This window comes from Eutrema salsugineum, unplaced genomic scaffold (genome assembly GCF_000478725.1).
Source record: "Eutrema salsugineum unplaced genomic scaffold, Eutsalg1_0 scaffold_13, whole genome shotgun sequence".
NCBI classification, from domain to species: Eukaryota; Viridiplantae; Streptophyta; class Magnoliopsida; order Brassicales; family Brassicaceae; genus Eutrema; species Eutrema salsugineum.
In genome coordinates this window covers 8838963-9279733 of record NW_006256885.1, presented here as the reverse complement: position 1 = coordinate 9279733, position 440771 = coordinate 8838963, and the positions used below count along the sequence as shown (strand labels likewise).

At 37.7% G+C, this 440771-nt stretch overlaps 127 protein-coding genes, 2 long non-coding RNA genes, 4 other non-coding genes and 1 pseudogene across 176 annotated transcripts in view; 75 read left to right on the top strand and 59 right to left on the bottom strand.

Annotated features, from left to right (window-relative positions):
• LOC18024524 (phosphoglucan phosphatase LSF1, chloroplastic) overlaps window positions 1-2690 on the top strand; it is a 3354-nt gene extending 664 nt beyond the window's left edge. The window contains exons 3-10 of the mRNA XM_006408453.2: window positions 322-806; window positions 899-967; window positions 1061-1182; window positions 1287-1502; window positions 1615-1720; window positions 1842-1954; window positions 2096-2243; window positions 2373-2690. Coding sequence (XP_006408516.2) covers window positions 322-806; window positions 899-967; window positions 1061-1182; window positions 1287-1502; window positions 1615-1720; window positions 1842-1954; window positions 2096-2243; window positions 2373-2492 — 1379 coding nt within the window. The 3' untranslated portion in view covers window positions 2493-2690. The remainder of the gene's footprint in view (window positions 1-321; window positions 807-898; window positions 968-1060; window positions 1183-1286; window positions 1503-1614; window positions 1721-1841; window positions 1955-2095; window positions 2244-2372) is intronic.
• A 739-nt stretch (window positions 2691-3429) lies between these two features.
• Window positions 3430-7292, top strand: LOC18024523 (beta carbonic anhydrase 1, chloroplastic). The gene is made up of 10 exons (XM_006408451.2): window positions 3430-3749; window positions 5051-5112; window positions 5276-5425; window positions 5512-5560; window positions 5652-5768; window positions 5901-5954; window positions 6286-6371; window positions 6460-6565; window positions 6658-6816; window positions 7093-7292. Exons 1-10 carry the CDS (start codon window positions 3543-3545, stop codon window positions 7129-7131), a joined length of 1029 nt encoding a protein of 342 aa, XP_006408514.1. The 5' UTR covers window positions 3430-3542; the 3' UTR covers window positions 7132-7292.
• Window positions 7293-9563: 2271 nt separating this feature from the next.
• On the top strand, window positions 9564-12057 carry LOC18024522 (serine/threonine-protein kinase STY13). The gene is made up of 6 exons (XM_006408448.2): window positions 9564-10199; window positions 10499-10620; window positions 10761-10957; window positions 11077-11251; window positions 11353-11487; window positions 11611-12057. Exons 1-6 carry the CDS (start codon window positions 9791-9793, stop codon window positions 11815-11817), a joined length of 1245 nt encoding a protein of 414 aa, XP_006408511.1. The 5' UTR covers window positions 9564-9790; the 3' UTR covers window positions 11818-12057.
• Window positions 12058-12176: 119 nt separating this feature from the next.
• LOC18024320 (peptidyl-prolyl cis-trans isomerase CYP38, chloroplastic) lies at window positions 12177-14671 on the bottom strand. Its single transcript, XM_006408447.2, has 7 exons — window positions 14331-14671; window positions 13769-14062; window positions 13461-13660; window positions 13085-13320; window positions 12867-13009; window positions 12691-12762; window positions 12177-12579 (listed from the first exon to the last, which is right to left on the bottom strand). Exons 1-7 carry the CDS (start codon window positions 14454-14456, stop codon window positions 12352-12354), a joined length of 1299 nt encoding a protein of 432 aa, XP_006408510.1. The 5' UTR covers window positions 14457-14671; the 3' UTR covers window positions 12177-12351.
• Window positions 14672-19730: 5059 nt separating this feature from the next.
• Window positions 19731-21563, top strand: LOC18024319 (homeobox-leucine zipper protein HAT5). Its single transcript, XM_006408445.2, has 4 exons — window positions 19731-20268; window positions 20381-20514; window positions 20607-20846; window positions 21196-21563. The coding sequence occupies exons 1-4, from the start codon at window positions 20184-20186 to the stop codon at window positions 21559-21561; spliced, it is 825 nt and encodes a 274-aa protein (XP_006408508.2). The 5' UTR covers window positions 19731-20183; the 3' UTR covers window positions 21562-21563.
• A 359-nt stretch (window positions 21564-21922) lies between these two features.
• On the bottom strand, window positions 21923-22635 carry LOC112088965 (annotated as a pseudogene).
• A 139-nt stretch (window positions 22636-22774) lies between these two features.
• Window positions 22775-32230, bottom strand: LOC18024318 (methyl-CpG-binding domain-containing protein 9). The gene is made up of 10 exons (XM_006408444.2): window positions 31716-32230; window positions 30608-31298; window positions 29423-30526; window positions 28638-29318; window positions 27878-28180; window positions 27332-27667; window positions 26821-26919; window positions 26038-26472; window positions 23603-25651; window positions 22775-23520 (listed from the first exon to the last, which is right to left on the bottom strand). The coding sequence occupies exons 1-10, from the start codon at window positions 32228-32230 to the stop codon at window positions 23212-23214; spliced, it is 6522 nt and encodes a 2173-aa protein (XP_006408507.1). The 3' UTR covers window positions 22775-23211.
• A 1572-nt stretch (window positions 32231-33802) lies between these two features.
• LOC18024317 lies at window positions 33803-36248 on the top strand. Of its 2 annotated transcripts, XM_006408443.2 has the most exons (7): window positions 33803-33954; window positions 34374-34393; window positions 34524-34813; window positions 34951-35057; window positions 35166-35298; window positions 35380-35574; window positions 35683-36248. In XM_006408443.2, exons 3-7 carry the CDS (start codon window positions 34541-34543, stop codon window positions 35968-35970), a joined length of 996 nt encoding a protein of 331 aa, XP_006408506.1. In that variant the 5' UTR covers window positions 33803-33954; window positions 34374-34393; window positions 34524-34540; the 3' UTR covers window positions 35971-36248. The 2 variants fall into 2 exon arrangements, with proteins under 2 accessions (XP_006408506.1, XP_006408505.1); XM_006408442.2 differs by lacking the exon at window positions 34374-34393 and having other exon boundaries at window positions 33805-33954.
• LOC18024316 (photosynthetic NDH subunit of lumenal location 3, chloroplastic) lies at window positions 36097-37301 on the bottom strand. Its single transcript, XM_006408441.2, has 3 exons — window positions 36971-37301; window positions 36489-36775; window positions 36097-36380 (listed from the first exon to the last, which is right to left on the bottom strand). The coding sequence occupies exons 1-3, from the start codon at window positions 37245-37247 to the stop codon at window positions 36282-36284; spliced, it is 663 nt and encodes a 220-aa protein (XP_006408504.1). The 5' UTR covers window positions 37248-37301; the 3' UTR covers window positions 36097-36281.
• Window positions 37302-37435: 134 nt separating this feature from the next.
• Window positions 37436-38937, top strand: LOC18024315 (mediator of RNA polymerase II transcription subunit 11). Its single transcript, XM_006408440.2, has 3 exons — window positions 37436-37658; window positions 37763-37879; window positions 38564-38937. Exons 1-3 carry the CDS (start codon window positions 37605-37607, stop codon window positions 38738-38740), a joined length of 348 nt encoding a protein of 115 aa, XP_006408503.2. The 5' UTR covers window positions 37436-37604; the 3' UTR covers window positions 38741-38937.
• Window positions 38938-38993: 56 nt separating this feature from the next.
• LOC18024314 lies at window positions 38994-40268 on the top strand. Its single transcript, XM_006408439.2, has one exon. The coding sequence runs from the start codon at window positions 39530-39532 to the stop codon at window positions 40070-40072; it is 543 nt and encodes a 180-aa protein (XP_006408502.1). The 5' UTR covers window positions 38994-39529; the 3' UTR covers window positions 40073-40268.
• A 1935-nt stretch (window positions 40269-42203) lies between these two features.
• Window positions 42204-46080, top strand: LOC18024313 (alpha-dioxygenase 1). The gene is made up of 10 exons (XM_006408438.2): window positions 42204-42426; window positions 42685-42948; window positions 43216-43365; window positions 43604-43737; window positions 43973-44189; window positions 44298-44443; window positions 44557-44784; window positions 44921-45123; window positions 45279-45522; window positions 45694-46080. Exons 1-10 carry the CDS (start codon window positions 42319-42321, stop codon window positions 45917-45919), a joined length of 1920 nt encoding a protein of 639 aa, XP_006408501.1. The 5' UTR covers window positions 42204-42318; the 3' UTR covers window positions 45920-46080.
• A 185-nt stretch (window positions 46081-46265) lies between these two features.
• LOC18024312 lies at window positions 46266-48598 on the top strand. Of its 2 annotated transcripts, none has more exons than XM_006408437.2 (8): window positions 46266-46749; window positions 46848-47006; window positions 47163-47228; window positions 47346-47441; window positions 47531-47767; window positions 47863-47970; window positions 48165-48216; window positions 48343-48598. In XM_006408437.2, exons 1-8 carry the CDS (start codon window positions 46651-46653, stop codon window positions 48372-48374), a joined length of 849 nt encoding a protein of 282 aa, XP_006408500.1. In that variant the 5' UTR covers window positions 46266-46650; the 3' UTR covers window positions 48375-48598. The 2 variants fall into 2 exon arrangements, with proteins under 2 accessions (XP_006408500.1, XP_024015229.1); XM_024159461.1 differs by having other exon boundaries at window positions 47160-47228.
• A 415-nt stretch (window positions 48599-49013) lies between these two features.
• LOC18024311 (U-box domain-containing protein 4) lies at window positions 49014-50414 on the bottom strand. The gene has a single exon (XM_006408436.2). The coding sequence runs from the start codon at window positions 50273-50275 to the stop codon at window positions 49220-49222; it is 1056 nt and encodes a 351-aa protein (XP_006408499.1). The 5' UTR covers window positions 50276-50414; the 3' UTR covers window positions 49014-49219.
• A 118-nt stretch (window positions 50415-50532) lies between these two features.
• LOC18024310 (V-type proton ATPase subunit G1) lies at window positions 50533-52208 on the top strand. Its single transcript, XM_006408435.2, has 4 exons — window positions 50533-50658; window positions 51233-51337; window positions 51590-51690; window positions 51794-52208. The coding sequence occupies exons 2-4, from the start codon at window positions 51250-51252 to the stop codon at window positions 51935-51937; spliced, it is 333 nt and encodes a 110-aa protein (XP_006408498.2). The 5' UTR covers window positions 50533-50658; window positions 51233-51249; the 3' UTR covers window positions 51938-52208.
• Window positions 52209-52314: 106 nt separating this feature from the next.
• LOC18024308 (GPI ethanolamine phosphate transferase 1) lies at window positions 52315-57367 on the top strand. The gene is given in 16 exon segments (XM_006408433.2): window positions 52315-52647; window positions 52740-52931; window positions 53063-53218; window positions 53324-53617; window positions 53953-54096; window positions 54099-54535; window positions 54700-54933; window positions 55015-55202; window positions 55473-55614; window positions 55699-55807; window positions 55896-55998; window positions 56096-56285; window positions 56398-56496; window positions 56627-56685; window positions 56785-56890; window positions 57090-57367. Coding segments are annotated over 16 exon segments (2874 nt in total). The 5' UTR covers window positions 52315-52394; the 3' UTR covers window positions 57258-57367.
• Window positions 57368-57671: 304 nt separating this feature from the next.
• LOC18024307 (CRM-domain containing factor CFM2, chloroplastic) lies at window positions 57672-62365 on the bottom strand. Its single transcript, XM_006408432.2, has 13 exons — window positions 61653-62365; window positions 60871-61390; window positions 60652-60782; window positions 60200-60514; window positions 59960-60116; window positions 59518-59810; window positions 59314-59373; window positions 59172-59228; window positions 58995-59081; window positions 58686-58823; window positions 58388-58592; window positions 58059-58189; window positions 57672-57976 (listed from the first exon to the last, which is right to left on the bottom strand). Exons 1-13 carry the CDS (start codon window positions 62337-62339, stop codon window positions 57761-57763), a joined length of 2997 nt encoding a protein of 998 aa, XP_006408495.1. The 5' UTR covers window positions 62340-62365; the 3' UTR covers window positions 57672-57760.
• Window positions 62366-62569: 204 nt separating this feature from the next.
• LOC18024306 lies at window positions 62570-64200 on the top strand. The gene is made up of 2 exons (XM_006408431.2): window positions 62570-63646; window positions 63720-64200. The coding sequence occupies exon 1, from the start codon at window positions 62688-62690 to the stop codon at window positions 63642-63644; it is 957 nt and encodes a 318-aa protein (XP_006408494.1). The 5' UTR covers window positions 62570-62687; the 3' UTR covers window positions 63645-63646; window positions 63720-64200.
• On the bottom strand, window positions 63801-66709 carry LOC18024305 (protein NRT1/ PTR FAMILY 5.9). Of its 2 annotated transcripts, none has more exons than XM_006408430.2 (4): window positions 66544-66709; window positions 66208-66425; window positions 64973-65517; window positions 63801-64861 (listed from the first exon to the last, which is right to left on the bottom strand). In XM_006408430.2, the coding sequence occupies exons 1-4, from the start codon at window positions 66596-66598 to the stop codon at window positions 63970-63972; spliced, it is 1710 nt and encodes a 569-aa protein (XP_006408493.1). In that variant the 5' UTR covers window positions 66599-66709; the 3' UTR covers window positions 63801-63969. The 2 variants fall into 2 exon arrangements, with proteins under 2 accessions (XP_006408493.1, XP_006408492.1); XM_006408429.2 differs by having other exon boundaries at window positions 66208-66454; window positions 66544-66613.
• Window positions 66710-71974: 5265 nt separating this feature from the next.
• On the top strand, window positions 71975-73828 carry LOC18024304 (protein transport protein SEC13 homolog A). Its single transcript, XM_006408428.2, has 2 exons — window positions 71975-72109; window positions 72727-73828. The coding sequence occupies exon 2, from the start codon at window positions 72746-72748 to the stop codon at window positions 73652-73654; it is 909 nt and encodes a 302-aa protein (XP_006408491.1). The 5' UTR covers window positions 71975-72109; window positions 72727-72745; the 3' UTR covers window positions 73655-73828.
• Window positions 73829-74196: 368 nt separating this feature from the next.
• Window positions 74197-76685, top strand: LOC18024303 (E2F transcription factor-like E2FF). Its single transcript, XM_006408427.2, has 11 exons — window positions 74197-74340; window positions 74448-74515; window positions 74619-74671; window positions 74759-74836; window positions 74912-74965; window positions 75160-75229; window positions 75449-75516; window positions 75622-75694; window positions 75789-75850; window positions 75972-76347; window positions 76493-76685. The coding sequence occupies exons 1-11, from the start codon at window positions 74252-74254 to the stop codon at window positions 76561-76563; spliced, it is 1062 nt and encodes a 353-aa protein (XP_006408490.1). The 5' UTR covers window positions 74197-74251; the 3' UTR covers window positions 76564-76685.
• A 597-nt stretch (window positions 76686-77282) lies between these two features.
• LOC18024302 (paired amphipathic helix protein Sin3-like 1) lies at window positions 77283-84967 on the bottom strand. 2 transcript variants are annotated; one of them, XM_024159108.1, is made up of 24 exons: window positions 84636-84967; window positions 84400-84478; window positions 83728-83937; window positions 83448-83631; window positions 83261-83359; window positions 83013-83180; window positions 82649-82925; window positions 82329-82465; window positions 82162-82237; window positions 82052-82087; window positions 81759-81952; window positions 81524-81678; window positions 81308-81435; window positions 80940-81194; window positions 80111-80806; window positions 79942-80030; window positions 79202-79756; window positions 79011-79111; window positions 78798-78936; window positions 78540-78692; window positions 78283-78449; window positions 77902-78013; window positions 77590-77782; window positions 77283-77507 (listed from the first exon to the last, which is right to left on the bottom strand). In XM_024159108.1, exons 2-23 carry the CDS (start codon window positions 84474-84476, stop codon window positions 77654-77656), a joined length of 4137 nt encoding a protein of 1378 aa, XP_024014876.1. In that variant the 5' UTR covers window positions 84477-84478; window positions 84636-84967; the 3' UTR covers window positions 77283-77507; window positions 77590-77653. The 2 variants fall into 2 exon arrangements, with proteins under 2 accessions (XP_024014876.1, XP_006408489.1); XM_006408426.2 differs by having other exon boundaries at window positions 79942-80024.
• A 1807-nt stretch (window positions 84968-86774) lies between these two features.
• LOC112089032 lies at window positions 86775-86853 on the top strand. The gene has a single exon (XR_002900844.1). It is a non-coding gene; the product is annotated as a small nucleolar RNA Z199 (small nucleolar RNA).
• A 122-nt stretch (window positions 86854-86975) lies between these two features.
• LOC112089030 lies at window positions 86976-87052 on the top strand. The gene has a single exon (XR_002900842.1). It is a non-coding gene; the product is annotated as a small nucleolar RNA SNORD18 (small nucleolar RNA).
• Window positions 87053-87087: 35 nt separating this feature from the next.
• On the top strand, window positions 87088-87183 carry LOC112089034. Its single transcript, XR_002900846.1, has one exon. It is a non-coding gene; the product is annotated as a small nucleolar RNA R64/Z200 family (small nucleolar RNA).
• A 581-nt stretch (window positions 87184-87764) lies between these two features.
• Window positions 87765-89188, top strand: LOC18024078. The gene is given in 6 exon segments (XM_024159535.1): window positions 87765-87998; window positions 88224-88280; window positions 88282-88392; window positions 88394-88504; window positions 88760-89053; window positions 89168-89188. Coding segments are annotated over 6 exon segments (828 nt in total).
• An 891-nt stretch (window positions 89189-90079) lies between these two features.
• On the top strand, window positions 90080-98601 carry LOC18024077 (inositol hexakisphosphate and diphosphoinositol-pentakisphosphate kinase VIP1). Of its 4 annotated transcripts, none has more exons than XM_006408423.2 (31): window positions 90080-90248; window positions 90462-90617; window positions 90792-90851; window positions 91190-91236; window positions 91413-91496; window positions 91597-91660; window positions 91783-91936; window positions 92292-92362; window positions 92472-92576; window positions 92707-92799; window positions 92979-93053; window positions 93183-93268; window positions 93352-93558; window positions 93640-93739; window positions 93823-93893; window positions 94322-94403; window positions 94622-94780; window positions 94912-94954; window positions 95061-95143; window positions 95303-95365; window positions 95447-95521; window positions 95801-95929; window positions 96186-96421; window positions 96533-96577; window positions 96677-96743; window positions 96944-97015; window positions 97148-97395; window positions 97504-97561; window positions 97690-97857; window positions 97948-98022; window positions 98124-98601. In XM_006408423.2, the coding sequence occupies exons 2-31, from the start codon at window positions 90549-90551 to the stop codon at window positions 98388-98390; spliced, it is 3156 nt and encodes a 1051-aa protein (XP_006408486.1). In that variant the 5' UTR covers window positions 90080-90248; window positions 90462-90548; the 3' UTR covers window positions 98391-98601. The 4 variants fall into 4 exon arrangements, with proteins under 4 accessions (XP_006408486.1, XP_006408485.1, XP_024015665.1 ...); XM_006408422.2 differs by having other exon boundaries at window positions 90462-90635; XM_024159897.1 differs by having other exon boundaries at window positions 97690-98022.
• An 853-nt stretch (window positions 98602-99454) lies between these two features.
• LOC18024076 (receptor-like serine/threonine-protein kinase At3g01300) lies at window positions 99455-102699 on the top strand. 2 transcript variants are annotated; one of them, XM_006408419.2, is made up of 6 exons: window positions 99458-99981; window positions 100576-100913; window positions 101001-101136; window positions 101498-101634; window positions 101716-101839; window positions 101941-102699. In XM_006408419.2, the coding sequence occupies exons 1-6, from the start codon at window positions 99765-99767 to the stop codon at window positions 102450-102452; spliced, it is 1464 nt and encodes a 487-aa protein (XP_006408482.1). In that variant the 5' UTR covers window positions 99458-99764; the 3' UTR covers window positions 102453-102699. The 2 variants fall into 2 exon arrangements, with proteins under 2 accessions (XP_024015666.1, XP_006408482.1); XM_024159898.1 differs by having other exon boundaries at window positions 99455-99981; window positions 101498-101839.
• Window positions 102700-103850: 1151 nt separating this feature from the next.
• LOC18024075 (hypersensitive-induced response protein 3) lies at window positions 103851-105303 on the top strand. The gene is made up of 4 exons (XM_006408418.2): window positions 103851-104135; window positions 104216-104336; window positions 104431-104619; window positions 104731-105303. The coding sequence occupies exons 1-4, from the start codon at window positions 103947-103949 to the stop codon at window positions 105087-105089; spliced, it is 858 nt and encodes a 285-aa protein (XP_006408481.1). The 5' UTR covers window positions 103851-103946; the 3' UTR covers window positions 105090-105303.
• Window positions 105304-105616: 313 nt separating this feature from the next.
• Window positions 105617-107868, bottom strand: LOC18024074 (mitochondrial outer membrane protein porin 1). Its single transcript, XM_024159900.1, has 6 exons — window positions 107715-107868; window positions 107179-107246; window positions 106820-106930; window positions 106615-106701; window positions 106309-106517; window positions 105617-106218 (listed from the first exon to the last, which is right to left on the bottom strand). The coding sequence occupies exons 1-6, from the start codon at window positions 107761-107763 to the stop codon at window positions 105912-105914; spliced, it is 831 nt and encodes a 276-aa protein (XP_024015668.1). The 5' UTR covers window positions 107764-107868; the 3' UTR covers window positions 105617-105911.
• Window positions 107869-108701: 833 nt separating this feature from the next.
• Window positions 108702-110969, top strand: LOC112089022 (probable pectate lyase 7). Its single transcript, XM_024159899.1, has 4 exons — window positions 108702-109073; window positions 109336-110077; window positions 110184-110429; window positions 110567-110969. The coding sequence occupies exons 1-4, from the start codon at window positions 108880-108882 to the stop codon at window positions 110789-110791; spliced, it is 1407 nt and encodes a 468-aa protein (XP_024015667.1). The 5' UTR covers window positions 108702-108879; the 3' UTR covers window positions 110792-110969.
• An 800-nt stretch (window positions 110970-111769) lies between these two features.
• LOC18024073 lies at window positions 111770-112274 on the bottom strand. Its single transcript, XM_006408416.2, has one exon. The coding sequence runs from the start codon at window positions 112269-112271 to the stop codon at window positions 111777-111779; it is 495 nt and encodes a 164-aa protein (XP_006408479.1). The 5' UTR covers window positions 112272-112274; the 3' UTR covers window positions 111770-111776.
• Window positions 112275-112635: 361 nt separating this feature from the next.
• Window positions 112636-113271, top strand: LOC18024072. The gene has a single exon (XM_006408415.2). The coding sequence runs from the start codon at window positions 112717-112719 to the stop codon at window positions 113101-113103; it is 387 nt and encodes a 128-aa protein (XP_006408478.1). The 5' UTR covers window positions 112636-112716; the 3' UTR covers window positions 113104-113271.
• Window positions 113272-114389: 1118 nt separating this feature from the next.
• Window positions 114390-115058, top strand: LOC18024071. Its single transcript, XM_006408414.2, has one exon. The coding sequence runs from the start codon at window positions 114474-114476 to the stop codon at window positions 114861-114863; it is 390 nt and encodes a 129-aa protein (XP_006408477.1). The 5' UTR covers window positions 114390-114473; the 3' UTR covers window positions 114864-115058.
• A 1616-nt stretch (window positions 115059-116674) lies between these two features.
• On the bottom strand, window positions 116675-118094 carry LOC18024070 (homeobox-leucine zipper protein ATHB-20). The gene is made up of 3 exons (XM_006408413.2): window positions 117883-118094; window positions 117366-117751; window positions 116675-117159 (listed from the first exon to the last, which is right to left on the bottom strand). Exons 1-3 carry the CDS (start codon window positions 117977-117979, stop codon window positions 116842-116844), a joined length of 801 nt encoding a protein of 266 aa, XP_006408476.1. The 5' UTR covers window positions 117980-118094; the 3' UTR covers window positions 116675-116841.
• A 146-nt stretch (window positions 118095-118240) lies between these two features.
• On the bottom strand, window positions 118241-119982 carry LOC18024069 (binding partner of ACD11 1). Of its 4 annotated transcripts, none has more exons than XM_006408410.2 (5): window positions 119840-119982; window positions 119372-119508; window positions 119226-119301; window positions 119045-119146; window positions 118241-118935 (listed from the first exon to the last, which is right to left on the bottom strand). In XM_006408410.2, exons 2-5 carry the CDS (start codon window positions 119485-119487, stop codon window positions 118477-118479), a joined length of 753 nt encoding a protein of 250 aa, XP_006408473.1. In that variant the 5' UTR covers window positions 119488-119508; window positions 119840-119982; the 3' UTR covers window positions 118241-118476. The 4 variants fall into 4 exon arrangements, with proteins under 4 accessions (XP_006408473.1, XP_024014841.1, XP_024014842.1 ...); XM_024159073.1 differs by having other exon boundaries at window positions 119874-119925; XM_024159074.1 differs by lacking the exon at window positions 119840-119982 and adding an exon at window positions 119799-119817.
• A 310-nt stretch (window positions 119983-120292) lies between these two features.
• On the top strand, window positions 120293-122139 carry LOC18024068 (pyruvate, phosphate dikinase regulatory protein 2). Its single transcript, XM_006408409.2, has 3 exons — window positions 120293-120770; window positions 121104-121746; window positions 121879-122139. Exons 1-3 carry the CDS (start codon window positions 120378-120380, stop codon window positions 121986-121988), a joined length of 1146 nt encoding a protein of 381 aa, XP_006408472.1. The 5' UTR covers window positions 120293-120377; the 3' UTR covers window positions 121989-122139.
• A 2128-nt stretch (window positions 122140-124267) lies between these two features.
• On the top strand, window positions 124268-125743 carry LOC18024067 (peroxidase 27). The gene is made up of 4 exons (XM_006408408.2): window positions 124268-124537; window positions 124625-124810; window positions 124911-125070; window positions 125224-125743. The coding sequence occupies exons 1-4, from the start codon at window positions 124325-124327 to the stop codon at window positions 125628-125630; spliced, it is 966 nt and encodes a 321-aa protein (XP_006408471.1). The 5' UTR covers window positions 124268-124324; the 3' UTR covers window positions 125631-125743.
• A 412-nt stretch (window positions 125744-126155) lies between these two features.
• Window positions 126156-130047, top strand: LOC18024066 (starch synthase 2, chloroplastic/amyloplastic). The gene is made up of 8 exons (XM_006408407.2): window positions 126156-126748; window positions 127157-127832; window positions 127940-128004; window positions 128124-128201; window positions 128319-128429; window positions 128532-128576; window positions 128668-128841; window positions 128934-130047. Exons 1-8 carry the CDS (start codon window positions 126437-126439, stop codon window positions 129888-129890), a joined length of 2418 nt encoding a protein of 805 aa, XP_006408470.1. The 5' UTR covers window positions 126156-126436; the 3' UTR covers window positions 129891-130047.
• A 55-nt stretch (window positions 130048-130102) lies between these two features.
• Window positions 130103-132830, bottom strand: LOC18024065. Its single transcript, XM_006408406.2, has 4 exons — window positions 131957-132830; window positions 131423-131770; window positions 130469-130671; window positions 130103-130381 (listed from the first exon to the last, which is right to left on the bottom strand). Exons 1-4 carry the CDS (start codon window positions 132828-132830, stop codon window positions 130103-130105), a joined length of 1704 nt encoding a protein of 567 aa, XP_006408469.2.
• A 559-nt stretch (window positions 132831-133389) lies between these two features.
• Window positions 133390-135473, bottom strand: LOC18024064 (uncharacterized protein At5g19025). The gene is made up of 2 exons (XM_024159649.1): window positions 135159-135473; window positions 133390-134997 (listed from the first exon to the last, which is right to left on the bottom strand). The coding sequence occupies exon 2, from the start codon at window positions 134776-134778 to the stop codon at window positions 134092-134094; it is 687 nt and encodes a 228-aa protein (XP_024015417.1). The 5' UTR covers window positions 134779-134997; window positions 135159-135473; the 3' UTR covers window positions 133390-134091.
• Window positions 135474-135658: 185 nt separating this feature from the next.
• On the top strand, window positions 135659-138545 carry LOC18024063 (pre-rRNA-processing protein ESF1). The gene is made up of 7 exons (XM_006408404.2): window positions 135659-136279; window positions 136361-136435; window positions 136574-136809; window positions 136896-137058; window positions 137136-137264; window positions 137363-138066; window positions 138178-138545. Exons 1-7 carry the CDS (start codon window positions 135758-135760, stop codon window positions 138437-138439), a joined length of 2091 nt encoding a protein of 696 aa, XP_006408467.1. The 5' UTR covers window positions 135659-135757; the 3' UTR covers window positions 138440-138545.
• Window positions 138546-138702: 157 nt separating this feature from the next.
• Window positions 138703-141929, bottom strand: LOC18024062 (polypyrimidine tract-binding protein homolog 1). 2 transcript variants are annotated; one of them, XM_024159856.1, is made up of 10 exons: window positions 141595-141929; window positions 141061-141270; window positions 140448-140510; window positions 140287-140360; window positions 140089-140184; window positions 139933-139990; window positions 139735-139839; window positions 139578-139659; window positions 139299-139411; window positions 138703-139116 (listed from the first exon to the last, which is right to left on the bottom strand). In XM_024159856.1, the coding sequence occupies exons 1-10, from the start codon at window positions 141775-141777 to the stop codon at window positions 138895-138897; spliced, it is 1206 nt and encodes a 401-aa protein (XP_024015624.1). In that variant the 5' UTR covers window positions 141778-141929; the 3' UTR covers window positions 138703-138894. The 2 variants fall into 2 exon arrangements, with proteins under 2 accessions (XP_024015624.1, XP_024015625.1); XM_024159857.1 differs by having other exon boundaries at window positions 138749-139116; window positions 139346-139411.
• A 3227-nt stretch (window positions 141930-145156) lies between these two features.
• Window positions 145157-146812, top strand: LOC18023577 (transcription factor MYB106). 2 transcript variants are annotated; one of them, XM_006408402.2, is made up of 4 exons: window positions 145157-145518; window positions 145608-145737; window positions 145842-146182; window positions 146262-146812. In XM_006408402.2, exons 1-4 carry the CDS (start codon window positions 145386-145388, stop codon window positions 146705-146707), a joined length of 1050 nt encoding a protein of 349 aa, XP_006408465.1. In that variant the 5' UTR covers window positions 145157-145385; the 3' UTR covers window positions 146708-146812. The 2 variants fall into 2 exon arrangements, with proteins under 2 accessions (XP_006408465.1, XP_024015430.1); XM_024159662.1 differs by having other exon boundaries at window positions 146250-146812.
• A 1306-nt stretch (window positions 146813-148118) lies between these two features.
• On the top strand, window positions 148119-149459 carry LOC18023576. The gene is made up of 3 exons (XM_006408401.2): window positions 148119-148340; window positions 148431-148496; window positions 149144-149459. Exons 1-3 carry the CDS (start codon window positions 148293-148295, stop codon window positions 149189-149191), a joined length of 162 nt encoding a protein of 53 aa, XP_006408464.1. The 5' UTR covers window positions 148119-148292; the 3' UTR covers window positions 149192-149459.
• Window positions 149460-152095: 2636 nt separating this feature from the next.
• Window positions 152096-155044, top strand: LOC18023575 (cystathionine gamma-synthase 1, chloroplastic). Its single transcript, XM_006408400.2, has 11 exons — window positions 152096-152718; window positions 152842-152945; window positions 153083-153156; window positions 153278-153446; window positions 153543-153602; window positions 153691-153894; window positions 153989-154075; window positions 154157-154264; window positions 154350-154445; window positions 154536-154654; window positions 154738-155044. The coding sequence occupies exons 1-11, from the start codon at window positions 152157-152159 to the stop codon at window positions 154859-154861; spliced, it is 1707 nt and encodes a 568-aa protein (XP_006408463.1). The 5' UTR covers window positions 152096-152156; the 3' UTR covers window positions 154862-155044.
• Window positions 155045-155749: 705 nt separating this feature from the next.
• Window positions 155750-159849, top strand: LOC18023574 (CSC1-like protein HYP1). The gene is made up of 11 exons (XM_006408399.2): window positions 155750-155854; window positions 156222-156570; window positions 156656-156805; window positions 156894-156957; window positions 157043-157252; window positions 157335-157523; window positions 157605-157903; window positions 158000-158276; window positions 158359-158634; window positions 159038-159271; window positions 159464-159849. Exons 2-11 carry the CDS (start codon window positions 156290-156292, stop codon window positions 159623-159625), a joined length of 2142 nt encoding a protein of 713 aa, XP_006408462.1. The 5' UTR covers window positions 155750-155854; window positions 156222-156289; the 3' UTR covers window positions 159626-159849.
• A 238-nt stretch (window positions 159850-160087) lies between these two features.
• Window positions 160088-163545, top strand: LOC18023573 (SNF1-related protein kinase catalytic subunit alpha KIN10). Its single transcript, XM_006408398.2, has 11 exons — window positions 160088-160307; window positions 160910-161096; window positions 161200-161384; window positions 161475-161657; window positions 161751-161882; window positions 162007-162192; window positions 162284-162373; window positions 162494-162577; window positions 162651-162788; window positions 162890-163114; window positions 163204-163545. Exons 2-11 carry the CDS (start codon window positions 160913-160915, stop codon window positions 163315-163317), a joined length of 1521 nt encoding a protein of 506 aa, XP_006408461.1. The 5' UTR covers window positions 160088-160307; window positions 160910-160912; the 3' UTR covers window positions 163318-163545.
• Window positions 163546-163921: 376 nt separating this feature from the next.
• On the bottom strand, window positions 163922-166857 carry LOC18023572 (probable serine/threonine-protein kinase At1g54610). Its single transcript, XM_006408397.2, has 8 exons — window positions 166367-166857; window positions 165942-166226; window positions 165523-165840; window positions 165197-165427; window positions 164995-165095; window positions 164806-164914; window positions 164324-164689; window positions 163922-164226 (listed from the first exon to the last, which is right to left on the bottom strand). Exons 1-8 carry the CDS (start codon window positions 166730-166732, stop codon window positions 164101-164103), a joined length of 1902 nt encoding a protein of 633 aa, XP_006408460.1. The 5' UTR covers window positions 166733-166857; the 3' UTR covers window positions 163922-164100.
• A 307-nt stretch (window positions 166858-167164) lies between these two features.
• Window positions 167165-169608, bottom strand: LOC18023571 (probable WRKY transcription factor 58). 2 transcript variants are annotated; one of them, XM_024159716.1, is made up of 4 exons: window positions 169147-169608; window positions 168102-168673; window positions 167774-167920; window positions 167165-167644 (listed from the first exon to the last, which is right to left on the bottom strand). In XM_024159716.1, the coding sequence occupies exons 1-4, from the start codon at window positions 169531-169533 to the stop codon at window positions 167353-167355; spliced, it is 1398 nt and encodes a 465-aa protein (XP_024015484.1). In that variant the 5' UTR covers window positions 169534-169608; the 3' UTR covers window positions 167165-167352. The 2 variants fall into 2 exon arrangements, with proteins under 2 accessions (XP_024015484.1, XP_006408459.1); XM_006408396.2 differs by having other exon boundaries at window positions 168102-168676; window positions 169147-169581.
• A 2398-nt stretch (window positions 169609-172006) lies between these two features.
• On the bottom strand, window positions 172007-173287 carry LOC18023570 (lamin-like protein). The gene is made up of 2 exons (XM_006408395.2): window positions 172951-173287; window positions 172007-172502 (listed from the first exon to the last, which is right to left on the bottom strand). Exons 1-2 carry the CDS (start codon window positions 173123-173125, stop codon window positions 172141-172143), a joined length of 537 nt encoding a protein of 178 aa, XP_006408458.1. The 5' UTR covers window positions 173126-173287; the 3' UTR covers window positions 172007-172140.
• A 594-nt stretch (window positions 173288-173881) lies between these two features.
• Window positions 173882-176022, top strand: LOC18023569. Of its 2 annotated transcripts, none has more exons than XM_024159721.1 (6): window positions 173882-174220; window positions 174348-174497; window positions 174693-174951; window positions 175019-175237; window positions 175335-175477; window positions 175598-176022. In XM_024159721.1, the coding sequence occupies exons 1-6, from the start codon at window positions 173927-173929 to the stop codon at window positions 175649-175651; spliced, it is 1119 nt and encodes a 372-aa protein (XP_024015489.1). In that variant the 5' UTR covers window positions 173882-173926; the 3' UTR covers window positions 175652-176022. The 2 variants fall into 2 exon arrangements, with proteins under 2 accessions (XP_024015489.1, XP_006408457.1); XM_006408394.2 differs by having other exon boundaries at window positions 175573-176022.
• A 437-nt stretch (window positions 176023-176459) lies between these two features.
• Window positions 176460-178487, bottom strand: LOC18023568 (membrane-anchored ubiquitin-fold protein 1). 2 transcript variants are annotated; one of them, XM_006408392.2, is made up of 4 exons: window positions 178190-178487; window positions 177542-177798; window positions 176921-177085; window positions 176460-176769 (listed from the first exon to the last, which is right to left on the bottom strand). In XM_006408392.2, exons 2-4 carry the CDS (start codon window positions 177672-177674, stop codon window positions 176714-176716), a joined length of 354 nt encoding a protein of 117 aa, XP_006408455.1. In that variant the 5' UTR covers window positions 177675-177798; window positions 178190-178487; the 3' UTR covers window positions 176460-176713. The 2 variants fall into 2 exon arrangements, with proteins under 2 accessions (XP_006408455.1, XP_006408456.1); XM_006408393.2 differs by having other exon boundaries at window positions 177542-177674; window positions 178190-178465.
• Window positions 178488-179135: 648 nt separating this feature from the next.
• Window positions 179136-182824, bottom strand: LOC18023567 (probable galacturonosyltransferase 13). Of its 4 annotated transcripts, none has more exons than XM_024159333.1 (6): window positions 182225-182824; window positions 181597-181643; window positions 181293-181451; window positions 180616-181206; window positions 179964-180266; window positions 179136-179867 (listed from the first exon to the last, which is right to left on the bottom strand). In XM_024159333.1, the coding sequence occupies exons 1-6, from the start codon at window positions 182433-182435 to the stop codon at window positions 179586-179588; spliced, it is 1593 nt and encodes a 530-aa protein (XP_024015101.1). In that variant the 5' UTR covers window positions 182436-182824; the 3' UTR covers window positions 179136-179585. The 4 variants fall into 4 exon arrangements, with proteins under 4 accessions (XP_024015101.1, XP_024015102.1, XP_006408454.1 ...); XM_024159334.1 differs by having other exon boundaries at window positions 181293-181448; XM_006408391.2 differs by having other exon boundaries at window positions 181597-181652; window positions 182225-182823.
• Window positions 182825-184305: 1481 nt separating this feature from the next.
• Window positions 184306-185294, bottom strand: LOC18023566. The gene is given in 2 exon segments (XM_006408390.2): window positions 184306-184356; window positions 184359-185294. Coding segments are annotated over 2 exon segments (987 nt in total).
• Window positions 185295-187170: 1876 nt separating this feature from the next.
• Window positions 187171-187928, bottom strand: LOC18023565 (iron-sulfur cluster assembly protein 2). The gene is given in 4 exon segments (XM_006408389.2): window positions 187171-187217; window positions 187220-187320; window positions 187549-187603; window positions 187715-187928. Coding segments are annotated over 4 exon segments (417 nt in total).
• Window positions 187929-188930: 1002 nt separating this feature from the next.
• Window positions 188931-191347, top strand: LOC18023564 (protein WVD2-like 4). The gene is made up of 8 exons (XM_006408388.2): window positions 188931-189802; window positions 189878-189923; window positions 190084-190176; window positions 190259-190378; window positions 190616-190714; window positions 190859-190918; window positions 191000-191094; window positions 191197-191347. Exons 1-8 carry the CDS (start codon window positions 188931-188933, stop codon window positions 191303-191305), a joined length of 1494 nt encoding a protein of 497 aa, XP_006408451.1. The 3' UTR covers window positions 191306-191347.
• A 263-nt stretch (window positions 191348-191610) lies between these two features.
• LOC18023563 (40S ribosomal protein S19-1) lies at window positions 191611-193070 on the bottom strand. Its single transcript, XM_006408387.2, has 4 exons — window positions 192854-193070; window positions 192224-192314; window positions 191955-192138; window positions 191611-191863 (listed from the first exon to the last, which is right to left on the bottom strand). The coding sequence occupies exons 1-4, from the start codon at window positions 192935-192937 to the stop codon at window positions 191791-191793; spliced, it is 432 nt and encodes a 143-aa protein (XP_006408450.1). The 5' UTR covers window positions 192938-193070; the 3' UTR covers window positions 191611-191790.
• A 225-nt stretch (window positions 193071-193295) lies between these two features.
• On the top strand, window positions 193296-196506 carry LOC18023562 (probable mitochondrial-processing peptidase subunit beta, mitochondrial). Its single transcript, XM_006408386.2, has 9 exons — window positions 193296-194028; window positions 194478-194642; window positions 194724-194861; window positions 194952-195103; window positions 195200-195308; window positions 195430-195528; window positions 195694-195759; window positions 195848-195955; window positions 196102-196506. The coding sequence occupies exons 1-9, from the start codon at window positions 193360-193362 to the stop codon at window positions 196186-196188; spliced, it is 1593 nt and encodes a 530-aa protein (XP_006408449.1). The 5' UTR covers window positions 193296-193359; the 3' UTR covers window positions 196189-196506.
• Window positions 196507-196645: 139 nt separating this feature from the next.
• Window positions 196646-198323, bottom strand: LOC18023561 (UDP-glycosyltransferase 83A1). Its single transcript, XM_006408385.2, is given in 4 exon segments — window positions 196646-197099; window positions 197222-197651; window positions 197781-198285; window positions 198288-198323. Coding segments are annotated over 4 exon segments (1425 nt in total).
• Window positions 198324-198638: 315 nt separating this feature from the next.
• Window positions 198639-201632, bottom strand: LOC18023560 (serine carboxypeptidase-like 25). The gene is made up of 8 exons (XM_006408384.2): window positions 201304-201632; window positions 200317-200520; window positions 200067-200242; window positions 199660-199962; window positions 199361-199491; window positions 199183-199278; window positions 198977-199082; window positions 198639-198888 (listed from the first exon to the last, which is right to left on the bottom strand). The coding sequence occupies exons 1-8, from the start codon at window positions 201560-201562 to the stop codon at window positions 198745-198747; spliced, it is 1419 nt and encodes a 472-aa protein (XP_006408447.1). The 5' UTR covers window positions 201563-201632; the 3' UTR covers window positions 198639-198744.
• Window positions 201633-206580: 4948 nt separating this feature from the next.
• On the top strand, window positions 206581-207793 carry LOC18023559 (pinin). Its single transcript, XM_006408383.1, has 2 exons — window positions 206581-207386; window positions 207502-207793. Exons 1-2 carry the CDS (start codon window positions 206581-206583, stop codon window positions 207791-207793), a joined length of 1098 nt encoding a protein of 365 aa, XP_006408446.1.
• A 1443-nt stretch (window positions 207794-209236) lies between these two features.
• Window positions 209237-213193, top strand: LOC18023558 (LRR receptor-like serine/threonine-protein kinase RPK2). Of its 2 annotated transcripts, XM_006408382.2 has the most exons (2): window positions 209237-209435; window positions 209529-213193. In XM_006408382.2, the coding sequence occupies exon 2, from the start codon at window positions 209533-209535 to the stop codon at window positions 212956-212958; it is 3426 nt and encodes a 1141-aa protein (XP_006408445.1). In that variant the 5' UTR covers window positions 209237-209435; window positions 209529-209532; the 3' UTR covers window positions 212959-213193. The 2 variants fall into 2 exon arrangements, with proteins under 2 accessions (XP_006408445.1, XP_024015000.1); XM_024159232.1 differs by having other exon boundaries at window positions 209237-213193.
• A 1149-nt stretch (window positions 213194-214342) lies between these two features.
• Window positions 214343-215695, bottom strand: LOC18023557 (ninja-family protein AFP4). The gene has a single exon (XM_006408381.2). It carries the CDS (start codon window positions 215429-215431, stop codon window positions 214484-214486), a length of 948 nt encoding a protein of 315 aa, XP_006408444.1. The 5' UTR covers window positions 215432-215695; the 3' UTR covers window positions 214343-214483.
• A 5495-nt stretch (window positions 215696-221190) lies between these two features.
• LOC18023556 (transcription factor TCP13) lies at window positions 221191-223758 on the top strand. 3 transcript variants are annotated; one of them, XM_024159787.1, is made up of 3 exons: window positions 221191-221372; window positions 221636-222510; window positions 223556-223758. In XM_024159787.1, exons 1-3 carry the CDS (start codon window positions 221354-221356, stop codon window positions 223655-223657), a joined length of 996 nt encoding a protein of 331 aa, XP_024015555.1. In that variant the 5' UTR covers window positions 221191-221353; the 3' UTR covers window positions 223658-223758. The 3 variants fall into 3 exon arrangements, with proteins under 3 accessions (XP_024015555.1, XP_006408443.1, XP_024015556.1); XM_024159788.1 differs by having other exon boundaries at window positions 221194-221372; window positions 223542-223661; XM_006408380.2 differs by lacking the exon at window positions 223556-223758 and having other exon boundaries at window positions 221193-221372; window positions 221636-222816.
• A 1538-nt stretch (window positions 223759-225296) lies between these two features.
• LOC18023555 lies at window positions 225297-227248 on the top strand. Its single transcript, XM_006408378.2, has 2 exons — window positions 225297-225606; window positions 225854-227248. The coding sequence occupies exon 2, from the start codon at window positions 225980-225982 to the stop codon at window positions 227123-227125; it is 1146 nt and encodes a 381-aa protein (XP_006408441.1). The 5' UTR covers window positions 225297-225606; window positions 225854-225979; the 3' UTR covers window positions 227126-227248.
• A 77-nt stretch (window positions 227249-227325) lies between these two features.
• Window positions 227326-230974, bottom strand: LOC18023554 (protein LONGIFOLIA 2). The gene is made up of 5 exons (XM_006408377.2): window positions 230501-230974; window positions 230307-230359; window positions 228596-230212; window positions 228345-228495; window positions 227326-228190 (listed from the first exon to the last, which is right to left on the bottom strand). Exons 1-5 carry the CDS (start codon window positions 230649-230651, stop codon window positions 227475-227477), a joined length of 2688 nt encoding a protein of 895 aa, XP_006408440.1. The 5' UTR covers window positions 230652-230974; the 3' UTR covers window positions 227326-227474.
• A 5533-nt stretch (window positions 230975-236507) lies between these two features.
• Window positions 236508-237536, top strand: LOC18023733 (protein SPIRAL1-like 3). Its single transcript, XM_006408375.2, has 3 exons — window positions 236508-236694; window positions 236833-237127; window positions 237240-237536. Exons 2-3 carry the CDS (start codon window positions 236858-236860, stop codon window positions 237336-237338), a joined length of 369 nt encoding a protein of 122 aa, XP_006408438.1. The 5' UTR covers window positions 236508-236694; window positions 236833-236857; the 3' UTR covers window positions 237339-237536.
• A 59-nt stretch (window positions 237537-237595) lies between these two features.
• LOC18023732 (60S ribosomal protein L39-2) lies at window positions 237596-238208 on the bottom strand. The gene is made up of 3 exons (XM_006408374.2): window positions 238132-238208; window positions 237945-238048; window positions 237596-237846 (listed from the first exon to the last, which is right to left on the bottom strand). Exons 1-3 carry the CDS (start codon window positions 238132-238134, stop codon window positions 237798-237800), a joined length of 156 nt encoding a protein of 51 aa, XP_006408437.1. The 5' UTR covers window positions 238135-238208; the 3' UTR covers window positions 237596-237797.
• Window positions 238209-238384: 176 nt separating this feature from the next.
• On the top strand, window positions 238385-240935 carry LOC18023731 (eukaryotic translation initiation factor 3 subunit M). Its single transcript, XM_006408373.2, has 10 exons — window positions 238385-238589; window positions 238841-238970; window positions 239073-239211; window positions 239303-239515; window positions 239622-239760; window positions 239867-240017; window positions 240096-240205; window positions 240271-240368; window positions 240460-240529; window positions 240605-240935. Exons 1-10 carry the CDS (start codon window positions 238497-238499, stop codon window positions 240713-240715), a joined length of 1254 nt encoding a protein of 417 aa, XP_006408436.1. The 5' UTR covers window positions 238385-238496; the 3' UTR covers window positions 240716-240935.
• Window positions 240936-241036: 101 nt separating this feature from the next.
• LOC18023730 (COBRA-like protein 1) lies at window positions 241037-243336 on the bottom strand. Of its 2 annotated transcripts, none has more exons than XM_006408372.2 (6): window positions 243202-243336; window positions 242748-242827; window positions 242214-242670; window positions 241950-242106; window positions 241584-241864; window positions 241037-241494 (listed from the first exon to the last, which is right to left on the bottom strand). In XM_006408372.2, exons 1-6 carry the CDS (start codon window positions 243287-243289, stop codon window positions 241202-241204), a joined length of 1356 nt encoding a protein of 451 aa, XP_006408435.1. In that variant the 5' UTR covers window positions 243290-243336; the 3' UTR covers window positions 241037-241201. The 2 variants fall into 2 exon arrangements, with proteins under 2 accessions (XP_006408435.1, XP_024015221.1); XM_024159453.1 differs by having other exon boundaries at window positions 243099-243250.
• Window positions 243337-243821: 485 nt separating this feature from the next.
• On the bottom strand, window positions 243822-245508 carry LOC18023729 (small acidic protein). The gene is made up of 7 exons (XM_024159629.1): window positions 245233-245508; window positions 245024-245145; window positions 244864-244916; window positions 244706-244769; window positions 244563-244605; window positions 244412-244459; window positions 243822-244296 (listed from the first exon to the last, which is right to left on the bottom strand). The coding sequence occupies exons 1-7, from the start codon at window positions 245311-245313 to the stop codon at window positions 244012-244014; spliced, it is 696 nt and encodes a 231-aa protein (XP_024015397.1). The 5' UTR covers window positions 245314-245508; the 3' UTR covers window positions 243822-244011.
• Window positions 245509-247485: 1977 nt separating this feature from the next.
• Window positions 247486-249647, top strand: LOC18023728 (UDP-arabinopyranose mutase 1). Its single transcript, XM_006408370.2, has 4 exons — window positions 247486-247901; window positions 248530-248780; window positions 248864-249032; window positions 249124-249647. The coding sequence occupies exons 1-4, from the start codon at window positions 247560-247562 to the stop codon at window positions 249433-249435; spliced, it is 1074 nt and encodes a 357-aa protein (XP_006408433.1). The 5' UTR covers window positions 247486-247559; the 3' UTR covers window positions 249436-249647.
• A 2026-nt stretch (window positions 249648-251673) lies between these two features.
• On the top strand, window positions 251674-252535 carry LOC18023727. The gene is made up of 3 exons (XM_024159104.1): window positions 251674-251761; window positions 252115-252188; window positions 252383-252535. The coding sequence occupies exons 1-3, from the start codon at window positions 251674-251676 to the stop codon at window positions 252533-252535; spliced, it is 315 nt and encodes a 104-aa protein (XP_024014872.1).
• A 665-nt stretch (window positions 252536-253200) lies between these two features.
• On the bottom strand, window positions 253201-256213 carry LOC18023726 (O-fucosyltransferase 21). Its single transcript, XM_006408368.2, has 8 exons — window positions 255528-256213; window positions 255315-255382; window positions 255095-255183; window positions 254827-254992; window positions 254441-254730; window positions 254148-254352; window positions 253880-254037; window positions 253201-253789 (listed from the first exon to the last, which is right to left on the bottom strand). The coding sequence occupies exons 1-8, from the start codon at window positions 255829-255831 to the stop codon at window positions 253528-253530; spliced, it is 1542 nt and encodes a 513-aa protein (XP_006408431.1). The 5' UTR covers window positions 255832-256213; the 3' UTR covers window positions 253201-253527.
• Window positions 256135-256584, top strand: LOC18023725. Its single transcript, XM_006408367.2, has one exon. The coding sequence runs from the start codon at window positions 256315-256317 to the stop codon at window positions 256582-256584; it is 270 nt and encodes an 89-aa protein (XP_006408430.1). The 5' UTR covers window positions 256135-256314.
• Window positions 256585-260410: 3826 nt separating this feature from the next.
• Window positions 260411-278148, bottom strand: LOC18023724 (auxin transport protein BIG). 2 transcript variants are annotated; one of them, XM_024159420.1, is made up of 14 exons: window positions 277702-278148; window positions 277355-277461; window positions 276700-276865; window positions 270571-276614; window positions 269802-270398; window positions 269516-269693; window positions 269187-269421; window positions 264588-269111; window positions 264290-264512; window positions 263591-263989; window positions 263315-263458; window positions 262086-263111; window positions 261503-262006; window positions 260411-261420 (listed from the first exon to the last, which is right to left on the bottom strand). In XM_024159420.1, exons 1-14 carry the CDS (start codon window positions 278000-278002, stop codon window positions 260608-260610), a joined length of 15261 nt encoding a protein of 5086 aa, XP_024015188.1. In that variant the 5' UTR covers window positions 278003-278148; the 3' UTR covers window positions 260411-260607. The 2 variants fall into 2 exon arrangements, with proteins under 2 accessions (XP_024015188.1, XP_006408429.1); XM_006408366.2 differs by having other exon boundaries at window positions 270571-276611.
• Window positions 278149-279662: 1514 nt separating this feature from the next.
• LOC18023723 (E3 ubiquitin-protein ligase At3g02290) lies at window positions 279663-282175 on the top strand. The gene is made up of 5 exons (XM_006408365.2): window positions 279663-280011; window positions 280587-280811; window positions 280950-281373; window positions 281446-281555; window positions 281901-282175. Exons 2-5 carry the CDS (start codon window positions 280692-280694, stop codon window positions 281925-281927), a joined length of 681 nt encoding a protein of 226 aa, XP_006408428.1. The 5' UTR covers window positions 279663-280011; window positions 280587-280691; the 3' UTR covers window positions 281928-282175.
• A 223-nt stretch (window positions 282176-282398) lies between these two features.
• Window positions 282399-285412, top strand: LOC18023722 (probable E3 ubiquitin-protein ligase HERC4). Its single transcript, XM_006408364.2, has 9 exons — window positions 282399-282541; window positions 282829-283126; window positions 283211-283404; window positions 283483-283530; window positions 283614-283686; window positions 283788-283959; window positions 284227-284658; window positions 284796-284987; window positions 285109-285412. Exons 2-9 carry the CDS (start codon window positions 282871-282873, stop codon window positions 285155-285157), a joined length of 1416 nt encoding a protein of 471 aa, XP_006408427.1. The 5' UTR covers window positions 282399-282541; window positions 282829-282870; the 3' UTR covers window positions 285158-285412.
• An 80-nt stretch (window positions 285413-285492) lies between these two features.
• On the bottom strand, window positions 285493-288409 carry LOC18023721 (developmental protein SEPALLATA 2). Of its 2 annotated transcripts, none has more exons than XM_024159563.1 (7): window positions 287782-288409; window positions 287090-287171; window positions 286865-286926; window positions 286640-286739; window positions 286431-286508; window positions 286110-286255; window positions 285493-285845 (listed from the first exon to the last, which is right to left on the bottom strand). In XM_024159563.1, exons 1-7 carry the CDS (start codon window positions 287964-287966, stop codon window positions 285752-285754), a joined length of 747 nt encoding a protein of 248 aa, XP_024015331.1. In that variant the 5' UTR covers window positions 287967-288409; the 3' UTR covers window positions 285493-285751. The 2 variants fall into 2 exon arrangements, with proteins under 2 accessions (XP_024015331.1, XP_006408426.1); XM_006408363.2 differs by having other exon boundaries at window positions 286431-286514; window positions 287782-288408.
• A 1859-nt stretch (window positions 288410-290268) lies between these two features.
• On the top strand, window positions 290269-291719 carry LOC18023720 (E3 ubiquitin-protein ligase Praja-2). Its single transcript, XM_006408362.2, has one exon. It carries the CDS (start codon window positions 290306-290308, stop codon window positions 291545-291547), a length of 1242 nt encoding a protein of 413 aa, XP_006408425.1. The 5' UTR covers window positions 290269-290305; the 3' UTR covers window positions 291548-291719.
• Window positions 291720-292540: 821 nt separating this feature from the next.
• Window positions 292541-295122, top strand: LOC18023719 (probable galacturonosyltransferase 9). Of its 2 annotated transcripts, XM_006408361.2 has the most exons (4): window positions 292541-292563; window positions 292740-293033; window positions 293228-294466; window positions 294593-295122. In XM_006408361.2, exons 2-4 carry the CDS (start codon window positions 292863-292865, stop codon window positions 294866-294868), a joined length of 1686 nt encoding a protein of 561 aa, XP_006408424.1. In that variant the 5' UTR covers window positions 292541-292563; window positions 292740-292862; the 3' UTR covers window positions 294869-295122. The 2 variants fall into 2 exon arrangements, with proteins under 2 accessions (XP_006408424.1, XP_024015222.1); XM_024159454.1 differs by lacking the exon at window positions 292541-292563 and having other exon boundaries at window positions 292700-293033.
• A 138-nt stretch (window positions 295123-295260) lies between these two features.
• On the top strand, window positions 295261-297691 carry LOC18023718 (6-phosphogluconate dehydrogenase, decarboxylating 3). 3 transcript variants are annotated; one of them, XM_024159101.1, is made up of 3 exons: window positions 295322-295480; window positions 295588-295774; window positions 296050-297691. In XM_024159101.1, exon 3 carries the CDS (start codon window positions 296060-296062, stop codon window positions 297524-297526), a length of 1467 nt encoding a protein of 488 aa, XP_024014869.1. In that variant the 5' UTR covers window positions 295322-295480; window positions 295588-295774; window positions 296050-296059; the 3' UTR covers window positions 297527-297691. The 3 variants fall into 3 exon arrangements, with proteins under 3 accessions (XP_006408423.1, XP_024014869.1, XP_024014870.1); XM_006408360.2 differs by lacking the exon at window positions 295588-295774 and having other exon boundaries at window positions 295261-295480; XM_024159102.1 differs by lacking the exons at window positions 295322-295480; window positions 295588-295774 and adding an exon at window positions 295791-295811.
• Window positions 297692-298557: 866 nt separating this feature from the next.
• On the top strand, window positions 298558-300061 carry LOC18023717 (FHA domain-containing protein At4g14490). The gene has a single exon (XM_024159609.1). The coding sequence runs from the start codon at window positions 298558-298560 to the stop codon at window positions 299935-299937; it is 1380 nt and encodes a 459-aa protein (XP_024015377.1). The 3' UTR covers window positions 299938-300061.
• A 150-nt stretch (window positions 300062-300211) lies between these two features.
• Window positions 300212-303101, bottom strand: LOC18023716 (probable isoprenylcysteine alpha-carbonyl methylesterase ICMEL2). 2 transcript variants are annotated; one of them, XM_006408357.2, is made up of 11 exons: window positions 302714-303101; window positions 302335-302411; window positions 302149-302218; window positions 301986-302066; window positions 301654-301728; window positions 301486-301587; window positions 301261-301398; window positions 301083-301148; window positions 300809-300952; window positions 300626-300716; window positions 300212-300529 (listed from the first exon to the last, which is right to left on the bottom strand). In XM_006408357.2, exons 1-11 carry the CDS (start codon window positions 303007-303009, stop codon window positions 300368-300370), a joined length of 1302 nt encoding a protein of 433 aa, XP_006408420.1. In that variant the 5' UTR covers window positions 303010-303101; the 3' UTR covers window positions 300212-300367. The 2 variants fall into 2 exon arrangements, with proteins under 2 accessions (XP_006408420.1, XP_024015194.1); XM_024159426.1 differs by lacking the exon at window positions 301654-301728.
• A 612-nt stretch (window positions 303102-303713) lies between these two features.
• LOC18023715 lies at window positions 303714-306904 on the bottom strand. Its single transcript, XM_006408356.2, has 9 exons — window positions 306589-306904; window positions 306098-306215; window positions 305892-305995; window positions 305429-305554; window positions 305222-305342; window positions 305037-305121; window positions 304810-304923; window positions 304602-304641; window positions 303714-304078 (listed from the first exon to the last, which is right to left on the bottom strand). Exons 1-9 carry the CDS (start codon window positions 306763-306765, stop codon window positions 303926-303928), a joined length of 1038 nt encoding a protein of 345 aa, XP_006408419.1. The 5' UTR covers window positions 306766-306904; the 3' UTR covers window positions 303714-303925.
• A 734-nt stretch (window positions 306905-307638) lies between these two features.
• LOC18023714 (protein DMP5) lies at window positions 307639-308307 on the top strand. Its single transcript, XM_006408355.2, has one exon. The coding sequence runs from the start codon at window positions 307639-307641 to the stop codon at window positions 308305-308307; it is 669 nt and encodes a 222-aa protein (XP_006408418.1).
• A 54-nt stretch (window positions 308308-308361) lies between these two features.
• On the bottom strand, window positions 308362-310326 carry LOC112088917 (protein trichome birefringence-like 20). The gene is made up of 3 exons (XM_024159394.1): window positions 309664-310326; window positions 309013-309491; window positions 308362-308644 (listed from the first exon to the last, which is right to left on the bottom strand). The coding sequence occupies exons 1-3, from the start codon at window positions 310324-310326 to the stop codon at window positions 308362-308364; spliced, it is 1425 nt and encodes a 474-aa protein (XP_024015162.1).
• Window positions 310327-310418: 92 nt separating this feature from the next.
• LOC18023713 (probable inactive ATP-dependent zinc metalloprotease FTSHI 3, chloroplastic) lies at window positions 310419-312993 on the bottom strand. The gene is made up of 4 exons (XM_006408354.2): window positions 311758-312993; window positions 311333-311656; window positions 310935-311235; window positions 310419-310827 (listed from the first exon to the last, which is right to left on the bottom strand). Exons 1-4 carry the CDS (start codon window positions 312784-312786, stop codon window positions 310628-310630), a joined length of 1854 nt encoding a protein of 617 aa, XP_006408417.1. The 5' UTR covers window positions 312787-312993; the 3' UTR covers window positions 310419-310627.
• A 545-nt stretch (window positions 312994-313538) lies between these two features.
• On the top strand, window positions 313539-316347 carry LOC18023712 (ecotropic viral integration site 5 protein homolog). Its single transcript, XM_006408353.2, has 9 exons — window positions 313539-313753; window positions 314029-314259; window positions 314348-314543; window positions 314623-314793; window positions 314873-314989; window positions 315166-315363; window positions 315449-315508; window positions 315600-315698; window positions 315967-316347. The coding sequence occupies exons 2-9, from the start codon at window positions 314108-314110 to the stop codon at window positions 316033-316035; spliced, it is 1062 nt and encodes a 353-aa protein (XP_006408416.1). The 5' UTR covers window positions 313539-313753; window positions 314029-314107; the 3' UTR covers window positions 316036-316347.
• A 652-nt stretch (window positions 316348-316999) lies between these two features.
• On the top strand, window positions 317000-319505 carry LOC18023711 (S-adenosylmethionine decarboxylase proenzyme 1). Its single transcript, XM_006408352.2, has 4 exons — window positions 317000-317179; window positions 317295-317382; window positions 317806-317961; window positions 318059-319505. The coding sequence occupies exon 4, from the start codon at window positions 318213-318215 to the stop codon at window positions 319311-319313; it is 1101 nt and encodes a 366-aa protein (XP_006408415.1). The 5' UTR covers window positions 317000-317179; window positions 317295-317382; window positions 317806-317961; window positions 318059-318212; the 3' UTR covers window positions 319314-319505.
• Window positions 319506-319621: 116 nt separating this feature from the next.
• Window positions 319622-321151, bottom strand: LOC18023821. The gene has a single exon (XM_006408351.2). The coding sequence runs from the start codon at window positions 321013-321015 to the stop codon at window positions 319810-319812; it is 1206 nt and encodes a 401-aa protein (XP_006408414.1). The 5' UTR covers window positions 321016-321151; the 3' UTR covers window positions 319622-319809.
• Window positions 321152-322726: 1575 nt separating this feature from the next.
• Window positions 322727-323376, top strand: LOC112088993. The gene is made up of 2 exons (XR_002900811.1): window positions 322727-322848; window positions 323094-323376. It is a non-coding gene; the product is annotated as an uncharacterized LOC112088993 (long non-coding RNA).
• A 699-nt stretch (window positions 323377-324075) lies between these two features.
• On the bottom strand, window positions 324076-325388 carry LOC112088992. The gene has a single exon (XM_024159772.1). The coding sequence runs from the start codon at window positions 324824-324826 to the stop codon at window positions 324689-324691; it is 138 nt and encodes a 45-aa protein (XP_024015540.1). The 5' UTR covers window positions 324827-325388; the 3' UTR covers window positions 324076-324688.
• Window positions 325389-328839: 3451 nt separating this feature from the next.
• Window positions 328840-329599, top strand: LOC112088994. Its single transcript, XR_002900812.1, has 3 exons — window positions 328840-328991; window positions 329270-329348; window positions 329452-329599. It is a non-coding gene; the product is annotated as an uncharacterized LOC112088994 (long non-coding RNA).
• A 300-nt stretch (window positions 329600-329899) lies between these two features.
• On the bottom strand, window positions 329900-332731 carry LOC18023820 (ultraviolet-B receptor UVR8). Its single transcript, XM_006408350.2, has 11 exons — window positions 332619-332731; window positions 332361-332505; window positions 331807-331917; window positions 331652-331712; window positions 331442-331557; window positions 331262-331347; window positions 330952-331153; window positions 330772-330825; window positions 330526-330639; window positions 330355-330411; window positions 329900-330269 (listed from the first exon to the last, which is right to left on the bottom strand). The coding sequence occupies exons 1-11, from the start codon at window positions 332645-332647 to the stop codon at window positions 330063-330065; spliced, it is 1182 nt and encodes a 393-aa protein (XP_006408413.1). The 5' UTR covers window positions 332648-332731; the 3' UTR covers window positions 329900-330062.
• A 538-nt stretch (window positions 332732-333269) lies between these two features.
• LOC18023819 (14-3-3-like protein GF14 nu) lies at window positions 333270-335153 on the bottom strand. The gene is made up of 5 exons (XM_006408348.2): window positions 335060-335153; window positions 334207-334707; window positions 333977-334099; window positions 333758-333874; window positions 333270-333617 (listed from the first exon to the last, which is right to left on the bottom strand). The coding sequence occupies exons 2-5, from the start codon at window positions 334681-334683 to the stop codon at window positions 333549-333551; spliced, it is 786 nt and encodes a 261-aa protein (XP_006408411.1). The 5' UTR covers window positions 334684-334707; window positions 335060-335153; the 3' UTR covers window positions 333270-333548.
• A 546-nt stretch (window positions 335154-335699) lies between these two features.
• LOC18023818 (T-complex protein 1 subunit zeta 1) lies at window positions 335700-339420 on the bottom strand. The gene is made up of 15 exons (XM_006408347.2): window positions 339147-339420; window positions 338956-339019; window positions 338565-338700; window positions 338173-338324; window positions 338036-338083; window positions 337813-337905; window positions 337557-337663; window positions 337324-337438; window positions 337162-337248; window positions 336830-337034; window positions 336631-336725; window positions 336457-336525; window positions 336263-336370; window positions 336050-336168; window positions 335700-335955 (listed from the first exon to the last, which is right to left on the bottom strand). The coding sequence occupies exons 1-15, from the start codon at window positions 339278-339280 to the stop codon at window positions 335880-335882; spliced, it is 1608 nt and encodes a 535-aa protein (XP_006408410.1). The 5' UTR covers window positions 339281-339420; the 3' UTR covers window positions 335700-335879.
• A 416-nt stretch (window positions 339421-339836) lies between these two features.
• LOC18023817 (ubiquitin receptor RAD23c) lies at window positions 339837-342789 on the bottom strand. Its single transcript, XM_006408346.2, has 12 exons — window positions 342542-342789; window positions 342093-342254; window positions 341939-341992; window positions 341781-341848; window positions 341513-341656; window positions 341235-341412; window positions 340941-341087; window positions 340777-340842; window positions 340638-340685; window positions 340423-340535; window positions 340207-340294; window positions 339837-340099 (listed from the first exon to the last, which is right to left on the bottom strand). Exons 1-12 carry the CDS (start codon window positions 342605-342607, stop codon window positions 339983-339985), a joined length of 1251 nt encoding a protein of 416 aa, XP_006408409.1. The 5' UTR covers window positions 342608-342789; the 3' UTR covers window positions 339837-339982.
• Window positions 342790-343086: 297 nt separating this feature from the next.
• LOC18023816 (LOB domain-containing protein 41) lies at window positions 343087-344393 on the bottom strand. The gene is made up of 2 exons (XM_006408344.2): window positions 344048-344393; window positions 343087-343928 (listed from the first exon to the last, which is right to left on the bottom strand). The coding sequence occupies exons 1-2, from the start codon at window positions 344235-344237 to the stop codon at window positions 343312-343314; spliced, it is 807 nt and encodes a 268-aa protein (XP_006408407.1). The 5' UTR covers window positions 344238-344393; the 3' UTR covers window positions 343087-343311.
• A 1444-nt stretch (window positions 344394-345837) lies between these two features.
• LOC18023815 lies at window positions 345838-347902 on the bottom strand. Of its 2 annotated transcripts, none has more exons than XM_006408343.2 (4): window positions 347712-347902; window positions 347005-347195; window positions 346825-346900; window positions 345838-346460 (listed from the first exon to the last, which is right to left on the bottom strand). In XM_006408343.2, exons 2-4 carry the CDS (start codon window positions 347157-347159, stop codon window positions 346176-346178), a joined length of 516 nt encoding a protein of 171 aa, XP_006408406.1. In that variant the 5' UTR covers window positions 347160-347195; window positions 347712-347902; the 3' UTR covers window positions 345838-346175. The 2 variants fall into 2 exon arrangements, with proteins under 2 accessions (XP_006408406.1, XP_024015807.1); XM_024160039.1 differs by lacking the exon at window positions 347712-347902 and adding an exon at window positions 347313-347653.
• Window positions 347903-348257: 355 nt separating this feature from the next.
• LOC18023814 (40S ribosomal protein S7) lies at window positions 348258-349863 on the top strand. Its single transcript, XM_006408342.2, has 5 exons — window positions 348258-348353; window positions 348857-348942; window positions 349046-349119; window positions 349204-349510; window positions 349599-349863. The coding sequence occupies exons 2-5, from the start codon at window positions 348868-348870 to the stop codon at window positions 349716-349718; spliced, it is 576 nt and encodes a 191-aa protein (XP_006408405.1). The 5' UTR covers window positions 348258-348353; window positions 348857-348867; the 3' UTR covers window positions 349719-349863.
• Window positions 349864-349871: 8 nt separating this feature from the next.
• Window positions 349872-352231, bottom strand: LOC18023813 (mannose-6-phosphate isomerase 1). Its single transcript, XM_006408341.2, has 5 exons — window positions 351781-352231; window positions 351441-351608; window positions 350771-350980; window positions 350397-350663; window positions 349872-350305 (listed from the first exon to the last, which is right to left on the bottom strand). The coding sequence occupies exons 1-5, from the start codon at window positions 352117-352119 to the stop codon at window positions 349991-349993; spliced, it is 1299 nt and encodes a 432-aa protein (XP_006408404.1). The 5' UTR covers window positions 352120-352231; the 3' UTR covers window positions 349872-349990.
• Window positions 352232-353477: 1246 nt separating this feature from the next.
• Window positions 353478-355662, top strand: LOC18023812 (delta(7)-sterol-C5(6)-desaturase 1). Its single transcript, XM_006408340.2, has 3 exons — window positions 353478-353849; window positions 354497-354802; window positions 355142-355662. Exons 1-3 carry the CDS (start codon window positions 353624-353626, stop codon window positions 355456-355458), a joined length of 849 nt encoding a protein of 282 aa, XP_006408403.1. The 5' UTR covers window positions 353478-353623; the 3' UTR covers window positions 355459-355662.
• An 818-nt stretch (window positions 355663-356480) lies between these two features.
• On the top strand, window positions 356481-358004 carry LOC18023811 (putative Delta(7)-sterol-C5(6)-desaturase 2). Of its 2 annotated transcripts, XM_024159950.1 has the most exons (4): window positions 356481-356793; window positions 357041-357346; window positions 357527-357597; window positions 357701-357835. In XM_024159950.1, the coding sequence occupies exons 1-4, from the start codon at window positions 356568-356570 to the stop codon at window positions 357794-357796; spliced, it is 699 nt and encodes a 232-aa protein (XP_024015718.1). In that variant the 5' UTR covers window positions 356481-356567; the 3' UTR covers window positions 357797-357835. The 2 variants fall into 2 exon arrangements, with proteins under 2 accessions (XP_024015718.1, XP_006408402.1); XM_006408339.2 differs by having other exon boundaries at window positions 357527-358004.
• A 459-nt stretch (window positions 358005-358463) lies between these two features.
• On the top strand, window positions 358464-361790 carry LOC18023810 (putative lipid phosphate phosphatase 3, chloroplastic). 8 transcript variants are annotated; one of them, XM_006408338.2, is made up of 9 exons: window positions 358784-359029; window positions 359618-359710; window positions 360019-360240; window positions 360335-360422; window positions 360522-360631; window positions 360710-360800; window positions 360933-361121; window positions 361210-361269; window positions 361349-361790. In XM_006408338.2, exons 1-9 carry the CDS (start codon window positions 358988-358990, stop codon window positions 361540-361542), a joined length of 1089 nt encoding a protein of 362 aa, XP_006408401.1. In that variant the 5' UTR covers window positions 358784-358987; the 3' UTR covers window positions 361543-361790. The 8 variants fall into 8 exon arrangements, with proteins under 8 accessions (XP_024015717.1, XP_006408400.1, XP_024015716.1 ...); XM_024159946.1 differs by having other exon boundaries at window positions 359603-359710; XM_024159944.1 differs by having other exon boundaries at window positions 358784-359144.
• A 338-nt stretch (window positions 361791-362128) lies between these two features.
• LOC18023809 (stearoyl-[acyl-carrier-protein] 9-desaturase 5, chloroplastic) lies at window positions 362129-365157 on the top strand. Its single transcript, XM_006408336.2, has 4 exons — window positions 362129-362430; window positions 363290-363794; window positions 364075-364515; window positions 364676-365157. Exons 1-4 carry the CDS (start codon window positions 362309-362311, stop codon window positions 364796-364798), a joined length of 1191 nt encoding a protein of 396 aa, XP_006408399.1. The 5' UTR covers window positions 362129-362308; the 3' UTR covers window positions 364799-365157.
• Window positions 365158-365359: 202 nt separating this feature from the next.
• Window positions 365360-366181, bottom strand: LOC18023808. The gene has a single exon (XM_006408335.2). The coding sequence runs from the start codon at window positions 366098-366100 to the stop codon at window positions 365534-365536; it is 567 nt and encodes a 188-aa protein (XP_006408398.1). The 5' UTR covers window positions 366101-366181; the 3' UTR covers window positions 365360-365533.
• Window positions 366182-366879: 698 nt separating this feature from the next.
• On the top strand, window positions 366880-368478 carry LOC18023807 (putative UPF0481 protein At3g02645). Its single transcript, XM_006408334.1, has one exon. The coding sequence runs from the start codon at window positions 366880-366882 to the stop codon at window positions 368476-368478; it is 1599 nt and encodes a 532-aa protein (XP_006408397.1).
• A 457-nt stretch (window positions 368479-368935) lies between these two features.
• On the top strand, window positions 368936-371022 carry LOC18023806 (pentatricopeptide repeat-containing protein At3g02650, mitochondrial). Its single transcript, XM_006408333.2, has one exon. The coding sequence runs from the start codon at window positions 368989-368991 to the stop codon at window positions 370768-370770; it is 1782 nt and encodes a 593-aa protein (XP_006408396.1). The 5' UTR covers window positions 368936-368988; the 3' UTR covers window positions 370771-371022.
• Window positions 371023-371233: 211 nt separating this feature from the next.
• Window positions 371234-373458, bottom strand: LOC18023805 (tyrosine--tRNA ligase, chloroplastic/mitochondrial). 4 transcript variants are annotated; one of them, XM_006408332.2, is made up of 2 exons: window positions 373406-373458; window positions 371234-372865 (listed from the first exon to the last, which is right to left on the bottom strand). In XM_006408332.2, exon 2 carries the CDS (start codon window positions 372807-372809, stop codon window positions 371310-371312), a length of 1500 nt encoding a protein of 499 aa, XP_006408395.1. In that variant the 5' UTR covers window positions 372810-372865; window positions 373406-373458; the 3' UTR covers window positions 371234-371309. The 4 variants fall into 4 exon arrangements, with proteins under 4 accessions (XP_006408395.1, XP_006408394.1, XP_024015550.1 ...); XM_006408331.2 differs by having other exon boundaries at window positions 371234-372872; window positions 373406-373450; XM_024159782.1 differs by having other exon boundaries at window positions 373409-373417.
• A 161-nt stretch (window positions 373459-373619) lies between these two features.
• On the top strand, window positions 373620-376963 carry LOC18023804 (nijmegen breakage syndrome 1 protein). Its single transcript, XM_006408330.2, has 14 exons — window positions 373620-373707; window positions 374062-374115; window positions 374219-374483; window positions 374592-374683; window positions 374767-374897; window positions 374971-375017; window positions 375087-375195; window positions 375306-375392; window positions 375469-375640; window positions 375725-376149; window positions 376231-376292; window positions 376379-376475; window positions 376564-376626; window positions 376729-376963. Exons 1-13 carry the CDS (start codon window positions 373671-373673, stop codon window positions 376615-376617), a joined length of 1632 nt encoding a protein of 543 aa, XP_006408393.1. The 5' UTR covers window positions 373620-373670; the 3' UTR covers window positions 376618-376626; window positions 376729-376963.
• Window positions 376964-376973: 10 nt separating this feature from the next.
• On the top strand, window positions 376974-378977 carry LOC18023803 (WAT1-related protein At3g02690, chloroplastic). Its single transcript, XM_006408329.2, has 7 exons — window positions 376974-377651; window positions 377740-377787; window positions 377856-377978; window positions 378077-378226; window positions 378320-378491; window positions 378567-378627; window positions 378740-378977. The coding sequence occupies exons 1-7, from the start codon at window positions 377040-377042 to the stop codon at window positions 378843-378845; spliced, it is 1272 nt and encodes a 423-aa protein (XP_006408392.1). The 5' UTR covers window positions 376974-377039; the 3' UTR covers window positions 378846-378977.
• Window positions 378974-380764, bottom strand: LOC18023802. Its single transcript, XM_006408328.2, has 2 exons — window positions 380509-380764; window positions 378974-379811 (listed from the first exon to the last, which is right to left on the bottom strand). The coding sequence occupies exons 1-2, from the start codon at window positions 380600-380602 to the stop codon at window positions 379147-379149; spliced, it is 759 nt and encodes a 252-aa protein (XP_006408391.1). The 5' UTR covers window positions 380603-380764; the 3' UTR covers window positions 378974-379146.
• Window positions 380765-381216: 452 nt separating this feature from the next.
• Window positions 381217-383962, top strand: LOC18023801 (beta-catenin-like protein 1). Its single transcript, XM_006408327.2, has 8 exons — window positions 381217-382332; window positions 382514-382598; window positions 382698-382794; window positions 382914-382977; window positions 383068-383124; window positions 383319-383356; window positions 383444-383525; window positions 383771-383962. Exons 1-8 carry the CDS (start codon window positions 381232-381234, stop codon window positions 383858-383860), a joined length of 1614 nt encoding a protein of 537 aa, XP_006408390.1. The 5' UTR covers window positions 381217-381231; the 3' UTR covers window positions 383861-383962.
• Window positions 383963-384105: 143 nt separating this feature from the next.
• TRNAS-AGA lies at window positions 384106-384187 on the top strand. The gene has a single exon. It is a non-coding gene; the product is annotated as a tRNA-Ser (tRNA).
• Window positions 384188-384515: 328 nt separating this feature from the next.
• Window positions 384516-386312, top strand: LOC18023800 (protein DJ-1 homolog D). Its single transcript, XM_024159576.1, has 4 exons — window positions 384516-384601; window positions 384929-385174; window positions 385325-385687; window positions 385804-386312. Exons 3-4 carry the CDS (start codon window positions 385331-385333, stop codon window positions 385990-385992), a joined length of 546 nt encoding a protein of 181 aa, XP_024015344.1. The 5' UTR covers window positions 384516-384601; window positions 384929-385174; window positions 385325-385330; the 3' UTR covers window positions 385993-386312.
• A 258-nt stretch (window positions 386313-386570) lies between these two features.
• Window positions 386571-387719, bottom strand: LOC18023799 (thioredoxin F1, chloroplastic). The gene is made up of 3 exons (XM_006408325.2): window positions 387254-387719; window positions 387022-387121; window positions 386571-386826 (listed from the first exon to the last, which is right to left on the bottom strand). The coding sequence occupies exons 1-3, from the start codon at window positions 387553-387555 to the stop codon at window positions 386683-386685; spliced, it is 546 nt and encodes a 181-aa protein (XP_006408388.1). The 5' UTR covers window positions 387556-387719; the 3' UTR covers window positions 386571-386682.
• Window positions 387720-388634: 915 nt separating this feature from the next.
• Window positions 388635-391740, top strand: LOC18023494 (aspartic proteinase-like protein 2). The gene is made up of 10 exons (XM_006408324.2): window positions 388635-389042; window positions 389348-389474; window positions 389558-389799; window positions 389879-390103; window positions 390193-390355; window positions 390464-390537; window positions 390740-390827; window positions 390918-390993; window positions 391070-391141; window positions 391226-391740. The coding sequence occupies exons 1-10, from the start codon at window positions 388789-388791 to the stop codon at window positions 391375-391377; spliced, it is 1473 nt and encodes a 490-aa protein (XP_006408387.1). The 5' UTR covers window positions 388635-388788; the 3' UTR covers window positions 391378-391740.
• LOC18023493 (probable protein phosphatase 2C 33) lies at window positions 391680-395040 on the bottom strand. The gene is made up of 6 exons (XM_024159853.1): window positions 394746-395040; window positions 393717-394642; window positions 392980-393390; window positions 392774-392891; window positions 392463-392686; window positions 391680-392361 (listed from the first exon to the last, which is right to left on the bottom strand). The coding sequence occupies exons 2-6, from the start codon at window positions 393969-393971 to the stop codon at window positions 391900-391902; spliced, it is 1470 nt and encodes a 489-aa protein (XP_024015621.1). The 5' UTR covers window positions 393972-394642; window positions 394746-395040; the 3' UTR covers window positions 391680-391899.
• A 1654-nt stretch (window positions 395041-396694) lies between these two features.
• On the bottom strand, window positions 396695-400027 carry LOC18023492 (histidine--tRNA ligase, cytoplasmic). Its single transcript, XM_006408322.2, has 6 exons — window positions 398629-400027; window positions 398376-398555; window positions 398032-398289; window positions 397513-397926; window positions 397284-397415; window positions 396695-397194 (listed from the first exon to the last, which is right to left on the bottom strand). Exons 1-6 carry the CDS (start codon window positions 399967-399969, stop codon window positions 396889-396891), a joined length of 2631 nt encoding a protein of 876 aa, XP_006408385.1. The 5' UTR covers window positions 399970-400027; the 3' UTR covers window positions 396695-396888.
• A 160-nt stretch (window positions 400028-400187) lies between these two features.
• LOC18023491 (putative 4-hydroxy-4-methyl-2-oxoglutarate aldolase 2) lies at window positions 400188-401404 on the bottom strand. The gene is made up of 3 exons (XM_006408321.2): window positions 401286-401404; window positions 400956-401154; window positions 400188-400618 (listed from the first exon to the last, which is right to left on the bottom strand). The coding sequence occupies exons 2-3, from the start codon at window positions 401137-401139 to the stop codon at window positions 400302-400304; spliced, it is 501 nt and encodes a 166-aa protein (XP_006408384.1). The 5' UTR covers window positions 401140-401154; window positions 401286-401404; the 3' UTR covers window positions 400188-400301.
• A 207-nt stretch (window positions 401405-401611) lies between these two features.
• LOC18023490 (isopentenyl-diphosphate Delta-isomerase II, chloroplastic) lies at window positions 401612-404225 on the bottom strand. Its single transcript, XM_024159065.1, has 6 exons — window positions 403913-404225; window positions 403353-403408; window positions 402708-402799; window positions 402346-402448; window positions 402105-402242; window positions 401612-401993 (listed from the first exon to the last, which is right to left on the bottom strand). Exons 1-6 carry the CDS (start codon window positions 404146-404148, stop codon window positions 401743-401745), a joined length of 876 nt encoding a protein of 291 aa, XP_024014833.1. The 5' UTR covers window positions 404149-404225; the 3' UTR covers window positions 401612-401742.
• A 276-nt stretch (window positions 404226-404501) lies between these two features.
• On the top strand, window positions 404502-405110 carry LOC112088824. The gene has a single exon (XM_024159066.1). It carries the CDS (start codon window positions 404609-404611, stop codon window positions 404924-404926), a length of 318 nt encoding a protein of 105 aa, XP_024014834.1. The 5' UTR covers window positions 404502-404608; the 3' UTR covers window positions 404927-405110.
• A 1010-nt stretch (window positions 405111-406120) lies between these two features.
• LOC18023489 (tyrosine-protein phosphatase DSP3) lies at window positions 406121-407681 on the bottom strand. Its single transcript, XM_006408319.2, has 5 exons — window positions 407401-407681; window positions 407178-407271; window positions 407004-407061; window positions 406862-406905; window positions 406121-406694 (listed from the first exon to the last, which is right to left on the bottom strand). Exons 1-5 carry the CDS (start codon window positions 407550-407552, stop codon window positions 406431-406433), a joined length of 612 nt encoding a protein of 203 aa, XP_006408382.1. The 5' UTR covers window positions 407553-407681; the 3' UTR covers window positions 406121-406430.
• A 953-nt stretch (window positions 407682-408634) lies between these two features.
• Window positions 408635-411231, bottom strand: LOC18023488 (receptor-like kinase LIP2). The gene is made up of 5 exons (XM_006408318.2): window positions 411013-411231; window positions 410726-410889; window positions 410425-410614; window positions 409939-410336; window positions 408635-409840 (listed from the first exon to the last, which is right to left on the bottom strand). The coding sequence occupies exons 1-5, from the start codon at window positions 411098-411100 to the stop codon at window positions 408758-408760; spliced, it is 1923 nt and encodes a 640-aa protein (XP_006408381.1). The 5' UTR covers window positions 411101-411231; the 3' UTR covers window positions 408635-408757.
• Window positions 411232-411886: 655 nt separating this feature from the next.
• LOC18023487 (TIMELESS-interacting protein) lies at window positions 411887-413566 on the top strand. The gene is made up of 4 exons (XM_006408317.2): window positions 411887-412217; window positions 412336-412458; window positions 412831-412933; window positions 413143-413566. Exons 1-4 carry the CDS (start codon window positions 411903-411905, stop codon window positions 413487-413489), a joined length of 888 nt encoding a protein of 295 aa, XP_006408380.1. The 5' UTR covers window positions 411887-411902; the 3' UTR covers window positions 413490-413566.
• Window positions 413567-413898: 332 nt separating this feature from the next.
• On the top strand, window positions 413899-416269 carry LOC18023486 (zinc finger CCCH domain-containing protein 33). 2 transcript variants are annotated; one of them, XM_006408316.2, is made up of 7 exons: window positions 413899-414188; window positions 414316-414473; window positions 414588-414650; window positions 414831-414950; window positions 415039-415281; window positions 415387-415713; window positions 415812-416269. In XM_006408316.2, the coding sequence occupies exons 1-7, from the start codon at window positions 414134-414136 to the stop codon at window positions 416013-416015; spliced, it is 1170 nt and encodes a 389-aa protein (XP_006408379.1). In that variant the 5' UTR covers window positions 413899-414133; the 3' UTR covers window positions 416016-416269. The 2 variants fall into 2 exon arrangements, with proteins under 2 accessions (XP_006408379.1, XP_006408377.1); XM_006408314.2 differs by having other exon boundaries at window positions 414305-414473.
• A 2959-nt stretch (window positions 416270-419228) lies between these two features.
• On the top strand, window positions 419229-420594 carry LOC18023485 (U-box domain-containing protein 21). The gene has a single exon (XM_006408313.2). The coding sequence runs from the start codon at window positions 419369-419371 to the stop codon at window positions 420503-420505; it is 1137 nt and encodes a 378-aa protein (XP_006408376.1). The 5' UTR covers window positions 419229-419368; the 3' UTR covers window positions 420506-420594.
• LOC18023484 (potassium channel SKOR) lies at window positions 420567-424728 on the bottom strand. Its single transcript, XM_006408312.2, has 11 exons — window positions 424435-424728; window positions 423626-423850; window positions 423223-423286; window positions 422805-423144; window positions 422404-422699; window positions 422232-422312; window positions 422051-422149; window positions 421553-421963; window positions 421114-421484; window positions 420910-421031; window positions 420567-420832 (listed from the first exon to the last, which is right to left on the bottom strand). Exons 1-11 carry the CDS (start codon window positions 424671-424673, stop codon window positions 420594-420596), a joined length of 2487 nt encoding a protein of 828 aa, XP_006408375.1. The 5' UTR covers window positions 424674-424728; the 3' UTR covers window positions 420567-420593.
• A 1496-nt stretch (window positions 424729-426224) lies between these two features.
• LOC18023483 (zinc finger protein 830) lies at window positions 426225-428357 on the bottom strand. The gene is made up of 7 exons (XM_006408311.2): window positions 428092-428357; window positions 427809-427908; window positions 427496-427649; window positions 427021-427297; window positions 426766-426841; window positions 426615-426661; window positions 426225-426523 (listed from the first exon to the last, which is right to left on the bottom strand). The coding sequence occupies exons 1-7, from the start codon at window positions 428178-428180 to the stop codon at window positions 426337-426339; spliced, it is 930 nt and encodes a 309-aa protein (XP_006408374.1). The 5' UTR covers window positions 428181-428357; the 3' UTR covers window positions 426225-426336.
• Window positions 428358-428794: 437 nt separating this feature from the next.
• Window positions 428795-431252, bottom strand: LOC18023482 (inositol-phosphate phosphatase). The gene is made up of 13 exons (XM_006408309.2): window positions 431098-431252; window positions 430914-430985; window positions 430762-430817; window positions 430615-430665; window positions 430344-430424; window positions 430151-430254; window positions 429969-430053; window positions 429776-429830; window positions 429631-429674; window positions 429492-429560; window positions 429295-429395; window positions 429121-429177; window positions 428795-429025 (listed from the first exon to the last, which is right to left on the bottom strand). Exons 2-13 carry the CDS (start codon window positions 430924-430926, stop codon window positions 428926-428928), a joined length of 816 nt encoding a protein of 271 aa, XP_006408372.1. The 5' UTR covers window positions 430927-430985; window positions 431098-431252; the 3' UTR covers window positions 428795-428925.
• Window positions 431253-432109: 857 nt separating this feature from the next.
• Window positions 432110-434290, top strand: LOC18023481 (IAA-amino acid hydrolase ILR1). The gene is given in 5 exon segments (XM_024159664.1): window positions 432110-432504; window positions 432608-432733; window positions 433114-433428; window positions 433519-433647; window positions 433744-434290. Coding segments are annotated over 4 exon segments (927 nt in total). The 5' UTR covers window positions 432110-432504; window positions 432608-432649; the 3' UTR covers window positions 434143-434290.
• An 868-nt stretch (window positions 434291-435158) lies between these two features.
• Window positions 435159-437789, top strand: LOC18023480 (probable inactive receptor kinase At3g02880). Of its 2 annotated transcripts, none has more exons than XM_006408306.2 (3): window positions 435159-436639; window positions 436861-437178; window positions 437255-437423. In XM_006408306.2, exons 1-3 carry the CDS (start codon window positions 435364-435366, stop codon window positions 437287-437289), a joined length of 1629 nt encoding a protein of 542 aa, XP_006408369.1. In that variant the 5' UTR covers window positions 435159-435363; the 3' UTR covers window positions 437290-437423. The 2 variants fall into 2 exon arrangements, with proteins under 2 accessions (XP_006408369.1, XP_006408370.1); XM_006408307.2 differs by having other exon boundaries at window positions 435172-436639; window positions 437263-437789.
• The last annotated feature ends 2982 nt before the right edge of the window (window positions 437790-440771 follow it).

Genomic DNA, 440771 nt, shown 5'->3' with positions numbered 1-440771 from the left:
CCGAGTAAGAATTTAAGGATCAAGTTTGTTTTGTGCTGTTTACTTAACGTGGATGCTCACTACTTAATAGGGTACTTATTGCTAGCACTCTGTTACATGACTAGATATTTTGCCATGTCTTGGTTGATTTACTAATGTCTAATGATATGCTAACTCTGTGACATTTTAATCTGTTTTTTTATCCATATTTTTATATGCCTATAACCTCAAGCAGTCATAGCTGGAGTTTTCTATATATCATTGTTTTAAAAATGTAGTATTTCCTGCAGTGCTGTGAGTTGCAAGCTGACTTTATTGTTATGTTTATGAATTTTTCTTTTTTATTTCTTCCAGTTTTTGGTTTATTCAGGAAGATGCTGATAGAGAAAACAGGATCGTTTAGCCTTGTTCTTGAAAGACCTTTCTCCCCGTTTCCAATTCAGTATCTGCTTCACTTGAGCGACCTTGATATGCTCTATAACAGAGGACGTGTGCCCTTTGTTACTTGGAATAAAAATCTTTTATCATCGAATCTGAGATCACCTGAAGGCACTGGAAACTCTGGCTATGCTGCATTTTCATCGAAATTCTTTACACCCCACGGATGGAAACTTTTGACCAGACACAGCAATTCCTTGCAATCAGGGACACCGAAGAACATTCTTTCTCCACCTATCAGTCCACTGGTTTGTGTCTCTTCAGAACAAGAGCCTGGAGATGGGGAATGGGGTTATGGGAATTTCCCTTTAGAGGAATACATCAAAGCCCTTGATCGATCAAAAGGAGAGCTGCATTATAACCATGCTCTTGGAATGCGCTACAGTAAGGTCTGCTTTCTGTTCCTGAATAGCCTAGTTTCTATTCTTTCTCTTTCTTTTCAATCTCTCAGCGCCATTATTCTCTTCTTGGACATTTTCAGATTACAGAGCAGATATATGTCGGCTCATGTATACAAACAGAAGATGATGTAGAAAACTTGTCGGACACAGTGAGTGCTGCATAGCGCCTATAGTTGAGAAATTTGATTTCTGTGGTATGCATTGAAACTTTGGTTTTGATTGATCAAGCTTTTCTGCTTTAGGGAATTACTGCTATACTGAATTTCCAAGGTGGAACTGAAGCTCAAAACTGGGGAATTGATTCACAAAAGATAAAGGATGCATGCCAGAAATCTGAAATCTTAATGATCAACTATCCTATAAGGTACGCAAATTCATATCTCCTTGAGGAACCTCGTGTGTTTTCTTTTCTTAGCGCTCTAATCAGGTGTGAAAAAAAATAGTAAAGTCTGGATATTTTGGTTCCAGGGATGCAGATTCCTTTGATCTGAGGAAGAAACTACCACTTTGTGTTGGACTCTTACTACGGTTACTTAAAAAGAACCATCGTGTGTTTGTAACTTGTACCACTGGTTTTGACCGGTCGTCAGCTTCTGTGATTGCTTATCTGCACTGGATGACTGACACCTCTCTTCATGCTGCTTATAGTTTCGTTACAGGATTGCACGCTTGCAAACCTGACAGGTTTATATATTCATCTCATCTCTTTTTCTGATCATTAAACATGTAGACCAAACATGAAATATGTATATAGTAACTTATTTCTGTTTTGATGGAAAAAACATTGAACCTGCAGACCTGCGATTGCTTGGGCGACATGGGATCTAATTGCAATAGTGGACGATGGCAAACATGATGAACCTCCAACACACGCTGTAACCTTTGTGTGGAATGGACACGAGGTGACTAATCCTTCACATGCTTTTGTTGTTTTTTGGTGCAGTTATTCCGTGATCTCTAGGGTTGAACAACTTGACTGGCCTCTGTGAATTTAAGTTGCACCTTTGGTTTGCTCTATCGCAGGGAGAGGATGTCTTGTTGGTTGGGGATTTCACTGGAAATTGGAAAGAACCGATAAAAGCAACACACAAGGGCGGTCCACGTTTTGAAACAGAAGTTAGGCTTTCACAGGGAAAGTAAGTCTTGCTTCTTTTGACTTCGCGTGTTGGTTGAATTTGGGGTTTTGAGGGATCGCGGAGGTGTTCTAGTTTGGATACTAATGAAAATAAAATTAGTGTTATATTAAAACATGGTGATCGTTGTTGACATTGTGGCAGATACTACTACAAATACATAATCAACGGTGATTGGAGGCATTCAACAACTTCTCCAACGGAAAGGGATGATCGAGGAAATACTAACAATATAATAGTGGTTGGAGATGTTGCTAGCGTCAGGCCTACTGTGCAGCAACAACCAAGAAAGGTTACTATTACTATGCACTAGTTTTCCTTTTTTGATACAAAGAGCAAAAAACTTGGTTAAGTGTTCCCACAGTATGTCTTCCTGAATAATTTATTATCTGAGGCAACTCTTACCATGTTTGTTTTGCAGGATGCAAATATCATAAAGGTGATTGAGAGAATGCTGACAGAGAGTGAAAGGTTTAGGTTGGCTAAAGCAGCTCGGTGTATCGCATTCTCAGTCTGTCCAATAAGACTTTGCCCAAAGTAGGATTTTTTTGTTTTCTTTTTCTTTTGGGCATTAAGTTATACTATTCAATCTACTCCCCTCTCTGCAAAATTCACTGTTCATGTCCATTTTAAACTCTAAATGAGTAAATAAAAGCCACGTTCGACACACTTTATGACAAGAGAATGTTAACATTATGTTGTGTTTTTGCATGAAAAAATGTCGACATAGTTTCGCCATTACCCCCTCACTTCACATATAAGTCCCAAAACCAAACACTAATGAATGCAATTCTCGTCTCTTTCTTTCTTCTTCAATTTCTCTCTCTCCTAACACTGGGGAAGGAAGTAGAAACTCTACTTTCTCCCTAATTTTGCTTGTATGAGTTATGGTCATGGAAGATCTGAGTGAACGGTTGAGAGAAACAAAGCTTCTTTTTTATGACTTCGTCTCTCTTTTTTTTTCATTCTCCATTTTAATGAGTTTCTTATTGTTCATGCTACTAATAAGAGTTTTTCACCGAGTCTGTTCTCCTATAGAATAGAATTGGTCGTCCATGATTGACGTAAATCCTTTCCTTACATTGTGTGCATCTTCTGGAGTAAATTAATGTGCATACAAGAGCAGTCTCTCTGGCCTTTGAAGCGCTTACTGAAGCATGACTCATACGCAATACAAACAATGGCCTAAGATCTAAAGTGGGTGGTGTTTATTTAAGATGAGAGTCTGAGAGGCTGATTCTTGTTTTGGTGATAAGGGACCTTATCCTTTTAACTTTTTGAAAACCTTTTATTTTCTAAATATAAAATAAAATAACCAATTTTGAAAGAACAAGGGCACGTAGAACTTGAGCTAATATTCCTCATCCACAAAAAGAGAAGAAGCTTTCTTATTCACCTCACCCATCGCTTTCATTATCCTCGTTCCCACAACCTCACCATGACCATGAGACAGTACCGTTCTTCTTTTAAAAACCCTCAAAATCTTTCACCATTCCCATAATATTTTCACTTTAAGTAGCTTCCATAAGTCTATATATTACTATAAAAATACATACCACTCTCTCACTAATAAACTTCTCTTCACCAGCAAATGTCGACCGCTCCTCTCTCCGGCTTCTTCCTCACCTCTCTTTCTCCTTCTCAATCTTCTCTCCAAAAGCTCTCTCTTCGTTCTTCTCCCACCGTCGCTTGCCTCCCTTCTTCTTCTTCCTCCTCCTCCTCCTCCCGTTCCGTTCCAACCCTTATCCGTAACGAGCCCGTTTTTGCTGCTCCTGCTCCTATCATTACCCCTTACTGGGTATACATTTTACATCCATCTCTCTCTCTCTCTGATCTTTTTAACCTACGTTAATTACTTATTACTTATTACATATCTTTACATTGTTGTTTAATTACGTTTTGTAGGGGTTATTTATACATATATAGATATGATTAGTGACCCGACAAAAATTATGGGATATTTCTCCAGTTCAGACTTTTTTTAATAATGTCACACGATTTTACGATATTGTTATAAATCAGATTCTGCATTTACCATATTAATTATAAGAACAAAAAAAATGTTACTATATTTCACAACTTTCTAACTATATTTTCACCATCTCATTTGATTATTTTCTTACATTTTATTTCAAACAGCTAAAAGATTTATCATTTTATTTCAATATTTCTGGTTTTGTTTTGTTGTCGTTCGAACCACCAATATAGTTAAAAAGAAAGACTTGTATTCACTATTCAGTACAGATTAATCTAGGACACGTTACACGTCTATCTTTCAAAATTCTTTTTTTTTCGTACGAAAAAATTACCATACGAAACTTCCACAAATTCTGGAAACTCTCACGTGTGTAAACAACACATTTCCTTTTATTATCCTTACTACTATTATCCGTGTTTCATTTTTTGGTTTTTAGCGTCGTACCGAAAGAAAACCCCAAATTAAGACTTTCGAGGAGCTCAGTGAATCACAAGTGATGTGTTCATTTTTAGCGATTCAAACTTCATATATAGAGTAGTAACTTATTTGGGGTTTAGAGTAACTTATTATTACTCATTTGTTTCGACATTTTATCACACATTCTAAACCAAATACTGATAATTTAATGATGTCTCATGTGTAGAAAACAATAATGACCTCGAGTGGCATCTCTACTCAAAATCCGACATTTTTAAATTGGAAGTTGGGGCGTACGTAGGATCCACGTGATTAAGAGAAAAGAATTTACTAGTAGCTAAGCTAATTAACAAAACGATTTATGAAACTGGAGACGTGTGAGTGTGTGTGTGTACGTACGTACCATATGAGAGCGTGTGGAGAATATGGGTGATGAAGTCGCCATCTATATTTATTTTAACAACCTACCAATTTGGCTCCTAACCACATTACCGATCTTCCACAGTTCCACCCCAAAAATAAATTACATATATTCAATACCATAAAATTGTTCTCTATCGTATAATGTAGTACTTGAATAGGTTGATTATAGTTTCACTTTTAACACACACACACGACAAAGCTCCTCTCTTTACTAATTAATTACTTCTCTGACAATTTCTAAAACATTCTCTTATAATTTTATCTGGTCAACAAACTTGCAGAGCGAAGAGATGGGAAGCGAAGCATACCAAGAGGCCATTGAAGCTCTCAAGAAGCTTCTCATGTAAGTAAAATATATATCTATTTTCCTTAATTATTCGCGTATATATAATATCTGATGATTTTTTAAACAAGGCCAAAATAGGGATCTTTCATTATATAATTATTTAAGTATTCATGTAATAAACTTGTTTAATTAATCGTAATATATGTGTGTATACGGGCAGCGAGAAGGAAGAGCTAAAGACGGTTGCGGCGGCTAAGGTGGAGCAGATCACGGCGGAGCTTCAGACAGGTACTTCTTCCGACAAGAAAGCTTTCGACCCCGTTGAAAACATTAAGCAAGGCTTCATCACTTTCAAGAAGGAGAAATACGAGTAAGTATTCCTATTTTATATTCTTTATAATTATATATGACCAAATTAAATTAGTCTAGATTTCATATGAATACTGTATTCTGCAGAACCAACCCTGCTTTGTACGGTGAGCTCGCCAAGGGTCAAAGTCCTAAGGTAAATAAGAAGAATATAACAAATTAACAATTTGTTTAAAGATGAAAAGAAAATAGTGAGTAATCTATATATGTGTGAATGGGTGGTGCAGTACATGGTGTTCGCTTGTTCGGACTCACGTGTGTGTCCATCGCACGTCCTCAACTTCCAGCCAGGAGAGGCCTTTGTGGTCCGTAACATTGCCAACATGGTTCCTCCTTTTGACAAGGTTTCTAACACTTTACTATTCTCTCTCTTCTACGGTTCTACGTACCTAGCTAGGACTCTAGACCGAAGTGTTTGACTTTTGTCTCAATGAGTCGTAACGTTGACCCTTTTGTTTTTTTCCAAAAAATTGCAGGTCAAATACGGTGGAGTTGGAGCAGCCATTGAATACGCTGTCTTGCACCTTAAGGTGAACCATTTATCTTTTACCTCTTATATCTGTTCAATTATTTGGACGGGGACATACAAGATTTATGTGTGATATACTCACATACAACAACTAAGATAAAATATATATATATATATATATATATATATTCGTACTATTAAGTATTAACACCTTAACAAAACAAAGACGGTACTGAATTTAGTAAAATATATTCAACTATTCTAACTAAAAGATCCTGAGAAAAATAGAGATAGATTTGAAAATGTATAATTGTAAATTAACGAAAAGTGTTAATTTCATAATTAATATTATTAAATACTTACTTGATTTCTATTGCAATTTATTAATGTAGGTGGAGAACATTGTGGTGATAGGACACAGTGCATGTGGTGGGATCAAGGGACTTATGTCTTTCCCCTTAGATGGAAACAACTCCACGTATAATTTCTTTATATCCAATTTCTCTAAATTTAACATCAATTATTTTATTAAATGATGTTCTTACAATAAACGTTGTGAATTGCAGTGATTTCATAGAGGATTGGGTGAAAATCTGTTTACCAGCCAAGTCAAAGGTTATATCAGAACTTGGAGATTCAGCCTTTGAAGACCAATGTGGTCGATGTGAAAGGGTACACAATTTACATGTTCATTCATATCTGAAATAAATATCTATACAAATTATATATATAAGACTATAATACAATGTTTTTAATTAATGCAGGAGGCAGTGAATGTTTCACTAGCAAACCTATTAACATATCCATTTGTGAGAGAAGGACTTGTGAAGGGAACACTTGCTTTGAAGGGAGGCTACTATGACTTTATTAAGGGTGCTTTTGAGCTTTGGGGACTTGAATTTGGCCTCTCCGAAACTAGCTCTGTATGAACCAATCCATCATCATCATCATCATGAACATCCATCATCATCTTTAATATATCTCTATTCCATATGTAATTTGTAATGTACCGTTGATTGTGATGAGTTATCTCTCTTCTTACTCTCTACCAAGTTTCTTCATATAAATAATAAAAAGGGGACCCAGATGATATACATATATATTTCGCGGTTTTAATGAAAATTTGAGTTTACATATTATATGGGTATGTCAAATCGGTTGTATTACGGTTTAATTTTATTTTCTATGTTGCTTGGTAGGTTAAAGATGTGGCTACCATACTACATTGGAAGCTGTAGGAACTTCTTTGAAGCCTTTTTCCGATTTCACCTTTTCCTTTCAGTCACACCAACTTGTGTTTCCATGTAGTCCATCATCAGAAAACCTTTCGCATTATAATTAAATATGAATCTTGCATGCAAATGGTCTTTTAGTTTTATTTAAATAAGAAAATTGAAAATTTGGGGACAAGAATTCAAATAAAAACTAAAATATCAACTAAGTGATTTCATTGTATTTGAAAGTAAATAAATAGAGTATATTGCAGATTTTAAACTATATCTAAGAAATCTGAAGAAAGTGGGTCACAAATAAGGTCATCTTCAAAGCGTCTCTTGATAGACAGACTCCTTGACAATTTTATTGCCAACTAATCCTGAGTCTATCCTCATTTGTTCCCTTACCTTTTTGAGCTCCCTTGCGAAGCTTTTGTCCTGCTGCTTGTTTAATTAATCCACCTTCTGTTTCATTCTATTTTTTTTTCTCCATTTTTGTTCATTCCCTACTGCACATGCAGTTAATATGTAATTTCTTATAATCTAGTAAATTTTGACGTTAGTGAAAATATAATAAGTTCAAGCTTTATTCAAATATATGTGAACTGGAGGAAGGTAAGTGGCATGAAAATTAGTGATTTGGCCAAAATCAAATACAAGTGAGTTGATTAAGATGAGACAACCTGGTTTGACTACCTTGGGATCTGACAGTAAGTGATCATTTAAAAATCATATTCATTAGAATTTTGAAGAAAGTAAAGAATAGAACCTCCCTGTCTCGTCATTACACATAACAATAAATTAAAATACATACGTTTCTTACTTCCATCACGCTCATATCGACAAAAAGTATACATATTAAAACCACATATATATATATATATATTATATTCAATGGTATATACCTTATACAAATATTAGTAATATGGCATTTCTTTTTTTATTCATGTATGGTTGAGTCTGAAGAATGAAGATAAATAGATATGCTTGCTACAATTTCTAACCTCTCCATGTGACCTCTGAGTCTCTGGCTATCTTCTTTTGTCTTTGGGTTAGAAAACCCTTGCTCTTTTCTTTTTTTTTTTTCAACGAAGAAGATTTTTTTGTTTGTTTTTTCTGTTTGAAATTAAACATATTATGTAACTGTTAGCCTGTGATACAAAAGATGTACACCCTTTTTATTTTCCTATAAATATAAAAATATACTTTAAAAATACAATTTTTAAGTAACTTATATTATGTGCGCACTGCTGCCGGCACAGTACATATACTTTTTTTCCAGTTTTGGATCACATGAATTGAAGGCGGTCAAAGATTTCACGTGCTGACGTGCATGTCGATTCAAATCATCAGCGAGTTCTTTTTTTTTCCTTTTTTTTCTTTTTAACAACTTTCAGACTTAACGCAATACGGTTATGCCAATATTGAAAATTGAGTAAATATAATAAATAAGGTGGATTAAATATATTTCAATGCTTTATGTTCGGTCGTTTTCTTATCCTACCCGTTTCCTTATTTGTGACTGTCTAAGCTTCTTCTTTGTTTTTTTTTTCTTTTTTGGTTTCTGACGAACAAAGACGATTAATTACCAAAAATTATCTATTGAAAAAACAAAATTACCCCAAATTATTTTCGATTTCATTTGTGTGATAAAATGATACTTCTATTCCATATTATAACTCGTATATGTACGAGGACATAAGATGATACGATGACATTGACATATGAAAGAAACAGTAATTATAAAGTAATGTTGAAAATGGCACATTAGAACAAACAAAAAAATGAAAAAGCAATAGCTTAGCGGAAAGGTAGAAAAATGACCATGAATCCCATGATTTCATGAACTATCTAATTATCTATCGTCACTCACTTATATAAGGTTATATTTAATACATTATATATTTCCAAAACGATAATTTTTAGGTTTCTTTTTATCTTTTTTTTTTTCTTTTAACTTTGGTTTGTGACGTTAATTTGTCTATTGTGAAACGTAATAATCTCGAAGTAACTGATAGTTAATATAATAATATAATTTCTATTATCTTCAAAGTTTAAAAGATTCAAGAACTACAGCAAAATAAAAGCAATAAAGGTTCTTAACTTATTCACAATGGATCTTAAATCACTGTAGAAAATAAAAAAAAATGGTGCTACTTTCAGAAAACAAAAACATAAAATAATACTATACGAAATTTCTCAACAAAAATGATAGTAATTTTTTTTTTGCCGTAAATGATAGTAGTTTTTTAATATTTAAAAAACGGTAAGAATGAAAATAATGTATTAGTTCTGAGTAGAAAAATGTAATAGTGTATTATCCATAAAAGAGAGTTGTGAGAAGTGGAGCCGACACATGTCGAGCCTTAGCCTGTTAGGGACACCCCATGTGGTCACGTGTAAACGACTGTTTGTCTGAAAACAAAATTAAGTTTGAAGTATTCCGAGAAGTTTCATCACAGAGGAAGAAGGAAAGCAAAAAGAGAGAGAGAGTGAGCCTCTTCTTTAGTTGTTTGTTGCAATAAACACAAACACAACTTCCCCATTTCTGCTTTTTTTTTGTTCAACTCGATCCTAAACACTCCAATCACAGTTCACAACCCATCCGGAAAATACAATAAAATAATCTCAAGGAAACAGAAAAAAAGGAGAAAGAAAAAAATATTTGGTTTTGGCGGAGAAAATGAAGGAGAAGGCGGAGAGTGGTGGGGGAGGAGGAGTAGGATACGTGAGAGCGGATCAGATAGATTTAAAGAGTTTGGACGAGCAGTTGCAAAGACACTTAAGCAGAGCATGGACGATGGAGAAGAGGAAGAGTTTGAGTGATGGCGAAGATAACGTTACTAATAAACACAACCAAAACAACTTCGGACATCGACAGCTTGTGTTTCAGAGACCGCTTCTCGGTGGTGGTGGTGGATATAATAACAACAACAACAACAAGGACATAACTAGGTCGACGACGACCGAGGTGGGGAAGTCGAGGAGAGAGTGGGAAATTGATCCTTCTAAGCTTATCATCAAAAGTGTGATTGCTCGTGGTACTTTTGGTACTGTCCATCGTGGAATCTATGATGGTCAAGATGTCGCCGGTACAATCTCTCTCTCTGTCTCTCATGATTAAATATTTTGTGTCTTAATTCTAAGAAATATATATTACTATTCTTAGATACCCGGTTGGCCAAATAAGTAAGATTTCTTTAGATAACTTAACCAAGTGATCAAGAAAAAAAAACATGCATTACTGCAATCGAAAAACTCTGTTTCTATATCTACTTTTTTCAAACAATTTGGATTTTTTTTTATATAAAAAAAACAAGGAATTTATATATGTGTGAATTAAATAATTAATGTAATTTGAATTAAAAAAAAAAAAAAAAAAAAAAAACAGTGAAGTTACTAGATTGGGGAGAAGAGGGACACAGGTCAGACGCAGAGATAGCTTCGCTAAGAGCTGCTTTCACTCAAGAAGTTGCTGTTTGGCATAAGCTTGACCATCCCAATGTCACCAAGGTACCCACTCATTCTTATGCCCAGTACCCAATGGTGTTAATATGGTGAACACATGAACCAATATATTCAAACTATAGCCAAAATCGAAACGTAATAATATATTGATCGAGTTGCTCTACGTGTGAATGGAAATGAAAAAGTTCATAGGAGCGGCGATGGGGACATCGGAGATGAGCATACAGACGGAAAACGGGCAAATGGGAATGCCGAGTAACGTTTGCTGCGTCGTCGTTGAGTATTGTCCCGGCGGTGCTCTCAAGTCTTTCCTTATCAAAACTCGCCGCCGCAAACTCGCCTTCAAAGTCGTTATCCAACTCTCCCTTGACCTAGCTCGCGGGTATATATACATATATATATATATATATGTCTTTTTTTTGCTATTTTATAATATGGATAAATTAAACTAAATCCCTATGATTTATATATATATATATATATATATATGTAATGTATTAGGTTGAGTTACTTGCACTCGCAGAAGATAGTGCATAGAGACGTGAAAACGGAGAACATGCTTTTGGACAAGTCTCGCACCTTAAAGATTGCAGATTTTGGTGTGGCTCGTCTCGAGGCCTCCAACCCTAACGACATGACCGGTGAGACCGGAACCTTGGGCTACATGGCTCCCGAGGTATATATATACATTAATTGTGATATAATTAATAGTATGTACTTTTATTAGTAAAGATGATGGAAAAATGTTTTTTTTTTTCTTTAAAAAAAAAAAAACAGGTGTTAAATGGGAGTGCGTACAACAGAAAGTGTGATGTGTATAGCTTCGGGATATGTCTGTGGGAGATATACTGTTGCGACATGCCTTATCCCGACCTCAGTTTCTCCGAAGTTACCTCCGCCGTCGTCCGCCAGGTCTTAATTGTCATTAATTTTTCCTATAGCTTTATATATATATATATATATATATATTCTTTCATTTATCCATCGTCTAATCAATAATAATATATATACAATAAAATAATGTGAAATAAATAGAATTTGAGACCGGAGATACCGAGATGTTGTCCGAGTGCGCTGGGAAACGTGATGAAGAGGTGCTGGGATGCGAACCCTGATAAGAGGCCTGAGATGGATGAAGTTGTTTCCATGTTGGAGTCCATCGATACTTCTAAAGGCGGTGGTATGATTCCTCCCGACCAACAACATGGCTGTTTCTGTTTCCGCCGTCACCGAGGCCCCTGATGTTCTTACTTACGTATATATATATATATATATATATATATAACCAAATCGACAACATTTCTATTATTATTTAGCTCTTATTTAATTTGCATAGTAGAAAGATTATTTTATAATAGTACTTAATTAGCTAGTTAATTAAGTTTGTGGGGATGATCAAATGTGGGATTTATAACTTTCAATCAGTTGGTGTATGATTTACAGGATGAATGTCGTATCTATTTGAAACGATCATTTCATACGTTTATAAATAGTACTCACAAACCCTAATTAATTGTTTGCTTTTTTTTTTTTTTTTCTTTTTCTTGTGGGGTCATTAAATATGTATGTCTTACTTTCTAAAGGGGATATTAAACGATGTCAACGCGTATCGAACAAAATGTATATAGATTTTACAGAGTCCACAATAATAACTTACAATTTTTGCATAATACATTCATACCGACACATGCACCTCTTAAAAATTTGTCTCACAAAACAGAGTATTGTAATGTATGTTGAAGCCGACAAAAGGGAAAAAAGAAGATAAAGGTGGAGTTATCCGGCGATTTTGTAACTCGGGTTAGCGAGGTTGTCTAAACCGGAGACGACTTGAATGGATTCAATAACATCGCCCACTTTAAGATCAGCCAGATAATCTTCGTTTTGGGTAACGTACCCGAAGACAGCGTAACGACCGTCCAAAATGTTGGAATTGCTTGGCGTGAGCTCACTCTCTTTCAGCAGCCAAAACACCTGGCTTGATCCTGAGTCATTCTCAAACTCCTGATTGCATTTACAAGTTCATGTTTATATGAGTGACAAATGACCATAAAATAAATATATGTATGTATATATTCAAACTTCAAAAGGAAGGAAGGAAGAAGAAGAACTCACTTCTCTTGCCATTGCCATTGTCCCAAATGCGTTGAAAGGAAGCATAACCTGAGCCTTGTAAAGACCCAGTTCCTGTAGTTTTCACCAAAAGGACGTTATTACATATCACAAAACCATAACAAAAAATATCAGACGAAACTGACAAAGGAGAGCTACTGAGAGGTAGGTCCGTTTACTTCAAGAGTTGAGCCGTAGAAAGGCGTCTTCTTTCCAGTGACCATAATCTCAAGAGGAACCGTCCGCATTTTCTCTGTGCTTGGATCTATAAATCCTTCCGCAGGACCCTCTGGATCTCCCGTTTGTACCACAAATCCATCAGCTGAAACCAAAAGCACACATTTTTAATCCATATTCTTAAACATCAAGATTGGGGTTTTTATCTAAACAGTCTTACATCTCTGGATCTCCATGCCATCATAGAAATGCCGCTCAACCAAGTCCACAAAGTTACCGGCAGTGACAGGGGCGTTATAACCATCAAGAACAATGCGGAACACACATTCCTCGAGGTTGGGGTTGTCCTTGATCTTGACCTTCATGTCCACAGTGGCTCTTCCCTTGAGAAGAGGCATGTTCCGGTACTCTTCAGGCACTTCATAAGGGAAGCCATCAACCATATCCTCTTCTATTCTGCAGATAAACCGAATGCCCCACACGAAGATCTCAGCTGCAGTCATCAATCACAAAAAGCGGTCTAAATGAGCAATCTCACTTCTACACACATATTTTCCTCATTCATACCCCTTTTTTCTTTTTACGTTTGAACTCACCCGCCAACATATTCCAGAATTTCTTTCTGCTTTGGAGCAACCGCGTCTCTTTTCCGATCCTCCACAATCTGTAGCATATCTTGCATTCCAGCTTCCAACTTTTCAATCATTTCATTACCATGATCCTTCTTCGGTTCAGCAAAACCTGCCACGATCATACTTTTCCCTTGCTGCAACGATCTATTTGCCTGCCTCACATTCTACAATAGGTAAACAAAAGCCCCTTTTAATTCCTCAATAAATAAAAAAAAAACAGAGCGCAATTCCACTGATCACTAATCTTGATGTTACCAACAACAAGTCTTTACCCGTTCAACAGAATCGAGAGCCTTAACGCCAGCAATCTTGAGGCTATCAGTGATATCCTCAAGAGGCTTCTGTACTTCCCTGATGGCCTTATTGTCAATAGGCAATGCATATCTTAGCAAAGCTCCTGGGTCTTTAATGGGAGGACCAGAGATCAACACTGACACATCTGAAATCGCTGGATTTGCTGCTGCATACGCATTGGGAGGCAAACTTATCGACGGTACTGCAGCCATTAAACCGACCGATAAAGCTAATGAAATCGCACATTCTTTCAATGACGAAAATGTCCCTCTCTGCATCCAAAATCAAGAGGAATTCATGTAAGTTTTAAGACCAAAAAAAATCTCACATTGTGATGATGAGGGGTTGATTTCGATCTCCTTATCCATTAAATTAATGCTTTTAAAGTTTGACTCTTTCGTTTTAAAAACCGAACTTATTCCAACTGTCATATCTAACTTTTTCAAATGAGCATTGGAGAGCGCATTAGAGTGTAGGGGTTACTTCCTTTTATACGACGGACGAGGAAGAAACAGAGAAGGGGAATCAGAAACACCGAACCTGCTTAGTTTCGTGACAACGAACTTCGAGGGGCTTTTTGGAGCAATAAGAATCGATTCTCCTTCGGGGAAATCTCGAGGAATTGACGAAATTAAATGTGGGGAGAGAGGCAAACGATGCCGCCATTGGAGATCAACAGTTAGATTGGCAAGGGTTTGAAGAGACGTGATTTTCAATGACAGCCCAGATGAATTGACATTGGAATGGGAAGTTTTTTGTTCTGTCCGAAAAGAACATGCGAAAGAAGATATGCCTGTGTCTGCGTCAGATTTTTTGAATTAGAGAAGGAGATGAAGAAGAGGATAAGGGGTTTACGACTCTACTTGCTCTCTATCTCTCTCTCTCTCTGGATAAGATTACAATTTTCTTCCACGTTATTTTTATTTTATCTTTTTATTTTATTATATTAAGATAGGCCGTTTATTGGGCTTTCTTCGTCTGCTCTAATTAACTATATTGGCCTATACATTTGCATATTCATAGTAAGCACAACCTTTATGTGATTTTGGTTTGCATTTTTCTGAACATATACATTTTAAGTTTGTAACCTACATCTATAACTCGAAAGAAGATGATAACTACATGAAACATATTCCTTTTTTTTTTCTTTCGTAAAGAAAAATATAAATCTTTATTCTTTATTTTGGAATGTTGGAACTTGGAAACTGATGCAGCGTAGACTCTATTTCCTTTTGTATTTTGGCTTTGGTTTTTCTTTTCATTCTTCTTTTCCTTTTCTTTACTTATGTCGGTTTTACTTTAATTATTAGAATCCTAAACCTAACTGATTAAAGATTTTATTAGCACTATAAATAGGTTGATCTCTTGGCTTGTAAGGATACAACTCATATTACTCTTATTCAAAGAAGATTTGCTTTCTTAAACCCTTGTTATCGGCTAGAACAACAGGTTCTCAACAATCTCAACTCGCGTGATTCGTTTGGGTATTCGAAGACTAAACAATCGACCCTATCGCTTTGCTTTCATATGTTACATCAGCTGTAACATACTTATAACTTACTAGTGGTCCAAATATATATAGTTTCTCAATATTTTCAATAATTACACCAGAATGACTTTCGCAGATAACAATATATACTGTATATGATTAATATAAGTAAGTAAGTAAGACATGTTTCAAGACTTAATAGTTTATATCTAATTTCTCTAGATATAAGTAATATATACTACAATTTATACTTTTGGTATATCTTTTAGCCAAAAAGGGTATTCTCATAGATGAGAACCCTATTATATATAAGTAGTGTAGAGACATTTTCTGAAATATATTTTGTATGTCTTGGTCTTATTTGTTTACAATCCTTTAAAAATAAGCTAAGATCCTTTATGAAAGGTTTAAGAACCATTTTTGAACATTTTTTAAGCATTATTAGAAGAAAAAATGATAATATAAACTATGGTATATTACAAAACTAACAAATTATACTAACTATGAATCAATGGAGATAAATCAAGAACAGAGAATCTAGGTCAAAAGGAACAGAGGAAGACGAAGAAGTAAAAGGTTTTTTTTTATTTGATTTCTTATATAACCTTACACCGTTACACGAGTCTTTACATCATAAATCAGCTCGATTATAGCATCATTATAGATAAGTAATACATGGTCACTTGGTCAGTGGGTTGTATTACTGACTATAAAAAAGTAATAAATGGTCTGGTAAAAAAAGTTACGTATCGAACGTACATACACGTATAATGTACTCTTTACTATATTACAGATGTATAATGTATATGTATATTTTTTATATTCTCTTTCTCTCTCTCTCGATATATGTGTGTGTGTTTAAAAAATATATGTTTTAAAATATATATATGTTTAAAATTATAGAGATAGATATGTGTATACGTGTGTGGCTTGAGATGAAATTTTTTTAATATCACTATTTGCATACAGTGAGAATTGAAAACCCATACCATTATGAATGGACCTTCTCAAACGAAAAGATTGAATATTCTTATTTTATAAATTTAATATTATATCCTTTCTCTTTCTGAGAATGACATCTTGGCCCTGAACAAAAAAAGAAGCAGAAGCTAATATGAATATCATGACAGATAGTAACGATTCTGATAAAAGTTTTTAATTTAAAGCTTTAACTTTATTTGTTATTAAAGGTTTTTAAAATAGAATAAGGAGAAGAAAAAAAGATAGTGGAGAAAACTATTAAACTATGAATGGTGCTCACACCTTTATAGACTGATCATCTTTTTACAGAACCACACACATGGCGACACTAATCCACTACCTATACTTATACCCTAAAGTCATTGTTACTCTCAGGTGTTCTGCTTCTCTTTCTTTTTTTTTCCTTTCTAAAGTCCATTTTTTCTAAATCCAAATTATTTACACGTCATTTTACAGTGAAACGAAAAGATAAATCGTTCCCATTTTATCATCGGAAGTTTGCGAAGGAACAATGAAAAAAATAGATCATTCATAAATCACAGAGGAACCACCACTACAAAAATAGATATACAGACTAAATTAAAACAGCAAATTATCTACAATTACAGTCCAACCCAATCATAATAAAACTATTTATTTTCTTACGCATCTTGTAACGTTTTTTCTTCAAGAGCGATAATCCATGGCAATATGTCGAAACTCGAAACTGATGTTTTTTCTTCTGAAGTATTCTTGTTTTATATTTCCACAAATTTCCATGAACTATTTATGCCCCAATCACCTTTTTCAGCAAAGCAACAAATAGAGATAAAGAAAAAAAGTCCCCTATTTTTGGAAAAAATAAAAGGAAAAATTCAGAAGACACTATCCAATAAAAAAGATGCCACCATTTTCATGGCCTCTTAACTTAGTTGTGAAGAAACAAAATAACAAAAGGAAAATCGATTCTTATTTGTGTTGCTATTTTGTAAGATGAATAAGATGTAACAAATAATACAATAATGTTTCTCATTAGCGCACAAGCTAATTAAGATCAAAAAGCTTATTAGCGATTTTTATATCAAGTATACATTCCATTATATGATAATTGTACCTTTCAAGGATTCTTTTTATAACAAAACATTCGAGATCATATAATATAAGGAGTCAACTTACTAGTTACAACAGGTACATTGCTTCGCATTATCTATTGATCATATACCCTTTATATACAATATATATAATCTATATGCTTTTACACATACACAGGATGATATTGATACCAACAAATTAAACACTGAAAAATGAATTAATATGTAGACAATCTCACACACATATATATATATATATGTCTGCACTATTTTCTAAGTAAACATACAACACAACCCACAACATACTAAACTACTATACCAGAACGATTAGCGTGAAAGAAAAGACGTTATAAATGGCATACAGTAAATTCCTTCTTCTTGTTTTGATTTTCTTGTGATAGTATTATCTTTTGGGGAGAGATGAAAACCCCCACTCCTTCGTTGGATGGCAAATTCCTTTATCTTTCAAATTTCTTTAATAATATATATACATACATATATATATATATATATTTTTAGCTGAGGATTTTTTCTTTAGCCAAAAAAAACCTCTTTTATTCTTGTTTCGGTGCTGAAAGATATTCCTTTATTGGAAAGGTCCGTAGATATCCAACTGGCTAACACATGGAACGAGACTATATCGTAATTAAGCATGTTTTCCACATCTATATATCTAATTCTACAAACAGAATTCTTATAAATATAAATATACCGCAAAGGCTTTAACTATAACAAGAGAAAGTAAATCACAGTTTTAAAGTTTATCATGGAACTCAATCACTCATGTTAAATTAACAGAACTATAAACTCGAAATGCTTTGTTCTTCATCAACTATATTCATACATATCAAGAAAAAAGCATACCCATATATATGTATGCAAGCATATATTAAAAAAGTCATATAAGCACGCATAAATATGCATATATATATATATAGATAAAGAGTATTTGCATTTGAGTAGCCGAAGAGTCAAGAAGAAATGAAAACGAACGAGGAATATTAAATTCATGTGTATATGTCAAACTAAAATTTCAGACGATAAAAAAGAAAAACCATTATTCATTGAAAACAAGATCCGGGAATAGTCAAAAATAAATAACTGAGGGAGGGAGAATCTTTTTTAATGTAAGAAATTATCGAAAACAAAAGACAAGGCAAAGCTACGTAGGGACTTGTGTAAGTAAGTTAATAGCTAATGTATATACTCCATTTTTAGCTTAAATTAATGCGTCCATAATAAGCAGTTCTATGCACCTGGCCCGTTTCTTTTCCTCACCATAAGGTGACATGAAATCGATATGTTAACCAAAATACTGGTATGTTTTTTTTTAAGGCATTTTGAACCGTAACTTGACCAGTATACCCAAATACCATGCAATTGCATAACCTTAAATGTGATATAAATATGCAAAAGTAATATCTTCATCAATATATGTAATTTTTATTGTGTGCAAGACTGCAAGGTGCATTAAGATAAGAAACAAATAAAAGATAGGAATGACGTGAATTTGATTTTACTAAATTTTATAATGATGTGATGATACTGTGACAAGGCTGTGGAAAAAAAAAGATTAGTCACAGAGAAATGAGGACCGTTAGATGTATTCGGATCAAGCGCAGATCCGACAGTCACCCGACCATCGAGCATGCACCCTATTTAACACACTCTGGCCGAACCACCACAGCTGAATAAAACTCTTAATTTTTAATAAAATAATAAAAAGGCATATTCAGATCCAACGGTTGAGATCTGTTATCGAGTCCACTCGCTTATGAAAGTGGACCCCATCGAGCCCAGAAAAGTCCACTTCAGCTTGTAAAATCAAATAACTTCCGAACTACCCGAATTGCCCCTTTTTGGTCCGCAGTGATTTTGAATTATGCATTCAATAGAAGAGCAGAGAGAGAGAGAGAGATAAAATGTTTCTAAAATTTCTTTTTGCTATTGAATTTACTAGGATATAGTTGAATTTTGTTCTACACCAACAGTATAAAAATACGGTTGAGATCTGTGAAAACAAAAAAACAGTATAAAAATACTTGAGTCCATAGTCATATCTCAAAACATGTCATTTTCTCTAATTAAAACTAGTATTGTTATTTTTGATATCGCTGATAGAAGTTTGTAGTCTTCTATAGCTCTTCTCATTCGTATTGGTTATTTTTTGTCACTATCCAAATATAAAAAAATCGATTAGATTGCACAAAGTGTTAGATGTAGGAAACAAAACATAAAGGTCTAGTAGCTAGAGAAGAAATTCACCACGAAACCTACCGTTTGGATGTTAAACAAAAAGAAACTACCGTTGAGTTTAAAAGGAGGGTATTAGAGTCATTTGATAAGGACGGCTTCCTAGTATAAAAGACGGTGAGTCTTGAAGCTAATGAGTTTAGCTGATACGTTGACAGAGCAAAGGCAAGGCCAAACTTAAGGACTTTTTCTCTAACTAAGTAACAAGTAATCGGGAAAGCAATCCAAGATTATGATCTGAATCTCTCTGGTTTTTACCAAAAACTAAACTTTTTGGTCGAAAAATCGGAAAGGGTTTCCTTGGAATATTGTTCAGTGATCCCTCTGGTTCCGGAGGGGTATTGCAGTTCATGATGGGATTTTGCATCTGCCCGTTGGAGTCTCCGGCGAGATTACTATGGAGTACAAGCTTCTTCCGTCATAAGATTATGATCTTTTAATCCTCTTTTTGTTTTTTTTAACTTCCTCTCGTTCTTCTTACTTTCAACCCGATCCTCTCTCTCTCTCTCTCTCTCGCTCTGTTTCATCTTTCTTTTCTTTGCTTTCGAAATCTGTGATTTGAAGAAGTTTGTTTTTTGTTTTTCCCTGGGATAATCATCGATGGAATCCAATTCGTTTTTCTTCGATCCATCTCCCTCCCATGGCAACATGTTCTTCCTTGGGAATCTCAATCCCGTCGTCCAAGGTAGTTTTTTTCTCACTCAATTTGACTTTGGTTTTTAGGTGAATTTTACGATTCATTTGATTGATATGATCCTTTTTTTTTTTTTTTTTTTTTTCTCATTCGGATATGGAAGGAGCAAAATCGGTGTTGAACATGGATGAAACATCAAAGCGAAGGCCTTTCTTTAGCTCGCCGGAGGATCTCTATGAGGAGGAGTATTACGACGACCAGATGCCCGAGAAAAAGCGTCGCCTCACTACCGAACAGGTTTTGTGTTCCCTGATCTGTGTCTGTAAACACACACTATTTTAATTGAAGAAAAAATAAATAAAGATTGTATATGATGATGATGTGTTCAGGTGCATCTGCTGGAGAAAAGCTTCGAGAAGGAGAACAAGCTAGAGCCAGAGCGCAAGACTCAGCTTGCCAAGAAGCTTGGTCTACAGCCAAGGCAAGTGGCCGTCTGGTTTCAAAACCGCCGAGCTCGTTGGAAAACCAAACAGCTCGAGAGAGACTTCGATCTTCTCAAGTCCACTTACGACCAACTCCTCTCTAACTACGACTCCATCGTCAAGGAGAACGATCTGCTCAGATCCCAGGTATTATTCTTTTCATCATTATATTCAAACTCTTATTACATTTGACCCCGAGTCATATTAAGCTCAGATTAATACGAATGATTAGTGATCTACATCATCTTTGCCTTATTGGTCCAATTAAAGGATAAAGCAAGCATCAAGTGAAATAAAGAATATGCTTCTCCTTTTTTACTTTTTCAAGACAATCAGAAAGAGAATTTCTCTACATACATACATCTATGTTAACTTAGAAAAAAAAGAAACAAAACTGGGAATCAAATCGATCAGAGAATTTAATTTTGATATCCTTTTATGGGAGGTTGCTTGTGTTGACCGTTGTGATTAAAAAAAGTTAGAATCTTTCCTGCAGATGGCTTCCCTCGCCGAGAAGCTCCAAGCCAAAGAAGAGGCAGCCATTGAGCCACCGGGTCAAGTACCCGAACCAAACCAACTCGATCCGCTAAACATTAACCGGTTCGAACCAGCAATCAAAACAGAGGACCGGTTAAGTTCAGGGAGTGTTGGGAGTGCTGTACTAGACGAGGACGCACCTCAGCTACTAGACAGCTGTGACTCTTACTTCCCAATCATCGTACCCATCCACTCGGAAGATGATAACAACTACAACAATCCCGGTACTGCTAATGACCGGAGCTGTTTCGCCGACGTCTTTGTGCCCACCACTTCGCCGTCGCATGACCACGGCGAATCACTCGGATTCTGGGGCTGGCCTTGAAAACAAAAAAAAACTAGAGCAAGTCCATACATTTATGTATCTGTGTGTGTTTATCTGAGTACAGTTCATGTCGTTTCCATGTTCACGTAACCCCCGCATAATTGTGGAATAATCCCGCGGTATTTGATCAGTTATATATATATATATTTTATGAAAATCACGAGTCAATCTATTTTCTAATTTTTTTTTAAGTTAGGAAATAAAAATATTTATTTATATCGCTCCATAAATTCACCGGCGTTTGAACCTACCAATAATACTAAAGTAAATGTACTAGATAACCCAAGTGTGTTCATAATTTGTAAGATAGAAAAAAACACTGTTTCGATACTGTATAATTTTTAATATGGCAATGTTACCCCTACATCCTATTATCTTTAGTCATCCTTTCATCACTGTTAATTTCATCGAATTTCATCTCAATTTCTTCGCGTTTCAGCGGATTTTTTTCTCCATCTGAACCAACGAATTTTGGTAATTTTCGATAAAGTTTCACACGTGAACCACACCTTTGGGGGAAAACCTAACGGAAGGTAAATCATCGACGGCCTCAAACAGCTGCTGGACCATCCCGATCGATCCATAGATCGAATCCGCCGAGTTTTTGAAATCGGTCCACGAGGACCTTGACTTGCTCGTTGGCACATATGGAGAATAGATTTGGTGGCTTCTGAACGGGCTCCCATAGCCGCTCAAGCTCGGCCACCGCCGCCTTGAGCTCGGCTCATTTCCGCATCTCGTAAATCTAGCGTTCATGGGATATATGGGATAGACGCGCCTTGAAGAGCTGTTTCTGATTTTTCGCCTGCTGCATCTTCTTCCACTACCACTTTGATACATCGCCGGGAAACGTCTTCGGACCGCCGCCCACACAGATAACCGTCGAAAATTGATGAAGAAGGTTTGTTTGTTTCCTCTTATAATTTTATTGTTAGAATGCTAACATTACATCTAGAGTGTTATATGTATTTGTAGCGCACTAACTTCAAAAATAACATCTATAACAATCTAGATAATTCATTATTGTTATCAATCTAACATATTTTTTACTAACATCGTAGCTCTAACTAACATCGTAGTTCTAGCTAAGTATCAATGTATTAAAAAACATAACATATTAGCGAATACAAATATTATGTTAGAAGTGATCAATAAATTGTTAGCGGATAAAAATAGTATATTCGAAATGATAATATACGAAGAAGAAGAAAGATTGAAGCCCCTCATAATTATCCATTTATATAAAGAAGAGAGAGAGAGAGAAAGCTTTATAAAGAATCGAAGTTTTGGTTCTAAAATCAGTTAATGTCTAAGAAGCGACTTTAATACTAATTAATTCCACATTAGTTAGTCTTCTACATATATTTATGTGTACACATACTCTCTCGGCGGCTCATCCACCTGTTAAAACGCCGTCAACCGCCGTTCCATTCCAAGAAAGATGTAAATCGGACTTGTCATGATGAACCCACCAAACCAGATCTCAACATCCGGGACCTGGTCCCAGATTGAAACATTGCTTATATCTACACATACACATACATTGGCTCCACTTTGATTTTAAAAATCCACCATTTCCGGTTCATGTTTTCCCGGGCTGGGTTGCTGAGCTCTTTTTTTTGTTCTTTTCCCGGTGGTTCAAGTGAATTTTTATGATCCCTCAGGTTCTTTCCTCTTCTTACCAGATCTTCTGTTTGATCTGCTGCTTCTTTCTTGTGGATCTGAAACAGGTTGTGACCTCTGGTCTGGTAAGCTGATCGTCTTTGTTTCATCCTTAGGATCTGATTGATTTATGGGTTTTTCGTACAAAATAGCTGCATCGAGGGAGAAGAGACGGACCGATAACGCAGAGAGAGTCGAGATTTTAGCAGCCGCTGAAAGAGAAGACCAGTACCACCATTCGTTTTTCAAGTACTCTGTCTTTATCATGTCTTCCACCACAATTGCTGCCTGAACCAACTGGGATAAATATCGAAGGCACAGACATTAGAAATTCGAGCTTATGCTTCATCAGATAGAAAGGAGAAAAGAATAATTGTACCTCGAAAATGCTTTGTGCTGATTTAACAAATGCACGCCAAGCTCGCCTACGGTCTGGATGTGATTTCGATGGTCTCAAAGCTTCTTCAGGTAGTGCCACATCCATATCAAGCATATTGGTTTTAAGGAACCTGAAAACCGACAACGCTTTGCCGGTAATACGTTTCAACGAAGACTGTGGAACTACACAGCAGCCTTCTAAACCACGACCTGAAGATTTCTTATTCTTTTGATCTGATAAACCAAAACTCAGTCCGCTCGGTTTATTCAGTGGGCCGCCAAGATCATTTGTGACAATTCTATTGAATGACATATTAGATTCAGAATTTAAGCCTTCATCATTGGCTTCAGAACCAGTAAAAATCACCTGATCCACTGAATCACCACCATCTAGCTTATTGCAAGTGGCAGATATGAGCATTGAGTCGTTAAGAAATGTTGACGACGGAAGAAATGTTGGAGTTCCATTTGAACCGATCAGACCGATTTCTTTAACCAAATCTCTGTTAGAATCCCTTGTCACAAACTTGGAACAGATCTCCTCGAAATGGTATGGGGAAATAGATTCTTCTTCCTGATATCTTATCAACCCAGAATCAAGTTCAGACACATTGGACATCTCAGCTACATCTTTCCCGGCGTTATATACATTAAGATAATCAGATTTCAGACCATCTTTTGCTTTAGAAGAATCAGAGATTTCCTTGCCTTCTTCACTTGCTAATGAATAAGGAATACACTTACTCTCGGTGTGCTCCTCAAATTCATCATCACTTGCAAATGTTTTGTGGCAAATGAGGCAGTGAATCATAGATGGCAAAATGGGTTCCAAGCATTCGCATCTACACAGTTTCTCTCGCTCTGCAACCTTTGTCTTCTTTCCCCGTTTTTTTAAGGTTTCGGTCTCTAGTTTGATGCATGGCCCATATCTCTTCTCCATTGACATGGCAGCCTTGGTCACAAGACTCCCAGCAGATATTGGGCAGGAGGAATTCTGAGCTTGTTTCATTCCCCTTTGAAGATCCCCAAATCGTAACCTTTTCCAGCACAAAATAGACTCTCTCAGCTCTCTTTCTTTCGGGTCATCATCATGAAGCCATTGGACAAGCTCGCTGATTTCCGCTTCAGTTTCATAATACGTCCAGGGTGAAACCAATAGTCTTCCATGGTCAACGGCATGAAGAAATGGGGAGAGGACTTTTGAACCTGTCAAATTAACTTGTACAGATTTCTGCAAAGATATGCTCCCATCAACCAATATACGAGGATGTTCTTCTGGGAAGCAGCAACCCCAATATAAACGACCACTAGCATCACTTCCCAGAAAGTCTCTTCGTATAGATTGCCTTAGAAGCTGTGATTCTATGCTTCTGATTGATTGCTGCAGATTCTGTATTTCATTACTAGTGGCATTCAACTCTTGTTGACTAGCCTGCAATTCTTGGGAAGCCATAGAAGATGCATCATGAGCTGTCTGCGATTCCACTGCATTGGATTTTAGAGTGTGTATTTCATGGTTCCCTCCAACTGATTTGTGCAACGTGTCCGAGCTATCTTTTTCACAAGACAAATTATCCGTTCCATGAGGAGAAGCATCTGCTATTGGCAACTCGGGCCTCCCAGGGGATGTAACATTTTCTGGGGTGGAAATCTTTCTCTCACCGGAAATGACATGTAACTCTTCGGTTTGAGCATCAGTCATAAGCGGAGTTGTCCTCTGATTCTTGTTAAGAAATGCAGCAGAGGAAGTGTCATCATCATGAGTAACCCTGTCTCCAACACCCTCCTGTTGTTGTTGATTACATCTAATTTGCTCTGCAAAGCTACTTGAATTTTGTGGTTCGCCCAGTTCCTTCAGAATACTAGGTTCAACCTTTGCGAGTTTAGCCGTCAGAAATTCTTGCCGCATTTTCGTGTTTTTCCATTCTGAGGAAAGTGAGCGCAACTTCTGCTGCATTTCAATTATTGCTTCGGCACACTGCTCGAGGTGTTGATGAACAAGGGATGAGCTAAGCAGTTCATCGCATAGAAGCTTAAGCAGCAGGATTCTCTGCATCAGAACATAAAAAACGTAACCATATTACCAACAGCAGCAGCACCGTATGCTTATTTTAATTTTAAGACAGAGAGCTGTGGCATTTGTCACGATTCCAAATTTTGGCTACAAAAATAGTTTTTTTCGCATTACTCATTATTCATTTGACTCAATTTAACCGGAATTCTATAGTATGGAAAAATATATATCTAACGACTTCTTCCTTCGGAAAGGTACCTAAGTCAATCCACAGCATGCGTCAAATATAATCATGGTCGCAACACAAACTAAAGATCACAACACGAAAATATAATCGTGGTCGTCATCTACAAAATAGGATTGAAAAGTTGGTACATTTCGAATGAATGAGAAAAAATTCGGAGAAAAGGTTCAAGACTGACCTCCTCAGTACTGAACTCCCAGTAGTCTTTTTCTTCCATCACATCTGCCAGGTGTGCAGTCGTTTCCATAGAAGCTCGGGTAAGTTCCCCCTGATACTTTCTACCTTTCCGCCGTCTGACTAGTTTGTAAGATTCCAAAGCGTCTTGAGCTATGCGCTTGGCAATGACACATGATGGACAATACCAATTTCCATCAGGTATTCTAATAAGAGGTGGATTCAAACAGTATGTGTGATACTCAGCATCGCATGTATCACACAAGAGAACACTGTCATCATCTTTGTCAACGCCACATACTTTACATACCCCCTCATCCCACGGAGCCTTAGGAAGCTTATTTATTGAAACTACTATGTCCTTAATTTCCTTCTTCACCTCTGTACTTAGGCATTCCAATTTTCTGTAGTCCATAAGTTTCTGAACAAGTGGTAGAACCTAAACCAGCAAACAAATAAACGATTGAAACTTGAGAAAATAATTTCACCCAATACTCCAACTACTTTCATAGTAAAAAGGAGAACATACATAAAACTTCTGAATACTGAAAGGCAAACAAAACTACAATTATACATGCACACAAAAGGAAAAACCCTTCTAAAGCATCTAATGATCTCAAAGGCTTCACATAAAATAAGTGTTAACAAATTTATTTGATATTTGACAGAAATGCCAAAATTTAAAAAAGTGTCTCGACCATTTGACATCAAGATGCTACTAAAGTAATGAACATATCTTGTTGTGCAGAGCATAGCAGAAAAAACCAAAGGAGAAGAAACGACAAACCTCAGCTTCGTATAATGACTTAAATTTTTCAGACAATGTTCCGAGCAGTTCTACACAATCGGGCTGATCAGCATACATAGCACGTATACAACTCCACAGCTGCAAATTAGAAAGTTAAAATTAGCGCGTCATCCGTGAAAAAATATCAAGTTGCATTCATCAAAAACAGTCCAGGAGTATACCATCACAATGAAATTTTAAAAATAAGTCAAGCATACACTGTCAGGCTCAATTGCTTCGACTTCTAATCATAGCTAAAACGTTATCCAACAACTGAGGCAGCTAAAATTCTGAAATTCGAACCAGATTTTGCTGAGATATAAAGAGAAGGCAAAAACATTGCAAATCTAAACCTGGCAATTGCAATAGTTTTACATTCATTCATCGAAACGATTAGTGTGAAACTATAGCACTTTTACTATAAGCACTTAGAAACTAATATTCATATCGTACAATAAGCATTAAGGCATCCATGGTACAGAAAAATCAGTTATAAGAGGGAGAATCCCACCTCAAGAACATCCTCAAGAAAAGCTTCAGTTGATCCATCATACGCACCAGCAGCCAACCTCAAATCAATCGTTCTGAAGTCTAAGGGACGCGAAACCATTGCAGGTGATCCCAGGAGTCCGTCATCATCATTGTCACTGGAGTTCAGCAACTTTCGGCCCAGCAAAGTGCAAAATACTTTATCCTCATCTGCAGCTGCAACATCACGCAACACAGCACGACATTTCTTCATAATGACATCAGATACACCAATAGACGTCTTCTTTTTGGTTCCTTTAACAGACCTCTGCACCAAATCTCCACCTCGAACATCCGCTAGCAATGAGAGGACAGCTTTCTGTATTTAGTAAGAGCAAAAAAACTTGTCTTAGGATAAAGATGAGCCTAAAATAATAGCATGCAGTATCAGACTGAGAATACATCATCACCGCAAGAACAAGAGCCAGAAAAACTGAAGTGAATTTGAGAAAACAAGAAATACTTAGTTTATGCAATTCAGTATTGCAAGTACTTCAGGAGGGAAGAGAATTGGTATGAAAGATTGAACCTTTGTCGGTCCTGAAGCATTGCCTTTATATACTTCTTTACTGATGGAATGCTCCAATATCTTCTTTGCCCACTCTGGTGGATTTCTCTCTAAAGCATCATAGACACACTTTCTGATTCTAGTTCCAACATTTGTTGGAAGCTTTCTCACAGGTTCCAGAACCTGTGTCCACTCCGGAATATCACCATTGCAAGTGTTTATCTCAGTGGCATCAAGGCCATCGGAATCATCATCTTCCACAGAAAGAACACCATTTTCTCTGGTCAAAGACCCAAATATTTTTTTAGTAGCCTCTGCAAGTAACTGAAGATAAAGAGTTAATATTTACACGTGAATCCAACAACCATTCTCTTTCTGTGAGAGTGGTTTAGGAACTTAAGTATAGTAACACTTTAATCTATACAAATCAAAGATTTCTTGCCCCAAAGATATCACTCATTTGAGAAACAAAGTAAATCGATTTTTCCACTGTATAGTAAAAGAGTAAATATTTAAGAGTAACAAAATATAAATGTAAATGTAGAAGAATAGAGAAGCTCGACATCTCTAGAGTGACCTACGAACGGAACATAGCTTCAAAATGAGAAATATCAACCTGATTAATTTGGTGGAAGGAAAATGATAGAAAATTGGAAGGACAAGAAAGACAGCACATAAGTAACGCTTCCAAAAGTGAAACTAAACTTGTGACCCATCATCTAGTAAGACAAGAAAGATATGGAACCCAAAACAAAAAAGAAGAAAAATAACAAAAACATACCATTGAATCGGCTTCCATCCCAGCCACACCTGTAAGTGAACCGCAAAGCAAACCACCATCACCTTGTAAACAACGAAATACCTTACCACTTTCACGGGCAGCAATCTCTGTTGATTCAAGGTTCCCATCCATTGATAAAAGAGACAAGATGTACCTACGGGCCAATTCAGGCCAAGTGAACTCGTTAACAGGAAGCATATGCAGCTTATTTCTTTTAGCAGAAAGTGTACTGTCATCCTTTTTCCGTCCTCGTCTGGATCTCGATTCTCCAGAATCAAAGTTTGGATCAACAAATGCAGCTACCTTGGATTGCAGCTCACATATTAGCACTTGCAGAAGCGAAATGTGAGTCGTTGTTAAAAGTGCACCCAAGCACGGCCCACGAGAGGAATATGAGTTGTTAAGCTCAGTAGACTCCCCTGATTTTGTCCCTTTTAGTACAGAAGCAGAGGTATTTTCCGAAGAAAAAGGTTGGCGAGGTTCATCGAACAAAGAAAATTTTTTAGTAGTTGTACAATCCTTATCGCTAATGTTCATCTCACTTCTGTTAACTTCTTTCCCAGATTTATCAAGAAACCAAACATCGAACACTGGATTGATAAGCTCCTGTTCAAGCTTCTCAGGTGAGAAAGCCTCTTCCAAACCCAATATTTCACGGAAACGCCAGAACACTTCAGATATCTAATTAGGCACGCAAAAAAAAATGACTATCACATGTGTAGTAGGACTTATTGAATAGAGGGATACGTTGTAGATTACCATATAAGGAAAACACAAGTCCGTACCTGAAGGAAGTCACCAACAAGCCCAGGAGGAAGCCTCAAACACATAGGCCTCCCGGGAGGAGGGTGTGGATTGCTGACACCATGACCACCAATTAGTTTATGCCTCTTGGCTTTCCGAGAAATCTCACCGAATACTTCTTCCTTGACATTTTCCCCACCTTTTGGTTTGACAACTAGCGCTCCTTCTGCTACAGTTACAGAAGAAGAACTTCTAATCTTCAGAGGTCTATAATTGGAACATGATTCGGCACCAGGCATACGTTCAATAATTTCCTGTACAAAATCTACATCTAGTCCAAATCTGCTTTGATCCAGCCACCTTGACAAAGCATCAACTAGAGGTTCAATCTTGCTTTTATCTTTTTCACCACATGTAGCAATGTGAGGAGCCAAAGAACAGCAAAATCTTGACAAAGATAAAATTACATTGTCTTCCTCATTTATCATATCCCGGTTAATTTCCCTTGTTTCTCTGTCAACATGCTTGCAAAGTAAGATCATGGAGCCCTTCTGCTTCAGGACATTGGAACATCCATCAACAAGCTTTTGAGACACCTTTTTCCATGCAACAGACAATGACTCTTCTTCCACAACAATATCGCCAACTTCAACCCCATGCTTCTGATTATAGGATAAAGTATTATCAAAGTCTACTTGAGAAGAACCAACTTCAGAGCGCAGACAATTGAGTGTATTGGAGATATTTTTCTCTCGTAAACAAGACAATATATCATCTCCAAGAGGTGGGGAGGGATCTGAAAGAAGAATCTCAACAGTGTCATCATCATTCTCTAGAGTACTGTCTCTACGATCACCTCGTTTGTCAAGGTTCTGTTCCACCATTTCATCGATTTTTGGGCAGGAGAAGACAGTTGATCCAATTGGAATAAATGATTTCGAGCATGGTGACCTTGTAACCTTGAAAACAGGCCCAGAACTGCCATCCAATACTTCACACGTAAATAGCGACCCCGTGATCTTATCATGCCAGCAGGACTTATAACCTATTGGATATATCATGTTGACATTGTGGTAACACTGTCTTATGTCAATTCGTCCAAAGGACAGAACAAAGAAATCTTCAAACTGCATTGGAAGTCCGTTCTGAAAATAAAATACACAAAATGAGGAATAAAAAGTTTTTTTAAAAAAATTAACCAGGAGAGATTTAAAGATTACACTCACATTAGCTTCCTCACAACCGCATTCATTTTTTCCAGAGCTAAGGGATTCACCAGCCTGAAAAAGAGTATCAGATTTGATGGCAAAAGGGGACATCATCGGACCATTGAATGGAAAACCCCTGAGCTGAGCACTCACTGAACTACCCTTTTGCTCAGTGAAACCATTGTTTGGCCATCTTGATGTCTTTCTTCTCTTGGGCATATGCTGCAATCTTTCTTGAAGAAGAGAACTCTCATTCCTGATTTCAGCATCCATACAGTTGTACTTACCATTCATTGCCAAGCCCAGATAACAAGCAACATCTTGTATGGAACTAAATGTCTTTCCATTCGGAGCACAATACACAGCACATAGATGATAGCCATTCAAAGGTTGTTTAAATTCGACTCGCCAACCATCTTCTAATACTCCATGCCTTTCCGATATGAAATGCCTGAGATTTTGCAGCAACAGCTCACTTGGATCTAAGGATGGAAATCTAACGGGCGAATTACTGTTGCTCAGGCTGAACGGGAAGCCAAAACCTAGGGTATGTGAATCCAATCCATCCACACTCATTTTAGTATTACGAGCCATTATCCCTGACGCTTCGGGACTAGCATGTCCTCTACCAGGATTCAAAAAGCTTGAATGCGTCATTGCATAGTCAAAAGAGTTTCCCATGCAAGAACTGCTGGCCAGCATATGCTTTCTGGAGAAGAAGAAACAAGGAAGCACATGACCCATCAGTGCTTAAAAATTCTGCTATGTATTTTCTACGACATAACCATTCTCAAGAATATAGAAAGCCAGGCAAAGTCCTATCAAACGAAGTCTAAACAACTAAATGAAAGGGGAAAACAAAAAACGAATGCTCCCACAAGGTAGAGTCTTAAAATTTATCAAAAGATATCATATGCATAGAAAGCCTCGTCATGCATAGATAATTCTCGTAATAGTCAAAATCAAAGTCTACTTAAAGAACTCTCATGAACGAAAGCTAGTATACCCATAATCCGTCTGGCTTTCCATAAAGAAAGCTTACCCAAGTCTTGCTTCTCGAACTCAACCAAAATTCAATATCCTATAAACCCTAACGCATCGTCGAAACAGAACCACGGGTACGTACCTCGAATCTGACGTCTCCTCGCCTCCGTATCCCTCCACATCACTCGGCGGCGAGGCGTTCATATCCAGGATGAGCTTAGACTTAACCCCCAACGGCCACAGTTTGCTCCTCTCCCCACCGGTAGCACAGTCGCTGCACATCCAATCGGCGGAAGGAGCCGGCTCCACTCCGTCGTTAACACAGCATAGATGAAACCCTCGCTCACAAGCGTCGCAGACTACTACGAGTTCAATCGACTCTGGCCTTCCACACGCGCCGCACGCGGCATCCCGATCCGGCCCAGGAACCTCCGCAGGCGCTCCAGGCGCTGGGTCCGGATTATCGTGAATTGACCTAACTACTTCAACAGGTTCATACTCTCCGTCGTCATCCTGAGCACCAGTGCAACCACCGCCGAGAGTAGCGCCGGTAGGGATTTCGTTGAGATCGATGCCGAGAAAGGAGCGATTATCTTCCTTGAGACCGACGCTCCTTGTCTCTCCGAGTTGCTCGTTCGTAGAATCAGTGAGTTCCATTATTCGATTAGGTTATTGGAATCGAGCATTGCTTACATTGAAGACGAAGAAGAAGAAGAAGAAAAATATAGCGAGAAAGTGAGAAGAGGTTTTCTTATTAATTTTCTCTCCACTTTTCCCGAAGTTCTGTTTGGAGAGAGAAAGAAAAAAAAAACGTGAATTATCCTCGCTTTTTATTTTGTGTGCGTTTTTAAAATTCTTTTTGTTTTCTTATTACCAATTCTTTTCTTGAAGATGCTACTCAAATATTGTATAGTTCGGTGATTGTAACCTAAACTTTTAAGCACAAAATGAGAAAAAAACATATGGTAAAAAATATCAAATGATGTGAAGCAAATTTTTTGTTATTCTAGTCTAATTACGTCATTACATGAAAGCAAAGCATGAATAGTCATTACTGAAAGTGATTTATTACTTTACATTGTTGCTATTGTTGGGAATATATATCACATGAGGAGAACTATACATATTGTATGAATGTATGTTACTGTGTCAGAAGAAAGGTAATAAAGTAAAACCATTGGCATCACGAGGAAAGTAACTCGAGGAAGGTCTAATCAACACGTTAATTGATTACTAATTAGTCTTTATTTTTGTTTTAGTTTTCATACTAAAGCAGTCTTCTTCTTCTTCTATTACTCTTTTCTACAAACTTAACGCAGTCTTGAAGTTCATATTATTCTTCATCGTTAAAGAAATTATATACAACGGATATTTACATGAGCTAAGCACTTAAATGACTAAATGTAAAACATAATCAAGATTGTGTCGGTTTGATGTTGATGAGTAACTAGAAATTGACTAATCAGCCTAATTAACCGATTCGATTGTGATAGAAGTTAAATCGCACACAAAATCAAAGCAGGAAATGAAAGACGGTCAACTACATCTACCGGTCCAAATTAAACACAAGTCAACCTGGGAACGTGGGTTCGCTTATCAATGTTATTTTCTTGTAAACTATAACAACAATAATGTATGTTTAGTAACAACAACAGAAAGAAACTATATATCAATGTACATGCATAGAAACTACAGTATTCGGCGAGAACACTATAATATTGTGATTTTATTATTTTTGATGAAGCCATTACTGTACCTTGTTATTCTTTTCCAATTTGTTGTTGATCAATAAAAAAAATAGTACATAACTGGAAATCGTAGCTGACAGCTTGTAACATTTCCTTATCTTATTATTTCCATTTTTTCCCTCATCATGTGCATGTTTGTATAAGAGGGTTTTTTTTTGTGGGCAAAAGTTTGTATAAGAAGAGGGTTGATACTTGATATGTGCGATTTGTTTCCCCTTTCGTTTTGTGACTAACCAAAAAAACTTTATACAGGCATCCATTATTTTTAGAAATGAGTAAATCTATTTGTTCACCGATATACAAATGCTAAATAAAAGGCCGTCGAAAAAATAAAATGATTAGAGAAATGAGAAAATTTGAAAATTCCATATTTTGAGTAATTACATGAACCAACACTAGTGTGTATCAGAGAAACGCCAAAAAGAAATATAATGCCGTCCGAGCCGTAAAACGACGTCGTGCTTAAACCTCTAATACGAGTACGACTTGCGAACGGTTGTCCGGTTATTCTCTGTGTGGCGCATATAGTGGAATTATGTAGAGAGAGTGTGCTCTAAGGTAGGATAGGCGAGTCAACTAATCTTCACTCTTAATCTTCTGGTCATTTACTCACCAACACCGCTTGATTCGCCGGTACTATTTCTATCTCCAGCTTTTCGTTTTTCTTCTTTCGGGATTTCGATCAGAATTTAACGGCGACTGATTCACCGGTGTTGGATTTGGAATTGCAATGACTATTTGTTTGGGGGATTATGGAATGCTTTCTAGAGTGAGTTATTGAGTGAGATCGAGGTTTTCGTATCTTTTTTTTTTTTTTTTTTTTTAAAGAAAAAAAATTGAATTCGTAATTGCTTGAAATTTGATTTTGAATTGTAGATCTCTGCTCTTGTATGTTCTTGCTGTTGAATTTGGCATAGTATTATGATGTTTATTTTAGAAGTAAAAAATTTAAACCAATTTAAATATGGAAAATGTTTTTCTATTTGTTGGTATTTCGTGAAGTGATAGCATTATTGATCCACTGTAATTGTGGTGAGGTTTGGCTACTGCAGAGGAATATCTGAGAGCAGGAGTAGGAGCTCGAAAATTCATCCCTCATCTGTTCTTATCAGATTATGCGTTTCTTTATAGTTACACCTGTAACTGATATAGCACAAGTGCTGTTCTTGCTTCTAATGGTGAATTCTCTATTTGCTTCTCAGGCAGATAACTCTATCGTATGGCCGCTAAGGCTTTACAAGGTTTGAAGAATCTTCCAGTATCTGAGAGGAAAATTGACTGTAAACCAGGCTTAACAAAGCCTTTTCTGTCCAAGATGAATGGAATTGCCGAAGATAGGCCACCACAAAACCCTCTCTCCTTGGATCAAAACCATCCAAACGGCGCTGATGACATGGAGAAACCCGAGGCAGAGAGAGGAGTTATCATAGAAATTGAGTATATCGAATCCCAAGACTTGAACCATGTAACCGATGTTGACGCAGTTCTCAAGGTGTTAAACTATGCCTTTACTGTAAATTCTCATTTGCAATTCTGCGATGCAATTTTATTCTTCTGTTTGGAGTTTTGGAACTACTCTGGAAATTAACTTGTTTTCATGACGATTAACCTTGTTTTAATATTTTTTAGTCACTTCTGACTGGGCTAGACTCTAAGGATTGGGTTTCGGTCTGTGATGCTCTTAATAGTGTTCGTCGTCTTTCAATATTCCACAAGGAAGAAACGCTACACATGGTGTAAGTCCTTTTCTCTGTTACTCTGAGATGTTATTATCACTCCTAGTAGATTGGCTTACACTTTTGGACAGAATGAATTTTCTAGTCTCACGAAGTCAGTTTTCACAGGGAGAAAGTGATCCCGCTCGTCGTGAAGTCATTGAAGAACCCAAGAAGTGCTGTAAGTAAAACCGCATGTATGACATCCGCAGACATCTTCAGCTCATATAATGACCAGATAATCGATCAATTGGATCCCCTGGTAATCCTCTCTTGAATCCATTCTATTACCTGCGTGTTTCTTATAGTAATAGCAATTTTCAAATTCCGTTTTTTTTTCCAGCTTACTCAACTCCTCCTTAAATCTTCCCAAGACAAGCGGTTTGTTTGTGAGGCAGCCGAAAAAGCATTGGTGGCGATGACCACACATGTTTCTCCTACCTTGCTGTTGCCAAAGCTTCAACCTTGTCTGAAGAATAGGAATCCCAGGATCCGTGCAAAAGCATCCATGTGCTTCTCCCGAAGTGTTCCCCGGCTGGTAATAAACAATTCACTTAACCCATTTTCTTCTTCTGTATATGATAAATCATTTGAATCCATTCTCTGTCATCAACATCGCCCTTCTTTGGCTATATATTATCATCAGGGCATTGAAGGCATTAGAGAATACGGAATTGAGAAACTGGTCCAAGCAGCCGCATCTCAGCTTAGTGACCAACTCCCAGAGTCCCGAGAGGCTGCACGGACCGTCTTACTGGAACTTCAGTCAGTCTACACAAAATCTGAACCAGTCGAATCCGAGGAGGAGCATCCAGAGGCAGCCACTTGGGAAAATTTCTGCCAGTCGAATCTCTCACCTCTTAGTGCACAGGCCGTGCTCCGTGTCACCAATGTTGCTAGTGCTGCTCGAGAAGGTCCTGTTACGGGATCATGACGCAAGTAGCCAGTCAAAAAGATTTTCGACGCTCTATGGGTTTCTTTCTGTCTTTCTTTTGTGCGTGTGTATATGTCGAGATGGTGAGATAATCTGAGCCGTTAGATTTATGCAAAAAATTAGTCGGTTTAGTTGATTTTTACATCAAAATCCAATTCTTCGTTTTAAACTTGAATCATAATTAGGTCTATATTACAATGTCTTTTTTACTAGATCTGTATTTGTTTTGTTGGCTTATACAATATTACATACATTTAATGACAATAGAGCTGACAACCATGATATGATCTCCAATAAAAACCAAAGCGGGTTCACGCCATTCTGGTCATAACCTCTTGAAGAAGAAACTTGGTATCTTTATAACACGATTCTGTCTCAGCTAAGTTCTTTGTCTTAGCTGCATCTTCAAGCTGTATCAAACACACACACAAAAAAAAAAAGGATTAAAGGGTATGTTCAAACAAGAGATAATACTCTGTTCCGTTTGAATACGGGTGAAAAACGAAACAAAGTGTTACCTTTTCAAAGTTATCGAACAACCTGTTGGCTAAATCAGTGAGAGGTTGCTTGTCTTCAGAGGCAGCAACAGAGATGAGGTTGTCGAAATCGTAGAACAAAAAGGTGGATTTAAGCCTCAAGTACTTCTTAACGTAGTTTAAAGTATCTGGTTCGATCAAATCCTCCATTGCTAACAGATCAAAAGCATTCTTTTTAACTCTATACATTCTTCCTTTTGTCCCGATATCTGCTACATACACTCCTTTCTTCAAGAACGACCTCGTCCCCGTCTGCTCGTTTGTTATATCTGTACACCCAAACGGAGCAGGAAACTGAATGAGTAGTTTCCGGTATTGTACTCTACCAAACCGAATTCTCATCTCGATTCCTAACTTTTGGAAACTACTTGCAGACTAATTAAAAACCAATCACGAACCCACACAAACGTATAGCATTTCTCTGCAGTTAAGGAATCAAGAGTTTGATATAGAATGTTGCTTACTGTTGTAGATAGGAGGAATTGGAAGAGGACCATCGATCCAAAACCCATTGTCTTGTGCCAAAGAAGTATTATTTATGCCGAAAGTTCCAGTTAGTCCTATAGAGACAGCAAATCCCAATGTCATCCGTCTTGTGAGCTGTACCGAATCCGGTTCTTGAAATTCTCCGGTTTTCCTGCAAACAAACCCGCTGGATTTTCCGGTTTTCCGACTCTGAGGTAGTCTCGGTATCGACGGTAAAATGTTGGTGAGACTGTTTAGGTCTATGAAGTGAGCCATTGTAGTTACAGAGGAGAGAGCTTCTTCTGTTCTTGGAGTTGTTTTCGGTTTTTATCCGTTAATAAAAGAGAGCGGCTATCACAAAGATTTTATCTGAACGAAGGGGTGTTCCCGTAATTGAACGTTTTAAGTACATGCCGTTCTAGGATCTATGAAGTAGACTTCGTGCCGTTTTACGTGCTAGAATTATCTGCTCTTCTTTCTTCCTCCATCTTTCACCGATTTGTGGTGCCGAGTCTTCTCCGTCGTCTTCTCCATCGTCTTCTCCGTCGCTTGGTCTTTCTCCCGCCGTCTAATTCGGTTCAATATATTCCACTATCATATCCTTCCTGCTCGTCGTTTCTTAAGGAAATCGAGATGGATCCACAGACGCAGAACACTTCGTTGCAGCGACTCCAGAATGTCGAGAGGGTGATATTTTAGGAAGAATCAATCCTATCAATTAAATCTCCGATTATTTAAGCTATTGGGGTGTAAATCTGTATCCGTTTTTTCTTCTTCTTCTTTTCGCGCAGAGAGTTGTTAGGGTTTTGGATATAGCGGGAGGAGTGATGGACGAGCTGGCGAGCCCTTCTGGGCCTAAGAAAGAGTTCGTCAACAGTCATTGCCGAGAGTTCATGCAATCGATGAAGGTTGCTTACTCGATCTCTTCTTCCTTACTACATTTGGGATTTCTGATATATTCTGGATTCTAATAATTTAGATGAGCAAAGAGCAATTGGCCTCATTTGACACGTCTAGACTAGTGTTCTTGCTGACTCGATCTCTCTTTCACTACATTTGTCTTCCTTTTCTGGGGATTTGGCATTGTTTGTTTGTTTTAAATGTTGAACAGTTGGGCTTATTTGATCCAACCCTATTTTAGGGTTCACTGCATTTCCTGATTTAAAGTAAAGGGCTTTGTTTAGAGTTTTGATTCCTGGTTTCATCTCTGACTGGGAAGATTTGGGTTCATATCTTACAATCTCTACAGTTGTCTTCCTTTTCTGTTTCTTAATGATTTGACATTTATCCTTCAGCCTTGGGCTCAAGGTTTATGAGTCATGGATGCTGATATTTTCTGATTTCATCTGAATTTCAAGTGTTTATGAATTTGAACAGTTGACACTAGTCTAGATTAGGGATCATTACATGTCGTGAACAAGTAAAAAAGGCTTTGTTTGGGGGGTTTGGTCTAGTTAGTCATAGAGTGTCAAGATTTTCAGCTGCATTGAGTTGTCTAATTCATGAAATTGCTCATCTTGGACTGTGAAAAGATATGTTACCAAGTTATTTCTAATCCATACGAAAACATGAAGTTCTTGTGAAACTTGTAGGATATTCAAGTGACGCTCAGGGAAGAGATCAAAAGCGCGTGCGAGTACCGTCCCTTTGAGAAATGCGATTACAACGCAAGAATAGCGAACGAGATCTGCTTGCAGAAGCTTGAATATGTTCTCACACAGCTTGATGATCTTAAACAAACCGCTGACCGGTATCCTTCTTCCAGTTGATACTATTGATATTTTTTAAAAAGGCTTTACTTGAGAGGAATCAGGTAAAACCATTGTGATATACTTTTTAGAATAATAATAGAGGTCAAGTAATTTTTTGTGTTGATTCGCTTTCTGCTTACTACACTCATTTTGCTAAAAAGTTTAGGCGAATTTGGTTTGAACATTCACCTGCAATGAAATTGTTCCAACTTCCTGTAGGTATATGAATATAACCATTTCTAGTTCAAGTTTAACAAACAGTCAACTAATCGAACCCATAGACAAACCGGATGAACCGGTCCATCATCGATTCAGGCATTAAGCCACGGGTTATCACCAACTGATGAGTCCTAATTGCCTGTTTATCTGATTGCATATTGACGCTTAAGTGTTTAATCACATAATGAACATTGGTCTTTAAATTCGTTTAATGATTGGTCTCTGAAATGGACTTACTGGTGTGGCGTTATTAAGTGATCCGAACGAGAATAACTTCCCGCAATTAGTATCCGGTATGGGGTGCTTCAAACCGAATAGCGTAATTTGTTTCAAATTCCTGGTTAAATGATAAAACCAAAAGCGGTTAAAAAAGGGTTTATCAGATTCAGATCCGAGGTTGGCGGTTACGCCGTTTTGCTGCACTGTTTTTAATTCCAGCTCAAGAGACGCGTTTTGATTGCAGAGAGACAAGAACGAAATCTCTTGTTTTGGTAGAGGGAGAAATTTAGGGTTTAGAGTTGGAGATGAGAAGAGGAACGAAAATCTAAGGAATCAGAGGGCAAATAGATCCTTTGGTTTCGGAAATCGATGAGGCACCACCAATCGTCGCCGATCTCTGAAATGGACGACAACGACGATATGCACGAGGCGTTGTTGGCGAAGCGAGGGTGTTGTTTCCTCATGCCCTGCCTCGCCTCATCTCAGCCGTCCTCTCGCGGCGGATCTGTGTGGTGGCAACGGATCAGCACCGCCGATAAACGCGAGCCTGACGAACGGTGGTGGATTTGCGGGTGGCGGAAGATGAGGGAGTGGTCGGAGCTCGTCGCCGGCCCTAGATGGAAGACTTTTATCCGCCGAGTCGGACGCAACCACTGCTGCGGCGGAGGAAGGGCTGGAAACAGCGGCGGTGGCTGCGGTGCAATCCCTAACCGATCAGACCACCGTAAATTCCGGTACGATCCGTTGAGCTACTCGTTGAATTTCGACGACGGAAAGCAAACCGGACATTTTGACGACGAGTTTCCATACAGAGATTATTCGATGAGGTTCGCTGCACCTTCCTTGCCTGTCTCAACTAAATGCTCCATCGATTTCGATAGCGACAGAGACGCGCCGCCGCTTCATATGTGACTAATATATAAAAGGTCGGTTCTTTTCGTCGACGCTGCGTCTGCTGGCTCTCGTCAGAGCATGACCAAACTGAGAGGGCAAGCAGTCTAGACACGTGAGAGGGCATGACCAAACTCAGAGTTATTGTTTTTTTTGTTGACAAAAAAAAAAAAAGACTTATTGTTCTTTGAAAGTCAGGCACATTTTTGTTTGTTTTTTTCCCATAAAATATTAATTTTCTGTCATTCTTTTTTGCTCATGTGCCAATTTAATTAAAAACAACCTGTTTTCTCGTGAATAATTGCCATCTAACTCATGCAGAAAAATATAAAAGATAAACAAATAATTTTTTATTAAATAAATAAACATTTATTTTTGTTTAAATGATTATAAACAAAATAATAAGGATTTTTTACATATAATATTGAAAATATCAAAATGTATACAGACCCCTTTCAAATTGAACACACAAAGAAGGGCAATCAGTGGCCCATCTTGCTTAAGGATGACGAACAAGTTCCTTATTTTCAAAAAGAGTCAAAAAATTTTGAAGCCTAGCTAAAGTGCATATATATTCCTTGTTTACAAAGATAAAGAAAGATTGGGGGAAGTTCCACAGGATTAAGGAGCTGATTTTCTTTTTAGACTTTTGGTTGATTGTTTACGAAACTAGATAGTTTTGGGTTCGCTACCTAAAAACGAAAAAAACGTTCCACGAAGAGTATACTCAATAAATAAATGTCTGCCATTTAGTAACATAGACCATTATTACACAGTTGCGTACACGAGAACGGAAAAAAATGTATATTTGTTCAAATTATATTGATTCAATCTTTTCACCATTTGTAATAGTCTATATATATATAAATTTCTCACGTGTCGATTTTTATTATCCTCGTCAAAAAAAGATCAAACTCATGGGCGGATGTAAGTTGGTTGGGGGTGGCTGAATGTGCCACTTGCTAAATCTATAATGGTGTGTGATCTATTTATATATATATAACATAGACCATTATTACACAGTTGCGTACACGAAAACGAAAAAAATGTATATTTGTTCAAATAATATTTTGATTCAATCTATTCACCATTTGTAATAGTCTATATATATATATATATTTCTCACGTGTCGATTTTTATTATCCTCGTCAAAAAAAGATCAAAGACATGGGCGGATGTAAGTTGGTTGGGGGAGGCTGAATGTGCCACTTGCTAAATTTATAATGGTGTGTGATCTATCTACCCTTTCATGTTGTGTAGAGGTTTTAGTTGATTCCTCTCAAGTAAGCCTTTTTATAATATCAATAGTATCAACCAGAACCGGTCAGCGGTTTGTTTCAGATCATCAAGCTGTGTGAGAACATATTCAAGCTTCTGCAAGCAGATCTCATTCGCTACCCTTAAATTTATAATGCATGTGCCACATTTTAAATTCAACATCTAGTTCTGGCATCAGTGAATCTTTATGCGAAATTAATTTAAAATGTCTTTTAATTAAGTTATGGATGGATTTGGTTTAATTAACTTAATTACCCTTTCATGCGATTTTTGTTTGGTTTAAAACTCTTCGTGTTTGAACAACAACAAAAAAAAGACTCGTCGTGTCAATTTGAATTGTTTTGTTTAGATGTAGTATTCCAGAAGACCACAAACTAAGTTCGAAATTCAGAATTCTTAACTTTGGAGGAAAAAGTGAAAGCTATTGAAATATCATTTTCTTCAGCATGTGAACTGAATTTATACATTTTTTGAGTAACAAACACGGGTATTAACGGAAATGGTATTATTATATCTTTCGACCCAAGAATCTTTGTCGATACACTTAAAACCAAATATGGTGGGATAAAAACCAATTGTGTCATCGCATATTTTTATTTTTTAATTAATAGGTATAGAAAATATAAATGAACTATAAGGAAAAATATAGTTTAACAGACGCAATGACATGTATCAGTCAACCATAATGATAATAAGTAAAAATTCCAAAATGACAACTATAATTAAGAACAAAATAATGATAACACCAAAGACTTTTTTTTTTTTAAAAAAAAAGACTCAATTTGATAATGGTTAGTATATGTATTTGAAATAGTCTTATCTTTTCTCAAGGTTTTTGCTTATAAATAGACAAAAGGACACGCAGAGTTTTCTCACAAACCCTTACAATTATATTCAAACAGTTCTCTTGTTACGTTTTACATAATAATATCTATTATCAATAGTAACACTATTTCCTCTTATTAAAACTCCATAAGTGTTCTAAGAGGATGAAAGTAGTTAGTTCTCTAATCTCCTCTCTTTTGATTAAATTCATCCACAGAGACTTCCATGAGATTTACTCAAGGATGTCCTTGTTCGATCGTTTTCTACTTCTTGTAAGTAATTAAATTTTAATATCTATCTATATATATGGATGGACGTTCGTAGTAACATATCAATAAAAAAACTCTAATCCAATTCGATCCAAAGAAATATATTCCTTTCAATTTTGATTTAATTATACGTAACATATTTTCTCAATTTCGTGTTATCGGTAAAGTAACAATATATAGTGCATGGAGTTTGGATGGCCATAGTGTACTATTCTACATATATTCGGAAAATAGTTATGATCCGATGTTTTTATGTGGTAGATTGTGCATGCAGTGGATAAGATGGTTCCATGGCATAAGCTGCCGGTTTTCTTGGGTCTGGCCTACCTTGGACTACGAAGACATTTGCACCAAGAATACAATCTCATTAATGTCGGTAAAACTCCGGTTGGGACCCGGTTTAATCCTATTGATTATCCGTACCGGACTGCTGACGGGAAATTCACTGATCCGTTTAACGAAGGCGTCGGCAGCCAAAATAGCTTCATCGGAAGAAATTGTCCTCCCGTCGATCAGAAAATAAAGGTAAATCTAACTATATATGCCATCTGTGTATAAAAGTGTCAGTACGGTTTTAAATTTGGAGAATGAAAATAGTTTGATTTTTTTTTTCCAAAGATTTGACGTATATGCTATTGGTTGGAATAGTAATAGAAAAGGGGCATTTTCTTGAAATTTCTATATTGAGAGGCACGCGCGTTTTCCATTTAGCAGGTTGTTAAATATTTTTCAGAAGAGAAGAAATAAAGTTTTTCTTGTGTGCGATTTTTTTTTTTTTTTTTTTTTTTGAAGTTATTGAAGCCAGACCCGATGGTGGTGGCGACAAAACTATTAACAAGAAGAAAGATGATCGACACAGGGAAGCAATTCAATATGATTGCAGCTTCTTGGATTCAATTCATGATCCATGATTGGGTTGACCATCTTGAAGACACTGATCAGGTTCGTTAAGTCAAGTTTCGATATTGTACTTACGTTTACAGCTTTAACATGTTGAATAACCAAACCATTATATATATACCAGTGAGTGAGAATTGACTAGTTTTCAACATTGTTCAAACTTCTTTTCCAAAAGATTATGGCCGCCTTAAAGCCCATGACCTTCTTGATTAACAAAAAAAAAATAAAGAAAAGGAAGCAAATAATTTAGTTCATATGGTTAATTCCGTTTATTTATTAGATCGAGCTCTCGGCTCCAAAAGAAGCAGCGAAAGGGTGTCCCTTAAGCTCCTTTAGGTTCTTCAAGACAAAGGAAGTCCCTACCGGTTTCTTCGAGATCAAGACCGGTTCGCTAAATACTCGTACACCTTGGTGGTAAGTAATTTTTTTAATTCTAAGTTTGTAACCTATACCTAGATTGTTTCGCGTATGACCGTACAATAATTATTTTTCGGGCTGGTTTAAACCGTATATTCAGTTTTTGAAATCTTAATCGATTTTTATTTTTTTTACTTATAGAGAGTTTTGGTTTGACCTATATAGTATATATACTGCAGTCAGTAAATAAATAATTGAGAACGAAATAACATACGAGTGAGAATGTAATCAGGGATTCGAGCGTGATATACGGAAGCAACTCGAAAACATTGGAGAGGGTGAGAACTTACAAAGATGGGAAGCTAAAGATATCGGAGGAGACAGGTCTCCTCCTCCACGACGACGACGGTTTAGCAATTTCCGGCGACATACGTAACAGTTGGGTCGGCGTCTCCGCTTTGCAAGCTCTCTTCATCAAAGAGCACAACGCAGTATGCGACCTCCTCAAGGTTAAATATCTGTTTCTCTTTTCTTTTTCCTTTTTTTTTTTTTTTTTCTTAAAAAACAATTATAGTTAAGTTAATATTGCAAGTATAAAATTGTATACTGTATAATAGAAGGAGTATGAAGATTTGGAAGACGAAGATTTGTACCGTCATGCTAGACTAGTGACGTCAGCAGTGATTGCCAAGATTCACACTATAGATTGGACCGTTGAGCTTCTCAAAACCGACACTTTACTTGCTGGGATGCGAGCCAACTGGTGAATAATTATATTCTACATGACTTGGTTATATCTATAAATTATAATCATCACGTCACACATTTTCCATCTAACACTTTTAGTATATATATATTGTGTTCTTTTTTAAATAGGTACGGATTATTAGGAAAGAAATTTAAAGATACTTTCGGACATGTAGGCAGTTCCATCTTTGGAGGTGTCGTGGGTATGAAAAAACCGCAAAACCATGGAGTCCCATATTCTCTAACCGAAGAATTCACTAGCGTCTATCGAATGCACTCTCTCTTACCCGATCAACTCCACATGCGTGACATTGATGTTACACCAGGACCTAATAAATCACTTCCCTTGACTCAAGAGTACTACATTATATAACTTTCTTACTTTATATAGCGCTCTCTAATTTAATTTCACTCTTTCAAAAATTTTCCAATTCAAAGATCTCGAATACTAAGATGTTCTCTCTTTTCACTTATATATTTTGGAATTAATTAGGGTTTCTATGGAAAAATTGATTGGTCGTGAGGGAGAAGAAACCATGTCTCAGATTGGATTCACTAAGCTAATGGTGTCAATGGGTCACCAAGCATGTGGGGCCCTTGAACTAATGAATTATCCAGCGTGGTTTAGGGATCTTGTCCCCCAAGACCCCAACGGCCACGATCGTCCCGACCACATCGACTTAGCTGCTTTAGAGAGTAAGCCAATCCCATCTCACCCGTTCATTCTTTTGTTTATATTGATTGGATGAGTGCTAAGAGCATCTGTATTGGGGGTTCATGATTCCGATTTATACACATACACACTAGCTAACATGAATTCATTTAATAGCTAACATGAATTCATTTAATAGTCTATAGGGACAGGGAGAGGAATGTTGCACGGTACAACGATTTTAGGAGAGCTATGTTTATGATTCCGATAAAGACTTGGGAAGATCTAACGGACGATAAGGAAGCAATTGAATTGCTAGATGACGTCTACGGTGGTGATGTGGACGAGCTTGATCTTCTGGTGGGACTCATGGCAGAGAAGAAAATCAAAGGGTTCGCTATTAGCGAGACCGCATTTAACATTTTCCTTCTCATGGCCACAAGGTATTTTAGCATTTATTTTCTCTTTTGTTTTTTTGTTTTTATAATATAAACCTACTATAGATTTTCACTTGTCGGTGTTAAAATTGCATAGTTGACTTTGAAATTCAAGAATTTCCGTTGAGACGATCAGATTTATACTAATAAATTATGAGCAAATTTAAATATTTTCAGGAGATTAGAAGCGGATCGATTTTTCACGAGCGATTTCAACGAAATGACATATACGAAAAAAGGTCTTGAATGGGTGAATACTACAGAGAATCTCAAGGATGTTTTTGATCGCCATTATCCTGAAATGACCGATTCTTGGATGAATTCTGAAAGTGCTTTTTCAGTATGGGATTCGCCACCCGTTGCCGAAAATCCTATCCCTCTCTATCTCCGTTTTCCATCTTAATTAGATCATTGTTAATACACTTTTAAATTACTTTTTTTTTTTGGGTATTGTTGGTTGTGAGCAGTCACTGTAATTAAGTCTGTAAAGCTATAATTAAACATTAATAATATGTAATATAAATAAATGCATGGTATACATGATGTATAGCATTTGTTCGATTACTCGTTCGCAATCCTGTTGTTTTTTGTCGTTCGCAATATTTTTAGAATACTGCCCGGGAAAATCGAAAATATTGAGTAGCTTAATATAAAACGGCAAAGCAGTTTGTTCCCGTGAGACCGAACGACACGTGGTTTTCCTAATATTATTATTAGTGGGCTTACTCTCGCCGAAGCCCATCCATTCGTCTTCCTTCTTCTGTTTTGCTCATACCATCGCACTCTCAAGGCCAAGCATGCGTACGATGTCTCAAATTTGAAATTCGAAAAGCAAATCTTCCAATATTTTGATGACATCTCTCGCTCGATTCTCGCTGGCCGTTTGAATCCTGGGTTTCTGTTCAATTTCTTTCTAGGGATTCGTTTCTTTTCCCCTTCTTTGTTCGTTTGAGTAGAAAGGGTTTAGGGTTCTTTTAAGGTTTTATGTGAAGATTTGCATCGTCGTCTCTCTCTCTCCCCTATATTAGCCTTACTCGTTATCTCTGTCTATTTTTCGCTAGCTCGAGTGTAGTTGGTTACCGAAGAGTTGATATATTAGCATATCATAGTGTTAATCGGTTCACTGATTCCGCGATGGAGGATGAAAAAGACGCGTTTTACATTGTTCGTAAAGGAGACATCATTGGTGTGTATCGAAGCTTGAGCGAATGCCAAGAACAAGCTGGATCATCTGTAATTTCTCATTTATTCTTTCACATTATTCACTGTGAATTGACTCAAGTCGTTGATTCGTTTTCCCGATTTTGGTTTTTGATTTTTTTTTCTTCCAGGTTTCAGGTCCTGCAATGAGTGTGTACAAAGGATATGGTTGGCCAAAAGGAGCAGAAGACTTGATATCGTCGTTTGGAATTAAGAACGCTCTCTTTTCTATCAACGCAAGTTATGTCAAAGATGATGTTTTTGGGAAACTCATTCCTTGTCCTGTTCAGGTTAGATGCAGAATCTTTGATCTTTGTTTTTGAGAGATTGATAAACAAAGGACCATTTATACTCGTAGTTTCCTTTTGTATTCGAAAATTATTTCGAGTTGAGATAATATTGTTCCATAATTCTCTCCTCTGACTTTTGATTTTACATTTCAGCAGCCAACATCTTTTCTCCAAGGAGCGACTAACTACAAACCTTCACAACCTAAGAGGTTGCAAGAAATGGTAGAAACAGATAATCTTATCAGTCTTATACACATGGTTCATTACTGTTGCGGATGAAATTGAATGATATCTTGAAGAAAATGACGAAAAGTCTTGTGTCTCTGACCGATCTTTCAGGGAAGTGATGAATCGGGGTCATTTTCCGCGAGTCCTCCGCAAAAGCAACTTAAGATAGAAAAGGGCATGGTTCCTCGGGTTATTCCTGCCAATCACGTAATTTCAGCTACAACCTAAAAAAATTATTTCAGTCATATGCTTGTTTTTTTTTGGTTGCATCTTTTATATCAATCCTTGCCCCCCAGGATTCAATTACTATCGAGTTTGACGGTGCTTCCAAAGGAAACCCAGGAAAAGCTGGTGCGGGAGCTGTTCTTCGTGCTTCAGATAAAAGTGTGCTCTTCTATTTACGTGAGGGTGTGGGCACTGCCTCGAACAACGTTGCAGAGTATCGAGCTCTGATTCTTGGTCTCAAGTGTGCTCTTGAGAAAGGGTTTAGAAATGTGCGCGTCCAAGGAGATTCAATGCTTGTCTGTATGCAGGTGAAGTGAAGATAGACTTGACTTCACCGTATCTTCTTTTTTTGTTTTGTTTTGTTCCAGTCATCTGTGTTAGTATCTACAATGTTTGGCAACAGGTTCAAGATGCATGGAAAACCAAACACCCGAAAATGGCTGAGCTTTGCAAACAGGCCAAGGAGCTTAAGAGGCAGTTTAAATCATTCCATATTCAACACGTTGACAGGGTAAGCCACCAAACCCTTTTGTTTAATCCACTCAATGGTTGGTTTGCGTAACAATCTCATGATGTCCGATCATGTTGTTGGTTCTTCTTTCCAGAGTTTTACTGGGAATTTGAACCGAATTTCTTTGGGTTTGGAAAGTTTTGGATCATTCGATGTGAAGATGAAAATTAATCGTTTAGCTGTCTGGTTTGTAGGAGTTCAATTCTGATGCTGATACTCAAGCTAACTATGCGATCCATCTCGCAGGTGAGTTAGTTTGTGATCTCAAAAAGAATATGGATTATAGTTTCTTTTATTTGGTTTTTAAGTGGATCTTAAGCAAACAAGGTTTTGTGTATTTTTTTTTCTTTTCTTTACTCGATGCGTATCCAGAGGGTCAAACGAAAGAGATTGCAGGCGGCTAGAAGAGGAGATTACTATAGACGTAGAAAATAGTAATATTCCTCCTGTTTTCTTGTTTCTCGGATCGTGTCTTTTATAGGAGTAAGTGTTTGCTATAAACGTGAACATTTTCATTTCTGTCTCTTGCTCTGTCCCCAGCCTGTTGGATTCCTAAGAACATGTCTAATGTTTCTCTTCTCTTCCTCTTAAATTCTGTTCAATGATTTTCCAAATGATAATGTTTTTATCTTCTTCGGAATATTAATGTTCCCTTGTTATGTCCTCTCATTTATTCAAAGCCGACACACTACACTAAGGGTAAAGTAGTCATTATGTGAAATTGTTGAAACCAAACCAAAATTCAAGCAAGATACACATGGATTTCTTGCGAGCTAGAAGACAAGGAAAAACGAAGTTGAAGCAAACGAATTTGGTCATAAATGAAACTATCTATGATCTTAATTCGACCCAGAAGTTTTAAATCCTAAATTTGTTCAGGAAAATTATCTCGCCATACGATATTGGTTGAGTTACCCTATGTTAAATAATTTTCCAATTAAGAAAGAATGCTTTTATTATCTATTAGAAAAACCTAACTAGTTAGCGATTATAGACATGGGAGGGTAAATTAGTAACGAAATGAAACTGTTACAGCCAATCCAAACCGAAATTTATCAACTGAATAACAGAAAAAGCCAAATCCAAGAAGACATATATCACAGAGGGAAAACAAACTACTTTTCTACATTTACTACACAAACTATTTACAGTTTTTTTTTTTTTTGGTTTCTTTCTTCCTTTTCTAGTCGTTTGTATATCTTTGGCAATGACAGTAAAAAAAGAGAGAAAAAGAAAAATTCTAAAGCTCTCACAATTCCGACGATCTTCCACCGTTGCTAACGGATCTTGGTTGTCTTAGAAGCTCAATCAAAGCCTCCGCCTTTTGCTTAGCTCGACTGGTTCCTGCCTGGGAAAGCGCCACAAGCGGAGGAATCGCTCCTTCTCGAGCGACCATGGTTCGATACACAACGCTCTCTTCGCAGAGATGCAACAGTATCGACACAGCCATCTCTCTCTGTCTCTGCGTTCCTGCCTCGACGATCTCCACCAGCACCGGAACCCCTCCTTCCTCCACTAGCGCCGGCTTAGATTCCGGCACCGACATTAGCAGACTCATCACGAACGCCGATTTATCCACCATGTTGGATCCGAAATCCGCCATCAGCTCCACCAGCGGCTTCATGATTCCCGATTCCACGGCTCTGATTTTGTTCTCTTTAGCTGAGCACAGCGAGTAGAGAGCCGTCGACGCGTCCTTCTTCGCTCTGAACCCTCCGGTTTCCAGAAGGTTGACAAGGTGAGGGATCGCTCCCGATCTCCCGATCGCGACTTTGTTGTCGTCGAGCTGCGATAACCGGAGCAGAGCGCAGGCGGCGTTCTCTTTAGCCGTAGGCGTTCCCATTTTCAAAGCCCTGACGAGCGGCTTGATCGCACCGGAAGAAGCAATCAGCTCCTTGTTCTCATCGCAGAGGGAGAGATTGAGGACGGCGGTGACTCCGTACTCCTGGAGCTGAAGATCGGAGGAGGAGATGAGAGAAATCAGGGGCTTAATCGCCCCGGCTTTGGCGATTTTGATCCGATTCTCAGGTTTGTTCTTGGATAGGAGCCTGATCTCCATGGCAGCTTGCTTCTGCTCGTCGATGGAAAAGGAGGAGTCGAGATGCGCGACGAGATGGCCGATGAGATCGTCGGAATTGTCAGAGGTACAGGAGAGGAGGAGGCGTCGGCTCTCGGAGGAAGCGGTGGGGAACTCGCCGGATCTGTCGCTGTTGCAATCGCTGAAAGCAGAGGAGTCATCGTTGACACTCAAATCGCTGAAATTGCGACCCATGTAGCTGAATCCGCCGCGATTATCCATCGACATCAAATCCCTGTGATTCGTATTTCAAAAAAGCATCAAAGAAAACGTGGATGCTTAGGGTTTGTCTCACCACCACACCAGAGTGTCAGGAATATTTGTTGTGAGCCACCAAAGAGGAATGTATGAGAGAGCTTCCTCAGACTCAACTAAAACTCTCAAAGAGAGAGAGAGACCAATGATCTTATTACTAAATTAATTAATAAAATGTTTAGTATACGTGGGCCTCAATCTAAATATAAACCATAAATGGGCTTTAATGTGGGCCTACGACTCTTGTTATTAGTCAAATACAAGTAAGAGACGTGTTATCAGATCATCTCTCCGATTGTACCTCTCTTCTCTCTTCTCTCTGGTCTCCTATCTCTCCTCGTCGGAACAAGCCAAAGGTATGCGCGTTTTCTCTCTTCCTTCTCCTCTTTCAATGAGTTCGATCGGATTTTCAATCGGAAGTCAAAATGTATCGCCTTCTTCTATCTACTTCCGGATATTCCGAGACTAGTAGTATAACTCTATAAGGGATTCAAATCGTTGCTAGTAATGCGTTAAGAGTTGGTTTTTCTTTAGAAAGAGTATTTAAAATTCGACATCGATTTTTTTTCTGACTTCATCGATCTTCGATCCTCATTACTCGTATGCGCCCTCAGATCTGTTTTGTTCTGTTTTTAAATCGATTCTCCACTTGTTTTGATGCCGAGTCATGGATTGCTAGATTTAGCAGATCTGCTTTGAATTACGGGTAAATCATGTCTCTCCGAACCTGTTGTGCTAAGGACTATTTTTAGTACTTAGTAATACTCATAATCGCTATGATCACCCCAATTAGTGATCATGTGTAGCTTTTCTGGTTACTCATCTAGCAGCTTCTGTAAAATGTTTCGACTTTACGAAAGTTTGAATTTGTGAAGTTTGGGTTTTCAATCGAAAAAATTGTTTTTCTAAAAGATTATTTTCTTATGTTAGGTTTTGTGGGATAAAGCATGGAATCCAGCAGAGGTCAAGGTGGGATCCAGCAGTTGCTTGCTGCTGAACAAGAAGCTCAACACATTGTCAACGCTGCAAGGAGCGGTAACTATTATTAAGTTTTAATACTGCGTCATATGCTTACAATCTGAAATCATACATAAACACAGAATGTCTGATCCGGCTAAGTTTTCATCAACTTGTCAATTTCATCATTTCCCCCCTACAGAGATCTTTGGTTGCCTACATTCTTATTGTAAAAATAAACGGTATTGAATTTACAGCAGATGGAGGATAATGCATAGAGATCCATTACATGTTTTGAGATTCATTTCTTAATTGTTCTTGGTGTTGCAGCAAAGATGGCAAGACTGAAGCAAGCCAAGGAAGAGGCTGAGAAAGAGATTGCCGAATACAAAGCTAAAACAGAGCAAGACTTCCAGAGGAAACTTGAGGAGGTAGAAAAACCATCCCTTTCAAAAAAAAAAAAGAAGATACTTTTCTCAGACAATCTAAAAAAAGCAGTGTCCTTTTTACTAATAATCATACCTGTGAAAACAGACTAGTGGAGACTCGGGTGCCAATGTGAAGAGGCTGGAGCAAGAGACTGATGCAAAGATCGAACAGTTGAAGAACGAAGCATCGAGGATTTCCAAAGATGTTGTGGAAATGCTTCTCAAGCATGTGACCACAGTGAAGAACTGATGAGATTTATAATCGAGTAAAAAAAAATCCGCCGGGTTTATAAGATGGTGAAAAAGGTCGCAAGTCGTTTTTTTTGAGTTTTTGCTCTGTTTCTCTCTCGTGTGGTTTCTGGATTTCAGAGACTCAATCTCATATTATAAATTGTTGTTATGTATTCTCTACTTTTTCTCTGTAATTTCTCTCTCTGTATTGTATTCATATCTTCTATTGGGGTTGTAATAAAATTGAGAGCAAAGAAACTCATTGGTTTTCTAATAATTTTTGTTATTCATTTCTCATCAAATGTTTAATCCCTCGAAACCATAGTAATGTAAATCTGAATTCCTAATCTTTGGGCTTTAGTTACAACTTACAACTCACAAATGAGATTGAACAGTGAAAAAGTTGAAGAAGTTTGAGATTTAAGCAAATCCAGGAAAAAAGGTTTAGACTGTGAGTGTGTGAACTCGGAAGATCTATGAGGAGCGACGGGATCTTGGGAGTAGGAGGAGGTTCGGATCAGAATCGAGCAACGGCCGACGCCGTCGCGAGTAGACGAAGATGGCTAAAGAGGCGAGAAACGTGGCTCGTGGTTCTCGGCGTAGCTCTCCACGCCGTTTACATGTTAAGTATATTCGACATTTACTTCAAGACGCCGATAGTCCACGGGATGGATCCTGTGCCTCCGAGATTCTCTGAGCCGCCGGCGAAGCGACTTGTTCTTCTCATCTGTACGTATTCTCCTCATCACTGCCGCTGCTTTTAGTAGAATTTTTTAGAGTTTATTTGATTATATGGATACATTTCTGGTGGACATTATCAGCGGATGGACTACGAGCTGACAAGTTCTTCGAGCCGGACGTGGACGGCAAATACAGAGCACCCTTCTTGAGGAATGTAATCAAGAATCAGGGGCGTTGGGGAGTGTCTCATGCTCGTCCTCCCACAGAATCTAGACCTGGGCATGTTGCTATTATTGCTGGATTCTATGAAGATCCTAGTGCTGTCACAAAAGGTTCTCTTCTTCTTCTTTCCCAGTCTGTAATTTATGATTCTTGTTACTCTCTAGATTTTTCAGCTCTGGTCTCTGTAGAGTTTTTTTTTTTTTTTTTTTTTTTGTAAAAATAATTACTGTGTTTTTTGCAGGATGGAAAGCTAATCCTGTTGAATTTGATTCTGTTTTTAACCGGAGCAGGCATACATTTGCTTATGGGAGTCCGGATATTATCCCTATATTCTGCAGTGCATTACCTCATAGCACTTGGAATTCTTATCCGCACGAGTATGAAGACTTTGCAACAGGTTCGTTTTCTAGTTTGAAAATGTAGCCTCGTAGGCGATATCAACTATGTATCAAGTATTTGGAAATCCGTTTGACTGTGCCTTATTGCTCGTCTCTTGGTGTAGATGCCTCCTTTTTGGACGAGTGGTCTTTTGATCAATTTGAGAGCCTTCTGAATAGGTCTCACGCAGATCCAAAGTTGAAAGAGCTGCTCCACCAGGACAAACTTGTTGTATTCCTTCACCTTCTTGGTTGCGATTCCAATGGTCATGCACATCGGCCATACTCATCGATCTATCTCAACAATGTCAAAGTTGTTGATAAGATAGCTGAAAGGGTCTACCATCTCTTGGAGGATTACTACAGAGACAATCGCACTTCTTACATCTTTACTGCTGATCATGGGATGAGCGACAAAGGTCTGCTTTTGCATTGCGTGTGTCTTTCCTTTTATGTTGAATCTTTTCATTACTTAACACTCCTCTAGGGTTTAATGGGTGTTTAGGCTACTACGATTTGGGAGCCGGTTTTAGTAGAGTATACTGCTATGGAGTAAGATCTTTGTTTATCAGTTGTTTTCTCAAGTTGCCATGGAATGATCCCTAATTTTCTCGTAGCTGTCTGATTAGGTTTTCACTGCACCTTCCATTTAATTTTCTTTGTTTCATTTTGAGCTAATGATGGTGATGATGCTATGTTGACCCCCAAAAAGAAAAATAATAATGACGCTAAATGCACCTGTTTTTACGTATAGGAAGTCATGGAGATGGGCATCCTACAAATACTGATACTCCATTAGTTGCTTGGGGAGCTGGGATTAAATATCCGAACCGCTCTCTGCTTTCGAGCTTTTGACATGTTTATGCTATGGTACAATATTTTTATACTGGTAGAAAAATATTGTTAGTTATATTCATAGTTCAATCAACTTCTTTTACTGTGTTTGGATTTCGTTTCTTAGCATTATTTATGCCTTTTTTGTCTTGGGTATGGTCTCCTTGACAAAATCAGATATAAAAAGGTCAAATTCCTTGTTTTTCAAGCCATTCAAGCCGTTGGTCGACCATTCCTCATCGCTGAGTCAGATTGATGAGTTAATTTCTTCCAAACGTTATGAAGCTGCAATGAAATTGGCTGTGGACCTCAGAAACTTGTCATTAGAAGGCCTTCATTATTTCCAAACGTATGACTGGCTAATGCTGATGACTGTTATTACCCTTGGATACTCTGGATGGATGATCGTACTTGCCCTGCATGTCCTGCAATGTTATAGTTCACTCTCAGGAGATTTGTCCAGAAAAGGACAGTTATCTGTGCAGAAAAAAGACTCTGGAAAAGTAATGCATATATAAGTCAATCTTCACTTTGACAATCGTTACTCTTCTTTTTAGTTGTTCTCCTGTTTACTTGGTTAAGCATGATTTCTTTGTTATAGATAAGCTTCTGTACCTTTTATGTGAAATTTTCGCCTATCTCATGTAATTTAGTTATTCTGACACAGGTCTATTTATCAGGGTGTCTACTTATGGCAATTCTCTCTGTGCTAAATCTGGTGGAGCACTCTCCCCCTCTTTACCATGCATATATTGGAATGACGGTATTTCTATGGACACAGATTTTTAGCGAACATCGGTTATTAAGAGGGTTGTGGAGATATCTGAGGGAGAGGAAGGCTGGCTACTTCATCAAACTTCTATTCGCTGCAGCTGTATCAGTTGTCGTTGTGGAATTATTGGTATGTGTAATTGAATGGTCATCTTTTTCTGAGTCGGAGACTTAAATTCCCCTGATCGTTTCTTCTTTCAACCTCTTGCAGGTTCATAGCTTCACTGAGAGAAAGCTTTACACTTGGTTTTTCTTGATAGCAGGTTTTGTGGCTTCAATTTTGCTGCACGTTTCAATTCCATGGAGATCTGGGATACCATTTTTTGTCTGTATTTCTTGTTGGTTCCTGTCTGTCTTCACTCTGATGCCAGCTGAAATTCCTGATAATAATAACCTAGTGTAAGTCCCTTCTCTCCCCCTTGTGTGAGGTTTCCTCCGATTATTTTCCTGTGTTTTGTGGTTAACATGATACAGAAACACAATTTATTACTTAGAAGATCTGGTAAATTTCAACTCATCTAAAAGAAGGCTTCACTACCATTCACTGGAATTTAAAAAAAAAAAAAAAATATGTTGAACACTGCATTATAAGCATATTTGTTCTCAAGCGTCAATTTCTACTTTGTAAAATCGTCACTGTTTAATGTTGGCATTATCTGTTGGTTGCAGAGTTATAAGTGGAGCTATCATCATAGTAGTAAGCCTCGCTGCGAAGTGGCTAGACACACATGCAGAAGGGAACAAATTTTGGCAGAGTATCACTTTTCATGAAAGCAGGAAGCCGATGTGCTCCATGCTATATTGCATACAGGTATAAACCATTTCTACTTTTAAAACTTAAGATTTTGGTTTTTAAGTATAATAGATCACCTATTCATGGTGTAAATGGAAATAGATTCTTTTGGTTGGAGTTTCGTCGGTGATGGTGTTTCTGTCGACAAAGCACCGAACACAGAATCAAGAACTACATTCGTCACACCAGTTCATAAACTGGTTAGTTGCCGGTATATCCTCAGACCTCTGTTCTGTTTGCATAATGTGTTTCTTTGTGTCTAAGTTACCGTTTTTCCTGACCGTCTTCTGTCTTTGCAGGTTCTTCAATGGTTCTTCCGTTGTTTTCAGGAAATGGCATCCTTTCACGATTAAGTTCAATATTTCTTGGTTTTGCGCCTCCATTCCTTCTTCTGTCTATTGGGTATGCCTCTTTACAAGACGTGGCTATGAATGAGAGTTCACTGGTGTTGGTATATGGATTATTGTTGTGTTCTCATGTTTTCAGGATTTGTTTGCAGGTATGAAGCTGTCTTTTACAGTGCTCTTGCCGTCGTACTTATGGCATGGATATTGTTTGAGAACGCTTGTCGTTATTCTAGCAAAGCGAAAGATTCATCTATATTAGAACAAAACACAGAGGAACATGTCACAATCGGAAGCGACGAGAGATACTTGCAGCTATCTGATGTGCGGATTCCTTTGATTTTTGTAAGTCATTTTCTCTCTTTCCTCGGTCCTCTGACGATGCGAGGTTAAGAGCTCTGTTGCATTTGAACAAAATAGCAGGTATATTAATTTGGTTTTGGCTTGTGTTCTGTAGATGGTTTTATTCAATGTCACTTTCTTCGGAACTGGGAATTTTGCGAGTATAGCGAGTTTTGAGATATCATCTGTATATCGGTTCATCACAGTCTTCAGCGTGAGTATATGAAACATCTACACATTTTTTTTTTACAAAAAAAAAAAAAAAACAAAAGAAGAATCTCATCATCTCCTTTTTTTTGTTTTTACATTGTGTGAGTCTTATGTGAACCTTTGCATCTCTACAGCCCTTTCTGATGGCAGCTCTTCTTATATTCAAGCTCTTCATACCGTTCATGCTTGTCATGTGAGTATAAATGCTTATCCAAACTCAGTAATCATCACTATAAAAACTATACTCTCTGTTTTCTTTTTAACATTCTTTCTCTTTTCCTTTAACTACTAGATGTGCGTTCAGTGCAATAACGAAATTAGTGAGAGTGCCAAGACTTGGATGTTACTTCCTTGTGATCTTGTTTTCAGACATAATGACGATACATTTCTTCTTCCTGGTAAGTAACACACGACCCAAAAGATTCATAGCATCAAATAGCATCAAAGCATTTGCTTTTTTAGCATCGAGCTGCATTATTTGGTGCATAATATTCTTGCTGAAGCAGGAATAGAGATTTATAAAGAGTTGTAATAATGTCAAAAGCTTCACTTGACATATATTTTTTTATAATTTTGATTGAAAATAAATAATTTCAGGTGAGAAACACAGGAAGCTGGATGGAAATAGGGAATAGTATAAGCCATTTTGGGATTGTAAGTGCTCAAGTGGTCTTTGTGCTTTTACTCTTTGCGCTCACAAACCTCTACACCAGAACCATCCGAGTTAAGCCGCTCTCAACCTCCCCTTCTCTCAAAACCCTCTGATTGCTAGAGAGAATGAGAAATCAGGTGGGGAAACTTTTATGACATCATAATGTAGCACATCAAATCTTAGCTAAGTCCAGGAAATTATATAATATCATTTGCTCTACGAATTTCAAAGTTTTGTTTTCATTTATTTTTTCCTTCTTTCTTTCAATATTTCTTTTTTCAAGTTTTGATAGATTAAAATACACATTCAAACATTTTGTCGTCTGAGAAAAGAAAAACGAAAATAATACAAGGTGAAAAGTGTGCGCTTTTATTGATTGGACACTTGTACTAATAGCCAGTAGTGGAAAAATCTTTGTTGTTGTTTGCTTGGGCCATGAACGTTTTTAGTTTATAGAATTAAGCTTCTTGGACCTCCATGAGGGTCTTTTTCGAAAACTTAAAAAATGTTAAATCTACAATTACGGCTTCATCTGAAATTATTTAGCTGATGAACTTAGTCAATATAATGTTAAAATTAAAAGAGAAACTATATAGATAATATATAAAAAAAAACGTTATAGCAATCCACATTCAAGCTTTATGGCTTGAATCAGTGCAGGAGACACAGGAGGAGGATCTTTAACAAACCTTTTTGAATGTGATGTTAGATTGATGGAGTTTTTAACATTGTTGTTTGGGTAGAAGCTTTTCATTTCTTCTTCTGCTCCCCAACCTCTGTAAAGTATCACTTTACTTGGCTCCTGCGACACCAGAAGTGCTCCTGTTTCTTCCTGCAGATTTAATTTCTTTTTAAAAACGGTTCAAGTACTACTGGTTACGGCTTCTAAGTTCTAGAGTGTTATATAAATCGACCTTGAGCTTTGCGATCACTTCTTGGACAGATGTTCCCTTGGCTCTCCCTTTGACGTTTACGATTGCAAGAGGGTTTCTCTCAAAATGGATCTTCAGTGTTTTCGCTAAACCGGTTACAACATTACTTCTTCCTACAAAATCGAAAATTTGAAAACTGTTAGTGCCATTCTCAATAACTGTAACTATAACGTTCCACGTGAGTCTACACTATAAAATTGATTATACCATTGAATTTATGTATAAGAGATGACTGAGAAAGTATTGGATTTAAGATATGAAATCAAGTGCTTCTCTTAGCAGTAACGAGTATAGAAGATAGTATAACTCACCTACTGCAAAGGGTGGGCGCTTCTTCATCTTAAGGGCTTGTTTTCTCAGAATGAGCCTTTCTCTATTGGACAGATCTGCGACCAATCCATCCTTTTCGCTTTTGCTTTCTGTCAGAGCTGAGATTCGTGAGCCACTTCCAGTTGAGAATCCCAGTTCTTGTCCAGTTGGTACCTTCCGCTCAGCATTCAGGAAGCTGTTGCGCGGCTAAATTCCCAAAAAAAAACAAAGAAAAAGGTAACTAATTTAATATCGCACTTATAGAGCCAAAGAGGAAAGAGAAGAATTCCTAGACATTACCATGGATCTATCATGAAACGAAGAAGCCTCGGCAGAACCGGTTTCTCCAAGTACTGCAGTTGAATCGAGAGAGTTACCATGTCTTTGTGAAGAGCCAGATCCAGATTCATCTTCTCGATCCTCATGACTGCTGTCATCCTTAGAAAATATTCACCACCGCCGTCTCAGAATTCAGGCTCATATTTCAGTAATCCGAAGATTCTATTAAAGTTCAAATTTACTTGATGCTAGCTTTTTGGTAGATGCCAAGCTACATGGCATATTAATATTCATGCATTAGATTGCAAGAGTAGGAGCTAAGCATCTTACCTCACAGCTCTCTTCACCAGAGGAAAGAACTCTTGGGTCAGAGGAATTTCCGAGTTCAATTTGCTGATTTGCTGTTTCTTCTTGGAACTACAACAACATGGAGAACTGAGAAAATCACAAAAACATAGGTATAGCATCAAAAACTGACATGAGTTTACTAAAACTGTAAATAATTACCATTCTGTTACTTGATTCCCCATCTGACCACGTTGCGTTGGTCGCACTGTCCTTGACCTGCCCCTCAACCAGTATTTCATATGTTACGACCATATTCGAGGATTGTTCAAGCAAATCAAGCTGAGCAACACATATGACTTACCAATTGACGGTTCAATTCTTCAATGTTGTCGGAAAGTTTCAGCACATGCAGCTTTAGTGACTGCAGTAGTTCGAGCAGAAAAAATAATTAAAAATGCATGTGACGAATTCACAAAATCAGTTTGAAGTTACCAGATAAGATCTTTTTATAGAGCTTCATATACAATTTTGTCAGGTCAAGGATTCGTTTACGATTTTTTCTTACCTTTCGACGTTGTGCCTCCACAGATCGCTTCAATGCCTCTCTCTTACTGAGAAGTGTTTGAGGTCGTAGGCATGGAGGACGCTCATAATTCTTGCCACGATACACAATAATTGCATAGCCCTTACTCACCATCTCCACAGCAACTAGTATGCCACCACTTTCTGCTTCCAAGATTTCTGCTACTTCGCGAGCAGATTCAATGCTCTTTTCATTACAAATAATCTTCACAAGTTCCCTATATTTCCAGTGAAGATGCATGTTCTCTATTGTTCCATCAAAGACGCCTCGTCTACCTTGAGAGCACAACAAGATATGTCAGAACGGGACAGATTAACACATACCATGTCAACGAGATGAGTCCATGACAGTTACTCATTTAACACACATATTTACATGAAAGAGGGAATAGACTAGTGGAAAAAGAGGAATACCAGTTACTTACCGAGTAAAAGGAAAGGCTTCATTTTCAAGCCAATTTTCCGTAGCATATATTTTTCGTCATCAGTGATACCCTCCTTGTCGATGTCAGACTGCTGAGGACTCTCTCTATTCTCCAGCTCCGCCAGAATTTTTTCTGCATTTGCTTTCTTTTCTAACGCCTAAGGAGAAAACTAATCATTGACAACTAAAAAGATCCTGCAAACCCAATGGATTCAAGTATAACACGTCTGTTAGGGCATACCATGGACAACTTGATGCTAGTTCTCTCAAGACTAGCCTCAGGAGATTTCCGCTGTCTTGGTTTCATTTGATGGGTTTGTACATGATCCTTCTTATACTCAGCTGCTGGTTCAATGTCGTCTGTAGGAGCCTGAGGTTGTATTTCCTTTTCGTTTTTAGTCAGCTTATTACCGTGCACGCTTGATTTCTCCATGATCATTGTTTGCCTTCTCCTCTCTTCTATTGCAGAAGAAACTGCAGATGGTAGGAAATCCTTTCCTCTGTACAAGACAATGAAATCTTTATCCCGAGATATCAGGGTCCCTCCAGTCAACCACTGCAACAGACATATATATCCGTCTCATCAGTAGATATCTTCAGCTATATGGGGCTCCAAAGGGCATAATTTCCTATTGTTGGCAAACAAAGCCACAAACAGTTTGATACTTTGATCATTTAAAGTAAACCAGCAACCTTTAGCTCTTCGGCCATCAGCTCGCTATTTGTGTTCTGCACTCCTCTCTTCACAGCTATCTTGACAACCTCACATTTCTCCCAAAGCTTGACAATTGCAACAGCTAGTCCTTGCAAATTCCTATTTCTACCTGGAAAGGCGAGTGGAAAGGTAAGCCAGAATAAGTCAACAATCTTCAGTGTCTAAAAGAAGATATAATCAGGTGAAAACAAGCTTACCTAAAGCGAAATGACAAGGGAGTGGTCTACCAAGTCTCCTTAAAGTGGTCATTTCATCATCGGTTAGTTTTGGACTCAGGCCATATGGGAGAAGACGAAATGGTCTTCTGTACTCAGGTACTATGGCTGGCAGAAGATCAGCATCTACTGGAAGGGGATCATATGCCCACCAGTCAGTGAATCTTGGACCCAATCCTTCCAGCAAGCGGTCTGCTTCTTCTACTAGCTGTACTTCCCCGGGTAGCTGAAACCGAACCTTATCCGGAGAACCAACGCCTTGCATTAACAAGGGTTTAATCATTTTATTAGAAATACTCGTGGGTGAAGATTGTGCAGTACTCTGTTTATCTCTACTATCAACCACTCCCTGAATCATAGATGATGCCCCTGAAGCAGTTTCCACAGAAGAATCATGTGCCAAATCCTGATCAGATACGAAATAAGGGTACTGATAATTTACCCCTCTATACAACAAAATTTTGCTTCCAGATCTCCAAATGACTAGGCCTCCAGTTTTGGTCTGCGAAATCAACCACGAGAAATATGAACCACCATCAGTCTACATAAGTCTTACCATCCTAATGAATTTTTAGTATGAATGTGCTGTTCTTTGGCATAATTTAGTAGATTTCGATTGAACTTTGAGTCAAGAGCCAGATCTTACACACTGGAGGCCTAAGCTTCCGCAAAATCAATCTAAACATTTTAGTGTAATATGTCAAATTCCTGATATCGAAACACAGAGAAATCGAACAAAGAAAGGCGGTAAAACGTTTACGAACCTCCAAGACGTCATGGGTTCGTTTCATGTTCATCCTGGAAATATCCTCGCAGAAAATCTTCACAACCTCGGTTGTCCTCCATCTCTCGTGAATCCCATTCACGATTCCTTCGGTAATCCCGGCCTTGCCAATCTTAAGCTTCTTCGTCAACCTAATCCCAGCCGACCTCAAGCGCCTCAGCTCCGCCGGCGGCAATGTCAATTCCGCCAACGACGGGACCTTCTCCTCATTCTTCCTCTCTACCTTCTTTTCCTTCTTCCACACTCTCTTCAACTCATGGTACCTGGAGATGGCAGTACCCGACCCGGGCTTCGGAACCGGGTAACTGGGCGTGCTCCAGCTTGTGTCAATCGTGTGCCCGACCCGGTGAATCGGAAGCTGGTTAGGCAACGGAACGAATATCTCTCCGGGGGAATTGTTACCAGATTCTTCTCCCGTGGTTTTCGTGTCATGTTTCTCTTCCGCGAACCCAAGGCTACGGAGCTTATCAGCGATTCTCTGGATGGCGGATTGGGGAAGAGTCTTTCGGTCCGAGGCAGAGCTACGGACGACGGAGTTCGCTCGACGAACATGGCATCGCGAAATCAGGGTTTTAGGAACCAGGAAGGGCGGGAAAACTCGATCGGGTAAGGTTCTGGGAGGTACTATCAATGGTTGCTGCTGATAATACAGAGGAGGAAGCAACATTTCTCCACCCACAGTCGAAGCTAGCTAACCAGCCAGCACACTCGCGGGGATTGAGCTACTATATGCAGCATATGAGCTTCGCAGCATATCCATTGGCACGTGATTGTCACGTGTGTACATGTTTAATAATATATGGACTTACATGAAGACCCAATGGGCCTTTAATGATTTATTGGGCCACCAGCCTATCTCGATTTTGGTTATTCTGGTCAGGTCATTCCGGTGTACCAGGAGGTAGTCGACGTTTCTGTTAAGCTTCAATGGCGAAAAATTCCAAATTTCCTCGAAACAAGTAAAGCCTGGTTCGCGTGGATCGAAGAAGATTGTCAATTTCTGAGAACCGAAGTCATGGGTATCCTAAGTTACGCCGTCGCCGGCGGCGCGTTTGCCGTCATCGGCGCGTGGGAGTCACTCGACTCATCGAACCTGGATCCGAATCCATCTTCTGGTACTGATCCTTCTTCCCCTATGGCTCAGATCACACCGTCTCCACCCAAATCTGTTGGGTCGTCTTCCATCCCCGTAGCTTTGCTTTCGTCTCTCTTTATTGCCAACTCGATATTTTCCTTCTTCAGCTCAATCGGATCCCGAGATCGGGTCGGGTCGATGCTCCAGTTACAGATCCTTGCGGTCGCAGTTTTATTCCTGGTGTACGCCATTCTGACCTATCTGGTCAACTCTAAAAACGCAGTGTTTGTTGCTCTTCCGTCTTCGATTACGAGTTTGGTGCTTCTCTTTGGCTTCATCGAGGAGTTCTTGATGTTCTACCTGCAAAAGAAGGATATATCTGGAATCGAGAATCGCTACTACGACCTCATGCTCGTACCCATTGCGATCTGCGTCTTCTCCACGATTTTTGAGCTGAAACCCGACGCAAATACTCGTCGATTCGCGAAATTAGGTCGCGGGATCGGTCTGATTCTGCAAGGGACATGGTTTCTGCAAATGGGTCTATCGTTTTTCACCGAGTTTATCACTAATAATTGCACACTTCACGAGAAGAGCAGAGGCAATTTCACGATCAAGTGCAAAGGACACAGCGATTATCACCGAGCAAAAGCAATAGCAACTCTTCAGTTTAACTGTCATTTGGCTCTTATGGTGGCTTTAGCTACTGGTTTGTTCTCCGTTGTTGCAAACAAGAAAGGTTATCTTCGTGAAGATCACTCAAAATATCGGCCTCTCGGTGCTGAGATGGAGAACTTGAGTACTTTCACTCTCGATTCTGATGAAGAAGACGAGATTCGAGAAGCTAGCAGCGTAGCGAAAGAAGCTGGTCTTAATGGAATCAGCCCACACACTTAAAGGTATAAGTCAAAGTTTTGGACTTTTTCTTTTTGGTTTCGATTCTGTCGATTAATTTTGTTTTTTTGTTTATAGAAATGTTGTTGGTCGATGGGAGGATTGATGCTGATATGTAACCAAATACACGAAACAATAAATGTTGAATTTTTGCATATGTAACAGAAGAAATTTTTCTTATGAATAAATCTCGTAGAGAAAATTTGTCTTCCTCCTTACGGTTTGCTAGTTAGTTCTTAAGCTACTACAAGTTAGATCATTCCTGGAATCTTGTGGCCAACGGTTAGTTTAAGTCGACTGCGACAAAGAAATCGAAAGTGTTCTTCTCTCATTTAGGGGCTTTCTCTTCTTCTTCACCGCCTTGATCACTACTACTCTTGAAATACTTGCATAGAACTATGTATACCACAAAGCTTAGTGTACTTGTAAGAGCAAGGAGCCAGTAGTATTTGTCAAGCCGAGCTTCCGACATATCATCTGCAAACCAGTTCTGGCGTTCACCTGTTGAGCTCGAGTAAGCCTCCACGATTGAGATCAGTGCGGCGCTCACAAAGCTTCCAACACCAAAGACACTAGTGTAGAGAGCGAATCCCATTGTTCTCATTCTAACCGGAACCTCGCTGTAGAAGAACTCTTGCATCCCAACGACTGTGAAAATATCCGAGATTCCCAAGAGGATATATTGAGGTAGCAGCCAGAAGATGCTCAGTGGGACGGTTTCTGGATCATAATCAGGTAAAGCCTTCACCTTTTGGCTTATGTCTAGTCTTTTCCTTTCGACTATTGCCGCAATAACAATGGCAATGATCGATAGGAACATTCCAACTCCCATCCTCTCCATCACGGAGATACCTTTACCGTTGTTCTTGATTCTTTTGGTGATAGGGATCAAGATCTTGTCGTACAACGGCATAAGAAGGATTATCGACAACGTAATCGTGCTTTGCAGGGTGGCGGGAGGGATTTTGAAGCTGGACCCGATGTTTCGCTTCATAGTCATGCCTTGTTTGGTGAAAAAGGTCGCTGGTTGCTGGAAGATAACCGCAAACATGAGAAGCATCGTCCATATGGGCAAAAGGTGAAGCACTAACTTGACGTTATCAAGTCCAGAGAAAACCGTTTTTGAACTTTCATCAACCAATTTCTTGGCGGTTGTTGAAGTAGTCTCAATGTCTTCGGCCTCAGTGTCATCACATTTACAGAGAGGCCTCTCTTGTAGCCTACATAAACAAGAAACAGAGAGCAAGAACGGGTCATCATCGTAACTTCGTAAGTCACTAAAAGAACTTTTGAAATGACTTCGTGAAATACCGCAGTTTTTTAGGACTTACTCTAGCTCCATAGCATCCAGATCTTCCTCATCTGCAAGTGTATACTTGCTTCTCTGCTTTTTCACTGCTCTCCCTTTGATGAATTTGAGGATCTTCTCGAAAGGTGTAGCGGTTGTTTTCGTCTTCAAACGGGCAACAGGACCATAAACATAGATTCCGCAACCAGACAAGAACAACAAGATCAACAGGAACATCGCGATTCCGGGTATGGCGAAACCGAGGACCCAACCAAAAGTGTCTTGGATATAAGCCATCACTGTGACACCCATAAGGCTTCCGGTGCAGACACCAAAGTACCACCATTGGAAAAATTGAGTCTTTCTGGTAGCTTTAACGTCCTTTTGATCACCCGAGGGAAGCTCGGACTCGGAATCCTTATCGAGCTCGTGGTCAAGCTGGTCCGCACCAAAGGCTTGAAGAGAAGGGTTTAAGACGCCTAACCCGATTGAGACGAGACATAGTGAAGAGTAGAGAAAATAAGTAGAGATCGTCTTCGTAGCTGAACGTGACCCAGCAAATGCCGTCCATGTCAATCCCACTAGTCCCTTTATAATAATAATAGAGATAATAATTAGATATGTAACAAAAAGAAAAATTCTAATTTTCCACTAAGCTAGCTTTTTGCCAATATGATCCGATAAGACCCATTATGAGCACTATCAACATTATAATGGAATTTCCATTATGAACCCAATTGTGAAAGGGAGACACTACATATATTACCGGTATATTTACACCATTAGTGGTTAAAGAAAACTCCAAGCGGACGATGACCCAATATCTAATTTTTTCCTATTTCAGATAGTCTAAACCCTTTTTCCCAAACACTACTTGGTACATCTAGTCACTTCTTTAAATCGGACACCTAAGTTCTTTTTAACTCAGACCGTTTAAACCATTCTTTTCTAGTCCTACTTAAAGCCCGTCATCATTTGGTCACTTCATGGCTGATGAAGCATATATACATATAGACATATATGAGACACTATCAACATATAATCAAGTTGATTAACAACACAGTTTCAAAATTGGATAAAACCCCCAAAAAATCGGAAGATGACCCAATACCTAAATCTTATTGCCTATACCGCATTTTTTACGGTGGAAGAGAGTTTTAACATTTATACACTCTTTAACAACAACAAAACATAAATCATTTATACACTGCATCAGTGTTCAACATATCCTTACACAAATATGTACATAGATATTGTTTTAGTGTAAGAGATTCTTACCACAAAGTACACAGAAGAAGAAACGAGGATAGTGAAGAATCTGTCCCAATACGCATCAGCCAAAGGAGCAGAGAAGAGAGGCAACATAGAAGTGAAACCAGCCCAAGTGTTGACTGTTTTGGCTGCTCTTGAATTACTCATCTTCACAACATCTGTTAAATATGTCACTAAGTTTGATGCCACTCCTTTGAATGCATATCTCTCCATTCCCGCAATCACTATACACAAAGCATTTTTTTTTTGTCATCTACACAAAAGCATTATATATATAAAAAAAATCAATATTTAGTTTCAGTAAAGTTTGAATTTTTGAAACAAACAAGAAATGTTATTTACCTATGAGAAGAGCACATGACTTGCCAAGTCCTCTTGTCTTCTGTTCTAAATCCATTAGAGTCTGTCTTTATGTGTGTTACTGTCTGTGGAGAGAGAGACAGAGAGAGAGAGAGAGAGAGAGAGAGAGAGAGAGAGATTTGGTTATTTGTATGTAGGAGAGTAGAGATTAAGGTGATTGTTGATGATTTCTGCGATTTATTTCGTATTTATAAGGTTATAAAATTTTGGGTATGTGAAACCTTATATTAATGGTCAGGGATTAACTACCATATTTGGAGTTTTTATATCTTTGTCTTCACACATACATGTATGCATTATATAGATACAGTTTATAGATGGGTGGACGTGTTTGTTTACTATGTGTGTATGCATACAATATAAAATACTACTTGAATTCCACTATCTTTTTTTCTTTCTTTGCAATACTTTTTCTGTTTCTTCAAATTATATATTCTCGAATTTTCATACGAATCAAATCTATCATTTTTGTGTTACTTGATTTTATCAACTATACTTAAATAAATGAATTTGACATTCTACTTGAAACAATATGGATTTTTTTTATAAAAAAAATCCAATTAACGACGAAACGTCAGAAATACAGAACGTTTTTCTTTTCTATAACTGTTTATTGCGTACACAAAACTGAAATCCAACACTCCAGCAGATATTTGTTTTTTTTAGCATAAGCAATATATGTATAACATTAGCAAAAATTGTTATGTTTTTATATATAATTAAACACTAATAAGTTTATCATGTGCTTCATGTCTCTTAGCCCTTTAGTTTTTTTTCTTTTCTTCTAGTATGTCAACGCCATTGTAATTAGTTAAAAAGATAGTGGATGACGTAAATACTAAAAAGATATTAAATTTGTATAATAATATGCGAAGTAGTGCAACGCCATGCAGTATGTAATTCACTATAAAATTGGACCATCTATCGGTTAGCTTTGCTATCTACTAGATTGAATTCATCCTGATACTGATATGAAAATGAAGTAACAGTTAAAGTTATCTTCCTTTCATTTTATATTTGGCGTACTGAATTTTTCTTCTATATACATGTCATTTTATGTATTAATTTGTTTTCTTTCCTTTCCCTTTTTCCAATTTTCGAGGTTTTCTTTTCTATTTGGTGTTATCTTAGATCCATTTTTTATCAAATATTTCTTTCAATGAAAGCTCAAACAAACTTAAGTTCATTCAATTCATGGTATATAAATTACTATATCAAAACGACAAAAAAAAAATTACTATATCAAAAATAATTATAAAAAATCAGGGTATATCACGAAGAAGATACATACAATACAAGTAATTAGTGTGTCCACTCGTCGTGTAGGTATATATCATGTGGCAATTTTCATGAATAGCAAACCACGTGTTCACTATATGTAACAAGTGTCGTATACTACAACGGATGCATCTAAACACTTGTGGCTTCTTAATTATGGATTATTATAATTAAATCAAAGAGATATGTTATGTAGTCGTAAAAGTAATTTAGTATTGAATTATTTAAACTATTTCTTAATCCTAATTAAGAGCGTTCGTGAAAAAAAAACAAAACAAAAATTAAAAGTGTTCTATACTTTGGGACCATTTTTTGAACAACTTGTTTGCTTCATTGACCTACTTTGGGGGATTTATGTCTTTGTATTTGGAAATTAAATTTAATATAAGAAACATTTGCAGAGATATGCCTATTTTCAGAGGTGTGTTATACATTTTGGCTGGGTTTTAGGATATGGATTGGATGAGACCAAATGGTTTGGAGAAAAAAAAGCATTACCGGGAGTTGCTTCAACGCTTGATGATACAGAGGCAAATGCTCTTCAGTGAGCCATGTTTCGCAATTGATGCATACTTTGGTTTACCCTTAAACCGATGGTCCTCAATATCCAAGGAGTAGACAAACAATTTCTCATTCATACCTAGATTGTTTGTAAATGCCGTTTGCAATCTATTTGGCTAATTTGGAAGGCTTGTTTTTGTTGGATATCTGTGTTCTCTAGTCATGAAGAAAGAAAAGAAAAACGAAAAAAAAACGATATTTTTATTTAAAAAATAAAACTAGCTCTAAAAAATATTAGGTGAAGCAGAAAGTACGGAGAAAATGTGAACGTAAATAATTACAAACGGAGCAATTTGAAAAATTGATAGAAATATAATTAAGTTTCTTAGTTTCCAACGTATGGATACTATTATCTATAAATAGAATTGTTGTGTTAAGTACTAGTAACTGTCAAAAGAGAACCGTTCCTTGTTTTTGTTTTTAATCCAACAACATACGTACCTAGTATCTAAATTTGAATGGTAACTCAACAACAGTGTAAACCATTACGCAACAATGCATTGGTTCATTCATGAGAAGACCAAAACTCTATATGGTACACATGGTTGTAGAGCCATAAATCCCGGAATGTTTGGAGACTTTACAGTACTACGTACCTAAGATGAAATTTCAATTAAATATATACAACGATATTTTTTTTGGTAAATGTTAAAGTTCGATTATAGATTTATATTAAATAACAATCGCAATAATGGTTGAGAAAAAGCTAAAGTTATTTTCTTACGAAAAAGGATGATAAAATCAACTTTGGAGAAAAGGTGGTCTAGTGAGTGCCACAATGTCGACTTGCACCAAATTGTTAAAAGAACGACAGCTTCCGTGCATCAAAAACTTCTCCCCTCTCTGATATGTATCTTGCCACGTCGCTCACGTCTGTCTCCACGTGGATTTATCTACGTCATCTCCTTATATTTCCGATGGATGTATAATTTATCCATATGCTGGCCTGCAAATACTTTATTATTTTTATTTTTTTGACAAATAATACATCGTTAACGTTATCGAATTAACTATCTAATTGATACGTTACTGTTTTTTACGTGGTCCAATACTGTTGAGCACAAAGGTGAAAGATGATTCATTGTCCATAATTTTCTTTTTTTTTTATATTATAATAATTTTATAAATTATATATACACATAGAATTGTTAAATCCATCAACTATTCAATATGCCATTAACTACGATAATTTTGTACGATAATTTTGTGATGATAACATTTTTAGCTTGTTTTATTCTAACTAAAAAACTTGGTTTAATTCTCTGTTTTCATTTTATTTCAATTCATTATTTAAATTTTACACTCCTAATTACATTGTATACTAACATCATCCCCAATATATAAACGTCACCCTCGTATACTAAAATATATTCATATATTTTGAATGGCATGTCAATTACAATGTAGCATAGCGGTAAAGAAGGTTTTCTACAATTTATATCAAAATTACATAGGAACATAAGAGCATCTGCAAAACTAAACAGAAAATAAAGAACAAAAATCAGGTCGTATACACTTGTCTCTCTCTCAATAATTTAATTATTTTCTAGAAATTTGAAAAATTAATTTTAGTATTAAATTCTGTAAAATATTGATTTTATATTGTTGAGAAGCTCCTTTAAAATTCTAAACAGATGGCAGTGCTCTAAAAGGCTCCTTGTTGAGAACCTGAGAGCAACACGTGCTTACCTTTGCTGAGCACGTGACTTGCGAAAGCTAATGAAATATAAATATACATTCGTGTGTACAGTAAATATGAATATATGAAAGATTTTTAGAAGAAATAAATGATTGCAACAAACTTAGACTGTTGATGAGAAAATGTATCTCACTATTTTGTAGACATAATGATTGATATAACAACCAGAAAAATATCAATATGGAAGTTATGATGTCGAATGTTGACAAATATATTGAATTTATGAGTTTTTTCTGTTTAACGAAATATTTTAGACACTGTCCCCATTTATATTTTTCTAAGTTCGTATTAACTAAATAATTTAGAAATAACCAACCATGATATAGTTTTGCGTATAGGCTTTAGACTTGTAAAATTATGCATACGATTTGTTTCCTATTTTCTTATCTTATGTTCATTTGACTTTAATCAAAAAATTATTTGGACTATGTTGATCTCGATAAAATATAACATTAGGTCCGCCACTAACCATATTGCTTACAAACAACAGATTAAACAAAAAAAAACGAAATTGCACTAGGTAGTAGTGTACCCCACCCACCCTGTGGTGGTTTAGTGAGATGGAAATCATTTTGGACTTCAAAGGAGAAGGGGAACAGATAACACTGTGTCTACATGAGAAAATATCATTTCATGTACTGAAGCTTTACTTCCTAAGCGAAGTTGCTAAGTGACGAACTGACGATAGAATAAAACAAATATTCTCAAAGCATCAACAACTAGTTGCAAATTTTTTACAAAAAAAAAAACCCCAGAATTTTCTGATTATAAAATAATAACATTATCTTTGCGTGCCTATATATATAATCCTTACCTGCATGGTGCGTAAACTCCCACTTAACGAACACAAGTCTCTTTCACATGATCTAAGGTGACTACAGGATGCATGGGACACTTATATTTTCTTGTAATAATATGTGATATTATAAAGTTGTATCGGTTTAGTGCTTCCAAATTAATTATCATTGGCATAATTAAGGTATGGTAATGCTTGAGTTATTCCACTAACATTTAAGATTAGAGTATTCTTATGATGCCTTTCCACGCAACATTATAGTCTCCAATATAGTAGTATTTATATATGACCAAAACATTACCCTGCTAAAGATTTATACTTTTTGTTTTCTTTTTCTATGATATCATTTAGACTTCAATATATAAGTATTATATGGTAATGTTTGGTATTCGTCTGACATTTTAACATCTTGTGCTACCTTTCAAACCAGTTTCCAGATAAAATTCTTAAGAATAATACCAAAAGACAACAGTGTAAAAACACTAAACTTTCTTAGTTTTTAACCATATAATTTGGACTTACATATACAATTTTTTTTTTGACATTACATATACATTAATGTCGACATACGCATAAACTAGATTCTTCTATAAATATATCTAATAAACTTAAATGGGGTACATCAATTTCAATCGATAATGACATAGGAAAGCTTCGGGGTTTGTAACAAATTTTATGAATAGATTTGTTAGAAGATGACCATAATATTGTTTATGAAAAATATAAAATTTTAAAACATTATTGCATAAGTGGTTGATATCAGACATAGGATCGAATCGAAAAAAAAAAAAAAAAACAGACAGAGAATCGAAAACGCTGTCGTTTATTCGAGATAACCGCGAAGAAATCGTTATAGAACGAAAAACGACGTCGTTCCTTGAAATGGGAAAATCGCGACGACTACAATTTTTGGAAATAAAATAAAATAAAATTACTCCATTAATCTTCATAAATACTATTTACTTTTTAAAAAAAATTTTAACCTCCAAACGTAGGTGTATTTAATTATTTATGACTGTATTTGGTGAACTTCCGTAAATTCGAGTAATTCGTGGTGGTACTATTGTCATTTCGAAGGGGTAGAATCGGTAGTAAAGAAAGACATTGTTCTCTTCTTCGATTGTTTACTTTTGCGTTTTTCTCGCCCGCTCGCTTGCTCGTCTCCTCCTATAGGCAGATCTGAGTTTGGACAAAGAAGAAAACTCCGTTACCAGGTTCATATTTCCTCCTTTTAATTCCCTTATCAATCTAAGTTTTCCCCGATGTTTCTGGAAACTCAGTTCAGTTTGATCTTCCCAAGATTTATCTTAGATCGAGCTTGGTTATGTGTGGAATTTTACGATTTCGACTTCCCTTTTTAATCTTGTTGGAATTTACTTTGACTAGTGTGCTATATCTTTATCTTCCGGAACTTGAGTATGATTTAGCCATTGCGATGTTGAATGGGACTCTATGGTGATTGTGTGTTGGTTAAACGCGTCATTCACTAAGTAGATTGATTCATGCTTTCTCCTCTGTCTATGACTATAAAACAAGCTTTTTTCTCTTTTCTTGTTCACGCAGATCATCCGTGTGCTTTATTACATGTCTCGGCTGTGATAATTAGTTGATTGCTATGCTTAGTAATCATTTTTTGTTTGTTTGTATTGTATCATCTGAAAATCTGATCGGAATGAAAAGGATTCTTAGCTTTGCTTGGATTAATATACGATATGAATTGCATAGTTGTGTTTCTATATTATCCTTATTGAAGCTTAAAGGCCATTCTATTGTTATCATTTTGTTGTGTGCGTTACGGAAACATGCCTGATGAATCCACATATAACAACAGGTAAAGCATTCAGGAAAACATGCCTCCCCAGAAGATCGAAACGGGTCACAGCGACATTGTCCACGATGTGGTCATGGATTACTATGGAAAGCGAGTAGCAACTGCTTCATCAGACTGTACTATCAAGATAACCGGAGTAAGCAACAGTGGCGGATCTCAGCAGCTAGCCACCTTAACCGGTCACCGAGGTCCGGTCTGGCAAGTCGCTTGGGCGCACCCAAAGTTTGGTTCTCTCCTCGCTTCGTGTTCCTATGATGGCCAAATCATAATATGGAAAGAAGGTAACCAAAACGAATGGACACTGGCTCATGTCTTCACAGACCACAAAGTATCAGTAAACTCTATCGCTTGGGCTCCCCATGAGCTCGGTCTCTCCTTAGCCTGTGGAGCATCCGACGGAAACATATCGGTTTTCTCAGCTAGAGCCGATGGCGGTTGGGACACGACAAAGATAGACCAAGCACACCCGGTTGGAGTCACTTCTGTCTCTTGGGCACCAGCCACAGAACCAGGCGCTCTCGTTAGCTCGGGCATGCAAGAACCGGTTTACAAATTAGCATCGGGCGGGTGTGATAGTAAGGTAAAAGTGTGGAGATTCGCCAACGGGTCGTGGAAAATGGATTGTTTCCCGGCCCTTGACAAGCACACGGATTGGGTCAGGGACGTGGCTTGGGCGCCCAACTTAGGCCTCCCAAAGTCAACGATAGCCAGTGGTTCAGAAGATGGGAAAGTGATCATATGGACAATCGGGAAAGAAGGTGAGCAATGGGAAGGTAAGGTTTTGAAAGATTTCAAGACACCGGTTTGGCGGGTCTCGTGGTCGTTGACCGGTAACTTGCTGGCTGTTTCCGATGGGAACAATAACGTTACGGTCTGGAAAGAGGCTGTGGATGGAGAGTGGGAACAAGTCACTGTCCTTGACCCATAGATTTTACTGTCTTTTATTTTGTGTTAATATCGTCAAATGTGGTTTCTTTTTACATTTTTCATTTTCTAGGGACTTGTTACTTGTTTTCTCTCTATACGTTTTTCAGAAAAAATATGTATTTTAAATTTTGTAATCAGACATTAAGAAGTTTCATTTCAATTAAATTTCCATCTACTTCTGAGTCACCACTCACCAGTTCGGATGTGCTGGTTCAACTCTGTCTCTATAAACAGAATTTGCTCGTACATGAATTTCTGTAATTTATTTTATAGCCTTGTAATTTACTATTTTATTTATTTTGTACGTATGTATGTTTTTAAGTTTATATAAATAATGACAGATGTTAACAAAAAAATAATAAAAAAAATCCCCGGCTCGGCATCTATTGACAATATTAGCCTTTAGCAACTCCGTTGATAGTAATAGGATAAAGGGTATTTTAGTAATTGAGGATGATAAACAAGCAGAAGCGATGAACCGCTTATATTTCATAAATTCGAAATCTTCCCCCGCTTCGCTTCCTTTGGGCAAAGTAAGTCATCTCTGAGAGATCCCCAAAATCTCATAATATTTGTGTTTTTTTTCTCTGGGGAAAAAATGTCTTCGAGTGTTGCTGAAGATGTGGATTCTCTCGGTCTGCAATCTTATAGCCGCAAGGAGAAATCTCTAGGGGTTCTAGTCTCCAAGTATACATCTCTCTCTCTCACGAATTTATGGTTTCTCGAGATTCCCACCTCATTTTTTTTTTTTTTTTTCTTTTGGATTTAAATTTATGTCTTGGGTACGGATCCAGTTTCTTGAGACTATATAACCGAGACGATGATGATTTGATTGGGCTCGATGATGCCGCTGGTAAACTAGGTGATTCTTCCTCCCTAATTTTTGTTTTTTAGTCAGAAGATGGAGTGATCTATTCAAAGAAGAAAAATTTGTTTATTGATTACGCTCATCATCGGTTTCTCAGGCGTTGAACGTCGGCGTATATATGATGTGGTGAATATATTGGAGAGCATTGGGGTAAAATTCTTTTTCTTTTTTTTTTTTCTTTTCTGAGTTTGCTCATTTCACATTCCACAAAACTTCGATTGTTGTGGTGATTCTCAGGTTGTGGCAAGAAAAGGGAAGAATAAATACTCGTGGAAAGGTTTTGGAGAGGTTCCTCGGTCTCTAGATGAGCTCAAGGTACTTGGAAAAAGTCTCATAAACAGTATCTGATTTCGGAGAACTAGTCTTTTCTTTTGTTTATCTTGTTTACAGGATGAAGGAATGAGAGAGAGGTCTGGTATCTCAAGTGTCAGCAACTCAGACAAGGTATAATAAGATCATAATATTCTATATATACCTTTTTTTTTTTTTAAGTAGATCCCATTATTGGTTAGGAACTTAATTCTCAAAGTGTATGTGATCGTTGGATTGATTACCTGTGACTCTGTGGTCGTTCTCAACAATTTCGTGCTCATCTTGGCTCTTTAGTTCTTCTGATCTAACGCAATTCTTCGTAATAGGTCTCAAATGATGATGAAAGAGAAGAATCTTTCAGTTTAACACCTGACGAGTCATCACTCTCTAAAATGGGTAATCTTCTCTTTCTAGCTAGTGCTTTGTTATGTTGGAATATTATCAATCTGCATCTTCTTTCTAGCAGATAAAACCACATTTCTTGTAATTGCTAATCACTTTTGGGATTTCAATCTACAAGCAAATGATTCTGTATTGCGCAAGTGGCACTTTATAAAATTTCCCATTATAAAATTCGTGTTTAGGAGCTAACTCACATTGCTATTTTCTTTTCAGACCACAAGAAGGAGAAATCTCTCTGGCTTCTCTCGCAGAACTTTGTGAAGATGTTTCTTTGCTCTCGGGTAAGTGAATATCTTGACTTACTGTCTCTCTTTGGCTTCTTACAACAACTTTTCGAAGCCCTCATGTAAACAGCTCACGCCCTGTGTCTGCTGCCTTCTCTTCAGGATGATCTCATCACACTGGATAGTGCTGCAAAAGTCTTGCTGAGCGACTCTCAAGATCCAATGCATATGAGAAGTAAATCTCTGTTTCCTGTTTTAGATCTCCATTTTCTGATCTTACCAACCATATAGTAACATTAACCAACTCAATTTCTGTATATGATCAACAGCTAAAGTTAGACGACTTTACGACATTGCAAATGTGTTTTCCTCGATGGATTTAATCGAGAAGGTAAGAGATTTGCTCACCAATACATTAAACCTGAACTTACAAATTTTCAATGTTTCTAGATTTATGGATGGAATCAAATATGCAGTATTTACAGACAAAAGTATTCGGTTTTTCCCCACAGACTCATATACCAGGGACTAGGAAACCAGCATATAAGTGGTTGGGGTCCAAAAGCATAATTGAAAAAGGATCAAGCTTCTTTAAATCCAGTGAACCGAAGAAGCGGGTATTTGGAAGAGATCTCACAAACTTAAATTTGACAACAAAGAGAAACAAAACAGATTGTTCATCAAACCACAAGCAAATTGGATATAAGAAATATGATGAGGAAGACACTGAGCAAGAAACGAAACCAGCTGCAAAGAGCTATGTGTTTGGCCCATTCTCACCAACATGTGCATCTAAGAGCAAGAGCAATGTCGGAACCAACAATAACTTAAGGTTACAAGATCTCGAGGCCCTTGCTTCTACCTACAGACCACAGTATTGTAATCAAGGTAACAACCACACTCAAATCTTAACTGAAGCGTGTTATATAAGATCCTGCATTCTTAATTCTGTTTAGCTTCTGTGAGATTAAACAGACTTAACTGGGCATTTTTTGCAAACTTAACTGAGTTTTGGTTCTGGTTGTTTAAACAGAATTAAATGATCTTTTTGGTCATTACAAGGAGGCATGGAAAGCATGGTATGCAGAGCTTGATCGGAAATAAACATTTCGGAGCCTTTTTTTGCCGAGTGACTTTGGTCTAAGTGGACTCGTTCGTTCCATCCGGATTCGAATTCGTTTTCCCTCCTGAACTTAATATAAATGTTTATTCCTTTTGATTTTGGTATCATACGTTTTCTTCACTTCTTAAAGAGAAATTGTCTTTCGTAAAACCAAATCTCTCTTTCAATGGTTGGCCTTGTGTCACAAGTAAACCATTGAAAGAGTCGTTAAAAATGTAAAATGCAATATTGGTTTTTTTAGTTTATCTCCAATTTATCACTAAACTGCTGGCTCCAGACATAATGTTGTATTTAATTCCAAAGGCTACGTACCAAAACTGAAAGTGTTCCCCATAATCGGTATTTCAAATACCATATTTTTTTTACCCTCTAGTCATTATGGAAGACTTGTGATATAGGGTCTGTTCTTCTCTTTGTCGCTGCGGCTGCGACAGAATAAAACGACGGTGGCCGTAACAAATAAGAAAACAAAACGACGATAATGAAGGTGCTGTCAGAGAAAGGAGATGCCACTGTAGTGACCGCTTTATCTAAAAAGGTGACGCTGGGAATTCCAGCGGCCACCGAGAGACGTCGCGAGCACACCTGCGATCAACTTCAACAGCACCTGCGGTCATTCAGCGGCAAATTGTTGTCTTCATTGTAACTATTTTCCGTTGTCGCAGTGGCAGCCGCAGCGGCAAAGAAAAGAACAGGCCCATAGAATGATTTTTTATTATATGAGAAAAGAAGGGCGAGACCACATCTCCAAGCGTTTCCCCATATTTACAACAACAATCTCTTCAAGAGTACACACTACACACACTAACAGTAACAGACTTAACACCAAACACCAATACAAGATACACACATAGTAACAGTATTGTTCTTCTTCTTATGGCTTTCTTCCCCACTTTGTGCATCTATCTAAATCTCATCTTATAATCTGGAAAAAAAAAATGAAAACCAACGTTGGGAATAGTTACAGTCTTACAGAACTTAACTTGTGTGACTTTTCTCGGTCTTACCTTTTTTCTTGTGTGTTTGTGGAGTTAAAGAAAGAAGAAAACCCAAGAGGAAGCTTCGTTGTTGTCATCTTGAAGCTGAGAGAAACCTGTGGAACCTTTCTACTCTATCTTTGTTAGATTGCAGTAAGTGTTTGGTCTTCTTTTTCTTCTTCTTCCTGTGGAAGAAATCCTCTGTATCCAAGACGTACGAGACCTACAAGAGATGCATATATTGAGTAGAGTAGAAGAATATTTTGCATATAGAAAGCTACAATGGTTAAAATCGGTAGAAGTGAACTGGGTCGAGATTTCTGAGACTGAAGATTGTTTTACCTTGTAAGAAGAGCAAGACATCTTGCATTCCAAGCCATTTACTGCTTCAACACCTTCCATGGCTTTACAGAGTGCTGCAAGATCATACAAGCCGGTATATGGACGCAGGTTCCTATCAAAAATGGCCAAAAGGAATTTGGTTTAATAACTCAAATATCATCCCAGATTGTATCCTGGACCAATTCCAGTAGATGATAAAGAAAGAACAAACCTATATATAAATAATAACGTGAGTGTCAAAGAGAGAGAATCTACCAAATGATCTTAGCAAAAGAAAAAAATTAGCGCAATTTTTAAATGGACGTAGAGGTTTATGCAAAAGCCTAAAGAAGCAGATAAAAGAATGAAAATTTTGAACATTAAAATATTTGTGTAAGATACCTTTGTAACACAATGTCATGTCCCTCCTCTTTTTTTCCTGATGAGGTGGAAAGAAAGTCAGTTTGCAAATAACTTGCAAACGTGGGATCCATAGAAACTGCATGCGCTTCCGGCTTTTCAATTATGTTATCCATAAGCTGGATAGATGAGCGAGATGACGAAGATGACTGCATGTGAAAAAAAAAAAAAAGGAATTAAGTTCCAGTTGATCATGTATCAAGACCAGGAGAGACGACGGAAGCCACAAGGGTTCATACACATTCAAATCGGTAAATATTTTCCTCGTGAAGGAGGACCCTGGCATTTTCATAATACACCGAGTCTATAATCCTTCCGGGTTTCCGAGATTTCTCATACTCATACAACTGAAGCAGCTTGTTGTCCATGTCATCCGCTACAATAGCTTGAAGCTGCAGATGATAAATAAAATCAGAACATCACAAGGAATGTAACGTAGTGAGTCGACAAAGTAAAAAAAAAAAGCATTAGTCTTAAACCAATAGTTCCAGTAAAACCTGTTTAACCAATTTGTATATCAGTTTGTCCAACGTAAATAACACATATGACTGATTTCCTATAATAGCTCTGCACTCATCCTCAAACTTTGTATTTTCAATTGATCCATCAAGCACACCATACAAAACCCTCATAAACCTGTCCAACATACAGATCAGATTAGAGAAATAAATGTATTATATAGGCTGGTATGTTTGTACAAAGGAAGGTACCTGGCATAAGGGTCTAGGGAATCGGTATCCTCTGAGGTTTTTGATTTCAGTTCACCGCCTGAGCAATTCCTTTTGGCAGAGAAAATTCTCTCGTACAAAATCTGGAATGCACTTCATTATTTTTGCTAGAGACGAGAAATTTCGGTCAAAAAACTTGGTGCAAGAGATCATATATGAAACGATGCACTCACTTGGTGAAGCCTAAAAAGAACATAAAAGTCGTCATTCCCATAGAAAACTCTGAAATCTTTTGTCCTCTCGTCGCGTAAAACCGCTGCTACATGCTTTGAAAGAGGTCTGACAGACACGAGATCACGCTCTGACTGCGGAAGCAACTCACTGTCTCCTTCTATGAGATGTGAATCAATTCCCTCTGCTTCTCCGTCACTCTCAGCTTTACCATCCATCTCATCATGCTCACCATCTTCCTCCTCTCTGTTTTCATCAAGTGAACATTCGTCACCACCAGATTCGGTTCCAGATGCATCCTCACCACCCTCTAAAGCATTTTCACTACCATCATCCTCATTCTCTACTTCAGCATCTGCTGAATTCTCTGGTTTGGATGTAGACTTCACCACAAGATCTTTATAAGCACCAAAGTTGTCTTCGAAATCCCCATTAGGTGACAGTTCACCTTCCTCCTTCTCAATTGTGGATGGACCTTCGGGTTCATAAGAATTCCTATTATCTTTAGAAGAATCTGACTTTATTCCATTTGCCAAAACTAAACCAACATCACCTCCCTTGTAAAATGAAAAGGACCGTTAAACATGGTCAGAAGGGTCAAGAAAAAGCACAATATATTAAAATAAAACACATTTCTACTTTATTCCCATAGGTAGTACATCCCTAAGCCATGGAAACGTCTGGGCGATAGTGGGATAGGTGAGTATACAAATATGTTACAACGAGCAATTGAAAGTAGTACCTGGGTCGAAAGAGAAGTTTCAATGCTATCTACGCCATGGTGAATATTACTGAGAGTGTTGTTTGGTTTGGCTTGAATCTCATCTGAACCTTGATCGTAAAAGTAACAAATATCAACACAAATAGATAAGCAGCAGAAATAATAACAGAAGTTTACATTTGGAAAATACCTTCCAAATCTTCCTTTCCTACGACACCATGATTGTTTTCTCCCTCACTTGCGATTGATAAACTCGAGGTCGCTGCTCTTTCGCTAATATCCACTGGGATAGGCATTTCAGATCTTTTATCGGCTCCATTTCCCGTCTCATGTCCTTTCTGGTGAATCACAGCAGAACAGGTAATACCATCTCGGTTGGCTATATCAGCATCTTTAAGACTTTCTTTCCCTATCGAATCCTTATTTAGCAAACCAATCCTAGCATGTTTGGAAGCCCCAGAGGACGCATTCTCATCTCCGTTGGCAGCAGATTTTAGTTTCCTAGAAGCCAACTTTGATGTGTCTATTCCACAATTCACAGTAGCCTCCCCATTAGTAGATGTCCTGTGATTCACATCAAGAGTCCTGGTTTTAATAACAACCTCTTCAACAAGATCTATGCCTTTGGCCCTGGGAGGAACGCCCAGCACTGCCTCAAGAAAACTTTCCCAAAGCCTCAGAACTTTACTGAGCTGTTCCTTTGTAGAACATAACTCCTCGCATGAAAACTGGACTAGTTTGTACAGGTCTTCATGAATGGCTCTGTTACAATACTCATAGTCGAGATTAGGGTTTATGGGTTGTCTGTAACCAGCAGAAATAGACAGCAGAATATCATCCTCATTCTGAAACTTCTCTTTCAGCTCCTTAATTTCAGCCACCAATGCTAATTCACCAAACAAATTAAGAAACGGAAAGCAATGAGAACGGAAAAAGCGAAAGCAAAAATGAAGCACTGCCAGAAGAATGAAAACAATAGGTTTGCTTAAAACTTGACAATGTCCAAAGAGTCTACTTACGTTTTGCACACAAGTTCTTTGAATCTTGTTGCTTGAAGTAGAAGCTGCGGTGATCAAGTGATTTGTAATGGTTTTTTGCATATACCTTTGCCCAGACCTTATCAAAATCTTCTCGGCATTTCTTCCATTCATCTTGTTTCTGCTTCAAACGAGTTAAGATTACAGGAAGTGCAGTGGCTGGATTCTTATGTAAAACGTCTATCACGTCAAGACCATGGTCGCCATAAAGTCGCTCAATACATCTTAAATTCAGGGCTGCAAAAATGTCAATAAGAAAATGGCAAAGGTAAACATATGGGGGGCTCCAAAATAGGGGAAGAGAGAAAAGATATAACCACGAACTACAGGTCCCAAAAAAGCATACAGACCCGTGAAGTGGTCTTTGATCCTGAAGGATCCAGAAAAAGTTATTTTCTTCTCTATGATGATGTTCAACAAATTTTCTGCACTTCTGGCCGCAGAGCACACAGATTCCAGGAGCATGTCCAATTCAAATCTGTTATAAGCAGTAAATTAACTTATGATACCAACTACATCAAACTACAGAATGTATATTGTCAAAGATATATATATGTGTAATATACCTATCATCTTCACATCTGAACAAGCTTTCTTCATATTGATTTCTGCGCATGTGCTTAAAAGAATAATCTTCACTCCCTGAAGTGACAGAAACCCAGTGATCATTTAAAACCTCAGCTCCTAGCTTCGATTTCTGACTCGCTGTTGGTATCGGATACTGCAAATAAGATTATAAGATTAAGTAATCATATAATGAACATGCTCAAAAGACAACTTGGAAATAAAATATCCAACTACGTTTGGAGGCAGGAGCCGGTAGCTGGGAGTGCAACATTCGCAATCAGATAGATCGAGCTCTTGAATAGATTTTCCCATGTACTCCTCCTTGTATTTCTCTGTTTCCTTAACAGCCTCAAGGTCAGATTTATGTTCTGTTTCTTTTTCGTCCACCTTCGTAGACCGGGATAATTGTTCTTCGCTGCTAAATGATTCTGCAGTATGTGTTCCAGCAATGTCAGTAATAATATTACAAAGTAGGAAGGCAATCAACAATATTATTCATAACAGAGGAGTTTATAATGGCAGCATACTTTTGCTCATAACACCAGCAAGGTGCTGAAATCCATCTGCAATAAAGGATGACAGTCAGAAGAAAGAAGATGCTTATAACTATTAGTATCACAGTAGGTATTTGGATTACCAATACTCTCACAGCGCTCAAAGAACTGATTGAACTCATCCATGAGGTCAGAGAATTTCCCTAGAAGATCAGAAACCTGAAAGAAAATGAATGGAAATTCATACAAGTTCCCGAAAGTTACCACCTGATCAACCCCCTAATCACAAAACCGAAGCAATTCGCGGTACCAAATTCTGAAGATCCTTTCTTTGGATTATTCCATTGCTGAAAATATTAAGGCACTTCAAGAATGTCTGATAATCATCTTGGCTGCATAATCTCTCCTTGACTTTCTCACAAAAAACAAATGCTTGGTTGTACATGCCTAGCACAAAGAATGCACACATCTTAGAAAACATAAACAGATTATTATTCCCATAAAAAGCACGAGGCTGCCAAAATTGGAAAATACATTCTCTTTTAAAGAGAAAGATTTCAGGTGTCCACTGCCCAGGACCCTGGAACATATAAAAGGGACCAAGCAAATGTTTCACCGGAGTTGGCTTACTTTTCAAACTGTCTTTCTCAGAATGCGAAGCAGAACCAGAATATGCTTCAAGACCTTCTGCTCTTCTGGGTGACTTTCTTTTCTCTGGAAAACGGTGTAGGTTATCTTGCTCTGCTTCTCTATCGTCCAAATCACGGCCTCTCCTTACCCTGTTCTCCTTATCAGCACGCTTCCGCTTCTCTCTTTGCATCTTTACCATCGTCTTATTATCATTAAGGTCATAGCGATCAACACTATAATCACCGCGGGAAGCAACAGCCCTTTCTCGTCGTCGTTCCTGGTGACAAAAAGATATATGAGGCACAAGATTGAGATACCGGACAAACAAAATAGAACAGATAAATATATGGAACCACTAGCATACCTTCTTCACATGCATTTGGCGAATTAGAGGAAGGCCTGATCCTCGGTCATTGTACCGTTGGGCCTGACTCCGGCTATACTGCGCTGCTGAATGAGACGGCAAAGACGCTGGCAAAAACCGAGTAAACTCCTCAAGCAAATCCGAGTGACCCTCAAAAAGAATAGATACCTAAAGCACATATATTCCAGCGTTAGAAAATGTTCAACAGAAATTTGAAGTGGAATCACAGAAGAGATGAAGTCAATTACCTCATAATAAACCTCACTAATTTCCTTGTTCTCCTTTCGGTACATATTCAAGATATCCAAGAAAGATTTATAGACATGTTCATCGTGCTTGAACCGCATCTGCAGTGGCAATGAAGAAACTCGTACATTGAAACACTAAGTGTTAGGACACTTCACAAAAACAATAAGAGCAAACTTCTGACAGCACCTTAATTTTATTCACAAAATTGATGGCTTCTTCAAATTCAACAGTCTTTTTTGGCAGAGCTTCGTCTTCCTCAATAAGCGTGATTTCATATCCCTTTGGCAAAAAGGTATTAAATCCATATATTAAATTGTTGTGTCCCTTAAACAATTCTTTAACTCGTGCAATCACACCGCCCGTGTCGGTCCTGCAAATACAAGAGGGAGAATTAATTCGACGCCGCCTGTTAATTCACTAACTCAGAACTCAAAATATCAACCTGAAAGGAAGTCAAAGACCTTACCTTTGAGCCTTAAAATCTTTCATAACCGCAAGGAACCTATCATATTTCTCTCGTTGATCTTGAAACATCTCCTTTACTTCCTTAAGGTACGACAACGCATCATTGGTTGTTAATTTCTGAGAGCTCATTTCCCCACCAACTGTTCTCCCTCCCTCTCCTACTCTACCTTCTCCGGCGTCACCAATGCCGGGTCGCGGAGATTGTCCATATCTACACCAATCAATCTCTTACAAATTACTCAAATCATAAGTTGTTCCTAGCAACAACAAAAAAAATTCACTCTCCATGCAAAATTCAACAGAACCAAGTCAACCCATCGCACCAGATGAAAAACCAAGAATAGTTTTCCAAGTAAAAGGAGATCCCACACTATAATTTCATTATGATTAAAAAAAGATGATGCCTTGTATAACGAGTTTAATAAACAGGACGATCACTAGCGGGATCTCGAATTCACAAAAGTAAAATCACAAAAGATTAGTTAATAAACAACACAGGTTAACCGAATCAACAGGACGATAGGGAACCATGAAAGGCTTACATTACATATACCTAAAAGAACAAAAGGCTTAGAAGGAAATCGAAGTCAAAAATTGAAAACTTCTGTCAAGGCTGCAGAAGAAATTCGCATAGCTAGAGGGTTGATTTTGAAGTGACCTTAAAGAAACTCACATTTCGCCTCGAGAGGGGCCCAAAGGACGTTGAAACTGCGACCCAGAGGCGTACAGATCATCTCTTATCCGCTTCATTGCTGCAAAACATCAATTTTTCATGAACCATCATAGAATTATCGATCTGAAGCTGGTAAAAGGGATGAGGGAGTTCAAATTCTCAACAAAAAAGAAACAAAAAAAAAATCATTAGAGAAACGAGCAAAACAAATTCCCGGCGAAGCTTCTGAGACCTACTTTTTGGCACTCTTGATAGGAGATGAAATTATGTACTCAGATATCTGAAACGAGAACACAATCAGGAAGAAGTACTTTGATCATCGACAATCATACATACTACATATGCAGATGAAATTCCGGCGAAACTCCAAATTATTCGGTTTACAGGCAAGACTGAAGATGAATTGCGATGATAAGAGACGAGAGCTAGAACGCACACTCGCCAACGAATGAAGGAGACAGCGAATTTCAAAGGAGTTGCTGCAAGGACGCGGAGAATTTTCGAATATGGAGAAGAAAAAAGCGGAGAAGGATTTGCATTTTGGGTTCGACGTTTTCACTTTCTTCTGTGTGTTTGCTGCTACTGGTAAATTAGTAAATACACTAGTTTTATTATGTTTACATTTGGGCCGAAAAGACAAATTTATTTTGGGCCCTGATGGCCCCTCTACATACTATTTGATTTGATTTGTAACAATTTTATTGTTATTGTGTATGTTTTTATGTATCCTCCTTATATTTTTAGTAAAGTTGTTCGAATAAATTCAAATCATTGATCTACTATGCCTTCCTAAATCATCGAATTTTTGAATTATCTTCAGAATTTAGAATGTATTCAAATAAATCTGAATCATTGATCCAATATGCTTTCTTAGATCTCGGTAGAAATCAGTATGGATTAAATTTGAAATGCTTTGTATTTATTTGGCATAATAACACCAAATATTTATATTTAATATATAAGAATGCTGAAATTTTGATTGATTAGCGCTAGAAGTAAAAAAAACAAAAATCAAAAATCTGCAATATGAAAAACATGTTAAAAATGGTTTTCACAAGAAATAAAATATTTGTGATGATTTTATGTAACAAAACTTATATATATATACAAAAATGTGTCAAACAGACAATAAAAAGATAATTATGCATGAGCTGAAGAACCAATACATTTTCGAAAAAATGACGATAAACTACATCCGGGTTTATCTCGTGCAGAAGATGAAATATCTTGTCTTCGACGTACTTCAGAAAAATATGGAGGTGGTGAAGAAGAAAACGAAGAACTTGATTTCTGAATTTGAATGTTATCTTCAGGATCATTACTATTTCTTCTGGATTGTTGATTTGTTTGTTCTTTATTTTGGAAAATTGCTTCATTTGTTGGATCTAAAATGAATTGATCACTCCATATACGACCTGAAGAACCTTGACGTCGAAATGAAACCGCTGATCTTTGTAGTGTTGTCATTATAGAGAAAACTTGTTATGAAAAATTTGTTGATATCAAACTTATTTTAAACTAAAATGTTGTTGTAGGTATCGAGCTAATGAAAAGTGTTTAACTTTTTGGAAGTTTTAAGTGTTCTCTGTATTTTTTTTAAGACGAGATAGACAAAATTAGCTGATTTTAAATTTAGATTTTATCTGGTTTTGGATTTATTACAAACATACTATATTAAGCCGTTTTTGTATATAGAACGCCTTGTTTATATTTTGTGAGATTTTTAGGCTGTAGTAATTGAGATATTCAGATCTAAAGTTTAAACTGATCCGAAAAGAGATAATATTGTCTTTAAATAGATGTAGAGTTTTTTTATGAATTTTTTTGTTAAATATTTTTAGTTTACTAAACTTGACTGCGAGATGCATTTTGACAAAAAAAAAAAAAAAAAACCAAAAATTTGATTGAGATCAAAACCCTAAAATGAAAATTTGTACACCTATTTACATTTCCCGATATATATTAAAACATAATTGATATGAAGGAACAGTAGCTCTGTGATCTATAATGAATTGAATTTAGTATGTTCGGTTGGGGACGTTGGGTTGATTTCTTTTAATCGCTTAATATATGAAATTGGACACAAGCTGAGGTGTTATTTGGGGTTTTAATGGGCAATGGAGGTATTTATAGTAGGCCTTCTAAAAAGCCCATATAAAACCACTCTAGGGTTTCCTCGTTAAACTTGAGAATCGCCGTTGGAGACCTCCATATATATATACGAAGAACCATCTAAAGCTTTTAGCCGTCATCTACCTCGACACAACTCAATTCAGTCTTCTCTATTCTGTTTTTTTTTTTAAATTTTAAAAAAAACATGTAGTGTTTAGGATTTCGATTCTTGATCCCTCTCTGAGTTTTTCTGACGAAAATTAGATCAGATGATGAGATAATACTGCAACAATATGATGGAGAAAATCTTCATGATTCTTAGTATTTAAGTCTCTGATGATCGAAATCGTTTATCCCCCTTTTGCTCTGTCCTGTTCTTCGATCCGGTTTCAGAGTAGCTACTTAATTTAGTAGTGTTCTTGTTTTGTGATCTTTGTGTTGTTTTGATTAAGGATAAGAAACAAGAGATATGATGAGCAACAAATTGGTCCGTGTTTCTGATTAACCGTGACCGAGAATTTCTTAACCAAACTCTGATCTCAACATATTCAGTTTTCTTCTGGTAATTTTTGTTGTTTTCTGCAATGATGATTTTATGAAAAATTCACATGTCAGACTTCGGAGATTCTTGTATAGAATCAGTGAGAAGAAATTCATATCTCTGAGCAGAATGCGATTGTGTTTCAGAAGCTGAATAATTAGTCGACTATGGATAAATCACAATTAAAAAATCATATCTGAGGTATGAATAAAATAAAACGACTTAACGTAAAGTGAGAAACATATTAGGAAGCGGCGTGCATTGTTTCAAAAAAAGCCATATCCAATCGTTAACAATGATAGAACCAGTGAATAACAAGATACATGGACACAAATTAAGCCAAAAACAAAACGATTCTTATGGTGATTCGTTAAGAATAGTATTGATTATTGAATACCTTGGGTAGGTTCGCTGAAGAAACAAAAAACAATACCTAATTGAGAAAATGACGAGGATTAGGGATTATCTAACCCAAGTAACGAAAGGCAAATCTCTTGTTTGAAGAACGCAACAAGAATTACGAGATTATGCAAAACTTTGCAGTCAAAACTTAGTTATCTCAATTTTCAAACATCAAAATCGCGTCACTGAAAACCGTCGTCAAAGAAAGAACAAAAATAGCTTTTAGATCCCATTTTGTCTCCAAACTAAATTTGTTTATCTTTCCCTTTTTACAAGAATTTTTTCTTGTCATGTAATGTAAGTCGCGGGGATGGAGATATTTAAAAAAGCAGCGATTGTACGGCTCCGTAGCCACAACGAGAAAAACGTAATCGCCGATGAAGATCAAGAATCCGTTCATCAGGACCGTCGCGGCACAACTAAAAACACCAGATGGACGGTTGAGATCATTCCCGGATCCAATGTCATCCGTCTTCAAAGCTGTTACGGCAAATACCTTACCGCCACTAATATTCATTTCCTCCTTGGAGCCACCGGTAAAAAGGTAAAATTAAAAGGTTTCTTGTTACCCAAGATATCACCTCTATCAAATTAGGCTTTTAGGGTTTCTTGAAAAACATTTAGGTTACCCATGATATCACCCAATAGGAGCCATTGTTCTATACGAGTACCCAGAAAAAAAAACAATCAGATCCTTCAAAACATTATTAGGTTAGTTTCTTGCTAAACAATCTACATATGTGTGCTTCATAATAACTTGTGAAACAAGGTACTTCAAACCTTACCGGAAAAGTTGGATTCATCGGCCGAGTGGGAGCCAATATTAATCGGACAATGGTATACATGTAAGGTTCAAGAGTCGGTACGGAGAATATCTGAGAGCAAACAAAGGTTTACCACCTTGGAGAAACTCTATCACACACGATATTCCTAGCCGTACGTACGGTCACCCAAGATTGGATCTTGTGGAGTGTTGATGTTCTCCAAATTCGAGTTATCGAAGATGATTCTGATTCTTCCCATACTTCTTCCACATTTTCACGGATCCAGGTACTATATAGAGAGATACCAATATAACTATTCTTCTGGAAATACTGTTATTTGGACAAACATCTACGTACGAACCTTTTTAATTTCTCAAAAGTTATCATGAAATGCATGATCTTTTTAGTTAATATTTTTTTTTTTTTGGGTAGATTCAATATTTGTTTGTTAGAGTGATGAATGATAATCACGATGTACATATCTCATTTTATTTTAGAAGTATTTTACATTTTATTTTGTTGATGTTAAATACGAAATCAGTCAGGTGATTCATTTACTGTAACTTTACCACTAAAATCCGAAGGAAGACTGATATATTATGAGATCGGAGATGATTGTGGGAACATAAATAACGATAGAGGGAAAAAATCATTGATATTCCATGGAAGCGAGTTGACAGAATTAAAGAAGAAACTAGAGGAAGAAACAGGGATCGAAGATGTTATGGTTTGCTCTAGAAATCCTTTGACTGAGAAGCTTTGTCCTCTTCAATTGCATCTTCCTCCAAATAACGCTACAATGCACATCTTCAATTCATCGTTCCTTCTTCACTCGGTACACAACTTCTCCTTTGAGTACTACTCTCTAACAAGTTTTATCTTTAGTTTTTCTTTCCAACTTTAAATATTTTCTTAAAATCTAATTATGTTCTTGATTTTTCGTTTACAGGTATTGAGAAACGATAGTTAAACGTCAAACAACTTCATGGAGAAGAATTAAAAATTTTAAGTTTCTTTCTTAGTTTAATTAGTTCATAACATATCAAATTCCAATGTGAATGTTCGAAACGTGTATACACATAAAGTCATAGTTTAGAATGAAGCTATACACAAATACGGTTTACTTCGGTTTACTATTTATCAGTTCAAATTTAATATTTCTTTGGCTACATGTTTAATACATGTTTGGGAATTTTTTTATAAAAAATTAAGAAGTGTTTGTAAATAGATTCCCAAAAATATTTTTGGTTGTAATAGTAGTGAAATTCACACTGCAAAATAAAAACATAACCTAACTTAAATAACATTGAGAGTAAAATATGTTACATATCAAAATCACACCTAAGACCAAATTAACGAATTACGGAATTAGTTGTTAGTAATATATATATATATATTTAATACACAAATGTAGTTAAGAAACGTGATATGACACCTATAGTGTTTTGGTTGGAACCTTTTAACTTTTTGGAATAAGAAAAGTTAGAAAGCAACCAAAAAGCTAAATGACATTTTTTCACTGACTGCATATTCTGGATTCCTAGATCTTATCCTTCCATCGTTTCTCTTCCTTTTGTTGCATTTTTCATTTTACTAAATATAATATCGTAACCTAATAAGGACATAAAAATCCCACTATTTGTGAAATTGTGAATGTGATATAGTTTGTAATCACATTTAATAGAGTTATATATTATGATCATCAATCAGAATCATTTTCCTCAGCCACAATAATTATCTAACGTCAAGCTGTGGGTCCATCGACGGTCCACGGGATGCTGACTAGAAATTAAAATAAAGCAGCTCTCTCTTCTTTATTTTATATTTTATTTTATTAATTTTAACGCAACAGCCAGTGACGACTGAATTGGGATGGCCAGTTCTTCTCTCTCTCTCCTCGTGCTTCACCGCTCCGTTAGATATTTTAATATATTTTATTTCCCAAATCTTTTCCGATATTTTTTTTTTCCCTTCTTCAGAAAGCATTATCGCTATTGCTCTGCCTTGTGATCATCATTGTTTTACTACTGGTAAGTCTCTCTTCGTCGTCGTCTTCTTCTTCTTTTCTGCGAGAGATCTTCAACTCTTTTCGTATGGCGGAATTGTCTCAGTTTTATCCATTTTCCTTCTTTAGTTTTTTTTCCTTCCAAAGAGCTGATCACATATTCGTTTGAAACTGACGAGATTTAGTCGCTGTTGGTGAGATTTTGTTTGATTTGTGATTCTGTTTTTTTTTTTTATAGAGAGAGGATACGTCGTCGTATAAAAGCGAGGAACATAGAAATAGGAAAAGGAAAAAGGTAACATAGAAAGGTGGAGAGAGAGAGAGAATGGAGGTGGAAGGAGGAGCAAGTGGTGGTGGGAAGATAAAGATTGGAGTCTGCGTCATGGAAAAGAAGGTGAAATGCGGCTCCGAGGTTCTGTTTCCTTTTTTATTTATGCTGCTTGTTTTTCGCGTTTTCTTCTACTGACCAACAGATTCGGATGCTTTATCTTTTTGATGACGACTGCTAAATGTTTTTTTTCACTAAGTGTTCTTCTCGCTTACAGATTGTTCGTTTTGGTTTTTGTAGGTGTTCTCAGCTCCCATGGGTCAAATTCTGGACAGACTGGAGTCTTTCGGTGAATTTGAGGTAGCTTCCTCACGGGTTCTTTTTTTGATTGAAGATCAAATGTTGCTTTATTTGATATTTTCTGCTTTGTATTCCTATAAGTTTCTTCTTTAATCTGTAGAGAGATTTCTTTTGATTAGATGACTTGTAATTTATGATTCTTGGGTATATGTTAATGCACGATGCTTTTTGGTAACTTTTGTGTTTTTTTTTTTTTTCATTCCCAAGTTTTTGGCATTTTAGTTTGCCAAAAGAAAAGTTGTTGACGCTTGTCTTTATAGATTCTCTGGTGTATTCTTATTAGTTTCCCCCTTTTATTTCTCATCTCATGGACACCTTTGTTGCAACTTTATTCGCAGATCTTACATTTTGGGGATAAAGTTATACTTGAAGATCCAATAGAAAGGTATGGTGTACCAAATAGAGTTTAGTTGTTTTGGCTTTTTTCCTATCCTGTATCTTCTTTATATTCTTGTTTTGTATGTTTCATTATTAGTGTATTAGGATAAAGTGTAGTTAATATATATCAAGTACAAGGTATATACTGGAATCAAAGCTTGACCAGAGGATTTTCTGTCTCAGTTGGCCCATTTGTGATTGCTTGATTGCTTTTCATTCCTCTGGATATCCTCTTGAGAAGGCTCAGGCATATGCTGCTTTAAGAAAGTGAGTTCTTACCTTTTATTTAGTACCTCAAATTAATGTTTGGTGAAACTTATAGGAGTCCGGCTTCTGAGGTTGACATTTCGAACTTCTGTTAATTCAGGCCATTTTTAGTCAATGAACTAGATCCGCAGTATCTTCTTCATGATCGCCGCAAGGTGTATGAGGTATGCATTATTTGACTGCAATAAAGCTGGTTCTGTGCACTAAGTTTTCAGGCTAATGGACAAAGAAGAGTTACATACTTTTTCCTTGTACTGAGAAATATAACTTTTGTGTGCATCTACAGCATCTTGAGATGTACGGCATCCCCGTTCCTAGGTATGCTTGTGTCAATAGAAAGGTACCAAATCAAGACCTTGATTACTTTGTCGAGGAAGAAGATTTTGTTGAGGTTAATGGTGAGCGCTTCTGGAAGCCATTTGTGGAAAAACCTGTCAATGGTGAGCTTCTCTTTTGCCTATATATTGCTCTCTTTTTCATGCATTGGTCTGGCAGCTTAATATCTATTTATCCATAAAGACAAGTCTCAGCTTGAAACACAATCATCGATGTGTTCTTTATTTCTCTGATACTTGGTAAACAAATTCACATTTTGTTGAAGTTTTAATTTAATATTTTATCTCCTTGTAACTAATAGAGTAACCTGAAAATTGGTAGAGTGCGATGAGTTATTATTTATATGAACATGGGTGGTTCTTCCAGACTATTTTCTCCTTTGATGTTTTTAGTTGTTATATGATGCAGATTTGTTTTTGATTATCTGCTAAAAAATAAAATTACCTGTGCGTTTTGTAGGAGATGACCATAGTATAATGATATACTACCCTAGCTCAGCAGGTGGAGGCATGAAGGAACTGTTTCGCAAGGTACTGCATCTTTCGGCAGCTCTGGATTGAAATGTTCATTCTAATAATTTGTGGCATATATTCCTTAATTAACTCTTCTTCTGCCTACTGTATTCGTTTGTCACTTCAGATTGGGAACCGATCAAGTGAATTTCATCCTGACGTCAGAAGAGTAAGGAGAGAGGGTTCTTATATATATGAGGAGTTTATGGCCACTGGAGGAACTGATGTCAAGGTTTTCTATTATACATGTTTTTCGATTAGCTCATTCCCATCTTTTGGACCACTTGTTTGTCTGCAGAACATTTTACGCCAATTTTTGGCGTTCATGAGTTCTCGACTGACAAACTGCATGCTAAATACAGGTCTACACAGTGGGTCCTGAATACGCACATGCTGAAGCAAGGAAGTCGCCTGTTGTTGATGGTGTTGTTATGAGGAATATAGATGGGAAGGAAGTATGTAATTTGACATACCTTCACTTTTTTATGAAGAAAGAGCTATATAGTTTGAACGGAATATCAAAGTCTGCTGATTAAAATGAAAGCATGGATTGCTAATGTTTCATGAAGGTGTAAAAGGTTTATGTTTTAGATGTTGATCATTTTTTTTTTTTTTTGGATATTTCATTGAACAGGTGAGATATCCAGTGTTGCTTACACCTGCCGAAAAGCAAATGGCTAGAGAAGTTTGCATTGCATTTAGGCAAGCGGTATGTTGTGAATCCAATCCTCTGGCTCTCGTTATGTCTTGCGCAGGGTTGTATTTTTTCCTTATAATGGTACTTTCTGATTTCGTGCAATGACGTGTTAGTTTCTTCAAAATTTTTTTCAAATTTCAGGTCTGTGGGTTTGATCTTCTACGATCTGAGGGATGTTCGTATGTTTGTGATGTAAACGGATGGAGTTTTGTGAAGAACTCTTACAAGTAAGCTAGCATTCTGGATCATATTTAACTCTCAAAAAGTGCTTTTCAACTTTCAAGTATTCACAAACCTCTCGTACTATAAGGTATTACGACGATGCTGCTTGTGTGCTAAGAAAAATGTGTTTGGATGCAAAAGCTCCTCATCTTTCATCAACTCTTCCTCCCACTTTGCCATGGAAGGTCAATGAACCTGTACAACCTAATGAAGGACTTACCCGCCAAGGCAGTGGCATCATCGGCACTTTTGGACAGTCAGAAGAGCTACGTTGTGTCATTGCTGTTATTCGACAGTATGTTTTAGCATACGATCTCCTATCCCTCTATACTTCTCTCTGTTTAGCAAGGATCTGAAACTTTGTTTTACATGTCAGTGGCGACAGAACTCCTAAACAGAAGGTGAAACTAAAAGTTACAGAGGAAAAATTGTTAAACCTGATGTTGAAGTACAATGGTGGAAAGCCAAGAGCTGAGGTGAGGGTCGAGCTTTTCTATCACCAACTTCTTCCTGCCTTGATTAATTTCCTTATATTGTGTCAATTTCTCCCCTTTTGCAGACCAAACTCAAAAGTGCCGTCCAGTTGCAAGACCTATTAGATGCCACAAGAATGTTAGTTCCCCGTACAAGGTAGAACCCTGAACTCAATAATTTGTGTTCTGTCACCAAAAGCATGTCGGGACCAGATTTCCAAGCGTTTTCTCTGCCAAGTGTTGTTCAGCTGCACAATTTCTCATTAATGCACAGAGCCAATGGATCCAAGCATTTCAAATGGAATAAAAGCAACATTACTTTACTGAAATATCTTATATTATTATTGGAATATTCCGGATGTTTCTTTGATGCATTTTCCAGTGAGCTACTTTCGCTGTTAATATTGACAATCTTGTGCTATATTTCGGCTCACCATACCCTCTTTGTTCGAAGGGGATTTGGTTTTATCCCATGGGTGTTTTTTTATTTATTTTTTAATCGAAACAGAGTAACATGCTCCATCTACTGCTGACAGAAGAATTTTAGTAACGGCCTTATATGGTCTTCCTTTTTTTTATCTTTAGACCAGGTCGTGAAAGTGATAGCGATGCAGAAGACCTTGAACATGCTGAGAAGCTTCGGCAAGTTAAAGCAGTTCTTGAAGAGGTTGTGTGTCTTGATATATTTTTTGTTTTTAACTTTCCATTTTCTTTGTGCTCATTATTTGAAATATCCAGTTTCATATTGTGGTGAATATAGTTCTTCGAAATAATAGCATTTGGGGATTTAAATTCATGGCTAGACCGAAGTTACGTACGGTCATATGTTCTTCGTTGGCTTAACAGTTATCTGAATTTAACTGAAGCCGCTATGTTGATATGCAGGGTGGACATTTCTCTGGTATATACAGGAAGGTTCAACTGAAGCCGCTGAAGTGGGTTAAAATACCAAAAAACGACGGTGAAGGTGAAGAAGAAAGACCCGTAGAGGCCCTTATGGTACTGAAATATGGGGGTGTTCTAACACACGCTGGTAGAAAGCAGGTATACTTACCATTCAGTAATTCAAAAGGAATTGTTTAAATAGGAATATATTTTGGTAGTAGCTTATCTAACACCAGTGCAGGCCCTTGGTGTAATCTTGTCTGAATTTATGATGTTTGCTTCATCTGCAGGCAGAAGAACTTGGTAGGTACTTTCGAAACAATATGTATCCAGGTAATGGCACCTAATCTTTATTATCTGTCACATACAACTTTCTGAAGCAGTTTATTTTACTTTTCTGAGTATTTTCACGATGAAATGGCATATGATATGTTTGCAGGTGAAGGGACCGGCTTGCTTCGTCTCCATAGTACATACCGTCATGACCTTAAAATTTACAGCTCTGACGAGGGGCGTGTTCAGGTACAGCGTCACACTGTTAGTAGTGAAGATGATGAGCATTAGCATTCAGCTTTTGAACATATACTTCAAGCTTCACTATGCTTCACAGTTTGCACCAAAATATGATATAGAAGAGTTCCTCTGATCGAAAAAATATTAACTGATCTGCACTGTTGACAGATGTCTGCAGCTGCTTTTGCTAAAGGCCTGCTTGACCTAGAAGGACAGCTGACGCCAATCCTGGTTTTCCCTTTTACCTTACTGAGATCCCGTGGTGCTTTGCGATGTCGTATGATTACTAATTTCTTATCTTCCCTTCTCTAGGTTTCTTTGGTTAGCAAGGACTCTTCCATGTTGGATGGTCTTGACAATGCCAGCATTGAAATGGAAGCGGCTAAGGTTTTTCCCTCTCTTTGATGAGTCATCTTTATTGTGCATCAATCACGTTTTGGCAACTCGTCTGAACTATCGGGTAGTTTGTCTACTAGATCAAAACTGACTGTTTCTGCAAGACCTTACTATTTGTTTTCTCAAAGGGGCCTAATAAAATCCTCTCAAATACTGTATCTCAAATGATTTTTGTAGATATGGTTGGTTTCTTCATAAAATAAGGGTTAATTTCAGCTTGTTCTCTTGGAATATGTTGACAGTTTTTGATTTACACTACATGCACTGCAGGCTAGATTAAACGAGATTGTAACTTCTGGCACACAGATGATACATGAGCATGGCTCCTCTGAAGAATTCCCTTGGATGACTGATGGAGCTGGACTTCCTCCCAATGCTCATGAACTCCTCCGTGAATTGGTACTCACACTTTTCCATATACTAATTAAACTAATGTGAAACAGATCATTCAACCATTTTTTACTTTTGTATGCACAACAACGTAATATTGCATAGTACACTGAGCACATACGTTACCTCTGTGGCATTGCTCTCATTTTGTGGGTGTTTATATCTTCCATTATTCGTATCCCTCATCAAAAGCGGTTTATTGGAGTCCACAAATTTATTTCTAATAAACATCCCTTATCTGTTGAATTTCTTTCTAAATAATTAGGTGAAATTGACTAAGAATGTGACTGAACAAGTAAGACTACTGGCAATGGATGAGGACGAGAACCTCACTGAGGCATATGATATAATTCCTCCATATGATCAAGCAAAGGCCCTTGGCAAGACAAACATTGACAGTGATCGGATTGCTTCTGGATTACCATGTGGTAGTGAAGGTTTCCTTCTGATGTTTGCTCGGTGGATAAAACTCGCAAGGGATCTCTACAATGAAAGAAAAGAGTAAGTTTATCATTAAATTTTATTTTAGCAACGCTTCTTAAATTTTCATCTTTCTATCCGGTAGAGGTTTGTGAGTGAGTAGTAACACTAATGGTTGAGAATAAATTGCAGCCGATTTGACATCACGCAGATTCCGGATGTTTATGATTCATGCAAGTAAGTTATATGTTAGGTGTCTTTGGTGTATCTCTAGGTTTACACCTAGCTTTACTTAATCGTCACTGAATATGGTGTAATGTCTCTTATCATCACCAGGTACGACCTATTGCATAATTCCCATCTCGATCTAAAAGGATTAGATGAACTCTTCAAAGTTGCACAGGTACAAACTATATTTCCCTTTCCCTTTTTCTGTATCTATTATAATCATTGTCGCATTATCTTCCAAGGCACTGTACTATACACATGCACTTATGTGTTATTGACGGTGTTGAAACTATGACAATTCTTGGTAGATCTCTATTTTGCATGTATCATTGACTGTGGTCGCTTGTGACTGAGTTATGTGTTATGTGGCTGCAGTTGCTTGCAGATGGAGTAATCCCAAATGAGTATGGAATAAATCCGCAACAAAAGCTTAAAATCGGTTCAAAGGTGGCATTTTCTAACTACGAGTAGTTATTTTCCTCTCTTGAAAATTTTGATTCCTGATTAATTGTCTCCAGAGGATCTCACATCTTGTCAAATCTATTCGTGTGTTTTTCTTTTCCTCCCGTTAAACAAAAGATTGCTCGGCGTTTAATGGGGAAAATCTTGATAGACTTGAGGAATACTCGAGAAGAAGCAATGAGCGTTGCAGAACTGAAAGAAAGCCAGGAACAGGAACAAGTCACATTGTCATTATCGGCCTCGCAAAAGGAAGATAGAAATAGTCAACCAAAGCTTTTTATCAATAGCGATGATTTGAGACGACCTGGCACAAGTGAGAAAGATGAAGATGACGATAAAGAAACCAAATACCGATTAGATCCAAAGTAATAGTCTCTCTCTGGTTTATAAAAAAATCTTCTTTTTTTCTTTTTCGGTTTCTGCATATTACCTAAGAGTGTTGTCTTACGAATTGATTTTCATTTCCCTTTTAGGTATGCAAATGTGAAGACACCGGAACGTCATGTGAGGACTCGACTTTACTTCACATCTGTAAGTAATCCTCCATTGCTTTCTATGGATGGTTTTCAAGTGTGTATGTGATTTACACTCTTGTAGTGAAACTGATCTGTATCTTTTTTTCTTTCTTTTCTTTGCGTGGCATTGAATTGATGCAACAGGAATCGCATATTCATTCGCTGATGAACGTACTTCGATACTGTAACCTCGACGAATCACTTCAAGGAGAAGAAAGTCTCATCTGCCAAAACGCATTGGAACGTCTTTGCAAAACAAAGGAACTCGATTACATGAGCTACATTGTCCTAAGGCTCTTTGAAAACACCGAGGTTTACATCACAATATATTCCCTTTCACTCTCACATCATATGCTCCAACATCTATATGGTTTCAATGAAAATAAATTAAAATGGGTTCAGGTATCACTTGAAGACCCCAAGAGATTCCGCATTGAACTTACATTTAGCCGTGGAGCTGATTTGTCTCCATTGGAGGTAAAAGAGCAGACACGCCCTTTATTGGTTTTGTTTAACTAAAGGAACAGTTTTAGATGTTACGTTAATATACAATTTGTTAAAAAAATTGGCGAGGACAGAATAATGACGACGAGGCAGAGTCATTGCTAAGGGAACACACGCTCCCGATAATGGGACCAGAGAGGCTTCAAGAGGTTGGTTCTTGTTTAACACTCGAGACTATGGAGAAAATGGTTCGTCCTTTTGCTATGCCGCCGGAAGATTTCCCTCCGGCCTCCATTCCGGTTGGTTTCTCCGGCTACTTCTCCAAAAGCGCCGCAGTCCTCGAGCGTCTCGTTAACCTCTTCCATAACTACAAAAACTCTTCTTCTAATGGAAAGAGCTAAAGGGAGAAACCATTTTTTTTGGGGGGGAGGGGTACTTTTATTTTTACTTCTACTGACATTTCACTCATGGTTTTGTTTTGTTTTTGTGCAGTTCAAATCATTGATCTTTTTTCTATATGTTTCAACTTTCTTTTTCTCCCTAAATTGCTGTAAAATGATTTTAAATGTAGCTATTTTTTTTCTTCAGCATGATTGAATAATTTTTTATTTTTCTTCTTCTTTTTCTTCTATACAGTAGTCAAATTGTGAAAGGGAACGGGTTTGAATTATGATATTATTACATGGAACATAAATAAATCACCTGTGACGCACTCTAATCTTCTCTATCACTTTCTCCTTTGTTGAGTATGGGTTTTGAACTTTGATTAGGTAAAAAGTAAAAACTGTATTTTTCATCACTCACGTTAAAGTACTTGCGAATTTGTTGGAACTCAGAAATTTAAATTTGTAAAAAATTGCAAATTTAATTGGCATAGTACTAAAATACTAATTTTTGGCCAATCACCGAATTAAAAAAAAACAGTCATATGATTTTGTCATTTCACAGTAAAACTAATTTGCAGGCAATGTTGATCCTTTCCCATTTCCTTTTTTAATGGTTTAGCTTCACTTATATCGAAAAAGAAAAAAGTGAAATGAAAAGCAATATGATTAGGAGCTTCTTTTCCAAAGAAAGCACAGAACAAATAAACCATAGATATCAAATCTCTATAGATTTTTTTTTTTTTTTGGCAAAATCTCAGGAGATTAGACTATTAATTACAAATTTGAATAATTAAGTAATTAGAAACTTAAATGAAACGACTTATTCTTCAAATGGAAAATAACAAAGTAATAATTATAAATAAAAAAAAACAAAAACTCCAACAAAAATAAGTGAAGCCATTTTGTAGTTTGTTTACCAAATGAAGGCGATAGTTTTGATTATAAAAAGTGAGTATATAATAAGAATATATGTATGTCAATTTAAAAAATAAGATACTCATATTTTGAGGCTACGAAATATGCGTTTTGTAACTGTTGAGAGTTAGCAAACAAACACATGCTCAATCTCTCTCTCTTGCCCGCTTTGCCCGTTCTTTCTCTCTCCTCTCTGCACTTCTCTCTCCATCTCTCCACAGACATCAATTCCCCTTTTTGACTAAAATTCCGCGACTTGGGGTTTTTAATCCATTTTCAAGTGAATCTTACTCATCTCTAAACCAAATTCGCTTCCTTTTTTCTTTGGCTCTCCAGAAAATTTCCTCAACTGGGATTTTTTTCTCTCTCTATAATTCGCTTGGATTCTGTAGGGTTTTTCTTTTGTTGTCTCTCCTGGTCTGATCAAGTTCCGTCGAGTTTTGTTTTTGTTCTCGTTTTACTGGGTTTGTGGGGATGAGTTTAGATTCCGTCAAAGTTATGGAGAATTGGCAATCGAAGAAATCTAATGAGAGCGAGATGAATAAGAAGAGGAAGAAGAAGAAGAACAATGTCACAAACAGTGAAGGTGAAGAAGAAGCAATTGGTTGCTGGGTCAAATTTAGGGTTATGGTTTGCTGCGTACCTTCAACATCAGATGTTGATAGCTCTCTCAGTGTCTCTACAAGCTCTGGTATGGCTTCTTCTTCTTCTTCTTCTTTCAAACTTCTCTCTGGTCCATTTTGTTCTGCAATTCGAGCTCCAGATAGGATTTCAGTGCCGTTGAGTTAAAATAAAACCTTTCCTTTGGAATGCAATCTTCGTAGTTTTTGTGGAGATTTTGTTTCCCAAATTGTCACAAGACTTATCTTTCCATATAAGGGGTTTTCCCCATTTGACAAATTGAGCAAAACCTCAATGTCATTGTGGTTAGTTTACCTAACTTCAGATAACTTGATGCTAATCCAAATTAAATATCTATATCTTGATTTTCCCTTTTAAAATTTGCTAAACGGTTTCTTCTCCTTTTGCTTTGAAGCTCTGATAATGCCTATGTCTCCTTGAGGTTTTCTTGCTTCAAAGTGAAATTGTGCAATGTTCTTATGGTTTATGTGGTTGCCGTAGGTGATCTTTCGTGTCCTTAGTTAGATCCATTATAGTGTGGAAGAAAAGTCTTATTTTTTTTGCCTTACCAGTTAGTAGAGTCAGGAGAATCGTAAAACGGCAATTGTAGGGAGGACCTTTTTAATGGTTTTGTAAGAACATTTTTTTTTTTGGGCTTTAACAGTGGGAAGTAAGTCGGCAATTGTTAAATCAAACGATCAACCGGTTGGCCCGGTTTCTTCTACAACAACAACTAGCAATGCAGAAAGCTCTTTGTCGACTCCAATGATAAGTGAAGAACTTAAGATCTATTCTCACCTAAAGAAGTTTACTTTCATTGATCTCAAGTTGGCAACTAGAAACTTCAGACCGGAAAGTCTTCTCGGTGAAGGTGGGTTTGGTTGTGTCTTTAAAGGATGGGTCGAGGAGAACGGAACTGCTCCTGTTAAGCCTGGCACTGGGCTTACTGTGGCCGTCAAAACCTTGAATCCTGATGGACTTCAGGGTCATAAAGAGTGGCTTGTAAGATCCTTTGTTTTGTTTGCTTTTCCATATATCTATTGAAACTTATCCCACAACTAAAAGGCTTCTATTATTGTGCGCTTGCAGGCTGAGATTAATTATCTCGGTAATCTTCTCCATCCCAATCTTGTTAAACTGGTGGGTTATTGTATCGAAGATGATCAAAGGCTGCTGGTATATGAGTTTATGCCTCGAGGAAGTTTGGAGAATCACCTTTTCAGAAGTAAGTAAACATGTACCACCTTCATGCTGTATATACGCAGTAAAGTTTAATTCTTTCGTTATGTGTTTGCCACTCAGACAGCGAGTGTTTAATAACTAAAAATGCAACTACTGCACATTCTTAAAACTGGAGGATTTCTACTCTATATTGATGAAGTTGGAACCTTTCTATTTCCAAATCTTAGATGGTTGATATTGCTGGACTATATTGACCCACTATAAGTACTCCCTTAGATCCATAGTTCTAAGATTTTTTGGTGTATGAAGTGTGTTTAAAAGGGCATAATCCTTTTGTATGATTTGTCTTCTCAGTTAGAATTGATGTTAAATATACTCCTTTGTGAATTTAACTTGTGTTGAAGGGTCGTTACCTCTTCCATGGTCAATTCGGATGAGGATTGCATTAGGTGCTGCAAAGGGTCTCAGTTTCCTTCACGAAGAAGCTCTAAAGCCGGTCATTTATCGAGATTTCAAAACCTCCAACATTTTACTTGATGCAGTATGTTTCCTTTACTTTACCTTGGCATATACGTATACGTCTTCCTTGCTTCTAAACTCTTTGCCAATATCCCAATTTCAGGACTACAATGCCAAACTATCAGATTTCGGGCTTGCCAAAGATGCTCCTGATGAAGGCAAAACCCATGTGTCTACTCGAGTCATGGGCACTTATGGTTACGCTGCTCCTGAGTATGTAATGACTGGTAAGTCTTGTATTTTCATTGGAGTTTTTCTTCGGTTGATATTTGGTTCATTGAAAGATTGTATATAACTAACTAGTGTTCTGTTTTTCGCTGATTATAAGGTCACTTGACATCAAAGAGCGATGTATACAGTTTCGGTGTGGTTCTACTCGAAATGCTGACTGGTAGAAGATCGATGGACAAAAACCGACCTAACGGAGAGCACAACCTCGTGGAGTGGGCGAGGCCACATCTACTTGACAAGAGAAGATTCTACAGGCTACTTGATCCGAGGCTGGAGGGTCATTTCTCCATCAAAGGAGCTCAAAAAGTGACCCAGCTTGCAGCTCAATGCCTTAGCCGCGATTCCAAAATTAGACCCAAAATGAGTGAAGTGGTTGAAGTCCTTAAACCACTCCCACATCTCAAAGACATGGCTAGCTCTTCTTACTACTTCCAGACTATGCAAGCTGAGCGGCTGAAAGCTGGGTCTGGGTCTGGGTCGGGTCGTGGTTTCGGGTCAAGAAACGGGCAACCCGTGTTTCGGACTCTGTCTAGTCCTCATGGCCAAACTGGTTCTTCACCTTATCGTCATCAGATTCCGTCTCCTAAGCCCAAGGGTGCAACTACTTAAAAAAGATTTCCTTCATCCCCGAAGCTATCAGAGGCTCTTTCTTGTGACGCAAGGAAGCGTCTTTTTAACCGATGTTAAACCGATATTCTTAACCGATTTTAAGATGGCAAAATTATGATGATGTAAGATTGATCTGAAAGAAGATTCGAAGTTCTGGATTTACCTTTGTGACCTCATGTTTTTCGTCTATTGTACTCTTAATGATTATCTGTCAGAGGGTAATATTGTCATTCCCTATTAATCGTCATCGCAGTTCACAATCGCTTGACCAAGTACGCAACCTTTTTGTTTTTGAACATTCCAAGTACGCAACCTAATCTTCAATATAAAGAAATGATTAATGAAATTTAGTAGCTTTTAATTTTTTAATATTTTTCTCTTTTGAGTTTTGGACTTATCCGCTTGTAAGCTTTAGATATATTTTCGAATAACACATAAATATGTCACAATGACACCATTTCTTACGTGAAATTATAATTATTCAATTACTCAACTGCAAGAGCATACTTAACTGCAAGTTAATCCATTGATAAACATGCGAGCCGCAAAGACCAATGACTTTTATTCAAAAACTTGTATTCTGAAAGTCGCTTACGTTTGCTGTAATTTGTTTTATTGTTTTTTGGTGTAACTTTAACATTTGTTTATAAATTTATAAGAAAATTATAGTTTCATTTACTAAATGATTTTTTTTTTTAAAAAAAAAAAATACTATACATTCAACTATTCAAGAATAATGGACCGTTCCAAACTTCCAATTTTCCAAAAAAACATTAATTCGCACCACCTTTTTTCCAACATCAGAAACCAATATTAAAACCATGTTGTTTTATATTAATTTGGAAACCTTACACATTACAGCTGCAGAGTAATAATAAATAATGAAAGTCCAGTCCACGGTTTTCCCTACGATTTTTGAATTTGCATAATTTAAAATATACGAACATACAAACTGTAGAATAATTATTGTTTATTGTCGTCTGACAAGGCTATCCAACTATGTTCCATCCTCTCACTACCAAGAAACTGTCCTATAAAATCAAATATAGTTCACTTTTTTATAATTAAAATCTGTATCAACAAGAACTATTTTTCACGGATAACTTGTACATTACATAAGCATATTTGGTTGTTAAACCGTTTACTGAAGTTGTCATAATCAAAAAAAGAATATGAAAAGCAAATGTACTTGTTCATAAATGACAAATATTTTATCAATTTGATAATCTACTTATCTCCAACGACCAGGATATACTTGATTTGACTTTTCAAAAGGAAATGTCACTATCAAATGATAAATACGAAATTTCGGAGGAATAATCAGATGACATCTTGACATGATCTTCCCATTTAGGCTCTCTTATCTATATATATACATAATGCGACTTTCCTCTCTTCCACAAACTTTAGAGAGCAATAGAGAGAAAAGACAAGACATATATAAGTAATATATATAACTCATTCTTATTCTTAGCCTAAGAATTCCTATTTTTAATGGGGAATCTTTTCTGCTGCGTGCTGGTGAAGCAATCAGATGTGGCGATCAAGGAGAGATTTGGAAAATTTGAAAAAGTTCTTAATCCAGGTCTTCAATTTGTGCCGTGGATCGTCGGTGATTACGTCGCCGGTCATCTCACCCTCCGTCTCCAGCAACTCGATGTCCAATGTGAAACCAAATCCAAGGTAACATTAAACACAGACACATTATTACACATATGATCAGGCTTTCTTCTAATGGATTCATCTTTGATTCTGTATCTCAGGACAATGTGTTTGTGACAGTGGTTGCATCCATACAATACAGAGTCTTAGTTGATAAGGCAAGTGATGCTTTTTACAGACTTAGCAATCCAACGACCCAAATCAAAGCCTATGTCTTTGATGGTAATTAACTACAGTATCCTCTTCTTCATCTTCTTTTTTGATTTTCCAAGTCATTCAAAGATTCTGATATTGGGTTAAATGTGTTTATTCTTAGTGATCAGAGCATGTGTTCCAAAGCTGAACTTGGACGATGTATTTGAGCAGAAGAATGAAATCGCCAAATCAGTGGAAGAAGAGCTAGACAAAGCCATGACTGCTTATGGTTATGAAATCCTTCAAACCCTTATCATCGACATCGAGCCTGATCAACAGGTTAAACGTGCCATGAACGAAATCAACGCCGGTAAGTCATATATGAATCAAAAGTTGGATCTTTGATTGAGTATCTCTGTATGAATGGTCTCTGATGATGGTGGTTTTTAATTACATTGACAAATATCGGAATCGGTTACAGCGGCGAGGATGAGAGTGGCGGCGAACGAAAAAGCAGAGGCGGAGAAAATAATTCAGATAAAGAGAGCAGAAGGTGAAGCTGAGTCAAAGTACCTGTCGGGACTCGGAATCGCTCGTCAGAGGCAAGCGATCGTGGACGGACTCAGAGACAGTGTTCTCGGGTTCGCCGGAAACGTGCCGGGAACGTCGGCGAAGGATGTCTTGGACATGGTGATGATGACTCAGTACTTCGACACGATGAGAGATATCGGAGCTCACTCCAAATCATCGTCGGTGTTTATCCCTCACGGTCCCGGCGCCGTCGCTGACGTGGCAACGCAGATTCGAAATGGATTGTTGCAGGCCCACCAGACCTCTTAAGGGCTCAGTCAACAGTCAACAACTCTCTGTCTATATCCCTATTTTCTTTATTAAATGATAATTTTCCAAAAATCTCTATAATGCTGTGTTGATTGTGGTTGTTTATATTTTCTTTTTCCAGATTTAACAATGGTGTTTTGGCGTTTTTTTGTTTGTCTGTCTTTTGTGTGCCTTTGTACTGATTTATATTGAAAATTCAGTTTGTATGTGAAAATTGAAAATATAAGTAAACTATCTCTTTTTTTTTGGCCAACAAGACTCTAATTGTACGTACATTTTCACTAATTTTGGGAATACTACAAATACTATGTTTAAATCACAATACCGCCCTGTTTGAACCATTCAAATTTGATTTATTGTGGCGTGGCCCAAGCTATAAGTACGTTGGCCCTAAAAAAATCCATCTTTTTATTCAACGCTTAGTTATATAATACAAGCATTGATTTTATAGTTTTGTGGCGTGGCCCAAACTATAAAGTAAGTCAAAATACTAAATTCGGATGTTGCGTAAACAAAAAATTCCGATATAAAATCAACGCTTGTGTTAAGCCCAGACCCATAGGACCACAAAAAATCCCGAAAACAAATCCAACGAACACGGTGACATAGCAAAGAAGAAGAAATAGAAAGGATCTTTTAAGGGTTCATCATCACCAAGATGATCTTTTTTCAACCTTTTTATTCTCTACAAATCCGACAAGAAAATGGGAAAGATCAGTAGTAGCCATTAAAAGCACCAACCCAAGCAGAGAAAAAAAAACAGAACCGCATAGAAAAAACTAGTTAAGAAGCTATAGCAGCTTGGATTCTTCAATCTCTGTTTCAAGGCTTGAGAGCGAGAGCCAATCCAACCTTAGCACTCTTGTCGATAGCCTTAGTATCAACTTCACCTGAGATTGTGAAGAACGACTTGGGTCTCCACTCGTGTTGAATGAGTGCACTGGCTATTCCCGCACTGTTCACACGTGCCTTCACTGAAGTCAAAGGGTCAAGCGAATGCTGTGTTCCAACAGTTATGGTGTTGTCCTTGCTTGAGAACTTGTGGCTCACTTCTGCTCCAACCGCCGTGTTGAACAGCGGGTTAACAATGTGGTAGTACGACAAGTTCATCGCATCGCCTTTCTCGTTCCTAGCAAACAACAACAATCTCAGCTACACTTTTTCTTTTTGATGACAAAAAAAACTTCGTATCCCAAATTTCTAACACGGATTCACTTACAAGGTAAGGGAGGCAATCAAATCATCCTTGGTGAAGGATAGGCCAGCATTGATCTTGGTGAAATTTCCGGATTTGGTGTCGAATGAAACATCAGTACCAAGAGCCACCACATTGCTGCCAATCACACCAGAGAAGTTGACAGTTGGGTTTTGAGTCAATCCCATGCTCGTGCTGATACCGGCGTAATCATGCAAATACTGCAGCTCAATCTGTATGGAAGAGAAAACACCACAGAATATAAATCCAGACGACAAAACTAGAAACCTATAACAGATAAAGACCCTTGAACAGTAGTTAATACTATACCTTGCCGGAATTTTGGTCAGGGACCTTGAAGCTGAAGATTGACTTCAGCCCAGGTGCAGCCTCATCAACCGTAGCAGTGATCAAAACCTGCAACCAATACACACACATAGTTGTTAAGAACGTAGCTCTGACAATTAAGTAGCTAAAAATTTTTTTTTATATAAAACACGTTCAGGTACAGTATACTGGGTAGGAATTTGCGTACCGTAGAGTCTGTGCAAACTTTAAAATCAGTAGTAATGTTCTTTTGCTTCGACTGAAAAGCTACATCTCCCAACAGTAAGTCACCTTTCTTAGTTCCAGTTGAAGTGATGGCCTAAGATTGTAACGGGTAACGCAAGAAAGAAGTAGCTTATGAGTAACGGTGGTCAAGATAGATACATGTAAAATTGCTGAAGCTAGATCACAAAGCTTAAACAGCTCAAATCTCAAAAGTAAGTAAACTTAAAGCTAATCAATAAAACAAAAGTAGAAACACAGTCGAGAAAGACCTCATTCCATTAACCAGAGCTGATAGTTAACAATGAAGTTTATAAGCAGAAAAAACTCAGGACTGAAACTTACAACACCGGCTGGAGAGTAAGTAGTGATGCTGAGTTTCTGGTCGCTATTGTGGTCCTTGTACAGAAGATCTGCAAATCCATAGTAACAACATTCAGAACTTAAACAATCTACCAAAACATTCTCAAAGGAGAATCAACTGGTGAGAAACCCCTAAACATTATTGACTGCATATCAAATTGATTTTTCCAGATCCAAATCGGGGACAAATTCGAAAACAAAAGTGGATGGGATCACACAAATAGATTGAAAGCCATATAAACTGAGGAAAAAAAATACAGAGATGATGCTGAAACCCAGGGGATTATTCATATCCATCACAAATATCGCTAGAAACGATCGATTTGTATCTCCTTCCAATCGGAATCGGAAAACTGGGTTTAGATACCCAGAAAGAAAAAAAAAATCCAAAGCAAATGCAATAATCTAAGAATAAACCCAGATCAATAAAACCTAAATGGACCCTAAATTCAGATCGTATTGACATAAAGAGATTCAACGCAATGAAGGAGAAAGAGAGAGAGTGAGAGAGATTTTACCTCTGGCTTTTTTGCCGATGTCGGTGTAGAGACCAGGACCTTTCACCATTTTTGCTTCTGTGGTAAACGAAAGAAAAGATAGTTCGACAGAGTCTGAGAATCGCAAGTAGAGACGAAATGAAAGTTGTGGCGTATATAAGAGATTGATGAAGAAAGCCCTAATTTTTATTTCTTTTTCCGATTTATATCAGAGAGGGTTTGTCTACCTTATCAAGTAAAGCTTTATCAGCCGTTGGATCCAGACTCGCTGCGTCAGGTCACAGCCGTCGATATCTTTCTCTTCTGTAATCATTACGTGGCACTCCGGCGGCGTATTTTAGTGACCTTTTCTTCTTTTTTTTTCCTCTCTAAAAAACAATTAAAAAATTGTGTTCTGTCTTGAACGGAACAGGTATTCAATCGGTTTACAGTTTAATTATTTCGGTTTGTTGACTATTCGATTGAGTTTTTAAATGTATTAATTAGTCTGAAAACCATGTGATTCTTTCAGATATGAATAAAATTAATTCGCGATTATAAGTTGTCTGAATCGGTTTGTTTATTAGTCAAATTCAAAATTTCACTGTAGTTAGTTCGCGATTACACTCCTGTAAGAACTGAAAATTGTTAAGCTTTTTAGTTCACTGTAGTCAGTGTGGCTGATATTAGACTGTCTGACATTTTCACTACTTTTACAAGTTAGTGATAGATAATTTAGCAGTAATTGTCTTTTTCACATCATTTTTTAAAAGTAATTGTTTTGCTGCTAAAATTGGTTGAAATGATTGAGAAAACGGTAAGGTTTTCTCTCTTTATAGAAGTATCCAAATATAGAAAAGAGAAAAAAAAAAGAGAGAAACAAAGAAAACCTGTCCACAAGTAAATTACGATGGCTTTCCATACATAACGGGAAAACTTTCTAAATATAGAAGTGAAAATTCTTCGTCAAGTTTTTTATTATTATTTAAACACCAACCTTCACGTTTGCCAAACTTCGCAATACGATTCATCTACCAAAAAAAGGCTTTAGGCCAAACAGAAAAACGACCTAAAGCCATGTTTAAAGCTTAGCAGTTCTCCATATATATATTTATATTTAAATATATAAAAAGATTACCCCTTTAAAAAAAAAAAAGTATAATATAAATTGTTTTCTTTGGGGGAAAAAAAGGGGTAATCAAAGAAAATGGAGACGGCTAGGCTTTTCAAATTAGTGTGTTTGATTTGTATTGCCAGTTTGATTCCGACCATACGAGCCAATGTTGCGGAGACCGATGAGTATTGGGTTAAAAAGGCCAATGAAGCTCGTAAACGCACCCTTATGGCTTATCATTCCGATCCTTATGCGATCGTCGACCACTTCCACGAGCGTCATTACGAGTAACTCCGTTAATCTATTCGATTTTTTTTTTCCCATATATGTGTGTTCTGTTTAAATCCGATTGAAATTAACTTTATTTGATCTTATGCAAATTAACAAACTTATACCCTGAGTCGGACTCGGGCTTGCTAGCTAAGATATGATATAAGAAGAACCTGACATGGTTTTGCTATACTAATTCTTCTCTTTTTTTTTTTTTTAAAAAAAAGGGATTAATTTTAAATATATTGGGTTTATGATGGTTTTGGTGTATATCTTCAGCAACTCTACTGACGTTGAGGGGACGGAAGGAGACGAGCCAGAAGAGGACCTCATCGAGATGATGTCTAATCCGAGCAACAGCACAAGGCGGAGTCTAAGCGGTAAACGTAGAGGAAGAGGAAAATGGAGTAAGCTGAAGGGACCTTGCACCGCAAGCAACCCGATCGATAAATGCTGGCGTTGCCAGCGCGATTGGGCCAAGCGTCGCAAGAAGCTCGTCCACTGTGTCCGTGGGTTCGGACACAAGACCACAGGAGGCAAACGCGGAAGAATCTACGTTGTCACAAGCAACAGAGACGATGATGTGGTGAACCCTAGACCCGGAACACTGCGTCACGCAGTGATTCAGAAAGAACCGCTCTGGATCATTTTCAAGCACGACATGAGCATTAGGTTGAACCAAGAGCTGATGATTAACAGTCACAAGACGATCGATGCTCGCGGTGCTAACGTGCACATCGCGTACGGTGCCGGGATCACGATGCAGTACGTGCATAATATCATCATCCATGGGCTTCACGTCCATCACATATTCTCCAGCAGTGGCGGTATGATAAGAGACTCGATTGACCACTTTGGGCAAAGAGGAAAGGCTGATGGAGACGGGATCTCTATCTTTGGAGCAACTAACATCTGGCTTGACCACATTTCCATGTCTAAATGCCAGGATGGTCTCATCGACGCTATCATGGGCTCCACCGGGATCACCATCTCTAACTCTCATTTCACCCACCACAACGATGTGGGTATTCAATTTCCTTATATCTATATATAGAGTATATATAGATTGAGCTTTATTCATTCGATCTAGCTCAAAGTAAACTAATGAAGTCTTTTGTATGTTTTAGGTGATGTTGCTTGGGGCGCAAGACCACAACCAAGATGACAAGAAGATGCAAGTCACAGTGGCTTACAACCATTTTGGAAAAGGGCTTGTGCAGAGGATGCCGAGGATCCGGTGGGGTTTCGTCCATGTTGTCAACAATGACTACACTCACTGGGAGCTTTACGCTATCGGCGGTAGCCAAGGTCCTACCATTCTCAGCCACGGAAACCGTTTCATCGCTCCACCTCACAAGCCTCATTACAGAGAGGTTACACAACATTTTTAATTGATACGAGTTTAATTAGCTAACGGTTTGGTGCATTTTCATTTTTTTTTTCATTAAATGGAAGTTTGAGGTATATATAATTTGTGGGGAACCTAATAGAAAGATGGACGTGTATATAGGTGACAAAGAGGGATTATGCTTCAGAAGGCGAGTGGAAAAACTGGAACTGGAGATCCGAAAAAGATTTCTTCCTGAACGGAGCATATTTCAGACAATCTGGAAATCCAAAGTTCAAGTGTTCACACACAAGACAACAGATGATCAAACCCAAACATGGTGTGGCCGTTTCAAAGCTTACCAAATACGCCGGAGCATTGGATTGCCGGGTCGGAAAACCATGCTAATTATATAACTCACTATTACATTTTCTCTTGTATCTAGGCCAGGCCAGGGACTTAACGAAAATATTAAAAATTATGGGGTGAAAATTGGAACTAAGTCTAATTTATGAGGTTTTTTTTGTGTGTAAAGAATGAAAATGCCAACGGCTGGATACTTTGTATTTCTCTATTATGTTTTGTATTCCATTTGTTGTGTATGTGTTTGATTGTGATCGTCTTAAGTTCACTAGCTATTTTCTTTTGGCGACATATATAAATATCAATGAAAAAACAGACAAGGTGATTAATTTTAAAAATAAAGACTTAAGATCAGCTTGACGATTTATCGATTCGAATTTTCATTTTTTCTAAAAATGAATTTTTGGCGCCACCGTCATTTTTTAATTGAAAAAGAAAAAAAAAATCTATCAAAACCAACACTTGCTAACACATATATTTAAATTCAACATTGCTGAGTTAATCCGTTTTCATCAGACTTTTAGGTTTATGATCAAAAACATTACAGAAAGATTAAGTTATATGTTCCAAATTTTGTTAGAGTTGATCATTTATTTCTATGGTATAATTTTGATCGATCGTTCACAAACATATACTATTCTTTCTTTCTTAAAGTTCCAAAAAGAAACATAAATTATTCTTTATTTTTATATATCTTATTTGATAATAAATTTTGATATGAGTTATAAAATTGACGACATACATATTAGATTATGATATTGATTCTAATTTTGCTTCAACAGTTTAGACATTGACATATGACAATAAACTTATTATATAAAGCTGAATTAGAACATAACACATATAATAAAATTAAATCACAATACATCTTATTTATAGGATCTCCAACCAATTACAACTTGGAATTACGAAAAACTATGTAATTACTAATTACAAAAAAAAAAATGGTTACACAACAAACCACTGATATATATGTATGTGTGTGACATGATTTTCTCTTTTAAATAACAAAATTTCACCCATTTGTCTTCTAAGTTTTCTTCAACAACTTCACAATACGTTTTATCGTAGACATAAACTCTTTCTCTTTCTCCGGAACCACCGAATGATAGGCATTCTCCTTCCATGCTCGGTAAAAAAATGATTCTTTCTCAACAAAAATGTTAGCTTTGTTGGAGTTGCACGTTCCATTCTTAAGAGAATCTGAAATTTCATTAAGTAGAGATTCAGATTTCACCAAAGAACTCAACTCATCTTTCATATCACCATTTGATTGCTTCTTCAAAGTTTTCAATTCTCCGAGCATATTCTTCGCCTTCCCAATCTCTTTTAGTAGATTGTCTTTTGATTCTCCTTTCATGAGCTCTCTTTCTTCTTCTGCTTTCAATGTTGTCAAAGTTTCGGGTTTTACATCGCGGAGTTTAACTAGCTTCACGTCTCTTGCCACAGCCTCATCGATGTTGCACCCCAATGCAATGACTAGGATCACAATAAGACCAGAAAGTATGGAAGATTTGTTTGCCATTTTATTGCTTCAAATCATAGCAAATCTTCTTGGGTCATATATATGATAGGATTGAAACTTCTTTTGGTGGTAGCCTTTACACGGAAAAAATATTGTCTAAAAGTAGAAGGTTAAATTTGATTTTTTAATGTTCTATTAGTAAGTGCTATAATTATAACAAAATGAATTAGATAAGCCTAGTAAATGATTTTGCGAATTTTATGGATAACCAAAGAAAGATGAATAATCGAGTCAATGAATTCACTGACCATCAATTTAAGGCTATATGTAGATACTTTTTTTTTTTTGTCAAGATATGTACATACTATTATTAGTCATTAATGGTCGTATTAAATGCCCTAGAAAAGAAAAGTCAAGCACTCACATCTCTTCTCACCTCTTTTCCTTTAACAAACTATTTGAATCTAAATTCAAATTGATTGTTCAGGGAAAATTGAGCTCTATCATGGCAAAGATCTCCTTATTGCTGTTCGTAGTGGCCCTTTTTGCCTCTCTCCATGCTTATGAAGCTCATCGCATTGGAAAATTCGATGAAGCACTTGAAAAAGACTTGCGTAAAGCCGAGGCCATGATCGAGGAAGACTTAAAGGCCAAGAAAATGAGCATTCAAGGTTTGACAACTGAGGTGAAAACGTTAAGCAAATCTGAGAAAATGCTGAATCAACTCGGAGATGATTACAGAAAGGATGTGAATCTAGCGCCTTACGAAAAGAAACTCAAAAAATTCAGCAGGATAGTGAACCTCAAGAAAGCACCTGAGAAAAAGAAGAAATCTGTATCCATAATCCAATCGATCTTGAAAGATTTTGGATTAAACAGAGGGAGGGAATGACAACAAAAATAATAGTTATAGCGGATGTGTTTAAAAGAGGTTTGAACTCGGCCATTGAGTTTAGCTTTACAAGTGAGGAGAGCAAATAATTTCCCCATAGTATATTAGTTGCATCATAATGTAATTTAATGAAATATTACTGCTTATGGTATATCCTACGATATTTTTTATAACAGTTTTCAATCATGTGGTCTTCGGCAAAAAAATTAAAATTAAATCTACTAATATAGAGGCTAATCATTTTAACTTGTGTCGACTTAAGAAAAAAATATTTTATGATATCTTCTATTAGTATATTTGATCATTTTATGTCTTTAACTAACAAGTTAGAATAATAGGGATAAAATAGAATTTTGTTTAAATATTTTCATCAATACTTTTGTGAAACACAATTTTAGCACTGTAACAAAAATTAATATGAAATATTGAGAGAATAGGTGTTTTAATATGGAGGAAAAACCATAAAACGATATGATGCTTATATTTGAATATGCAACATAATGAGTTATATTTTAGATCAGAATAATGACATTAGGACCTGAAAATAAAAACGTGTTGAGTAACATCTTAGTTCAGGATAATGACATTTAGGACCTGGAAACAAAATATTCTCAAGAAAATTATGTCACCTATTAGATGCTTATTGGCAAATTCGTGAGGCAATTGCATATGACCCTTAATTATCTTGCGATTTATTTCATGGGTCCTCATATCTACCTACAGAATTGGTTAAGTTTTGCTTTGAATTGCTTTGTTTCCCAAATGCAACCATAAGCAGCGATTCTCTTCAATTTTCTTAGCTTTCAACACTGGATAGAAAAAAAACTCCCGTTGAGGAAAAAAGGAAGGTAGACAAAACTCCCTACATTGAAGTGATCGAGTATTATCTTTACAATTCATAATGATAAAATTTTCGTTAATATCTTATCATTAATTAAGAGAAGATTAATTTAATTTATATTTCAGTTTTTTTTTATTTGTTGAAACCAAGTATTTATGTATGTTAGTGAATTCTGTTGGTTCACCGCTAAACCGTTACATATCTAAATATAGAAAGCAAGAATCTTATTTCTTGAATTTTCATAAGTGAAGGTTGGAAATTTGAAATTCATGGATAAAGATGACAACCAAAAATTTTGCGAATTGTATGGATAACCAAAGAAAAATTATTAATGAAGTCAATACCATTCGTTGACCATTAAAACAAGGTTACACTTATATATACTATTTTTACGCAAAGATAAAGCTATAAATGCTTTAAGAAATGAACACGCGGACTCACTCCTCTCATCTAATATTTTCCTTTTAACAAACTATTATATATAGTTTGATCTATTTCAAATTAAGTTGAGGGAAAATAATCATTGAACATGGCAAAAATCTCTTTTGTGCTTCTCATTGTCGCCCTTATTGCCTTTCTACATGTCTCTGAGGCTAATCGTTCGATAAAATTGGACGAACAAGTACTTGAAAACGACCTGCACGAAGCCAGGGACTTGATCGAAGAGGACTTGAAAGAAAAGGAAACGAACATTAAGAACTTGGAAACCGAGGTGAGTATGTTAACCAAATCGGAGATGATGTTGATTCAGCTCGGAGAAGCTTACAAAAGTGGTAAGAGTTTAGAGCCATTCGGGAAAAGGCTCAAGAAATTCAACAGGAGGATCAAGCAGGCGCCAGAGGAACTGAGATACGTATCCGTAATCCGATCCATTTTGAAGGATTTGGGATTAAACGGAGGGAGAGATCAGGATGATTGAAACAATCAAGAATTAGGGTTTGATATATGGATGTTTTGATGCGTTTAAAAGAGGTTTCAAATTGGCCCATGGAGTTTGATTTACGAATGAGAGGAGCAAATAATTTACACATAGTATATATAATTATTTAATTGCATCAATTGAATAAATTATCAATTGTAATTCAATTAAATGAAATGTACTACTTATAAATCTTTGTGCTAATATTTTGTTAATTAGTTATTAATACAATGTAACAGTTATGAATAATATTAGATCATTATGTTTTTTCATATCCATTGAATATTTGAGAAACCGATTATTCCACATGCCAAAACTGTATATGCATGCATACATATATTCTCACATTTATAGTATTCTAAGTGTAAAAAATTTACAACCGATTCGGTACTCAGGTTTTCTATTAGTTTTGAAAAAAAAAAGAATCTATTATATATGGGATGACAATGGTCTCTTATGTAAATTACGTAAAATTTAAAAATAGACAATAATAACTCCTACGCTCTGTTGCCCCCCCCCCCCCCTCCCCCCAAACAAAAAAAATCCTTAGCTTTCTAAAACTTATTAGTTAATAAAATTTGTTAAAAAAACAATGAAGATTCGTCTCAAAGAGAAAGAACCCAAAAGAAGAGTGATCTCTTTTGTTTTCTTCTTTTTGGTATGTTCTTCTTTTTTTTTTTTTTTTTTAAATTTGGTATGTTCTTCTTTATTGTGTTTTGGAACGTGTGCTTCCACTTTCCTATCTTCAGTTTTATTTTTAGATTTTTTTTTGTATACATAATGTAATTAGTGGAAGAAAAGAAATGTCGAATAGGTGTAGGGATATTAAAAATGTAAGAATTTACAAGTTACAGCAACAACAATCAGATAGATTTTGAGAGCAACAAATTATATACAGTCTATGCAGGGAGTCTATGTTAAAGACGATGTAATTTTACGTGTTAAGTTAGTATTTTTGGTCCATATATACATAAAACATGCAAGTATATGTGACACATGGCATAGTGTTTTGTTAATTATGTTTCTCCATTAGTCCATAAAGATTTAGATACATCTGTGTGTAATAATTCAGTATTTTTAAATTATAATAATGATAAATTTTACTGTCAGCATATATTGTAAATTTGTAATTCTGTATAAGTTCGTTGTTTTAGTTGCAACTTGGAAAGAAATAAACAAACAAAATATATATTAAAAAATCCTTGCATATAATATAAGTCATGGATCATGTTACGTCAATGACAGAGCTGGAATCCCACTCGAAGTCACATGCATATATGAATCTTTCTCGCTCTAAGTTACTAATCTTTAATGAATTTGTACCAACCCATCACATAATATAGTAGTGGACAAATATATAGAAATTTTTGAGGAGATAACGACTTTTAATCTCACTTAGTTTTTTTTTTTTTTAAGTTTATTATTGGAGAAATACTAAAAGAATCTAGTCCTCAAAAAAAAAAAAAATGTACCCTTTACATAGGCAGAGCTTTTACAAAAACTTAAAGGGAGAAACCCATGTTATAAGTACCCACAAAAAAACACATGTTACCAGAAATTGCTGAGTGTGTTCGTAACTTCGTATTTACTATTTGATGATATGCTTCTTACTTAGTCTAATTTTTTTGTCACTTGCGACGTCGACAACAATTAATGTAGGTTGCTCTAATTATGATTAGCTTCGAGTTGTAAACCCCATCCATATATAAAATTTACTCATAAAATAAAATTTTACTTTATTTGTTCAGTTAAAGCAACAAAAAAATTTCGAAACTATGCCTTTTGACCAAAAAAGAAAAAAAAAATCGCACTATACACCAATACTCTACGGACCCAAAGAAAGCAAGATAAAAGAGTAACAATAATTCCAAAGAGCCAAATTCAAAACAGAGATGAACTGTTTCTTATTTTTTTCTGATGATGTTGATTACGATAATGCCATGATGGTTGTGATCATTTCGAGCTATAGGATCATGAATCAATTGAATTGGTGGTGGTGGTTGTGGTTTGGGTCAGACCATGCCCAGTAGCCAGCCGACGTCGTTTCATCGATGCCATTAAAAATGTTACAAAAGCTCTCTTCTTGAACCATTTGATCATGTTGATGTGCAGATGATCGAATAGATGAAGGGAAAAGGTCTTTGATAGTGTTCACATGTGTCGTAGTGGCCTCACTAGGCATCTCCAAGTTTATGTCTGAGCTATTCTCTGTGCTTCCGTTGTTGCTCCATGAAGCTTCTGCGTCTCTCTTTATTATGCTTGTTTCATTACAATCTTTCTTCTTTAGAGCCATTACCTTTGACCATCACACACAAGTCAAAATATACGAAAATAATTAGAAAAACGTTTCTTTTGGCTTATTTGATATGTTAGATTCATATTTTCAATCTTTGGTTACTAGTCTTCTAATACCAAAATTAAACTCAAACCTCAATAGAAATGAAAGTTGGATAAAGCACCATTTAAAATAGACATATATACTTTATATATTAGAAACTATACCTCAGCAAGGAGAATTTTGTTGTGGGAAAGAAGAGAATCATTGTCAGACTTAAGAGACTCAAACTGTTTCTTGAGTGAATCATAGTCTCTCTCGAGCTGTCTAGTCTTCCACCTAGCTCTCCTGTTTTGGAACCAAATCGCAATCTGCCTCGGTTGCATCCCCAATGCTTTAGCTAGTTGTATCTTCCTCTCTGGCTCCAGCTTGTTCCCAATCTCGAAGCTCTTCTCTAACGCTTTGACTTGCTCTAATTGCAGCCTCTTCTTCTTCTCTCCTAGCATCATATGTGACCCATCGTCTGATAGATTCTCTTCATCAACGGATTGATGATGATCCCCTTGCTCGTTCGTTAAAGACAGAGATCTGTTCATCATGTAGTTTACTCCTCCTGTATATATATATTCACCAACAAGATAACAAAATTTCAGTAACTATTACGCCTCATAATCTATTTTTATTCAGCGAGCTAGAGAGAGAGAGAGAGAGAGAGAGAGAGAGATCTAGAGAGAGAGAGAGTACCATGGAAGAGATGAGGAGGAGGACAAGAAGGGAGTTGATCATGACTATTGTCTTCATGGAGCTGTTGGAACATAAAACCATGTTGAGGAAACGCCATCTCCAATCTCAATACTGCAGCTGCGTCTGAAGTTGGATCAAACACATACCATGTATATACAAATAATTAACTCCACCAATGATCAATCACTGACACACACATATATATATATATATATATATGCTTGTATTGGATTATAATGTTATTATAATCTAATGATCAAAATACAGTAACAAATGAATTTGGAGTTTCTTGTGGATCTCATCAACCTCTCATATAATAGAAAGAGAGAAAAGGTGGAAAGGATCAAGGCTAGGGAGGTTTCTAGGACCCATCATTCTTTCATAAATTAAGTTTTAGGCTTATTTATATTATTCATAGATATTACATTCCATGTATAACCTCTATAATCTAACAAAAGAAAATACATAATACATATAGAAAATATCCTGTCAGTGATCTTTTTCCAGTTATGCATGGCTTAAAACCACATTCACACATATATATATAGACATGTAACTGTGTATCCAAACGAAGCCCAAAGACGATTTTAAAAATTAATGGCTTCCTCCACCACCCATATGGGCCGCAGCTTTAGCAGCCCGGCCCAAAGCATCTGAGAACCATAAAGCTCCATTAGCAAAGTATCGACTGTTGACCACACTGGTCGCTGCAGCAGCAGCCACTTTCCCTGTAATGGTTGCGGCGGCCACAGCAGCCGTTCCGGTGACAAGAACCGCTGACTTTGTGAAATCCGTGAAATGATACTTGTCGTCAGCTGATCTCACGGCTTCCATGCTCGACTGAATGTTCTGTGTGAGGCCAATGTAGTGGCTCATCTCTGCCAATTTGGTCGCTACCAAGCTTGAGAATCTCTGTGACTCATCCAAAACTTTGGCTCTACCGATCGCGTCTTTGCTTAGAACGTAGCCTTTCGCGATCATTGTCTTGACGACTTGTTGAGCTATGGTTACTGCTTCTCCAGGCGATGAAGCAAATGCGTTCGTCTGAGTCACCTATTATTCATAAAAATGACAAAAATACAAAGAAACATTTTGAGAAACGTAAGGATCATATTATAACAAACCCAATAAATCTGAATTAGTTCTGTTGTTATATACGGACCGTTACACTATACGAATCTTCTTCTTGTGTGAGATTGTTGGATTCGTGTAAATAGACACCGTACATAGATATCCAAACGGTTTGATCAACGATCGTTGATCCCTGAAAACGTTGAGATCGATTGCCGATAATTAAGATCATGTTTCAATTGACAATTTCCCGGGAAAAGACAAGGACTTACGGTAAGCAACAAGGCCATATCCAAAGCATAGGCATCTCTGAAGGTCACATAGGCCGTTAAAGCATCACCTTCGGACCTGGAAAACCATGGAGAAACAAACATCATACAAGAATCCAAGAAATTAGGATGTCCCGTAAAGAGCATACCCAGTGATCTCGACGAGCTCGACGATTCCACAGTGAGAGAAGAAGCTATGAACATCTTTCTCAGTGGCTTGAGGAGACAAGTTCGTGACTTCAGCAACGTAACCACAGGGATACATTTCTTACACAAACCCAGATGCCTAAATCAGATAACAAATCACAACTCAGAATATTCTTGAATCAAAACTGCTGACTAATTTACCAAGATTATTAATTAGGTCATTATTCAAAAACAAAAAAAAAGTGGCCACTTTTCGATATGACCGAAGCAGAAACAGAGTAAGAAATCCTAAATTATAAACTGAAAAAAGTTGTTCATAGACGTAAGTAACGGTAGCAAAAACACAGAAACAGGCTCAGACTGAGATAATCGATCAAAGTAGAAATAATTAGAAACCAAACAATTGGAAACTTCGAGAAATCAACGCACGGATAATTTGATAGTAGTGGTGGGTGTCCTTTATAGCTTACCCGTTTTTTGATTATGGTATGGATTGATAGATACCTCAGGAAAGTCACAAGAGATAGAGACGGAGATGAAAGAACACAGAATTAGTGTGAACAGATAGATAGAGAGAGAGAGAGAGAGAGGAGAGAGAAAATGTTCACAATTTTTTTTGTTTTGTCGGCTCGATTTTGATGTTGTGGTTGAGGATGTTCTCACGCGCCATTTAACGTCACCAATTTCTGAAAAGCTTCCGGAAAATTAGCGCGTAAACACCACGCTCTAATGATACGCATGTTATATTATTTGTACGTGTTAGTTTATCCAGGTGTTTTTTGGCGCCTTGGATATACATATATGTGGGCTTTTAAAAAGCCCAAGTAATTAGTGAGGACATTTCCGTCAATATCTCATGTTCAAAACGCTGAACAATTATAAGTGTTGGAACGCTGAAAAACCAATTTAGCGTTAAACGCGTTTGCACCGCCGTGATTGGATGGATAAAAACCGAAATTGTTGACAAGATAAAAACCGTAACCACCGCTCGTATATTCGAGGTCGACGATGAATTTACACGGCGTCTCAGGTCATCCCGAGCCTAATTCCGAACCTCCGATCACAGCTTCGAGTCCTCCGACTCCGACTCCGAAGCTGAAGATTAGTGCCAAATTGAATAGATGGTCCAGGGCCCGTGCTTTGCGATCCGGTGTTAAGATAGACCGTCCGATTAACCGTAGTGATAACACACCTTGCCGTCAAGTAACGACGGAGGAGGCTGAGAGGAAGACGTCGACGATTGACGGTGATGACGTGGAGATAACGGCGGGAAAGTCGATATATTTGGTTTCCGACGGGACTGGGTGGACGGCAGAGCACTCCGTTAACGCCGCTTTGGGGCAATTCGAAGATCGCTTGGTCAATCGTGGTTGTTCTGTTAATACACACCTCTTCTCTTGGGTATTTATCAAACAAAAACAAAAATATATCATATTTTTCTCGGCAATTCATTTCATTTTCATCATCAGTTACGATCTGGGCAAGTCAAAATCTTTATAGGATTAAGTAACCAATTCGTCTACTTTCACTTCTCTAATGGGGAAAAAATATGCTGTTTATGAAATTTAGAGCTAATTCTCTTTATATGTTATCAGTAAGAGATTTTGATCATAGGAACAGAACAAAACTTGGATCTTTGAATATTTAAACTGCAAGGTTTCGAAAGTTGTGATGACTTTGGTTTCTTGAGTTTAAAAATGAATTTTGATTTGGCTTTGGGGTATTGTTGGTCAGGTTGAGGACGAGGAGAAGCTAATGGAGATAATCAAGCAGGCGGCTAAAGAAAAGGCAATGTGTTTCTACACTTTAGCAAACCCTTCAATGGCGAAATCCGCAAAGCAAGCTTGCGATCTAAGTGGCGTGCTCTCGGTTGATATACTAGGACCAATCATCGAAGGGATCGCGTCTCACTTAGGCGTATCTCCGTCAGGTCTCACACGTGGAGCAGCTCCCGGTAGGGTCAAGACTCTCAATGATGCATATTTCAAAAGAATCGAAGCCATTGAGTTTACCATCAAGCAAGACGACGGGACTTTACCCGAGAACTTAGGCAAGGCTGATATTATTCTGGTCGGGGTCTCCAGGACAGGGAAGACGCCATTGTCGACTTATATTGCTCAAAAAGGGTACAAAGTCGCAAATGTGCCGTTTGTGATGGGTGTGGAACCGCCCAAGACGCTTTTTGAGGTTGAACCGAGAAAAGTTTTTGCTTTGAAGATTGAGCTTGTTGTTCTGCAAGCGATTAGGAGAACAAGGGCTAAAACGTTAGGCGTGGATTCGGTAGCAGAGAACTATTACTCGGGCTTCGATCTTGTTCGCAAAGAACTAGATTTCGCATCAAGGATCTATGCCAAAAACCCTGGATGGTCTGTAATAGGTAAACACCACATTCTCCCTTTTTCACTACTCAAAATTTCTCTTCTTTCAATGTTGGCAACAAAAAGGAAAGGTTTTTATACAAAGTATTGCCCTCTTTTCATGTTATTAATTGCGGTTGTGGCGGTTGCAGATGTGACGAATAAAGCGATTGAAGAAACCGCAGCTGTGATTCTGCGGCTTTATAACCATGACGGTAGAGAGAGTAGTACTAGTGTACCGTGTATATCAAAACGCTACTAAGCTCAGCTCCTTTCCTTGGTCGGATGAAACAGTTTAGTATTACTATTTCCTAAAGACAGAGAGAAAGAGAGTTTTGTCTCAAATGAATAAAGTCTTGCCAAATACTTGTCTGTTTATTGAGGAAAAAAAATATACTTGTCTGTTATTTTTATTTATTTATATATTTTACTTGTCTTCTTTTTATTTTATTTTTGGACATCACATATACTTGTCTCTAATTATAGGTAACAAATCAAACTAAGGCGGGGAATTTTGTTTTACTCAAATGTTTTTTTTTTTAAAAGAAATATGAAAAATAATTCTTCAAATTTTTATACTCTTGTGGTATAAATTCCTGCAAACTATTAAATGAATGTTAGAGGGTGAGGTGACGGAATAACACCCAGAAAAACAAAAACAAAAAAGGGGATTTTTAGGTTTATAGTGGAGGTAATAACCAACAAATTAAAGATCAGCATCATCATTTATGATTTTATTTTCTAACTTCTAGACATTTTAAATTTCATGCTAGCTGACTTAGTATTTTTTTCTTATTAGGATACTTAATATATATGTATACAGTAGCAGCTATCGTCAGCAAAATTAGTTGAAAGCTTGCAACTTGGATGTGTTATAGCAAATTGTTAACAAACGTTTTTGATTCCTTCGTAAACAGGAATTTTTCTAGAGGTCTGTTATTTTTTTTTTCCCGCCGAGCTCTGTTTAATCTAGTATGTCAACTGAATTTGGTATTCTAATGCCGTTCGATTATGAATTTTGATGTATGATGATAACTAGTTATCTGTTCATCGACATGAGTAATTAATAGGATGTTAAGACACACGGAGGCGGCGCTACCACCTAAAAAAAGGTTAAAAAGTTGCGGTCAGATGATTGTTGTTGTAATTGGAAGAACATGCAAGTCACATTTACGGGAAACCTATAATGCATATGGATATGCATGTGAGATCAAATAATTGTCTGCGATAACGTCCAGGAATTAAACATTTCATTGGAAAAGATTTTATATACTTTATTGTCTGCGATAACGCCCAGGACTTAAAAAATTTCCATTGACAAAGATTATATGTATATACTTCATAAGATAGAAAATTAATAGTATTTGATTAAATACTTCCAAGTGTTAGTAAACTACCGTCCCCGGCCCCTGCCCCGCTAAGGCAATAAATTAAGTAATATATATGAAATTAATATGATTACATTCTGGGTCTCCTCGTAGTTAACGTATCATTTGTTACCTAAGGGTCAGTTAATCTTTACAAGCAGAAGTTGTTCTCTAACACTAAGTATCAACATCTTGATTACTATTTTTTTTTTATTACTATATTTCCATTCCCATTCTGGAACCGTTTGATTTTTTAGACATTGTTATAACTATATTCGTTTTCTTTGGGTGTTATTGGAGAATTGATTTATAAAGATTTTTAGAGTTTAAGATTATATAGTTATTGGTTTGTGGATTTTTATATTCTTAATAGATTCATCTGTTATTCATTTAGAAATTATAAAAATCAGTTGTTATTGATATGATGATTTTTATAATCTAATCAAAATCCATTGTTATTCAAAAAGTCTGTATTTTAATGATTCTATGATTCTGTTATAATCTAGTGTTATTGGCATAATGATTCTTTGTAATTTAACTCATAAATTATGATTCTCAAAATACTACCTATATCCCTTGGATTCTCAAAATCTGTCATATTAAAATTTTTTTAATAGATTGTTTGAATCCATAAAATTCTCTCTAAATTTTACAAATCCAACAAAACTCTTAAAAATTTGACAAATCTCATGATTTTTAAAATCAACTAAAATCTTCATAAATCCAACTCCCAATAACCCCCCAATAACCCCCTTAGACATTGTCTGAGTGACGATTGACAATATACACACGAAATTTACAAAAACAATAAATCCAATTGTGCGTGTGTTTTTTGCTTAAGTTTATTTTTTAAAATTAGGCAGCCATTTATTTTCTGGTGGCAGTTCACATCATCAATAAGAAAACACAAGCATACATATACAGTATACCTGTATATGGTACGACTTTTAACAAATTGCCTTCTTTTTATATCTACTAGCAATGATTGATCATAAGAACAACAAAAATACAAGCATTCCACCGCAGACCGATGGTAGTCAACTACATTTTGATGTTAGTTAATATCAATGTTCTAACCACAAACTCTTATGATATTCCAATATTCGTTTTAGAAAAAAATATAGTTACTCTTACCTAAATTAGTATAAATAACTCTAATCTCATCAACCATTTCATCATCAATCGAGCAAAAACCAAAAGCTAAGAAGTAGAAGCTAAAAATAAAATAAAAATGGCTGCATGTAAGCGATTGGTTGTCTCTTGCTTGTTCTTAGTGTTGTTGCTAGCTGAAGCCAATGCACAAGGCTTGAAAGTAGGTTTCTACGGCAAAACATGCCCTGAAGCCGAGGGTATTGTTAGAAAGATAGTGTTCGCTGCGATGAAGAAAGCGCCTACGCTTGGTGCTCCTTTGCTTAGAATGTTCTTCCACGACTGCTTCGTTCGGGTATGTTTCTCAAATGGCTCATGACTTTTAAATATATACACTTCTTTATTATGTCTCGTCTTATATTGAGTGAATCGTACTCAACAGGGATGTGACGGATCAGTTTTGTTAGAGCTATCGAACAAACAAGATGAGAAGAATGCAGTTCCTAACCTAAGTCTTCGAGGGTTTGGAATCATAGACGATTCCAAGGCGGCTCTTGAAAAAGTGTGTCCGGGCATTGTTTCTTGCTCTGATATCTTAGCCCTTGTCGCTAGGGACGCAATGGTTGCAGTAAGTAATATATCTTCGCATTAATCCGAGAATTTTATATATACATGTAGGGAGCTCCTTGAATTCACTTTGAATATATATGCCGGTTGATTTTAATTAGCTTGAGGGACCATCATGGGAAGTGGAAACGGGAAGAAGAGACGGTAGGGTTTCTAATATCAATGAGGTCATCTTGCCATCACCTTTTGACAACATCGCCAAGCTTATCACCGATTTTCGCTCAAAGGGACTAGACGAGAAAGATCTAGTCGTTCTTTCAGGTACGTATTTACAAATGAACGATATTGGTCTGAAATAATATTTGAATTCAAGAAATGGATTAATTAGCTAGAAACCCGTTTTGGTAGTAAATATAAAATGTTGATAGATGGAAAAATATACATAATTTTTTGTTTGTATCTTCTAAATAAAAGGTGGACACACTATTGGAATGGGACATTGTCCCCTAATGTCAAACCGGCTTTACAACTTCACCGGAAGAGGAGACAGCGACCCGAGTTTGGACTCGGAGTACGCCGCTAACCTCAGGAAGAAATGCAAGCCGACGGATACCACGACGGCTCTAGAGATGGATCCGGGAAGTTTCAAGACATTCGACGAGAGCTACTTCACGCTAGTGGCTAAGAGAAGAGGGCTTTTCCAATCGGATGCTGCTCTATTGGACAACTCAAAGACAAGGGCTTATGTCTTCCAGCAGGCAAGAACTCATGGGTCAACCTTCTTCCATGACTTTGGTGTCTCGATGGTGAAAATGGGTCGGATCGAAGTTCTTACGGGTCGGGCCGGGGAGATCCGTAAGATGTGTCGTGTTCCTAATTAAGAGTTTAAAGCATGAAAACATCGATCTCTCGCCGAGTTTGCTTCTTATGGTTTGCTTTTTTTTTTTGGACAACTGTTGTTATGGTTTGCTTCTTCTTCTTTTTAAAACGTTAATTAAATGTGATTGATTTCTTGGGAATAAGCTGTATGTAATTTCTCAAACAAATAAACCATGCAACTTTGTTTAATGTGTAAGAAATAATTTGATAATAGTAGTAAGTGATAAAAAGAAATCAAAACTAATAAACATATATATCAATCAGATATCAAAATTAATAAACATATGGCTGAATGAAATGTATTTAGATGAATTTAAAATTCTTTTTAATGGTATTTATTTTAGAAAATAAAATTAAAGTAGTAGTTTGATAGGGTGAAGCTTGTAGAGAAGAGAGTCTTGATATCTGTAATATTGTGGACGATTCCCATTGCTTCTGGGAAATCTCGAGGAATCAAATTATGTGGCGATAGATGGATCATCTGCCTAATCCAATGTTTTTCGAAGAGCTAATAAAAATAAATAAATAATATAAATCCCATGTTATTCTCATGAATCACGCGAGCAGCGATGGTATTCTAAGAGTTTATGGTGATTTCTCTTTGTGGCCCCATTTTGTTTGATTAGCCGTAAATTTACTCACAAAGCTCTCGTCTTTCTCGCTACTCTCTGTCAAATCCGTCGTCTTTGGATCATCTGAGTTCGGTTTTCTCAGTTAGGTCTCTGTCTAATTTCGCAAGTGAAACCTGTCGGAGTCTGTGTGATCTGTTCATACAAGAGAAACTTTTTTTTTAGTTTTAAACGAGTAAATGGCATCAGTTGCCGAGAGCTCTCTCCCTCTTCTGTGTCAAATCAAGAGTCAGCGTCGCGTCACTTCGTCTACTACGCTGAGGAATTCGAGTGTTGTCCGAGTTTCTTCTCCTGATTTCGCTTCTGGGTCACTCTCATTTCGTGGCCGGAGCTTCGTTCTGGGACATCGATGGAAGTTTGTGAGGTGCGTGGAGGCTACGGGCCCAGATTCTTCTGAAGCTGCGAGTGGAGATGAGCAGGAGGATGCGCTTCAAGCTACCATCGAGAAAAGCAAGAAGGTTCTTGATATGCAAAGGAACCTTCTTCACCAGGTAGATCGATCCTTGACTTTGTTGGTTTCGTTGAAACTTCATTTCCAAAGTCCTTACATTCTATCATACTCCCCAACTTTAGTTGAGTCCTGGGTTTGGTAAAGTTAGCTTTTTAGGTTTTTTGTTTTTTGTTTTTTTAATCCTTCAAAATCAACCTTTTGTATATTATTCATTGTGAGAATTAGGTCAATGAATTGCTTTCTAGAGATCTTGAGAGTAGGAAAAGACCATCTTTTTACACTATAAGCTGTAAGTGAGAACGTGATAAAAATATGGTGTCTGAGTGAACTCGATTTTGGGTGTTTCTACACTTTTGGAGCCTGTCCGTTTGGTAGTTTAGATGTATTGAATTGTTCTTTGACATTTGTGTTAAGATTCTTTCGCTTTATCTATCTTGTTACTCTTCAGATTGCTGAAAGGAGGAAGCTGGTATCATCTATAAAAGAGAGCACACCTAACTTGGATGATCATATAGCTTGTTCAAAAGAAGACTTTGGTTCTTCTGTGAATGCAAATACTGATGCAACTAGGAAAGAGAAGATGGATGGAGACGGAAGCGGTAGTTTTAGCCCAAGCAGTTATGGCAAGTCATCTTTAAACAAAGAACCAGAAGCTAAGACTTTATCTCCTGGTACTGGATCACCAAAAAAGAGCAAACAAAGCTCCGCGCCTGTGAAATCTTCCTCCACTCCCTCTCCTGAGAAACCATCCGTTGTAGCCACTAATGGAAAACCTTGGTCTAGCGTAGTAGCCTCCAGTATAGATCCTCCTTATAAACCATCTTCTACTATGACCTCCTCGGAGAAAACTTCTGATCCTGTAACTTCTCCTGGAAATCCGACTAAATCTCACGCTGGTGCATTTTGGTCAGACCCACTACCGTCTTACCTGACTAAAACACCTGAAACATCAAGTATACAGACAGAGAAGTACATGGAAACAAAAAAGGAAAAAACACATGAAGAAGCCAGTAGTGATACTAATGAACCTGTGAGAAACGAAGAGAAGCCGCCTCCACTGGCTGGAGCAAATGTCATGAATGTGATATTGGTAGCAGCAGAGTGTGCTCCATTTTCCAAAACAGGTAATTTTTCCATTTGTAATCTTTGATCGATTGTAAGGTTTTGTTTTGCTTGTCCATAGGTAGGTTTCTCTTGGAGTACACTAGCTAAATGCTGATAAATTTTATAGGTGGCCTCGGAGATGTAGCTGGCGCTTTGCCAAAGGCTTTGGCTCGGCGTGGACATAGGGTTATGGTAATATTTATAAAAGAGTGCCTTTTTCGTGTCATATTAGCCCTCTGGGTGGTTATGGTCTTATGGACATCGCAACTCAAACTTGTCAGTAAAATCATTCTCTTTATTTTTCTTGTTAGGTTGTGGTTCCTCGGTATGCAGAGTATGCCGAAGCCAAAGATGTAGGTATACGGAAGAGATATAAGGTGGCCGGGCAGGTATAACAGCTGTTAATGTATCAACTTTAGAATTGTCTTTCCTTTTCATATAAAAATTCCTTAACAAAAATAGTTTGAGGTGGAGAAAAATTTCATATGGAGTACACTTTATTGCAGGATATGGAAGTAATGTACTTCCATGCATATATTGATGGTGTGGATTTTGTTTTCATTGAGAGCCCTGTGTTTCGGCATCTGAGTAATAATATTTACGGTGGAAACCGACTTGTAAGATTACATTTTATTCTCCCTGTTGTTCTTTACCCAAAACAAAAAAAAATCAATTTCAGCCTACAGTACATATACTAAGTTTGGTTTTTGTAAATCTAGGATATCTTGAAGCGGATGGTTTTATTTTGCAAAGCTGCTGTTGAGGTAAAAATCTGCTCCAGTATCATGACTGTATTGGATATTTTGCTTTCTTCTTATACCAGTTTCGGTTTCTGGGGATTTTTTGTTTTGGCAGGTTCCTTGGTATGTTCCTTGTGGAGGTGTGTGTTATGGAGATGGAAATTTGGCTTTTATAGCAAATGATTGGCACACTGCGTTGCTGCCTGTCTACCTGAAAGCCTATTACCGAGATCACGGAATAATGAAATACACACGATCTGTTCTTGTAATCCATAACATTGCTCACCAGGTTAGTAATTCTCCATTCCATCAAAAACAAAAAATGATCTACTTCATTCTAATATCCAGAGATCTATGCGTAACCTACTGGTGCCAAATTAGGGTCGGGGACCTGTAGATGATTTCTCGTACGTGGATTTGCCGAGCCATTACTTGGATAGCTTCAAGTTATATGACCCTGTGGGAGGTGAGCACTTCAACATTTTTGCGGCTGGTCTAAAGGCTGCGGATAGAGTTCTCACTGTTAGCCATGGATATTCCTGGGAGGTTAAGACCTTAGAGGGAGGTTGGGGTCTGCATAACATCATTAATGAAAACGACTGGAAGTTTAGAGGAATCGTCAACGGTATAGATACAAAGGAATGGAACCCAAAATTTGATCTTCACTTGCACTCTGATGAGTATACAAACTATTCCTTGGAGACTCTTCACATTGGTAAACCCCAGTGTAAAGCTGCATTACAGAAAGAGCTCGGTTTACCTGTTCGACCTGATGTTCCGCTGATCGGTTTTATCGGGAGATTGGATCATCAGAAAGGTGTTGACTTGATAGCTGAGGCGGTTCCATGGATGATGAGTCAGGATGTTCAGCTGGTTATGTTAGGCACAGGGCGTCCGGATCTTGAAGAAGTCCTCAGACAAATGGAGCACCAATACCGGGATAAAGCACGGGGATGGGTTGGTTTCTCGGTTAGAACAGCTCACAGAATAACAGCTGGTGCTGACATTTTGCTGATGCCTTCGAGATTCGAGCCGTGCGGTCTAAACCAGCTTTACGCAATGAACTATGGAACCATTCCAGTGGTCCACGCCGTGGGAGGGTTGAGAGATACGGTTCAACAGTTTGACCCGTATAGTGAAACTGGTCTTGGATGGACATTTGATAGCGCGAAAGCAGGTAAGTTGATTCATGCCTTAGGAAACTGTTTGTTGACATATAGAGAGTATAAGGAGAGTTGGGAAGGGCTTCAGAGAAGAGGAATGACACAAGATTTGAGTTGGGATAATGCTGCAGAGAAGTACGAAGAAGTTCTTGTTGCTGCTAAGTATCAGTGGTGAGTTAGTAAAAAAGTTCTTTCTTTTTTTGGTTACTGTCTATAAAGAAAGTTGTTAAGAAGCATAGTTGTGTAGATTGGTGATGAAAACTACATTGGAGCTTGGCAAATTTATCATGCTTTTGTAAGCTCCTTGTGGTAAAGTATCAAGCTTTTTAATCTCTTGCGCTCCCTCTGTAGTACAAATAGTTGCACTCGCAAACTACCAGTACCTTATTAAGAAGAGGGAAATAAAACAGGCGAGGAAATTCTAGAGATTTTGCCACCACTGAAATCAATGTTGTTGAGCTTGTGTTGACACCACTTGAGGTGAGAAGATGAGACCAAAGACATGTGTAACACTCTAGACACAAGCTTTAAGTCTATCATTAGAGATCTCACTAACATAAAGTTTTCCTCTTTCTCAATCTCATTATCTCCAACGTTAAAAGATTTCTTCTTCTTGAACCAAATCTTCTTCTGGTTCCCTTGTACCTCCTTCAACAACCGTTCCTTCTTCGAAATTTCAAAAATGTTAACATTTATTTTAGCAAAATTCTAAAAGGAAATTAGGAAAGTAAAGAGACTTTATAAATTTTTTACCTTTTGGAGTGAATTTTTAAGGTCAAGAAAAAGTTTAATGTCTCTTGGATCTTCCAATTCCATAAGAGGAGAATTCACGAATGAGGTTTTAAGTCTTTCCCATATCAAAGGTCTCCTGATGTCTGCTGTCACGAAGTCATAGAAGACTTCAATGCATCTCTCTATTGCTTTCACCACTTGTTTCTCCTTTCTTTCTTTTCCTCCTTCATGAATGAATATATATCCCCATTAAACACATATATACTAATAATTGAAGAAAAAAATCTAATTTTGCATAAACTAAAAATGATATATGGAGAAAAAAAATCTAGAGTGTCATGTGAAATTATACGACGGTTAATTCAAAATGGATTACACATTTTAATCCTCTAATTTCTATGAAGTTTGTAAGAACTTTTTTTCTTTTCTCGGTCAACCTATAGAGTTGACAATTCTTCAAGTTCTTGATTGAATAAAATACGTTATAGATAAGGGTGTTCTTGTGAGTTGACACATAACCTGTTAGAACATAAAATTTTGACTATTTTAGATATTTACATATATTTTAAAAATTAACTGATAGATTCGTCGTATCTACAATGAAAGCTGCTTGGAATTTTAAAATGTTTTCTTAAGGAGTAAAGTCATTCTTCTTTAACTGAAATTTTAGACAATATTAGAGTCAAGGAATCTGTTGAAGCTCATCTTTTGACCACAACTTTATAATTTTCATAACAAACGAAAACGAGATAATAATCAATTATCATTACTTAAATAAAATTAGACAATGGTTCCTATGATTCCAACAAACGTAATTAAAAACTATATTGCATGACCTCTCAATTCATACACGATGTAACCCACCAAGAATGGTAATACTAACATATATAAAAGTTTATACAAAATTCTTAGTATTATTAATAGCTAGGGATATGATGTGAATGTTTATATATGATAAGTAAATGAATCAGTTACCTGAAATTCTTGGGACTTGAAAGAAGCTCATGAGCTCAAACCTTCTTTGAACAAAGCTCAAGACCCTTTTTACTTCACACCTTTCGTCTTCCAAGAATCTCTCTAATAAAACCTGAAACTTCTGGAATTCTTTAGATATATCATCGTTATAGAACCCGCCTCCCGAATCAGCGGATTTCAAACTATCTTTGACTGTTATGTACTGATGCTGAAGAGCTTCCCATGATAAACATGATTGAGCAACATATACTAGCTCGAGATCCTTCTCTATGCTTTGTTTTAGCCTCTTCTCTGCCGTTATTCCCCATAAGCTCAAACCACTTGCCGTTTCTTGGTTCATGATCACACCTAGGGATGTAAAAATGGATTTTAATTAACATCAATGACATTATGATATAATAAATTGTAGTAAAAAATATTTAGTATAAACAAAAAAAACAGATGATTCAATAGGTTCTGAGATTAAGTGTGGGTTTCCGTGCAAGAATCCCTAACTAAAAAGAAAAAAGAAAAAAATAAAATAAAAAGACTTACTTAGCCCATAGGTTCTATCGCGGCTTAGGATGTCATACCATTTCATTCTTTCGCAGTATTTCTTGTATACTTCATCATCTTCATCTTGATGAGTTTGATTCTCTATATCAATCGAATCTTGGACCGCTGAATCCAAGCTTGCAACAAACAAAGGAGAGGGATGATCTCCATCGCTATAGAGTGAGTTCATATCATCACTAGCTACTAGAGAAGGTAGATCAGTCTCCACGTTTGAGTTTACAGTATCTTCTTCTTCTTCTTCAACATCTTTGGCTAATGAATATATATTTTCTTGATTGATTGGCATAGTCTGATGTTTCAGCTCAAGGTTCTTCTCCATGTTCACAACATCAACATTGACAATATCTTCGTCCTCCTCGTTTACCTTACCATCAAGAAGCTGAGCATCAGCATTTTCTTGATCAAATTGACAGCAAAAATCTTCTTCGTCTTCAAGAATCTCGCCTTTTTGCATAGCTAGAAGAACTTTTAATTGACTATCCACTTGATGTTTAAATGAAAAGCTAAAGGTAGGAACCGGATTATGAATACTCCTTGAAAGTTCCAAGTTAACAAGGGTATTATTGATCTCTTGCCGAGGTTCAATATTACATGTAACCTCTCTTCTAACCACAATGACTCGGATAAAACTGCTAAATAGCTTAGAGAACGTGACCAATAACGATAAAAAGGCGTTGTAAAACGTTTGAAAAGGTGTGACAAGCCATAAAAAGAAGAGATAGAGCCATATAAATAGTTGACAAAGAAAGAGAAGAAGAGGGTGCATGAATAATTTCATGTAGGACCATTTCAAGAAACCATCTTGGATCACTATGGATTCTATCATTAGCCAACATGCTGAGAGTAAAGCCATCAAATTTCAGAGGGAGGGAGAGAGAGAGAGGAGGAGGACCCAAGAGAGTGCCTTTATAAACAAGAAAAAGAAGATGATGATGATGATGACGACGAAGCTGCTGAGAAAGAGCCTTGTTGGGATTTTTTCCCTCAGACTAATCATTAATAAATAAAGTTGTTCAAGGGTCGTCTTAATCTTGAGTGTTTCTTCCTTATTGATGCAGTTTTTGGGTTAACACATGTTGGAAATATTCGAACTATAACTAAATTAAAACCAATTTGTAACAAAAGAACGTTGGTTTATCGTTAACTATACCTACAAGTTAAGCCAAGTTGACCCTCCATAGTATCACGATTTTGTAACTCTGTTATCAATCATAATCTATATTTTGTCTTAAGAAAATCACAACTTTTAATTTTGATTCATTAATATATAAATAAAAGTTTAACTTAAGTGTAATATCATGGTCCCGCTCTTAACTTATTCTGTAAAATTCTGTTAAATATCATAGTCCAGCCATTCTGTGGTATTATTAAATTATCGGAACTCATACGTGTACTTTGCTCTGTTTCATCCATCAATTGATCCGTAACAGAGATAAGCACAACATGTTGTAATAAAATAGTAAAAATAATAAAGGGCCTTGAATTGTCGACCTTGGTTAGTTTTACTGTCAGATTCCACAAAGTCTATCCATTTCAAATCTAAATTGACCAGTATATAGGGATACCAAAAGTCACGTAAGTGTAAATCTGCAGATTCTTCAACGAATCAAGAAACAAAAGACGGCCAAATCCAGGAATTCAACAGTTTAAAGAACGAGAGGTCTCTTGAGTTCGAATCTCATCACTTCTCCAGCTCCATAACAAAGCCACATAAGAAGAACATAGGGAAACTAATAGACACACAAACGCACATTTGATGTTCTTCAATGTAAGTGACAGTTCTTTAGCTAACCTGCACAAAAGTTTCAACCTTCATGATTGAAAACCTAAACAGATCAATATCAAAAACACCATCAATGCATATTCTGTTCCCATAGTGCTCGGGCGCACAACTAGAAGATTATAACCAAAATGTTCTTCACTATAACCAGTTTCCCTCAATATTCTTACAATGCTTATTCCCATTGTACCTTATTTAAACACATAGATTAACATATACTGTAAGTTTTTGTAAAAAAAGTGTGTGTGAGGAATAAAGCTAACCAAAGAAAAGTATAACGATCCCGTCTCATTTCCAAAGATGGAACCTTTTGTTTTTCTTTCTTTGAACTTTTTCATTTCTTGATCTTCCTCTGCTGTTTCTTTGGCCCCGAAACCACTAATCTCCTTACAGAACAACCACATCTCGCTCTGAAAACCAGCACGGCTCGCCCATTAGGGGGTGCCATCTTCTTCAGCTCGGCTTCCAATTCACGGTGATGGACACGAGGCAACTCAAACATTCCCCTCTTGTTCCTGTTGTTGTTGCTGTTGTTGTGTGAGCTCTTGACGCATTCCTCTGTCTCTAGCTGAATATCAAACTCAACAGCTTTCCTAAGGCCTTTACAATTCGGTTTACCACATCTCTGCATTGTACACAAGAGTATAACGAGCCAAGTGGAGATGGCAGCGCAGAAGATGCTCAGAGCTAATGATCCATACACAATTGGGTTCTGCAAAATCTCTTCTTTGACTAGAACCGAGAGATCTGAGAAGATGTCAAACGATTTGAGGGTGATGAGTTTGACGTAGGGGAAGAACAAGAACCCGCAAGCCGTGATCACCGCGATTAAGATCACGACATCAATAGCAGCCGACTGAGATCCGTCGCAGACAGGGAATTTGGAACAGCTAGGAGATGTTGTGTAAGATTTTCGGCTGTTTCTCGATTTAGGCTGCAAATATGGTGAGTTCGACATGATCAATGTAGGAGCTTGGTCGACGGAATTGCAGACCGAGATTGAGCTGTGCAAATATACCATCGAGGAAATTCAGAGCCAGAACAGAAGACGAAACCGATTCGAATCAAGATTTCGATTTTGATATCTCCCCCTCTATACCAACAAATCGAACTATTTCTGGGATTGGATCCACGAGTTTTTTAATCTGAATCGATCTATGAAACTCGATCGAATCGAATTCCAGATCCAAGACCAAACCCAGAAATTGAAAAAAAACCTGAAATCAGATCGAGCAACGTCCTGAAACGTAAGAGAAATTTTCGAAATCAGCCGATGGTTTGGATAGAAAAGCTCGGTTTCAATCTGATCGAAACTCCCCCGAAATCAGATCAATCGATCAAAATGAAAAGAAAAAAGAAAAAAACACTTCTTTCTCCGCAACTGAAGAGAAAAAAACTCAACTTGGTAGCTCGTAGAAACTGATTGGATTTCGTATCCACCCGTAAACCGATTGAAATGAGAAGCTGAAACGAATTGAAGAATAAAAAAAAGAGAAGAAAAAGCGAGATTGAAGGCTACGACAACCACCAAACAAAGGATAGGGAAGGTTCCTGAAGCAAGAATTCAACAACGTGTAGGAAGAAGCTCCCTCACTGAGTCGTCGTCGTCGTCATGATATCAAAAAATCTTCTCTTGATTTCTGTTTTGGGTCCAAATCCAATGGAATGGAATGGAATCGTATATTCGTATGTGATGTGAGGGAGGGGGAAAGAGAGAGCAAGTGACACGCGTTTTAGAGATAAGCCTTCCTTCGTGCGTAGGTGTTGCCTTTTTTTTCTTGTGTAAAAAAATATTATCAATTCACCTAATTAAAGCTAGTGTATTAAAATTGCGTTATGTTAAGTCGGGTAAAGTGGTCACGAGAGTATTTATTACAGAGCAGAGTTGAGCTCTCATATAAAAACCCTAAAATTTCCGATTCTTGTTCTCCCTCGTCGTCCTATTCACAGCCTCAAAACCCTAAAAACCAATATCCGTTGCTCTTTGATTCAATCAAACAATGGGTTCGAAGAGAAAAAACCAAAGCAAGGGAGCATCCATTGGAGGTGGAGGCGCCGAGCAAGGACAACAAATGATTTCGGATCCAAGGTTTTCGTCGGCGCACACTGACCCCAGATTCCGTAGGCTTCCGATGCGTGATTCCAAAGTCCCCATTGATCCTCGTCGATTCCCGGGGGTGCTCACCGATAAGGCTTCTGCTCCGGTCGATAAGCGTGGCAAGCGGAGAAGAGGAGCTAGTGCCAAGGATTCTCTTAGAGAGTATTATCGAATTGAAGAAGACGACGACGAGAAGAAGAAGAAGAAAAAGCGAAAGATGGAGGAGAGCGAAGAAGAGGAATCTGGGGACGAGGGCGAGGCTGCACAAGAGGATGAGATCAAGAGTGAGAGTCTGAATGTGGTGGATTCTTCGGATGAAGAATCTGATGAGGAATCAGAGTCTGACGGCAGCGTAGAGGTATCGGAGGAGGATACCGATGAGGACGACGAAGCTATTTACGAAGACGATGGACCAGAAGTTGAGGTAAATTGCTCCTATGCCTTTGATTATACGATATATCATCATTCTAGCTTTTGAGAAATAATAAATTTCAAATTTTGGTAGGAAGAGAACATTACGAATATCGAAAAAGAAACTCACAGACTGGCTATTGTTCGCATGGACTGGAGACATGTCTCGGTAAGTTCTCAATCGACGATTGCATTGCTTCAATTTAGCTCTATATCTCAAGGATTTAGCTAGCTTGTTTGTTTCTTTGCCTAGTCTGCACTTAGTATTCTATGAGTTTATCAGCATTTGTTCTTATTTGTTACTTAGGCCAAAGACTTGTACGTAGTTTTGAATTCGTTTGTGCCCAAAGATGGACGCATTTTGTCAGTTGCGGTCTATCCAACCGATTTTGGACTGGAGCGAATGAAAGAGGAGGAAATCCATGGGCCGGCAATAGATGGCGACAGAAAGAAAGAAGATGATGATGATGACGAGGAGGAGGAAGAAGAAGACGAGGACGTCAACAATGAGAAATTACGTGATTACGAAAAAAGTAGATTAAAGTAAGTTGAGATCTGCCTTTCAAGGCTATACATATGTCCAAGAGCTTTTATTTCTAAAACTCACAGTTACTGTTGCTCTGTTTCAGGTACTATCATGCTGTTGCCGAATGTGATTCAGCTGCTACTGCAGATTTCTTGTACAAATCATGTGATGGACTTGAGTTTGAGAAATCCTCTAACAAGCTCGACTTGAGATTTATTCCAGATTCCATGGAATTTAAACATCCGCCTCGTGATATTGCCACCGAGGTGCATTGCTGCTTCTTTCCTTTAAACTGTGATCTTGTGGTTTCATGGTGGTCTAATAATTTTGAAAAAATTTACAGGCGCCTTCTAATTATGAAGGCTTAGATTTTCAGAGCCGAGCACTGCAGTTGAGCAAAGTTAATCTTTCTTGGGATGAAGATGAGCCGCACCGCATAAAGACCTTAAATCAGAAATTCAACCCTGATCAGGTCTGTCTACTTTTTTAAATATTGACTTAGAAGCATCTCCTATTAACTGCAGTTGTTAGTGTTCTGATACTGTTTGTGAATTTCTCTGTCGATCATAGCTGGCAGAACTTGAGATGAAGGAATTTTTGGCTTCTGATGAGAGTGAATCTGATGAGGACAACAACGAAGCTAGTAAAAAGGAAAAAAGAAAAGAAAAGTACCGAGCTTTAATCGAATCTGAAGATGCTGGTTCTGATAAAGACGGGGAGGAGGAGGAGAATGGCCAGGATATGGAAGTAACATTCAATACCGGGTTAGAAGATCTGAGTAAACAAATTCGTGAAAGGAAAGACAAGAAGTCAGAAACGGTTTGGGATGCGTATCTAAGGAAGAAAAGCGAGAAGAAGAGAGCTAGGAAGAACAAACAGAAAGATGATTCTTCATCTTCGGATGAGGATGACTACAACGTTGATGGAAAGGCGGTGAAAGACGATGGTGATGACGATTTCTTTATGGAGGAACCCCGTCTTAAGAAGAAGAAAAAGAAAGAAGGAAAGACTGATAAGAAGAAGAAGGGTTTAGAGGAGGAAGTAGCAACGGAAGAAAGAAGCAGAGCGGAGCTAGAGTTGTTACTGGCTGATGAGAATGGAGGAGATGGTCTTAAAGGGTATAATATTAAACGGAAAGGTAAAAAGAGAAGTAAAGAAGAGATGGCAGAAGAGAAGATACCTGCGGTTGATCTTGATGATATTAAAGAGAGATTCTCAGCTGCAATCTCGGATCCTGACTTTGCTCTAGACCCTACAGATCCACAGTTTAAAAGGTATATGGATGATGAATCTAATTCTTTTGCAAAGTTTGAGAATATTGTATATTGCTGCGATTTATGGTGAGGTTCTGTTTTCTAATGAATTTTGTTGGGGTACTATTGCAGGAGTGCGATTTATGTTAGGCAATTAGCTCAGAAGCACAAGGAAGATCCGAGAAGCCACGAGGAAGCGAAAGCTACGGTGAAAAAGGCGAAAGAAGAGTCGACTAAAGATGGGAAGTTGGGATCTAAGAGTTATGCAGAGTCTATTGCTGTCAAATCGCTGAAGCTCAAGATTCAGCAGAAGGATTCCGACAAGAAAAAAGCGGCAACTGCTGGTTTGGCTCAGCGTATGAAGAACAAAGCCAAAGCTTTATCAAACAAGTAGTAATAGTGTCTATGTTTCCTTCAAATCAATTTTAGTTTTAGTTTTTTTTTTAAGAGATGTTAACAATTTTTCATTTAATATTGATTCGGGACTCCGGTTAATTTTTCACTTCTCCTCTGATTCAAATAGTGTATCTAAAAATTACTAGGAATCCAAGTTAGATCATCTTTTAGCTCATTCTCGAAGATGGTTTACTTTTATTGGCCATCGTCAGACCATAAATAATGGGTAAAATAATCTTATCAGTGAGTCTTTTTAATTTATGAAACTCGCATAATAGCGGGTTTTGATTTATTATTATTGGGTTTACTTAAATGTCTATTAAACGAAAAAAAAAAGGAAGAAGAATCACACTTTTACTGGTGAAACCTAAACATAGAAACTCCCCAGTTAAACGGGTCTTAGACGACAGCAAAAAAAAACGAAATTTAAAGAAAACAGCAACATAATCATTATCAACCATAGTAAGGAGGAGGAGGATGGCCAGAAGGTGAAGCCCCAGTGGGATCAGCTGATGGGTAGACATATGGGCTTCCACCATAACCTGCGTATTGAGTTTGCACCTGCGTATTCTGCCAACCACTTGTTGGCGCAGACGCTGAGACTCCGGGCACTTTTTGGGCCACAAGCAGGCTTAGATCTGGCAGTGTGTAGTCTCTGCTTTTGTCGCTAAAAGCCTTCATTCCAACACCGGAAACAGATGAAGAAAGAAGAAAATTAGTTTTAAGTTAGAAACTTTGATTTCAGATTTCGCTCAGTTGTTGAATACAAAAAGCATACGGTTCTTGCAGGCATCAGCTATTACTCTCTGTTTTTGTTTTACGTACACAACTCAAGAAATGTAACCGATCTTATGTACCTTTACATTGAGATCAGTATGACGAGAGTATGATAGTCGAAGCTTACAGTAGCCACCGTCATATATGCAGTGTCCTTCCAGCGCTTCTTTAGCTATTGCCGCCGTTGGTATATCTACAGCGAATATATTAAAAGAATCATGAAGCAAACGACGACTGTAATCAAATGCTCAGCATACCAATAAGACGATTCGCAAAATAACTCAAAGATGTTTAGAGTTCATAAAGGGGTTTGATCGGATCACAATCAGACATTTATGCAGATAATCAATGGCATGTACCAGAGTATTGAATCAAGGCTTGCGTTGAACCGTTTTTCTCAAATATCGCAATCTTCTGGACAGTTCCATACGCAGAAAACACCTGCGAGAAGCAAAGGAAATTATTAATTTTGAGAGATTAAAGCATGCTGAGAAGCAGAAATTTATTGTTCCTCACCGTGTGAAGAACATCCACAGTGACAGCATACTGCATATTCTCAATCAAAGCGAGAAGGACGTTGCTCTGAGATTCTACCTTCTTTCCGTCAGCACCCAAAGCAGGCTGAAGGCAGTGATGTCAAAGACGATCAGTAATGTAACACAACGCAATCAATGTAAGAAAGGTAAAAGTAGTGGTGAGGCGGGAAAAATTTACCTGCAAAGATCCATCCATTGCAGTATGATTCACTGGAAGGTATGGATTTGTGTAATCCCTGGGTACGTAAAAGAATCAAACACATGAATCAACTACTTTAACATCACGTTTCCAACATTACTGGTAGTATACAATTGCAAGGGCTCAAAACTCTACCTGCTACGGTGGGACTGAAACTTGATATTTAGATCAGTATGAGCTGAATAAGACATTCGCAAATTGCAAGAGCCAACATGTTCTGGAAGCAGATATCTGAATTTTAATGTTTCACAAACGAAACAAATCATCAATAGAGCTATATCTTTAGGCGTGAACGCAGGGTTCGAAGGCATAAATAAAGAGTTTTGAGCATGCCTGGGTATACTTCTGCCATCCAGCGCATTCCTTGCCGCTGATGCAGTCTCCACATCACTAAACTGAACTAGTGCCTGGCAGGTTATGAAAGGCAGATAATAAGTTTAACATCATTTCATTCTCTACATAAAGCAAGACTGAAACAAATCTCGATATCTAACCTGGAAACCAGCAGCTTTCTCAAATGTGGCAATTTTGTGGACGAATCCAAAGGCAGAAAATACCTGAAACAAACAATAAGACCAGATATGAGTCGTGACCATAATACAGTGGAAGGAGAGCAACTAAGGGAACCAAATCGGTCTAAAGAAACTCAAATGTTCCCGGATGGGGACTAAAAAAGAGAAGCCCAGATGAGTACAGAGTGACACCTGTCCACTTATGGGCACGATAGACCATAGATAGGAGAATGACGAACACGATACTATTTCCAAACTCTCTCCAGAAAGATTTTAATAAAGAGGCATCAACATCTGTGATTCGAGCATTTCATTAATGTTGATATATTGTAATTGGAATAGTATGTCTAAGTAAAAGCTACTAAAAGAAGTTTGCTTAATATCAAGTTGAGATCTTTTTATATATTCATCTGCTCGAAGCACAACACACTGTCTCATGTATTTGCCTCACCCATGTGTAACCATCAATCTCAAGTTGTATAAAATAGAACCAATTCCCAACGACAAGATACTCATTGACCAAAAAAAAAAAATCACTGAAAGAAGGTCACACTCGGAGTCCCTTGGGAAGTAAAAATCAGCTTAATGAACTTACCAGATGGATCACATCGATGCTCACTTCGTGAGATTCCACTCCCTCAAAGGTAACCAAAAGGACATTTCCAGGGACATCTCCAGGACTCTGATTGTTTACTATTTCATGCCGATTCGAGTACTGAATATAAACAGTTTTTCCCCGAATCTGTGCGGGCTCTGAAGATGAAGCATAATACGAAACCATTGATATGGCCTGATTCAAGTCAGCCTGTAAAGCAAGTTAATTGTTCGTCAAGAGGCGTGGCCAAAACGACATGCAAAAATGCGAAAAGGGCAAGGAATTAGAAGCTAGAAGAAGAGTCAACCATAGATTTTCAAAACTTAAAGCTTCAGAAATCTATTGGACATGGTGATGATTCCAGGTGAGGTACTACAGTTGAGGGAAACTCCGAATATACGTTTATGTATATTTTTTTCTGCTTAAGGGCTTCAATTTCAACCAGAAAGCAGTTCCAATATCTACTTTATCATTTCGGAACCAAAACCCAGGAACTAGAAATTGGGTAAAGGGGAATTAATAAACGAAACTCACAAATTCGACGAAGGCTTGATTGCGATTGGCGCCGACATTGCTCTTGGTATTGACGATCTTGCCGAATCGTTTGCAAAGGTCGATGAGCTCATCTTCCACGCATTCCCATGGAAGATTCCGCAGGTGCACCACCTTCGACGGCGTCTGCGTATAGCGAAACTGGGTTTGGCCTGAGCTCGACATCTCCGGTAAGGCGTTTATAAATACTTTGTCCGATTTTGTAAAACAATCACACAGAGCAAAGGCCGACGCGAAAACGGCCCTCGATTCGATTCTCTCTGAGCTGAATTGTGATCGGAACTATACAGCTAATAAGTATATCACGCAAATTTGCAAATCGGTCCCCAAAAATGATTTAATTTATGATTGATGCGACGAAAAAAAAAGTTTATAAGCCCACTTAGTACACTTGACTCTGTATCAAGGGCCCAATAATCTTCAGGAAATTGGGCCCTTGAAAGAAATCACAAGCCATTTTTATCAATCTTCCAATGATCTACTGTGACTTGAATGAAAGTTGTGTTGTTTGGGTCCTTCTTCTTTTGTTGACTTTTTGAATGATTTGGTTATGTGTTGCTAAAGATAGTCATGAAAGGTTTGAGCATAACTTACTGCGAGATGATTTAATTCTACTCTTTTAAAGAAAATTCTAAATCAAACCTGAAAAAGCAAAACACAAGTTAATAAGGTCACAGAGGAATCGGGACTCTGTTTCTTGGCCCTACATGAGCTAACAGTCAGTTAAATCTCATATCCTTAAGTCTTGGTCGAGAGGGTCTCAATAGTCTCTACTGTTTGTGAAGTGACTCATACATTAATAACTGGTTTAATTGTATTATTAACTAGAGTCTTTAACACTGTACTACGTTTGCTCTAGTCTCTTTCTAATTTGCGTGGCTTGTTTCTTGCCATATAAGTTCTCTCACATAATCCCTATGCTTGGCCTACTGTGGTTATGATGAAAAAGTTGTATTGTTTGGTTTCTTTCCTTTTATTTTTCTCTTGTTTTACTTTTAGTTGGATGATTTTGGTCGTGTCTTGCCCAAGATAGAGCGTTGAAAGGCAAATTTAACTGAGAATAAGCAAGTTTGGGTTTAGACAATGGTGAGTTATTGTTACTTCTATTTAACTCCTAAAAGATAGCAGAATGGCTTCCTTTTTGCATTGTTTCCATCTTCTTACTACCATTAGGAGAAATGGGAATAATCTAAAAAGCCTCTCCATTCAATGGACAAAGAAATGTCTAGATCCAGTGACAGGTTACTGAAGTTGGGAACAGATGGAACCGGCTCTGTATTTGTATGTTTTGAGTTAAGTAATAACTAAGCCAGTCTAGAAGTGTTTTCCATAAAACAAATTTAGATCAGTTAGAGGTAAAAGACTTGGAGCATTAATGTGGTTTTTCATTTGTGTGACTTGTTGTTCTCCTGCTAAATCTGCATGCGTGTGACTTCTTTTTCTTTTCGATAGAAGGAGCACATCAATGCAAAATACTCGGACCATTGATGTGGAAGTGTAAGAAACTATGATGGTATTCAATTAATTATGGTTAAAAAAAACTGATGATGACGAAAAGAAATTGGTTATCAGTTGACTTTAAAAGCTTTGGCCACTCTTCTTGGCTTTCTTACTTCTCTCAAAAAAAAAAAATTTGTAGGGGAGTTCAGCTACGTGGATGGATGTGATTGTGACAAGTGGCATCATCATCGTCTATGAATCTCACTGAGAACTGTTTGGAGGACCATAAGGACTAGAAGCTGGCAATATGAAATCAGCAAGACATTTAAAGAGTTGTCCCCATTGTCCTTTACATCTTTGAGCCAATATGATTTTTTCCCCCCAGTTTCTGGTGTGTTTGTTTTTGATAAAAGAATGAATTGCTTTTCTTTTTGTTTTTTATTGTAGAATCCATCCTTTTGGGCCTATATGATTTTGTCTTATGGTTCATCTTTGAGTCGATGAAGATACTTTCTTCTCTACCTACAATCTTGGAGCCCACCTCAATAAATCCTTCTTTGCTGCCATGGAATACACTAGGATACTCTTTCTCAGTTTGGTCTAGTAAAATCTCTTTAATGTCACCGTCACCGCCATTAATAGTCTACCTTTCTTGGCAGCAAAAGTTACCTTTGTCGACAACATTTGATCACCTGTAAACTATCCAAACCAGATATGATTTAAACTCAAAGATGAACAGTTGAGAAATAAGGTATAGATTCTGAGTTAATCATAATTAATCGGTTTCCAGCAAGATTGATGAGACATGTAGTTGCAGAAATCAAAATTTTTGTGTAGCTTTTGTGATATGCTTCTGGTTAAATGATAGCTATTTGATGGTTAAGTTTCTGGATGCTTTTCATCATTCATTGTCAATATTTGTTTATCTTTGTGAAAAAATAGATCTTTCTGATGAGTTGACACCAAGAACAGTGCATCAGCTAGCGGGACTTTCATTAAATGGTGAAGGAATCACACAAGGAAAGGTTTTTCATCTCCTTTCTTCTTGCTCCCCACCACAAATGTGTTCATTTATAAGGTTAGACTCTCTTCCAAATTTACAGTGGCTTGCAACAACACTGTAGAATTTCTAAATTGATTTACGGCGGTCATATGTAGTTTTTTTTCTATCTAAATCTTTAGAGAGAGGATGACCATTTAGTGTAAGTGTGTTGACATATTATCGTTGCTAGAATTTTACCATTTGCGGAGCAATGATTATTAATTGAATAAAGAAGAAGTCTATGATAATGCCATCATAGACAACCAATTAATTACTTGCAACTACTTTGCATTCCTTTATTTTTTTCTCCTTCTAAATATAAATCGTAAAGACTTTTTTTGCTCTAAGTTACTCCAAATATCATCAAGCCTCTCTATCTGATTTGCTTTTCCCATTATAGTGCCAGCTTCCTCTGCATCACCGCCATTTAACGGCATTTACTACTGTGGAGTTTCTAGTAAAAGCTAACAAATTTGTGAAAGATAGAAATCAATAAACACGTTTTTGATAAAGAAGTGTAACTTACTTAGGGTAACTAGTTATGGCTAAGAGAGAGAAAACAACAATAAGAACTTTGTAGCATTCAAGAAACCAGACCTTATTAGGCTACCTGTAATAAGAAACCTTGAGCAACTTTTTGACCCTAGTGTAAGTTAAAGGTATTGAGATTTAGTGAGTAAGATTTAATAGCTAAGTTTAAATGGGTTTTGATTACACGATGAAGGCATTGTAGGTATCAGAGAGTGTAGATAAGCAAACCTTGAGGCGAGAAAGCTGCCTGGAAAATAACAAAGGATGGTTTAAATGCCAAAGATTTGAATGGACCACAGGTTTTTGTTTAAGTGCGATGAAGAGAACATTTCTTCTCTAAGTTAGACGGTTATCAAAGTGAGGGCTACCCGAAAACTTACTCCTGGTTGTGAAATTAACCGTTTTACCTTATGTAAAGATGGCTACTTTTTTGGGGACTCTGCTGAGTCTTTAAAAGGAAATCAAGGTGTTGGAACCACAAAGGTAATAATTTCTCTCGGCCCCATCTAATTGAATACCAATCCATGTCAAAGACCGGGCGCTTACAGAACCTAAACAGAGACATCCTCTGTTGTGTCTCTCCCTCTATAAATCAGACTTAAGTCAAGAGAGCAGTTTTTGTGATTATCATGATCATGTAATGACTACTACCTCATACATTACATTACATTACACCGTGGATGGTCAGATTGAAGATATTTTTGTTGTTGAAAAAGAAGCCTTGTCTCCAAAGTAGATAAGCCTAATTGTGTGGTAAATAATGGGAAGATCGCCGTGCTGTGATAAGGCTGGGTTAAAGAAAGGGCCTTGGACACCAGAAGAGGATCAGAAACTTTTGGCTTACATTGAAGACCATGGCCATGGAAGCTGGCGCTCTCTGCCTGAGAAAGCCGGTAACTCCCACATTTTCTGCTTCCACACTTCCTTCCTTCTTCTTCTTCTATCTCTACTCAAACCTTCTTCAACTCCTACATTATAATAGGTCTTCAAAGGTGCGGAAAGAGTTGTAGGCTCAGATGGACTAATTACCTTAGACCTGACATCAAAAGAGGCAAATTCACTGTACAAGAAGAACAAACCATCATTCAACTTCACGCTCTCCTCGGAAACAGGTCAAAAAAATCTCTGAAACAACCACCAAAAGGCCTGTCTTTTGTAATTGCTTTTAAACCAAAATCGGTCTCTGTTGTGTTGTGTTGTGTCCTGATTTTCATAGGTGGTCAGCAATTGCAACTCATTTAGCAAAAAGGACAGACAACGAGATCAAGAACTACTGGAACACACACTTGAAGAAACGACTGGTTAAAATGGGGATAGATCCAGTGACTCACAAACACAAAAACGAAACTCTTTTGTCTCCCACGGGTCAATCCAAGAATGCAGCCACGCTTAGCCACATGGCTCAATGGGAGAGTGCTCGGCTCGAAGCTGAAGCAAGGCTAGCTAGAGAATCAAAGCTTCTCCATTTACAGCATTACCAAAACAATAACAACAACAACCTTGACAAACAGTGCTTCACTCACAAAACACCAGCAAATTGGACAAAACCAAACGATGGTAAGAGAGACTGGTCTTGAAAACTCGAATTTATGTGTAGAGTTGATTTGTTCATGCATGAAAATAGAAACTTTGACAGGAAACGGAGATCAACAGCTTGAATCCCCGACATCGACGGTGACATCCTCCGAGAATCTCCCTCTCGTGACTAGGCCTTTAGGAATGGAACCAACGGAAAACAGAATCAAGTCAATCAACAGAGAAAACAATAACGAATCCTCAGGAATTCCTGCGAATATGGTTGAATTGGCCGTCACTTCTTCCACCTCCTCCGGTGCGACTTTGGTCAAAGATTCCGAACACGACTGGATGAGGCAAATCAACAGTCAGACAGAAGGATTCGAAGAAGGATTCACGAGCTTACTGCTCGCTGATTCAATCGGTCGGGGTTTCTCCGCCTCCGTCACCGGAGCGGTCGCGGCCAACGGGAGTGACTATAGCTACTATGAGGATAACAAGAACTACTGGAATAGCATCCTCAACTTGGTGGATTCCTCACCGTCCGATTCCCCAACGATGTTCTGATCTAAGGGTTCACAGTGATTTCTTCAAACATTTTAAAATTCTCAGTTTGTTATTGTCGATAGCCTTATCTTTTCATTTTTTTTTAATATATTCTGGTATTAAGATGAAATTTCATGAAAATAACCTTTTAAACCCAACCAAAAAAAATACATATGTTTATTATATTATATTCCACATTTTGGCAATTACTCATTAGAATAATTGAATGGTAGCAAATCCATTTCGAATTATTTACACTTTATATTATATTATTATAAACATTGTTCTTTTTGAATTTATAAAATAGACGAATTAGAAATATATTTTTATCTATATTAATTTATTTTTGTCTAAATTCAATATATGGACTGCTTTGTCTATATTGACTTATTTTGTATTCGTTAATTTATTTTATTTTCGTTAATTTATTTTATTTTTATTGATTTATTTTATCTTCGTTGACTTATTTTGTTTTCATTGATTTATTTTGTTTTTATTTGACTTATTTTATCTCCGTTGGCTTATTTTGTCTTTGTTGAGTTACTTTTGTTTTCATTTATTTATTTTGTATCCGTTGACTTATTTTGTCTCTGTTGACTTATTTTTTATTTGTTGAGTTATTTTTTATTTTTGTTAATTTATTTTGTCTTCGTTGATTTATTTTATCTCCGTTGATTTAGTTTATCTTGACTTATTTTATCTTTGTTAAATTTTGTATGGTTTTTGTTGATTTATTTTGTTTTAGTTGATTTATTATGTCTCTGTTGATTTATTTTGTCTCTATTAAGTTATTTTCGGTCTTCGTTGAGTTATTTTGGGTATTCATTGATTTATTTTATCTTCGTTAATTTATTTTGTTTTTGTTAATTTATTTTGTTTTCGTTGTTTTATTTTGTTTCTACTGACTTAATTTTTGTTTTTGTTGAGTTATTTTTGGTATTCATTGATATATTTTGTCTTTGTTGATTTATTTTCTCACTCAGTTTTTCATAGATGAATTTTTTTATAATTATGGTCATATTAATACTAGAAAAATAAATCTTTTTTTGTCGTAGAAAAAATAAATCTAAAAAACAAAATATATATAAACACAAAATTAAATATAAATTTGTATCATTTGTTAAAAAAATTATATCGATAAAAAAGTACAAACTATATTAAGAAATATGATTGGTAAAAAGATAAAATTTATGTGCGGATGCACGGATAAAAATCTAGTTTCGAATAAAAGAAACAGATTAAATGATAGGTAGTTGCATGTGATTTTCTTATTAATAAATAGATTTAATTTATTACTCTGTAAAAAACTAAATTACATTACGAAACTGAAATTGGTTAATTTGCATACAGATTTCAGCGTACAAGAAGAAGAAAAAGAAAAGAAAAAAAAAAAAGAACAGGGGCGTAATAAGGCTCTCAAAAATGGGGCTACGGTATTCCATTGATAAGGCCCATATTAAGCCCAGTGATACCTTTCAGAGAAGACGGAGACAAGGAAAGACTGTTCTTTCATTCTACTCGCGAATCTGAGACTTCGGAAGATTCGATCGATTTTGGGGTTAGGGTTTTTCTCTCCCGACGAGCTGCTAATTATCTGATCTGATCAATGGCGCCGCCTGCAGGACTTTACTCCGGTAGCAGCACTCTTGCTCTGGTATCAATCTTTTCTCGATCTGTATCTTTAACTCGTCTTCAGTTGTCGAATTTTGGATTTGAGTTCATCATCGTCTTCTCTATCGATCAGGTGGCTCGTGCTTCAGCTTTCGGGCTGGGTCTCATCTATGGGAACGTGAAGCTCAAGGCTTTGAAGGTACATCTCTATCTTCCTTGTCTTGTTTTTTTAATGAATCAAATTTTTCGAATCAGTTTTTGTTCGTAAATACTGAGAGAACCTATGATCTGTTGTTAATGTCTAAAAAAGGGTTTCAACATCATGATGCCGATATTTTCCATCACAGTACAATGAAAGATTGTGGCTTTTGAATTGATGGGGACATCACATTCTCTCTCGATCGAATCATATATATTGTAGCTTTGAATGATAGTTTATCTAATTAGAGACCTAAATTGACGTCACTTTACTCCTTTTTTAAGGTCATCTATTTGCAAGTATCTACTAGTCCAATGATTATGCATGAGTTCTTATCGCTTACTCCATTGAATGATCATATTCAGCTTGGTTTTCTCATTGATTGAACTTTGTTTACTACTGCAATGTATCTATTTTCTTTTTGAAGTCTAAGATAATGAGTATAAGTCTAGCTTCTAAACCCTAACAAGATACTTATACATGTCTATTGCTTCCGTTTAAGAGCATTCCATTGTTTAGAGAGCAATTCTCCTTTCTTCCTTTTCGTTACCTCTGCACATTTACTATTCAGCCGACAAGTTGTATCTTTTATCTTTCTATGATGTGAATTGTCAAGTGGTACTAACAAATGATCTATCTTTATGCAGATAAAGAAGAACTCACAGATGAAGGCAGAAGCCAAGGCTCATCACTAAACCAACTCTTCCTCTCCCTTCTCCAATAAGAAGATGAAGCCAAGTGACTGTTATCTCCAGATGTAGCTCTTACGTCATGAACTATATCTCCCTCGGTGACATTTTCTCGATTTTTCTGTTTTCTTTTCCCTTGACGAAGAAGAGCAAAACCTTTTATCTGAAAAAGCAAAAATTATATACCATTTTGGTTTAAACCCGAGTTCCATTTTGGTGCTCTTCTGTTCAATAAACACCATCCGCTTTTCATTTTAACCAGATTGATTATGCAATCGAAAATTGTTAATAGTCTAGTAGATAGTTATCATTGATTGATTTTACTGCCCTAAATTAGCGATTCTAATTAAGTTTCTTAACTCTTAACAACCGCATTTATGTAATCAGAAGGGGTGTCAATACTGGTCAATCTTCTGTTCAACCTGACCAGACCGGATTTAGTCCAAACCGAAAAGCATTATCCAAAAACTCAACGAGCTTTGTATACAAACCTTTTTTGAAACTTCAGTACATCCACACCACACACACAAAATGCTTTCAAATTATTATTGCTTAAAATATCCGATTTGTATTTTAACTCTTGAGAAACACCAACGGAAAAAAAGAAAGATTTTATATCCCCCGATGTAGAGTTAAATCAAGTAGTTGTCTATTTCCAGAGGACCGATGATTATGGCTTTGTGGTAAGAATACTCTGTGTTTGAAAACTCAAGGTCGTGGCTTCGACCATCATGTCTCTGACTCTTGACTGTGATGAGATCTCTCACAACAAACGAGGCATCCTTAAATGCCTTCTTTCTACTCTTGCATTTTCTACAATTTAACAGAAACCAAGCTGATTCCCATCGTATTCCGATAAATCATATTCATGTTTTGTTACTTTTTTTTTCTTCTTAAAGGATTCATGTTTTGGATATGAATCGGTCATTATGCTTTTACGAATAATGAATTTGGATATATAATTTAATACTCCAAATTTGAGACTCGCATCAATCACTATCCGATCTTTCACTAGTTGAAGTAATAATCAGATTCGGGTGCCTACCTAACTAACATTACTAATTGCAATATATAAGCTGTTATTTGATTTCTTATCTTAAAGAATTCCTATCTTTAGTATATTTTAATGTATTTTGGACACCTATATCAAAATATGACTCAAAGACAAGACTACTGTTATGTTCATCAACATTCAGTGGGCCACGTATTTTCGATTAATTTAGTTGCTGGTGCTTTCTTCATTGGATGGATGATAACTTAAAGAATAATTTGTATGCTTTTCATATATATAAAGAAATATCGTTTCAAAAAAGACTTTTGTGGTCCATTGGCTATCATCAACTAGAGGTGTAGACATTGTATGCGATTCAAATTTTGGATTGAAATTATTTGAGTAGATATATCAAATCAAATCTTTAATTACTATTGACTAGTAATAGAAGATCCTTTTATACCAGGAGGAAGTTATATGTCTTAAATCTGTATTAAATCCTCATAATCAAAGTCAATCATACGAGTTACACAAAATATTATAGTGCTCCATACCCTACATCACATTTTTTATATAAAAAAAGATAAATTAAATCTTAACCCAAATCCATAATCAAAGCAACGCGACCTACCCGCATGTCCCAAAACGCACGTTCACAATTTCGAAGTGGTATTTCCGTAAATAACCTCAATACAAGTTTGTCTAAATTACTCGGTGACCTTTATCAAGCTCAGGGTTAAGAAAGTGATTGATGTGATGATGTCTATTAATCTTTTTTTTTCTGTTATTTTCGATTAATATCCTAACTTCTTAAATGAAAAGAGGTATAACTGTGTGTTTTTTTCCGGATTATACGTTGATAAATTCTGATTTTTTTTTTTGAGGAATAAATTGTGTTTTTTTTCTTCTTTTAGTCAATATCAGCTAAATCAGTTTTTATCATATATTTTTAACCTTTTCCCCTCTGATATATTAAATTTCCATATTATGCACCACCCGAAGCTTTGAAGCGGGATGATCTTGTAAAAAACGTTGGACCCAGACATTCTAGTGGACTTATTTTCACGTTTACTTTTTATATTGTTGGCACAGTTGCTAAACAGAATACAATTAAACACAAAGATCTAATTAGATGCATCTTTGAATTTTGTTTCAAGTCAGCTTTGGTAAACAAAGATATTCCTGTGTTTCCCGTTATGTTTAACTTCTAAATATACTGTATAATGCTTAGACTTGGATTAGTTGCACTTTTAACAATTTTATGGCAAATATAAACATATGTATCTTCTATTTGAAGACTACAAGCTTAAAAAAAGATGTATTAGCCAAAAAAATATACCAAAATTGGTTTTGCCAGCTAATTAGTTAGAGGTACAACAAATATCCTAATGTTCATTTTAGTAAATTGTTTATTAGATTTAGAAAAAAGAATTCTTATAATTTTTGCGACACATTCATCATATCTCTTAAATACTATGTAAATACTATGTAGGATTATAATATTTGGAATCAATTGAAAGATACTAAATAGTTTGAATAGAGCGATATGTTGGAAATATTTATCATGTAATCAGTCACCACTAGCAATGAAAATATAAGATTCTATCTCTTAAGCAAAATTTTCAACATGCATGTATAACAATTTTAATGATCCAACTCACTAATCCAATTCCAAGAAATATACTTTGACAGAAATTCATCCTCTGTCAAAATTAACAAATAGATAAAATATGCCAAAAAAACGTATTCTATTTCTGTAATGTAAAAAATTAGAAAACATTTTAGAACGAAAACCGTGGTTTAGTCTGGAATTTGGTTAAGTTAATCTAAACCCAAGGAGTGGTTAAGTCACCGAAACGCAAAACGACAAAGCAATTTGGCTTCTTAAACACCCGCCCAAGGAGAAAGCCCTCACGCACCTAACCAAACCCCATTGAGAGAGAGAGAAGAGAGAAGAGAAGAGAGAAGAGAGAAGAGAAAATGGCCGTCTCGTCGTTCCAGTGCCCTACGATCTTCTCCTCAACCTCCATCCCCAGCTTCCAATGCCGTTCTGATCCAGATCTCGTCGGTTCTCCGATCGGAGGATCATCTCGCCGCCGTTTCAATGCCACCGCCGGTATGTCGTCGTCATTCACCGGCGACGGTCGGATATCCTCAATGATCTTGAGATTTCCGCCTAATTTCGTCCGTCAGCTGAGTATCAAAGCCCGCAGAAACTGTAGCAACATCGGTGTTGCGCAGATCGTGGCGGCTAAGTGGTCCAACAACCCTGCCTCCGGGTTACCATCGACGGCGGCGGCGGCTGCCTCGTCTGCTCCTGCGGTTTCTTCCTCCGCAGCTGCAGCCGCAGCCTCTTCTGCCGCCGCCGCCGCCTCCGCCCCGGCGGTTACCGTTCCTCCCGTCGCGCTGAATGGCGTCGATGAGGAGGTTGTGGTTGCCGCAGCCGAGGGGATAAGGGAGATAGGTAGTGTACAGTTGAAGGATCTGACGGGTTCGAAACCCTCATTTTTGAGCTCCGATGGGAGCTTGACTGTTCATGCTGGTACGTCATTAGCTAGATCCATTGCCCTCCTCTTTCATTTCTGCAATCATTTCCTGTTTTCTGTCTGCTACGAATCATTTTCAATTGAGATAACAAGTCTCGTGGGTTTATGATTTTCAATAGGTGAAAGATTGGGTCGTGGTATAGTCACGGATGCTATCACTACTCCTGTAGTCAACACATCTGCCTACTTCTTCAAGAAAACTGCTGAGCTTATTGACTTCAAGGTGCGTTTGTTTATGTCGTTGATCGATTCTGTTGCTTTTATGGAATAATAATCACCTAGTTTGATTAGAATAAGGTTTGAAAGATTACATTGACAAGATCATTGACTTTTTCTGTTCAATCACTCGAATTCTTGCAGGAGAAACGGAGTGTAAGTTTCGAGTATGGTCGTTATGGAAACCCTACGACTGTGGTACTTGAGGAGAAGATCAGGTTATTATTATAATTATCTTAATGATGATGTCTTTTATGCTTGGCTTTATTTTCTTTTTCTCCGGAGGATTATGTTGTTAATGCTGTTAATTTTGTTAATTAATTTATATATGTTGTGCAGTGCACTTGAAGGTGCCGAATCAACCTTGGTTATGGCATCTGGGATGTGTGCAAGCACTGTGATGCTTTTGGCATTGGTTCCTGCTGGTGGACACATTGTGACAACCACAGATTGCTACAGGAAGACAAGAATTTTCATGGAGAATTTTCTTCCCAAGTTGGGGATCACCGTAAGAATCTTCCTTTTGTCATTTCCAGTTTCTCTAATTATTGAAATTGTAGAAGAGATCCATAACTTGAATGATTAATATCATGTTTATGTGCAGGTCACTGTGATTGATCCTGCTGATATCGCTGGGCTTGAAGCTGCTGTGAATAAGTATAAAGTCAGTTTTGTAGCATATTAGGCATTCATATTCTTTCTTAGAACTGGAAAAATAGTTGGTCTGATAGCTTCATTCAACCGGTCTACAGGTTTCTCTGTTCTTCACTGAGTCCCCGACAAACCCATTCCTTAGATGTGTCGACATTGAGCTAGTTTCAGAAATATGCCACAAAAGGGGAACTCTTGTTTGCATCGATGGCACCTTTGCAACACCTCTGAATCAGAAAGCCCTTGCTCTTGGTGCTGATCTTGTCGTGCACTCTGCTACAAAGTACATCGGAGGACACAACGATGTGAGTACAAAATGTTGCAACTATTGTAAAACATCGAATATTGCTCTCGTTGGTTATATAGTTTATTTACAAAGATGGTTTCTCGTTGCCTTAGGTTCTTGCCGGATGCATCTGTGGCTCACTGAAGGTGATTTCAGAAATTCGCAATCTGCATCATGTGTTGGGAGGCACACTGAACCCGGTGAAACACCTGACCATCTCATGAATCTCTCTTCTTATGCATGCCTTTATTTCAAGAATCTTATAAAACGTCTTTTAACAGAACGCAGCGTACCTAATCATCCGAGGCATGAAGACAATGCATCTTCGTGTACAGCAACAGAACTCCACTGCCTCAAGGATGGCCGAAGTTTTAGAGGCACATCCTAAGGTATGCAATATTCCTTGCGGCTACTTACTTGTTGAGGAAATTTCTTGACACGACATAATAAGAATCAGTGCGTTATGATTTGCAGGTGAGTCATGTATACTATCCAGGCCTTGCAAGTCATCCCGAGCATCACATCGCCAAGCGACAAATGACTGGTTTTGGAGGTGTGGTCAGTTTCGAGGTAATGATTAATCACTCTCTACGTAAAGATTAAGCTTCAAACTAAGAGTAAAAATGATCCTCACAACGGTGATATATATTTCTCTGGTAGATTGATGGAGACATTGAAACTACGATCAAGTTTGTGGATTCTCTCAAGATTCCTTACATCGCACCATCATTTGGTGGCTGTGAAAGCATCGTGGACCAACCTGCCATAATGTCCTACTGGTATGTATGACTAACAAAATCTATCAGATTTTCCGATTTGTGGTCTAAACTAATTTGAACTTGGGTGGGTGGTTGAATATTAGGGATCTGACGCAAGAGGAGAGGCTAAAGTATGGAATCAAAGACAACTTGGTTCGTTTCAGCTTTGGAGTTGAAGACTTTGAAGATGTCAAAGCTGACGTTCTTCAAGCTCTCGAAGCCATCTGAAACTGCAATCTTTCACCCCAAACGCTGTCGTTTATGTGATCTTTGTCTTCTCTGTTTCCTTGTCCTTTTTTTTTTTTTTTTTTAACTCTCCCTGTTTCAGTATCAGTAATAATGTCTTTGAACTATTGTTCCGCGACATTTACCATTTTCGAAATAATCGTTGAAATTTATGTTTGTTGGGCTCACGAATGCTCCGTTTTTTTTTATAAAAAAAAAAGAGGCCTCCGTCTTTTAGAGGTTAAATAAAAAAGCAGTCTTCATGTGAGCGACTAATGTGACCATCCCTGTGGTCAGAATGCTTATGTTCGAAACCACAAGGTCAGGGATTCGAACATTGGTCATGACTCACCCCAATCTTCTCTGCTTCTTCCAAGTTTGTCGATTCAACATTAGAGGCATTCTCAAATGCCTTTCGTTTTTTTATTCCCTCTTTTAATTCTGAAAATTTCTACAGGGAAAAAAGAGCAACCCTCAAATGTTGTGTCTCTCTTTGGCGAAAACATTTTATCGAACATAGCACTCATATATTTCGAGCGAAGTCTAGGGATAATCTCATTCTTTTTCTACCAATTCTGTTGGATATTGGATGATTGGAGATCGTCATTACTGATGAAACAAAAAGATAATCCGAGTTTTTGGGATATTATTAATGGGCCATTAGTAAGGATCCCTTTTATAGGCCCATTAGTTATACTACGATCTCATCATTTTCATAGTTATATTTAGTGACATAAAAAAGGACTAATTTATCAAATCTTGTACTATATTTAATTTAATTGCTCAAATCCATGTGCTGTCCAGCGAGTATTTCCGGACCCAAAGTAACATTTATCAATAGCCAATCCTTTTTGTTTTTGAATACCGACGCAAAATTATCCGATTTGGGTAAATTAATGGAGAAATCAAGAAATTGGTATCGTGTCGCGTTAAGGACCTATTTATGTATGATCAGAGCTGAAGAAAGAACACCGCCTTGACTGGTTCATGCCAAAGGTTCGATCTTTTTCTTTGGTTTCTCTTATTTGCTTTTTTCCCCTACGGTTTGTGTGATCAAAAAGCTTCAGCCTTTTGGAATGTTTTCTATCTGATCAATATTAGAAAACGTTTATTAGTAGCTTTTCGATCTCATACATTGCTTCTGGTTTTTGTGGTAATTTTTTCAGTTCCTAACTCGGTTTAGCCTACTCTCCATGCTCCTCAGTTATGAATTCGTTTGTTATTCTGCGTCGATATTTCACATATCTTCTTGATTTTGCAATGATTATGATCGATGTTGTGTTTGATTTCATTTAAAATGCAGAGTCTATTGCACTTTGATCCTATGTAACTCCTGACAATCAATTTGTGTTTTTATTACCAGGCTTCTCTTGGTTAGGCTGAAACCAATCAATCCTGTTTTTGGTTTAGGAGCGCCCATTCTTGGGAGTTATGATTCTATCAGCACTTTTAACATCAGTGGGAATCAATCTCGGGCTTTGTTTTCTGTTTTTCACTTTGTATTCAATATTGAGAAAGCAGCCTGGTAATGTCACTGTCTACGGTCCACGGCTTATTCAACAAGGCAAATCTCAACAGTCCAATGCATTCAACCTCGAGAGGCTTTTGCCTACAGCAGGTTGGGTCAAAAGAGCATTGGAACCTACCAATGAAGAAATCCTCTCGAATCTTGGCTTAGATGCTTTGGTCTTCACTCGTGTTTTCGTCTTCAGGTGATTCTTTCATTGAGTATTTGCTTAAAGTTTGAATTTTTTTTTTTTTTTTGGTGTGAAACTTTAACGGTATTTCTCTTGGCAGTATACGAGTATTTAGCTTTGCTTCTGTGGTTGGAATCTTCATCCTTCTTCCGGTAAATTATATGGGTACTGAGTTTGAAGAGTTTTTCGACCTGCCAAAGAAGTCTCTAGATTCCTTCAGCATTTCTAACGTTAACGATGGATCAAATAAGTAAGATATTGAAGCCATGCCTAAACAGAGTCCCGAGCTTCTTATCATCCTTAACCAATTTCTTATACTTGTTTGTGTTTTGCTTCAGGATGTGGATCCATTTTTGTGCAATATACATCTTCACGGCAGTTGTTTGCTCTCTGCTTTACTATGTAAGAAGCCTTTTGTTTTGTCCATTCGTCCTGCTCCTTCGTGCTTAAATGGGAACATACAACAATGTTTCGAGTAAATTTTCAGGAGCACAAGTACATTTCATCAAAGCGGATTGCTCATCTTTATTCATCCAAGCCTCAGCCACAAGAATTTACGGTTCTGGTCAGTGGAGTCCCTATTGTGTCTGGAAACAGTATAAGTGAAACAGTGGAGAGGTTTTTCAGGGAGTATCATTCTTCCACGTATCTTTCTCATGTAGTGGTTCATCGGACAGACAAGTTAAAGATTCTCATGGTAAAGCTTCTATCAACTAAGGTTTCTGTAATGCCTTAAATTTTTATATTTCTGGATCTCATATATTCGTTAGCACTTTCAGAATGATGCTGAGAAGCTATACAAGAAACTTACTCGAGTAAAATCCGGAAGCATATCTCGCCAAAAGTCTAGGCGGGACGGGTTTTTAGGGATATTTGGGAGGAAAGTTGATGTGGTTGACCATTACGAACAAAAGCTCGAGAAGTTAGAAAATGACATGAGATTGAAACAGTCTTTATTAGCAGGAGAGGTGATAATTTTTCTTTGTGTAATTAAGTGCATGCTTCAACATATATATTCCTGTGTTTATTTTTTTCGGCAACCCTTTTAGGAAGTCCCAGCCGCTTTCGTTTCCTTTAGGACAAGACATGGTGCTGCAATAGCATTAAACATTCAGCAAGGAATAGATCCTACACAATGGCTAACTGAGACAGCCCCGGAGCCTAAAGATGTTCACTGGCCATTTTTCACCGCATCGTTTGTGAGAAGATGGATCTCCAATGTGGTGGTATTCGTGGCTTTTGTAGCTCTGATAATCCTATACATTGTGCCTGTTGTATTGGTTCAAGGTCTTGCTAATCTTCACCAGTTAGAAACATGGTTCCCTTTTCTGAAAAGCATACTAAATATGTGAGTAAAACCCTATTCAGATAAACATGGGTTCTTTTTTACAATTGAACCAACCACAAGAAGGTCTAATCTCTGTTTCTTATATATAATTTGCAGGAAAGTTGTGAGTCAAGTGATTACAGGATATCTTCCGAGTCTAATTTTCCAGCTTTTCCTTTATATAGTACCACCCATTATGCTTCTACTTTCCTCAATGCAAGGATTCATTTCTCATAGCCAGATCGAGAAATCTGCATGTATCAAGCTTCTAATCTTTACCGTATGGAACAGTTTCTTTGCAAATGTACTGTCCGGATCTGCTCTTTACCGCGTTAATGTGTTCCTTGAACCGAAGAATATTCCTCGTGTGCTTGCTGCAGCTGTGCCAGCACAGGTAATAAACAGAAATTCCAGTTTTGAGGTTTTCACAGTTTCAATTTTTTGGGACCATGAATCATGTTAAATCATTGGTGCAGGCATCGTTCTTTATATCTTATGTTGTGACCTCTGGATGGACTGGTTTATCATCAGAGGTCTTCCGTTTGGTTCCTCTTCTCTGGAGTTTTATGACAAAGCTTTTCTGCAAGGAAGATGAAAAAGAATTTGAGGTCCCTTCGACTCCCTTCTGCCAAGAAATACCAAAGATTCTCTTTTTTGGACTTCTCGGTACAACTTACTTCTTCCTTTCGCCACTGATACTGCCGTTTTTGTTGGTCTACTTTTGTCTTGGATATGTCATCTACCGCAACCAGGTAACGGAACCAATCATACTCTTCAGTTTCTTTATGTCGAGGGTATCCAATAATTTAAAATCTTAAATGATTCCAATTGTATTCTCTTGGACAATGCTGAGTATATTCTCCATTGATGCTCCTCAAAACTCTGATAAAGCCGTATAGGAATCTGCTCTATAACCTGTGAATCAACTACTCATCTTTTCTGCTATGGAATCTCACTTTATGTGTAAACCCTTTTCTAAATTCTCGAATAGCATCTTTAAACCGAAAGTCTGTTTGGAGCTTAAGACATGACACTAACGTTACATCAAGAATCCATTTTCTTTTCTTGTCATTTGATTCGTTAATGAATCCATTGTTTCATCACAACCTGGTGGTAGTAAATAACTTCACTGTTTGGGTCCTTTTTGTGTTGCAGCTCCTAAACGTATATGAGGCTAAGTATGAAACCGGTGGAAAATTTTGGCCAATAGTACACAGCTCAACTATCTTCTCTTTGGTACTAATGCACATTATTGCAGTCGGATTATTCGGGCTTAAAGAGCTTCCATTGGCATCTTCTTTAACAATTCCCCTCCCGATTCTCACTGTCCTTTTCAGCATTTACTGCCAGAGACGTTTCTTACCAAATTTTAAAACTTATCCTACCGAGGTAAATGCTTTAGAGATCATTGCTCTATCCTCAGAACTGTTTGGGAACATAAAGCTGGCTACTTTGAATCAAATTCATCCTAGTCCTTTGGATTTAGCCCGGAACAAGAACCTTTTGCAGTCTCATATATAAATCTCAGCATAAAGTTATTACAGATTCTTCTCATAACCTTTATATGTTTTCCTGCTGCAGTGTCTGGTAAACAAAGACAGAGCAGACGAGAGTGACCAAAACATGTCTGAATTCTATTCGAAACTCGTTGTTGCTTATCGTGATCCTGCGCTTTCTCCATCGCAATACTCACGGGACATTTCACCTGAAGATCGTCCACTTCTTCATTCAAATCGCGCCTGAGAAAAAACCTACTCAAAGAACTTTAACTCTTTTGCTTGAGCTTTTGAAGTTTGCTTGTTATATGTTGAAGCAATGCTATACCCGGTTTGACCCTTTAACGACCCTACTAAACGGGTTGTCTTGTACATTGGCGCTTAACCGCGAATCAAACCGGTTTTGTATTATATTTATTTACAGTTGTGAGAAAGGAAAAAAAATGAATGCATTCAAAATTGTTGTCATTATTTCTTATGTATACCGATTTTAGACGTAAACATCTCAGTACCTTTTTCATAAAGTAAATTATTAGATAATTAACCAGTAACGATTAATCATTACTACAAGTGTCTTGCTAAACAGAGAATATTTTGCAAAAAGATGAAAGTTGATGACTCTTTGCCACGTCCGCATAGAGGTATTCATCGTAATTAAATGTAACTTTGAGGGCAATTTAATTTACAATTAACCCGTTTTTGGAAACAGAAAAAATCAAATAATTTTCTTTGATGCGCCTATAGGCTACACGCGACGAGAAGAGCGAGAGGGGAGAGAAATAGAGGAGAATCTCTCAAATTCTGGGTTTAAGCTGATCTGGATCTTCAATTTCGAATCTCAATTTTGCTTTTCTGGTTTTTTAAGCTCAGAAATTTAGGGCTTTTGTCTTCTTGCTGCATTTCTGGTTCTCAATTCTCTGCCTCTTTTGGTAAGTTCGATATCTCAATCTTCTAATTTCGGAAACAATTTTAACTTGCAAATCGGGTGTGTTTGATTGTCCTTGAAATCGTCATTTCTCTATCGGGTATTAGAGATCCATTACTCAATATCCGGCGATTGGATTATTAGGGTTCTTTATTCCGAATGGGGATAGTCGAAATTGCTATTTTAAGCTCTGTTAGTGTAAATCTTCATGCACGTTTCTCTCACTTGTTTTCTTCTCTAATTCTTTGTCTCTTTCTCGTCCTACTTGGCGTCTCCCGCTTCTTATAGAAAACGTTGAAATTGAGTGGTGAAATGTGGAAATAGCAAGAATCAGGAATTTGGGTTGAATAGAAAAGGGTTTATTCGATTACCTACTGATGTTTTGTTGAACTCGCAATGAAGCTCCTACTGTCGCTAAAATTCTCGTGACGAATGAAATTTAGTATCCAATACTCTTTCTGCAACCGATCGATTACAGAATATTCATATTGTAAACAATACTTGTTTCCGATCATAATTCTCTTTGCAGTTTGTTTTGTGTCTTGTGTAGTAGATCTAATATATAGTTCTTTTGGGCAATGGCTTTTTTTTTTTTTGTGTCTGTAGAAAATGGATGGATCAGGTGGGAGAGGTGGAGTGGAATCGATTCTACCAAATTACAAGCTCGGTAGGACTCTTGGTATTGGCTCCTTTGGTAGGGTGAAGATAGCTGAGCACGCGTTGACAGGACATAAAGTTGCTATCAAAATCCTCAATCGTCGCAAAATCAAGAACATGGAGATGGAAGAGAAAGGTACGATTTTGTGACGATTATGACTTTACGATGCTGTCGGATATAGTTTTTTTTCACCTTCATTTCCTTGAAATCATTTGGTGTTGTTTTCTCTTTGATACAGTGAGGAGAGAGATCAAAATCTTGAGACTGTTTATGCATCCTCACATTATCCGTCTCTATGAGGTCATAGAGACTCCGACAGATATCTATCTTGTCATGGAATATGTGAACTCTGGTGAGCTATTTGACTATATTGTAGAGAAGGGTAGATTGCAGGAGGACGAGGCGAGGAACTTTTTTCAGCAGGTTTGTTTTCTTATATCAACATGTAAATTTCCAAACAACCCATTTAATTATCAGTATATTTGAGACTTCCGTGACTTGGCTTTGATGTAGATAATATCGGGAGTGGAATATTGCCACCGGAATATGGTTGTTCATCGAGACCTTAAGCCTGAAAACTTGCTTTTAGACTCGAAATGCAATGTAAAGATTGCTGATTTCGGCCTGAGCAATATAATGCGAGATGGTCATTTTTTGAAGACAAGTTGTGGAAGTCCAAATTATGCTGCTCCGGAGGTATGTGCTTTAACCTTCAGGCATCTGAGGATCACTATAATTAGGGCTCGTTTCAAATGATCAGTTATGATCGAGATCTGTGAGTTGTTTCAGGTCATTTCGGGCAAATTATATGCTGGCCCTGAAGTAGACGTCTGGAGCTGTGGTGTGATACTGTACGCTCTTCTCTGTGGGACTCTACCGTTTGATGATGAAAACATTCCCAACCTTTTTAAGAAGATAAAGGTACTGCAAAAGACGTTCTGTTACTTGACCTTTTTGTTCTTTTTCCATTTCTTTTTTCTAACATCTTTGAAAGAATGCTTAAATATGGGTTTTGAAGTTACATTTTTCTCTTTTCTTCCTCTAGGGAGGGATATATACTCTACCTAGCCATTTGTCTGCTGGTGCTAGAGATTTGATTCCCCGGATGCTCGTGGTCGACCCCATGAAACGAGTAACCATTCCTGAGATCCGGCAACACCCTTGGTTCCAAGCTCATCTTCCAAGGTATTTAGCTGTTCCTCCTCCAGATACGGTGCAGCAGGCGAAAAAGGTAAAGCTAACGTATCTACTCTTATTTTCATTAGAGACTGTCTCTGTTTCCCTTTTTCGAAAAGGCGTAAAAGCGCTGGCTTCATTTGTAGATTGACGAGGAGATTCTCCAAGAAGTTATCAATATGGGATTTGAGAGAAACCACCTCATTGAATCCCTCCGCAACCGGACCCAGAATGATGTATGGGTTTCTATCAGCCTCTTGTCCATTTGCCATATCTTTGTAATTTTGTATTCAAAGGTAAATTTTTCCATGGAAATATCTAAGATACTGAATTGTTGTCGCCTGCTGTCTTCTTAGGGGACGGTGACATACTATCTGATACTGGACAACCGGTTCCGTGTCTCTAGTGGTTATCTCGGGGCCGAGTTTCAAGAGACCATGGTGAGTCTTCATTGTCCTTTTTGATTGTAGCAAAAGATCTTTGAAGTAATAGTTAAGTGTTTGGTTTAATCAGGAAGGCACTCCGCGTATGCATCCAGGAGAAAGCATAGCGTCACCCGTTAGCCATCGGCTTCCAGGACTGATGGAATATCAAGGAGTTGGCTTGAGATCTCAGTATCCTGTTGAGAGAAAATGGGCTCTTGGACTTCAGGTCTTGATGTTTTTCCTTAATTTATGCTATATGAAGGTTGAAGCTTTTGATTTCTTATATCTGTTTAGTTTGGTTGATAACACATGCTCTGGATCCAACAGTCTCGGGCTCATCCGCGTGAAATAATGACAGAAGTCCTGAAAGCCCTGCAAGATTTGAATGTGTGTTGGAAGAAGATAGGGCACTACAACATGAAGTGCAGATGGGTTCCTAACAACGCAGACAGTAACTCGATGCACGACAACAGCTACTTTGGAGATGATTCCAGCATAATAGAGAACGACGCAGCTGTGAAGTCCCCTAATGTTGTCAAGTTTGAAATCCAGGTAAGTCCACTTTAGGTGATGATAAAGCAACACATACATTCATCATACTAAAACTGAAAATGGGTTTTGCCCGCGTTGTATCTGAACAGTTGTATAAAACTCGGGACGACAAGTATCTGCTGGATCTGCAGAGGGTACAAGGTCCTCAGTTCTTGTTCTTGGATCTCTGTGCTGCCTTTCTTGCTCAGCTCCGAGTCCTCTGAATATTTAAACCGGATCGACCTCTTCAACAATAAATCATCCCACTCTCACTTCGTCTTCTTGATTTAAGAAAGTGAACTTGTTTTTACTATTTCTTTCTGTCTTCTTCTTCTTCAAAAATTCCTCTTTCAACTAAGATGTAAGACCGACCGACTCGAGTCACAAAATAGATGAATCAAAACTTTGTACATAACTTGTAGTGCATTATGCCACCAAGATTGATTTTTTTTTTTCTTTTTTTCGCTATTACATATAAAAAGAAACTAACTAAGTTTTTTTTTTTTGGGAACATTTAACTTTAGTTAAAAAAAGTGAAATGCTGAATTTCTATTTGTATTGAATGTTTCCTCGTAATTTGGTTCGGTTTGGGAAACCAACGCCAATTGGCCTAAATTGGTTACCTTTCAAAATTTCAACAAATTAAACTTCACAATAAAACATTTTTAGAAAACACATCTGTTATCTGATTCAGAATTATATCATCAAAACAAACAAGACCAAAAAATCTTTCAAAATTCCAACGTGTGTATTAATTAGCTACCAGTTATCTTCTCCTGCACACAGCACATGATATAGTGTGACAAATCAAATTGACTTCGTAAGGAATAAACAAAAATTTATAATTTCGAAAACCTGAAAGTGAAACTTCTGAGACTGATCCTTGGTTTGTGTGTGACAAATTTTTAATTTTGGACTATACAAATGCATGGTCGATGCCAAGTGAAAAATATATATGTCCTTGGCTAAAAAAAAGAAGTTATGGTAATATCAGTTACTGCCATTCATTAACCTCTTTCTATTCGTGGTGGTCTTCGAACACCCACTCTGACATCACTTTCTGTCCTCCGTAATATCTCATTCATCCCATTAGTTTGAAAAATCTTCGGATTCGCCCCAACATTTGTCAATTCCTAAGAAAGACCAAAAATAATGAAATTTAATGCGACAAATCCAGAAAAAATAAAGAAGAATCGAGAAGATAAATATATTTTTCAATTGAAGACTCACCGTATCTTCTTCCGATATTTTCTTGTGATGCAAGCCAGAGAACAACAACACATCAGAGGAGTCTAGAGAAACGTGCGGCCTAAGAAAGCTCGGTTTGTCTTCATTTATTGTTAACCCAAAAGTGTTTTTAGCAAAAGCCATGCTCATACCACTGACGTGGCTCGCTGATCCTGCTGGCTGATTATAAGTCAGCGTTGAAGCTGCGTCGTTTTCTTTCCTCTTCTTCGTCCCTGCCCATGCGAACCCGCTCGCCGGCGCCGTCGTTTGTGATAAATTAGTGTACGGAAACGCGCTTCGAGTCGTCGCTTGAGATGTCTCCGATGGCGTCTGGAGAATGATCTCTGTCTCCGTTTCCTTCTTCGTTTCCTGCAAAAAACAACAATGAACCACATTACATACGAATAATTAACCAACCGATGGTTTTGACGCATCGGTTTATTCTCCAACTGATATTGTTATTATGATTTGCTAAAGTTTTATACCTGTTGGGTTGGTAATTTGCTGAGATTTGTAGGCTCTTTGATTGTTCTACGTGATTTCCCAGATTTCTTGGATGCCAAGTTATCTCTTTTCTTTATACTAACTCTTCTCCTGCAAAACAAAATATAGAGATAGAAAATTTACATAGAGATGGAAATAGACAGAGCTTGTGAAAATCGATTGATGGAAACCTTCGTTGAAGTTCTTCACGGTACTTAGCATCCATTTCTTTGTTAGGAGGGTACTTGGGTAATGTGGATGGTTCACAAGCGTAAGGCTTTGTGTTAAAGTACTGAAACAACAGCAAAACCACATAAAAGACCAAAGAGTTTCAGTTTCTATAAATTGATTCGATTTCCCATTTAAATGTTAGGGGTTTATTTTTTCCTTCACCTCTGACATGAGAGCAGAAGAGGCAGTTCCTCGTTTCTCCGGATCAATAGACAAAAGATTCTCGAGAAGATTAATTGCTGTTTTTGGAAACTCCTCAAATCTTTCTCTCAGACAACCTTCATATTGATGTTGTGGTCTAAACATCTTAGTTTGAGGATGAAGCTTGTTCTTTTCCCAGAATTCTTCATCTGGTGATCCAGAGAGTTTATAAATCTTGTGAAGTTGTTCAATCTACAGAGAACAACACACGAAACACACACACACACAAAAAAAACTCAGTCTCTATTTTGGAATAGTTATGAGTAATTTCGATCTGTGTTTCTCACCTCTGTTCTTCCTTTGAGAAGTGGTCTTCCGGTGAGAATCTCGGCGAAAACGCATCCGACGCTCCAAAGATCGACGGAAACGCTATAACTGGTGGAGCCCATAAGAAGTTCGGGTGCACGGTACCATAGCGTCACAACCCGACTTGTCAACTGATTCTTGTTTCTTGGTGTTACAATGTTGGCTAATCCGAAATCAGCTAGCTTCAAAACTCCTTTGTTATTCACCAGAATGTTTGCTGCTTTTATGTCTCTGTGCATAATCCCTCGTAGATGACAATGTTCTACTCCCCATAGAAGCTGCTTCATGTAGCATTTGATCTGAAAACCCAAATTAATTATTAGGTTTATCAGAGAGGGAAACCCTAAACAAAGAAACAGAGTTAGTTGGTTTTTGTGTGTGGTCGGTCGTTAGGTCTTGCCTGTGCCTCGGTGAAATTGATGTCAGGAGATGAACATAAACCTTCGAGATCGTGTTCCATGTAATCGAACACAAAGTACATGCTATTTGAATTCCGTGACGCGATAATCCCTTCGAGCTTCATGATGTTTGGATGATCTAATCTTCTCAAAATCATGATTTCTCTCGCAATGAATCTTATGTTTTCAGTTTCAAAATTTTGAACCCGTATCTTCTTTAGAGCCATTACTCTTCCCGTCGATACCTCACATGCCCGGAACACGTTGCTGTACGTTCCTTGCCCAATCTAACAATTTTTTTTGTTTTTGTTTTTATTACTAAAATGGTAGAAATTATTAAAAATATAGTTGAGATCATCAATATATAGGGCTTCTTCTTAATTGTCTCGCAAGAAATCTTTTAAAGGATTTAGGGTTAATATTTTACCTTCTCTCTTTTCTCGAAGTCCTCGGCGCGTAATGGGACCCACCCATGAACGGCCTCCGGTGCGGCGGAGCTGAGCCAGGAGGGCCAACCAGCCGCCACCTGTTCAGCCTCTACATTGCCATGCGACAACCCCGATCTCAGGCTAACTCCGGTCGTCCTCGATCTTGGAGCATCATCGTCGTTTTTGCGATGTTTCGTCGGAGATGAGTTGACGACTGCACGGCGGTGAGATGGCGGAACGGGAAGGATATGGCGGTTGTGGTGGTTTGAGGGATGACTACGGTGGTGGACGGCGGTGTCTAAACGGCGGCGGAGAGGGTGTGGAGGACCCGCCGGAGAAGAATGCTTGGAGTGGAAGCAACCCATAATTAATTATGAAAATTAATTGTCAGAGGAGAGTTTCCGGGCGGCGTGAGTATCGACCCGGGTCGGGCAAACGGGTCCAACGCAGGGAGGACAATCCCCGCATTAGACCATAAAGAAAACGAGAATAAAGGGCCCAAAAAAAAAACAATAAAAGGAAAATAGTTTTAGATGTAAAATAAGGGAAGAACCGAATCCAGAGATAGATATTTACGGAGAATTAGACAGTCCTCCTTAAACTTTGGGAGAGAAAGAGACAAGAAAAAAAAAAAACAAATCTTTTTCTTTTGTATTTTAAAACAGATTTATCTCGTTTGTATACACTGATAAACAAATCCATTCGTATCCTGATTTCTCAATCAAAATATATATACAAAAAAATAAGTTCAAAAATTTAAGAAGTAGAGAAAACCAAAGCAGCTAATAGGGTGGGAATTGGTTATGGTTGTTTTCTTATTTTTTTTTAAGTCAATAAGCATGCACACTCAAATGACAAATCCACATCACACACATGTTACAACAAGTCAATAAGTAATAGCCCGGTTCAGAATCAATTTATGACCGAAGGGGCTAAACCAAATATAATACGAAGAAATCAATTTGGAAATCCTCGGTTAAAAAAGTTAGTTCATAGAGATTTTCTCTTCTTTCAACCTCAAAAGAACCGGAGATTGGCCTGTATCGTTATTACTGTTACCGAAACTCATGTTGTTGCTCCCTGGCATTGATCTCATACGATGGTGGTCCGACGTTCCTACCGCCGCTGCTGCGGAGGAGCCGACGCCGTTTCTAGCGGCGGGGACGTCGTGGTTGTGTTTACCTTCGTAAGTTGTAATGACAGCCTTGGCATCCGTGGAAGCCCTCTCTACATGTTTACGGACCGTACAATTCGCCGTTGTACATTTATAATAGCTCCTAATATATTTTTACCAAAAACACAGGGAGTACATTTTAAACAACAAATAAATAAAAAAAAAGGTGAAATAAATGTATACAAAAACTAATGAAAAAGATTTCGACATATGGAGTCTAAATATATAGTACCTAGGATGGGGATTTCCTTTGACAACTTTTTGGCCGTACTTGCGCCATCTATAGCCATCGTCGAGAAGATCGACTTCACTTCTTGTTTGAACGATGATCTTCGGCTCAGTCACCGTCCTATGAGTCGTCGACACACCGTCGATTTTTCTACATTTCCCAATATTATTTGACTCTGTTATAAATGCTACCTTGTTATGTACTTATGTATGTATATGTATTTAAATTTTTCAATCATCGAGATATATCTTAATTGAAATCCATAGTAGTTAATTCATACGATTGTATTTTGAATTTAATTTCCTTATAAATTAAACTCTTAGGACGATACCTTATCTTTGAAGCCGGGAGATCTTCATCATAATCATCATCATCATGATGATTCTTGGCATAACCACTATCATCACTAGACTCCACCATCATCTGCCCTGCACCACCAATGTAATGAACATCACCAATTTCGCCGGAATCTCTGACTCCACCGCCACCGCGGCGGTTCTGAGGCCTCTCGTGATCATGTTGACCTTTGTAAATGATCTGAGTGATCTGTCCATCCGAAGACCGTTCAACTTTCTTCTTAACCGGACAATTAACATGAGTGCATTTGTAATAACTCCTCGGATATTCACACCCTTTGATCGGCTTTTGTCCGTACTTCCTCCAATTATAACCATCATCCGCCGGTTTGTCAACGTTCACCACGTTATACGACGACCGGTTATTATTGTTATAACTATTCCCCGCATGATTACTGTAATGGTTTCTAGCTCTCTGATCGGCTTGCGTTACTTCCAAAGATTGACCGCCATGCACGGCGGTGGTGGATGTCGATGGCCGCATTTCGTGTGGATATCTGTCTGGTCGTTGCGGTTGCGCTTGGACAAAGCCGGTCTGAGCTGTTGACTGCTGCATTAATTAATTAGATGTCACAGAGTTTATATGTAGTTAGTTGATATAAGAAATATTTATGAAAATGTTGATTTGTTACTACTATATATGTACTAACTAACAATGTCCAAAACTGAGTTATAGCTTGTTGATTTGTAGTACTGTTGTCGCTTGTGATTCAAATTCGATAGTGTGTGCGTTATCAATGAAAAAAAAACAAAGAATTAAGTAAATGTGTGTCATGAATTTACTAAGTACTTATATATTTGTGTTATAACTTCACTATATATATATATATATATATATATATATATATGTAAGTTTACATATACTTCCCAAACTTTTCCGGTTTTGTTCTACTTTTAACGACTTTGTGTCTGTGACTATCAATGAAGTCAACAATCAAAGTTTTTTTGTTTAGCAAAATTAAATAGTGTCTTCGTTTAGCCTTGAATTACTTAATTAAAGGATAATAAAGAATGAATTACCTGAGGAGGAAAGAACGTGGGAGAGGTGAGAAGACTAGAAGGGCTGAAACCAGAAGGGATTGTAAACATCGGACCTCCTCCGGTGAACATCCCCGCCGTAGAACGTCCTCCGCCTCTGCCGGGAGACACCGACATAGCTCCGGCGAGAAGCTGAGAAAACGATGTCGTCCTTTGGTTATCCGGCGTCAAGACGTCAGGGAAGTTATCAACGAACAAAGACGAGACAAACGAAAGTGGGCCTGGGCTCAGGCTAAGCCCGTCTCCACCGCCGAAGAAATACGCCGCCGTTTCGATCGCCGGTGGTCTCTGTGGAACTGTAATCGTGGGTCTTGTTGGAGCCACTAACGTCGTCGTTCTCATCGAAGATACATCGTCCTCCACCGCCATTTCTGAATATAAATTCTCGATCTTTCTATTTTATGCCTCTCTATGGATATTGATAATTACTGTGCGCATATATATATAGAGAGAAACAAAGAGACAAGAGTCTTCTGTTTCAATTGTCTAGATCGGTTTCGTGCAGCCTTGACATTGGTGTTCGAAAGTCTGCGGGCTAAAGATAGAATTTCTTTAATTTATTTACAATAATAATTTATTGTGGTCCAATCTCTCCGTTCTGAATTTCATATTTGAGCTTTATTATATTAGTATTATGGAAAAATAATTCAACTTGCATCCATTGTTTAAAAGGTTGATTGGATAACCAAATTGGTGGTGTTTAACTATGAAAAGTCATCTTATATGCTATTTATACCATATTTTTTTTCCCTCAACATGCTGCTGTTTTGCCAAGTTTGCCTCACAAGACCGGCACTGCAAGGCATCAACTCCAAATCGCGACAAAATACACTTTTTAGATTAAGTGAACGTGTATATATAGTCCAATTCTCACTAATAAGCAAATTGTTTTTTTCGCGCTCTATATATGGTCTATGCAAAGCTAGAGTCTCCTATATAGTTCAATATTCACTATGTATCGAAACGAAGTAGTCATTTTACCTCGGAAAATTATTTATCAGTATGTTTTTTTTTAAATTATTCTCTCTTTCAAATAACTACTTTTTTTTTTAAATATTGTGTCTTTTTATTAGCTTAGAACAAAAGTGTGTATGAATTCAAACGTTACGACCGGAGGGTTGATTTTGTTTTGTTTACTAAGCAAATGTCAATATTTTTACAGGTGGGAAATAAATTTGACAAATGGAATAGCCAATAAGCACTCACCTTATTCATTTAAAAGCCAAACACAAAAGGACCAACTTGCATATGTTATTTATGTCATGTAGAACATTATTACTGTATCAAATAAAATATGAGTCGACAAAAAAACTAATTGTATTTCTAAAAATACTTTTTTGTAACATTCTAAAAATAACTTTTCTTTTTGTTTTCGACATTTTCATATAGTTCAGAAACAATTAATAATTATGCTACGAGTGTCGAGTAGAGTTGATTGCCTCCAGTCAACAGTAGAGAAATTTGTGTATGAATGATAGAGGTTTCCATTAAGATTGGAGTTTTGAATGGAAAAATATTTAATAGGGGTCCATTTGATTGCGAATTCATAAATGATTGTTTGCTAACTATTAACATGTCATATTTTATATTGCCCCCACGACTTTGGTCCCATTAATTGATTATATACTATTTACCGCTCGAATCAATATACTAAGTACCAAACTGAAAGTTTGAAGCTGAAAACTGTCAACAGACTCAGAAATTCAAAATATAATCTCGCTGATTCTACATATCTTATGATTCTAATCTAACGTAATTTTGGGAATATCCGTGCAACGATTTCAGTTTTCTTAAATTATATTTTCGGATTTGTTGAAACAAAACATAACGAAGTGTCTGCGTTGCATGTTCGTGAGAGTGTTAAGAGAAAAGGAATCAACATAAACTACTTAATTGACATTCGTTTTGCAATTAGTATTATTAATCAATTTTTCTTTGACACCTAAGAGACAGCCTATTGATACCACATAAATTACGTAAATTATCAGTTCCATTATCCTAATCATATTACCATATACTTTGAAATCTGAGGTTCTATTTTAGAGTCATTTAATATGGAGGTAATAGACGCAATAAATAAGGAAGCAATCAAGTAAACCGCCATTTTTTTATTTTTTGAAATTAAATAAAACATTGAAGCCGACAAAAGATAAAAACATTAACAAAGTTTTGACAGATTGTACACCGTATTACGGTATTCAAATGACTAATGACATTCAGTAAAACTCGAGAAGGGTCAAAAAAGGAAGTGCAACGACCAAAAAGAATGCGTCTCGGGCCGATCTAATGAAAACATTAATGTTTAAAAAATAAATGTTGATACATAGTGTGTAAGAAGAAACATGTTGAACAAAAACTTGACGACCAAAAAAAACCTTGAAGAGCTGTTTGTTTTGTCGTGACGTGTGGTTGACTTTGGGATATGAGTCAAGCTATTATTTAACCAGTTTATTCGTTATTTTAGGCCCTTTACATAGTCGAAAATCCGAAAACCACACGAACAATCATTTAAAATTGATAGCGATTTTTTAAAAATGTTTGAACTAAAATTAAACATCTCCGTATCTCGTGGTCGAATTAATTTACTTACAATCACGTCATTTTCGATGTGATGAACTAGCGATATAAATTAATAATCGGCCAGCTTTAGTTATACCCACTAAAATAGTCTTTGGTTGTTGACGATAATTTAAAGGTATTGATAGCTTTAAGAGACTAATCATGGTGTCCACTGTTTGAGGTAGATGTTTAGACTAAACCCTAATCAAGGTTTTAGGCTTTTAGCTAGTTCATCCTAATATTTTATTTTTGGGCATATGTGCACTAGCTAATTGTGCTTGAAACAAATCATTTAAGTAAACACTTACAAATGAAAGCCCAAAATATAGGCCCAATTAAGTCCTCCATATAAACCAAGTTCCACTTTTACTTTTCACCAATAAAGCATGAACACATCTCCTATGAAACAAAGACTTGTTACCAAACCAGCAGTACCGCCTCCCACATTGTCCCAATTGCTGCGAAAACAGCTACTGGCAGAACAAACTGATGGGCAAAACCCGAGATCGCGAAGGCTCTTCTTGCACTGTTCTCGATAGATGTTGCAGACGCCAACGATGGAGGAGGCGGTTTCTTAGCTAAAACAGCGAGCTTCATACCGCCGTAACATCCACCACCATTACCGCTGATCAGATAGTAATGTCTAGTCTCATTGAGATGAACCAAGTCCCTTCCAGCTCCACGAGTCCAATTAGCGATCGGGTTATCGGCGTTGCAGCTTCTGTAGTTGGTCTCGTTCACTTCTATAACGTTGTACTGGTTTCTCTCGTAAACAAAATCTGAGTGAACAAACCACGAAAACCAAATAGAGACACTCTATAAGCAAACAAGGAGGACATAACCAGAGCCTAATTCGTTTACCTTAGGGCTTTAAAAGGTCTAAAATTGAGATAAGAAAATCAGAAACAGAGATTAACCCCCAAAAAAACTTGACATCCGGAGTTACATGTGAAAAGATTGGTTAAAAACTTCAACTTTAACAAATGGGTACAAAGGAGAAGTGAAGTATCCACTGTTTGTAAGAAAACGGCCAGAGAAGAATCTAGTGGTCTTTTCAGACAACCAAACTCGGACAGAATATGATTGTGTTTCGACAAAGATCTTACAAAGTTTCAAAATTTTCAGAATAAGCGAAACCCGTTTTGCCATGAGATCAGTCATCTAATCAAGAGCGTGACAAGAACCAATGTCGATATATATTTTTAGAGAGGGAGAGAGAGTACTAACAGAGCCAATCGTCGAGGTAGAAATGTTTGTCCTGAGCCCAAATGGTATAGTTGATATTAGGATTCCAGAACTTGTTATCTCCCACCGTCCATTTCTTCGCCGCCACTTCCTTCACCGGAGCCATCGCCAGAAAAGCCAGCACCGCCGCCGCAGCCATCAACGCAATTCTCGCCATCGATCACTCAAGAAAAAAGCTCTGCTCTTTCTGACTCTCTGTCTACCTCTCTAGAAATAGCAGATTTTGAGGAATGGGTTTTAAAAAAATGAAATCTTGAAATCTGAGATAAATTTCTCTTTTCCGGGGAAAAAGATCTCTCTAGATCCGTAATTTCTTCGACTACCCTTTGAATAATTTTTGCTTTAATAAACCTCGAGGGAGTAATTGCTAGTGTATAATAGTAGTAATAATTTTTTCTCTTTAGTCATATTTTTCTTACCTTTTTTTTGTTTGTTAATCATTATAAATAAATCTAGGATTATAGATTCCTTCGAGAATAGGAAATGACCACCACCAGGTCTTCTCAATTGAAAAAAAAATTAAAACAAGAACCGTAATATATCACAAAAATTATATGAAACGATTCTTCTGATAATGTGATAGCCGTTGAGGAATTTCATCATCCTTTGACTCGTTTATGATGCCACGACATAACAAGAAGCATAGGCATATGTTTCGTGATCTCTATGTCCTATCAAAACTTCCACGCGCATTGCGTAGCGCGTTATCACCACCGCCACAAAACCAATGGATGGATAGTGTATAATCCTATTTTCTGAAATTCCTTTTTTTAATGGTGTTTTTCTTTTTGACGTCATCACATTAGTTTGGTCCACACAATATCTGTTGTAAAATCCACGTAGACAGACAGAGATATCCATTAGACCCATCCACGTGTCCGTATATCAGCTTCTAATTCCATTGTACCAACAAGAAAAAAAAAAAAAAACTTAGCTCAACTGAGAAGCGAAGAAGAAAATGGCGGCAGCGGCCATGTCCGTTCACCTCCCAAAACATTCTTCTTTTCTTCTGAAACCCAAACTTCCATTGGAGCAAAATTCCAACTTTCTCGGTGGGTCCTTGAATTTAGGTCGACCCATTTCCGTAAACCGGGAAATTAAAGGTCCGGTTTTGGTTTCTGCTTCTTCGACGAGCAAGACCGTCGTTACAGATGGCGTAGACGGAGATGCAAGCAAACGGTTTTATATCAATTTTACTGGATTTCCGTTTCCTCTTGGCCCGTTCCTTAACCGGCGCACCATCAGAACCGAGGTTAGGTTTTTTTATTCGAATTCGCTGAGATTTCATTAGAGGGCCTTCAATTTCAGAATCACAAGTCAATTATTCCCGAATCCCTCTGATTTTTGAAAAAAAACCGAACCTTTTTGTTTGTTTGCAGGCGGTTAAAGGTTGCATATGGATGTTTGAACAAGAACAAGCTTTAGGTTTTAGTAGCGTGTCGACGAATATACGAATGACAGTTATCAAACTGAAATCTGGAGGTTTATGGGTTCATGCTCCTATTGCTCCCACCAAAGAGTGTATCCAGGTTTCATTTTTCATTATTTTTTTTTCATTGATATTTGCCTCCAGAGAGTTGTTGAAGTGATGAAGTATCAATGATTTTGATAAATAACACTTGGGTTTTGATAAAAGTTGTTGAATTTGATAAAAAATGAGAAAGCACTGCAGATGATTGAACTCTAGTGGGTGTTTTGCTTCTTCTTTATATTTTTTGTGGCAGCTAATTAAGGAGTTGGGAGCTCCGGTTGAGTACATTGTCCTGCCAACGTTTGCTTATGAGCACAAGATTTTTGTCGGTCCGTTTTCAAGAAAGTTCCCCAAGGCTCAAGTATGGGTGGCACCAAGACAATGGAGCTGGCCACTGAACTTACCACTCGAGTTTTTCGGTATCTTTCGCGCCAAAATCATTAAAGACGGAGACTTATCTACGCCATGGGCTGAGGAGATCGAGCAGAAAGTCCTAAGCTCCCCAGAAGTTGGTATGTCCTTTCAGTATTTCAATATGGTTTGGTTGAAAGATTCAGGAATCATATTTTCTTATTACAGGAATTGGACCGTATGTCGAAGTAGCGTTCTACCATAAGCGGTCAAGAACTCTTTTAGTCACTGATGCTGTGATCTTTGTTCCAAAGAAACCGCCCTCGAGTATCAGCAACGAATCCTTGTTAGCCTCGGCTAAGAACGGACTGGCTGTGAAGATACTTAGCAAAGGAAAACAAGTACCCAATGACCCTGTGGTTGATAACCCCAACACCCGCCAAAAAGGTCAGTAAAGTCCCTGATTTTCAACAAGAAGAAGAAGGAAAAAAAAAGAAGATCTCTTTAGATCCCAATTGCCTCTGTTTGTTTTTAAAACTTGCAGGATGGGAAAGGATGGTTCTGCAAATTCTATTTCTTGGCCCTTCTAATCTCTTGGAACCAAACGCAAGCTTCGCACAAATGTCGCAGAAGCTGATTGTTTCTCCCATTGTGAAGACTTTGGTCTTTAGCAAAGTCCCTGAGAAGGTTCCTTATCTCTGCATCATCTGTTTCAAACCTCTTCTTTTTTTTTGTGTGTCCAATAGGGTTTTGTTTTGATTTGATAAATACTACGAATTTAGGTGAGGGATTGGATCGATGAGATAGCCCGTGACTGGAGATTCAGAAGGATTATCCCAGCTCACTTCGAGGCTCCAATAAACGCAGGAAGATCAGAATTTTTAGCTGCGTTTGGGTTCCTTGAAGATCTTCTAGGGGAAAGATATGTAACTCGTCCTTCGCTTTCTCTTCTATTCACTTCTCTAATGGGTAAAGCTGCGAGCTACTTTCCTCCTGACGATATGAGAACTCTCTCTTCTCTTGATCAGTTTTTAGTCTCTGTTGGGGCTGTGAAAAAGACGGTCTCTGGTAGAAAACGAAGATGATGGAAAAAAACAGAAAAAAGAATTTCATCTTTAAAAGTCTTGAAAATATAGAAACGATACGGTCTTGTAACGAAAGATATATACCCAAAGATTCTCTAGGGTTTCCCCGACTTCTATACAATCTAGGAGATTGAAATTGTTCTGCTTTATGAGTTTCTTCTGTCATAATTCAAATATATATATGGTCCTGCGGTGGCTCCGATCGATGAATTCATCAATATTTTAAAAAGGGCCAATCTCTTCCGTACAAAGTTTCGACTTTTTCTTTCAGGAGAAGAAACTTAACTGGTTGGAGCTTTGTCCGGACCTGCTGCGATTTGTTTTCGAAAAGTTGAGCTGCAGGGCAGATAATATCGCTTATGTTCCTTTTCATGTTTTTGCTTCCAATTCTAATTCCTGATGTTACATTATCTCTTTCATTTCTTAATCTATTGTTATGAGTTTGGTCTCATAATTACAGCCCTCAACGAAACCCATTTAGGGCCTCAAGTCGTGGTTGGAGAATGTAGCTATGTTTCATATAATCTGTAATGGATATAATTATTCTAAAATAAAATCTTAGATGAAAAAATGGGCCTGAAACAGAGGGACTAAGAAACAGAGCTATATCAGAATCTCCTTGTGTCTTTTGACATTTCTGCATCTATGATTTACTCTCTCCTCCATTTTTGCAAAAAGCTAGAGAAGAGATTTGATTTTTACTTTTAAGAAAGAAAAAAAAAGGTTGAACACACTTTTAATTCTGTATCTGTATCAGTAAACAATCTATACCAACGACGTAAGCGACCAAACTTAATGACCCGAAAATCTGAATCTCTCTTGAGGTTTTGCTACTCTCTTACATGACTGAACAGACGCATTTGTTCATCTTCGGGTCACCTTTAGGCTTCTTCTCTGTTTCAAACATAGTAAAACAAACAACACCTCTCTGTCAACTCAAGAACAGATTTTGAACCTTACATAGAGGCTTTGTTCTTTTTGAATATTTAGGAGCTAAACCAAACAAAAGGGTTTCGTTTTAGAGGAACCTAGAAAAAAGTTTTACCTTTTTCAGTAACCGGAGGTTGGATGATCACGTGCATTGTGGTGACAGCGCTTACAAGATTGGAGACAGGGCTTCGGTAGTCTTTAACCGTCTTGTTGTTCTCCAATACTTTCCCTGCGCTTATCAACTTCACCTCTTTCACTGTCCTCGGTCCATTCTCCTTTTCTAGCTCGAATCAAACACAAACAGAACAAAATGACAAGCTGTATAATTGTAATCAGCACAAACACTTAAACACAGATTCATATTAGCCAGTAACTCACATGTAAGCAAAACATCACAAATGAGTTGTGAAACAAAACAGAGAGGAATCTGTGACATCTCAGCGAACTAAATCTGAATCACATTGAAAAGTCCCAATATTCAAATCTTGCGATGATAACCTTATCTAGCAATTCAAGAGAGACAAGTCAAAAAAAAAAAAAAAACCTAGAACAAGTATAATCGAAAAGCTGATGAAAAATCTTTAGCATCAGATATTCTATTCGAACATGAATCTCATAAGTAATCGACCAAACCATTGTTGCAAGAACATTGAAGCCTTCACAGTCTCAAAACACAGAGCCAGAAGAATGCTAAGAATCTGAAAAGCCATAAGTGTAGGACAGCATAAAAACTGACCTCTGGGCCATTCAGAAATAACAGTTTCCTTGAGTGCCGCGACAGTTGTAGCATCCGGGAATGCTTTAGGACCGATATCCGAACCATCAGTTAACCGAAACTTGATCTCTAGTTGATTATGGACTTCTGCCATCTATTGCAAGAACCAATCAACGAAACTTTCCTCAAACCCACAGAAAACTCAAAAGACACCACAAACACTAAACAGTTTCTCAATGTATCAATTCCCACAGGACCTTCTTTGCTCTTTATTCTATCTGCCATGAGTCAAACAAAAAGGAACATTTTTTCTTCAATAAGTGACTGTGAAGAAGAACACGAAACCCGAAGATTAAGGGTTTAATCGAGAATCTGATATCTAAATGAATCGCATGCAACACAGCAACAACCAGAGGAATTGACAGGATACACATGAGTATATCATATAAATGTTAGAGATCAAGATGTTTACAAAACAGAAAAATTTAAAGATCAAGAAGACCAGGAAAACCAATCATAAGAAAAATAATAAAATCCTTAAAGAGAAAGAGGATCTGACAAAATGAACAAAACCGGAAAACTCCAAGAGGGGTGGGTATGCTTAAAATCAAGGAATCCAGATTTGAAACGAAGCCGGAAAAAGAAAACCCTAAATTTGGCGATTCTTACTTGGCTCTGAGACTGATCTGAGCCGATGAATGAAAAGGAAAGAGAAGAACACGCATCAGAGAGGAGAGAGAGTTGCGAATTGAGATCAAGAGATCTCGTGAGTGTAGAGAATCAATGGCGGTCAAAGCTTCCATTTTTATCTGATATTCTTCCCATCTATGCGCCTAAGAAAATGCACATCTCTCTTCTCTCTCCTATCAAAGCACACCCGATCCTAATTTTTGTTCTTCAATTCCACAATTTGATATTGAAAGAACGCACTACCCAATCGACAAATTTTATTAGTTTTTTTTTGTTTGTTTCCAAGAAATTTTTAAATAGTACTTTCCCTTTTTATTTGCAACAATTTTTTGGGGGGGGGGGGTCAAGGCAACAATAGTTTTGCCTGCTTACTACATGTTTTTTTAAAAAAAAATTGATTGTTGTGAAGAGACTTTGGGGCAATTAAGCTGAGAAAGTTTACCATTCTTCATCATAAAATATATCATTTCTTTTTAGCATTTGTCATTGAATATACGAATACAGTAGAATTATAATTTATGTATCGACAATCACTATTCGATTTACAGATAATCATTCTTACTAAATTTATTTACCCTTGCCAATTTTTATATGTTTCATTTTCATTAAAAAAAAAAAAAATTCAAGTCATCATCATACGATTGATGGTGATTACTATTTTCTACTTGTAAGATTCTTACAAAAGGCGCTAAATAAATATCCAAATATAAATTATTGTGGTATTTACCATTTTACCTCAATAGTTCGATTCGAGTGAACCATATGTTGTGCAGAATTAATATGTGATGTCATTGATGTCATAATTTAATCAGATATCTTATCTCAACAGTTACATCAAGTTAGAGAGGGATAGGAGGACAGGGAGATAAGTAAACTGAATCTAACCAAAAACAAAGAAAAGTGCTATGTTTCAAGAAAAGTCGCATGATTGAACAAATAGGGAACTTAACAAAGCAATAATGTCCATATAAAATCCCTAAAGACTATATCAATAAGTAAAAAAAAAAAAGTGAAATTTAACTATCAAAACTTAAGAAACCGAAATTAAAAAGAAAAAGTACGTGTGGAGTAAACGCAACAGTGTTGTTGTTCCTTGGTCTTGTCTGATCATAACCAAAATCCAATTTCTTTCTGGCTGTCCATAAACCTTTCTTGTTCTTATAACACATCCAAGCATTTGGAATCTTTAATCGAAACCAAAAGAATCTCAAAAAGGGTACCTTCTATTTTTACAGAAGAATGAATCTTTCTCTCTCTTTCTCTTTCTCCTGCAGCTCTGCAACTGGTTTCATTGTCCAGCTAAAATCCGAGTAAAATCTGCAGAACCCGCGAATTCTCTAGTCTGCTTCAAGATTATCTGTGAGCTTTCTGTTTGCTATTCCAAGATATGACAATTCTTAATGAAATCATTGGTGTAGTTAACATATTTTGTCCAGAATGGCCTGAGATGCTCAAAACCTATCTCGAGCCACGGCTTTGATTGGCCATTGTAGTGAATCACTGCAGCCTTCTTCACATTTTCTAAGTTGGTCTTGCTTTGGTAACCTAATCCAAGCATATGCCAAGACGAATCTATTGCCTGAACATGACCTTTGAATGCAATTAGAGCTGGAGGCAGTGTCCCAAGTTTCCACATTGTTAGATTCGACTTCAGATTCTGCACATCAGACAAAAACCAGAAAGCAAAATCAAGTATTTGCCAATTTTCGAATCATAAAACTCAAAAACATTGCACGCTTCTTCAATATTTTACCTCTTTAAGCCAAGAATGATAGGTTTCTCTGATATTTGTCTTCCTCCAAGTCCGAAGATCGAAGATATTCATTCCATAAGCCCAAGCACATTCTTCGGGATCCAAATGCTTTGCAATGAGCGGGTGAGAGAAATTGAAGTAGTTCCTAAGACGCTTTGACATAACCCATTGGTCTTCTCCTCGACAAGTCTCCACAGCTCCATTAACCTTCCCGTTAAGGTCAATATCCCAAAGCGGAGATAAATCTCGCTGAATCACTATATCATCATCTAAGAACACTACCTTGTCTAAGTTCGGAAAAAGCTGTTCAAAAAGGCGAAACAAGCAAACATTACATTCATGTTCTCAATCCGGATTTTTCTATTAAAAGGACAGAAACTGTGATCCTAGACAGTAAGCCACACTTAGCTGTTCTAAAGAAAAAAAAAAACTGTTCAGTAAAAAAAAGAAGACTGTCGCCCTGCCACACTTCATTTAGAGAGGAAAAGGCTAAATTCTGAAACCTAGACAATAAGCCACGCTTCACTAGGATAAAAAAAGGAGAAAATTTGAAATTGAAAGGACATAAATTTTATACTAGACAACAGTAAGCCACACTCCATATAGACGAAAAAGGCGAAACTTTGAAATTAAAAGAGCAGAAATGTTGTACCTCTGGTAGATATATTCTAAGATGGTTGAGCAAAGATATGTATTTGGGACTTCTTGATTGCAATTTCGAAGCAAATGTCCGAGGAGTTGTTTCGCTGAGGTTTGCACCAGCGATATGATTCCCATGGTAATAATTTCGGATACCGTTATGGCTTTCCACAGCTTCGAGAACCGGAACATTCTCTCTTGTTAACCAGTCGAACTGATGAACACTTTTGACTTCAACGATGGCAGGAGCGACAGAATTAAGCGCAAACCAAGAATGCATACCCGCATAGGTTTTCTTGTCTGTGATAACATGGAAGACAATTTTCTCAGGTTTTGAAGATGATTGAACAGCGGATGAGACGACAACCGATGCAGCCAAGATATTGTCTGTAGCTAGAACAAAATGGTGATAAGCGTTATCTGAGAGAAGAGGGAGAAACTCCGGGGAAGGAAGCTGTCTCCGAGCATGAGCATTGGAGGAATATTCATCGGTTAGTCTTAAAGAGAGACAGTGAATTCCTTTCGGAACAGAGCTTGCTGCAAAGTGTTTGTTCATAAGTTCCGCAAATTTAGATTCCCTTATATCCCTTTCAAACTTCTCTATCTGTTCAAAGAGAATACCCAAATCACAAAAAACATTTCGGATAACGAATCTACAATTAAGAATCAATTTCAGATTGGAGAATGTACCATGGCTCGAAGCACGAGTGAAAATGTTTTCGCATCGTAGTGGTTGTTCTTCATATCTGAAACAAGTTGACTAAAAGAATCTGGAAGCTTTAAACCATCTGGAATTTCTTGAGTGCTTACTTCGTTTAGAATTTTGTAAAAGTCTCTAACTAATCTCTGCTGCAACAGAAACGTGAGAGAGAAAAAAAAAATCCAACTTAAGGTAAATGATACAGAGAAATCCATCTTGTAACTTTTTAAGGTAAATGATACAGAGAAATCCATCTTGTAACTTTTTATAATCTGAAATGAAGCAATCACTCACCTCTGAATCATCTATCCTACCAAGAAGACGTGGTCCTAACCGCCTCCCTAAACAATCTGAAGTATAAATAAGTAAAAAAGGACAAGAAAATTTCATGAGCTCATCACATGAGCAAAAGTATTAGATAGATATACAAGACGGGATTTTGGGTTGCAAAGCTAAACATATGAAGGATAAGCGAAAAATGAGGAGCTTCAAGATTCGTTTTGTCAGCAATTGCTTCTGATCTATTAAAACCGCGATTGATAAATTTTCTTTTTTTTGGAAATTTCAACTCCACACAAACAAAACAAGGGAATTTTCCAAGATGCCACTATAGTTACGAAAATCTGAGCTCGAAGCATCATACTAGTACACAATTGAAACTCAATTGGCTCCCTTTGAGACGCTTAAGAGATTCATTTGTGGATACCAAACAAGAAAATTTTCAAATTGCCGAAAGTTTGTTGGCTTAACCATTGCATCCAAACAGATGCTTGTGACAATGCTTAGATTCAAGAAAAATACCAATCTCAGATAGGTGCTAGTTACTAAATATTATGTCGAGATCCGAACTAAAGCAGCGCCCATCAACAAATCACACAGAATCGAGAATGACTGAAGGAAAGAAAAAAAAAGGGGGTTTTACCAATGGAGGAGCACTTGTTGACACCTTCAAGGGTAACAACAGCGGTTAGGATGAAGACGAAAGGCAGCAAGAAAGCGAGGATTAAGATTGTGTGGAAGAGAGTTCGGTAAGAGATGTGACGAGCTGCGACTTTGATCTTCATCAAATCAATAAACTCATTGCTGCTCGAAATCGTGATGCTTCTCATGCTAGGCGATATGTGAAGCTGCATCCTTGAACGTGCAGCCCCACAGTGGTTTTCAGGTCGATCGAATCGGATAAAACCCTAATTCCACCCAATCCCCAACCAAACAACATCACCTCCCCAAGCGATTCCCGATTGCTTCCCCGATTCTCGATCTAGCCTCCCAAATCCGACGATATTTGACTTCTTCTTCTTCTTCCTTGTGGTCTTCTCGCAGACCGCATTTAGATTTCCGACAAACCAGAAATGATCCGAATTTGAGATTCCCGCCGTCTCTCTGTTGATTGATTTAAGCAATTCGAGACGAGAATACAAATGGGTTTTCCTCAAATTCGTGTTACAACCAGATATATTCTCACGGATCAAATACAAATCAATGAGCTTGTCAAAGAAGAAGACAAATGAGAGAAGAGACAAAAAATTCCCAAGTGATTTCGCTGGTGGATCTAAAAATTAAATTCAATATACACCGAATCCCCAAAGAAAAAAAAAAGGGGAAAAAAAAAAGAATCGTAATTAATTTTAAGATCTCAAATATAAATGAATTAAAAGACTTAATTGGATTTCTCTATGGGGATTAGTGTCTTGACCTTGAGTTTAGGATTTCTGTGTAAAGCTAATTATAGGTTTCTTCCGACTTTCATGCCCAAACAATAATTTTGCTTTTTGCATCTTTTCTCTTGATTATTCTTATTTAACCATCTAATTTTGATAGAAAAAAAAAACAGGAGGATAAAAAATACAGTTTATTAAAAGAAATTCTTTTTCCACAGTTGGAAGACAAATAGACAAACTCCTCCGTATTTCTTAAATAGATTAATTATTGGAAAAATTTATCTCGTCACGACCTTTTTCAAAATTTGTGATATAAATTAATATGATTATTAATATTGTTATAATTAATTAGGTTCGAATTTTTTAAATTCTAAATTCTAATTGATCTGCTTTAATAAAACTGGAAGAAAAAAAAAACGAAAAGATCATTTTTAACAGCTGGTTTTATAAAAGATGGGAAATAAGTGGCCGGAAAAGAAGAAGAAAAGTATATGATTATGATAGTCTAATTTATTTCACCATGTCACCAATATTTCTAAAGATAATCAGAAATTTTCGTAGGAATATTTTGTCGTAGTCATTTGTGACAAGAAATCCATTTATCATTTGGTTTAATATACGCAAATAAGTTTTTATTTCATTTCATTTTTGGTTAAATTATTGCATTTAATTTATAATGTACATTCGCCTAGTTATAATTTGATTTGTTTTTCTTTTACAGCAAAAAATTATTATTTGAAGCCAAAGACCAACCGACACGATGTGATACGGTCAAGAAAATATTATAATTTAAACGAAACTGTATTTTCCAACTGATTAATTACGATCTGAAAATCAATTGTTTTTTTTTTTTTTGGGGGTAAAGAACAAACACTAAACTCAAAAATTTGGTCTTTATTAAAAAAAAAAAACTCAAAATTTTGGCTATTTTAATTGGAATTGCATCTGATTATCACGATTTTGGTTTCTCATTGACGTTTCAAGATCTTAAAGCTTATGAGAAACTAGAGGGAAAAGATTTGAAAGAACCATTTCAATATTTCGAGAAACAAGAAAGGAAAACAGGTCTGATTTTTTGTTTTTTTTTTTCTCATCACTTTCCCGGAAAAAAAGAACACGGGTACAAGGGAACTGTACAACTTTGAAACTAAGGACTCAAAAAGCAAAGTCTATACGAATGTTACATACAATTCACAAGACAACGAGAATAGAGTTTTAACACAAAATTCCAAAACTCCATCAGAGAAAGACAGTGAGGGAGAGATTACCTTGTTCAATACTTGAGCTCAAATATTCCACCAGTAACCATAGAAACATTCAGATCGAATCTCACTAAGCGATTCTAAGATTCAGCTTCTACTGATTCTTCTCTGCATCTCTTGCTTTTGACTTTTCAGGCTTGTTCCTCATCCTGTGGAAAGTCTGATGACCACCGAGAGCTTGATAAGTCAAGAAAACCCTGTCACAGAGCCTGCACCGATGCTCAGTGCCCTCATCTCCTGAATTTGTTTCTTGGCCGTCAAGTTTCTGTTGGATATCCGTTTTAGCGTTTTGCAAAATCAGTCCAGGCCTATATACCAAGCTCACTCTCTCCAATCCAGCTTCTGCTCTAAACCTTCCTGCTCCTACCTGGCACGATTCATCGGCCTTGTTGTCTCCCAAGAACCCCAAAAGCTCTTTCGGATTTCCATCAGATTCAGTACTCAAAGACCCATCTGCGGCAGGGGATTTCCCAACTAGTTTCTGCTCATTACCCAAAAACCCGTCTTCAAATTCTCTCAGATTTAGCCCTGGATTCGAAACCAGAGCTTCAACACTCTTAGACAACAGAATCAGAGACTCGGCGACTTCTAATAACTCTCCATCATACTCAGAAACAGAAGACGAAGAAGAAACAGAGAATCGAGGAATCTTCTTGTACCTGGAAACTCTTTTCGATCTCTTTCTCCTCTGTACATCACTGAAGCAACACAAGAGATCAGCACTTCTGATCATAGATTCTTCATAATCGCTCTTCTTCTGATTCAACGAATGCATCCCTTTGCGATGTTTCGTCAGACATTTCTCATATCGAAACCCTTTCCCACATTCTTCGCATCGAATCAAACGCTTCTTATTACTCGCCCGTGTACCCAATCGATCATCGAGTGGAGATTTCTGGGTTTTCTTCGGGTTTTCCCTCAATCCGTAGTAGCAAGATATCTCTTCGTATTGATTCATCGATTCTCCTAAACGATTCTTCTTCTCGCTATATATCAAAAATCGAGTGCTTCGAAACTTCTTATGGCGTAATTCGAAGATGGGTTTCTCGAATTCTTGATGATCATCCATTGAAGCCAAGCTTGTAGGAGCCAGAGATGATTTTCGAAGAGAATCACCTTAAAAATGAGCAAGGACTTAGCTAAAAGAATCGATTTTCCGTCACTTTCCCGAGAAAACGCAAAAGAAAAAGGCGGAGACAGAGGGAGGAGTAAATGTTGGCAAGAAAGATACCTGATTCTCTGAGTTAATCGGAAGAAACTACGAAATCAAACGAAAAAATTGGATTTTTTGGTAGATTTCTGGGGAAATGAGAAGAGAATGAGAGAGAGCGAGGGCAAGCAAGAGCGAAAGTAGAAACAGAGAGATCAATAAGCACGCGCTGAGAAGGGAGGGAAGGAAGAAAGGGGTATTTCTGTAAATAAGAAGAAGCGAACGAGAACTTTTGTTTGTAGCTCGATGGTCCGACGTGGCATATGGTTACTGATGTGGCAAGGCTTTCAAGTTCACACAGACCAGGTTTAGCATATACATATTTTTGGTAGGGGTGGGGACAGAGCGGATATCCTGGTTTTTGGGATATCTGTGATTCGCTCCGTTCCGTCCGGATAATCATTTTTCCGATCCGTATCCGTTTCGCAATTATTCGGATATTCGTTTTCTAAATATTCACAAAAAATTTGAATATTTGCCGGATATCCGATCCGCCCTATAAAAATATTTAAATAATAATATATTTAAAATAAAAATTCAAAAAAAATTCAAAATTTAGCTAAAAATGACAATATTTTCTTAAAAATTTTTTTTTCTTAACTTATTAAGTTTTAATATTTATAATAATCAAATTATAAACAAAAACTCACAAAAATTACATTTATATATAATAATTATACACTTTATATGAATTATTATCTATCTATATATACATATATATATTTATACCGGAGCGGAGCGGATATCCGTCTTAATTTTTTTAAGTATTTATGATTTGCTCCGTTTTTAACGGATATTGAATTTGTTTTGCTCCATAAAATTATGGATATCCGGATTTTTTGGATCAAATCAAGACAAATAACGGATCGAATCAAATATGACGGATATTTTGCCCAGCCCTAATTTTTGGAGTAGGGTGCCAAACAAAAAAAACTACCCCAGTGATTATGATATTTTATCTCAGAAGTTACAACAGTAATTTGGTGGCTTGATTCTATTTGATTCTATTGGTTTGTATTAAATCCTATTTCATAATTTGTAGTATTATATATCATAATCTCAACACATTTTGCTTAGCCGTGACTAATATAAGATGATTTAGGGGGTGTTATTCAATCATGAATTTAAAATGAGTTTTCTAGGTTTTATAATCTTTTAGATTTAAAATTTGATATCAGTTTTATAGATTCATTTGTTTAGATTTTAAAATCTCTGCAATATACATTGGATTTTGATTCTAATAATTTACTCATAAAAATCTATTAGAACTGATTTGAAATGACTTAATATACAAAGATTTTAAAAGTCATTTAGTTTTGAATAACATTGGATTTTTGTAAAAGATTTAAAATCTTCATTGAATAACAATAAACTTTAAAATCTCCTCAACATGATTTACAATGAAAAAATTCAATAACATTATATTTTCAAACATCATTTAGAATCATTAGTTGAATAACAATGAATTATGGTTGAATTTCAATTCTATTAAAAAACCTGATTGAATAACACCCCCTTAAAGAACCAAACTCACTGCAATTATTCCACAAAACACTAAAACAGGAAATCACAATGCAAAAGAAGAGTTACTTCTCACCTGGGACAATATATAGTAATAGACATCCAAGTACTAATTATTCAAAAGCACTTGATTAAACAGTAGAAATTAAAAAACCTAAAACAACCAAACACACCACTCCTTGGAAGCTCTAATTCATCATCATCAGCAGCACAATCAGGCCACGGCGGTTTCTCCTGCTGCAGCAGTACTACTAGCCTTTGCTGCTTCTCCTTTAAGTTTTTGACGGCGGATTTGATGGCGTCCTCCGCAAGCATACTGCAATGCAGCTTGACGGGTGGCAACCGAAGATGCTTTGCTATTTCCCTGGAAAATTACAGCCTAGTATTGTACTGAAACATAGCACTCATCCATGGTGTTATCAAAATTTTCTATGTGCCTAGCTAGCTAACAAAATATCATATGATTAAGACATCATCCTAAGAAGCGAAGGAGAGTTAGAGATACCAACTAGCTTAGATCTTGTTAATGTCTAAGAGAGCTTTGTCATATATTAAAGAAAAATAATAACCAAAGGAAAAAAAGGGAACTTACGCGTTCTTAATGGTCAAAACTTCCTCAATCGTTTTGCCCTTGATCCATTCAGAAGCTAATAAAGGGAAAAGATTAAAAAGAAGAAAGACTCTGAATCACAAGCTAACATTCCACACTGATTCTCACGGAATTGAGAAAAAAGAGTGTGAAAAATAAAAGTGAATACCGAGGGAAGAAGAGGCGATAGCAGCGCCACAGCCAAAGGTCTTGAATCGAGTGTCAGTGATCTGACCGGAATCATCGACCTTAATTTGGAGGCTCATCAGATCACCGCAGGAAGGAGACCCAACCAATCATGTGCCAACGTTAAGGTCGTCCCTGTTCAAGGACCCGACGTTCCTAGGGTTTTCAAAGTGGTCTATCACATTCTCGTGGTACATTCTTCGACCCCCCAATCCTCTACAAGGCCTTAGCCTTAGATAAGCTTTTTTTTGCAGTTTGCCTCAGCATCTCCTTCTCTTTTTTCTCTCTCGGCAAAACCTATCAATTAATTAAGGTTTTTTTTCTTTTCCTGAATAATAATGTGGATACATATCCCTCCCTTTCCCGACTTAATTTGCGGAAATAATGCAAATTGTAACTAACTTTTTCCAATTTTTATGTTTTTTTTGTTTCAATTATTATTTAATATTTACATGCAAAACATTTCACATGCAGGATTCTGTATTTCTCTTTCATTTCTATGTTCCATATGTAATTTCTCATAATGATTGTGCAACTTTTTCTTAATTTTCAATAAAGCAGATGTTATAGAAAAAAAAAAAAACATTTTCATGCAATATTCAATATTCTATCTGACAACAAATCTTTCCCAATTAGCCTATATGATATAGAACGCAACCCCTTTTTGGACCTAATATATATGTGCATGATACTATGTAAGGTGGAACCTACAAGACAAACTTGAAAATAAAGATGCTTCAAAATCCAGGCAAAATTTGTTTATTCTCTCAATCTACATTTCTGCCAACATAACCCCATGTTTGGTTAGAAAATAAACCGTTGTCGTTTTGGATAATCATTCCATTCCATGATCGTGACCCAATTGACGACATTCATATATTTCACTCCAGGCAGGTATTAAACAAAAATTTGAAAAAAATAAGCAATTAATTCGTAGTAATTACGAAAAATCCAGTTAAATGAGGAGCCGTTACAAATTGCGCCTCCAAAGAAGTCGCAACGGTCAGATTTTGCCCCCCAATTTCCTCCTCTGCTCTCCCTTCTTCCTTACCGTTTTGCATCACTCACTCCAAAAGTAAACCCTAATTTCGCGTTTCTGTGGATTTCGAGCGAATCTCCTTCTTCTTCTTCTTTTTTTTTTTTTGGTTCGTTCGTTTTGATTCACTGATTCGCGAATTATTCCTCGATTCGTATCCTCGATGGAGTCGACGAATTTGAAGAATGCTAAACCTGAGACTCCAGTGATGGATTCGATCAGGTTCGAATCGAAGGCTCAAGAGATTTCGAGATCCTCAGAGAATTCGAACCCTAACGTCTCACACGAGAGTCCAGCGAGAATCTCCGACTCTCCGCTCATCAAGTCTACCAAGTCGAGTAAACCTGCTCAGAAGAATCCGAAATCTAAGCTTAATCCTAGTCAGGCGGTGTTCTCTCCACGAAATCGCATTAGAGAGAGGAAATTTGTGGTGGTGAAGAAGAATTCGAGGAAGGAGAAGAGAGATTCAGCACCTATGGTTGCAGAGATTGACTGTAAGTGTGGATCTAAGACTAAAGGGAACTTGAAGAAATGTGTGTGTGTTGCATATGAAACTCTACGGGCCTCACAGGAAGAGTTCTTCAAAACTCGAAGCGAGTCGGAAGTAGAAATTGGAGAATCCAGCCAGAATGTGGAGGAAGGAGATGAAGTTGAAATCGGAGAATCCGATGAAACTGATGAAATAGGGGTTTCTTCGATGAAGAGGAGAAGGGAAAAGGTACTTGAAGAAGCGAGAAGGAGTCTCCCTGAATATGGCAAAGTGATGCATCTCGTTAAAGCATTCGAGAAGCTTACTTGCTTCCCGTTTGCAAAGGCAACATATAAGGAAGAAGGAAACCAAACGGAGGATAAGATCAAGAAAGCTCTGAAATGGGAATTGCCTGGGATGAGTTTGGAGCAGCCTAAGTGTCCAGAAGCTGAGACAGAACAAGTCACATGGAGTTCTTCATTTTCTCCATCTGATTTGGTCTTAACAGCAACCAATCTTGGACTAGCCCGACCTCATGCGCCAGTTTCTTCATCATGGGACAACAGGTATCCAAAAAAAAGATTTCATCAAACTATTAGCCATTGATAGTACGCATAATCAGTTATTTTGTCTTGTTACAGTGTTTCAAGTCTCAACTCAAATGGTGCCCGGAGGAGCAGAAGAAATGTATGTGTGTAGGATGCGTGACTTTACTTTGTTTTGTTTCCTTAGCTTTCATGTATATGCAGCATCTGATTTTATTTAGTCTCTTAGTGATTATCTTGCAATATCTCTCCCTGTATGGTTGATTTAGTGATAAGTTTGACATTTTATTTATTTATAACAGAGCTTGGATTCCTCCGCTTCAATGGGAAGTAGAAGATCGAAGAAGAAGCAGATGAAGGTCACTTCACCGAAGCCATTCAAACTGAGAACTGAGGTATTAACTTGGCTGATCAAATTAAGAAAACATTATTCGGGGTATGATTGAATAGATTCGTGATCTATCTACATCTGCACAGGAACGTGGGCGAATGAAAGAAGAAGAGTTTGCAAAGAAGCTACAAGAAATGACGATGGAGGAAGAAAAACAGAGAATCCCCATAGCTCAAGGTCTTCCCTGGACAACTGATGAACCTGAGGTGAGAACATCCTTTTCGCTTTATATTAAGATCAAGTTCTATTATACCAGATCATTTATAGAATTGTTTTGATATTGATGTAGTTTGGTGAAATTTACTTAAAAAAGGTTGTAGTAAAGTTGTAATCTATCTTACTATTTCTTGGTCAAACTTCCTGAGTAGATGATATTGTGCATTAAGTAAGAAAAGCTTTTGCAGAAGGTTAATTAACCATTCCAATGTTGTTCTCTGTTTCAGAGTCTTGTTAAGCCTCATGTGAAGGATATCACTATACCAGTAGACTTGAAGCTCCATTCAGACATTCGAGCAGTAGAACGTGCTGAATTTGATTACCAGGTAAAAAGACCTCGGTCGAGAGTTGTGCATGTTTCAGTTTCTGAAATCTAATCTGCATACGCAGAGTCTTCGTTCTCATGTCTTTCAAGCTGGCTCTGGATCATGAATTCTTAATTAAACCAGCATTGTTTCATTCTGTACCAGGTTGCTGAGAAAATAAACCTGATAGAGCAATACAAAGCAGAGAGAGAACGGCTGCGAAAGGTAAGAGACTCTATTTGCTTGTTATGAAATCATTAGTCTTTGGACTATGAAAATATGACACCAAGTTTATGGATTATGCAGCTAGCAGAAGAAGAAGAGTTGCGAAGGCTGAGGAAAAATTTGATCCCGAAGGCACAACCAATGCCGTACTTTGATCGACCATTTATCCCCAGAAGGTAAAAATTAAAAAACAGTGTTGGATTTAGCTTTCTTCTGGATTGATTGATGAAAATATTATCAGGCAGATCATTTATTTGTTGTTTCATTTGCTATTGAAGGTCTAACAAGCACCCGACCATCCCTCGAGATCCCAAGTTTAACCTACCACAACATAGAAGCGGACTCATGCATAATGGCACCCTTTACATTTTTAATAGTGATGTTTAACCTCTTGTAATACAACATAAGAGTAATATGCTTCTTGCATTGCACCTACCTAAATGATTGAATTTTGTTGAACTTCAAATAAATCAGATAAATAAGAAACAATTTTCATGTTAGATTTAAATGTCGTAAGCCACGCACAAAATTGAGAAAAAATCAAGAACAGAATGCAGGCCTCGTTAAACCATGTTATGAACTGAATTAAAGTGAACAATAATTTTGAATTCTATTAAATCGTCTGTTAGGTATAATTAGTTGCTTTTTATTTTGTTCTTTCTTTTAATACATCGGTGACAGACAGAAAAAAAAAAAACGGAAGAAGAAGATAAGATTTAGATGTCCAAAGCCACCAACGAAATATGAAAAATTTCTGAACATTATGAGTGCAGTCTTGAGCAATGAAATAGTTCTTAAGAGAAAAGATAAACACTAAAAACAGCACATTGGCATCAAAAGTAGAAGAAGAACTAAAAACAACATTCAGATCTTCAGGGTTCCACAGCAATACGTCCAGCAACCTGGTCCAAATCCCGTTGCCCACTGGAAGTGATTCTTCTTCCTCTGAATTAAACAAAAACAAAAACCATCAGTATCTTGTCATAAGATAGAAAGAGAAGGGGATTTTTTTAACAGAAAACTTAGTTATATTTACCCTTTGGTGTCAATCTCAACAATGTTCATCGTCTCCAACTGCTGGAGGATGTGGCGGGCAATTCCACCGCTGCTTTTGCAGAAGTGTGGTGGGCGACTACCGTTTCTCTTGCTCCCACCATAGATTCTACGGAAAGCACCGACACCAAGACCTCCCCTCAGGTAAACCTTCCTTGCCATAGATGCTGCAATATAACCGAGTACAACAGTCAGAATATGACTTTATATGAGTCGAGAGATAAAGAGACAAGAGGAAAATGGAGAGCTTACCAGCTCGGATGTAGTACCAATCTGGATCATATGGGGCAAGCTCTTTCAACTTACCGGTCTTCACAATGTCTGTCCATGTTGGAAGCTCGATCTGAAGCAAAACAATAGACATTAAGTTAAGAGTCCTAAGAAAAGAAGAAAAAAAAGCAATCAAGAAACATCAAACGATTATAGATGTCAGTCAATAATGGCAAAATGTGGAGCATGAGCTTTAATTATTGTTCTCAATGAATTCAATGGAAATATTAAGCGAATAGGTGATGACACGACGACCAATTACAAACATTGGAACTTGAGTTTCAATCAACTGATCAAATAGACACTATAGAAACACAACAAGAAAGATAAATTTGTGTATAAACAATGACAAACATTGACAGTTTAGCTTTGTTCTTCAGTAGCTTTAGGCAGATTGTATGAGAATTATTGAAGGCATTGCAAGACCTCAACACAACACAAATTATAACAATAACACACAGAACAGAAGACCACATCGCGAACAAACAGAAAACAGACATGTGAAAAAGTATTCTCATTTCCGCAACCATTCTCATTTCCGCATTAAAAACAGCTAAAATAAACTTATAATTCTCCTAATTACACACGAAAGAAGAGCACTAAGCAACTAACCTTCCCAGATCGCTTGAGATGAGAAGCGTAAGCCTTCACAAAGTCATGAGGGGAGACGTCCTTCACAGTTTTACCAGTCGCCATAGCTAAGAGATTAAGAAAGCTCTGATCTTCGTCTGGGGTTTTGCCCAACGCAAGCTGAATCTCTTCGTCTCTCCGCAAACGCTAGGGTTTCCAATCACCAATTGCAATGTCTATATATATGCTCATTATTAGTTTCGCTTTAGGGTTTTCTCCCATCCGGGTCTTAAACCCGACCCGTTCTGGGAATTATATTGATTAGGCCCAATTTACTCATACAGGCCAGCTCAATAATGGGCCAAAGTTTCTTATTCAGCCTTGTTGTCTCAGGTTTGACCTCGTGAAACGACACCGTCTCAGTGCTATCAGGAAAACGTCTACGTTTTTAGCATCGCTTAACCACTGGCTATTAGTTCGCATCTCGAGTCGTCGTCTCTGCCATTTTTGGGCAAACCCTAGAGAGTCAGAAAGCAGAGTCATCAGCAATGGCGATGAAGAATCTTCTAACCTTAGCTCGCCGATCTCAGAGGCGTTTGGCTCTGAATCAAGCGATACGAGCCTCCTCCTCCGTTTCAGCTCTCGATTCGGCGTCTGCCACATCTCCAGCGGCTCAATCCCCCACGCCGCCGATTCTCATGCCCTACGATCAAGCGGCAGAGATTATAAAAAACAAGATCAAAAAGCTCGAGAACCCGGATCAGAGATTCCTCAGATACGCATCGCCGCACCCGACCCTTGCGTCACACAATCACATCTTGTCAGCACCGGAGACTCGCGTCACCACCTTGCCCAACGGTCTACGAGTCGCTACTGAGTCCAATCTTTCGGCCAAGACCGCCACCGTTGGAGTATGGATCGACGCTGGATCTCGGTTCGAGTCGGATGAGACCAACGGGACGGCTCATTTTCTGGAGCATATGATTTTCAAAGGCACGGAGAGGCGTACCGTGAGAGCTTTGGAAGAAGAGATCGAAGATATCGGCGGTCATCTGAACGCGTATACGTCCAGGGAACAGACCACTTACTACGCTAAAGTGATGGATTCGAATGTGAACCAGGCTTTGGATGTGTTGGCTGATATCTTACAAAACTCCAAGTTTGACGAGGAGAGAATTACCCGCGAGCGAGATGTGATCCTCAGGGAAATGCAGGAGGTATCGTCTTCTTCTATAATTCAAACTTTCTCTTCTCTTCTCAATCTATCGTTTCAGTTTTCCGGGGACTTTAAAATTAAAACTTTCTTCTGTTATTGATTGTTGGGCTTAATCATATGTGTGGTCTGGTCGTCAAGTAAATATTTTTCGTGCATTTTGCATTCATTAGGAGATATTAGAGTATTTCGGAAATGCGGGAGGTATGTATTACTCGTGTGCTTGAAAATAATTTCAAACTTTGTGTTTGTTTCTGAGATTTCTCCACTTTTTTTTACATATAAAAAAAAACCTAACCTTCGGTTTTCCGGTGTGCCTAGAAATTTAAAATTCTGTCCCATTTTATCTTGTGCATTTTGCATTCATCAGAAGATACTGGAGTGTTTTAATACTATGTTTTCCTTAGATTTATCTGTGTCTAACTAAGCTGTAATTTATTTTAATTGGTGTAGGTTGAGGGACAAACCGATGAAGTTGTTCTTGACCATTTACATGCCACTGCATTCCAATACACACCTCTTGGAAGAACTATTCTGGGACCTGCTCAGAACGTCAAGTCGATCACCAGAGAGGATCTGCAGAATTACATCAAGACTCACTACACAGCTTCCAGGATGGTATAACCTGTTGTTTACTTCTTATCAATTTTGCAATCATTTGTTTGGATTCTTATGTTGGTTCATCCAAAACATTTTCAGGTGATCGCTGCTGCAGGAGCTGTCAAACATGAGGAAGTTGTTGAGCAAGTGAAGAAGCTATTTAACAAGTTGTCGTCTGATCCAACATCTACTACCCAACTAGTTGCCAAAGAACCTGCTAGTTTTACAGGTTCTGAGGTAAAGACACAACCCATATGATTGATTGTTCCTTTTCTCTTTATGCAGTATTTCTTCTTTCTAAATTTCTTGCCCATTGATAATTGTCAGGTTCGAATGATTGATGATGACCTACCTCTTGCGCAATTTGCTGTTGCCTTTGAGGGAGCATCTTGGACAGATCCAGATTCGGTTGCTCTTATGGTTATGCAAACCATGTTGGGTTCATGGAACAAAAATGTTGGTGGTGGCAAACACATGGGGTGAGATTTTAATTTCTGACTATAGTGTTTGCCATAGATTCAAGGAAAAGCATTGTTTTTCCAATATGTTGATGAATATTTAATATCTATCCGCAGATCTGACCTGACCCAGAGAGTCGCCATTAATGAAATAGCGGAAAGCATAATGGCATTCAACACCAACTACAAGGATACTGGACTGTTCGGTGTTTATGCAGTTGCCAAGGTTAACCCGTTAGCTTAGCTATTATCTCAAACAATGTTGAATTTCTCGGTATAAGCAGTTTCTTCTCATGATCGCCTCCTATCATATCTCTTTGTAACATATTTTAAGTTAATTTTTTCAGGCCGATTGCTTAGATGATTTATCGTATGCCATTATGAATGAGGTAACCAAGTTGGCCTACAGAGTTTCAGACGCTGATGTGACACGTGCACGGAATCAGGTTAGCAGCCAAATGTTTTTGCTCTGTTTCCCAAGATCAGCTTCTGCTAGTTACCCATGTGATATTTTTAAAGCATTTAATGATTTCTCTCGCTTTTTTTTTTTGATAACTCAAGGTGTGTGTAGAATATTTCAAACGCCAACTGATTTTAAAAATTCCTTTCAGCTGAAATCATCGCTGTTGCTTCACATGGATGGAACTAGCCCAATTGCTGAAGATATTGGTCGTCAGGTATGATATCAATCATCTAAAATCAATCTTATAGAACTTCCTGCAAAATCAGTCTTAGAAAACTTCATGAACCTTGTGCTATTTGCAGCTACTGACCTATGGGCGTAGAATCCCAACAGCTGAACTCTTTGCTAGGATCGATGCTGTTGATGCCAGCACGGTTAAACGTGTTGCCAACAAATATATCTATGACAAGGTAAGTTCAATCACTCTCGGTCTCTCTGTCTCTCTCTCCTCTTGGCTTCATTCTTTAGAAGCAAGAAAAGAAAAGATACTTGGGGTCTAGGCTGCTAAGAAATGTTCGTGATAAAGGGGATGTTTTTTTTTTGGGATTATGCGCAGGACATAGCAATCTCAGCCATTGGTCCAATCCAAGATTTGCCAGACTACAATAAGTTCAGACGCAGAACCTACTGGAACCGATACTAAGGCTCTGAAAATAACGGTCACAGAACCGCAAGGCTCGCCCACGGGTAGATTCCGTAGGCGGATAGAGCAAGAACGAAGTTGATGCTGGATTCATTATTTTTGTGTTTGCTGTTTACTGTAACCTTCATAAATCTCCCATCATCGCTGGTAAAATAAGTGTACCATTTACTCTTTATCTCTCTCATTCTACAGGAAGATGCTAGACATCCTCTGTTTTGTTTTATTTTATTTTTGTTCTCTTCAGAATTTTCCCATACTCACTAATAAGTTGTTGGATGTTGGTTTAAAACTTTAATTGGAAAACATTGTTTTCTTTCTTCTGCATTCGTCCGTATTTTTGTGTATCTTTTTAGATTTAGCTATTAATCTTTTTTATATAAAAAACATTGTGATAATATGCATTGTATGTTCTGAATTTGAATATACTGTGTAAATGCAAAAGCAAACAATAGTTTTATTAATTCACTAGTGATTTGATCCAGTTGACAAATTTGTCAAGATTCTCATAAGAAGTGCCATCTTTTGAAGCACTTTTAATCACAATCTCTTTCACCTTGATAGCTCGCTTTTTGCACTCTCCATCGACCCTCATGACCTCATCGATCTTCTTCTTCACCTCCAACCTTGTAAACTCTCCTCGTTCGTCTAGATCAAACCCTAAGCCAATCTTCCACACGTCGCATATATATGCTTTGTTGATAAATTGGTCTGCAAAATAAGGGATGCAAAGGAATGGTATGCCATTTTCGGCTCCTTCCAAAGTTGAATTCCATCCACAATGGCTCACGAAACATCCAATGGCTAGATACGAAAGCACCTCACGTTGCGGAGCCCATCTCACCACTCTGATCCGATCCGACCCGACTTTGATTGGTGGTTGTTCACCTGTGCTGGTGACCCACAAGACCGGTCTATTGAATCGACATGTAATAAACGTATTATCTATGAGTCATAAAAATAATGGGAGACGCACATAGCTAGGCTTAATAGAGTAAACTGGAACCACAAACCCGGTTATTTCCAAATTTTTTACCTCTTGGTTAGCTCTAGACCAATTGTTAGTTCTTCTAATTGAGCCTTGCCCATAAACCCAAAGCTCCCAAAGGCAACATATATCACCGAACCAGGAATATGCCGGTCCAACCAATCTAGACAATCTCGGTCCTGAGGTAAAAAGCTTCCCAGTGACGTGGACTCCTCTTCAAGACTATGATGAGCCAAAACAATGGGACCAATTGGTAATATATTTGGGCCTCCTATTCCAAACGCTGCCGTTTCTAGTTCATACACTGAGTTGCATAACAACCAATCCGTTGACTCGATTGACTTGTTGTTTTGAAGCATAAGTTGGAATATGTTCCTCTGTGAATCTTTGTTCTTCAGACAAACCCACACAAACTTGTCTGTTTCCATATCTGGCATCCCCGGAGATAGTTGAATTGTCTTATTTACCCTCGGAGTCCCTACAATTAGAAACGATAGCTACAACTTTTAATTAAAAAACATACCAAATAATACTGTAGCCACCAAAAACAAAAAATAATAACAACAAAACTTGAACTCAAACCATACACTGAAAAGGTGGATCTTACCATCACAATCAATGAGACCATCGTCGACTAGTTTCTGAATGCTAAATCCAAGAACCATAGACGCAGCCGCGGCGGGACAAAACGCGGCTCGTCTGATCCCAAACTTAGCCGCAATTTCAATTGCCCATCCCAAGCTCTGATCCGCCACAACGCAGCTAATGATCGTGCCACCGCTAGTTTCCGAGATCATGTTCTTGATCAATTCCTCTACTTTGGTTGGCATAAAACGCAAAACCGATTCCGACAACTTCCCGGGAATGTTCCTCTCTTCTGGTGAATCCTCTAAACCGTCGTGGATTGAAACAAGCTTGATCCGATTCGGGACATAATCACCATGGGATGATTTGGATATGGAGTTGATGATGCGATTGTGGTTAAACTCGATATTTACGAATGTGATTTGGATTCCTTGTTTTGCAAGGTAACGTGAGAAGCTCATTAGAGGAAGAATATGACCTTGTGCTGGGTACGGTATAACCATAACATGAGGCCTTCCCATTTTCTTTATTTTGAATTATTATCCAAAGAAGAGTTTTGATTCATGATCATAAGGAAAATTTGAAGATGACAGGATTCTTCTTAAAAGTGCTAATTGACTTTTGTCGTTTTTCTTTCGGAATCAAGACTAATTTGATACCAACAAGTACGACTTGTATTATAAGAGAACACAAAAAATATGACAACTCAGAATTAACTCTACGTCGTTAACCATAAAAACCATTTTAACCATTACATACTAGCTAGTCTCAGTTTTTTTTTTGGTGTTTGTCGCAGCAGCAAAATAATCTTGATACAAAACCAACTCTATAAACACTGAAAATTCAATAATTAACAACTTGAAGTCATCAATAGACCAGATTTAATTTAATCCCATCTCATAACTCATAAGTCATAACTCAAACTTTACATTTGGTTTGTTTTTCTCGCCACGATTTTGAATATTACAATATTTGACTCGGATTTATCAAGCCTTTGGAAGTGGTTTGCCACTCAAGAAATACTTGAACAGCTCAAAAGCAGCACGTGGCTTGAACAATGGTACCTCGTGACCTGCTCCTCTCACCGTCACGAACGTTAGTCCTTCGTACACTTCCGTCCACCCTCCGACCTAAAACCATAGTCTTGAGTTATATAATGCCATGTTTTATTGTTAAAACCGAAGATAATCAAACAATAACCGGGTTTTAGTTACATACCTGTTTCTTGACATACCAAGGATACCAAGGGACTTTGGTATTCAAACTAAGTCTTGCTAGTGAGTACCTAGTTGCCGTCACCGGTACAACGGAATCGACATCGCCACTAAACCATAACCAAAATAAAAAAAAAAAAATTACAAACACGGATAAACGATCGAGGGTATATTTCACGGTGATGTCATTGAAAACCGAAAATGACAGACCTAAAAACCCAAACCCTAATTCCACCGGTGATCATTTCCCGGTATATAGGTAGAACCGATGAATCTGTGTCGTTCCAATTCCTGTTTAGCACCTCACTGCCAACAAAAACATGTTCTAATTTTAATCGAGTTATTCGACAAATAAAACTAACATGATCTTAATTTTGGTAAAATGAACCTGCAAGCGGTCCATTTATATGGAATATTGGTGACGTTGGCATGAAGAGCTTTCTGAACATCAGGCCGGTTATAATAGATCTCTGCATATCTTTCGGTACATGGATCATACCCAGATATTTTCCTCAGTACCTACTCCCAAGAACCGGAAAAACAAATTTATACAAGAAAAAAGCCATAGAGAACTTGTAATAATACGAATCTAAAACATGGTATTGATCTGAAATGTGAATAGTCATCAAAATGAACACAAAAACCAGTGAACCGGATCCAAAAACAGAGGAGAGAGGGGGTTCTTACGGAGAAGGGAAGGTGAGGTAGGCGCATACTCCGGCGACCAGAAGAACCAGTGAAGCCAGAAGCACCACCGTCACTTGACTTGTTACAGGGAGGCTCATAGATGTTGTACTGATCGATGTTACCAAACTCCTGCTCCATCGCGTAAGAATAAAGCGTTTCGCATTCATCAGATTCCTTCTGGCGACTAAAATCGCAAGTGCTAACTAACTGATGATACGTCTTGTCCGAGATCATCGCGTGGCTCCACCAATACGACACCGTTCCGAGGTTATCATAGTGATTGTCCGTCACCGCGTTTCCCACCTTCCAATACGCAAAACAGAAATCGCCACGGTTTTAAACGCAAAAATTTGAGTTTTTTTTGGGAATGGAAAACAGAGGATTTTTTATTTCGATTATTAGATTACCATGATTCCTTTAAGATTGATCGGATTCTTAGATCGTTTGTTGTAATTCATGATTTCTCTAGCAAGCTGAGGGACATAATGTCCGGCGTAACTCTCCCCAGTGATGTAAATCTCACGGCGGTTGTATCTCGGAAACCGGCGAAGCCATTCGATAAGAAACTGAAGTGAATCCTTGGCTGCAACATAGAAACAGAGTCGGTTAATCTAAACCGTGATAATTTAGAGGGATTTGGTTTTGCATTAGTTATACCGGTACGAGAATCGCCGGTATTGAAGAGATCGGAGGAGCGGTTAGTGTAGGAGAAGCCGACGCCGGCGGGAGCTTCGAGAAACAAGAGATTGGCGAGTGAGTTCCACGCGAACTTGTTGAGATACAAACCGGACCCACCTTTGCTTATCCTGAATGGTCCAATCTCCTCCGACGCGCCGTACGCTACCGACGAACACCCCGGTCCTAATCAATATATTGCACATTTAATATTTTTAATTATCTATAAATTTATTTCAGAAGTAGCCCTTAAGAAACATTAATTGTAATGCTCTGTGTAAATTTGATAAATAAAGATAAGAATTTGATAGCGGTTGAATTTAAAAGGGGGAAAAAGAGAGACCAAAAGTTGGTTGTGTATTTAATAGTGTCTCAATGCTAGTTTGAAAATAGCATTTAATGATTTAACTTTTTCAGCAGGTACAAGATAATATTAGGAAAATGCAATGATCTATCGAATGCATGCATGATAAACTTTAGCGTTACGATTTACTTATCATTTACTGTATATGTGTGTATAGTAACTATATACATTTAGCATTTTTGTAAAGACAAGCTGTTGAATATAGGCAAATCATTATATATATTATATATATACTAATACTGTAATAGATATACACAACAAACATGATTGAATTTATTTGAGAAATATGGGGTCAAATAAAATGGTGAGTCCCCAGTAGTAGTAGTTAGGGCATTATTCCCATGCCTAAGTAGGCCAAACCCAAAAATAGTATTTAAATAAAAATTAAAAGGATAAACAAGCCCAGTTTCATGGATAAAAAAGTGGTTTATAAATAAAGCCTTTACAAGCTAACTTATTGAAAATTCAATCATTCAAGACGTGTGTGTGAACAGATTAGTTGGTGTGCTAAAATAGATCTAGCGAAGTTATAAAATGCTGCTGAGTAAATACACTTCAAAAAAAGGCGAAATGAAATAGATAACGTTTAATAGTTAATTATGTACCTCCGTTGAGCCAAATAACGAGAGGTTTTGAGAGAGGGAGGTGAGACGCTTCCGTGAGCCAATAGAATAGTGATCTTCCGACGGATTTATCGACGGTAACATAGCCGGAAAACTGCTCAAACGTGACGTTAGGCTGACCGGGAAGTGACGTAATCCTGTCCGCCTCTGCTTCCTTTTCTCCTCCTCCTATTTGACTTCTTCCTTGAGATGTCATTACAAGTGTGGCCATGAAAATGGTGAAAATTACGCATTTTGCCATCGCAATGGCCAGCAGAAGGAGAAAACAAATCTAGAGTGTGTCGGAGACTTTTGAGATTGGCTTCTACAGTTCTACCTTTAGCTTGTCTTAAATAGAGAGAAAGAGAGAGATAGATGAAAGAGATGAAGTGAGGAAAATATTTAATGACATAATTCGTACTCCATCATATTTACTCTCTTCCTTTGTCAACCAACAATCATAGAAACAAAATAATGGTGACTAAAATTAATAATTGTTTTACTTTTTGGCATTAAGAAAATAACGGTAAACATAGTTTTCTAGTTTCACTCTTAATTATGTTTCTTTAGCTAATTTTTACCGCCAGACCCAGTTTTAGTCATATAAATTACATAACAAATAAACACTTAACTTTTTGCCAATAAAACGCATTGGACCGTTAGCTCTAAAACTATAATAATATTAAAACCAAATAATAGCTCTTTTTTGTTTGTTTAAAAACGTTGGAGTTCTTTTGTTTCTTGACGTGGGTTATAGTTTATTGGAGAAAGGATAAGTAATAGCGATAAACTGGTGAATGGTGATGTTTAGAAATGGCCCACCAATAGTATTAGTGACAGTAACTTTCTGAATTTGGAAGAAGATACAATGATGAATTCAATGACACCACCAGCTTGTAATAGTAGTAAATACGTTATTTGATATGACAGAGCATTAAATCAATTGTGCGTGTACATATATATACACATGTGTATATGTGTATACCACTACCACATCGCCACATGCACGTACATACATAGGTCAAATTAATGTTTGACAGTTCAGTTGCTCTATTACAAATTTGGTTAGTGTTTTTGAAACGTACGATATTATTTAAACGAAAACTAAATACTCAAATGGAGTTTATAAGTAGGTGAAGCGATCAACAATGTTCTTTAATGGTAGTCATGTTTGTGAATAAACAGAATTATATCAAACTATATAGGTTACAATATATAGGTGAAGAAAAATTGAACCGAGACCCAATTAATCAAAATTTATTATAATCGACTTTTCTTTTCCATAACTTTACACACAGTACGTCACCAAAATCGTACTGAGCTGAAAAAAAAAATCGAATTTATCACATACGTTAGGTGAATTAGAAATTGGAAATTGTGTGAAAACCAATGTGATTTCTTTCATTCAGTTACCATAGTTCGTAAACCAACGACAGCAAAGAAAAAAAAAGAAGTTGAAATTGAACAAAAACATGCAACCCTCAAAACTGTGTAAAGCTATAGAAAAATTAACATGAGACGACCAAAAAATAATCTAGACATGATTTATTATTTTCTATTTTTACAGTTTTTTTAGTGAAGGTATACACTTACAGTATAGAAATAAAACAAACAAGAAACAAAACAGAAGAAATTTTGAATAGTTGGACCCATACAAGCAAATTGATGTCTCCACGTTGGGGGAAAAGTATTCTCTTTTTTTCTACTGATGAAAAATACTTACACCTTTGACCATCTTTTCATAGGTCATTACAATATTTCCCCCATCTGTATTTTATAGTATTATATACTTTACCCCAATATTTTTCTTTTCTTCTCCATAAATTAGAATACTTTCAAGCTCGCGTGTTTACAGGTGTGGTGAAATACATATTATCTATATTTTTTACCTTTTTGTTGTAATATCACATTATACAGAATTACAGATTATATATAATTATATACCCAAAATCCTTCTTTTTTTTTGACCTCGACACATATGATTAATTGCAAGACTGTGAATATAAGACGTTTTACACTGCACCAGTTTATTCCTCTTTCTTTGGTAAAAAATATCATTGCATGAGGTTTTGGTGTATCTATTTGGTAAGGTTTTGATTTGGACTTTTATTAGCTTGAATTTCTTCTTCGATTAGCTGCAGCCTTTTTGCATTTACAAATGTGGGGAATAAAATTGGGATGATTATGTGACTATATACGTCTATTCAAATTGTGTGATTAATTAGTAAAAAAATTGTTTGCATTTAAAAATATATCAATGTGGGAGTGGCTAGTGGTTGAATCAAAATAAGCTGACATTAAGGAAGATACGAGTTTGATTTTTCCTGTTGGGATGAATAATAATAAATCACGACTATATATTATATAGATGGGCGGGCTACCGAAACTTTTTTCTTTGGTATGAACGTCCTAAACTTTTTGATAATATTAAAAAAAAAAAAAAAAAAAAGAACGTCCTAAACTTTCACATTAATAAAATTCTTTTATCTCTCTATTCTGTATTTTCATTTTATTTGTATTCGGTCGTGAACAATAATCCCTATTTACAATACGAGCCAATATAAAGTCATAATTAGAAATTAAGATTAAAATTTGACTTATCAAACTAAACGAGCCGAAAGTTGTTGTTACTTGTTCTCTTCTCTGGATGTAAAATTTAAATTAAGTTTTTCACCACTAATGATAGACTAATATCTTTGAAACAGGTACATTTAAAAGCATTACCTTAATTGACGACTAGATAAAAACAACAGCCCATTATTAATTTAATGCCTTTTTTTTCTTGAAGGGAACCATGAATGTAATCTATAAATGCTATAGATAAATGTAGTTATATTTTTTTGGCGTATTTATCAAAAATATATGTATAACAGTATAAGTAACATATATATATATATATTTTAACGTACACGCGAAGTTACTGTCGAGGAAGCCATTATTAATGCGTCACTATTGTATACAGCTTCGGCTCGAATCAAATAGCCATGAAGACGATGATGCTCTTTTGAATTTATGCAATGAATATATCTATTCATTTATTGCGTACGAATATTCATTAAAAGCTACATATAAAAATATCAGTACAATAACATATGTTAACATGCATAAAATTTGTGTTTTTTAATTAACTTTTCCATGATTTAGTTTAATAAATTTTATCATAAAGTTTATTTCGCGTTTGTGTACAATAAGTAAACTCCATTTGTGGAAAAATCTGACAATTGCTTTAGAAGATTCTATATCCGTGCCTAGCAATATTTTTCTACTTTCAGATTTTTATAAAGTACCCTCTCTAAAGAAAAATTGGAATTTAAAGAAGCACAGGAGTAGTAGTTGGCAATGAGATAGATATTAAAGTTTCATAATAATGACTCTTTTCGTATCTCTGATTTTGAATGTAAATAGATAAACCACAAATGTTATAAGTAAAATAAAACTAAAAATGAAATGATGAAGTAATAGATGAAAGGAGTGAGGTCGAATAGTATTAATGTCATTTCAAGAAACTGTGCTTACGCTTATTTTGTCCAACAGATTCAGAGTTTGTGTCAGTCTTTCTTCCTTCTTCCCATTTCTCCTTCTGTGACGTTTTTAAGGACATGAAAGCGGTGAATCTCTGCTAACCTCACGTGCCGTTTTCAGTTGCTTATGTCACTGTCCAATCATACTTCGCTGTTCCTTCTACGTCTCTGTGTTATCCTCATGGCCGCATGATTGCTGGACATTTGTTTTGGGCCTGGCCCGATTAAAACATTGCCTTCTCATTTTTGTTTTTCGTTTTACTTTTTGGGGTCAAAGCCATTTCATATGTGTCAAGGTCCTAAATTGTATTGTATATTGTTGGGAATATCGGATTTTAGACTAGGGGCCATGTTATCTATCTTCCACTATTCAACCTCAACATTAGGAAATGTGATAATTTAGGACAAGAAAAAAAAAACAGAAACAGTATTTGAAGATATGTATGTATAGATATAGATATATACAATATTTGATTAACTTATAAGGGGAAAATCATCCAAAAGTAAGCCAATATTCAAAGTTGATAAATTGATTTTTTTAAGCTCAATATACATTTACAACATTGCTTTTTAATTTTTTTTTTTTTTTTAAGTTTGCGAACGGTCAATAATCATACAAATAAACAAATGTACACACTATACAACACAGATTTTATTAGATAATGCTAAATCCGACCGCTGCAACCTCAGTTTTCCAACAACGGTAATAATACTCTAAGCCATTTACATAAATCCAATTAAACTTACACCAAAATTCGTCGTCCTATCCAATTTTATCTCTCTTCTTTCTCTTATGGAGTCGCAACAATCAAATCTCTCTTCTTTCACTTAGCCAAGGTCGATTTTTCATCATACCAAATCAAAACCCGGTTCATATATAAATTTTGGCTTTTCCCAATTTATTCCACAGTTATTTTAGTTATTAACTATCGCAGCTTGCATAAATTGTTTCAGATACAAGATCTACGCAAACCGGAATCCGGTATATCATTTGTGGGTTGTTGAAGACATCGTCGATTTGTGGCTTGAACCGAATAAAGTTTTGCAATTTTTGTTGGCTAATGTATTTTTACTTTCTTGGACGTTCCATATATGTATTTCTTATGCTTGTGTTAATTAAGATAAATTGATTTAAGTCTTGGGTTCCTAGTAAATGCAAACACTTGTTTTTCTTTTTTATGAAAGCTAAACTTGTGATAATTAAAAAAAAAATGTTTTTTTTCTCCAACAAAAATTGATTAAACCAATTATTTGACAACTGTAGTTTGTAGTGAGCTGAAATTCTCCTCTTTTTTCATGTACGGGTGTATTTTCCATTCTAAAAATAGCAGGGAGTATTATTACCAGAATAAACTTCTATTATTCATCTATTTATCTTAAACAACACATTGCACTACAATTACATTAAAAGATTAGTCATAAACGCGTTGAAACTAATCCCTTAGTTAGTCATTTAATTGTTGTCCCTTTAGATAACTAACTTACTATCCCAGCTAAGTTATAACGAACAAACAAACAAAAACTTTATTGAGACTTTTTTTGTTACTCTTGTTGTTTTTTGTTACACCGTATAAATAAAAATAAACATACACAACCCTCTTAAGTTCGATTCTTAATCATCTCCCTAATTACAGCTGCGAATCAATTCTCTCATTCATAGTTTCCCTAAGAACCCTTAATCAATTCGTGTTCTTTTCGAATATCAGACAAAAACAGAGCGCTCTGTTAATTTTTAATTTTTTTTTTCCAAATCAGGACAATGGAAACGAAATTAAGTGAAAGCAAAGAACAACAATGGAAGGATTCGATGTCTCTATCTTCATCTTCAAGATCGTCATCAATAACATCTGAATCATCAGATGGTCACTTTGATATCCGACACTTTCCTCTTCCCAAGCCATCATTGTCTGCTCCCGAGGCACAGAAGCAGAGAGAGTCACATCAGGCTTATAATTCCTCCGTCAGCTCTTATACCAGTTCGTCATGGTCCTCGAACCACCTAATCGATTTACCCGGTTATGATCCAAACCGGATTCCACCTGCGGTTTTCTCCAGTAAACCGGGTAATTCGATGGAATGGAGTATAGCTTCTAATGAATCCTTGTTTAGCATCCACGACGGGAATTTTAGCATTTCTACTGCAGCGTTGAGGTTGGCTGAGATACCCAGATTTGAAGAACCATGTCAGGAGATAACCGAAATCAACCTGGTTCCTCTTCCTCCCTCGGTTAAGAAACTCACGGAACATGAGAAAGAAACAATCACAGAGAATAAACCAAATCAGGTGGAAAAACCAGTCTCTGAGATTGACGATAAATTGGAAGAAAAAAAGATGATTGAATCCGAAAGCGACGATGAACATGAAAATAATGATGAAGAAGAAGATATGATCGAAGCAAAGGTTACAGTAGAAATTGAAACCCAAAAACCGGAAGAAAAATTGGTAGAAGATGTGAAGAAGAATAAACCAGCAGAAGATTCGATCAGTACAGTTTCACATTCGCCTAGCATTTCTTGTCGCTCGGACACCAGCAACAACAGCATTGGCTCTTTCGCCTTCCCAGTGTAAGTCATGGTCTTCTGAATCTTAACTAGTGGATGCATGGTTTTCTTGATTATTTCTTGCGCACTAAGGAACCAATGAAACCCTAATTTACTTTGTTTGGAATTCATGCAACAGATTGCAGAAAGAAGACGGAGTTAACAAAACGCCATCTGTAGAAATCAGAGGGAACGTTTCCCACAAGCGAAACCCCGAGTATATGTTGCCTCAATCGCCGCCGATGCAACCGGCTCAACCGCAACCGCAACCTTATTTGGAATCTAGTACGCCAGCTCAGTTGCAGCAGCAATCACAAATACAACGGAAGGCATCGAGACAATCAGAGTCTCGAAAGCAATCGATAAAAGCTTCGAGAAATGGTGGTTGGTTCTCTTGCTTCCGCTTTCCAAAATGCAGGTTATTCAAGTAGAGGAAGCTTTTGGCGTTTGCGTTTTGGTTTTCTTCTTATGTGTGATCTGTACGGATGTAAGTAGTTGTAAACTTGTAAGGTATAATGTAACCAAAGAGTGATGATCCTAACCGAGTTCCGCCGGTTTTTAAGATAATCGACACCAGATTTGGTCCGATTTGGTTACCGATGGATGGTGTATGACTCTTATGTCATGGTGATGTATACTACAAGGACCACATTTCATCAAATACTTTATTTTTATATATGTATTTTAAGAGGTAGCTAAAACACATATATAATTCACTAAAAAAAAATCATATAATTATTCATTTCAAAAGGTATAAATAACCCACTCTTTTTATCCCCATAAATGTGGCTAATGTGTTGGATACATGACAAAATTATAAATTTATATTTAAAAAAAACATTTGTTTTGCTTTATCTTGAAGCTTCCCTTATATCCATGAGAAGAGGGGATTCTGTCCCTTTTTTACTTTCTAATTTTTCAATTCTTTTGCTGTAAAGAAACACATATATGTCACATGCATTTATGTATTTTTAATAAATTATTGGTAGCAAAAAATCTTTACTGATTGATTATGAAGTTTTTTTGCAAGAAAGTTTCAAAATTTAGCAAGGAAAAGTTCGATCTTAAGGAAGAAAATGTTTTCATTTTCAAACTTATTCAACGATCCTATTTTATCTGTAGCTTGTATTTCTGATGTCACCTAATGTGTTACTATGTGTTTTTGGGATCTTACATTATACTCATAGTTTCTCATGTCAGCGAGTAAGTACTTTCTATATGTGTATATATACACATATATGTCTCTATATATATGTATGTAAGTTGATTAAATAGTTCTATTACATCCATAAATTCATAATTGATGGTATAAAGGATGTTTTAAAAAGGTGTACTTTTGGGGGAAATGAGGTTGTAAATTAGATTGACTAAAAATATATATGCATGTACTGATGTACATATACTGTATCTGTAATAAATGTTAATTTCAAGATCTTAGCATAACATTGGTCGATGAGAGATTGATTCGTCTTGGAGATACACTGAGCGAGTTAAATTATCGTTACATTTATTAGGACTCAAACATATTTTATTTTATTGATATGATAATCTCGCATCTACCTACTATCAATCATGTACGTATTGCGATTAGATGCGCCGTGACTACAATGTTAAGTTCTGTCTAATTTTTTTTTGTGTCTGGTAAAATTGTGTTTAACAAATATGTTAAACTTTACAACGTGATTTATTATGTTATTATAAAAAAAGAAAAAAAAAAAAGAAAAAGGCTTCTTCGAAGGTAAAAATACAAAAAATGGTTTGTCAGCCAATAAGAAATAAGCAAAGTGGACCCCTTTACAATAAGAAAATATATTTATTTTCTGCATAAGTAACATTTAAGATCCTTTTACAAAAAAGTGTGAAGAAAAAAACGCGTCTTCCTCAGTGACAGTGTTGAATCTTCATCTTTCTCTCTCCTTTTTTTTTCATCTCTCTGCTTCATCTGTTTCTCTCACTAAAAAAGAATCTCATCATCCCCTAAATTAGAGTTCAGACTCGGGCCTGAGGTTGTTTCGCACGTTAAAAAAGGAAGGATCTTGTGCTCGCCAATTGCAAATTAGCAGACCTTGCGAGGTGGGTTTAGGGTTTTGTGTCAAACGTTTGGGGATAAGTTACAAAGATGACTTCTTTGCCTTATTCAGTGATCAAATGGCGTTTTTTTCGCAGGCAGATGCCTCCAAACGTGGTGTTCTTTCTCTGGTTACTCTGTATCGCAACCTGCCTCGCCGGAAAATTCACCGTGTTAGCTGATTCGGACAAATCGACGCTGCTCCGGTTTAAGGAAACAGTATCGGACCCTGGTTCAATTCTCGCTAGCTGGGTCAAGGAGAGCGAAGACTACTGCTCCTGGTTTGGTGTATCTTGCGATTCGACCTCCCGAGTCATGGCTCTTAACATCAGCGGCTCTGGAAGCGACAAAGGAACTTCCAAAATTAGTGGGAACCGTTTCAATTGCGGTGATATTGGTAAGTTTCCGCTGTATGGGTTTGGTATTCGGAGGGATTGCGCCGGAAATCGTGGAGCTTTGGCGGGGAATTTGCCTTCTGTCATCGTGGGTCTCACAGAGCTTAGGGTTTTGTCTCTGCCCTTCAATTCGATTAGTGGAGAAATCCCTGTTGGAATCTGGGGAATGGAAAAGCTTGAAGTTCTTGATCTGGAAGGGAATTTGATGACCGGGTCATTGCCTGCTCACTTTACTGGGTTACGGAATTTGCGGGTCATGAATCTAGGGTTTAACAGAATTTCAGGTGAAATCCCTAATTCTCTGCAGAATCTGTCCAAGTTGGAGATTTTGAACTTAGGTGGTAACAAGATTAATGGAACTGTTCCTGGTTTTGTCGGGAGATTCAGAGTGGTGCACTTGCCATTAAACTGGCTTCAAGGCTCTTTGCCTAAAGATATTGGCGATAACTGTGGAAAGCTTGAGCATTTGGATTTGTCTGGTAATTTCTTCAACGGGAGGATTCCAAAGAGTTTGGGGAACTGCCGTGGTTTAAGGTCATTGTTGTTGTATATGAATACGTTGGAGGAGACTATCCCTTTAGAGTTTGGGAATCTTCGGAAGCTCGAGGTTTTGGATGTTTCGAGGAACACTCTTAGTGGCCCATTGCCTGCAGAACTCGGGAATTGCTCTTCCTTGTCTGTTCTCGTGCTATCGAACCTGTACAATGTGTATGAAGACATTAACAGCATTAGAGGGAAATCAGATCAACCTCCAGAGGCTGATTTAACCTCGATGACCGAGGATTTCAATTTCTATCAAGGAGGGATTCCAGAGGAAATCACTAGGCTTCCGAAGCTAAAGATACTTTGGGTCCCGAGAGCTACTTTAGAAGGGAGGTTCCCAGGAGATTGGGGTTCATGTCAAAGCTTGGAGATGGTTAATTTGGGTCAGAACTTCTTTAAAGGTGAAATTCCTGTGGGTCTTAGTAAATGCAAGAACCTTCGTCTTCTTGATTTGAGCTCGAATACGCTTAGCGGAGAGCTTCTTAAAGAGATGTCGGTTCCCTGCATGAGTGTCTTTGATGTTGGTGGAAACAGCTTGTCGGGTTTAATCCCTGAGTTTCTTAGCAATGCCACAACCCATTGTCCTCCTGTTGTTTTCTTTGACGGGTTTTCTATCGAATCTTACAACGACCCGTCGTCTGTTTATCTCTCCTTCTTCACCGAGAAGGCTCAAGTTGGAGCTTCCCTGACTGTTGTCGGAGGTGATGGAGGTCCGGCTGTGTTTCATAATTTCGCAGACAACAACTTCACTGGAACTCTCAAGTCTGTACCACTTGCTCAGGAGCGGTTGGGAAAGCGAGTCTCTTACATATTTTCTGGTGGAGGGAATCGGTTTTACGGGCAATTCCCAGGAAATCTGCTGGACAACTGCGACCAACTGAGAGGTGTGTACGTCAACGTAAGCTCCAACAAGCTCTCAGGTCGGATTCCTGAAGGACTCAACAACATGTGCCCTTCTCTGAAGATTCTTGATGCTTCCTTGAATCAGATCTTCGGGCCAATTCCGTCGAGTCTCGGTGATCTGGCTTCACTTGTTGCTCTTAACCTGAGCTGGAATCAGCTGCAGGGTCAGGTGCCGGGAAGCCTGGGGAAGAAGATGAATGCTTTGACGTTTCTTTCGATTGCGAATAATAACCTGACGGGGCAGATTCCCCAGAGCCTTGGTCGTTTGCATTCCCTGCAAGTTCTTGATCTCTCTTCAAATTATCTATCCGGCGGCATTCCTCATGATCTCGTCACCCTGAAGGATCTCACAGTGCTGCTTCTCAACAATAACAACCTCTCTGGCCAAATCCCGTCGGGTTTCGCCACTTTTGCGGTTTTCAATGTCTCCTCCAACAACCTGTCAGGTCCGGTTCCTCCGACCAACGGGTTGACGAAATGCAGCAGTGTTGTCGGAAACCCGTATCTTCGGCCTTGCCATGTCTTCTCTCTGACAACGCCGTCTTCGGATTCCCGAGGCTCCATGGGAGATTCTATCACGCAGGATTACGCATCTTCGCCTGCGGAAAACGCTCCGTCTCAAAAGCCATCAGGAAAAGACGGGTTCAACTCGCTAGAGATCGCTTCGATCGCATCAGCTTCAGCGATTGTCTCGGTTTTGATCGCTCTTGTGATCCTCTTCTTCTACACGAGGAAATGGCATCCGAAATCGAAGATCATGGCCACTACGAAACGAGAAGTCACCATGTTCATGGACATCGGAGTAGCGATAACATTCGACAACGTTGTGAGAGCAACGGGGAACTTCAACGCGAGCAACCTGATCGGCAATGGCGGGTTCGGAGCAACCTACAAAGCGGAAATCTCTCAAGACGTCGTCGTAGCGATCAAACGCCTCTCAATAGGACGGTTTCAAGGCGTGCAACAGTTCCACGCAGAGATCAAAACTCTGGGGAGGCTTCGACACCCGAACCTTGTAACCCTCATCGGCTACCACGCAAGCGAGACCGAGATGTTCTTGGTTTACAACTATCTCCCAGGAGGCAACCTCGAGAAGTTCATCCAAGAACGATCCACGAGAGCTGTAGATTGGAGAGTTCTTCACAAGATCGCTCTTGACATAGCTCGAGCGCTCGCATACCTCCACGACCAGTGCGTGCCACGGGTTCTTCACAGGGATGTCAAACCAAGCAACATCCTCTTGGACGACGATCACAACGCTTATCTATCGGATTTCGGGTTAGCGAGATTGCTCGGGACATCGGAGACGCACGCAACAACGGGTGTGGCCGGTACGTTTGGGTACGTGGCGCCAGAGTACGCCATGACCTGCCGGGTTTCGGATAAAGCGGATGTTTACAGCTACGGAGTGGTGCTTCTCGAGCTGCTTTCGGACAAGAAAGCGCTTGATCCCTCTTTTGTTTCCTACGGCAACGGTTTCAACATTGTGCAATGGGCTTGTATGTTGCTGAGACAAGGGCGTGCCAAGGAGTTTTTCACGGCCGGTTTATGGGACGCTGGTCCGCACGATGATCTCGTCGAGGTTCTGCATCTAGCGGTTGTTTGTACGGTGGATTCTCTTTCCACGAGGCCCACGATGAAGCAAGTTGTACGGCGGTTAAAGCAGCTTCAGCCTCCGTCGTGTTAGCGATAGCTCCGTTTGATTATTATTTTTCAAAAAAAAAAAGGTTATAAATTTTTTGTTGATTTTTTTTTTTTAACAGCAGTAAACTTCTTGTGTAGTAGTTAGAAGAAGAAAGGTAAATTTCCTAATGGTTTCTCTCGAGTCGAGGGTAAAAGGACATTAGGAAGGATCAACTCCCAAATATTGTAGCTAATTTGTTTGTTTTTCTCACCTGTAAATTGTATTACGTAGTTTTTGACTTTTTTTCTAATGGGGTACTTTTTGGAAATTTTTGATAAATCATATTTTAACAACTAACTACTCGTATATTAAAAAAGAATTGGAGTAAAAAACTTAAACCTTTTGGAAATGAAAATTTTAAAATGTGGGAGTACTAAAAAATACAAGATTATGTTACCATTTATTTCATCATCATCATCTTTTTTTTTTTTGCTAAATATTATTATATTAATCACCATAGTGTTACAGAGCAAAGCAAAGCTAACGGATTACACAAAGCCGGCAGATGATAAAACATCTCCAGAGACAAAGTCGGCGGTTTATAGAAAAACCTCAAAGACAAAGCCGACGGTTTATAGAAAACCCCGGAGACAAATGCAGAAAACGATTTCCATAACCAAGCTACAATACCAAAATTAAACTAAAGCGGCCACAAAACAAAGCCCAAAAGAGAAACAACATACAAGAAAAAGATGAAAGGAAAGATCAAAGGAACCACAAGCTTTACATCAGAAACGCTGAGCCAAAACACTTCCACAGCCAACCCAAACAAACTGATAGATGCCAGAACAGAGTCAAAGAACAAGAGCCAAGAGAAGAATCAACAACCTGAAAAAGCTTCGGAAGACCGTTGAGCCTAAAGGAGACACAATCTCCAAGCAACACCAACCACTGCTCCGGACAGGAAGATCGCAGAAACGAACCAGACCAACGAAAAAGCAACTACCCTAACTCTGACACACCAAAGAACATAGCACTCAAGAAGATCTAGGCATAAGGTACGGAACCTTAACATCTGAAAGGGGAAAACGCCATCTAAGAACACCAATTCTTACACGCGGACATTCGCAAACACAATCTCAGTCACCTACAGAAAGAGACTGGTCACACCTCGCCAGAGAAGAACGGTAGAACGAAACCACTGCAATCCTTAAGCTCAAGACAGAAACACCAAAGATGCCTCGGAGAAGACTAGTACAGTAGGTGGATCCGCAGCAAATTACCATCCAGATGAAGAACCACAAAACAGAAACTAAAACATCTTGAATACGCAGAAAAGGATTGATCGGTTGTTGTGTCTTTCAGCAACTGAGGGAGACTGAGGAATCCTTGTATTGGATTGATCGGTTGTTGTGATCAGGCAATAAATTAAGGTCTATTTAAAAGAGGGTTGAAAAACTTCTGCTTCAGCTTAATTAGTCGGTCAAATTATATTTTGACATACATAGTTACAATTTTGAAAGTTTAGAAAGAAAAATGACACCTCTAATAATTGGGGATAAGCAATAATAACCCACAAGAATATGAACTACAAGGAAGAAGAAGGAAGTTTAACAACAATATGCCTAAGAGGATTTATCGCAACATCGTCACCACCACCTTCGTCGCTGACGGGAGAAACGGTGCCTCCGCCGTGCCTGACGAACTCTGCCGGAGAAAGAAAACTGCCGTGGCAGACACACACTATCTTCACCTCCTCCTTGTTCCCTCCGTACCAATACAGAAACCCTTCCACTCGTTTCCCGTCGGCTCCGACATCCCTCGTCGACACACACGGCATGTCTTCTAGAATGTTCCTCGCCTTCTCCATTCCAGAGACTTCCTCATTCTTCTTCTTCTTCGCCGTATTTCCTTTTTTACCCATCCCGCTGATCGGACCGGGGACGTCATAAAAACCAACCTTTTCTTCCTTTCTCCTTGTCGGAGGAGGAACCTGAAATTCCAAAAATGCCCTTGACTTCTCCGTCTTGGCTTGGCCACTGTTTTTTTCCTTTTCCGGAGGAGGAACCTGAAATTCAAGAAATGCCATCGTCTTCTCCGACCGCCTCCTCTTCGTTTCCGTCTCCAACTCCGTTTCGACAGGCAGAGACCGTGTCCGATCCAGCTGGAACATGTCCAAAGCCCCCCGACCCACCGTCCGCCGGAAGTCTCCGCCGAAAACGCCGCCGGATATTTGTTCATCGAAGACGAAACCTTCTGGTATCGAAGAAGATCGACCCAATTCAAAGTTCTTCCTTTTCCTCGATCTCGGATCCGTACCAAACTGACCATTCAGAGAAAGACCTAACGTTAGCTCAATATCTTTTTCTTCTTCTTCTTCTTCTTGTTTCTTCTTCGGTTCTTCCCGATTCTCACCATTCTCAGGGTGTCTGTGACACAAATGGTTGCTTGTGATGAAAAACTTCTGCAAGAGATTGTTAGCAGATAGATTCGGGATTTGCATGACGACGCCGTTTGGGCCTCTTATCATCTCCATAATCAAAATCAAAACAATAAATGCTTAGCAAATATCGAAACTTGAGGTCAGGGAGTTCGACAGACAAAAGAGAAGGAGCAATCTGTTAGCCAGAAGCGTTTTAAATTTTTAATTTCACGATTTTGAGAGAGACGAAACAATTTTTCTTAAAACAACCACCAAATGCTACCAAGTGTTATAAACTATAGTACTACAATTTGCAAGTATTTTATATTTTTCTGGAAATCATGTTTTTGGATTATTTTAGAAGCATAGTTGACGATATTGTACGGATCTATTTCCATTAGTATATTTTTAGGTGCACAAGTTGGCTTAAAATAATAGAAAATATACCGTAATTCCAGTCATGATGCCATTTGAACTATATTTTATCAACGGAAATAGATAGTGATTTATCGTTGACAGGAAATAGTTAGGGAATTTCGAATTATTATAAAATTTAGTAATATAATTTGAAAAAAAAAATTATATATTTCTTTTGGGAGGAAACAGAAAAAGATAGACGACCAGTCGACCACCCACCACGCCACGTGGAAAAGGGCATCAAGTGGGGGAGGGCTTAGCGTAGACGTAGGCTACTTGTTGATGCACAACTTGACACGTGTTTAATTATCAACGTGCTCAACGACGACATCACTTTATTGCCACGTGTATCCAGCCGGACTGGGCCCGACCAGCAAAACAAAGTTTAAAATACCAAATCATTTTTTTTTCTTTTTAGCTGACATTATTACGCGCTTGTGAGCTTCAACAATTATTTAATATTTGTGTGTCAATATTGGATATTAACCCAATATGTGTGTTTGACCAAAAAAAAAACCCAAAATATGTGTAATATTTTTACGTTGTCGTAGTTTGCAATTAAACAAACTTAAAAAATTATGCGTTATAATATACGTAGTAGTTTCATAAGCAACAATAATAATAATTAAGTTGGAGAGAATGGATGGAGGATCTCCTAAAGAGACGCAAACAATCAAGAGCAGATCGAGAAGTGGGACCGGCATAGTGGCCAACTTGTATTTCTTTCTTTTTGTGTTGCCCTTTTAGAAAATATGTTAACTCAAAATATGTTATCCCAAAAGGTGATAAGATCACTGACACGTTTCACTTGACAGAGTATGCCACGTGTAATTATATTCATTGCTTCTCGACAATATGCAAACAACTTGCAGGGATATGATAATAAGTCATAACATTTTGATATATAGAATAGACCATCACATTACAAAATACAAACTAAAAACCATTTATGTGTGTTGAACCGGATATTCTTTCTGTGTGTGTATAAGCTTATATGTAATGTAAATGCTTTCTCAGTCTACGCTAACTTTTACACACTTTTTTTTGGCAACAAATTTGAGACTTTATAGATTGGGCCTGTTCTCATCAGAGTAGTCCAATATATTTCTTTTGTTGACCCAAATTTTGGATCCTGCAGGAAAGTACCACAAAGTATTTTAATTCACACATATTTGGATTTCTGGTTGTAAAATTGAAAATTTGCTTACTGTGAAGTGTGTAATATATTCATATATACAAATGTGGGTCACTCTCTGTATCTACTCGTTGGATTCAACCTAGGGCTAGGAACAGTGCAGAGAATGAATGGAGTATATAAAACTACTTACTATCTACTATCTACCATTTATAATGAATGGAGTATATGCTTTTTACATTTTTCACATTTAACCAGACACTTTCCTCAAATAAATAAATTAATAACAGCTACAACAAACTCCAAAATTTTTATTGAACGCATTTGCTTGCTCAACAATTATGATATCAAAATCTTGTATTAATTCAGTCAAGTGATTCTTGACTTATTTTCGTTGTTTTTTTTTGTGTCATTTTTGATTGTAGAGTCAGCACAAGATACGATCGTACGTAGAGTTGTAGGAGTGGTTATGTGATATAGGCATATAGCTTGAGTCGTTAATGATTGGCGATGTTGAATCAAGATTTGAGGAGGAGCGACAAAAGATTTAAAATGATAAAAAAAGGAATAATCACTTCAATGACATTGTGATTTGTGACCATTGCTAATAGTTTATCTTCATCATCACCATCTTGTGTTTTCAGTTTTCAGGAACTAGGGAGGCTTAGGAACGAAATGAAAAACATGTGGTCTAATTTAGCGGCGTCCTTTTCAAAATCTTGACCATGATAGTTGTGATGTTGCATCTTATACTTGTAAATTGTCTATAACAAATCATCATCACAAAGACTATTAAAAAAAAAACTGTTTTCTATGTCCACGAAACTTCTTTCCATGCAGCTTTTTCTCATCATAAGGGCTTATATACCCTCTGCATTTCTTTTGTTGGCCCAAATTTTGGATTCAGGAAAGTACCACAAAATCAATAAAATTCACATATATGGATTTTGTTTAGACGTGAGAAAATAGTTTTGGATTTAAAAGTGAGATTTTTTTTTTTTTTTTGAAGATTTTGCTTACTGGGCAATGTGTACTCCATTATCCAAGCATGTGTCCGTAATATATGAATATATCCATATGTTGGGTTACTATCTAGTATCTACCATTTGGACTGAGCATAGGGATTGGTGTTTGTGATAGGAACAGTGCAGAGAAAAAGTTTATTAGACAATGCAATAGAAACAGATTCAGTAGTATATTTTCTCTCTGATTTTTCTTTGATTCCATTTTTCTAAACGGTATATTGAATATTTGAATGTTAACTATATTCGCTTCTCACATTTAACCTGCCACTTTTCCAATTTAAAAAAAATAGCAGCAGCTATACGAAATGCCAAACTTTATATTTACCGCATTTGTTTGCACAACATTAATGTTGATATTTAGATCCCAAAAAAACATTGATATCAAAATCTTGTATTAATAGATATTCTATCAAGAAACAACAACTGAAAGTAAAAAAAAATGCTAGCCTGTAATTCGGATTTGCTCGGTATACCATAACCAGATCCAACTCCATATATACTGCAACTAATCATGTTGATTAGAAGTGAGAGAGAAATAAAAGATGTAACTATGGAGGACGAAAAAAAGGAGAGAGAGAAACAAGTGAATGGAAAAACTGAGGGGGCCATTGAGTAAATAATTCCCTATCTCTTCTGTTTTCTTCAGTTTCTCTCTCGAGATGCCCAACTTCTTCACTCTTCATCTACTTTCTAACGTGTATATATAATAACATAATAAATACACATGTTCATTATATCGTCACTTTTTTCCTTTTTTATAAATTGTCGCTTTGTTGTGTCCCTCTTTAATTTACACTCTGTTAGTGTGTACAGTGTACGCATGTTACATGTATAAACAACTATACGTAACGGAATTCGACAATATGTCAGTAACTCACAACTATATTTTAAAATTTGAACTTCAAATTTTATAATGTACTTTTTAAACCAGCTGGTTAACTACTATTCCGAAAAAACTTCCATATTTTTAAAAATATATTTTTTTTTTGTAAAAACACTTCGAAATTTCTATTGTGAAAATTCACGTATGCAATCTAACTCATACTTGCACGTTCTTAATTAGTGTTTCACGGGCTCAACGTTTCACGCAAGAAACAATGTTTTAGAATATTTAGTAGTCCTGTTCATGATCATATAATATTAGAATTGTGGCGTCTTTCTATATGTATAATAAACGTGTAATTTGAGAATTTGATAAAGACCTCAAACTCTAGTGGAGGAAACTAAATTGTATACGTCTCGAAATGGCATGCGGGCGACGGTACTGTATAGATTCGTCTTTCTTTTTCAACGAACGATATTAATGATTAGGTGTTCCATTTTGCAATTTCCACGTAACGTCACTTAGTTCATATATTTTTTTGGTGTTGCTAACTTTAGCTTATACATCTGTGACAATCGTATATAATTTATTTCGATATATATGGCATTATCGATGTATTACCATTTACATACAAACCCGCGCATATTATATATTGTTAATAAAAAAATATTCATCACTGCTATACATATATGTAACTGTTAACTATAATAGTAAGAGCATTACAAATTATTATATGGATCATTCAACTTATGTTAGGAGTTAGTTTTTAGGATACTATACTTTCACATATATATACTTCTTCTTTTTTTTGTAATGGGTGTATTTATATCCCATCAAATTGTATATATCGTTTGGACTAGACCCATTCCTTAGGATATTATTGTCGTTGAGCTTTGACATCATTAATTATTGTTATCGATATGAAGTATAGAAAGCTATTGAAACCCCAATCTTTGTTCATGATGACCACAAAAAATTCGTAGTCGGTGAAGTTGACATGACTTAGTGGATTCTAAGTTTGTTCAATTTCTCCTCTGTTCCAATGTGATATCTAAAGATGAAATAATTTCATCATCACACTTTTATTTTCTCACTCCTTTGTTTTGATTCATAAGGATATATTGCTTTCCGCCACTTCTATTTTTCATAACTACTGGATAAATTAGAATCTAGCTTGCTAGTAGCAGAGGACTCATCATATACAAATATATATACTACTTGAATCTGATGAGATTATTTAGGTGAGGAATGTTTGGAATTCAAAATACTCGTGTATATTTGGAAGATAAGCAATTAAGCATAAACGTGAAATCATTTCATTGGTTTATATTCAGATGTCGTTGTAAAATAAATGTTCATTAATTTATATAGATGGAAATGTAAATATTGTTACAATTATTTTCTGTTTAACTTTGCATCCGAGTTTACAAAATCATGTTACTTTTCTCATATAAGCCAACGGTTTTCACGTAAAGAATAATAAAATTAGGGTTTAGTGATGTCTAGTAAATGTACTTGTGTTTGAAAAGGTAAATGAGTCCTGACTCAAAAAAAAGGTACGAGGCGTGCATTGGGGTAAGCCACAACCTTTTGTAATTGTCGATAACAGCATGCCCATGGTCATGGACATATACATAGGGACCATGTATAGTATATATATAACACTATATACGTGAGTTGCAATTCTTTTTTTTTTTTTTGTAACAAGGGTTGAAATTCATATATGTTCCCGTTACATATATATACAATTAAGAATTAAAAATCAGCTACAATACGCGGGTGCAAACCATGGTAAATCATACGTTTGTGTTAAGTAGAATCATATATTGTCCTGACTTTTGTATTAGTATAAAAAAATTTACAGCGGGGGAAAAAGAAATAAGATCACTAATCATCACCTTAATTTTGGCCAATCAAGATAAATAATATAATTAAATTACTAATAGAGTACATTCTCTCTTGATCTTAACAATTTATGTATCCCCTAAAATATCATTTATTTCCATTTTAAGAACATTAGTTAGATGTTTCAACAAGCTACTATATAACTTCACGTCAATATATGCTTATTTTGGTATCTGCAATTTCTTTAAACTTAGATAATCACGTACGTATACTTTTTTGGGATCTTCTTCTTAGCCGTACTATATAATTGCAATTCATATCACATACGTGGATGAAAAATTATTCGAATTTTTTTTTCTCGTCCGTATATAGATTTGATATGATCCATAATATTAAAGATGAAAATGAACTTGACTGATTTTTCAAAGCATTCATTAGATTTTCCCTTCGAGGATAGCGAAATACGACACGTGGCATTACCACATCCATTGCTTTTTTAACATAAATACTTAGTCGCAATTCTTCTGAATTTTGGAGGCTTATGATATTGGTAGGGTTCTCCATATTCACTTCCAAAAGCATCTTCTTCTTTCTTATTTTCTTTTTTTTTTTTTTTTTATATATTTTCATTCTATATCATACTTTCATAAAAGATAAATGGAATCACATACTTTCTTCTCTCTCTATATCTCATCCTTCTGCAGTCCCTCTTCTTCCTCATCGTCGTCTTATTCCTCACTTTATTGAACAAGAAAGCCCTAGATTTTATCTGTTCAAGTTCAAGACCGTACATGCTTATTAGAAGCTCAGGTAAGAAACACATCTCAATTTATGTCTTTGTCCTAAAATAATTAATTAAGTCGATTGAAAATAATAATAAGAATTAAACCCTAATTTTATTTCTTAGATAATTTCTATCTTGTTTGCGGATTTCACTATGTTATTAATCACACTCCTTTAAAAGGATTCAGAAACCCTAAAGGATGATATGAGATTTAGAATAAAAAGCAAATTGTTTGAAAAAACTATTTTTCTTAGCCTATCGTCTAATGGATTTTACATTTTTTCCGTAGTAAATTATAAAGATCCCGTAAATAGCATTATGAATATCGTCCATTGGAAATATCTGAACGACGACGTTTCCGGCGGGACTACGAAGAGACGTGAAGGAGAAGGAGAAGGAGAAGAAGATGCAGACGAAACCACCGTCCTCGTAGCCACCAGTGGCAAAACCGTAAATACGAAGCCACCAACCTTGATTTCTTCTTCAACTTCATCCTCGTCGTCGTGGATGAAATCGAAGGATCCGAGGATTGTTAGGGTTTCACGCGCCTTTGGAGGCAAAGACCGTCACAGCAAAGTGAGTACGTTGCGTGGTCTACGCGACAGACGAGTGAGATTATCAGTCCCAACTGCTATTCAGCTCTATGATCTTCAAGAACGGCTCGGCGTTGACCAGCCTAGCAAAGCCGTTGACTGGTTGCTCGATGCAGCTAAAGAGGAGATCGACGAGCTTCCTCCGTTGCCCGTCTCGCCAGAAAATTTCAGCCTCTTCAACCATCACCAGTCGTTCTTGAATCTTGGTCAGCGGCCGGGCCAAGATCCGACCCAACTCGGGTTTAAAATCAATGGAGAGTCTACTACAACTACTACTAATTCTAGCCGTGAAGAAAACAACAAAGAGAGGGGAGAAAACGATGTCGTTTTCACAAACAATCATCATATCGGGTCTTATGGAACCTATCACAACATGGAACATCATCATCATCAGCATTCGATTTTTCAGGCAGATTATCACAATCATCAACATCAACTACATAGTCTTGTCCCATTTCCATCACAAATCTTGGTGTGCCCAATGACGACAACAACAACTATACAATCTTTGTTTCCATCATCGTCTTCAGCTGATTCCGAGACTATGGAGACAACAGATCCAAGGCATATGGTAAGTCATTTTCAAATGCCATTAATGGGTAGCTCTTCATCTTCAACATCCCAAAACATTTCGACTTTATATTCATTGTTACATGGTAGTACTAGTAGCAACAATGGTAATAACCGGATGTCGTCGGTCCAATTAAACCGGACAAGTAGAGGAAGTGAACATCACCCGATGTAAAATTAGATTATGGAAACAATTAGTGTTCGATTTGTTCACAAGTGAACTAGTGGACACAAAACAAAAGTAATACGCTAGTTAATATTGTACTACATTTGTTATCCCGATATAATTTTGACTTGTATTTTAACATGCATGTGTTTTAAACTTTCTCATCATATATATATATATATATATATAGCTTCCTCGTAGGATCTTAGTACACACAAAATGAAATGTAAATTTATGTAGGGCTCTTTGTATAAGTAACTGAAAACTATGTATATACAAAATGACATGGCTAGCTACACAATTTCGGAATCGTGGAGAGATAGCATAATGATGTGAAATCATTGTAATCTATTAGTTATGATATGTTAATTGAGGTATATATGAGATTATGTTTCTATGTGACGCGCAGTGCATTGCTACTTAACTCAAGTGGTGACTGTAGTTAGTTTTGATGATGATTTATGGTTACTCAAGATTTTAATCTACAAAACCAATTACCAAACAAAACACCCAACATTAACCTTATGTTATGTGAATCTGGAAAAAGACCCAGTTATCAAATAGAATTTCATTTTGGATGGTTTTAAGCACACAATATAATTGTCCTAAAGCTAGCTAGCTCTCAGCTAAATTCAAGATGCAAAATGAATACGCCATTTCTATTTAAACTAAGACCATCTCTAATGGTTAGCACCTTTAAGGAGTGCTTAACCATTTTTATATTAGTTTTTTTGATAATTTTTTGTTTAAGCACCTCATTAACTTTTTAAAAAAAATTCATCCTCCAATGGGAGGTGCTTAAAGTGAGATGCTTAGAAATTTTTTAAATTTTTTTTAATTTGTATTTTAAAGATTATGTTTAAAAGTTATGTTTGTGAAGTTTAAAGAAGAAGGAAAGAGAAGAAAGAAGGGTCGAAGAAGGAAAGAGAGGAAGGAAAGAGAAGAAGAAAAGAGAAGAAGAAGAGAGAGATATTTCAACTGATGGGAAAAAAAGAATAAAAAAAATAAATTAAATGTTTTAACTAATGAGAAAAGACCACGTAAGGAGTGCTTAAGGGTGCTTAAAATGCTTATATAAACATCAATGCTAAAAGTTTTCTCCATTAAAAATTTATTTTTAATCCAACTTTTTGACTAGCAACCCTTAAACATCCTTTGTTGGAGATGCTCTAATTTAAGATCACTAGGTTAAAATGCTCTCTTCGTTTTACATATGTTAAACGCAAATTAACGTGTAGTCTCATGCATGTTCACCAATTCAAATGTTATGCTATAATATAGAGATACTAACTACTAAGTACATATATAATAATTAATACATCATATAAAACTTGTATATAGTTCGAGGTAAATGGGAGATGCAGTATATAAATTGACCAAAGAGGAAGGGGATCGGAAAAAGTTAGTTAGGGGTAATACAGACAAAAGCTTGTAAATAATTATGTTGGTACGATCTTTAATTGATTAGAGTAAAAAGGCTACCGATCCAATGCTCTGTGACTCTGTCAAATATCATCATACTTTCTGCAAAAAGCTTCCATGTCGATCTTATATATATATATATATATTATATGAAATTTACCAGATATATAATATATTGATATAAACGAGATGCTAGCTCAAATTGTCTATTTCGGTTAACCGAACCGAACCTAAAAATCCATATGTTTATTAATATCGATTTTTTTATATATCTGGCTTTACTTTCTTTATAAATACCAATCATACCGTCACCGAAACCAAACTAGACTACGTTAAGAAGAAGGAATACAATTTTTGTTTTTTAACATACATTGAAAGGAATACAATTTTGATTTCATTATTAATAATACATCTTGTAACCAGTAGTACCTTTTGGACTATATTGGTCATGTAATTTTTGAGTTTCAAGTGTATGATTGACACTCGATACAAGCTTCAGTTACTATTATATTGTTCGAGACTTCGAGTGATCACGAAAAGTCTTGGTTTCAGTATAATATTTGGAGGGTCTTCTTTTTTGGGTCAAAGTATCATATGTGGAGGGACAGGAAAAATTCACAATCAAGTGTAGAATAAAACCAGAAATGAGATTTTGAATTTTTGTCAAGCCTTCTTTAGTTGGTTTTAGATGACTCTGTTTAGAGGTTCTTTATATTTGTTTTGTTTCTTGACTCTTTGGGTTCATTAATAATGGAATTTGACATCCAAAAAAAAAAAGAGTCTAACCCTATCGACCAAAATAACATTTTTTATAATTCAGTACATTCTTCGTTGTCACTATACGACGTAGTTGATATTTGGGCCAACCTGCTAGGCCCATCATCTTAAAAATTTATTTGATTGCTAGAAAGCCCATGTATCCCTCTCGGATTTATGCTATTTACAGTAATTTTTTATAAGATATATCTAGGAAAACTATAAAAGGATATAAATATATGTATGTGCCTCTCGATCGTAATTTCATTACAGGAAGTAAATTATATTTTTGTTTCCCGCAATAAGTGTATCCTTTCTAATTATATTAAAATCATCGCTGTAAACCTATAAAATAATTCGATTAGTAAAAAGATTTATTAGGAAATCTGTTTCTTGTTTCTATAAAATTCTCTATAAGTTAACGAAAATCTCAAAAACTTGCAATCTCCCACTCTTTCTCTCTCTCTCTCTCTCTCTCTCTCTCTCTCTCTCTCTCTGTCTCTCTATATTTCCCCTCGCCTTCTCTTTGATCGAGATTGTTTAACATCGAGCTCTGTTTTAAATCGCATTCGAATCCCTAAATTCTGCGCCTTTGATTTCGTTCCTTGTTACTTCTGTAAATTTCCTCAATTTCAGTTCTTCGCTAGGGTTTTCCATCACTGGGTTCGCCGCCGGTAGCTACCGAAGTTTGCCTGTTCTTTCCTCGGCGGATTTGTTCCTTGGGGTTTTACAATGGAGAAAGCTTCTTTTCCGGTAAGCAGTTTACTTTCCGTAATCGAATTTGTTTACACTCTCGGATCTCGTTTGTTGCTTTCTACTCGGTCAATCGGACCCGATGAGTTTCTAGGGTTTCGCTGGAAACGAGTAATCCTAGTGACAGAATTGATCTGTCATTAAGTTCAATTTTCAATTTTTTGGTTGGAAATTGTGTTCAAGTCTTTGCTTTTGTTTGTTTACCTCCAATTGATTCTGATGTTTTATCCTCTATAATTGTTGTTAGGTGCCAAAGTGAAAAAATTTCGTTGGGCATGAATTGATTTTGTGCTATCTCAGAGGGATGCGTTTTGTGTTGGTTGAGAAATGGTTCGACATGTTATGTTGGGTGAAGTTGTAAGAGAGTTTGAATATGAACAATGGAGCTGGGGAAGGAGGAAGTCAGAGAAGAGAATTACACGGCAAGAGTAAGCTTTTTCTAGGCAATGATTTCGCCTACGCCATAGCAAAAATGGCAGTGGCTCAGATTTGCGAGAGTGCAGAGGTTAATGTGTACCAGGAATCACAGACACGCGAGGGCGTTAGGTTTAGTTCTTTTCAAGAATCTGCTCTTGAAACGCTAACCGATGTAGCGATTCGGTATATCCAGAGCATTGGGATGAGTGCTCATCTGTATGCTAACATAGCCGGTAGAAGAGAGGGTAATTCTCTGGACATAGTTCAAACATTAGAGGATTTGGGGTCTGGTTTGGGTTTCGCTGGTGTTTCAGACACTGGCCGTTGTCTTGCTGATTCCGGTGTAGTCAAGGATATTATTCGTTATACAGGAGAAGCAGAGGAGATGCCGTTTGTTTATTCTCTTCCTCGTTTCCCAATTAACAAAGAGAAAAGACCTTCTCCTAGTTTCTCTGAAGTTGGAGCAGAATCTCCAGATGAACACATCCCTGTTTGGCTTCCTGCATTTCCCGAAACCAAATTGTGTAATCGGTCAGAGGAAACTATTGTAGGCACAGTCGAAGGAGGACCTCCGAGTAAAGAAAATGGGCCATCTTTGTCGAGTTTACAACATTCTTTCAATGGTGGTAGGTTAGAAGTACTTAATTCTCCAAAGGATGATCGAAAATCAAAAGAAGAAGTGGAAGGTAATCCGTTTCTTACCGCACCTCTTCGATTCGTGGAGAAGGAATTGTCACCTGTGTTCCACCCTCTGGAGCTTTCAAATGAAGTTGCTAGAACCAGCCACGTTCCTGATAAGCATTTGAGCAACGATCATCACATCCCAGTTCTTGAGGCATCGGCTCCATGGGATGAGATCAACAAGCGGAACATGATAGTTGAATCTGAGGATGGAGAGAAGAAAGGTGGTGCAAGACCACAACAAACTTTGGTACGTTTCAAGATTGGGACTCTAAAGAGACCTTCGTGTTTTGCAATAAACCGGAGCGTCCAGGAACATGGGTGGTTTCAAGAAGGTGAAGACAAGTGGGAAAAAAAGTCAGAAATCAAAGAAAAACGCGAAAGAATTGACTTGGGAATTGTCGAGTCAGATGTAAATTAGGTTTTGTGTCATTTTAGAATGTGTTAAGACAGAATAGCTTTGCATCCCGAGTTTTAGTGATCGTTTGCAATTGAATACGTTACTTTTTAGGGTAAGATTTTTTTTTACTAATTCAAATTGATAAAGAAAGAGAAGATTTCTTTGCCTTTTAACTTCATTTGCTGGTTAATTATAATTTTGATTGAGTAATTTATATGCTATTAATCAGACAGACCTGTATACATATATATGCTGGTTACACAAATAAGTAGGAAGAGAAGAGGCAAAAGGGCTGAAAGCCCAGAAACCGAAGGGTCTCTTCCTCTGTAAGATTCCTTCATTTACAATTCTAAGTGATACCCATAAAAATTTAACGGAAGCAAACTTCATTAACCAAGTCTCTGAAAATCATTCTTTCAATATCTAACACTATGCCTGGAGTCTCTCCTTCAAACTCCTTCACGTTCATGCCTTGACTTCGCAGATCCTCCCATATGATGTCATACTCGTCATCCTCCAAATTGCACTTTGAGTTGTTCTCTTGTAACCTATCAATCTCCGAGCATAGAGTTTGCAGAAGTTGCTCCCCTTTGGATCTTTTCTCCATTGTTGTAAGTGGGTTTGCGGTTAACCGTGGTCTGGTACAGCTTACTGCAGTGAACCTCTGAGCTAGAATCTCGTTAACGGTGTCGAAGATGAGTTTTCTCCTGAATTTCTCTGTCAGATTTTTCTGCTGTTGTCTGAATCCTCCGGTTCTGTGTTTGTTGCCTGGTGGACTCATATTGCTGGCCTTGTTCTGTTCCAGGATGAAGAACAGTCCAGGATTGATGGGGAGACGCGCTTGGTTCAGCTGAATGCTTATCATGCTGTATTCAAGATCTCTTAGAAGCCCTGATGCCAACAATATCTCCGAGATGTACTTGTGGTCGCCGCTTTTGAAGCCTGTACCTTCCTCAGGGAAGCATTCGAGGTGATCAGAGTCTGGCTGCATTGGACCCCGGTTATTCTCAGGCACGAGTATGGATCTGCAGACGCCTGTAGGCTCGTTTATCCACACAGATTCTTCAAAAGGTAAACCATCGTCCTCTGGTAAGAGAACAAAGAAAAGGTGAGAACTTTACTCAAACCCAAAGCCTTATGAATCCATGTAGTTAATTGATATCGATGAATTTGTAATCCCTACAATATGTGAACTAGTCACTAATCAGTCTGAAAGATTATTCTTTTGTAAGTTCCTCACCTTTAAAACTAAGGGATATCTTCCTCACCGGGGATGGAGAATCCTCTTCGTCGAAGGCTGCATCAAGAACTGAAACGGGGCTAGGTTGCTCAACGGTAACTTTCAGAGGTTTTAGAGATGGTCTGTCCTGTTTGGCTCCAAAGTCTGGGCTCTGCATTGGTAAACACAAGAGACTTAATCAAAATATGATATTGATGAATATATTATATTGAGAAGGGAAGATTCGCGAGAGATATAGATCTATTTCATACCCTTTGTTTTGGGGTGTGCAGCTCTGGGAAGTCACAGTTTCTCTCCAACCGATGTCTGCTTGTAACCTCGATGTCAATATTCGATTGCAAGCTTATGTTGCTGTCTGATCTTAAACTTCTCAAGTCACTGCTTGAATCGCTTAACCGGTCATCAGGTTGCCGAAGAGTAGTGCGAGGTTTTATCCCCTGTTTTCTTCTCGGTGAGGCTGACTCCGTTTGCTGCCTTTGGATCTTGCCTGGCTCTGATTTTGGAGTTGTGGGCCGGGAATGCCCGAGATTTTTGTGCTGCGTTCTTGGGCTAACACTTTGCTGTTGGCTCCTACCTGACTTGGTCACTGAACAAGAATCCCTCGCCAAAGCTTGCCTCGACCTTAATGTTTTTGAGCTATTGCTCCTGGTCGAATCGAGTTGGCCCTTGTAAAGGCCTGGCCTTGGGGTTAAATCCATCGCGCTCTGCTTCCCCGAGGTGACTTTTCGAGTTTGTTTGGGGTTGCCAACATTGACATTTGGCAAGGCGGCATTGTGTGGCAGCGAAGAGGTAGAAACTGTAGCCCCCGGTTTCATGACAACGATCGATGAAGATCTCAAGTTCATGGCTGGACTTGTTCCAGCTGGAACTGGCTGGTGAGTACTCTGCATAAGAACTGGCTGGTGAGTTTTTTCATCTCTGCTTCCGTCTATCAACTGCTGCGTCTTCTCCATAGCCTCAAGTATTTGCTTAAGAGCCCTGAGATCTTTTCCCGACTTTTTGAACTCCAACTGCGTAAGCCGCTTCTGAATTTCCCCATAAACCGTCAGTGCAGCGTCGCCTGCTTTCATTTGCTTCCATGGAGCTGGTTCCATTGGAAACTTAGAAGAAGGTATCTTCTTGATCGAATCAACGCTCCTAGATCTCTGTAAAGCCGTAGGTTCCACTCGGGTCATCGGCCTTGGTGAGTCACAAAACCGGTTCTGTTTTCTCTGCTCTGTATCAAAATTGTCCGCAATGACTTCAAGACCCATCAGCTTGGCAACAACACTCGAATTCGATCTTCTGTGACTCATCGTTACGGGTTCTTCTGGTGGACAACTTGATCTCCCTGCTTCAGTTCTCGGACTCCTAAAGGAGTTAGATCTACTATCCAACGACAACCTAGGTGTCTCTTTCAGCTTCGAGCCCGGCTTGTATCCGTTGTTTCTCATCTCCCTCTCATCATAAGAAAGCCGATGACTTTCCTTAAACTTTACAGCCATTCCTCTTCCCTCATTCCACTCACTACAACTCCGAGATGGCGAACGCAATGATGATTCTTTGACAAGCAACATGCTACTTCTAGCTGAATTCGGCTGCTGAGTGAAGGCTCCTGTTTCTTCGCCTCCGGCTCTCATTTCTCTGTTAATAGAGCCTTTCACAAGCTCCTTTAGATCAAATGGCATCACCGGTCCAGTGTTGTGCTGTTCTCTGATCATATTCTCACCAGCCTGGTCGAATTGAGATGCTGTTGTGCTGACTTCTGCAGACGAGAAGCTCGAGGACCGTGGAGAAGACGAAAACGAAGGCCTTGAAGAGGATTCAGAGGAGACTCTATGCTTCTCCTTTACTCCACACTTCTTCTTCTTCTTCTTGGTACTTCTCTCCTGCAATTCCCATAAAAGTCTGTTTCTTTCAGGTTTCTTTTTCCCGAGTTTTCATTTCTCAGAGATGAGTAAAAACCTGAGTTTAGATTCTTACCGTTTCTTTATCACTTTCTATGCTAATTTCACCGACAAGATCTTTTCTTTCCCCTGCAAAAAAGGAACCCTTGTTCTTAGCTATAATCCTAATGACCAGTAGTTATGGTTTCAGTGAAACTTCTCTGTTTCTTTGTGGTCCTAACTCTGAACTAAGATTTAGTAAGAGAAAGAGGGAGAAAGAATTTATATTACCTAGAGCCGAAGACTTTTCTACATCGCCGGCGACTGGTCTCGCCGGATAATGTTGCCGGTAAAAGACTTGAAAGATCCCATTCATGCATCCAAACTGTTTGTTCAGATTTGGGTTCTCGTCTGACAAGTTATACAGAAGTTTTGCCGACATATCTTCTTCTTAACTCTTATCTCGATAAGACTTTCAAAACTTCAAGATCTCTTTCATATACTCTGTTTATGAAATTACCAATTTCTTCGTCTTCTTTCTCTGTTCTAGTTTTAACGATTTTTATAGTGTTTCAGAGGAAAAAGGAAAGAAGAAATGGACAAGAAGAAGCCAACATTAACGACAGGCTATAGCTTCTTGTGAGGTTATGACCAGACAACAGATTAGGTTTCTCTGTGTTTTGCTTGGAGGCTACCTTGAAGGAGAAAGAAGAGAAGGAGAAAAAAAAAAGTTTTGTTTTTTGTTCTTTGAGAAAGAGGTTTCTATCTTTAAAGGCAACGATACAACTGTCAAAGGAAGCTTTGAAGCATATATAATGTATTAAATGTACATGTGTTAACATGTAACACTATACATGTAAGAATTTTTTTATTTCTTTAGTAAATATGTATATATATATACTAATCTAATATTCTTTAATTATGTCAGAGCTCTGAAAAATTCTGCTTGGCAAATAATGAGGAATCTGGTTCACCTCTTAAGATGAAAGTTATGCACATGAGAGCACAAGGCAACTTATTATACGCGAATTAAATGCTTTTTGAAATTCGGGAAAAAAAATTGATTAAATGATATGTTTGGTTCATGTTTATGTATTTGTTGATTTATCTTAAGGCGTTGGTGTAAATTAGTAGTATTTAGACCAGTCAATTGATAGTAACAATGAAATTTCGACCTGATAATATTTTTAATTTTTGGCCGCCAAATATTAGTTTGGTTTTATCGCTTAATAATAATAAAAATCATATGAAGAAGTGAAAAACTATTTATGAGTGATAATTAGCTAAGTTCCCTTACACATCCATGTGGACAAAATAATGTAGGTGGGTCTTTAAAAGTCTTGGTGCCCCTTTACATGTGCATGTGGAGTTTGTCAGAAACACACAGCATATTTTGGAAAATTAATCTATTTATCTAAAAGGATAAGAGAAATTAATATTTGTATTTTAATGGCAGCACAAAATCAAAATAAATTATTAGGAGAGAAAGTGGATTGGTGAACTGGAAGAAAGCTTGCATGGTCTGAGATTGGTGGGTCTTGCAAGGAATTGTTCAAACAGGGATTTTTTTTGGGTCGATGAAAAAGGAAATTGTTAGTTTTTTTTGTGTGTGATAAAGGTATTATTTACGTTATTGAAATTTTGAAAGTAACTAGTTATATAGAATACTCTTTGTTGATGCAGATATTTCAACCATTATTGAGAGACTGAGGCATTATAAATTAATGTATATGTAAATTAAAACTGTATAAGCATATTACGAAATAAAGTTTGTGCGTATATGAACGATCACATTTGTGAATAGTGAATGCTAATTTAAATTTTGTGGACAGGCCACAAGTATATTTTCAAAAGTTCATTGTGTTGTGGTTATTACAAATAAAAAATAAAGTAAAAAATCGGTTGCTTATGTAGTGAATTAATTGCTTAAAGATGATGTAATCACTTTTTTTTTGCATGTGAATTATTGTATTAAAAAGTAAGGAATCTAGGATATAAAATAAGGTAGAGGATTATTATATAGTTAAGTCGTCGTCTTTTAGTTTTTGTCTTGGTTGATTTGAGGGTTTATGTCCTTAGATGTACTAATCACAAAAAGCTTGTGGGCATATCACGTGCTTTGTTCCACAATGTGCTGTGAAGAAGGTGGGGTTTGTGACTTCTTATCTATTTATTTATTTTATTTTGCTCACATGAAAACACAATTAATTGATTTGACCTTTGAAGTACTAAGGAATATACTATTACACATGGGTATTAGGTTTGGTATCAAATATTGTACCATAATCAATATTACTTTTTTTTGTATAATACTGCATTATAAATTTTTAAGCTTATGTAGTTTGAATTCTTTTTCGCACCACTAAAAAACTGTAGCTTGTATGCTTTCTACAATTTCTCAATTTTTTTTTGCTAAATGAACAATTTCTCAATTAACGAGATTTCTGTATATAAATGATTTTTTATTGTATTTTACAAATTTACTTACTGCTTTCGTAAGAAATTGTGATTATCAACTGACTTTAGTCGTAAACATAATATTATTGAAGCTTACTGTGATTGATATTACCGTAAACTCCATGCAATGATCGATTTGGTTGATTGCTGACTTGCTGTTAGTAATTTGTTAGCATTACCAAAGATTAATTTTATAGTGTTTTAGGAACAAGAGAATGTGGGTACAGAATTTAGGAGGAGCCACCATTTTTGGGAAATATACGTTTTTTTTTCCAAGTTGATATATATCTACATCAATCATAAACTATACAGTATATTGCTAAGATATTAATATAGGAAGTCTCTACATTAGTGTGTATTTTTGGGGTCATGATACAATTATCAGGGTGGACGTAAAATAGACAGTGTTTTCAAAATGTTGAAACGTTGGATAGCTAAATTATTTTATATATAATTAGGAAGACTATATATGGCAACTATTTTCTAAAAGATGAACGAACTGATTTGATGAATCATACATATATAATATATACTTTATCTTAATAAAAAACGAGTATATGAAATGCACCAAACATACTTCACTCAAGAAAGTGAAATTAATCTATAATTTCGTAATCAAAGAAAAACAAAGGACAAAATTAAGAGAACAAATGGAAAAGAATAGAGTATATATAGACAAATGAAAAAGAAAGACGAAGGGAACAAACACACACACAAAAAAAAGATAAAAAGGGAACAGAATCACATGAAGCAATTGGGTAAGTGATTTGAGTGTTGGGGTTGATAGGGAACCAGCTAAGCAAAATACATTTTCAAGACTAATAAAATTAACTTACTTAAAATTGATTTAAAGGATCAGTGTATATTCTTTTACGTTAAGTTTCAATGTTCAATTTATTTAGTTCAATTATTGGCACATGATCCCACTTATCACCCACCCATCCAACATTTGTTTAATTTCACCATTAATTTCTGTGGGGTTTCTCTCCTTTGATTTTGACTGCCAACATTACACATATCTTCTTCGTATATAGGTGTGTATGTATAACAATAACAATAACAGTAACAATAATAAATAATAATAATTTGAAAATAAATATTACTTTTAAAAAACAAGAATATCATCGCAACTGCCAATAAAAAAATCTAAATAAATATACTTTCGGTTTATGCGTTAGTATTAATCAATGTTTTCGTTTTAGAAACTATAAATTTGATAGTGATAAGAGCATTTAAGTCATATACTATTAAAGTTTGCTATAGCTAATCACTTTTTTTTTTAACATCTTCTAATAACTTAGTTATTTATTAGTAGTTGCGATAACAGCAAATTTCATTTAAGTGTTAACTTTTTATATTATATCGAAAAGGAAAGATTCGATAGTTTATTGATTACCTATACAATTCCTAAGAAGTTCGAAAAAAATGATAAGAAACCTAAACAGTCACATTTGTACGTCAATTTTCAATTTAGTAGTACTGGATTTTTCTGGCTATTTTTATGCGCCCTTATGTTTGACTAAATTTATTTGGCTTATAGTCATCAATTTATGAAATACTATTACTTTCCTTTTTTTCTTAAAGAAATAATAGTAAAGTACAAGCTTATTAAATTCCATATTACATTAATTGTAATGTTAAAAATTTAACATTAAAAAACTTATTAGTGTCACATTACTCGTCAATCGTGTCATAAAAACGATTAAAGCTTTAGATAGTTAAACGAGGAGCTAAGTCAAGATTCCTTTCTTCATCATGACTATAATTATAAAAATTATTATAAATCAATGTCACATGCGACGGATCTAAGATTAGGGAAGACCAAAAAAAAAAAAAGAGGTTACAACTTGAAGGTCATCGCTCGTCCGTCTTAAATTTGACGTCGGTCTTAATTAACACTAGAAAGTACAGTATATTGTACTCCAACAGAGAGTATCTTAGTACCATTTACCAAAAGAGTCATCCATTAGTTGATTAAAACGTACAAAAAAAATCAAACCGAGTAACACTTGCTTTAACTACATGATTTCCAGTGGTTATCTACTTATCTTCAAACTGTCTCTTGAGTTATGCCAAATCCAATCATGTAATGGGCCTTTACTTTCATTTATCTTAACCCATAAGGTAATTAAAGCTCACAAGTTCATGTACCTTGGAGTTTGTTATTCTCCTTTTCTCGAAAAATCTTTAAAATAACACTTTCTCTGCCGAAAATACATACATGCATTTTGTTATGACACATGGGAAAATAAATGGAACCGTTATAAAAACATGATACCAAAAAAATGCAGAACAACTTTGCAAAACGGGCGTACAATTGTAAAAGATGAAGTATGGAAACCATGCAAGTATCATATGCTTTCTCTGCCAATAAAAATGATGCAATTTAATTTTTTTTTTTATAAACTCTATCGGCTGATCCGGTCGGCCCCGGTAGAAACGCACCGAAGTGCTATAGTGTGGACTTCTCCCTGGTTCAACGGTTCAACGGACACCATGAACTTCGAATGAACTCGAGTCAACGGGACTAATGCCAGGAGTAGCCAGATCGCCTGTTACTGGACTACCATGTAAATTGCTTTGGCATTTGGCTCAAATCCAAACTTCCCACATAATTGTGTTTTTGTTAACCTGGGTGAAGTGGTGTAACACCCCACACAACCCTTCCCTACCACTAGACCACAACGATGCGGGCATCCAATTTAATTTTTCCTATATTTTATCCTCTCCTAATATATAAAATGAGCTCATTTCAATGTTATCATATATGTTCCATACAATGTTTGCAGATCATTCTGTATCGCACTTCGATGATAATTATGGTTAGTACCCGTTTGGCAAAAAAAAAAATTGTTAGTGCGATCAGTGTGTTATGTGTATATATATTACGTAATTAATTAAACTTTGAATGTAATTTTAATTTTTTTATAAATGTATAATGTTTGGTCCCCTTTTTGTATATAATTATTACTCGGTGCGACCCATGTTAAATAGTTCATTGTGCAACTTACAGATAAAAACTCTTTTTTGTTTGTTCATTACGCATTGAACATACTTCTGAGCCAAAAAGAAAAGCGGTATGGCTCAAGCTCTAAAAGATATAGGAATCATTTTTTCCCCCTTGGAGAACCATACTATCCACGAGTTCATTTACTTTCGAATAATTAATATTTGAAGGTCGCTCAGAAAAGATTTTGTGTACGTTAAAAAGGAGAATGGGCGCAAAATGAAAAGTAAAAGAGATATTCAAAAGTTTATTTTCACATGTCGTCATTGCAATCTTTCAACATCATGCACTTGAAATCTTTAAAGAAGTCAACGAGGAAATCTCGTCCGTAGGATGCTGCTGATGCTGATGATCGTGCATATCCTGATGATGATGATCCTCGAAGTCATGGGTTCACACAAATGGGTTAGTTTCTTATTTTCTGTCAGAATTTTCCAAAAGAAAATGCTTCTACTTTTTTCTTTTTTTTTTAGAAATTGTCTTCTTCATGTTTTAGACATCGATTTTTAACGCTATTGATGATTTATCTACAAATATTTCGGATTTTTGTTTTTTTTTTATAAAATAAATCCGTTAGGTAGCTGAGCGGCGGAATGTTTGATAAGTGTGATCCTTACATTTCTTCGAAGCTCACAACCAAGTTGAAAACAAAATTTCGTAATCTGTTAAAATTCCACAGCTTAAGATAATAATTTACACAAGTTTCACGGTTTTAATATTATATGTCGAAGCCTACTAAGTGAGCTTTGATAAATGATGACATAGTCCATAGATCAAACTTTCATAAGTCCTTGATATATATAGAAAACGCTAACAATAGTAGTAATAACAAAGAGAACTGTGGCTTCATTAAGTAAAGGCCCAAATAAGGTCCATAAAGATCATTATGGAATACTTTTTTTTTTTTGGATTTAATTGTTCTCTTTGTTGTTTCACCTCTCTCAGTGCATATCTTTTTCCAGCTGGTTCCCTTCCTTGATTTGCGGCCAATCGTAGAAGAAGAAGAAGATAGTACAAAGAGGTAAAAATCAATCCTTTTGATCTGTCTGTCTTATGATTACGTGTATTTAATGACTCAAGAATAATCCTATCTGGATCTTGTGCTCAAATAAGTACCCGATCTGATTAAAACAAACTTGGAATCATTTTCAAATTTCAGATCTTTCTTGCCGGAAGAATTAAAGATGGGTAAAGCAAGAGGAGTGAACAATGGTGTAAATCAAAGCTCCCTCGGTTATCTCTTTGGTTCCGGCGAGTCTCCTTCTGCCGCCGCCGCCACATTGGGGACCACAACCACGACAACCACCACAACTACCACCGACGGAACAGGAGGGAGACCGATTACGACCACGACGACCACCGTCACTGATAATAAGAAGGTACCTGCCGGTGTTAGAGGAAGCCCTAATAATTACTTCAGATCAGAAGGCCAAAACTGTGGAAACTTTCTCACGGTAAAGAAGACATTTTTACTAGTTTTCAGATTAGGATAAAAAAACAATCTTTTGATTTGATACTGATAAAATCCAAAATGGTATTTGTTGGTTGGATGATAAATGAGGACAGGACAGGCCATCTACTAAGGTTCATGCTGCTCCTGGTGGAGGATCTTCTCTTGGTTATCTCTTTGGAGGACCAAATGCTGCTGAATCTGGCAAGAAATGAAGTTTCCTGATAATTCAGATTTTGTAAATTCATTAAAATGTGTGGCTTAAATCCCTCCATGAACGAACCTGGTGTGCTTCATTGTCATCGAGGGCAATGTTTGGATTTGATCTGTTCTTGTGTGCTTGTAGAAAATTTCAGACAATTCTTTTTCTCAAGAGTTACAAGCGAGAAACAACCGAATAGTTTTCAAGCTAAGACATTGAATCAGTGCATTTTCAAAATCTAAATTTTCTGGAATATGTTTCATCAAAAACTAGAAGCCGAGTCAATTCAATAACAGACTGTAAGAGAAAGGATTGAACTTTCAAAACGCATATTCGTGACAACAAAACGTCAAAACCCATTCGGAAAAGAAAAACTAAAACTTTTAGGTCTAAAACCACTCTTCGGAAAATAAGGTAAAATTAGCTAAGGAAACTCGAACGAATCGGTGTCATGGCATCGAACTCGGATGATCTAGAACCCTAGCTTTGTACGGCGCCAATGCCTACGCTTAGCATTGTACCTGTAAATTGTAATATGAAGAAGAATCAATTGGAATTCAGTATTGAACGATGACAAACAAACAAAAACCTTAGAAGAAAATCTAAGTAGACGAGGAACCTGATCTTGTTATCGGTGCGGAGACGGATCCAATTAGGGATTGGTCTGTTCTGTCTCATCTTCTTCGCAAGCTTCTTCTTGATCATGAACGTCTTGTGCGAAGGCTATATCAGATATCGTGAAATTAATCAGGCGAAGAAAAGATAAAAGACAAATACGCAGGGGAGTGTGACAAGTTAATATTTACCATCTTGACTCTCGATCGGCGAACTTGAGGTGGCAACGGTGTCGATCCGACGGAACACGACGGCTCTTAAACCCTGACTCCGATTTGATTATTTAACTGAGGAAGAGAATGGTTTTTATAAGGGTTGTGAATCAAAGCTTAATCTAGACCGTCGGATTTTCTTATGGTTAATTAGCCATCCGATGCTTAAACCGCTCATTTTTGTGAACCCGATCCGATTTCGGTTTACTTAACCGGAAAAGATAAATTGTGGATTAGGGTTTCTTTCTTTTCTCCTGTCTCGTCTCTCTGCTCGGTTGCTGAAACAAGTTCTAATTTCGAGTTTTCGTTCTTCAGCGCCGCCGAGAAGAGAGCAGAGCTAAGCTATGACGACGATTGTTCCCACTTCCGAAGAAGATCCGTTTCTCGCTGTTGTCCGATCCACTTCCCAGCTCGCCTGGGCTGATGCTGGTCCCGAGGTACCACCACACCTTCTTTGTGAATGTATTGAGGGAAATTTAGAACTTTTCGCTTTTTGGGGATGGGATATTTTATCTGCTATACGTCATGTCGTTTCGAAGATCCGATTGGAGATGAATGAGTGATAGACCCAGTTTGATTTACCTTTGCTTTGCTGCAATTTGATTAATTTGGACTAGAGTAGTTTGTAATTGAGCTACTTCATCAGCTAGCGTTTTTAAAATTTGGAACTTGTGTGTTCTTTGCTTAGGCTGCAGAGCCAGAAATTACCAGGCTATGTAGGGAGGCTGAGGAGTCAATAGTAGCAGGAAAATGGTTGGAATTAGCTTCGTTAATGGTAACTTCAGCTGAATTGGTATCTTCCAAGATACCTGAGAAAGGTTTGTGTCACTATTACACAATGCCCGTTTTTTTGTATGTTCCTCGTCTCTCTCGAATATTCATTTATCAGTAGGTTGATGTTGTTTGTATCTTTGATGCAGATCTTGAGTGTACCTACACCATCATTTGCAGCCTTGTCAAGAATGCGAATAACCTGGAGGATGTCCTTGAAATGGTGAAAGTGATATCTTCTAAGGTTGTTCAACAACCGAATGACAAAGCTTCACTTCGTTTGAAGATGTATGATTCTTTACAGCTTATATGTTAATGCTTTATTAATAGATTACATTCTTCTCAATTTTTTTTTTTTTTTTTTTTTGTCTCTGTAAAGCCTCTTCAATCTCTACAACCTTCTGGACCACCCGTATGCTCGTTTCCAAGTATACATGAAAGCTCTAACACTGGCTGTTGACGGGAAGGTTATTGAGTACATTGTTCCTTCTTTTAAGAAGATCGATAACTTCTTGAAAGAGTGGAATATTGACTCTAAAGATCAGAGGGAACTCTTCCTCGCCATTGCTAATGTGCTGAGAGAAAACAAAAGGTACTGATTATAATCCTGCTCATCAGTCATTTTCTACCTGGTTTTCTTCTTTTGTTTCCTTTTAGGTGTAACGATAGCCTCATGCTTCTTTCTATCGATATTCCAGCTTGGTGAAAGAATCCCTCAAGTTCTTGACGAAGTACCTAGCGACTTTCTCCAATGATGATGCTCAGGTCCTGGATGAAGCTAAGGAGGTGGCTGTACGTGCAGTTACCGAATTTGTTAAGGCTTCAAGTATCTTCCAGGTATCATGATTCATAAAAGGATAATGTGATTTAGCTGTGTAAGATTCATCTTTCTTGTTCTATAGTATTGTTGGGATTTCCATCGATGATTTTTCCATAATTGCAGTGTGATTTACTGGACTTGCCCGCCGTAGCACAATTGGAGAAGGATACTAAATATGAACCGGTTTACCAGCTACTGAAGATCTTTCTTACTCAGAGACTGAATGCCTTCATGGAATTTAAAAATGCAAATTCGGGATTTCTGGAAAGCTATGGTACTAAAGCGTTAATCCGTTTACTGCTAGTACTTAAACATGATCTCCTGACTAATAATCCTTCATTGTGTTCCCTAGGACTTGTCGATGAAGATTGTGTAACGAAGATGAGATTGTTGTCACTAGTGGACTTGGCATCGGATGAATCTGGCAAAATACCTTATACCTTAATCAAAGACACTCTACAGGTAAAACTCACAATACATGAAATATGGTAACTCTTTTAGTTGCTTATTTTGCTCTGTGGTTGCAGGTAAACGAAGAGGAGGTGGAGTTATGGATTGTGAAGGCAATTACTGCGAAATTGATTGATTGTAAGATGGATCAGATGAACCAAGTTGTAATTGTCAGGCAAGTCCTACACATCTATAGAAACGCTGCACTTCTTATATACATGTGTATGTAATGTTCATAATATGATGGTATGATTCATGTCTTTCAGCCGCTGTTCGGAGCGCGAATTCGGGTCAAAGCAATGGCAGTCACTTCGAACAAAGCTTGCGACATGGCGGGTAAATACAAAACTTCACTTCATTTTCACACAAAACATTTCCTGAATCTGATTTTTCTTTTCGTGTTTTGTGTAGGATAACATTGCAAACATCATAAGTACAATTGAAGCGAACAAGGTAACGGAGGAGGGTTCTCAGGCATCATCATCATCTGCTGCAGCAATTCAAGGATTGAGTGTTCGTTGAAAAGCTATCAAGATAGAAGAAAAACCATTTTCATCTCCAGAAAAGCTCTCAAAGCTATAACCGACGTTAAAGATCTTTTGTCTTCTTAAAAGCTTTCTTCTCTTTGTATTTGCTGGCAGAGTTTTTTAATCGTTGAATCCTTTTTTGTCCCTGAAACAATGCGGAGACTTTTGCTATACATTATTTTTCGCTTAATAACGATTCTTATTTTGAGAATACACTCTATTTGCCTCCTTTAGTCGCAGGTCACGCGAGTGGTTTTAAAAGTTAGTCCGAAAAACAACTATATTTTTTTCAAACTTTTTTAAAAATTTGGAAGCAAAGAACAAACCAGCCGTTATCAACTGGATCTACTGAACATTCTAAGATCACATTAGTGTTTTACAAGAAGAGTTACAGACGAGAGGAGACACAAATATTATCTCTGATGGGTTTTCATCAGATCAAGAACTGCAGAAGACGCTCTATTCTACAAATTAATGATTCTTACATGTTTCCATGTAAGAACACAGTCAGTAACATCGAGATTAATGCCACGAGCCGAGATCCGATTGGTTTGTGTGAACCGGTGTTGGGCAGCCAAGGGTAAGAATCAGGAGGAGGCATGACACAGTTATCTCCATTGAAATAGATTCTTCTTGGAAATGCCCAACCTTTCTCAAATGTGAAAGCTGATGCTTCTTTCTGGAAAAGTAACTCAGATTGTACATTACCATACGGTCCAGCTTGCATCAACAGATCATTGTAGAACTTTATTCCCCAGAGAATCCCAGTATCATCTATATATAAATCAAAAAACACATCAAGATTGTTCCTTTCTATGGACACAAGAAATTGCAAGTTTTTGAGATGATGGATGGTTACTTACTTATGGAAGCATAAGGAGTCAAGGGTTTGTAATTGAAGCTAAAAGTCTGAGTGAGATTATCGAAATTCGGATGCTGCACGACCAGATTCCACTGCGAATAGTTCATGTTGTAGTTGAAATTTGTGATGGTAACTTTAACTCTCCAGTAGGCTTTGTAGTTAACTTTCACATGCCAGTGGATTCTCACTGGGCACATATGATCTGTACATTGGACTAGAGGCGGTATATAAGCGTTTTTCCCGGAATTTGGAACAACCGAAGCTATCCGTGGACCTTTTGGGCTGTGTTATAAAGAAAAAGCACACCAAGATTAACCGAAACAGATTTTTTTATCAGGTAATGCGAGGCCTATGGTAAAGAACTTACTCTACACAGTTCCCTGGCTGAGAAGTGTTTCGGCATCCACAGGAGCAAGTTGGACAGGGAACTATTGTGCTGTTATAGAACGATGAAAGCGAGACACAACAAGTAGGTGTCTTCTGAGCTAAGAACTGCGAGTACGTGCAAGTTACATTCCAAGTCACTGTCACACCAGAAAGAAACAAAGACCAAATGTTCATTCAGCGTCAGTTTTAACTTAAAAAGGTGAAAACTTTGGTAGATTTCCATAACAGCAGAGTATTAACTTACTAAATGCTTGTGTAGCTCTTCGTTTGTCAGTAGCGATGAATCTAGTCGGTTTAACAATCTTCCCAGGGCCACAAGTATAGCCCGGTCCAGGAGCCTTGAGAGTGAAATTCTTGGGTACCCTGACCGTTTTATTAGTGGTTCCAGCTTGTCCAACAGTGAGCTGGAAAGCAGAAACAGCGGTTGCAGGATCTTGAGCCCACGAGTTTATCACACCTCCTCTGCAACAGTTAGCAATCTGCTGATTGTAAGGCGTTCCAGGCAAAAGGTCAACAACAGAAGGTGTTTTTTTGCAGCAGTGAGGAATGTTTCCTTTGAATTTTGAACAGTCTCCTTGTTCTGTGGTTTGGCCTCCATTCATTCCCCAGATAACCTCTCTCTTTGCCCATGACCATCCAAGTGTCCACCCTGGAGCTTGAATGTGTCGATATTGCTGGAAATTGTACAGCGTTACAGTCGCCTGAAATATCGAAAGAGTTAGAAACACAATCAAGATTCAAGATGTCCCCCAAGACTGAAAGCTAATGTATACGTTACCACATAGCCATCTCCGGTCCATGTTATGATATCCCATTTGATAGTAATGTTGCCAGTTGGGTCCAAAGGATCATAAGCTTCTGAAACAATCCAAAAAAAGCAACATCATGAGCACACAATCATAAAAGCTTTTTGTTTTCTTGCTTTAAAGATTCTCTTTTTAGTTTCTATAACAGAGCTGAAATTCCAAAAATATTTTCTCTCTGAGATTCCCTCAAACCCTGACGAAAACTATTCAATGGCTCGCTTTCAAACTCAAAAGCTCTAGTAATTCCAAACTTATCAAACTCAAATAAACACAGGCTCCTTGCAATTTCAAAAAATAATTAAAAAGTTTAGAGTAAACTTAACCCAGAACGAATGTTGCTCTCAGGCTCAGAGATGAGATAAAACCCTAGAGAGTAAAAACGAGAATGAAAAGCTCTTCAACAAAGAGAGGATATTTTCGGCTTACCTGCAGGAGTATAACCAGTGAAAGAAACTAGAAAGATAATAGAAATTCCGAACTTAAAGAAGATTGAAGAAGAACACAGAAAACCCATTTTTTTCTTTAGAGAAAGAGATTCTTTAAGTTTGACAAGTGACAACACAAGAATGAAGAAGCTCTATGTAATATAGACTTAGGCCAAAAAAGCTTTGGAGATAAGTCAACTTGATTAACAACCATGTAATTAGAAACAAGAAATGACCAATTAGCTTCGAAGTCTTTGTAATTAACCTTTGAATTATAATTGAGTTTTAAAAGACTCATAATTGCTCATTGAGAATGGAGAAATCCAGCTTTTGAAGGTTTTGCAGAGATTAATGAAAAAGCCAAAAGAAGGCTGCTTTACTGGGGGAAGAAATGCTTATGTTTCGTGCCAAATGTAATAATTTGACTTAATGCACAAGCTTTTATGCCACTTAGACTGACATTTCATTTCCACCAATTTCAAACATTCTTCTTATTCACATTTATTAATTAGTTACTGTTCAAATTTCTTTATTGTTTAGTAATCCAAGGACTTTTTGAGAATCTCTAAACATCCCATATGACACACGTTGGTATTAAATTGAGCCCATAGGTAACAACTACTAGGCCCGTTAAGCCCAGCCCAACATATACATTCCATAACTGTTTGCTACATAATATCTGTCGCTGGTCTTGGTCTTGCATTTGTAAGGTGACATAAGTAGTAAAGTTTGTGAAAAACAAGCATAAATCAGTTTTTGGCAAAATCTCACAATACTATCAAAAATTGACAGAAGTACAACCGAAATGAGTCTACTTCTCCTGTTGGGATGACTCATGTGCATCATGTTCATCATCACCGCTGTGATCCTCATCTGATTCAGGTTCACTAGCATCATCATCATCATCATCATCATCATCATCATCAGCAACATGGCCATGACCAGGCACACTACCATGACCAACGATCCCGCTAACTCTTCCTGACTTGTTTGCATATTCTTCAAGGGATGTTGAGGGAAACACATCACCAACCTTGCTGCTATCGCTCCTTGTCGCGGCTTCATCTGAATTTTTCGGTTGGTTATCTTTGTTCATCTGTGTCAAGCAAATACACAGATTTAAGACCTCGCATACTCTCCAAAGTAAGATATCATTCTACTTGTTTGGAAACATAGACAGTTAAATATGGTTAATAACTACAAAAGCTTACAGCACGTAAAAGCGTCCTTCGATCCCTTTCCCTAGCATTCTTGATAGTCTGCAACAGATTAACAAAGTTTTAGTTGAAACCCCAAGAAGCTTTTTTTTAAGCAGTAAATGAGATATTACAACGCACAAGCATAAATAATCGATAGACTAACCTCATCAAGCATCTTCTGTTCAGCCTCTACCTCGTAAATATCTCTGCGAGTAACGAACAATTACCTCTACATTAGCTTAAAACCTTAGCTACCAAAAGCACTTAGCAGAAGCAAAAGAAAGACTTTCTTCAGCATTAAACTACCTTCCGATAATTTGATCAGCACGAGAACAACACTTTGCACACATTTTTTGCTCCTTGGCACAACCTGTAATCAGTTTCATAAGATAACACGTTACTTAACTCTAAAACACAATACTATTACCATTTTTCTTAACTAAGCAGAGAGACAGAACGCTAACCAGTGCATAACTTATGATATGCTTGACGAACATTACGCTTCGTACACTTCTGACTGCACCCCAATACAAAAAAAAATTGTTTCTTTAAAATTTTATCCATTTGTTCGATTCAATCAGTTCCAGCAGTTAATTCAGCTTTCAGCAGCGAACAGGATCATACCATTTGGTGGGTTCGGTAAGTGTTTTGTATTTGCCGTAGCGGCGTTTCCAAGCGATCTGCTCGCGACAGCGATGGCAAACTCCGGTAATCTCCGAAAGTGGTCTGAATCTCCCGCCGACTTCCTAAAAACCAGAAATTTCTGACAAAATCAAGCTTCTAGCTACATTATTCACTAAATTTTCATTGAACTAGCAGAGAAAATCGTATACGGTTTCGTTGATCTTCACGCCGGCTTTAGGTACCCAGGCGAATTTGTTCTGATGCTTCGGTGGTCCCTGCCGTGAGCCCATCTCTTTCTTCTTCGCCGCCAAATTCAGAATCCGGAAGCACGCGAGCAAATGAACCGTAACTGTATAAAGAACTTGTCGGATTTCTGTAAAAGTATGAGTTGTGAGATAAGATCCGAGGAAACCAGAGCAAATGATTCTAATCAGTAAGAAGAAGACAGGAACGGCGAGCGCAGGAAAGAAGGAGAAGCCATTAGGGTTTCTTGGGCTTTTTTATTTATTTTAAAAATTTTGGTTTTTAAACTATGAACCATTTTGGAGCGAGCAACAATGGAATATGTATTCACATTGGGCCAAACTATAAAATCTGAAGCCCATCAATAACAGCAACATGTGTTATATTTTATTGGTTTTTTTTTCTTCTTTAAGTCAATAGTTATCTAATAACTTCCCAAAATTGTTACGACCAAAAAAAAAAAAAAAAAAAATCCCAAAATTGTTAAAGTTTCAATTGTTTGAAGTGAAACATTTTATACATCTTTGATCTTTGTATTTATCTATTTCGTTTACCTTAGGTTAGAGAAAAAGATAAACTTCATTTTGGTTTTAAAGTTTAACCTTTTCGAATATGTAAATACTATTAGGCTTGATTGAATCGAATTGACTCCGTTTGTATAGATGACTTGTCTATTTTTTGTTCCCAGTTGAAATGTTACTTTTAAACAAAAAAATTAGTTAAAGTGTGATAAACACAGTAGCTAACCGCGCTGGCAAAACTGGATGTGTAGAGAAGTGCTGAGTGTAATGATTGTAAGTTCATGTTCATTGTTTTATGTAATTTAAACAAAAAATTAGATATGCATGCAGTGATCATAGGCAACGTGCATTCGACGAGCGTCCCACGACGTATAGAACAAGTTACAATGACATTCAATGGTTATTAGATGTTAAAAACAATATTGTATCCCGTTAAAAGCTCTAATTTTAATTCTATAACATGCATCGAACATATTATATAAAATGTTAGTGAACAGTACTATCCGTGTGTATTTGTATTATCAATGTACTTCAAATATTATATACCAGCTTCGGCTAAAATCCCAAAAGGAATGTCAAAACTAAAAATAATTTAAGATGTATATAGCTTCCTGCTTCCCACATGCGAATATTCCTTCGTTCCATCGTAAAGTAGAATACAGTTTTAAATTACTATTTCGTGTAAAGAAGCCTAATTGCATCATAATTTATCACATTTATTGATGTTACACTCCGGTCAAAAAGTATTAATTATTGTTCGGTTTTTAGATCTACCATCTTTTAATTCGCACGCATGACTTTTTTTGTGGTTTGTTAAAAACGCACACACCACACTAGATATACATTTATGTCAATGTAACTAAATCACGTAAGAAACAGTTACAAACCGAAATGAATTAAATATTTTGCTATAATATCTCCTTTAGAACGATAGCTGGACCTAATAATATTTTCAGCTTTTCAAATTAAGACTTGTTTATAACATAACAAAAATAAAATATGTTCTTATCGTAAATAACAAAATAACCCAATACATCATCAAATCCAAAAATCTTTTGTTTTTTGGCAAGAAATTAACTGTTTATCATTGAAATTCTAGAAATACAATTATTTTGAAACTTTGTGTTATTAATCAAAAGAGTTGCCAAAAGTTGTTAACTGTAAGTAAATCTGTGACAAAAAAATCAAAACTAGAAAGCTATAATAAGAGCAGATTAATTTAAAAAGAATATATATATGTTTATATCTTTAAGTTTATACGTATATATGATAAATTAATTAATTAATTAAATGATAATTGATAATGCTTTGCAAAAGGTTCGTATCTTCACAAGTATCTGTAAAAAAAAGAGATTCATATTTTTTAAATTTTTTTTTGAGATTGGGTATCTTGAAAACGAGATGATAAGCATATCTATTTAATCGGCAATTTCTTAATTAAGTAATGTGATTGATAAAGCAATAAGACAAATAGAAATTGCAACTCCGAATTAAAAGATTTGCCTCCCCATAGAAAACGCACATCAAGAGACAAAATAGAAAAGTCTTCACTTTCTCACCATAACAAGGGTAAAGTTCTCTTTGACCTGTTGAACAAGTCTTTATCGACCACGTGTCAAACCTCACACACGTCACGAAAATCCCTCGCACGTGCCGGATCTGTTATAAAATAAGAGCGACGGTCTTCGAGTCCATCTCAGTTTCAAACGCCGATCTCAAATCTCTCTTCTCTCTTCTCTCTTCTCTCCTTCTCTGCGTAAAATCGATCAATCATGGTTGAGCCGGCGAACACCGTTGGGGTTCCGATGAACCCAACTCCATTGTTGAAGGACGAGCTCGATATTGTGATTCCGACGATCCGAAACCTCGATTTCCTCGAGATGTGGAGGCCTTTCCTCCAGCCTTACCATCTGATCATCGTCCAGGACGGAGATCCGTCGAAGACGATTGCTGTGCCTGAAGGGTTCGATTACGAGCTCTACAACAGGAACGACATCAACCGAATCCTCGGTCCCAAAGCTTCCTGCATTTCCTTCAAGGACTCTGCTTGTCGCTGCTTCGGCTACATGGTCTCCAAGAAGAAGTACATCTTCACAATTGACGACGATTGCTTCGTAAGTTTCCACAATTTTTGGGCCCCGATTTTTCCAATTCTGATTATAGATCTGTTCTTATGTGTTTGTTAAGGATTGTTTTGTGGTCTATGCGGGATCTGGTGATAGTGTCGGTAGATTTTACATACATACCTCAAAAATTTAAAATTGAAATTCGAATAATAATTGTCTAGGTCAACTGAAGGAAGACACTGTTTTGACCTAGATCTATACATTCTTGTGCTTTTGATGGTTGTCGATCTGTTTTTCAGAATTGCAGTTTTATAGTCTTATTTTCGTCGGCATTGATTGTTACCAGTCATGATCTCTTATCAGCTTATGTTCCATTGTTGTTGGACCAGTTTTTATTTCTGTCATAACAGAAGATTCTTGCATGTCATTGTCCTGCACACATTTTTTTTTTGGTTATCACAACGCAAATAAAATTTCAAACTTTAACACCCCTCTTTAAGGATTTGTGGGGCTTATCCAAGAATTGAGTTTGCAGTTACGCCATGATTGTAGCACTGATGTTGCTTTCATAATTGTTGGTTTAATCACGTGTAACGTGGTGTTGGTTTTAGCTGTATTTGAATAACCCTTCTTAATTTATTTATATATTCTTTTTGTCGTTTGTCATGTGTTATAGGTTGCCAAGGATCCATCTGGAAAAGCTGTGAACGCTCTTGAGCAACACATCAAGAACCTTCTCTGCCCATCGTCGCCATTTTTCTTCAACACCTTGTACGATCCATACCGTGAAGGTGCTGATTTCGTCCGTGGATACCCTTTCAGTCTCCGTGAGGGTGTTTCCACTGCTGTGTCCCATGGTCTCTGGCTCAACATTCCTGATTACGATGCCCCGACCCAACTCGTGAAGCCTAAGGAAAGGAACACAAGGTACTACTTTAACATTTTCATTCTACAATTTTTTCTGTGTTTCCGGGTCTTCATTAGCTAACAATGCCTTTAATTGGTATAAGGTATGTGGATGCTGTCTTGACCATCCCAAAGGGAACACTTTTCCCAATGTGTGGCATGAACTTGGCTTTTGACCGTGAGCTCATTGGCCCGGCTATGTACTTTGGTCTCATGGGGGATGGTCAGCCTATTGGTCGCTACGACGATATGTGGGCTGGATGGTGTGTCAAGGTACGTATATTCACATTCCGCTCCTTATTTTTAACGGGTTTGGACTGTTATTGGAATACTTACCGGTATCTAATGGGTCTGTTCTCTATAGGTGATCTGTGACCATTTGGGATTGGGAGTGAAGACGGGTCTGCCCTACATTTACCACAGCAAAGCAAGCAACCCATTTGTGAACCTGAAGAAGGAGTACAAGGGAATCTTCTGGCAGGAGGACATCATTCCTTTCTTCCAGAGCGCGAAGCTCTCGAAAGAAGCTGTGACAGTTCAACAATGCTACATTGAGCTATCCAAGATGGTTAAGGAGAAGCTAAGCCCCATTGATCCTTACTTTGACAAGCTTGCAGATGCTATGGTCACTTGGATTGAGGCTTGGGATGAGCTTAACCCAGCCACTAAAGCTTGAGCAGCACCATAAAAAACCACCACCGACCGCAGTTTTGGTTATTAGCTCAACCAGTCATCCATCTATCTTCTTCCTTCCCCGTTTTGTTTTTATTTTTGTTTTTTCCCATTTTCCGGTGATTCTTCACATGGCCTTGTCTATGTTATGGATTGGGAAACATTGGCCTAGGGCCTTATTTTAATAAATTACTTCTAAAAGCTTATTTTAATTTTTATTACCATTTTCTTCTTCCTTATGTGTAGCAGCGATTGATGGTGATGGAACTATTAGAAATCTGCCATGATTTAGGGCCGGTGATATCCACGCGTTTACGAGGCGCGTCAAAACAAACTAAAAATCCGCTTACAGTAATGGGCCTCATAAGCCTTTAAATGCCCCACTAGACACCATAAGTCTTGGTAAACCCAGACTTTTCATTTTATATATTTGTCAACTCCTTAAAGTTGACTATTCTTTGTTCGTTTGGTGGACACTTTAAAAATATTCTCCCGGTTAACTGATGGAGTTTCCAACTGGAACAAGTACAGTTTTTATACTTATCATTGGCAATTAGAATATAATCTGGTCTAGTCAGCATAACATGGACAGATAGATGCAGCTCATGGAAAATAATTATCGCTTTTCACTTTAATTGTTTCTCTTGTTTATAATTTACTATACTAGATAGTAGCTACATATATACCAAGGGTTCACTATAGGATCTGAGTTATTTTAGAGAAAATATTGTGTCGATAAAGAGTTTGTATATATTACTAGATGTCCGGTTTGTGATTACATGTGATATGATGTAAAAACAATTTCAGTTTAACTGATTAAAACCGAGCTGAAAGGGAAAAACTAACATTTTGTCGAGTTTTATAAAATTGAAGGTCGTTAGCAACTTTGGACTCGTTTTTCATGAATTACGATATATATACAAACACCAGAACATGGATATCATATATATCCATGATCCATCCACTCACATTACAATTTCAAAACCGCACGAAATACCAACCTTCTTCCCTTTTGGGTCTTCCTCTCCATAATTGATGATTATATTACTATATATAGAGATGATCAGAAGTGGAATTATAGCTTTATCGTTTCTCGTCTTGATGATTCTTCCTTTGGCACTTCAGGGTTCGACCTTTTGTTCATAAGGACGATTAATATTTGATAGTGATTGTTTTATATGATATATATACGCATTTAGGTGGATCAAGAGGCGTAGATTATCAGCATGTTAAACCAAAAAAAAAATTGAGAAAAGAAATTTTCTTATTTTATAGGTATCCACACCCACACAACAAGGCCACAAGGATTGATTCGGAGGACCCGCCCTCGTGTCGCAAAAAGAATATATCACATTCGACCTAAATATATTAACATATACTTTGCGGTACAAATTAATTAGAGATATTGTAGTATAGTACAGACTAAGCATTTTTAACAAATCCATGGTTAAAAAAGTTCTTTGGAACTATAAAAGAGTATACTTTATTTTAAAACCCTAAGCAGTAAGTCAGTAACCAAAGATTTTACTATTAACTTAAATTCCAATGCTACTTTAGGGTAGGGCACTTAAACTCATGAAAAGTTCGCCATGCCTCCTTGATTACTTCAAGAAAAATCTCTGTCTTTTGATTTATACTTCATGTCGGTTCCGACTTTCTTGATTGTCTATTTTAAGTTCTTTTTGTTTTCGATTTTCCCATCTAAAAATACTAAATCCTCTAAATAATTTAAAAAATTCCATTCGTATAAAACTGCTCTTTTTTTCATTACAAATATATGTTTGATACACCATTTGAATATATTATATTATTTCTTTCTACTGTAAGTAGTATTATATATTCTACCCTGGTGAAATAATATCATCTAAACTGATTGATCGTAACAATCGTATAAGACTACAAACAAAAAAAAGGATCAATGACTAAAGTATCGAAACCAGATACTTATTTTGTAAGAGATAGCGAGCAAAAAATGGAACCTTTTTTAAAATTATTTTTCTAAATTTGTTTGACTGATTAATTTTCCAAATGCTGTTGCATGCTGGAAAGATTTTATTTATATATTTCTCGTACTAGTACCGAAGAGAAGTGCCTTTTTGTCTTACCTATGCAATTGTCGGAAAACCCTAGCTTTCACTTTTCCGATTTCATTTATAAGTATACAAGCCTTACAAATGAGCTTTACTCACATCAATTGAATCCTAATCACTTCGCTAATACTCTATTTTGAAAGACAAAAGAGATGAAGAACACAAATACGAAGTTATCCACACTCGTTCTAGGGTTTCTCTTCTTCACAGTGATGATGAATCTTCCTCATGTGCTTCAAGGTTTGTGTTTTGAGCTATTTTTATCTGTCTTTCTTATTTGATCAATTCGAGTTAGATGGTGATGTTTATATACACACATTCACACCCCTGTGTGTTTTGCGTGTGCATATATATATATATTGATGAATGCACGTACATATACGGTATTATATGTGTATATCTGTGGTCTGTCTTTATAATTATACATATATGTGTTATATATATGTGGGTGTGCGTGTGTGTTGTATCTTATCATGATGATGGTGAAACAAATGTCATATGTATCATGTATGTTGTCTAAACGTTTAACGGTGTAAACATGAGATGAGAAGCTGATGTTGTCTTTGAGAACTTGAATATAGGTGGAAGCATAGACGTAGGTGGATCAAAATATGAAGATTATGGTCTTCTCGTGAGCGGAAGTGAGCATCTCTTGCTGGGAAGAAAGGTACACAAACTAAAATTTGAATCATTTATTAATCGCTAAAGATAAATCTGAATGTTAATAGTGAAATATAGACATCAAAGACACATACATTAGTGAAGAAGATTCATATGATTATTATCACTTAACCAAAAAATAGCATATAACTAGCATTTTTTCCTTATTTATAATAACTTTTTTGGTATATTTTGTCGCAGTTAAAAGGTTTAAAACCAACCGAGTCTAAGATAAAGAAAAGATCAGCAAAAGGTTTGGTCTCGAGAGATTCAATAAAAGAAATGGATAATCTAATGAGAAGCGACTATCCTTCACGTATGAAAGGCAGGAAACGGACTCCAATCCATAATTGATGGCAATGGTCATTAAGTAGCTAGTTTAGTTGAAGAAACTTAATTAGAAGTTCATTTTGTAAGAAGAAATGTTAATCATCAGCCTATATATAAATGTGTTTACAAAATAATTGTTTTTTACTCTTTTTTTTTTTTGCTTCAAACAATGTATTAATCTTACTTTAGGCTTTCTGTATTTGAAAATTGTAATATTCATTTACATATATGCATAATGAGTGACTACGACTCTACGAGTTCATCAATGAAATGTCTCAAGCTTTAATTTTCTTAATAATGCCCGAAAAAAAATCAACTGAATCGTGGAGAATTTTGTGAACCGTTAATTCCGATCCCGATTCCCTCACAACACTGAAACCAAAATCATTAGCTTTTTTATTCAATCTTGAAACTGAGAAATTATGGTTTTGTGTATTTCTTGCTCAGAAATGTCGCTCATACAGTATTTCAATCTTCCAACGGCTAGCCTTGGTTTCTGAGGAGAAAGCGATTGGTGTGAGTGAGACAGGAAGAAGAAAGACGACAAAAGTCTCGGGACCAAAGGATAACAAATTCGAAATCAAGGACCTTTGTGTAATAACTAGATATAATTTTCTTTATATTTGTGGTGGCAATCTAACTTTGCAAGAAAATCGAAGTAAAAATTTATTTATTTAGTCAAATAATAATAATAATAAGTAACATAATTTTTTTTTACACTGCATAATTTAATTTTACCATTTTTAGCTACCAAAACTGCAAGCCCATAGATGATGAGAATGATTGTATCAGAGGACAAATTTGCAAACTTTACAATGAAAGCTTCAACCTTTCTGCAGCATCCACGGAAGAAACTCTTCAGAAATCTCTGAAATACCAAAGAATTCTAAATAACTTCTCACAATCTGTTTTAAAACCCCATCTTCAAAGATTGATAATCATCCATCCATATCCTGCATCACCCTGCGAAACCTAATATATATCTCCATCGACAAAGACGACAATGGTGGATAAGATCATTTGGTTTCGTCTAGTGAATTGCCATTATTCTCATGTAATAGCTGAAGGCATTCATATGGATTCGCATAGAAATAGTCTTCTTCTTTCGGTTTGTTCGGAATCACAAGTCGCTTCTTTGGACCTCCCATTCTTGTAGCGTGAAAGGCCTTTACCATGGTTGAAAACACTTCCCAGCTCAACAGTCCTTCATAGTATTCATCTATTAGCTTAACCAAGAACTTCCGGTTTAGCTCGATCGTCTTCTTGAACCCCAAGAACCTGTATGGGGATTATAAGTGCATTATTAGCCATTGATGAAAGAAACATCTTTTAGATTTAAATATATAAAAAGAACAGTGAATGATTCACCTGCGATGACCTTCCACGACTTTCGCCATGTTCCCATAATATGTAGGCACGAATATATCACTTTCAAGCGAGATAAGGTAATCAAGAGCAGCCATTTGAGAAGAATGGTTCTGACAAAAACTCAAATCAGATGAATCGAGTAGAGTTTCTTTCCTGACCTGGTGTGTTTGTTCAATGATTATCAGTTAACCGACTATTAAGTGAAAGAAAGATTCAAAAATTGGAAATCTTTGTGGACAATAGGCTCTTTGCTTTTTTTGCTACTAACCACATTTGGAAAAACGTCTGTTAAAGCCTTTAACCGCCTTTTCCCACCATAAATTTCTCCAGCAGCAATGTAAATCTGAACATTACGGTCAATACCCAATGCGGATAGTGTAAGAGCTGTTTCCTCTGGAGTCAATGGGCAAAGACCTTCTTTCCTCTTCACCTCAGAGTTTATTACTTTCTCTTTCCACCACGGATAAGCATATCTAAGCAACGAAAATAATATCAGTATCACACCAGAAAATTCAAAGTTCGAAGCTTTTGTGTAAAAAGAAGAAATGTTATTTTCTAGACCTCATTCTTGTAAGTTCTTCCTCTTCGTAGCGGTTGCAACCATGTGAGCAACCAGAAAATGCCAACATATCCATTTCGTATCTGAGATGCAGAACCAAAAAGGGACCTTTCTCCCTCAGAATCTTGACTACTCTTCTACCCAACTCCTCAATCTTTGGAGTAAACCTAAGGCCGTTGAAATTTGCTCGGCATCGCAGCTTCTGAATCTCAACAGGCAGTTCGTTATTAGCAAGTCGAGTATCGGTCTTGTTCAGATGTAAGACCTTATGCTTCTTCACCAGCGGAAGAATCTGTTTCCAAAGATTAGGTACAATGAGAAACCATTCTAAGCAAATCAAGGACAGATACATTTCTCTTGAATTCTTGGTGCAAACCGAGAAAATAACCTGGTCTTGGTAGTAGGACATGTTGGACCAGCTGATAGGAGGCATGGTGTGGTACATCCCGAGCTTGACCCTTCTCTTAAGCCTTGGAGGAAGCTCTTTGAGTATACGAACCTCATCTCTTAAAGAAGTTATGAAGTGATCCACATCGAAAATGTCTTTGAACTCACTGCCCACACGAGAATCCGGTCAACAACATTAAGAGAGGTTATAAGTCAAGAAGAAGAAGAAATAGAAAAGAAGCTCCAAGTGAGATGGATGGCAATAATACCTTGGATCATTCCAAAACGAGGTCTTGTCAAGCTCCGGGACAATAAGTGTGGCATTCATGTATCTTGCAATTGTGACCATATCACATATCTGAATTGAAAAAAAAAAAAACAGAGTCCAAAAGTCACACCAACAAGAAGATATATTACAGCTTTGCGAAATGTGAAGAGATATTGATAAGGATTCTTTAACAAAACAAAAGGATTAGTTCTGATCTTTACCGCTGCTCGCATTTGGTTGAGTCCTCCATTGCAAGAAACCATAAGATAGCCATTGTTCTGATATATCCCTGAGATGAACAAAAGAGCACAAGAAAGTATGAAAATTCCGCTCCGTTTAACCCCAAAACAAGCAGTATGATGATAAAAGTAGAATAGACTAAACAACATTCACAGAGTGTTGCAGCTAAGGTAGATAACCAGAAAGAAACATACTCTTAGGCGGGAGGGCGATTTTGATGGGAAGAGAAGACATTTCTGCAGCCATTGGGAAATCATGGTGATTGAAACAAGAAGGCCAGCCTTTCAGCAATCTTGGTCCCCACATCTCTCCCAAAGCCACCAGATGAACAAAACAACTCCATAGCAACAATATCGTCATAGCTCGGATCATCCATAGGCTCATACGGGACCTGGAAACCAACGAGTTCTTGAGCTTCTCTATCTTGCTATCTCCTAGAAACTTAACCTTCATCTCCCACAGTTTCCTGTTGTATAGAAACTTCTCCGCTTTGCACATTTCTAAATCAAACAGATTCCAGGCTTAACTGTAGATGCAGACTAATCAGCTCCTTTAGGCAACTTGAGTCTTCCTCAGATTTACACAGAAAAACACAATAGAAATACTCAACCCCCTCTCTCTCTCTCTCTTTCTCTCTCTCCTGCAATAATTATTCTAATTTAGCATCCAGAGAAATTTGGGTGTAATCTCCACGCAAAACCAGGGAATTCTCATTAATTACTCTCCAAAAAATTCCAAACTCTCACTCAAGTCAACCACAAATCTCGCCTTAACACGATAATCAATTAAAAAGTTGAAAGGAATATCAAAGATTTAATCTGAGTTTATGAACCGACAACTCTCAACCCATTAAAATCTAACCAGCAAAAACCCAGAAACCAGAAATCGAATTAGATCTCAACTCGATGTGGACTTGAAAGCTAACTCTCCAATTTACAAGGAAACTGTGCAATGGCGATCCTTGGAACCAGGTAAGCCGCAATGTATAAAGCGAAACTGGAAAAGGAGGAAGCTTTGAGTTGGTGGAGAGAATGCTTGTTGATTTTGTCGATGAGATTCTTCGTCCAGATCCGGTCGGTGATCACCAAAGATTCCGGAAACTCTATCGAAGCTCGTCAGAAAGATTGGGAAGAAGAAGAAGATCAGGACAAGAATGTGAAAAAGATAATCACTTTCTCAATAAGAAGATCAAAAAAACAAATGAACTGTCTTTTTTTTGTCGGTAGTCTTTTTTTTTCGCTTTCTTTATGACCGTTTTGTTAACCTTTTCTGTGTTAGACAGTTGGAGCCATTGTTATATAGCTTCATCATAATTTACTGAAGAAGAAAAAAATAAATTTTGATAACGGATTCGTTTCTTTTTTTGCCAACAAAATTGTACAAATTCAATTAATTAAATTTTATATATAAACGATAAAATACTTCATTGATTTGCTATTTTTCTATTAAGTTTCAAGTAATAATAGTAGAGAGTCTAGAGACATGTGTGTATATGTCTCAGGAAACAAAAAAAGTTAGGACTTACGTAGGCGATTTTGTGTATAGTCTCAAATTTTCTTTTTTCTTTTTTTTTTTGCTAAATGATTTTTTTTGTTTTGTTTTAGTCTCAATATTTCTTTACGTTCTAACAATGTTTTGTTTGAATTGCTAATATTCTTTATCAGTCATACAGTCATACTAATTTCAAGTTTTCAAGTTTCAACTCTGTAATTCAACACTACGTGAAAAAAAATAAAAAAAATTCAACACTACGTGAACTTTGTATGTGAATATGAGATACGTACGTGTAAGCTGTCAAATAAACTATTTCTTAACTAAACATGATCCTTTTTTGGTTTTTTTTTTTTCTCAGGAGTAATTGTTAAAAAGTGCCAACCTTTGAAGTTTGTTTGACCAAATATAATAATATCAAAATGATTTTGTCATTTGAAATTTTAGAAAATACATATTAATATTAAGTAGTAGTAAATCCTACAAGTTGATTTATAATAAAAACACATAAACTAAACTGCATGGAAAATATTCACTTAAACCAAAATAGTTTTGTTCTAACTTATGTTTGTCTCTCCGATTCAAGTTGATTTTCGATTTTTTAGTTTGATATCTGACTGTTTTCTTACAACGGCTGTTCCCGAAAATACTAAACTAAATAAGACAATAATTAGATACATCTAATTACCTGATCCTTTCAATTCATGCATATATATTGATAAAGATTCATCAAAACCCAAATAATTTAACTTCACGTGACCTACACATAGATGTTTTAGCAGACTTTCTATTGTGGACAAAAAATAATAATATAGAAACAGATATTAAATGTAAAACATAGATAATATGATGAGAATTGAGAAAATTCACCAAAACAGAGAGATAAAAGACAGACCCGTGACCAGGGGAGTTGCTTCCTTTGTTTGTATTGTACAATTATCCCAAGTTACAATTGTAGAAATGTCACATGTGTGCGCGCACATATATTATATATATACACACTTTTTTCCCTGATATTTTTATATGGCGTATATAAGTTATAACAATATATATATATATAAAGTTATAACAATATTGACTTTTTTTATTTGCAAAAAAAAGTTATAACGATATGATTGACAGATTGTTAATGTATAACCATTAGAATCTCAGATAAACTAAATGTTTATGTTTAGAAAGATACAACACCAAAAGAAAATAAATCAAAATATACATATATTCATTAGTTTGTTTATTTTCTTCTTAATTTAAATTCATGTCGACTGACAACGATTTGTTATGTTCGTGAGTGATAGCAAATTTATGATGGATTAGTTTGTGGTTAGAGACTTTGAGGTATAGGGGCTTTCAATATGAAAGGCCCTCGCCAACGAGATTGATGTTGTCTCCTCATATGTAGTTATGATGTTTTATTTGTTTTACTATATTCGATTCATAATCTGATTCAACAATTTGTATTTGCAATATGTATACAATAGTAAAATAACATAGTCAACTAATTGGAAAATGTAGAAAACACACTATAAATGTTATATACACTTCATAGTTCATACGCATGGCAAATCACCTTTGAAAGCGTAATATAACATCCACATCAATTGTAAAGGTACAAAATAAATAAGTACATGCATGTTCATTAGCAAACAAAACAGTAGGTTTGTGTGTACGTAAATGTGTTGGGTGCATTGATAACGTGTGTTTCGCTTTGGACGTAACGCGAGACGCAAATCCAATTAAATGTACCACCCGACTTGGATTGCAAATCAAGATTTAATTCAATGATTCATTTCAATATTAACTTTATTTTCTGTTTTAAATTTATCATACATATTTAAAAAGTTTTAGCTAACCTTTTTATTAATGTTATTTAAAGTATTTCTGTAAATAATAAATATCGATAGAGGCAGATAGAGAAAATAATAACAACAGCTAGCTATACATAGAAACTTGAAAACATTTAACTTTTTGAAACAAAAAACGGCAAGAATACATTTTAATCAATAATCAATTCTTTTTCGAAAACTTATGACTTATGAGTTATGAGCATAAGATTCACTGTGGCACGAAAAACCCCGTAAAGGTCCGTAAACCAATTTTTTTTTTTTAGTTAGAAGTTACTTAAATGCATTTAATCACCGCACCGAAAATTAAGAAACTAAATACTGTAAATGCAACCGTTTTCTTTGTGTATGTGTTTGACCCATTTCTGGTTTTTGTTAGCAAGAGTCAGTGTGTTGACCATATAAAAATGGAAAAGGAGAAGAATAGCTTCAATAAATTTTAGAATATTGTTCGGGATTTAAACTATTTTATTAATAGTCTATTATCTACAAAAAAGCAAAAATAATATTGGTAAAAAAGGGACGTTAACATTTAATATCCCCACGAGCATAAAGAAAGTTGTGTCGGTGCCTCAATGCCTAACGCATGACGTGCCATTCTCAAGTTTAGACATTTATTGCGCTATATATACATTGCGTGAAAAGGAAAAACAATTGAAATTGATACTTTGTAATGTAATTTATTAAACTAATTACGGCCATGTCCAATTTTTTAAAGTAACAAATATATTCTCATTCTCATTCTTCTTTTTCGATATATATTTTTTATTTTTTTAAAAAATACAGTATGGTATTAAGATATCCAATATTTACTGTTTTTATGTGATACTCCCTGTTTAATTTACAGAATATGCGAATTATTCTAGATTAATAGAAAACTTTATACATGACGCAAAATGAATACAATATTTGTGGAGCTGTTTACTGTATACTTTTATGTTGCAGTTTGCATTGTTATAAAATCGTCTGTAAAACTTTTCGTCGAATGATATATACGATGATGTAACAAATGCTAAAAAGACTGGCTTAGTTTTGGTACAAAAAGAAAAACGCTAAAAAGAAGAATCTGACGATAACAAACTATGATAAAAAGCAATAATAGATCTGCAGTTATTCTAAATTTTCTTTTAGAAAAAGTCACGGTATTGATTAAAATCGAAGACCTTGAGTGAATTACTTTTTTTTTTTCTTATAGATATGGGTTTGATTTACCGAGAAAAACCCAAACTTAACAATCCTAATAGTTTGCAAAACTTGATTGTAGAAACGACAACGAAAACCATCATCTTCAATCCACCCCAAATAAAAAAGAAAAAACCAAAATGTCAGAATATTTTTGTTGCTCGAATGAAAAAAACAAAAATTGGCACAAATAAGACGTCACGCGCTTCTCTTGTCGCGAGGCTAAACAACTGGACCAGAAACTTTTGTTTTCGTTTGGGCTAAAATAGTCTGGCCCTTTAATCTCCACGCGCTTCAAGAGCGCGTAGGGTGTATTTGAGCCTACTTAATCCGGCTGAATTAGATAAGAGAGATAGCCCACAATGTTCATGCCTATGCGAAATGGTCCTAATGTAACTAAATAGATTTTAACAATATCCAATTTTGGCACGAGTTTTCAAACTGGGCTTCCGGACGAATTGATGATGACACAGCTCCGAAATAAACATTAAAAAATCTTCAAAAACCAAAATCGAATTTGAACCGAACTCGATCCTACAACCTCTACAGTGAAACGTAACGAATTCAATCTAAGATGGCTGCGAGGTTAAACGAAGAGCAATATGCATGTGTTTTGCATAACAAATCGGAGTGTCTCGAAAATTTACAACAACGATATCAGCTCTCTATAAAGTACAAATCAATCACAGTATTAAAAAAAAGAGACACATAGCCAAGCAAAAAACACATACTAGCGCTCTTCGACAAAACCAAACTTTTCTCAGCCTTTTCCATTTCCAACATCGATCACTGATCTCACAAACTCATCGCATTGAGTAACTCCTCCGGACAAAACATCAGCCAGAACACCGACAATATCAAAAGCTTCTTGTAGATCAGTTGCAGAGTTGATGTCGTCGAGCCACGAGATCAATTCCTTAGAGAAAGCAATCATCTCTTTCACATTCAGCAACTTCTCCTTCATTACAATCTCCCATGGTTCAAGCTCTACGCCACTTGATGTACCTTCTTTCTTGTTCTGATCGACTTGGGCCGGTTTCTTTGGTTTGAAAAACTGTTGAAGCTGTTCTATCATACCGGTGTAGACCAGCATTGGCTTGACGATAGAGAGAAGTTCAGCGCCCGTTAAGGTTTCTGTGTCTTGGGTTTTGCCTCCCGAACTGGTTGAATCCACAGCATCAGAAGCTGCCCGACCGTGAGCGTGTTGCATGAATGTATGGTAAATCCCGCGCTGGAGAAACACACGACGGTGTTGGAGCCATGACTCATATGATTCCGATAGAAGCGAGTTTACCATCATGAACTGAACGGTTTCCTCGGCTCCAGTTGATGATAGCTGAGATCCAGGAGTTAAAGGTCGCGAGTCCGATGACGGCGCTGTTGCTGTAGATGTCGATGATGATATGTAGGACGAAACGGATTTAGCCATGTTGGTGCGTTGCGTGGGGCCTCCTTGGTCGAGAAGATGACGGGCCATTTGGAGCATGAAAGGCAAGAAGCGGGAATTGCTATCTCTTCCTCCGCCTCGGCAATCCGCGGCAAAAGAAGCTCCCGTTGCAAACCGAGCCAGCATCTAGAGAGGGAACAATTTGTTAGCAAATTACACAGTAACGAAAAAGGATGGTTAATCACCAATCGACAACGTTTCAGCTTACCAGGACTATGTCATATGTTAACAGGCGGAGTCTGCTTCCGTCGGCTCGACCAAGAGCATTGAGATTATCCCAGTACTGGTCAACGTAGCGAAGATACTGAGCTAAAGGCACTAAGGGGCCTTTGATAGGGAAGAGAGAGTTGCAAAGAGATTCATTGTTACGTAACATAGCTCCTTCCCATTCCTTCTTCGGGGTTTTAAGAGCAGCATCGGCTCTTTTTGCCTCTTGATGACATTGGAAATGAATGATGTTGAAGTAGCTCACGGTAGTATAAACGCATTCGCCGCGTGCACTTCCGGAAATGCCAACACCGAGATTCACCCGTTTGCTGTAAGAGTAGACTCCTAATAAATCAGTAGCTCTGAGTTTGTAGCCTTCTCTGCACACCATGCAAGCCAATCCATCCCCTTCTTCCTCTACATCCTCAAATCCTTCGAGAATGGGTTGAGAAACCACAATCCTTTCACCACCATCAGAAGACACTTCTTGATGCATTCCAAGGCCCTGTTACAAGAGAGAAAGTAGGGTAAAATATTGTCACAAGACCAAATTACACATTTATCATCCTTGCGAAAGAATTTACCTTTAGGAGCTCCTGTCTCTTTCTTAGTGCACGGCGTCTCATTTCATCTTTGGTGGCATCTCGTAATGCACAGACCTTCTCTCCCAAAAATCCATCTCCTTTTCTTTCTTTATCAGCAAGTGTGTCTAACAAATTCTCAGCCCTTGCACCAATCTCGTTTTCTCCAGGGACTCCTTCTAAGGCATGGAGTAAGGGTAAAATGCCTCCATCGTCTATGCATGTTTGGGTTGGCAAATGCCCCATCGACAATCCCCTTAGCATTGACAAAATAAGAGGCACCGAAGGAAGTTTAAGAGCCGCAAGCCATTCTGTGCTAGATTTGAACCCAGCCTGTCCTGTGACAGCGAATATTTCCTTGATGTGTTTGACAGCAACAGCTATGATGCCATTTTCCAAAACTATATCTTTCAACCTCTCTCCACATGAACTTGTCTTGAGAGATTCTGACACTCTTACAAAATTCTCCACGGTAAATCTCTGCTTCGCCGCTTGCTGAGTAATGCTCTCGTCCTTGGGATTCTCCTCATGACGTTGCTGAAGTTGATCAAATTCAGCCCAGTTTTGCAGGTACGGGTTAAAATGCTCTATGAGTGCTTCCATCGCTGCAGGTTCACCATATGTTAAGTAAGGCAAGATTCTAGCAACCATCTCTGTGTTCCTTTGCTGCTTGTTTGACTTTTTAAGCCCTGAAGGATGGCTTAGCCTTTCTAAGAACATAAGTACTATTTTCTTGGCCTGTTCCCAAGTTCCAGTTTCCTCGTTACTGACAGTCAAAGCACTTTGTGTAGCGCTAATGCTGTCACTTTCATTTGCTTCAAGCGTCAAACTCTCAACAATTAAGAGAATGCCTTCAGCTGGCTCCATAGCATCCACAGAAAATGCCCTCCTAGCTGTTTCAAGAAGTAAGCTTAATGCTCCTAGCTTCAGTAAAGCTCGTCTGTTCTCTCTAATCTTGCAGCAATGGTTTAGGAGATCAAGAACTGCAACCATCTCTTCTTGGTTGGATTTGAAGTCATCTTGTAAACTCTGGAAAGTCAGCAATGTAAATTAAATTTGCGAACTCAACCAGGTACATGTATTTTAGAACGCCACTTTTGTAATATAACTGTTCTTAGTTTAAGCTCCTTCACGCTGTATCCAAAAGTGCACTAAGACACTAAGCTGCAATGAGAGGATATGGGCGTATCCCAGTATAAATCTCATTTCCTTTTATAGTTTGGAGAGCTTACCTTGATCATATCAAGTAAAATTTCCAGACCACCATATTCCCGAACTGCACCTGCTATTGCAAACTCAATCTCTGGATCTTGTGATTCTTCTCTATCTTCTTCCAATTCCTTGATCATAGGCTCAGTAGCTTCACCATCTAGCCCCTGCCAATATTTAACCAAACAGTTGGAGCGAACGAATTTAACAGCGCTTTCATCAAAAATAGAAACACGAAATAACTAAAGGCAAGCAAAACCCATCTTTGGCCTGGTTCTTCACCAAAAAAGGTCACGAACCTGAAGTCTGTATGTCACAGTCATGGGAGGACAATCCCTACTGGGAGCTGCATTTGAAGCTAACAATGCAGAGTTGCTCAGTGAAGCAGAAGACTGATTTGATTTCTTCCAAACCAGCTCATAAACTTGTGCTATGCTCAGGTCTAGTGAAATAATGTTTCCTGCCACAAGCAACTCCATGCCATAATCATCTTCCAGTAGACCCAACAGGTCCAACTGCCGACAAATCTTGTTTTTAACGTCCCGCATCAGTGGACCAATCTCAGCACTTGAATATGGATTTTTCGTCATTGATCCCCGGATGAACTCCTCTTGCGTGTGTGCCTTGTTCAAGATCAGCATATACACAGCCTCGGGTTTTGATGGGCAGATCAAATTACAAAGCTGCTCAAGAATAAACTGCAGATACAATTGAAATGGTCAAAACACAGGTCAAAGACACATGTTAGTTATAAAATAAAACCTCGATAATTCCAAGTGATGTATGTGAAGATCGTTTCTAGGACACAACGTTTGAAACGATATTAGCTACATAGAGTCATAGACTGTTCAACATACTCCTACTATCAGACTAAGTATATATAAAACTCTCATCCAGAAGTCTATAAAGAAGAACAGAAAATCCACAGACTGGTGATGAATATCTCCATAAGAAATCATATATTTTGAAGATGACGTCAGAATGATATTTCTTCTTACCAAACAGGTACGTCCTTTTTTCTCTACTGCATGGGTTTGTAGCCCAGAAACACATGCACGGATGAATTGTCGTTTATTTTCACTGCTTTCAAGCAGAAGGCCGTCAAGAAGATCTTTTAGGAATCTGTTACAGTCATTTATAAGCTTCGTCTTTTGCACTATCAAGCCACGGATTACAATGAGGGCCTCCAGAACATGAGACAACAAATTGTCTTTCATAAATCTGCCACACTCAAAACATTAGACAGGTATCAAGAGGTAGATGTAAAATCAATAGATTTAACGATGAGAAAATTACCTGGATCGAATATTTGGAACCTCTAAGAACTTTCCAAGGAGTTCCAAGAGCTTGTGGAGGGTAAATCCCTGTGAAATGTCTATCTGAAGACTCCATTCTAGAGATTCAATGTTTCCTACCTCTTGGGAGATCAATTTACATATAGTTGTCAAACAACCCCGAACAGTTAAAAACAGAAGTGCATCTTGTGTCTCAATCATTTTAAAGAGCAGTTCAAAGTATTCCGCGCTGCTTTCACCCGCTGCAAGCGTAGCGGGAAGCAAGCCTATCAGCAAATTGATCAGCCTGTAGCGCCTAGGTGAGCTTTGGGCAGAGAGTAAACTAATCAGGGTGCACATCTCTGACCTAATAGATTGAGAACATGCACTAAGAATTAGCTCTGTGACCCAAGACCCGAGCTCAAATGCCTGTAAACCACCTTTAGATGCCCTGCTAGAGCGTCGCTTCCATCTAAGTAAATATTTAAGTGCCAAGAAATCTGATCTGTGGGTTCTAGACTTTTGGCTAGCACCTACAATTGACTGAGAGGCTTTGTATTGCCTCCTCACAAAGTCGAGATATGATGCCCCTTTCTCCCATTCCAAATAACTCACAAGCTGAATATCTCGCGTCTTCTGAGAAACATCCAAGTTATTTTCTTCGCTTTCTGACGAATACTTGAAGATGCCAGCAGCATTCTCATCCTTTTCTTGCACTGCATGAGCAGTTTTTCTCATTGTCAGCTCTTTTTCTGCTGTATCTGGTTTTGGAGGTGTACATGCCACAGAAATAATCTTAAGGCATGGAAGAATTATGTGCTCTGATATCGCAGGATGTTTAGCACCCAATTTAATGGAAGAAAATAATAGCTGAAAAACAAGACGCAGTCTTGACTCCCAGAATTCATCAGTCAGAGAGCATACTTCTGAAAGCAACAACATCTCTTCACGAGTGGCGAGCGCAATGTCCATGGAACGATGGTGTTCAAGGCAGTACATTATTTTCTTCTGTATCAGATTGCTTAACTCACTCACTGCATTCAGATCACCCTCCGAGAAAGTCCCTAAAGCTGCCCTAGCTTGAGCACGGGCTGTTTTTGGACCTTGGTGAATATTGTTCTCAAACAACTCTGACAAGATACCAGCTGCAACAAGTTGTTTCCTAGATCTTGGATGCTTCGACAGCATTTGAAGAATCTCAAGACATTGAGAAACAAATGTAGTGGCACAACCATAACAATTGTTTGGGGTCTTTGAGACCACACATCTTGAGGCACCAGATGAAAAATTTGCATTTGCATTTTTCTGATGGAGGTAGCTCATCAGAACTCGGCGAAGCCCCTGCAGTGTTTGTACACTTTTGCTGACAGAATCAAAAGCAGCTTTGCACTTCTCACCATACAGTACACCCAGAAGAGCGATTTTTCGGTTTATCTTGCATGAGGGACCAGGCAAAGATGCCATCATTTGCTGGACAGTGTCCTTGTGCTGTGAATCCATCTCAGTTTCACCAATGCTTGATACTATTTTCAGAAGCGGCTTCTTGAACCCTAAGAGTTGCTGATATCTCCTGTGAGCGTTTTCAGACTCAGCCTCTATAGCAGCCAATCCCCTCTTCATATCTTCGTCATTTTCCATATTATCAAATATGAAGCTTGGTTTTGCCATGAAGTTAAACTCAAACCTCCCGTACTTGCTATAACCACACTCGTTGCAAAGGAAAGAATCCAAATTTTCATAGTTAATGTTGCGGCACTGCCTGCACTGATAAGCATTCTCATGGCAGTTGCTGCAAATACCATGCTTATCAGTAACTGGTCGACTGCATCGAGGGCATTGCAATGGTTCAAGAGATAACGCCTGAAGATTCTCATAGAAGGAATCCAACTCGATCATAAAGTTACAAGCAGTAATAGGAATAGGAAATTCCACCTTCAGTTCAGTTTGGTTAAACGACAGATGGCAACTCTTGGCCCGCTTCCACAGTGACCAGTTGTTTTTAAGCTCTGATAAATCTGAAACGGGTCGATTATTGTAATACAAGTTAAGGACCTTCACTGACTTTGACTTCCGTGCATCATGAACATTCATGGTCACAGACTGTATCGTATAACTCCCGGTACATTTCACAATGATGCGGTTATCGGTAAACTTTGTCTCAGATTTCAAACTTTCAAGCTTCATTTTGCTATATGGTACATCGGGAGAACTGCAGGCAACACAAGGTTCGCTCTCAAGATAATAACCATCAAACTCCACAAGATTACTCAGAGTGCTGTATATACGGGAATTTGGATGGTTGGCAATGAGTTCGTTTTGCGAATGCAGCGTCTCAAAAATGCACCTTATCACATCAGAGTTCAGGCAACGATCAACAAGCTCGTTAATTGCTTGCTTTGAGTTGTTTTCTGGAGCCTTGCCGAGCAACAAGGAGACGAGTTCTGTGTACTCAACAATATTTTGACCATATACTGGCAGGCATCTAACCTTCTGCAAAAGAGCGGCTAACAGACTTTCTTTGAACGAGTGTCTTCCATGGTGCCACAAGCCATAAATCACAGACTTTGCTTCATTGCGAACAGAGCTCGAATTCCATTCCAGCAGAAAGAAATCGATAAACTGCCTCAAGAGATCTCCGTCCTTGGCACTGAAGATATCTACCACCCCTTCCATATCCACATATGATTTGTCCAAACCAGAATCATGCCCATCTTCACCTTTTTTCTTCTTTTTTGAATCCACCGACTGAGATCCTGATCGGTTTGAGCCTGTTACTACATCACTTGCTTCAGCTTTCTGCACTGAGCTGCTCACATCTTTTCCTTGATAAAAGGCTAAATTGAGGAGTTTAAGTGTCTGGATAACAGACTCTTCTGCAAAATGGAATACGCCATTCAGTAGAAAAGATAGAAAATCTCCATGCCTGAGACAGTACTTCTGCCAGTTCCGAGGCCGTGCGAAAGCAACTTCAGCAATTATAGAAAGCGACTTCACAATCTTTACACTCCTTTCATATGAAACATTGTTTTCAAAACCACCAGACTTTTCAACATGCTTGTATAGGTTTTTCACTTCATTCGAAAACTGCCATGAATCTCGGACACTGTAGTACTGAGTTTTGCTTCCGCAGAGATGCAAAAACAGCCTTCTGGCATATCTCCTAACAAAAGCTGTATGAGGGTTATTAATATAGCTGCACAGAACATCCTGGAAACCGTCCAGCTTCAAATCTTTAGAAGAAGCATTCCTGTAAACCCTTTCCTTTTCCCCCATTTTCTCTTGCTTTTCAGGTCTAACCAAGGTATAAACTAAGCGAAACACATTCTCAAGCAGCAGTCTGTGATAGTCCACAAATAAATCTGCTCGATGGGCTTTTGCATATGAATCCGAAAAGAAGGGGGAATAGTTACCCGCAGGTAAATCTCTTCTGACTGTGAGCATGGCTCCACAACCAGAACCAGAGCTTGAGCCACGTGCTTCAACATTGACACCACGGGATTTAAAAACATGCAATAGCTGCTGAAGTATGTTCATCAGATAATTAACAAACTCTTGGTTCCTGAGGCAACTGCATGCTCGAACTAGCTGAGAGGCAAAGTCATCTCTCTCTTGAACATCTAGAGAAGACTGAGAAGTAACTACGGTGGAGCTCTGGACACCCCTCCGATCATGTACATCTGTACTTCCACCTGATCTGGAACTACTACCATCACTGCCAGGTTGGTGCCAACTCCGAAGCATCAAGGTGAAAAACATAAACACAAGAATCACAATTTCCCCAAAGGAAGAGCGAGATGAAGCAGCAAACGGCTTGCTTAGATTGATTTCACCCAAAAGCCATTTAACTAGCTTTTCCAAGCTTATTTCTTCGGGCTTTGAGCTATCCATGAAGGCACCACCAATGGCAGATGATAATCTGTAGAACAATTGCATGACAGGTATAGCTTGAACACCGGATGCTGTCTCCATCCATCCACTCAACTCGTGGAGAAACTCAGAGAGAATTAAAGAATTTACGGCTCGCATTGAAGCTGAGATAGAAACAGGATCGGTCACTGAGGCAGAAAACTCAGCAGACTCACCAGGTTCCAAGACATGGATTGAGGGAGTTGAAGCTTGTGGGACGCTACTGCTTATCGAAGGCAACATATTAGTAATACCTACTTCATCTGCAGAAAACTGAATCTCATTGGTGTCTGCACCAAGTGATTCCGCTTCTATTGGAATGGCTGTCATCGGATGATCTCGAGTGTGTGGTGGTGGTAGACGATCTGCATCTAACACTTCATAGCATGCTTCACACAAATCAAAATCTGGACACACGGTGCAATGCCACCTCCTTCTCAGTATGGGAACAGTGGAGCAACCATCACAGCAGTATTGAACAGATGAAGTTATTGAGTCCTCTTCAATCATGACATGAGTATTTCCACCAGCTGTTCTGATAGGCACCGAAGGAGTTGTAACATTGTCTACCAAATCATCTGTTGTCAACATTGTTTGCTTTGGGAAAGGAACCTGAAGTAATCTTGATGATATGGCCAAGCTGAAAGGAAACTTAGTTAGCAGACTGGTGAATATCTAAGAGAACAGAATATAAAAAAACTACAGAGGAACACACCTGCTGGATGTTTGCACAGACTCATTAGGAAATAATATAAGTGCTTTCAGCAACTGAACAGCAGGAGCTACAGAATGATCCCCTGTATCCTTTCCTCGAGATGCCAAACACTCCGCATAGCTATAGATTAGTTCAACGGAGGACATCACGACATTGTTCATAGTTGGTGTATCAAGTGGCTCCGACTCCAAAATTCCCCATAGCACTTGCATCAGATTATCAACTACTTCAGAACCTACAAAATAAACATATCTCATATAAACAAAGCCATAACAAAGGAAGATGATAACTGTAAGACAAACAACCGTAATAACAGAGTGCGCATATACCATTCATCTCCAGAAAGACTGAGAAATTCGATTTACGGGTCAAAGCTATTTTAGACACCGCCCTCATCTGAGCATTGAACTCTTCAACAATCGAACCTCCAGTACCAGAAATGCCCAACCTTGAAGAAAGAATAGAGGTGACCTTGACCACTCCAAGAAGTCGCATGGTGTCTTTGACCTATAGCAACCGACAAATTAATGCCAAAGACAGCAGAAAAATTTAAGGCATATTTGCGCTCGAAATTAGCAGCTATATATGCAATACTTAATTTGATAGTAACATTACCTGATAGTATATCTCCTTTTTCGGAAAAATAGACTGCAAAACATGGCAAGCTGCAGTTTGTAACAGAGTTTCCCTGTCACTTTCGAAAATTGTCTCCAGTAGCTGTTTGCATTTGAGTTTGCTTAGCTCTACTTCTTGCCGTGGCCTACAAACTGAATAAAAGATTGATAGGAGTTTGAGACCATCTGCAATAACTTGCTCCTCGATAGAAGCAGACTGTGTCAACGCTCTTTTTTTACTAGAGCCTGGAAGAAGCAGTCCCTGACCAAGCACACGAGCTTCCATATCTAGCACAGCATCCATTTTCTCTTTCCAGCCAAATTCATCTTTAGCACGACCATATACTTCAAGCGAGTCTATTCTGGGCAGTGCAGTCCCACTAGTACTTGGCCCCACGGAGATTACAACATCCTCATCAGCTAGAAGTGACTCAGCCACTGTAAATGGGATGTCATACCAGCACCTCATGCCTTCATCCATCTTAATCGATCTCTGAAAAATAGTCACTTCTGAAGGTATAGAGCTTGCTGATGTAGTACCCACATGTATCCTGATGCCAACCATGACAATGTCTGGGTTTGGATTGGAAACTGATATCTGAAAAAGAGAAGAAGATTAGCTGACTAATATGCCTGAAGGGATCCCGAATTGTGAACACAATTCATATAATCATTTAATCACGCGGACAAAATACACTTAAAAAGTATTAATTAAACATAGCAGACAGATAAACTTATCTAGTAAAATAACTTGCGAAATCCAATTATACCTTGAAGCCCATGGGACTGGGGCTCTCAATAAAGCCATCCTCAGATGCCAAACTTTGTTTCGCTCCCTCGGAATCACCATTTCTAATAGCATCACTACTGAGTCTAACATCTGCTGTAATGCAAAATGCCTTCTCAAAGAAATCCAGGGGAAAATCCGGCTTCGCACCAGCATAGGCTTTGTTGTTAAGTATCTTAGAACCCAACTTTTTCACTTTTTCAACTGTGAAATTTGAGTCAGCATCAAGTCCACTCCGAACATGAGAATAAATCTGAAGGCTGCCATCATCATGCAGAACCAGACAGTGAACATTGTCTTTTGACAAAGGTTTGTATGCGGTTATTCCGACCATAGGGGAAGATGATCCTGTCGGATGACGGAGATTCTGTGCACATACCTCATCACCCCTCAGGGACACAGCTAAGGCAGCATTTGATTTCACGCTGGAGAAGCAAATAAATAAGCCACTGCCACCCAACAACTCTTTCCAACGATGTAGCCCAGCCACCCTCTCTTTACAATCTGATTCCTCCTCAAAAATTGCAGATGTTTCAGTTAAGGATGTTGCGTCTGAGTTAAACCGACCCATAAATGAACTTCCATCATGATAGGATATGAAAAGCAGTCGATATGTTGGAGAGAAATAAACAGACGAACCCTTTCCGTTAACATCCTTTCCCGTAATCTGAACGATTTCCTTAAGTGGTGTTGCGCCTGCATTTCCGCCCCAAGATAGTTCAAACCTGTACAAATCCCCTTGTTCTGAGAGAACAAGTAGGAAAACCCTCCCACGAGAAGCAACAAAGAGGGTAGCATCCACAATCATGTCATTTGGCAAGGTGAAGTACTGTGTTGGACTGATGCTATCCTGGGATAGATCATAAATCTTCACGAATCTGTTTGTAACGACCATTAACTGAACCTGTGAACCAGGAACCCAGCCTATACGCTTGATGTATGCACCCTGCAGAGCAAGCTCAACAGCAAGCCTGTCGATGACTTCACCTCGATGATTTAAAGTAAGTATCTGGCAGTCTTCAAGGCCTGCGACAGCAAGATAATTCTCCACAACTGAGTTGAAAGTAAGATGCACAATCTCAAAACGAACAATATTCCTGGAAAGTGGTTTAACATTGGCCTTGTCTGCATTTATGGGTGCAATTGTGGCTTGTCCTATTAGCTGTCCAACATCAAATATAGCAACTTTATCACCTTCTCCAACTGCAAGGCGACCCCGAACACTAACACTCAGGAGAGATTTGACCAAGGAGCCATTGGCTAAAAGAGATTTAAGGTCCTTTGAATTAGCATAGTCAGCCTTTATTTTCAAGTCAAGTGATCCACTTTTATATGCTTTTTTAAGCTGCAAAAGATTTGTGTCAAATGAAAGAACCTTGTCTTTCCCGAGACTGACCTGCTTCTCTTCCGAAAGGCCAGTGTCTCTTTTGCTAGTGATAGACGAAAGCAAAGATGAGAAAAGCTCAAGCACTCGGTCTTCTATGCCGAGCTCTTCTAGTAGCAGTGACATCTTGTATTGAGTTTCCTTAGGGATAGACAACGCAATGTGATTTTCCTCACCGAAACCATCTTCTTCAACATCTGAATCGCTTTCTGCAAGCTGATCTACATCCTCAGACATGGGTAAAAAGGATTGGAAGTTATTTGTACCACGAGCTGGAGCGCTTCCCAGGCCACTGAATTTGCGTGGCTTCAAGCACTGGCAGCTGCTTCCCCTAACACCTCCAGCTCCGCAGTCACAGAAAAACCGACTTGATCGTGAATAGACAACACGGTGACCCCTGTGGCAAACTTTTGCGCAGACAGAACAGCAACCTTTGGACACAGTAAGGTCACAAGTGTAACAAAAATACCAGTGTTGTTCCATGAAATTACTGCCACTGGAAGTGAAAGTGCAGACTTTTGAAGCAAGGTATCTCTCACTGTTGGCATCTTCGTCATCTTCCTTATCTAAGCTTGCCACTTCACCATCGGATGTTCCATCATCTTCATCTTCATCAACAGAAGTGACGTCGCATTCAAGTGAAATTGAGCCTCCTTCCTGATCCAGGGGGAGAGCCAATGTTTCAGATTTTTTCCCTGTTCCTGCAAGTTTTGGGACCAAAAGACCTGTTGCAGTATTCTTATTGCTCGCCAAGGACTTTCCACATGAAATCGTTCCATGACTTGGAGAACGGTTACTCAACAAGGTGCCTATAACACCAAAAAGAAACTTCAAACCAGGAAGCAACTTCTCATCGGCAGCAAGCTTCTCCATCAGCATTATGGTTCTCTTTAAAACCATCTTCATCAGGTTGTCTTCCCTTGCAAGTTGAAGAACAAAATGAAAATATGACATAGCCATGTGGATATCAAATGAGAGAAATGCGGTATCAAGGGAGATCAGGATGGCCTCGAATAAATGATTCTGTAACTCTGTGGATTGTAGGTCGTTAGTAGATGACACAAGACAACTAATAAAATTCATTGCTGCCTCTCTGACAGGAAGAGAATTTCCTTTTGCAGACTTTTTCCCATCCATTTCCTCAATGAAGGAACCTAACAGTCTTCTCTCCAGCCACCCAGACAAAGTTTTTAAATCCATGTCAATAAATTTTTGCTGTACCCTTCTCCTGGGATCGGGGGATATAGCCACAGACAAAAGGTCGACAAGGAAGTTGAGTACTTTGACGTTTACTGATTCCAAGGAACAGTAGTCCAATGAGTCAATAAAAACAGCCAGATCTCCAAGTTGCAACTGATAGAATTCCCTGGAATGCTCAGAAACTGCATCTACGCCAAGATAAAATTTGAAAATATTAGATTTCGAGGAATCCTTGCTTAGGCTGTCCATAACATCGACAATCTTGGTGATCACCACTTCAAGCACACTGCTTCTATCTATCTGCTCAGCACTGATATCTCTTACATAACCCTCCATGTCTTTCATCAAGAACAACTCCGTCAAATCTGGAATCTCCAACATGGCACATATATTTTCATGGATCTCCTCACATCTCCCATGAAAGCTTTGGAATACTTGATCAAACTTAATAATCATGATAGAGTTAAGTATCTGATGAAGCACACGAGAGTCTGCCCCAAAATTTCCCTTTGAGTTGCCCAGCTTGAGTAAACCATCTATTGTCAACACAATGCATCTTATGCTTAGAATACATGAAAGAAGAATCGCACTAGAAGTTTGAAGATTAGTGGGAAACCCATGCACCATAAATTCCCAAAACACTTTCCAGAAAACACCCGAACCTCTTCCATCACCCAGAGCATCCACTTTTGACAGATAAAGAATGCATTGAAGATGAAGAGAAATGTCACCAATCTTCGCATATTCAGCTTGGAGACTTTTACCAAATTGAGTATGCTTGAGAAGTAGCACAGAAGGCGAACTATGATCCTGGTGATTCGAAGCACTGAAAGTTGCAAGAAAAGCTTTCCTATAAACTTGTAAATATTTGCTAACCAATGATGAAAGCATTCTCAGCAATTCTGAAATGTCCCCAGACTCCATCAAGCAAGAGAGTACGCCTTCTGCAGCAGCAATATACTTGGCGTCAACAGATGTGCATTTCCTCCAGAAGGGATCGATATCTGAACATGAATTTTTCTTGCAATAACCCCAGACGCCACCATTAAGAAAATACAACAGAAGAGAGAGCCAAGATCCTTCGTGGATAAAATCCCAACCCAAATCCTCAACCGCCTTCTCAGGTACTGCATGGAGCTTATTTAAAACACCGTTCAGCATGTGTCTCACCTCCATATTCTTCCCAACAACGTTGGAGTCGCCTATAAGAAAATGACTCGTGTAGATGAGATCCACAGTGCTAGATATGTCCAAATTCTGGTAATTAACATGCAACGAAGGCTGACTATCCAATGCACAGTTAATGCGAGCAATATCCCAAGAAAGTATGAAAATGTATCTTTCCACTATCAGGTCTTCCACTTTTCCTGCCTTTTTACCCTTCCACAACCCCAAAACCCGGGACAAACTTGCAGATAAATCTTTGTAATCCAGGTTTAGGGTTTTGGCAGTAGACACATCAATCTGAAATGTAGGAGGATGTGGGGAAAAGTCAATCATTTGACTCATCAGATGGTTGACTGACTCCTCTTCAGCCCATGAATCAGTTATGCCCCTTGCTACAAGAGACGCCCAAGAAGATAAATGATCACCAACGCTTACATGCAAATTACTACCAACGCTACGAACTTCCCTCAGTTTAGACCTTAAATCTAGCATTAATGATGTTGGGCATGTGTTTGGATGCAACAACATGTGGTGCAACAGCACTAACAACCTAGATATCAGTATCGCCCAACAGGACAGCTGAGGACCATCACATATTCCTGACGGGGTAGCAACTTTATGCAGACACGAAGCGATAAGATTTGAGAATTTGGCCTTTTCTGCTTCATTTGATAAATGGAAAGCCATAAGAAGAATCTCAATATGGAAAGCGGAGGGAAGACAGGCAGTCAACTCCTTCAGACTCGCACCTTCGGCGCATATTACTCGTGCTCTCTCGGCAATAAAACTGACGAAACCAACATAAACTTTGGCTCTCAACTGTGCCCCAGCCACGCCCGGCCTACAAAGAAGAGTATGAGCCAACAGTGCCAGAGTCTTATCATTATAGTCGAAGTCACCATTTTCAACAGCAAGAATTTGCTGAAAAAGGTACGACTCGATAGAATCAGACAGAGCACGACTTCTCAAGAGATTAAGTAACAGCTCAAACGCAACATGTCCAGGTTTTCCTTCATCTTGGAGCATGCAACCACCATCAGAAGCCTTGTCTTCAATACTACATCCTACAATATTGAGCAGGATATCAATGTGGCAAGTGTCAAGCTTTTTACATCCATCTTCGTATATACTGGGAACCCATTCTTTACAGAAAATGCACATTCTAAGAAAGTTCAACAGTTCCTTTGCAGCTTGCAATGGCAAATTGCTGCTGACAGAAACGGGTGGTTGATCGTTTGGTTCTATGGAACACAGAGAACGGCTACCCTCAGAAAACAAGTTTCCAAACAGGGCTTCATCGTCATGAGAAATTTGGCTTTCGACTTCAGCAAAACTGTTGGATCTTAAACTGGAATATGTTCTCTCCACTTTCGGTCGTAATTTTACCCCTTCACGATGAAGGAAGTAAACAAGATGAAACAAGTTGTCCAACCACGGCCTTGATGAAGGAAATATCACTCTCATTATGTCATCGACCGTTAAGCACTTGAGCAACGGGACATTTTCCTGACGCAGATGGAAACAAGCAGAATCAACGGAGGAATTGGCATTGTCATAGTTGGCTTCTGACTCCAAAACCCTCAGATCTTGGATATGGTACGGTTGTCTTGTGAGATCTTGAATGAGTCTCAATGTGTAGATAACAGACCGAGGGAAGTAAGCAAGCGGAGGTATCAAATTACAAGAGGACGCATCATATCTCCACACTGAGGCATCTAGATTGTTCACAATAGAAGCTGATACACATGCCTGGACATTCTGAAAAACACTACTCTTGCCAAAAATGAGTTGGACAAGATTAAGAAATCCTTCCACCAGCGCTAGAGAAAGACTCTCAATATTACCCTCTGTAGCAGTGTGGTTAGTGAATTCAAAGAAAACCCTGAACAGCTTAGGAAGTGCATCTGTAAATGAAGCTACTGCTTGTAACAATGACCCATCACTTTCTATGCTTTGAACATCTTTGGAAAGGCTTCCAAGCAGCTTCAGAACTCTTAAGCAGAACGACAATTTATCAAGAAGAACTTGATCAACCGTCTTCTCATCTAACACACTTGGCAATTGAACAAGCTCTTTGCAGACCATAATCAGACGACAAACACAGCCGAGATGAACAACTGCCAGGTGTCGAGTCAAGGGATTCAGATTTCCATAGTCTTGCTGAAAAGAGGGCTTGGCTACTGAGTGAGTCTGGACATCAGAGTCAACGCATTCAGACATCAGCGTAATAAGAAGCCTGTCAACTGGCTTCTCTTCATTTGAGCACCTGCCCCCTGCTTGATATGTCAAAGGGTATAAAGATAATCAGATAAATTTCAAGTAATAATGATATATTGCTAAATATATTGGTAGCAGCAATACCTTGAAAAGTACATTTCACAAGGCTATATGATTCCATAATATCATGCTCGGCAGAAATTGTTGGCCACAATTCTGCAGCTTCAGCTGGGGAGACAGGTGGCAATATATCATATTGTTTCTCGCTTTCACCAAGAGAAACAATCTCCAAAAGCATTTCCATTCTAATCTGATTCACGACAAGCATTTGTTAGATAACGCAGTGGAGCTCGATAGAAACAAAGAAAGAAAACAAGTCATTAGCCCACAAATTGTTTGGTAATGGAAGTACAACGTAACCCCATTATACCCCTTATGGAAAAGTTAAACGAAGACATGTTGGTGAGTATGTGTAACTAATTTCTATGATGCAACATTGAAACCTAGCCACCGGTGTTAGACCTGATAAAGACTTGTAAAACGAGTTCAAACGCCTCATCAACACAAAAACAAACGCAGTAAAATAAATTCTCTCTAAGGTACGTTTATGCTCGAACAAGGTACTTATTTCCTCGACTTACACACTGTACCAAATAAGACCAACAGAGAGACTTTCCCATCATGACGAAGGGAAGAACAAATATCCAACTTTAACGACTTTCCTACCGAAATCTCTATCACAAAATGAAATAAAGAACGTGGTAAAACGGTAGCACATTTATAAAGATAAAGAACAAACCTCCATTTTCAGATCAGTTTGTCTAAAATTTGACTTCTCTAAGAAGCTGAGAGAGAATTCCATCACCTCCTGGATGACACCCAAAAGTATTGGTTCGACTTGGTCCACTGAGATACGCCAAAAACAAAAAAAAAATCAGTAAAACAGTCAGGAAAATGATTCTAGGCCATCAGCCTTCACTCTGAAAATTTATGAACTAACATTTCTAGGGTAGCAAACTTAACAGAACCAAAAGAATAGCAGATACCAAAGCTCAGAAAGTGAAAGACGGAGTATAATCAAACAATCGGCAAGTAATTCAATAGCGAAACAAACCTCGATTTAAGTATTCAGAGTCAAGTTGGTACCTAATAGAGATCGCGATAGTAGAAGGATCGCCTGAGAGATGGAAACGAGGGCTTGGACCTGCGAATCCGACCAGGTCTCAAAGCGTAGCTTGCCGGAGGAGTCATCATCATCTCCGGCGATCGGAGCGATACCCGAGCGAAGGAGGAGATAGAAATAACGGAGACCACGCTTGATCGAATCATCGGAGCGTAAGCGTTGAGAAAAGAGATCTGAAGATGTGGAAGACGGCGTCGACGACAACGAGGGAAAGGCGGCCTCGTCGAAGAGAAATCGGCAGAGATTCGCCAAGTCATCTGCCATCTCTGGCGAGGAGAAAGAAGGAAGAGTTCACGAGGAAAAGGTTTCTAGAGAGATACACAAAGGAAAAGAAGGGTTTATTAAGTAAAGAATCAAAGGCGGTGAAAGAGGACACTGTGGAGAAGACGATGTACCTTTCTTCTTCGTCGTTTTCATTTTTTTTTTTTTTTTTTTTTGCGACACTTCGTCGTTTTCATTTTCTTACTATTCTTTACTTTCAAAATCAGAAAAAAAAAAATAATGACAAAAAATTCCATAACTATTTTCCGAACCGGCTGAGTTTGGGCTTCCCGTGAAGTGTTTGGGCCTTTTGCCTTGAGTTGGACATTATCTCTGTTTCTTCTTCGTCGTAACAAGTAACAACATATAACCGGATAATTTTTTTTGGTTTTTTCCGGTTAAGTTTGGTGATTGGAAGTGGCGACTATCGGAGAAAATCCTAGGCAGCTGATTGTGTTGTATGCTTCTTATTTGATGCGGCGAAGCTGAATGTCGCGATATGTATCAGGAAGAAGATTAGGTAGATTTTTACCTGTTTTGGGGAATTTCTCTTGCATTATAATATGCTTTTTTATGTTATGACAGAGATCATACAAAGAGGCTGTGTGGAATGTCATTAACTCATTATCCAAGGAAAAAAATGAAACTAGACTGGCAGTCTGAGACTGCTTTCTCACGATGTTATTGGTATGCACAGCCAGCACAGGGCAATGCTATGCAACTTCTCTGGTTAATGGTTATGCTATGTTACCTTGAATTTGGTGGACTTTTGATGTTGCTTGATAGTCTCTTAATTAGCCTGCCTTAACATTCCAATCGTGTATTCCGAGATATGAACTCTTGATATAACATTAGTTGGTTTAACCGAAGATGATCTGTTTGATATAGTTTGGATTTATTTTTTGGAGATAAATTTGAAATTCTTACTCCTTTTATATAACGAGAGGGCTACATATTTATATATATTTCTTCTTTAAAGTTAAACTACATAAGTTTTTGGTTGGTTACGTTGTTGTATTTCATAATCACTAATTGACTAATACTCAAGGTAATCATCAATTAAATAAATATCTATTTATGAAATCATCAATTAAATAAATAAATAATATTTATTTCCCTTAAATTGTTGAAATATTTAATTGAATAGTACAATATTTTTGTGAGATTTGATAATCAATCCAAAAACTCAATAAGTCACAACTTCTAAAGTTAAAACGTTTCTATGTTGAATAGTGTTATTGTATTAAAAAAAAAATTGTTTTGAATGAATGGAAGTAATGATATTGGTGGAAAACGAAATCAAAAAGTTTTTCTTTTTTTTTTTTTGGGTAGAAAAAGTGAAAAAGATGAGCAATTGAGCATGCGTGAGTAACAAAATAATACTTTCACATTCCATTAATCATCCCATAAAACAAAAGTAGTGAGATTTCGACTGCCAATAACTCGTTATCTGATTTAGAATTCGACAAAGGAAACCGAAGAGGAGTTTTCAACCTTGTACCAAAAATTATTTCTTCCACGTCTAAATCCAGAGAAAGGACAATACAAACTACAAAGTAATAATAATATACAAGGTTATCTTCCAACTTGTTAACGCATTATCTATAGTCTATTAGTATATAATTTGATTATTATTAATGGATTTTTCCTACTTTTTTTAATTCTTGAAGCTCCATTAGTATCCAACAAAGCTCTTTCACCCACCTTCACAACAACAATCATCATCATCTCCAGTGTTCCTCACTTTTTCCGCAATCTTTCTTACCACCGACGAGAATTAGAGAAAAGGAAAAAAAAGGGAAGAAAATTCATTGAAGTTTCACTTTTGAATTTCCTGGGATTTGAAAAAGAAAACAATTAATGAGTCTCCATATTAATTAAATTGAACCATTTCTTGAGTCTCTCTTTCGTCGATTATATGTTATCACATCTCTCTCTCTCTTCTCTCTAGAGCCCCGATCGAAAAAAGGTCTTTGCCTCTTCTCTCTTTCCATCTCAGTTCTCGATCGAAGGTTTGCCCTTTCCTTTTAATTTTCCGATCATTTGAAGATTACTGGAAATGAGTTGTGATCATTCCGTCTTGTTGATCTCAATGTTTTTGCTCTGGTTAAATTTCGCTGCTTTTTTTCGTTAATATACTCTGTTTTCTCAGTGCTTTGGATTAATCGAAATGGGATTTTCAATTTTTTGGTGTATCTTGTCTCATCTCAATTGGGTTTGTCTGTTTCTCTGTTGTAGCAAAGTTTTTATCTTTTTTCTTTTCTTTTTGCAATTGTTAGAAGTTTACCTAATTTAGGGGTTTATCAGTTTGTGTGCTTGCATTTTCATTTTAGTGGAAACTCAAATTAGTATTGTGAGAGTGTTCAAAGTTCAGATCGAAAAATCTCAGTTGCTACTAAACAGAAATTCGACTTTTGGTTTTCTTAGATTAGTTGCATGTATATTTTGTAGTTGCGTTCTTCCAACAGTGATCACATCATTACCTGCATTATGGTGTTATGAAGCAGATTGTTTACCATACGTTCTGGGGAACGAGACATATATGTTTGCATCATATGAAGGAATCAATCCCATTTTATCGTTGCAGGTAAAGTGGAGATATGAAGCAGATTGTTTACCATATGATTGGTTTTTAAGGTGAAAAGAAAATTTTATACATAGAAAGAAAGAAACCAGAGTAGAAGAGGGGAAGATGGGTTGTGTTTCTTCTTGCTTTCGGGTCGAAGACATTGATGAGTACATGAATCCAAGTAGCTCTGTATATAGGAACTGTCCCTGCATTAGATGCCTTGCTCATAATTTCCTTAACCTGGTACGTTTGTTCCCATTGCTTATATTAATTGATTCTTTCAGTTTCATGTTTTCTTCCATGATTGCAATTGCAGGTCCTAGTGACAGTAATATCTACCTTGATTTCTAATCTAATTTGAGCCCACATTAATTGTTGCAGTATGTTTCGGTGTTCAGAAGAGGGGAAACCCGCTCTCTCCCATCTTCTGTTCAAGCTACTGCATCAATAACTTCCTCTTCTTCGCATGATAACTTTCTTTCTGAAGCATTTCGTTCTACTCCTAGGCCTCTGCCTTATGATGCTGATCCTAGATACTTGCGCTCACTCGTCTCAAGACGGGACAAGGGTTCAAGTCATTCACATGAGGAAGCTGAACCTCTAAGAAGTGATAACGATGCAGATTCTGAATCTTTCGGCCTGGGAGGATGCAAATGGGCAAATAATAAATCCATTATCTCTGATAAAGCTTCCAAAGATGACTACTCCAGTAAATCCAGTCTTAGGATTTTGAAATCAAGGTCGACCTCTGAAAACATGTATAGATTGTCTGAAGATGAAGACGTCTGTCCAACTTGTCTTGAAGGTAATAATCCTGTACCTAGTTTCCTATTATGTTCCTTCAATATTCATCGTCTTGTTGTTGTTTTCTTGGCAGAATACACATCAGAGAACCCAAAGATTATAACAAAATGTTCCCATCATTTCCACCTTGGTTGCATTTATGAATGGATGGAGAGAAGTGAAAACTGTCCTGTCTGCGGAAAGGTAAACACTTTTTTTTTCTTCATCCTAAAAACAGTGAAAATATATGCGTAGAAATCTCCTGAGAAAGCAAAAATTCATATGCTTTTCGAAGTTCCCCGGTCTATAGGAGATTCAAAGCAATCTTTTTCGCGGAATTCATAAGATTTCGGTCGTTTCCATGGCGTCTTCTGGTTTTATCTGCCTGAGAGAGATGTGTGATAGATAGAACAAGTGAAGCATATATGCGTAGAAGTCTTTCAATAAAGAGCTAATCTTTTCCTGCAATTCATAAAAGTCGTGTTGTTCTGATTCATTCCGATTTAATAAAAGCTCCCATTTTTTTTTCTCCAATGTCCTTGTATGCAGGTGATGGAATTCAACGAAACACCGTGATCATCAATCATCGATCATTGATCTGTGTCCTGTATCTGAACTGAAACCGGGGAAGATGACAAGGCAAAGCAGAGGGGATGTTTTGTAAATTTGACTTGTTGGTTTGTGAATGTTGTCTGTCATTTACAATGGTAAATAGATGAAGCAGAAAGGAAGAAAATGTTCCTCTGCAACAGTTTAATCTTATGAGAAAATATAAACTCCATGAAACAAGAAAAGAAATGCAAAACAAGAAGCAATATTTCGTCTTTGAGTGCTTTTTTGTTTTCCTCATTAAATGCCTCCGTTGTAACTCTTACATCATCCATTGTCGTTGGTTTTATAAATTATACTGTCCTTTAGTTTTGTTCAATCTGAGGAATAATACACTTAGCGATAGAAGAACATTGAAGTTTACGGACTTTTGTGTAAATAATATGTAAAATGAAGGTCTTCCGGTGCTAATATCAGAACTTTACCCTGTCCCCGAGGTGTCGGAGCAAACGAACGAACGACCATCATTGCTTCTCTCCTTCCCTCCGTTTCTTACACATTATTACATTAACAACACCAAACTGACACAAAAAGCTTCAGAAATTTCGATTCTTCCCAAATTTGTAGCATTGATATCAGAGGTACGGACTGAGATTCTGTCTGGGTTTGTTTAACATTGTTTTTTTTCCTTCTCTTGATTAGCGTCCCATGAATTGTTGTGAATCTAGTTCGCCTTTGCGTGTGGTGTCTTCTTAGTTGTGGAACGTTTGAATTCGTGATTGAATTTAATTTGGGTATCAAAAAACTTGCCTGATTCGTGATCGCTTCTGCTCATTACTGTAAAGTCAGAGCTTAGATCATTGATATATGTATATTACGCATAAAATTTCGAGTCTTTTCGAAACATTTCTGCAATTTTTGTGTGCAGGATCCTCCTTTTTCTTCTTCAAAAAAAAAAAAAGAAAAAAGAATGGATATCAGAGAGATAATTGGTGAGGAAGCTCCTTGTGTAAGTATCCCAACAAAGAGCGCCATATACGTCTGGGGTTACAATCAAAGCGGACAAACAGGTAGGAAAGGAGAAGAGAGGCTTTTGCGTATCCCAAAGCAGCTTCCTCCTGAGCTTTTTGGTTGCCCAGCTGGTGCCAACTCGCGGTGGCTCGACATCTCGTGTGGTCGGGAACATACAGCTGCTGTTGCATCAGATGGATCTCTCTTTACTTGGGGTCTGTCTCTCCTTTTCCATATACGTGATTCTGCTCTTTTTACTTCCTGAAGTCAGGCATATGGTTCTTACATCTTTATGTCAGGTGCCAATGAATATGGCCAACTCGGAGATGGAACCGAGGTTGGGAGGAAAAATCCAAAGAAGGTGAAGCAGCTGGAATCAGAGTTTGTGAAATTTGTTTCCTGTGGTGCTTTCTGCTCTGCAGCTATAGCGGAACCCCGTGAAAATGACGCTACTCTTTCCACGAGTAGACTCTGGGTTTGGGGCCAAAATCAGGTACACAACAGGTTTATTGCCATTATTATGGCATCATGTGTTTCCCTTATGAATTTCTCAAAACTTTTTTCATGATAGGGATCAAATCTGCCACGCTTATTCTCGGGGGCATTTCCCGCTGCCACGGTATGTACTCAACTCTCTCCTTGAACGGAATCAAGTTTTAAATCAGCATTGGCAGATGATTTGGTAATATGATCATATCTTAGGCGATCCGCCAAGTGTCATGTGGGACAGCTCACGTTGTGGCCTTATCAGAGGAAGGCCTTCTTCAAGCTTGGGGTAAGAAAGCTTTGAGACATTGTTATAAAAATTAAAACTTGTTTGTGGTAGAATTATGGTATTTATGATCGTGAGGTTTCTTGTGCTCCATGGAAAATAAGGCTATAATGAACAAGGCCAACTTGGCAGAGGAGTCACTTGTGAAGGACTACAAGCACCTCGTGTGATAACTGCTTATGCGAAATTCCTTGACGAAGCACCCGAGCTTGTGAAGATTATGCAAGTTTCATGTGGGGAATACCATACTGCTGCTGTATCTGAAACGGGCGAGGTGTAAGTTATCTCAATGCCTTCTTCTTGAAAACTTTGTGGGTTATTCACATGGCATGGGTAACTAATTATCTGTGCAAGAAGGGTCCTGGAAAGGAAATTGTTTTCTGATGGAGATATCTATCTCATCACACCCTAGTGGGAAGCAGATGGAAATGCTTGAGGAAGCAAATGGATTCCTGACATTTGACTATGCAAGTCTCCTTCCCTTTCGCTTAATTTCTTTCAGTTATCTTATTCAGTGTCCACTGCTTATCTCTTTCGTTGCAGCTACACTTGGGGATTAGGAAGCATGGGTCAACTCGGGCATGTTTCTCTTCAATCTGGGGATAAGGAGTTGATACCAAGGCGAGTCGCTGGTCTCGATGGTGTGTCCATGAAAGAAGTTGCTTGTGGCGGTGTACACACTTGTGCTTTATCTGTGGAAGGAGCACTTTATGCTTGGGGTGGTGGCCAAGCTGGACAGCTAGGACTTGGTCCTCAGTCTGGTTTCTTGTTTTGTGCCTCTAATGGGAGTGAAATGCTTCTACGCAATGTCCCGGTATTAGTCATCCCAACCGATGTCCGGCTTGTTGCATGTGGACATTCTCACACTCTCGTTTATATGAGAGAGGGACGGATTTGTGGATGGGGTTATAATAGCTATGGTCAAGCAGCAAATGAGAAATCATCACATGCTTGGTACCCGTCGCCTGTAGACTGGTATAGCTCAAAAAAGTTTTTTTCTTAAATTAGCTAATTCGTCTGTAAATCAAACCAAAGTATATGAAACGGTTTGTGATGCAGACATTGTGGATTTTTTCTGTTAGATTAACAGGAAATTCTGGTATTGCGTTCAGGTGTGTAGGACAAGTGAGGAAGCTAGCAGCAGGAGGTGGTCACTCAGCTGTTCTAACCGATGCATTCTCGTTGAAGGAGCTGTGTGAATTTCAATTGGCAGATAGTGTGAACCTCTCAAATGCTGCAAAGATTCAAGATGTGGCATTCAGAATGGGTTCCGAAGCTTTAGCCCGCCTCTGCGAAAGACTCAGGTAAGCAAAGCTGGAGTTTTTTGGACATAGTTCTCTGTTACCTGCAATTGCACCTTCAAACTTGGAAAGAATCCAAGTCAGGCAAAGCTAAAGTACGATGTGAATTGATGTGTTTCATCAGGGAGCAGTTACTTGATGGAGACTTTGCGGATGGGGAAGAAGTATATTAAAAGCACCAATCTAGAACTCTAGAACAGCTTAGTACGTACTGTTGGAAGTTATTACAATTTATCCTGTATCATTGAACAATTGAAAATGTAATAAACCAGAAAGTCCATTCTTCAGCAGAACTCTCTGTACCATTTTACTTTCCAGGACATACTTCATTTCCTGTCCTGTCTCTGTAAGTTCCAGATATTGTAATTATCTGTTATGTACCCTTTAGAATTGGAAATAAAAGCTGGATCTTGCAGTGTTGAATCTCATTATTAATTTGAGAGTTTACTAGGATCGAACCGCGTTTTGTATTATACGAAGATAGGTTAACCCGGTGAGATATGGTCAATTTAACATTACACACGTTACAATCCATTAATATATAAGCAAAGGTCCCAAAAGGCAGAAACATCTCCTCAAATAGAGGAGAGGTGTTGAAGGCTATTGCAGCTATAGCCGCTTATGTCTACAAATCAAAAGTCTTATGCATACATAAACACAAAATTCATCACTATTCATCCTTATTCATATATATAATTCTTCATCTCATCATCAAGAACCCACAACTTGCATGCTCAAGATCCTTATTGGAGGGGCAGAAGTATCGCTCACAACATCCAGCCAGGGATGTAGCCGTTTCCTGGTTGGGACTGACCTTGCGTCGTTACAGCCATTTGCTCTGAACACACTGGATTGTTATATCTGTTTACACACCACAACAACATAGTTTAACAATCTACAATTGCAACCCTTTTTTTAAAGAGCCTTCAAATAAATAAAAAAAAGGGCTTTTCCATGTTTGATTTTCTCTCCTTTAGACATCAAAGTGCTGATACTTTAGACCGAACAACACATTTTTTAACCAGATCTCTTTGAGACAAAGACCATGTTGGGCTTAACCAAACTATTAACTGATTATCATTCGAGTTTTGATGTGTTGAAGGCAAGAGAAGTTGTTTGATTTACCCAATTTGCAAAGTGGGATCACATTCAAGAGATTGGAATAGTCCTTGAGATTGAGCCTGATGATGTCCATAGGCAACATTCTGTTGATCGCCACCTTCCCATGCCCCTCCTATATGGTGACTTCTCACGCCGATCATATCTTCCAGCTAAAGAAACACAACATTATTCAAACGTAACTAATTTTGAAATAATAATACAGATAAATTTAAAAGACATGTAGCAGTTGTAGATTGTGAGATTCAAACTCATATATAAATGGGTGTATTTAAAGTTTATTATTAATAAGAAACTGGAAGAGAGATAGAGGGAAGCATCATATACCTTCATTGACAAAGCTCTGTTGGCTTCAAGCAAGATATGCTCTTTACCTTGAAGATCAGTGAGCTGGTCAAGCATATACTGTGTCTACAAAAAAAAAGAATTTTCAGATATCCACACGCATGAAAAGAGTTCATGTGTGTCTCTGTCTATACATATAGAGTGATTTATGTGAATCTTTCTGTGTATATACAATGATAATATTAAATCACCTTGATGCAGCGAACTTGCTTCAGAGAGCCGTCTAGTTGACGCTCAAGCTGCTCTAGCTCCTTTGAATTCAGAGGTCCAAGGTCTTCTCCAAGTAGGTTTCTGCAGCAACATACACTTATATCAATACAAACACACATACACACACATATTTATATATATATATATATACACGCTGTTTATACGTGAGCATAGAGATTAATTAATGTATATATAATCATATGTACCTCTGCTGACGTTGAAGATTCTCATATCTACCTTTCAGCTTCAAATACTCTCTATAGCTATTCTAGAAAATGCCAAGAAAAGAGATGATAATGTTAGGCTCCTTGACTGATTTCTTCCTTTTTTTTTATTATTGTGGATCATCAATTTTGAAGCCTTAGCATTTGTCGTAAATTTATCAGGTAAACTTTGTTATTTATAAGATGGAAGAGAGGTGGAGATTAAACCTCGAGTTCTTTGGCAGGTTTGTTGTTGACTTCAATGGAGCCATAGCTACACTTCTGGTACCTCTCTAGTGTCTTGAGCATGCTGAAAGATCAAAGCACATAGTTAGTAGGAGAAGAAACAATTACAAACTAAAATTAATGAATTAATTAACTAACAAATAACGTTAAAAAGAAGATCTTGGCGAAATCCTTAATTGAAAAGAGATGTAATTAAATTCCTTGGGTGCTTAAATGTCTGCATGAAGTAGAGACTGGTTAATGCATGGATCCACAAAATATTCTTCTTTGGATCTTTATATTTTTATTGAAATCTGTGAATCTTTTTAACTACTTTAATAATCTCTATTCAGACATATATATCTGTGTAGAGAGAATGATATTATATCATTAAGTATGACACTTCTGTGACCTACAGATTTTGAATCTACACAAAAAAACCCCTAAGAAATTGACATGAGAAGAGACCAGATCTAGAAATTCAATAATTTAAAACTGAATTATCCTTCTAAAATCAAAACCTTATTGATCAGACTAAGAAACTGAAAATCAAGAATGTTAAAAGCAATCAAGAACCAATATCACAAGACTGATGAAAAGGAAAGATCTATACACAGACAGATCTAACAACAATATTTTTGAAATGTAATGTATATAGTGATCAGAGGGAGAGAGAGAAAAAAATAGAAAATTACTTGGAGGAGCTGCAGAACTCGTAGAGCTTGCCACGATTGGAGAAGACGATGAGAGAAACCTCCGCATCGCAGAGAACAGAAAGCTCATAGGCTTTTTTCAACAAACCGTTCCTACGCTTTGCAAACGTCACTTGTCTGTTGATTTTATTCTCTATCCTCTTCAGCTCTACTCTTCCCCTTCCCATTTTTTCCCCCAAAACCCCTAATTTATTTCCTCTTAAATATGTATATTTAACCTTATATTAGGGTAGGTAATATACTAATATTGTTTATCTATGCACAAACATGGCTTGGGTTCATTTATTTTTCTGATGAAAGATCTTGTCTTTTGGAGAATATAACCCTAGTTTTTCAAGAACAAGAACAAGAGGAATTGAGAGTAGAACATAAAAAGAAGAAACTTTTGCTTCTTGTTTTGGTTTTGATTTGATTGTAGGGTTCTTGTTTCTTCTTTGGATCTTATGTTTTGAAGGGCTGTGTGTGATGAGATTGTAAATCTGAAGAAAGCTTTTGTGAATCTGTAAAAGCTATAAAGATAAGAAATTTGTGAGGGTGAGAGGTTATTAGGGTTTGGTGATATATCTGGTGTGTTTCATTCACTCTCTCTCTCCCTCTCTACTTCTTTGCTCTTTCTCTCTCCTCCCTCTTTTACAAAAAGGAAGAAGTTAAGAACATTCTCACGCTCTCTCTCTCTCTCACACGCGCGTGTCACACAGAAGCCATTGTGTGCAATGAGTTGCTTACTAATTACAGAAGTTTATGGTCTCTGATTATTATGATTCACGTCTGCATGTTTATATAATTATATAGATAACTAGATATACTGTGCTTCCACTCTTTTAGGTATACACACATGATATATTACCTGACTACTTCATAGAACAAATTGTAACATCGATACTGATATAGCATATATAACTATACTACATGATACGAAAATTTGGTTAATAACGTCTGTTCTGTAATTTTTTTTTCTTTTAGCACAACGTGTGTTTATGTAGTAATTTTTTTTTCTTTGTCATCAATAAAAATTATACAAGAATCGTTCATTACAAAAGGAGTTATGTCATTGTTGTGCTTACGTTTTATAAACTTTTAATGAAATGAAAAATCAAAAATTGTCCAAGTGGCTAAGGCGCGTGAGAGTGGGGAATAACAACATTGGCTTCTACAATAATACGAAAGCAGCTATCATCATTTTCTATTTCACAAGATGCAGAAAAACCTCTCCTACCTTAATATGGATATGTGTGTGTGTGTCGCGTTTCTATTGGCTCCTACTCCTAGTCCTATCATCTACTTTGAAGTTTGAAGTTGCACACATAGTTTGTTATGTTTTCGCTTTCCTGTATGCATGTTGTATTTTTTTTTTTAAACTTCAAAACAATCAAGAACCTGAAGCAGTAGATTTAGTTTAATTTCTTGTCCAATCTTCTTCGTTTGGCTACTGCTTGCAAGTGTTATGAGAATTAAAGTTTTTGAGGTGATCGGCCAAAGAAGGGTACTTTTTTTTTCGTTAAGGGTAACTTTTGATATATACTCCCTCTGTTCAGAATTATTTGATGTTTTAGAAGGGTTTTTTTGTTCAGAATTATTTGATGTTCTCACTTTTCAATACAAAATTTAATGAATTTTTATAGTTTTTGACCTTTTATATTCTGCAGATTGTTTTTTTATTGGCTGAATGATATTTAAATAAATTATAAATAATATTTTTAGTATAGGAAAAATAAAAATTAAATGAATTCTTAAACTGTGTGCAAAAACCTTAAACATCAAATAATTCTGAACAGAGGAAGTATTAATTAATAACTGTTTGGAAATCTGGTGTTAACTGCTGTACTGTTTCTGCATGCTTCTATCAAAACGCTTGGGATATTAAAATTTTAATTAGGCATGTTGTTTGCCATGTTGTATGTTTCTTGTTTGTTATTTTCTACATAATTTGTCAATACTTAAAAAATATGGGCTAGTTTCTGTTGATTTTAAATATCTGTCGCCCTTACCTGGATTTGTATGTGAAGTAATTCTTGAAATCTATAGTTTCCTTTGGGCAAAGAATCTACCAGCAAAGATCTTCAAGTGACGTAAGAAATCCGTACAAATTTACACAGCAAAAAGACGTTAATTTTTTTTTTCAAGCAGTGAATTACGCAACAAGATCTGTGATGGGATCTGGACACATGTCGATATATAATTGCTCCTTACGCAAGCTTTGACTTTTGCGTAAGGCGTGCAGTCGGGATGGTTTAACGGGCCCGCGGGTCCAAGCCCAAATTGACATCTCTTGACGGGCCTATTCTCTTGGGTTTCGATCCCCGCAACGGCGTATTCCTTTTTTACGTCCTTGCTTTTTTTTTGGCTCTTTCAATTTTTGTCTTATGTGGCAGAATCTTAATCCACCAGCAAATCCCTGCATTTACACGTCATCATATTACATTCTTTGTGTATAGATCATACGATTTTCCCTCTGAAATTTTCATTTTCATTTTTAATTTCTTTTACTTTTCTCTGAAACTCAGCAATGGCGTCGACGAAGCCCGGTCCCGAAATCGACCTTGAAGAAGAGGCGGAAGGCGGAGGTGCAGCCGTAGACTGTTTGAATTTCACAGCAGATGGCGAGGCTACGAGCTTGCTCGTTTGTTACTCTGCGCTCGACGACAGGGACATCGATTGCAATCCTTATTTCCCTTTCTCTGGCGCGATTTCAGATTCTGGATCAGGTTCTTACACGGATACAGAACCTGCTCCGTACAACTGTCCAATCGATTTCTTCGATCGAGAATCTTCCGGGGTTGACGCGGCTGAGTACTTGGAATCGGAGGGGCTGACCACCGATGATTTCAATATATGGGGCTTTTATGACCCCAAGGAAGACGAGGAGGAGATCGTTTTGGGGGCTGGATGTGTGTCGGGATCCGGGTCAGGATCCGATTCGGATCGGCAACATGGTAACTCAGACGAGCAAGGGCTTCGAGTGACCGGTATCGATTCAGATTCCGATTACGAAGATGGCGTGTTCGATTTTACTTTAGGGGATAGTGAGAATGAGGCTAATGTTCTGGGTCGGGTCGAGGTCGGTACGGGTCGTCCTCCTGTCTGGGATTACGCCTTCGATGGGGAAACCATGGTGGCTGATGAAGATTTGGAGGAGTTGCAGAACGCGATTAGCTGGACGCTTATGTCTTTTAGTAGATCCGAAGAAGAGGAGGAAGAGGGAGAAGAAGAATTGTCTTCTCCATCAAGAAATTCATCAAGGGATGATCAAGAAGAGCATGAACTGGACTGGCAGGTCTTGTTAACTGTGAACAACGTTGTTAATTACATCGAACAAGCTGAAGGAATCGTGATAAGCCCTGGTGATATCGATCCGAGTCATTACCTGTATCTAGCTAGTTTGGATGAATATGCCGAGAATCATATTGATGATGATGCTATCTTTGGGCAAATGTTTGATAACGAGACTGGAATCAGGGGAAATCCTCCAGCTGCAAAAAGGGTGATTGAGGATCTTCCAGTTGTGGAACTTACAGTGGAAGAAGTAAACAAAGGGAACATCTTTTGTGCGGTCTGCAAAGATGAAATGGTCATAGAGGAGAAAGTGAATATGCTTCCTTGTAGGCATTCCTATCATGGAGAGTGTATTGTGTCTTGGTTGAAGATAAGGAATACTTGTCCGGTTTGTCGGTTTGAGTTTCCTACTGATGATTTTGAGTATGAAAGGCATAGGAGATCATCACAAAGCAGTCTTTTCCTTACCGGGTAGATATAGTGTTGATTTTATTTGAAGTATCTGTTCGTCATGTTAATAGTCACAGTTTGAGAATCCTTGAACCACTTTGTTTGTGATAAGCACTCATCGTAAATTCCAAAGTGCTCATGTTGTAGATATTCTTTTTTTATGACATAATATCAAGTTGGACCTTTGAAGGCCATATCTTGCAAGTGGTTGTGAAGTTACATTATCTCTTCCTAGTTGTATTCATTGATGAGACTGTAATCACTGCTTCTTGCTACTTCGGTTATAATATTTAGCTTATTTGGTTTTTTCAGTTATATTATTTACCTTCTTTGCTTCTCTAGTTATTGACAGACTCTTATGCTAGATTGCATGATCTGGAAAGAGCAAAACTAGAGGTTATCTTTTGTAATTTCTTTGATGATCTACGTATTCTTACTTGTTCTCTCTGGAACTCTCAGTTAAACTTGTGATTGTATTGTTGCAGGACTTCAATAGTTCCTTACAGGTTCCATGGAGTTTGTGAAATTAAAACTCTTGTCTCTCTGGTATGTTCCACTTATGTATGTCTGATCTCATTATATATATTTTATTTTTTTCCCTGCTGATTTCGAGATAACAAATGGGCAGAACTCTGTATATGACCATACATCGTCGCTTCGTTTGTCATCAAGAGAAATTTTGAAATATTTTCAAAATATTTCTTTTGTTCAACTTCAAGTCTCAGCAATTCTCATGAGATAGATAGAGTTGTCCGTCACCATTGGGAAATAATGAACAACGTCAAGTTCTTATGTTTTAAATGGGAACATCGTGTCGTTTGTCGTAATTTCATGGATCTATCATTCTTCATGTGGCCCGAATATCGGCCCGCCATACTAAAGCCTGTAAGTAGAAAGAGAGCAAGGATGAGACTGTGATTTGAAAAGCTTGAGGGACTAAACTTAAATAATGACCAATATAAAAGGTGTGAATGTGAAATACACAATAGAGCTTAGCTTTGTCAATTTGACAATAGATCGCACCGACGCAGAAATCTTTTGGTTCGTCACATTCTTCCGCATTACATTATCTTTATTTTCCTATGTAATGTATTAATTAATTTGTTTATTACCTCTGCACTAAATAATTGTTTATTTAATTTTCGTATGATCTTCTATAATTAATAACGTGTTTTCTTCACTCACTAAATGTTTGAGATCTATCCGTCACTCTCCAGAGGTTAAACTCAGTCATCTTCTTCTTCTTCTTCTCTCGACCAAGGAAGAAGCTCACCGACGAATCGAATCGAAAAAGCCCGATCTTAAAAAAGTGACCGGTAAGGTGAAGTGTATCGGTAGAAATGGCGGTGGCCTTCCGCGGAGGCAGGGGCGGCGTCGGATCCGGCCAATCTACCGGACTTCGCAGTTTCTTCTCGTACCGGATCTTTATCTCCGCCTTGTTCTCTTTTCTATTCCTTGCCACGTTCTCCGTCGTCCTCAACTCCTCTCGTCATCAGCCTCATCAGGATCATGTATGCGTCTCAATCTCACAGCTCTTTAAAAAATTTCTCTTGTTTATATATTTATGCTTTGATTTGGTTACATTTCGGTCAAAATTTAGAATGATTCGGTGGTAACTCTTTGAATCTGAGCTTCGATTTAAGCATTCATGTAAACTGGAATTCTGATTGCTCGTGCCTGATTTTGTTTTGGTTCTGTGGTTTAGACGTTGCCGAGTATGGGAAACGCATATATGCAGAGGACGTTTTTGGCTTTACAATCGGATCCGTTGAAAACAAGGTTGGATCTGATACACAAGCAAGCGACTGATCATCTGACACTGGTGAATGCATATGCGGCTTACGCCAGGAAGCTGAAGCTTGATGCTTCCAAGCAGCTGAAGCTATTTGAAGATTTGGCTATCAACTTCTCTGATTTGCAGTCAAAACCTGGTTTGAAATCTGCTGTGTCTGAAAACGGCAATGCTCTCGAGGAGGATACGTTCAGGCAGCTTGAAAAAGAAGTGAAAGATAAGGTGAAGACAGCGAGGATGATGATTGTTGAGTCGAAAGAGAGCTATGATACACAGCTCAAAATCCAGAAGTTGAAAGATACAATCTTTGCTGTCCAGGAGCAGTTGACAAAAGCAAAGAAAAGCGGCGCTGTCGCAAGCTTGATTTCAGCCAAGTCAGTCCCTAAAAGTCTTCATTGTTTGGCTATGAGGCTTGTAGGAGAGAGGATCTCAAATCCGGAAAAGTACAAGGATGCTCCTCCTGATCCAGCAGCGGAGGATCCAAGTCTTTACCACTATGCAATTTTCTCTGACAACGTGATTGCTGTGTCAGTAGTGGTGCGATCGGTTGTGATGAACGCCGAGGAGCCATGGAAGCATGTCTTTCATGTGGTGACCGATCGAATGAATCTTGCAGCCATGAAGGTCTGGTTTAAGATGCGTCCTTTGGACCGTGGTGCCCATGTTGAGATCAAATCTGTGGAGGATTTCAAGTTCTTGAACACTTCATATGCACCGGTCTTGAGGCAGCTCGAGTCTGCCAAGTTGCAGAAGTTTTACTTTGAGAACCAGGCGGAGAACGCAACGAAAGATGCCCATAACCTTAAGTTCAAGAACCCAAAATATCTCTCGATGTTGAACCATCTCAGATTTTACTTACCGGAAATGTATCCGAAGCTGAACAAGATCTTGTTCTTGGACGATGATGTTGTGGTGCAGAAAGACGTGACTGGTTTGTGGAAGATCAACTTAGATGGAAAAGTGAATGGAGCTGTTGAGACATGCTTTGGTTCTTTTCATCGATATGGTCAGTACCTTAATTTCACTCATCCTTTGATCAAGGAAAGCTTTAATCCCAATGCTTGTGCTTGGGCCTTTGGAATGAATATATTTGATCTCAATGCTTGGAGGCGCGAGAAATGCACCAATCAATACCATTACTGGCAGAACTTGGTAAGTCTATTGTGATTAGTGATATAATAATGTATGATTCATTCTTAGTAACTACTTAGACATATGAAACTCTTTATTATGTATGTGCTTATCTTCTTCTGTTGACTCTGTTTTGTTTATGAGCAGAATGAAGACAGAACACTCTGGAAATTGGGCACTCTACCTCCGGGATTGATCACATTCTATTCAAAGACGAAATCATTGGACAAATCTTGGCATGTGCTTGGGTTAGGCTACAACCCGGGAGTGAGCATGGACGAGATCAGAAATGCAGCGGTGATCCATTACAATGGAAACATGAAACCATGGCTTGACATTGCTATGAACCAATACAAGTCTCTCTGGACTAAATACGTCGATAACGAAATGGAGTTTGTGCAGATGTGCAATTTTGGCCTCTAAAGAGAGACCGAACAAAAAAAAAACCCCCGAAGAAAATATTACCGGTAAGAGGTAACCTCGGATCGATATGTTTCATCTTACGGGCATTCTTTAACTGATACGTTTATCTTTTTATATAGAGTTACAAAGTATTTTGCTTGTTCTTTCTGTTATAGTTTTTTTTGTTCTTATTTTCATTTTGTAACTCTTCACAGCAAAAGCTTCTCCAAACTACAATGTCTAAGATTAAAAGAATGATGATGGTTTTACTACTTTATAGTTTAAAACTAGTGGAAAATTTCAATGATCAAAATTAAGAAAATTCAACAAAATATGAATAGAAATATACATTTTCTATATATATCAGGATCCAAAATAGAAGAGAAAAAGAGACAAACATCTACCACCACCCACCTTTTCTCACCTAACCCGGAGTGGCCAACTTTGACAAATATTTTTAAAGGGGGAAAGTTAAAAAAAAATTAATTAATTCTACTTGGTGCGAATCAGACCGTTCATTCGCTATATATCTGATACAAAAAACATCACCAGGCTCCGGAATTTTACCGTCTTCTAGATCTTTTCCTCTTGATCTTTCTTGGACAATCTCAAATTCATTTCGTGAGAAATCAGGTTTGTATCACCCACTCTCGTTTACTCAATCGTTTTTGTTTTGCTATGTGATTTTCTCAATCGTTTCTCGACATAGATGATGTGTGTATGTTTTTTTTCCTGTTCAGATGTATCGAAAATTTTGATAGGAAGTTTAATCGGAGATGTGATTTAACTTTCGCGTAGTTAAGAGTCCCTGCGTTTTTGATTCGCGATCTAGGATGCTTTTTGAATATTATCGTCACGTTGTTGTTGAGATCGAATCTTCGCGCTTGCGGTTGGTGTATGCTACGATCGTTCAAAAATTTGAGATCTGTAATAGTCTTCGTCCTTGATTCAACTTTGAAATTTGGTGTGGACACTAACTCTTGCATGTATCGATTAAGACTGAAAAAATATTGCCTGCCGTAGAGATTTTGAGTCCTACTTAAAATCGATGGGTTTATCTTCAGATATATATGTGTATCACTTTTGGCTTCTAGTCTCATCGCTTACCTCCAATGGATATCTTTATGTGTAGCACAAGAAGATGTTTTCGTTTTTTCATCTTTCTGAGATCTGAGATTTGTGAGGTGTTTATTGTTTGGCAGAGAGAAGACAATGGCTGTTCAACCTACTAGAATAGGTCTAGCAGGACTGGCTGTGATGGGTCAGAACTTAGCTCTCAACATTGCTGAGAAAGGCTTCCCAATCTCTGTTTACAACAGAACAACTTCCAAAGTTGACGAGACCGTGGAACGAGCCAAGAAGGAAGGGAATCTTCCGCTCTATGGCTTCCATGACCCTAAGTCCTTTGTCAATTCGATCCAGAAGCCACGTGTCATAATCATGCTTGTTAAGGCTGGTGCGCCCGTTGACCAGACCATCAAGACCCTCTCTGCTTATCTGGAAAAGGGTGATTGCATTGTGGATGGTGGTAACGAATGGTATGAGAACACGGAGAGGAGAGAGAAAGCCGTGGCTGACAACGGTTTCCTCTACCTCGGAATGGGAGTTTCTGGTGGTGAAGAAGGTGCTCGTAACGGGCCATCTATGATGCCTGGAGGCTCTTATGAAGCCTACAAGAATATCGAGGACATTCTTCTCAAGGTTGCAGCTCAGGTCAGGGATAGTGGTCCCTGTGTGACTTACATCGGGAAAGGCGGCTCTGGAAACTTTGTTAAAATGGTCCACAACGGCATCGAGTACGGTGATATGCAGCTGATTGCGGAAGCTTATGACGTCCTTAAATCTGTTGGTAAATTATCCAATGAGGAGCTTCACGGTGTCTTCACCGAGTGGAACAAAGGTGAGCTTGAGAGTTTCTTGATAGAGATCACAGCGGATATTTTCGGGATCAAGGACGATAAAGGGGACGGGCATTTGGTCGACAAAGTTCTAGACAAAACCGGCATGAAAGGTACCGGAAAATGGACCGTGCAGCAAGCTGCCGAGCTATCTGTTCCTGCTCCCACCATTGAATCCTCTCTTGATGCGAGGTTCCTTAGCGGGCTAAAAGATGAACGTGTGCAAGCCGCTAAAGTCTTCAAGGAAGGTGGTTTTGGCGATATCTTAACCGATCAAACCGTTGACAAGAAACAGCTGATCGATGATGTGAGGAAGGCTCTTTACGCATCCAAAATCTGCAGCTACGCACAAGGCATGAACCTGATCCGTGCCAAGAGCATAGAAAAAGGGTGGGGCTTAAAGCTAGGTGAGTTGGCTAGAATCTGGAAAGGAGGCTGCATAATCAGAGCAATATTCTTAGACAGGATCAAGCAAGCTTATGACAGGAACGCAGAACTGGCTAACCTCTTGGTCGATCCTGAGTTTGCAAAAGAGATAATCGAGAGACAGTCAGCTTGGAGAAGAGTCGTGTGCCTAAGTATCAACTCGGGTATCAGCACGCCAGGTATGTCTGCGAGTCTGGCCTACTTTGACTCTTACCGGAGAGAGAGATTGCCGGCGAACCTTGTCCAAGCTCAGAGAGATTACTTTGGTGCTCATACATATGAAAGAACTGATGTGGAAGGATCTTTCCACACCGAGTGGTTCAAGATTGCAAGACAATCCAAATCCAAGATCTGATGATTCTCTATATCTATCTCTAGCTCTCTTTCGTATTCTTCTTCTTCTTCTCCTTTGAATAATATTTTCACACTGAATGTTTGTTTCCTCAATGTGTGAAATACTGTGGCCTATCTAAAGATTGTAAAACTATTGAGTTTTTTTTTACTACTGATTAGACCTGAATTTTTTGGGAAAGGTAATCCGTTCTGTACCCGTCCCGAAATTCCCGAATTTTTTGGGAAAGGTAATTTCTCATTCGTGGATTAAAAATAATATTTGAATGGGTAAGGAAAAGGATAGGGACGGGAATGGGATTACCCGAACTTGCCGTTGGATAATTATATAAAGTAAAATTTTAGAGATTTCGGTTATTTGAAATTTTTTTTATAATAAATAATGATTTTTCTAATTTATTAACAAATAATAATTTTTTTTTAAAAAACAAAAATTGATTTTAATCTAATTATCTGAATTATTCGAAATTTTTCCCGTCTTTTTCCCGTTCTTTTTTCGATTATATTTTATTTTGGGATTGTATGAGAAATATGTTTTGATTCCTGAATTTTCCGTTCCCGTCTCATATCCGTAAATTTCCCTCCCGTTATTTTGTGGGAATACTTTGGGTAGTATATTCAGATTCCCGAAATTCTCATTCTCATCCCCTACCCATCAATTCCCGTCCTGATTCCCGAAAAATTCAGGCCTACTACAGATATAAGAAGTCTTTAGTTCTAATTGTTACTTATGATTTTAATAGAGTATTTTCTCAATGTTTGAAGAAAATACTATGATCATGTATTAATCACCAAATAAAGAAAAGCCCGTAGTGTAGAAAAGGGCTCAAAGGTTCATAATAAGTCACAGCAAGCGCTCCATTAGTCCCACGCGCGCGCATTTTATGAGCGTCAACGTTCACGCGCTCAAAAACCCTTATGCGTGTGATATGACGTAATCCGGATTTTTTTTTTTTTTTTGAACAGCGTAATCCGAAATTTCAAATTCCATTTTCCATTGAAAAGCTCCGCTAAAAAAAATAAAAACAGTAAACGATGAATCCGCCATTGCTGAAGCTCGCGTTCGTGCAGGGTCCAAGAGAAGGCGAATCTGTAGAGTACAAGCCCGGATCCACTATCCGGATTGGCCGAATCGTTCGTGGTAATGAAATCGCCATTAAAGACGCCGGAATCTCCACCAAGCACCTCCGGATCGTCTCCGATTCCGAGAAGTGGATAATCCACGACCTAGGATCTTCCAACGGCACCATACTGAACTCGGACACTCTCCACCCAGATAAACCCCACATTCTTCGCCATGGAGACGTAATCAAGCTTGGTGAGTATACTTCCTTTGTCGTCAACTTAGAGACTGATGTTCAGGAGCAGCATAAGCTTCCTCCCAGGCCAAGGAGGAACAACAGGCGTCTGGCTGTTGCGGATCCGGATCCGGATCCGGTTGTTCCTGTTGAGTCGGTTCAGGAGAACCGAAAGCGCAAGGGCAGACCTTCGAAGCAAGAGGAACATCAAGTGCCCAAGAGAAGTAGGGAAACGAGAAGTAAAACCCTGGAAGAAGAAGAAGCGCCGGAGGAGAAAAAGGGCAACAACTCAAGGGCTCGGGGAGGTAAGAAGAAGACTGAGAATTTGGGTTTGAACTCAATCAAATTGGAAATTGAGGATACCCCAAAGGGAGTGGAAGTCTCAGCCATGAAGAGACCGACAAGAAGCAGGCAGGTTGAAAAACCCTGTCTCGGATTGGCGAATGTAAAGAGTGAGGATAGTGTTGTGGAGGAGAAGGTAACTTGTGCAAGGGCTACCAGAAGCAAGAGGAAAGAAATTGGTGGAGATTCTTTCTTGGATTTGGAGATGGTCCTGAACCAAGCCCGGAAGAGCCGTGCAAAGAAGAAGAAAATGGAGCACAAGAGCGTAGTAGTAGAAGAGATGGAAGACAGAAATGATGAGGTTGAAGAAGAAGATAAGGAAAATGAAAAGGATGTTGAAGCTCAGAAAGAAGAAGATGATGATGGATCCAAGAGGGTGGAGATTGAGTCAAGGAAGAGCACATTAGGAGAAGAGGACCTGAACTGTGCTGTTAGAGAAGACGGAGAGACAGACGAATTACAAGATACAATCGACGACGAGGGAAGAGACCGTAAGAGCGAGGAGGCTGGTATCGAGACATCAGACGGTGGTGGATGTGATGATGAGGAAAAGGCTGAGCAGGAATCCAGCAATAAGAGTGTTGTAGACAAGGTAGAGGTTGATTTTGGGAAAATGTCATTTAGAGGATGGTTTAGATTCACGGAGGTTAACCTGGGAAAACAGACAGTGGAGGAGACAGAGAAGATAATAGAGTCCATGAGAAGTAAATCTCTGAGAGTTCACAAGCATATTGCAGAGCAGAAGCAAGCAAAGGGAAATGGGAGTGTGAGTTAAAAAAATATATGACATAGTTAAGATCACCCCCACCCCTGAGAATACTATGTTCGAGATTGTGCTAGGAACCACTACTAGTTGGAGTTTCTTCTTCATTATATAAAATAATATCATGTGACTGTAACTGCCAATCAATAATATATACTTGATTTGTTATTCAGATCGTTGAATGTGATGATAATAGCTTCAGTTCGACTCTTTTGGATCCATTGATTGATATATGAGGAATTTACAACGCTCTGCTTGGCAAAATAACTCATGTGGCTTGCTTATGAAAAGAGATACTTATACTAAAATCTTATTGACATGTGAGGGTTTCTACATTTCGAATTTGATACAATAATAAACAAAACCAAAGCAGAAGAAACACATACAACAACAAACAACAAACAACAAGTATACTGAGATCGGAGATTAGTGTTTTGTCTGTTCAAAAAGGACTGACCTTGCCAGCCAGTTTCAGCAAAAACTCCGGGACAAGCCGTTTTCTCGGCAGCGCAAACGCATCTTTTCTCAAAGCGTCACTGTCATTGGCGTGTATCAAAGAGACTATATGATCAAACAGCTCGTCTTTACCGCCTCTCAGAGGATCCTTGCAATGCAAATTGTGAATGATTATTATACACCAGATGCAGCATGTGTTTTACAAACACACTGAGCTATTATGTATCTAGGTAGTATTGCTTACCTGAAGAAATAGATCGGTATGAGTTTTACCATTGTACACAATTACTTCGGTTTTGACTTCAACACCTCGAAGAGCTTCTGCAAAAGTTTTGCTACACAAAGAAAGACACAATTCGTCTGTTTTCAACAAACGTATTAATTAGACTAATAACTAGCGTATTTGTCAGATTCGTGGTGATCTAACCTTGCTTCAGGTGGGATGGAATGATCTTCGGATCCATGAAAGAGCACAATGTGAGGCAATAGAGATGCGGCTTTTCTTACACTCGGGTCTTTCAATCTCACTCCAGGAGAGAATTGTTCAAATGACTCTTCTCCTTCCATTATGCTGCAAAGTTGATCAACAAACAAAAAGAACCACCCAAAGCTATATGTCAGAGAAGTAAATATGATAGCAAGTAATGGCATTTTCAGAGTTTCAAACATGACTGATCATATGGCGCCTAAGCAGGAATTACCTTAGGAAAATGGAACGATACAGGCCCCGATTATGGCAGTGTTCGACCAAATTAAAGAGATTGTACCTGCTCCAGTTTGCAAATAGTGAAAAGATATTCTGATTACTGGATGGATCCGAGACCAAAACCGTTCGTAAGCTTCATGGTAGTTGTTGACGCTAAGTCAAGGAATACTTACCCGCCAGATAAACCAAAATAAGCTTTCATCTGAGAGACACTCCAAGAGATGCTCTCTCCTCTTGATTCTTTAATGGCTTGATCGATGAGAGCACAAGCAGAGATATGTGCACCAGCTGATTGCCCCATCAAATAGATTCTACACAAACAATCAGAGCCTGTGAAAGATATAGAGAATTGTACATACATAACCCCAAAGAAAGTGATGAGTGAGTGAGTTTTCAACCTGTTAGGATCGCCTCCAAATGCAGAGATGTTATTGCAGACAAATGAGATTCCTTGAGAAGCATCGCTTACCATATCACTGATTGTTCCCTGAGGGAAGTTTCTGGACCAAAGATATTTGTTAGATTAAAACGGTTAAGGAATTGTTTGTTTAATCTGATTAAATTACCTGTAATCTAAACATGCAACAATGATATCCCTTTCTGCTAGCTGCAGTCCCAAGAGAGAACCCCAAGCTTTGTACCTAAAGGATGAGTCAACTATGAAACTATCTGAATTCGACTTTATCTTTGTAAAATTAGGAAGCTTCAGGGATCCTATGCGTTTTATTTAAAGTTAACCACGATAAGAGAGACCTATACATGCAAGAATAAACCTTTGTGCAATATTTGTATACTAAATCTATCAGACTAGTATGAGTTAGTATACCCACAGCGAGCGAACTAATTACATAGAAGGAAGTCTAAAACAATCTCAAAGTAGAGGAAGAGTGTGGATTACCCGATAATCCAAGCGCCACCAGTCACGAAAACTACAACCGGCTTCAGGCCATCATTTGTTGGGGGTATGTACAAATCAAGCCTGCCATATAAACGAATCATTTGGGAACTCTATATATATATTGAGTGAAGGGAGAAGGCAAGATTAATTATGCTTGTTTTACCTATTCCTAGGTTGATCTCCATAAACTATACTCCTCCTAACTTGCGATGAGAAAAAATAAAGAAATGCAACTGCAGAAGAAGAAGAAGAAGAAAGAAAACAAACAAGCTTGTTAAAATGTACACAATTGACAAAACAGCTTCATAATAAATAAATAACAAGAGACCCTTCTTGCATGGCACATCACCTTGAAGAAATCCGGGCATGAGGAGCATTGCGTAACAAGCAAGAGCAAGTAATCTTGTGATCCACCGGTAACCTACCCTGCATTAAAACTTGCAACAATAAAATACAAACTCTTCTTACAGAAAAATTGTGGTAAGAATTCATCCAGAAGACGTTTGACATGTACAACTTTAGTGTGTGACAAGTAACTCTTGTAAAATCAAAATCAAATTGATTAGAGTGACAACAATTACAGAGAATTTGAATTTTTTTTATTATGATTCCCTGTCGAGCAAGTTACAATCATACGAACAAAATATAACGACACCATGCCACAAGATATATGTCCATGGAGCTGTGGTAATCAAATTGAAAAGGAAGGGTAAAATCGAAATTAGTACCCGAGATATCCAAGAAGGTTGAAGCTAAGTCGAGTTATCAAATACGTTTCGGCCGCCGCATGGCCGATGTCGCGACCCAACGACTGCTGCCGGCAAATTCGAGGCGATTCGTCCGCCGATGACTTCCCGGAGACTCTCCGACGAACTTTTTCGGGTGAAGACAACCTGTTGAAGCCGTCAAGCAGCGCCATTTCCATTTCGTCGGAATCCGCTGTGCCAACCTCCTTGAACTCTGACGCCGTTGAAGACATCGGACGGCAACGGTCCGCATGGCGAATCTCCGGAGACGGTTGCATGTCCGCCGTGAAATTGGTCGGAAAATGATTGGATGTCGGATTCTCCCTCCTCTTTGGTTCTATTTATTTATCGGTTCTGTTTTATTATTTCAAAGCATCCCTTTGAAAAAAGAAAGCTATTTATTTAAAATCATGTGCGATCACGAGGGAATAACAAAATTGTGCTTCCTAACTGAGTCATTTAATTTTTCTCTACTAATTAATATACTATCCTAATGATGAGTATTTTATAGTGGATTTGTGGGAGGTGGTTATTTCATAATTCATCGCTATTTAACGATATTACTGAGAATTTAGCTATGTACACCTGAGTTTATTGTTTATCGACCTATAAACGGTTTCTGAAGGCGATATCAAAAATAAAAAGGTGATACAATAATTGCGTTGAGAATAATGAATTGCGTTCGAAACGGTAAATAGAGTAACTGCTAATGTAAACGCTACTGCTGCTAATCATTTGTGTGATAATCTCGAAACTTTAAATAGAGTTGTGTGTAAACGCCACATGGAATAGAGGGCCCACACGCCTTAGAACGTGACGGGTAAACTTAGCGGTGGCACGCGCACCAACCAAAGACAATCTAATCAAAACAATGATGAGCTCTCTTGTTCCTATAATTTGAATTGGATTTATCCTAATTATAATTCTTTTTCTCCCCCTTCAAAGACAATATTTTTAAGTATATATCTCTAAAGAATATTAGTAACCAAAAGAAAGTCGAAATCTTTTTTAGCAACAATAATATTTCATAACCAAGAAAACGTAAAAGGAGAAGAAGAATCTACTTTACGCTGAAATATGATGAGTTACGAGAAAAATAAGACTGTGAGAGCCTGGTGGTATCCTTTTGTTTTTTTTTTTTTAAACAAAAGAAAAAGGATTTTAAAAGTCAACTCTGCATTTAGTGTTTGAATTTCACCTGAACCACCATCTCTGAACGGCAGTCACCGGAGTATTCAAGAAAGGAGCGTAACGTTGGATAATCGGATTCACCGTCCGCCCGATTCTGCTCCATGTGCTCTGGTGATAACCTGCTGTTACTGGTGCTTGATACATCAGCTTCAATAGCTGCCAACATTAACAAAAACTCAGGCTTATCCCTTATTCATGATAACAACTCTCAAGATCCAACCCACAAAAAAGGAGTTTGACGGTTTCTCATGACATAAACGCATGATTTTCAACTCAATAAAGGAGCAAAAAACTCTTCTTATTACCGACCTAATGGCCTTAGCCCGCGTAACCCTTCGTTTCAAAGAAAAAGATCAACAACAAAAGAAAAAAGGTGTTTGATTAAATACGGTGGTTCCTCCCTATAATCATATATATATATATATATATATATATATATTAATTAATCGTTTCTGAAATTATTATGAATGACATACTCCATTGAATACCCCGAACCATTAGCATGGCTCCGAACAATTTCTTATAATTTCATAAAGAACAAATAAGTTCATATATATATATATGTTCAGTTGATCAAGTTTCAACAAAGAATTCTACTTGCAGATGCTTCGCCATTTAGAGAGAAATGGTGATGACTCGACCCGAAAGTAGACCAAGATAGACATTTGAATAGACGTACCTGCCAGTACATGAATGTCTGTATGATGTTGCGTTGCCATCTGCAGTAAGTAAAATGACAATTTTGATCAGATGAGTGAAACCAGTAAAATGCAGTTCTAACCAGAGCACTCATGATATTCAAATATGAACTCAATTCATTTCAAAAGGTTCTAATGAATTTAGTGCCAATAAACTATTATTGCTTCTAAAAGGACGAAAGAGCGTACGAGAGCAGAGAGATGATCAAAAGGAAGCCAATGGCTATCTCAGCCTGCGATGAGAGGATGTTGAGGGTAGTTGTGTTCGACTCCACCCACACACATGGGTCTTCCAAGTACTTTCTGATAACCATTACAAAACAAGACACAAGGGGAGAGTTAAGCATCAGTAAGAATCCACAATACGAAAACGACTACTAAAAATCAGACCTGCGGATCAGCTGGATGCAAACTACCTGTAAATGGTGGAGCGAGCAAAGTTACGCCTCAAGAACTTGGCCACTTGTTCAAGTGCTCGACACAAGATGGGAATCAAAGCAACTGTGACAAATTGATAAGAGACTCAGACTAGTCATAAGAATTTATGTCATATGAAGAAATTCACACACATATACACAAAAAAAATTCAATCAACTCCTACACTTGAGACAGAGATGCGAAGTGACAAATGTAAGGCAGTAGATGAAATAGATGAAATCCTTTGCTCCGACAATTGACTGAAAATAAACTTGCAGCCCTTGCATATTCCATGCCCTTGGCCTCTGCAGATAACAAAAATCTGCTTACCGAAGGAAATCCGACGTCGTATGGATCCTAGAGATTATAAATGAGAGATCATACGGCTTACCCCGTAAAGAGAGTACAAGGAGTATAGAGATGAGCACGCAGTTCCCATGAAAGATAGACGATAAGCCCTATTTGAGAGATTCTGTGGTACTAGAGGTAACACTGCCAGCACAGCTATAACAAAAACCTGCAAAATATGATAGGGATTACAAAACTTGACGAGGGAAGAATAGTAAAGTGTAAGGTGAAGTATGCCAGACAAAACGTATTAGTCTTCATTAGTTCATATGATGAACCACACAGATTAAAACATCAAAGCCCCCTAATAAGAGCTATATCTTTTTCAAAGATATGTCTAGTAAAAATCTAGTGATTATAAGAACGGGGGGAAAAGGCACAGGGAAGAAGGTAAAAACGATTTAAGAAATTAAGTCTGCAGTTCAGTGAATAAGGAGTGATTCTGATCAACAAAATATGAAGAAGGAAGCATCGATAGAAATTGCAGCAGGAAAACATAATCATACCCAAGCATTGACAGAAAACTGAATTGTCTGCTGATCCCAGCGGCCCGAACTTGGGTTTGCACCTGTCGTAGTAGCAGACGGCCCAGTGGTTCGTGGAACCGATCCTGAGGCACAAAGTTTAGTTAGTTTTTGGTCATAAGAAGAAAGCTCACCCCATGTAGAATAAACTGAAAGGTCAAGAATATCAGGGAAAAAAAAAAGTTCACCTGAGTTCCGTGAACGAGCTTGTTCATTTGCATTCGCAGATGCAGATGTAGCAGATGGTCTGGCAGATTGCGAAGACGAAGACGAAGTCGACATAGGCTCCACAACAAGATCAGGATCCTACACAAGTCCATGACAGTATAACACCCAGATTCAGAAGATATTAAAAACGTTCGAAATCTTCGAAAAAAGCATAGCAAAGATGAACACATGGTTCTTATATAATATACACAAGACCCAAAGAGAATTGGAATCTATAAATTAAGCACAGAATTCAATAGAATCCCTCCTATCGGCTCAATCCCCTAATCATTATGAAACCGAGGAACTAATAAGTTAGCAGAAATAACATCAAAAACTCCCAAATCGTAAAATCGACCAACTGCAACACGCTTACTAAACCTAAGTTCACACAGAATCCCCAAACCAGAAGCGCCCACAAAACAAAACTCAAACTCGAAGTGATGAAGAATCGAGAGGCAATAGTACGGACCTCGAAGCGTTGATAGAATTTGCGCTTGAAATGCTCGATGACCTCGGGGCGAGAAGCCATGTGAGGAGGGATGAGAATATTGGACCAGTAATCCGCCCATCGAGCGTCGTTGTCGTAGTCGTATGCTGCCGCCGCGATCTTCTTCAATCGCTGAGGATCTTCGCTGTTTTCCGCCATCAATGAGTGAGATCGCTTCAAACTCTCTCTTTTTATTTTCGCCGGAGAGATTCGACCTTTCTGGGTTTCTCTCTTTGGTCCACTCTTCCTACTCTAGAGGAATCTTCCAAAAAAGCGACGACGTTTGGCGAGTGGCGAGTTTGTTGTGGACTTTAAAATTAATTGAATCGTCGTATGCAGTTATATATATTTCTCAAAATTTCTCTCCATTATAATATAAGACATGGTGTTGGTTTGATATATATGTTATGCATTGTCGTTAGTACCGAATCTTCTATCCGATAAACACCTCAGACTCTACAATTTCATATTAAACCGGACCAAAATAAAATTTGACCGAGATCGAAGCGATTAATAAGATACGGATAAGACAATGGTAATTTCAGTTAGGTTTCATTTTGTTTAGAGATGTGGATAAAATCTAATTTGGATTTGGTTCCTTTTTTTATTCGATTCGTTTTTCATCAAAACATGCGTCTCTGCAGAAAAATGAGTATCCAAATATGCAAATTAATTATCCATGACAAAAAATAAATAAATAAATACATGGCACTTTTTTCTCCATTTGTTTCCATTTATATTACCTTGGATTTGGATAACACTAATTAAATTCCAACTAATATATCATCAAAATATGTTAACTTAAAGAAAATGAATTTCAGTTAGGTGCAGTCTTTTTCAATTCATGCAGCTAAGTGTATATTAATCCAATATATCAATATGCGTAATTGCGTAAACTTATGTATGATTAGCTGTTTCTACGTACTAGCATCTATAAAAACATCATCATCATCATTACCATCACCAAAATCATCCATACTCAATCCAAAATTGGAAAGAAACAAACAAAATATTTAAAATATTTTCTAGAAAATGTCTAGCGGCCTTAGGCTAAGAAACGCGTATATTCCGGCGCCGGAGCCTGATGACCTTTCCGAGCAGCTGCCGTCAGAAACACAGCCCGCGGCGCTCAAAAGACAGATGTCAATGTCTCAACGAGCCATGTCAAACACGCTAACGTCAGCAGCAAATCTCTCAAACCTCCTCCCAACGGGAACACTCCTCGCGTTTCAACTCTTAACGCCCGTTTTCACTTCAAACGGCGTTTGCGACCACGCAACTCGTTTCCTAACCGCTATTCTCCTCTTCCTCTTAGCCGCGTCTTGCTTCGTCAGCTCTTTCACCGATAGCGTTAAAGCCGACGATGGAACGATCTACTTTGGTTTCGTCACGTTCAAAGGCATGTGGGTCGTCGATTACCCTGACATTACCGGGTCGGGTTTACCCGATTTAGCCAAATATCGGATGCGGGTCGTTGATTGGATCCATGCCACGTTGTCGGTTTTAGTGTTTGGAGCGGTTGCGTTGAGAGATAAGTATGTAACGGATTGCTTTTGTCCGTCGCCGGAGGAAGAGACGAAACATGTTTTGGACATTGTTCCGGTGGGTGTTGGGGTTATGTGTACCCTTTTGTTTACTGTTTTTCCGGCGAGACGTCACGGTATTGGATATCTTGTAACCGGAAATATTGATCGCCGGTAAAATTCTATAGCGTTTCATTTACGTCTCTAAACACAACGAAAACGGCGAGACGTTTCATTTACGTCTCAACATCTCGAGTAAAAAATCATTCCATGAATCAATCGGGCCTGGTAAACACCAATGTACACAATCATTGTATAGTATAACTTTATCTTCACGTTTATGCCCAAATCTGCTCGGATGTCCATCTGGCCTTAACAACATTAGTTTTGTTACATCTAGTAATCTCAATTTTAATCCGTTACTTTTGTTTTTGTCTCTTTTCGCAATGCGAAATTCATCTAGTTGAATGTTGTGTGTCTCTAGATTCATACCTTCTAACTCTGTCTCATTGCTCCTACAACAAAAATAAACCCAAATAAATGAACAGTCGAATCAAATCAAACTGAAATTATTAATTCTGAACCAACGAAACTTAAAAAAAAAAAAAAACGAATGGTTGAACAAGACGCCAAACTAAATAAATCTTGTAGAAACAGAACTAGTCAAACAAATCGAACTGAACACCAAAAATAAACTTATATATGTGCATGTGGTTATTTGTATTTGTTTTGATTTGCAAATATCGAATAACAAATATAAAACTGAGTTAAACATAACCGAGCTAAACCGACTAAAGTAATTGGCTGTAATTCGGAAGATATCCCTAGTGTAATAACGAACGTCTGATAAATCTGAACGAAGCGACAAGAAAAATAATAATACCTGTATGGTCGCGTTTTCAAGCAATTTCCACCTTTATCCCATTCTCCATCCTCAAAATGCGAAGGTGCAAATGTCCTTAGAAACACTTGTCCTTTAAAATTCTCTAACCCTTTGATTGTCTTAAATGTTGTTCTTAAAGCTCTTCTATACGCGAAATGTGCCCCGACATTTCTGACTCCGGGAATGTAACAATACAAGCAGCCTATCGTTTTTTGTTTGTCAAAAAGAAAGAGTGGTCGAAAAAACCATTGCCCGGAGGAAATGATGAGGTAATCGAACTCAACGATTTGGGAAGCCCAAGAAGGATCCGGTTCATCGAGGTAGAGATTGTAGAATGAATTCGGACCGCCCGGACCGGTTTCTTCGGACCGAACCAAATGGGTTGTCCAAAATGTGGCAATTGTTAGGTTGTACGTTTTGTATTTCCATCTTTGGAAGTTAAAGTCTTGTTGTCTTGAGTCGTCCTCGGGATATTCCACCTGAAAAAAAAAATAGGTTGTTTTTTTTTTTTCTCATTTAAGTGTTATTTAATTTGGTGGCTTGGTGGGAATAGTTGTTTATTCATGTTCAAAGTATTGCAATATTGACCACTAGAAAAACTCGAACACGTACGCATACGAACTTTAATGAACTGATGAATAAGCATTATACCCTAGAGAGTAGGCAGATCAAAGACTGGACATGGTTTCTGCTAACGGAGTCACCAACAAAGGCCATGCTTTTGCCTCTAAGCAACTCGAGAAACTCGATAGGATCAAACAAAGGGAGATCACACCCACTTGGTTTCCATCTCCATTTCATGAAACCTAAATCAGGTCTCCCAAACTTCATGCAGTTTTGATGCTCGTGTATCGCCCAGCATGTCGTGTTTGTGTAGTACGGAGCTTCAGGGTTTGGGACCCACTCGCCGGAGAATAGATCGCATGATCTCTTCGGTTTATGATCAGTTTCTTGATGATCATCATCAACATTCGACGATGATGATGATATGGAATGTTGGTTGTACTCAGTATGCAAAGATGATGAGGGCTTAGAAACATGATATGTGTCGTCATAATCATTGTTATTGTCGTACAATGATGGTAATGTCTTGTTATGATCCGTTGATGATGACACTAGTTGTGATGAACTAGATGAAGAAAGCGATGGAAAAGAGTTTTTCGATGGTGAATTCGATACATGTTTGTAAATTGATGATGGTGAGTAATAGAGAGGATAACCAAAAAGAAGATAAATGATTGGAGCTATTGTAAGTAGAAGAATAAGAGGAAAAATCACTTGTCCTATTCGTAACTTTGTCCCGGGAAATTCCATCTCGATAATTCCCCAAAAAAATTACAACTTTAAAGAAAATAGTAAGAAATATTAGGAATGCCTATTTTAATTTTAGGGGGAGAGAGAGATCCTAGGAAGATTTTGGATTATTGGATCAGCATGAAACAAGGTAAACTAATGAGTACATATTACTAAAACCATATTCAATGTTTATATTATGGTCTTTTGTAAACAGAGATCGGAGCGCAAAAAACGCACAATCTCCAAAAATTTCAGATACTACAAGGAAACTTGGTATCAATAGATTTGCTCTCTCTAACCGGTTAGTCTGGGTCATGGTTTAGCTGAGAGTTTGATAACCTAACGGTCCTTGTAAACCGCCTTGATCTGGTCCATTCCTCCCAACCAAAGATGGCATCCATGGGAACAGCCTGCTGAGCTCATTTCCGATAGTCCTTGGTCTCATTTCCTTATCATTGATCCCAAATTTCGCCCTCTCTATCGCTTCCATTATATCTTCCCGTGCCACCGCTTCTCCGCCTGAAAACGATCGAGAAACCGCGCATATGCGGCCTTTTTTTATCCGGGAAGCACAACAAGATATGAATTATATAAGGGTTGATGAATAAGGTCTCTTGAAGACTGACCTCTACGAGCAGCGAGCAATGCAGCTTCATTGACAATATTGGCGAGATCAGCACCTACGAATCCGGGAGTTAGAGAAGCAACGAGATCACATATGAGAAATGCGTCTTCTTCTAGCGGCACGTCTCTCAGATGTACGGCCAAGATTTTTCGACGGCCTTCTTGGTCTGGTTCTGCAACCACCACTTTTCTTGAGAACCTTCCTGGCCGACAAAGAGCCGCGTCTAACGCTTCTGGTCGGTTAGTTGCTGCAATTACAATGACTTTTGTGTCTGACTCAAAACCATCCATTTCAGTAAGCAGCTACAAAAGAAAGGAAGCAGCTTCAAACATATATCAATCAGTTATGGCATCTACATGGTTAAAAATGTTTCTAAAAATGTTGATTTTTTTTTTTTACCTGGTTTAACGTCTGGTCACGTTCATCGTTGAAACTCCTCCCTCGTTTTCCTCCAACCGCATCGAGCTCATCGATGAATATAATGGAAGGTGAGTTTTTCCTGGCCGCATTGAAAAGATCTCTGATTCGCGCTGCACCTCTTCCAACAAACAATTCAACGAACTCACTAGCCGAAACAGAGAAGAACGGAACTCCCGCCTCTCCAGCTACAGCCCGAGCCAACAAGGTTTTACCGGTCCCCGGTGGACCAACCAAAAGCACACCTCTTGGTAATCTTGCTCCTAGTTTTCTGTAGTTTATACTTCCTTGAAGACATGAGACTATCTACAAAGAAAACATAGCAGAAAACATCAAGCCTAGTTTGTATTCACTCACTCGTAAATCCAAAAAAAAAACATCGCATTTTACAGAAACTTTGTTTTTACCTCCACGAGCTCGTCTTTAGCAGAATCCACGCCCTCAACATCCTCGAATCCAACAGTGGGATTTTTAGTGCGTCGTTTTTTCGCAGGGCTGTTAGATGCAGAGAGTTGCCGATAGAGAAGCCACATAAGAGGTGTTAAAGGAATCCATAAAGAAATGATTGTTATCAAAGTATTTCTCATGGACATCAATGCAGACTGAGGAGCTGAACTATAAGTTATCCCTTTCTCCCTCATCAAACTAAGAAGAAACTTCTCATCGTGATCTACTTTTCTCGTCACATACTTCCACACAGGAGTCAAAGCTCGAACCTTTCGCGGCATAATAACGTCTTTGGCAGTAGCTTCAGTCGCGGTTTCCACTTGGATCGCAGGTTCTTCTGAAGTTTCAGACTTGTGATCATCTTCAACATTATCATTAGTGTTGTAGTAGATTCGACGAGAACCTTCTTCGAGCAAAACCTTTGAAACGGAACCACCTCGAAGATTCGTTACAAAGTCTGAGTAAGGAACAATGGAAGGAGACGGAACAGCGGTTAACCTCAAGAACACATAACACAGTCCGAAGATAACAGCCACACCAGTAGATAGGATCACTCTTTTGATATTCTTTCTCAAAAATAACCGGAAATCCTCAATTGATGCCCTCAAATCGAATCTTCCAAGTCGCATGCTCAACAATCGTAATCTAGGTCGAAGCCTAAGAGAAAATCTTCTTCTCTTCTCTTTGTTTCTACCATTTTCACCAATACGAGTCTCCTTATCTCCGTAATCACCATTGACTAGTCGCTTAATCTCGCTATTACAAGCAAACCCATTCCGAGAATCGCCGTGAAGTCTAAACCCTGATCTAGTTTCCCCAATCTCCAAAAACCCACCAAGTCTCCTGCAACCAAACGACTGATTCTTCGTCCTAGCGACACAAATATTAAGCTCACTACACCGCGAAGATACTATTCTGCTAGATTTCTCCGGAAAATTGCCTCCTTTGAGATGAAAACGATTACTACAGAGAACATTAAAAGTAGCCATGGGTTCTCTTTCCTGGAAACTGAATCATGCGTTGTTCATAATTGGGCAAAAACGAAACAACCAAAATCTTACGAAAACCCACCAAGCGCAAGACTCGTGACAAGATTGAATTGGAGATGGAATTGGAAAAGTTATCGTCTTGAAGCTGATGACTCTTCAATTGAAAGGATAAGAGAGCTCGCAAAAGCTCTAAACACTTTTGACTTTTGTTTTTGACACAGCAATTTCACTAATTTTTTTATAAAAAGATATGTTTTCAATTTTTCGATTTTTAGTAGAATTTAACGATAGACCTCTCCTAATAAAAACAAAATAAAACAAAACAACGTTGTCAAAAATCAATAAGTGAACTTCTCTTTTCATTTGAGTTTCAAGAAATATTTAAAGTTGTTATTTTTGTTTATCGTCTTTGAACAAAAATAATGAAATATTGTAAGTTAATCAATGAATCTGTAGAACAATGTATAACTGGTTAACAATGTGTATATACAGTCGTGTACTCTTTCATTCCTTGTTCTTTTATTTTAAAATTATGAATGAAAGTCTAAATCGTGAAGAAATCTCTATCACTCAAGTCGTCCTTAATTATACTCATTTTAGAAATCAGGTGTTAGTTGGCACAAAACTTTAGCAAGTTGGCATCACATCGTCAAAGATTATTTTTTTTTGAATCAAAACACAAATAAAGATGATTAAATAATAATAGTCTTGACGGCGTCGTATCGTGCTGGTTTCACTCTGTCTTTGTTTCATTCTTTTTGTCTCACATTTTCTCGGGAGAGGAAAAAAAAATCACTTTCTCCGAGCGGATGGAAAAATTCGAAGACTTGCTACATCTGGATCGTAAGCGGATGTGATCTCCAACGAACGTTGTATTTCTACCGGTTTCGTAATCTTATCGTCAGTTCCTTTTCGAATTTTCAATTCCTTGGCTCGTCTTATTTCATCGGAAGCATCGACGATTTGGGTACGAATCTTTCCATCCAACCAAACGTTGGTACCGAGTGTTAAATTTTGTTCCTCTTTCACTCTAGTCTGTAGGTCGTCTTCTTTTAGTAGCAAGAACTGATGTCCATGGATTTTGCGTCCCTTCTACATCACATTTCTGCGGTCAAATATATCACCAGGAATCATTTTAATGTCATGTCCGGTTTTGTAATCTAGGATTCTGTCTATAAATTTCACTTCTCTACGGTTTTTGGAAATTTTTTTCTTAATATCTGTGATTTTGACATTTTTCAGCTTGATCACAATCTTATGAAGAAGGAGACTGAAAGTTGTGTAAAACCAATGCTAGGAGTCTCATCATCAGGTTAGTAGAATGAGCAGAAAAAAAACAGAAATTGACAGTGAGTCAGGACCAGTCACTCCTCGTGTCCCGGTTGATAGATTCGGGTTCCTGAAGCAAGAACATGGTAACTCGCCAGAACGCTTCAGCAAGGCTAGATCAACATCATCCACTGACCATGACAGGTATGTCCTGAGTAAAAATTGAATAGAGTTTCTCAGAGAGAGAGAGAGAGAGATAACAGTGAGGGTGTGTTTTTTTTGTTGGCTCTAGAGAGGAGAGAAAGGTGAGAAAATGGAGGAAGATGATTGGGATTGGAGGTAGTGACTGGAAGCATTATGTTAGAAGAAAACCTAATGTTGTCAAAAGGCGTATACGAAAAGGGATCCCGGATTGTCTTAGAGGTCTTGTTTGGCAGTTAATCTCAGGAAGCCGGGACCTTTTGCTTATGAATCCTGGTGTTTATGAGGTAATTCCTCCCTTTTGCTTACATTGTTTGCTTTTTATTTGAGTCATATTCTGATAAATTTATCAATACTTCTCTGCAGCAATTGGTGATTTATGAGACATCGGCATCAGAACTTGATATCATTCGAGACATATCCCGTACTTTCCCATCCCATGTTTTCTTTCAGAAGAGACATGGACCTGGACAAAGATCGCTCTACAATGTCCTTAAGGCGTACTCAGTTTATGACAGAGATGTTGGATATGTTCAGGTCTGTCTTCTGAGATATAACTCTTTGTGTCTCATTTTATTGCCATATTACTCAAAATTCATGATTTTTGTAACTGCAGGGGATGGGTTTTATAGCCGGTCTGTTGCTTCTTTATATGAGCGAAGAAGATGCGTTCTGGTTACTAGTTGCATTACTCAAAGGAGCTGTTCATGCTCCAATGGAAGGATTGTATCATGTAAGTCTTTTAATCGTTGCAAGAAAACGACTTATAGTTGAGAGCCCAAAAAAACCCTTCTTTTTCTGCGTGAATTAGAATTTGTGACCACCTTTGAAAAATTATCTGTCAATTATTTCGAATGGAGTATCCAACATATAAGGATATTGTATTGATCTCACTTGTGTGTAATGTAGGCAGGGCTTCCTCTTGTACAGCAATACCTGTTTCAGTTAGAAAGCTTGGTTCGAGAGCTAATCCCGAAGCTCGGAGAACATTTCACTGAAGAAATGATCAATCCGAGTATGTATGCAAGTCAATGGTTCATCACCGTCTTCTCTTATTCATTTCCTTTCCCTTTGGCTCTACGGATATGGGATGTGTTTCTCTCTGAGGTAAAATTAATTCACTTTCTTCAAAATCTTCTTTCAGTATTTTGCTGTAATATTCTGTTATCTTCTTTGGTCATTGTTTCTTTAGGGCGTTAAAATCGTGTTCAAAGTCGGCTTAGCATTGTTGAAGTATTGCCAAGATGAGCTGGTGAGTGGAGCTTTTCTTACGAGTCAGTAAGTTAAATTCGCTAAACTGAGCTTTCTTCTTATCAACTGTATCCTATATATGAATTCTCCAGGTAAAATTACCGTTTGAAAAACTCATACATGCTCTGAAAAATTTCCCTGAAGATGCAATGAATCCAGATACCTTGCTTCCATTGGCTTACTCCATTAAGGTTCTCTTTCTCTTGCTAGAGTTAAAAAAGCTTTCTCCTTTATCTTCCATTTAAACTTCCGAGAGATATGTGAGACGGGAACTTATATTTTATAACACACAGTGAATGAATCAGATTTTAGATATCGACATAATTAACTTGACTGACTAAATTTTAACGTACCCCAATTGAACAGCTTAGGCATTGATGATGCTGTTAATTCTGTTTTTTCTGAGCTTTGCTAGAGTTAGTTAGAGTTGGCATTAATGGTTTAAGTTGGTCATCCCAGGTATCAAAGCGTTTGGAAGAACTGAAAAAGGATTATGAGAAGACTATTGGCAAACCGGTTCAACCGTAAGAAAATCGGTTTGGCAGTAGCCTGAACCACCAGACGCTTGGATTCGAATTCTTTTCTCATCCTTATCTTTTTGGATTTTGGAATATATTCTTCTTTCATCATATTTGTCAAGTTGGGGGGAGGAATCACTTTATATCGTTTCGATTTCAAGAAATTTCTGGTAAAGAAGGTATTATAGATAGAGATTTGTTGTTGTAGTGTTTGTAGAGAAATCTCATTATTAATGTCAAAGGTAAATCATTTTAGTTGTTCGACTTTTCCTAATTGAAAAAATTGTATGTTTGTACAAAATCTAAATACTACATGTTAATCATTCCACTTTTTTAGTAGAATAACTTACATGAAGGTCAAATGTTGATTACTTTTACGCAATTTTTTTATGTTGTTCGAACTTTTGACAAATGGGATCATGTGTCATGAGTCATGAGTGAGTCACGGGAAGGGGTCCTTTTTGTCGTCTAGCGGAGCAGTTGAGACTTGAGGGCCTTTGAGAAGAAGAAATAGAATTTGATTCTCTGGGCCCACGTTACGTGACAGCACACCTCGGGTTATCCGCTCAAACGATACACGTATCTTTACAAGTGTCATTATTTGATTGGTTGTTTTTAATTCTCTCTCTTTAGTATTTTTAATAGCGTGTCGGCCAATCTACTAATGTTGTTATGCTAAGATAATGTCAAAAATATGTTCAAAACAAGTGGCAGGAAAACAAATAAATTTAATTTGTTTTGATTGTTGCTATTTTTCTGTGGTCAGGAATCGTGATTCAAGCACCTACCGTTTCCACATTTTCTTTTTCAAAAAGGGGGTTTAAAGGTAATTTTGGTAAAACCTTGAAAACGGCAAATTGTTGGAAAATAAATAAATAAAATGAACGGTTCAGGGAGCTTCACGCAAATTAACGCGAAACCTTTTCTTAAGGTTTAAGGGTAAACACGTAATTTTTCGGCGGGAGATAGCCCTAGAGCTTATATAAAGGACTCTTTCTACCTTTCTTTTCTCCTCACGAACGCTTCTCATTGCCTCATCATTACCAAATCATCATAATCGTTCTCTCAAATTAGGGTTCTCACTTTCTCTTTTCGAAATTGTTAAGAGTTTTTTCTATTCAAAGTCTAGCGGTTTTCTGAAACATCTGGATCTGGTGAGCTTTTTTTTTTGCAATATATAGATCTCAATTTTTCTTTCGTAGATCTGATCGTTGTTCTTCTTATGAAATTGTTTTCTGACCGAAGAATTCTTGGTTGTGTTGGTTTCAGGTTTGAGGGTTTCGTTTGATATCTGGAGAAAGGAGTTTCTGGAAATAAGGATTCATAATTCGTGGTCTAGATCTACATTCATATTTATGTAAGTACTCTTATCGTCTGACCTACGCTTTCGATTGATTTACACCGATCACAAATTATCTTTGTTTTTTAAAAAAAATTAAAATATTCATAATTCTGATCTAGATTGATATTCGAATGCATATTATAATTGATTCTGCCCATATGGGATTCTACATTCAGATCGAACGACTAAGGTTTCGATTGACGTTGTGTGATTTATAGAAATAAGAAACCGTCTTAGGCTTAGTTTCTAAGGATTAGCCCTAATCATAGGCTCTCATGGCTCTAGATCTGACGAAACAATCCGATCATGTCTGATGAACCGATATGCTTAATTATTGCTTGAATGAGGAGTTGAAATTATTATTGATCAGTAATTATCTGTGTTGAAGTTGGGTCCTCTTTTGTTATCTAACGTTTTGTGTGTCTTATGTAATTACAGAAGAGCGTGAATGAGATTATGATGGAGTCGAAAGGTGGTAATAAGAAGTCTAGCAGTAGTAGTTCCTTATTTTACGAAGCTCCCCTCGGTTACAGCATTGAAGACGTTCGTCCAAACGGTGGAATCAAGAAATTCAAATCTTCTGTCTACTCCAACGTGAGTTTCCTCCTCTATTCACATTTTATGAGTTTTGTTCAATATATTCAGTATCAAGTTTCTTAGCATTGTTTGTGTTCTTTTATCTTTGTTGCAGTGCGCTAAGAGGCCATCCTGAGTTGTAGCGTGCACCGAGTCTCCTAATATAGTTATAGCTTTCTTTAATTTCCAGTTTATAATTTACCTTTTTCAAAGCTCCGTTTCTGCTGGTTCCCAAATCCAATCGTTCTCTCCTCCAACAACAAGGCGAGATGGCCTTATCTGCAATCGGTTTCGAAGGTTACGAGAAGCGGCTCAAAGTATCTTTCTTTGAGCCAAGCATCTTTCAAGACTCCAAGGGTTTGGGACTCCGTGCTCTGACCAAGTCCCAGCTGGACGAAATTCTCACTCCTGCTGCATGCACGATCGTTTCGTCTCTCTCCAACGACCAATTGGACTCGTACGTCCTCTCTGAGTCCAGCTTCTTTGTCTACCCATACAAAGTCATCATCAAGACTTGTGGTACCACGAAGCTCCTCCTCTCTATCCCGCCGCTCCTTAAGCTGGCCGGTGAGCTCTCTCTGAGTGTCAAGTCTGTCAAGTACACTCGTGGCTCCTTCCTCTGCCCCGGAGGCCAGCCGTTTCCCCACCGGAGCTTCTCTGAAGAAGTCTCTGTTCTTGATGGGCACTTTTCTAAGCTTGGCCTGAACAGCGTAGCCTACTTGATGGGCAATGATGATGAGACTAAGAAATGGCATGTCTATGCTGCCTCTGCCCAGTCCTCGAGCAACTGCAACAACAATGTCTACACGCTCGAGATGTGCATGACTGGTCTAGACAGAGAGAAGGCCTCTGTCTTCTACAAGAATGAAACTGGCGAGACCGGATCAATGACTGACAACTCTGGAATCAGAAAGATCCTCCCCAAGTCCCAGATCTGCGACTTCGAATTCGAGCCTTGTGGCTACTCTATGAACTCTATTGAAGGAGATGCGATCTCCACTATCCATGTGACCCCTGAGGATGGGTTCAGCTACGCGAGCTTCGAAGCTGTGGGTTATGACTTCAACACTATAGACCTGAGCCAGCTGGTGACAAGGGTTCTGTCTTGCTTCGAGCCTAAGCAATTCTCTGTAGCTGTGCACTCGAGCATTGGAGTGAAGGCGTACAAGCCGGAGATCAGTGTGGACTTGGAAGATTATGGGTGCAGAGAGAGGACATTTGAGTCACTAGGAGAAGAGAGTGGAACAGTCATGTATCAGACGTTTGAGAAGCTTGGCAAGTACTGTGGGTCGCCTAGATCTACCTTGAAGTGTGACTGGAGCAGCAACAATAGCTGCAGCAGCGAGGACGAGAAGGACGAGGGAATCTAGCAGAACTTTTATCTAAACTATTTTTGAGCTTTCTTTTAATAATATGTTCTAATGAATAATGACTTGTGAAGTTGACGTAGTCTCTTCTCAAGCAAGTGTGTGTTCATGTTTTCTTTTGGTCTTTATAATTATATATGTGAGACGATTATGTTGCTATTTATGTTTATCCTCTTTATACATTACTCTTGTCGATGTTTTTCTGTCCACGATTGAAGGGGGAAAAAACGTCAGTTCTGAATCATGTTTTGCTTAGAAATACAAAAAGTATAAGAACATAACAACCAAGAGACAACATTAGTTACGAGCGAAATTACGAAGCATCTGTTCTTACGTAAACTTGCTATTACAACCAAGAGACAACATCAGACTTAGATTTTCTACTCTTGCATCCCTCCGACCATCTGCGACTACTCTTACAAAACATATTCTGCTTATCCTTCAAAATCACCTCAGTTCTACTTTGACAAAAGACAAAAAAGAAATCCAAGAACTCAAACTAGCGACCGATTAAATTCCTCCACTTATCCTTCAAATTCACCTCAGTTCTAGCAGCGAATACAAGAGGGTTTGACTTCTTTATATCTTTCCATGATTTTCCATACTCTTTCACTCCATCCCTTAAAGCTTGCACTTCTTCAGGCGTCCAGTGTCTCACTGGCCTTTTGAAACCCGTTTTAGCCGGTTTATCTTTCTTCAACGATGATACATTCAGAGGTTTCGGGGTTGGTAGATAAGGCCGAACTCTCCCAGACAATGATGACGATGATGTTCCCTGGCTATCTTCTGCTCGACCTCTTCCTGTTTCAGTCCTGTTTGCCCGATCTGGCTGAGGAGAGACATCAACTGAGGAGAGGCCAGTTGCGTTGTTGTTTTCTTGCCCTTGCCTCGTGGAAGGTTCCACCAGTCCTTGAATGATCTCTAACAAACAATCCTTAAGCTCTCGAGCCACTGTTATGTCCGCCTTATCAAGACTTGGCTCATGTTCCTGTTCTTGTTCATTCACCGTATCAAGACTTGGCTCACGTTCTTGTTCTTGTTCATTCACCGTATCTTCAACGTCATTAACTTCCTCCCCACTGTATCCGTAATGCTTACCTCTTTCCCGGGCAGCATTTGGATCCTTGCGCTTAAGAAACCATTTTCGAGCTTCTAACTCAAGAGAGGAACAACCAAGTAGAGCCCACTGCTCTTTGAGAAGCTGATTGAGATGAGAGATGGCATTGTACCTGATGTTAGTCTCACGAATCTTCTGGTACATGTCAGGTTCCTCAACGGCCATCTTTAGATCACTCTCCCACTTCAATAACTCAGGAGTCACCAGATCGCTCTCCCTCACCTTCAAAATCCCAATCCGCTTCCCCCAAATCCTCTCGAGGGCCTCGCCGAAGAAACCATCCGAAGCAGTCTCTGGCCACATGAATCTAAGCGTGCATTCGACGGCCGTCCAGCAATAGGCCGACTTGAGAGACTCCATGGTTACCGAATCCTCCTGCAGCTTCTCGAGAACCTCGAGAAGATCCAGCATTCTCTCGTCGACTTGACCTCGAATCAACGAATTCGACATGTCCCGCACCACGGCACTAGTCTTGAGCTTTGGACAGTCGTCCAATTTCAGAGCCGAGAAGAGGCTAGTAGCGTAAACCCTAGGATTTTGGTGGCGACGGAGGACGAATTCGGCCACCCATATCTCAATGACTCCCATTTTTGGAACCTGCGATCAAAGTTTTCGCCTTTGTTTAGTTTTCCTCGATCGGTAAGGTATGTTCAGGGTTCAATTTGGGGAAGAAGGGAAATCTCCGAGCACAAGTTGGATTCCTTTTTCGAAATTGATATTTTATTTTCAAAATTCAAATTTATGCGTACTTTCTAGTTTTCCCATCTGTTTTTTTTTTTCTTTTTGGGGAAAATTAAGCAGAAAGATAATGATTGTTTTGAGTATAAATATATTTAACCAAAAAAAGTGATGATTTATCTTGCCAAAGATGAATGGGAAAAATGTCATAAAAAGCACGAACTTTCAAATTTAGGCCATTTTAAGCATGAACTTTAAGGTCGGCCATTTGAGGCATGAACCTTCGTGGACTTTCCGTTTAAGGCATAAAAAAAAATTGACTCGGCCAAATCGAACACAACGTTAAATCGCATAACAGAGAGACTAAACCTCGTTAAGCCAACGTTAATGTCTCTGTTAGTTACTAAACGCCGACGTTTTCTAGGACACCGGAAGAAGGGTCTCCCTGGGTTTTCTTCGGTGCTTGATGTGTAGATGACAACACCTCTTCCACAATGACACTTTGATGGAAAGCCGCGTAAATCATCATCAACAATGGAAGAAGACCCAGATTTGCAGCTTATCTCTGTAAAAGATGAAGGAATCAGGTTCGCTTGCGTTTAGCTTTGATAAAAAGATGAAGAAACGAGCTTCAATTGGCAAGAGAGGAAGATGATATTTGAGAGAGAATTTGGGGATTTAGGGATTTGAGGTTGGATTTAGGGGATTTTAGGCTTAAAACGTCGGTGTTTAGTAACTAACAGAGACATTAACGTCGGCTTAACGAGGTTTAGTTTCTCTGTTACGCGATTTAACGTTGTGTTCGATTTGGCCGAGTCAATTTTTTTTTATGCCTTAAACGGAAAGTCAACGAAGGTTCAAGCCTCAAATGGCCGACCTTAGAGTTCATGCTTAAAATGGCCTAAATTTGAAAGTTCGTGCTTTTTATGACATTTTTCCCAAAGATGAATGTCGAACTAAAAAAAATGAGCGAAAAAAAGATTGTAAATCTTGATTAGTGAGTGAGAAAATCTTTTTCTTTCACTAGAAATCCTATCATCTAGCAACAAAAGAATAATTCGTTCGTCCAATACAAGCCTAAGCCCAAGAAGTAGAACCGTGTCGTTTCCGAATCAGGGATCTGAGAAAAACCACGTACGTAAGAGGCTTAGACCATCTGTAATGGAGTATTTAAAAGAGAGGTTCATGGGTTTTTTTCATTAAAAATAAATGAATAAAATTCAATATTTATAAAATGGGTCTTAATTTAGAGTTTTTAGAAACGATTTTAAGATTTTAAGAAGGGGTTCACGCGACGTGTCATAATTTTATTGGCTGAGCTTTTTGTTCTTCCATCTTCTTTCTCTTTCTCTCTTTTTCTCTCTCTTCTCTTCTTCTTTTCTTCGACTTTCTCTCTTCTTTTACATTCTCTCTCTTCTCAAAATTTAATTAATAAAAAAATTGAAGTGAACCCCATAAAAAGTTCACCATTATAGATGCTCTTATATCCTGGTCAAACGGTTAAACTAACACGTGGACGCGCCACGTATCAAGAGATGCAACACGTGGAGGCACCCAAGCACGTCCCTTGGGTTATTTATAGCAACCCCAAAACTCAAGTATTATTATATCATCATCAGAACACAAACAACCAATCAAAGAAAGCATCACATTAAGTTTAAGCAAAAACCAGCAAGAGAGAAAATAGTAGACAACAAGCAAAACATAAGCTACCAAGCCGGTCAAGCCACTGGCCAGACTAAGGTCTCTCTCTTAACTCTTACACTAAATCTTATATGAAATTAAGATTTTTGCAAATTCATTTGAGTCAATTCTTTGTTTTTTTGTTCGTTGAGATTAATTATATGTTGATAAATGCTATCTATGAGAGACCTACACGTAAATACATAGAATTGAAATGTATTTATTTCTGTAAACAAGTTTGTTAAACTGAATTTAATTTTGGCGAAATGTATATTGATAAATGTGTTAACAATGTGTGAATGCAGGAGAAGGCAAGTGGTATGATGGATAGGGCCAAAGATGCTGCTGCTTCAGCTCAAGACTCCATGCAACAGGTTCAATTTTGTTTTGAATAATATTACAAAATTAATATTAAAATGTATATATACACACGCACGTACATAAAGAGATATATGGTCATAATCATAAATGTGAATCATAGGCCGAACAAGAACACCTAACAACTTTCAGTTTTTTTTGTAATAATCCTCTGTTGGAGTTATTTAATAAATTTGGGATGTTTTTAATTTCCCATTACTGCATGCTGTTTCTGATGTTATTTCATTTCTTGAATGTTAATGAAATCTTTTTGATATATAGTTAATGAATATCTGATTTCCTAATGTGAAAATGATGGAGTGAAAAGGGAGGATTGAAGATGAATACTAGATTAATCTTTTTTTTGGTTAATCTGATATATGTACCATTTTAGAATAGATTATATTTTCTGAAATTCCTTACCAACTTTGTCTCTATTCTAAAATCCATGTAAGAAACAAAGTTGGTGAGGGATTTCAGAAAATGTAATCTATTCTAAAATTCAGTTGTTGATTAAAAAAAATTTTGCACAAATAATGTTCTACAAAAGTTTATATAAAATTTTCATGAGTTTTTACTCTAGGACATGTATATAGCACTCAGAAATCTCTAAAGTATCAAAAACCTAGAAATATGTGTATTTGTTTTTAGTAATTCCTACATGAAAATCATGGATCATGTGTTGTTTTGTACTCTCTTCGTTTTGAGTTGGAACTTTATAGAGATTTCAGCTTAAAAATAATCAACCTTCAAGAATTTCTCTTAAAGAAAAACAGTAAGTGATATTTACATCTAGGACGAGTATATAGTATATATATATATAATCTTAGTTTTTGGCACCAGTCGTATATATATATATATACATATATTTTGTCGTTTCATCATTTGAATGGATATTTTTTTTCTTTTGGGTCATTCCACGTCTTGACTAATTCGATGAGTTATTACGAAGCTGATTGTAAAAGATGTCAATTTGTGATCACTGATCGGAGCCGTAAACCTAACTACTTAATAAGAACAGAGAAGAACAAGTGGTTTCGTATTATATAACCTAAAAAAGAAGGGAGTTTTTTTAGTTTGGTGGTATAAAACCGTTTGTCTTTAGAGTGATTTTTTATTAATATTTTTTTTTGAAAAGAATACCGTTTCTCCTACCCGTATCGAATAGAACATGTTGAGTAAAATCTTCTTCATGTAAAACCGATTTAGATCGGGAGAATCGTACGGGATAACTAGAAATGAATGTGAATTAATCTTCACACTGTGGCCGATCTCTTTGTGATTGAGTAATGAACGCTGATATTGTGTGATTGACATCGTAACACGACTGCATAAAGTAATACTTTCTTCTAATCATGATCATTGGCTTCTAATAGTGTATTTACATATAGGACAAGGCAAAACAAAGCAATCTAAATTTTTATCATTGACATGCTTTCCTTTAGCTTGCCTCTGATTTCTGCATACTCTCTCTCTCACACACACACACACACATACACGTACATAAGCATGCATGTATATGTGTTGTTAATGAATAAATGAATCAATCACGTGAACATAGGAGCATCATCACACATCTCCTAATGATGTAAATCCTCGCTTTCTGTTCTTTGAGATACTTCCCGAGTCTTCTACTTTGTGATTTCTTCTCCTTTCTCTTCATGTTCATGATGCTCTCCATATCCGTTTGCAGACCGGTTGATATGTAACAATGATTTAGTACTCTCAAATACTAAAGATGGTGAGATTTAATACGACGAATCTCTTGACAAAAAACTTGTCTTAGATTTTTCTCGAGTTACGAATCTTCTAGAAAGATAATTTAGATAGAGTCGAGATAGAGAGTGTGATTTTTTGAACAGGGCAGAAAGCTTTGGAATATAAATGATTTGATGGGTGAAGAGACTTGCTCGAATGAGCTTTTATAGGGAGAAGTTATTGTCTGCATTGTACATGTTAATAAATGAATAAAATCCATACAAAAAGAAGTAATATATACGGGGACCATGTAAATAATAAATAACAAGAATGGAGTTTGAACAAATTTATTATATATTCTCATCTTTATGGTTGAGTCACGTCGCCAAACTTTACATAACAATGTGAAAATCCACCAACCAAGATACATTGGTCGGCCATTTGGTTACAGACCTTATTCTTTTATGTACTATAAAATAACAAGTGACAAAAAAACAATAACTTCAATGTATAAGAATAGTTTTTCTCTTCATGTAATATAATCGTGGTCGGATATATGGAATTTTCATCAAAAGATAACATACTTTTGAGTGCTCTGTCATTTGTTATTGTTTTTCAACAGATTGGCTGATTCAATGGTCAGAGCCATTTTGCTTCAAATGAAATGAATAGATCCCACAAAAATGGGGATGCTTTGAGTCACTTTTACTCGCAAACAAAAGTACGTCCATTTTCATAACTTTCATCTAATATATCTACATACTAGTTAGTGCCGAAAAGAAAAAATCTACATACTAAATTAGTTTAAAACATATGTATAAATGAAGTTTTAATATACGTTACATGTATTTGATGTGTTTATTTTCAATGGCTAACTTAGAGTAACGGTACCGTACATCTAAAATTGAAAAACGATTTCCAAAAACTTTTTGCAAAAGTAGTGTAGCTTAAGAAACTATCCACGAAACTTCCGAAGCTCAATTCCTAGTTTTTTTTACTATTACATTACAAAAAAACATGTTGAATTCTTATGAATTTTCCTACGAAAATTTTAGTAGGAAATGTTTTTTATCATTTTCCTACAAATTTATGACAAAAATTAGAAATGGTAGGAAATTGATAAGAAATTTCTTATGATAAAAATCGTCCAAAACGGTCAAAATTTTCTTACCAATATTCACCAAAAAAGTATTTGTAGGAAATCTGATCAGAAAATGGTAGGAAATCGATAAAAAAATTTTACTGTGATAATAGTAGGAAATTCGTCGAAAATTTCTGACCACTTTTCTACAAATAGAATATGTAAAAAATTACCTATCAATTTCTTACTAAGCAAATATTTTATAATTTAAATATCCTATCAATTTCCTACCAAAATCAGTCAAAACAAGAAATGGGAAAATTCCCACATCGACCAACCAAAGTGGAAGACACACTGAATAGGCTCTATAAATAGTGACATATCTTAACTAGAAAAAAATATTAAGTGAATTAATATAATTTAGCATTTAGAAGTTCCATATTTAGTTAAAATTAATTTCTAATTAGTTTTTAATTGGGCTGATTAATTTAGATTTAATTTTTATAATTTATTTAATAATTGAAATTATTTAATTTTAGAATTAATTGAATTAAAACTGTTTTTATATATCTAGTAGAAAATTGGTACGAATATGGTAGGAAAATGTTTGTAGAAAAACGGTTGAATTTTTTCGTAGGAAAATGGGAGAAAAGTAATAGCAAATATCCTACGATATTCTGACCAATTTTTCCGATTAAATTTTCAGACCAAAAGTTTCGTAGGAAATTTCCTACCATTTTCTGACCATTTATAATTTCCGACGGTATAGAACCTACCGAAATTTTTCGTCGGAAATTGATAGGAAATGCCTGTTTCCTACCATTTTTTGATGATATTTTTTGTAGAAAAACCTGCTGTTTTCTTGTAGTGTTAGAACAAGATTAGTTTTTAAGTACTTGGGATTTGAGACTTGTGAGCTTAGATAAGAGCTTTAGTAATCAAAGCCAAAACATAATCCCACATGTCTTTTCTCGTGTTCCACCACCAAATCAGCCGTAACTTGAACCTGGCCTGCTTTATTCAGCTTCCACTTAATCATTCATACAATAAAACCCAATCTCTCCAGTTGTATTGATTATATAGATATTTTTGATTAATTTTACTTAATTACAGTTCAAATACCAAAGCCTACATATTCTACTAGCGCCTTAATTCTTGGAAATTGTTTTGTGTGTCCCCTTTCCCTTATAATATCCCGATTTTCCACTTGTCATGTTTTAAAACAGAACATTTTGATCTTTTTTTTTTTTTTTTTTGATCTTGTAACTCAGCTAGCTATATATATATATATATAATCCATGGTACTGTATATATACCAATCAAATCTATGCGTACATGTACATTTCTCACCATAACTCGCACGCGAAAAGCCATAGCCAATGCCCCATTGTATTTTTTTCAAGGAATATAAGAAAAAAGACAATCTAAACTTAAAATTTTCGTCAGTCATGCATTTGCATGCTATTATGATTACAATTTGTGTTTTCGATTTTTAAACAAAGATAAGCAAGCGTTTACACATGTATTATCAACGATAGTACTCTCATCTTGAAAGGCAAGAAGTACTCGAATAATGAAAAAGTTGAATCTAGGCAATAGGTCTTGAACTTGTGTTGTCTTGGCAGTTGTTTGTATCCAATTATTTTTAATTTATAACAAAGCTAAAAAAAATATAGAAAGGAAAAAGAAGAAAGAAATAGAAAGAAGCATGTGGAGCATGCCGCGCGTGAAATTCGCATGGCTAAGGGTTACTGTTTGGCATAACCTAGACAACTTTTGTTATCTTGTCTCCTTACTTAATACTCTCTACTCAGTTGACTGTACTTAGTCTTATTAATTAAAAACTATTCTATTCATCATGATTTTACCATCTCAATTATAGTATAATGGGCTAGTTAACAATGAAAATTAAACACAATTAAGAATCATTAACCCGTATCTTGGTCTTGGATGATTCAAAAGATAGTCAGATAGTGTCCGTATAATTAAACATATACTTGTCCAGTGCAACGCACCAAGAACCGATTTCGACTTTGTATTTTTGGTATACACTAATCATTTGAATTAAGGTTGATTGGTTTCGGGCTAATGAAGCATCCAATATCTTGGAACTAGTAATCTAATTGAAATATGAGATAGTGAAAAGAAAAGAAGTATGAATGAAATCACGAATTTCTGTAATAATCAAAGCAAAAAAGTATTAATTTTATATAAGCTTTACAAGCCTTTAAATAAATAAATTAAATAGACTTATTGGGCCTTAGCATTCTTAATTGCTGACAAATTTGAGCTTATATTAACCTTACGAATGGGCTCAAATGACTTATCGGGCTGACATAATTTCCGTTAATATAATAATAGCTTACACGTTGTATACAAAATTAAAGAATTTCGGACAAACTAAACTAAACAACCCCAAAAGAAAGCTTCTGTCCAATCTGCGAATGTGCAAACTGCAAAGACACATTTTCTCATTGATTAAAAAGAACATTGTAAAAGAAAATGTTTTTGTTCAAGGCTTTTCAACAAAGTAAAAGTCTACCAAGATCGTCTCACCTGATTGAAGTTATATATTTGTAAAATTTTCCTTCATATAAAAAAAATTACTTTTATCTAAAGATTATTTTATAGGGGAAAAAGTAATATTGAAAAAAGCATGTTTTTCTCCCGTTCTTTTCTAATAAATACACACACAAACTTCTCTTTTTTTTGCCATTATTCTCTTCGTAAGACCATGTACATCAGGGGTTTACCTAAGGTTCATGGACCAGTTTTATAGGCAAAACCAATTAAAAATAAAAGAAAAAAAGCTATATTGGATGAACCGGTTCATCCTGAAGATTCTGAAGACCTCGCCTCTTAACCACGTGGAAGAACCTGATTGGAGCAAAAATATTGTGTAATTTTGAGCGACAAATTTTTTTTTCTCGGACAAAATTCATTTTCATCCCATCGCAACTCTCTTCTCTCTTTCTCTTCCCCGATGATTTTCAATCAATCGGAGATTCCGTCAAATTTACCGGTGGTGTTGTAATCCGAGCATCGAGTATCTATTCCCATCATCAAGGTAATCGTTCTTCCTTTGTAATTTGTTAAATTGTTCTTCCTTTGTAATTTGTTAAACTGTTATAACTTTTGGGGAAAACGAACGAAATCGATCGAGGAACTGTTATAAGATGTTTTCTGGTATTGAGTTTAGTATCTTTTGATTTTGTTTCCTTCCTACTATCGCTCCAGAATTCATGCTATTAGATTCTGGTGTTGAGTTTAGTATTTTTGGGTTCTTGTTACAGCTAATTCAAATGAGAAAATCAACTTATGGAACCGCAGTTTTCATTGCCGCAGATTGGGCGATGAACCTGATAACATCGAGAAGAAAAACATTACAACATCTGATCCACTGACTTCAAGCACTTGGGATGAGGTATGTATGACTCCGTTTTGACTGTAATTTAACTTGAATCGATTCTTGATCTAACAGCTATGGATTTCCCATTTCATGAACAATGCCGGTGGTGCTGTTTAAGTTGAAATTGAGAGAATTTAAATGATGCAAAATGAGAGAATAGTTGCAGATCTTGTTGTTTTTATCTTAAATATATGACCTGTTTTATTGTTATCTGTATATAAACAATGTTCACACTTTATGATTTAGTATAGGCATCAGTAGTGGAAACATTGAACCTCAGAGCCGATAAGTTTTGCTTCTTGGCTGCAACGGTTTTGTCGTCTTAAGTTATATTGTATGATCAGAATTTTTTCATCACGAGTTCGACTAAAGAAAGATGGAGACAAGTAATTAAGTTTTGAGAAAGACAATTTCTACTCTTGTTTTGGTTTCAAAGGCCTGCTTGTAAAATTGTCACACATTGAAATAAGTAACACAATCAAATTAATAAAAAAAGCTAATCTTGTCGTGTATGTTGCATCAATTTTAAAGTTTCTAAATCTTTGTTGCAAATTCGAATTTCATGTGGTTCAAGACACTTTTTTATTGTTATCAATGGAACCTAGAAATTGACACAGATTCTTCCAAAAACTAAAAACCACAAAATAATAACATTTTATTCTGGTGAACCCCTTAGAAGGGTTCACTAATGTACATGCTCTAAGTTTTGTTTATGAGAGAGCGGAGAGATCAAATATCATCAGCCTTCCATTCTACAATGGCAAGAGTGTGGCGGCCACCGCAAGCAATAGATTTAGCAAACCAATTTCCTTCTTCTTCTTCGTCTGCGTGATTGAAGCTTCCTTCAGGCGGAGGAATCTTTATCGGTAACTCCAATGGCTGTCCTGTTGTTACTTTCCTTCCATATCCAAGTCTTCCGTGATCTCCTCTACCAAACTGGATCACAAAGAGACTCATTCATAATATCAGAAGAAGATTTAACGTTTCTTTTTGCGTAAAATCCAAAAACCTATCTACTAACCGAGAAGACTCTGCCATCTCTTGTCAAAGCAACTGAATGTGTTCCGCCGCAAGAAACCTATTTTGAAACGTTATTTAATTATTAAGGAGTTCAATGCTAATTACCCTCAAAATGATCAAACCTCATTTTCACCGAGATCATTAAGGTTAAATGCTGCTCTGACTGACTTACCTGAATGATATCTTCTTCACCTAGAAGGTTAACTTTCTGTGGAACCATTTTGCTGCTCTTGTCGTTGTCACCGAACCCGAGTCTTCCGTGTTCTCCTCTTCCCCAACCATACACCTAATAAATATTACAAGACCAAACACACACACACACACACACGTATATATCTTCTTCACTTGGTGAAAACGAGAAGGAAAGTTAGAAACTTTGAGAATAAGTTTGGAAGAGTAGATGAGTGAGTTCTAATACCTCTCCTTTATCGGTTAAAGCTGTTGAATGCCATCCACCCGCAGCAGTATCAACCTGCAGATGCGTTTTCACATAGAGAGAGAGAATTTGTTGAAGCTTTTATGCCTTTTGTAAAGTAAGCAAGCATCAGAAGTTGTAATGGGTAGACAAGGAATCAAGAAAGGGAAAAATAAAACGAACCAAAGTGAGATCATCGAGGCCTTGGACTGGAACAGGATGAGAGCTTGGCTGTGTATCACCGGTTCCAAGTTGTCCGTATTCGTTATTACCCCATGCCAATAACCTCCCATCTTCTTCAAGAGCCAGGTTATGAAATGCTCCAACAGCGATTAGACGGACATTCTCAAGTCCTTGGACTCTCACAGGAACAGATATCTGTTTTCTGCAAAATATATATATACAGAGGAAACCAAAACCAAAACAGTTTAGTAAAAACAGCCTCAAAAATGTATACTACTGCTTTGTGTGTGAGTTTAATTGTTTTGTATACATGTCACCGGGAGGCCACGGTTGACCCCAAGTCCACACATGACCTTCCCGAGTCAGAACCACTGAGTGAGTACCACCTGCAGCTACCTGTTAACACCCTCAAATGGATTTATTATTTTTGTATAGTGAATGCACACGATCACTTGATTTTTGAGAGATTTATAACACGAGTTGGTTTTACCTGTCGGACTGTAAGTTTCGGTGCACAACGCTTAGGGATCACAATATCTCTTCGCACGGGTCTACCCATCTCGTCTTTCAAAGGCTCTTCCCCACATTGTCCATATTCATTCCCACCTGCGTGTAATATCCATAATCATTTTCAATACGGCTCACCAGAAGAAAAAAAAAAACAAAAAGAGATTAGGGAATAAAACAATCAATAACATACCCCACGCATATGCTCGGCCTTGATCATCAACAGCTAAACAATGCCAGCCACCAATTGCTGCCTATCAACCATTAGACTGAAAGTAAAAACTGCTAGTTCCATATGATAATCTAACGAAAACCACATTAGAAATTCAGTAGAAAGAAAGATCAAACCTGAGTAATCTTGACACTGGCAAGAGCCTTCACTCGACTAGGTACATTTTCTGTCTTTTTCTCTGGTGGGTGTCCTAATGTACCTCTTTGATTCCAACCCCATGTAAACATCTGAATCAGTTTTTAAAAACAACACAGAACATAAGTTACCGAAATAGAGCCTTTAAAAATATCAACCTTCTGATCCTAAACCTTTGCTTGTTTTAGTCATTAAACTACTTGAATAAGGACCAGAACCAGAGCAATCCCATGATAACACAACGAAAACCGGTTCAAGAAAACAAATTTAACCTATTGGATCAAGATTTTTTTCAGCTTTAGAGACTTTTCCCACAAGAGAAGAAGACAGAGAGCTTCATCGGTTATGATTGATGAGACAAACCATGTTTCTTGGAAATCTTACAAGAACTTATAAAACCAAACTTAGAGAGGCCCTCTTTTAGTTTGACATAAAACAGATGGGGAAATCATATCCTCGAATGCATAGAGACCAATTAAAACAAGAGAAAATATCATTTAGATAAACCCCAAAGTGTATGATATTGGGAGAGTACCGTGCCATCATCGCAAATGGCGAGGGAGTTACGGCTACCGGAGACAACGGAGCGAACAGAGTAAGGCTCGAGAGCTTCAACGACGCAAGCCCATTCCCTTTCTTCGTTGGTACCAATTCCTAGTTGCCCATCTTCTCCAGAGCCCCTGAGAGAAGCGGATAAAAAGATGGTAAGAGAGAGGCCGAGTTTTAACAAAGAGTGAGTGAAAAATCGGAACTTTGTTCGATAGAAGGAAGTGAACAGAGAAGAGTAATGGACCAGGCTATGATTGAAGTTGCTGAAACCATTTGAGCAAGGGAGAGAGAGAAGAGAGAGAAGAGAGAGAAGGTGAATGAATGCTTAGAGACAAGCGGAAAAGCAAAGCAGTGGGATTCGAGGGGGTGGTAATAATACCGATGTGTTTTTATGTTAAGTATGTGTTTTAATTATTTGATTATAATTCATAATTACTTTAAGATGCTCAAGACATTGATTTGCGTATATTCATATTTCTATAAAGATAATTGACGAGGTTACTATTTCAAATTCTAATAATGTCAATGCAAAATATAAATTCACATATGGAAAACATGGATAACTACAGAAAATGGAAAAAAAAAAACTTAAGAAAGAGAAATATGGAAAGAGACCCATGACATGAGTCCTATGCTATGTTTATGTTTTTTTTTTTTTTTTTTTCTTTTCCAGAAAGTCCTATACTAGTTACACACACAGGGATATAAATATGGTTTGAAATTTGAAACCATATTGTATTTTGTATTTTTGTTTGTTTGTTGACTCTGCGCGTGAATAAAACTTTGATGCTGAAAGTTTTTATTTTCTTTTCTTGGCGTAATCAAGTGTTTGATTTTGCTTTCAAGATTCTTCAAATACCCTAGTGAAAAAATAATACTCCGATACCCTGAATGGTAAAATCCAAAACGAGTGGAATCGAAATCAATAATCCTAAGTTTTGTTTCTGCTTCTCGACCTTCACTTCCTAAATGTAGTAACAAGCAACGAAGTAAAATCAAAGACTCGACAGCTTTTAAAACCAAAAAGAGAAGAAGAAGAAGAAGAAGAAGAAGAAGAAGAAGAAGAGAGTTTATGAGTTTTCAAAGGAGAATCAAATCATGATCTCCAGGAAACTAGAGCCAAATTTATACCATACATGCCTCTCTCTCTCTCTCTCTCTGGTCACTTCCACGTCTAAGTTTGTTTCCCTTCTTCCGACTCAGGTTTTGACGCCTCCTTGATCTCATCACCACCCGCCTCATCCTGAAAACGAAAAACACATCAGTAGTGTTTAATCAAAAAATTTACTCATTACATGAAATTTATAAACACATGTAAAGATGCTTTAGATTGTGTAGATAAGAGCAAAAAGGAAAGAGTTAGGGAGAGAGACAAAAGTGTACATTGATGTCAGAAGTCCAGAGGGTGAGATTGTCACGGAGAAGTTGCATGATAAGTGTACTGTCTTTGTATGATTCTTCTCCTAATGTGTCCAGCTCAGAGATTGCTTCATCAAAGGCCTGTGAAAACGTTAAAGTGAATATATTAATCGGGATTTGGTATGGGCACGAGTGTTACAAAGTCTGAAAGCAAAACGACATCCCATATGGCAAAACACAAACCTGTTTTGCGAGGTTGCAAGCGCGATCAGGTGAGTTAAGAATCTCATAGTAGAAGACAGAAAAGTTAAGAGCAAGTCCCAATCTAATCGGATGAGTAGGAGGTAAATCAGCAAGTGCAATATCCTACACCAGAAGAAAAACACCATAAAATCGTTTATAAAGATTACCCATTTGCTAGACTCAAGCAGCAGCAGAATCAGAATTTTAAAACTTGGAATAATAGAGTTGACCTGAGCTGACTTGTAAGCCAAAAGAGTGCTCTCCGCAGCTTCCTTCCTCTCAGATCCAGTCTTAAACTCAGCAAGGTACCTGTGGTAATCTCCTTTCATCTTGAGGTAAAAGACTTTGGACTCAGCCAAAGATGCAGTGGGAATCAGATGAGAATCCAGAAGGTTCAATATTCCATCGCAGATTTTGTTGAGCTCGGTTTCGATCTTTCCTCTGTAGTCCTTGATTATCGAAACATGATCTCCGTTTCCTCTGCTTTCTTCCTTCTGTTCGATGGAAGAAATGATCCTCCACGAAGCTCTCCTAGCACCAATAACGTTCTTGTAAGCAACAGACAAGAGGTTTCTCTCCTCCACAGTGAGCTCCTCCGTGTCTACGGTCTTTGCAACTTTCTCCATGAACTCAACCATTTCTTCGTAACGTTCAGCTTGCTCGGCAAGCTTGGCTAAGTACACATTCTCTTCCCGAGTAGACGACATATTTTCTTGTTCGATCGATCGATCCTGTTTTCAAAATTCGTTTCAAACTTGATGAGCATAACTGTAGCTGTGCAAAATCAACAATTAATTCCCAGGAAACACCCAAGTCGTAAAGAGAGAAAAAGACAAAAACGATTTTCATGTTTTCCAAAATTTTCTCGTCATCATATGGTTCGGACAGATCAATCCTCGATGAAACGAACACTAAGAAATACCAAAACCAATCGTAACTAAGCCAGATCTCGAAATAACTACGAACAGAGACAAGAAAACCAACAGAGTAAGGGAAGTAGGAAAGTCCACAAAACGAAACTAAAACAGAGAAGATATTCGTCGAACTAATGAGCAAAACGAGGTCAGATCTGTAGCAGCTTACCGAGAGATTTTCGAATTTGGGGTTGTCGAATTTGGAAGCGAAATATTGCAAGTGAGGAGGAGAAATAAGGGGGAAAAAAAAAAAAAAAAAAGGAAGAGATGGGTTTTCTTGATTTTTAGGAGAAAGTAAAGGAGGAAAAGGCCCAATAATAGCTTGACAAGTATCTAATGGTGTTGACCCGTGAAAGACTTCAACTTCGTGCAAAAAAATTGAATAATTACATGGGCCCTGAAATTGAACCGTGCATTTTTGGTAATTTTGACTTTATCATTTTGAAAATAATTCTGGTTCCATTTCCATGAAAGTTTCAAATCTTTCGTAAATCACACAAAAGTATTGAAAAGAAGAAGAAGAAGAAGAAAAAAAAGCTCCCAATAAACTTTAACCGCTTTTGACTTTTAAGACATTACCCAATAATACTTTGTTATTGGTTTTGGTGTAAAATGCTGTGATTAATGGTCTCATGTTTCTTCAAAATTCGCTCCAATGGAGTTTCGGTCCAAGGTATCACGCTTGAACGATATATTTCGAACTTAGTAGGAAAAAACAGGAAAGAAAAACAACGAGTAGTATGAAAACCCACAAAACAAAGTAGCTAGAGATCACTCTTTTTCTTTTCAACTCGAGACAAAATCAAAACAACCATAAAGTTTTTCTCATTAAAATAAAAATAAAAGGAAGATAGATTCTGATCGAGATTATCTATGACAACAAAAGATACAAGGTAAAAAAACGTTGGTTAAAAGAAAAAAAATTTCATATGGTAATACTCAAAACTCGAAGGACGAAAAAGGTGAAAAAAAAAAAAAAGAAGAGAGATTTAAGTGGGCTTCCTCATATTTCTTCCAGCACGAATCACTTCATCCACTAATAGCAACTGCGAAGCAATCACCGGCCTGCAAACACATCACCAAACAACTGAATTAGTACATACTCGTGAATTTTAGAGTTTGTGGTTAACTATAGGTTGCGTTTTGGTTTAGTGCATACCCTGAATTGATAAGTTGGCGTTTCACCGAGTAATTGTCAAAAATACCAGCAAGCAGAGGGTCGACGGGTTCTCCATCCTGTAGGTTTAGTCCCACGACGTTTCCTTTGTCATGCTCACTCTGTACAAACATAGAAGTTCAAAACATAGTATATAATATTTGTTGTTTGGAGCATTATCGAAAGCAGAAAAAGAGGAAAATAAAAGTATAATACCGTTAGAGAAATGATAACGTCTTGTGTATCAAGACCAGCATTTTCAGCGAGTGTCTTGGGAACCACGAGAAGGGCGTTCGCAAAAGCTTCAACACCTAGTTGAGCTCGCTGCAATTTGCCCACAATTAACATTAGCAACCGGAAAAAATCAAGGACTGGTCTTGGATCAGAGAGAGACGTTACTTTATACTTACCCCTTGAACCGTTTTCTTGACTTCATTGATTAGGTGTTGTCTCGCCGCAACTTCAAAAGCTCCAGCTCCCTGCCAAATGAGGCAACCGTCAAAACCCATAAGCACACGAAACTAAGACAATCACACTAAAAATGGAAAAATATCTTCAATCTTTGTGAAAAAGAAGGGACTTACTAATACAACACACTCATCTTCTAAGGTATTCTTAACTGATCTTAAACCATCACGGACAGCGTCCTTGATTTGAGCAATGGTGTGGTCGTTAGGCCCTATAAAATCAAGTATTTCATGATCAGGCTTGTAATAAAAAAAATTAAAAAAATCCGACCTTCAAAACTTAGCTTACAGGAGATAGAAGTTTGGGCCTTTGTACCTTTTATGAGGATAGTACATGAATGAGGATTCTTCACTTGCTCGACAAATGTGTACTTTTCTTCCCCAAGAACGTGCTCATATACAAGTCCAGCCCAGCCAAGACAGTCCGGAGTCAAGTCGTCAACGGAGTTCACAGCTTCTCCCCCACACGCCAAAACCAATCGTTCCATGTTCCTCCTCTTAGCTCTTCTAAGGGCGATTATCTGGAGAAACAAATATACGTAAAGAAACAGAAAGATAATTGGACTTTAAAAAAAATAATTAATTAGACTGCAACAACTTGTAGACAGAATAAACCGAGTACGAGACGAGAGACAAGAAAAAGCTTACCCCTTCTCTAGCAAGAAGATCCAATGATGGGGGATCAATACCCTTTTGATTTAAGATAACAAAGCTGTTATCATTACCAGCACAAACCTGCATAAGATATAGACCATGTAGATATCAGAAAAATTACAGCATATGGCTCGGATGAAGTAGTTTCGAACGAACCTTGTTCTTCAGCTCAATAATTTTCTTCACTCTTTCATCAACGGAACGTCGCTCAGCAGTAACCATGGCTTCCCTCTGTTCCGCATTCGAGTAGAAAAACCCTGCATTAATTTCACTGATATATACAAAGTTAGGCTACGAAATGACTGATACACAAGATGACAGGATAGGTCTTCTAACTTCTAGCCTTTCATATCTCTTCAACCAACCAACCATAGGTTTATATTACACACCTCTTCTCATACTCCAGTGACACATTGCAAGTAAGGATGTGACAATTCTCTGCACGTCGCTTCATGTCAGGGTGTCTTGAACCGTGATCCAGAACAAGACCTTCAACCTAATACAAGAGAAACAATACGTATGATATTAGCAACAGGTGCATAAAGATGACATTTACGATTCACGACCAGCAAAAGGATTAAATCCCATACACAAGTCGTTCTACTAGAGTGAAAACGCTTAAATTCCGAGACATCAAAGGCATACCAATCGTGTGTCAACATCAAATTTGTGGCGCATGTGCATGATCTCAACCATAAAGAGATCAATAGGTTCCTCGGGCTTCCGAATGCAGAGAACCTGTTATGTGCGGGAAGGAGCTGATTAGAAGACAAACAAGCTTGAAACAAAAACTTAATCATAGATTAATTCTCATAAACATGTGAAAAAAGCACGATGATACTCAAATGAGAGATATCAGTAAACTTACCGAATTAACAACAATATCGGTCAGTTGATCAGCCAAGCCTTCATACAACTAAGTAGCCAGAAAAAAACTGCCAGTTAGAAGTGAAGAGAAAAGCCTGTGATAACGAAAAAAAAAAAAAACACCAGATTGAAGAAAACCTTTGTTCTTAGCGTTGTCCTGGCAACCATTTTCAGGATCTCTTTATCAGGCTCGTCACCCATAACCACAGGTGTCTTGAAAGTGTCGAGAAATTGGAGAGTCGCTCTTTTTGCAATCTCGAAACCATCAACTAAGACACGAGGATGCATTCCTGAGAAACGTATAAACCATTTCATTACGACCATTTTTCACAGAGGTTACACAAAACATGACAAGGTAGCTGAAGATGATTAGATGGAAAGGATTATATGTTAACCATGATAAACTGATACAGAAAATGAAAAGGCATACGATCCAGCTTAAATAAAAAACAGACATAGAGAAGCATAAAACTACCCAATTCACCAATCTAAATCAAAGAATAAGTCAGAGACAAGCTAATTTGGCTAACCTTCATCGATGCAACGCTCTGACTGTTTCATGAGCTCACCAATGAAGATGACAGTGGAAGTAGTACCATCACCACTTATGTCATCCTGAGCAACAGCTGTCCTTGCAATCATGATGGCTGTGGGATTTTGAATTTGCTGCAAAGATAAGCAAGTGGGAACTGTAAGCATTATCAAACTATTTCTAATGATTTGTGTATGTCATTTTTGATCACTTTACCGACTAAGTAACGTTTAAAACATATTCAATTTCCACAACCCCGGCCTAATATTTAAACGACAAAAGTTTCAAGCTTCTGAAAACACTTCACAAGTAAGAAGAGATACTATTAAGCTAAATTTATTAATCAATCAACAAGATCTAGCATTTTTTTGGTTTTTTTTCTGACTCACCATTTCCTTCAAAAGCGTGTTTCCATCCTTGGTAAGCTTGATGTCACCGGAACCACCAACAAGCCTAGAGCGAGTGATTGATAAATTCGCATGAGTATGGGGTAAGAAAAAAAATTAAGGCACAAAGAAAGAAATAATACATAGATCCAAGAAAGAAAAGAAAAAAGAAGAAGAGGCAGAAACAGACTTACATCTTTATGGTTCCCTTAGGACCGAGATTCGACTTGAGTACATCCTGTAAACCCTTAGCGGCGTTGATGGTCATATGAAGCGCCGCCGATTTGTTGAGCACCTCGGCATTAGGATTCAGAACACGCACAGACATTTTCGATGATGGGAGATCAAACTCGTCGAAAGAGATTTAGAGGAGAAACTGGAAAGAGAGAGTGATTCTAGGGCTTTCCTTCGAGGAGCTTCTGAATTTTCTCTTTTATTTCTTCTTTTTAAATTTCGGTGTTGCTGCTAAGTGAGAGTCGAAATGCAAGAGGAAAAGAGAAAAGTCTCAAAACCATCCATTTATTCTCTCAACGACGTCGGATTATCACACAAAGGAAAAACCCTTGCTGAACTAGAGACTTGCAATTTTTATAGACTTTTCAGTTTTCCCCTAATAGTATTTCAGTTTTTTTTCGCAAATCAACTACTCGAACCAAAAACAGTAAAAGATACAAAGTTACATCAGTCGTCTAACAGTAGAAGAAATATATATATATTTTCCACGAGATAAATAGGTAATCTTGCATTAGAAAAGGTCATTGTTTTAGGAGACTATTACAGTGAAATTATTTTGGTTTTTCATTTTTTCAACTTTAATTAACTTTTCAATTAGTTGCTAATGTAACCAAAACTCAAGTTTTACTACAATGTTAAAAATTTAGGAATTAATCAATCAAATGGACCCTTAAAATTTTATTAAAAAAAATGGGGACAATGTTTCTTCTCTATTCCTATAGGCAAGGCCATACATATGGACCAATGATAAGAGATAGAAAGAAGAAAGATGAACAAGGTAACTTTACTGAAGCAGCTATTCCTCGAACTCATGCATGTGATCAAGAAGATAGTTCGCAGCCAACTCTTCGTTCTTGTTACACGCGAAGAACACTTCCAACACCAATGCTCTCTCAAATCCCATTGCTTCAAGCTGTTTTTTTTTTATCAAGGTAAACCCGAGTTGATCAATCAGTAACAGAGATGCAGACTTTTTCTTTAGAGGAATGATCAAAGTGGAAAAAAAAAAGAGGAACAAACCCGTTCGATTGCTTCGCGTTCCTCAGGTGTGACTTGGATCGCCTGTGGTTGTGGCATTCCCGCCTCCAATTGGCCAAAGAGGTTGCCGCTGATTCATACAATGCATAAACTAATCAGGAAAATAATCATGTTTTTAAAGTAGTCGAAAGCCTCTCAAAGTTCTGTTTTTATAGGCAAATGTTACATATGAATCATAATGGTGATGATTGTACATACCTTTCTCCCCCTCCTTCAACGGGTTCGTTGATTAAACGTAAGAAGTCAGCTTGATGGTCTTGAATTAACCGCATCAAGTTTGGGTTTTGCTTTCCCAGTTCCTGAAGCATAGGCTGCAGAAAACATATGGATGGAAATTCATTTGTGACGCTACCAAATGACTTTACCCAGCGAAAGCCTGACAACTATTTCACTTCTTCTGTCAGTTTGCATACCTGCAGAACTTGAGGGTTTGCTTGCACCATTGCACGCAGAGCTTGGAACTGATATAACCAGAAAACAATAAACATATCACACACTGATATCTGATATACTCTTTCTGTCAGCAAGTGTAAGAAAATAAACACCTCATACCTGCTGGCTGTTGCGCAGGAAGTCAAGTGTTCCGGCACCAGGATTTGCTCCAACATTTGGCAACCCCTGTCAAAGATAAGAGTAGATATTGGTTACACACCCAATTATGATCAACAGTCTAAAAAAAAAAAAGCAAGTATGCTTTCATTCTCCAGGTGTATTACCTGTGGGAAAAGATCTAACGGATTTGCATTAGGACCAGTTGCAGGTGCCGCTGCAGGTTGCTGAGTCTGTGCTGGAGGAATTGCTGGCTGTCCACCACTAGCTGGGGCACGGGCAACTGGTGGAACTTCAGCTTGCTCAGGGATCCCCTAAAGCATAAAGATAAGTAAATTCTCTCGCCTTAGTGGAAAGGATATTAGTAGCCTCTAATAGAGGCAAGGAAGTAGTTTACAAGCCTATTGACCAAGAAGATAGGACACACAGCATATACAGAGCAAAAAAAAAATCGAACTCACAGAGTAAAGATATTCCACAGCTCTTTCAGGGTTGTTAAATGCAGCACGGAGTGCACGGACGACAGTGTTACGATCCCAGGTTCCTCCACCCATGTCAAGAATCTGCTGAATAGTACTCTCTAAATTACTTCCAGCGGCCAGATTAGATGCTGCTTGTCCGTAAACATCACCCAGAGATCTATCTTAACCAAAAATCAGATGAAACAAAACAATAGTAGGCCAGTTTTTGAATCAGCGGAAAATTCCAGGGACTAGATTCAGATAGAAGAGATGCTTACCCAGCAGGATTTGATTCGGGTATGGGAGTGCTTCCTGGTAGAGTAGCAGAAACAACTTCAGGTACAGGTACGGTTTCAGGTACAGGTACAGGTGCAACCACAGTTTCAGTTGCAGCTGCAGGTGTCGGTGAAGGTGCATCTGGCCTGCACAAAATTAGGAAGATTGGGGGGAGAAAATCCAAGTTAGTATTAACATAGAACAGACACAATTTTCTCAGACAAATTTCAGGAGATCTCCAAGCAGAAAATGCTTATCCCTTAAACTCACATTGCTACAGAAGCTGGAGGCTGAGGGGAATTTGAAGGCTGTGTTGATGAGGTAGGCATCGACTTAGCCTAAACCAATGCTAAAGTTAGATCATTCAACAAACAAGGTTGCAGCGTCTCATTGTTTACGATGATGCTATAACAGCAGAACCAACTCACCTGCGCTGTAGGGCTAGCAGATGCACTAGACGCTCCAGTTGAGGCAGGTTTACTCTACATGTTTAGCCCCAAAGAGCATAAGTCAATATTAGGTAATCAAAGAGCTAAACAGACAACAACAAAATCACATTTGTTTCCTCATATCCAAATGCACCTTGGTCATCATAATGACAATAAAACTGTTCTCAGCAACTTTGTTCTCCTCAATTGTGGTCTCATCTTTAAGCACTTTCCCTTGGTGGATAAGCATCAATTTTGCAGCGGGATAAACATCTGCTCCCTGCACAGTCTCTATGTTCTTCTTCACATCAGCAACCTGAATGTGAATGTTTTACAAGCATCAGTTGAAGAAAATAAACAAAAGCACGGTCCACAAATTTTCTTCGGATGCTACAACAGCGTGGAAGCAAACAAGCTATAGCCAGCTCAGCAAGTAAAGAAATGCTATAGTTATTTAGTGTTGATCATTCCTCTAAAAAAACCTCCTAAAACTCGACAAAATCAAAAATTCAAATACGAAACTCGATCGAAAACCCGCCTCGGATACGGAACTCAGCCGTCTCAATCAACGAGTAAGAAAACTATCTGCAGAAACTCCCATACCGAATCATCGGGTTTTACTTCGATCTCGAAGTGAATCCCCTTGAGAGTTTTCACAAATATCTTCATCTTCTCGACTCAAGCGAAATTCCTGTTCCAGTGACTGATTCTCCGGCGAAATCCTGTTACGATCGATCGCCGCCGGCGATAACTTCAGAAGAGAGAGAGAGAGAGAGAGAGAGAGAGAGAGAGAGAGAGAGAAGGTAGGTGAAAGAAGATACGAAATCAGGCCCCTACCTTTGCGTTCCCTCGATATCTCCACTGGATTGTGGCCCGAAGCACATGGGTTTGTATTTTCTACTCTGCCACGTCATCTTTCATTTTATCAATTTAAAATATGTCATGTCAACAAGTTGACAATTTATTTCCTGGATTAAGATCGTGAAAAGAGAGGCCCAAAATGTTTCTTATGGTTACAAGATAGGCCCACAATATTTTCTAATGGGTAGAAGTATAATCCACTAATCGTGACCATTTTTCTTCTTCATTTTTGAAAAAAATCCTCTGGCTTTGTTTGGGGGTGTTAGTGGGGAAAAAAAACAGAAAAGTAATGAACTCTTATCCAATCTTGAAATTATCTCTGTAAATAAGTTTGTACATGCTTTAACTGATCACCAGGGTAAGTGCAAGCAAATCTATAGACGGTAAATAGAGAGAAAAAAATAAAATAAAAGTTATCGGCTCGGTTAAATGATGCGGCTTGGCTCAATGGCATAAAACCGAAACGAATGGAGCCGATGCGGGCAAAACTTCTAGTATAATGGAGCTTCAGCTTAGAGCATAAGCTCAGTCTTACACGGGCTCTCCTCCTGACACGTGCCAAACACGCCAATCTTTCTCTTCTTAACAGGTACCACGTGATACGCACGTGACACCGGCTCGAGCCCTAAAGTTAGGTCAAGCTTAATCTCCCCGGCGGAGCCCTGCACAGCCGGCGGCGACAATGTCATGACCTCCGAGACATTGCTTTCCGATTCTTTGCTCTCTCCTTCATAAGCAGCCACAATTTCAGACTGGTGACTCAACGACGACTCGTGACTTGCCTCTTCGCCGCCGGATTTCCCCTCCGATTCTGCCCGTTTAGCGAGGGCAGCGACTCGCTTAGTCCGGCGAGTTTTCGCCCGTTTCAGATCGGTTGAACCCGTAGCTGCTGCAGCAGCGGCGGAGTTCTCATCTTTAGAATTATGTCGGATATCGTACATCTTCAGCGGCGGACCCTGGCCGTTGGTCGCCGCATCTGTGGCAATCTCTGTGATCGGTTCACCTTTCATCACCGCCTCCACGGCGGCTTGACAAAGCTGCCAATTTCCCGACCATAACAAACCCACTGAACCATAGATCGGATTCACAATCCTCCCACAAGCTTCGTGCAACAACGATCGGAAAATCCCTGCATAATTTCACACAAATGAGATGATACGAAACGACAACGTTTAGGAAATGCTATTAAACGGCGTCATCTGCGTAAAAGGGTTCAAAATACGGCGTCGTTAATGGAAAAGCACTAACCAGGACGAAGATGATCGGGACCGGCGTTGATGAGGTTCATGAGTCCAGCACGGCCATAGAACTTGGCGAGAAACACGGTTGCGTTTGCTTGCGCTTCGGGCGTTTTGATCCAAGCCAAACACGGTCTTATGCTACAATCCTCACTACACCCTTTTCGCAGGACTCTGCATCCATTACAGCTCATTCGCATCGTTTTTGTCTGGCGCTAGATTCAGATGTTTTGTTTCCGTTTTGTATTTTGGGAGCTTTTGTAGGAAGTGGCTACGGAGATGGAGATTCGCAAATTATATAAGAAGGATGGTATAGCTTAGAGGGATTGAGTGCGTTGAGAAGAAGCCCCTGGGTTTTTGGGATATGAGATATAAAACCAAGGGAAGAAGAAAAGAAGACAAAAGAGTAAAGACAAGGGCTGTTTTGTCCTTTTTTATTTCTTCTCTTTTCCCTGAAACGCCGCGGTTTTTTTTTTCCCCTGGTTTAAGGTATTCACATCTTGTGTTTCTTCACGCGCGTGTCCTACACGTGTTTACAGCATTTAATTATGATTTTATTATAACTGGTGGATAACTAAACTATTTTAGAATTAGATTACGTTCCAAAATGTTTAGATATTATGATTGGCTATGGGTGAATATCATGGATTTCTTTACAAGATACTTAGATAGAGCTTTTTTTACCAACTCCTAATTGAAAACTAATATTAACAGATCATTAGCTAATTTCTGATGATTTATCTACTAATTATTTGTTTACAATTGTGTTATCACTTGTTGTAAATTTGTGTCTAAAACTAATTGCATTGTTTTCCTGCTGTTGTTAAAAAAAAACAAAAACTATTCCCTGGTTCTTGGGGAAAAAGAAATTCTTATCTCTTTTTTTTTTTAAAAAAAAAGTGGGATAAAGGCAATGACAAAACACGTGGCATTCACGCCCGCGCGTCAGAAAATTTGGTCGAATCGCCACATTTGAGTCATTTGAGAGGAAGTTTTTGGGAAAGTAGGGTCCACACATAGCTCCTGGTTTTCTGGAAAAGAATCCCGTTTACAAAAACTGCTTACCCTTCCCTTTATAATTTGTCCAAAACTAGTGACTGGTTTCCGGTTTTCGGTTTCCGGTCTTTGATATTTTCTTCTTGTGACTGTGGGCGGATCTTTTTTGTGTTCTGTTCGCCGACGGTTTTGTTTAAAAACGTAATCTATTTGTTTTATTTTGTTTTGTCTTTAATCACCCTTATTAGTTTAAAAATTCATATAATTCAGATAACCTAAAACTAGCTTTCATATATTCACCTAATCAACTTTATTTGATCTAACCGAGAAAACATTTCAATAATTTGAAACTCTGCACATTTGTTAGTTATTGTTACATTCATACACCATCCTTCATTATATTATCCGCTGCAACCAGTCGTGTTATTTCCATGGTGTTGGCTGAAACTTCAATGAAATTCAAACCAAAACTAATTAGTCAAACCCAATTTCAATTCCTTCAATTCGTCCATGAGTTACAGGTTTTGTTCAAGACGCATAACATCGAAGGAATCTTCATCTTTGAATAGACCGTAACTTGTCAGTGTCACGTAACGGGATCTTCTTCGCAAGTCAACGACTAACGACTCCGTATCAGTCACCATTAGTTTCCGTTCCGTTTCTCTCTTTTTCTTCTATCCCTACGACTACGAGACGAGCAAATTAGATTATCTAAAGCCTAAAAAGAGAGAGAGATTGATACAAAGCATTCATATTTATCGAACTTATCAAAATTACATTTTACAAAGATTGAGAATCTCCAAAAGGAAGAAACGTAACTATACAAAAGAGAACTTATATTTTTACAGATTCGAAAGAAAAAAAGAACACTCCAAATTGGTTTTAATATGTTACAACGAGACTCGAAAAGATTTAGATAACACATGATTTTACATCTTAATTACCGTATATATACACAATATTGATCTCAGAGTTAAAGAAAACTGAAGTAAAAGCCTTGACTGGTGATGGTGACTAATCTTTAACCTTCCTTTTCCTCGTCATCTTCAAAAATACGAAATATCTGCTTCAAAAAAAATGGAGTCTTGATTCTGGATTTTATGTACACTTGTGATTCTCTCTGTTCTTTCTTCTTTCTTCTTCTAAGCCATGGCAGGGATGCTCGAGCTTTGGCGGTCCCTGTTCAAGTAATCGAATCCTTCTACTCTAACAGCTGCTGGTTTAAGCCCAAACTTCACTCGACCACAACCTCCTCCTTTGACACGAGATGGAGATGGAGAAGGGAGGAATGGTGAGAGTGAGGGTGAGATAGGGTTGAGTTTCTCATTTCCAAATCGCGCATCTTGAGCTAACGGGTTTGATGCTCTGCTCGGGGGAGACCCGAGGAAAAACGGAGGCGATGAAGTTACAGCAGATAATGTTTCTTCCTGCAGAGAAAAAAGAAGACGAGAGAACCATAGTTTTGATCACAAGACACAATATATGGACATTCTATATACTCAACTACATAACAAAGAACTGAAAACGATGAGAAGCTTTGTTGTAAGGGAAGAAACAAGAATCATCAGTCAGAGGGAAGAAACAAGAATCATCAGTCAGACTTTAGAGACGGATTAACCTCTTAGAGCAACTATATAGCCTAGCATTGATTTTGATACAAAGAAAAACAAATCAAGGAAATGCTTCAAAAACGATATAGTTCAAACAAAGGAAGACAAGTGAAATCCAATAGACAGTGCTTCAACACACAACTCGGAAAGGAAAAGAAAAAAAAAAAAGAAGAAAACGAACCTTTCTACGAATTATGTCCAAAAGATCTGCCCCGGCTTTAGAATCACATACATCAGCGGCTCCTGATTCTGATGGACTGTGAAATCCCAAGACAAAGTAAATCAGCATTTTTTATAAGAAAAATACGATTTTTTTTTCGTAGGCAAAGAAAGACAATAAAAGGAAGAGAGTTTATATTACCTAGAATGTAATCTAAAAGGAGGAAAAAGGTTATTGGGGACGCGACAAGGCTTAGGACAAACAAGAGAGTCCAATGGATGACAAGTGATAGGAGCAAATCCTCTGGATTCGTCACGGGACTTGAAGGCGTTCTGCTGAAGTTTACAATGATTCATCTTCGAACCACTTTTATCCACAGTAGAACGCCTAATCTGTTGCATCAAGTGAAACACAAGAGAGATCAGAAAAACACAGAGAAAAATTAGGACTTTCAGAAAACAAAAGAAAACTGAAGATCAATCACAACGGATAAGAAATCGGAATAATACTTGGTAGGATCCAGAAAATTCTCCCTAAATTCTCACCCAGATCGAATTCGAGGGAAATTTGGATTTGGGGGAAAAAATGGATCATTTCGAAATTAATAAAAGATTGGATGTAAAAAGTACGTTTAGAAACAGAAAAAGCCAACGAATAGGTTGACCAGAAGAAGCCAATTCAATAGAAAAATTAGAAGAATGAAGAGTAAGGACGTATTGACTCGACTAAAAACGGAAACTTTTCATGAGACCAAAGAAAACGAACAAGATAAGAATTTAAACATCTAGATCTTACAACAAACCGTTTACGAGGAAAAATAAGCAAACAAAAATCTTCGATCTGTCATTTCCACCATTAACGGAACTTGATAAAGAAGAGAGAGAGAGATAGAGAGAAGTAAACAAAACCTTCAAGAGAATTTATGACGAAACAGCGGCGATAAGGGTGAGCGAAAGAGGAGAAACAGAGCGGCTGTGAAGCCACTTTATAACCCAAAAACATGTGAATATAAGGTTTTGCGTACCAAAACGATGTCGCAATGACAATATAATATGATTTTGCTTATTTTCTCCTCGCCACCCTTTAAATCGTATGCTTCAACAAAAAAAGGGGACAAGTTAGTAGTATGCAGGCAAGTCGTTAATTTTTTTTTGGGTAAAAAGTCGTTAATTATAAAGTAACCATCAAACATTTCAGATTTTTAACTTGTTGCCTCTGAATGGTCAAAGTGCAATAAGTTGTTTATGCGTTCGGTACATTCGAAAGCATCTACCACATTTAAGCAAAATGTTAGACTATAAGCATAAAACTAAATGATGCAAACTAAATAATACATATGATAGGCCCATGGGTTATGAAAACCTATCAACGGCCCAGTTTGGGTTATAACATCAACCATGAGCAGATCCCGACCGTCCAAAATAGGGATCTCAAAAGAAACCCTTAATATTTAAACCTTTGCTTCACCAGATTTGTGTTGCCTCTTGAACACGAAGCTCTGAAAGCCGTAAACTTTTCTACCTTCTAGTGTTCTTCGTCGTTGTTAACTGGTACGCTTCAAATCATTTCCTTTCAATATACTATTCTCCAAGTTCGTGGGATTGGGTCTGCGTTTTCGATGTTAGCTTTTGTGAGAGCTGTAATCCATGGGTTTGATTAGGCTCACAATTAGGGTGATCTGCTTTGATTATGTTAACTATTGTCACCATTTGAGAAATGTTGGTCAATCTTACTAGCGAGTTAAGAAGTTTCTTTTGGTTATGAGCTGTTTGGTTCTTTGCTTTACTCATCAGTGTACTAAATTTGGAGTTTTGGATTATTAAATTTTGTTTTCTCGAGCTCTATCAATGTGGAAATTCCGAATGTTTGAGCTTCATGGTGCTCAATATTTTGCTGTGTAATTTAGCTATTGAAGACTAGGAAACTTTGCTTGCCACTAGATTTCGGGATTTGATGAAATTCGACTTATCTCTACAGATAATAGTTGATATTTGTCCGAACACCAAATGTTGATTTTCTTATTTTGTGTGTGTTTATGTTGTCGATGTTCTAGAAACTGCCAAGATGTTCTCTGCTCAGAACAAGATCCACAAGGACAAGGGTGTGGCACCAACAGAGTTTGAAGAGCAAGTTGCTCAGGTTCTTGCTTTATGTCATTGCTGTCTCATTCTCTTCTTGTGAATGTTGTGTTTTTATTCTCGCGTGTTCACTGATTAGAATGTTGATTTCTTTAATTTCGCAGGCTTTCTTTGACTTGGAGAACACCAACCAGGAGTTGAAAAGTGACTTGAAAGATCTGTACATTAACCAAGCAGTGTATGTACTCATTTTTTATTGTTGCAAGGATCTTAACTATGGTTTCTCGACTAAAATATCTCTCCTTTTTTTCTTTCTGTGCAGTCACATGGATATTTCTGGCAGCCGCAAGGCTGTTGTGATTTACGTTCCATTCAGATTGAGGAAAGCTTTCCGCAAGATTCATCCTCGTCTTGTCAGAGAGCTTGAGAAGAAGTTCAGTGGAAAAGATGTCATCTTTGTTGCCACCAGAAGAATCATGCGTCCCCCAAAGAAAGGCTCAGCTGTTCAGAGACCACGCAACAGAACTCTCACTTCCGTCCATGAAGCAATGCTTGAGGATGTCGCTTACCCTGCTGAGATTGTAGGAAAGCGTACCAGATACCGTGTTGATGGCACCAAAGTCATGAAGGTCAAGAAACTAACAACACTTTTATCTGTCTATCAATATGCTTTTAAGCTTTTAGCTAACATGTTTCAACTCTATTTTTTTATTTCAGGTCTATTTGGAGCCTAAGGAGAGGAACAACACTGAGTACAAGCTCGAGACAATGATTGGTGTGTACAGAAAACTTACAGGGAGAGATGTAGTTTTCGAGTACCCAGTCACAGAAGCTTGAAGAGATGAACGTTTGTTCGATTCTTTTTTTGTCGGATAGCTCTTTTGATTCTGTTCGCGAGTAAAACTCTTTGGAAAGATGTTCTTGTTTCAGTAACTTCAGTTCTTCTTTCAAGTTCTATTTACAAGACCCTTCTCTTCGTCAAGCATGCAGTTTGGGTAAACATTATATCAAAAATTTCACTTCGAATTCGTAATTTCTGGGCACAAAAGTGCGTTGACACAATTCGATTAATAATACAATAACTGAGAAAAAGATTGTGTATAGTTCAACTATGGAGAATACAGAAACCTATTGTTCACTCCTGCTCTGTACAGCTTCAAGTCGAATGAAGACTTTAATTGAATCTCAGTATCTGCAGGCACAAATAGAACATCTCCCATTGAAATCTCATCTGCTGAAGCGTCTGTAGACACTCTTCCTTCACCTAGGAGTACAAGCAGAAGAGAAGGGCCTGGTACAGAGGGAAACACTGTCGAGGCTCCACATGGAAGATCACAGAGATCAACTTCAAACTCCTCGAAAGGAGGGAGGTATCTTGTGATGTATGGTCGAATCCTTGATCCCTTCAGGATTTCAGGAAAGCCCTGAAACTCAGCAATGAGCAGTCACTAACCTGCAAGCATTTCTTATGTCTCGGTGTAGAACCTGAGTTTGGCATTCAGTTAAAATATTTACCAGTTTATATGAGAGCATGGAACAGAGTGTTTGAATATCCAGAGGCTTGGATGTGAGGCCAGCTCGTACTACGTTGTCTGAAGTCGCCATGACCTCGATGCACTCACCAAATAAGTATGCATGAGGCTCGTTTGCACCGAGGTACAAGGCTTCACCAGGATTGAGCTTCACATAATTGAAGAAGAATGCAGAAATGACCCCGATATCATCTGGATATTGCTTCTCTAGCTTCAAAACTAGCCGTTCCTTGTCCGTCAGATGGCGTTCCTGCATTAATCGCGAGGGAAGGTTTCAGGCAGTTGCATTTTACAAGACAATCGGTACGAGGAGAGATCATTAGGGGGGAAAAAATTATTTGAGTAAAGTATACTGACCTGACTCTCCATATGCAGACGGCGTTTTAGCTTGAATACGATTTGCTTTGTTGTATCGGGACCTGCAGACATAAGCAGGGTGAATATTGTTCGGACAGCAGATTTCACTTTCTCCTCATCATGTTCACTGATGCAGAAGACTTGGTTTGCTTCTTCACTCCCAACAAGTTCTTCAATCTCCGGAATAGCACGAATGACACTCTTCAGCTCCTGCAATATTTGTACAAGAAGAAACTTAAATCCTTCAATTCAGAAAAAAAAATAAGCTATGAATCCTTGAGTTTTGGGAACTGAGAGACTTATAGATTCATAGAGCTAAACAAATTGTTGCCGAATTTTTGGTCACATGTACATATTCTGAGATATATCTCCAAAGTAAAAGAGGAAAGTGCTATAAGAATAATGTGTAACACCACGAAGGAACCCAAAGAATTCTTCATCGAATCTAATCTCAAAACATAGGCTCCTACTTGGAGCAGTAGAGGAGGAGGACACTAAAGTCTTTAATCATTACTCATATAAACGGTTCTTATCAGGCCAAACGACATGTGTTTATACTAGTCGAAGTTGGGAGACAAAGTGGGCCATCGCAAAGGTTCATCTTTTATGTAAAAACAAAAACTTTGGCAACGGCAAAGATAGTGATAACTGCTAACACAGCAAACGATACCTGGAGAGGTATAAATCCACACAGAGCCTCGAATTGGGTATAGGCCAAGGCCATCTCTGGTTTGTGATTGTCGTCTTTATAAAGATTTGGATGAGCTTTATGCATTTTCTTTGCCAAATTCTTATCTGGATGTGCTTGAATCGACAAGGGCCTTGCCACCGACAACACCTATCAGATTGTACAATGTTTAAATAAGATTTCTGCAACTCGAACACAAGAAATTGTAGTAGAGACTCAGCTAAATTATCAGAGGAAATGAGCAAAATCATTTCTGCAAATCGTTAAATGCAGAGATTTTGGGGGAAATTCTAACAATGTGGCAATGTATAGATGTCTGTACCTTGAACAGAAACGGGAGATCGCAACCCCATTTCTCCAAAACCCTATTACCGAGAGATTTAGGGTTTTCGGTAATCCACGATCTAAGGGTCATGCCATTGGAGCCATCGGCATCAGCCAAGTAACTAGGACCGGACTCGTGAGTCCCCATCCAAAGCTCGGCGTACGGTCTGGTCGAATCGATCTGGTAATCAGAATTTGCCGCATAAACCCTGTAAACAAGTGAATCCGACCCAATTTTCCCCCAATCGTAATCCTTGACGGAGCATTTCAATCGGCGAAGCCGTCGTCGATCTGCTTCACAACCGCCATTAGCCTTAACGACAGTAGCGATCTCCATTACAGCAAAACTCACGATTACGAATTGAAATCCGTGTCTCGGAGATAGTTAATCTCAAGTATAAGCTAAGCGCCCATGGCAATGGAAGAAGACTCGAGCTTTTTTACTTTTGCGCGTTCCCGATTCGTTGAAAATTTTGTATTTTATAAACAGAGGAAGGTATGATTGTAAAATAAAAAGTATGGGGTTCAAAAGTGGGAATAAAAATTAAACGTGGGGCTGAGATGTTTAACTTAAGAAGGTGGAAAAGTGACAGATGTTAGAAGAAATCACGTGCTTTGCCGACGGATTTAACGTCGTCCGTGGTTTGTGGGCCGTTTGCTAGCTGTCCACGTGGACTCTCACGATGACTCACTCTCACGTCTCTAAATACTTTTGTAGTTGTGTAATAACTACAAATAAAAGAAAGAAGTAAACCGACAAATAACCAAAAGAAAATGTTAAAAACGTTCTCATTTTATACGACACAAATCCAAATTTAGTCTTTATATGAATAAAACAGAAAAATCTAACGTTGAAAAACATAAAAACAGAAAAAATTTGATCAATAATAGAAAAAAATTCTAGGCGATACGTTTGGATATCTTTTTTATTTAATAAAAAGTTTCCTTTATCGTTTTCTAAACCAACAAAACTTCATTGTTATAAACTCAGTGTGTTAAATTGGTGGAAACGTAAAGACATTCAACACCGAAAGATCACACATTTATTATATTAATCTCCATCTGATAACCAAATAACAGAATTGAATTGTTTAAAGCTTTAAACAATTTTTCTTGGTTGCACTGAAACAGTGTTGTACTCGACTAGTTTGGGATTTATAGTTTAAGGCCTTTTACTATTAGCCCATTACAATGTTATGGGTCATATAGGCCTTTTGATTCGTTCTGACGGCGCGTGACTCTTTTCCTCCTCCACGTGCGGGCACGTCATGTTCTGTACTCAAGGACCACTAAGCACTGGCAAATCTTAAAATATCTCTATCACCGGAATCAAATCACCTCCTACTTCTTTTGCCTTTTAGACTCCTCCCTTTCTTTTAATATTTTACAGTTTTCACCCCAATATTGTTTTTTATTACACACACATACCTTTTTTTCTTTTACAACCTCCCACAGAAAATTTTAGACCAATTAAGAAAGCTCCAAAATCCAGTAACAGCCAGAGACTTTGTCAAAAAGTGTTTTAGTACAAAATCTTGAATAATTCATAATTTTCCCTCTTCGTCTATAATTTTAATTTGTAAACCCTGTGATCTGGGTGTATTATCAATGCACAGAAGTAAAAGGTTTGATTTGTAAATATAAACAAAATATTGGGAAGAAATACAGCTGTTTCGATGAAATCAAAGTGGGCCAACGAAGATGTGAGCGAGTGAGAGAGATCGATCAACTTTGTCAATCTCGCTGAGTGGCAATCATTAGTACACCTGACTCGTTCCATTTCAAGTAAAAAAAATCATTCCGGCGAGTCTTCTCGGTGTTTTGTTGCGGCGGCGGATTACATGGCGGTGGATCATTCGTATCTGATGCAGTTTGTCGACGAGACATCGTTTTACAATCGCATTGTTCTGAGTCACCTGTTGCCGTCGAATCTGTGGGATCCATTACCTCATTTTTTCCAGACATGGCTCCGGAATTACCTCGCCGGAACCTTACTCTACTTCATCTCCGGCTTTCTCTGGTGCTTCTACATCTATTACCTTAAACTCAACGTCTACCTTCCCAAAGGTGATTTCAACTTGTTTTTTTTTTTCTCTACAAAAATGTGATGATCTCGATTCATCGACTTTCAATTTGTTTTATGTTTGAAGTTTAGTGATCGCTTCGATGCTGCTATCGTCTGATTGGTTCTCGTCGGTTTTCAATTTTATATGGCTTTGGTTTGGTAGTTCAATTTCTTAGTTATGAAAACAACCTCAATAACTAATTTTTCAGTTTGACTTCTATGAATATATGGATGAGAGTCAAACTCAATTGTATTTACCTTGAAATTGATGGACTACGTGGATCATAGCTTTGTGCTTGCGTTATATATGCTGCTTGATTGTAAAACTCTCCTTTGACCAAAAAAAAGATTACACTACTATAAGTTCTTGGCTACCAGTGACAAGTTTCATATCTTTAAAGTTGAATGTTGTACGTTATACTTCACATTAACTAAATTGGTAGCTGCAGTGATTGTTTAAGTTGGATCTTGACTTCATTCGATATTAGGAATATGTATTTTGCTTCTTCTCTGAGTTTTTTCCCTGGAGAAGGATATAGCAGTGTTTCTATAAGAATTTTTGTAAGTCATTCCTTCTAATCTTCTAGAAAGTCTACTCCTTTGTCTTGGGTTTGAATTTTATTTTTTCTTTGATAAAATTTGTCTTCAGATGCCATTCCTACGAGAAAGGCTATGCTTTTGCAAATATATGTGGCGATGAAGGCTATGCCTTTTTACACTCTTCTTCCAACTGTCTCCGAGAGTATGATTGAAAGTGGTTGGACCAAATGTTACTCTAGAATAGGCGAATTCAGCTGGATCCTCTATTTTGTTTCCATCGCCACATATCTTGTTTTAGTTGAGTTTGGGATTTATTGGATGCACAGAGAGCTTCATGACATTAAGCCTCTATATAAGTATCTCCATGCGACCCATCATATCTACAACAAGCAGAATACCCTTTCTCCGTTTGCTGGTGAGTGTATTCAGTTTCTTATACTTAATTCATGTCAAAGATTGGTAGCATTCAGGTTCTTACCCTTAAAGATTTTGTGAGCGTCTTATTATAACCCAAATCAAATTTGAACTTCGTATTTGCATTTCCCATGTACAAAGTAGCTAGGAAGAGCTAGAATTATATGCCAAAGAGACTTATGCATTAGCCAGAGTTTAGATCTTTGTTTCTCTTCTGGTCTCGTGCTGATTGGGAACCTCGAGAAGTCCCTTTTATCTACTTCCCAAGATCGTATCTTGTGGTACTCCAGAATGTGGCATCGGATATGAACTCTTAACTTCCTTACGCTTTGGTTTTCAGGGCTTGCGTTTCACCCACTAGACGGGATACTTCAGGCTATACCGCATGTGATAGCTCTGTTTATAGTGCCAATCCATTTCACAACCCATTTAGGTCTTTTGTTCATGGAAGCCATATGGACAGCAAACATCCATGACTGCATCCACGGTAACATCTGGCCAGTTATGGGTGCAGGGTACCATACCATACACCACACCACATACAAGCATAATTATGGTCACTATACCATATGGATGGACTGGATGTTTGGCTCTCTTAGGGACCCTCTCTTAGAAGAAGAAGATGACAACAAAGATAGCTCCAAGAAAGCAGACTGAAAAATACCCATTTGGGTTTTGCTTGCTTGTTCAGAGTTTCAACCTTTTTTTTTCCTTTTTTTTCATCTTCATGTGTTTCTCTCAACCTTTCCAATTATGTTGTTTAGAAACACTGACTGCACATTTGCTGTCTAGTTTAATTCAGGTAAATCTTTTATTCTTTGCAAGAGTCGGGTTTTATAAAACGGTAAATCTTGAAACAAAGGTTTTGCGACTTTTCTTCACCACCTAATACGGTGCGGGCCTATCTGTTCTTATACGGTTTAGAATGAGCTAAAATATCATAATGATCGAACGGCTTGCGCTAGACCTAGCATAACTAATGACTTGTTCTTTCTTGTTAAACAATTTACAAGCATGTGACCAGTATCATACGTCATCCTTCTAGGATCAGGAAAGATGGAAAGGATACAATGCAAACCTGTACACTGAAAGCTTCAAAACAGATTTCAAAATCCTCAAAAAGCTATGGAAGTGGTTAAAAGGACCGTCGTTTAGGCCTTTTAGATCTATTTCAAATCATTACTTCAAGTAGGTGTTTTAAGGCTCAACTCGATCGTAAAAACTAGGTCCAGCTTGATCGTCTTATGACTTTCAGTTAAAATCTACTTTGAGTTTCTGTTTGCTTGTCCAATTTTACTGCTCTCAACTATTTGAGAGTTTTTAACTTAGTCTGAACAATAAATTTTACAATCCAAATTTTTACAGCTACAATTATAATTAAATGCTAATCACCATTCAATAGTGAGTAACACAAAATTGTAGCAGCAAGAGATTGTTTCAAATGTCGTTGGTAATGGTATCCAATTTGAATTTTTGCACTCTCAAATCAAAGAAATAACGATGGCTTTAACTTCCCATAATTATTGTTGTACAGTTTAGATGGGGTTTTTAATGAAATCGTTAACCGACAAAATTAAAAAGAATTTCACATAATAAAAACATGAGGCTATAGTTAATGTTGGGAAGAAGATACTTATATAGCACGGAACCTAAACACACATCACAAAGCCCTTCCCATCTGGCGATTTCTACGCACAGACTCTCTGCTCTCTCTCTCTCTTTCTCTCTCACGCATTAGCAGAGTTTGACTTTTCCAAGGCGGATACATGGCGACGGGTTATGGGTATCTTACTCAGTTCGTCGACGAGACAACGTTTTACAACCGAATCGTCCTCAGTTACCTTTTGCCTTCGAATCTGTGGGAGCCTTTACCACATTTCCTCCAGACGTGGCTCCGGAATTACCTCGCCGGAAACCTACTTTACTTCATCTCCGGCTTTCTCTGGTGCTTCTACATTTATTACCTTAAACTCAACGTTTACGTCCCCAAAGGTGATTATCTCAATTTTTTTTTTTCTTCTTCTTTTCAAATTGTTAATTTTCATTTCTAAGGTTGAAGTTGAGTTCTCGATGAAATTTGAGATTATAAATACCTTGAAACTGAATTACTGTGGATCATAGTTCTGTTACTACTTTTTCCTTTCTATTTTAGTTTTTCTTGTTTCTTGTGAGTTTTTTTTTTTCTTTTTCATTTGTCTTATAAGTTTTAAATTTTTTGTGAATATACATTTTGCTTCAGATTCCATTCCTACAAGAAAAGCTATGATTATGCAAATATATGTGGCAATGAAGGCTATGCCTTGGTACACTCTTCTTCCAGCTATCTCTGAGTATATGATCGAGCGTGGTTGGACCAAATGTTACTCTTCACTTGACCAAATCAACTGGTTCCTCTGTTTGATTTACATCGCACTCTATCTTGCTTTGATTGAGTTTGGGGTTTATTGGACTCACAAAGAGCTTCATGAGATCAAATTTCTCTATAAGCATCTCCATGCAACCCACCATATTTACAACAAGCAAAACACACTCTCTCCATTTGCTGGTATATAGTCCAATTCTCAAAAAGTGTATTTTTTTTATTCCTAGCTACTTTTATCGGGGGGTTTTCTTGCATTTTAACTTCAAAATCAAGAATATGGTAACTGTCTATCAAATTCTAATTAGGTCCGTGTCTCTAAACTTGGTTTATGTAACTTAACGTTCTTCGGTTTTTCTCCATCAGGGCTCGCATTTAACCCGTTGGATGGGATACTTCAGGCTGTACCGCACGTGATAGCTTTGTTCATAGTGCCGGTTCATCTCATAACACATTTGAGTCTTTTGTTTTTGGAAGGGATTTGGACAGCGAGCATCCATGATTGCATCCATGGTAACATTTGGCCTATAATGGGTGCAGGATACCATACCATACACCATACCACATACAAGCATAACTATGGTCATTATACTATTTGCATGGATTGGATGTTTGGCTCCCTTAAGGTTCCGTTAGCAGAAGAAGACAAGTGCTTGAAGGGGAAAGTAAAGTGAGAATGTTTTTATTAAAGTGTTTTACGTTTTTCTTCCTGTATGTTGTTCTTCTCGTGTCTCTTAAGTCTTTTCTAATCACTTTTGTTGGAATTTGAAACGTGACTGCGCACAATTTGCTGCAAAGTTTCTGACTTTGCTGTTAATCCTTTAATGCTAAAATGTTGTGGGTATACGGAGGATCAATCTCTTTCAATATAGAGCCTTCTATAATTGCCTGATGATAATATTTCAAACTTGGATCTTTTAGAGTAAAAATCTGAATTTTTTTTTTATTACATTTCCCGTAATTTTGTACTGTGATCACTTTTAGTACATTTCTTTCTAAATAAATTAGCAATCTCATAATTGTTTTAAAGAAAATAGTAAACTAATTTCACTTATGTGGTGGTAGGTGAGTTTGATCAAAATATAACCGTAGCATGTAAGAGGCAAAGTTTGTCTTTTTCAGTTAAGGTAAGAACTCCAAAAACAAGAAAAAACACCAAAAGAGAAAAATATGAAAAAAAAAAAGAGAAATAACAATCAAAAATTCAAATACATAACAAATGAAGAAAATTATACAGATCAAAAATTTACATAATCGCACCCCAGACAAAAGCTTTCTTCATCATCAATGCATCAAAGCGCGTGCTTTTTCTCTCCCTCTCTTTCATCCGCCATGAAAATATATAACACACCTTTTTGTTAACCCACATTTTTTTCATAAGCTTCAAAACAACCCACAAGGCGAATCAAATCAGAGTTAGGTAAATTCCTCCTTTTCGCTTTTTTTTTTACACTCGAAAAATCGAGCAGAGCCTGGTAATTTTCGTTATCTAATTAAAAAAACAAAGGTTCTTCTTTTGCATATCCATGGGGGAATAAAGGTCGATACTTTCACATGGGTCTTTTTGTAGACATACAAAACATTTATATTGCCACACCCACTTGTGTAGATTAGGTTAGGTTGTCCCACAGAAAGTCACTGTGTTAACTCTTCAATTACTGTGATTTGAATTGGGTTTTCATGTAATAATTAAGATGTCCTTTCTTATCTGTTTCTGTCTTCTTCCTCTTTCTTAATTCTTAATCCTTCTCTACTTTTTCGACAGCTAGATTTTCTCTTTATTGTTCCTCTTCACTCTTCAGCTAATTTTGGGACTTTTACGATACGATGCCTTTTCCTCGTTTTCAGATTTTTGGGGTTTTTTTCCAGGTTTGTCCATTCTTGCCAGGAAAGGTTTGAAATTGGTGGGTTTTGCTTTGACACATCAAATTGATGCGTTCCTTCAAAATTAACACGTTTGGTTTCTTCCACTTCCAAATTTTAGGTGAAGTTACTACTTAGCCTTATTTTGAATGTCATTGGAGAGTGTTAGGTTTGCAAGAGTCTCAATTCAACCTTCGAATTGGATAATTTAAAGTCAGTGAACCTTGGTTCCAGATTCGTTTTGGTGATCACAATTGTGTTTTGAGTTCTTTGCAGATAAGTGATATCTTTTGCTGGGTTTCTTATAAGCCTTAGTCTCCAGCTTGAAACATAAAGATGGATTAGGTGTTTAATATAGAAGAAGGCTTATAACCGCATTTGTAATACCAAACCAATCAAAACTTTTGCTGTTCAATAAAATGCATGTCCAATGAAGTCTTCTTCTATAAGCATTAGGAAATCGATATTGCTCGCATGTTTCAATGGAGTAGAAATGCACGTTTTCCCATAATCTTGTTTCTTGAGTATTGGGCGGTGGTATTCTCTGTCTTCCCCTATACTAAATTTATTACCCGCAAGAATTTGTGATTTTAGGCAGTGACAAACCGGGGACCTGAGACTTCAGAAACTGCTGATTATCGGGTCTCACCATCTGACATTCCACTCATAGAACCTAGTAGTAAAGAGGTACCCTTAATTGTATATTGTCTTTTGGCGAGTTTAGTCCATGTTATTGATGATTTGAATTTAGGATAACACTGCTTCGAAACTCCGTTTTTGGTAGAGGGCTCCATATAATGCTACAACTAGATATTCTATTGAGTCCATGTTGCTATTTTCACCCACAAGGGCTACCGATTCTTTGCCTTTCACATACTAGACGTACCTTTCTTGCTTGGATTGTTTGGTTTTTGCATCACTGTGGCCGCTTCGAGACTTCAAGAGAAAAAAGGGATGATTAGTTGATTAATGGCAAATTTCACTTCTCCAAGCAGCACAGGATGAGAGAGGCACAGCTAGGCGCTCACACTGTGAGGTCCCATGGAATGACCCTTGCAAGGACTCACATGCATGATTGGATCATACTCGTGTTACTTGTTATTCTCGAGTGCGTACTACTTATAATCCATCCATTTTATCGCTTTGTCGGAAAAGATATGATGACTGATCTCAGTTACCCTTTAAAGAGCAACACAGTACCGATTTGGACAGTCCCGGTAAGCTTCCAGTAAAGTAAAACTCTAACATTTGCTGGACACATTTTTCACAAATAAAATATAAAAAAAATGTTCTTTTCATCGGGATGGACAGGTCTATGCGATGCTGTTGCCATTGGTAATCTTCATCGTTATCTACTTCCGTAGAAGAGATGTATACGATCTTCATCATGCGGTGCTAGGTCAGGATTCCTGAAAAGAGACTACTGTTTACTTCAAATGTCGTTTTTCATATTAAGTATTAAAGCTGGCCCCTTTTTTGTTTTGTTTCTGATGTGCAGGTCTCTTATACTCTGTTCTGGTAACAGCAGTACTTACCGATGCAATAAAGAACGCAGTTGGTCGACCACGCCCTGACTTCTTCTGGCGTTGTTTCCCCGATGGCAAAGCTGTATGTTTCCATTATTTTTTTTTTACTATTGCGTTTTAGATATTGTTATGCCCCTTGAATTCCGATTTTGCTTCTCAGCTTTACGATAGACTGGGAGATGTTATATGCCATGGTGATAAATACGTCATAAGGGAAGGGCACAAAAGCTTCCCAAGCGGACACACCTCATGTAAGACCCAACCTACTTTTCTTCTTTCATGAGCATCTTATGCCGGAAAAGAAAGTTTGGTCTTTATAGTACAGAACTGTAGGAAGAAGAAGCAAACAAAGTAAAGCTGTGGGTTGGTTTTTGTTTTTGTAGGGTCTTTTGCAGGTCTGGGATTTCTGTCGCTCTACTTATCGGGAAAGATTCAAGCTTTTGACGGTAAAGGCCACGTTGCAAAGCTATGCATTGTGATACTCCCGTTGCTATTCGCAGCCCTTGTCGGCATTTCCCGTGTAGATGACTATTGGCATCACTGGCAAGACGTCTTTGCAGGAGGCTTGCTAGGTTTGTTTTCACTCTCTACTCGAAAAGTTCTAAACTTGTTCCCGTTCAACATCACCATTCAAACTTATACCATCGTCTAAAATCGCAGGTCTCGTGATCTCTACGTTTTGTTATCTTCAATTCTTTCCGCCACCATATCACACCGAAGGTTAAAAAGAAAAAGAATCGACGGATCCATTTATTGAAAAAGATTGTATTTGTTAACTGATGGTCAAATGTTTTTGCAGGTTGGGGACCATATGCTTACTTCCAAGTGTTGGAGGCCGCACGAGCGGTAGCAGCCGAGAATGGAGAAGCGGCGCAGCGACCGCCACAGGGTGGTGAAAACGGTGAAGAGGAAGACGGCGGCTTTATGGGTTTACATTTGGTGGATAATCCGAGTATGAGGAGAGAAGAAGATGTAGAAACTGGCAGAGGCTGAGAGGAAGATACTCTGAAGCTGCTTTGGTTGCTTGCTTCTTTTATGACACACCTTCTCTTCTTCTTTTTTTTAGAAACTTAGACAACTTTAGTAGATTTCTGTCGTTTTCATTAACCGTTTAAGGAATCCGGTATGGGTATTGATTAAGGTTAATTTCTTTAAATTGGTTCAGTTCGGATCAATCCAACCACAAGTTCAGATACCAAAATTTGTTTAGTTAAATACAAAGACATAATCATTTTTGTTCAGTTCTTCGTTATAACTTCTGTTTGCATATTGATTATTGTAAAATAATAATAGAAGATAATCAAGAGAAATCTAGTAGTTAGTGGAATAAAGAAAAGAACGTATAAAACGATTACAGTTCTTGCGTTTTAGTAAAGGTATTGTATCAATGTGCTTATCAAAGGCCCATGGGCCCGTCAATTTTTTTTTTTTTTGACATCTGTAAGGAGTGGCGTAGATGTTAATACAAAGGCCCATGGGCCGGTCAAATAAACAAAGAAAATATCTGTAAGGAGTGGCGTAGATGTAAATACAAAGGTACCTGAGGGATATTCTAGAGAAGGAAAAAAGGTTGCATTTAGTGTCAATGGCTCGATCATCACGCCCAAAGTTTTTGTTCTCCTCTCGTTAAAACCTTCACATTTGTCACAGTACCTTCCTTGTTTTGTTTTTTCTCTCTTTCTCTGGGATTCGTTTTTGTTATTTAAACACTTGCATCATCTTCGATCGATTGAGTTTATCAGAGAAGAAACTAGAGAAAATGGCTATGGCTTCGGATCGGATCGTCGTTTCCCCTTCTTCTTACGTTTATCGTCCTTCTCAAGCTCGGGGATCCAGATCTTCCAGAGTTTCCATGGCTTCTACGATTCGCTCTGATACTACGTGAGTTTTCTCGCTTCATTGTCTAAATCGTGTGCTTTTCTGATCTGGGTTTTTGGATTGAGTGTCGATGATAAATGATAAATCTCTGGATTTGATTGATCCAGTTTACTGTTCAGCAGCTTTTTTTTCTTTTTGCCCAATGCAATCTCATTTCTTATTCTTTTGTAAAAAGCACGCATTTTTTGCTCTCTTTTTAGCACACGTAGCTGTATTTTTGAGGACGTCGAAATCTGAGAAATAATCACATGTATCTGGTTCGTGAAATGATGAATTTGCTTCTTCTTTTTCTTTCTTAAACTCTTCCAATTTACCAGTTTTCTGATTAATCTGTGGGCTTTTTTCTCTTCCAGAGAGAAACGAAATTTCCCTCACGTATTATATGATGCGAAGGGCAATCTTTGTCTCGTTTTCTACAACATCATTTAAAATTTTCTAGTGTCGCATGCATGAATTGTTTTGTGTTCATTTCATGGTTGTTGACCCATAAGACTACTCTGCTAATCAATTTCTTATTCAATTATTTGTTTGCTTGTGTTAGACTTTTTTTTTTTTTTTTTTAACAAATTCACATACAACCAAAATCATTTATTTGTTTTTGTAATTTTCTACAGATGTAAGTTTTCTTATATTCGTGGGAATACTGCGTACATGCGTGTCGATGTTACTATCTACAGTATCTCTATGAATTTTTGGGACTTTTCTTCTGTTCTGTTCAGAAGAATTCTACTTGCTAATTGTGGAAAATCATAATTCATGCATTTCCAATCTCTGTTATTTCTGTTGCATTGAGGATAATAGCTGCTTAGTCTATTTTATTTACCACTCGCTGTAAGTCCTTTTGAATTTTGGTTAATTGCAGGGAAGTTACGAATGGAAAGAAACTGTATATCCCTCCTCGTGAGGTGCATGTCCAAGTGAAGCATTCTATGCCACCACAAAAGTTGGAGATCTTTAAGTCCTTGGAAGGATGGGCTGATGAAACACTCTTGCCTTATTTAAAACCTGTTGAGAAATCGTGGCAGCCGACCGATTTTCTACCAGAAGCTGAGTCAGAAGGATTCTATGACCAAGTCAAGGAGTTAAGGGAAAGGTGTAAGGAACTTCCCGATGACTATTTTGTGGTGCTTGTTGGGGATATGATCACAGAAGAGGCACTTCCAACCTACCAGACAATGTTGAACACCTTGGATGGAGTTAGGGATGAGACAGGAGCAAGTCCTACTCCTTGGGCGATATGGACGAGAGCTTGGACTGCTGAAGAGAACAGGCATGGAGATCTTCTTAACAAGTATCTTTATTTGTCTGGTCGAGTAGACATGAGGCAGATTGAAAAGACAATTCAGTACCTGATTGGTTCTGGAATGGTAAGCTCCTCTGATATTTTTTTTTTTGCTTTAAGATCTTCGATACCCTGATCCTCTGCTAATCGTATTTGAAGTGACTGTTATTATTGGTTAGGTGGAAATACAATCATAAACCATGTACCTCTCTTGTTTGCAAAATACGCTTAGTTTATGTTATCAAGTTCTGAAGATAGAGTTGAAGTAATTCCCCTTAGGTGCCACTTAAAAACAAAATTATTCTGTGTGTAAAGTTTGTATTCCCTATTCCCCATATATATGATTGATTGTCTTATCATCTTAGGATCCGAAAACTGAAAACAACCCTTACTTGGGTTTCATCTACACTTCCTTTCAAGAAAGAGCTACCTTCATTTCCCATGGAAACACTGCCAGACTGGCGAAAGGTCGTGGAGATTTGAAACTTGCGCAGATATGCGGGACCATTGCTGCTGATGAGAAGCGCCATGAGACTGCTTACACCAAGATTGTGGAGAAGCTCTTTGAAATTGACCCTGATGGCACGATCTTGGGATTGGCTGATATGATGAAGAAAAAGATCTCAATGCCTGCTCATTTAATGTATGATGGGCAAGATGATAACCTGTTTGAGCACTTCTCAACCGTTGCCCAGAGGCTCGGCGTTTACACTGCCAAGGACTATGCTGATATTCTGGAGTTTCTTGTTGAACGGTGGAACGTTGAGACTTTGTCAGGCCTTTCTAGTGAAGGACACAGGGCCCAGGTAAATTACCACCATCAAAATTTCTACTTCTTTTAGTTGGTAGTTTTTTGGATTTTTGGTCATGAATACTATATTAGCTGGACTGCTTGGTCTGTTTTGTGTATATGAAGGTGTGACTGGGACCTGAACTTTAATTCTGACTCTTATCATGGCCTTACAGGACTTTGTCTGTGGACTACCTGCGAGAATCCGCAGAATTGAAGAGAGAGCTCAAGGGAGAGCTAAAGAAGCAGCCAAAAACATACCATTCAGCTGGATTTTTGGTCGAGAGATCAGGGCTTAAGTAAACAATTCTGCTGTTTCAAATTATCCAAAGTAAGCCATAAAGTTCTTCACCAACATCTCACCGATGACGGACCAGTTCTAAGACCACGAAAGTTCATTTGAATTTGTTTTGTTTTATACGGAACATTGTAGATAAAGTTATGTGGTTAGGTTATGTTTCATGTTTGAATCAGTCAAAGACCAAAAACAGCTGTTTGAGTGTTCGTCGTAGTGATAATGTCTGGTTACCTAGAACAAGACTTTAAAGTTTGCTTTTCGTTTTTGATTATCTTTTTTTTTGTTGTTGTTGTATCAGTACTAAATAATGTCCTCTCATAAGTAAATAAATGGTCGGTAAAACTCAACCATTTTCTCTCTCGATTGCTTGGCACACTTTCTTTTATTCAATACAAAAGATGTTTTATAGTTTCTTTGCAAAATCAAATTTTGATTAATTCCGGATTATATAATATGAAGAAACCAAGTAACATCATTTAGTGTTTAGTAATAGAGGGCTTTTTCATTTAAGAGAATGGGAGTTTGTGTAAAAACAATGAAACGGAAGTGAAAAGTCTGGATTTTTTATTGTTCTGTCGTGCTTGCTCAAAGTTGCGATTTCTAGAGAATGTGTACAGAATCTGAGCTGCATGATAATACTCTTGTTAACAAAGACATTATAACCATTAAAAACAGATCAAACTAACATTTGATACAAAACTCTCCCTCGATCTAAACGAAATCATTACAATATTTCTCAAACTTGGAACGGCCATGGCGAATCCTTGAGAGTCTCTTCACTCTGTATCTTACCACCAGTTCGCTTCATAGCAACTCCATTTCTGTTACCACCACCATCGACATAAGCATAGTACTTCAAGAAGAAGGCAAGCACAAGAACGATCCACTCAAGGCAGAAGATCAAAACACAGAGCCCACCAGCTAGTTTCAAGATCAAAGACGCTTCTTTTTCACGGACATAGGAGTTAAGACTCTCGAGGAAGTTGGATGTGTTGGTGAAGATGAGAACAGAGACTGATCCTTGGAAAATGGCGGTGAGGACAGTAGCGATCATGTGTGCTGCGTACCACCGGTTCTTACCGTAGGATGCGGCTGCACAGCCGGAGACGGCGGCTGCGATTGTGGTGGCGTGGAGGAGGATGAGGAAGAAACCCCAGAGCGAAGGGATTAGACGGAGAGAGAGTGTGAGTAAGATGCAACTTGCGGATGCACCAAGGAGGAGGTAGTTCGACAAGATAAAGATTTTGTGGGTGTGGTAATGAGATTCTTGAACTGATTCTTGTGGTTGAGGAATTAAACCCATAATGATGATGATGAAATTTTCTGACCACAGATTTATATTTCGATATGGAGAAGAAGAAGTAGAAGAAGAAGATAGCTTGTGAATTGTGATTGTGTGTATTCGATTTAGATTTATGTAGAAAAGTGAGACAGAGAGAGAGACAGAGAGACTCAAACGGTCGGATTTTCCAAATATATGACCGTTTGGTTTCGCAGAATTACAGATCTGAATATCTGCTAGTGTTTTGCTTTTCTTTTTTGATAACAAGACTGGCAGGCCCAATGGGCTATTTTGAGTTCACGTTTGTCCGAGACAAGGATATCTTTATCCTCGGTAATTTGATCGGATCAATTCAATTAAACCAAACAGTTGATATAAAAAAATCGAATAGAATTTTAACTGGTTCAAACATTTTACTTCTTAAATCGACCTGTTTCATATCCAATTTCAGTTTTTTTTTTTTCAAAATAAGCAATGCACTCATAAACAAAAAAAAAAATAATAATAATTGAAAACCAAGCAAAAAGTATGATAAACCTGGAGTTGACCAGTTCAAACTACGATTGTCTATTTGACCGGTTGAGCTTTTTCGATATTATATAATACCGAAACCGAAACTGACCGTTTTAAGACCAGGTCGAAGATGAAACTTAAAGAACGTTTTAGTACATTGAAACAGAGTAAAGTCTAGACGAAACAATGATAACTGCTAGAAAACAAAGTTGTTTCTTCTTTTCTTCTGTTACTCTCATATTAGAAAAAGACGAAAGATTCGATTCAAGACTCTAGAACCAAAGATCATGTTGCCCAAAAAACCAACTGATTCATCTACAGAGCAACATGGCTTTGACGAAGCTCGATGGGTCATCAATCTCCAAAAATCTCTAGATGTTGAGCTCGAAGAACACGATCTCGAAGAAGTCAGAGTCAGCATTTACACTGTTCCTAAAGCATTAATGTGTAGCCATCCAGATTCATACACACCTCACCGAGTTTCGATCGGACCTTATCACTGTCTAAAACCAGAGCTTCACGAAATGGAGAGGTATAAACTAATGATCGCGAGAAAAATTCGAGATCAAACTAAATCTTTCAGGTTTCATGATCTCGTAGAGAAGATAAAATCCATGGAGACCAAGATTCGAGCTAGTTATCATAAGTATATCGGGTTTGACGGCGAGACTCTGATGTGGATTATGGCTGTAGATTCGTCATTCTTGATACAGTTTCTTAAGATTTACAGTTCCAGAAAGGTGGAAGCTTTGATCAATAGAGTTGGACACAACGAGATTCTTAGAGATATAATGATGGTGGAGAACCAAATCCCGCTTTTTGTTTTGAGGAAAACACTCGAGTTTCAGCTTGGATCGACGGATTCAGCTGATGATCTGTTGGTCTCTGTTCTCACGGGATTATGCAGAGATCTCTCACCTCTCGTTATCAAATTCGACGATGATGAAATTTTGAAGTCTCAGCTTCAAGACTATAATCATATTTTGGATTTCTTGTATCAGATGATCGTTCCAAGAATCGAATCAGAAGACGCCGAAGAAGAGGAAGAAAACAGAGCAGACGACAATGGCGAAAACAGAGCAAGTAGGTTTCTGCAAGAGATCAAGATTCAATTCAATAGGGTTTTCGCATCTAGATCTGCGGATTCAATCTTGAGATTTCCATGGAGAATCATATCAAATCTTCCCGGATTCATCGCTCTGAAACTCTCAGCGAATTATCTCTTCACACGACAAGAAAACGAAGCAACAGCAACTAGACAAGAATCATCATCGGCTGCGATTCCCGACATGGAGAAGCCTCCTCTCGTCGAAGAACTCACAATTCCATCAGTCTCTGATCTTTACAAAGCAGGAGTTCGATTCAAAGCAACAATAAATGGTAACATTTCAACGGTAACATTCGATTCAAACTCTGGTCAGTTTTACCTCCCTGTAATAAACCTAGACATCAACACAGAAACTGTTCTTCGAAACCTCGTTGCTTACGAAGCTTCGAACACTTCAGGAGCATTAGTGTTCACTCGTTACACAGAGCTGATAAACGGAATCATCGATTCGGAAGAAGACGTTAGGTTGCTTAGAGAACAAGGCGTTCTTGTGAGCCGTCTCAAGAGTGATCAAGAAGCTGCGGAGATGTGGAATGGTATGAGCAAATCTGTGAGGTTGACCAAAGTTGGGTTCTTGGATAAGACTATTGAGGATGTTAACCGGTATTATACCGGAAGGTGGAAAGTGAAGATTGGGAGATTTGTTGAGGTTTATCTCTATGGTTCTTGGCAGATTTTTGCGTTTTTTGCGGCGGTTTTACTGCTCATGTTGGTTTCATTGCAAGTGCTCTCTTTGGTGTTTAGCTACTTGAGGTTGCTTCGGCTGAGAACCGGTTAGGTGAGATTCCAATTGGCGATGACGCATGTGACTGTGGTTACCATTTGATTCTGGGTTATGTTGAACCATTTATGAATTTTATGGTAGCATGTCTTTCTAGTGTGGTTCAGTTTTGGAAACATTTTGGTTCTATTTGGTAACTTAACTTTACGAAAACATTTTGGTGAAGTGATTATACGTTACGATCATAAAAAATGTCAATCACTTAACTACGACGCAAGATTGCGATACTAATTTAGATTATCTACATTTATAATCTCGATGTATAATTCTTTAACCATGAAAAAAAAATTCTAGTTTTCTTAAACTAGATAAAATTTGATTAAACCGAATTAGAAAAATCTACTTTTTGCAACAAAAGTCCTCCTTTTTTGTATTTCTTCCAATTTATCCCCATAAATACATTTTATCATTTTATGCTTAAAATCGAATTTGAGAGAAAGAGAGAATAGGGTTTTTGGGTTTAGAATCAGAAACTGCTGCTGCAGATAGTCCGGGAAGAAAGTAGAAATGTGGAGATCCATTTTCTGGAGATCGCAAAATGCGTCTCGTAATCTCGCCGTCACTCGAATCTCGAAGAAGAAGAAGACTCCATCGCTACCCTCACTTTCCAGATTCTCAGACGTCAAGTCGTCTGCAAATGCTTCAGCCCGAAACCTGAGGTTCTTCTCCGCGAGTCCTAAGGAGGAAGAGAACCCAGTCTCGTTACCTACGGATGAGATCCCAATATCTTCAGCTGAAGAGCTTACTCTTGAAGGATCGAATGCTTCCGATTTGGGTTCCGAAAGTGGCGATTTTGGTGTAAATGGTACTTCCGCAGTAGCCATTGGAGGTGATGGTGAAGATGGAGATTCAGGTATTGTTTCAATTGAAGCTTCTGACGACGGATCCACTGTAGAAGTCGGGGATTCTCGGGCTGACGAGGTGTACCAATTTGACGACGAGAAGTTAGAATCTTTGCTATCATTGTTACGGAGTGATGAAGAGTCCTTGGAGTTTGGTCTTAAGGCGCTGGATGTCGATTTACACATGGAACTTGTGGTCAAAGTGTTTGAATCCCCAGGGATTTCAGGTAAGAATTTGATTAGGTTTTTGAAGTGGGCAACTAATAAAGAAGAGATTACTGTTACCACATCACTTGTAGAGTCTCTTGTTGTGGCAATATCTGGTGATACACGTAGATTGGATGCTTATGCTTTGTGGGATTTAGTTAAAGAGATTGGTGAGAAGGAAGATAGTAGTGTTTTGACTCTGGAGATACTGAATGGATTGATAGCCTTGTTTGGGAAGCTTGGCAAATCCAAAGCTGCTTTTGATGTGTTTAGTAAAACGGAAGAGTTTGGCTTTACTCCCAATGCAAAAACTTATTATCTGACTTTGGAGGTGCTTTGCAAGCGGTCGTTTATGGAATGGGCATGCTCTGTATGCGAGAAAATGATTAAGAGTGGTGTGTTACCAGAGGGACACCAGATTGGCAACATCATCACTTGGTTTTGTAAAGAAGGGAAATCCGAAGAGGCTTATTCGGTTTACGAATTGGCAAAGGCGCAAGAGAAAATCCCGCCTCCTAACTCTGTTGCTACTCTGATAAGTGCGCTCTGCAAGAATGATGGGACTGTCGTGTTTGCTCAGGAGATGCTGGGAGATTTATCTGGAGAAGCTAGGCGACAGGGGATAAAACCGTTCTCTGATGTTATCCGTAGTTTATGCAGGCTTAAAAATGTAAAAGACGCTAAAGCTTTGCTTTTGGATATGATTTCTAAAGGGCCTGCTCCTGGAAATGCGGTTTTCAATCTGATTGTCCATGCTTGTTCGAGAACCGGAGATCTGGATGAAGCAAAAGAGGTTTTGAAGTTGATGGAGAGTAGAGGCTTGAAACCAGATGTGTACACATACACCGTCATCATTAGCGGTTATGCTAAAGGAGGGCTAATGAATGAAGCTCAAAAATTTCTAGCAGAAGCGAAAAAGAAACATAAGAAGCTTAGTCCTGTGACGTATCACGCACTTATCCGAGGCTATTGCAAGATTGAAGAATATGATCAAGCTCTGATACTTTTGAATGAAATGGATTGTTTTGGCGTGAAGCCTAATGCCGATGAGTATACTAAGCTAATACAATCATTCTGCCTCAAAGCTCTGGATTGGCAAAAAGCAGAGATGCTGTTTGATGAGATGAAGCAGAAAGGCTTGCACTTGAATGCGATTACGCAGGGGCTTATAAGGGCTGTTAAAGAGATGGAATCTGAAGCCAAGGTAACCGAAAATGGTAACTCACTTGCTGCAGCATAGAATCTGATCCCAACCGATATTTGTCATTGTTCTATCTCTTGGTTTGAAACCTCAGAAGATGATACCTTGTTTGTTCTTTTGTTACTGGAATTATCTTTTGTACTCCAGCATTCTCCAATAACTATAAGCCTTCACGGTCATTGTTCGGTTTGCATTTGGTTTTCGGTTCAATTTTTTTTTTTTTTTTTGCTTTTGTTTTGAATAGTGTGTATCAGTTTACCCATGGTCATATTTCGCTTGCATCTAGCTTCTATAGAATAACAACAGTTTTAAGTCAGTTTTGGTGTCGCCTTCAATATTTCAAATGAGAATTGTAGATAAATTATTCATTTCCAATGTAATCTAGTTTAATAATGGTGGTAGAAAAAAACCAATATCGGTTACAATTTCCTCGATGAGGAGGAAGAGGTGGAGGCTACGTTGTGGAGGAAGAGGTGGAGGCTACGTTGTGGCTTCTTCCGAATTCGAAGACCAAATAATAAACCATTAATGATCCAATGCTGTACTTCATCACAAAGATAATACAGAAACAAAAAATTTCAGGAAATTCTAACGACCACTTTGTTCTTCTTGCCTGAAGACAGAACAAGACCTTTGCCGTCAATAATATCTGCTTCCTCAACTCTTTTATTCTCATCATCAACTCTCGCATTGTTCATATAAATCCCACCTTGCTTCAACATTCTCTTTGCAGCAGATTTGCTCTCAAACAAACCCGCAGAAACCGATAGATCCACAACTGAAAAACCAGAGACTCGATCAATAGGCAATGAACAAGAAGGTATATCCTCTGCAATTCTCTCAATCAAGTTCCACTCAAGCTTTGTCTCAGCTCCTGGTCTTAAAGCTTCTGTTGCTTTGATGGCTTCCTTCAAACCTTCTTCACCATGTACAAATCGGGTTACCTCTGCAGCGAGTTTGATTTGAGCGGTATTAGGGACATACCCGGGTTTGCTCATTTGATCTTCCAAGATCTTTATCTCATCCAAACTCAGAAAAGTTAGAGTCTTTAAGAAGCGTATCACATCAACGTCTGGAACTGAGAAGAAGTACTGATAGAATTTATAAGGCGATAACATCGAAGGAGAGAGCCAGATTGCTCCATCTTCTGATTTACCAAATTTTGTTCCATCGTTTTTCAATAGGAGAGGAAACGTTAGCCCGTAAGCCGCTTCTTCGGTTTGAAGAATCTTCCGGATCAAATCAGTTCCAGCTGTTATATTGCCCCATTGATCACTCCCACCTATCTGAACATTGATCCCTTCCTTGTCGAACAAGTGAACAAAATCATAGCCTTGCAGTAACTGATAACTCAATTCGGTGTAGCTGATACCTTGCTCTGATTCTAATCTCTTCTTCACACTCTCCTTTGCCAGCATAGGTCCAACCCTGGCAAACCGACCGACTTTTTTCAGAAAGTCGAGCATTGTCATATCTTTCCACCAGTCATAGTTATTAAAAATCACATAAGAGCTACCACCAGAACCCAGAATCTTGATGATAATTTTTTTAATCCCGGCAATGTTCTTCTCCAATGTATCGGCGTCAAGCTCAGGTCTTTCAAGGCTTTTACCAGATGGGTCACCAACTCGTCCCGTGGCACCACCGATTAAACCAACAACTTGATGTCCACATCTTTGGAACCAAGAAAGCACAATGATACCAAGTAGATTACCCAAGTGTAAACTCTCAGCCGTTGGATCAAACCCGCAGTAGACCTTTAGAGGAGCTACGCTAGGATCAGAACAAGCAGACCTGAGACTCTCGCTGGTGATTGACTCGAGGAGTCCTCTTTCTTCGAGTATATCGACTACATTAGGGCGAGAAACAGTAGATTGAATTGAACACTTAACAGAGGAGAGCAGAGGAGTTGTCGAAGCGGAGAAAAGGTGATGAAATTGGACCCTTCTGAAGAAAGTTGAGGAGGATTTCTCAGGAGAAACGAGTAAAGAAGCCACACGCAAGGGAGATAAGAAGGTTCTGGAACAAATAGGGAAGATGCTCCTTGAAGCAAGCGTCGTTCCTGTTGCATATGCCATACGTTTATATGCTGATTGCTGAAACCTTTCTTGAATAGCCAAGCTGGTAACTAAAACTGAAAACTAAATAGAAACACCATTAGCTGGAAACAACGATAAATTACCGATCTTTATCCTCTAAAACTGTAAACAAACATAGGCGCAAGTCAATGCACAAGTTGGTCTGATATAGAAAAAAAAAACTATTTGCAAAAAGTGAAAAGTCCAGTGATTGGAATAATAACCAATCGATTAAGCCTGCTACAAATCCAAAATTCTCAGGCAGGCAAATTGACAAACACCTTATGGGCATTAACAATACAGTCGTATATTCACCCCAAACACCCGAGAAAGAAAATGTTCAATCTCCAAAACTGGAAACTTCAAAGCAAACTAGAAAGGAATCCCAAAGATTTACACCAAATTATAAAAGGATTCTCCATCCCCCACCCCCATCATTGCATCTGACAGCTTGATTAGAAGAGACCCAGATAAACTACATCGGGATAACCAAAAACATATTCATTCCCAACTTCAGCGAAATTATAATACACCTAAATGGATAAAGTTTCCACCCAAATTTTAAACTTCGAGAAGAAAGAAGCGAAAGAGCTTACTACTGGTTTGTAACTCCAGGAAATGGAATTTGGTTTCCAGTTTCCACCTTTGCTTTGCCACACAGCTTCAGATTATTTGAAACCAAGATAGACCGAGAAATCTCCGGTTTAGTTTAAAAATCTATAATTCAATTTGAAACTGTTTAGATACAAAACCGGGTTATTAAACCCAGCAAAGCTTTCATCTTTCTGGTTTGTTTGTTTTCTTAAACATAATTCATCGGGAGTTTCTCTGTAGATAAACCCTTTCCAACACAGCGAATCAATGGTTTGGGGTCTCTTTCCCGTTGATCCCCTCTCAGGTTTTTCCCCCATTAGATTTGTATTGGCTTGCAAATGAAAGAGTTTGATTGCTTCGTTCCTATTTAAATCTTTCGCCATTACGAAATATTTGCTCCAGTAACTGCAGTTCTCAACTATGTTCTATTCTTCGAAATACCCAAAATTTCATTCGTTTAGTGAACTTCGTGATGACCCTTGAGTTATTAGCGACACACGCTTTTACCTTTTCATAACTGTCCTCTGATAATGTAAGAAAAAACCCAAATTTCTTCTGGGTTTTGCTAGAGAAGTGAGTCTGTGTTAGCTTTAATCTTGCTTTTTTAAGAATCTCGGAAGTTTTGGACCGTTGTAAATGATTTGAGTCTGTGTCTCAGGTGAAGATAAATACTATATCTTTTCAAAAGGGAATTACAAGATTGGTCGAAAAGGTATTGTTACATCTTCATTTCACTTACACTTTCATCCCCTTCCTTGCTCGGTTTGTTTCATTAACTTGGTTAAATCTGTGGCCATGGTCTATTTATTCTCTAGGATGTGACATAATTATCAATAAGGATAAGGGGGTATCTAGGGTCCATGCAGAGTTAGCTTTCGATGCAACAGCTCTTTCAACCTCTCGGAGGAACAAATCTTCAGATCCCTCATTTGTTATCCGCGTAAAAGACTATTCAAAATATGGGACCTTTATCAAAACTGACCTCGGGGAAAAATATAAAGTTCATGAGCTACCTGACAAGGAGAAAATTCTCAAAGATGGAGATGTTATCACATTTGGTACAGGTGCAGCAACTTACAGGTATTCCTGCCTAATCCATGTGACTGTTTTTGTTGTTGTTGTTGTATGATTGTATGATTGTTTCTTCATGTAAGATGGCTGATATCCGTCCCTTTAACATCATTGCAGGTTGTCTTTAGTTCCGCTGGTGTTTTACTTCTGCCTTTCCTCTGAGACCGTTAAGGTGGATCGGTCGGTACAAGATTCAATTTCGTCAATCGGTTAGTGAAAAAACCTTATCTCCTGCCTAATGCAAGTAAAATTGCATATTTTCCCCATTGCCTGAAAATATGTCGATATTCAGGTGCTCGTATTGCTCCAACCTTGAGTGAGGAGTGCACCCATGTTCTTGTTGAACCGCGTATGCAAGTGAATGAAGCTCTAGTCAATGCAATTTTAGCCAAAAAACCCATCATTTTGACGAATTGGGTTAAGGTATGTCAGATAATTCTGTTGTCAGCCCTCGTTTGTTGTTCGTTTATGGGTCTTAACTTCAGTGTTTGTCTAGCTTCTCGCAGAGAAAAGTATCCGCAGCGACATTCCTGGATACAGCCAGTAAGTATTATTATCTTAAAGATTTTCCCAACAAACTCTGCAGTTACTTACATGCTAATTTTAATACAGATACAGACCATCGGTGATGGTGGAAGAAGCTTTGGTGGATGTAATAGAACCAAACATCCGTGAAAAATGTCTTGAAGGATTTACTTTTGTGCTGGAACCAGCAGACACGGTATAGTCTCTTATTTGTTCAAAAAGAATCCGACTAAATTATTGATGAACATGCCTGCCTTTTTCTTTCGCTCTTTCCTTTTTCATATTTTTTTCTTTCTCTTTGTGCAGTACAGATTTGGAAGCAGCTTCCCATCTTTGCTGAAAGTATGTGGCGCAGAGACTGTTGGCGTAGCAGACGTTAGCTCCATGAGTCAGGTTTGTGTTTTTATATTATTTTGCTCATTTTTTTTTTTTATGTAAGTAGCACTAACACACATAATCAACTTTGCAGGAGTCTCAGTATGGAGAAACTAATCGCATGATATGTGTCATCCCAAAAAGTTCAGGAGACAAATTTGGCCGATTAAAGCATCTCAGTCTGTTATCTAGAGTGAACGAAATGGATTTAATATGCGCTATCTTGTCCGGAAATCTACCTTCGACTTCGTTGATACCACCTTCCGGTGAATACACAATGCCAACTATATTTGCTTTTCTTGAAATTATAAATCGCAAAACTCTCATCTTGAAACATTTCCTGTTTGTAGTTGTAATTTCATCATCGTGCTCTACGGATGAGACAGTTGTAGCAGATTCTGACGCCGAAGAGGAAGAAACAACATCGTCTGTTCATATGATCGATGCCACTGAAAAGGCAGAAACACCGGAGGATCCTGCTGCTATTGTGATAGAGGAGAGTCCTGTTACGATATTGGAAGAAACAATGAATTTGAATGAGTTTAAAAGCGTAAACTTATTGATAGATACTGAAACCAAAGGCTACAGTGATGAGAAGATCCCAAGTGATAGTGTCCGTGATGTGACAATTCGAAGGGATCAAAATGATGAGGCTGAATGTGGGAACTCGGAGATTATCTACACTCAAGATCTTATTGTTAGGGATTTGCGATCAATTAGAAATGTTCGGTCTACAGGCGAGGAAGGAGTTGTTGACTTTAAGAGATTCAGAAAGGCAAATCAGAACCTTTGGATCCTGAACAAACGTTATGTTCGCAAGATGATGATGATAATTTTTTTTGTTCTTTTTGTTTAGGGAAATGTTACATCCGGAAACAGCTTCAGTAGCCTGATACCATTCGCCAAGGATCCATACAAGTAATCTCGAGTCTTTTTCTTGCTCGTTAGCTCCTAAAGTATTTTTTCTCTTTGTTTACTTAAGCCGTTTGTTTTGGTAATGACAGAGAATATGATAGCGGGGAAGTGACAGATTTTATGAGAGAAGAGAAGAAGAGGAAGCAGATGGAAGCCGTTGCAGAGGACTTGTTTAACAATGAAAAGGTGTCAATCAACATCATCTTGCATCAAAATCTAGAGATCATCCAGCTATTTTTTTTTGTTTTCTTAACACTTGTATCAAAATATGCAGGCTAGAAAGCGTGGAACGGCTGGTTCCATTCGCGGGTTTCTCACTCGAGGTTGAGTTTTCAAGGTGATATGCAATTGTTGTTGTGGGATCTTGCTCTTTTAATTTCTCAGGTTTGTTTGTTCTTCTTCAAAAGGTCTAAGCTTTCAGCTTTTTTCTACATGGCAGGACTACTTCTGGGTGAATCAGAAGAAGAATCCTCTAGAAGATCGTTTGAGAGTGGTGGCATGATTCTGGTTTCTGGATCACAAAGAACTAATCAAAAGATTGTTTTTTTTTTTGTTGGTCTTTTAATGACGTAACAATGCCTCAGATGTACACTGGGATATAATATATATTCTTTTGTTTCTCTGATGAAAACTTGAATTCGATTTTTTATCTTCTCAGATCAGAAATGAAAACATGTGGCCATTACTTCCCTGTTAACTCGAAAAGATACAAATTTTATCCTCTCTCTTGTTCTAAACACAATAGTTACAATGGAGTGGCCATGGTCGGCCATCGCTTCTTCTTCTGGTGGCTTATTTGCTTCTCCTAACCCATGCTTGTCTCTTTCTGGACCAACGAATTTGAATTGTGCAAACAAATATCCATGGTACACCTCGATTAAACCCTTGCGAGAGAGCAGATTCGACTCGAAGCATAATCTGGTCACTGGTGTGATCTGTAAACGTCGAATCTATGGAGAATCCGTTGTCCGAAGAAGCACCACAAGCAACAAAAATGCGGAGGAGACCGAGTCATCGCCATCTTCGTCTGTAGATTGCGTCGGAATGGGATCAGACGTGGAGTGTGTCTACAACGGAGAAGATGAGGAGAATCGTAGCTCCGGAATCTTGAGCGGAGGAGAAGGATCGTTGCTTGAATGGACGGTTCTGATTTCACCCTTCTTTTTCTGGGGGACGGCGATGGTTGCGATGAAGGAAGTATTGCCGATAACCGGTCCTTTCTTCGTCGCTGCATTTCGGTTAATTCCGGCCGGTTTGTTGCTGGTTGCCTTTGCGGTTTACAGAGGCAGACCTTTGCCTAAAGGAATCAATGCTTGGCTCTCTATTGCTCTCTTTGCTCTTGTGGACGCTACTTGTTTCCAGGTCTGCTTGCTCACTTGACCTGAGCTCTAAGAGTTAAAGTTGATGAATTCTTGTCTGAATGATAATAATGGTGATGATGATGGTTCAGGGATTTCTTGCTCAAGGATTACAGAGGACTTCTGCTGGTCTAGGAAGTGTAAGAAAGTTATCTCTCTACTACCTTTGTACGCTTGTCCTAGAATTAAACTTTTTTGTTGCTTGCAGGTTATAATTGATTCCCAGCCACTGACTGTAGCTGTATTAGCATCCTTCTTGTTTGGTGAGTCCATTGGAATAGTGAGAGCTGGAGGTTTGGTTCTTGGCGTTGCAGGACTTTTGCTTCTTGAGGTAAAAGGTTTTACTTGTTCATGATCTAAGATCAATACCGAGCTAGTATCTCGATAGTTTTTCTTGCAACTTGAGGATAATTGTCTGATTCGTGACAGATTCCATCAGTTACGTCAGATGGTAATAACTTTTCCTTGTGGGGAAGTGGAGAGTGGTGGATGCTCCTTGCAGCTCAGAGCATGGCTGTTGGCACCGTGATGGTTCGATGGGTTTCAAAATACTCGGATCCAATTATGGCAACCGGCTGGGTAATATTTCTGTTCAATGGCTTGTCTCTAAGAGTTCTTACTTACAAGAACCGAACTAAACTAAACTAAACATGTCTCTGGTTTTATCTGCAGCATATGGTAATCGGTGGCCTTCCTCTATTGGCGATTTCCATTTTAAACCATGACCCGTTTTTTAACGGCGGTACTCAAGAGCTGTCCGCAAATGATGTCATAGCACTTCTTTACACATCCATTTTCGGCAGTGCAGTTAGTTACGGTGTTTATTTCTACAGCGCGACTAAAGGTTCTATTTTGTTCCCCTCTTCGTGATGGTATCGCTGATGTGGGTCTCAGATTTCTGATTTCTCTTTTTTTGCAGGAAGCCTGACTAAACTCAGCTCACTCACCTTCTTGACACCAATGTTTGCCTCAATCTTTGGGTAAGACCACCAAATTCAGCAGAACAACAAACCCATCCATGATTCGTTCTGATAACAAGGTTTTTTTTTAATGTATTTGGTTCGTATTCTGATATGTTTGTCTCGGAAACAGGTATCTGTACCTTGATGAGACTTTCTCCTCGTTGCAACTTCTCGGAGCAGCTGTCACTTTGGTCGCTATATACTTGGTGAACTTTCCTGTAGGCAACAACGACTGAGACACTCTCTCAGTTCGTTCTGCTTTTTTCAAAGTTTCTTAAAAATGTAAAACAATCATTATTTTTTATTTGCTTTTGTATATAATAAAGTGAAGGTAATCATAGTTCAGTGATAACCATAAGCCAAATTAAGTTGCACAATTCGGTACATCATTTAGCATATTCTCTTACTTAACGTAACAGATGAAATAGAGGATAGTCTTGTTATGCACAACTCGATACAGCGTAAGCATTACAATCAATTACAATCAGATATCAACCATACTCCCAAACCGGACCAGTCTGTGCATAATAGCCCATGTTAACTTGTCTTATTGTCCTCTGGTTTACTTTCCATCCCGACCATATCATCCATATCAGCAACTAGTCTCTCCACAGGCACCTTGCTCACATCCCATCGCATGCCTATGTCTGAAGCCAAGCGACTGACGCAGTACATGCCATAGCCAGCCACAGCCAAACCACCAAAACCTGCTACAAACCTGAGTGGTGAAGAAAGAACAACGCTGGCTGCTGCAACCATTGAAGCGGCTTGGCCGCTCCTTCCCACTTCAGTGTTTGCTACCAGCAAACCAGTTTTGCAATAGATGGCGAAATCTTCACAGTTGTTCTTGAAAACATTGTAAACACCGAAACCATTTCGCAAGAGGAAGTTTGCACGGTAAACGACTTCTTCTGGAGGATCTGAAGATGCTATTGTGCATATGCCACCTCGAGGTTTGGCAAGAAAAATAGCAGGAGAGACACTGTACTCGAAGACGTAGAGATCCCCTCCAGCGAGGAAGCAGTCGAGACAGGAAGAGATTACACCACCAAGCTTGGATCTATCTCCACAATTAGGACATGGGCTGTCTCCATGACTTGGGGTTGAACTAACAATGATTTTGTCCAAGAAAGTCCCAGTTCCAGTCTCTTGGCCATCGCCACGAGTGAAATGGTTGACTTGTCCGTCACCTACATAGATTCCTGCCAATCATACGCATATAAGTTAACAAGATCACAAAGAAAAGTTCGCAAGAGGATCTAATTATGCCACAACGAGCCAATAACCATATCAACGAGCCTAGAAGAGGACTAAAACACACAATTGATCTATCCAGGTAATGATTCGAAGGGTAGGTTCAAAAGACTGCCAAGAACAACAGTGCATGAACAATGTTCAAGTGCAGCCAAAACTTCAAACTTATTCCTCTTACAACTAGGATACACAGTTGCATCTTTGATAAGAGCAGCTTTCATTTATCACATTGCCAAATTCAGGCCTATTGATCTAAATAAAATTTCTGCGGAATGAATTCCACTACCTAGCACCGTGAGAATCTGAGCCTCGTTGAACCTAAAACAACACTAGAGAATTTAGCATTGAGGTTTCTGTCAAATGTTATACCACATTTCCCTTACAACGATCAAGGATCACTATTTAGACTTGTAACAGAGAATCATCGTTAACGCCATATGACATAAGCTAGAAATCTCCTAAACCTTGTATTCATTTTGATCAAACTCAAAACAGAAAACTCATACTTATTCTTCCCCAATTTTGAAGCTTTTGCGAATCTCAACAGTTAATCGAATTGAGACAACTATGACAGTTAACTAGCATTACCATGAATGTAAATGTATCTATCTATTGATCTAGAGAGAGAGAGAGAGATCATAGTACCGTGATGAGCGTAAACATAGGCCTGACGCCATGAATAGATGTGATCGCCTGGTTTCACATCATCTACAGAAATTTTGTGGGAGAGAAATCCCATCGTCTCGATTTCTCAAAATCCCCCGCCGGCGAACAGAGAACCAGAAACGATGAGATAACGCGGCGGCGGATAGAGAAAGAGAGAAGAAGATCTGATTTTGCTTCGCGTGTGGGGTTTTCTTTCCCTTGGAAGTTGGGTAAATCATAAATTTAAATTTTCAAAAAGGGATACAAATGTTATTATTATTGACCCCAAAAAAAAAGTTTTGCTTATAATCTCTTTCCTTCCAAAAAATATTCCAACTAAATATGTACATAGCAGCCTTTCCAACTAAAATGACAGTAGTGTTGTCATTCATCAAACCATTTTGCCTAAAGCCTTATCCATCACTCTGCCTCTACAGTCATCATATAAAAAAATTCATCGGTTGGGTATTTTACATAAAAAATGGAGCTACATATTTTACCATAATTTTAAATTAATTAAGTAAATAAACCCCAACTAATGAAATTTATGGTTTAACTCCTCCCGAAACGACACCGTTACGTCACTGGGCCTCAAAACGCAAACGATTTTCTTAAACCGACGACGTTTGTAATGTACTTTTATTATATTAAAGCCCAAATTTTAGTCCAGGATCTTCGCCACTTTTAAAGAAGCAAAATCTTGTTCTGAGAAGAAGCGTTGCCATGGAAGTCTCAAATCACGCCAGAAAACGGAAAGCAATCGACGCCGGCAACAACTCGCCGCCGTCATTACCGCCGGCGTATCGAGGCTCGGACGGCTACGATCCTAACACTGTAGATTTTTCTCTCCTTGAAGCACTTGAGAAATCTTCCCATAATCCAGTAGAGGCAGTTGATCTTAAAACCCTAAAAAAGCTTGTCCTATCCTTCGAGCGGCGTCTTAGGGACAACATAGCTGCTCGGCTCAAGTATGTGGAGAATCCAGAAAAGTTCGCAGACTCCGAGGTTGACCTACACGATGATTTGCAAAAGCTCAAGGTTCTCGCTGGGGCTCCGGAGCTTTACCCGGAGCTTGTTGCTTCGAATACGGTTCCCTCGATTGTGAATCTCCTCTCCCATGAAAACGCCGATATCGCCAACGATGTTGTTCAGCTTCTTCAAGATCTGACTGACGAAGATGCCTTGGAGGATAACGACGAGCCGGCGCGTGTGCTAGTCGACGCGCTGATTGAAAACAATGTGCTCGAGCTCTTGGTTCAGAATATGAACCGGTTAACGGAGGCAGACCCTGATGAGGCAACGGCTATATACGCAACCTTGACGGTGATTGAGAATCTGGTGGAAGTGAAGCCGGCTGTAGCTGAAATGGTGTGTGAACGGACGAAGCTATTGCGGTGGCTTCTTTTGAAGATCAAGATGAGGGATTTCGAGGGTATCAAGCAGTACGCGTCTGAGATCCTGGCGATTCTGCTTCAGAACAGCACGGCGAACCAGAAACGGCTAGGGCAAATGAATGGTGTAGACGCTGTGCTCGAGGGTGTGGCGATGTATAAGTCCAAGGATCCCAAAACTCCTGACGAGGAAGAGATGTTAGAGAATCTATTCGATTGCTTGTGCTGCCTCTTGATGCCATTGGAGAACAAGGAGAGGTTCGTCAATGCGGAAGGAGTTGAGCTGATGATTATTATCATGAAGCAGAAGAAATATGCTTACGGGTCTGCGATCCGGGCTCTCGACTTTGCCATGACCAATTACCCACCTGCATGTGAGAGGTTTATGGATGTTATGGGACTGAAAACAGCATTTGCTGCTTTCATGGGTAAGGCAAGTTTTTCAATCCCCTTTCTTATTATCTGAGCATCTTTACAGACTCTCTGGTGGTTTTAATGAGGTTTTGTATTCTGTATCTTCTGTTAGAAATGCTTGCATAGATCAAAGTAATGTGTAAGAGGCGATTCTGAGTCATACTTGCGTAGTGATTTTGTTTAGTTCTTGAAATGTTTAGATTCCGCTTAACAAGAGGATCAAAAGGGAGCGGTATAAGGAGGAGCTAGAGGAGCGGGTTATTTCGCTTGTTGCGTCATTATTTGGTACGAAAGCAAGTGATATGTTCATGTAAAAAGCGTGTTCTGCGTGCATGCTCTTGATGCTAATTCATTAGTCTCTTGGCGGTTTACTGTATCTTTCAGCTGGGATTCTTAGGGGTTCTAGAAGAGATCGTTTGTTAAGCAAGTTTGTTGAGAATGAATATGAGAAGATCGATCGCCTTATGGAACTATACATGAGGTAATTTAAGTGTTCTGTTTATCTTAATAATTCCATTTTGAGCATCTGATGAAAGAGCCCACATTCGTTTGTGATAGCTTTGTTATGTATCTAAAGGAGTGTCTTTGCACACTTGGCAGATACTCTGATAGGGTTAGATCAGAGGCCGAGAGGTTAGACCAAATTGAGCTTGATGACCTTGAGGTAATTCACTTTCTCTCCTCAATAAATCTTACCGTTTTCATTCTGAGCTTGAATCTGTTGATGAAGTGATTCCACTGTGTTGCTTTCCAGTTGGATGAAGATGAAAAATATAATCGGAAGCTAGAATCAGGCCTCTACAGTCTTCAGGTTCGACTAAGTTTAGTTTACCCAGTTTCATGTCTGTATCAGTTATGGAAAAGGTGCCTCGTATGTGTACATGTGCGACATGGCATAGTTACAGGCCTCTACTCTAATAGAAATGATTGTATTTCTTTTTATTTAAAAAACTTCGTGTTTATGTTGTTTCTTAATCCTCAGTAATGTTACCTCTGACATTGCAGCTTATTGCTGTTATTCTGGGGCATATTTGGTGTTCTGAGTAAGTACCGTCCGTTAAAACACCGTTAAAATGCATTCCTAAGCTTAGTTTCAGGCATACTAATTTGTAATCGTTTCTTAAATGTAGGCATTCTGGAATGAGAGCGCGGATCGAGCTGCTGTTGAAGCAACAAAAGCTTAGTAAAAACGACGTCAAGGAGATACTTCAGGTTCTCTTTTATCACCTTAAAGTAGAGCAATTAAGTAAATTTTTGACTTGATATGGAGAAACTTTTTGAACAATTTGATTCACTGAAACCCAACACCGACTAGCTAGTAACAGATTTTGACATGGCGTATGAACTCAACCATTTTTCCGTGCAAGTTCTGGAAACAAATCTCTCTTTTTCTCTGCGAGCAAATTTTATTGTGTCCTCGTTGCTTGCTTGTGCTAAGATAAGAAAGCCATTCACAGGAATATCATGACAACATTGGAGATGTTGAAGGAGCAGAGGAAAAGGAACGAGGACAGGCGAGAATCCAGTTGTTTATATCGGCAATGTGAGTTAGAGAAAGAAAGAAGTTGGGAAAAGACTGTATTGGGACCAGAGATGCTCTGCTTTATCTCAGAGGATTTTAAACTCAAAAGCAAAAAGTCATTCATTGACTGTTTTTTTTTTTTCTCTCTTTCAATCGAACAATATTTTTGTGATTTGAAATTCATTAATCTGGCAGCTTCCTTAAGTATCTGGTTTAACTCTCTTATAAGTTTATATATAAGTTGTATTGATGATAACTTTGAACACAAAGGTGGACGTGCCGGAGTGGTTATCGGGCATGACTAGAAATCATGTGGGCTTTGCCCGCGCAGGTTCGAATCCTGCCGTCCACGTTTTTTCTTTTTTTTTAAAGAAAAAGTAACGACGCGTGCTCCATTCGTCGTGTCCCTAAACGTCGCCGTTACCAGATCTCTCCAGAATGTCATCTCTCTCCAGTCTAAATTTAAAAACACCTTCAAGCAAAGCAGAATCGCTCTCTCTAGCTGAAAATGGCGAACTCGAGAACTCTTTTGATCTTGTGCGGTGACTACATGGAAGACTATGAGGTCGTCTTCTTCCTCGACTACCTTTTTCTACAAAAACAGAAAACAAAAAATCTACATCTTCGTTGTGCTTACAAAAAATCTGGTATATATGTGCTTTCTTCTTTTCTCAGGTGATGGTGCCGTTCCAGGCTTACCGTCTGCCCCGGAAAGAAATCTGGTGACTCTTGCCCCACCGCTGTTCACGATTTCTGTGGCCACCAGGTCTCTCTCGATCTCTCACTCTTTCTTGATCAATCTCGATGTGTAGCCGGCCGCGTGTGATGATCCATTAAAAAACAAATTTAGAAATTCTTCACTTTCAATTGAGCTATGAATTAGATGATACTTGTATAATTTTGTATCGTTTCAAGTCAACGGAGATACTCTATTGTCGAAGTTCGTCCTAGGAGATTCTCTCATTTTTTATTTTTTAGTTTAGGATCCTTGTATTGTATTTCCTGATTGGATTTCTTAGAGAAATTGCAGACATATTCTGAGACATATTCTTAGAGGATTTCTTAGCCCATTGCCTCTATTTGCCACGGACAGTTGATATTGGCTGCTGCAGACACAGTTAATGGTCGAAATTGCACAGCTTATGCAACTGTGGGACCTGCCCTTATCGCTGCAGGCGCCAACTGGGTGGAACCAACAACGCCTCATGTCTGTGTCGTTGATGGTAGTTTAATTACTGCAGCTACCTATGAGGGCCATCCTGAATTCATCCAGCTCTTTCTCAAGGCTCTGGGCGCTAAAATAACTGGAGCAAATCAAAGAATCTTGTTTCTTTGTGGGGTTAGCCACCTTACTATTCTCTTGGCTCAGTTTTGTTAGTAACCATGGTTTTTCATTAGTTTTGCTTACCTTCTTGCTTTAGCTGGTACCTCATATAGTCATATGTCAGAGCCTCAGGAGCCTCATATGTCATAGTTTTGACCTTTCCAGGATTATATGGAAGACTATGAAGTCAAAGGCCCTTTTCAGTCCCTTCAAGCTTTGGGATGTCAAGTCGATGCGGTTTGTCCAGAGAAGAAGGCTGGTGATCGCTGCCCAACTGCAATCCATGACTTTGAGGGAGACCAAACTTACAGTGAAAAACCAGGCCACACTTTTGCTTTAACTGCTAGCTTTGATGGCCTAAATTCCTCCAGTTATGATGCTCTGGTCATCCCGGGAGGCAGAGCTCCAGAATATCTTGCCTTGAACGAACATGTCCTTACCATAGTTAAGGAGTTTATGATTTCTGAGAAACCAGTTGCATCTATTTGCCACGGACAACAGATCTTAGCTGCTGCCGGTGTCCTCAAGGTCAGTTTTGTTCTGTCGTAGCTCCAGTGAAGTTGATTATGTTCTCTCTCTCTTTTTCTTTCCGCGTTGAGAAATTTTCTTTGTCTGATTTTTATGTTACCTGATTACTGATGCAGGGAAGGAAATGCACTGCTTATCCAGCCGTGAAACTGAATGTGGTACTCGGAGGAGGAACTTGGTTAGAACCAGATCCAATCCACCGATGCTTCACTGACGGGAATCTGGTAACTGGCGCAGCATGGCCGGGACACCCAGAGTTTGTGTCACAGCTAATGGCTTTGTTGGGCATTCAGGTTTCATTCTAGTCCATGTTAATATGTTATATGCAAACTCCCCTTTCATGCGGAATCCGTCCAACCTACTCGTCTGCTGTGTAATGTACTAATGTGTGTAACACTTGTGGCATGTGACCGGAATGTCTCCTGTTGAGGATTTTGTGTCTAAACTGAAGCCTTTTCTTTGAGTTGGCAATAAGGTTTCCGAGAATTTGTTTCTTTTCTCTCTAATCCTTTGACTAGCTTACTATCAAAATATTAGTGTCATATTATATTTTCGGTGACTAAAGCATATTTAGTTGGGAATGAATCAACTAAACGGATCCTTGCTTTTTCCGTTTTCCACATGAGTCATGTGGGTCAATGTTGTTTTTTTTTGTATATAGAGTACGGCAAGAATCAACAATTAACCCTAAGATCAGAAAAGGTTGATGAGATCGGTCTATTGTTGACTAGGCAAATTTTTTTTTTTTATTGTTCAGTTCGAATTGATGAATTATGATCTGATTATGATCAGTCTGGTTTGTTTACTTCATCACCCTTAGATTACTTGGCGAATTTCAGGTTCCAATGGAACCGTATAATCGACTGTCCACCCCTAAAACATATGGATAAATAAACATTACCTTGATCATATATTTCTTGAAAAACATTTACACATACATGAAAGAGTCATAATAACAGAAGCAGAGTTTACACTGGAACAACCATGAGATTGGTTCATTCCGAAGGAACAGACCTGGCTGTTTCAATGGCTGCAACCAGGTCATCATATTTGGCACCGGTAACTTCCTTGACGACTTTATTATCCTTTAAGATTTTGAAAGTTGGAACCACTCTTATTCCTAGCTCCTTTGCCAATGGCTGCACCAAACAAAAAGAACAATTATGGCTAAGCAGCAGCAACAACAAGTAACAATATTACAATAAGAAAGACTTGTTATGGTTTTGGTTCGAGTCCATTTCCATGCTTGGACACTATCGTTAGCTACTCATGATATTATGGCTAAGCAACACATTTGGTGATGAGAAATGAGGATTTAAAAGCAGAACACAAACCCGGTTATCTGGGTTGCAGTCAAGCTTGAGAAACACAACGTCCTCGTACTTCTCTGATAAAGCTTTGTATTTAGGGGCAATCACTTTACATGGACCACACCTGCATAATTACATGATTCATTCGCTCATTCAGGGATCTATTTCGACAATAACATGAAGCAGCACAGAGTAAGAGAAAGATGATGCGTCAATTCTTCTCGGCTAAACAATCACAAGCTAATTTGGAACATACCACTGAGTGTACATGTCAAGAACGACAATCTTATCACCGGCGGCTTTAACGATGGGCCAAAAGGTGTCCTTATCAACCTCCGTCACTTGACCAACATTAACACTCACCGTTTCTAAGCTACACCTCACCACCACCACAGAGGAATCCCACCTTCTCCCACAATCCAATAATGAGCAGAGACCAATCTTCGTCTTCGCGACGCCGGAGTAAGGGATCCGACACTGCTTCCTAACGGGACCAAATCCGCCGGTGGTCGGGGCTAAAGCAGTCGGAGATGGAGCGAGACGGAGAGAGAGAGGCATTCTTAGGGGAAGCTTTTTATAGACGAGGAACGATGAAATGGAATTCGAAAAGTTTATTTGATCAGCAGCAGCTTCTATCTCTCTGTGTGTGTGTGCGGTCTCAACGGAGTGAGCCAGAGAGAGCTATATTATTATTTATTGATTTTGCTTCTATTTTTTTACTTATTTTTTTCATTTTCTATCGTTGGATTTTATAGCACAAAAAGACGATATTATCCTTATACCGCTACGGATGAACAAGGATATTCGAGGGTAGTTATGTCAGCTCGTTGTTTTCGTGATAGATGAACGGGAGGTGTAGATTCCTCCCGAGGGAATTACGATTGATATTTATGTTTTGCTGCTAAATGACGATTCCATCCCTCAAATTATATGTTGCGCAAAAACAACTAATGATGATCTTTTAAAAGAAAAACCTCTGTTTTTCCATATGAACCCTTTTTTTATAAGAAAGGTATATATATATATATATTAACGGATGAGTATGTTATCGTTAGTCATACATTCCTAGAATTCTATATTAACGTGAATACAAATGTTAAGTAAAGGTAAACCTAAAATAAAATGGACCACAAGTTATAATAAAAGTTTGATTCAGTTTCAAAAAAGAAGAATCAAGTTTTATTTGCGATTACATAACGTTTATGTGGGTCAATGTGTTCAAGTGTCAGAAGAAGAAATTATCAACACTTTGTTACATGTACTGATTGATTTTAGTAGATGTTGCTATATTTCTCTAATGAATCTTTTGAAATTTTTAAAGAATTTCATAATAAAGTAGAAAACCAGATTAGCAAAAAAAAGATTGTTACATCATAAATTGGTGATTAGAAATACCATAGCCATAAATATAATAACCTTCATAACAACTGACACAAGACAGGCAAACAACTGCCGCCAAAGTGAATCTAACGGTTAGTTCAGATTCCTTCTTCAAGTGATCACAATATCGGACTTTTGAATTTCTAATTTAGGGGAGAAAAGAGAGTAAAAAGTATGATTTTTTAGTCAAGTTTCAAAGGTGTTTCGACATAAATTTTTAATATATTGTAATTTGTAAGTTACCCACCAGTTTCTTTCTTCTTCTACCTCTTTGTCCTAAACATCACTCCACCGCCAAAGCTGACACTTTTTCTTATTTTTTTATTTAATTTGTTGTTCTTCACTTTCCTTTTTTTTCTTTCTCCATTAATAAGCTAGGAATATCCTAATCCTCGGTAGTGTTGACGGAGGATGGATCTCAGCCGTAGACATTGCTCTTTGTCGGCGATTTTGCTATCTGCGGCAGTCGTGACGTTGCTGATTGAGCCGCAGTTATCGGCGGCTGCGGCGGCGGAGAATTTGGTGTTTGAGGTTCGAAGCAAGTTCGCCGGGAAAAGAGAAAAAGATCTCGGAGCTCTCAAAGCTCACGACGCTCACCGTCACTCTAGACTCCTCTCCGCCATCGATCTTCCTCTCGGCGGCGATAGCCAGCCTGAGTCTATTGGGTTCGATTCGCCCATTACCTAAACCTGTAATTTTGGGAATTTTTGTTTTCCTCTTTTTAAAGAGACAAGACAAATTTGGGAATTTAAACAGAAAAACGATTTCTTTTTGCCTATTAATGTGGTGGAATCTGAAGAAAACCCTTTTAGCTTTTGCTCTTTTGAGATTCTCCACTGTTTGTTTGGTCATTGACTCATTGTTGACTCTCTGGTTGCTTGATTTTAAACCATTCTGTGCAATTTCCTTCTTTTGTCTGCTATTGTGAAACCTCTGACTCTTGTTCTTGGTTTGGTTTCTTATATTTCAGTTTGTACTTCACTGAAATCGGTCTCGGAACTCCATCAAGAAACTTTCATGTCCAAGTTGATACAGGAAGTGATATCTTATGGGTGAATTGTGCCGGATGTATCAGATGTCCAAGGAAAAGTGATTTGGTAAAAGCATTGATTTTTATCCCCCAAAAGAACAGAGCTTTAAGTTACATTTGTTGTAGTTTCATAGTTTCATTATCTTTCAGGTAGAGCTGACACCTTATGATTCGGATGCTTCGTCCACTGCAAAATCTGTTTCGTGTGATGACAACTTTTGCTCTTACGTTAACCAAAGATCCGAGTGTCACTCAGGTTCCACTTGCCAGTATGTTATTCAATACGGAGATGGAAGCTCGACCAATGGATACTTGGTGAGAGATGTTGTGCATTTGGATTTAGTTACTGGAAATCGTCAAACCGGTTCCATCAATGGAAGTATTATCTTTGGGTGAGTTAAAGAGGGAAAACAAGCTTCTCTCTTCTCTGCATTGTGCCATTTTCAGTTGATATTAATCTGTATTTTACAGGTGTGGGTCTAAACAGTCTGGTCAGCTCGGTGAATCCATATCTGCAGTTGATGGGATAATGGGATTTGGACAAACGAATTCATCGTTTATATCTCAGCTAGCTTCACAAAGAAAAGTCAAAAGGTCTTTTGCACATTGCTTGGATAATAACAAAGGAGGCGGTATATTCGCCATTGGAGAAGTCGTGTCACCGAAGCTGAAGACTACTCCTATGCTCTCTAAATCGTAAGTGAATGCCTTTTCTTAAATATGTGCTTTTCTGTTTCCTGTCAAAACGTTTTGAATTTCTTACACTGATTGTGACCCTTTTGCAGATCTCACTACAGTGTTAACCTCAAATCAATCGAAATTGGCAATTCAGTTTTAGAACTTTCGTCAGATGCCTTTGATTCGGGAGATGACAAAGGAGTCATTGTTGACAGTGGTACAACTTTGGTTTATCTTCCCGATGCTGTTTTTAAGCCGTTAATGAATGAGGTCAAGACAGTTATTTTCTTTTGTTTTGTGAAAAGCTCTCTGTTTTTTTTTTTTACTAGAAAGTTCTTAAACAATTTTGTTTTTTTTTTTTCCGTGGGGTTTTGGCAGATCCTGTCTTCGCATCCAGAGCTTACCTTGCATAGTGTTCAAGAATCGTTTACGTGTTTCCATTATACCGACAAGTAAGAGTCTAACTCATTTCTTTGTTGTTCTCGCTGTTTCGTATACACTGTTGTTTGAAATGATACTGTCATTTGGTGGAGATGTACTAATTTCTGCTCTTCGGTTTTACTCTACCACATTTGATTAGGTGACTGATTTATACTTCTAGTTCATTTATATTTGGAGTTTTGACCCTCTGAAAATCTACTGACAAATTCACAGATTAGATCGGTTCCCACCTGTCACATTTCAGTTCGACAAGTCTGCTTCCTTGACGGTGTCTCCTCGGGATTATCTATTCCAAATTCAAGTAAGTCATGTTCTTGTTCTGTTCGTTCGTGCTCTTGTTCTGCCTATTTATTTTGTATGCATTCTTGTTCTGACATAAAACCGACTCTAGGGAGACACATGGTGTTTTGGCTGGCAAAACGGTGGATTGCAGACTAAAGAAGGTGGAGCATTGACAATTCTTGGAGGTAAATCTCTCTCTTCCATAAATGTCATTCATCATCGAATCGCCAAAAACAATTAAGTCCTCATTCTGTTCGGCAGATATGGCGCTTTCTAACAAGTTGGTTGTCTACGATATCGAAAACCAAGTTATTGGATGGACCAATCACAACTGTAAGCATCACAAATCCTATCTTTGCTTAATTTTATTAGATAGGAGGCTTTAAGTGTTTTGACTGAAATGAACCATTCACACAGGCTCGGGAGGAATACAAGTAAAGGATGAACAAAGTGGAGCAATCTACACAGTTGGTGCTCACAACCTGTCATGGTCTTCCTCTTTAGCTATTACCAAACTTCTTACAATTGTTTCTCTCTTAATTCCTTTCCTCTGTAACATTGCTTTATAGCTTCAGAGAAAACCTTCTATGGTAAAAAGTTGGTTCCTTTTGTTGTTATTATCAGTAAAGGATCTGCTTCCCATTTGTTAAAATATTGTCGTTTTTCATGATTGTGAAAGAGAGAGAGAGATATTGACACAAATCTGCAGTTGTGGAATTGGAGCTTTTTGAACAGACAAACCCTACAGACAGACAAAATTAAGCCTGAGGGGGTTTCACGGAATCACAGACACAAGCCATTATTACATCATGTGATGTTTTTTCACTCTTCTTTACTGACAAAACAAATAAAACAGCATAAAACACCAACAAGAAAGAAAGACATAAATAATAGACAAAACTGACAAAAATTTATGTTCCAAAACCAATGAATCTTGACTTCCAAAAAAGAATAAGAGATCAATGTAGGAAGGTGAAAATGGAAAAAAAAAAAAAAGAACAGATAAAAAGACACAGTACCTTCTCTTGGGTGTTTTATTTGATTGATTTATCACCACTCAGTTTCTTCACTTCAAACTCTTCTTTCTCTTTTCACTTTCCAGGCACAAATCTTGGTAAGTTTAAAAGTGTATTAACTCTTGCAACACCTTCTAGTGCAGAATACTCTGTTCCAGGTTCTGAATCCAAGTTATCCTCTTCCTTTATCAGCTTTTCCGCTTCACTTTCGTCGAGAGCAATCTCTTTCCCGGTCCTGACAGTACTCGAACGGCCTAGATTGCTTGGTCCTGATGCATCATCATTCTCAGTCGTGGTTTTTAGTTCTTCCTCTTCTTCCTCTTCTAGTTTGGAGATGGAAGAAGCTGTAGATATGGCGTTTGTGTTGTTGGAGTCTAGATACAAGCAAACTGCAGCACAGTCATCGACTTTGGAGGTCGGGTATTTGTATCTCCAAGCTCTAACCGCAGACTCGACTAAAGCTCTCGATGCAGAGGAACGAGATGGTGCTGAAGCTACAATCGCCACTACATCTTCATTTGAGAGAACATCCCAAATCTATCACACAAACATAACATTAGAAATGTGAGCAAAGAATGCATATAGAAAATAAATGTGTGTGTGTGTGTGAGAGAGAGAGAGAGGGAGAGAAAGATTACCCCATCTGTAGCCAACACTATAAACTCATCTTTTTCGGTTAATCGACGAAAAGACACATCAGGCACAGAGATTAGACCAAAATCTTTAAGGCAAAAGTCTCCAAAAGCACGTGCCATTGCAAGTCCAGGCGAGTCACAGTTTGGCAGCCAAACTCTACAAACTTCAGGTTCATCTCTAAGAGCAAATACCCGTCCACGACACTTTTTTATTCTCTCTGCCTCGGCTGCAAATTCAGTTGAGGGCAAAAATTACAAATTAATGAGATCCATCATGCATCCACATGCACCATCATAAGGAACAATCATTCAACCTGGGAGATTTGGCTTGAGATCCACAGTTAGTTGAACAGCAACAAGAGCATTTTTACTGTCTCTTGTGCCCAACACAGCTCTTGAGTCTCCGACATTTCCAACGACAAGATATTGACCCTACAATAATGAAAAGTATAGATAATAAAGATCCTGAAACAGTGAATAAGGAGGCTTAAACTTTAAATGTACCAAGCCGAGACAATACCTGCTTGATCAAAGTCACAGCCGTTGTCCCACTGCAAAAACAGTCAACACTTCCGTGGAATTTAAGTTCTCTATCCATCACTTTGAAAGCCTTAAGAAACGCCTCTTTCAGAGTTTGAAACAATTCAGAATGGGACTCTTCCGTGTTCTCCTCTTCCATGTCAACGGGTAGCCTAGGTTCTTCTTCAGCGGATACAAAAGAAGCCGCAGCATCTTCAGAGTTGTTGATGCTGCTAGCATTATTAACGGTGGTGATCGCCTTTAGATCACCTTCAACTGACACTTTCGCTTCCCAATAAGCACTTAATTTGAGAGGAAGGTTGTCTCTGACTCTCTTTGCAACCATATGACCATATGGACCATGCCCATCAAACACTCCACAGAAGATTGTATCTGTCCTCGAACCAAAATTCTGTGGACGAAAACACACATCAATAAGAACCATTCCTGCATAGATCATTATAGAAAACCTGATGCTTCTAAGCACAGATTTCAAAATTTCAAATCTCTTATAGTGTGCAATACATAGAGAAGAGACAGCAGAGCCTATCCATTCGACCACTTGAAAACCATTTTAAATCTAAGTGTGCAAAGAAAAGGTTAACACTTTGACGTAAAAATCAAGATTCTAATCTAAACCATTTACTGGTTAGATCAAAGGTGTGGATAAACAATAGGACATATAAAAACCAGTAAAATAAACAATAAAAATTCGGAAGACTTATGGATCTAACTAACCTCCCAAACAACCATGGCATCTTGATTAGGCCCTTTCTTGCCTTGTTGAGTGAAGATACAAGCAACATCACTTGATCCATTCAAGAACATCCGACCCGGAACCCGATGCAACGGCTCTTCTCTCCTGTAATCAAAGGACGAGTTCCTGGAACCAGGTCTCTTCTTCGAGTTCTTCCTCTTCCTCACACCAAACGCAGGGGAGCAAGGAGAGCCTGGTATAGGGCTCCTGCTCTCTGCAGATAAACAGGACCCCATTCTCAGGGCCCTGATTATATTAAGAAGGCACTCCAGACCAACAATGGTACAATCACACCCACGGTTCTCCAGCGAGAAAGATTGAAGCTTTAGATCCCAATTATCACCACAAAGAGCAATGATGAAAGGTCTCTGGAAGAACAACCCCTTTTTAGATCCCAATGATCACCACAAAGAGCAAATGATGATTCAACTGTAAGAAGAACAAACCTCTTTTCTTAGTTTCAGCTACTTTCTGCAACAACTCTACTGGTCAAAATAATTTCTCAACTGACAACACACAGCAGTGATTCTTAAACCCAAATCACCAAAATTGAATGAACGAAAGGAAAAAAAAAAAAAATCAAGCCTTTCAAAGCTGACCAAAGAAAAGGTAAGGTAAGACTTCTGGGTCTGAGTCTGACCCTTTGTTGAGTCTTCAAAGAAGAAGAAGAAAAAAAAAACTCTTTTCTCTCTTTTAATATTTGTACAGTTATTTAACCCCAAAAGTTTTACGAGAAAAAGGAACAGATCTACGTAGATTTTTTCTATTGGCACCACACACGCAGAAAAAAAAAAGAGAGAGAGATGTGGTTGTTTATTTATACATCCGAATCCATCAAACAGTGATTGAGAAAGAGACTAGAAACACGAGAATCATCAAAAGCCTCTCTCTCTCGTTTCTTCTTCGTCTGCAACCAATCAAAAGACAATCACTGAGAAAAATTTAACTCCACAAAGAATTAAACGTTTATCAAATACCTAAATTCGAATTCGAGCTGAAAAGACACTCACCAGGAGACAGATCAATCAAAAGGTAGGAGGATCTCAGAATCAGTTTCAACCCCGGAAATAAAACAAACAAAAACGGAGAAGACGAAGAAGAAGAGGCGTAGGATTCTGTTGGCGCGTAGAGAGAAACAAGAAAAAAAAAAAAAAAAAGAGAAGATGAAATTTTACGAGAAAGAAACGCAACCACCAACTACAAACCCGTTCTTTCTTCTTCGACTTTCTACTTTTGTGTGTAGAGAGAGAGAAGAGAGAGACAGAAACAGTAATGGAGATGGGTCACAGTCTCTAAACAAAAACAATACAATACAACCAAATATGTAAAGAGATTTTTCTTTGGAAATGATGATTTTTGTAAAACTTAATTTCTATTTTTTAATAGAGATGGGTTCCCTTTATATTAATATTCTTTTTTTTTTTTTTTCAAGCTGGCACAATTAACATGGGGTTGGATAAGACGTTTTTCTTACACATAATTTCCTGACATCCACCAAAATAAGAAATTCTATAAAAATCGATACAAATATCACAGATCATATATTTGAGGTCTCTCAATCAGTCAATCATCCCGTAAAGGTGAGAGACTATCTACCATATTTATTCCATGATTTTAATATGCTGTGTACATACTGTTAGTAGGTCTAACGATGTTACTCAAAACAAATTGATATTTTGTACTACAAAAAATTACATCTACTGTAAGATATTTTAAGATACGTGAATGTAATCAGTTTTTTTTTCTTCTTAAAATAGCATAATAAAATGGTATTGTTGTAATTAGTTTGAATAAAATAGGTTGGATTTAACGCAGAGCCGGCCCTAAACTGAATATTTTTTGCATGGGCCGCAAGCTATATAACAAAAATGGACTGTTTTACATATTTTTTTCAAAAAATGAGCTGTTTTATCTTTAAAAATTTTCATATAAACATAGGGGCCGCAAGCCATGCTTGGTTTGCTTGGGCTCAAAACCGGCTCTGGATTTAAGCTGTTTTAATATTATTTTTACTATTGAAAATGGGGAAAGAAAAAACCTAATTGTTTTTTATTTTAAATATGTGATTGACAGAATTATACTCCTTCGACTTTTATATTTCTATGCAATTTTTACTTTATTGAATATGTAACTAATTATATTATATAGTTTTTTTATGATTGACTGAATTATTTTAATTTATATAATCAATGAAATCTTTTAAAGAAAAGTAAAATTTATAATAGCTGTGTGTTTTTAGTCAAAACATATGAAACGGAGAGAGACTATTTGCGTTTTCAATCGAACCAAAACAGTCAAATGCCTACATACATTGTGAATACAGAAACTGAAGCCACATGTCGGCAACGAGGCACAGATTCCAACACGTATCAACTTCTTCTCATGCAGCAGATCTGCAGATCAACATTATTTTGAAGACAACAACCTGTGCTGAGTTTTGTTTCGGTGTCTCTCTCTCTCTCTCTCTCTCTCTCTCATGAAACGCAATATCAGTTTTCACCTATGTGTTAGTCTTATCTTCTTCCTTGATTGCTTGCTCGAGTCCGAGTCCGATCTCAATCAAATAATCGAACTTCTTCTGGATAAGATAGTAGATTAAGTCAATCATGGATGAGTTAAACAGCTGCCTTTTTGGTTTCTTGATTTGTATCAAGCTTCTAATAATCGATTACTAGATAGCCGATTAGCGACTATGACCGGTTTAATCGTTGACTAATCAGTCTAGCTAGTAGTAGTAACTAGTAACTACCGTCGAATATTTTGTATATTTATCTAATAAGAAATTAGCACAAATTCGTAATAATCAGAATGTTTAATCGCTCATTCGACAATCAACCTATACAATAGATTAATCTATCGGATTGGGTCGGGCCCGGTCGGTTATCCACTAATCAATCACATCTCAAGATCAATGATTTTATCACCTCATATAGTAAAAATACCAACCAAGTCATCATAAAAAAATATCTCTCACTTCTTATCTCAAATAACACCAATCATCGATTTTGAGTCGTGCTTTTCCAATCAAAATTTTTTATAAAAGAAAAGTACAAAATAACAAAATAAAAATGCAACACAACTGTGATTCACTTTCGCTGGGATTCGAACCAGTGAGAGTTTGGGTAAGTGTACCATTTATGCAAGAGAGAGAAGTCAGAGACGTTTCAACAATTCTCCAACGAAACAATCTCTAGGAACATCAGGGATTTCCTCTTCACTTCCCTTGACGATCTTCTTCAATGTGACAACACCTTGAGTGAGTTCTGTTTTGCCTACAATCACCATCCAAGGAATCCCTGAATTCGTAGCACGATCGAAATGCTTTGCTCTCCTTTTGCTCACAAGATACTCTGCATTGATATCAGCTTCCCATAACTGACTAGCCAATTCCGCAGCTTCCCCTAGCTTATTATCCTCCATTATACTAACCAAAACCTGTGTCTCCGTAGGTCGAACCACCTCCATTCATACCAAAACATAAGTTCAAAAAAACAATCTTTTGAACTAAGGACAACAAAAAAAAAAAAGAAAAGACTTTGGCAAGTTACTTGTTTTTGTTGCTCTTCCATAATGTTAAACACTCGCTCGATCCCAAGGCTCACGCCAACCGCAGGGACTTGCCTTGATCCAAACATTCCTATAAGGTTATCGTATCGCCCACCAGCAGCAATTGATCCAACCTACACAAAAATAAGAAATTTCATTCATATTTACTGTTTTTTTCTCATTGAACTGCAAGAGGCAAGTCGCGGGGGTTTTTTTTCTTTCTTCTTTTACCTCTGCTCCAATACAAACGGCTTCAAAGATGACGCCTGTGTAGTAATCAAGACCTCTAGCTAGACTTAAATCAAAGACTATTCTGTGACTGCACTTTGATCTCTCAAGAGCTTCAAACATGATACTCAACTCCTCAAGAGCTTCGTTTGATGATTTGTTAGCTAAAAACTCGCTCCCTTCTTGTCTCAGTTTACTCAACAGCTCCATGGGACGTCCTTTTTCCTTGACAAAGTTGCCGATTCTGTCTGCAATCTCTGAAGACAAACCCTTCTCCTCCACCATTTCTTTCTTCACCTGCTCAAATGATTGCTTGTCTAACTTATCGATACTCGAACATATGGTTCTGAATTTCTCAGCTGGTACTCCACATATCTCCAGCATTCCATCAAGCAACTTTCGATGATTCAGTTTCACCTATTTACAAAAACAAAAACAAACGAAAAAAAAAAAACGAATCAAGAACCTAAGAAGGAGATAACAAACCAGGCAATTATCAAGACTTCGAGCTAAAGTTATTACCACATATTCTCCGATCTCCAATTTATCAAGGAGTTCTGTTAAAATCTTGACAACTTCAAAATCGGGTCCCATTGGTTCCGACAAACCAGCGATATCGAAATCACACTGATAAAACTCTCTGTATCTCCCTTTAGATGGATTATCCCTTCTGTACACCTTAGCTATTTGATATCTTTTGAATGATGTGAAACCATTCATAGCCACATACCGTGCAAATGGGACGGTTAAATCATATCTTAAAGAGCAAAGCTCTCCACCCTGCAATTAATAAACCAGGTGAGCATGAGTTCTAACATCAGTATCCACAAAACTGATCAAATCGCAGTAGTCGAGATGAGTTTTACCTGATCAGCAATATCGTAGATCAACTTTGAGTCTTCTCCGTACTTCCCCATAAGTGTCTCCCTCAATTCAAAGACAGGAGTATCAAGTGCAGTTGCACCATGTTTCTTGAAAACGTTTTGTATGATTGAAAATGCTTTTTCTCGGACTATCATTTGTTCTTTAGCGAAATCTCGAGTACCCTGTCATAGAACCAAACAAATAAGAAACAGACTCGAGGCATAACATTTTGATTCTAAGATCAAAAAATTTTACCTTTGGAAGCTTGGGAAGTCTCCTGTTTTCATTACTTTCTACAATCTCTTTCACTTTTGCCAAGAAGGAATCAAAACCGTGACCCGCGGGATTAAAAAGATTTAAGATTTGCTCCACCCATTGGTTCAATGACTTCATCTGATCATCACCACTTGCTGCCTCATTACTCACCAATCTCTCTTTGATAAACTGGATAACTACGCTTGTCCCCTTCCCTAAAACCGCTTTTTTCTCATTCTTCTTCTTTTTCTTATCGCTCTTGGACTCCTCTTGTCCCACGTCTCCTCCCTTCTCGCCAAACAACTCTCCACCAGCAAGTGCAAAAAAGGCAGCAACTGCTTCAAAACCAACAATTCTCCATACGATCCCTAGAGTCTCATTCAATTTATGAGCAAATCTGCAGTCATCCTCTTCAGAGAAGCCATTTTTCAGGTTCTCGTACTCAATACAGCTCGCTTCGAACAGTTGCGACAAACCATTCCTCAGATTCTCATTTCCAATGGACTGAAAACACAGCTTAGCACGAAGGAAAGAGCATGCTCCCAGGCTCTTAATCAGCTTTGACAAAGATGGCAATGTTGCTCCTAAAGCCTCACCAACTCCAGAGTCTACAGACCCAGTTTTGCCTCCTTTAACACCCGAATTCAACTCATTCCGAGCATCCAAGTGCAGGCTTTTCACCAAATCTCTGAATTTTCCATGAATCATGGGAATTTTCGAAATCTCTTCGATTTCGAATTTCCCCACAGCTTTAGACCCATTTAGCAAAACCTTGAGATCACCAGCTACACTAATTGCATCTTTATGACCAAACCCGTCTCCTGAATCCAACGAGCTAAACAAAGTGATATCACCTTTTGTAGCCTCACAGCTCAAGGCAGCAACAGAATCCACAATCTGAGAAAGAGCCGTCGATTTGTAATCTATAATCGAACATAGTCCAATAAACGAAGCACACGACTTCTCCAGCACAAAATTTTCCCCTTCTGTCACTTCAATCTCACCAGATTCGAAATTCTCAGTCTTTGAATTCAGAATCTCCAATATCTTAACCGGAAGAACAGAACGAACGGTGGAGGAAGAAGAAGAAGGACCCGAGTTCGACAAAAGAAGCTTGTTTAAGAGCACAACCAAAGAAGCTCGGATCTCTTCGTTCGTTAACCCTTCAGGGATTCCAAAGGAGCTTCTTTTGGTCAATTGAAGGGTTTTAGTGGAGAATCTCTCGATCGCAGAAGAGTCGATCCCTACATTAGATACGCGAGAAGCAACCTTGTAAACGGAGGAAGAAGAGGACGAAGATCCTTTGCCTCCGAGAGTGAACGTCAATCTCTCCGCCGCCATTAACAGAGCTGAAGCCAGAGAGAGAGTGTTGTGAAACGCAGTGATTTTTTTCCGGCTCAATGAAACGCAGTTTATATTTAACCTAAACGGGAGTTGGCACGCGTGACACTGAATCAATTACATAACCATTATTATTATTTTTTATTAAAAAATAAAAAATAACGGGTTTTTTTTTTAGTAACTCCAGAAACTTAAATGGATTCAATAGTTCAAAGAAGCAAACTTTACTTTGATATACATTAAGCCACAAAAGAAGAAGAGGGAACGTAAAGCTCAATAGCAACAGCTTCAAGATTCAACAAATCAAGAAACCAATTTTGTTTTCTTTCTTTCTAAACCGATAATTCGATCTGAGAAACAAGGATTCCATCAGTGTCAGCGTAAAGCCATTCGCCATCGCAAATCCGAGTCCCAGCAATGTTCAAAGGGACTCTTTGTTCACCAAGTCCTTTCTTACTAGCCTTTAAAGGATGAGAAGCCAAAGCTCTGACTCCAATGTCGCAACCATTGATCTCATCAACGTCTCTGATGCAACCGTTCACTATGATCCCCGCCCATCCGTTGTTCTGCGCTTGTACTACCGGGTTTCCTCCAAGTATCGCACATCGTAAACTCCCTCCACCATCCACCACTAGAACTCTTCCATTGCCTGTTTTTTTAAGCATCGGTGAGTTTTTCATGTGAAAGATAACAAAGAGAACAGATTTGGTTTACTGTAAGCGAAGCCTCTGGTTTTCCTACAAGACACATCTCATCTCTAGTTACTAGGTACGGATTCAGATACATGATCTTAAACTTGTTAGTTTCACGCAAAGAAAGATTGGAGCTGTTTGACAAGCAGCAAACCAGAATTGAGTCTAAATCTATAAAACTAAACCATGTCAATGATCCTATGAAGAAAGTTCATAATATCTCTCTTAAGGTCTTTCTAGGAATAAAGGTTCAGCCTTTTGAAATCTCTTGAGCAAGAAAGAATCATTGAATACCTTTCTCTTCGAGAAACTGACGGATCAAGCCATTGTCTTCAAATACTTTGACAGTAACTACTGGACCTGAGAATATTTGACGACGACCGTAAATCTGGAAAATGGGTTGCAGAGCTCGGAGCTGCCCACTCCGGATCAGCTCTTGATTCGCGTCACAAACTTCCGCAGTGGTCACAAACGCCATTTTCTCTCTTCTCACCTGGATTAAGTATTATGATCCACGGTCAATCCGTGAAACCCAAACGGAAAATTCATTCATTTCACTAGAAAACCATCCAAAAATCAACCTTGATAAATAGAAGGGATTAGATCGAATCTCGTTTCGTTTACCTGAAATACAAGAAACTCGGATGACGAACTCTGTCTGTGTGCTCTCAAGTCTCAGAATTCAGAAATGAAGTGATGATTTAAAGCAGAACAAAGTCAGAAATACTTGCTTTGCTTTGGTCATTTTATAACAATAAAATATTGACTTTTAGCCTTTTATATAAATCAGATCGAAGGTAAGCTTCGGAAAAAGGAATCTTTGCTTTTCCTTTTCTCTGTTTTCGTCTCTGTTTACTTGCTATCATTTTCTCGCCTTCTCTCCACCCAAATGCGTTTTACACATCTCATAAACAATGTAAAATTCAAGATCATTGAAAGATATTCCTAAATTCAAATAAAAATGAAACTTTATTGCGTGATTTTTTCATGGAAAAGTCTCGTGTCTCCCAATTATTACCATCACAAATATCAAAAAGATGAAAGGGAAAGAGAAAGATTATCCAAAAACTCAAGGAAGATTTCAGAGTTTGTGGATGGTTTTCATGTCTATAGCTTCACCCAGAGTTCCCTTCTCAACATGATCCCACCACTTCATCAAGAAATTGTCCACCACCAATCGGAACCATGGAGACAGTTTGAGACCTTCCTCGCCTGCATCTGCTTTCTTCACCAGCTCCTTCAGCCCTTCCCGGCTCACATACTTGATATCTGCTACTTCGTCTGGGTTTGGTTGAACCTTCACGTCCCGCACAATGAAGAGTAAGTAGTCAACTGCAAAAAGAAGGCCAACGGAGAAAAACATCAGTGTTCCATTAACGTTTTTGGCAGTGTGTATTCAAGAAGAAAAAAAGGTCAACACGAGTCTCAGGGAATGGTATTTACGTTCGTGCTCTCCCCATTTGCCATCAGAAGGAGCCTTGTAAAGCATACGTCCCAAGGCAGTGAATTCATCGACTGGTACATCTTCAGCTACAATACCAAGCTCGTCAAGAAGCTTTCTCTGTGCAGCATTCCTCACACCTGATGAGCATGATACAAACAGTGAGGTCAGTATTCAAGTGAAGCTACAGTTTGCTGCATAGCTAGTAACAAGTACTGAATTGTTGGCCCAGTAAATACCAACCGAGTGAATTTTCCTCGATAAGCTCTGATTCACGGTAAAGAGGATGGCTGCAACAAGTGTTTGTCCACACAAGAGGGAAGGTCACCTTTGCTTTCGACCTTTGCTGTTACAAAGAGGAGAAATTTCAGTAGGATGACATATGAGCCAGATCCGCCAACCATCTTAAATCACGAGAGCATCGCAGCATCAGTGCCACACCCAATACGTCCAACAAAATCTCTAAAATTACCCATAATTATTGAGCTTATTTTTCTCTACAAGAAGATGATTCTAGATATAACACCAGCATGCCTAGTACACGGTAGTCGTATACAAAACTTGACTTATCTTGAATTCAAAGCAGTCGTAAACAAAACAAATACCTGGAGAAGCAACTCATAGTTCGAGTTGAATAAAAATACACTAAAAGCCCTGTGAAGCAAATTCTTAGCTTCAATATTTTCCATCAGATGACCTACAGATTTGAGAAGGTGTCAGTATCTTGAATAGTGGACAGAGATTAGAAGTAAAATAACCATCCTCTATCACTTCAGTATAAGCAATATGCCAAAGAAAACTAAGCGAGTAGTTAATTTTCTTTAACCATTTTCCAGCAGCAAGATTTTATATTCGTCTATTTCAAACAAGACAGAAATTACTGTCATTGGAGAAAAATATCCTATTCTTGTGAAAATGGCACAACACTGCAATGCAAAGTGTCGCATAATACATCCATACACTATAGGAATGATAATTTACAAACTTTGTAGACACTGAAGATGTTTATTAGCTACACAATAAATAATATGTTCGACACATTCATGGAGAGGCCAACGACATTTGATGGAAACTCAAAAGTTGTAATCTAGAGGGGCTATGATTATGAACAACATTAAATAAAAGCAGCCACGCTATGTCAGATCTTGATGCAGTAACTGCAACTAACTTCAGCCATAGGAGAATAGTAAAGAAGCACACGAAATTCAAAACACTAAGAGGTAAAATGAGACTCGAACAAGTTCACTTACAATTATATTTGCTGTCATGCCCCACGACACGATCAGTTTCGTCAACAAGAATGCATCTGAAAACAAGATAGTCAATGAAGAAATGAATCATTCAATTAAGGCGGGGAGATCGTATATATATATATAGATTCTTGTACTGGGCATCGAGAGACCGAAAACTTGGAAAAGAAACATCTCTATCAAAGCAAAGGATCAACTATCATATCCAAAGAATCCATTTTCGGCTGGGAATATAGACCACCTGACTATGTTCCTCCCACATTTCATAGAAGACACTAAAGCGTTGACAAAAAATGGAAGAAACTTAACAATTACTAAATCCACAAGTCATTTATTATTACACCAAAGTCAACAAATCAATAGACCTATGCTCCTGAACCATGGCTAATCGAAAAATAACTCAAATCCCAGAACCTAATTCGTCAATTTTCCTTCCATTTTCTCAGCAACCTAACGATTCAGATTCGAGGAAACGATTTGAAGCGAAAAAGGTACTATTTTGGCAAAACCCAAAAGTTGAAATCGAAATACGGAGAATTAAACGGAAATCAAAGACTAACTCGTCCTCAAACATGAGGCGTCTCTGAACAGCATCCATTCCAGCATCTTTAGAGTCTGTCATGGTGGTAGCGGAGAATGCCCGGAAATTCGATAACTTTCTCAGTGAAATGGGAACAGATCGGATCGAAGATAGAGGAAGATGGGAAAAGTGGGAAGAGGAAGAAGAAGAAGAAGAGAGAAGAGGGAGAGATCTGAGGCGAATCAATGAGAGATTAAATAAAGAAGAAGCAGACATTGGTGTGCATGTGGTTGATGACTGATGCGCTCCCCTGCGTTCTGCGTTTTATTTTATTTTATGTCCACGACTCTTACCATATACCTCTCCGCATTTGATTACACCACTCCTGACAAAAGCGGATAAGATTATTTCCTTTTTTTTGTCAGCTTTCCTTTCTCCAACTAAAAAAAACAAGAAGGAAATTTGCAATCAAAACCCCTAAACTAACCGTGTTTTGCAAGTCAATTCAATAACTATGAGACCATTTTATTTGAAAAGAAAAGATTGTTTTGTGAATTTCATAGTTAGAGGGTTTAATTGAAACAAGTAGTTAGTTTGGAGGGTTTTTTTGAAAATTTCCCATAACAATGTAGAGCAAAATTGTCCGTCTTGGTCAGAAGAGGAGCACAACTAGGGTTAGGGTTAGGGGTTCGCCCTTCCTGCGAGATCGTCGCTCCCAGAGAAGTCGCCATCGAGGATGACTGGTAAGGCGAAGCCGAAGAAGCATACGGCGAAGGAGATCCAAGCTAAGATCGATGCTGCGTTGACCAACAGAGGCGGAGGAAAGGCGGGAATCGCTGATAGGACCGGAAAAGAGAAAGGTGGTCACGCTAAATACGAGTGTCCTCACTGCAAAATTACAGCTCCTGATCTCAAGACGATGCAGATCCATCACGAATCCAAGCATCCGAAGATCCCTTACGACGAATCCAAGCTCGTTAATCTCCATGCTGTTTTAGCACCAGTTGCTGAGGCGAAGCCTAAACCTGGCATTAGGGGAAGCTTGAAGAAATAATTCAATCTCCTTCAAAATTTGTGATATTTTGGTTTCGAATATTATGAACTCTTGTCCCAATCCATCATGTTGATGACCCTTATGGCTTCTACCTTTTCTTTTCTTGTTTATGATCTCAAACTTGTTATCTGCTATTTTCCAGATGGAGGGGATGTTATATGAATAAATTGAGATTTGAACGATATCTCTTCTCGAGTCTGTGTTAACTTACAAATGTTCTTACTTGCAAGAATTTGTCTGGTAAAGAATATAAGGTTTGTATGCCCTTTGGTTTAGGCTAGCTAGCGTTGTGGTTTCAATCTCTCTGTTTATTTGTTTTGGCATAACATTAAGTGTAGAACACGTTTGGTTTAAGTTCGTTTTATGTTATGATTAATGACCTTGAAGTTCCATTCTTTGAAGCTGCAAGCACATCAGACATCTTTTTTGTTTTAAGGACCCCGGTGTTGGAACTGTTTGATGGGTTTTTAGTTCCAATCTCTCTTGTTTAGTACTGGTTCTTTTTCTTACAGAAAGCTCTTGCAGGCAATAATCTTCTCATAAATAAGAGAATATAGTTCTTAAATATATACAAAAAAAACCTCTGTTTCTGTTCAGACATAATCAGAGGAAACCTTTGTTCAGAATGATCTCAAAAGTACGTCAATGTGCAGACATATTTCTGATAATGACGTAAAGTTTCTTTGTTAGAGGATTGTGCACATTATCAGTTTGCGTCTGTGGTCTCGAGTTTTTATCGGATATACTTAGGTTAGATTTGGTTCGGTTTTAGATTGTTCTTTTCCGGTGTCGTTCGGTTTAGTTACATAGACTATTTATCTGTCCTAATTCGCTGGCTCGATCACGTGGAGGCTGATAATGGAATTCAAAAGCAGGTGTATGTATATATATATTAACTAACATTTGGTGTAAAGCACCGTGATAGGTAAAGAGAATATGGCCTCCTCTAGTTAAAGAATGCTAAACAAATTGGATTCTTTGATTATCTTTTTTTTTTTTTTTTAAAAAGACATCTTTAGAGAAAAGTTTTCCCAATACATGTGCTACATATAGTCAGAAACCTTGTCCTGCAGTGCACATGGTATAAATTGGAAGATGACTCGATACTCTTTACCTCCTCTGTTTTCCATTTTTATCAATTATATATGTATATGTATAGTCACTTTGAACAATTACCCCAAGCCATTTTAATACATGTGCTATATATACAGTCAGAAACCTTTCCATAGTCTAATTTCTTGTAATAATATTTCTTATTTGAAAGAGAGGGTCTTTGAACAATTAGCTAAAGCCACTTTAAGAGTTGACAAGTAAAAAAAAAAAAAAAAAGATAAAAGCAACAGAGGCATTAGTGGTCATCGAGTTGATTGACCTCTCATGCATCAGTCTTTAATGAAGAGTGACCTTTCTGTACATTTCCATTGCTAAAAAACCAAACTTAACCTCCTAGAAGAATCATCAGATTTAAACCCCCGAACCATATCCCACTTGGTTGCTCTCATTTTCAAACTTTAGCAGCCTGCGGTTTCGGTTGCTGGACATTTTCTTCTTCATAGACCAACCTTTTCCTCTTGGAACCATAACCGTGATACCGATACATAATGCTCAAGAGACACTGCCTCAAGCTCACGATATCAAAAGTCTCTATAAACTTCAAATCCCTTTGTCTCCACTTCAATCCCGCGTTCTTCTGGTATTCCTCGAGCACCGATGGTAAACACCAGCTCTGAACTTTTCTTAAGCATCCCACCAAACAACCTGTCCTATGCTGCATCCATATTGAGTTCACAAAAAAAAACCATCAAACCATTAGTGTCCTGTAAATAACTAATCACACAATCTCTTGAAAGACCACCAAAGAGCGTCCTAAGAATAGGCCAAGCTCCTAGAAGAAGAAGAAGAAGAAGAAGAGAGATAAGGGTTGATGTATATTACCTTCCCACGTTTGCAATGTATGAGAATCGGATGGTTTCTTACATCTACAGAGAAAACATAAGAGTGACTTTAAGATACACGAAACAGCTAAGAAAGAGCTTATAAACATCAAAGACCGTAGTGAGCGTTGTTGATTCCTTACCAACTAAGACTTTGAGAGCATCCAAAACTGTATCTTTTGGCATTGGAGTAGGAGGATCCTGCACATCATAAACAAATTCGACATAAGGAATCAAGAGCATTACAATGATTCAAAAACCAACAAGAAACAAAAGAGATTGTTGTTCAAGAGAGGCTTAATCCAATGAGAACGCACCGTTTTCCCTTCGATTCCAAATTGGAAAAGCTGAATGTTGTTGGCCGCAAGAAACTTGAGATTCTCCTCTGGGTATGGCTCAGGGCAAAGATAACTGTTTTGTGAATCAACCAACGACTTTTATTAATTAATACAATCGAAATCAATTGTTAAAAATCAATCAAAAGAGTTAATTTAATGAAACCCAGACGATTAATAAAGGAAGAGAATCAATCTGTCTTACATGATGGAACGGAGATTTAGGGTTGTGAGGAAACCGAAATTCTCGGGTTGAGGAAACCCAGATCGATAAATCCCGTCTTCAACCATGGAGAAATTCGACGGCGAAACTAAAACACCACCGTCGTGATCATCCGTTTCCATTATCAAACACATCGAATTCCAATAACCTATTAAGAAATTGCTGCTGCCTCCGTCTATAAAATATAACGAGAAACAGAGCAAAAACCCAGAAATCTTAGAGAAAGAATTGATGAAATTGGTTTGAGAAGGAAAATAAAAGAAAGGGTTTTTATAGGAGGAAAGAGGATCAAGTGGGGTTTCTATTAAAAAAAGGAAACAACTTTGAAAAGCGGACTCAGATTTTGGGAGTTTTTGGGTAGGATTCTTTCTTCCTATTGGGTTAAAACCTTTAAGGATTTAGGATGGACCCTTTAGAATCTCTAGGATCTTGACACGTGTAATGTCTTCTGCGTTTCCTTACACCTCACAGCTGACGATTCTTTAACGAATCTAGTTTTGAGTCAATCCTTTAAAACAAAAAAAATTTGATCAAACAAAAATTCTCAAATAAAGTGGTCGAACGAGAATAAAAACTTGGGTGGTCGAATCGCGAGAAAAACAAATAAAAAGTTGAGTGGCCTCATTTGAATTTTTATTCTACAGACTGAAAGTATTGACTATTGACAAGAAAAAAAAATTTGTTGACCAAACAAAAAAAAAAAGTATAAAGACTAATTCCTTAATCACAAATAGGATACACACATATTAATGTTATCTGAATTATTTCTATCAGTTAAGTATCTAATTTAGCCTATCTATATTGAGAATCTAATATTATTTCCTATTTCCCTTTTTTTGGATAATCTAATCTTACTCACAGTCATAATAGCTAAGATTAATGCTTAAGATTCATAAATTATTTAGGGTTTAATTATTTGACACTTGTCTATGTTTCAAATACTAACATAATTTTTCTCAATTTAGTGTTTTTCTTAAACATTTTATTCAGTCTGCATTTGCAATTACCACAAATTATAAGAGAAAATGATAATACCTCTTTAATTATAATTTGTTTCTACTCTTTTTTTTCTCTCAAATGGACCATAAGACATAAAACAATTATAGAAATCTGAGTTTTGTTTTATCAAACAGATCATTCGATTTATACATCTTGTTTGGTAATCTATTAAGACATCTTCATCATATATAAAGAGAGATGATTATAATTTGTTCAGAATAACATAAAAATATGTTTTCATATTCCCATGAGAGTTTTCCCCCAAAAATAAATCCCAAAAAGATTCAAACTCTTAGTGTCTTTAGCTTCAATAGATGAATAGGAAATCAGGAAGAAAGTTTCAATCACCAGTAGAATCAATCTCAGCCTCTGACTTTATCCGGTGCAAAGAGGCTTCATTGGCATCTTCCGTAGAATCAATCTCAACTTCAAATTTAATCTGATGCAAAGAGGTTTCATTAACATCTTCAACAGAATCAGTCTCATCGTCTGATTTTATCTGATGCAAAGAGACTTCATTGGCATCTTCAACAGAATCAGTCTCATCATCTGATTTTATCTGATGCAAAGAGGCTTCATTGGCATATTCAATAGAATCAATCTTATCCTCTGATTTTATCCGACGCAAAGAGGCTTCACCGTCATCTCCTGACCTTGAATCATCATCATCATCATCAAAGTAAACACTTTGATCATCATCAGTTTTGGAGCTATGAACGTGTTCAAGATGAGTATGCTTTTCCTCTTCCTCTTTGTTCTCATTCTCCTCTTTCCTTGGTGAATCATCATGATCTCTGTCGCTATCATAGCGCGAAGAAATGCTCTCATCAGTGGATTTCTGGCTGCTCTTACTGCTTAGCTTGTCATCATTGACATCAACTTCTTCCCAGCTATATCTATACTTTATCTTCAAGCTCTGCGCTGGGTTCTTCTCATCAATAGGCTTTGGTGGGGGACCTTTTTGTTCCTTTTCATGTTCATCATCTGAGTTGGGATCAGACCCATCATCAGATTCCGTCGAGCTACCTTCATTCTCATGCTTTTTCTTCTTGCTCACAGTCTCCTTTACGCTGTCCAAAAATGATTCTTCACCTGATGATATACTAGACTTGTCATCTTCCGTTGCTAGCTCAGGAGGAGGAGAAACAAGATTTGAATCATGCCGGCTTAAGGCTATAGAGATGCTCTTGTCCCTGAAGGATAAGATAGGAACTGCTGTGGGAATACCGTCTTCGGTAGACATGGAAAGGAAGCTAAGTGCAACCATTACATCGCTTATCAAAGGACGAGCTGCTGCTTCCTCTTGCACACACATTGAAGCTATTGCCACTGCTTGGTTTAACCCTCTCTCTGAGAATTTCCTCTCCAGAACTGGATCTGCCATATCCGGGTATCTTTTCGGATCTCTAAATATCGGTTGCGCCTACAAAAAAACGGGAGAATTTCTAAAAAAAAAAGATATAATCTTGTGATATAACCGATTCAAGAAAACAGAGCAATCTCTATGGTTTTGTCGTTTACCCAAGAAACTAAGTTCTGTTCATCATTAGGCCTAGTAGTATCAAGAGCTCTTCGACCCGTGATGAGCTCAAGCAACACAACTCCAAAGCTGTAGACATCTGACTTCATAGTCAGATTTCCTCCTCGCGTATACTCAGGTGCGGAGTAACCATAAGTTCCCATTACTCGAGAAGATAAAGCCATCATCTTATCACCTGTCCCTGGTCCTAGCTTATGCAGGCCAAAGTCAGAAAGCTTAGGACATAAGTCATCGTCCAACAAAACGTTTGAAGCTTTCAAATCTCGATATATCACAGGTGGATTCGCTTTATCGTGCAAGTAATCAAGCCCTTGCGCTGCACCATACGCGATCTTCATCCTCGTTGTCCAGTCCATCGGTTGGCCGTCTGATCTTGGCTCTGCAAAACAAACATCCAAAAATCTCAGCTAAAAAAAAAGTTAAAAGAAAAGGAGTTCTCTATATATGTACTGTATGTATAATAATACCGTGAAGATGGTCTTGAAGGGAACCTCCAGAGACATAATCATAGACCAAAAGCCTTTGATCTCCATCGGCGCAATAACCTACAAGCTTAACAAGATTCGGATGATCGATTTGGCCTAATGACAAAACCTCAGCTTTAAACTCTTTGTTCTCATGTAATCCATGCTTGTCTAGTTGTTTTACAGCCACCACCTTCACATTTCCCAAAAAAAAAAAAAACAATACAAATTCTTATTGGTGAATCTTTGGCAACTTTGGTGATGGATCATTAAAATTTCTCAATTCTAAGTTTCAGTATCGAACCTGGCCAGTAGATTGAAGGGTTCCTTTGTAAACCCTACCGAATCCACCTTCTCCTAGCAAACACTCTTGCCGGAAATTCTTTGTCGCCGTCGCTAATTCTCGGAAAGTGAATGTTTTTAGCGTCGTTCCTTCTAATTGCTCTGTTTCATCTGATCGTCTCCTTTCTTTAAGAACAAGGAACAAAAAAAATATCAATTTTTTTTTTTTTAATTTGATTTTACCGATCAGATCAAAAACGACTTTCCATTCTCAGATCAAAAAAAGGCGAGCATTAGGACATAACATACCATGCGGTCTGGCTTCGTTGTCGTTAGCCTCATTCGTACTTGAATATTTTTTACACTTTGGCACAGAAAAACACGGAAAACAGTGCATGATGCAAAACTTAAGTAATTAAAGGGTTAAAGAAGCCTAATTAAGCGAAAGACACAGAGAAAATACAAGATTTTGTTTTGTTTCTGTTTTGGATTTAGCAAAGGGTCGGGTCCTTCATGGGGGAGATTGAAGGACCCACGTAAAAAGGAGAAACGCACGAAGAAAAATGAAAGAAGAAAGAGAGGAAGAAAAAAAAGAGACAAATCCAAGCCACAAGAAATCGATGAAGAAGAGTGACTTCTCCGAAGAAGAAGGGAAAACATTTTTTTTTTTTTAAAACAAAAACAAAAGTGTGGATTTTCTTTGTATTCTCCATCTCTCAAGAAATGCTAACATTCTCCCAAAAGCATGGAGAACCGTCCTTCTTCTTTCGATTTCTGTAAAATCTAATTTTGTAGCTACAAAAAATAGATACGCTCCGAAGTTAAAAGTGGATTAATCTGTCCTACAACTGACTAAAATATATTTTGGCGAGTTTTGCTATATTATCTCGTCGTTAAAAAAGCTATTTTAGAAAATCAGTCCTAAAACGCTCTTTCGTCACTGCTCTGAGAGTGTCATTGTGTCTTGATTTATTATTCTTCGTTATTTGTCGACAGTGTGAAATGTGAATTCACATTACAGTATTTGCTTTTTTAATTTTATTAAAACTGGGCCGGGTCGAATAAATACCACCCGCCCGATTCGCCCCATGTAATTTTCCCGCCAGCCTAAAATGTAAAACCGCCAAAATGAATTTTGCTGGCGAATCTGATAAGACCGAGAGAGAGAGGAGAGAGAGAGAGAGATCGTAGGGTGAAAGATGGAATCTGCTCCGACGGGATGCTTCAAATGTGGCCGTCCCGGTCATTGGTCTCGCGATTGCCCATCCTCGGCTCCGGTCGCCGGCAACTCCGATCCTTCTTCTACCACTCCAACTCAAGCCCCTAACAACGCCTTTCAGAGATCTTTTGCCAAAAGTGGAAATACTGCCGCCGGAACATCCGTTCCCAAAGCGACGAAGACGAGACTTCAAAGGCCTAAGCTAACACCTGATTTGCTGCTCTCGGAGGATGGTCTCGGCTATGTTCTTCGTTATTTTCCTAGATCCTTCAAGTATCGTGGCCGATCGAAAGAGGCAAGCCATTTCCCACAATTTATTCGCCGATTCTATTTGATTTTGCTGCTTTCTCTGTCAGATTTGGGAACTGTTTTGTGTTGAGGTGTGATAATTTGGATATGTTTGTTTTTTTTAGGTCAGCGATTTGGGGAATTTGATAAGGCTGTACAGTGAGTGGCACTCTCATTTGCTACCTTACTATTCATTTGATCAGTTTGTGCACAAAGTGCAACAAGTCGCTGCTACTAAGCGTGTGAAGGTACATTGGCCCAATCCCCCTCTTTTCTCTGATTTTGCACATGCAGTGAATCTTTGAATCCGGATTTGAAGGCTGAAAATATGCTCAGATGATTCTATCAAACCAGTTTTTAGTCAAGATTACTGAAATTTAGAAATTCGCTCGTCTCCTTTTGCGATCAATCATGCGTTGCTTTATAAGTATCAAGCACAAGAATCTGAGAGTGTGTTAGGCTGTTTTTTGGTTTATGACCATTGTGCTCATACCTTAGTCTTTACTTCCCTAACATACTTAGCTTCTACCAGTAACTACGAACTCTATATTCACTCAGTGAGTATGTTTCATTTGCAACTTGGTGCACTTACAAAATTAGCTAATGTGTTATCCTTTCAGATTTGTATAAACGAACTGAGAGAAAGGGTCGCCAGCGGAGTTGATCCAAACAAGTTATATGATAAGCAGGAGGAAAATGCTGTTCCTTCTAATAATAATCAAGGTATCTCAAAACAGATCTGCTTTTTTCCCTTGAATCTTCTTAATGTCTCAAATGCTGCTTAATCTTGGAATTTGGCTGGCTGCATAAGTGTTGAGAGATTGATGTGAAAAAAAGAGAAACGCTTCTCGTGTGGCTGAATTCCACTAAAGTTCAGTTTCTATTACTCCATTACAATCTTTGCATTGTTGGTGATGAAAACTCTTTTGCAGGTAACACAGATATGGATCAGCCAAGTCATGACGAGGAGGACATACCATCGCAGAGCGTTGATGCCGATGCTGATACAAATGCTGATGCTTTTCAAGACAGTATGTTGAATGAGATATTTGATAATGGGATGGATTCAACACATAGTTCGAAGATACCGAGCGATGAACAAAACATGGATAAAAGCAGTGAACTGACAGAAGAGCAAAGAGCACGTACGGAAGCTAATAGATTAAAGGCAGTGGAGAGAGCTCAGAACATCTCCGAGGAACAGAGACTACGAATGGAAGCTAATAGGCTAAAGGCTCTTGAAAGAGCCAAAGCAAGGCTCGAACCAAATCAAGATTAGCTTAGCTTTATATCTAGAGATGTTCATTTTGGATTTTCCATAAAATATTCTTGGATTTTGACTATAGGTAAGGTAACCAATGTTCATATCAGTTTTGGTTCAAACTCGGTTTAGGACCCAAAATTATGGACACTGGCATAAAGCTTTTAATTTTAGCACATTTGTTTTTTTTCCAACATTTTATATATATTATATGAGTTAAGCCACATAGAAAAGGACAAAGATAATGAAACAAATAATAAAATTTTGTGACGTGTTCTCTACCGTCCAATTTTGGTGGAGAAGATAAAATAAATCGACACACACGAGCAAAAAACATCCGTAGGGGTAATATCGTCTTCCTATTTATATAAACTATTAATTAATTAATTTTCTCTCAAATGTCTTGTTTCTTTTGTGTGGAGGTGAGACGAGGACGCTTTTTTGCTTTTCGTCTCTCTCTTCACTTCCTCTCACCTCTCTCTGTTTACACGATTCTTCTTCTATGTCTTCTTTCTCCGTTGTCAATTACTTCTCTACACTTCATTTTCTTTTAAGAGGAATTACGATTTGGGTTTCGATTTCCGGCGAATCACTGAAAGTGATGACAGTATAATGTCTTATGCTTATCATCATCACCGTCGGAGGCATTCCTCTTCACGTCTATGGATTTTAATGCCGGAGTTCCTATGTCCTCTCTTTCACCTCTGATGAATCAAGGTCCGATCAATTTCTTCCTCTTTTTCTTTTCAGTTTTGATCGGAAAAATATGATTTTTTTTTCTTTCTACGGATTGGGTTTAATTTCGATTTTTTTTTTCTTTCTTATGGGTGGAGGTCCTGATCAGATGCAATGTGGCAAATGAATTTGAGTTCAGACGAAACAATGGAAACTGGTTCTTACCCAGAACGACCAGGAGAGCCGAATTGTTCTTATTTCATAAGAACTGGACTTTGTAGATTTGGTTCAACTTGTCGGTTCAATCATCCTCGTGATCGGGAACTGGTATGATACGTTTTGTGTGTGTGTGTGTTTCTGTGTGTTTGATGTTGGAGTTTAGAGATCTGTTTGGCTGGATCCAAATTTCAAAGCTTTTGAAAATGTTTTGATGTCTCGTAGGTTATAGCCACTGCAAGGATGAGAGGAGAATACCCTGAAAGGATTGGTCAGCCTGAATGCGAGGTGATCGAGTTATTGAAAACTGTTCTCCCTTACATAACTCGAAACACATTCTCTACCTGTTCATAAGAAGTTTGATTTTATAATTGTAAAATTAGCATTTTCTCAAGCTTTGGTATCTAATTGCGTCATCTTCTTTCACAAACTAACTTACATTGTATGTTGTATGCTTGTGTTGCTTAGTACTACCTTAAGACAGGAACCTGCAAGTTTGGAGTATCGTGTAAGTTTCATCATCCTAGGAACAAAGCTGGGATTGCTGGAAGAGTCTCTCTCAATATGTTAGGCTATCCTCTACGCTCGGTATGTTGACCTTTGACCTCTCTGATTTCATCTCACTTCCCATCGTTTCACACTCTTAGAGATTCATTCTCTTGATGTCAATATGCAGAATGAGGTTGATTGTGCTTATTTTCTGAGAACTGGGCACTGTAAATTTGGTGGGACTTGTAAATTCAACCACCCTCAGCCTCAACCAACAACCAACATGATGGTTCCTGCTTCAGGCCAACAGTCTTATCCTTGGTCAAGAGCTTCTTTTATTGCCAACCCTCGATGGCAAGATCCGTCTAGCTTCACCCCCTTGATTATGCCTCAAGGAGTTGTCCCGGTTCAAGGATGGAACCCTTACAGTGTAAGACGTCAAGAAAACAATTTGCTTAACCTTTAGATAATCTGATTTGTATTGCTTGCTTTTGTTTCACATTGAACTCTTTTCTCGGGGTTTCCATTTCGTTAGGGTCAGCTCGGCTCAGTTTCTCCTTCAGGTACCGGAAATGATCACAACTACAGAAACTTGCAGCAGAACGAGACCATAGAGTCAGGGTCTCAGTCTCAAGGGTCATTCTCGGGTTTCAATTCGGGATCCTCTGTTCCACTAAGAGGGTTCTATGCATTGCCGAGGGAAAATGTTTTCCCGGAAAGACCCGGACAACCCGAATGCCAATTCTACATGAAGACAGGTGACTGCAAATTTGGCACAGTTTGCAAGTTTCATCATCCTAGAGACAGACAAGTTCCTCCTCCTGATTGCCTCTTAAGTCCCATTGGCCTCCCTTTACGCCCGGTAAGCTCAAAGACTGAAAAAACACATCTTGAATTTGTTTCTTTGATTAGAATCGGTATTTGTGTATTTTGTTTTTAATCCAAGTGTTGTGTGGTTAGGGAGAACCGTTGTGTGTGTTCTACACTCGGTATGGAATCTGCAAATTTGGTCCAAGCTGTAAATTTGATCACCCAATGCGAGTATTCACATACGAAAACACAGCTTCGGAGACAGATGAGGTTGTTGAAACATCAAGTGGGAATCCCACAAGACAAGCAGCGACTACCTCTGGTAAAGACACAACCATTGATACACAGCAATGAAGAAACAAAAGAAGAAAGGGCTTTAAAAAAAAAAAAGCTTTGATTTTTCAAAGAGGAATCTGTAAATTCTCATTTTAATTTTAATCTCAAGCTTTTTATTATTAATAATGTATAGAGGTGATTATACAAACTGATATTGATCTGATCTGGTCGCCATTGTTGTAATATTATTTTGGCGAATCAGGTGAATAAATGATGATCAAGTAATTTCCTCAAATTTGACTTTGGAGGAAATAAGGTAACATTGTTTTATATATGATCTGGTTTAGAATCTTCTTATAACCACCGGTTCAACATTTAATATATTTACACGTTGATTTTTCATATTTTTTTTAACAATCCTCGTGTTGTGTTCGCACTTTCTGTCAAAAAGGAGTCCAATAGCTTTCAACGACAACAAAAATTCTTGCCGTTCACCTCTAGGGTAAGGTTGAATTCATTCATTCACCCCATTTCATTTAAACCAATTAGAATCTGCCATGTAATATTATCTTTAAAAAAAATTAAAAAATTAAATACTCAATCAAATATTTTGATATTATATATATATAATAAATAATATATATAAAGATTAGAATTTAGGGTTTAGTTTTTATTTTAATTTTTTAAAAGTTTATAGATTATGATTTAGAGTATAAAAATTAGAATTTAGAATTTAAAAATTAGAATTTAGAGATTAGAGTTTAAAATTCCGAAAATAAAATAAATAATTATATAAATATATACATATATATTAAAATTTAATATTATGCTTGGGTTCACTATTTCCAATTTAGGTTTTAGTTTTTTTATTTATTTAAAATTCCAAAAATAAAACAAATAATTATGTAAAAATATTTTTTTTATTAAAACTAATTCTACATAAATTTCAATATTAGGCTTGGATTCACTATTTCTAAATTAGAATTTAGTTTTTTCCATTAAAAAGATAATTTAATATTATGTTTGGGTTCGCTATTTCCAATTTTGGGTTTAGTTTTTTTTTTTTAAAAAATTTCGAAAATAAACAAATAATTATGTAAATATATTTTTATTAAAAATAATTCTACATTAACTTTAATATTATATTTGAGTTCAATATTTCTAAATTAGGCTTTAGTTTTTTTTATTGAAAAAATATATTTAAAATGTGTTATTTTAATAAGTTACTTTAAGTGATTTTATTATATGGCAAATTCTCATTGGTTAAAATGAGAAGGGGTGAATTCATTCATTCACCCTTAGGGGTGACCCAAGAATTGTTCAAGATTAGTTAAACCAAGCGTGGATATTTTAAATCGATGACATAAAGAGAGAGATCGCTTCAATTCAATTCATTCCCGTGAGGATGTACAGCCCAATAGGCGTAAATTTAGCCCAAATGAATGATTAGACAGTTAAAAGCCCAATTTACCATTAACCGGCATCGTTTTGGTTCACACAATTGGTTGCCCTAACCAGCCAGAATATATAAGCTGTGTTTTTGTCTCTCTTAACTTCCACTTCTATTTGTAGGGCTTAGCTTTTCTGTGAGTGTAAAAACTTCGATTATTTTGGTGTGTTCTTCTCTAATCGCACTTGCAATTTCGTTATGAGATCATCTACAAAGCAAATTAGGCTTTAATTTTGTACCAATTTTGTGTCGGAAGATGATAACATCATTTTAATTACCTCCATGGCATTATCTTCATGGAAGTCTTCTCCTCCATGGAGTAGCTCTACGGAGGACACACATTCTTGGAACATTTTTTTTTTCTTTCATATTATCGTATTTCAATCTTCGATTCCAATTGTGAAGTCAGTCATCTATAAAGCAAATAGGTTGAAACTCAGTACCAAATTTGTGTCGGAAGATGACAACATTGACTATGTACCTCTATGACAATTTCTTCAAGGAAAAATCTTCTATTCCATGGAGTTGATCTATGGAGGTGCACACTAATTCACTTCTGTCTGTAAGATTTGTAAATGTGTTTTTTGGTTATTTTTTAAGGGGATGAGCTTGTGGAAACATAAAAACGGAATCCCAAAGAACATCTGTGTCGGAAACGACCTCTCTGTGAAGTAAAAACCATCGATACATAGCCCACGTAACAAAAGAGAATGAGACTCTTTGAAAGCTATATATGGACGTGTACAAATGGATATGTTTAAAACTTGGAATCCAATAGAAAAATACAGGAATATATGATCTCTTTAACAAAAAGCCCACAAACCCAATCTTGAGTACATTTTTTTTCAGAAAATTTGTATGGATTCGTTTTGTACGGATTATGTTTAATGTAATTTTTAATTCGTTTTATTTAGTTTCGTAGCATCAAATCGAATATACTAGTAGATATGTAGATATATATACTCCTGACTTTGATGTCACATATGATATATATATGTTTGTTGGGCACATAATTCTACGCGTAATATTATTGCAGAAACCATGACGCCGGGAAAAGTAAACAAACACGGACACTTACAGACATGCGACCCTGCCCGAGTCTCGCACACGCCTTATCTTAAGTCTTCCGTAACTCGGTTTTTTCTTTTTTTATATATATATAATTAACCCTTAAACTCTTAATATAATTAATTTTATTTCAACCATGACTATTTCTAATTTCTTTTTCTCAGAATGAGTCTCACGTACCTACTTGAGTCGAGTCCAAATTTTCCCGTCTACTACAATTATTTAAGGCTTTGTAATTTGTACTACGATCTACGTATATTATTAGATATACGTCATGGTCATGGTCATATCATATCATATCTATATATATATATATATATATATATATATATATAAAACGCATTAGATTAGTATAATAATCAAGATGTAACTTATAAAGTTAAATATCATATAGTTACTAATTATCAATGAACCTTATAACACCTCGAGCTAAATTTATGCTTAATAACGAACAAGTAGTTTACAATGGTTATATTAAAACATATACAGTATTATACAATTGATTAGGAAAAACATAAGTTTACGATGATCTAAGTACTAAGTTTTCTTTGTTTTACACATATTCAAATGAAAACAATAAAACCCGAAAATAATTAGTCATAAATCTGGACCCAGAATACTAATCGAGAGATTTCAACGGTCAACATTCCAATCCAGTTCACAAACATAAATCAAAGTGTTCCATTTCATACCTTTTCTCTTTCAAAGTTTTACAACCTTTGACCACCTCTCTCTATATATATAAATACAAAACAACACATACCTGCATCTATATATGTTAAACACGTAAACAAAACATATATATTTATACAAGCCAACAACCCCAAATTCAGTTTTATCGAATAATCAATCGAAAGTACTTGAAGCTTTTTGAGCAAAACCAAACAAAAAATAAAGGATTGAAAAAGAAATTATGGTGTTACCATGGAGATCAAGAGGAGGAGCAACAAAAAGACGTAATCAACTGAATTCCGGCGACATCTGCGTCGTGGAAACCAAGATTCCGGCTCAACTCCGATCATCAAGAACCGAGCGGATTCAGTCACCGAGAGTGCCGTTGACCCCGCGTGATGCGGCGGAGATATGTCGGAGATTGGAAAACGCGGCGGCGCGTGAGGAAAATGCCGAGTGTTTCGAGACTGTGAGTAAAATCAAGAACTTGGGAAGAGGAGGAGGAGAGACTAACAAGAAATGTTTGGTCCAAAACGGCGTCGTGTCCGCGCTGTCTTCTTGTTTCGAAAGTTTCGCTACAGCGCCTGAGGAAGACGCGCGTCTGTTGGAGGAAGTCTTGTCTGTTCTCTCTTCTTGCTTGCCCTTGTCGCTGAGTCGATCAGAGGGTTTCTCGAAGATGGGATCAACGGCTTCGCTTGACCGTCTCGTACGGTTCTTGAACGGTGCAGACGCAAGAACGAGGCAAAACGCTGCGTTTTGTATCAGAGAGGTTATTGCGATAGACAAGAGGTATGTGTATGCGTTGACAGATATCGAAGGAGCTTGTGAAGGATTAGTTAACATTATTAACGACTCTGTTTCGACGAGCTCGACAAAAGCATCTCTAATGGCGATTTATAGAGCGATTTCTTGTGACAACAAGATCGCTGCAAGATTCGTGAAGTTGGGTTTGGTGGGACTGATCACAGAGATGATTGTGAACAACGCGGAAAAGAGCGTTTGCGAAAGATGTCTCGTTGTTCTCAACGTTATATGTGACAACGAGCAAGGCAGAGAAGATGTTCTTAGAAACGCTTTGATCGTTCCTCTTCTAGTGAAGAAGATTCTTCGTGTTTCAGATCTCGCAACGCAGTGCTCGGTCTCTATTCTTTGGAAGCTATGGAAAAAGAACGGAGATGAAGATCGTCTGCTAGTTGAAGCTCTTCAAGTTGGTGCCTTTGAGAAACTTTTAGTGGTTTTGCAAGTCGGGTGCGAGGAGAAGACCAAGGAGAAAGCGAGCGAGCTGTTGCGGAATTTAAACCGCTGCAGAAACGAAATCGAGCAGACGAATTGTGTCGATTCTTCGATGCATTTGAAGAAAGTGAAGAAATCATTTTAATCAAACAAACACAATACACAACATGATTCTTTTGTAGTTAACTCTGTTTCTAAATACTCTGTTTTTTTTTTTTTTTGAATCATACATATTATGTTTCAACAGTCAAATACAGTTTTTGTCCATCATTTATCAAATCTACATCAATGATTTTAGCTTCATCTTCAGATAAAACACAAGAAGCTTCCGGAACATTCAGCTGTTCCGCCGCAGTTCTTACAAGCTCATCGATGCTTCGAGGCACCCACAATACAATACCGCGTCTTCTTTTCTCTTTCGCATCATTCGGTTGTGAAGAATACACTGTACATTTCTTCTTATGGACTTTATCTGGAGATTATTCCAATATATAACCACTCGTTAATCAATCCCTTTAAAAATCCATGAGAAAAACATCAGTAAACTACCTTTAAGGTCTTTGGAGCTGCTCGGAAATGAAGTGAGCTGAGAGTTTTTAGCATCTTGGAGTAATTTTATCAGCATCTTGTTCCCGCAACCCAAAGCTTCATCCAGAGGAGTATTTCCCCATCTACAAAGATTACAAATAACACTGTTAATAACTGCTGTCTTTATTTGGTGTGAATAATTTAAGGATCAAAAGATTATAATACCTGTCTTTTGCAAGAACATTAGCACTTGCTTCTACCAATTGCATCGCCAAAAGATACAATCCTTCAGAAGCGGCAACGTGAAGAGGCGTCCTGTGATCATAATCTTTAGAGTTAGGATCAATGCCGTTACTGAGAAGCCGTTTTAGGAAATCGCTGTCTCCTTTAGCAACCACCGTGCAAAGGAAAGTCCCTGCGTTCTCTATGTTCAATGTAGCTCCTTCTTTCACAAGCAATGCCGCAACACGATCGTTCCCGTTCTTTATTGCTTCAAGCAACGGTGTGTTCCCCAGTTTATCTTTGATATTTACATCTACTGATTCTTGAATAAGATATAATGTAATGTCTTCATATCCTCTTGATGCTGCAAGATGCTGTCAAGAACAAAACATTATATTAGATACGTTTAAATCTTGAATAAAAGAAACCGAGAAGGCCATACCAAAGGCGATCTTCCGTCATAATCTGTCTTATTCGGGTCAGCTCCAGCTCGGATCAAACTCTTGAGCTGATAAAGATCACCGTAGAAAGCAGCGCTATTCAACTTCAGAGCTAGCTCTACTTCTTGTTTACTGATATGGAAGGTTATGTCGGATTCCAATTGCTTAATCCGGACATTTGATTCTTTCCCTTCAAGCAGATTGTTGAGAATCCTCCTCCCATCATGGAAATATATCTCGAGGATGTTCATAAAAGACTGTTTTTCGAGCCTTAGAATCCGACATAGCTCGGAAACTCGAACCGTGTAAGGCTGAGGAATATTGCAGAGGATTGAAATCTCTCCAAAGGAATTATCTGGTTGAAGAAGTGCCACTATTTCTTCGGATCCATCCTTAGCTATACCTATCTCCTCCTGAATTTAATCCCAAAAAATCTTGTTTTACTCCCTTAACTTCAAACACTCCTAAGCATTTATCCACGAAACTTTTTTATAGTTTACCAGAACACCATGACAAACGAAGTATAGTTGATCAACAACGCTTCCTTGCTCCATTATAACTTCTCCAGGGAGAAAGAATTCTTCATGAAGTCTTATAACCTGTAAGAGAAAAAAAAAATGTGCCTTAGAGTTACCTGAAAGAAAAGGTCTCGAACTTTACAGTCCAAATCGAAAGGCTTACAATCTGGTTAATGAATTCAGATGAGCACCCACGAAAAAGAGGAACTTTCTCAATATACGGCAAGTATAAAGTTTGCGCGATCTGCAGTAAGTTAAAAAATTTGTTTCATCATCTGAAACTGTAAGTCTGAAACTTAAACAAGCATCTCAAAGACATTCATCATCATTCATACCTTAGCGCGGATAGAGACAGGTATGTCTTGAAGAACAGCTGCCTCGGTGTAGCTACTTTCGTACTGCAACCGCAAATGCCCTGTGATCTGTCCACGGATGTTTCTACCGAGTTTGTTTCGGTTCATATACCTCATAATATCAGCCATCTTATCCCGAAATCTCTCTGTTTTTGAGCCTTTTACAATCAAAGCTGTCATGTTACCGATCAGGTACGCGCCTAGAATCATGTCGAATGAAATGTAGACCATTGCGAATATCATTTCCCGCATATTAACCGCGTGTATATCTCCATAACCTGCATAAGAAACATCATATCACCAAGTATACCAAAAAAAAAAACAGAACAGCTCGAAATACAAAGTTCTGACCAAAGCATAATTGCAGTTATCACAACACTTACCAACAGTTGCCATAGTGACAACTGCAAAGTACATAGAAGTGGTGTAACGAGTCCAGAGGTCGATCTCTCTGAACTGGGAGTAACTGTAGTCTCCCAACTTCAAGCTTCCAATCCAAGTGTACCCTTCCTGAGAAGCAGGCAGCGTCGTGGCCAAGTAGTAGAAGATGCAAGCCGCGGTGTGTGTGCAATAGAGCTCCACAAATATAAGCTTGACGATTCTCGTGAACAGGTAATTGATTCTTATATCTTTCTCCATTTTGTGGAAAAACAGGATTACTCTACGAACTCGATATAGCCTTATCAACAGTAGGTATCTCACTTCTTCTTTTGCGCCGGCAGCCTGTTTTCAAATCTACAGTTTCATATTCCCGTTCGGATTTCTCACAATTTTAGCAAGATCAAAGAATAAAAAGTCTACCTTGTAGATGATATCCCATGGCATGCAAGCAAGTAAATCAATAATAAATGTTGATTTTAAGTACCTGCAAATATAGTGAACACCATGAAGAGGTTAACTTTCATTTCTTAATACATTTGATTAAATCGGAACAAATAATAAACCAAACAGAGTAAAATCGCTATGCCCTTAAAACCTTTCAAATTAAAGATATATGTATGTTAAAGTCGAAACTGTATCAAATTGAACATATGACGCCATACCCGTTATTTTGTAACCAAAGAGATCATTCTAATTACCTCCCTAAATGGCCAAATATTTCCGGTTTATTGATCAAATTGCCATTACTAAGCGAATAATAATATCATCAATTAAGAGAAACTTAACCAGGAAACAGAAGCAGAGGGATAGAGAGCTTTAATACCGTAAAGCGATTGAGCTGCGTCTATAGACCATTCTGTAAGTTCTGCTATCTCTATATGCTACGAAGAATGTTAACACAATATCGACTAAGAAAGCGATCTGGCCTGCGATGTCGAGGATGAACAGATTTTCTGGTAATCCCCTGAAGAATCCGAATTCCAATGGAGTGAAGAAGGAAGAGTAAAGTGCCCATATCATTATGAACATCGTCCACGCCTTGTACCACCTGTAAATCCAACAATCTAGTGATCAATCTTAAGATTCCGACAGAATCTTTGGTTAGCTAAACTAAACTCGTTACTTTGATAGATTGCTCAAAAACATCAGCAAAACAGAGTTTTGCTCTGTCAGGATTTTCTGAAGTGTACAGGCTCGTGGCCGTTAGACTTTTAACGAACGATTATTTTGACCATTGAGAAATTGATACGTGTCATAAAGTGGCGGGAAAATGGATGAATAACCCGAAGAAAATGTATTCACAGAACCAAGAATGTTAAAACCACATTCATGCCCTCATTTTTTTTAATTTTTAAGTACAATCCCAATGTTACTCTAGAATTATTTTTTATTTCTTATAGATTTTCTCTAAGGCACTTCTTTAAAGAGTTACTACTTAAACTTACATAGAATTAGTCTAGAAATTAATCTTTTGCTACAAACAGAATCAACTGGACTCTAAATCTATCTAAGTAAAGTAAGTGTGCTAAAATAAGAAAAAGAAAAATGAAAGGACTAGTTGTAAGACAATAAAACAATAAGGACTCGGAACAAAACAATTAAAAAAACATATGATGGGGATTTTAATTTTACCGGTTATCGGGATGAACAATGGAGCCTCTGGAGATATCTCTGATTCCATTAATGACGGTGAACTTTCCGCCGTTACCGCCGGCGAAGTCTAACCCTAAGAAATTGGCGAGGGGATTGAATCTGTTTCCTCGAGATTCAACAATCCCTTCTCCGAAATCATCCACCTCGTAATCCTCTAATTCCACGTCCGATTCGCCGCCGCTCTGGTAAGAAGCTCCGCCGCCGCTGCTACCTCCCATTACCTCTGAATCACGGAATCAGGTATAACCAGAGATTTGAAGAAGACAATCTCTTTGTTTTGTCTCTCTTTTCTCTATTTTTTTTCCCTTTGGGCCAGAATCTCTCTCTCTCTCTTCTCTCTTATTTCCTTCTTTTTTTTCGTGATTATTCAGTTACGCCTAAATTTGGCGCCTGTGTTTTCAAAATTTGAAATTTATCAGATGGGGAAAAAATAGCAACTCAAGTTATTCGATGAACAATAACATCGAAGCGATATAATTTATAGAAATTTCCGCTTATTAGTGCTGGATATTGCTGTTGTTTAATTTTTTATTCTTCTAAAAGGTAGATTGTTTTAATTACAAAACTATGCTATCTCAGAGTGATTCATAATGCCCATGCTACGTTGTAACTTTAAGTTCTATCATATGGCCATAATTAAATGTAATGTAAACTATACTACATGTTAAAAAAATAATAATAATGATATACATTTGAAAATAAGGTGGACCTATGAAGAACACATAAAAGTGAAACTCACAAAACTTTTATAAACACAAGTTATAGATAACAGGTCACTAAATGCTACATGCCATAAAAGTTTCGTGATGTTTGGCAAATTGCGTTGTTTTAGTGCAAAACATTCTTCATCTTTTATCGCATTTACACATACATAAGAGCTAGAAAAATTATACTATTTCAGAACTCAGAAGATACATACTTTCGATTATGTAGGTCGAAGCTGAATTTCTTCTATCGATCGATAAAATTTCATGATAACTAGGATATAATATCTTAAATGCTTTCGGAAATACGAAGTTGAGCTGACGGAGCAATACAAGTTTTATGATGGATAGACTCTAAACAAAAAATGTCCCCAAATTTTGATTCCCTTTGTGCTAATACTTTACCATTAATAAATTCACGTGACAGTATAAGCCAGATAACTGAGTGCTTTTTTTTTTTTTTTGGTAAAAGAAGTGCTTTTAGTTAGGTCACAAGTTATCGGTTAATTAATTTATGTTCTAATGGGAAATTAGTTTATATCAGTTGTGCATTAACCGACCTTTGCTTTGGCTGTTTTCTCTTATTTTTGTGGACTCGTTTTAAAGTCATATTGAAGATAACTTAGCGTTTCTATTTCCTCGTTGTTGGGTTATATTATAATCTCGATTTGATTATTCATGTAGATGGTTTATATTGAAAAGTATAAGCATATGGTTGGCATACACAAATCAGTCCAAAATTTATTAAAATAGAAATATCTATAGTTAGTGGGTCTTTCCTTCTTGAATACTTGACCCTTAAATTGGCTTCTAGAAATACTTGACCCCTAAACCTCTACATTTATATATACACATTTAGTTGTATAGTCAAAAAATTCTGTAAAACATGGAAGGAAACACTCGAATAAGAGAGTCAAGTGTTTACCTACTGCCATAGTTTCAGGCTTACCTCTTTCTACGAATATTCAGGCCCTTTTCGACAAGTCCGGTGTTGAAAATTACGTTCAAGATTTATAGCCGTAAACCGTTAACTACACTCAAATACCAATTGATCCTCTAAATTTGCAGATAATAAGCTTTGAGCATTCTATATCAGAAAATGACTCGTTTTCACAGAGGATTCTAACAGAAGATTGAATGTTTTACCAGTTGGAACATTTTGTCTTTTTTTTTTCGTTTAAAGATGTTGAGCTCTCCAATCAACAGCAGAATCTTCTCCATCTTCATCATCGCTGGGCGATTCTTCTTCTGTCTTCTTCGGCTTTTTAACTGACCCCTCAGAGGTTTTACTGCGCTTAGCTAATCTAGCCGCTTTCAGTTCCATTTTCTTTCTCTTCAGAATCTCCACTTTCTCTTTGTAAGATCTGCAGAAGAAAAATCAATTGTCAACTTGATCTTGAACAAGTTTCCAAATTCTCATCTTCTAGCTATAACAAACGTGTATAATTTAATCACCTTTGCTCTCGTTGTTCCTCCTCTTCTATAGTTTCCGCAGCCTCAACCTGAGAATTAGAGATGCGAAAGAACGACTTTTAATGTTAAAACAAAAAACAGAGGATACGATGGTGTCAGCAATTTTTTGATGTTTGATATAAAAATATCTGACCTCTTCTTCTTCCATGCGACTATCGACTACCTGCAGATCTTCTTGTATCAACTTCTCAAATTCTTTATATTCGTCCCTGTAGAAAAAAAACGATTGCTTTACTACAAAGAACTTTAGATAACAGATCACCAGCACTTAAAGATCATGACCCACTGGATCTAAAATTGAGAACGTTAAAGAGAGTAACTGAAAAACACAACGTTAAAAAGGTTTCAATCTGCAACGGGCAAGGTAAAAGCAAAAAAAGAAACTCACTTTATATCTGGTTTGACGAGCTTGATTCCACGGGCAAGCAGGTCAGCTTCCTTATTATCGAAAAAACCGGTGGGAAGGGCTCCTTTCACCACTGGTTTCGTATCCGAACCACCGGTGGTCTGTGGCTGACTCTGTTTAGGCTCACTGGTGGTTTTGGTATTTGAAGAATCAAAGAATCCGTCTGGAAGAGGTCCCTTTGTCTTTTTTGTTTCTGAAGCTATAGTCTGCTTTGATTGCTGTACATTCTTGGCTTTTGCAGATTCTACTTGTGCAGATTCTAAACACATACAGTCGACTAGTAAGCTTGTGGCACAATATCCAACAATCGGAAACTCAGTTCACCAAAAAACGAAAGTACCATCTAATCAACATATTACCATGCTATCGACAAAAATAACAACCTAACAAAAATCAATTAACAGAGATACTTATTCATGCCAATTTTTGGTAGAAGGAAAGTGTATTTAGCCATTACCAGGATTTGTATTTTCGAAGAAATTTGGAGGAAGAAGAGATGAAGTCTGAGGTCTGGATGGTTTAGCCAAAGCTTCAAGTTTCGTGGTCTGAGTTTCAACAGGTTTGCTACCCCGTTGAATTCCTGCTGCTCTAGCCTTAAAATTATCCACTGCCTGTCACAAAATTAATTAACATAAGCTAAGTTATTGAAATGATAAGAACATATAAGCATAGAGACTCTATAAATCGATGAATCTTAACTCTGAACATCTATCTAGAATAGAATGAATGTGAAGCAAAGCTCATAGAAATCAGGAGGAAGAGATACCTACCTCGTGGTGCTTACGAGAAGCTTGGTGTACATCCCAGAGTGATTCAGATTTCAATGCCATATTGCAAATTTGACACACAGGCTGGTCTAATTCGTTGTACCTGAAAACATCATTTTGATCCCAGATTGTAATATAGCCTACCACTAGAGGCTCGAGCTCAATCCCCAGACCGATCTAGCCTACTGTTTCTCTACATTTTCATCATTTTTCAGCAGAGGATTCGTTCAATTAGGGGAATTCGTGGGTAATTGGCATCGATACGGAAAGAAGAATCAATAATTACCTGACGAGAGGAGAATCGATGCGGGTGACTTTCTTCTTGGCGTTGAGTTTAGAGCGAAACATCGCCTTCTTCTTCGCTTGAGCATCCATCACTCCCTTAGAGCTACCCACCCGGAAATATTCCCAGAGAAATTTTGGTCCCAATATATATGATTAGAAGATTTCAACGCAACCTAGAGGTTGAAGATTTGAACCCTAAATTTTTGGTCGCTCAAATAATCTGTCTGTGACAAATAAATCCCTACACCTCTTTTATTTCATTTTTTTTTTTTTTAATTTGTTTTAGTTTTCCTTTTATCGGAATATATAAAGGTTCAAGTTTCAAATTTTTATCATGGTCTGTACGCAGAGGAGAGCTGCTCTCAGTGAAGAGCGTGTCAGGATGTTCGACTATTGTCTTCCTTATTTCAATGCTATGGAAGCTTTTCAGAACATCAACCTGTACAAATACTACCCTCAGCCTCCATCAGATATCTCAGGAGGCAAGTCTTTTTTTGATATGGAATCTTCACAACCCTAAATTAACCACTTGTTTTCTTCTTCTTCTTTCTAGATAGGTAATTCTACTTCTTATTAATTTGCCATGCCAAAGAAAAGGATTATCTGGCTTTTAGAGTGTTCTTACTTTATCTCCATATTGTATATATAGTTGAGCTTGAAGAAATGGCTTTGTCATGGAAGACATGTAGAATTTTTTAAAAAAAAAAAAAAACTGCAGTTCCTTGTCTATTGCTCTAGAGAAATACAAAATATTTTATTTGTCACACTAATCATAGAAAGTGTATATTGGTTTTGAATGGGTTCATGAAGTGTGACCACAACAAAATAGATGACTTCATGCCTTTGTAAGCCGCAACGCATCCACGAACAACTCCTTGAGAGAAGCGTTTGACGCCGCAATTCTCTGCGATGTGATGTCCAAATCTTTACCGGATCTGACCATTACACACATACAAAAATAAAAGTTAAAAAGCTTGGTCCGTTGTTGCATTGAGTGTGTTGACTTTTATCTTATTAGGAAAACTCTTACGGATCAAAAATAAGTCCACCAGCTTCTCTGACGATCACAATTCCAGCTGCAATGTCCCTGTGGATTGATATAATATGCCATTTTTAGATCGTCCTGTCTCTGCAAGCACCAAACTTTGCAATATCCAAGCAAAGCAAAGCGATACCCAAAAAAAAAAAAAAAAAGACATTTTACCATGGACCACCGAAACCGATTTCATAGAAGATATCAACCCTTCCACACGCAACGCCACAGAGGTCCAGTGCGCACGAGCCGCTCATCCTAAGGGACCTAACCTGATGAATGAATTAAACACAAGAACACAATCATGAGTTTTGGCAGAGTTTTGAGTCAATTGATGGGCCTCCAAATCTCTCTCAATAAACTTTCACCTTGGTTAACAAACTGTTAATTCTGTTGGTTGTATCATCTAATGTAGCTCTGTCTCGTTTAGTGCCCGCCTGTGTTCATGTAAGCGATGAGCGGAGGCTTCAGAGCAGTCTAGTGTGATACAAAGGAGACAGATTTTACCTCTGTTAGGAGCAAAGCGGTTACAAGTTCGCTCTGAGCTGACACTGCCAAAAAGAACATTGTTTTCGTCTTGAGAAAATGAACACTTTTTGATTAACAAAATCTATAGACTATAAAGAGTGAATGAATTATATAAAGTGCTAACCTTTAATCGGTTTTCCATTCAAGAAGGCTCCTTTCCCTTGGACACCGGTGAATAACTGTTTCATCATTAGATATTATGTACAAAATTAAGAGACATGATCGCGCTATATTCATGTCCACGGCATCATCAAGGAAACTTAAAGTAGAGATTGCTACAACTGAACCACGAGGAGGGTCGACACACAGTCATTTACCTCATCCATAATAGGATTATAAACGACCCCAACCACAGGGACTTTCCCAATCGTAAGGCCAATGGAAACACACACAAAAGGGAACCTGCAGAAACAGCATTTGGTTTAGTTTTTAATAAAATGTAAAGAACGAAAAAAGATAGCCATTCAAAAATGAATTGAGCAACAACAAGAATATATACCCGTGAACGAAATTTGTGGTTCCGTCAAGAGGATCAACAATCCAAGTTGGTTCGTCTGTTAATTCTGTCACACCGTTTGCAGCTGTAGTTTCTTCTCCTATGAACTAATTCATGACAAAATTATAATGATCGATCAATGCAAGGAAGAAGCTACCAAAGGTACATAACAGCAGAGTGGATTTCTAATAATGACCTTGTGACTGGGAAAAAGCTGCTTGAGATGGTTAAACACGAGTTCTTCACATCCTTTATCAGTCTCCGTCACCAAATCCACCTAAAAACAGCAAATTCAGGAGCTACAGAAACATGCCAGCTTATATAAAGAAACCAAAAATTGACAGAACAAGGATGAGCATAAGTAACAATTCAAGTGAGTCAGAACAGCCATCCCCGTTTTGTGATTGTGTGAAATCAATAAGTAATTTTGCAATGAAATGTAAGAGGGCGGGAAACAGAACAAAAACCTGGCCTTTGTGTTCAACATGTTTGGTCTCGTAAAACCCTTTACGAATGACCTGCACAAAGACAACCAAAAGATCCAAATCAATTAACTACGATTAGCCACTTGATCGATCCAACTCAAGGAGATAAAAAAAAGAAAAGAGAGAGACCTGTCCAGCTTTTTGAGCGGCATCAATGGCGGCAACCAAGAACTGATCTAGAGAGTCTTCATCGAATGTAGCAAAAAGAAAAAAACAAAAGAAAATGAGAAAACGGGGAAATCAAAAAGAAGAAGTTAGCAGAGATTGAAACGTGGCTTTACCATTGGCAGCCATTTTCGATGAATGGAGGTTTAGAGAAGCCAAAAAGAGTAACGCTTTGTTTCTGGGTGCTTCTGAGAAAAAGAAGAAAAAAGTTAGCGGTTTCTGTGGTTGGGCATAGAGAGAATATTCGGGGAATCTAATCTTAATCTTAGTTAGCGTTTCCTTAAAAGTTTGATTATTTACCTGTGGAGAGTAGAATCTACGGAAAATGGGACGTTCCCGATGATCAGAATCGGAAATGCGATGGAAGATTTGAGATGAGAAAGAAGTTTTTTTTATCCTTCCTCCGTTAATCCTCTCCGCAATCTGAATCAGCTTTATCTTTTCCGGGTCGGGTCAAATCGAGTCGGGGTTTGGGCCTGAGACTATTGTACTATTAGCGAATTAATTTTTATATATCTCTGATAACATTTTGTTTCGCCTACAATTTCTTATGAAAACCTAATAATTGACATTTACGGATTTACCCCACAAATACGTAAACGTAGGAAATATGGTGTTATCTTTGTCAATCCCATAATCTTAAAGATACAATTACTTGTTTAAATTTGTTATTATTTGTTTAATTTCATTGAAACCAAATCATCATCAATCGTAAGTAATGATGTGTAACATTTGGAAATTGAGCTTTAATTTTTTTGGAATTAGTGCTTAACTCGTAAGGAAAAAAAATGTATCCTTCAAAAAGGGAAAAAGATGTAACTCGTGAGCAACCATCATCATCTATCACAGACTACTGCATGATCTGCATTCGATGTTTTATTCGAGAAAATGTTAATTTTTGGTTAACATAAATGGTAAAATCGTGTCTTAGAAGGAAGAAAATTATCATTTTAGGCAAATATTCTTTTTGTATACCTTGCATTCAAATGTGAAATGACTCATCTTCTACCTTCTGAAAAGAAAATCCTTTTTCTCTGATATATTTTGGCATCATTTTTTCTTCTTATTAATATTATCAGTACTTCAATTCTAGATATGTGAATATGTGATATGCGTTTGTGTCGTTAAAATCGACTATTTTCATTATAAGTTTACGATTTTTTTTAATACATTATTGCTAAATAACAAAAACAAAACAAAAAAGTAAAAAGATTAAATATTTGTTAACACGTGGGTTAATTGACGGATATATAAAAATTTGGACCTTCCTTCTCCACCTCGTCGTCTTCACTCTTCACCGTGCTTCCATTTGCCACTTTGGAGCAAAACTATAATCTAAGAAACAAAAATCATGAATTTCTCAGGAATCTTCTTTGTCTTGTTCTTTCTTCGCCTTCTGTCTCCAGCTCGGAGCTATGATCCCGGGTCGGGTCTCGAGTCACTCGCTCGCGGGATGCTCGATTCGGCGAAGGAACCTGAGTTCTTCGAATGGATGAGAGGAATTAGGAGGAGGATTCACGAGAACCCAGAAACAGGGTTTCAGGAGTTCAAAACGAGTCAACTCGTTCGAGACGAGCTTGACTCGCTCGGAGTCAAGTATAAGTGGCCTGTGGCCAAGACTGGCGTCGTGGCCTGGATCGGATCCGGGTCGAAACCCGTTTTCGAACTCAGGGCCGACATGGACGCACTTCCGTTACAGGCTTACAGGTTTGTTATTTTTTCTCTATATAAAAAAGAGTCTCATCAAAATTTCGTTTTTTAAGTTAATTTGAAATATTGATGGACTGTGATTTGGGGAGAAAAAAAAAAGGAATTAGTGGAGTGGGAATCGAAGAGTAAAGTACATGGAGAGATGCATGCTTGTGGTAATGATACACATGTTGCTATGCTTCTTGGAGCAGCTAAGCTTCTGCAGTCCAGAAAACACCAAATCAAGGTCTCTCTCTTTCTCTCTCTCGCTTGATTCAGTGTGTGTTCACTACTCACTTACTCAGCAATCAAAAATGAATCTTTTCAACGTGCGTTAGTGGTCTGATCTGTTAGTATGTATGTATACACAATAGTGAGCTCTTAGTTACTGTATGCCCAGCATTCAATATGTCAACTTTCTATAAATGGTCCAGGCTCTGATCTGCTGGTTTTTTTAATGAAACGATATTGTGAATTTTCTGAATGGGACAGATTATAATTTGGTGCATAGCAATCAAAATGAGAAATTTCGTAATTGGTCAGGATTCCGATATGGTGAATCTTGGGGCCTTTGAATGAAACTCGATTTCTTATTATTTTTTAAAATTTCGATTTGTTTTGCATAAGGGGACTGTGAAACTAGTGTTTCAACCAGGCGAAGAAGGTTATGCAGGGGCCTATGAAATGCTAAAAGACGAGATCCTAGACGACTTAGATGGAATTCTCAGCGTACATGTCTTGCCAACAATCCCATCGGGTGGTATCGGCGCTAGGCCTGGTACAGTTCTTGCAGGTGCAGGTTTGTTTTCAGTCACGGTTCACGGTCAAGGTAGCCACGCAGCTACACCACACTTGTCTAGAGACCCGGTTCTTGCAGCTTCTTCCGCTGTTGTTGCCTTGCAACAGATTGTTTCACGGGAACTGGATCCGCTAGAAGCTGGTGTAAGTTTTGTTTTCTGCCTTTCAAAACATGTTGCATGTTTGATATAATCAGAATCTTGACAGAAATCATAATCTTTGAATGTTTCTCAGGTGGTTACGGTTGGATACATTGAAGGAGGTCATGCCTAGAACGTAATACCGCAGTCTGCAAAATTCGGAGGAACTTTCAGAAGCTTAAGCAACGATGGGCTTCTATTTATCCAAAGACGAATCAGAGAGGTAATGAGAAGCACCATTTTTCTTTGCAATCTTGATTCTTTTTATCCGAATTGTTCGGTTAATTTTGGTTTCTTTGGGTTGTTGATGATGACGCAGATTTCCGAGGCACAAGCCTCGGTATACCAATGCACAGCAGAAGTGAATTTCGAACAGAAAAAGCCTTCACTTCACCCGGTAATGAAGAACGACGAGGGGTTATATGAGCATGGAAAACAAGTGGCGGAAGCGATGATCGGAAAGAATAACTTCCATGATTTTCCGGTGACAATGGGAGCAGAGGATTTCAGCTTCTTCACTCAGAAGACTAAAGCCGCGATTTTTGTGGTCGGGATAAAGAATGAGACGCTAGGCGCTGGTCAGCCGCTTCATTCGCCTTACTTCTTTGTTGATGAAGAAGCTCTTCCTGTTGGAGCAGCTCTTCACGCAGCCATGGCAGTCTCTTATTTGGATAAACATGGTCATGGCTTCGACCGTGAGGTGAAGAGTGAGTTATAGAATATGTTAGGAGAAAAAATCAGCATTTTGTTGTTTGTAATGAACGATCGATCATCTACTCGTCTTGAAACTTAGAAGTTGGGTGGGGTATTTTAGTTAGGTTTCGGTTTGGTAAGAAGGGTATTTAATATTAAACTGTAATTTTGGTCCGGTTTATTTCGAAAATTCTAAATAAAACCTCATATTGAACAAACATGCAAATTTATTTCCGTTTCGATTTGGTGTGAAAATTTTATAGAACAATTTGGTCTCAAACCAAACTATATAGATAGAGTTATTTCTATAAAGAAAAAATGGTATCAAACATAAATCATAGGACTCCTATGATATGAGGTAACCAAATTTGAAAATCCAATCAATTCGGATAAAGCAAAATTAAATATTTTCAATTTCGAGCATGTTATATGCAACACTAGTAGTTTTTTTTATATATATGACCATTTCCATTCCCTATCGAATTGATACAAATACATAAAATTTTAATCAAATGTCAATGGTACGATTGTACGAATAGATCTTTTTTGAAAAGTAGATGAGGAATTATCATAAGCAAATACTTAAACAAAATAATAAAAAGCGGTGTCTCAGACACTATTGATTTTTGTCAACGGTGGTGGGTTAGACATATTCACAAATCTAGATCGTTTTTGGTCACACTCAACCTTAACAAAAGAAAAAAAAACATAAAGAAACAAAAAAAAACGATAACGACCATTGATTTTATTGGAGCTAATATGTAGATATATTTAAGAAAAAACAGTGGTCGTTTAAACGTCTACACAACATTACTGCAGCCTGCAGTGATATTGATAACAGTAAATAGTATTATTTATGTAACGCGATGACCAGTTGACTATGAATTAATCGTTACAACTATTCATGACCTTGTTATTAAATATTTGTTTTAATTAGAAGTATTTCTGAAGCTAGCTGTCACAATTAATACATAAGATTCTCTTTACTTTTTGTCTAAAAGGAAAAAATTCTAATTAGTAACTTTTCTTTTTCCCCTTCTTCTGCAATTATGGTCTCTTTCTCTTTCTTAGCCGTCTAGATAGAGAGAGAGAGAGCTGAAACTCATGTAAAAAGTCTTCTCCAATCCCACCATTCTTCTCTCTGTTCAAACACTTGTTTACGCGTAGCCCAATAAGTTACCAAAATCTCCGAAAACCAATAAATTCACTGAAAACCAAGGACACGAAGAACTTCAATTCGAGGAAGATGAAGTCCAAGTCCAAGCTATCTCTCTCCGTCTTCTTCTTCATCTTCTTCCTTTATCTCGCGGCGGTGACTTCAGATCTAGAGTCTGACCGGCAAGCGTTAGTCGTCCTCCGTAACAGTGTTCGTGGCCGTCCGTTGCTATGGAACATGAGTGCCTCTCCTTGTACCTGGCACGGAGTCCACTGCGATGCGGGTCGGGTCACGGAGCTCCGATTACCTGGATCGGGTTTATTCGGTTCATTACCGGTCGGAGGAATTGGTAACCTGACCGAGCTCCAAACCCTTTCTCTCCGTTTCAATTCGCTCTCTGGTCCAATCCCTTCGGATTTCTCAAACCTTGTCCTCCTCCGTTACTTGTATCTCCAAGGTAATTCCTTTTCCGGCGAGATTCCGTCGTTTCTCTTCACGCTTCCCAACATAATCCGAATCAATCTAGGGGAGAACAATCTCTCCGGTCCGATCCCGGATAATGTCAATTCCGCGACCCGGTTAGCTACACTCTACTTAGAGAGGAATCAACTCACCGGTCCGATCCCTGAGATCACGATTACTCTTCAGCAATTCAACGTCTCTTCCAATCAATTAAACGGGTCGATTCCGGATTCGTTGTCGGGTTTTCCCCAAGCTGCTTTCCAAGGGAATTCTCTTTGTGGGAAGCCCTTAAACCCTTGTGACGCCACCGCCGAAAGCCCCAACTCTCCGCCGGGGCCATCGCCGGGGAAAAAAGACAGCGATAAATTGTCTGCCGGAGCTATTGCCGGAATCGTAATCGCATGTGTTGTGGTTTTATTGGTGCTTCTCTTCATTCTGTTCTGTCTCTGCAGAAAGAGAAAGAAGGAAGAGAACGTTCCATCGAGAAACATCGAAGCTCCTGTCGTCGCTCCGACCTCCGCCGCTGCTATACCTAGAGAAACGGCGGGTAATGTTCCGCCGGCGAAGGCTGAGAGCGGTGCGGTGAATAAAGACTTGACCTTTTTCGTGAAATCTTTTGGGGAATTCGATTTGGATGGATTGTTGAAGGCTTCAGCTGAGGTTCTTGGGAAAGGAACAGTTGGGTCTTCGTATAAGGCAAGCTTTGATCATGGATTAGTGGTGGCCGTCAAACGATTAAGAGACGTTGTGGTGCCTGAAAAAGATTTCAGAGAGAGGTTGCAAGTTTTGGGATCAATGAGTCATGCCAATCTCGTGACACTTATTGCTTACTATTTCAGCCGCGACGAGAAGCTTCTTGTCTTTGAGTACATGTCTAGAGGAAGCTTATCTGCGCTATTGCACGGTAATGATCGAAATCATCATCACTGCATTTTGTCGATTTTTTTCAGGTTTCTTAGAATCTTGACAAAGTTTGTTTTTTTTGGTTAAGATGGAAAATGATTACCGCTCAGTCGATATAAGGTTCTTAGTTAGTTGGTCTTATGTCTCTTGATGCTAGCTCTTGATCTTTGATTCAGTAAGCTTCGAGCTCTGTTTTTGAGCTTTTTAAAAACGGATTTGCAGGGAACAAAGGAAGCGGGAGGACTCAATTGAACTGGGAAACCAGAGCCGGAATAGCCTTAGGAGCTGCAAGAGCGATTAGTTACCTACATTCGCGTGATTCGACAACTTCCCATGGAAACATCAAGTCCTCAAACATACTTTTGTCTGATTCCTATGAAGCTAAGGTCTCTGATTATGGTCTAGCGCCTATCATTAGCTCCACATCTGCACCTAACCGTATCGATGGCTACCGTGCCCCTGAAGTCACTGATGCTCGCAAAATCTCCCAAAAAGCTGATGTTTACAGCTTTGGTGTCCTAATCCTTGAATTACTCACAGGTAATACACAGTAAAGCACAGATCTTTAATTGCGTTTTTTGCGATTGCTGCGGGTTTATGATGTTTAACATGGTAGCATTGCAGGGAAATCTCCAACACATCAGCAATTGAACGAAGAAGGCGTAGACTTGCCAAGATGGGTCCAATCGATTACCGATCAACAATCACCATCTGATGTGTTTGATCCCGAGCTCACAAGGTACCAATCAGAAGGCAATGAGAACATGATCCGGCTCTTGAAGATCGGTATGAGTTGTACAGCTCAGTACCCCGATAGTCGTCCTTCGATGGCCGAGGTCACCAGACTTATCGAGGAGGTTTCGCATTCATCAGGCTCCCCAAATCCGGTATCTGACTGATTTGTGGGGTCAAAATTGATCAATTTTAAAATTGTTTGGGGCTAAATTGCAATTTGTTGAATAGATTCAACGCCCTCCCCGCCTTTTTTTTCCTTTCTTGTCCTAGTTTGTTCGTTAATTCTTGAGCCTCAAATTGAGATGAGACGTTGAAGAATTTTTTTTTTTTTCTATTTTTCTTAATTTGAAAATTTATAAAAATGTTTATAAAATATTGCTCTGCCAATTTTTGTATAAATATATCATTGATTGTGTGTGAATAAATTGTGTTTTTTCTTCGTTTAACATCTTATCCTACAATTTTAGTCAACGATTCGGCCAAAAATAAATTCAACGATTTTGTTTTTTTCATCGCCGTCCAAAAAGAAAAGGTCTCTCTGTTTATTAAAAACACAAAACAGAAAACAAAGAAATTGCCTAAAAATTGTAATAATAAAATATCGACGACAAAAAGTTGTCATGAATTATCTCACGATTGACTGACAAATAGTTCACGTTCTCATTTATTTTAAAGTTTTATAACGTGAAGTTGGTAACCACTAACCAGTAACCGTACACCACAAAAAAACATTATAAAATTGAATTAAACTTTTGTATTGAAACATATATATATATATATATATATGTATAATATATAATGATGCAATTCAACTTTTGTAGTAATCGAAGGGGGACTAGTCGTTGTAATTTATTATTTTATGAAAATAGTAACAGTTACTATAGTAAAAAAATGTGATCTGGATGTTGAATTAAATGTTAAAACTCTCCATTCTTTTCATGTGATATACCAATTTACACAGAGTCATAGACAGTTGAATGACACTATACTTTGTCTAAATGTCTCTTGTTAATGTCATGTGGGTACTACACACGCACATAAGTATTCATATTGCACTTCTTGGACACTTGTTATATCATTAACTATAGAGATAATTATACTGTATGATTCTTTTTTCAGAATATTTACACTCTATAGCTCTTTTGTTTAAAGTACTACTTTCAAACATCTTTGTTCTGCGAAAAGACAGTTTAATCTTGTCATTTATTTATTATTAACCAAACCAAAATTAATCATCTTAAACCAAAAAAATAATTCAAACCAATTCAATTACTTATATCTATTTTCTCTCTCTCCTACACGTGAAAATATTGTATCTCACTCCCACTTTATGAATCTTCTTCTTCCTACGAGTATTTTCCTCTCCTCCCTCTTACAAATAGTATTCTTTATGTGTATGTCTCTACAGATTCTGGGATTAAAAGGTATCTCACTCCCACTTTATGTGTATGTCTCTACAAATAGTATTCTTTATGTGTATGTCTCTATATACCATAAAACTAATTTATCAATTCATTTGTTTTTTTTAATCTAACTTGTTCTTTTCTAGATCTGTTTTGCTGTTTTCGCTTTGAATAGCGATATGTCCACGCCCACTTGTCCATGTACACATTCCCTATTTGTTCTCTTCTATATGTAGGGACTATAATGCTCAAAAAACTTATGTAAAAGATATGTCCATATGGACGTGTACAAGTAGATGTTATTAAAAAATTATATATTTTTTTGCTTAGTGTGAACATAATATGGTCACAGATTTTTTTTATCTGGTTTTGGATGTTGAGAACCAGATTGATGTGGACAGTGAGTCTATATACATATATATTTAAGATGCAATATGACCAATAAATCATGGACAGATTATCATAGTATCCGCCGAGGACGTAGAAGATGAGAACCAGATGGACGTGGATGGTGAATCTATATACATATCCATATTTGAGATATAATATAACCCATAAATCGTGGACGTGGTCATCATAGCATCCGCTGAGGACGTGGATGGTGAGAACCAGATGGATCTAGATTGTGAGTATATATACATATCCATATTTGAGATGCAATGTGACAAATAAATCATGGACGCAACCATATGTGACCAATAAATCATGGACGTGACCATCATGGTCGGTGGATACATCCAGATTAGGTGGAGTCTGATGCTAATTTTTCTAAAACGAGATATCGGATGAATTTGTGGATTTGTCCATAATATCAACATAGAAGATATGGACAGGTCTATATGGACACCATTAAGGTATATGGTTTATTGAACAGAGCACAACAACCATAACACCAAGTTACTCACATTTTTACTCACACCAGATTGAGCAACATTCTACAAGCGTCCATATTATCTTACTTATTCACTTATATTAAAACATGAGAGCTTTCTCTCTAAAACTTTCAAGATGAATATCTTGTCTATATAAAGATAACCATATGGAACATAGTTAATGGTGAAGTCTCAACAAGCAAATTAAAACAAGAAACAATATACAATACCGTAGGGTTGTTGTCCAATGGTCGTTTTTTAAATATAATTTATGTCCACTATGGTAAGAACACATGGAGACGAACAAATAAGGATTGTGTGGTGTACAAGTTTACAGGACAATTAATTTTAATTGTCTGCAACTATCCAGATCTGGAGAAATACGAATTTTGGCATGCTCATCTGGTGTTGTCGAGTTATCTCTGGGTTTAACAGCTGAAGATGAAGAGTGGTGGTGGGAAAATTTGTGGCCACCGTTAATTCAAGAAGAAGAAGAAGAGAACAAAATGGTTAAGAGGAAGAAGAGAGATCTGAGAAAGAGAAAGAGAGATTCGAAAGGAAGAGAAAAAATAGAGAAGAGGAAAAATAGAGATTTGATAGAGAGAAATCTGAGAGAAAAAGAACGTGCTGAAGAAAAGGAAGAAGATGATTTGAGTGAGAAAGAGAAAACAGGTTTGGAGAAAAAATGAGAAGTTAAACCGGTTTAGGTTACAAAAAGTAAACTAATATATTCTCATTTAGAATGGGTAAGGACAGCAAAATAATTTTCTTCTCCTAAACTTAAAGAAAAAACTATTTCAAATTAAAGTGCTATAATATGTAAATAAAAACTCAAAAAGAGCCATATAGTGTAAACGACTCTTAACTATATATATACTGGATAACTAATAGGACCTTTTTTTTACCTCGGATTAACGTTATATTTAAACATGGTTGCTTGGAGATTATAATAGTTCATATATATATATATATTATTTTTATTGAGGAATTATGATATCAGGAGCTGGAATCTGAAGAGATGTACAGTAATAGGTACCAACAATACATACGTACCTAAAACTCTTTGTTGGAATTTATGTTTGGCTATTTTACTCTGTATTTGTATTTTATGAACTCATATACG

What these genes read in the sequence shown, in the direction of transcription:
- LOC18023483 (XM_006408311.2), bottom strand. Translation starts at nt 428,180, where the DNA reads ATGGATGCTCAAGCGAAGAAGAAGGCGATGTTTCGCTCTAAACTCAAC. An exon ending in ATCGATTCTCCTCTCGTCAG is followed by an intron (nt 427,909 to 428,091) that starts GTAATTATTGAT and finishes TGATGTTTTCAG; the next exon opens with GTACAACGAATTAGACCAGC. An exon ending in CTTCGAAAATACAAATCCTG is followed by an intron (nt 427,298 to 427,495) that starts GTAATGGCTAAA and finishes GTATGTGTTTAG; the next exon opens with AATCTGCACAAGTAGAATCT.
- LOC18024310 (XM_006408435.2), top strand. Translation starts at nt 51,250, where the DNA reads ATGGAATCCAGCAGAGGTCAAGGTGGGATCCAGCAGTTGCTTGCTGCT. An exon ending in TGTCAACGCTGCAAGGAGCG is followed by an intron (nt 51,338 to 51,589) that starts GTAACTATTATT and finishes TTGGTGTTGCAG; the next exon opens with CAAAGATGGCAAGACTGAAG. An exon ending in TCCAGAGGAAACTTGAGGAG is followed by an intron (nt 51,691 to 51,793) that starts GTAGAAAAACCA and finishes CTGTGAAAACAG; the next exon opens with ACTAGTGGAGACTCGGGTGC.
- LOC18024319 (XM_006408445.2), top strand. Translation starts at nt 20,184, where the DNA reads ATGGAATCCAATTCGTTTTTCTTCGATCCATCTCCCTCCCATGGCAAC. An exon ending in GTCGCCTCACTACCGAACAG is followed by an intron (nt 20,515 to 20,606) that starts GTTTTGTGTTCC and finishes TGATGTGTTCAG; the next exon opens with GTGCATCTGCTGGAGAAAAG. An exon ending in ACGATCTGCTCAGATCCCAG is followed by an intron (nt 20,847 to 21,195) that starts GTATTATTCTTT and finishes TCTTTCCTGCAG; the next exon opens with ATGGCTTCCCTCGCCGAGAA.
- LOC18023485 (XM_006408313.2), top strand. Translation starts at nt 419,369, where the DNA reads ATGGTGTTACCATGGAGATCAAGAGGAGGAGCAACAAAAAGACGTAAT.
- LOC18024068 (XM_006408409.2), top strand. Translation starts at nt 120,378, where the DNA reads ATGAATTTACACGGCGTCTCAGGTCATCCCGAGCCTAATTCCGAACCT. An exon ending in ATACACACCTCTTCTCTTGG is followed by an intron (nt 120,771 to 121,103) that starts GTATTTATCAAA and finishes ATTGTTGGTCAG; the next exon opens with GTTGAGGACGAGGAGAAGCT. An exon ending in CCCTGGATGGTCTGTAATAG is followed by an intron (nt 121,747 to 121,878) that starts GTAAACACCACA and finishes TGGCGGTTGCAG; the next exon opens with ATGTGACGAATAAAGCGATT.
- LOC18023716 (XM_006408357.2), bottom strand. Translation starts at nt 303,009, where the DNA reads ATGCAACCGTCTCCGGAGATTCGCCATGCGGACCGTTGCCGTCCGATG. An exon ending in AACCTTCTTGGATATCTCGG is followed by an intron (nt 302,412 to 302,713) that starts GTACTAATTTCG and finishes GTTTTAATGCAG; the next exon opens with GGTAGGTTACCGGTGGATCA. An exon ending in CATGCCCGGATTTCTTCAAG is followed by an intron (nt 302,219 to 302,334) that starts GTGATGTGCCAT and finishes CTTCTTCTGCAG; the next exon opens with TTGCATTTCTTTATTTTTTC.
- LOC18023813 (XM_006408341.2), bottom strand. Translation starts at nt 352,119, where the DNA reads ATGGAGATCGCTACTGTCGTTAAGGCTAATGGCGGTTGTGAAGCAGAT. An exon ending in ATCTCCCGTTTCTGTTCAAG is followed by an intron (nt 351,609 to 351,780) that starts GTACAGACATCT and finishes ACAATCTGATAG; the next exon opens with GTGTTGTCGGTGGCAAGGCC. An exon ending in GTCTGCATATGGAGAGTCAG is followed by an intron (nt 350,664 to 350,770) that starts GTCAGTATACTT and finishes CGATTAATGCAG; the next exon opens with GAACGCCATCTGACGGACAA.
- LOC18023820 (XM_006408350.2), bottom strand. Translation starts at nt 332,647, where the DNA reads ATGGTTTCAGCAACTTCAATCATAGCCTG. An exon ending in CCATTTGCGATGATGGCACG is followed by an intron (nt 331,918 to 332,360) that starts GTACTCTCCCAA and finishes AAACTGATTCAG; the next exon opens with ATGTTTACATGGGGTTGGAA. An exon ending in GAGATGGCAGAGTCTTCTCG is followed by an intron (nt 330,270 to 330,354) that starts GTTAGTAGATAG and finishes TTTGTGATCCAG; the next exon opens with TTTGGTAGAGGAGATCACGG.
- LOC18024305 (XM_006408430.2), bottom strand. Translation starts at nt 66,598, where the DNA reads ATGGATTTAGAACAGAAGACAAGAGGACTTGGCAAGTCATGTGCTCTT. An exon ending in GTCATGTGCTCTTCTCATAG is followed by an intron (nt 66,426 to 66,543) that starts GTAAATAACATT and finishes CTTTGTGTATAG; the next exon opens with TGATTGCGGGAATGGAGAGA. An exon ending in CTTCTTCTGTGTACTTTGTG is followed by an intron (nt 65,518 to 66,207) that starts GTAAGAATCTCT and finishes ATTATTATAAAG; the next exon opens with GGACTAGTGGGATTGACATG.
- LOC18024067 (XM_006408408.2), top strand. Translation starts at nt 124,325, where the DNA reads ATGGCTGCATGTAAGCGATTGGTTGTCTCTTGCTTGTTCTTAGTGTTG. An exon ending in CTAGGGACGCAATGGTTGCA is followed by an intron (nt 124,811 to 124,910) that starts GTAAGTAATATA and finishes GATTTTAATTAG; the next exon opens with CTTGAGGGACCATCATGGGA. An exon ending in AGATCTAGTCGTTCTTTCAG is followed by an intron (nt 125,071 to 125,223) that starts GTACGTATTTAC and finishes TCTAAATAAAAG; the next exon opens with GTGGACACACTATTGGAATG.
- LOC18023482 (XM_006408309.2), bottom strand. An exon ending in GAATGGAAAACCGATTAAAG is followed by an intron (nt 429,675 to 429,775) that starts GTTAGCACTTTA and finishes TCTTTTTGGCAG; the next exon opens with TGTCAGCTCAGAGCGAACTT. An exon ending in TTAACAGTTTGTTAACCAAG is followed by an intron (nt 429,396 to 429,491) that starts GTGAAAGTTTAT and finishes TTCATTCATCAG; the next exon opens with GTTAGGTCCCTTAGGATGAG.
- LOC18023724 (XM_024159420.1), bottom strand. Translation starts at nt 278,002, where the DNA reads ATGGCAGATGACTTGGCGAATCTCTGCCGATTTCTCTTCGACGAGGCC. An exon ending in TGTGAAATGTACTTTTCAAG is followed by an intron (nt 276,615 to 276,699) that starts GTATTGCTGCTA and finishes TGACATATCAAG; the next exon opens with CAGGGGGCAGGTGCTCAAAT. An exon ending in AGAGACAGGAGCTCCTAAAG is followed by an intron (nt 262,007 to 262,085) that starts GTAAATTCTTTC and finishes CTCTTGTAACAG; the next exon opens with GGCCTTGGAATGCATCAAGA.
- LOC18024073 (XM_006408416.2), bottom strand. Translation starts at nt 112,271, where the DNA reads ATGGCAAACAAATCTTCCATACTTTCTGGTCTTATTGTGATCCTAGTC.
- LOC18023576 (XM_006408401.2), top strand. Translation starts at nt 148,293, where the DNA reads ATGGCGCCGCCTGCAGGACTTTACTCCGGTAGCAGCACTCTTGCTCTG. An exon ending in GTAGCAGCACTCTTGCTCTG is followed by an intron (nt 148,341 to 148,430) that starts GTATCAATCTTT and finishes TCTATCGATCAG; the next exon opens with GTGGCTCGTGCTTCAGCTTT. An exon ending in TGAAGCTCAAGGCTTTGAAG is followed by an intron (nt 148,497 to 149,143) that starts GTACATCTCTAT and finishes ATCTTTATGCAG; the next exon opens with ATAAAGAAGAACTCACAGAT.
- LOC18023568 (XM_006408392.2), bottom strand. Translation starts at nt 177,674, where the DNA reads ATGGCAGAAGTCCATAATCAACTAGAGATCAAGTTTCGGTTAACTGAT. An exon ending in TATTTCTGAATGGCCCAGAG is followed by an intron (nt 177,086 to 177,541) that starts GTCAGTTTTTAT and finishes GATTCGAGCTAG; the next exon opens with AAAAGGAGAATGGACCGAGG. An exon ending in ACCTCCGGTTACTGAAAAAG is followed by an intron (nt 176,770 to 176,920) that starts GTAAAACTTTTT and finishes TGTTTGAAACAG; the next exon opens with AGAAGAAGCCTAAAGGTGAC.
- LOC18023809 (XM_006408336.2), top strand. Translation starts at nt 362,309, where the DNA reads ATGGCTATGGCTTCGGATCGGATCGTCGTTTCCCCTTCTTCTTACGTT. An exon ending in ACGATTCGCTCTGATACTAC is followed by an intron (nt 362,431 to 363,289) that starts GTGAGTTTTCTC and finishes GGTTAATTGCAG; the next exon opens with GGAAGTTACGAATGGAAAGA. An exon ending in ACCTGATTGGTTCTGGAATG is followed by an intron (nt 363,795 to 364,074) that starts GTAAGCTCCTCT and finishes TTATCATCTTAG; the next exon opens with GATCCGAAAACTGAAAACAA.
- LOC18023559 (XM_006408383.1), top strand. Translation starts at nt 206,581, where the DNA reads ATGGAAACGAAATTAAGTGAAAGCAAAGAACAACAATGGAAGGATTCG. An exon ending in GGCTCTTTCGCCTTCCCAGT is followed by an intron (nt 207,387 to 207,501) that starts GTAAGTCATGGT and finishes TTCATGCAACAG; the next exon opens with ATTGCAGAAAGAAGACGGAG.
- LOC18023567 (XM_006408391.2), bottom strand. Translation starts at nt 182,435, where the DNA reads ATGCAGCTTCACATATCGCCTAGCATGAGAAGCATCACGATTTCGAGC. An exon ending in TTAGAATATATCTACCAGAG is followed by an intron (nt 180,267 to 180,615) that starts GTACAACATTTC and finishes CTTTTTGAACAG; the next exon opens with CTTTTTCCGAACTTAGACAA. An exon ending in ATCATTCTTGGCTTAAAGAG is followed by an intron (nt 179,868 to 179,963) that starts GTAAAATATTGA and finishes TCTGATGTGCAG; the next exon opens with AATCTGAAGTCGAATCTAAC.
- LOC18023569 (XM_006408394.2), top strand. Translation starts at nt 173,927, where the DNA reads ATGGCGGCAGCGGCCATGTCCGTTCACCTCCCAAAACATTCTTCTTTT. An exon ending in CCTAAGCTCCCCAGAAGTTG is followed by an intron (nt 174,952 to 175,018) that starts GTATGTCCTTTC and finishes TTCTTATTACAG; the next exon opens with GAATTGGACCGTATGTCGAA. An exon ending in CCCCAACACCCGCCAAAAAG is followed by an intron (nt 175,238 to 175,334) that starts GTCAGTAAAGTC and finishes TAAAACTTGCAG; the next exon opens with GATGGGAAAGGATGGTTCTG.
- LOC18023807 (XM_006408334.1), top strand. Translation starts at nt 366,880, where the DNA reads ATGTTGCCCAAAAAACCAACTGATTCATCTACAGAGCAACATGGCTTT.
- LOC18024072 (XM_006408415.2), top strand. Translation starts at nt 112,717, where the DNA reads ATGGCAAAGATCTCCTTATTGCTGTTCGTAGTGGCCCTTTTTGCCTCT.
- LOC18024318 (XM_006408444.2), bottom strand. Translation starts at nt 32,230, where the DNA reads ATGGAACTCACTGATTCTACGAACGAGCAACTCGGAGAGACAAGGAGC. An exon ending in GCGGTTGTGAGGAAGCTAAT is followed by an intron (nt 30,527 to 30,607) that starts GTGAGTGTAATC and finishes TTTTATTTTCAG; the next exon opens with AACGGACTTCCAATGCAGTT. An exon ending in GGGAGTTCAGTACTGAGGAG is followed by an intron (nt 25,652 to 26,037) that starts GTCAGTCTTGAA and finishes GTTCTGATGCAG; the next exon opens with AGAATCCTGCTGCTTAAGCT.
- LOC18023722 (XM_006408364.2), top strand. Translation starts at nt 282,871, where the DNA reads ATGGATATCAGAGAGATAATTGGTGAGGAAGCTCCTTGTGTAAGTATC. An exon ending in GTATCTGAAACGGGCGAGGT is followed by an intron (nt 283,960 to 284,226) that starts GTAAGTTATCTC and finishes CTTTCGTTGCAG; the next exon opens with CTACACTTGGGGATTAGGAA. An exon ending in CGCCTCTGCGAAAGACTCAG is followed by an intron (nt 284,988 to 285,108) that starts GTAAGCAAAGCT and finishes GTGTTTCATCAG; the next exon opens with GGAGCAGTTACTTGATGGAG.
- LOC18023494 (XM_006408324.2), top strand. Translation starts at nt 388,789, where the DNA reads ATGGATCTCAGCCGTAGACATTGCTCTTTGTCGGCGATTTTGCTATCT. An exon ending in GTCCAAGGAAAAGTGATTTG is followed by an intron (nt 389,475 to 389,557) that starts GTAAAAGCATTG and finishes ATTATCTTTCAG; the next exon opens with GTAGAGCTGACACCTTATGA. An exon ending in TGGATGGACCAATCACAACT is followed by an intron (nt 391,142 to 391,225) that starts GTAAGCATCACA and finishes CCATTCACACAG; the next exon opens with GCTCGGGAGGAATACAAGTA.
- LOC18023731 (XM_006408373.2), top strand. Translation starts at nt 238,497, where the DNA reads ATGACGACGATTGTTCCCACTTCCGAAGAAGATCCGTTTCTCGCTGTT. An exon ending in TTCCAAGATACCTGAGAAAG is followed by an intron (nt 238,971 to 239,072) that starts GTTTGTGTCACT and finishes TCTTTGATGCAG; the next exon opens with ATCTTGAGTGTACCTACACC. An exon ending in GCTTCACTTCGTTTGAAGAT is followed by an intron (nt 239,212 to 239,302) that starts GTATGATTCTTT and finishes GTCTCTGTAAAG; the next exon opens with CCTCTTCAATCTCTACAACC.
- LOC18023557 (XM_006408381.2), bottom strand. Translation starts at nt 215,431, where the DNA reads ATGGAGATGATAAGAGGCCCAAACGGCGTCGTCATGCAAATCCCGAAT.
- LOC18023575 (XM_006408400.2), top strand. Translation starts at nt 152,157, where the DNA reads ATGGCCGTCTCGTCGTTCCAGTGCCCTACGATCTTCTCCTCAACCTCC. An exon ending in GTACTTGAGGAGAAGATCAG is followed by an intron (nt 153,157 to 153,277) that starts GTTATTATTATA and finishes TATGTTGTGCAG; the next exon opens with TGCACTTGAAGGTGCCGAAT. An exon ending in CCTGCCATAATGTCCTACTG is followed by an intron (nt 154,655 to 154,737) that starts GTATGTATGACT and finishes GTTGAATATTAG; the next exon opens with GGATCTGACGCAAGAGGAGA.
- LOC112088917 (XM_024159394.1), bottom strand. Translation starts at nt 310,326, where the DNA reads ATGGAATTTCCCGGGACAAAGTTACGAATAGGACAAGTGATTTTTCCT. An exon ending in TGATCTGCCTACTCTCTAGG is followed by an intron (nt 309,492 to 309,663) that starts GTATAATGCTTA and finishes TTTTTTTTTCAG; the next exon opens with GTGGAATATCCCGAGGACGA. An exon ending in TTGAAAACGCGACCATACAG is followed by an intron (nt 308,645 to 309,012) that starts GTATTATTATTT and finishes TTTTTGTTGTAG; the next exon opens with GAGCAATGAGACAGAGTTAG.
- LOC18023726 (XM_006408368.2), bottom strand. Translation starts at nt 255,831, where the DNA reads ATGTGCAAAGCGGAGAAGTTTCTATACAACAGGAAACTGTGGGAGATG. An exon ending in AATCGCCCTCCCGCCTAAGA is followed by an intron (nt 255,383 to 255,527) that starts GTATGTTTCTTT and finishes TGTTCATCTCAG; the next exon opens with GGATATATCAGAACAATGGC. An exon ending in CAGACGTTTTTCCAAATGTG is followed by an intron (nt 254,038 to 254,147) that starts GTTAGTAGCAAA and finishes CAAACACACCAG; the next exon opens with GTCAGGAAAGAAACTCTACT.
- LOC18023821 (XM_006408351.2), bottom strand. Translation starts at nt 321,015, where the DNA reads ATGGGAGTCATTGAGATATGGGTGGCCGAATTCGTCCTCCGTCGCCAC.
- LOC18023574 (XM_006408399.2), top strand. Translation starts at nt 156,290, where the DNA reads ATGATTCTATCAGCACTTTTAACATCAGTGGGAATCAATCTCGGGCTT. An exon ending in AGTCTTTATTAGCAGGAGAG is followed by an intron (nt 157,524 to 157,604) that starts GTGATAATTTTT and finishes CAACCCTTTTAG; the next exon opens with GAAGTCCCAGCCGCTTTCGT. An exon ending in CTGAAAAGCATACTAAATAT is followed by an intron (nt 157,904 to 157,999) that starts GTGAGTAAAACC and finishes TATAATTTGCAG; the next exon opens with GAAAGTTGTGAGTCAAGTGA.
- LOC18023558 (XM_024159232.1), top strand. Translation starts at nt 209,482, where the DNA reads ATGACTTCTTTGCCTTATTCAGTGATCAAATGGCGTTTTTTTCGCAGG.
- LOC18023817 (XM_006408346.2), bottom strand. Translation starts at nt 342,607, where the DNA reads ATGAAGATATTTGTGAAAACTCTCAAGGGGATTCACTTCGAGATCGAA. An exon ending in CCTCCAGCTTCTGTAGCAAT is followed by an intron (nt 341,657 to 341,780) that starts GTGAGTTTAAGG and finishes AATTTTGTGCAG; the next exon opens with GCCAGATGCACCTTCACCGA. An exon ending in GTTGAAGGAGGGGGAGAAAG is followed by an intron (nt 340,295 to 340,422) that starts GTATGTACAATC and finishes TGTATGAATCAG; the next exon opens with CGGCAACCTCTTTGGCCAAT.
- LOC18023802 (XM_006408328.2), bottom strand. Translation starts at nt 380,602, where the DNA reads ATGGGATTTCTCTCCCACAAAATTTCTGTAGATGATGTGAAACCAGGC. An exon ending in CTATGTTTACGCTCATCACG is followed by an intron (nt 379,812 to 380,508) that starts GTACTATGATCT and finishes TATGATTGGCAG; the next exon opens with GAATCTATGTAGGTGACGGA.
- LOC18024311 (XM_006408436.2), bottom strand. Translation starts at nt 50,275, where the DNA reads ATGTCGATGGATAATCGCGGCGGATTCAGCTACATGGGTCGCAATTTC.
- LOC18023577 (XM_024159662.1), top strand. Translation starts at nt 145,386, where the DNA reads ATGGGAAGATCGCCGTGCTGTGATAAGGCTGGGTTAAAGAAAGGGCCT. An exon ending in CTCTCTGCCTGAGAAAGCCG is followed by an intron (nt 145,519 to 145,607) that starts GTAACTCCCACA and finishes ACATTATAATAG; the next exon opens with GTCTTCAAAGGTGCGGAAAG. An exon ending in TTGGACAAAACCAAACGATG is followed by an intron (nt 146,183 to 146,249) that starts GTAAGAGAGACT and finishes GCATGAAAATAG; the next exon opens with AAACTTTGACAGGAAACGGA.
- LOC18023712 (XM_006408353.2), top strand. Translation starts at nt 314,108, where the DNA reads ATGAGCAGAAAAAAAACAGAAATTGACAGTGAGTCAGGACCAGTCACT. An exon ending in TCATCCACTGACCATGACAG is followed by an intron (nt 314,260 to 314,347) that starts GTATGTCCTGAG and finishes TGTTGGCTCTAG; the next exon opens with AGAGGAGAGAAAGGTGAGAA. An exon ending in CAATGGAAGGATTGTATCAT is followed by an intron (nt 314,990 to 315,165) that starts GTAAGTCTTTTA and finishes TGTGTAATGTAG; the next exon opens with GCAGGGCTTCCTCTTGTACA.
- LOC18023720 (XM_006408362.2), top strand. Translation starts at nt 290,306, where the DNA reads ATGGCGTCGACGAAGCCCGGTCCCGAAATCGACCTTGAAGAAGAGGCG.
- LOC18023484 (XM_006408312.2), bottom strand. Translation starts at nt 424,673, where the DNA reads ATGGGAGGTAGCAGCGGCGGCGGAGCTTCTTACCAGAGCGGCGGCGAA. An exon ending in ATTGTTCATCCCGATAACCG is followed by an intron (nt 423,851 to 424,434) that starts GTAAAATTAAAA and finishes TTGGATTTACAG; the next exon opens with GTGGTACAAGGCGTGGACGA. An exon ending in TGTCACTATGGCAACTGTTG is followed by an intron (nt 422,700 to 422,804) that starts GTAAGTGTTGTG and finishes TTTCTTATGCAG; the next exon opens with GTTATGGAGATATACACGCG.
- LOC18024306 (XM_006408431.2), top strand. Translation starts at nt 62,688, where the DNA reads ATGGGTATCCTAAGTTACGCCGTCGCCGGCGGCGCGTTTGCCGTCATC.
- LOC18023812 (XM_006408340.2), top strand. Translation starts at nt 353,624, where the DNA reads ATGGCGGTGGATCATTCGTATCTGATGCAGTTTGTCGACGAGACATCG. An exon ending in CAACGTCTACCTTCCCAAAG is followed by an intron (nt 353,850 to 354,496) that starts GTGATTTCAACT and finishes ATTTGTCTTCAG; the next exon opens with ATGCCATTCCTACGAGAAAG. An exon ending in TACCCTTTCTCCGTTTGCTG is followed by an intron (nt 354,803 to 355,141) that starts GTGAGTGTATTC and finishes TTTGGTTTTCAG; the next exon opens with GGCTTGCGTTTCACCCACTA.
- LOC18023489 (XM_006408319.2), bottom strand. Translation starts at nt 407,552, where the DNA reads ATGTGTTTGATAATGGAAACGGATGATCACGACGGTGGTGTTTTAGTT. An exon ending in TTGGAATCGAAGGGAAAACG is followed by an intron (nt 407,062 to 407,177) that starts GTGCGTTCTCAT and finishes TATGATGTGCAG; the next exon opens with GATCCTCCTACTCCAATGCC. An exon ending in TGCTCTCAAAGTCTTAGTTG is followed by an intron (nt 406,906 to 407,003) that starts GTAAGGAATCAA and finishes TTTTCTCTGTAG; the next exon opens with ATGTAAGAAACCATCCGATT.
- LOC18023814 (XM_006408342.2), top strand. Translation starts at nt 348,868, where the DNA reads ATGTTCTCTGCTCAGAACAAGATCCACAAGGACAAGGGTGTGGCACCA. An exon ending in TTGAAGAGCAAGTTGCTCAG is followed by an intron (nt 348,943 to 349,045) that starts GTTCTTGCTTTA and finishes TTAATTTCGCAG; the next exon opens with GCTTTCTTTGACTTGGAGAA. An exon ending in CTGTACATTAACCAAGCAGT is followed by an intron (nt 349,120 to 349,203) that starts GTATGTACTCAT and finishes CTTTCTGTGCAG; the next exon opens with TCACATGGATATTTCTGGCA.
- LOC18024066 (XM_006408407.2), top strand. Translation starts at nt 126,437, where the DNA reads ATGGCATCAGTTGCCGAGAGCTCTCTCCCTCTTCTGTGTCAAATCAAG. An exon ending in TGCTCCATTTTCCAAAACAG is followed by an intron (nt 127,833 to 127,939) that starts GTAATTTTTCCA and finishes TAAATTTTATAG; the next exon opens with GTGGCCTCGGAGATGTAGCT. An exon ending in TTTACGGTGGAAACCGACTT is followed by an intron (nt 128,430 to 128,531) that starts GTAAGATTACAT and finishes TTGTAAATCTAG; the next exon opens with GATATCTTGAAGCGGATGGT.
- LOC18024312 (XM_024159461.1), top strand. Translation starts at nt 46,651, where the DNA reads ATGGAGGATGAAAAAGACGCGTTTTACATTGTTCGTAAAGGAGACATC. An exon ending in CAATGCTTGTCTGTATGCAG is followed by an intron (nt 47,768 to 47,862) that starts GTGAAGTGAAGA and finishes GTTTGGCAACAG; the next exon opens with GTTCAAGATGCATGGAAAAC. An exon ending in CTATGCGATCCATCTCGCAG is followed by an intron (nt 48,217 to 48,342) that starts GTGAGTTAGTTT and finishes ATGCGTATCCAG; the next exon opens with AGGGTCAAACGAAAGAGATT.
- LOC18023730 (XM_006408372.2), bottom strand. Translation starts at nt 243,289, where the DNA reads ATGGGTTTTCTGTGTTCTTCTTCAATCTTCTTTAAGTTCGGAATTTCT. An exon ending in AAGAGCTACACAAGCATTTA is followed by an intron (nt 242,107 to 242,213) that starts GTAAGTTAATAC and finishes CTGGTGTGACAG; the next exon opens with TGACTTGGAATGTAACTTGC. An exon ending in GACTCCTTATGCTTCCATAA is followed by an intron (nt 241,495 to 241,583) that starts GTAAGTAACCAT and finishes ATTTATATATAG; the next exon opens with ATGATACTGGGATTCTCTGG.
- LOC18024315 (XM_006408440.2), top strand. Translation starts at nt 37,605, where the DNA reads ATGGATCCACAGACGCAGAACACTTCGTTGCAGCGACTCCAGAATGTC. An exon ending in GACTCCAGAATGTCGAGAGG is followed by an intron (nt 37,659 to 37,762) that starts GTGATATTTTAG and finishes CTTTTCGCGCAG; the next exon opens with AGAGTTGTTAGGGTTTTGGA. An exon ending in AGTTCATGCAATCGATGAAG is followed by an intron (nt 37,880 to 38,563) that starts GTTGCTTACTCG and finishes TGAAACTTGTAG; the next exon opens with GATATTCAAGTGACGCTCAG.
- LOC18024316 (XM_006408441.2), bottom strand. Translation starts at nt 37,247, where the DNA reads ATGGCTCACTTCATAGACCTAAACAGTCTCACCAACATTTTACCGTCG. An exon ending in AATTCCTCCTATCTACAACA is followed by an intron (nt 36,776 to 36,970) that starts GTAAGCAACATT and finishes TTGGGTGTACAG; the next exon opens with ATATAACAAACGAGCAGACG. An exon ending in TGTTCGATAACTTTGAAAAG is followed by an intron (nt 36,381 to 36,488) that starts GTAACACTTTGT and finishes TGTTTGATACAG; the next exon opens with CTTGAAGATGCAGCTAAGAC.
- LOC18023732 (XM_006408374.2), bottom strand. An exon ending in CGCACCGATAACAAGATCAG is followed by an intron (nt 237,847 to 237,944) that starts GTTCCTCGTCTA and finishes TACAATTTACAG; the next exon opens with GTACAATGCTAAGCGTAGGC.
- LOC18023805 (XM_024159781.1), bottom strand. Translation starts at nt 373,231, where the DNA reads ATGGAGAATCCTTTTATAATTTGGT. An exon ending in GAATCCTTTTATAATTTGGT is followed by an intron (nt 372,866 to 373,206) that starts GTAAATCTTTGG and finishes TTTAGTTTTCAG; the next exon opens with TTTTAGTTACCAGCTTGGCT.
- LOC18024522 (XM_006408448.2), top strand. Translation starts at nt 9,791, where the DNA reads ATGAAGGAGAAGGCGGAGAGTGGTGGGGGAGGAGGAGTAGGATACGTG. An exon ending in TGGGCTACATGGCTCCCGAG is followed by an intron (nt 11,252 to 11,352) that starts GTATATATATAC and finishes AAAAAAAAACAG; the next exon opens with GTGTTAAATGGGAGTGCGTA. An exon ending in CCTCCGCCGTCGTCCGCCAG is followed by an intron (nt 11,488 to 11,610) that starts GTCTTAATTGTC and finishes TGAAATAAATAG; the next exon opens with AATTTGAGACCGGAGATACC.
- LOC18024302 (XM_024159108.1), bottom strand. Translation starts at nt 84,476, where the DNA reads ATGAAGCGGATAAGAGATGATCTGTACGCCTCTGGGTCGCAGTTTCAA. An exon ending in TTCAGATGTGAAGATGATAG is followed by an intron (nt 81,436 to 81,523) that starts GTATATTACACA and finishes TGCTTATAACAG; the next exon opens with ATTTGAATTGGACATGCTCC. An exon ending in ATATTTACCGATTTGAATGT is followed by an intron (nt 78,450 to 78,539) that starts GTATGAACCCTT and finishes TTTCACATGCAG; the next exon opens with TCATCTTCGTCATCTCGCTC.
- LOC18023729 (XM_024159629.1), bottom strand. Translation starts at nt 245,313, where the DNA reads ATGGGCTCACGGCAGGGACCACCGAAGCATCAGAACAAATTCGCCTGG. An exon ending in GCGTGAAGATCAACGAAACC is followed by an intron (nt 245,146 to 245,232) that starts GTATACGATTTT and finishes TCTGGTTTTTAG; the next exon opens with GAAGTCGGCGGGAGATTCAG. An exon ending in ATATCATAAGTTATGCACTG is followed by an intron (nt 244,770 to 244,863) that starts GTTAGCGTTCTG and finishes AACTGATTACAG; the next exon opens with GTTGTGCCAAGGAGCAAAAA.
- LOC18023570 (XM_006408395.2), bottom strand. Translation starts at nt 173,125, where the DNA reads ATGGCGAGAATTGCGTTGATGGCTGCGGCGGCGGTGCTGGCTTTTCTG. An exon ending in CTACCTCGACGATTGGCTCT is followed by an intron (nt 172,503 to 172,950) that starts GTTAGTACTCTC and finishes TTGTTCACTCAG; the next exon opens with ATTTTGTTTACGAGAGAAAC.
- LOC18023714 (XM_006408355.2), top strand. Translation starts at nt 307,639, where the DNA reads ATGTCTAGCGGCCTTAGGCTAAGAAACGCGTATATTCCGGCGCCGGAG.
- LOC18023555 (XM_006408378.2), top strand. Translation starts at nt 225,980, where the DNA reads ATGAACAATGGAGCTGGGGAAGGAGGAAGTCAGAGAAGAGAATTACAC.
- LOC18023721 (XM_006408363.2), bottom strand. Translation starts at nt 287,966, where the DNA reads ATGGGAAGGGGAAGAGTAGAGCTGAAGAGGATAGAGAATAAAATCAAC. An exon ending in GAGTTCTGCAGCTCCTCCAA is followed by an intron (nt 287,172 to 287,781) that starts GTAATTTTCTAT and finishes TTGATCTTTCAG; the next exon opens with CATGCTCAAGACACTAGAGA. An exon ending in GATCCCACTTTGCAAATTGG is followed by an intron (nt 285,846 to 286,109) that starts GTAAATCAAACA and finishes GTGTGTAAACAG; the next exon opens with ATATAACAATCCAGTGTGTT.
- LOC18023727 (XM_024159104.1), top strand. Translation starts at nt 251,674, where the DNA reads ATGAAGAACACAAATACGAAGTTATCCACACTCGTTCTAGGGTTTCTC. An exon ending in TCTTCCTCATGTGCTTCAAG is followed by an intron (nt 251,762 to 252,114) that starts GTTTGTGTTTTG and finishes GTGGAAGCATAG; the next exon opens with ACGTAGGTGGATCAAAATAT. An exon ending in ATCTCTTGCTGGGAAGAAAG is followed by an intron (nt 252,189 to 252,382) that starts GTACACAAACTA and finishes ATTTTGTCGCAG; the next exon opens with TTAAAAGGTTTAAAACCAAC.
- LOC18024074 (XM_024159900.1), bottom strand. Translation starts at nt 107,763, where the DNA reads ATGGTGAAAGGTCCTGGTCTCTACACCGACATCGGCAAAAAAGCCAGA. An exon ending in CATCGGCAAAAAAGCCAGAG is followed by an intron (nt 107,247 to 107,714) that starts GTAAAATCTCTC and finishes ATGGATTTGCAG; the next exon opens with ATCTTCTGTACAAGGACCAC. An exon ending in CTTACTCTCCAGCCGGTGTT is followed by an intron (nt 106,931 to 107,178) that starts GTAAGTTTCAGT and finishes TTACAATCTTAG; the next exon opens with GCCATCACTTCAACTGGAAC.
- LOC18024523 (XM_006408451.2), top strand. Translation starts at nt 3,543, where the DNA reads ATGTCGACCGCTCCTCTCTCCGGCTTCTTCCTCACCTCTCTTTCTCCT. An exon ending in CCAAGGGTCAAAGTCCTAAG is followed by an intron (nt 5,561 to 5,651) that starts GTAAATAAGAAG and finishes TGGGTGGTGCAG; the next exon opens with TACATGGTGTTCGCTTGTTC. An exon ending in ACGCTGTCTTGCACCTTAAG is followed by an intron (nt 5,955 to 6,285) that starts GTGAACCATTTA and finishes TTATTAATGTAG; the next exon opens with GTGGAGAACATTGTGGTGAT.
- LOC18023490 (XM_024159065.1), bottom strand. Translation starts at nt 404,148, where the DNA reads ATGTCTGCTTCTTCTTTATTTAATCTCTCATTGATTCGCCTCAGATCT. An exon ending in CGCCTCATGTTTGAGGACGA is followed by an intron (nt 403,409 to 403,912) that starts GTTAGTCTTTGA and finishes TCTTGTTTTCAG; the next exon opens with ATGCATTCTTGTTGACGAAA. An exon ending in TATCGAGGAAAATTCACTCG is followed by an intron (nt 402,243 to 402,345) that starts GTTGGTATTTAC and finishes CATGCTCATCAG; the next exon opens with GTGTGAGGAATGCTGCACAG.
- LOC18023816 (XM_006408344.2), bottom strand. Translation starts at nt 344,237, where the DNA reads ATGCGAATGAGCTGTAATGGATGCAGAGTCCTGCGAAAAGGGTGTAGT. An exon ending in TCCCGATCATCTTCGTCCTG is followed by an intron (nt 343,929 to 344,047) that starts GTTAGTGCTTTT and finishes GAAATTATGCAG; the next exon opens with GGATTTTCCGATCGTTGTTG.
- LOC112088992 (XM_024159772.1), bottom strand. Translation starts at nt 324,826, where the DNA reads ATGGAGAGCATCATGAACATGAAGAGAAAGGAGAAGAAATCACAAAGT.
- LOC18024075 (XM_006408418.2), top strand. Translation starts at nt 103,947, where the DNA reads ATGGGGAATCTTTTCTGCTGCGTGCTGGTGAAGCAATCAGATGTGGCG. An exon ending in AATGTGAAACCAAATCCAAG is followed by an intron (nt 104,136 to 104,215) that starts GTAACATTAAAC and finishes TCTGTATCTCAG; the next exon opens with GACAATGTGTTTGTGACAGT. An exon ending in CAAAGCCTATGTCTTTGATG is followed by an intron (nt 104,337 to 104,430) that starts GTAATTAACTAC and finishes GTTTATTCTTAG; the next exon opens with TGATCAGAGCATGTGTTCCA.
- LOC18023815 (XM_006408343.2), bottom strand. Translation starts at nt 347,159, where the DNA reads ATGAATCATTGTAAACTTCAGCAGAACGCCTTCAAGTCCCGTGACGAA. An exon ending in CCTTTTAGATTACATTCTAG is followed by an intron (nt 346,901 to 347,004) that starts GTAATATAAACT and finishes GGGATTTCACAG; the next exon opens with TCCATCAGAATCAGGAGCCG. An exon ending in TGGACATAATTCGTAGAAAG is followed by an intron (nt 346,461 to 346,824) that starts GTTCGTTTTCTT and finishes TTTTCTCTGCAG; the next exon opens with GAAGAAACATTATCTGCTGT.
- LOC18023573 (XM_006408398.2), top strand. Translation starts at nt 160,913, where the DNA reads ATGGATGGATCAGGTGGGAGAGGTGGAGTGGAATCGATTCTACCAAAT. An exon ending in CGGTGCAGCAGGCGAAAAAG is followed by an intron (nt 162,193 to 162,283) that starts GTAAAGCTAACG and finishes CTTCATTTGTAG; the next exon opens with ATTGACGAGGAGATTCTCCA. An exon ending in CCGAGTTTCAAGAGACCATG is followed by an intron (nt 162,578 to 162,650) that starts GTGAGTCTTCAT and finishes TGGTTTAATCAG; the next exon opens with GAAGGCACTCCGCGTATGCA.
- LOC18024313 (XM_006408438.2), top strand. Translation starts at nt 42,319, where the DNA reads ATGAAAGTAGTTAGTTCTCTAATCTCCTCTCTTTTGATTAAATTCATC. An exon ending in AATACTCGTACACCTTGGTG is followed by an intron (nt 43,738 to 43,972) that starts GTAAGTAATTTT and finishes GAATGTAATCAG; the next exon opens with GGATTCGAGCGTGATATACG. An exon ending in CGACTTAGCTGCTTTAGAGA is followed by an intron (nt 45,124 to 45,278) that starts GTAAGCCAATCC and finishes TTCATTTAATAG; the next exon opens with TCTATAGGGACAGGGAGAGG.
- LOC18024062 (XM_024159856.1), bottom strand. Translation starts at nt 141,777, where the DNA reads ATGTCGAGCTCAGGCCAAACCCAGTTTCGCTATACGCAGACGCCGTCG. An exon ending in AGAAAGCTGCTGGTTTCCAG is followed by an intron (nt 140,361 to 140,447) that starts GTTAGATATCGA and finishes ATAACCTGCCAG; the next exon opens with GCACTAGTTCAGTTTAGTGA. An exon ending in CAATGGATGGATCTTTGCAG is followed by an intron (nt 139,840 to 139,932) that starts GTAAATTTTTCC and finishes CACTGCCTTCAG; the next exon opens with CCTGCTTTGGGTGCTGACGG.
- LOC18023554 (XM_006408377.2), bottom strand. Translation starts at nt 230,651, where the DNA reads ATGTCGGCAAAACTTCTGTATAACTTGTCAGACGAGAACCCAAATCTG. An exon ending in AGAAAAGTCTTCGGCTCTAG is followed by an intron (nt 230,360 to 230,500) that starts GTAATATAAATT and finishes CCTTTTTTGCAG; the next exon opens with GGGAAAGAAAAGATCTTGTC. An exon ending in GATATCCCTTAGTTTTAAAG is followed by an intron (nt 228,191 to 228,344) that starts GTGAGGAACTTA and finishes TTCTCTTACCAG; the next exon opens with AGGACGATGGTTTACCTTTT.
- LOC18024307 (XM_006408432.2), bottom strand. Translation starts at nt 62,339, where the DNA reads ATGTTGCTTCCTCCTCTGTATTATCAGCAGCAACCATTGATAGTACCT. An exon ending in GGGAATCAAGTAACAGAATG is followed by an intron (nt 59,082 to 59,171) that starts GTAATTATTTAC and finishes ATGTTGTTGTAG; the next exon opens with TTCCAAGAAGAAACAGCAAA. An exon ending in AAGTGATCGCAAAGCTCAAG is followed by an intron (nt 57,977 to 58,058) that starts GTCGATTTATAT and finishes TTAAATCTGCAG; the next exon opens with GAAGAAACAGGAGCACTTCT.
- LOC18023723 (XM_006408365.2), top strand. Translation starts at nt 280,692, where the DNA reads ATGGGTTGTGTTTCTTCTTGCTTTCGGGTCGAAGACATTGATGAGTAC. An exon ending in CTGTCCAACTTGTCTTGAAG is followed by an intron (nt 281,374 to 281,445) that starts GTAATAATCCTG and finishes TTTTCTTGGCAG; the next exon opens with AATACACATCAGAGAACCCA. An exon ending in ACTGTCCTGTCTGCGGAAAG is followed by an intron (nt 281,556 to 281,900) that starts GTAAACACTTTT and finishes CCTTGTATGCAG; the next exon opens with GTGATGGAATTCAACGAAAC.
- LOC18023718 (XM_006408360.2), top strand. Translation starts at nt 296,060, where the DNA reads ATGGCTGTTCAACCTACTAGAATAGGTCTAGCAGGACTGGCTGTGATG.
- LOC18024065 (XM_006408406.2), bottom strand. Translation starts at nt 132,830, where the DNA reads ATGGCTTTACTCTCAGCATGTTGGCTAATGATAGAATCCATAGTGATC. An exon ending in TCAAGTCCCAAGAATTTCAG is followed by an intron (nt 130,672 to 131,422) that starts GTAACTGATTCA and finishes TCATTCATGAAG; the next exon opens with GAGGAAAAGAAAGAAAGGAG. An exon ending in TTAAAAATTCACTCCAAAAG is followed by an intron (nt 130,382 to 130,468) that starts GTAAAAAATTTA and finishes GAAATTTCGAAG; the next exon opens with AAGGAACGGTTGTTGAAGGA.
- LOC18023799 (XM_006408325.2), bottom strand. Translation starts at nt 387,555, where the DNA reads ATGCCTCTCTCTCTCCGTCTCGCTCCATCTCCGACTGCTTTAGCCCCG. An exon ending in CTTGACATGTACACTCAGTG is followed by an intron (nt 387,122 to 387,253) that starts GTATGTTCCAAA and finishes GTAATTATGCAG; the next exon opens with GTGTGGTCCATGTAAAGTGA. An exon ending in ACTGCAACCCAGATAACCGG is followed by an intron (nt 386,827 to 387,021) that starts GTTTGTGTTCTG and finishes TGTTTGGTGCAG; the next exon opens with CCATTGGCAAAGGAGCTAGG.
- LOC18023491 (XM_006408321.2), bottom strand. Translation starts at nt 401,139, where the DNA reads ATGGCGTTTGTGACCACTGCGGAAGTTTGTGACGCGAATCAAGAGCTG. An exon ending in TCAGTTTCTCGAAGAGAAAG is followed by an intron (nt 400,619 to 400,955) that starts GTATTCAATGAT and finishes TTAAAAAAACAG; the next exon opens with GCAATGGAAGAGTTCTAGTG.
- LOC18023493 (XM_024159853.1), bottom strand. Translation starts at nt 393,971, where the DNA reads ATGGGGTCCTGTTTATCTGCAGAGAGCAGGAGCCCTATACCAGGCTCT. An exon ending in ATGCCATGGTTGTTTGGGAG is followed by an intron (nt 393,391 to 393,716) that starts GTTAGTTAGATC and finishes TTTCGTCCACAG; the next exon opens with AATTTTGGTTCGAGGACAGA. An exon ending in CTGTGACTTTGATCAAGCAG is followed by an intron (nt 392,892 to 392,979) that starts GTATTGTCTCGG and finishes TCATTATTGTAG; the next exon opens with GGTCAATATCTTGTCGTTGG.
- LOC18023806 (XM_006408333.2), top strand. Translation starts at nt 368,989, where the DNA reads ATGTGGAGATCCATTTTCTGGAGATCGCAAAATGCGTCTCGTAATCTC.
- LOC18023480 (XM_006408307.2), top strand. Translation starts at nt 435,364, where the DNA reads ATGAAGTCCAAGTCCAAGCTATCTCTCTCCGTCTTCTTCTTCATCTTC. An exon ending in CTTATCTGCGCTATTGCACG is followed by an intron (nt 436,640 to 436,860) that starts GTAATGATCGAA and finishes ACGGATTTGCAG; the next exon opens with GGAACAAAGGAAGCGGGAGG. An exon ending in AATCCTTGAATTACTCACAG is followed by an intron (nt 437,179 to 437,262) that starts GTAATACACAGT and finishes GTAGCATTGCAG; the next exon opens with GGAAATCTCCAACACATCAG.
- LOC18023560 (XM_006408384.2), bottom strand. Translation starts at nt 201,562, where the DNA reads ATGGCAAAATGCGTAATTTTCACCATTTTCATGGCCACACTTGTAATG. An exon ending in CGTTATTTGGCTCAACGGAG is followed by an intron (nt 200,521 to 201,303) that starts GTACATAATTAA and finishes TATATTGATTAG; the next exon opens with GACCGGGGTGTTCGTCGGTA. An exon ending in ATTAGGGTTTGGGTTTTTAG is followed by an intron (nt 199,083 to 199,182) that starts GTCTGTCATTTT and finishes GTTATGGTTTAG; the next exon opens with TGGCGATGTCGATTCCGTTG.
- LOC18024320 (XM_006408447.2), bottom strand. Translation starts at nt 14,456, where the DNA reads ATGGCGGCATCGTTTGCCTCTCTCCCCACATTTAATTTCGTCAATTCC. An exon ending in ATTCTGGAATATGTTGGCGG is followed by an intron (nt 13,321 to 13,460) that starts GTGAGTTCAAAC and finishes GTTTATCTGCAG; the next exon opens with AATAGAAGAGGATATGGTTG. An exon ending in CAATGGCAATGGCAAGAGAA is followed by an intron (nt 12,580 to 12,690) that starts GTGAGTTCTTCT and finishes AAATGCAATCAG; the next exon opens with GAGTTTGAGAATGACTCAGG.
- LOC18024317 (XM_006408443.2), top strand. Translation starts at nt 34,541, where the DNA reads ATGGCCGCTAAGGCTTTACAAGGTTTGAAGAATCTTCCAGTATCTGAG. An exon ending in GAAGAAACGCTACACATGGT is followed by an intron (nt 35,058 to 35,165) that starts GTAAGTCCTTTT and finishes CAGTTTTCACAG; the next exon opens with GGAGAAAGTGATCCCGCTCG. An exon ending in TCGATCAATTGGATCCCCTG is followed by an intron (nt 35,299 to 35,379) that starts GTAATCCTCTCT and finishes TTTTTTTTCCAG; the next exon opens with CTTACTCAACTCCTCCTTAA.
- LOC18023810 (XM_006408338.2), top strand. Translation starts at nt 358,988, where the DNA reads ATGCCTTTTCCTCGTTTTCAGATTTTTGGGGTTTTTTTCCAG. An exon ending in TCTTCATCATGCGGTGCTAG is followed by an intron (nt 360,423 to 360,521) that starts GTCAGGATTCCT and finishes TCTGATGTGCAG; the next exon opens with GTCTCTTATACTCTGTTCTG. An exon ending in CCCAAGCGGACACACCTCAT is followed by an intron (nt 360,801 to 360,932) that starts GTAAGACCCAAC and finishes TTGTTTTTGTAG; the next exon opens with GGTCTTTTGCAGGTCTGGGA.
- LOC18023486 (XM_006408316.2), top strand. Translation starts at nt 414,134, where the DNA reads ATGGATTTTAATGCCGGAGTTCCTATGTCCTCTCTTTCACCTCTGATG. An exon ending in TTCACCTCTGATGAATCAAG is followed by an intron (nt 414,189 to 414,315) that starts GTCCGATCAATT and finishes GGTCCTGATCAG; the next exon opens with ATGCAATGTGGCAAATGAAT. An exon ending in ATCCTCGTGATCGGGAACTG is followed by an intron (nt 414,474 to 414,587) that starts GTATGATACGTT and finishes GATGTCTCGTAG; the next exon opens with GTTATAGCCACTGCAAGGAT.
- LOC18023808 (XM_006408335.2), bottom strand. Translation starts at nt 366,100, where the DNA reads ATGGGTTTAATTCCTCAACCACAAGAATCAGTTCAAGAATCTCATTAC.
- LOC18023719 (XM_006408361.2), top strand. Translation starts at nt 292,863, where the DNA reads ATGGCGGTGGCCTTCCGCGGAGGCAGGGGCGGCGTCGGATCCGGCCAA. An exon ending in ATCAGCCTCATCAGGATCAT is followed by an intron (nt 293,034 to 293,227) that starts GTATGCGTCTCA and finishes TCTGTGGTTTAG; the next exon opens with ACGTTGCCGAGTATGGGAAA. An exon ending in ACCATTACTGGCAGAACTTG is followed by an intron (nt 294,467 to 294,592) that starts GTAAGTCTATTG and finishes GTTTATGAGCAG; the next exon opens with AATGAAGACAGAACACTCTG.
- LOC18023818 (XM_006408347.2), bottom strand. Translation starts at nt 339,280, where the DNA reads ATGTCTGTGCGTGTTCTGAATCCTAATGCCGAGGTGCTCAACAAATCG. An exon ending in AAGATGAGTGTGTTGTATTA is followed by an intron (nt 336,526 to 336,630) that starts GTAAGTCCCTTC and finishes CTCATTTGGCAG; the next exon opens with GGAGCTGGAGCTTTTGAAGT. An exon ending in ACGTTATCATTTCTCTAACG is followed by an intron (nt 336,169 to 336,262) that starts GTATTATACTTT and finishes ATGTTTGTACAG; the next exon opens with AGTGAGCATGACAAAGGAAA.
- LOC18023804 (XM_006408330.2), top strand. Translation starts at nt 373,671, where the DNA reads ATGGTTTGGGGTCTCTTTCCCGTTGATCCCCTCTCAG. An exon ending in AGATTCAATTTCGTCAATCG is followed by an intron (nt 374,684 to 374,766) that starts GTTAGTGAAAAA and finishes GTCGATATTCAG; the next exon opens with GTGCTCGTATTGCTCCAACC. An exon ending in TTTTGACGAATTGGGTTAAG is followed by an intron (nt 374,898 to 374,970) that starts GTATGTCAGATA and finishes GTGTTTGTCTAG; the next exon opens with CTTCTCGCAGAGAAAAGTAT.
- LOC18024303 (XM_006408427.2), top strand. Translation starts at nt 74,252, where the DNA reads ATGTCTTCGAGTGTTGCTGAAGATGTGGATTCTCTCGGTCTGCAATCT. An exon ending in CTAGGGGTTCTAGTCTCCAA is followed by an intron (nt 74,341 to 74,447) that starts GTATACATCTCT and finishes GTACGGATCCAG; the next exon opens with TTTCTTGAGACTATATAACC. An exon ending in GTCATCACTCTCTAAAATGG is followed by an intron (nt 75,230 to 75,448) that starts GTAATCTTCTCT and finishes TTTTCTTTTCAG; the next exon opens with ACCACAAGAAGGAGAAATCT.
- LOC18023488 (XM_006408318.2), bottom strand. Translation starts at nt 411,100, where the DNA reads ATGCACTGTTTTCCGTGTTTTTCTGTGCCAAAGTGTAAAAAATATTCA. An exon ending in CCCTTCAATCTACTGGCCAG is followed by an intron (nt 410,615 to 410,725) that starts GTTCGATACTGA and finishes GGAAATGTGAAG; the next exon opens with GTGGTGGCTGTAAAACAACT. An exon ending in AACAGAACTTAGTTTCTTGG is followed by an intron (nt 409,841 to 409,938) that starts GTAAACGACAAA and finishes GTTTTTTTGTAG; the next exon opens with GCGCAACCGATATTTAGAGA.
- LOC18023711 (XM_006408352.2), top strand. Translation starts at nt 318,213, where the DNA reads ATGGCCTTATCTGCAATCGGTTTCGAAGGTTACGAGAAGCGGCTCAAA.
- LOC18024304 (XM_006408428.2), top strand. Translation starts at nt 72,746, where the DNA reads ATGCCTCCCCAGAAGATCGAAACGGGTCACAGCGACATTGTCCACGAT.
- LOC18024064 (XM_024159649.1), bottom strand. Translation starts at nt 134,778, where the DNA reads ATGGTATATTTGCACAGCTCAATCTCGGTCTGCAATTCCGTCGACCAA.
- LOC18023715 (XM_006408356.2), bottom strand. Translation starts at nt 306,765, where the DNA reads ATGGCGGAAAACAGCGAAGATCCTCAGCGATTGAAGAAGATCGCGGCG. An exon ending in AATTCTATCAACGCTTCGAG is followed by an intron (nt 306,216 to 306,588) that starts GTCCGTACTATT and finishes GGACTTGTGTAG; the next exon opens with GATCCTGATCTTGTTGTGGA. An exon ending in AGACATTCATGTACTGGCAG is followed by an intron (nt 304,079 to 304,601) that starts GTACGTCTATTC and finishes TAATGTTGGCAG; the next exon opens with CTATTGAAGCTGATGTATCA.
- LOC18023819 (XM_006408348.2), bottom strand. Translation starts at nt 334,683, where the DNA reads ATGTCGTCTACTCGGGAAGAGAATGTGTACTTAGCCAAGCTTGCCGAG. An exon ending in CTTGCAACCTCGCAAAACAG is followed by an intron (nt 333,875 to 333,976) that starts GTTTGTGTTTTG and finishes ACGTTTTCACAG; the next exon opens with GCCTTTGATGAAGCAATCTC. An exon ending in TCTGGACTTCTGACATCAAT is followed by an intron (nt 333,618 to 333,757) that starts GTACACTTTTGT and finishes TTTCGTTTTCAG; the next exon opens with GATGAGGCGGGTGGTGATGA.
- LOC18024076 (XM_024159898.1), top strand. Translation starts at nt 99,765, where the DNA reads ATGAGTTTAGATTCCGTCAAAGTTATGGAGAATTGGCAATCGAAGAAA. An exon ending in AGGGTCATAAAGAGTGGCTT is followed by an intron (nt 100,914 to 101,000) that starts GTAAGATCCTTT and finishes GTGCGCTTGCAG; the next exon opens with GCTGAGATTAATTATCTCGG. An exon ending in GGAGAATCACCTTTTCAGAA is followed by an intron (nt 101,137 to 101,497) that starts GTAAGTAAACAT and finishes CTTGTGTTGAAG; the next exon opens with GGTCGTTACCTCTTCCATGG.
- LOC18024077 (XM_006408420.2), top strand. Translation starts at nt 90,549, where the DNA reads ATGGAGGTGGAAGGAGGAGCAAGTGGTGGTGGGAAGATAAAGATTGGA. An exon ending in TGTGGAAAAACCTGTCAATG is followed by an intron (nt 91,937 to 92,291) that starts GTGAGCTTCTCT and finishes TGCGTTTTGTAG; the next exon opens with GAGATGACCATAGTATAATG. An exon ending in TGAAGGAACTGTTTCGCAAG is followed by an intron (nt 92,363 to 92,471) that starts GTACTGCATCTT and finishes TTGTCACTTCAG; the next exon opens with ATTGGGAACCGATCAAGTGA.
- LOC18024070 (XM_006408413.2), bottom strand. Translation starts at nt 117,979, where the DNA reads ATGGCGTTTCCTCAACATGGTTTTATGTTCCAACAGCTCCATGAAGAC. An exon ending in TCCTCCTCATCTCTTCCATG is followed by an intron (nt 117,752 to 117,882) that starts GTACTCTCTCTC and finishes ATATATATACAG; the next exon opens with GAGGAGTAAACTACATGATG. An exon ending in ACAAAATTCTCCTTGCTGAG is followed by an intron (nt 117,160 to 117,365) that starts GTATAGTTTCTA and finishes TGATGGTCAAAG; the next exon opens with GTAATGGCTCTAAAGAAGAA.
- LOC18023733 (XM_006408375.2), top strand. Translation starts at nt 236,858, where the DNA reads ATGGGTAAAGCAAGAGGAGTGAACAATGGTGTAAATCAAAGCTCCCTC. An exon ending in ACTGTGGAAACTTTCTCACG is followed by an intron (nt 237,128 to 237,239) that starts GTAAAGAAGACA and finishes AAATGAGGACAG; the next exon opens with GACAGGCCATCTACTAAGGT.
- LOC18023572 (XM_006408397.2), bottom strand. Translation starts at nt 166,732, where the DNA reads ATGGGTTGCTTCCACTCCAAGCATTCTTCTCCGGCGGGTCCTCCACAC. An exon ending in CGTGAAGAACTTCAACGAAG is followed by an intron (nt 164,915 to 164,994) that starts GTTTCCATCAAT and finishes TTTGTTTTGCAG; the next exon opens with GAGAAGAGTTAGTATAAAGA. An exon ending in AAATATCGGAAGAAGATACG is followed by an intron (nt 164,227 to 164,323) that starts GTGAGTCTTCAA and finishes GGTCTTTCTTAG; the next exon opens with GAATTGACAAATGTTGGGGC.
- LOC18023728 (XM_006408370.2), top strand. Translation starts at nt 247,560, where the DNA reads ATGGTTGAGCCGGCGAACACCGTTGGGGTTCCGATGAACCCAACTCCA. An exon ending in CCTAAGGAAAGGAACACAAG is followed by an intron (nt 248,781 to 248,863) that starts GTACTACTTTAA and finishes AATTGGTATAAG; the next exon opens with GTATGTGGATGCTGTCTTGA. An exon ending in GGGCTGGATGGTGTGTCAAG is followed by an intron (nt 249,033 to 249,123) that starts GTACGTATATTC and finishes TGTTCTCTATAG; the next exon opens with GTGATCTGTGACCATTTGGG.
- LOC112089022 (XM_024159899.1), top strand. Translation starts at nt 108,880, where the DNA reads ATGGAGACGGCTAGGCTTTTCAAATTAGTGTGTTTGATTTGTATTGCC. An exon ending in ATTTCACCCACCACAACGAT is followed by an intron (nt 110,078 to 110,183) that starts GTGGGTATTCAA and finishes TGTATGTTTTAG; the next exon opens with GTGATGTTGCTTGGGGCGCA. An exon ending in ACAAGCCTCATTACAGAGAG is followed by an intron (nt 110,430 to 110,566) that starts GTTACACAACAT and finishes ACGTGTATATAG; the next exon opens with GTGACAAAGAGGGATTATGC.
- LOC18023800 (XM_024159576.1), top strand. Translation starts at nt 385,331, where the DNA reads ATGGAAGACTATGAAGTCAAAGGCCCTTTTCAGTCCCTTCAAGCTTTG. An exon ending in CTGCTGCCGGTGTCCTCAAG is followed by an intron (nt 385,688 to 385,803) that starts GTCAGTTTTGTT and finishes TTACTGATGCAG; the next exon opens with GGAAGGAAATGCACTGCTTA.
- LOC18023717 (XM_024159609.1), top strand. Translation starts at nt 298,558, where the DNA reads ATGAATCCGCCATTGCTGAAGCTCGCGTTCGTGCAGGGTCCAAGAGAA.
- LOC18023487 (XM_006408317.2), top strand. Translation starts at nt 411,903, where the DNA reads ATGGAATCTGCTCCGACGGGATGCTTCAAATGTGGCCGTCCCGGTCAT. An exon ending in ATCGTGGCCGATCGAAAGAG is followed by an intron (nt 412,218 to 412,335) that starts GCAAGCCATTTC and finishes TGTTTTTTTTAG; the next exon opens with GTCAGCGATTTGGGGAATTT. An exon ending in CTGCTACTAAGCGTGTGAAG is followed by an intron (nt 412,459 to 412,830) that starts GTACATTGGCCC and finishes TTATCCTTTCAG; the next exon opens with ATTTGTATAAACGAACTGAG.
- LOC18023725 (XM_006408367.2), top strand. Translation starts at nt 256,315, where the DNA reads ATGTATAAAGCGAAACTGGAAAAGGAGGAAGCTTTGAGTTGGTGGAGA.
- LOC112088824 (XM_024159066.1), top strand. Translation starts at nt 404,609, where the DNA reads ATGACTGGTAAGGCGAAGCCGAAGAAGCATACGGCGAAGGAGATCCAA.
- LOC18023801 (XM_006408327.2), top strand. Translation starts at nt 381,232, where the DNA reads ATGGAAGTCTCAAATCACGCCAGAAAACGGAAAGCAATCGACGCCGGC. An exon ending in TTGCTGCTTTCATGGGTAAG is followed by an intron (nt 382,333 to 382,513) that starts GCAAGTTTTTCA and finishes TGAAATGTTTAG; the next exon opens with ATTCCGCTTAACAAGAGGAT. An exon ending in GGGCATATTTGGTGTTCTGA is followed by an intron (nt 383,357 to 383,443) that starts GTAAGTACCGTC and finishes TCTTAAATGTAG; the next exon opens with GCATTCTGGAATGAGAGCGC.
- LOC18024071 (XM_006408414.2), top strand. Translation starts at nt 114,474, where the DNA reads ATGGCAAAAATCTCTTTTGTGCTTCTCATTGTCGCCCTTATTGCCTTT.
- LOC18024314 (XM_006408439.2), top strand. Translation starts at nt 39,530, where the DNA reads ATGAGGCACCACCAATCGTCGCCGATCTCTGAAATGGACGACAACGAC.
- LOC18023803 (XM_006408329.2), top strand. Translation starts at nt 377,040, where the DNA reads ATGGAGTGGCCATGGTCGGCCATCGCTTCTTCTTCTGGTGGCTTATTT. An exon ending in CTTCTGCTGGTCTAGGAAGT is followed by an intron (nt 377,788 to 377,855) that starts GTAAGAAAGTTA and finishes TGTTGCTTGCAG; the next exon opens with GTTATAATTGATTCCCAGCC. An exon ending in ATGTTTGCCTCAATCTTTGG is followed by an intron (nt 378,628 to 378,739) that starts GTAAGACCACCA and finishes TCTCGGAAACAG; the next exon opens with GTATCTGTACCTTGATGAGA.
- LOC18023564 (XM_006408388.2), top strand. Translation starts at nt 188,931, where the DNA reads ATGGAGTCGACGAATTTGAAGAATGCTAAACCTGAGACTCCAGTGATG. An exon ending in GGACAACTGATGAACCTGAG is followed by an intron (nt 190,379 to 190,615) that starts GTGAGAACATCC and finishes TCTCTGTTTCAG; the next exon opens with AGTCTTGTTAAGCCTCATGT. An exon ending in GTGCTGAATTTGATTACCAG is followed by an intron (nt 190,715 to 190,858) that starts GTAAAAAGACCT and finishes ATTCTGTACCAG; the next exon opens with GTTGCTGAGAAAATAAACCT.
- LOC18023713 (XM_006408354.2), bottom strand. Translation starts at nt 312,786, where the DNA reads ATGGCTACTTTTAATGTTCTCTGTAGTAATCGTTTTCATCTCAAAGGA. An exon ending in CTAAAGACGAGCTCGTGGAG is followed by an intron (nt 311,657 to 311,757) that starts GTAAAAACAAAG and finishes TTTTCTTTGTAG; the next exon opens with ATAGTCTCATGTCTTCAAGG. An exon ending in ATTGCTCGCTGCTCGTAGAG is followed by an intron (nt 310,828 to 310,934) that starts GTCAGTCTTCAA and finishes GATCGTTTTCAG; the next exon opens with GCGGAGAAGCGGTGGCACGG.
- LOC18023492 (XM_006408322.2), bottom strand. Translation starts at nt 399,969, where the DNA reads ATGGCGGCGGAGAGATTGACGTTCACTCTCGGAGGCAAAGGATCTTCG. An exon ending in TCTACGATATTGCTGATCAG is followed by an intron (nt 398,290 to 398,375) that starts GTAAAACTCATC and finishes TATTAATTGCAG; the next exon opens with GGTGGAGAGCTTTGCTCTTT. An exon ending in TGGAAGAGCAACAAAAACAA is followed by an intron (nt 397,195 to 397,283) that starts GTAACTTGCCAA and finishes GTATGAATGGAG; the next exon opens with GTGGTTCGACCTACGGAGAC.
- LOC18024069 (XM_006408410.2), bottom strand. Translation starts at nt 119,487, where the DNA reads ATGTATCCCTGTGGTTACGTTGCTGAAGTCACGAACTTGTCTCCTCAA. An exon ending in GAGCTCGTCGAGATCACTGG is followed by an intron (nt 119,302 to 119,371) that starts GTATGCTCTTTA and finishes ATGGTTTTCCAG; the next exon opens with GTCCGAAGGTGATGCTTTAA. An exon ending in AAGATTCGTATAGTGTAACG is followed by an intron (nt 118,936 to 119,044) that starts GTCCGTATATAA and finishes TATGAATAATAG; the next exon opens with GTGACTCAGACGAACGCATT.
- LOC18023563 (XM_006408387.2), bottom strand. Translation starts at nt 192,937, where the DNA reads ATGGCGACTGGTAAAACTGTGAAGGACGTCTCCCCTCATGACTTTGTG. An exon ending in ATCTCAAGCGATCTGGGAAG is followed by an intron (nt 192,315 to 192,853) that starts GTTAGTTGCTTA and finishes GTTTTGCTTCAG; the next exon opens with ATCGAGCTTCCAACATGGAC. An exon ending in TTGGTACTACATCCGAGCTG is followed by an intron (nt 192,139 to 192,223) that starts GTAAGCTCTCCA and finishes GTTATATTGCAG; the next exon opens with CATCTATGGCAAGGAAGGTT.
- LOC18023562 (XM_006408386.2), top strand. Translation starts at nt 193,360, where the DNA reads ATGGCGATGAAGAATCTTCTAACCTTAGCTCGCCGATCTCAGAGGCGT. An exon ending in CTAGTTTTACAGGTTCTGAG is followed by an intron (nt 194,862 to 194,951) that starts GTAAAGACACAA and finishes GATAATTGTCAG; the next exon opens with GTTCGAATGATTGATGATGA. An exon ending in GTGTTTATGCAGTTGCCAAG is followed by an intron (nt 195,309 to 195,429) that starts GTTAACCCGTTA and finishes TAATTTTTTCAG; the next exon opens with GCCGATTGCTTAGATGATTT.
- LOC18023811 (XM_006408339.2), top strand. Translation starts at nt 356,568, where the DNA reads ATGGCGACGGGTTATGGGTATCTTACTCAGTTCGTCGACGAGACAACG. An exon ending in CAACGTTTACGTCCCCAAAG is followed by an intron (nt 356,794 to 357,040) that starts GTGATTATCTCA and finishes ATTTTGCTTCAG; the next exon opens with ATTCCATTCCTACAAGAAAA. An exon ending in CACACTCTCTCCATTTGCTG is followed by an intron (nt 357,347 to 357,526) that starts GTATATAGTCCA and finishes TTTCTCCATCAG; the next exon opens with GGCTCGCATTTAACCCGTTG.
- LOC18023571 (XM_006408396.2), bottom strand. Translation starts at nt 169,533, where the DNA reads ATGGCGGTGGAGGACGATGTATCTTCGATGAGAACGACGACGTTAGTG. An exon ending in CTCCCGGCTTCAAAGATAAG is followed by an intron (nt 167,921 to 168,101) that starts GTATCGTCCTAA and finishes TGGGAAATGTAG; the next exon opens with AAAAATCGACGGTGTGTCGA. An exon ending in AAAGGAAATCCCCATCCTAG is followed by an intron (nt 167,645 to 167,773) that starts GTACTATATATT and finishes AAAATATATTAG; the next exon opens with GAGCTATTATAAATGTACAA.
- LOC18024063 (XM_006408404.2), top strand. Translation starts at nt 135,758, where the DNA reads ATGGGTTCGAAGAGAAAAAACCAAAGCAAGGGAGCATCCATTGGAGGT. An exon ending in TACGAAAAAAGTAGATTAAA is followed by an intron (nt 136,810 to 136,895) that starts GTAAGTTGAGAT and finishes GCTCTGTTTCAG; the next exon opens with GTACTATCATGCTGTTGCCG. An exon ending in AGAAATTCAACCCTGATCAG is followed by an intron (nt 137,265 to 137,362) that starts GTCTGTCTACTT and finishes TGTCGATCATAG; the next exon opens with CTGGCAGAACTTGAGATGAA.